The 576,716-nt window shown below is 39.3% G+C and overlaps 1 pseudogene; it reads left to right on the top strand.

The window, feature by feature from the left end:
* Window positions 1-34,971: 34,971 nt before the first annotated feature.
* LOC114508388 lies at window positions 34,972-36,849 on the top strand (annotated as a pseudogene).
* The last annotated feature ends 539,867 nt before the right edge of the window (window positions 36,850-576,716 follow it).

The following is a 576,716-nucleotide window of genomic DNA, read 5'->3' as shown; positions in this document are numbered from 1 at the left end:
TTCTGATGATGCGTTTTATTTCTCTGTGATCTTCTGGAGTTTACAGACCATCTTCTCTCTTTGTCTCTCCATTCTCAACACAGAATTTGGCATAGTACAGGTGTTTGATAATTATTTGACAAAATAATTCCATAATGAGGGAAGAAACAAGTGAATAAAATGCATAGTAACACTCACTTGTTGACGGTATCAATTAGATAAATACACACTCAAATGTATTGGTCCATTCATGCACAGATATTGACAGAGTGCTTGATGTAAATAAAATAAGTAAACCCATAGCTACCCATCAGCTACTGATGTAAGCTCTCTGCCCTGAGAGCAAACATGGGCGACGAAGGAAGCAGTGTTCGATGGTGTGTGAAGCCCCGGGCTAAAGCTCTCCACGGGGGACTTGAGGTTATTATGCGCCCTGTCAAAACCAGCTGTGGTGTCTTTGGCTGCCTAGGCCTTATGCTGATCAGTAATATGGGCCTGCAATATGAAGGGACCACCTTACCGATCTTTAAATGCCTCGTGAGTCTAATGTTTTATTATCGTGACTGACCCATTGTTCCGACACAGACACCGCAGGCCCCCCATTGCACATTGCTTCGGGCACAGGCATGAAGTTATTACACAGGATATCAAAAGGGGGGGTCCCAGTTCTAAAATTATTCTACGTGCAAAACGCAGCAGAAACACGGAGGCAACGAGAAGTCAAGCGGTAGCACTTGTGTGGGGTGGGGAAAGAAGGCTGGAGTTTTCAAAAGCGGTACGACAAAAAATACTGACACTAAAATTAGGTTTTTGAGGATGAATTTTGCAGGGACACAGCAGGAGATGTAATGGGATGAGTCATTCCAAATGTCAGAAACAGCGCATTCAAAGAATAGAGTTTTGAAACAGTGGGAACATAATGGAAATGGGAAGTAGTTTTGTTTTGTTGGAGAATGAATTTGTGTGACAGGTTGGAGATTGGAACTGGAGGTAAGAGCCAGACCTCAAGGATCTTGAGTTCTGTGCCTAAGGGTGCAGACTTTCTTATTTGTGCGGTGGTGAACCATCAGGAGGTTTTAACACGGGAGGGATATGACAGGTCATTATTTACGAAGATCCTAACTCCAGGAGATAAAAGTAGAGGCAATGAGTTCTTAAGGAGGAAGGGGAGGTGAAATTCCAGTGAAAAATGGTGAGGCAGTAAACTGGAATCGTGGCAGGGATATAGATGTTATGAGGAAGAATCAATCAATAAGGTTTGGTAATTGAGTACATTTGGAATTCAGGGGAAAATTACAGGGCACGGTAGGGGTTTCTTTAGTTTGGGCAACTGAGAGGTGATTTTATTAAACAGAATGGGCAGTGCAGAAGCATGAATGTGCTGCGGAAGAGAGGTGATGAATTGGGTTGTAATACGCTAGATTCCAAGGGCTTTGGAACACTGAGGAGGGGGAGAGTGGGTTGCAATTAGACTAATGTCTATGAACTTCATTAGTCCTGCCTTGCAAGTCTAACACAATGCTGTCACTCACCCCTCACTTCCTCCTGTCCTCCTTTACTGTGCCCTAGCTGGACACCAGCATGTGTACACTCCACAATGTCAAGTGTCTTTCCCCCTGAGCTGTGCCATTACCCTTGACCCCGGTTAAAGCAATGTCTCCCTCGACATTTGTTGGTTGGTTATTCTGTCTCAGAACATCATCTTAGAATCACCTTCTAAGACCATCAAGTTGCCCATCCATAGGTGTGCATGTATCTTTTCAAATTGGTGCTTTTGTTTCTTTGGATAAAGACCCAGACGTGGATTTGTTGAGTTGTATAGTTCTATTTTTTTATTTTTTTGAGGAAACTTCGTGCTGGTTTCCATAGGGGATGTACCAATTTACAGTCACACCTAACCATGCATGAGGGTTCATTTTTCTCCACGTCTGTGTCAACAATTGGTATTTGTTGACATTTGGGTTACAGCCATTGTGATAGGTATGCGGTGGTATCTCATTGTGGTTTTGATTTGCATTTCCCTGGTGATTCGTGATGCTGGGCATCTTTTCATATGCCTGTTGGCCCTTTGGAGAAATGTCTATTCATGTCCTGTGCCCATTTTTCAATCAGATTGTATTTTCATGTTGGCTTATATAAGTTCTTTGCATATTTTGGATATTAATCTCTTTTTCAGATATATCATTTGCAAATAACTTCTCATATTTAGTAGGTTGGCTTTTTGTTTTTTTGAAGGTTTCTTTTGCTGTACACAAGCTTTTTAGTTTGATGTAGTTCCATTTGTTTATATTTGTTTTTTTTTGCACTTGCCCAGGGAGAGATATCCAAAAACTATTACAAAGACTGATGCCAAAGAGTATCTGTTTCTGTGTCAGAGACCATCTGTGTCAAACCTCCCCTCTTCATAAGGACACAAAACTATATTCAATTAATACCCACCTTAATTACTTCTTTTTAACTTGATTATTTCTGTAAAGAGCTCATCTCTAAATGAAGTTATATTCTGAAGCTCTGGGAGTTAGGCTCCAACATATTATTTTGAGGGAACCAATTCAACCTATACCATACCAAATTTAAAATTATGTGTAGTGTTACCATTAAGTAACAAGTGAAACAACACACTAGTAAGAGAATTGGTCATGATTAACCCAAATGGTTCCTTCTCTTCTGTTTCTACTGATGTTACAGGGTGCAGCCAAGAGGGGAGCCCCAAATAGGGATCTGTAATAGGGTCCAGAAGAGCTTGGAGATAATTGGCTCCACACCACAGGACCACACCTGCCCAGAATGTAGGCAGCTGTAGCCAGTTGTGGGAGGAGCCGGAAATGGGGCTGCAGAGGAAGGTTAGCACTGGGATTTAAACAGAGGCATGGCAGCCATTGGGCGTCTCTCTTTTTGGGAGCACGCATCTGTTTAGGACCACGCGGCTTTGGTGTCCTGGTTGGGACCATGAGGCTTGGGTGAGATTCAGGACCACGAGGCTTTGGAAGTGTTCCCTTTTGCCACGTGGAGGGTGCTGGGAGGACTGTGTGCTTGTGGGGAACTTTAGTTTGTGTTATTTCAAATGAATAATAAATTCCTTTCCTTTTCACGAATCTTGGGCATTGAGAGATGTCTTTCCTCTGGCAGCAGATATAACAAACCTGGGGGGTTCCTTTTGGGTAATAGTATATTGCCTCAGCTGCTGTTGGCCCCCCCTTTTGTACTGTAACACTGATAGATGGAAAGCAAGTCACTGGAGAAGCAGATAATTTAAAATAAAACATTCATCCAAAATAAAACATTTACAATACACAAAATATCCACAAAATATAAAATAACATGAACACAAAATATACGTTTGTAAAATATTATTCTGTTTTCAAGGAAACATAATTTTTGAGTACTTGCTACCTTTTTCTTCTTGTTTTTTCTTTTTCATGGCTGTATCTAAAAGGGAAATCTGTCCAAAAGGGAAAATCCTATGTTAATTATTGCTTGGCTCAATGGCAATCAATGATCATGGGATCAGAGTTTGTTTGTTCTTAAGGAACCATCAAGGGATACATATTTATGCATATATACATATACATATGTGTATGTGCAAATATATATTTATGTATTCATATAAATACATATATGAACACATATCTAAACACATGCATATACATATACAAACACTGATATGTGTGTGATTGTGTGTGTATGTGGTAGAGTATTTCCTAAAACTTAAAACTCAGGAGAAAGTAACTGTATAAAATAAATATATCAATGAGTAAAACATAACAATATAAATCACATGCAATATATATGTATAGCACATATACCATTTATTGTAGGTAAAGAAAAGAGTAGAAAAAATTATATTATTTATTCAAATTAAAGTATTATGTGATTTGAATTAGAAAAACAAATTAGTTTATTATATTCTTTCAAAATTTTATTAATAGAAACTAGGTAATTTTATGATACTGGTGCATGTTAAAGCAGTTTGACTTTGCCCCGGAGTTTATTTCGTCTCCATTACAGCTATTTCCTCCCTCCCCCTCCCCCCCAGGTTCTAATTCTACCACAGGAGTGGATTGCACCACAGCAAACAGGAAGGGTCACGACCCTCTGTCTAACCTCTACTGTTTCAAGTAAGGTCCCAAGCCTTTTGAAAAGAAAATGTACATTGACTGGGCCTGTTCAATTAGAAGACAAGAACATAGATTAGAAGGCTTATTTTTTGTAAAACCTAAATGTGTTTTTCTTTTCCCTAAGCACCGCTCAAGTGTTAAATTTAAAGACAGTTAATTATCATCCATTCTTTAGGGCCCAGGAAAAACAATGCAGTACTCAGTAAAATGAGCATGCAATCTACATTATTCTCGTTTTTTGACAGGGGAGAGTGAGGGATTCACGCATTCATGTAACAGAGCCAATAACAGTGTTCTCTTGAGAAGACGGAACTACGAGAAGGATGGAGGTTGACCTTTGTTCAACCCAGCCACAAAAAGCAGCTGGTAGAAATAGCTGATCTTCAAGACTGATGAAAAGCCCTGATATTTCTAAGTGGCAGAAAACATAAAGGAGCAACAATCAACAACAACCAAAAACTAGCACCAGACACATTAGTTTTTAAATGACACACTGGGTTACTAATTTTTGGTGACTTTTACTTTATTTGTGCCCATCAAAATACTCTCACTAAATCCATTTCTATGGAAAGAAAGAAAATATCAACGGTGTTCAAATCCGTAACTGCAAATCTCTGAGTCCAGATAAACCTCTCGTCCTGGGAGCCCTGGGAGTACAGCTGTTGATGCTGCACACAATGAATTGTTCAAGACGTGGGAATCTGTGATTTGTAAAGTCCACCATTGTCTTTTGCGTGTCTGTGCTTTTTAAAACTAGACTTTTTTTTTTTTTCTTAGAGCAGCTTTTGTTTTTCAGCATGGAATAACATTCCATTACCTGGATGTGCCACAGTTAATGTATTTGTTCACCTACTTAAGAACATCTTGATTGCTGTCAATTTGGGGGATTATGAATAATCTGCTCTAAATATTCATGTGCACGTTTCTGTGTGAACATCAGTTTTCAACTCTTTTGGGTAAATACCAAACGGTGTGATTGCTGGATGGTATGGTAGGAGTACGCTTAATTTCATAGGAAACTGCCAGATTTCTCCCAAAGTGAATTTCTACCAGTAATGAATGAGAGTTCCTATGGCTCCACATCCTTGTCAGCGCTTGCTATTATCAGCATTCCAGATTTTGGTTCTAATAAACATTTATTAGTATTACATTGTTGTTTTAATTTGCATTTCCTAGATGACATATACTGTGAAGCATCATTTTCATATACTCATTTGCAACCATCTGTATATCCTTTTCCAACTAGTATGTCCTTCCTTTCCTTTTCTTATTTTATTGCATCAGGTAGGACTTCCGGTACAATGTTGAAAAGGAGTGGTAGGAGGGGCATCTTTGCTTTGTTCCTGGTCTCATATTTGGGTGCTTCTTTGTTAGGTACATATATGCTTAGGATCGTTATGTTTTCTTGGAGAGCTGACCGCTTTTATCATATGTAATGCCTCACTTTACCCCTAACAGCCCTCCATGCTCTGAGGCCAACTCAGTCTGAGGCTAAGATAGCTACCCCCAACCCCACCAGTTTTTGACTATTGTTTGCATGACATATCTTTCTCCATTCCTTTACTTTTTTTTACTGCATATACCCTTGTATTCAAAGTAGTTTCTTGTAGACAACACACAGCTGGGTCTTATTTTTTGATCCACTCTGACAGTCTGTTTTCCTATTGGTAGAGCTAGAGCATTGATGTTCAAAGTGATTATTGAAAAATTTGAATTCATATCTGTAATATTTTTACCTCTTTCTGTCTGTTGGCCTTATTTCTTGTTCCTATTTTTGTCTTCCACCCTTTTTCTGCTTTTTGTGGTTTATATTTGTTTTTCACTGAACAGAACAAATAAGGAATTGCTGGTTTTCTCAGAATTAACCTTTATATTTATTCACAACTAGAGGACTGCTCTGAAAATGAATGTCAATATTCTATGCTTGGTATTTGACCCATTTTTTTTTTTTTTGCCAGACATTGCCCTTCACATTCAGGGTGATAGATTTCATACCCATTTACTTCCTATTTTCTAGTTTTGGCTTTTACAAATTTTAAATCTTTGTGGTCATTATTAATATTTTCAATATTTAATGTGAAAAAATGAGACTAATATAAGTAGGGCATCATCACTCCTGAAAAAGTATTTTTTAAAGATGTATAAATAATGTTCTAAAATAAAATAAAAATCCCTCATCTTTCATTTTTTTAGGGTGTGGACATTTTTATGGTTTGATTTTTTTAATATCAGAAAAACATTTGACACATCTGGGATCTGAGATATATCCTTTCATCTAAACTTTCATTGAATTTATCTGTAGCATGTCATGGTGTCAAGGTGTCTGCCTATGAAATGTGGAGGCCACACACATGTCAGAGAGAAGCAGAGTGTGTCTGTGTGTGTGTGACTTTTCTGCTCACCAGCTGTGTGTCTTTATACAAGTTGTATACATTCTTGCTTTTCAGGTTTCTCATCAGTAAATAAAGACCCAGGATGCCATTCTATTGCATTTTTTATGGGTTTTAGCTGAAATAGTGTACTGTAAAATAACGATTAAACTTTTCTGAATATATCATTTTCTGAATATATTATTGTTCTGAAAACAATAATAATGACCCCTCACCTATAATTATCATTTTCTCCTTTTTTACTGTAGTCTTTTGTTATTCTTTCTCCTCTAAAGCAGTTTAGAACAGGAATTTTTGAATTTCTTGGCACGTTACCTGGCTTTCATTATGAGTTCAATGCATATCTGTCGAAAGAAAAAGAAATATCCCTGATTTTAAGCTTTAGTGTAAACACTTTATTTGGCCACTAAGAAAATTTGATAATTAGCAATTTATGTAGTTGACAATTTGAGAGTACACTCAAGAAGCCCTTAAAATATGAATAATCAAACTAAGTTATCTGATCTCTAGATTTATTCTAATAACTTCTTTGTCTCCATTGTCCTTGCAAGAGTTTTCTTTCCAATAAATCACTCTTACAGGTTGAAGTTACAGTATCACAGAGTGGCCTTATTGCAGCAAAACCTGCTGAGCGTTTATTATTTTAGTAGGGTTCATTTGTTGCCCATTCTTTGTACACGTGTAAGGGTGTTGCTATAATCTTTCATTACCTGGAAAAGAAAAAACACTGATCTTTCTATGCCATTTTAAGAAGTCCTGAAAATGATGCTCTGGTATTAAAAAAAACACCCTACATATACTTTGATCTTATTTTTACTTTTCATATAAAACATAATAAATATCTGTTATTATATGTGTACATGTGTGATATATTTGTTGCATGTATATATGAAATAAAAGATACCCAGGCCATCTATTCCAGTGGCCATTCATGGACATTGTTCCAACCACTTTCTCAGGCTTGTTCTCCCTTTTACCAAGTAGTTAATAAAAGTTTTTGTTTGTTTCTTAGTGTCACAGATACTAACTTTCTTTCTTTTTTAAAAATATTTTACTAATTTATTTTTAGAGAGGGAAGGGAGGGAGATAGAGAGAGAGAGAGAAACATCAATGTGCGGTTGCTGGGGGTCATGGCCTGCAACGCAGGTATGTACCCTGACTGGGAATTGAACCTGCGACACTTTGGCTCACAGCCCACGTTCAATCCACTGAGCTACGCCAGCCAGGGCTCACAGATATTAATTTTCAATGTAATAATGAATGGTTCACTTTTCCTCTGATTTAAGACATGGTGCAGTTCAAGAATGTTAACATACCTATCTATTTCTAGGAAAACAAATCATAACATAAACATAAACAACATCAACTGCACCCACGGCGCAGATATCCCAGATGTCTTTTCATTGATTGTAGGTCCGCGGGTTCACTATTTCCACACTTACACATTCCCAAGTCCATCACATGGAAGTAAAACTACCCACCTACTCTATGATTGCCACTTAATGGTAGTTTGTCAGCTGTGGTTGGGAGCTTGTTTCCTCTCGCCATTCCCTGCAGGCCCCACGGTTCTTCCAGGTTGTCGCGCTATTATACTTCCGATCTGGTTTCCGATGTGGCGTGGGAAGGAGGAAGCCAAGGCATCCTCCCTCTCTTCTTTCCTCAAGGAGAGGCTCCGACAGCGGCTACAATTTTCCGATGGTACTTTCTAGGAAGATCTACTGTGGCTTCAGTTTCCACCAGAGGATCCCTGTCTCAAGACTTTGGAAAATGCCTCTTATTTTTGAGACTCCCGCCCGCGGAGAGGAAGTCCCGGCTGGTGCTCCTGAGTCTCCGTCTCGTTATGCTCAATTGATTGGCTTCTCAATGCCTCCGTCAAATACCTCTTGCATCTAATTCCCAGGGTTGAATTCTCCTTGTTGCAAAGACAGTGAAGGATTTCTATTTTTCACTTTTGTTTTTTTTGACCAGATGTAACAGATACACTCTGTATGATGATTTCCTAAGAGTTTCATTCACTGGGTATCTTTCTTTCATTCCATTTCTAGGAATAGTGGATTATGACTCTGTTTTAGATTAAAAGTATTAAACTTCACAGCTTGCATGGTTAATTAAGTTAAATAAAGTCTTTTTTTCCAAAAAATAATATTTTTATTAAAAATACACAGTGGTATGACTTTGAATTAGTCCTAATATATATTGGGAACACATATATAAAGTGGATGAAAGGCTTAATTTATGGAATATTATCATGTGGTATAAAATTATTATCATGTGGTATATAAAATTTATTTTGGTAATAACCCAACAGGGATATTATGTGACTAAACTGCTATTATAAAGTTTATAAAATATCGTGAAGCCAAATCCGGGCTGAGTACAAAACCTGGAACAGTTCTAACCTATAAAATTTTTCCTCCCTCAAAGAAAATATCAAAATAACAGTGACAGAATATAAATATATTAAATATGTATAATATGGAAATTTGTTTTTATTTATTTATTTTCTTTGCTACATTAGAAAAACTCCTTGCAGTGTTTTAAGATTAATGTTTCCCTTCTTTCAGGGAAAAAGGATAGAGCAAAACAAATTTTGTTTTTAATGACTTGAACTCCGGATTTAATAAGTTTCAAGCATATGATATAAAATTAAGAGAAATAGAAGATGAAGCACTTAGGGCTTAAAGTGAGTTTAGATACGGAAAGTCATGAAGATGGCAGACAGAAGTGAAGGAAGTTTCTTAGGTGGGAAACAGAGACTTGGAAGCTGATGGTGTGAAACATACCCAGAGGGACAGAAGGGACTGTTTGTTCAGGTCTCAAGAGCAGTTGTACTGAAGGAGTAACTCACATCAGCAAAGAAGTTCAAAGTCAAATTGTCTTTATATGATAAGGACAGAAGCCTAAGCTCACTGTCTTGCTTTTAGACTTTGTTTACTCTCCTGTCCTCTCCCAAATACAACCTGCCAAGACCTTGGTTACCTGGGTATGAGTCAGAGCATCACTCTGCTTTACTTACTAACTGATGACATCGCTTTAATTAGGCTTGATAAAATGAAGGTAAATAACCAAAACACTCTAGGAAAATAGAGGCATCATAGTGGGGGGGGGGGTTGGTAAACCTCTTGGAGAGTTAGAGGTTTGGCAGATTCTTAATGTTTTTAGAGGTCCAGTGATCTGGAGTATTTGATGAAGTAGAAATTGCCTGGTTCACCTTCTATCACTAAGCAAGAGGCTCAGCCCTTGATAGGCTCTCCGAATTTGGGGGGCAGTATTACTTACTGGGTAACTTGAGGTCTACCAGTTTAAGTGGGGTATCGAGAAAGAGAGGGCTCTGTAGCATAATCAACTCTGTGTCTTGTGCCACATGATCCAAAAATTCTGGTGGTGCTGGGTGTAGTAGAACAGATGCCCAAATACAAGGGTTGTAGCACGGATATATGAGACCCTGGATAAAAGCTGTGCCTTCCGAAGCATGCTGCTGGACTCTAGTGGAGACTGAGCACCCTGCCACGGGACATGAAATGGATTTTGCAATCAGATTTTCTTTTGTGAGCTGGATATTACCAAATATGCTTATTTATGATGCTGAGAATTCATCACATCAATATATTGCACAATGGAAAGGCGCTGTATTAATTTTCTATTGCTATATGACATATCACTACAAACTTAGAGACTTAAGCAACATGCATTCATAATCTCAGTTTCTTTGGGTCAGGTTTCTAGACGTGGTTAGCTGGGTTCTCTCCTTAGGGACTGACAGGCTGAAATCAAGGTGTAGGCTGGCCTGGGCTCTCATCTAGAAGTCATGGCGGGGGGGCGGGGAATCCACTTTCAAGCCCACTCAGATGATTGGAAGAATTCACTTCCTTGCATTTGTAGGGCTGAAGGCCCAGCTTCTTGCTGGCTATAGTACTGAAGCCACCTTCAGTTTCTAGAGGCTGTCCACATTTCTTACCCACAATTCCTTGCTACATGGCCACTCACTTCATCAAGCCTGCTAAGAGAGTCTGCATGGCAGGTCAGCCTGCAAGATAGTTATACGGTGGGATGTAATCACATGGGTGACATCCCATCATGTTGCCAAATCCTTTGATGAGAAACAAGTCACTGGTCCCATTGATACCAAGGGGAAGGAATTATACAAGGCATGAATACCAACAGAGTTGGGTCATGGAGAGCTGAGAGTCTGCTTGCCACAAAATAAATCTCTAATGGTGGGATTTAAACACCTCTAACTGATAGATATGTTCCAAAAATACCTTGTGTCCATATGTCGGTGTGTCTAATCTTGCCTATCATATTTCTTTACTTATCATCCACCTATTTACCACCCATTCTAAGCAGATCTAGTAGTAATGTCAGAGGAGAAACAATATCATAGTTTACTGAGTAAAATAGTGAGAAAAATGGGGTAGAAGTCCTGTCATTGGCTGAGAAAAAATAGACTATTACTGTGCAGAAAGTGTAATGGACTAGAGATAACTTGGCTAATAAATTTTCTTTTTTAATGACCTTGTTACCTGAACTACACAGAAGCCAGTTTTCTATCCCCCTTGTTACTTTGCAAAACTTGTCCAGTCTCTGTTATAAGTCAGAATAAATTTTTTAAAAAATTAATTAACAATCTGAAGGTGAACTGTTTGGTTCTTTGTACTCCCTACTTCACCGGCCCTGTACGGGAAGTTCTGGGAACACACAATGGTGATCTAGTTCTGAATCTACACAAAACACTATGGAGTTGTTTGAAGCTACAGTTTGAAACAAGTAAAAAACGTCAACAAAATCTAAGATGTACGTGAGAGCATAATTTGAAACAAACGGGAAGTCTTGGGAAAAAATCTAAAAGTAATTCAATTTTTTTCAATTGACATTTTCAACAACATTTTTTCCTCATATTAAAAAGTGGTTATGGTAACATAAGAAACAGTTAAAGAGATGGGGCTAAAGGCATGTTATTTATTACCCCCCTCACTGACCCCCTCCCCAATACCAGTTGCTCAAAGGCACCCCTTTTCACACTTAGTTCTGTTTCTGGTATTTACCAACACATTTCCTAATAATATAGGTATCATGCTATTATTTCCTTATTAGCAAGTTAGACATTTATCTACTATAGACATTTTGATGTTCTGTTATAATAGATAAATATGAAACTCTCCTTATTTTAATTTCAAAGAGAAAAGAAAAACAAATCTCCTAGCCAGGAAGTAGATTTGTTACACCATAAAATTTCAATTTCAGTGTTAGACTGGATTTTATATTTTATCTAGTTCAGCACTATATAATGCTTGCATTTTTTTACCACCCTTTCTCACAGGACATCAGCTTCTGCATAAATTCAGTCAGTTTCTGTGAAATTATACTTCTCAAAATTGTCTGTTTCAGAATTCCACTGCTAAGAATGCCCCACCTTTTTTATCTCCTAAATTAAAATCAATTGTCCTGAAAATTCCTTCTCTTGATCTAAAATTCTAAATGTAATTATCAACATTTTACTTGACAGATCTATAAAATGTTTTAAGACATTATTTGTTTTATTCTTTAGTCACTTCTCTTCTAAGTTAAATGTTAAAAAGTCCTTATATGAATGTATTTCAAGTCCCTTTTCTATCATCAATGCTATCCCTAAATTTTTAAAAGTTCTTGATACCACTCTTGAAACATGGTGCTTAGAGTCAACACTAAATAAGTGACGTGCATGAGGAGATGTTTTCACCTCTTTTCCTTAATAATATTTTATGAAATTCACATGACAATATTCACTCATATTGAGCTTATATGTAACCAAAACACTTTGCAGAATGCTTTTTTTTGCTGGGTCTGGATTCCTTTATACTGAACTCTTGAACTTGATGTTTTGGACCTAAGAACAGTGCCAAACATTTTATCCCTGTTATGTTTTCTTTCTAGTTAGATATGACATGCTGTTAAGTCTGGGAATCTTGTAAATACTGTTTCTCAACTTACATTTCTGTCAACCGCTGATGTCCCAAGCCTGCCATTGCTCTCCGTGCCCGGGCCATTCATTCCTGAAGACATCCAGTCAGAAAGGGTCCAGGACGAACCTTCTGTGCATCCCCCTGCCAGGCTGACATTGATTCTTTGACAAATATTCCTGGGGATTGAAATGTATAACCACTTATAATACATTTAATACTTTGTAAAAAAGATAAAGAAGGCCCAAGAAGCCTACAAAATAATATTAATGACTCGTAAGATGACGGTATAAGAAAGAAATGCATTGTTAGCATATTTTTTAAACAATTTATTAAAAATAGTTCTGGTTTTATTACATGACTAATAATTGCCTATAAGTTTTGGGCAGAGTGGATCAAAGCAGAAAGAATACTTACGTTTATATGGATATTTTCACTTTAGCTTTAACCTTTGGAGGATAATGACCTTCTTTAGCTATGAGTGCGTGTGAGTGTGTGTGTGTGTGTGTGTGAGTGTGTGCATGTGAGACAGGGACTTACGTATTGAAGGCTAAAAGACAACCAAATGTGTCTTTATTTTCACCAACATTTCTCTTTAATGCATGATAGATAAACAACCAAGCAAATAATTGCACTTTGAAGTATGTGAGCAGATGTTCGGTGGTTGGGAATTATTGTTGAACGAGCATAAAATACGACTTTTGGGGAAACTTGTCATCTAGGTAACATCCGACTTTATTGGCAAACAGACTCTGTCCCTGTGACACCATCATTACCAAAATTTGGCAATTTCAGGGTTTCCATAAATGCATTAAGATGCTTATTTCTTTTTATTTCAGTTCCTATTTCCACCTCTTCCTGAAAATTAGAGTTGGCCAGACCTCCTAGAATTAGAACTTGGAGAGCGAAAATTCTCTTTGAAACTGGGGACACACTCTTTTTTTAAACCATTTTCCCCCAGTCATTGGTTTATTCCTAAACACGTGCTACTAAGCTAGAGTTTCCATTTCGTGAGTGAACCAGGACTAAAAAATAACTTTGGAATAAATTTGTGCTTACTTGCTTATTATAAAATGATTAGCTTGTATATTATCCCTTTCTAATTAGCAAATTTTGTTCTTTAGTTCTTCAAAAAATTACCTAAAATGTAAATACTTCAGGATACTCAAACATGTAAACTATCATTTCTTTTAATATTTCTCTTTAATCAACTGTAGGAAATAAAAAGCTGTGCTATTTTACTTAAATTTTGAGACATGTGATTACATCAGTACTGCTCTGGTTTATAACAGAAAAAAAATTCCAAATCTCTTGATCTCTAAAATTCTGATTTCTTAAAGAGGGCCCCAAAGCAAAAACAACATATTTAATTTGGCATATGGTTGATCAGAAGGGAACTTCTCTTAGGTATCTTAATATAGACCCAGGAGAGAGCAGAAGATTTGTACTGACAAAGTAAATGGAAAGGGAACTTCAGGTTTCAAAGAAATAAGTAAATAAATCCATAGGGAAAATATAGAGTGCCTATTGCTTTACAAAGGAACTATATTGAGGAGGCAAGCAAGAAATGAAATAAAATATAATATTCTTTAAAAACCTGCTCTTCTGCAAACAGGTTGTTCCCTTGGGAACATGACTAAATGCTCTTGGCAGCGAGACTTCCAAACCCTGGGAAGAAATTAAACCATTATTGGATGCACATTTTTGGAGGGGCCTGAAATGACTAAATTTAGGAGTTGCCATAGTTAAGTGCCCCCTTGCAAGCCATCTAAACATCAAAAGAGGTATTTTCACCAACGAATAGTTATAAAAGGTGGGTGAGTACTAAATGGTTTATTTCTGATGGCTGTTAGAAATCAGACAGCAAAGCAAACAAATATAAAATCCTCTTCTTCAAAACCCTTCAACTCCGCAACAGAGACGAGGACTGTCCCCACACAGGGGCTTCCTGAATGACAGCTCAGTGCTCACACAGAGAACGGGAAGGGGGACGTGAGGACTGCGTCGCCTCCTTCAGCTGGAGGAAATCTGGAACCAGGTGTCCAATGACTGAAATGGCTCTAACGTGCTGGCGGTGTGACTCAGAAGGAACCGTCCCAGCTGACAGACACCCACGGCCCGGTCAGATGTGTGCTGCTCCATGTGTGAGAAAGCTTCAGGCTGCAGGAACGTTCAAAGTACTAAGTATGGGTTCTCCTGCCCATCCGAGGCAATCGGGGCTAGTTAGTACAGCAACACCAGTTTCCACCACGTGTCTCTTAAGCGTTTCCAAACTAAGTTTCTTCTAGTCCTTGTCTTATTTTTAATTCTCAAAACAATCCTGAAAATATGATCTTTGAGGACTGAGGGAAGCGTAAGTTACTTGATAAATTCATGTGGAATACGGTAGAGAAATATTGCTAAGCTACTGTGTGAATCACTCAAGGAATTTCCTCATTTGTAAAAATAGTGTCTATGATATTGGTCTTGCTACCTCAAAATCGTTAGGATCACAGACTACACAGATGTTTCTGGGTTTACGGTGCCCCATAAAATCTTAGGATCAAGCGAGAATTAGGAAAGGGAAGACGCCCCTGAGAAGCCGTACCTTCTGGGGGAGAGAGGAGGATTAACCAGCGTGGATCCTTTGGGTATTCACTTTCAACTGGGAATTTTGGCAGAATCTTGTAAAAACACTTTCACACTCTTGAAGGTCAACTTTTACTTTATTCCAGGCATAGCTTCATCTGGACTGAGTCGTCTAGACCTCATTCTAGCGTGTCTCACAGTCTGCTGTGGACCTAGGGCCTCCAGAGCCAGCCCTGGCCATAGACGGGGTGACATTGTCTCCTTACAGAACTTAAGGGTGCAGCTCCCCCAAGGAAAGAAGCAGAAAAAGTCAGAGGAGCTTTCTGCTTCTGGCGTCGCTTCATCCCCACGGGCACGGATTATTGCTTCTGCTGGGGCACTTGTTTCCACTGGCCTCTGCAATGTATCAGGGGCTTCTCGCCTCCACAAGGGCAATGGAAGGAAAAGGTAAGAGTAACGGTCCTTAGAAATACCTGTGCTGCCCGTGCACAGGCACTTGGGAGGGGAGGGGGGGAGATGGAAGTTGAGAGAGAGATAGTGAGCTCAAAAATATTGTTTTACACAAATGTTTGTCATTAGGTACTATGTATCAATTACAAACCAACTCTTTCCCCTAGGGCCTAGTAACTTCGAGTTCAATAGAAAATACAGCAAGACGAATGATGGATTCGTTAGCGGTTGCTTATGCTGGGAGAAGGGGAGGGGGAGGTAGAGTGACTACTCAGGGCTACAGGGTTTCTTTTTAGGACAATCCAAATGTTCTAAGATTAGATTACGGTGATGGATGCATGACTCTGTCTATACACTAAAAACCATTGGACTGCACACTTTAAGTGGATGAACTTTATGGTATGAAATTATATCTCAATAAAGTTGTTTAAAAAAGAAAGGCATTGTTCTTTTAGCTCTGCAATGCCTTTCCAATTAGTTCCATTTTTTTTTCTGTTCATTAGGTCTGTGTCTCAGTTCAGCCCTCATTCAGCTCTTAGTCCAGCACTTACGTACAGGCACTAACATGTGTTTCTGGGTCGACTCTGGTTGACTTGCTCTGAGCTGTCTTATGCAGGCTGCAGTATTTGATTTTGAACTGTTTTGTGGACCCTCTCTTAGGCTTGCCTAGATCACACATCAGATTATGGCATATTCTTACCAAACATTTCACATGGTTTGTCACGGCCAGAATGAAATGCAACATTATGAAATGCAACATTTTGGTCTGATCCGTGACTCCCTCTCTCTGGCCTTATTTTTCACATTATGACCTTACCAAACCACAATTTGCTTTTGGCATACAAAACTACCCATTTTTTTTTCCTTACAGCAATGTCCATGTTTCCACTTCTTTGCTTCTTGCCCTTCTCCTAAGCTTGAACTGTCAAAATTTCACCTATTCAGCTCAAATGCTTCCTCCTGCATAAAATCTTCAACTGCACACATCAGAAACGCAGCCTTTGAGAAATTATACCCTTTCAACCCCTGGCTGGCGTAGCTCAGTGGATTGAGTGCAGATTGCGAACCAAAGCATCACAGGTTCAATTCCCAGTCAGGGTGCATGCCTGGGTTGCAGGCCATGGCCCCCAGCAACCGCACATTGATGTTTCCCTCTCTCTCTCTCTCTCTCTCTTTTTCCCTCCCTTCCCTCTCTAAATATAAATAAATAAAATCTTAAAAAAGGAAAAATTACACCCTTCCTTGTATTTTAATTAGTTGTATATGTGCTTGTCTATCTACTGTAACTATTCAATAAATTACAGTTGAATTTTCAAATAAATGTTACACTATAAACTTCTTTATTTGTGATAAAGTAGGAAAGAGACTTCTGCAGAAACAACACAGAGCAACGTGGACCATTGGCCCGCCCACACTAGGGTGCACCTTTACACTCCTGCTGCTTTGTCTGTATCCCCCACCCTCACCCCAAGCATCTCCATCCACTCCGACCCTCTTCCCCAGGATCCCATCGCCCGGTCAGCTCTCATTCTGTCAGCCCGGCAGGCTGGTGCCAGCCTCCATCTGTTGAAATGCGCTTTTTGTTAACTTCGACTGTTCTGGAACAACTTTCAACCCAAGACTAAACTGTGCAAATGGCATACAGGAAGGTGAGATGTCTGTTTGGCAGAAACCTTGCAGTATTGAAACCATACTCTAGGGCATTGATTTATGGAAATTAGATTCTAATATATTTCCTGCATGCATTTTCGCTGAGCTCATCCAGGGAGCAGGCGTCTGCTTCCGTCACACAATGAGAAATGATAATAGTGAATATTTCTGAGATGTCAGCCTGAGAAGTGATTGCCAAGAAGCAAGTGCAAAAAATTGGAAGTATGGGAGAGGGAACAGTGGTTTGGTGGGGATTTTTTTTTTTTACATTCTTACATTTACTGCAACTGATTCTGTCAAGTTAGAAAAATAATATGGATTTCAAACCTTACCAGTGCACAAGAATCGTCCTGCATCGCTTTTAAAAATACAGATTCTGGAGTCCTACACTGAGTATTTTCAGAATGTGGGGCACATGAACTGATATATTTTTTAAATTTCTCAGGTAATTTGGAACTAACCAGTCCTTAGATTGGCATTTGGGAACTACCGAGTCTTGAGTACATATTCAATGACATTTAGAGTTTTTTGATTTAAATATTGTCCAGACTTTATAACTTTTCCCTAACTTTTGGGGGAGTCAAACTGTCATGCAGAAAGGCTTTTAGATCTTATTTTGAGAATCTCGGAGCAGAAAAGATGGTTTTGTGAATGTTCTACAGTGAACTATATTTCACTTGGTATTTTTAATCTAGCCTGCAGAATATTAAAAATTTTCATGTCTGTACACACAAATATATGAATTGATCCTGGTATTTCAAATGTCACATTTAGAATAAAAATGAGAATATTTTATAGTACTTTGTAACAAATACTTTCTTTGTTTTAAGATTTTATTTATATAATTTTAGAGAGGGAAGGGAGGGAGAAAGAGAGAGACAGAGAAACATCAATATGTGGTTGCTGGGGGCCGTGGCCTGCAACCCAGGCATGTGCCCTGACTGGGAATCAAATCTGCGATGCTTTGGTTCGCAGCCCATGCTCAATCCACTGAGCTATGCTACCCAGGGCTTAACAAATACTTTCTTAAGAAAATTGAATTATTTTCATTTTTAGCACATCTGAAAGTATTGACAATTTAATGTTGCTCTGTTGCTTTTAAAATTATGAATAATAATGCTATTTCTAACTTGCCTTACCTTATAGTGTTCACCACTTTAAAGACAGAACTAATTTATGAGGGGGACCAAAAAACATGGAATTTATTTATAAAAATTGTGCACTTATTGTTGTGTGCTTAAACTTCAGTCACCTTCAAAGTACCTTCCATTTGATGCAACACACTTATCGAGATGTTCTTTTCCACTGCGCAAAAAACTCTTTGACCTTGTCGATTTTGATGCCTTTTAGTGCTTCTGCCATTTTTTGTTTCAGCTCTACTACATCCGCCAAATGTTTCTTTTTGAGGACTTTTTTCATCCAGGGAAGCAAAAGACATTGCTCTGAGTAAGATCAGGTACATAGGGAGAGTGGGGCACAGGATCATGCTATTTTTGGTCAAAAACTGCTAAACACTCAGTGCAGTGTGGGCAAGTATGCTTGTAATCACCCATCATGAAATGGGCAACCTGTTGAAAGCGTCTTCACAAAGAAACTCACTGAAGCCAAACTCAGTCTATCACACCACCAGCTGGTACACTGACACAGGTGGGTTCCTAAAACACTCCTCTAGTGGGTGTGTTATAAGGGACCTACCCTCCAGAAGATAATCCATTTGGGGGGACCCCTTGTATATTTAAAAAAAGAAAAGAATGGCATTCATTCATTAAATAAAGTGGAGAGTTAAAAGCATGATGCCCCACAACACTCTTTATGCCTTAAACAAGTCACATCTTTTGTGATGTCACTGGAAAAACAGATATTCAGAGAAGAGTATTTACAACTTTATCTAATAAACACAAATCCATGCCTTGTCGTGAAAGCTTAGCCTGAGTTTCTACAATGTTTAGAAAACATTGCTGTAATGTTAGCATATCCAACTTATAATACTTGAAAGTTGACTATGAATTGATTTTTCTAGCTGAATTTATTCAGTAAATCTGTCGTCATACTTACTATATTCCAGCAAGGGTCTAAAAATAGTGTGATCAACAAAATCAAGTTCTTGCCCTTGGGAATCTCATAAACTTGGTTTTCTTCTCCAACGTTCAGCTAAGTGCCATAGAACAGCTATTTGATGAAATCACAATTTTCATGAAGTTAGGCACTCTACAGGACAGGCTTTAAAACTGTTGACTCTACCCAATTATTTTTCTTATACTCATCAAAGTTATTAAGTGCCTGAGAAAAAACACCAAGAGGTGCACCATTAATGATATTTCACCTAAATGTGCAGTATTGGACCAGTGAACATTAACTCTCACATTTCTGGCATTATAGAGAGCTCTGGGTTAGGTGCCGCTGCCCCTTCAGGAAAACGTGATATTAATATTTCACTCTCAGCAATAAAATAGCACTTCATGTGTTGCTTGTAAAGGAAGATTTATTACCTTCATATCCTCTTAATAATTTATTTCTTCCTTTCATCAGCTGTAATTTCATACCACAGCCCTTTGGCCTTAAAGAGTAATTTAATCTATTAGCCCAGAAAACCTTTCAAGCCAACCCTTGACACAGAGGAGAAGTAGATAGTTTCACTAAGAGTGTGCTGCACTTGGAGGTCAGCTGCAGTTCACCACGTACCTGCAGGACTGGGCAGGTAGAAACCAAATACTTTGGCTTCCATTCTCCTTGTGAATAGACTTCCGTGAAACAAAAAAAAAGACAAAAGGGATTGAGCAAGGCCTACCCCAGGACTTGAGACTCAGGGAAATTATTTAACAGGAGATATGTGGTGGTCTTTACAAGTGGCAATTTCACTCATGTTGGCAATAGCCTGTTGTAAACTGAACTCATAGGAAGAGAGAGCAGAATGGTGGTTTTGAGAGACTGGAGGGCAAGGGAACCGGGGAGAGGTTGTCTTGGGGTACAGACTGGCCACTCGCAGATGAGTAAGTCCTAGAAATCTAATGTACTGCATGGTGATGATTATAGTAAATGACACAGTGTTACAAACTTCCAAGCTGCTAAGAGACCAGATCTTAATTGTTCTCACCACAAAAAAGAAATTATAATTACATATATGATAGAGGTGTTAGCTAATGCTATCCAGATTAATCAAGTTGCAATATATAAATGTTTTAAATCAATGCATTGTACATTGTAAACTTATACAATTTTAGATATCAATTATATTTAATTTTTACAAGAAAGAAAGAATTTTTGACTGGACTTAAGCATCACTGAAAGGCTAGCATATAAATTTATTCTGAAGGAAGCATAGGACTTTGAAAGATGTTTTGGAGGAAGGCATTTCAGGCAGAAGAAAAAAATAGCAAAAAAAAAGGACACAAAAACTTATGGGGTTTGGTCAAAGAAAATGAGTAACAGGCTATAGATTTAAAGTATGTTTTAGACAAATAGCAGGAAATGAAGTAGAATGGTATATTTCTTCCAGATTTTAAGAAAATTAAGCATAGCTTAAAAAATAGCTTGTTCCCTATGGGAAATCCACAGAGGAACTTTTAAGTTACACACAAAGAATAGTAAGTGCAGGGACATCATTTAGGAAATCTGGCCACAGTTCAAGTAAAGGAATATGAGAACTAAATCCAACAAAATAGTAGTGGGAATGGGAGGGGGGAAGCTTAAAAGGAAGTCACTGAAAAAGAAAAGGAAAGAAACAAAGAATTTGAAACCCAATGTTGAAAAGTAGGGGAAGAGCAAAATCAAGGAATACTCTTAGATTTCAAGTTGTGAAATACATAGAGAATGATTAAACTATAAATAAGAGCTAAAAAAATTAGGAGGAGGAAATTTATTTGAAGACAAGGGCCATGGAAATGATAAGTTTTGCTTTGGTTATGCTGGTCATTTTAGAATATTTAAGTAAAAGTAAGGAGCAAGTAGCAGGTGAATATGTGATTTGGAAGCTAGGAGGTAGGAGGTGACCACAAACTCTTGCAGAGTGGTTACCATTGAGAACTAAGAGGAGGTAATGGTTCTTAAAGCTCGTTAAGATACCTGAACAAAAATTGCTCGCAAACTTAGTAAATTTGAGTATCGTTTACTCTAGTTCTCATTTTCTCTGTAGAAACAATCAGTAGGATGATCAGAGAATTAAAAAATGTGATGCAGAAGCAAGGGTAAGGAGATATCAAAAAACAGGGGTGATTGTGACTGTCAAATATGAAAGAGAAGTCAGTGAACGTGACGACTGGGAAAAGACTTACTGGCTGGTCAGCAGGTATTTGTAATGAAAGGCACTCTGCAAGAAGAGGACACGTGATCCAATGATGGGAAAAATACTACAGCTGCTCTTTCAGAAGCCTTCATTTCAAAAGGACAAGACAAAGTGATACTTTGAGAGACTATTGGTGTGAGGATAGGCTTTTTCCAAAGGAAAAATTTATGCATGTCAGTAGGCAGAGCAAATGGAAGAAAAAAGGGAAGAACACAGAAAATGCTGATTACTTAATGGAGCGAGTTTTCAAGAAAGGAAGAAAAGGCTTATGTCAAAGTCCAGATGAATGGTTAAGCACTAAAACGGAAGAATTATGGTGGGGTTTTTTTCTTTTCTTTGAGAGAGGAGGCCAGATGTAGAAGTGAGCTCTTCACATGGGAAACAGTTGACTCAGATCTTTTGAGATAGCACTGATACACATAGTTAAGTGAGAGATGAGGATTTTAGCCTGAGAAGGGAATACATTAAATTATAAACAGAGAGTTGCAATCTCTTGTCAGGGTGTTGCAATACTGAATGAGGACACAAATACCGTTTCAGAGCAGCAAGGAGAGAGCAACAGGATCAGACATCTGTAGTGAAATTCGCACCATTTACCTACTTTCCCCAGCAATGCTACGTTGTCTAAAACTCATGAGAAAGGACTGAAAGGACTACGCGGAGTTGGGTTTATTAGAATACAGATAGCAATAGTCAAACAGGCCGAGTATGTTCTAGTATTAATGAGATGACCGCTAAGTAGAATAAGAAGAAAAATCAAGTCAGACCAATGTGAGTGCACCAGCAGTGGAAGGACAGTTCAAGGTTTAGACCACACAAGGAGAACAGACTTTAAGTTAGTTGTTAAGGGAGGAATGGAAAGGGGGGAAAGTCAGATGGTTCTGTCGGAAGGGAAATTTCAAAGTTTAGAATCAATACTATCGACCGAGGACAGATAATGAGCAAAGTGTAAGCTCTTATTGATCCAGAATGTTTGAGGTATGAGATATCTAAGTAAATGTGCTGACTTAACATTAGTATTATATATATATATATATGAAAATATCTATATAACATATTTCTACAAATAATTAAGTTTATGGGATTTTGCCAGATGACTATTATTTTATCCCCAGCAGCTATGGAAATATCTGAAATGTTAGACATCTCTAGTCCCAAGTCAATATTAGTGATAGTTTAAGTAACGCAATGTAGTATACATCTGTCTCTAAGCCTATCTTTTCTTGTTGATTTATCTGCCTATATATGTGTATATTTTTAGCCTGTATCTATATCTATAAAATGCTCTGGGTATATTCCATGGACCTAAGAGAGCAGGAGCTATTCTCAGACAATACACTCTTCCCTAGCAGGTATGTTAGACTTTGCTGTGAGGTTGAAAGAGGGAAAGATGAATCGCTTCTATATTCACTTAGTTGTATACACCATATAAATCAATGGAAACCAAAATGTACCTTTAGAAAACCAAGAGGTAGAAAAGTTTTGGAGGGCAACATTAATTGGGAGAAGAAATAGAAAAGGTTTTTTTTCCCATTAAGAGATTTGAACTAGATATATAAAGAAAGTCAGCTAAATGCAAAGACCTGGATTTCTCTCCTTCCTTGTCCCCCAATTTTTAGTGTGGTATTTTGTACCTAGTCTTTTTTGATACACACAGAGACATGTAGCAGGGGCTATTTTCACAAAGTTAATACTACACGCAATTCAAACTTCATTGAATAAAAATACCTTATCTTGAATGATTCAAAAAAGCCTTCATGATGATAGTTACTGCTGAAGATAGATTGCTTCTCAGAGGAAGTAAAGTTAATCTATCTCACTCTATGCTAATCAATATTGTGCCATTCAGTTAGGCACTTAACATTAAGCATAAAAGAGGCATAAATGTTAACTGTGTTGAACAATAAAAGAAGTGGCATTTAACTACCCATCCTGCATTTCAATGGTTTTGGATACTCATTATTTTCCACATTGGATGAGGTACCAAAAGACGTGCAATTAATTGTTCCTACTGGACCATAGCTTCGGTGAATTGTCTACCCTACCCTTAAAACTAGAGTCTTTTGTTATAAGGTGGGGTATCAGTCAGGTTTCATTTTGAGGTGTCAACTTTTTTGTAGGAGGCTAAAGTGAGGAAGAGAGCCAAAAATATAAGGGAAATGCATTTAACTTGTATGGAATGGTTCAGATAGGATCAGTCCAAGATTTCTCCAGTCACTATGAAGATTTTTAGGCATCATGAAGAACAGGAGACAGATAGACTAATAATGTAAAAATAGGTGAATTTTATTATTATATTATTTATAAATAATCAACAAATCTGTGAAAATTCCCCTAAAGTTATGTCATGAGTAAATAGTGTGTTAGCAGCTGAGTGTGTGCATATAAGATAGTTTCTAGATTCAAAGAGTGTAAAAGTAAAATATTAGCCCTGGTTAGTGTAGCTTAGTGGATTTAGCAAGGGCCTGCAAACCAAAGGGTTACCAGTTCAATTCCCAGTCAGGGCACATGCCTGGGTTGTGGGCCAGGTCCCCAGTTGGGGGCACATGAGTGGCAACCACACGTTGATGTTTCCCTCCCTCTCTTTCTCTGTCCCTTCACCTCTCTCTAAAAAGTAAATAAGTAAAATCTTTGTTAAAAAGTAAAATATTACTACATAGAGGGAAAATCATATAGTCATATAATATTTCTATACTGCTTATAATTTCAAGGCATTTTCCCACATTATTCTCTACTCAATAAGATCTTGTGAACTAAGTAGGGAAGGTATAATTATTTCTATTTTACAGATGATCCCTGCATCAGAAGGTTTTCATGGCAGTTTTTGAATCTTCACACGCGCATTGAGAAAGCACTATGTGTCAGGTGTGATTCCAGGTGCACTGAGAATGGAAAGCAAAAGAAAAACAGTTGTTTGCTTCCCAGGGGCTTCCTGAATAGCACAGAGAAAAAGAAACACAAACCATCACAGGAGTAGTAACTGTGATATCCATAGAATATAAAGTGAGTAAGGCAGGTTGAAATGGTTTCAACGCTCAATAGTGAATTAGTACCCATGTTGTCTGAATTTGATTCTAGTGCCTCTTTTATGAGAAATTGAGTAATTGAGATTCTGATAGTGTTATTGAAGCTCAGAAAATGAATAAACGTCAGGATGTATTAGAACTGTTAGAGTAAGTGGGGTTCAATTTTGACTTTACAGGGTGGATTAATGGAAGGCTAGGTGCAGGGCAGGACAAGAACCATTCCGAGAAACGTGATCATACTTGCAAAGCATATTTGGCAAGAAGCAGACTGTGTTGGGATGGAAGTGAGTTGACCAGTCTGGCAGGGACAGAGCATGTGGATGGGGAAAAAGTAGAAGATAAAGTCTCACTAGTACAGTGGCACCAAATTACGAGTTGACTTTGATGCCAGGTAGGAGAATTCGGTCTCCATGCCAAAGGCAATAGGGTCTAGGAGTTTCTTGAGCCGAAGAGTGACAATAGCAGTATTTCAGAAAGATTATTACAGTGACAAGGTGAATCAGAGAAGGAATGAATAGGGGCAGGCTAATTCCTTAAAGAGCTGTTGTAGTATTTCAAGAGCTGTTGCGGTATTTCGAGAATGAAGTGGGGCAAGTCTAGGCTTCCGTCTTAGTAGACAGAATTGGGAAGAAAAGGAAAATCGAGGAGACATTTTGGAAGAGAAATGATTGAACACAATGACACACTGCTTCTAAGGAATTTCAAAATGGAAAGAGTCAAAAATTAATTTTCTCTTTGTACTCATTATAATTTTCATCTCACTGTACTTCCCATTAATTCTTTGTGACCTGCCATTTAAGCAACAAGTAAGAATAATTTCAGAACAAATGTGACTATCATTTTCTGAAAAGAACAATGAAATGAAAGATGTTAAAAGCATATTGCATGCTCAATACATATTCATAAAAATGCATTTTAAAATCACAAAATATATAAAGTACATCCCTCTTTCAGAAATTAGCTTTTGGATCTAGGGTTGTCACACCTGAGCTGTATGAAACATGATGTCAGGGACAAAATAAAAGGAAATTTTAAGTGCTTTAAGCAGTGAAATGTCACCAGAGACTACTCCAGAAATTTAAGAAAAAAATTGAGAAAAATCAACCTAAAAGATGACATACTGAAATATAAATAAGAAGTTTCTCATCTAATTTTTATAACAGAGGCACAGGACTGAATCAGCAAAAATATCTAAATATAGGTTGGTAATACCAGAGTTCATTTAGGAAAGCCTGAAAATGAATCAATATGCGTTTAGTGACAAGAAAATAGAAATGAAATCTTATCTTTGTCCATTTTTTGGAGATGATAGTAGTTGAATTTTCATTATGAACAAAGCATCAGTGAAACAGACACACAAGTCATTTTGTGGAATTAAAATTTTGAATGACAAATTAATAATGAGTATAAATCTTCTAGTGCTTTTCAATCCAGATCATTCTTACAGAGTATAGAGACAAATTCATAGGAAAATAGCTTCAATTCACACAGTGAGGAGTGAAATTATAAAATCATTGCTTAAATGTGAAATAGAGCATTTTGCTTACTAAGGACAACACATAACTCAGTGAGATTTGATTTGTATAAGTTTATAATGGTACTTGTGGACAATTTAAAAAAACTAGAAAAGGTAAACCAATCAATAATATAAAAATTTATTAATTTAGTAAATAAGGAAATCAGCACCTCTTTCACAAAATGTAATTAGCTAAAATTTTATTTATATTATGGTCTAACTAAAGAGTTAAAATAATTTTGAAACATATAAAATTGCTTTGAAGTGATTCCCTAGTAGTTGATTTGGAAAATCTAATTATATTCTTTACATAGATCCTGAAATTAACTAAAGCAAAACACCAACAAATGACCTAGAGCCCTAAGAGCCCATTTAAACACAGTGACTTTGTTAAGTGACCCAGGTATTTGCTGGTGAATGCATTCATTGGTCACTCTCTTGAGATTTATACTTGGAATTAACCTGATTTTCTTTCCTTACAGAAGTAATTTGTTATATCTCTTTTACAACCCTTGCACAGATGTTCTGCTATACATTATTCTTTCCTGGAACGCATGGGAAACTTGGGAAAAGTGTATTTGTTGAATAAGTACATTAAGGTTTGAATTGCCCTCCTTCCTTCCCTGGAATGTTGAATAGAAATTGGTCAGAAAACCAATGAGTCTCTTCATATTTTTTCAGCCTATTCACCTATATTAAGTGGCATGCCTAAAATTAGATACATAATATAGACTTAAAACGCCTCTTTGAAGAAAACTATTACGGTGCTAGTCCCAAGGTGCCTACTTTGGAGGGGACTGAGATGTCATTGTCCTGTGTACAATGTTCCTTGTATCTTGTGTCTTTTTCAATAAATGTCTCTATTTTTCACAGTGCATGGCTGGATACTTTATGGACACAAATAGACGCATGTGCATATGGATTGTGTTTAAAGAGGAAATCAGACATTTAATTTTTCTCCTAAAAATAAATATTTGTTCCACAAAATAAAAACACACAAAAATGCAATAAAATAGTGAAACAGTTGCTCTGAATGCATTCCCTGTAGTAGGATGTATTACAGATGAGTTCAGGTGCTTCATTAATTAATCCAGTCTCCTACATTGTCTTTGAAATCACAAAGCATTATTTTTCCCTATAGTTTCATTATCTTCCATGGTCAGTATAAAGAAGGGTTATCTAACGTGGCTTTTAAGATAAACTCTTTTCTCATCCTGGTTTCCTTATCTCTATTCTTACACCCCCATTGATACATGAAACCTAATAAGGAACTAAAGAGAAATCTGCTGATGATGAAATAACATTTCAGGAGTCCTAGGTGTGAATTCCAGAGACAGATAATTTTACATATGTGCGTGCCAATGAACTGTTGAGCTTTTTTAAAAAAAATTCAATTAATTGGAGATAGAATTCTACCACATTTCAACACCCAGTTTAATATAATTCCATTCATATATTTATAGAACTAAACAATTTATGAACATTATTACATTTAATCTGTATTACAATCATGTCAGAATGGCCTTAGAGCATACATGGAAAACTAATTCTAGAGGGGTTAAATCACGTACCCAAGATGGCAAAATCACTGTGTCTTAGTTGGAATTTAAACCTGAGTTGTTGTTTTTTTTTATTAAAATCATGTAACAGTAGCAATACTATAGGAACTCACATTTTACAGGTAACAATTTTTAACTGTTCTAAAGATTTTTCTCAAGGAGAAACATTTAGCTTTCTGGACGAATAAGAGGTTCCAGTTTAATAACCTTCAAAACATATCACTACTCTCTTAAAATAAGCCTGCAATTGTCAGGCTCCTGTTGGTTAATTTCTTTTGCTGGTAAGGCTTGATCCCATTTTCATTGCTTTCCTGCTGGCAAAAGTCTGTTCCTGTCAGATCATATATATTATAGCACTTTTGTTTTTTCTATAATTTATTTATTTTTTATGATAACCGTACATTGTCATGATAAAACTGCAACTTGCAGAATAGGAAATAGATTTAAGAAAAATACAAGTCTCTTTTTCTATTAATTAGAGTGGTCAAACAGTGAAATAGGCTTTCTCTTAAATAAGCATCACTCTACTGTAGCTGGCGTTGCCTGGCCACGTGTCAGAATGGCAGCGGAGAAACACCATCCGCTGGGGGGACGGGGGTGTACATTCCTGTTTCTCAAAATTTTCAAATCAAAAGAATGATCTAAAGAGTTGATTTAAAGTTTTGTTTTCCTTTGATCTTGAGTATCTGTGTACTAATTAGATCCCTAGGTAATTTTTATAATCTGGTGTTTTTGGAACCACTGCCTTAGATGGTCACAAATAAAACTTGCAACTCAGAGAAACTGGTTGCTTTAGTGGTAGGAATGTGGGCAGTGGGGGGGATCAGTGGTGTGTAAGCTGTGGATCTAGCTTGGGGGTTGAAAACAGTTAATGAAGTGATAGAACACATGTGAAAACAAGAAAGAAAGGAAGGAGATATGGAAGGAAAGGAAGAAAGGAAAGGAGAAAAGAGAGAAAGCTGCACACCCATGAAAGAAGGGTGTTTAATACATGTGGAGTTTGTGTGCCAAATTTCAGAGACATCTGTCTAGGGCAGAGTAAGGAAGAAATTAAATGTAATTAAAATACAGATTGGGTTTCTGGGCAATTTTTTCTTGTTGTCCATTATTTTTATAATTGTAATGGGGAAAATACAGAATCTTTGATTTTGCAAATTTCCTAGAAAACTTGAGAGCTAGTGGGAGGTGAATGAGGAAAACAGATACCAAATATCCAAATTGTGGCTAGATCTGAGTCTGCCATATTTTTTATATTTTCTTTATTAAAAGGCATACTGATATACATGTGTACTTCTATTTGATCATAACATTCTTGATAAAATTCTAATTTTGACAATTTAAATGGTCAAAAGGTAGTTCTTTTGTTTGTTTTAGAGATGCTAAACAGACTTTAAGGATAGCCATGTATTCCAAGGCTGGCATGATTCTCAATACAAAGCATAGCTGGCTTCTGTGAATAGCTCTTAGATGACACCCCATACAAAATAATCGACAAGACACTTACATCTTCATCTGTAGGGAAGTATACTTACATAACATTTCTTTCTACAAGACAAAACGTTGAAGTTGTTTTATTCAACCGTATTGTTTATGAACAATACATTGCAACCCAATTGATGTAGTGTCTCTGATACCAACTTTATAGTGATTTTTCCTCCTGAGATGAGTCAATTTCAATGAGAGATCAGTTATCCATATATATATAATATTATATATAAAATCAACATAATGCAACTTGATGTGCATAAATATATGATGGTACATAATTACAAGAGTTAGTTTTCCAGGTTTGCATGAGAAAACTTTAGATGAATATAATTTTATTACATATATTTTATATACAGTTTGACAGTATGTTTGCTTAAGGTATTTTTAATATGTAGCACTCAGTCAAGTAACAAAAAGAATTCCTTAGAAAATAGCGTCTTATTAAATATTTTATAACGTAAAATATTTGAGTAGTTCCTTCCAAGCAAATTCTCTCTTACCCTGGGTTTATGACATTTTTCAAGTCTATTTTGATTCTTCTGGAAAGGAAGATAATCATGTTGGCTTAAGATAGCATCTGGAATCTTTTCAGATTCAGGTGGAAATGCCAGCAGATTCACAATGGGCATCCTGTTTAGTAAATCGCCGGCTTCAACCTCACCAGGTAGAGGTTGCTAGGGATTGTGGGTGAAATCTGAGCCGTGACCACATGCCTGAGTCACTCTGTTGTGTCTCAACCCACATATATGTCTGCAGGAAATTTTGAAGGCAACCTTTTGCATGATTTCTTTTATTCATTTTTATCCTAAAATAATTGTTGAGCAGCTATTATGTTTTTTTTCGTGTTTTCTTGTGTACGAGATAGCAGGAATGAAAGAAATGATGACATGATTACTGTCAGTCCTCCCACCCAAGCTCTGCCCCCTGCAAATACCTCTAGAAGTGCCCAGATGTACTGGCAGTGAAGCTGGGCACCTATAGACGTTATTGTCTACATCAGGCCTCACCTACATCGTGTAGGGTTGGGGGTCGGGCAGAAAATCGAAGGGAGGGGAATGTTGCCAACCTCACTTTTGTTCTGTTCATAGCGAACAGCTGCTGCAGATGTTAAACCCACCATGTTTCTGCTCCCTTGGCTCACAGAGATACATGTTCCCTTGGGTGCATTTCACTGGTCCATCAGCACATGCCCAGGCTAGCAATTCCCTTGGCCTTGGGTGCAGGGCTGGCCCGCTGGCCTGGATTTGTTCAATTTGATCTGTGTCATGAGCAATCTCTTATGGGAACTTCTTTCATTGAATAACCACATAGAGGCGAATTCGATTCTCTAGTACGTGATAAAGCAAGGCACTTGGAAATGTACGCAATAACTGAGTTTCCCTTCAGTCTGTTTTTGCCGTTGCCCTTGTACCCAAACGATTTCTGTTTTCACATTGCCCTTTAAAATGCTAATTACACCACTTCTTTGTTTTCATAGGGCACTGACAGCTCTCTGCAGTTTGTGAAGGTCTTCCGTATGTTCTCTTGTTGAGTAAGAAACTAACGCTTTGCTGCCATGAGGTTAAGGCTTAGTCTCCACCAGAGACAGGGTACAGATACAACAAGTCTAAGTGATGAATATGTTATGTTAGTAAAAATTATTAAATTGTTGAAGTAGTTACTCTTGACCAGATATAATTACAAGCAGGTTATGTACTGTTTCATTTTATCTTTAACCCTAAGGAGTAGGAATCATCGCACTTTTACAGGAAAAGTGAGGTGGGAAAAGTGAGGCAAAAAGTAAACTATGAGACTAGTAATGTAACCCAGGCACTAATGCCAGAGTCTATACTCTGCTGCCTTTTTTTCTTGTAGGGTCACACTGCCTCCCTTGGTATTGTCAGGTATCCAGTGTTTGAGTGAGGGCTATCATATGGTGCAGAAGAATGGCTCCAAGACACACCATGTGGGTGACTGCTTCATTCTAAAACTAACCCTATACATGACATTCATACCCATAACAGATTAAATGAATGAGGCTGACTTATTGAGAGGGGTCCATTGTCATCTACCTAAAACCACAAGAGAGAGAAAAAATTATGTCTTAAAGTCCTTTCAAGGTGTATTAGCCAACTAATAAAAGTATTTATTAAGATCATTTCTCTGGACAAAGATTAGAAGGTTGAAAGAGGGTATTCCATACATTTGATACCTGAAACTATAAGATTGTAATGTTTTCCTCCTACAAAATCAAGTAGATATTACCAATGTCCACTTGTTAGGAAAGAGTTTTCTTATTATTAACCCCATAGCTTCTTCTAAAACAATTAGATCCCGAATAATATTTGAAAGAGGAACTAGCTTCTCAAACACGGGCAGTTGCAAACTAGCTAATTGCATTCTAGGTCAGTGGGTCTTTTCCCTATATGTTTATTGTACCTAATAATGTTCCCCTTGGGGAAATGTGTTGCAATATTTCACTGATTTATTGTTTTTCTACATACTGTTAATGCAAGGACTCTGGTGCTCCCGAGGAAATTATGGCACATCAGGGTACATAGAGTACTCTATTAGCCCGAGAGAAGGTCAGGAGGAAAAAAGAGGGAATATAAATATAACAGCTTCAAATCAAGATTAAATCCCTATGTAGTTACTCGGTTTGCATCACAATGAATCAATGCATAGCAGTTGCAGTTAGTCACAAGAAAGCTAAACCTTGGAACGCTGAACAGATGGGAAAAATAGAAAAGAAATGAAGTTATCTTCTATGATAAGACAAACAAAACCACCTGACCATTTGCTTTTCATTGATTCCCCCCCTCATTAAGATGTGTTCATTTGCTTCCTTTTATTTTGAAGATTCTGGCTAGAATCTTTAAACTAGAATCGTTTTTGATCATTATTTTTTATACAAAGGTGAATTACATGATTGACATGGGGAAATAATTATTCACGCTTTATTTAACCATTTCCAAATACAAAGAACTCATAGACTTCCTTAGCCTGCTCCAGTATTAGACGTCCCAAGTTCTTCAGCAAATATTCATTCCGATGACCCTAGGGAGTACAGAAGAAAAACAACACGGGCTTTCCAGGAAAGAAAATGCTAAAGCAGGGTTTTGGAGACTGGCATGAGAAGTATGTTTGTGGGACAAACAAAGACCTTATCAATCAATTAATTTACTGAATTTATGTTAAAAAGGAGCTTCATTTATAAATGAATTATTATAGAAATAGCAATTTATTAATTTCTATTTCTTTAAATAGAAATTAAGCTCTGAACTCCTGAAGCATCAAGCCTGCATGTCTTTTGCATAGTAGAAACCCAATATAAAAAATGGTTACACACACACTGTTTGAAGTCACATAGGTGTAGGAATATTTTGAGACCCAAGGCAGGCAAAGAAGCTGTAATTTTATCTTAAAACTATAGAAAACATTTGAAAGTTCCCCTGAACATTCAACTGAAATCTCTCCATTTTATGGCAATTTAGGCATGATAATAATCACTCAACTATTCAACCAATATTTACTGGGCATCTCCTCTGCCCAAGGCGGGCATTCTTGACACATACTGAGCTCAGACAAGGCCTAATAAAAATGTATTTATAACATAGTGAATAGGAGAAGTAATAAAGATGTGCATAGGTAGGAGAAAAGAGTTGCACTGTATTTTATCCGTATCAGGGTGGAAAGGGGTGGAGTGGGATGAGATTTGTTTAGCCAGATGAAAGGGGGAGAGGAAACCCACATAGAAGGCACAGCACAGAGTTATGGAGGCCAAAATCGGTGTCTTTGGAACTACAAAGAGGTGGCTATTGTTTGACGTCACGTGGATAGGAAGCAGAAGGAGACCCACCCACAGAAGTAAACACAAAGCTGATCGTGGAAAGCTTTAGACACCAGCGGAGTTTAACTGCGTCTAGTGGTTTGTGTGGAGTCATTAGAAGGTGTAAGGAGGAGCAAATCATGGCAACTTGAGTTGCAGAGAAATCCCTTTCAAAGGTGAAAAAAGACCGAGTAGAGAGAAACACAACTGGAAAGGGAACATTTAGAAGGAATTACTGTGACCCGGACTGAGGCGGTGGGTGATCCTCAGGCTCCCGGTCTCGCTGCTCTTCCAGCCAGCACACACACACCCAGCTTCGGCGGCCCTTGCCCCGCGCCCTCCTCTTCCATGTTGTCTCAGCGAACTCTTATGCATTCCTTAAATCTTTGCTCAAATATTCCTTTATCAGTGTAATCTAATGGCCAGCCCACTTCCAGTTTTGACCCTCGCTACATTTCTGATTCTCGTTATCCTATGCTATTTTTGTTAGTCGGTAGCACATACCAGCTTCTGATAATTAACGCTTTGTATTTAGTGTTTATTTTCTGTCTCCTGCCATGAGAATACAAGCTCCAGAAGGACAGGGGATTTTTTTTTTATGTTTTGTTGTTCAAAGTAAGCTCAACTTTAGAAGACTGCCTTGCATATGGTAGGCACTTATTAAACATTTGCTGAAAAATGAAAGAGATGAAGATGAAAGGCCAGACTTAAAAAATATTGCGACCTGATGAATTATTGCATATGGAGGCTAAGGGGAAGAGCCAAGAATCCCTCGTTTCCTAGCGTGGGTGATGGAATAGACTCTACTTTACTAAAAGAGAAAGAAAACACTGAAGGAAGAAGGGGTTTAGAAAGCAGACGGTGTGTTCTAGCTTGAAGATATTGGATTCGAGGTTCCTGTGTCCTATACTGGTGAAATGTCTACCTGGGCAGAAGTGGGGCCTGGGCTGGTAAAGAGAAGCCAGGAGTCACCTGCATGTGTGTGACTGCCAAGACAGGCGAGTGAAGGAATTTGCCCTCAGAGAACAGTACACAGGGAAGCAAGGGACCAGTAACTGACTCTAATAAATATCATAACTAATAAAATATATGGTATCATAAATAGTAAATGGTGAAATATCTTTCTGCATTATTATTTGGAGGATAATTACAGGTGGTGGTATGATATGGAGCAATCCCAAGTGGGGAGGCAATTGTTCCAATATCACAGTCAGCACACAACTTCCCAAAGCTTGAATTAGTGGGTCACCAATTAACCTGATGGATCTAAAAGGCCACCCCCACCCCTGCCCACCTTGGGCTGAACTCAGGACAAGCTTTGTAGTTTTTCCTGTTTTTTCAGGACAAGCTTGCAAACCCTAAGATTCTTTATATTTGTCAGAAAGAACAGGATTCAAATTCCTGTATTGCATTTGTCATCAAACTATTTTGATTCTCAAGTTAATTGGTATTCAGCTGATGGACATTACTAAAAAGACTGGCACTATGGGTCCATATGGCAGCATTGTAGAATATTACATGCGAAGCCCCATTATATTTAAAATTATTTAGATTACTTTTATAAGTCTGTTTAATTTTATAAGTAAAAGGTTATCTATAATTTAAGACAATAAGAAAAGTATATTTTTAATTTTACAAAAGATTTTTTAAATAACTAATACTTTATATCTACCATTATTTTGGGACTGACATATGCTATATATACTTGTATGTAATATGAATATTTCCTGAAAGTAAAGATGCATTATAAAATAGTTTGATTTTTTTCTTCTGGTTGCTTCTCCACTTTCAAAATATTCATGATATTCCACTAGATGAGGTTTTGAGAAGAGTTCCAAAATAAAAAATACATGTGAAATAATACATTTGTGTTACTTCCATAACAAGAGCAGTGTCCACTTTGGGCTGGAAGAGCACCATTTCATAGGGTTAGATTCTGGCAGACAGATGAGAACAGGTGTATTTTAATCAAATCATTTTTTTCATTTAATCTGCCACAGCATATAGGCTCTTTCCTCAATCTTTTCATAAAAGTAAAGAAACTCTTTTAAAAGAGTAGATTTGGTACTCAATATTTTCTTATTTAAAAAAATGGAGACAACTTTTTCAGTCCTTGGCTTGTGTCAGAAGGTGTGTCTCCACTGAACATCCCCTCGGATCCCCTGGAGCTGCCCTTGTGGTGGGGAACACTGAGCGGAATGTGTGCCCCACAGGACCAGCGTGGCTGCAGCAGGAGTGAACCCCTTCTGGGGTGTTGTAGTGCACAGGGAGACTTGGAGCTTCTGGTGGAGTTCTCCAGGCTGAACAGCAAATTAAAGATAACTTGCAAGAGATCAAAGACCAGGTTCACAGAGATGTAAGCCGTCACTTGGAATGCCTTCAAAGATGTGGGATGCCTTCAAAGATGTTGTATGAACAGGTAGACCTCATCTATCAGCTTGAAGAGGAGGCATGTTAGCAGCAGGGCCAACACTGGTTATGGGGCCAGTTCAGTTGTCTTATTCACCAACCGGAGTGCAGCCAAAACAAAGACCTAGCCAATGAAGTCTCTATATGCCTAAGAGAGACTGGGCAAGTTGACCCTCAGCCCCGAAGATTTGACTGCCCTGTGTCAGCCCTGTGTCAGACCATCACCACATCTGGGTTCCTCAAGACCATCCACATTCCTGAGCACTAGATTCTCATGCTAGTTCATCAAATATTGGGCCCTTTGGGGAAAAAAAAGAGTCTGAATCCCATTGCCAGAGAGGAAGTCAGCACCCAGCACCACCGCTGTCCCTCTCAGTGAACGGCTCCTCAGAAGCAAGCCTACCAAGGGTCCTGATGACCCTTACACTCCCAGCACCAATCTTCAGGACCCATTCACCCAACAGCAGACCCTGGAGAGCAATCAGACTTCTGCCAGAGTCTGAAATTTCTTTAATAATGTTTAGAGTTACCTAAGGGCATGGAAAACTGGCTCCACAAAAGTCAGCAACAAGAAGTTCCTGAAAACCCAAGTTAAACCCAAGTGGTAACCCAAGTTACCAAAAAGGTAATAACAGCTATTCTATTGCCAGTTCTTGCCCCATGGATACTGAAAAGGTTGAAGATTGAGAGTTTCTTGAGCAAGATGAGATGGGTCTTTCTGACTGGCTGGTGATTCCCCAGGAATCCCAACAGATGGAGAAGCCTGGGGATGGCAGCTGGGAAACCAGTGGGAACTGTAAGCTCTGTTCCCAGGTGTTCCAGGAGTCCTACAGTATGAATGGCCTGTTGAGGCCATTTCCTGTACAAATTGTCAGGGCAACCAGCCCAAAGAGGTGGAGATTGAAAACCTGGGCACTCTGAAGTGCCTCAATGACCACATGGAGGCCAAGAAACCCTTGTCCACTCCCAGCATGATTACTGAGGATTGGCTTGTCCAGAACCACCAGGACCCATGTAAAGTCGAGGAGGTCTGCAAAGCCAACAAGCCCCGTACAAGCTTTGCGGAGTGTGTGTGATGAAAATCATGGGAGGGAAGCCGGGTGTAACTAGCAGCTGGAGAAAGAAGGAAAGGATAACAACAGTGTGCCTGCAGACCCTGAACCTGAATCTGAGAAGCATACGGATTCCTTGAGTATGTGGCTCTGTCCTTCCAGAAAAGTGGCAACAGAACAAGCTAAGATCGCAAAGGCAATGGTTCCTCCCGGAATTGCCAATTTCTTCAAAATGATAAGGAGCAATCCCTTGTCAGAGTGGCTCATCACACCCTCATGCAAAGAAGGACATCCCAAGGAAGGCCTAGTACCAAGGACAGGACGGGCAAACAAAAACTTAAGAGCACTGTGGCCACTTCCTTGTGTCCCTTTAGCACAGCTTACTGAGTCTTGCCAGGGAGAAGACAGGAAGCATCTCTAGGCAGCCAGGAAGAAGACAGGAAGTTATCCTCAGGAGACGACAAACAGCCACTGTGCGAGAAGGCCAGGGAAGTATTACCTAATCCACCCCAGACTGCCATGGCTGCCTAGCCGTTTGTGACCTCTTTGCCTGAATGCAGCTTTAACTCTGTAAAGAAAACTGGTTGTATCCAACGAACTCCTCTACAGGTGTGAAGGGCTGGTGGAGGGGGGTCAAGCAACTTTTCTGTGCATTACCACACTTCCACGAGCAGAGTGACTGCAACTTGCCAAATCCTTGTGTTTCTGGGTGTGACCGGCCAGCTTAGTACTTCTCCTGCCTATTTCTGAACTAGCAGAGAGAAATAAGTTCTCAAAGCATGCCTTACTGTGTACAAAGAAAAAGGCTGTTGGCTGATGCTGAGGTGATTCAGTTCTTTCTTACAAAGCATTAACTTAACTCACCTCCTTGGCCCCTTAGATTGAGTTGTTACTAGCATATTAAAACACTACAGTTTTAAAAATGAAATAGTACTATAGCCAAGGTGTTGATGTATTCTAAAGCTCATCGACTTCCTTAACCTATCCGTTACCATTCTCTAGATGCTTACCTTTCTGTGGGTTTTCTTCCACATGTGGTGGAAATCATTATTTATGTTTAATGAATATATAGTATATTTCTCACAAATAATTGACCTTGAGAATAATAGTGGTTTTTAAAAAAATGTGTATCAACATCTTGGCTATTTTTGATATTAATTATAAAACATTTTAGCCCACAAGTCAGATTCCACATTATTTTCTTTTGGAAGAAATTTTGCTGCCGGCCATTTTTGTCTTTATTTCCTTCTCCAAATAATATTGAAGCATCTAATGAGCTCTATTAGAAGAACTCTGAATTGCTTCAGGATGACAGACGGTATCCTGGGTAGGCCTAAACTCTTTGAAAATATTCTGCAGAAATGCAGACAAAAGAGCCCCGGTGCCAACTAATCAAAGAGCAAGAGACAAGACGTGTTGGCAATGTTGCCCTTGACCTATACACTTGCCTACCTGTTGGTTCCTGGGGCATCCAGTATAAATGGAAGTTGGGCTTGTCACCTGGTGCTTTTAACTAGGGAAAAACTAAATGTCCTCTTCCTGAAAGCACAGCGTCCCTTTGCCTCTCAATGCATAATGCAGCAACATTTCAGTGAACAGGCTATTTTGAGCATCTGTGCCTTGGGGTGTCTACTGAAGCTTTATGAAAACTGATGTTTTCTTAATATACTTAAAGTCACGTCTGTGCTGTAAAAAGTTTCTCTGTGGGACAGAAATGGGATTTATAATGGCTTTAAATTCTCTGACATAGCTGCTTTCCAGATTTTTAAACTATTAAGCCACTCAACGTGCCTTAGTACACGGCACTGGGCTTTGTCATCTAGAAGGCCCCTTGCGGGGATTTCCCAGTCTCGGGAAATCTCGCGGTGTCGACTGCCATACAGCTTTGCTGGAATCTCGGAACCACAGCTGGAAATGCCCTCTCCTGTGTTGAGCCCCCTCTCCAAACCAGACACCATGTTCAATTTCAGCAAAGGTAGGCGATAAACACATAAGGAGCCTTTTCATGATCTTGGGTTGCAGGACATTTTGCAGCTTTTCAGGTCTAACACACCGTATATTCCTAAATTCACACTGATCACCCTGTCACTGAGTATTGAAAAGTGTTTCGCATTGATGCATGTTCTGTGTCCCTCCATGAAAACTATAAGAGCTGTAGAAAAATACACAAAAAATAAAAATGGAGACATACAGAGAAGATTTAAACGTGGACCTGTTTGTCTATTAAAGGGTATAACTTAGTCAAAGTTCCTTTTATGTCTAATAAGCTACTAACGTCTTTGAGAAGCTGTTGTTAAGAGTAGACAACACTGGATGGTTACTAATAAAAGCTCATGTTGTAAAATGCCATCCTGAGAAATTTTAGTGTCTCCAAACCGGGAGACTGGGTTTTAGACTTTGTGGGTACCAGGCTGCAGAAGAACTAAAGTATTGGGGACCCATGGATATGAATGGCCCATGTAGCTGTAAAAGGTTGAAAAACCACTTGGCCAAAAGTGAAAATTCTCTTCTATCTAATCACAGTTTCTCTATAGCCCATTGATGACCACGCCTGGAAAGGAGGTACTGGGAAAGATGAAAGAAAACCAGTGAAAGGGGAAGGGAGGGAGATGGTAGGATGGACATGGTCACACAGCCCAGCTAACTCACCATGAGTTAGTTAAAGTCCTATCTAAAAGCCAGCATTAGGCATGAGCTCAGTGTTACAGTGTTATGGGGCATTGACGGAACCACCTATGGGACCATAGGATGGTGAAGACGATGTTGGCATTTTCTTCGGCAAGAAGCTCCTGTGAGGGCAGCTAGGAGGCTGGGAAACTTCTCCCTCCCCCCTTTCTCAGAGCATCACCTCATCCAGACGTCAGCAAATCCACCCTCAGAGTTCAGAATAAAGGAGGGGAAACCTTTTGTCGCACATATCAAGGCGCACGGAAGTCTTTCCATGTAGCCCATTATTACTGGTTGTAAATACTCCTGGTCACAAATGGAATGTTACACTGCTGAATGTTGTACATATTAAGATTACGCCAGATACTGCTTTAGTTGTGGTTAAATAAGCAACATGCTACACTAGTGGTATAAGGAATGAATAGGCTAAAAGGGAATAAATAGCAGATTCCCATCAAGTCTCTGACGAGTATTTTCTGAGGCCGTATCATTGGAAAGTGGATGGTCTGTAGAAGTAGTAGTGTAAGATCAACCCATGATGAGAAAGTGGTTTAGTGGAGCCCTGCATTCTGTTTGGATGAGGAAAGGAGACAGAAGGTGAACTGGTGACTGTTCTAATGCCGAGTCAGTGGGAGGAAAAAGGGAAACTCATGTTACAGAAAAGGCTGGAAATGAATCTCTATAAAAGTGTCCCCAAATTCCCATCCAGACCGTTGTGTTTCTTAAACTGAGGACAAGCTGGAATACAAGAGAGAGAGTAGATTTCTGTGCAGACAAATCACAGCAATTGAAGTCTGGCTTAACGGGGTCACAGAATTCTTGTGCGTGAGAACTTTGAACTCACGAATGTTTACAGACGGTAACGGCCACTCACCAGAGCACAAGCTTGTCAAGTCTGCCTTCTGTCAGCAGGTGCTTCCAGAGTCACACTGTCATTGCAGCCACGGCCACTTTGCCATCTCAGACAGTGGCTTTCCAACCTGAAATAAGAGATACATCTTACATCCTGCCATATAAAACACATGTATATAATTTAAGCGAGAGAATTATAAGAAAATATCACATGGGGGATACTTTGATATTCCCTTTTCTTGGCTATTCTATTCTATTTAACTTTATTACTGATCACAGGTCACTGCTCATGCCCAGCACTGCAGGTCACGTGTGATTGGCAGTGTGAACACGCTGTTCTAAGGTGCTCTTCCATTCTAATTGAAACAGGTCTGTTTGTAAACTTATTACAAGTAATAGGATGCAAATATTTCTAGAGATATAAAATAAAATCAGAAAAAAGTAAAGCAGGGGTAGCTCCCTGATGAATCTTATTTAAGGATCAAGTGTACCTTTCATCACTCGTACCGTGGGGGTCACTGGTATGCGTCGCATCAGACTCATGAGCAGGTGGACTTAGGGGCCCTCTGATGAGGCTGTACACCTAGACCATTAACAGGAAGTTTTTGTCCTATGGGGAACTTCTATGATGCTGTATTCTTTTTGCCTGTGTTTACCCCTTACTTGTGTATTAACATAAAATTAAAACGTTAAATACAATTATCTTTATCCTACATTAGGATTTAAGTTACATTCACAAATAAACAAATTCACTTCAAAGTGCATAAATATAACCAGAGGTTTATTGACCAGTAAAAATTCTGGACATTACTACAGCTTTTATCCTTAATCTCTGAAGCCACTTTTTTATGGAATGCCTATATTGAAGACATAGAAAAACATTTCTGGAGAATTATTTGTTTCAGTTTTCTTAGATATATATTTTGTGTGTGAGAAACATGTAAGGAATATATCAAAGCAGGCATTTTAATAATCCAGAAAATATAGTCAGTCAATAATGTCAACTGAAGAAAAAATTGTGATTTGAGTCAAGTCTTCTTTATAAGTTTGTTGTTCCTTTCCACTGGGCATGAACAGCTGTAATGATTTGGTCAAGTCATTTGAATTACATTGAAATAACAGTTGGGTCAAAATAAAGCTTAATTCAGATGCCACGGAGTGGGGAAATCCCCTAAGTGTATCCAGATTTACAATTTTCTCTCACATCCAAAACAACCATTATGGCTTAGAAGACAGAAATTATAGGCTAATGAAGATACCAACCTGTGGCAATTTACTAAAGAATGCGAGAATGTTTATAATTTCTTTTTAAAACTGATTAAGACAACAGGGCAGGGACTGGCTGGAGGAAGGAGGTCGGGCAGGGGGGAGCAGTTGGGGAAAAGTGGGACAACTCTAACTGAACAACAATAAAAAAAAAAGGAGTCAAGATATACTATTCTAAAGTGTTTTATTCACGTGATGAAAGTGAGCTAGAGTTCGGAGAAAGGGAAGCAATGAACTATTAAAAGAAAATAACCAATTTTGGATAAATTAAGGCAGAGGGTTCTGTGGGAAAAACAGGGACAGGTAGTAATAAGATTAGGATGGAAGAGGAGAAAGGAAAATCAGAGACTGCCTGCCTTTAGTATATGACTAGAATGTAAGCCTGGAGATAAAACAATTCCATACGTCTGTTCTATTTCAATGTTACCATTGAAGAAAGATCATTCTAGGGGATTTTCATGTTATCACTCAGACCAACTCACATCTCTCTCCCAATGTGTTATTGTAGTTGAGGAAAGTCTCATTTTGGAGAGATTGATAATTTGAGCATGTTTCCAAAGTCACTGGTTGTCTCTTTTCTCTGTGCTTAAGATGATGTCTCACTCAAATAGGAAGAGACTGAGGAAGAACCGGTTGCTCTAAACATGACTGCCCAGCTTGGATAGTGTTCCTCAAGGTTTCGACCTAAGGCCAACATCAAGTGTTTCACCTACACCGAATCAAATTAAATATGCAATTCTGGATATATATGCACACACATTTTCAATAACAAATTAAAGTCTATGAAATAGAAAATGGGCAAAGGTAAAAAGAAATAAACCAACACAAAGCAAAAACATGGTACCCTGACGTTTTTGGTGAACTTCCCCCAAATTCAAAATTTTGAAAGAGTATATAAAGTTCTGTCTTTAAAAGAAAGAGTATAAAAGTTATCTTAACAGGTTCATTAAAAAGAAGTGGATTGACTGGATGACCTATACACCGAGTGCAACACAAATGGATGACTATGGGCATCTGAGGCTGCCTGTAACAATAGCACTGAAGTAGCTTCCCTGTTTACCAACATCCCCCCCACCCTGCCCCGGGGAGCAGTGCACTTGTTACAGCTGATGAACCTGCACGAACACAGTATTATCACCCCAAATCTATAGTTTGCATTAGATTTCCCTTCTGGTGTTGTACATTCCTTGGGTTTGCACAAATGTGTAATGGCATGAATTCATCATGATAAAGTCATACAGAGTATTTTTACTGTTCTAAACGTCCACTGTGCTCCCCCTAGTCTGTACTCCACAACACGCCCCCTAGCAACCAGTGGGTCAGGCTCTCATTAAATAGTGCCTGTGAGTGGCGAACTTGCTAGGAATCACAGAATGATCCAGTGTGTTTCAAATGGTTACTCTTCCCCTTTCCCTGCTTCAAGAATAAGGAACCTGTTTGCCGATCTTTATTGTCAAAAGCTGGTACAGCTCCTAGAGAGAAAATTCACAAAAATGTGCAGGCTCGCATGATTGCCCTCCCCCTACCCTCTGGGGTTTTTAACTTTTGGACTTGTCCGCAGTGAGCCTCCAGCAATACTTAGTTACAGGTTAGGGTGCCCTCCCCTAGTATGGGGTCTTGCAGAAATTCCTGTTGTGGGTTCTTCTGCTCAGTGAGTAGGGATTCTCTATGTCTGCCTGCTTGTCTTCCTAATGGGGGGCACTGGTTTGTCATGCAGCCTCCATTCTTTGCCAGAGCTAAGAGTCCTCGATTTTCAACGTTCAGTTTTGTACTTATTAGGATGAGGGACAATGTCTGAGGTCCTCACATGCTGGACCAGAAACTGGAAGTCATACATGGTGTGTTAAGCTGCTAAATTTGTGGTAATATTATTATGCAGCAATAGATAATCCACAAAATATTATCAAGTTAAAGCAAGAAGCATATGACTGTCTCAATAGTTACAGGAAAGGAATGACAAAATTTAACTTCATTCTGTGTTAAAAGCTCTCTGCACTGGTAATGAGACATTTTTTTTAAGGTGATAAAGGGAACCTACAGAAATCCTGCAGTTTAGAAACAAAGCAAATATTGAATATATTTGCTCTTATCATTTCTTTCAAAGTTCTACTGAGAGTTCTAGCCACTTTATTAAAGCAAAAGAAAAAAGTGAAATGCTTATAGATCAGAAAGGAGAAGATAAAAGGCACTTGTAATAGTAGACTTGTGATCAACTGTATAAAAACCTTAAGGAATTAAAAAAAAAAAGCTACCCAAAACTAACAAGTGAGTTTAGCAAGTTAAATGATACGAGGTCACTTTATAAAAACCAATTATATGTTATAAACTAGCAAAAAAGTTAAAATTGAAATTTTAAAAAGACCTTTTATAATAGCATCAAAACCACGAAATAATTAGGGATAAATTTAAAAACACCCTAAATAATCTTGATCCTTTTATAAGAAAAGAAGCTCCATTTTACAAAAGGAAACAATGTCATTTTTAAACCTTTGCACATTTCTAAGTAAATGTGTAAAATTATTTACCAAGTTTCTCATTTTCATCCTAGGCAGAAGAAAGCACAGATACATCTTATTTATGTCCAGAGCAGAGAAACCAGCGGTGAGAGCTCTCCCTCCAGCCAAAGGCACCACGTCGCCAGTGTGTGGGCTCCCGAGAGGACAGGAAAACAGACCAAGCCAAGACAAGGACACAGTGCAGCTCACTTCCTGGACACCCAGGGAAGACTTTTAGAAAGAATAGTAACTCTTTAAACACCTCAACACAGGTAAGCCCCCTTCCCTTCCAACCCCCATAAAAAGCAAACAGAATACACCAAAGCCAACTGAGAAAGTCCATGTAGCCAACAGCACATGGTGATTTGTATTCAAAATCACCATGTAGAGTTCAAAGTAGAGAAAAAGTTCATTTGACACAATAAAAACTACGTGATAGGATTATATTCACAGGATAAATTAGAACTGTTTTCTTCCCCTTCTTGGTTCTTCTCAAGATTCAAAAGGAATGTAAAGAACGTAAATATGGAAGTAAACAAACATTTTCTGTTTTACACGACAGCATCCTGCGACTGATAATCCGATTTAGAGGCAAAAGGAAGAAAGAAAAGAACCGTGCCTTTTACTTACTCTTTGTAAAAGCAGATTGGCATCAAGGAAGATAAAGTGTGGACTTAACAAACTGAAGCTCGCTGCTGTAATTACCTCCTGTGTCTATTTTTGATCCTGCCTACTTTGTGATACTTGATATCATAATGAATTGTTGATTGTGTTTACGAACATAGGCAAGGTGATCATTTTCTCCTTCTTTCCAGCTGGAAATGCTGTTTTGTGTACCAAAAATGGCTCGACCAGCTGAATATAATTCCATATCATTTCTATTTATGACAGATAGATTTTGTCTACACTCAGTTCTATAGAGGTTTGTTGCAACTTGCAAAAACCACATCCTAGAGAGGAGTAAAACCGGTATCGTGTGTACACTTCCTCTCAAGCGTGTATTCTGCTGATATATTTGTTACCAGATATACCAAACAACTTGGTGATTTGTGATTGGCGACTGCATTTTGAAAGCAAGATGATGGTATCCCCCCAAATTACTAATAAATGTTTATCATAAAAACCTTTTCATATAAAAAACTATATCAAACACTGTAATATGTTCTCAATACACATGTATAGAAAAGCTAAAGATAAATTTGTATTCAAGAAGTATTTTTTGTCATATTCTCTCTTGAGGTAGCCCAAAATTGTAGAGTAGGCAAATTCCCATAACTAACTATTTTTAGCAACAATTAGTAAGCAATTATTACCCTAGAAGGACCTTAAAATCAACATTTATGAAGCAACACTAGGTTATACAAATTGGAGAAATGCTAATAGTCATATAATATTTATCCATGATGAAGATTAATGGAATTAGCATTGCTTAATTATCTGCTAGGCGGATGATCGTTATAAATATCATGATAATACTCCCTCAGATGTTGAGGGAAGTCTGTTATCTGCTTTTTTACACGTGCAGCAAACAGCCCCAGGCCAATTAAGGGATTTGGCCAAGGCCACAAAAGTAGCAAACGGTCAAAACTTAATGACAAAATAATCACCATTTATTATCTCCCATTTTATATATCAGGAGTTCCAAGCAGCTCAGCTGGGTGGTTCTGCCTCAGGGTCTCCCTTGTGCTTGCAGTTGAGATGCTGGCACGGGCTGCAGGTACCTGATAGTGGCACTGAGGCTGGGCAACCGCTTCCAACAAGACCCTCACACACGGCTGCAAAACGGAGGCCTCGGTTCCTGTGTGTTACCTGCTTGGCCGTGTGGATCTCTCCGCAAAGCCTGCTTGAGTGAGTGTCCGCACCACATGGAATTTGGATCTAGGGAAAAGCTAGGGAGAAGAAAACGAAGAGGTAACCTTCTGCGATGGCATCCCTCTGGTTGTACACTGTCACTCCCCTTAATCTATTCGATAGAAGTGAGTCTCTAAGTTCCGCCGACATCCAAGAAAGGAATTAGCTGGAACTCTTGAAGGAAGTAGTGTCAGAGAGTTTTGAACATATTTTAAAGTCATTACAACAACTTTTTATATATACAGGTGCTCTGCTTTAGCCCAACACCCAGATGGAGCTATAGAACTTTTCTTATACACTATAAGTTAGTTTTACCTGTCCTTGTACTTTATGGAAATAGTGTTCTATACACAGTATAGTCTTTATGCCTGGCTTTTTATTTTTTACTTAGTATCATGTATGTCAGATTCATTCATATTGTTGCATACTGCAGTCATTATTCTTTTTATTACTGCATAATATTCCCATGTATGAAACAATGACCATTCACCCATTCTACTCTTGATTACAAAATGCCTCTCTGTGTCTATGAAAATGCTTGGCCTCAGAGCCTACTCTGACCAATGTTAATAAAGCTGAACTTCATAAACTCATGCATTTCATTAGTTTCAAGGCCTTTATCTCCACTAATACTGCTATTTTCTTTCTCATTCATTCTCTTTCTTCTCCATTCTTAGAACTTCCATTATACATCTGTCAGACATTTATTTCTCCTATAATTCCGTCAACCAGCAAAGATTCCTATACCTGCACATTACATTTGATAACTCAAAAGAGGACTCAAATAATTCATTGCATTTTTTTGTTTGATGTAGATTTTCAGAAGAGCACATCCTATTAATTAGCTCATTAATGAAAGTTCTTTTTTGCTGTTGTTAATTCAATTGGAAGAGTGAGTTTTCCTATCAAGTTTTCATTTGGTCTCGTAATAAAATCACTTTTGCTGCCTGTTTCATCTTAAGAATCAGGTTGCTAATAAAATTAGAGTGATAGAAGATTAATTAGTCACTTGTCTGAATCCTGAGGGGATATTTATGGACTACATTGATTTTTTTAATAAGTTTGTGATAAAGCTAATTAGATGCTGTTAAAGAAAAAATAGGTTACTCTGACTTTTGTTAAAGATAATAAGGAAGATTTCATTCAAAGGGATCACCACAGTGGGGTTTTGCACTAGGAGAGAGAGACTGGACGCAACTCCAGAAACAACAAGGACAGGTGAGGATTTATAGCCCAGAAGAGGAGGGGAGAGAGTGATGGATAGATGGAAAACCACCAGGAGGGTGGACCAAGAGAGTGGGATAATCCTTGCTAAATTTAGGTAACAGGAGACTTACTGGAGGCAGTCCAGGGTGATCAGACATCACCTGGGGATGGTGTGGAACGAGGAATTTAGTCAGGTGTTCAGGGTGATCAGATATTAAGGGTGGGGATTATCTCTAAATAGACTTAACTGGGTTCTTACTAAAACTGGACTGTACGAGGCCAGGGACTGAAGCCTGAAAGCCTGAGCTGGGCCAAGTGGAGGACAGAGATCAGAGGATTCTGACTCAAGTTTGCACAAAGGAGAGAGTTTCTTTCTGTCAGTGCAATAGTTTTATCTTCATCAATATCGATGGCTAAACCAGCATCTACCTGAGGTTCCAAAGAATAAAACAAGTAGTATAAATCCAGATGCATGTGAAACAACAGTTAAAATTAAGTAAAATAATGACAAAGTAAACAGCCACATTAAATGGGAGGAGGAATATTTTTAACTAGATTCTGCTTTATATTTGTGCCATCTAAAATTCTAACATGATGGCCCTAAAGATAATGTCATAAACCCCCCCTTTGCAAGAACAATGATGTGACAGGTCAAGAATCTAAGTTACTCAGTTCTGCAGGCTGTTACTCTCTACGAAACAGCTGCATAATCTTCTATTTTTAGTCTAACATATTTATGTAACATGCATAACCTTCAAAATATGGAATCATCAATGAGCCACTTTTCTACCTTAACAGACATATATAACCATGGATATAAAGGTTAGTGTCACAAATTTTTGAAAAATTTCTTTCAATAATAATTTTATTTTTTAAAAATATTTTAATTTAGTTTTAGAGAGAGGGGAAGGGTGGGAGAAAGAGAGGGAGAGAAACACTGATGATGTATGAGAGAAACATCGATCATTGCCTCTTGCATGCTCCTTAACCTAGAATCAGGCCCCCTACCCAGGCATGCACCCTGATTGGGAATCAAATCTGCAACCTTTTGGTTTGCAGAGTGATGCCCACACCCCTGAGCCACACCAGTTAGGGCTCAGCCATAATTTTAAATAACACAAGCATCAGAATGAGAAAGATTTACATCAAGTGCTTAAACTACAATTTATAAGCGTACACTCTTGATGTCAGTTGTATCTCTTATTTTGGTCATTTAAGAAGTATAATTTGAACCTATCTTGTGAGTTTACTGTGAGGACTAAGCAGCGTTCTATACATACAAAATTATGCATAGGCCTTGAGACAAGGTCTGACACATTGTAAGTGTTTAACAAATACTTTTTATTACTGTAATTTCAGCAACAATAAGAAAGTCACAGTCTTCATAATGGACTTGGAAAGCCAGCTTCTACCTCGTACAAAGATTAGTCTGCATTGTTTCAATAGAGGAAGCAACATGTGGAAATATCAATCCCTATCCTTGGCATTCTATTTATGTCGATTTTTCAACAGAGGAAATGAGTAAATACAATGAGAGGACCTTGCCAGAGGAAGGGACCTTTTAGAGTGTGTCCTCTTATTATAAATGAGAAGGCAGACGCTTTTCGGAACTACCATAAAACAATTAAACAGCCATCCACTGTTACTGCCAGTTATGCCACTTCTCCTCTGTTATTCCCACAGTCCGCCTCCCCTTTGGGAAAAGACTTACGCATAATAAATGTGTTCCTATACCTACCAGGCCACACAGGTATTCACATTTTATAGGGAGTAATATCTTTTTCAAGTTTTTTCCCCCAAAGTCCTTAATATCCTTCTAGTTAATAACAGAAATATTAAAATGTTAAATTCAATAAAATAAAAAGAAGGTCTAAAAGTTTGAGCTCTATACAGATAGAACTATAAATACACATTATTACACTATTTAAAAATGGTTTGGGTCATTAAATGCTACCATAACATGCTTAGACCTGCATATATTCACATGTACTATGAATAAAGTCATATGTATGTAAATATACAGTATATGAAATATGTTATTTTTATAAAACCAAATCTATGTAATGGTATGTTTTCCTAAAAGACAAGACAAAAAGCTTTGAAACATCAACTTATAGATGAAAACATATTATTACATGTTATGTTGCCTAATTGAATTTCACAAATTGCATTCTAAATTAAATGTTTCCGGTAACCAAATTTTATAGGCAGTGATTTGCCTCAGATGATTTTTTTGTTGTTCAAACATTGAATATCTGCTAAAACACAGTATATTTATAGTCTTGTTTTTAAGCTTTTTATATCCCAGGATATTTTGTTACATTTCTTTAAATAAAGTGATTTATTTGCTCAAATTATATGAAAACACAATTATTGTAAAATTTAATAGAAAAATGTTTTCAAAAATAAATTCTACCCTACCATACATAGTTATGAGTGAAGAGTAGCTTCACATTAGATCCGCGCTGTTCAGAGGTCTTCCTCCTGTTGATGTTATGAAACATTGACCATTGGCAGCCCGTGCCAGTATCATTTTATATGTGGCCCATAAATTTGAACTTTCAACAAGTCCCTGAAGGGGTTTTTCAGCTAGTCCTCGAGTAACACTTTCGTAAAGATTAACTTACAGGACTGACATTTTATTCTGATTCTCTACAAGCAAACACAGAAAAATACGCTTCTTGAAAGTGAGCTGCCAGGTCAATGAAGGTCCGGTGTTTAGAGGCTCTGTCAGAGGGGCGCAGACGTCTCGCTATGGGAAATGTTTGTCTCACGCATTTCAGGGAAAAGACCTACAGGGTACACGAAGGACGGTCTCCACGCTCCAGGGAAAGGGCTTGGTTGGCTTGGTGTCACACTGTACGTGACAGACTCTGGTCCAATTTTATGTCACTGAGAGAATAATTGAAAAGAAAATATATTTTGTTTTGTATCTCTTATAAGAGTGATGTCTTTTCACATGGATTACTGGGAACCCATATTTTAATAAAGTTATAATAGAATTAGAGGAAGGAAACTCCTAGAAAAATAACAGAAAAGACTTTGACAAGTCTTATTCCAAGTGAAATGACTTTTGAATTTTAAGATAAGAATTAAATCTCAAAGTTTAAGACATAGAAAGAGATGTCATAGGTTTTTATTTAAAAAAAAGAAAATTTACTTTTAGAATGAACTCAGGTTCATTCACTTAATCCCACCCATTTTGTAAAATTGAGATATTACCCGAAAATTGGGTTGGTTCTTTTTCCAAGAGTCAGTACAATGAAAACTTTAAATAGATTTAAAAATTTTTAAATTAATTTATAGATGTCAGGTTCAAAATGGCATGTTAAGGGAAAGTTAGACATTCACTCATTTATTCAATAAATACTTTGTTAATAATAGATCTCAGTGTAGAGGATTTATTTAAAAATGTAATTTTAACATGCTTCCATGGAACTTCAGATTCTTGAGAAACTGTAGACAAAGTATAGACTTTGAAATATTGATGTTAGTGATATGGTGAGTACAGGACTCTATGGGAGTAAATATCATACAGAAAAACATAATTTAAATAGAACTATCAGGATTTTTTTTGTATGGAGTAAAGATCAGAGACCTTAAGCACACGTGGGAACTACGTGGACAAAGGAGAGCATTGGAAGAAATGGGTTTCTAACAGGAAGGCACAGGTTATGCTCAGACTATGGAAAGAAGTTTGCCTGGTCAGGCACCCGGTGTGTAAGGCATAAGAGACTGTGGCAGGGTGCAGCCAAGAGGGGAGCCCCAAATAGGGATCTGTAACAGGGTCCAGAAGAGCTTGGAGATAATTGGCTCCACACCACAGGGCCGCACCTGCCCAGAATGCGGGCAGCTGTGGCCAATTGTGAGAGGAGCCAGAAACGGGGCTGCAGAGGAAGATTAGCACTGGGACTTAAACGGAGGCACAGCAGCTATTGGGGGTCTCTTTTTGGGGGACCACACATCTGTTTAGGACAACATGGCTTTGGTGTCTTGGTTGGAACCATGAGGCTTGGGTGAGAGTCAGGACCACGAGGCTTTGGAAGTGCTCCCTTTTGCCACGTGGAGGGTGCTGAGAGGACTGTGTGCATTTGTGGGGAACTTTAGTTTGTGTTATTTCAAATGAATAATAAATTCCTTTCTTTTTCACAAATCTCAGACATTGAGAGATGTCTTTTCTCTGGCGGCGGACATAATGAACCTGGGGGGTTCCTTTCGGGTAATAGTATATTGCCTTGGTTGCCCCTGGCCCCCCCTTTTGTACTATAACAAGACGTCTATACAGAACGGTAAGAAGGGGCTGAGCTGTGTGAGGCTGGGAGTCTTGTAAGGCATACCAAGGGCTGGAAAATCTAAAGTAATGGGCAACCACCAAGATGTTCAAGCTAACGTGATCATATTTTGTTTTTAGGAATATCAGTCCAGCTGCAGAGTTGAGACTGGAATACAGAAAGAGGATGCCGGAGTCAGGGGCACCCATTAGTACGCGGTGGCAGCCTGTGCTGAGGGGCTGTGCGTGGGGGGCAAGAGAGCCCATGAACTCAAGAGTGATTTAGGAGATAGAATTTGTAGGTATTGGTGGGTCATCAGATGGTGTGAGTAAAGAGGGAAATGTAATCAATGGCCATTAAATTTTTATATGAATTAATAATGAACATTAGCCTTCCTTAAGGCAGAAAATACAAAAGAAGTAATCTAATGGAGGTTGATGTAGGTTCAGTTTTGGGCATGTTTACGTTTTCTACAGGATATATAAATGAGTTTGACCTATGAAAGCAGAGAAAAATATGACATAGGAAACGAATAGTGAAATGACAGACATAAATCCTGCTCTTACAGTAATTACATTAATATAAAGGGATTAAAAACTGCAATCCAAAGAGGAATTGCCAGAATGGATTTAAAAAATAAAAAAGCTTGATCCAGCTGTGCTGTCTATAAGACACCTACTTATATTTTAGATTAAAGACCCAAATAGAAGCCTCATCCATGAGGAAGACTTAAAGGTGAGTACTTATACACATATAGTCCAGTGGCAGAATGCATAAATCAAAAAATGGCAAAAGTAGACAGAGAAGCAGTTGGAGATGTCAATGTCTATTTCAGTAATGGATGAGGCAATTAGAAAAGGATAAAAAAGGAAATAGAAGACTGAATAGCACTGTAAAGTAATTAGACCTAACAGATACCCATAGAACATCCCACTCAATGATAGGACACAAGTTCTTTGCAAACAAGTACAAATGGAACATTCTCCAGGACAGACCATCTGTTAGGCCATAAATAACTTCAGTAATTTTAAAAAGATTGAAGTTATATAATATATGTTCCCCCCACAGGAATGTAATACAATTTAATTAGAAATCAATAACAAAAAAAATTAGAAATTCACAAGTAAGTGAAAATTAAACACCTTCCTAAATAACCAATGGGTCAAGGAAGAAATGACAACTAAAATAAAATAAGTAAAAATATATATTAGATGAATGAAAACAAATACACAGATTACCAGAGTTTATGGGATATAGCTAAAGCAATGCTCATAGAAAGTTTTCTAACTATAAATGACTATATTAAAGCTAAGAAAAGAGATCTGAGCAAGCTATAAATATAGATTTTCCTATCATATATATTTATGATCATATATATATAAAGAGTTTTTACCCTTGTGATTTGGGGTTACATAAAGTCTATGAACCTTATAATTTTGATTTCAAAATTGAGTACAAATGTGCTTTTCTGTTGAAGGAAATATCCTTAATTTTTATCAGATTCCTAAAGGGATCCCAAAACATCAAATTGATTAAGAACTTCTGGTACAGGTAGTAGTTGGTGCTTTAGGAATAAACACAAATTATTCCTTATCTTCACATGTGACCAAAATAGGTGATTAGAGAATAATGCTAAGAGAGCCTTATGGGACACACTAAGGGTGTAGGAGGCTTTAGAGTTCCCAAGAAGAAAGTTGTCACAAACTGGGTGACAGCCACCCAAGAGGGCACAGTGTCCTCCAAGCCGAGAGCATCAAGACTGAGGAAGTGGTCAGCAAGCACCAAATGCAGCCACAAAGTAGGCATTTAATTTAAGCCCTGAATCAAGTTTACAACAGCACATGAAGGTTGGGAAACATCCACGGTTTACCCAACCCAGGGGTCGCGGGACGCCGTGCCATGGCGCGTGTGGAAGCCGCCCTGGACTGCGTGTCCGTGGAGCACCGCGGAGAGTGACAAAGCTGAGTTTTGAGGGCTCATCATTTTGGCTGGGTGCAGGTATAAAAAAGAATAAAGTTGTCCCACCACAACAACAAACAAACAATCCAAAAGCAGAAACAAAGGAACACAGGCAACCTTGGGAGGTGCCGGCTGCCTGTTCCCTGGGTGGCGGCGATGATGCCACTGGTGTAGGTCCGCACCCATCAAACCGCACAGAGAAAACGGGCTGGTTGGGGCATGCCTATTACCCCAGGGAGGCTGTGAGCATTTTCTTTGAAAATAAAATGATAGAAGCTAAATAAAAAAAGAAGTTGGGGTGACTAGGAAACAATTACAGTTGTAGATGAAGTTTCATAAGGGTTTATCGCTTACTTGTTTGTAAAAAACTGTCTTCAGTGCGGGGAACGGTGTCTTTAATAACATAGCCCTCTGTCCGTAACAGAAACAATACTAGAAATGCCAGGACTCTGACACATTACGTAAATTCTCAGGTTTCTGGTCTATAGAAAAAGGATTACAGCTTTCAAAACTGCCAGCCTTTCACAAAAAGAAGTGTTTTATATTACTTGTAACATGAGATATTTGATACATTTGTTACCTGGCAGGGAACTCCACCAGTTAAAAGTTATGTAGGTTTGTGCTTCTGTTTATTTTTGTTTTGAGTTTTTTATTTTACTTCATTTTCTGGGTATGGACCAAATTTCTGCTTTACCTTAAAAAGCAGACAAACCATATGATCTCACCTTTAACAGGAATCTAAACAACAAAACACAAGCAAAATACAACCAAAGACACTGAAATAGGGGACAGACTGACAGTGACCAGAGGGGAGAGAAGAGGGAATTTCAGGGGAGAATGGGAAGGGTTTACAGGAACAAATTTAAAGGACACGTGGACAAAAACTAGGGGGAGGGTGGTAATGGGAGGGAAGTGGGGAGGGTTGGGTGGGTGGGCTGGAATGGGAGTAAAAGGGAGAAAACTGCACTTGACCAATGATTAAAATAAAATTTTAAAAAAAGCAGACACACAACAGCCTGAAGACCCAGTGATGGGGGGCGTGGGGGGCGGACACGGTGGTGTCCACTCACAGCCTGGGGGCTCCCCCAGAGTAAGTGCACTGGATAACTCAAAACACTTTAGTTTCTGGGCTGTTCAGAAGCTCCTCATTTCCTCCTAAGGAATTCAAGGGGACTTTGAAATTGCATTTGTATTTCCCTTGGGCTTCTCATTTCCCTGCCCCATATCCCTTTAAAATGTAAATTCTCCTGAAAGTGCTCTAATTTAGCAATTTAATGACGATTCCTCCATGCAATCCCTTTCTTGAACGACTCCACACTGGGATGGCAGGAAAATGCCTCCCATGGAAAAGGGAGATGGAGCAGGGCTGGGTCCAGGAGAGCAGCAACCACAGGAATCCTCTGCTATGAATTCTCAGAGCTCCCAGGACTCATCATGGCAATCATTACAAGCATTCTGGTATGAAAGAGTAAAGAAAACAGGCATTTGCATCCATTTTGATCAGGTGCATTTACATACAATTTTGAGAGAGAGTGTTAGTAGTGAGCAGGAGTAGGGTGCTTAGGTCAGACTGCCTAAGGTTTTTTTAAAAATATTTTTCAGTGTCCATGTCTGCACATGGACATTGAAATCTCCATGTTACAAGGAGATTTCATGCTTTTAAAAAAATAAATTTACTAGGGTGACATTGATTATATAGGTCTCAAATGTACAATTCTATGACACATCATCTGTATATTGCACTGTGTGCCTACCATCTAAATCCAAATATTATGTCATCATATATTTGATCTCCTTTACCCTTCCTACCCCCCACCCACTTCCCTCTGGTAATCAACATCCTGCAATCTATGTCTATGAGTTTTTGTTGTTTGTTTTTCATGTTTGCTTTCAGTTTTATATCCCACATGTGAATGAAACCATATGGTCCGTGACTTTTTCCTTCTGACTTATTTCACTGACATATTTTCAAGTCCATCCCTGTTGTTGCAAATGGCAGTTTTCATCTTTTCTTATGACTGAGTAGTATTCCACTGTCTATCTGTACTGCATCTTTCTTGCCCAATCAGTGGAGAGGTTGCAGAGAAAGAAGGAACCTTCACTCCCTGCTGGTGGGAATGTAAACTGGTACAGCCACTGTGGAAAACGGAGTGGAAGTTCCTCAATAAGTTAAGAATGGAGTTAGTGTATGACTCAGCAACTCTTTTTCGGGTATTTACCTGAAAACTTGAACACATTTATTTGCATATGTGCACCCCTGTGTTCCCTGTGAGGTGGGCGGGTTTCACTTAGTCACTCTAACTAGGTATTTTCCCCATAAACACTGGAGGGTGCCAAGAACGTTTTGTTCTTGGAGCACATGTCTGTGCATTTAAAGAACAAATAGGAGTTTGTTTTTTTTTAAAGCATCTTTGTACTTTAATTCCAGAAATTGCATTAAATATTTCTTGTTTTCATAGTTCATCCTTTACAGAGAGAATAAGAAATTTCTGAAGTCCGCCTTTGGATTGTTTAGGGATTCACTGTAAGCTGCCTTTTCACTTGAGAGGTTTCTTCTGTTTTGCTCCAATTCTGTGAGGAGCCAATGGGCGTTGACTGTGGAGACATTGGCATCCTGAAGATCGATGCTGTGCTCTTGCCTTCGGCAGCAGACAGAGCTTGATTGAGGTTTAAAGCTGAGTCTTGAGCTTCTGTGCAGAAGTGTTAGGGTTGCTCTTTAATGCTGGTGGAAAGCTTTCACTTTCACTGTGATGTGTCACTTTTCTGTTACCTGTCTCACAAGTAATTAACAATACATTTTTGGAGTCTTTGTACTTTTTCACAGTCTTTGCTTCTTTAAAACTGAGTGTGTAATTTCTTCCTTCTTGATTTAAGAAGTTTCTGTGTTTGGGGTGCTAGTTTGGGCTTGGGTTCGGGTGCAAATCAAAAGTTATCCAAAATCAGCAACTGGAAATAGCACGCCCATGTTTCTCCGAAAGAGCCCTTATCATCCTGTGGGGAACCGCTGGCCCATAGCTGCAGCAGGCCCGGCTCCCGCAGCTCTCTTGTGTCCTGGGGGCAGGCATAGGGGATGCCCGCCTCTTTGTGTCCCTCCCACACTACCGAGACCTCAGGAGAAAAGGAAACTCTTCCCGAAGTTGACTTCCCAGTGTTGCTGATTTCGTGTTTCTTATTTGCTGAGTAGTATTGCTCTAATTTCTTAAGTACCCTATAGATACCTCAAATGCTTTATCTGTAAAATTGGGGTAACAATAAGGGCCACCTCATACGGGTGCTGTGAAAATTAATTGATGTAATAGTAGTGCCTAGACAAACAATAGAAACAAATTATAGCAAATGTTGTTAAAAATCACATTCAGTCTTCAGAACAACCATCCGACTTTTGTATTCTGTACTCTGATCTGCATGTTGGTGGAAGAGGAGACCACAAAAGCACACAAGTCACTAGCCTGAAGCCTTGCAACTGACACGTGACAGGACCAAGAGCTACCAAGTCATCAATTCTCAAGGACCTCCTGCTGGGTCGCCCTGCCCCTCACATGTGATTAATGTGCCTGGGCCTCTCCTGCCTCCTTCTGTAGTCCTGGTGTATGTCATGGTGTTTTATTGTGAGTAATGTGTTTATAGTAAGTCAGAAAATTATAACATTGAAGACAAAGTATCCAGAAGTGAGGTGTTGGGGTGTGCTGGAGCTACGGCAAGATATATATCAATTTAGCTCAATATTTCCAGTACACTCTGCCATCTAACCAGACTGAAATCGCCCAGAAATCCAAGAGACTTAACAATTCATTCCAAATTTCCAACAGAGGATTTTACTGGACTCATTTAAACATAGATATGTCAACTTATGTTGTCACATGAATAAATAAATAAAACAGAAGACATGGCACAGATTTTTTAAACAAAATTCTTCTTGAGGAAAACTAAATAAAATTCTCATCAAATTTTTTTTGTAAACTTAGAAATTGAATTTGCATAGTGAGCTCGGACTGCTAATACCTTTCATGCTGTGGCCTTCCCACGTGCCAGGGTGTTACAGATAGAAAGTGACTATGGAGATTTAGAAGGTTCAATGCAAGTGCAAAGCTGTTTATTCCAGCCTAGAAGATGCACTTATTCGTCTGTGCAAATTGTCCAAAAAATCCTGTCTGTGACACCATGTAGTTAGAATAGTTTAAAAAAGATTAAGTCAAGGAAAGGAAGATCCACTTTTTTGTGCTACCAAAGCTTACGGTGTTTTTAGCTGAACACAACCAAGAGAATAAACTGCAAAGTAATTAAAAGGAGGCTTGAACCCAGATTTGTTCAGCTTGCTTCTGAGAATCATTATTAACTGGCTTTTACCTTCAGATTCATTTATTTGGCAAATGCCGTGAAAGCTAATGCACATAAGCCTTTCTAGACTAAGTCTTTACGGGATTGGGAATCATGAATCACCCAAAGAAATACTTTGTGTAATTTTGAAATGTATTACAAGGAGTCAGACTATGAAAAAACTTAACTTCGTAAACAAGAGCCAAACATTTGTTTGTCTTAGAAAACAATAATTTCAAGAAGTGATTAATTATTTTAATACATAAATCCGTATCCATAATTACTCCTCTAAACATATCCAATAAAATGAGTGGGTAGTGACGATTTTTCAGGAGGCTCTCATCAGCTTTGTTATAATGTCTGATAGTTTGAGAAGTCAAAAGATATTGTTTCAAGCCCTTTTACTCAAATTCAACTTAGCATTATATGCCTACTTCTTGGGCCCCAGGTTTCCTGAGGCTCTGTTCAAAGGCAGATGGGGAGCTGCTGAACCACATGAATGGGTGGCTATAATTTTTCATGTTTCTGTTACAGACGCAATGAAATAGTCTCAAAGGTTCTTTACTGCTTAGATTGAAATATACAGAGAAACACCGGATTAGACATGGGAGTTTTTCTCCTACCTCTCTTACATCATTTTGATATGTTTCCCCCAGAAAATCAGTAGAAAGGAACTTCCTTTTCTTCGTGGTGATTATGCCGCAAAGTGAATTTTTAGCGTCTTCTTGTGTAACCCTGGACAAGCTTGACCATGTGTGGTGGGAGCTCAGAAGGGCATAGAGTTTATTTAGGAAGTAAAGGTTAACAGGTGAAGAGTCATTTTAAACAAACTCCATCTTTGCTTTCATACTTGGAAAGATGAAAGGAATCCAATCCACAGTCTATAAAACCCTTTGTAAAAATCTAGCTTCTTTTCTTTTAATATTGTTCTCTCGTCCTCATTTATACCCCAGACTCCAGGTCTAGAGTTGTTCGGGGCAAATTAGCTGCCTTTCTCAGGTGCCAATGAGGAGCTGGATGTTTTCACATTATCATTGATCCTCACGCCAGTTGTCACAGCATCCCCAGTTTTCATAGGTGGGTTAACTAACTCGCCCAGATTCACACAGCTAAGGTGCTTAAAGTGTTTGCTTCAAAACGTATGTTCTAAAACCCAAACACTACGCTGCCTCTCAATATTCTCAAAGCCCAATTTTGTAATTTGGGAAAGAGCCTATTTCAAAATATGTCTAATCCTCAGCTCAAATTCATTAACAAATGTTTTTAATTACTTCTCCACAGAGAATGAGTGTGTGTGCATATGTATTTTTTCTCTTTATTATCACAGGCTTTTATGAGTGCTTTTAAAAAATGGGCTGTTAACACTGTTTTCCCTCTTTTTTTTTAATAAATAGGCCACTTATAATCAATCCACTGGAAATGGTCATTGCTAGCTTTGCCCCCTGACTCCTGGACTCACAGAACTTTCTTTTTGAGCCTCTGCTTTGTCTGTCTTTGTCCGTCTGCACCAAATCTGTCTTGTGCAGGGGTCAGGATAGAGAAGAAGGATGTTTAAGGGGAAGATAATGAATAAGAAAATGAGAGTTTGCATTCAATGCATTTATTCTTCAAATTTTCCAATACTATTCTTTATATTGTAAAGAGTTTCAGAATTATTTATTATAAAATGTTACCATAAGACTTCATAATAGGAGAGGGTGGTAATGGGAGGGAAGTGGGGAGGGTGGGAGGGGGGACTGGATTGGGAGTAAAAAGGAGAAAACTGTATTTGAACAATGATTAAAATAAAAAAAAGACTTCATAATAAAAAGAAAAAAAATTAAACAAAACAAATGTAATACAAAATTTAAAACATTTAAAATGTAGTTTTTCAAGAGTCTTAACTTTTAGAAAATATAAATAATTCATAACAGCTCTTCCCCTTTCTTTAACCTATGCAACACATTAATTTAATTTTGGATCAGGAACAAATAAACAAATGAATTGCATGACACCCAGATGGTGTCAGAGAATTAATGGCTGAATGTATCATCCTAATAGAAAATTGGACTGTAAAATATAAGTATGTACACAAATATTTAATCTGTCATTTTTGGACAATACTTTCAGGTTCCATTGCTAGTATAATGTTAAATATAGTCCTTATTTTTGAAAGAAGTATTTTAATATATTATAATAATGATTAAATTGAAAGTTATTGGCTATGAATAAAAGACTAGATCAATGTAAGAGAATAGAGAGTCCAGAAATAAACCCACAACTTTATAGTCAATTAATATTCAACAGAAGAAGCAAGCATATACAATAGGCTAAAGATAATTTATTCAATAAATGGTGTTGGGAAATTTGGACAGATAAGTACAGAAAAATGAAACTAGACCACCTTCTTATACCACAGAAGAGAATAAATTCAAAATGGATTAAATACTTAAACATTATACCCCAAACCATAAAAACTGTAGAGGGAAATATAGGTAGCAAAATCTTAGACATTGCTCATCGCAATATTTTATCAGCTATATCTCCCCAGACAAGGGAAACAAAAAAAAATAAATAAACAAACGGGACTATATCAAACTAAAGTGTCTGTGCACAGCAAAGGAAATCATCAACAAAATAAAAGGACAACCCAGAGAATAGAAGAACATATTCACCAATACATCTGACGTAGTATCCAAAATTTATTCAAAAAACCTTACAAAACTCAATAGTACAAAAATAAACAACCCAATTAAAAAATGAGCAAAGGACTTGAATAGACACTTCTCTAAAGAGGCCATACAGGTGGCCAATAGACATATGAAAAGATTCTCAATGTCACTGATCATCAGAGAAATGCAAATTAAAACCACAATGAGATACTACCTCACACTTGTCAGAATGGCCATTATAAGCAAATCAACAAACAACAAGTGCTGGTGAGGATGTGGAGAAGGGTGAACCCTTTTGCACTGTTGGCAGGAATGCAGACTGGTGCAGCCACTGTGGAAAGCAGTATGGGGATACCTCAAAAAATTAAAAATGGACCTACCTTTTGACCCAGTGATCCCACTTCTGGGAATATATCTGAGGGAATCTAAAACACTAATTTGAAAGAACATAAGCACCCCTCTGTTCATTGCAGCATTATTTACAATCAGCAAGATATGGAAGCATCCTAAGTGTCTATCAGTAGATGAGGAGATAAAACAGCTATGGGACATTTACACCTAGAATACTGCTCAGAAGTAAAAAAGAACATCTTACCTTTTTGTAACAAGGTACAGCCAGGGCCCCCCCCCCCACCCCGCACCTGCCCCTGCAAGAGGGATTTGTAATAGGGTCCAAAACTCAGGGTGTCCAGGAAATATTAAAAATATATAGATGCCCTCACCCCCACAAATCTGAACTGGGGGATGGGACAAATGGAGCAGGACCTTTGAGAGTTATTTTGTATATTGACAGTTTTGCAAATAACTGCAAGAACGGTCACTTAACATATCTATAACTTTTGACTGGTTTCATAGATATGCCAAGTAGCTGTGGCCTTGCTCTGAGCCAGGGGGATGGGAGTGACTTCCACCCAGGACTTAACTGGGAGGCAACTTCCCCTGGTTACAGAGCCTGTGTGAGAGTTTGGAGATGGTTGGCTCCATGCCACAAGGCCACGCCTGCCTGGACTTACTATGGCAGCCCAGAAAAGCTGGAAAATACGGGGATGCTGGCAGGTGTAGCCAATTGTAGGAGGAGTTGGGAATGGGGCTACAGAGGAAGATTGGCATTGGGATTTAAATTCAGGCACACTAGCTTTGTGAATCAGTACCACTCAATCTTGAGGTTGAGGGAAACACATGTTTTGGGGCAGAACCACAAGGTTTTGGGGCTCCCTTGGCCATGCAACATAGGAAGCTGGAAAGCAAGATGTAGCAGTGATGCAGAGCTCTCAGCAGTTTGGAAGAATGCAGGAGAGATGTTGTAGGAAGGAAAGGGGTGAAAGGACTCTTGCTCAAGGGCCATGAGAAGGTGCCACGTGGGTTTGGATTAAGATCCCATTGACACAGCTGATGGTGCTGGGGACCTCGAGAGGGCTGCCAGCAGAGCATGGATTATTGGGAAGAACTGGGGGCTACCTGAGCCGCAGACTTCTATTTCTTTTCCTGAGACATGGTACTCCTAACTGAGCAAAGGGGGGAAGGAAGTACTGTGGGTGTTTTAAGGGACTTGGGATTTTAAGGAAGACATAAACTTTTGAATAAACAGTTGCTTTCCTTTCCACCAAACTCTGCAATTGAGAGCTATAATTCTCTGGCAGGGGGCAAGGTGAGCCTAGTACAGGGGGACCCTGGGAGAAGGGGGTCCATTCAGTAACAGTATCTTGTCCCCGCCATGGGTCCATTCTGTAACTGTTTTGCAACAGTATAGATGGACCTGGAGAACATTATACTAAGTGAAATAGCCAGTTAGAGAAAAATAATTACCTTATGATTTCTCTCATGTGGAATCTAATGAACAAACTAAATTAACAAGCAAAATAGAGACAGACTCATGGCTGGAGAGCAGGATGACAGGTAAGGGGGTTGGGGGAGGTTAGGGGGTGAAGGGATTGAGATAAAAGAAACATGACTCATGGACAAGAGTGGAGTGATTGCACCCCAATATGGGGAGGGGGAAGAGCAGGACTAAATGATAATGGGAAATATACAATAAAAAAAGAAAAAATATGTGTGTAAATACTTCCGTTTAGAGGCAATTTTCAATTAGGATGCTACATCTGAAATCAATTCTCCAACACCAACTGGGCGTCCTACAGCTCAGCTCTCAGTTCATTCTGACAGTAACTACCTAGCACCGACCCACTGGTTAAGAGCAAAGTCTCACAACACTGGTCCCACTTTAGATTCTAGCAGCGAGTCTTGGATGTCCCCAGGTCACCTGCACTTCTGCCCAGCCAGCTACAAATTCGGGGCTTCCTGCTGGCCTCTCAGGTTCAATAATGTGTTAAATGACTCAGTACTCAGGAAAGCAATATTCAAGGCAGGGCAAAAGTAGGTGTATTGTTGTAATATAAATGAATAATATAATAATAAATAATAATACTAGAATGAAACTCTGTGTTTCACATACGCACAACTGCAACCTACTTTTGCCCACCCCCATACTTATGATTACTATTTTGTTATAAAGGATACAAATAAACAGCCAGATAAAGAGTTGCATATGGTAAATGCTGTGCACAGAAGCTATTGCCCCTGAAGGGTCATGGTGTACCATTCACTGTCCAGGTTCATTGGTAGGTCTGCCAACCAGGAAATTCCTGTGAGCTGTGAGTTGAGAATTTTTAATGGCGGTCTCATTACTCAGGCATGATTGGTACATGCTCAGGTACTTGAACTTCATCTCCATCCCACATTCCCTCCCCTGAGGCCAGGCCGGCCAAAGCTACAACACTGCATTCACATGGTTGGATTCTGATGATAAACCTCCACCCAGAAGCTGGGTAGGCAAAGCCCGACTATGAATTATCTCAGTAGCCTAAGACACTCCTATCACTAAGGAAATTCCAAGACTTATTGAAGCTCTATGCCAGGAACTAGGCACAATGATTAGATATATTTGTATAATATCACAGATGCCTATTATGTGTTAATTTTATCTAGTGTCCGAATTGGTAGAGAGCTTCCAATAATTTATTCTTCCATATACACTTTAATACACTTCCATTGTTTGTTATTGATTTTGAGATTACTTTCCAAGGCAATAATTTCCATATATAAGTTTCATATAAAAAGTTTTATATATATATGGCCCTGGCTGGGGTGGCTCAGTGGATTGAGTGCTGGCCTGCAAATCAAAGGGTGGCTGGTTTGATTCCCAGTCAGGGGACATGCCTGGGTCATGGGCCAGGTCCCCAGTTGAGGGGCACACAAGAGGCAACCATACATTGATGTTTCTCTCCCTTTCTTAAAAAAACAGGAAAAAGAAGTTTTAGACACATATAAAAAAGCTATATATATAGTGACTGAAGTTAAATAGTTAATTATACAATGAGGTCTGTCCAGAGAAAGTCCAGATATTATTAATATAATGAGAATGGTTTGCACAACATGGATGTAACCTGGCAGCCAAGGAGAGTGGACTGGAATATTCATGTGTGAACAATGATGACTTCCCTGTACTAGTCAATGGGGGGCGGTAGACACTGTTGAGTGAGCATGTGTACTGTGTGGCCACTGCATTCAAAATGACTGAGTAGAGTAACACATCAGCATCTCGTTAAGCTTGAACATTCCTCCATGGAAACTTCAGATGATTCAGAAAGCCTCAGCTATGGATAGCTGGTGATCAGCAGCTTCATCACAACAATGCACCTGCTCATGCATCACGTCTCATGCAGAGTTTTTTGGTGAAACATGAAATCAACCAGGTGACTCAGTCCTTTACAGCTCAAATCTGGTGCCTGTGACTTCTGGCTTTTCTCACAACTAAAATCACCTTTGAAATGGAAGAGATTTCAGACTGTCAATGAGATTCAGGAAAATATAAAAGGACAGCTGATGGTGATTGGGAGAACTGTGTGAGGCCCCAAGGTGCCCACTTCTAGGGGGACTGAGGCATCATTGTTCTATGTACAATGTTTCTTGTATCTTGTATCTTTTTTCAATAAATGTCTCTATTTTTCAAACTGCATGGCTGGATACCTTCTGGACAGACTGTGTGTGTATGTGTGAGTAAATATATAGTTAAGTAGTTAAATAAAAAGAAATACAAGAGGAAAAATTCATAAGTTGTAAATATACACTAATACTTTTCTACTGGTAGCTTAAAACTGTTTAGTCATAGTCCAGATGGTTGGAGGCTGAGACAACCCGAAGATCAGAATGAAAACTGTAGCCTGGATCATCCTTCTACTCCAACTCTAGAGACAGAGGAACTTGGAGAACAAGCAGATGTGCGACAGAAAACACCCTTGGGTGTGCCGTTTGGGCCCCTGAACTCACACGCACACTGTGAAACTCCACGTCCCAATAGCCACGGAGAGCTTCTCAAAGCCGAGGGAGGACGCCGGCAGGCTCACAGAAACCAAGGCTGGCACGGAAGTGTGGGCCACTTAGCAGCCAGAGGCGAACACTGACTGTGCGCAGGACTTAAGGAACAGAGCTGCTTTGTCAGCTGTCCGCTAGCCTCAGAAGAATCAGTTTTCTCAGAGGCTTAGAACTATAACCCATAGAAGTTCGGGATCAACTAGTGTTCCTGTGCCCTTCACCAAGGCGACTGGTTTATGTCTGGTCTTCCCGAAGCCTTCCTCTCCTCATGTCAGCTTGTCCCCATCGTTGCAGCCAGGCCTGAGTCACATCTTTCCTGAGTTCAGCCTCCTGATATGTGGTCCTAATTTGTCGATGAGCCAGACCATGGGTGCACAATCCTGGCTACACATTAGAATCAAAGGGTGGAGCTTTAAAAATGGCCATGCGGGAATTCACCCTCACTAATGTCATCAGAGCCCTTGGGAGTGAGGGCTTGGGCTTTGTGTGTGTGGTATTTTTAAAGCTCCCTGGTATTTTAATGTCTATCAATGCATTGAGCTGAGAAGAGTCAACCTCTGCATGTAGTAGTTATAAAAAAAAACATAAATAAAATGCAACATTATGGTTTGCATCTTATTGCAAGGTACTAGACTAAATTTAATCTAGCTGCTCAGCCCAGGGAATCTAAGAATGAATGACCAGAATTCATTTTTTTAAAGTAGTGCATAATCTTCCACAGCAAGGTAACTTTTTTTCTTAAAGGAAAGCTATTCAACATCACTCAAATCAGTCTTGCAAGATCTTTTATGGAGGATATCAACAGAGCACATTTTCCAGTGGCCCTACATTGCATAAATGAGCACAAGAGCCATTAAGAAGGAAATAATTAGAGCAATAAAATTATAGTTGTTGACGTCAGAGAGCCTTTACATTATAATGACTGGACTTTTAACAATTAAGACTAAGAGACAGAGCATGTTACCCAATTAGTGTATTTCCTCTGGTATGACACAGTCTCCTAGGCCAATTAGGAATGAGTCAAAGAAAAATGCAGTCCGGTAGATGTGGTTCGGGCTGATTCACTCATCTTTCACCCTTTCCAACATTTATATTAGTGCCTGTCATTCTAGAACAATACCAGCGACCATTCTAGGCAATGAGGATGTAATGATTAAGAGACAAAGTCCCCAACCTTTTGGCATTCAAAGAAGTCGGATGAAAAACAAGGAATGCAAAATACAGTGTTGGTTATTAATAAATTCTGTCAAGAACAATAAAGCAGAATAAAGGGACAAAGAATGACAGAGGAGGGACAGCAATTTAGAGAAAGTCGCTAATGAGGATTTGTTGAAATGGGTGGTGTTTGCCAGAGCCTTGAATAAAATGAGAGCGCGAGCCACACAAATATCTAACAGAGACGCCTCTGCAGAGAAAGAATCGGAAGTATAAAGGCCCTAAGGAGACAAGGCCCTAAGGCAGAGCGTACACCCATGACTACAACACAGGGAGTGGGGCAGAGAGCACCAGGGAGTGGACGATGCATATTGAGAAACAGCTAAGGGTCAGTTCATGTCAGGCCCGTAGACCAAAATAAACCTGGAAAAACGGAAATGAAGATGAACCAAACTCTTGTTTATAATTAGGCAGATTGTTTTTCTTACCTTAGCAAGCACAGTAGGTTTCTGCAGTGCCAGCTGTGGGCTAGGATGTGCCCAGTCCCCTGTCCTGAGGCGGGGGAGGTGTCACATTTGCTTTTGTACCCTTCTCACACCTACGTAAGCCCGAGCTTGTCATTAAGATGATTTTATTACTAAACTGCCCTTATTTTATTGCAGAGTTTGGGTTCACATCTGTGCAGCCCATCTTTTCTTTGGGCTTCTGGTGTTGCAAAAAAATACCGCATTCCGGGGTTTAAGGGCAGACACCTGATTCCTTACCAACAATCTTGGTACCTACAGTTGGGAGGACAAATAAGCAGCATCAGCCCATTTAAAAAGCTTTGCCTTAGCCTTTTCATCTGTAAGACAGAACCTTCCATACTCTAATTCTATGCTATTCTCCAGACTACTCATTAGTGACATTCTTTGTGATCAGCAGACTCTTCGGTGGCTAGACCAAAGCACATAAGCCTTAAAGCATTGCGACTAGCATTCCCAGTGACCAGACCTGCAGGGACAGCATCTACTTTTCTGTCCCACAGGATACATGGGGCATCAGGGTCCTCAACTCACTGCCTCCTCTATGAAAATGCCCCTCCTAAATGGGATGCATGTGATCACCTTTCTTCCTGGATCTTTTCTCTCCTTCCTGGTGCATTTCCTGGCCCACCTCCTCTTTTTTTTTTTTCTCCCACAGAGTCCAAAATCTGATCTCCACCTTCCCTAACCTGCCAGCACACTTATTTCCTCTAATACATTCGGTGACATTTGATTATATCCTGTCTTCTATCTTTCTCCAGCATTTCATGGATCATGTCATTTCAAAATTACTCGAGTCCCCAAGGAAGGAAGCGTGTCAGCCTGATTTTGCATTGTCATGCTCCTGTGCTCCCTTGTCAGGTTCATGGCAAGCATGTGACGGGTACTGAGTCAAAGTAAGTTTTAATTTCTTTATTGAAGAGAGAGAAAGAGTGGGAGAGGGGCTTTGGTGATCAGCAGCAGTTACCGTAAGTCTACTGGGGAGCTGACCGTCCTACTCCATAACTGAGTCATGGGCTGAAATTCCTATAAAATTTACACCTGGATGTCTATACTCCCGGCTCACCTGCCTGCACCTCTGCTTCCGGGAAGCCAAGGCTGTCACCATACATCCCTGAGGCTGTTGTGCCTTCCCCATTCCTTTTCCTTTTTGTCATGGCAAACATCCCTCTTTCTCACAGAAGCAGTGCTCTGGATGCTCTTCTGTGTCCAATCCTTCATCAGAGACCTATGACAGGGCGCACGGAGCTGGGCAGCATCAATTTCGGCGAGAGTGATTCCATTGTCAGGGAGTTAGCAGGCTTCCAGAACCATTTTGTTGGTGACTGTACTCTGCTGTGGATGTGAAGGGTGACTCGGAAATGACATGATGGGACTGCTCAAAGTGACAGATGTGACATCTGCATCAGAGCCCACTACCCAGCAGTCGGTGTCATGGCAGGCGAGGACACTGCTGTGGTCACACTGGTACTCTATTACGTCCATCTCCTAAACAACACACTGCCTTTGTCTGGTATGTGCCTTCGTGCTTCCGTCAGTGAATTAGCAGACACCGTGTCCCTGTGATAACACACGCTGACGGCAGCTTTTGCCACCCTTCTGCCAGTGAACGTATGTGGGAGGAATGGAGGATGTGCGTGTTGTAAATCACTACATGACCTCAGGCTTCTGCAGGTATATGATTGCTTCTAGCACGCCATTCTCTACAAAGTGGCTCAAAATCGCTTGCCGAGCACACTAAATACAGAGCTCCTGTCCAGCAAGCCTTCCTGGATGACTGCTGAAATGCCAGTCTATTTCGCAGCCTAAAACATTATATCACTTGGGTAAAAAGAATTATTCAAACTCACGTTTTGTTTTGTTTTGTTTTTTCTTTTTGTCGGGGACCTTCAGTTGCTTGTAAGAAGAAAATAAAGCTAGATATACCATATATGTGGCTTCAGTTTACTGGCCAGAACATTATCAATTATATTTTGACCAACAATATCACCAAGTCTTTTCAGAATTTCCCTGGGGAGAAAACAAAATAAAATGAAACAACCTACATGTAGGGCTGCTGCTTGTTTATGGAAAGATGAAAAATTTGGCTCTCTCAAACTAGATCATATTCAAGTGCATCAAAAGGAGTAAAAGGAGTATTTCTTGTAGGAATTTTGGGTACAATTAGTTCTAAATTGGATCACAATTTGCAATATGGCTACTCAAATTGAATTTTTTAAAAAAATCTTGTGTGGTGCTATTTGAAGTAAAACTCCAAACAATCATACTTATTAAAAGGGTATACATTTAAATATAGTTTTTCCCCTGAAGAAAATGTCAGCCAGCCAAATTCCTGGAGATTCATCACATGTGGTGCTTTTTTGCGTGACTCTGTTAGTCAGCACATAAAAGTATGGTAATTTGTGATTTTCGTGAAAGAAACTTGAAATTTACTTATTTGACACTAACAGCCACACCCAGGAAATTTCAAACCCAGGGAATGAATGATTGTTACTCCAGGAACCCTGCACTGTTGGCAGTCCTCCTCTGTCCCGGTCACTGCTGCTGTTTCCACCCCCGTTCAGTCCTGGGAGAGGCTTTGCACAAAGCCTCCTGTTACCTCCCCATTCTCTCTGCCTCGGCCAGCCTCTCTGTCTCTCTCTCTCTTTCTTTCCTCTCTCCCCTTTTCCCTCCTTTTGTCCATAGGTATATTTATTTGCACAAATGCGTTTACACAGTTGGGCTCATTTTGCATACACCATTGGGCATCTTATTTCACTCACTCCTACCAATGTATTGAGGTTATCGTTATGTGCACACCGTGCTCCTTAGTTCAGTTTATCTACAGGATGCCGGACAGTGTTCCATTGCATGGCTGTGCATTACTTTCTAAAAGAAGTGGAATAAATGTGTTTACATTTTAAGAGTAATGATGCACACGGTAGAAGGGGTGCCAGGCTTACAGAAGAGAGTGAAATGGACAGCAATACTGTTTTACTGCCAAATGTGCTCTTGAGAGACCATGGTGTTAACAGTCTTTCGATTTTATGCTCTTTACTACCATAATGCAAACAATTATATCTTTTCATCTGTTTCCTAGTTTCTCAAATTCATATAGCATCTCTTCACCTTCAACCTCGCCCCTGCCATGGTGATGAGAAATTTAACACATTTACAAACTTCCCAGTCCTCTTCTGCCTTTGGATGTTGCCATTATCATCATCATCATCATCACCATCATCATCACTATTATTAGTAGTCACAATGTTTTTAAACTTAATACTTGTTTTTACTATTTTAGTAACCTACTTAAATCTTTGTTGCTTGTCCTGTCAAATTTATCTAGTTGATTTTTATGTCAAGATAATACTAGCTGTTAATAGAGACAAACCCCAAACCTCAGTGGCTTAGTACAATCAATCAAAGTTCCTTGTTCACTGACCGAATTATCCCGTCTTTGTATTAGACAGCCCTCCCAGAGAGCTTTTCTCCTGAACATTTCTGCTTTCCTGTTTTATATCAGAGTACTGAAAGTTCATAATAAATTCTCCAGGAGTCATTTTGAGAGTCTTTTCTTTTCCTAGTAAAAACTTATAACTTTCTTCCACTTGGGAAGAATTTTGTCTGTAATTTTTAATTATTTGTGCCTTCCATTGTTTCTATTTTCTCTTTGGCAATTTCTTGTCCTTCCACAACTCTTCCTATTTCTAGATTTTCCAATTTTTTTTTTGTGGTCTTAGTTTTCTGGGCATGATTTTTTAAGTTTGTTTGTTAAAATTTAGTCTTTAAAATCAGAATTTCTTTTATAACCTCAGGAATCATATATCAAAATTTTAAGAAATAGTTTTTTAACTTTGTAATATTTCCATTGGTAGGTAAAATACCTTTTTCAGTCTCTGAATGATGTACTTTGAAAGACTGGATCTGGATCTAATTTACCTGCTTCTTTTGGACTGTACTGTTCTAGTGGTTTCCCATAACTGTGCTGCACTGAGTTCCTTTTTCTCCAGTATCTGTCGGTTTCCATAGTTGTGGATGTACATTAATGAATGAAGATGGTTGGTTAGTGTGATGTGGCTCATTATGATTTTCCACTCTTTTGAGAAGGCTTAGTTTTCCAATGTGCCTCTCCTCTGAATGGGAAAATAGCCAGGAGTCCCAGGTAAACTGATGATGTAGACAGAAATATCTGCTGTAGGGCATGCGGATGGAGAGTGGTGTAGGTTGGGTTTCTCAGCAAGATGGCTCAACATAAACAAGCACGAGAATGTTCCCTGGAGATTTCTCTCAGGACAAACTCCTGTTGGGAAAGGAAAGCAAACAGGTTGGGGTAAAGGGAGAGGTTAGGCATGATACGTTGACAAAGGTCCTGCTGATCCCACCAGGAGCTCCAAACTGCATGGTCGCCCAAGGTGGTTAAACAGATCAAGTCTTTATATCTTCATACACCAGGTAGCAGTGGCGATGTAGACCTGCTGGAAGAGGCAGATGTGACTTTGACGAACAGCCTTCTTTAGCTTAATAAGATTCCCCAAGAGTGCAGCCACCTGAAGCCTAGTCTTAGGGAACACTCCCAGCCCAGGGGAAATGAGTCCTTCGGTCCAGAAGGGACTGTGTCACAACATGATACCCATTACAGGAGCGTGCAGACAACATGGGGACCTCCATATTGCATGGTAAGGGGGACCATGTCCTGGGGCAGAACTCCTGTGTTTCCCTCTCTTCCCACCAGACAGACCAGTGTCCTGCCAGGCTCTGCTTCTTTCTTGGGCCCGCTGTCCTCACTCCAGGCCTCCCAGACAGGCGGCCCACTTCCTTTACAGAGAAGGCCACAGTCTTCTCTGTGCGAGATGCAATGCGATGGCTACCGCCCAGTCCCTTTTCAGAAAGAAGGAAGACAACAGTCTCAGGAAACTCTTCATTAAACCATCCTGTGATTCACCTCCTTGTCCCTGTGACGTTCCTTCCATCCATTTCCTGCCGAGCCAGGGGAAGAGCCACATGCTCCTCTGATCCTGTGCTATGGCGTCGCCTCTGTTTAAACATTAATGCTGTCTCATCTGCTATTTTCCCGGAACCTTCAAAAGATCTCGTCTAATCCTAGGGCACTTTCTTGTGTTTCTGTCAAGTCTTTTTTCTTCTTAAACCTGTATTTTCTTTCATTGCCTTCACGGGTGGGAAGCTTGTGCACTAAGTTCCTATCTCGATTGCAAGTGACAAGCCAGCTCGGTGGGATGGTCACAGGCATCCCGCCCCCCCACCCCCAGCTCTGCCACTACGACCTACATGACGTAAGGCCAGTTATCCACCCTCTCTGGGGCTCAGTTTCTTTTTAAACTGGGAATAATCATATGGACAACATACTCTACATGTAAAGATACAAAACTGTTTATCACAAGGCTCGGCATATAACTTGCATGTGAGAAATGAATGCTCTTTCTCTTTATATCTCTCATAATGGCTATCAAAGTGCCTGCATTCTTATGAAAAAGTAGAACTTCTTTCTTTAATAAAATTCAAAATCCATCAGAAAGCCAGAGTAAAAGGAACCTTAAAGGTTTGGCGAGGCCCGGTATATTTGTAAAGTGGCTTAACAAAGTGGCAGCTTAGGCAGCGGGGCATACGGTGTTATCACTGCTGAGTGGTACCTTGAGGTTTCGCAAAATGTCAGATGTAATGGTGACAGCCCTTTATGGTACACCTTTCCTGCTTAACACCTTCGCTTTTAATAAAGGTTTTATCTCTTATTCTTTGTAGAGTGGATTGATTAACATAGAGATAAACTAGTTATTACCTAGAAGCAGGAGGTCAATCACAGGATATTATAAGATATATTAAATTCAATTAGAATTTCTCCATCGTGAGAACTGCGTGGCATGAAAGAAATATCCCAGCACACAGGCTCTATGGGCGGGTATTTGACTTCGGTTTAAGCCTATTGCTTTAACTTTTAGCTCCAGGATTCCCAGCTCTAAAAGCCCAGCACACTAGTGTCTCCTGCATAGTTTCCATCGGCTGTCTTAATGAGGTTGCACAAATTGGGTGGCTTATCCAGCTGAAATGTATGCCCTCACAGACCGGAGTCTATCTAGATGGCCAAAGTCAAGGTGTTGGTGCTGCTGGTTTCTCCTGGAGGCTCTGAGAGGCCTCCGTCCCAGGCCTCTCTCCCAGCTCCTGGCACAGGCTAGCAATGATTGACAGCCTTGGCAGGTAGGTGTATCCCTCCTGCCCCCACCTGCTGTCTTCCCTCTGAGACTCCTCCCCGGTATCTTCCCAAGATGTTCTCTTCTCTGTGTGTCTGTGTCTCAGTTTCCCTCATCGGACACCAGCCACTGGAGGAGGGCCCACCCTCATCATAACAGTTTCAAAGACCCTACTTCCAAATAAGATCGCATCCACAGGCACTGGGGATTAGGACTTGAGTGTATCTTTTGGCGGGGGGAACAAAATTGAACCCGTCCCATCTCCTAAACTTAGACATTTTTATACTGGCTGTGTTAGGTAAGACCTCTGTGTCATGCTTCGGAAACCCAAGTGAGCAAAGACGAAATATTCAGGGGAGGAATCTAGAATATCCCCCATCTCAGCTGAACATCGTGAACAGAAGGCAGCCGAGGACAGTAGTGTGAGAGGAACGGGGGACCCCTTCCCTTCTCATCTCCGCTCCTCGAGCTACTCTGTCCCGTTCTTCTCCCTAGTGCTAAACTATCATCCTCTGCAGTGCTGAGTGACAGCAAGTGGCTACCAACAGCGTCCCATGGCTGAAGAGACACCTCCGACAGATAGGTACCCGTGTGAACCCCTCTGCCGACAGGGTGGGGAGACGAAAGTAGAATGAATAACCCCATCCTTGCATAAACAACACAAGGGGATATTTCCAGTTTATTTAAACCTGCCTGCTTTAGGGTATCTTCATGGGAAATTGCTCCACCACAAAATTGATATCATATAAAATTTTAATCCAATACTTTTTTAAAAACATTTCTTTATAAATATCTTTAACCCTTAGCTTCTAAGGAAAAACAACATTATTTTTTCATAAGTCAAGGCTTTTGAGCAGTGGGGTTTAAGTGACTGTTTTTGTAACTTGAACTCACGAAAAGTACATGTTTCATTTCTAAATACATGTATGTGTGTGTTTAGTCATCACGGGAGAAACTTAGGGAATGACCTTTTGCTCTTTCATAAATGCAAAGACTCTTTGGCAAACAAACTCTTCCCTCACCATTTCACTATTTTTCAACGGGAAAATTAAAAAATACCTTCTATTATACAGACAAGCACTTCTTCCCAAAACTTCGATGTTTTTCTTTTTCTGTTTGTTTGTTTGCCACGGACAGTCTAGACGGAATATGACTTGAAAATCAATTCCACAAAAGCCGAGGCATAGGAAATCCTTTCCTTAGGAACTTTACCCTTTCTTTTCCTTTTCTTCTTTCTTCCCCTCAGATAAACTATTCTCTCAATATATTTTTAACCTACCTATCCTGACTCCACCTCCGTTTCTCCAGTCTTCCCTCTTGTTCATTCCCTAAACAGTCCTCGATGAGGAAAGATCTTTCTAAAGCTCTTCCACGGAGTGTTAATTAAAATCTAGCGAGTCCCTGTTCTTTCTTTTCGGTGGGTATTGGTGCGATCGCTGATGGGGAGCACAGCGCCCGTTCAGTGTTCGCTGTAGTGTGGCTGATAAAGGAGAAGTGGAGGAACGGCATCTCTGTGATGAATACTTTTCATTGTTTTTTTATTGATGTTCCCGCAAGCCGCGCTCTCCAGGTGGAACATATGATTGCAAAAGCAGGAGACTTGCATTCCCCTCCTGGCTGACATTGATTTTCTGTTCTGCTTTGAGGCCTTTGTATTTATGAATGTAAAAAAATGTTTTCAGAAAATCTGCCTTAGTGTAGACGGGTGGTTTGGGTCTGCCTCTCAGTTGGAGTGATGGTTTGCTTTTCTCGTAGGAAAGTGTGTGGATGTAGATTTTACATGTAGTTTCGTGTAGTAAGCTTCCTAAAAATCATCGGGCTGTGGGTATTAAATGGGATTGCAGCTATGGCAAGTAATGGATCTTATTCCCTTGAGATCATAGTTTCTGGAGTTTTGATGGATGTTTTAAGCAGGTGTGGTCAGCAGTTATGTGAATGATCACATGATATACAGTACTTTTTCTTTTTTCCCGTCATCTACTGGGCACGAGATGTCATCTCTTGTCTTTATAGCCCTGTTGTTCCCTGACTCAGTCATGACTCATGCCACTCAAGCTACAGCGTGTCCTTGTGTTTATAGAGACAGAGGACACTGTCATTCTTCCCTGTTCTCCACTGTTGAAGCCATCCCAAAGAAGGATGGCTAGGGGGTGGGTCCCAGGGAGATTTCAAGGAAGAGCTGCTTTAGGTTTTTGCTAATAGCTCTTCTTTACCCCCATTAGACTTTTAGCATCAGATACTACGCTATACTCAGAATATCCACACGTTTTACTTGCTATGATTGTGTGTGCCTCCAAGGTGTTTATGTCCTTAGGCTTTGTTATCTCTTGGCCAGATTTTTCTAACCTGAGTCGAAACAGGCATCTCTGTAGTGACTGTGCTCTGTACCACACTGATTCAGTGTTGAGGGAAAAAAATACATATAGAACCATACGTAGGTATATGTTTGTGTTTATACCCCAATACATGTGGCTTTTTAGCCAATGATAACATTTTTCTTGAAAACGATCTCAAATTTACAGGGAAGTTAAGAAATAAGGTAAAAGATACTCACATTTATCGATTTTTAGCATTTTATCCACTCATGCTTTCTATTTGATTTCTCTTTCTCTGTAAATGTATCCACGTGTATTCCATAAACATGAAGACATTCTCTAAAAGAACCACAGTACAGTTATCAACGTTAGGAAAATTAACATCCATAATATCTTATAATTTAATCAACCATTTGTATTCTAATTTTTCAAACAACCATTAATGTACTTTAATAACTTTTTTGCCTTCTAGTACAGGACCTAGTCTAAGATCAGGTAGCATACTTAGTCATGTCTATTCTTCTTACATATAAAATAATATAGAATACTTCATAGGGTCTTTGTCTTTTATAATATTGCCTTTATTTGAAACCATATATATATATACACACACATTTATATATATATATATATATATATATATATATATATATATATATATATCTTTTGGGTTTTCCAGTGTTTTCTGATAATTAGATTCAGGTTATGAACACGTGGCCCCCTCACATCTGTGGGTGCACACTGTTGCCTGTTCCTCATTGGTGACATTAACTTTGATCACTTTGTCAAGGTGCCATCGAATTTCTCCACTGTGAAGTTATAATATTTTGCATGCAACTAACAAATGACTCACGCAGAGACACTTTAAGACCATGCACTCATCCCACTTTTCATCAAAATATTGTCCTGGACTTGGCATCCATTGATGATTCTTGCCTGAACTCATCGTTACTATAACGGTTGTAAAATGATTTTCCAATTCCAGCACTCCTTACACACTTCCTGGCTGGCATTCAATGTTCTCCTGTAAGCAGAATAAGTGCTGGGTCTTAAGTCAATTTCTATTATTGGATTTGATTCATACAATAAATGATGAGAACCTTCCCTTTATCCTATCAGTTTAAACCTTCTTTGTTCTCATATTGCTGGTTTGAAAATCTCAGGCTGTTCTTCCCAGTAGCTGAGCCATAATTGCATTGAAGATCCAATTTTAAAAGCTTTAGTAAAGTTCATATTCTCAAAATGGGATTAATTTTTTAAACGCATTTGAAAACATTTAGTTATGGCTATGAGTGGTGAGAAGAGAACATTGAAACTGAAACTCATTTGTCACTAGACCTAAAGAAAAAAGACAAAGCAAATTTTATCTCTGCTTTATGTCCATGAGAGAAATAAGCATGATTCATATTTAGACCATTTACATAAAATATACATCTTAAATTTGTAAAAAAAATAGCCGATACTTCTTTTTTTTCATTGGTAATTCCCTAATTTACTTGGGTCTACATCAGCCAATTTAAACTCTGATTTTAGATGTGAGCAGGAGAAAAACGAAAAACAAAAACACTAACTTAAAAGAAGCATTTCAAGCACGTGGAAATGTACTAACCCTTTTACTTTGGTTGATAACATATAGATCTGCTCTTTCTTTTTTCCTTGTTCTTCTTTCTGTTTCTTTGGCCTTTACAAGAAAATAAAAAAGGAGGGCCTTGGTTCTACTTAATTCTATTGAATGCTCTGTCCTCTGACAGCTAAATGTCACCCAAGGATCCAGTTCCCAGCTGTTCCCCCCTGGATTCTGAAATGCCTTACAGTCTTCTGCCTGTGCATGTGAACAGAATGAAAAAGACTGATGAAGAGCAGCATAAAGAAAGAAAAATATTTTCTCCAAAAAAATATTTGAATGTATTAATTTGAATGTATTGATTTTGAATGTATTAAGTGCTTGATAGCATAATCATTTTAAGGCCAAAGAAAAAGAACAAAACAACAAGCTATTTAAAGTATTTTTGTGACCATATAGCTATTAATATATGAGTGAATCTTTGAGAGTTCCCACATGAAAGCAGAGAATTTCATCCTCTATATATGCCTGTGTTTGAATGAGAGCTAATCAATTTTCCCTTAAACCAGCACCTGGAGTTGAGGTTATCAACTTAACCAAGCGCCATGGGAACAGGAGAGCTTCAGCCAGCGAGGAGCGACTAGTGCCAGCTATCGATAACAAGTCACTGCACTTGCTTTCTTGGCTCCAAAGAGTATTAATTAGTCATTAGAGCTGCAACAGCCAGAGAGACGTTGGAAGAAGCCAGGGCACTAAGGTTGTTCTGGACACAAAGAGGGAAAAGGATTGCACACTTTTCAAATGACCTCCATTTTCACATTGGCAAATCTAACTCTGACCTCAGAACTCATCAGCAAACTGTGGTCCACAATTTGCCTTTTACATCTGTTGGGAAGACATGAAAGCATGAAGTGCATCCTTTTTAAAGTGATGCATTGCACTGTTCACTCAAAACTCAGTCTCCGCTTCTAGGCAGCTTGCTTCCTCCTTCCAGATGTATCCAAAAGCAAAAGAAGTCCATGCCCAGTTCCTTGAACTTGAGTCTTGACTAAAACTTGGCCTTGTTACATTAATTAAACAAGGAGGCTATTAGACTGATTTGGTTCTCATGATGTGGCCTAAGTAAGCAAACCAAAATCGGGGCTTGTATATAAATATCTCAAGATTATGAAATCCAAACACTAAAAACAACCCATCACAAACAGCGAACCAGGCTTTACGTTACAGCCAATCAAAAATTTCCTTACATTGCTTCTAGCTTTTCTCTATAAAAGTCTCCCCCTAAGTTTCCATTAGTGTAGTCTTCCTAACTATTTCTGGTTTGCTACTTCCAAATTTGAATTGATTTTACTGAAACAAACTGTTAAAATGTTTACTCCGCCTCAGTTTATCTTTTAACAGCCTTAACATTTCTGAAACATTGATATAGAAGATAAAGGAAATGCAGAGTCTGTCTTATCAGAAGCAAAGGCATCAGTACAGTTTGAAGATTACCTTTAAGGGAAGTACCACCTCCACACACTGGGCTCAGGGATGAAATTGCTCTGCACAATAAGGGGAAGCAGTGTCTGGGTATCACGGTGACCCACTTTTCATTTTACTCCCTCCAGAGAGTTTTTATTCTCTAGTAAGTATTGGGATTGTTCCCTGTCAGCAAACTGTTTTGGAGAAGATGTGCTTTCTTGCCTTTTCTTTTCTTTTTTTCTTTTCTGTTGCTCTTAAGCCACTGGGGGCTGAGGGCCTACAGAAGGAGCTTTTGTATTTATGGGTGAATGAGGGACTGTTCTATTTCCTCATGGAATGGAAGCACCTCAGGGTGCTAGGTCAGGCTCGGTAATGAAGGGAATGTTGGGGACGGGCAGCATCGTAGTCCAAGAGGTAGTCCCCTGGACCTCCCATCTAGCGATCTCACAGGGTCGCTGCCTGCAGTAACCCCCCTGAGGCTGTGTCTGTCCAGCACCTTCATGAAAGTGGATCTCAGAAAGAGAAAGCCGGAGCAGGAAGGTGACACAATTGACTCCGGCCAAGGACGTATGACACACAAACCTGGACCTTCTCAGGCATTCCAGTGCAGGTGTTACTGTAGGTAGTTAGCTAATTATTAATAAGAAAAGGAAGCAAAGGGGATTAGGCATCAAGCTTAATAAACTGGGGAACATGAGTTAGCTTGCTTTGCCAGGAGCTGTAGCTTCACACCCCAGGGGATTACAGAATTGCTCTGCCAAGGTGTTAACGCTCCTCCCTCCTCCCTCTGGTGCTGGACTGTTGGGGGGCACGGAGGCAGCTGTTCGACCGTGGAGGCTTGTCAGCCTAGTCTGGGAACAATGGGCTGGCTAGTGGGTAGGCCCATCTGGGAGCCCACAAAGCTTGGAAACTTTATTGATTCCATTGAAAAAGCACCCAGTTCATCCCAAACTCAAGCTAATATAATCCCAGAGGAAGTGCTCTCGGCTCCCTCTCTCACCCACCTGGTGACACACTCACCCTGTGTGTCGGGCATTTGTTTCACCCAGGAGCAAGTGACTAGGTGGGTCTGGCAGCTACCAGGACCTGGGACAGACTGCATGGGATCCAAAAGGACTAAGGTTTTATACAAAGCAGGAACTCTGGAGACTGGCTTTTGTTTTGGCCTTGCTGAGGACATGGTTGGACTTTTTCCATGGCAGCACAGAGGAAGACGGGACACTGGAAACCCAGGGGCAGATTTCCCCCTGAATAAACTATTTTGCAACACCACAGTCCTTGTGTTTATAATCCTTGTGTGTGGGTCCTTGCAATGTTTTCATCATGATCCCCTGATAAAGCCTGTAAACAAAGGAGGGAGAGAAATGATGGCTAGAACTCCCAGCCCAAGGAGACAGCACTCCAGTCCTCACCACCCTCCACACCTTCTCCCTCCTCCAGCTGGCCTGCCAAAGCTCGTTGGTTGAAATCAGGCTCTTCCACAGAATCACAAGGACAATAGGCTCATGCTCCCCAGTTTATTAAGCTCAGCGTCTAATTCCCTTTTCTTATACTAACTGGCTAACTACCTGTGGTAACAAGGACAGCTGAGGCCTTGCTGGTAGGTGTCATAGGACTGACATTAATATAAATGGGATTTTTATTTCCCTACAGGGATGAAGGCAGAATTCCCACATCCGTGTTTATTTGGGTGAATGCTTAGAAGGTTTATTTTAAATGTGAATGCCATTTTAGGGTTAGGCGCAGAAGTAAATAGTTTATTTTGAAAATTTGCCCTGGCTGGTGTGGCTCAGTGGATTGAGTGCTGACCTGCAAACCAAAGGGTCACTGGTTTGATTCCCAGTCAGAGCACAGGCCTGGGTTCAGCGCCAGTCCCCCAGAGCGGGGCATGAGAGAGAGGCAACCATAGATTGATGTTTCTGTCCCTCTCTTTCTCCTCCCTTCCCCTCTCTAAAAATAAATGAATAAAATCCTTTTAAAGATTATTATAAATAAACAAAATTGATATCACATCAACATTGGGCATATATATGTATATTTATAAATATATATAAATATTTTAAAGTATTTAACAGGTTCGCTGAGGAATCCCAATGAAAAAGATTGAAAAACAAATCATATTGGAAGTTAAGGGACTTAGGAAAAGGAGGGCAAAATATACGAGAATGAAAACCAGGGTATTCCCGTGGGCACGTGATGTCACCACTGATTTATGAGAAACAGGATGCCTCAGTTTGTTTGCACAGGGCAGAGGACGGGGACAGAAGCTGGGACAGAGGCCATACAAAGTACGAATATGATTTATCTGGTCTCTGACGAGTCTGGAATTTACATTTGCTATTATTTTGGTTTTTAGGACATTTCACAAATTTTACCTAAAAGCAAACTCCAGTAAAAACACAATTTTTAATTTACTGTAGATGTTGTACCATCTCAAAGTTAAAACTTAGCCCCCAGTCAAAGGCCTCCAGAGAGATGGTCCAGCGGCAGGGCGGGGCGAGAAGTGATGCTGACGCTGATGGCCGCTGAGGGGATGTTGATGGGCTATGGGAAAGAGACCGCCTTGTAGCTCAAATCCTCGCCTGCCGTAATTCAAAGAGACAGAAGTCATTAGTTGGCAGCGTTACTCTCGCTGTACCAATAAAACTTGTATGTGCTTTTCTTTACAGGCTCCATTGCTCCGTAACTCAGTGTCAGCCAGTGAGTGAGACCTGTCTTAGTAACAGTGACAACTGCAAATTTCGGCAGCCTACATGTTGCACATGCTGCTCTGATCTTCGGAAAGTTATCCAGTTGAATTGCTTTCCAAGCCAGACCTTTATTTTCAGTTCTGGCAGAAAAGGGCAAAATAACTGATCATCTGTTTGTGTTCCGGACAGCTTATAACATTTGTTTTCTAATAAAAGTATTCATAAATTTAACTCAAAAAGAAAACTGAAGTTATGTCCTCTTTTTAAAAAAGATTTTATTTATCTTTAGAGAGAGGAGAAAGGAGGGCAAAAGAGAGGGAGAGAAACATCAGTGTGTGGTTGCCTCTCATACGCCCCCTACTGGGCACCTGGCCAGCAGCCCAGACGTGCGCCCTGGCTGGGAATTGAATGGGCGACCCTTTGGTTCGCAGGCCAGCATTCAATTCACTAAGCCACACCAGCCAGAGCAAAGTTATAGCCTCTTGATTAGCTGAATCAATTGTGTGAGATTTGATCATGAATCAGTCAAGCAAATCTTCCTCTTATTTGCTTGGATGCAATCTAGCAGTCGGCTGCTCAGCCCCTGCCCTTGGAGAAGAGGTAAATTTAGCTTGAAGCACCCAATTGTGCAGCCTCAGTGAATCCTAGCTCTCCTCCTGATTTATGGGAATTATCATGAGCTTACGTGCTCATGGTGCATTTCGCTGAACTCCTGTGTCTGTGGGTAGCTGCTTCTGTTACATCCTATCAAACACTAATGAGATTTTTTATGTTAATTGATTAAAATATCCACTTTCAACAAGTATCCAGTGAAATTAATGTGCTTTTTCAAAAGTACTACTTGGTAGTTATAGAAGGCATCACATTGTATATTATTCTGTCATCCAACGTTCTGATTTCTCTTCTTTTTACTTCCACACTGTATCTGGTGTTTTTGCCTCTCTTCTTTTTGTTTCTTAGTCCCATAGAAAAAAATAAACTCCTTTCTTAACAAAAAAATGGGGAATATAGCAATAACCTTATTTTAGGATGAAGATATAATTGCAATAGAACATTGCATAAGTTTAAGGTATGAAACATGTCAATTTGGTGCATTTATATATTGCAATATGATTACCGCCATAGGTTCAGCTAACAATTCTATCATATCATATAATTATTTCTTTTCTGTGATAAGAACAATTAAGATATAGTCTCTTAGCAAATTTGAACTTTTTAATATGGTATTGTTGACTGTAATCATTGTGCTGTGCATTAGATTTCCAGAACCTATTTATCTACTAGTTCAAAGCTTGTATACTTAAACAACATTTCCCCATACTCTTCCTTCCCCATGGCAACCACGATTCTACTCTCTGTTATTTGAGTTCAGCTTTTTTAGGTTCCATATATAAGTGAGAACATATAGTACTTGTCTTTGTCCAACTAATCTCTGTTAGCACAATGCACTCAACTTTCATCCATGTTGTTGCAAATGGCAGAATTTCCTTCTTTCCCATGGCTGAATAATATTCCAGTGTGATATCTATGGATGTATAAATGCATATCTATTTATACATGTCGCATTTCTCAGTTAACTCATCCATTAACAGTCTTGGATTATAATGTTGGGCAGAGTGAGGATTTCAGTGGCATTACAAGAATTAGTCCAATCTTATGAAAAGACCTTACAAGAGTCATTTTGTTGGTTGGAATCACACATTTTGAAAAATGAAACTAATAAGGAAAGCAGTTGCAAACTGGAAAAGGTTAGTTTTTAACAAGCTCAAGCTTTTGCAATGAATTGTTTCCCATGTGAGCTTGGAGTCAGTCAGATCCAGATTCAAATCCTAGCTCTGCCACTCACAGGCTCCGTGACCTTGACCAACTGACCAGGCTTTCTGCGGCTTGATTTAATCAGGTCTCACGTGGTTGACACAGTGCCAGACAGATAAAAATATTTACTTTCAATGACTTTCTCCCTTGTCTTAGAACGTCCCATGATCTATGTTTAAAAATAGAGTAGTACTAAAACCCAATTTTGGTGGCCAGGATCCCATGAGAGAAAACCTATTCTCCCTAAGTGTAGACACCTTTTCTATTAATTCTTTTTGTTTTTTTTTAAGTAAATAAGAATTTTATCTTAAGATAATATTAAATATGAAGATCATATCTTCTCTTCTCTAATATTTTACTTATCTCCTAATTTGTTAGTATTTCATAACCTTACTCATAATGCAAGTCTTTTAAAGTTCATTATAATGATGAAAAGAGCTTAGTACCTTAAACAGGAAAAGGATGATTTGAATTTAAAAAAAAGTGGAATCAGAGATAATGGCAGTACTTCAGGACAGAGGAGATACGATGTGATATGACAAAAAGTAGGAAGCTATCTAAGGATATCAAAAGACATGCTTTCAAAAACATCAGCAAGCGCCCCCACTCCCAAATGGCTCTGTAATCCACCCGGGGCTGTTCACGGTCTCATTCAGCGGTGCCCAAACACAGTCCCCCGCCCAGTGCACTCGGCAGAACAAACACACCAGCCTCAGCGATGTCCTGGGTCTAACCACGGAAATTCCAACTGACTAGTCTGTGATGAGCTCAGAAATGTGTATTTCAAAAAGCCTCCCATGTAACCTTCATTCAGCCTAGTCTGGAAACCACTGGTTTAAGTGGCAATGGCCAAGCAACAAACCGTATTTTTAAAATAGGTGTTAAAATGTATTTTGATTTATGTGAATAAAGCACTTGAAATAATTCTCAACATAAAAGAAACAGTTCCAGTAATATGGATTGAAGGAAAATGATCACATGGTTATGTTTTTACATTTCTCTCCGGCTTGAAACAATCTATGTGCAAAGGATCTTAGGGTGATCATTATTTGTACCACCCATTTAGGTTCATAAATAACTCGATGTTTTTTCCTTTGTTCATCACAATAGCTCTTAGAAATGAGTGAGAATAGAAATGTGTCACACCTCTGCATCACTGTGCAGCTGGCAATGCCAGGTTCATTCCTCGAACCATTTAAAACTCGTATCAGCCAGAGTTTATTCTCACACAGTTCAAAGTTCATTGCTTCTAGTTCTCTACAGACGTGATGTTGAGTTACGCTTTCAGGCTTTTTCATATGTGGGCACGTCTTCCGAGAATGGCATGCCTGGCTTTGTTCTTCTGAGTGAAGGACTCACCACTGTGAGGTTTCCAGGTGTGATCAGCAGGACCACAGGGAGCACACACTTAATTCCGCCAGTTCCCCGGGAAGGCCTTTGACAGTACGCAGGTGCTCAGAAACCGTACTGACCACGCCCCTCCTCCCTGTTCAAGGAGCTCGTTTTGTTACCCACAAGAACGTACAACAAAGGGAGGAATCCACCTTAAACTTTGCATTGAAGTAGTTCTCCAGCATTTTGTTTTTACCTTTATCACACATAAAACACAGCATTAGCCCATGGGAGATGCATTTTCACTATTTAATTCATGATTTTTAAAAGCAAAGCATTTGCAGATGTTGGCACTTTAAATATTATCAGTGGCAAATTATTAGTCACTTCCCAGGGCTGCGCACAATTAATCAGGACGTCCTGGCGTGCGTGTCAACCTCCCTGCCTCGGCAATCCTTTGATCCAGATGGAGCAACAACCCGGCAACCCGGTCACGCCACAGGCTTCAGCTCGGGGTGTTAGTTCAGTGATTCAAGAGCAACTCTCTTGAGCATACTGTCACAGTTAGACCCATGACAAGGGATGAATGTGACAGAGTGTCGCTTTTTGTCCTTCACTGAGGTGGGGACGTGTAATGCCACTAAGAAACAAAGCAAACAAGTCCCCCTCCTGTGTGCCCCTTTGATGCTCACACCACTAACTCTGTCACAGCTCTTCGGACCCCAGACATGCGGGCTGTCCACTGTCGGGCCATTCTGTGACGCCAGCCGCATGTCCTACAGTTCAATCACTGCTGACAACATCAACTTGTAGTTCGAGTCGGATCCCGCAGGTGAAGGGTTTAGCCCCCGAGACTGCGCCCACTTCAGATACCAGTCGCAAGTCCCAGGCTGTCACCTGCATTCCTGACCAACTGACTGTGCTTCGGGCTTCCATGACCTGCCCCTTGAGTTAGATAATTTGCTAGAATGAATCACATTCTAGATATTCATTTTTATTTTAAGATTTTAAAAAAGATTTTATTTATTTATTTTTAGAGACGGAAGGGAGGGAGAAAGAGACAGAGAGAGAAACATCAATGTGCAGTTGCTGGGGGCCATGGCCTGCAACCCAGGCAGGTGCCCTGGCTGGGAATCGAACCTGCGATGCTTTGGTTCGCAGCCCGAGCTCAATCCACTGAGCTACGCCAGCCAGGGCTTAGACATTCTTTATTATGATGTTATAAAGGATTATGTGAAAGAACACAGATGATCAGACAGGGAAGAGGAACAGAGGACAAGGTCTGGACGAATCTCGATGGTAAGAGCTTCTGTCACCAGGACATGGGGAGCATCCCCCTCCAGGACTGGATGTGTTCATCAGAATGTGCAGGGTGACATTTCAAGTAAAGAGCTTTGTGTTCAATAATGGCTTCTTAAAATGAGGAGGTGCCCACACTTTTATTTAAAAAAAAATCATTCCTTAATATTTATGTCCACAAAGAAGGTAAAGACATTAATGAAGATCAACAGTTTCTTAGTTTTTCCATTAAGATCCTTGTGTCTTCATTTTCCCATCAAGACTCCCCATTTTGTTATGCCTCACCCAAGCCTCATGTACTGGATAGAAAACAAAAATATGTAAAGAAATTCCCATAACACATTTGTAAATTTAGAAACTGTGCATTATTTAGTTTTTATGCCTATCCACTTTCACCCAGTGTCTCTTGGAGGTATGTTATGAGACTAGAAATGGAAGGCAGTGGCCCTGGCTGGGCAGCTCAGTTGGTTAGAGCATCGTCCCGATACACCAAGGCTGTGGGTTCTACCTCTGGTCAGGGCACATGCGAGAATCAACCAATGAATGTATAAATAAGTAGAACAATAGATCAATGTCTCTCTCTCTCTCTCCAAAATAAATCAATTTAAAAAAAAGAAATTTAAGGCAGTGATCCAAAGCTTGTACATCTGAGATGCTTTACCGTGGCTTCATTTTTTTTAATTCCTCCAAGCTATTAAAAAATAGCAGATATCTTTAAATTGCATCATATATTTTAAAATTAATTTTGTTTGGGGAATTTAGTGATATATGAAAATTAATGAAGCTAAAGCAATAAGGTTTAAACTTTTCCCCCTCTTTATAACTTTAAAATACTAATTTTAATTTATCTCATCATCTCCAACTTATGGTGTAATTACAGAGCAAATCTTCTATTATTTTTTAATAAGTAAGGAAATGAAAAGAACTTACAGTCAATGATAACTTTTGATGGCTATTCTTTTCTAAAACTATTTTTACTTTTTCAAAAATATTCATAAAAATAGAAACTTTTGGGCACATGAGATAACATTATACATAGTATTGTTTCTGTGTGCGTACATTATTTCTCTTTGTAAATAGTGTTACTCTCTAGCTATATATAATATAATATAAATAATTTAAAAGAGAATGCAGGGAGATGTATATAGATATATACTGTAGTTTTAGAGAGAGAAAGAGGGAAACATCAATCTGTTGTTTCACTAATTTACGCTTTTATTGGTTGATTCTTTCATGTGCCCTGACCTGGATCAGACCAACACACCTGGCATATCCGGATGATGCTCTAACCAGCTAAGCAGGCCTACTTTCTCTTTTAATGCTCTCTCTTCAGTCAGGAAACTGACCAGGTAGCCAGTGTTACCAACTTAGTCTGATCATTTGATGAATTCTCCATTCCAATGCAATCTAATGCAAAACAACAAATACACACATTTCATAAGTTTTATACTGAATTTTCTTCTTGCTCTTCTCCCTTGACCACGCATTATGGAAAGTTTTCTCTGTCAGTTAGAGTAGCTCTAACTCACTCTTTTTGCGGTTGTATATTTCATGATGTGTATATATCATAACAACTACCCTGCTAAAGGGCATTTACATTGTTTATAGTTTTAACACTATGAATAATGCCTTTTTAAGCATTTTGTACACACATCCTTAAAACATGGGAATTTATTTTTGTTATAGACCTCCTGAAGTGAAGATGTTAAATCAAAGTATATATATTTTTAAAATTTTAATAGACATTGCCTAATATCATTCCAAACTAGCTGGTATGACACACATTCCTCAGAAAAGAGGATCCATTCCCACTTCTCATTAGAAGTAGGTGATATTTTTCTATTTAATGTTGCCTGATTTGGTGGATAAGGATGACAACAATAATTCCATTTGAGTATCCTTTCAGAATTTTAATACAAGTTCAAATTTTTTATTTTTAAAATTGTTATTTATATTATTTGCTTAATGTCCTATACAATAAGGACTTTTTATTATACTTGGTAATATTATTCTCCATTTTAATATAAAATTGATACATTTAATGAAATTATATACTGAGTGATTAAATTAATTTTGTTTATCTAAAAATCCTGCATTTTTTAATACTAGATTTCAGCAGGAGGAAATGGTAGAGTTATTGATAGCACACTAGTCGCCGGGTGCCATGAATAAAGCCATGGGAATCATGGCTTAAAAATTATGAAAATAAACTGAGATGCAAAACAACAAATGCACACATTTCATAAGTTTTATACTGACTTCCCCTCTTCTATACTGACAAGACCCTAGAATTTGAATAAGAAATTTTCTAGATGGTTTGTCCTATATTCCTGCATATAATGGGAGTTAACAATTTTTTCTTATATTGCAAATCTGGAAACATCTTTCATAATATTATTTAACAGGGAGACTTAGATCTTATGTGCTGTTCTCTCCAATTCTTTGTTATTTTTCCTCTCTCTTTCCTTCCAAAGTCTGGGGCTAAAGCTTGTTGCTTGACTGAATTCTTGGAGATAAACTCTCTTAAAACGCATCCTAGCACATGTGAAGGAAAGTCAGATAAATTTTGCAGCTGACCTTCAGGCCAAATGGCAGCGAAGAGGGCATACTATGGTTGGGAGAACTTGGCCCTGTAAACATTCTTCATTCTGCGCTTGTAGAGCCACTGACTTATGTAAAGATAGTTTTGGAGACTATTTTATAGTGGAGATGTGAAAGAGCCATATGAGTCAGAAATAATTTCTGAATTCCAGACCACAAACTCGGCCTCAACAATTCTTAAATCTAGTGTCTTAAAGAAGAGTAAAGTTCAGTGTTATGAGGCTGATAAAAAGACTTCTGACATGGGTAATATATACATATATATATATATATAGAGAGAGAGAGAGAGAGAGAGAGAGAGAGAGAGAGAGAGAGAGAAATGTACTTTTAAAACTATAACAGTTACTCAGCCCAAGTTTTTAATTTATAAACCCTGATTAGTGAGTAATTAGGGTAGTATACATTTATAGAAAAAGATGCTTTTGTATCCACTTGAGGATAAGGAAAAGGAAATCACTCCCCCTACGAAGACTGTATGATTTTTTTCCTAGTACCTGTCTACTAGTTCAGGTAACTGTTTCCACTTTTGACAAATGTTCTATTTTTCTGCAGGAACTTAGTCTTATTTAATGTTACTAAAGCATGCGGAACCTATTAGCTTTTCAATCAATATTTATTGAATGAAATAAATGAACACACTGTCTTGTTTCATTAACTGAGGTAAGAAGTGCAAGTCACATTAACTTCTTCGCTGCTGGTCATCACAGACCAAACTACACAGAATGGCAGGCTGGAAGGGCAGGGCTGTATTAAGCATTAGATCACAATAAACACCTTTTGAGAAATCGCTCCTGCAATGTAGCCCAGGTTTGCTATTTTGGGCTTTCGGAGTTCATAGTCCCCGCCTTCACTTTATATCGCTGCAAATGCATGATCCTTTCCGTCTCTGCATTACTTCCCTAAGTATACGATTGTAGCAATTTTTAGAGTATCCCCTTCATTTATTTCTTTCACTCCTAATGTATGCCATCTTTTGCAGTTGAATGTCCCAGGTTTCACATGCTTATAAAGTTGCAGAAATTTTCTAATTTTTAAAATATTCCACTAACATTTTTATTGAATAGGATATGTTAGATACTGAGGACAGAAATAATTACTAAGATAAAGGGGTTTTATTTACATTGTTAATCTGACCTTAAATTGTCCCTTTGTATATTGTGCATTTTGTAACTTTTTATATTGAAACACTTTCAAAAGGTTTAAGGAACAAATAAAAAAGTCATAGGTCACAGAGGATCTTACTGAGCTCCTTGTAGAAATAATAACAGTTTGCAATCTCTGTTTTTAAAAAAGCCACTGAAGAACAGATTAATACTAAATATATAAAATAAATGTTTTTTGTGGTATTACTATTTTTTAAATTAACCATACTTAATAATGCAGTATTCAAAATATGTCATAAAATGTAGTTTTTAGAGTATGGCTAGGCTTTAAAAAAAAGGTTTAGATATCTTAGCCATTTTTGCAAAGTTTAAATATACTTGTAAAAAAACCCCTCAAACATAGATATTGATTATAATTCCTACATCTTAATCTTTCTTATCTGCCAGGGCTTTGAAGACCACAAAACAGTCTATTTCAAACAATTCACGGCCAGACATTATGGCACTGAATCTGACAACTTTAAGCTCTGTATATTTCCCAAAGGCATCAAAATAACTAAAGAAACATCCAAGGAACCAAAACAGGAGGTCATTTGAATTTGTTCCCTTAACATTTCACTCCTTAAGTAACATATTTACCGAGCACAATTCATAAAGTAAACTGTTATTGAGACAACCAATATTAATTCAGATGGGTTTTTATATACATAATATATATAATAAATGTACATATATTTATTACATGTATTATATGTTATATATTATAGTATATATAGCAATTATCTCTATCCATTATATTATTTATTAGTTTGGTTTCTTGCTGACAATCCCCCTTGTCTGAGGTCAGCGATTAATTTATTTTCAAATCTAGTGATGATTCTAAGAGACGTATTCACCTCTGTGAAGGCATCGCACACTGCGGAGAAGTGCAAAGCGTAAAAACAGAAAGAAAAGTTTGTAAACTACGTGGTCAGTGACATGTCCCCAAAATATTTTAACTGACAATAGACTAACATAAGAACAGTGAAGAATATTTTCTCCTGAATATACTCAAAGTTGTTTAGACAAATATTCTAGAAATGAGTTCAGAGAGTCTTCCTGATGAACAGATAAAGGCATTGATATGCAAAAGGTTCAGTGATCTGCCCAATGCGCTTCACTGGCTAGAATCAAAGCAGGGCAAGAGGCCACTTCCTCTGTCTGCACGTCCCCAGATTTAGGCTGATGTACAGCCGAGGTCAGCAAATTAAACAACTCATCATGGGAGATAACGAAGCCAGTACTTGACGGCTAAAAGAATAGACGCGAGAATGATCGTTTTTACACTCCATTTCTTCATGTTGCTTATTATATCATGTAGTTCACAAAAATGTATAGTTTTCTAAGGTTACTTTTATTTTTATTTGTAATTACATTGAATATAGTAATTACTCTGATGAGTAACTACTGGTTCATCTGAATTAAACATAATCCAAATTATTCACTGACTAAATTCCTTGAAAATACATCCCATTTTTATAGTTAATTGTATTGAAAATAAGAAGAAAACACTTCAATACTTTAATACTTATTTTTTAGGGATAATGATGTTATAATTCCCCAAAGTTTTATAACTACAAAATTATAACAATTTTTACACGTAAATACTAAAGTAAGTATTTGTTGGTTCTATAACGGAATGATTTGCATGTAATAACAAATGACTTTAATTAGCCTGCATAAAATGAGATTTTCGCGGTAACACATAAGCAGACTTGCAGAGATAACGAAGGCCATGGGTGCTGATGCTGCTGGATATCAGGAAGCGATGGAACCAGGGGCCCCCTGTTCGGCTTCATCCTTGTCTCCTTCTTTTGATTAATTTTCTGAACATAGTCAAAATATCAGTGCCCATAACCAGTAAGGATTAGAGTTTACGGTTTTAAGAGATACTACGAGACTGGTATAACACACTAGGCATCGAGTTCAAGCATCTCAGAGGGGCACTGGGAGACTACCTTTGGGTAAGGTGAGTCCCCTTAAAACAAACCATCATGTTCGGGGACCTGAACCTGGAAAGGGGTTGTAACTTGAGGTGTGTCTTTTGTCTACCTCAGATCCAACAGATGAAAACATTTTCTACCAGTATGACTTATATTAGTAGAATGACTTCAGTGAAATTAAATGCAGTTGACATTTAAAAATATTTTTTACATACAAATCTCCAATAACTAACAAATCAATTAATGTCAACATCATAAGTAATAATCAGAATAAAAATTTTAACTTCAGAATTGGTGGTGGTTTGACTTGAGAAAAATGTACATGAACTTGATTAAAATGGATTTTTTTGAGTAGAACTTCAAGTTCTGTTTATTGGAATTATCTTCTGTTCTTTTTATCTTTCATATTTCAGTTCTACTTTCTCAGGTCTACTTGTTTCTTTTGGTACAAGTGGAATTCTAGTGCTTAGCTTTGAAAATTGCCCTTGATGGAAAGTCTCGCGGAGAGATAAGAAGGGAAAAACTTCCCTGTTCTTGTACAGATGGTGAAAAATAAAAGGCGCGCTTGTCTGAGAAATAATACTTGTTCCAATAAAGCGGTGAACTGAGAGCATTCACCAAATCATCAGTCTTACTACTATCTGATGCGGAGACTTCTGTGAAACGGTGATTCATTCGTTGTCACTGTTCGTGTTGTTAAAAAATTGTTTGGGGAGTTGTTCTTCATACAAAGGAATCTTTGAAGACCCTTATTTCAGATAATGTGATGTTTTTTTTATTAATGGTAAACTGAGGAATAATCCGTAAGTTGACATTTCATTCGTGGGAGCTCCTTGTGAATATTTCTTCTTTGCTGTATGCATTAAGATCAATGAACCACCAGACACCGCGTTGCACACTTTTATTTTTGTCCCGTTCTATGGAGCCATAATCAATATGGACCTCTTCATGAATTGTCCTCCCTTGATATCTCACAAACCTAGCAGCTTCGGTACAACTGTTGTGTGTGTGTGTGTGTGTGTGTGTGTGAATGCTTAAAACTGTGGCCATCCAGGAGCTGTTATTTTTTCTATGAGTTTTCAATAGCTGGTTTTACAGAATAAAACTTTGTTTCAGTTTTTTTTTTATTAAGATTTTATTTATTTATTTTTAGAGAGTGAAGGGAGGGAAAGAGAGAGAGAGAGAGAGAGAGAGAGAAACATCAATGTGCGGTTGCTGGGGGTCATGGCCTGCAACCCATGTATGTACCCTGGCTGGGAATCGAACCTGGGACACTTTGGTTCGCAGCCTGAGCTCAATCCACTGAGCTATGCCAGCCAGGGAGTTTTAAAAAATACATATATAAGCACTAGATTTTACTGAAATGGGTCAATACTAGCAAACGATTATTTATATGTGAAATGAAATGTAAGAATTGGTTTAGAAAGTAAACATAAAATATTAAAATCAGAGGCAGTTTTGAAAAGTATTATTTTACTGTTCAAATAACCAATAACCAGTATGACATTATTTATCATTAAGCATTTTTTTAGTTTTTCCTTATAAAGTAATATTTTTATAATAATAGGAAATCCTTTAGACTTAAAAAATCTATTATCTTTGGAAACACTGAATTGTCAATGTAAGCATGAGAAAAAGTACCTTGGAGTTACACACATTGTTTACATATTTTCCATCTTAATCCTGAGGGAGGACAGTGTCACAGTTGGCCTCTCAGTAATATTAACACAAATAAGTATTAGCTTTTAGAACAAATTATTTGTTCATAATTGGAGCTCAGAGGAAGTCTAATATTTATTTTTAAATAGTTTTATTAGTTTGCAGAATCATATTGAAAATTGGTTTATTGAATCATCAGGAGTGTAGCAGTTTGCAAGGCCCCAAAGGCACACACACACACACACACACACACATATGGTATCATATATATGGTATTATATATATAGTATTATATATAGTATTAATTTAAAATGAACACTTATTTGAAAAAATTAACTTGGCTTCCCTAAAGTTATTAAACTGAACATATATAGGAAAAACTAAAAGTTCAATAGTAGAATAAATGTACAAAAAGTAACACCTCACAGGGTTGTGGAATAGATAAATTATCTTCAAACATATCAGAAGTTATATAGTGCTTAGAAATATGTCTATATTCTATGTCTATGGCATCTATAACTAGCCAATTTCAAACCTTATTTTTTAGCTAATTACTTAATCTCTCTGTGCCACTTATTCTTTACTTCTAAAATGGTAATAATACTACTCATATTTTGGGGTGAGAAGTCAGTTAACGCATCTAAAACATTTAGAGTAGTGCTTGGCATATAGTAAGCACTCAGTGAAGATTTGCGGTTGTTAACTATTATTTATCAGATGATCAAGAGTGAGGATAGTTCTGCCCTGGCTGGCGTAGCTCAGTGGATTGAGGCTGGGCTATGAACCAAAGAGCTGCAAGTTCGATTCCCAGCCAGGGCACATGCCTGGGTTGCAGGCCAGGGCCCCCAGCAACCGCACATTGATGTTTCTCTCTCTCTTTCTCCCTCCTTTCCCTCTCTAAAAATAAATAAATAAAATATTTTTAAAAAGAGTGAGGATAGTTCTTAAATCAGCATTATAATTCATCATGTGTCGACAGTTTAAACTTCTTCAAATTGTGCTTTGCATGTGGGAAAGAAAAAGCATTTTCGTCATTCCTTTAGGTGACTCTCAATAGCGAGGGAATCAGCGTGGGCTAGCACTCAGGGAAATGCAGCACAATGGGGTGATTTAGCATGCCTTGTTGCATTTCCTCAAGTGCAGCCAATGAAGGAGAGTATGATAATGTGAAAGACATTTCATGCCTTGTAAACATCTGAAAGTGGATTTTACAGGGAAGCCTGTATGTGAAATCAAAGATAGTCATTTGAATCAGTAACCGCTGAATGAGTCATTCTATGTTGAAAAATGATTTTTGGAAAAGGCTGTGCTATGACTTATGTAAAGTACTAATGTGAGATTAAAGTATTCTGTTTTATGACATGTTTTAAAAAATGTGATAATATCCTATCGATGCTTTGGATGAATCTTCTCATTCACCAATCTCTTCAATATGCTTTTAAATTTTATTTTCTTTCTGTTCAACTCCATGAGTTTTCTATAGAATTATCATCTAAATCTTCCATTGATTTTTTTCTGTTAACACACTTAAATTTGCAGGGTGGGACAAACACAGGTTTACAGTTGTTGGTATGGAAAATAGTACAGTAATTAATAAATAACAAAAGAAGAAACTATTTTGTGTACTCACAACTGTAAAACTACATTTGCCCCAACCTGTGTATGAAATATATATAACTAATTATATAATTTTTTATAAAGTGTAAATCCTGTTTAAATTTCATAATACAATGTTTTTTTCTTTCAATCTTTTTAATTTTAAAAAAGATTTTTCACTTATTTTTAATTTTTCACTTATTTTTAATTTTTCCCCTTCTCCTTGAAATAATCACAATTTTCACTGAGCTCTGTCAGTTTGTTTTGGTTTCTGTCTTTTTCACATACGAACCATTTCTCAAAATCTGGCACTTCTTGGTTCTTACTTTATATTGAGGAATGAGGTAAGAAAAAAGAAGTGTGAATTTCTGGATATAACTACAGGAGAAGCTTAGGGAGTGGTGTCCTTATCTATAGAGGGTTTGAGCCAAGTTTAAGGGGATCACACCTAACAGTATCTCTTTGCATGCTCCCTTGGACAGATTAAATTACCAATGAGAAATCCTTTATCTGCAGGATGGCCAATAAATCTGGATTCTGATACTCACTGACCACAGGGGGACTTTAACTAAACTCTCCCTTACTCTCAAACCTCTAATTCAAACCTTTCAGAGAACAATTACCCAGTCTTCTGTAGCTGTCTGAGTATAAGGATGGCTTAGCAACCTAGAGGTCTAACTTCTGGAAACTCTCAATGTATTCAGTTTATAAATCGATCAGCCACCCTTTGCCAAAGGTGTCAGTTCCCTGTTTTCCAGGACATACCTGGCGACTGTGACGGACATGGGCCGGACTCCTGGTTTTCCATCCCCTTCACCCCTTTGCTCACATGCAGGATGCTACCTACCAACATTTTCTGGTGCACCAAATAAATTGCTCTTCAGAGGTATTATTTGTTTCTTCTGCATCTTATTTTTCTCATTCTCTCTGTTGGTAATGTTATTTTTTTTACATCTTACTTATAATTTTAGCAATATTTCTTTGAAAGTTCAAAGGAAATGTATGAGATCAATCTACTTACTTTATCACAGGGTCCTCATCTGAGTAGGCATTTTTTCAAAGAATATTTACGACTAGGCTTTGAACTATATTCTGTGGATACTGCAATGAATATGGTATATGTACAGTCAGCAGAGTCTAGGGAAAACACACATGTGTAAGTAAATAATTAGTTAATTGGCTCAAGTGATATATAAATATCCCATTTCTGTAATCCAGCCAGATGATACAAGTATAGTGGACAACGTCCTATTGTCACTAAGTAAAATGTGACCATGGTCAAGTATCTGAATTCCTTTCTGCCCTAGTTCCCTCATCTGTAAGTTACAGTCAATAATACCTCCTACATCACGTGGATATTATAATGATTACAAAAGTTAATACATTCAAGGCATTTATTTATTTATTTAAAGCAATTTTTAAAATATATTTTAAAAGATTTTATTTATTTACTTTTAGAGAGAGGGAAGGGAGAGAGAAAGAGAGGGAGAGAAACATCAATGTGTGGTTGCCTCTCACGTGCCCCCTACACAAGGACCTGGCCCGCAACCCAGGCCTATGCTCTGACTGGCAAACAAACCAGAGACATTTTGATTCTTTTAAGGTATTCAGAACGCAATGCTTAATATATTGTAAGCACACATAATTGTACACCAAAACAAAAAATAAATAAATAAAGCAAATGAAGAAACGAAACCATACAGTTTCTTCAGTGCTGTTGTAGGGTGATTCTTTAAGTCATAGGCGTGAAAACCTGAGACAGCAGGCTGTCCACGGGTCCCACAGCACCAGAGCACTCAGGCCATTTCCTCGCAGAACAGGAAATGCGTTCACTATGTATCCCAACAATGCAGTTGACTTTGCGTTTTAAAAGACTAGAATTCAACCTTTCCTTGTTCTTTCAATTTGTTGAGTTTTTACCTCCATGTTTACTTAATAATGTTCATCACATTGCTTGTTTATTGAAAGATAGGTGCTATTTTCATGTTCATGGTGAGAAACTGAAGCCCGGAGAAGTCAGCTGCTGAGTCAGCAGCACAAAGAGCAGAACGGGTGGGCACAACTGATATTGAGGGAATTGATCAAGAATGTTCTCACAATGAGAACCTGCATTCACTTTCATGAAGACATTTTGCTTAGTCTGAGAACACAGTATTTATCATTTAGGCCCTCAATGATAAAGAGAATGACAACTAAAATCACCAACATTTTGGGAAAACTAATACTGTAAAAAAAAAGCACCAAATTGAAAAAATAACCCAAAGCAAAATAAATTGTTAAGTAAAAAGAAATGAAACTTTTAATATAAGTGTAATTAGAATCTATATGGAGATTCTAGGAAATCTACTTTTAAAAATTAGATGTAAGTTGCTATAAAAGGAAGAATAAAGATTTCTTGGCTAATAAAATCATTACTTATAAAATTAAAACCAAAATTAACAGGGCAGAATAGTGGATTATACACAGTTGAAAATCAAATTAATAAACTATGAAATTGAGTTGGAGCACTCTCCTAGAATGCAGTACAATGAAAATGATATGAAAAATATGAGGAAAAGATTAAAAGATATTGAGAGATTATATTTAACTTGATGAAGTTTATCTACCAGAAACCCAGAGACTATCACACATAATGATGCAATATTAAAAATTTCTTATTAAAGTCTGGAATACACAAAGATGCTATTAGCACTATATAACTGAAGTAAACAATTAAGACAATTCTCTAAAGCAAAGAAAAAGAAAGCCCTGGTAGCTCAGTTGATTAGATCATCATCCTTGATATGCCAAGTCTGCAGGTTCAATCCCCGGTCAAGGCACATACAAGAATCAGTCAATAAATGCATAAATAAGAATAATAAGTCTCTCTCTCAAACCAATTAATAAATGAAAAGAAAAGTAAGAAAGGAGGCAAAGCCATTTTTCTTTGTGTTAAAATTGTCTACCTAAATTTTATTTAATAATTAGTTTTTAAAAGATTTTATTTCTTTCTTTTTAGAGAGACAGAAGGGAGGGAGAAAGAGAGGATGAGAAACATCAATGTGTGGTTGTCTCTCATATGCCCCCTACCAGGGACCTGGCCTGCAACCCAGGCAGGTGCCCTGACTGGGAATTGAACCTGCAACTCTTTGATTCACAAGCAGGCACTCAGTCCACCAAGCCACACCAGCCAGGGATGTCTACATAACATTTTTAAGATAACTAATTGGTAGAGCAAAACTAATTGGGTAATGTGACAAAACATAGCTCCATTCACTACAACAATCAAGATTAAAAAAAAAAAGGAAGGGGGTACCAACCCTAACATAAAATATGTGAGACAATTTTTAAAAAAGTACAATACCATAAAAAAAACTATAAAAAAAAACTACAGAAAGACATGCCCAAATGCTTGGAGAAATGGAGAAATAGACCATTTTCTGGCTGAGAGGAAACTGTCATATCTCTACAAATTAAAATACAAATTTTAGTGTAAAATGAATTGCAGTCCCAACAGGATTTTTTATGGAACTTGACAAGCTGCTTCTAACATTTATTCAGAAAAGAAAACATTCAACAAGAAGCAATAATTTTTAAAGCAGTTCATGGAATGAGCAACGACCCTACACGTTATCAGATCACACCCCCGTAATTGATGGAGCAAGCCCAGATGCAGGAATATGCAAACAGGGGAAGGCAACAGAATTAACAACTAGAGAAACAGATGACACATGCGTGAGCATTTTGCATCTAAAATTTATGAGAATTTTGTGAAGTTTCTGAACTTCCTATGCATTCTTCATTCAAATAGATGGAACTGCTTATTTTGGGGAAAGCATCAAACTAAAATTTAAAATAAAAATTTTTATCCTCTTCCCGCTGACAGGATGCTAGTGACTCTGGACCAGTCATGCAGCTTCTTAGTCTACTAATGTCATTGACAAAGAAGAGTAATTGAAAAGTGTGTTTCTCCCAATCTGTGATGTTTTAGGGAAGACCACATAAAATGGTCTGTGTAAAAGTCTTCCACAATTTATAAAATAATATACATATTTAATGTTTTTTGGACTAGGCTTTTTTTCTCTCTTTATTTTAAAGAAAACTAGGGATTACAATACAAAATAGTAATTGTTGTTAGATCATTGGCATTTACAAATTAAAAGCAATTAGATTTTAAAAAATTCCAAATTCATAAATAGCACTCTGAGATAAACTTTTTTCCAATCAAATGCAAATATTTATGTATACAAGTTGGAGAAAACAAAGGGAAGGAGGTCAAGAGTTAAGTTTTGGCATGTTAAGACTTCTTTTGGATATCCAGTCAAAATGTTGCATATATAACCATATATACAATTATGGAGTTCACAGAAAAAAATCATCTGAAGATATAAAATTTGGCATTTGTCAATACAGAAGTCACATTAGAAGACATGAGATCTGGAAAGCGAGAGCCAGTGATGGAGGGAAGATGCTGATGGACAGAAGTGTAACAGGATTTAGGGGGAAAAGATGAACCAGCAAAGGAGACTGAACATAAGTAGCCAAAGAGGTAGGAAAAAAACCCAAGAGGTTTGGATTGCATAAAGACAAATTTCAAAAAAAAAAAATGGTTCAATAGGAGACAGCAATCAACAGTATCAAGTGCTGCTGTTAGGAAGGGTAAGAAGAAGACTGAAAATCGATCACTGACTTTAGCAATATGAAGGTCGTGATGGATTTTGATGACAGTTTCAGTGGAGTGGAGAACACACCCCGCTGATTGCAGAGCCTTCAAAGAGAACAAGAGCGGAGGAGCGTGAGGTGGACAGGGGTGCTTTACAGGGGAGTGGGAGGATGGAAGGTAGCCAGATGAAGACATGGGATAAAGGGAGAGTGTTTTTGTAATGTGAGAATTTTTCTTGTGTTGTATGCTGATTGGAATGATTCAGGAGAGAGGGGAAGATAAAATTTCAGGAGAAGGAAAAATTGCTGGAATAAGTCATTTGGGTAGGTGAGAATGTATGAATCTAATAGATAACTGGAACAGTTGACTTGGATAGGGTCACACTAAACATTCTGAGTTTCAAACTCTAATATGTAGAGCTATCTTATTTGGCATAGGGATGTCAAAATTTCCAAGTAAGTTTTTATTATTGCCTCCCCATCTTCACAATTCCAAATGCCTGTGAGAACATAAAGTGAAGGTTGAGATCTCCTTTTCGGAACAGGAAGTGTGTGTGTGTGTGTGTGTGTGTGTGTGTGTGTGTGTGTGTTACAGTGGGGTAGTAGTGCAAGGAAAGAGGAAATTAGCAAGGAAACAGATGGACTTATTTCTGCTTTTCTTATATAGATGTTTCCAGGAATCTTGAAGGATAAATGTCTCCTAAAGACATTTCTAAAACATAATTTAATTTTTAAGAACATCAATTACTAGATTAAGTTACTAGGGTTAATTTAAGCTATATATCTGTCTAAAAACTATAATGATAGATGAATATAAATTTTATCCTCTTTAAATAGTAAGGAATAAAATAGTAAGTATACTATTTATATAATAGATGCCTAAAAACTATCAAGTGAAATGGATATGAAGCTTAACCTTTTAAAGTATCAAGGGATACAAGAATGCATTCCATTTCTTTCATAATTATTTATGGCCCCTGGGTACTATGCTGTATATCATAATTCCCCTATTATTTAATGTAATCTTTAAAACAACCTTAATAGTTGGCTACAATTATTTACTTTAAAGATGGACACATGGAAACAGAGAGGACAGAATGCTTGATCAAGGTTATGTAGCTAAGAATTTTACCTTTGAACACAAAATCAGGCGGTTTTATTTCTAAGTTCATTTTATTAACCAATTTCTCTACTGTTTCCCTTTATACCTTCATACATCTGAAAACAGTTGTGTAAATCTATGGTCCATTGTCTGTTATCTAATAACAGTTGTTACTTGATGAACACTGCGTTTACATAACATTAATGGTTTTCATTCCTAAGATGTTAAAATTATTGAAATATCTTTCATTGCCCTGGCTGGCATAGCTCAGTGGATTGAGCATGGGCTGCAAACCAAAGGGTTGCCAGTTCAATTCCCAGTCAGGGCACATGCCTGGGTTGCAGGCCAGGTCCCCAGTAGGGGCCGCGTGAGAGGCAACCACACATTGGTGTTTCTTTCCCTCTTTCTCCCTCCCTTCCCCTCTCTAAAAATAAATAAAATCTTAAAAAAAAGAAATATCTTTCATTGATTCATCTGCAATAACACTACCACCTATGATATAATTGAACTCATAAGACAGTCATAACTTCCCCCAAATTACTGAAAAATAAAAATACCATTTTTTACACTGAAAAGTGAATGATGCCAAATTCAAATATCCAGTAATGTGACATAATCACTTTATTTTTCAAAAGAGGCTTGAGGGACAGACTAGACTGAAATCTTCCTTTCTTTTTTCCCAGCACCTGTCTTATATAAAGCGTACAAGTAAAGCAAAAATCTTTATGTAACTTAAACTTTTACTAATATTAGAAAGGCACATTTTTTAGTATTGTGCAATAATATCACAGCATCATCAAAGGCACCCCCTTAATAAAATGTTTGGGAATGCTGAATCGGACTTGTGAGTCTCAAGGGTGGGCCACTGGCCCCCCGAGGAGCTGTCTCTAGTACGAGGTTTAGAATGGACAACCTGTCTCCATCAAAGAAGCCCCCTCAGCTGCTAGTCAGTGTTCTCGCTAATGGGTTCAGACATTGATCAGGAAAACGATGCACTCAAGTGGTAATGTAGTACCTGGAATAAGGATCGTATCTCACGCTGACATTAAAAAGCTAAGTTAAAAATTGCCAAGAAAAGTGACTTTCATGACTAATACCTTACTTTCAGTTTTCTTTCCTTCATATATTACTTGATGGTAACATAAAATGGGAAGACACTTGCAGTAAACAATGCGTAACGTTCTCCAAAAAATCCAAGTGTTCTTTCCTACACTGGTACTATTTCATGATAAAGTGTGAGAAACGAAACAAAATTCTCAGACAGAATTGCTCACGAGAAATATCAGTTTCTAACAAGATGAAATACGCTGCATTAAAAGACGATAATAGTTGCTAGAACTGTAGGAAATCAACCGTACATGCAATTTAAATGTAAATAGGGCACATACTTTGGTCCTTTCCAGGAATACAGACCTTATGAAAAACAGTCACTTAGTTTAAAGAAAACATACTAGACACAGCAAGGCTGAAATCACCCAAACATTGGACTATATGCTTTATAAAATTAATTTTGAATTCACTTTAATAGATGCAAATGGGTAGTAATATCAGTATCAAAGCTAAAGATAATTTTCCCTAAAGGTGACCAAAGTCTATTGCTTCACATTAATGGCTTACTTTTGTGGGTGTGGCAATGATTTTTTGTGAAATTATGACAGACAGAACTTATGATAAGCTTTCCAAGAATAAGAAATTTAGAATGATCTTAATGATATTGTAGAACATGGAACTCATTAAATTTTTGGAGAATGCAGTTGCTAACATAATCTGTTTTTAAGGGTTTTTCCTCTTTTGCACCTAACAATTGAGTTATTATATACACACACATTATATATATATAAATGTTGTAAAATCATCCTCATTTGATAAAAATCTTTTCTATTCTATCAGGGCTTACTTCTTTCTATATAGCTTCACCTTTTAATATTTCTGTTTACTTTTTCTAATTTTTTTTTTTTGCCAGAGGATCTTATTTTTAATGAGAGCTTAGAAATGTGCAAGAAAAATTACCTGGACAATTAAAATGATGGTATATCAAATAATTTAAATAAAAATATCAATATCATAATTTTGTTTTTAATACTCAAGGTAATTCCAAAAAGAGTTCTCTTTCATATCACAGAACTGTTGATATGTTAATGATGTCTATTTTAAGGAAAATAGTGTCTTGAAACCTCATGCTGTGTTTACAAAAATTTAATTGGTATTCCCCAGACTTTGTTTGCAGGCAATGACAGAGCATAGAGAACATGGTACTGGCAAAGTGAAATCATTCTTTCCCTTTCTGCTAAAAGTAATCTGTTTTATAATTTTAAGGACCAGTGTCTTTGGTCCCAATCACCTATCCTGAAATTTAAAGCACTGGTCACAGTTACAAAGCAGACCAAATTGAGAGTGGATGATTTGAAGCAGCACTGAAAAAAAATATAATGACACCATTATGTTTTATATTTTATTATTTAGACTCATTTTAAAATCATAAAAAATAAATAGAATATATGCTGTTCTACTTGTGTCAATAATTGAAGTAAAAATCAATAGGTAGTGTTTATTATGGCATTTATAATATTCATAATAGTTTTTATATTTGTAATTATATTTTAAAGATAATTTATAATATATATTTATAATACTATTTACAACAGACCTTATTAAAAAATGAGAATAATTTGTACCCTTAAAAATACGACTTCTGGCAAAAATACGTGAAATCCAGTAACAACACAATAAACTGGCACATTGACATTCATTGCTGTTATTTTAATTTGTAATTTCAGGCTAGAGAACAAAAAAGTTTGGATTAATGAATAGGAATAGTTTTGTTTTTAAACTTAGTGTTTTAGTATTGCCAATACATGTACATTCTAGAAAAGAGAGTAGGAAAATTTAAAGGTCAGTTGTTTAAATGTGTTTTTAGTGACGTAAAATTTCCACATCTCGTATGCACATATCTTGCGCGTGCATTTCAGCGAGTTTTGGCACGTATATGAACTCCTGTAGCCACCGTCCCAGTGGGGACAGACAGCATCTCCATCACCCCAGAAGGCTTCTTCGTGTCCCTTCTCCTCCATTCCCACGGCCCCAGGGCCACCACTGTTTCGATTTCTATGTTTGGATTGCTTACTTTTACCTTCATTCAATTAGCATAATGAATTTAACCCAATGTTTTTGAAAGACATTCTTGTGTCATTTCTCAGTATTTCTGAATAGTACTTTATTGTATGAAACACGTTATTGTTTAGTTACTCTCCTGATTTTAGGCATTTGTTCAATTCCATTTAAAAATTATAAAAGCTGCTCTACACAGTCTTGAACAAGTCTTTTAGGAACATGTTTTTATTTCTTTGGGGTCAGTATGTCAGTATAGAATTGCAGGATCCAAAAGTAGATATATATCTAACTTTATAAAAAGCTCAAGTTTTTTTGTAGTCATTGGATCATGTAAAACTTCCACTAGAATAAATTCTATAGTATTTTCTTAGTATGGCCCTCAAAACTTATACTTAAACACATATAAATATATTGTGTGTGTGCTTTTATACTTTATTTCATAGAGATTATCTAATGAAAAGTCATTACTTATTATTAACTGGGATATAAGAATTAGGGTAAAATCACTTTCAAATAATATGAATTAACTCAATATGACTTCAAGAATATCGAGAATTCATCAACTCAGGAAACTGACATATTCAAATGTAGTATGAATTTGTCTTCCTGTATGGATTAATCTGGTCTCCAATGGCTTTTCCTGTTTTCTTGTTCCAAATCTCCTTTTGTATTTGACATCTTCTTAAGTGTGACCTACCTAGTAATGACAAAAGACTATTATTTTCAAGCCTTATTCCCATATATTAGGGCATTCGGAAGAAGAGAAAGCTTCCCATGCCTTAATCATCAAAGAATAATTCTAAGCATTATTCTGATAATACCAACTGAGTTCATGTACATATTCTGGAACTAACTGTTGGGCACATGGGTGACCAACACCCTTGTTGGTTATTATACCAAAGAATAACGCCATTAATGGACTGAGGTGGCTGTTACTCAAAGGGCAGGGGGGGAAGAGATGTAGAAAAGACATAAACCAACATGCACTACAAAATTTACATATACTCTTTCATTCTATTCATTACTTAACAAATGAATATTTACTAAGTGTCTAAGTGACTGGCCCACAAGAGTAAGGCAGAAACTGAGAGAAATACAAAGAAACTTGACAAAGTCCCTATCTTTAAGAAAGCTCACGTGCAAGGTGGTGTGCAATCACCACTAAAACACACAAAATGAGAGGACAGCAAGTCCTAGACGGTTAGACATTGCAGAGCGAAGGGAGTTCAAAGGGGAGACAGGCCGGAGCGGGTGCAGCATGCTCCTCAAGAGACACAAAGACACTCTGTGCTGTAACACAGAAAGTCGAACAATGTGGCTGAAAGGCCAATGCGTCTGTCTGTCTTATACAAGGGGTACCCCCCCAATGGAATTTATTTAGAAATAATTGTGTGTTTACCTTCACATGTTTAAACTTCAGTCACCTTCAAAGTACCCTCCACCTGATGCAATACACCTATCAAGACTTTTTTCCACTGCTCAAAAAAGTTTTTGAGCTGGTCAATTTTTTTTAAAGATTTTATTTATTTATTTATTTTTAGAGAGGGAAGGGAGGGAGAAAGAGAGAGAGAGAGAGAGAAACATCAATGTGCGGTTGCTGGGGACCATGGCCTGCAACCCAGGTATGTGCCCTGACTGGGAATCGAACCTGCGACACTTTGGTTCGCAGCCCGAGCTCAATCCACTGAGCTATTCCAGCGAGGGCGAGCTGGTCAATTTTGATGCCTTTTAAAAGGGCTTCTGCCATTTTTTTGTTTCACCTCTTCCACGTCAGCAAAAACATTTCCCTGTGGGAACTTTTTTTTCATCCAGGGAAGTTAAAAAAGTCACTCGGGATGAGAGTGGGTGAATAGAGAGCGTGGGGCACGGGAGTCATCCTGTTTTGGGTTGAAAATCGCTGAACACTCAACACAGTGTGGGCAGGTGCGCTCATAAACCACCCATCATGAAATGGGCAAATGTGTTGAAAGAGTCTTCAAAACAATTTGCTGAAGCCAACCGCAGCCTCTCACAACAACACCAGCTGGTACAGTGATACAGACAGAGTCCTAGAACACCCACCTAGCAGGGGAAGCCTGTGTTACAAGGGGCCCACCGTCCAGGAGAAAGCCAGTTTTGTGGGTGTCCCCTGTAGCTTTAGCAAGTTTTTAAACCATAGAAGAATCTTTATTGAGGACATTTTTATACAGCTGGTATTCTTGTGTGCATATGCATGCCTAAAGAGGTGTCTAAACTAATATTCACAGAGTGTATGGCAATGCTAACTATGGGTATTTGTAAGTGGGGAGACTTACAATAACGTGTTGCTTTTTTGTTGTTTATATATTGCCGGAATATTTTGTAATGAGCATGAATATTTTTTAAAAGCAATAAAGTAATTACTTTAAAAAGATGCTTGTGGTTTGTATCAAAAGAGAAAAGATGGAAGCAGTTTTAGGCTGGGGAATCACATTCTTGGCAAATACATGGAGGTGGGGTTTAGGAAAGAAATGGACAAGAGAAGACAGGAGTGACTAGAAGAACAGGTAGAAATAGGTAAACAATAAGAAAAAGTCTGTGTAGATTAAACAGGTCCAGATAATTGAGTACCTCAAAAGACCAAAAAAAAAAGACTTCAGTTTTCATAGTAGATGTAAACAGTGATGGTGAAAAAAAAGAAAAGAAAAAGAGTATCATCACCATCAAAGTGCCAATAGAATGCTCTGTCGCTCTAAATTAATGGAAGGAGAAGAATTTGTTTAAGAATATTCTTATCTTATAAAATTACCTTTAAACACTAGTTTATATATGAATATATATTTATTCTAAAACACTGAAAATGCATTATCTTAAATTTTCTGCAATGTGCAGCATTTATTGATAATGATACATTTTTAAGCTACACGCCGACCATGATGATTAAGGATAGAAGCCAAGTCGTAAATTATGTTTTTTCCATGAAAACTGAAACATACGCACTCTCTTTTTCTCTAAGATGCTTATAGCAACAGCTGTTATAATAGTACAGAGTAGAGCCTTGCACGACCCTTCTTTTTTGGCTTGACACATTATAATAGTCATATTTCAATTTAGGAGGCTACTTAAACAATAACACTCTCCAACGGTAATTCGGAGCCAATTCCAGAACCTCTGTCACATGTGCTGAAATGGGGATATTAAAAATGGCTTGCACTGATTTCAGCAAAATCTTTTCCAAACATGAAACACATTTAGAGTATTTGGATTCTGGAACCAATAGTTTTAAAAGAAACTTATACATTACATAGCTTTACACTCTCACTAAAATTAGAAAATTGGGGTGCTGAGGAGTTCCTTCCTTGGAAGGGCACCTCTAACAATGTTTACTCAAATCTTCACTTTGACTTTGAACTCCAGATTCAGCACATTTTCCACTTTACCATTCCGTGCATTAGTTTGTAAACACTGATCCCAGTGAAGTTGAAGGAAAAAAGAATCCACACCCTCCACTTCAACCTTTGTTGGTAAAAATTTCTTTATGACTTATTCATATGTTCTGTCTGTGATTCCACTGAGTTGCAGAGAGTATAAATTTTTGCCTAGAAGTTAAAACCAACTGTTAGCAAGAATGCTGGGATCCGGCATGAAAGCCTGCTTGTGAGGAGAATACACACCGTAAGGAGAACCAGCTTGTCTTCCTCAAACTCCAGGTCTCAGGCTTTCAGCATTTATAAAACTTGCTGGAGAAAATGTTCTATCAAAATCCAATTAGCCTTGGCACAAGTAACTAACTCCCCAAGGAGTGCCACCACCATTCATTAATAATACATGAAGCAGTGAAGAGACAAAATGTCTTTCCACCAACCTTTAATTTTCATCTCTATTTTAAAAATATATACTCAGTAGGTAAACTGCTATCCAAGAGACATGGTCTATAAGAGCTTTATCTAATTCTATTATATTATTTCCATTACTTGAGAAGAATATCATACACACGTGATAGGAACTTCCCTTGAGATACAAAAGAGAATCTGAAGCAAAACATTTTCAGAAAATACTAAGAATGTGCAGATTGGTGGAGAAATAGACGGCTGTGTGCGCAGGCAGAGATGCTGCTTAGCCATAACAGCATGCATTTCCATTACATTCTTCCGTGCATCGTAGTTGCCTTCTAAGTCCACGTTATCATAACAAATCAGCTAAGAATGCACTATGGTCCTTTACAGAGGTGAAAGACTCGAAGCTTGAAAACAGAGACTAATCGAGAAGCTACAGCGAGAAATGGATGGCGCAGCAGAATTCAGCTGTCTCAACTTCAGCCAGTAATGTTTACCCAGCTAATTATATCTTAGGTCAGATCAGTTTTGCTGGCGAGATTTAGAGCAAAAGGCTAGACTGGTTTCTTTGTGTGAATTTTTATGTAACTTGCTACTGCACCTGTGTAATCACACATCTAGGAGAAATTAAAGTATAAAAGACAGATTTTAATTACCTGAGAGAATTAAATATGTATAAAATTAATCCATGAGACTATTTACCAAGTAATGGTTTATATTTTCCCTCCCCGAGTTCATCTAAACTCATTTTGCATTTGGTTCTCAATTTTTCACACAGACTATTAAAAAATAAGATTGTATTCAGCTAAGAAAATGTTTTCCTTTCATTAATAATTTCAAAGGTCCTTACATAAAATTTTCTGCCTGACCCAAGAAAAATATAGATAAAAAGTCTTGCCCAATCAAGAGCAGAAAATAAAGAAATTAATCTAAAAATCATATCTATTTATGCAATTTAACTTGAAATATTTTTTAAGTTGCAATTCATTTAATTTTAATGGTTTAGGCCCACATTATTTATGGTGCTGTGTAAACACCAAAGAATTTCTGTAGTCAGTATATATTGAAAGTGGATTTAAGTCTAGATTTATATTTCATATTATTTCTAATTTACCAAAGTTCAGCTACGTGGAAGGCCATGGTTAAATACACAGTTAATTAAAACACTGCCAACACATTAAGGGATTTAACACATAAAACATGTCCACAAGCCATTTAACACAATCTCACCATGAATCTTTAAACATTATAAACAATTTAAACATAACTATAAATATCTAAATTTAAATTTTTCCTTTTTTTGTAACATTAATTATGTTAGTTGAAACTTCTCTATAGTTTATAGGTAAAAATATATAACTTTTTGGGAAAACATCAGAAATATAGTTTCTATAGGGATTTTGTTGCTATAAATATAAGGAAATTCTGGGTTTCAAGAGATACTTGCCAGATACAAGCATAAACTCTGGCTTAATTCCATTTTTATGTTACATACTTGTATAAAAAAGATCATTAAAAAGTATTTTAAGTAAGCACAATAATTTTGCTTTTCAGTTTTAGTAATATTCATCTTAACCTCAATATCTGAAGCATTTTCATGAGTAGAACTGATAAATATATAATTAACTAGTGACTGTTTCAAATTGGCTCAGATAAAAATATAGCTTACATATTCATTTTAGAAATCTGAAAACCAAATCGGAAAAATCTAGAGTTCAGTGCCTCATCAAATATTGTGGTTGAAAGCAAATTTATTTTCTGGGAAACTATTCATACTCTATAAACATAGGGAAGACAAGATTATACACAGCGAATCCAGATCTGTTAACTGCAATTCTCCCTCAATTACAAGGTAGACAAACATGTATAAGAAAAAAAAATATGTTTGGCTCCAAAAGGTTGAGAAACTAAAATACCTTCACTGAAACATTTTGATTAAAGCAGAACTAAAGGCTTTTGTGATATTTCCATTAGTGAGAAAGAATAAAAATATTTATTTTAAAACATATGCTTTCTTTGAGCCCCTGTAGGTCTCCTTCCGGACAAGTGACACAGAGAAGAATCTCAGTAGGACAATATCTTCAAGTCAGTAAGTCCAAGTTCCTCGGTCAGACAGGAAGTTCCACAATCTGCCAGACAACGAGCTTTTCTTCCGTTGTATTGGACAATGCTCTAATTTTCTCCCCAGGCCTCTCGTTCTTCACGCTCACCATATCATTTCCCTCTGAGATTTGGAGATTTTAGTTACGATTTCCAGATAAACTTTATCTAATTCACCAGCGTGTCACATGAAATGGAGAACAATGTCCCAAATGTGTTCACACCAGTGAATAGGACTGCATCACCTTCCTACTAAATAAGAGCACCATTTTTTAGCTTAGAATCATAATTGGATATTTTCAACAGGTATACTGTTAGCATTATAATAAGCTTAGCTTTTGTTAACTTCCTCTACCTTATACTTGTATAAATGGAAATGCAGGCTCATTTATTTATACCGATTCAAGGTCATCTTGTTCGTATATCAAATAAAAGTCTTATAACCATGCCATAATTTTTTTATCCAGATTGTACCAGACAAGATCACAAACACACACCTGGAGATTTTGCTGCAGAATAACATGTATCCCACAGTCAACACTCCTAGTATTAATTAACCTGTATGATTGTCTGAGTCCATCTTTGATCACGAGGTTATTTATTAATATAGCCAACAGATATTTACTGTGGACCTGCTCTCTGCTAACTACGGTCCTGGTTGTTTTTTGTAGCAATGTAAAAACCAGACTAAGTCCTTGTGCAGTTATTAAGGCCAGCAAATAAAGACCTCAACAACTGCTACATACATTGTATCTATAGCGTCTGTCTCATCCACCCATTTGCTAATCCCACTAACGGAGAAAAAAGTTAGTTTAATAGGATGCATTCTTACTCAATTCTCTCTTGACTTTCCTAAAATTCTATATTCAGTTACATTTTCTGGGCGCTCAGAAACACCAAAAATCAATATAACATTTACCAGTAGATACTTTCTTGGTTTGAATATGTGAGTACCTCTTGTCATCTAACATGGAGAGAGGTCCAATCTACAGCCCATGAACTGCATGCAGCCCAGGATGGCTGTGAATGTGACCCAACACAAAATCATAAATTTACCTAAAATGCTATGAGATTTTTTTGTGATTACACGTAACAATGTATTTAACGGGTGCCCCAAGACAACTCTTTTTCTTCCAGTGTGGCCCAGAGATGCCAAAAGGTTGGACACCCCTGCATAGCAATGGCCATTATGCTTTCCTTGTGGTACTGTGCTTTGTGCAAATGGATTCTGTTAGGACACCACAAATTCAGCTGCAACTTCCACTGAAAACTCAACACTGAGATTTCCTTATGCTGCCCTAGTCAGTTCACTCATTTTCACCGTCACTGGAGCAAATGTTCTCTTTTCACCTCAGCCTTCACACACGCACTGCCTCCTTTCTCTTGGCTCCTACTTCCTGGGAAAAATAGAATCCATAAACTCCTTGCCACCAAACTTCATAATTTCCTCAACTTTATTCTACTTTACTCTTGGTCTCTTCTATATTTTCGCTTCCCCTTAGACATCAGTTCTTCTTTTAAACAAGCTCAAGTCTTTCCACGTTAGTTTTATTTTTGGAAACTGCTGTCCTCCATCTCTTCTCATCCTCACCCCAAAGTTATTTTACTCCCGTTTCTGCGACCCTGTGCGGTCTGACTTCCGCCCCGTGATTCCTTGCAGCTGTCGTCCTGAGGTTGTTAATGACCTTGCTGCCATTATATCCAGTAAACAAGGTTCGTTTTCTTTTCCACAGATAACTGATGTCTTTATCCAACAATATGACCTTTTTGAAATATCTTCTTACTTTATGATACAAACCACTCTGCATTTTGGGTTTTTCTTCTAAGAACTGGACCCTTTCTTTGCTGTCTGCTTTGCAGCTGTCTCATCCTGAAACCAAATGGTAATTAACAGTGGCCTTGGGTTGCGTCTCACTTCACATTTTTTGTGCATTATCTTTAACATTGACATATTCCTGAGGAATATGTAAATTGCCAGTCTATACATCTCTCCTGAACTTTCGATTAATATAGCTGTTTGCCTGGTGGATACTTCCATTCAGACAGCACATTCTCAACTCCGCCCCTCGCCCCTCCACACACACAATTGTTCCCCCTCTTGTGTTTGATTTCAGTGTGAGCTATCACTGTGCAATGGGACATCCCAGAGCCATTTTTTGATTCCTGTGTCACTCCCCACAGCCAAAGAAGCATTTAGATTGTGTCAGTTCTGCCTCATAGATGCTTTCAAATTTTGATTTTTGGCAGTTCTAGACCACTAAGTCATACCTGCATTTTTGCAATGACCTCCTAATTAGCTTCCTGCTCTCCAATCTTTGTCTTCCTCTTTTCTCCACGTGATGTCAGGGCGCTCAGTAAAATGTGGGTTTGTTATCATCACTTTCCTGCTTAAGCTTCGCATGAATTTCCATTACCAGCAGAACAAATTCAAATCCCCTGACAGGACCTATCAAGAAAAATTGGAGGGGGGATTATTAGAATGGGTTTACCCAGAAAGATGGCAAACTTAGGGAACTCCAAATCTTAAAGAAAAATTTCTCTTATTTTTTCTTGTTCTAATATCCTTACAGCATCTGACCCTGGTATCAAAACTTTCTCAGCAAATTATCTTTTATCAGTTAAGTATAGTGTGGAGGGAATCTAAATCAATCTTATTTCTTTCCTAAAGATGATTGATTTTCAAGCCATCTCTACTGTCACTTGAGGGTAAGAATTTTCTTTTGCAATGAGTCTTTCCAGGGTTCATGAAGTTACATTCCATTCCATCTTTAGAAGTAGAAAGCAGAAAAACTTTGGACCTCTACGTGACTAACTTGAACTAGTATAGGCCCATAATTCCAATATTTAAAAGCTCTGTAAGTCATAAATATCGTAATAAATTTGTGGCAAATTATGGCAGCAAAACCTATTTAATCTAACATTAAGTTATTCTTGGTCTTTATCCCACCTACTGTAAATATTCATACATTTCACTGCATAAATATTAAGGTATTTGAATGGAGGGTGTCACCCCAAACCCTGGAGTATTATTTAATATATGATATATACAGGGTATTAACCTTTCTAAAATATAAAAAACTCCTAAATCTAAAAAAGCCCTGGTCTCGGGTTTCAGATAAAGAATTCTGCGCTTGTACTAACTTAGTTAAGCAAAACAGAGTGTGCCAAACTTCAGATGTGCAAAATTTACTTCTGTGAGAAAAAGTAAATCTGCTTTTGCTTTAATATGAGATTCACTGAAAGAGGTGTTTAAGAGCATTTTTACTTCTCCAGAATATGTTATGTTCCTGCTGACATTGTCACAGGAACTGGTGTTTTATAGCTGGGCTGACTTTAGCGCCTTACAGGTCTACCTCCCTTCCAATTTCACTTCGCCGGCCATTGTGACTCAGACAATTAACGTTCAAGTCAACAAACGCCTTAGAGGACCTAATATAGTTTAAGACCAGGATTGCATAATCCAAATGATTTCTGAACAGCAATCTCTCCTAGCTGCTGGATTAAAAAGATCAACTCTTTCATAGCTGAGAAATGTCAGGCTCGGCGAAGTTAATTTATACATGTGAGGGCTGACTCGCTCTTCGTCGTGCACAGCTGGAATAACAAAGCCTTCTGAAGAGTTCACCACCTCGCCATGTGTGGTCTCACAGGCATCAACAGATTTGCCTTCACAGTTTCTGCATTTCACTCACTACAGCTACGACTGTGTATCTTGGCCCGGCTTGGCCTAACACACACTCCATTCTGCCTTGTTGCTTACACAGCAGTTAGAAATTCTCAAGGTGATACCTTCTGTTTCCCTGACATCACTGCAGCCCTCCGTCGCATTTTACGCTGATTTTTATTCAAGGGCTTCTGAAACAGTCTCCAAGGTGTCCTGGAGAGATTAGGTGTGTGCTGCAGTTTAAATAAAATAATCCCCAGTAACCAAACATCTTCAAGTGGGTTATGAATATTGATAACAATTATTGTAGACACTCCCGAGTTTTTATTTTTTTTTAATCTTCCAATAAAGGTATTTTTAAGCTTTCATGCTTTAGGATATTTCTTTTAAATTAAAAAAACCTATGAATGTCTGAATATAAGGCATGTGTAACAAAGCTGTGCCCGATGTGTACGCTCTAAAAAGAGAAGTTTTTATGTAAATTGCATGCGTTCTGTGACTTTCTCCTGAGTGTAAACCAATATTCCCTTTAAGGAAAATAAGGGAATTGAATCATGTGACTGCGTCATTCCTGTCGTTGCAAAAATGAAGTGCATTCAACCTGATAAAGTCCACACACACATAAAAGTTGGACCCTGACCTAGAGTCTGAGTTTGTTTTCTATGACATCAACCTAGCGACATAGTTTCTTCTCCCCTGAAGGCTTATTAATGATTTCGGACATACAGCCATGAAGGCGTGTTGTTATTGTCCAAACAGTGTCCCTGATGTTTCAAGTTTTGATTGCGTTTGGTTTGTTTTACAAGAAAACAAAAAAAAAAACCTAAAGAAAAATATGCGGCTTAATTAATTGCTAGGTTTATGTTTCATGAAATCATTTTTACAGCATTACCAAATGTAACATAAATATCAGAAACTAAAAACTTCAAAATATTTAGAATTCTTAATTGGTAAAATGATCTTTGTTGTTACTAATATGAAATGTCTTGGTTCCGAGCTACTCTTTCGCTCGCACACCCCAAACTTTGCCCTTAACATTTTTAAGAGACCTCAGTTCAAATAAACTTTTAAATAAAATCTAGATAGTTTCGCCTTCTACAAATAAAGGAAACATGCACAGACATTCATGTCGACTACTCAAAGAGACATTGAGTTTCGGGTTGAGGCTCATTGCCACATACGGAGTCAGTTCTTAGCCCACAATTGGATATTTAATTTTAAAACAAATGAGTACTTGTGACAAGAAATATCACATCATTGTTTGAGCTTGAAAAAGACAAAAGTATAAAGTAATCACATAAGTTAATCTGCAAATACTGCTAATTGCACCAATCATATCAATTAAGATCATTTAAACATTCATGATAACTCTATGAACCAAATCTACTGGTATGATAAAAATGATATAGGGCATATTTTTATACTGGTAAAATTGGATTTCACTTTTTAATGATACAGATTTGAAGAAACATTAATTATAGAAATCTTAATCAATGGGACTACATGGCACAATCAATTTAACAGAAAATCTTTGGAGTGTTTTTTCATAGTCAGTCGATATCATCACACTCAAGTATTTCAGGAGCTGTGGTATGGAGATGTTAGAATGGTTTGTGCAAAGGTTCACAAGATATTTAAATCATGTAATTATGACTTAAGTAAATTCATATTCATTAAGTAGGAAAAGTTCCTGTTAATTCTTCTCCCACTGATTAGTGTAGCCATGCAGAGATTAAGCAGCAAATAGCTTCTCTTCAAAGTAACCTACCCTCGTGTAACAGAGCTGTATTGAACAAATGAAGGAAATATGGTGTGGCCATTTAAACAAATTTAAGCCTATGTTTTGATTGTGTGGTTAGCACCAGGAAGATAATAGTTGAAGTGTAAAACTTGAATCTGAGTAACTTCTTTATTGTTATGCGTCAGAGCTCAGAGAAGGAGCAGGTGCTAGCTCCCTGTGTTGCCTTCATTACAAATGAAGTTGCACATGAGAAATACTAGCAGAGAAGATGGTTGCAGAAAAATCAGCAGCTGTGAGGTTCAGCATGCAAATGTAAAACCTAGGTGTTTTGTCTAGAAGGATTTGGGCTGTAAGAATGGTGGTTCTGGTACAGCTTAGGCAGTACCACAAGAGAAATGGTATTCACAAAGAGGCTTTATAAAAAGAGAAAACATAGAAATGGAGCAAAAATAATGAAGGCATAAGCACTGAAGGCCACTTTCAATGAGAGCTAGTTTTGGAGAGCTGAATTATTTATGGGGCCTGTGCAGAGAAATCGAGGATAAGACGGTGGGGATTCTTGGTCAGATTTGCGTTGCTTAATTTGTCTGGTTCACAACTGCCCTGTCTGTAAGACGTAAATAGCTGTGAAAACGTTTAACTCGGATGATACTTCCTGAGCAGATATCACTAGGATGTAACATAACAAGGTTTTAGACTCTAAAATAAAATGTCAGTTTGATAAGAAAAAGGGGGAATATTTCTGGTAAACTAAGTGATTATTTCTGATAAAATGGCAATTAAGATTAGGAAGAACGGGAACTTAGGGAGGCAACATTTTTAATTAGTTAAAGTAAAAGGGAGTTTATTTCGATCAACCTACCAGAAGAGCCAGCATCCGAGATAAAGGTGAGGACGCTGAAATCAATGCTGCTGAGAAGCCCATCAGGCGTGACAATGGAAATCTGAGCTGCAAGTTCAAAATTGCAAACAACGATAAAACAAAGTCAATGTATCTTTTGGGTCCATTAAGATTAATCCAGTTAAAGGTTTGAATTACGTGATTATGGAAAAGAGCTCTATGCATGACAATGTGCCTCAGCACACACAATACAAAACAGAAGCAAATGGAATGTTCAGCTGCCGCCGCTCCGCCGTTCCCGGCCCGCCTGTGCTCACCGGGCTCCATGACTACACTGCATGCGGTGGTCCCAGGGCCAGGGTCCTCAGCCCCAAGACACCCACAGTCTACAGGGAGACAGATGTTTTCTTTGGTAATTAAAAAAATATGTATGTAAATGTTGATAGTTATTTAAAGAAGCACAGAAAAACACTTAACAGAAAAACATGGCGTAGTATAAGCTTCATTAAAATATCATTTACATTGAAATATAGACTAAGGGGGGTTGAGGGTGAGATTCACTCTGTGGTCAAGGACTAGCAGCCCATGAGAAAGAGGTGAGAGGAGATGATTTTTGAAGAGTCTACAAGAAGAACAGTTCGTGAGATACAGAATTAAGATGGGTTGTTAATAGATGTTAATAATATGATATAAGAATAGCCCTGCTGGTGTGGCTCAACAGGTTGAGTGCTGGCTTGTGAGCCAAAGGGTCGCAGGTTTGGTTCTCTGTCAGAGTGCATGCCTGGGTTGTGGGCCAGGTCCCCAGTAGGGGGTGCATGAGAGGCAGCCACACATTGATTGTTTATCTCCTTCTCTTTCTCTCTCCCTTCCCCTCTCTAAAAATAAATAAATGAAATCTTCAAAACAAAAGATTATTTATATAAGAATAACATTAAAAGTTATGTAAAAAAATGTGATGTATCTTACTTCTGGACAAGATGGAGGCATAGGTAGATACGCTGTGCCTCCTCACACAACCACAAGAAAACAACAAGTTTAAAAAAAAACAAAAAAAAACCCAGAACTGCCAGAAAATCAAACTGTATGGAAGTCCAACAACCAAGGAGTTAAACATTCATCCAGACCGGTAAGAGGGATGGAGACAGGCAGCCAGGTGGAGAGGACTCTCAGCAAGGCAGTGGATGGAAGACCAGGTGGTCCCACATTTGTGTGTGGATGAACTGGGAGGAACAACTGGGGGATGAGACAGACCACGCAGCCCAGAGTTCCAGTAGGGAAATAAAGCCTCAACACCTGTGACTGAAAAAACCTGTGGGGGTTGCAATGGCATGTAAAACTCCCAGCCTCACAGGAGAGGAGACCACAGAGTCCTAAAACATACACAAAACCACCCGTCTAGGAATCAGCACCGGAAGGGCCCAATTTGCTTGTGGGTAGTGGCAGAGGTGACTGAAAATTGGCAGAGAGTGGAACAAGCACCATTGTTCCCTCTCAGACCCCTCCTCCACATACAGGGTTGCTTTCACCCTGGTGAACACCTAAGACTCTGCCCCTTACCACATAACAGGCAAGCTGAGACCAAAAAAAGAATGGCCCAAATGAAAGAACAGATCAAAGCTCCAGAAAAAATACAACTAAGCAATGAAGAGATAGCCAACTTATCAGATGCGGAGTTCAAAACACTGGTAATCAGGATGTTTGCAGAAATGATTGAGTATGGCCGGAAAATAGAGGAAAAAGTGAAGGCTATGAAAAGCGAAATAAAGGAAAATGAGCAGAGAATGAGTAGTGATGGGAAAGAAACTGAGACTCAGACCAACAATTTGGACCAGGAGGAAGAAATAAACAATGAACCAGAACAGAATGAAGAAAGAATTCTTCAAAAAATATGAGGACAGGCTTAGGAACCTCCAGGACAACTTTAAACTTTCCAATACCTGAATCATAGGAGTCCCAGAAGGAGAAGAGGAGGAACAAGACATTGAAAATTTATTTGAGCAAATAATGAAGGAGAACTTCCTCAATCTGGTGAAGGAAATAGATTTCCAGGAAGTCCAGGAAGCTCAGAGAGTCCCAAGGAAGCACACACCAAAGCACATCATAATTACATTACCCAAGATTAAAGGTAAGGAGAGAATCTTAAAAGCAGCAAGAGAATAGGAAACAGTTACCTACAAAGGAGTTCCCATGTGACTATTAGCTCATTTCTCAAAAGAAAACTTGCAGGCAAGAATGGGCTGGAAAGAAGTATTCCAAGTCATGAAAGGCAAGGATCTACATCCAAGATTACGCTATCCAGCAAAGCTAAGAAAAAGAAGAAGATCAAAAATATGAACAGTGAAATGACAACACACTCACAACTATCAACAAGTGAACCTAAAAGAAACAAAAACAAAAGCAAACTAAGCAAATAACTAGAACAGGAACAGAATCACAGAAATGGAGATCACATGGAGGGTTATCAGTGGGGAGTGGGAGAGATGGAATGGAGGAAAAGGTACAGGAAATAAGAAGCATAAATGATAGGTACAAAATAGACAGGGGGAGGTTAAGAATAGTATAAGAAATGTAGAAACCAAATAGCTTATCCATATGACCCATGAGCATGAACTAAGGGTGGGGGGGGGATGCTGGTGGGAGGGTGTGTGCAGGGTGGAGGGGAATAAAGGGGGTCAGAGGAAATGAGCCTACTGTAATAGCATAATCAATAGAATATATTTTGAAAATATAATATGCCCTTAAGTGAAATATTTATACATTTTAGGTTTACAGACTATATGTTAGGCATGTGTGCACACAAAGAATGGAAGACCCTATGATGAAATGGAGAGTTGTGCAAGGCTTGAAATTATGAATCACATTCTCCCTTTTTGAAATATGTTTCTTAGTGACCTTGCTTTAGTGACAAGTCCATATACTAAGAATAGAACATGATAGAAAAGATTGACATGACGCATGCACAAGAATGACACACAGGTTCCTGAAGTGTTTTTGTGTTTTTGATGACTTTAGAAAATGATTTCACAAGCGTCATCATAAAAATGGATTCATGCCAGTCTCCAAGGATGATGAAACTGACAGTTGAAAGCTGGGGGAAGAGCAGGTTACTAACATAGCTCCAGGGTATCTCCTCAGAAGATGCTCGCTGATGACAAAGTGGGAACATGGTAACTGCCGTGAAGAGCCCTGGGAGACAGCTACCACCTTAACCACGTGACCGCAGCTTCCATCATGAGCGACGGGACAAACAAATCATGTGTGCCTTTGCATACGACTCGCTAAGAAGAACGCAATATCACTCAGGGCTACTGCTGACAAGAAACACATAATCTATTTCTAATCGTGAGGAAACATCAGACAAGCCCAAATTGAGGGGCATTTTACAAAATACCTGTTTGTATTCTTCAAAACATTATTGTCATACACACAAAGAAAGGCTGAGGAATCATTCCAGATTAAGGAAGGCCATAGAGACCTAACAACACAAAACACTGGATTTATTTTTGCTATAAAAGAACATTCTTGGGAAAATGGAAGAGACCAAGATATGGCCTGATTAATCATGCCATGGCATCCGCATTCAGTACTGATGATTCTGGTACTTGTACTGTGCCTAGATGACAGGTCATCTCCCCTCCACCTTTTTAAAGGCAGTGCTCAGTGAATCATCTAGGGCACAAAAATATTTCCTTTAGCAATTTTTAGTAGATATTCATCACTTGCAACTACTTACATCTTCGAACATCCTTGCTATGCCTGACCAATTTACACGTCGGAAGTTCAGTCTTCCAGCGGTAAAGCCACACCCGTCACATCCACACGTTCCCTGGCAGCAATGATCTGGTCATAGAAACCAGCTTCTGTCACTTCGCCACATCTGCACAGGATCTAGATTTGAAAGAGAGCAATGCAAGGAGGCTGACAAGGGGGTGGACATTTATCTTCTTGGAGGTATGGTCGCACTGACCACCAGTTTCTTGGAATGGAAAGATCCCCGTATCTCTGGTGCTTGGTACCAAGGGTCATATGTTGCATGTGGAAGCCATCCATGAGGGATGTTTTAGGGTGAGTACCACTCTGGCCCACACAGGGATTCAAAGACAGAGGCTGTGTACATTTACAATACACCATTCCTTCACACTAGACACAGAAGACTAGGTTTCCCAGTCTCTGTTGTGGTTCAGTGGTGGCCCAGGGATCCAGTTCCGACCCATGGGAAGTGTGCAGAATTGACGGAGTCCTCCTCGCACTGGCACTTCAGAGCACCCAGAAGTACCCTATAGCTGTCTTCATCTTCACTGCGGTGGCCTCAGAGAGCACAAGTCCTAGGGGTCATAGCTGAAAGATACAAGAGAGTCACTTAGACTCACGTGAGCAAAACTTATTTTTATTGCTTTTAGACATAAGATGGATTGGTTGCGGCAACTGGCATTGCTTCCTCCAACAAAAATTCTTAAATGCCCTTTAATGCATACTCTTCCGCTTAAAGTAGCTGTAATGAATAACAGCTGTTCATAATTAACAGCTTCCCTTATTTTTAAAAATTAACTGTTTTTCATTCTAATTGATAATTTCAAGGATTCAATAACTACTTCGGGGAAATCATTATACAGTTATTATCAATAGCTAACAATTATTCAATGTTGTCTATGTTCCACGCACTACAGTAAATGTATCACATATATTATGTTGTTTTAAATTCAGAAGAACTCTGTAAAATAATGTTATAATTACAAAGCTCAAAAAGTGTAAGTAACTTGCTTACGACACCCCAGTTGTGAATTCAGGCCTACTCGCTCCGCCCCAATTCATGCCTTTTGTTATTATACAATTAACACCTTAGTTTTCTTCCTGTACACGGATTATGTGTGATGACCTCATTTGCCTCTCATGCCCCCTATCATCACTCTTTTAATAAGAGTTTGATGTATCCCTCAAGGACTTTTGAGATGATTCTATCCTTTTGTTAAGGAGAGGCTGAAGTTAGCAGCTCAGTGGTTCAGGATCAAGGTGATTTTCCTACTCACCTGCTCTAACTTTGGAAATGTAATTTCTTTGCAATTGTGTTCCGATTGTATCCCATTTTCTTCTTTTGAAAGTGTTCTTGATAACTCATTTTCTCAGAAATAAGATTGGTGCATTTACTGCAATTCCTCACTTATTTCAGGTCTCTTTGCAGAATTCGCCAACCCCATATTCTCATCCCATCCATCATATCGAGTTCTTTCGTTCCACCTCCTCTACCTGCTCCTCCAGAGACTGGTCCCTTCTGCTCCTGAACCCCTGGTCTCCCACGATTGTAATGAAAGTGTGGGTAAAGTTTGCTGACACACCTCAGAATCTGAATCACCGATCTGGCTACTTTGGCAATTGCTAGGCTTGTGGGTACCCGCTTACTATACCTTCATTTGAGCAGATAATGGATCGTGGAATTAGACATTTTGTGCTAATGCTTCTGAGCCCACCACTGTCTTTCCCACTTATAAAATAATCTCTTCATTTGGCACACTTTATAGGTTTATCTTTATGTGCCACATTTTTAACTAAACCACGGTTTTCACTTAAACCTCCTTAAGTTCTCCTTAAGAACTCCTGGGAAGTTTACCTTAAGATGCCATTTTGTGCCTTCTCATCAAATACATCTTGCTAAAAAATATTCATCAAAAAAGATAGCATTTAGGGTTTTGGATATTACTATTTGTCATTACTCTAAGTTGAAATAATAGTTGGGCCTGCCCATCAACCTTTTGCTACCAAAAATAAAAATGGCATCTGGGGGCATCAAGTCCCGTGGGTGCTATGAAATAAAAGTAGTGATAAGGAGGTTTTAAACCTAGTTAATTATTCATTTGAGTCACTAAGGAAATAATATTTGGCAATTAGAAATCTCAGTTTACACCACTACATGACCAAGTCTCCATGGATTAAAATAATAAAGAACCACTTTCAAATGAGAATATTATTCGAGAAGGGGCACTAAAAGTCCTCTCTAGGTTTGGGTCAATGAATAAAAAATAACAAGCATACTCTAAGATCTCTTAAAGACTACCTACAATATGCAGTGGTAGAAGAGTCAAAATTAGAGATTGATATTATATGCATAGGATAGTTTCCAAATTGCCATAACAAGCTGATGATGGAGTATGCTATATAACTTGGCTTTATAGAGTGACTCTTCTTTATGCAATAAATAACAGAATTATGTCCACTGAAATTACATTTTAGCAAATGCTGAGACATCTTTATTAACCACATATGTTTAAGTACCATTGCTCATCAATCTGAGAAATAATTTTCTTAGCTATCTTGAACACTCTAAAACTTGACCTTCTCTAGAAAAATTGAATAAAATTTTATTATGTACTATTTGATTAAAGAAGCCAATTAAAGACTGTTGAAAAGTATTGAATTCATAAATTATGCTTCAGACATTCATGCTTTTGCCAATGTGCAAGACTTCATTGAACACCAGACTGTTCAACAACATCCCTGAAAATGTCACCCCTTATAAGGCAATTATAAATACATAGACACACACCTATGAGTGTGTGTGTGTGTGTGTACGAGGAAGCAGGAAATTGCCTGGGAAATTCCATGAGGGAAATTTCTGGGTGAAAGAATGTTCTCTCTCTTGATAGAGATATGGTATCCACTTGCCAAAGTCATTGAATTATGCACTTAAAATTGTGAATTTTGCTTCTCCTTGTGGATACATTATACTTACACAGAAAAGATAATATTAATATTAATTCTAGCTAGTAGGTTTTCTTTTGGTTTATTAGTAATTTAATAAACCAAATTTATTAATAATTTGGTTTCTTAATAGTTCTGAAACTACTTTCTATAGAGAGGGGCTTATATAATTCAATAAATTCACTGAGAATAATGAGAATCAGATTTTTCACTTTTAAGAAAGGAACATGAATATGAAGAGGTAACAATTTATATAGCAAATATATATAAACACAGAATATATAATATATATTTGTAAATTTTGTGAAGATATATTTATATACTCACATATATAGACATATATTTCAATATGTGTATATAGATGGTATATGCATAAGTATAGGTAATAAATGTGTAAGTTGTATATACAAACATACTTCCTAGTTTTCTTCCACCAGAGGATCTTTAGTTATAAAATAAGATTCCTCATCAAGAGAAATCTGGGCTCCCTGAACCAACCGAGGGCTCATTCCTGAATTCAGGCAGAAGTACAGAGCGACCCAGGGACAGCTCAGTCTTCTGTAACGGGAGAAAGTGCTCAGAGAATGGCAGGGGCCTGTCAAAACTACACAGACTGAAGACTTGCACAGGATGAACCTCTAACAATTCGAACATGAAATTAAATAATAATAGTGAAGGAATATAACCGATTAAATAAAATATGAATCCCAAGTCCATGCTCATATAAATGAATGAAAGAATGGCATAGAAGGGAAAAGTCCTAGCATAGAATACTTACTAATAAATGTACAAGAAATAATTCATCTAGGAAGCTATCAGTGTGAAATAGTAGGAGATATTACAATGAGGAAATGGACATTTATATGGTATTGTTCAATATATTTCTTATTAACTAGAAAGTGAAAAGTAGATGCCTTAGTGGAGAAACTACAATAACACGTTACTCTAGTGACCCAAGTTAATGCTACTAAGATTGGGACAACTGACTCGTGGTGCCTTCTTTATGATGCACCGAGAAGGATGCCACATCGCTTGTTCGGCATCCCTGACTCTCCCAACCAAACCCCACTTCTCAAGAAAACCCAGAAACTGAAGATAATGACGAGGGAACATTCATTAAATCAATTTTGAAGGACATTCTAAAAAATAACTAAAATTACTGGCCTTTATTTTTTTTAAATGCCAAGGGTAAGACAGACCAAAGTAAAGAACCAGAAAAAAAATGACTGTAAAAGACATTATTGGGACAATTGATAAAATCTGAAAATGGACTACAGGTGGTTCAGAAAAAATATGAGAGAGAAAAAGGGGACGAGAGGGAAAGATAATACAAATGCAGCAAGTTTTAAACAATGAGCAAGTCAGAATCAGCGGTGTATGGGAGTTCCTTGATGAATCAAGCAACTTTCCTGTAGTAAGTTTAAAATTATTTGAAAAAACAATGCACAGAAAGGTATAATTTTAAATACCTTAAAATCTATCGAATGTTTAGGAGTGATAAAATTAAATAAATACTTTAAAAGTCCAAAATCTCTGTACATTGCTGAGCAAAACTTTAAAAAAAAATTCCTCTGTAAATTTGAAGACACAATAATACAAAAATGTCAATTTTCTCCTAATTGTTCCATCTATTTAAGTAATTTTAAATCAAAATTAAAATTTTTTGGAAATGAACAGGATGATGCAAAAATTATAAGGAGGGTCAATAAGAGTGTTAAAAAAGTGTTAAAAACAATCTGACAGTAATCAGAGGGGAGATGGAGGGGGTAATGGGGGGAGAGGGAAGAGGGTTTTCAGGAACAACTATAAAGGACACATGGACAAAACCAAGGGTGGGTGGAATCAGGGGAAGGAGGTGGGGATGGCTGGGGTGGGGGTGAGTAGGAGGTAGTAAACACAGACAACTGTAATCGAACAACAATAAAATATTTTTTTAAAAAATGTTAAAAGGATCAAAATGTGGAGAAATTACTACACCGAGGCAAAAGCCACAGTATTGAACACAGTGTTGTATTAAAGAAAAGACAAGTAGAAAAGTAGACAAAATAATTAAAGAAACAGAGCCACATATGTGTGGTTATCTGATTGATGACAAAGGTACCATTATAATATAGAGATGATATATGATTTTTAAAACAGTGGCAATGAATCACTGGGTATTTCAATAGGGGGGAAATGAAACATCACCCTTTCTTTACACCTTACACAACAATCAACTCTAGATGGACAATAGATATAAATGTCAAAAATAATAAAATTTCTGGAAGATAAAATAGGAGAATATTTTCATGACTTTGGAGTAAGAAAAGAAAATTCTATAAACATCTCAATAGGTAGACACAAAAAAACAAGATTGAAAAATGAGACTTTGTTAAAATTAAGAACATCTTTTTATTACAAGATACTGTTAAGAGAATAAAAAGCAAGCCACAGAATGGGAAAAGATATTTGTAGTTCAGATTTCTGAGAAAGAGTTCATATTCATGATAGATAAAGAACTCATAAATTGATTTAAAGAGGAGACGATAGAATAGAAACATGAAAAAAAGACTTGAACTCAAGCTTCACACACACACACACACACACACAGTCTCTAAAAGTCAATAAAAATATGAAGGCTGTACAACAATATCAGTAGTCAGGGGTGTTAAATTAAATACAAAGTTAAGATATGACAAGCCATGATCAGAATGGGGGGGGAAATCAGCCTGGTAATAATATTAAGAAATATTGGCCAGTATGTGAACCAATAGGGACTGTAATTGGTTAGTGGTAAAACCACTTTGACATTTTGGAAAACTGTCAGAATGTACCCACACTGAACATACACATAGCCACTAATCCAAAATATGTCCCTCCTATATTTATATTCTACAGAAATGCATCCAAATGTGCACCAATGGATATATACAAGAATGTTGTTGCAGTTTTATTTATAATTGTTTCAAACAGAAATAAATACATACTATTAAACACAGAACAAACAAAATAGTGATCTATTACTATAATAAAATACCACTCAGCAATTAAAAGATGACTTAAACTGGTTTCTTACCATGTTTTATGAAATTTCACTAATGTTCCTAATATTCTTGGGCTTCTAGGTTTTCCAGTCTGCTTTATTTTACCAAATTTCTGCCCATCAAGATTACTTGCCACTGTTTTGCTGGTTAGAAACAATTCTGAATTTGAAGTATAAGTATATGATGAAAATCAGTGTTGGGATTAATGTAAAATTGGTGTAATTTATTGTGTAAAATTAGTAATATATTGGATATGCTGATAATGCTATCAACAATTCTTTTATGATGGAACTCATATAACTCAATAATGTTTTAATTAAAAATTTACTATACTGTTTGTTCATCAATGGCAGTAGTTAACCTGTTAGCATTACCTTTTAAAAGACTCATTCAATGCCTACATTTTCCCACTTCAGTTTATACTCAATGGAACTACCAGGATGATTATGTTAAAATTTCACGTGCATTACATCACTTCTGTGTTCAAAACTCTTCTTCATGTTCTCATAACACTCAGAAAGGGAGTCTGAGCAGCCATGGCTTTGTCCTGTCCTTTATGGCTCTGCCATTCCGGCTTGCTTTCTCTCTGCCTCTTCCTACTCTCTCCCTAATTAACTTTGCACCAGCCAAACAAGACTTCCTTTTTCCACCTTAAACGGAGACAGCGAGTTAAGCAACTGCCATGACCTCCACTTGGTATGTGCTTCCCTGTCATCTTTCAGGACTTTGTATTGTACAAATAATACCTTGCCAGGGAAAGACTCTGCCTGAATAAGCTATTTAAATTTTCGAACTGCTCCCGGCATGCACTCACCAATTCTCTGCTGTCTGTTTCCCTGTAGCCTGCATTATTCTCGACGGAGTACACATAGTTCTGTTTATGAGTTTGCTATTTGTTTGTTTGTTATCTGTATCTCTCATCTGGAGTGAGGGTTTCTGGTGGAGAAGCAATTTTTCTGTATAGTTCCATGTTGTATTCTCAGTGCTCCTAATAGTGTCTGGGACAAAGTAGGTTATAAGAAAATGTTTGCTAAATGAGTGGGAGTGAAACTTTCACTACAAAGAATGCAGAGCTTGGACACATAAGGGAAAATTGAAGTCGCAATGGCTTCTGGGACCTGAAAGGATGGAAACAAGAGAGAAGAAACTAGTTTCTGAGACTAGCAATGTGTGTTACATAAAAGGAAAGGTGATGTGATTCCAAATGTAGGAAGGTCTGTCGATTTGAAGCAGAAAAATGGAGTATTTCTCTGTTGCCATTACTCAAGGAAGTATATGGCAAGATCATTCAGCTGAATAGTTGTTTATAACATCTTGGAAATTGTACCTTGCTATTTTAGAACCAAGAGATATGTAATAAGCAAAGGAAGAAATTAAAATCAGGGAAAAAGCTATTTCAAGTAATGAGGCAAAATCATGAAATGACTGCAAGAAGGAGAGAAAAGTGTTTCAGATTGCAGTGAAGCAAATTTATAACTACACTGCACAGAATTTGCCTTGGACTACCATAATAGGAGTTGCAGAAGAGAAGGAAGAAAATAAAATTTTTTCTATAATTGTGTTATCTGGAAAGAACTAGTTAATTTTCTGACTAATTTTACTGGATGGTATTGTTATATATTTCTTCAAAAGTCTTGGGCCAACTTCTACACATTCAAATACTACAAGCAGAGTAATTAGGGAAAAAAAGGCAGAGAAATGACCGTTACCAGGAATTCTGCATTGAGTTGGTATCTTCAGATACTGATATTAGCTCTCATTTTCCTGGAACCTACAGTACAAGGAAAAATAAGTTGAGTTAGAAAAAGGAGAAGGAGGTGGAAACATATTAATTTATTTCAAGAAACAAATATTTTTATAGCTATTGAATTCAAAGTGGAATTATAATAAAGAAGGAACATACATTTGAGGTATCAGGAATGAATAAATAATCTTGACAAGTTGTGGATATAAAAATAAATGGTTCAAAAGAATATTTCTTTTTTAAGGTTTTATTTATTTAGTTTTAGAGAGAGGGGAAGGGAAGGAGAAAGAAAGGGAAAGAATCATCAATGTGTGGTTGCCCCTCATGTGCCCCCTAATGGAGACCTGGTCTGCAACCCAGGCATGTGTCCTGTCTGGGAATCGAACTGGTGAGTGACCCTTTGGTTCGCAGGCCTGTGCTCAATCCACCAAGCTACACCAGCCAGGGCTCAAAAGAACATTTCTTATGTTATTAATGAAAGAATATTTCTTTCATTAATATTTGTGTGTTGGTTATTATTCCAAGTCTTAATTCAGAGAAGGTATGATTTTTTGAGCAGCTGAGAGAATATGGTCCAAGCATTTTTGTTCATGATATCTTAATACAAGAATGGCCTCTGGGAAACTGAAGAAAAGGTTAATTAAAATGTTTTTTTGACAGATTCTCAAATATCACATGTTTCAAATGGCCTTTGGCAGAATCTCTCATTATCTTGTAAGAATTTTAGATGCAATCTTGTGGACTTGCCTGGATTGTCCAATTTTCCCTAGATGTAACCAAAAACAGAGCAAAATTTACCCTTAGAAGTAAATATAAACACATGGTCACACAACTGAGGCAAGAATTTGCTTGAAATTATGGGGAACATTGCCATTTAATATAAAATTGATGGATTTAATTTAAATTGCTTTAAAATTTAACCAGAGCCACATGGCCTCCATAATTTTTATTTAAAATGAACTTTCCATCAGGTCAGCTGTGAATTAAATGGAAATAGGGACCATTTACTGAAAATCTCCTACATATCAAAATCTTCCTCAATGTCTTCTGATTTTATCATTGTAGTCACTTAAGGCAAACATGCCTTTACTATATACACTTTACAGTTGAGAAAACTGAGGAAAAGAAAAGGAAATAGTTTAAGTCAAATCACACAGTTAATGAAGAGGCCAGATACGGAACACAGGCCTAATTTTAATATTACAATGTGGCCTCAATTTGTTGAATAGAAAAACATTTGAATACAGTCGTTTAATATTGCACATATCATTATGGGAGCACATTTGCAGAATATAAGGATTTTATTTTAGTGGCAATAAATTGTTTTTGACAGTAATTACTCAAGTATTTTGTTCCCATTTAAAAACAATAAAACAATGTCAATGATATGGAAAAAGATGTTTTTTGCAAAAAAAAAAAACGGTATATCTAGGAGACATGCATTTAATTAGTAGCTGTTTGAAGATTTTCAAATGTAGTTTCTGAGAGACGGGGCTAGAATATAGTCCTTTTAGGTATATATAAAATATCATCTAATAAAATTTTGGTCAAGTTCGATTTTAATAGACCAGGGGGGAAGAAGTATTAATGTCACAGGACCTGTATCTGGAGTTTCAATACCTTTCCTTAGATAACTGAGTCCAGGGAATGAATGCTGTGAAAGTTCTTCTTCTGATCTGATGAGAGAGTGGTCCTAATTTGAAAATTAGTTCATTAAAAAATACTTAACTTCTGGAAAAAAAACTCTTCCTGAGGACCATTGAGTCAATTAGGGTGAGGAATCATGACTGAGTCAAAGGTAGTCCGATCTCCAATGAGCTACAGACATTCAGTTGCAGGGGATTAAACACGTTTGAAAGAATCAATTGTTAGATCTTACTGAAAGGATCCACTCCCTAGAAGTCTGGTGACATCATTTTAGATTTGCATTTAGAGTCTAGTTTTCAATGTCATACCAATTTCAATTAAATTCCTTTTTTAAAAGCAATATTCTAGCAAAAATAATAATCCTGAATAGCTAAACACAAATTCCCCCACTGAGATTTATTATAATCAGAATCATGGCCTTATTTTTTTTAACTCAGAATGCATTATTCGATTTTATTAAGTCTTCAGTTGCCTGCAAGAGAGTTTTATTTGAGGTGTTGTCTGAATAACTTTGCCAGGAATTTAGTGTCAAGGCCGTATTCATTATAACAAGTCCAAATGTCAAGTATTCTGGGAATAGTTAAGGCTGAGTTCAGGTTGTCTAAAATCTGTCCAGAGAAAGTGAAAGTAAAAATCTTTTCTCCAGAGGGAAAAATGAACAGTATTTTGCATTCTTTTGTTCTCAGGAGGTTAATATTGAAATTGGTCAATTATTTTCTCCATATAAAAATAGTTCCCCTCTCATTTAATGACTGTGGTTAGAAATCTTATGTATAAAACAGAAATAATAACGTTGAGGATCACAGTGATTTTTTTTATTTGCATGAGATTTCTTAAATAAATAAGAGGACACAAGCACCAGGAAACGTGAACGAATGTGAGCGTGTCATATGTGCTTCGGCTATTTTGTCATCGGCGGCTCCGATGTGGTTCAGGCTCTCTTTTCGTTCCTGCCAGATCGCATTTCTCCCCTTTCGTACATTTTTAAAACCCTCTTTCAAATTATTTTAATAGTATACTTTCTTATGTAGCTTTTAATTTTTTAAATTGTGGTCTTGAATTCCTCTGGATTTCTGTTTTGTGGAGTTACATGAGCCTAGGTGGTCGAAATATTGTACGCAACTGAGGTTTCTGCTTTTCCTGGAAGCACGGAGAACTCTAAAAGAACAAGGTTTTCATTCATGGGGATCACTTCTTAATTTCTTTGATTCCCCCTCCCCAATCATATCTTGGAGAGTGGACAAAGTTCTAGTTACTTTCAAATCTTCTGGGCAAAAGTTTTCTTCAGCCTTCACGGCTTCTGAAGTTGCTGAAGGACTTCTGATATGGTAGCATGAGGAGCCTCACAGATTTGCTCTGCGGGAAAACAACCACTAATTTTGAACATTTTTAGAAAAAAAATAACAACTTAGCACCTTTGGAAATTGTACTAAAGATATATAAAAGTGTAGAAACCTTTACTCAAGAAAATACTACTAAATCTCAGTAAGAACAGCTAGTTTGCTCTACTTGAGTGATAGGATAGGTTCCCTCCTGCTAACCCTTGACCCCCACCCACAAATCAGGATGAAGAAAGACCCACTCTGGGAAGACACCGCCAGGAAGGTGGGTTCTCCCTCCCCTGACCTCTCAGTCCGAGGCGTTGGCGTCTCCCCAGGAGGAGAGGCCTACCAGCATTCCCACCTCCAGCCCACCCAGCTCTGAGTGACAGCAGCTAAATTCAGTTGAGTGCAGCCAAAAAGTTGGGGAGTCCCTCCCCCCTCTTAGCCTCCATTCCTAGGATGTGGAGTCCACACCAGGATTAGGGGGCCAAGAATTTTAGAGCCCTGATTACTCCAGCCCCTGATCCTTTGTAGGGTAGAATTTTAAGTTGAGGAGAGGCAAGACTAAGAACACAGAGAATACCGTGCCCACTCTAAAGGCAAGAGTGTTACTGCAAAGAAAACCTGGTCGCTGTCCTCACCCCAGCTCCAGAGCACTGATGCAGAGATTTTGCCCAAGAAAGTGGCAGACTCCAAGGAAAGACAGTTCTGGAGTGCTTCTTTAAGAAACCAACACTATTTGGAACAGAGTGTGGATACATTCAAGTCTAAGGGTGCTCTAGAAAGCAATGGAGATCTTAGCTCAAAGCAGAAAGCTCTACCTCAGGCCATCGAGTTGCTAAAAAGGGTGCTCTTGGGGTCGGAACTAAGCTCACAAGTTGACCTTAAAAAGAATCTGGCAGAGAGGCTCTCGTTTGTTTGAATCATTGTGAAACCGTCGTGCTCAAGGCATTGTTGCAAACAACGGAGCGATCAGCCATAAATTAGTGCTACCTACCCACAGGTGTGATACACAGGCAGGGGGAACAGGGAGACAGTTACAAAGAGCCCTGTTAAAATCACCGAGATCCCCACGCCACAGTACCCGAGACCAAGGCTGTGCTCTCTGGAGATTAACATCAGAGGGGCCACCCTGCTGGAGACATAGACCTCACTGAAGCAGTCTAGCCAAGCTGCTGAACAAATAAACAAGCCAACAGCAGCAGCAAAAAGGCCTCAGTGGTAGGGGAGAGCATGCAGAGATTACATTCAGGGGAGTGTGCCTTTGGGGTCTCTCTCTCTGGAGAGCCTGCGGAGGGCACAGCGCCCACTGCCAGCCCCTGGCTTCCTTCCTGGGTGCATTGGTGTCTTCCTGCAGAGGCCTTGCTTCCCCTGGTTGCTCCCTCCTGTCGGAGGCTGGAGCAGTGGGGGTGCTGCCCAGACAGGAGTGGAACTGCTGTCGCCATGGGCCACTTTTCTGGGGTGAGAGGACCTTGCTGGTCCAGTTGTGACTTCTTTAGAAAGGCTCTGCGGTTGAGTCTATTCCTAATTAGTCCTCCCCTCTCTGCCCGCTTTCCATCGGTTCCGACCTGCTTCATGGTCCTTCCGCTCTCTGCCTGCTCCTGCTCCCTCTTCCTTTCCTTTCCCCCCTTTCCCCCAGTAAACCCCAGGTCTCATCCTGCTGGGTATATGCTTCCGAGAGGAGTGAAATGATACTACACCCCGTTTTTGTGTCCCTATAACATGGTTTAAAAGTCAGGGGGGACCCACAGACCTTATCAAAATAACTGGTAGATAAAGGATTATTAATAAAATAATATCCTATTCTGACATTTAAGTCTCCTAAGATGGTTAATAAACACTTTGAAAATATATTCCTTGGTGAATTGTAAAGTATCCAGGATACCTGAGAAATCAATATGTCATTTTAATGAAAATATGGTTATTTGTAAAAAAAAAAACTGATTAGGTATATATGTATATAATGTAAATTTTTACCCTTTAAGGTAAATTACTTTTCAGTGAGGCTTGGTGAAAAAAAAATTAGCCTTAAAAGTAAAGTAGCTTTTATGGCTGCTCAGGAAAGAAAGACTCACAGATTTCCTCACGTAGAAAATATGTTTTCTGAAAACACAGATTGCTGTTTTCTACCTCGAAGATGAATGCAGATCAAATGAAATCAAGTGAGCCCGATCAGGTGAAGGAATCAGGAGGCTACTGTCTTGTAACAATGTCTTTCTGTGCTTTTAATAGTGTAAATAGTACACTGAAGACTTATCGAGGGTGGCAGCTGAGAATCTGTCATCATTGATTTTGGTATGTCAATATATTAGTAATCAATACGTGTTCCAATGTGAACATGTGTGTGTCCTCACATGCTGTGACTATTCTGGCCCATATGTGCAAGGCAGACCTGTAATACACAATGACAAAATAGATCCATGTAAGAACACTTTTTTAAAAAAGAAATGATATCACGACAATGTGCTCTATGAATGCAGACAATTAACTTCGCCATTTGGTGAACTATTTGTTTATTTAATCATATAGGTATGTAACGTAGGAGGTAAATTATCTGTTATATAATGTCACTTCACATTACTACTCTTTGCTCCTATGTCACTCCTTGGAGGTAAATTATTTCTTTGAAAGATATTACGTACTCCTCCACACATCCAAGTGACTACTACTTAGACACTAGGCAGAGAATGAGCTTGATGTTCTTTCAAAAGGCAACTTTACATTGAGTCAATTTAATCAAATTGATTGAAGAGGGTTACAAATCAGAATGTAAAACAGAACCTTGACTAATATGCTGCATAATTGAAAATGCCCTGTCAGCTCCTCCAAATATCATAGCAACTGAATTGCGAAAGGAAAATAGTTTTTAAAAAACATCAAGCTGCACATTTGTCATCTAAATTAAATATACTCCAAAAGATTTCATGCAACTTTCTGAGTTTATTCCGTAAGTACAAACTCATTTTGGACGACAGACATTGAGTTGTTTTGATATATCACTATAATTATAAAAGCACAAAAGTTAACTTTAAAGTACATGGCAATAAATTTTGAAAAACACAAATAAAAATATTGTATTATGGAAAGAGAACTAATGAGAATCCAGGGTTGATATCCTAATCTCACAGGAACATTCATTTTATTGAATAATATCATTAAGACTCATATAAGAATGGTACTACTGTAGAGAAAAAACATTTTTGCCTACTTAAATATTAATTATTATAGTAGATATTGTTTAATTGCCTAGTTTTCCTTGAAATGTAAGTATTTGTGAAAAATAAAGTACTCTAAAAAATCTTTAGTTTAAGAGATATTAAAGAATGACTTATTTACACAAGTAATTTTCTGTTTGTAAATATGGTCCAAATAATTTTGTTACTGAAAAATAAGGTTAAAATCTCTATGGACAGATAATTTTATATGTACATAGATAATTAATATAAATTCAGAAATTATCATATGCAAGCCCATTTATAATGATGAGAGAAATTCTGAAAAACATTATCTTATGTCAAAATGTTATTAATAATGTTAACCTAAAAATTCTTGCTGTTTTTTCCTCAGGCTCAACATTCTTCTTAAACTCCATTAACTGCTAAATTACTGCAATTGCAAGGGACAAAATGAATTTCATATAAAGCTATTTATCTCTCTCCAGACTAATGGTGAAGTCCAAGTAAATGAGCTAATAAGATTACACATATTTTCTTTCTAAAAACGCAGATGTTTTTGAGCCTCTATATTTTCATTTTCTTTTCAGCTATAGTTGACATACGCTATTGTATTAATTTCAAAGGCACAACAGAGCAATCAGACATTTATGTGCTATGGAGTGATTGCCCCAGTAAGTCTAGCTCCCATGTGACACCATCTATGATGTCGTGCTAAGGAACTTTTAACCATGTGGCTTCAAACTTTATAATTTATTGTTCATTCATCTGCCAAAAGTATCATTGTAAAAGTAAATATCTGAAATCAATTACTAATGAATGATTTGAATTTTGAAAAACAAAAAAACATATATATGGTTTTGTATATATAACTCTCACATCCTATTGTAAACCAAATGATAAACTGATGTCTTAATGAAAGTCAAGCTGAAAGTTTAAAATTTTCGAGATAGTCAAATACAGAAGAACATTCTATGATATATAAGTCTTCTGAAAGAAACGTAGATATTTTAAAATAAATTGACCTATGATTTAAGTATAAAATTAATGCTGTCCTGGCTGGCATAGCTTAGTGGATTGAGCGTGGGCTACAAACCAAAGCTTAGCAGGTTCGATTCCCAGTCAGGGCACATGCCTGGGTTGCAGGCCACGGCCCCCAGCAACCACACATTGATGTTTCTCTCTCTCTCTCTTTCTCCCTCCCTTCCCTCTCTAAAAATAAATAAATAAAATCTTTTAAAAAAGATAATCTAATTAAAAAAACAAAGTTAATGCTTATGTATAATTTGACTTTTGAGAAGATAAATTCTTTGCATAGAAATGTTTTCAAATTTTCCAAATCTTACTGTATGACTCAGCAACCCTAGCAACCTCCCCTGGTGTTGCTGGGACCTATGGTAACTCTATTCTTAAAATTTTGAAGAGCGTCCATGGTGTTTTCCATAGTGTCTGTACCACGAACACAACTCTTCATTGAGATCTTGCAGAGTATCATGGCCATTCTAGTATTTAAACCAAGTTTTTTAAGAAGGCACAGTCAGTTCAGTTTCTCTTTACCTCATTTGATTCTACTCAGCATCACAATCAAAATGGTTTCTTCTTTCCATAACCAACCAATAACAAATCACAATTATCCTTACCTCTGAGAAGGTAGGGCAGCTTTTTAATTTTTTAATCTCTTGGCCTTATATGTTAGACACACTCCCACCATTCCAAAAGTCCTCATTATAAATTCTCCAAGCCAGCTGAAAGGCCCTCATGCAAAGGGCTCTTCCTGCCCTGTTTTCCCACGGCTGAACTTTAAAGTGACACCTCTGTGTGCCTATTTTCATCTTTTCAAATTTTCCGTGTTAATGATTCTACTTTGAAATTGTATATATATATTTGCTTATATGTTTATTTTTAATAAATTTGACAAAGTGCAAAATTTATAAGAATTTTATAAACCACTACACATGCTATGAAAGCTCAGTTCTTGACTTTTGAAAAAACTCACACCATAAATCTCCATTGAAGAATTTGTAAATGAATGGCTCAAAAAACTATGGTACATTTACACAATGGAATTCTATGCAGCAAAAAGAAAGAAGGAGCTCCTACCCTTTGCAACAGCTTGGATGGAGCTGGAGAGTATTATGCTAAGCAAAATAAGCCAGGCGGTGAAAGACAAATACCATATGATCTCACCTTTAACAGGAACCTGAACAACAAAACAAACAAGCAAAATATAACCAAAGACACTGAAATTGAGAACAGGCTGACAGTGACCAGAGGGGAAAGGGGAGGGAATTTAAGGGGGAAAGAGAAAGGGTTTACAGGAACAAGTATAAAGGACGCATGGACAAAACAAGAGGGGGTGGAAATGGGAGGGAGGTGGGGAGGGCTGGGGGCTGGGTTGGGATGGGAGTAAAAGACAGAAAACTGTACTTGAACAATTAAAATTAAAAAATAAATTAAAATTTGCTTCTTCCTCTTTTAAGTTCTCTAAAAACATTCTGTGTTTCCTTTGCTATACTTTTTAAATAAATTGTTATCACTCTCTCCTACTAATGTCAGGATGTTATAAGGTTTCATTTTTGCTGGGGATGGATTCCAGTTTTGCTTGAGGCTTATTCGGCCACTTTCATCAGCAGCAGTTGCATTATCTGTGATTAGATTTCACTTGCACCGAGGCAGCTCTCTCACCGCTCACAGTTCAAGGTGTGCAAACAAACTTAAAACCAGCAGAAGAGACAGTTTGGGGCTTAGTGAACAAAATAAATCCAGCAACTAACTAATAACCAGCAGCAAATAACATACGATTTGCTATTTCAGTGCATTAAATAGAAAATATGAGAAAATATGTCACCATATATTGTGGATAAAACTAGCAGGTTAGAAACTTAAGAGAAGGTAAAGTAAGCACAGACTTCTTATATAGAGTAATTAGCATTATGCCAAGAGAACATGACCTGAGGAAATAATTCTGAAGTAGGGTCTCTCCCACTCCATTCTAAGTTGAATTTTTAAAATTTCTTTAGCAGCAATGCCATACATGATGGCTGGATGGATAGACATGTCAACTGAGAGAATCCGATTTCATCTGTAGTGTGACTTGCAGGATTATATTGTGCTAGAGCATCACCTATCTGGACACTTCTATGGAAAAGATGCTCCTTTCAGATAAGTTCATTAAAAAAGAAAGTAACACATGAATGATTGATATCCTAGGATGGAGTTAAATGGCAAAAAAAAAAAACAAAGAAACAAACTGAAACAGAACAACAACAAAAAACACACCCAAATTAAACGAAGAGGAATGGTAGTGTATCTAAGAACACAAGGTGATAGCAACCTGAAATAAGTGTTGCTTTTCCTCTCTCATCTGCCATTCTATTCAAAATAAGCAGGCGCCTCTCAACAGCATTCATTAGGCTCACATTTTCAAATCGCACTAAGCACGATCCCATTGTCAAAGCGATGTTGCTGTTCTCGTGGGTTTATCCCATTACATTATGACCTAATTGAAAAACAGGGAGCAAATCTTCCTAATTTCTCACACACTGCAAATGCTCAAAGCATTCTGAATAACCGGCTCTTTCTTCTGTTTCAATGTAGCAGTTTTATGGATAGTGACACTTCCTAAGATTCCTAGTTTTATATTTTATATTTAATGGTGTTCTTAGTTTAATTTAGGACCAAAATTATTAACATGTGAGTGTCTCATGCCTCTCTTCTTATCTCCTCTACTCCCATACCCCCAAACCACACACAAAGACACACAAGAACACATATGGAGACACACACATGCACACACAGAAGTTGTGTATATCAATCTGGTTCCTTAGCCAGAGCACCTAAGTCAATCCACACACTAAAGGCACGGGAAAGCAAAGAGTAGGAGGCTCAGGATAGGAAAGAATAAACAGAAGGAAAAATACTCTGAGAAATGTTCTGGATTTTGACTTAGAGTCTTATTGACCCTTTCCTAGAAGCAGAATTTAAGTATTGGAATATCTCTTCAAACATATTTTTGGTGACTGGGCTGCACTGCTTTATCAACTCTTCGAAAACTTTGGTCCATGTGAGATGCTGTTTTTTTTTAAAGATTGCATTAAGGGGTGGGGGGCGGGTGTCTAGGATTTGAGACTTAAGCTGCAGCATTGGGCTGCATCTCAGATTAAAAGGTTTGCTTTAGACTGAATCAAGAATATGTTTCAACCATGACACCCTCAGCCTTGGAAATACACTAGAAGTAATAAAATTTGAACAGATAGGGGCTATCATAGGTCTGAAAATATAACCACAAAAATCAATGCTAAAATCAGAATTTTCATTTCTTTTGGGAATGTGTGGTTTAGGTGTGAGCATGCACACAGAGATGCTTAAAGGAAACTGCATGATTTGTGAAATGAAAATTGCTTTACCCTTAATAATAATTAATAATAATCAATAATATTCTAAAGAGCAACAATGGCACCTATCATTTATTGAGTGCTTTCTCTGTACCAAGCACTGCTTCAAGTATCATATGTACACCATTTTACTTAATGCCTGCAATAGTTCTTTGACTTAAGCAACAGTCTTACCTCCGTTTCACAGACAAAAGAAACTAAGGCATAGAGCAATTAAGTAGTAGGCCCATCATTAAGCATTAATGAAGTATATAAAGGACACAAATCTGGGTGCCTCATTCCAAAATCTCTACTCTTCCCCATCATATTACATAGTGATATTTCCTAAGAAGATAGCATCTGACCCAGGTAACTAAGTCAAGGTCTGACTTGTTGGGATTCGTTGAGTGCTTTCCACTGTACCTTCAGTAAGAACAACAGACCCTCGATGGGGTGCGAATGCTCCAGGTGGGCTTGCAAATAAGCAGCTTGGAGCCACTTGTAGAGGCTTCTTCTACCTGGGAAACAAAGATAGGTAAGCATCCTGTGTTATGGATAGGAGTATTGTCTTTAAGTTGTGTTTGTCACATGTCGGTGACTAAGATATACTGAGGTACAAGTCCTCGGGGTACAAACAGTATATTATCTAGGTACAGACATCGCCCGTGACTTCATGTTTGTAGAGGATGCTACGCTGCTCCTGAGTGGGTACACTGCAATACATGTGGTGCCCAAGACTTATGTCAAATGCTGTAATAACATGTCAGCAAAAAAGGGTAATCGACCCACTTTTGTGTTCCAAGTGACACAGCTACAATAGAGGGCCATTTGCCAAAGGACATTAAACTAGGCCTTGGAGAAGGAGCAACTGCTCCACCAGATTCATTCAATAGAGAATTATGGTCAGAATTACTTAAACCAGGATTTCTCAAATTCTAGGGGTGACATTAGGACACAGTAAAACTTGGTGTTCCCCTGCGGTGACCACCCTCACGAGACTGAAGTCTCGGCATCCCTTTTTAGCAATTCATTAATGCTTCACAAATATAAATTCTAAAAGAACAAATTGAATTATGTCGTCATTTATTTTCTGTAAAAATGGCAACATCTTATTTGTCTAATAACAGTAATCCACATAAGGGAATGTAGACTTGAAGTATCAGTGAGTAAGCCTTTTATTTTTTTTCCTTTAAACTCACCATTATATGGTTTAGTTAAAACATCGTTTTAGAATTAGAGTGAGATGCCCATGCCTCTGAGAAGACTCGTCAGCTACCTTGCCAGCCATCGAGTCTTACCATGTGCGGAAACATGCACCCCTCAGTCACGTCTTTGTTTGATTCATGTTATTTTAGATGACAGATAGCCTTGTGAATAAAGGAAGAAGAGATGAAAGGAAATATATAGTAGCACAAGTCAGCCTTATGTATGGAAAGGAAATAGCTAATTTTAAGAGGATAGTTATTTAGAAAGTCAGGAGCAATTTTAAAGAGGTTTTACCTCTGACAACTCAGTAACGCCCAGCGCTGAGCCCTCTCTGCAGCCGGCACATGCCAGTCAGGGAGTGTGCTGGCAAAACCAGGCGACTGACGAAAGGGGAATAGCTCTTCCGTCTTGGGAGAATGGGTTAAGACATACACGTTTTCGAAAACGAAAACAAATGATGATATCTTGGCCTCAGTAGACATGAGTGGGGAAAACAGAGCTAAGGAAGACATGAGTCGGTGAATGAGAATTAGAAATACAAGCGCTGCGATCCCTGTGGCTGCATCACACTGGCACTCGGTTCATTTATTGAAACGGGCGCCCACTGGAAAGTGCAGAACTCAGAACAGGATCTGGGCACTCTCCTGCACTCCTGGCCCCCAGGAGCCACATCTTTACTTATTTAGAGATCAACCCAGCACTTTTTACTGCAGACCACAAACTACTTCACAAGCTTTCACGATGATTTTCACGGAATTGCCAGATTTGCCCCACAGCTGGAACCAAGTCACATCCTATAATGTGTGATAAACAGAGGCATCTTTTTAAACAGCGCGTGCTTCCTTAATGGGAGGGCACGGCGTGCTGCACAGAGGGCCTGGCCCCTCTGCAAACTGGGTGGGCCCTTTCACTTGGAGTGTGACCCTGGTGCTAAAATGTTTAGTCCTTGAGGAGGGAGTATTTTCACTGTAGCTATTAAAATTTAAGAGTAAAGAAATTAAATCTATTTTTAAAAGCAAATTTTACATATGAGGTCTACTGCGTGCATATTTCTATTTCAACAGTTCTTTTTCAGGATAAAGGTGAGATTCTATTAAATCCATGATGCTTTCATCTCTATAGCAGTGAAAAACAATTTCCTGTAGTTCTTTATATAACTTATACAAGTACATCCATTCACATACACATGCACCTTCATCCAAGGGAAGTTTTAAAGGAAAGGCTTATGTCTGATGTATAGCTCCCTGAAAAATAAAGTGATTAAGAATAAATGTGTTTGTTCTGCCGAACGCCCACATAGAGCCAGGCCAGAGAGATCACAGTACTGTGGTTAGCTCAACGGGCCAAAACAATGTCTACTACGGCATGTTCCTTTGCACTAGAAAAGTGACAGCTGTGTTTCAAGCTTTTTATTTAGAAAGATCTGCCTCTCAAGAGAAAGCATCAATTCTACAAGTGAAGTGGCTGCTACAGCTGATAAGCAAGAGCTGTGAGTCAGCTCCTGACCCCAAGGCCAGGGCCAGCTGGGAAGTAATTTGTGGCAATACAGAATCATGACCCCTGGGCCTCCCTTCCCGCTCCCTCCTCAGGCTCGTCCCAACAATGGAGGAAAATCAAAATAACTGACTATCTACGATATGCTCCATACCATGCTAGGCATTGCACTTACAGTATTTCTAAAACTGTTTCACCATGTCAGAGCTAACACAACAGTGATGTTTGAAAAGAAAAAGGAAAAAAAAGCTAAATATGCTTCCTGTGTGACACAAAGCTTTTCTTTTAAATATTATATTTCTTATTCATTATTTTGAAGGACAACATGCAGTCTCTCAGTCCTGAAGTAGTAGGTTGTCCTCTGTTGTGTTTGCTCTGATTACCCGAAAGAAAAACATATGTATGTTAAACATTTTTCTTTACTTAAATACACTCTATAAGGGAAACTAAGGCATGTTTGACTAATATTAAACATCCCTGACCTCTTCATCTTTTATATTTCCTCCACTAGGCCAGGAAAGGGAGCTGCTGGAACCACAGGGTCTGCTCACCGTCTTCAAACCCAGTGCCCTGACTCACCGCGGAGTCCTGTTCTGGGGCCTGTGTGTCCTCTCCCTACGGGGCCCGTCTCTCTCACCCTTTGATTTCCCTTCCTTTGGGGAAGAAGCCCAAGGCAGGGTCAGCCTCCCACTCATCCTTGCAGCTCCCACAACATGCATTCTGGGCAGTGTCTAAACGAATAAAAGTTTTCTTGGTTGTTTAGTCTGGTTATATGGATTGCAAATTCTCCCGTTTCCTGTGGGGCACACAGAGAGCTAAAGAAATTATAATACATCCTCAAAATAAATTTCTGACTCTTTGTTAAAAAAAAAAGAAAACCTACATTTTTAAGATGCTCATTCTGAAGGGGGCAGGAGGAGAATGACTCTGCTATACAACAGCCTCACTTTTTCTCTCTTAAAGGGAGTTGGTGATAAGCACAAAGTACTTGACTTTAAAGTGCTGTCTTGATGGAAAACTCACTGGGTTTCTTGACTCACAGGCTAGGTCAAAATGAGTTATAGTGGGTCCAGTATTGATTCCTTTTGGTATTTTGTTGAAACTAATCGCTTTCAAATTAAATGTCACATGACTCTTATCTAAAATTATGCCCTAGTCTGAGTTATACTTGGGACTCTTCCTGATATAACTGTTTATACATCTCTATTTTTGTGTTAGACTATCTGGAAAGTAAAATATCATGTAAATTAGATTTCATGATTTTAAAATTTCAGATGCCTTCTTGCTATGGACTGAATTGTGTTACCTCAAAATGTGTTTCTTTAAATCCAGATTCCCAACATAATGGTATTGGAGATGTAGCCTTTGGGAGGTAATTCAGGTTAGAAGAGGCCATGAGGGTGGGACTTCATGATGGAATTCGTGCCCTTTTATAAAGAGACACCAGAAAGCTTGCTTATACTCCTTCTCCCATGTAAGGACACAGTGAAAAGGTGGCCGGCCATCTGCGAGCCCCGAAGAGAGCCCTGTCCAGGAACTGAATCTGCAAGCACCTTGAACTTGGACTTCCCAGCCTCCAGAACTGTGGGAAATAAATGTCTGTTGTTGGAACCTCTGAGTCTATGGTATTTTGCTGTAGAGAGCCTGCCAAGATGACTGAGACACTTCCCATTGGTGAGTTTAGGATACGAGGAAGCAATGGAATCGCAAATGGTTCCCGAACCAACCTGGAAGCTGAGATATCTGGGTAGGCTGAATGTGAGCTTCACGGCACGCAGCCTTCTCAGCATCTGCATCCTCCAGGTTTGCGCAGCCCGCCCTCCTCCACACATAGCACCTTCCATTCAGGTTCATGGAGTTCATTCTGCTTATGGATCCTCAGAGGCCTTTGAGCACCATCCATAAGTAAGAATAGGTAATGCTTCCTTCAACCGACACCCTCCATCATTATCAGAGTTCAGGAAGATTCAAAATCTAAGTTTAAAAAGCCCAACTCAGGGCCCAGCTAATGCCCCAGACTCGAGGACACATCGTGGTGCTAAAGATTTACTGACAACTTCCAAGGGCAACGCTCTCCAGAAAGTTTGATCCAAATCTCAGGCTGTGCATCAACTTAGCAGCCCCAGACCCTTGTCTTTCAGTTCGCATTTTAGAGTCACTGCTCTCCTGGGTGGAGATCGAGCAAACAGTCAAGCAGCCACAGCGAAGATTCAAACTCACGCAAGTGGCTAGAAATATCTTTCCTTTGAATCCCAGGAATGAGGGTTGAGAAATCATCATTCCTTTATATATTTGTATTTAAAAAAATGAAGAAAAAAATGTACAACTTAAAGTTGCAGAGATAAAACAACAACAAATACAGACTCCATTTGGTCAGAAACCACGCAGTCCTGCCAACAACATTAACACCATTTAGATCCAATACCTCGGATAAATTAGCAGCTTTCATACGTCTCGTCTAAATGGGCTCAGTTACAGGTACGGTGGGATGGGGGTCAAATAAGTGGCAGAGGTTCAGATCTGGTTCTGATTACCAGGACTTGTAGAATATGTTTTTGTGTTTAACTCATATTGTAACTTTGCCAGTGACTGTTTGCCTAACCTCTGCCTCATGAACATCGAGTTTCAATTCCCTAACATACTTCTATGCTTTTAATTTGCATCTTCCTGCCCCTCGCCAGAGTCCCGCTGCTCCTCCGCACACTCCCCAAGGCTCAGAACGGCAGGACTGGCTTCCATATGGACGCGCCAGCCCCTCCCTGCATTCGAGTGAGAACCCTTTGAATCCTCCCAATTAGAGCAAAATCTCAAGTATTTCATGTCTAAAGTATACTAAAAGTCACAGTGACTCGTAATTAGTAACAGACTTCAAGATAACCTTATGACCGGCATTATCCACACTCTTGATTTTTCCCATCTGAAATGACTTTTCAATAACACTTAGTTAAATACTACTTATAGGAAATTTTATCTTTGAAGACCAGAATTATTGCCTTCACAAAAAGATTCTTTTCTACAGAGGTTTCACCATTTTTACCAGAAGTACATTTTAAAGTTAGTATTTTGTACCTATGAAATGAGAATAAATAATCTCCTGTGGAGTGAATGATGCTTTGAGAATACAACTCTGATTGTTTATTATGGCTTTCTATATTCAGGCCTGTTCTACAGCAGGATATTTAAAAATATAAGCATTGAAAAATAGATAAAGTGTAAGTGAAGAAAATTGCTAGTTGTTGACTCAGAAATATAAAGACATAAAACTCAACCAAATGACAGCTTCATAAAAATTGCATTTGGGGGAAAATTTTCAAGTATTATGGCAATGTTTTTGAAAAGATAATATTAACACCAGGGCTTTAAAAAAAAGCAATAATACAATCACCTCTGTGAGAAAGGCAGAGCTAATTATTATGTGTCCCGGAGAATGAATGCCATCGTAACTAGGCGGCTTACAGGAATAGCTTTGTTTTCACTCAGGCTGTCCCTTTGCAAAAGGTAGCGACATACTATCTCTGGAAAAGAGCTCATTCTTTTCTATACTTGAATATATGACACCTATATTCCTTAAGAGACTTCCCCAGCAATGCTGTAAGAAGCAAAAGTGGGAAATCTGGTTCTCTCGTCCTCTCCCTTGGTTTCTGCTAGTGTCCACCATGGTCAGCCTCAGAGAGACCAACTCTTCCTAATTCGAGGAAGCAAAGCAGACCCTCGGTTAATGCACATGGAGAGCTAAGGCCAATGGGTTAATCCACACAGATAAAATGCTCTCACTAAGTATCTACTTCCATCTCAGCTTTAGCCTGGAAATTAGCAAACAAAATAATTTAAAATGCAGGAGCTGGGACATCTATGGTCAGGCCAGTACTCGGATGATTATCGCCAATGCTTATGCACGTTCAACTCAGTGCCTGAAGAGCCTCACGCTTTCTGCCACTCACGGTCACATTTTGTTTGTTGCTGGTCAAGACAGGGGATGTTGTTGGGGAGACAGGCCTGGGGCGGGGGGGTGGCAGGTAAACATGCCCCGAATCCACAGGGAAAAACCTGTTGTCTGGAGACAGGTGGCAGCAAACTGGGGCAGGATCTCGAGTCGGGGGTTTCTTATACTATCTCCATCAAAAATGTTAGGATGGAAAGAATTTCAGCACGTTTCTGGTAAAAATAAGAAATTCAACCCACTTCTACTGCCACTCACCCATCTATCTGGATTGTTTTCCTCGCTTTCTCTTCCTGGTTCATTTCTGTCGCCATCTCAGGCTCAAGGATCCCCACCTTTCTCACTCTTTGCTGATGTTTTAGGTTGCTCTGCGGAAAGCCGTCCTCTTAAACTTGAAACCCAGAATTTTCAGATGCCTTGATATTTTGAGTGTGTGATAGGGGAGGGAACTAGGGAGAAAATAAGAGAGAAAGTTAATGCTTCTTTAGTAATGTAAACATAAATAGTGTTTGAGCATCTATTTTGTTTAGGGTCCATATGACATAAACATTGCTAAAAATCAAAGGGTTCATAAGTATAACCCTTAGCTTTTTATCATTTTCTCCTAAGAAACAATTTAACTAGCTTCTCATACAGAATAAATAGAAGCCCTGGCTGGTGTGGCTCAGTGGATCGAGTGCTGACCTGTGAACCAAAGGGTCGTCAGTTCGATTCCCCGTCAGGGCACATGCCTGGGTTGTGTGCCAGGTTCCCACTGGGGACCATGTGAGAGGCAACCACACATTCATGCTTCCTCTCTTTCTCCTCCCTTTTCCTCTCTCTAAAAATAAATAAATAAAATCTTTAAAAAATAGAATAAATAGAAATAGTTTTCCTGATAGTACAGGGGTGCTGAAAAGAAGCAACAAAATATATCCTGAGACTTAGAGAAACGAGGGAAGGACTCACAGTTCAGAGCCACATGAAACAGCCAAGAATATTAAAGAACAAACAGAAAAAGCTACTGGAGTGAGGACGCACGAAGTCTTCGAGACGGAAGGTTATGTGTGGTGTGAGGGAAACAACACACAATCAGCATGAAGTCATTCACGTTATGAACTCTTCAGACATCACTTCTTTGACTGTACTTTCCAGATCGTTTTGGTCACTTCTTCTTTTTAAGATTCGTTTAGTTAACAAATGACCTCACACTTTTAAAATGACATAATTACATTCGGACTTTAAGTAGAATTATAGTTACACATTATTAAAGAACACAATGAAATGGTTTTGAAACTTATGGCAGTAACTTAAAAATAAAAGATGTGTCACCGACATAAGTAACATAGATACACTATAAACCTTGCTGTGTCGGCTGGAGTTCGTACAAAACATAAGCGGTGCTGATGGAAAGGGAAAGGGTGAGTAAATCAGCAGGTTGGGTGTGTGGGTGGCATTTGAGCCACATGAATGCTCGGCCTTGGGTCATGAAGAGCATGGAGTGAGGGAGGGGGGAGGGGAGAGTGGGGAGGACCACTGGGTCCTGCTTAGTGTTGTCCTTTTATGATTTCATAGGATGCTAAAGTGATGGCTGGGAACTTCCAGGCAACATATATTGTTTATTACAACATCGTAAGGAATGCATGGAGCTAGCCTTTGTGTCTGATGCTGTGACCTTTGCCATCAGTTCAACGACTGTGCTCTTTTGTGCTTTAAGTGATTCCTTTCCAATACGCTTTAAAACGGGAAGCGAAGCCATGCGAGGGGGCTCTGGACACAGACATACGTCTTTTAAATGGTTACTTGGAAAGTATAATTTAACATTTTGATGCATCGACTGCTACTTAACCTGCTGTGACTTAATGAGCATTTCTCCCAGAACGACCATTGGCGCGATCAGGACTCTTTTCCAGGAGTCTCGTAACAGCAGATCTGTCTTTCCTTTCTTTTCACCCAGGCTCTCTAGAGGACTATGGGGCAGCACAACTGTGAGAGCTGAGGATAAAGAAGCCGAATTACGCTTGGGTTTCTCAGCACAAGTATTTGGAAATCATTATTGATCCTAAGGATAGATTGTTAAAATCTGGGGGTATGTTCTTTCCATGGCACATTTAACATTAACATCTCACAAATATCGTGCTAATGGGATCTATTACAAACCCATGAAGATATCACTATTTCTGTATGCAACTCGACTTAGTGAGCCCCCGTAAGTGCAGAAACCATGTCTTAGCCATACATTTCCAAAACATCACCTAGTATGTCACATAAAGTAGGTGTTTGATACAAGTTTCCTGCATAAATAAAATATCACCAGAAAAAAAAGTTATATAATTAAACAGTAGCATAGCTGTATAACTATAAATTAATGAGTTTTATAAGCCATAAAAGACTAATTTTATTACTCTACATAATACTCATACATTTATGTAGGCATATAAATACATGAATAAATAAATAAATAAAACTAGAAGAATGTTTATGGTTAAGGCTCTAACTTGTTAAGACCCATGGTATAAATTCAGCAGAATACCTGAAAACTTGACAGACATGGCTGCTGACTGTGAACTTCCTTGAGTCTGCAATTGGTAGAGTAAAATGGGTGGAGAGGAGAGGATAGAGGCACATCCATTCAGTGTTAAAAAGATACCTGGGGATATTTTAGCACAAGCATGCAAGGGACTCTGCACAAAACTGTGAATCCAGAGCAATTCTCGTCTGGAACTACTCTGTCCCCCTTCCTCACTCGGGTACATATGTGGATATCTGTGACACTTTCGGTTGTCACAACTTGGGAGGGACGTCACTGAAACCCAGTGGGCAGAGGATACAGACAATGTTGAACCTCTTGCAATGCACAGGACAGCTCCTCGTAACAAAGAATTATCTGGTCCAAAACTTCAATAGGACTAAGGGTAACAGACCCTGAACTAGAAGTTATCAGTCCACAGAAAATTAAAAAAAAAACAGTTCTGTTTTGTCTTTCATTCAAATAGGGAGAGACTGTCCTAGAGGAATAAAACATAGTAGTATAAATACATCTTTAAACGCTGCATGAATAGATTCTTCCGAATAAGTTATAAATGACCTTCAGATATGACTGGCTATTGAATTATAGAACAAAAGCTATATCCTTGTGGTTTTGTACTTATTAAAAGTGAATAATCACTGTCTTATGAGCAGTTATACTTCACATATGTTCTTTTGCCAAATAACTGTGCATTTAAGTTGGATGTTCGCTATGAGAATGCAGTGTCTCTTCATTAACTGATTGTGTACATTACCTAAAACAACAAGGAAACAACCACGTAGATTATATATTTTCTAAGTAAAAGTAAAATTTCACACTGGTTTCCAATAGAAAAAAAAACATTAATTTTTGTGACAATTTTAGGTATAGTCAGAGGTAGAATATTTTATTAAGAAGAAACCATGTACTTACATTGTGCTTACGATAAACTAGAACTTGACTGTTTCACAGAGTCGGAGACGATGTTTTGCAGTCCATACAGTAGACACGGGACCTGAGGCATCAGGTATTTATGCCCAAACTAAGCTTTAGGTTCAAGGATGCCGTCAAAGGCATTCAAAAGTCTAACAAAATAAAACAAGGGCTAGATTAAACCTGAGGTTTTGAAAGTAAACTGAGGGCAGGGAGACAGCAAAGCAGGATCCAGAAGTTGCATGTTAGGCCTCAAAAGCAGCCTCCTAGACAGGGAGGGTCTGACCCTCTCCAGGGCTGACGTGGGACCACAGGGGGGAAACACGCAGGTCACTCCAGTTCCCAAGCGATGGAGGTGAGCTGCCAGACCCGGCTGTGGACCCACGCTGTGCCTTTGTCCTCCTTCGCTCCTCTGAAACAGAGAACAGGATTTTCCTGTGTCCCAGCCTACTCTTGAAAAGTGCGGAGTAGGCCCGCTCACTGGGTCTGTCCTCTAGCAATCTCTGCGGTCATAAGGAAGAATATTTGGAAAGGAAATATTAATTAATCTACGAAACAGTAGATATTGGAGGAAAGCAACCTCTCTCATCCCTGGCAAATGGAAGATCTTAGTAATTAATTCCATCTGTATACAAGGAGTTAAAGAATATTCTATATGTTTATATATACTTACATATATAAAACTAAAACACACCAAATTCTAGTATTTGTTGATGATTTCTTCATCTTTTGCTAGAGGAAATGTTTTTTAATTCATTTTTGGGAAAAATATACGAGTAGTTCTTTTTTGAGAATTGACAATGTAAAATTCTCATACAGCAAAGGATCTCTCCAAAATATATTTTATTTCACTTTTAGTATCTGACTTCTGATTCAATATGCATGCTGAGTTTTAGCATATTTTTGGTGCATTTGCCTTTGCTTAATGCAACTAATTGAAATTATATATAGACAATTATTCACGCATTACATTTACCTGTAGAGACAACTGAACACTGTTTTAAAATAAGAATCACATGAGCTGCAAACTGAAACAACCCAGAGCACTAGAATATCCAACAGGCGCTTCATTAAATCTTTTCACAATTACTTAGAATTTATTGGATGAAACATTTGCTACAAATCATTGCTAATACAGCATCTTAAATAACTTTGAAAATGAGCTGGTACATTTTAATTAAGTAGTCTTAATGAACAATTTAAGAAGCAAATACTCCAGCATTTTATACTGATTTTTCTCCCCCTTCACATTTTATGTTGTTGATTATTTTTTTAAAATACTAATTTTTAAAAATTAGGGGATTTCTGGTAATAGGATAACTCTTCAGGGGAATTTTAACATTCTGCAGGCCACTTCTGGGGGATAGTAGCCTTTCCAACATTCGATTTTCACAAATGGATTTCTATAGTAAACTTCTCTCTCCCATTCCAAATCACTTCAGAACTTTGCTCAGTCACCTAGTGATGCTGAGATATAGTACAGATTTTATTTCATTCACAAGGCCCATTCACCTAAAGTGGGAAAAGGACTAAAACAAATTTATTTTAATCATTTTGGAATCTTTTACTGAATTTTGCTACATATAAAACCACTACCTTCTATGTGTCCCCAGGACTGGGTCACCAGTCATTATATAGAACAATGAAATTCTGTTTATTTGGTTCCCAGATAATGGAGTCTTGCCCGAGGAGCACCAAGGCACATGGTATTTTGGGCTCTTGCTGGTGTGTGTTTGTTTGCTTTCACACTGTCTGAAATGCAATGTCCCTCTCAGTTATACTAAATGGAAGACCAAATTCTCTAGGGGAAGAGTGTTAACAGCATTTTCCCCACGTTTAGTGACAGTATATGCAGCTAGTTAGGCAGAGTTCTTGGGTAGAGGTAAGCCAGTTGGCATAAGGACTCCAGGAAACTTCCAGCGGAGCCTCAGCCCTGTGCCTGGGCAGAAATATGAGACCTTCCCTGGGAGCTGACCATGTGGTCCTGTCCTCTCACTGTAGAAGGAAGAGATGAAATAGCCCCTCAAATTAACCTGCAATGATTTGAAAGAGGTAAGACAGGTGGGCCAACTCCAAGATGAGTGACCATGATGGTGGAAGGAGGTTGACAAAAGGGTGGTGTGGGGAGGGTCAGAGAAGGGGTGAGTCAGGGTCTGGCAGGTGTCCGTGCCACACTCGTGTAGTTCAACCTTCCGGACAGCATTGTTCCCAGCAAAATATCAGTGGATCAAAAGACCGAGAACCTTGACTCTTTTCCCTGGGTGGTGTTTTCTTGTTTTCATGAACTTTATTTCCCTACCTTACTTTCGGTCATTTCCTTAATGTTGCAATTGCCCATGGAGCTTTCAGCAGAAAGCTCACTCAGGATGTGATGCCCCTTTGGGAATGCCAAGTGGCATCTCTAAACTTCCAATTTTGTCCCCAGGGTCCCACAAGTTCTCGTGCAAAGAGTTGCCTGCATGCCCACTCCTTACACTGCCTCAAAATGCACCTCCTATTGCATGAAAAGAGCTCCATTGACTTCCGGCCTCCACCCCTCATACGACAGATGCCCAGAATAGGGGCTGGTCATCTTCTGTCTCCCTTACAGGGCAGACACATTTGGTCCCCCTCAAACACATTTTTCTTTCCTTCTTTTTAAAGCTGTTAAGAGTGATAACTCCCCAGTTTTTATTTTAAAAGGTATTTTACTTCATACTTGCTTATCTAAAACTGCATTCAAATGGCTTTCTTTGTAAACAATCCATTTTATAGTTAAATTTCACTAACTGAAAAAAACACTTTAGAATGTAAATGATAAGGTTGTTTGGTAGAATTATTTTCATTGTATTCTTTTAATATCTCGCCCACTACATGTGGAAAATAGTTTGTCTATTTACACATTTTGAGTTTAGTAAAAGCATTTTGGTGGGTTTCCTATCTAAGGAGTATTTTGGAAAAGAAATTTGAATCTTATTCTAATGTATATAGTAACAATTATGTTTGAATAGATCTGATGTGTAGAGTTATGGGTCTGGGGTAGTCTTCAAGTCCATGAAAAAGAAGTAAACTTCACAATTAAATCTTTGCTTGGTTACCATATAGGAAGCTTGAAAGTGTGGCCTGGATTCTGGAAAATAAAAATAGGTAGCTTTTCCAAATTAACTAAGACCAAAGGCTAACTTATTATCATATTTTCCAGACAAATTTTATTTATATGTTAAAATACATTTCAGTCTTACTTATATATCCAAGAAGTTCTGGTTTGTTTTTAACCACTGGTGGTCAGAGATAAATCAAAGTTCAGACTACAGAAGAGATTTTATTGCACATCACAGAGGGAGGATTATTTGATTTTTTTTTTTTTAGAAAATACAACAGCAAAGAAGGGTAAACACATTGAAAAGCTTGAGGCAACATTTAACTTCAGAACTGGTGTATGAAGAGAAAATATATGTTGTATTCATGATACACAGTGTCTAGTACACAGTCTACACTCTCTAAATGTTCTTTAAAGACTGTATGGCCTGGCTGGGTAGCTCAGTTGGTCAGAGCATCATCCTGATACACCAAGGTTGTGACTGCAAGCCCAGGTCAGGGCACAAACATACAAGAATCAGCCAATGAGTACATAAGTAAGTGAAGGAATAAATGACTCTCTCTCTCACACACACACACAAAAATGGATGAGCTATCAGTATATATTTCATCCTACATAGATATTATTGTAAAGTTGAATTATTGAAGAACTACAGTGGGTAGAACTCAAAGGTCAAAAACAGTACCTAGCTCAAATAAGTATTCATTCATTAAATTCATTAAGGGCCTGCTAGAACATGCCTTGGCTTTATCGCTTACATAAAAAGCACTCACCGCTTTTAGACATTAAGGTTTCTTAGATCACCTACAGAACACTCTTCCCCTGAAATACTCTTTCATGATTGTCGTCTCTGGTTAGAAGGCACACAAAAATCACATACCTTTTCATGTCTCTTGAATACATTAGCAGGGCCATTGTGCTTTCATAGTGACCTGCTCCTGTAGAAAATGAGAATTATTACAGGAAAGTCACTTTCTATTTTTGTGTCTTCACTTTTTCATTTGGAAAATGAGGAAAGATTTCAGACAGGAATATTTGCCTTGCACTTCGGAAGGGTTTTGAGGATGGTGGATGATGAAATAATGATTTCTAAAACACTAGCGAATTTCCAGATAAAAGTTGCCATGAGATGCAAAGATAATAAGAATTTTGGGAGAACACTCTATTTAATAGCCATTCAAAAGGGAGTTTTAATTCTAAGAAATGCTTAAAGAAGTATGTCGATTTAGGTCTTACAGTCCAAGTGATTATTTTAGGACTTTAAAAACTGCCAGGTCAGGTGGAAAACAAATGAGCAAGTCATAAACATGTCCCCTTTGCTAAAACTCAAACTCTGCTTCCTAAATTTAAAATGTAGTAAGGTCAGTTACTCTGGAAAGAAGCAAACAAAAACTGTCAAAGAAAGCAAAAATAAGCATATTTCATAAAAACACAAAGCACAGTTACAGAATCATAAAAACAAGATCCTGAGACACATTCCACTTCCCAAATATTTCATAATAACTTTTAGGCACCAAATTACATAGGAGATACTGATTCTACAGTAACTACTGGAAAAGGGAATGTAATAATTATAAGGATGGGTACAAACACTGCTTTACGTTTTTATCATCTTAGTACAATGTTGCTTTGACCTAAATTTCTCTTCTGCATAAAATTGAATTCCTTTTTCAAAACTAACAGATTTTCAAAGAATTACTTAGGAAGTCTGTTATCTAGCTGGAACGATGATATATTTACAAAATTGTAAACATTTACTCAAAAAGCATAGCCTCCCCTTCTTTTTTTACCAAATTCTCCTCAATTATGACCTATTATTTGAGTGAATAATCTTTATTCTTATTTCCTTTCCAATGCATTTTGGTTACCTAAACCCATACTCAAGAAAAAGGCAAACTTCAAAACCATTTTCAAGTATAACTTCTTTTCTAGTGGTTTAAGGCCCACGCTAAGTTGCAGGAATACAGTGAGTACCCAAGTAGCTCTTACCCAGGTTCCCCAGTTATAACACCCTTCGTACCAAACTCCATTGTCAAACCAGGACATTAACTAGGGTCTAATGGCATTAACTCAGGGACAGGCAAAGGCAAAGTTTTAAGTCATAAGTGATGGAAGGATGGTGGATGGATGGATGGATGGATATGGTTGCATTCTCTGAAGATGGAAATTGAGTATAAATGACTTCATTTCACTTGAAAATGAGGCAAACATGGTTCCTACTTTATCATATAAGAAGTCCCTTAACCTCCTGCTGTTCTTTTCTATCACCTCTGGACACATTATTTTTAGCGGATAGTTTAGCTGTGTGTGGCGACAGCCCAGACACCCCCCTTCCCTTCGGGTCCTTGCAGAACGTCCGCGCTCATCCGCCACTCCGGCGAACCACAGCGCTCCCTGCTTCACTAACCCGCTCAGGGTGCTCGGCCTCAACACCAACTCCTGCCTCCTCTCTCGCTACACAAATGAATCATTGGGTTTATATGTGGATTATACATTTTTTTTTGTTACTGGAAATCTTTTCACATTTGTCTGACTTGTTGCAATAGATTATAAATTGCAAAATATAGGGATCATTTCATCCATCGCTTTCAAATTCCCCTAAGTGCACAATCAATTATGCACGTGGTCATATGGGTAAGGTTAAAAATGCTTGTTGAATAAAGGCCTACTTTTGGCACTGAATGCAAAGAGGGCAATCATAAAAGGACATATTTGCTTAAACACACTTCATGAAACATATCTGTAAATGAAAGTTTCAGGAACAATCCACGGTTATTTAGAAAATGTCTTCGGCATGTACAGGATGGGAGAAAAGTAGGTTTACAGTTGTTTGCGTGGGAAATGATCCAATAACTAATAAATGATAATACAAGAATAAACTCTGTGTTTTATATACTCACAACTGTAAATCTACTTCACCCCACCCTGTATTTGAGTGTAAAAGAAAAGAGGTAGAAAGTAAAAAATAAAACTGTAATTAAAATGACCTGGAAAAACTAAATCTAAGGCGCAAGACCAGATGCAAAGAAAATTAAAATTAAAAATACAAGATCATAAAAATAACACACTTATTGACAAAACACAAAAATAAAAACAAAACACACAAAAAACAAAACTCACAGAATCCTTTTCCTGGGATGGCTGAACTTCAGAGTATGGAGTGTAACTACCAGAATCTCACTAGGAGAGGTCACATGCCTGTGCTCTGGCTAACGGTCCAGGTGAGCCCAGTCCTCCAACTGCCCTGCCCGGACTTCTGACGGTGAGCAAGGCCGTACTGGACCCTCCAGAAAGCCACATGCACTGGCCAAAACCCTCAGGCCACGTCTGTCAACCATGTGACAAAGAAGAATTGCTTTGCCAAGTCCTGTCCAAATTCCTGCCATCATAATTATGAGAATTAAATGTTTGCTATCCTCAGCCACTGAAAGATGCAGGAGCAGCAGCCATCTATTTTAGCGTGAGATAGCAACGGAGTCCTTACACTAACAAAGCATAGTAAAACCAGTTTTAGGGCAACTGCTGCATTACGGTAAAGTTTGGGATAGGAGTAAACGAGTGTGTGCGTGTACACATACATGAACACTTAGCTCTCAGGCTTTCTGTGCACGTACAAGAAAAGGAGACATTATAATAAATTAGCTGCCTTACCGCCCCCACTGCCCCCGCCAACGCACACACAAAGAAGAACGTCGGCCAGGCCATACCACCCTGACCTTAGCCAGTCTCACCTGATTCTGAGAGTTCAGCAGGGTCAGGCCTGGTTAGTAGTTGAAAAAATGATTAATTAAGTTATTAATTAAAATGGCACATGAAATCAGAAATCCTTAGTTGAAGAATTTGGCCTTCATTATATTGATATAAAACAGAGACAATGATATCCTCCTGAGAGATAAAATCTATGGATTGAGCCCAGAATAAAGATGACAAAAACCAAGCTAGGCTTTGTGTTGACTATTAGACGATGTGCAAGGAGACATGGCCTTAGACTGAAGCCACAAGTGTGCAATGCCGTGGAACAGAATGGGATTGGGTATATGAGTGGTCTTCATGAGCACACGATACACCGTGCACACCCATATGCTCATTTTCACAGGCATATCTTACCTTTAATTTTACACCCCACCATCATACACAGAGAATTAGGAGTTCTCCGATTCTTGTAACTGACGGCCTTTAGTGTGTTCCTAGAAGCTTTGTTGCACTTAGGTTGTCAACTACGGCTTTGGTTCTCCAGAGATACTTGCTTTATCTTATAGCAAAATATTATAATTGTCCAAATTCAATGTCTCCTGTCATTACCTTTAGAACGTTATGTTTTTATTGTGAAGGAGTCAATACTATGTGTGGCCATTTTTCTTGGATGACCACGTCTCTGAATTCATTTCTCAACTGGCTTGCATTATAAAACTCTATTTTCTTTTTTCAAAACATGTAAATACATCTGTTACGATCAGCATAAATATTTAATAGTATCAACTAGTCTCTTGAATCCGAATGTTATCGTTTATACGGGACAGCAGAGACCATCTGTTCACAAGAGGCCAAGCAAAGGACCAGGAAGGTTCTTCAACTTGTCTAAAACCAAGCAATTATAATTGTGGAGGCAATGTTTCTATTTTTAACTTAACATTCAACATTTTAATTATTAATTACTTTAAACCTGTAGTAGTTTGCGAAATAACATAAAAACAAGCTGTACTCACACACATATTGTTGGGGTGTTTAACAGATGACAAGATGTCATTATATTTGTTTCAGATCTCTATCATTAAGAAGAAAAGAATGAAGAAGGAGAAAGGATACTGATTTTCCAGGTGAACATTCTATTCACAACCTCCCACTGTCTATATCTCACCTTGGAATTATTGCTGATGTTTATTTTTGTGAAAGATTAATAGTAAGTTGACTTCTCTAAGGAATTCTATTTATTAACACATTTGCTTCTCTCCCCGTACACTTGGGAAATGGGGTGCATTTTACTCTCTGCATCTTATGGATGAAGGAAGCATAGAAATGTTAAATGACTTGCCTGAGGAGACAAAGTGGCCCAGAGAGAACGGGACCAACTCCCGCCCGCCAGCCTCATGTGCCCCGTGCACCTTGCTGTGGAAGTCATAAGGTAATAGCTCAATGCCAGCATCTGAGCACAAAGTACAGACAAACACATTTTGAAGGACAGTTAGAACTCTAAATTTTCAGAAATCTAGAGCTATCAGTATCTGGCCATCACCAGAGTTACAAACTGACTTAGAAAATCTCAATACTTTCAGACCCCCATGAACTACTAATTCTTTACCTTTAAACATCACTTTAACCCTTTCCAAAATGCTTTTATGTTGTTATCTCTGTTAAATCATCCTGGCAACTCTCCAAGGCAGATATTTTGTTAGTAATCCACTTACCAATGAATGAGAAAATGGAAATGCTGAGAATTCACATGTTAATAATGGCTTAAGCCAGCTGTCTCCAATCTTTGTTATACGTTAGAATGACCTGGGGAGCTTCTAAAATTCTCGAGGTCTGGGTCACACCCTATACAAAAATATCAGAATGTCTGGGAGTGGATTACAGATGTCATTTTAAAGAGCCCGGTGATTCCGGCGTGCGGCCATGTCTGAGGGCCGCTAGTGTAAGCAGTAGCTGCCCTGCAGTTACTTGGCGCTCCCAGTTTAGTGCTTCATCCTGTACAGTGTGGAGGTGCACTCACAGGTCATCTTGCTGTCCTTCCTTGGCACATCAGCCACCAGCAGTGTTAAGAGACTATTTGTCCTTGAGTTTGATTTGGCATAGGGTGTGGTGAGAAACAGATCTTTATATAATACCCAGTCACCAAATCATGTTGGAGCCTACCTCCAGCTGAAGCTGAAGTGGTACGTTAGCCACCTAAGACACCAAGCTTTGGAAACCTTCATTCTGATTTTCAGCTCACCTTGTCTATGGCCTGCACATTTATTCTTGTTACAAGAATGAGCAGAAACTTCTCTCTTTTTAACTTAGATCTTCAATCAAATGAGGGAAACAGAAAAGCTGTGAATCAATATAAGTAAACTCGCTTTAGCTACAAGCTTCACATACTAACAGAGTTTTGGATGAGTTCAAGGAACCAAGGTGCCTTCCACTTCAATGATGTAAACTGGGGGATAATAGTGTATCTCCTAGCACCCACTCTTGATTGCTTGTTATCAGTTCTCCAACAAACCTCAGCCCATATTTCTCCCTCACATCCTTGGATTATGAAGAGCAATTGGGAGTCACATAACACAACATTCAAGAAACAGACAACATTATCACCACTCTACAAACATTCATGCAGTAGAAAATTTCCCGCTGGGTCCAAGAAACTAGGACACACCATACTTCCGTAATCTGGAACAAGGAAGAATGGTTACAAGGACCTATGCTCTGTTCCTTCACCTCCTTGGAGAACATAGGTCCAGAAATGAGACGTCAAGAACCTCCACTAGCGTTGTGGTCTGTTTACCATTACTCAGGGTCCCTAGTAGTAAACACAGGTGTTATGAAGCTAGCTCTCAAGAAGCTTTCTCGACGTGTCGTGGCCTAATAAGGAAGGCCAGACATTGTGCCAACATAAATAAAGGAGTCATTTTACACGAAACAGTTCTAGTTTAATTGGACCCAGTTTGCTTTGAGCTTTCCTCAGGCTTACCTTTTTGTCACAGTGCAAAAACCATCCTTAAAACCAACATAAACTTCACTAAACTTTTTATTTCTACAGGAGAGAAGTCAATCTTCAGATGTAACTAGTGTTGAATTAATTTACTACTTGGATTAACAGCTACTTTATTTAAAACTACTTTAAATAATTTAACAATACAGACTAAAGGGTTTTTCTTCTTTGACCCTGTAAATCTTGTGAATCTTCATCAACATAACACTTTCATGAATCAAGTACCCTTTTAGTAGAAGGAAATTTTAAATGGCATTAATACAAGGGTTTTCTTATTATCTAATGAAAATGTTGACAATGTCTTCCTTTAGAAAACTTTGGTTCTTAAAGACTAGTATACAAATGATTGAGCATGAATAATAAAATTAATTTAAAATAAAAGCAAGGTTTCCTGAATGGTACTTAATGACCAAATCCTTTTCTATGAGAGCTACTTTGTGACTTGGTGTTCAAACACCGACATTAAATAATCTGCACAAAGCTCAAAGAGCTTTGATATTTCTCTTTCATGGTTTCCATAGTACTGAGTAAATGATAAGACACACTTATCATAAAACTTTATGTTAGAAGGTTGCTATACTAATCTGTGGTATTAATAGTATCATCCTGGTAGCTAATTTATAAATTAGTCAACAGAATTAATTAAGATTGAATTAAAATGGGGTGTCCATCCCCCAACCCCAGATTTCCTCATCTCTGTGTGTGGTGGAGGTTACTGTTATTCTACTTAATAGTCTGGTCTTTGTCTTTTTCCAATTAATAGGACCCTGCTTTTTTGTTCTTGTTTTTGAAGCCAGTCAGTACAAAGCCTCTGTTTCCCACCCTCACTCGCCATGTGTTGTGACCATACCTAAGCTCAGGTCCATGATAATGTGCAAGTACTGGGTGGTAGCTGGTGGAAAACCTCTTACAAAACAGCCATAAAATGTTCACTCTTTACAGATCTGTAAAGACCTAAGCCATGTGGATTTACTTGCTGGGTTTGCTAACTTGACCCACGACCATGAGAGTTGTAAGTGAGGATAGCAGAGTGGTCATCTGAAGGGGCCTGAGTCTCTAGAACTTTCTTAAAGCCACCATGCCCTGGAAACTTATCTCTGTACTCTGTGTAGGGGAGAAAAACACACTTCTATCACAAGGAAGCCACTGATATCTTTGGTTTCCTGTAACTATGGCCAAACCTAATGGATATGTTATGCTCTGCATTTCCATACATCATAGTATTTAATCCATGTGCCACCTCATTAGGTAGGAATTATTGTGCTTATTTTACAAACTAGAAAACTGAGATTTCAATTTGGTCTGATTTCTCAGTAAGTAGAAGAGCTGAGTTGTGAACCTAGGTTTGCCTCGTCCTAGCAGTACATGTTCTGCACTAATCTCTTCTATTTCACATTCTGATAACTCCTGAGGACATGCTCAGCATGCCTAAAACATTGATTGGCTTTTGGTCCATTGCCTTACATATGACTGGCTAACACATGGTTGTTATTCCAGTCATCTACCAGCAAGAGCTGACCGGTCTAAGATACAGTGGGTGGAGTATCTGGAGGTGTGGGACAATGTAAAAACAGGCAGATACTGCTGCCCACCCTGATTAAAGGAGTCCCTGAAATTTGAATTCACACATATACAAAACTGTGGCAAAATTAAAAAGATAATTGTTGAATAAAAAGTAGTATCAAGAAATATGACATAATATAGTGAAAAATGTGCTGAGAAATATACTTTTGAAAATGCTAAGTTCTTTTTGTATCCTTAGCATATTTGTCCTTTTCAGGAAAATTTTAACTCTTGATTGATTATCATCTTTAGAGTTTTCCTTAGCTCTTTGTTGTAAACTCAAAACTTTGAAAAGGAACTTCCAGGTAAATGAGATTTTGTAGATTCTATCTCTAGAAAAAAGTTGGGGGGTTATTGAGAAGGACAAAGTTATTAACCTACACTATGTGAATGTGGGAGAGGACAATAGCTAAGTTGTCTCGATAAAACTGCAGCTTAGGGAAAATAGAAAGGGAAATCGTTCCTTCTTTGGCAGAAGAGAGAAAGGCAGAGCTTTTTTATTTTCGTTACTTTTTTTTTATTTTGGGGGAAGGATGGTAGTGACAATGGCTGAGCCGTTCTCCTCTGCAGCCCCCCACCCCCCGGGGGCTCAGGCTAGAGGTAGGACAGTGCAAACTGTAAACACAGACGCAAAGCAAACTAGAGAGAAGGTGAAGAAAGCAGCAACACATAAAAGAGTAAAAGGCAATGAAAACGGACAATCAGAGAACAAGAAAATGTTTTAAGATAAAGACATAAACAGTTTTTGTTTTAAGAAATACCAGTGTCCAAGTGTCACAGTGTCTGCCTGACACGCGCCACAGAGAAACAGAAGAGAGGAAATGGCATGTAGAAATTATCAAAGAAACTACCCAATCAAATCTCCCATGACCTGGAAGTCTCCAGAATGAAACGGTCAAAAGGGCATCCAGGATGATAAAAGTAAAGGACTGCCTCCTGAATAAATCATGAAATTTCTAGACACTTAAGATAAATTTAAGATCCAGCAACCTTGCAAAGTATGGGTGGGTGGGGAGCACACGGGAAGAATAGGATGCAGAGAGACATCAGAATTCTATCCAGTGTAATTAGAATCTAGAAAATGGTAGAGGCAAGATTTAATTTCCCATGGAAAATTTAAAAAAGGATTTTAAAGTGAAACCCCATTCCCATACCCTCTATCATTTAAGTGTGATCATCGAGTAAAAATACTGTCAAATATCCTAGGGCTAAAATACATATAACTCTATGCTATTACAGACTGTGTTTCAGAATGATTAAGGGAACTAGACTACAGGAAAGAGAAAATCCAGCAGAGAAACATGCCTGAAGACTAGAATATTAAATTAGCCTAGATCGGGGCATGGGGTGCAGGAAGAAAGTCTCCAGGAAATAAAAATTAAGTGGATAGGTTTGTGATACAGAAATAAAAAATCCAGAATAGGTTGATGTGAAAGTAGTTCTGAGGTGAACAGTGATAAGTACATGGAAAACTAAACCAGTAAAAAATTTTAAAAATAATGACTTCCAAGGAAACATAAAATGGTGGTCTACATAAATAATATTACAGATAATATTAATTGATAAAATAAAATGATTTAATAATATTGAGGTGTGGGGAGAAGTTGGGAGACAGAATTCAAAAGAGGCAAATTCTCAAAAAGAAATTAATAGATGATGTTTAAATTGACATTTAGTGCCATAAATATATAATTAGAAATATGGAGTTATCCTGCCTTTAATATTCAAAACTATTTAAATTACTTTCCTAGAATTTGCGAACTGCACTAAAGCTCAGAATGGTGAATGGTTTTCAATAAAGGAGCAGGTTCTGACTCATTTTTCCACTTATACGAGAGCCAACACATTTTCTCTTTCCTCTTGAATCACTGCTCAATGATAAAGCTGGCTTTCACAGAAAATCATATCATGAAATTTTTCATCTGGTCAACTCTTTGCTAATAAGGATAGAACACACGGTCATAAACCAGATGCTCAAGTCCACGCTTTGCCAAAATACTTTGCTCCATCATGGAGGTCCTCGTTATCAAGGACATACAAATAAACTCCTTCTATCTATTACAGTGTATCAGTTTCATCCTACGGACTCATCTCTACTCTTAATAGTCAAAAAGGCATTTTCGGGATGTCAACAGGAAGACAACAGTTACCCACTGAGAGGACTAATAAATAGATATTTTTCTCCCGAATGTTTGAATAATGAATGTAACTGTGATATGCTTTTCCTTAATTATAATGATTTATACATTATTTGCATGAGATCTACTGATTTAAGTAAAGCATTAATTTAACAATATCAAAACTTTATTTTGATAGAAATAAGCCTTCCGTCTGTATATACCTAACCAGAAGGCAAAATGTTCTAAAATTACCATTTGGTATGTTTCGCCAATACTTCCTAATTTGAAAGGTCAAAATTTAAAGATATATAATTTATAAATTATACTGCCTTGAGGAACTTTTCAGTGCTGATCTAATTTAATTTTTGGTTTCCCTTTTGATAACTGGTGCTAAGAAGTATTTATGCATTTTATAGCCCTTTCCTTATTATTTACTATTATTTTATTTTAAAATGACTCAATCAAAAAAAGTAATATTCTCCTCTGTCTCCTTTTCTTTTTTGGAGGCAACATCTACAGAAAAAGTTGTGTTTATATCTGACCTTGACGTTATTTTCACTTAAACACATTTATGACATATTTCTTTCATACTACAGAGCATAAAAATCTCCTTTGGGAATTTTTTGCTTCATGTGGTAAAAATCTCTATAAAAGTTAAGTCCACATGAGTAGGTAGCTGTACTGAAATGGGTAGGCGCATTGCTGCTTACAGAGAGGGGCAGGAGAGTTAAAAGAATTGCCAATTGATTTATATTTCATTTAAACTATTTTGAAACAATGAAATTCTATTTTGTATTGGTCAGAGTTTTCCCCTTGAAAATGATGACCTATACTGCCAGTAAACATAAAACAAGTTGTTAAATCAGACAAATTTGAGAAAAGTTAAGATAGCTTTATTTATTAATGACCCGTAGTGACTTATGTAGAGGAGGAAAAAGCTCCCCTAACCCCTTTCAGAATCCTTAGCGGAGTCTGAAAATTGAACTGATAAAGACAAATTAGCAGGAGAAAAGCATACAAATATTAGTGAATTGTTACAGGTACACAGGAGCTTTGACAAGAGAATGAAAACCAGGAAAAGTGAAGGGCTGACCAGAGCAGGAGGGTTTCATAGCATGTAGACAATGAAGCAATACATTTTATTACAAATCCTACTGAAAGCTATGTCATTTTGCATTTAAGACAAACTTATGTAGTGGTCTAAGAAAATTTGGTTAATATGCAGTGAAACAGATTTCCCTTTTGTTTTATTATTTCAGAAGCAGTGGCAATTATTGGACACACTACTCCTCTTGATCTTGTCTATATTTTCTTCCAATAATTGTATGACTTACTTTATTTATGTTAACATCTGCACTGTATTGGGATTATTGTTGGTATAAGGTATGTAAGGTATGAATATATTGAATTTTTCCCAGATGATTAGGCAGTCGTTCAATGTATTTAATTAAAAACTAACCATTATTAAAAAATTGAAGAATTAACAAGACAAAGAGGTTTAAGCCAATGGTAGTAAATGGTAAAGAAGTAATGAGGAAGATGTGGGTTAAAGTCCAGAATCCCCCGTGTCTGGCGATAAAAATACATCCCTTCCTCTTGGTGCAGAGAGGGTAACTTTCAAGTGGGAAATTTAACTCCTGCTTTCAGGGGAGAAAAGTCAAGTTGCAAGGGGGTGAAGGGTCAGACTGACCTTGCTGCTGCAGTTTTCTCACATTCCTTCAACCCCATCACTCATAACGAATGTGAAAATGCACATTTAAAGACATAAGCATCATGTATGTAGAATGTGAATCATTTTGTATGTACATATTTCATAAAAATCTGTTTTATATGTGTTATTAGGATTCTGGCTGCTGTGTTGTGCATGAATTATAAGGGGGGTTGAGCAAAAAAAAAAGAACTCACACACATCGGCAACAGTGTGGTGATTGTGAGGGGGATAGGGGTGGGCGGGGGTGGAAGAGGGTATACGGGGCTAAATGGTAATGGAAAAAAGATACAATAATAGATGAGCTATTAATAAATAAAAAAATTAAAGGGGAAAAGTGCAAACATGCAAAAACACCATAAAAAAGTAGGCAAGGATATGAGCAAAACTATTGTTCGGAGCCGTGCTGTTGGAGAGAGAGCCCCTGGGTCCCCGTGGCTGCTGAACACATGAAGTGGGGTGAGTCCGATTCAAGATGGACTCTAAGTGCAAAATACAAACCAGACTTCAAACACTTGATGTGAAAAAAAACATAGTAAGTATGCCATTAATACTTTTAAAAAGTGATTGAATGTTAAAATGATATTTTGGCTAAATATTTTGAGTTAAATATATTATAAAAATTCACTTATTTTTCCTTTTTAATGGGACTACTATAAAATTTTAAATTATATATATATATGTCTATATATGGCTTGCTCTTTATTTTAGTGGATGTCTTGCTCTATTGAGAAGTTATCAGACTCAATATGTGTAGAATGTACATCCAACAGAATGGATTAGATACAGAGTTTGAAGTATGGAGTCAAGGATGACTACGGGTAGTGCGTGTGTGTGTGTGTGTGTGTGTGTGTGTGTGTGTTTTGTCTGAACAACTTGGAAACTGGAGTTGATGTTTAAATCAAGATAGAAAGAGAAGAAGGCACAGTTGTGGAAAGAATGATCCTTAGTGTTGGATGTCTGAAGCCCAAAACATCATGAATGGAAAATCCGACAAGATAAGACTATATTTTATGCTCGCTTCTCATTCCATTAGAAGCTACCAATCACAAAAGGGCAACTTGAATGTCCTTAATCTTCACCAGTGAGTATCAGTGAGGCCGTATTAACACAGTTTTTCTTGGCACTTACTTTTATGTTGGGTAAACCAATTATTTGTGGCTACTCATTCTCAGTAAAGATAGCATGTTAATCCATCACGTAAAAATGTTATCCTACTGTCTGAGCCAAAGATGGCACCCAGTGCCCAAGGCACCATGGTCTGTGAACAGTGAGACAAATGTGCAGCCCTCTATGTGTGTCTGATTCTCCATGTGGCCCTTATGGAAACTGTTCGGTAAGATACAGTCCTGATTCTTCTCAAAGTTAGTATGTTAGGGACAGGCTGGGCGACAGATCTATCACCATCTTAATATTTACTCTATTCCTGCCCTCAAGAGTCCCTGAGGAGACTTCATCCCTGCTTTCCGATCCCACCCACCCCGGTGCATATCACCACCAGGAAGTACAGTGGCCAGCAGCACAGCAGCTAGCCAGGCTTCCAATGCTTACAGAAAGCTCAACAAAAACACTGTGGTGTGACTGGTGAAGGAATTTTTCCTACTTCCTCACCCTCAGCTGTTAGAAGCTTTGTCCTTAACAAAGGCCTCTCCTCCTCCACTGTTCTGTGTTCCAATTGCACAGAAGATGAACTGTGCACCAGACAGAACTCAGTTTGTAGAGGCTGAGCATTTGGGAGCTATTCTGGATGCCCTGGACAACAAATCCAAGCAACAGATATGCAGATTGTCTCCATAAAGATAAACAGATAACTATTTGTATTTGTAAAGATATTATCGTAATTACTTTTTTTGCTTACAAGGCCAAACATCATTTTTACTCATATGAAATACGGCTCATATTATAATACCTTTTTTAATCTTTCTTTTTGATTAATCCCAGAGAGAGGGGAAGGAAGGAAGAAAGAGAGGGAGAGAAACATCCATGAGAGAGAAACATTGACTGGTTGCGTCCTGCACGCACCCGTACTGGGGACCAAACCTGCAACCAGGCACGTGCCCTGGTGGGGAATCAACCCGATCTTTCGGTTTGCAGGCCAAGGTCCAACCAACTGAGCCACACTGGCCAGGCTTATATTACAACACTTTAGCATCCAAAATATATGAACTCTTTTTTGACTGATGTGCGTCAGCGTCAGACCTTAAATATAGTCAAGTGTATTATAACTGAAGATCTGATTTTGTCTCCTTGTCAACTGTGATTTAACAGTAAGGGGGCCTGCTAATTTCGGGTTAGCATGAAAACCAACTCACCTCGAAGCTGTGTTCCAGGGAAAGGTTTAGGAGGTAAATAGCAGGCTCAATATTAGTTCATCAGAAGCAAGATTGTTTGAAATATTCACTCTGGTTTTCATGGTGGTGTGGCTTATTTAAAATACAGTTTGAGGGAAACTGGCAAAAACATTTTTAATTTTTTCAGTTCACTCAATTCATATTAATGTCATAATGAAACTTGACTTCTGAGGCCATCATTTGTTCATTACAAATAATTTAACAGGTGTTAGTTTATAGTTGATTAATTTTCTTATTAACACTTCTCTCTGGATTATAAATTCACAATAAAATGATTTTAGATTCTGTCTTCATTCTTAGGTAGTTTAAAGTTCTTGTTTATAACAAAATCAACAATACAGTAGTTTAAAATACTTTAATTTGTTTAGTAAAGCATAATTTCTAAATCTCAAATAGAGAGAATCTGTTAATGTGGTTTCATGTTACCTGTATGCAAGAAAGTGTTAACAATTTCATGTTTTCAACTCTAGTGAATGACACTTAACGTTTTATAAAACAAATATTTTTTTAAAGATTTTATTTTATTTATTTTTAGAAGGAAGGGAGGGAGAAAGAGAGAGAGAGAGAAACATCAATGTGCAGTTGCTGGGGGCCGTGGCCTGCAACCCAGGCATGTGCCCTGACTGGGAATCGAACCTGCGACACTTTGGTTCGCTGCCCGTGCTCAATCCACTGAGCTACACCAGCCAGGGCTAAAACAAATATTTTTAATACCACTATAGTATATAGATTATACAATTGGAGCTTCAATTACATTAAAAACCAGGGCAGGCAAATATCAAGGTGACATTATTATTTTTTTGACAGCTAGGCATTGCTAAACCTAGAGTCTATATAGGGAGTTTCTGAATTACCAATGGATTAAAAATCTGCTTAGTAGAATATAACTGCTACCTCAGAACAGATGTTTTTAAATATACACTCCATCATCGAAAGCTGTGTTCCACCATTGGAAAGATATCATGGGTTATTCATCAAATATATCTAGTAGTATTAGCAATAGGGACAAGCACTGACCTCAGAAGTGAAAACCTTGAAACAAGGGATAAAGTTCTTTATTTTTTAAAACAATTATAAGCACCACTTTGTGTCATAGTATAATTTTTTTCAAAATTGTGCTATTGCACACACACTCTTTGCATGTATGTGTGTGTATGTGTGCACAGAAGAGAATAACTGTGTGTATTCATAATGTTGGTTAAGAATGACTTAAAATCAACCACCAGAAATTGAATTTACAACACATCAGGTTGAGGCATTAATAGACAAGTGACTAAATATAATTCTTGGCTTGAGAAAATAACCATGAAAGCAATGATAATTCATTACACAGAATTGTTTGTATTGCAAATGTTCACTAGTATGCCCTGGAAATTCTTTTTTTTTTTTTCCTTAGTGACAACTGCATTCCAAATCCCATGGCAGTGAAATCAGCATCTGTTTTTGACTATGTACATTCACATCAGGGGAACAGGAAAGAGAGGCAATTATCTAAAGATTCAAGTCAAGATACATTGGTGATTTATTTACTCAACTACCTATATTCAACAGTGCATTTTATAAACTGTAGCTGTATTCTTTCCAGAATAGAATTGAATAATTTTATAAATTAAAACTTTGAGGCAATCCAGCTTATGTATCTTTTCTGTACATATACTTTCAAGTGTTATTGCATTTTTGTTCTTAAAAATAAAAATGATTAAAAGTGTTTAGATGTATTATCATAACTTATTAACAATCAAAGATATGATCACAAAGTAGTATTGAGAGAAAGAGATGGGTAAAACATGCAGGAAATAAAGGAGAGATTGTCATATTTTTAATCAAAACAATTAGCCACAGAAGTCCTAAAACAATGACAAGCCAAAAAGGAATGGGAAACATCTTGTGACCCACATGTTGGTTTCCTTGTAAAATCTGAAAGCAATTCTCTTCCATTCTGTGACTCACTTAGAAAGTAAAACATGGAGGTGAAAATTGTAAGATACACATGCCTGTCCTTTTTTGCAGTAGAAAAGGAATTATAAGATGACTTAGTCCTTACATTTTTTCCATTACCTCTCACCTTGGTGTCATTTGAAAATGTCAAAATATTTTCACCATACTGATCATTAGGATTACTTGGAGAAAAATATTTTTCCCATCGAACGTCTTCATAATCGCTGACATGTCATATGGCTCCTGGACAGCCTTTCGGAAAGAGTTCTCAGTATACTTCTCCAACATTGAATGCATCTTGCAAATAATGAGGCACCTACCTGATCTTCAGGAAATTTATTTTAATAAATACCAAAATGAGCAGACTGAGCCATCTGTGTCTTTCCTGCTAGCAATAAAAAAGGCATTTGTTTGGTGATGGCATATTTCGCAGAGTTCATCAAGTTCTTTATTTTATGATGGTATTTATGTGACTTCCGCTAAATGATATAATGCAAGATGTTTATTATTCCAGCATCTGCTCCTCTATTTTCTTAGTCACTTGAACACTGACTCACATTTCTTTGAAGAAAAAAAAATCACTTGATTGTTTCATCTTATGGTTAAACAGATAGTCCTGTATTCTTTTAGCACATTGTTTGCTCTCGAGTCAACAAATGCTCTAAAGGAAAAAGGTAGATTTTATGAATTAAGGGAAAATGGAAAAAAAGTGTGGTAATAAAAATCACTTATAAACTAGTTCTTGGGTACTTTGCTTATTGTGGCTGATCTATTTATGAACACTCTACCTTGTTTGAAAGGATTTAATGTGACTGCCCTGCATTGTATTGTGCATTTCTTCTCATGCAACCGAGAATGGATTTAGGTGTGTTGAGTTTGAAGTAATGGTAAGGCGAATTTCCACTACTAATTAATCTAGTGAATTACACTTGCAAATATTAAATATTCTCATCTGTTATCACTATGGCATTCTTTAATAAGAAAATGAGAATATTTTTAGTGAATAAAACATAAAAGCTCATTTTAACACTTTAGTATGAGTAGGGACAAAGAAGAATGACAAAATTACCACCTTCTTGGCTTGTGTATCCCACTAGTATTACTGACATGTGATTTCTAAGCCAAGGATCCAAATTCTTCTCATTGTAAGTGACACGGTGGCTCAGGTTACTGAATCTTGGTTTTCTTCAGCACCTAAGATCCAGCCCAGGTTGGGTCTGAGTCAGAGCGAGCCCAGGCTCTGAGTCAGTTTTAAGACAGTTCCCTAATTCTGAGGGTAAGGACATCTTTTGCTAGTTCCCAAAGGTCCCTAATATGAGATCCCTTGCTGTTAGAGCATATAAGCGAAGCTTATTCGATTATTTATGAAGAATACATTAAAACAAGGCTGACAGGAGTTTCCAGTGGCCCTCAGAGCTAATGTAACATATGAAACCAAAGGAAGTAAAGAGAACGATGTTTGCTACTGGAGCAAGTCCATCCAAACTCATAAGCTGTGTGCTTGAGTTATTCTACCTCATTTTGTAACGGTAATGAGAAAAAAGGCTCAGGGCAAATGCACAAGCTAACACATGCGTTTCCCGCATTTAGACCAGGGCTGTTCTCCCTGAACCCCTCCGCCAGAGCCAGTTCCAAACTAAACAGGAAACATCTCCTCTTTTACTTTCAAGACCCAAATCACTATTGTTCTCCATCCATCAAACTGATGAACTTGCCAAGGAGGAAATCATCAAAATGACCATCTAAAATCTCAAACAAATAAAAATCTTCCTGAAACAGATGAAACCACACTCCTTCAGTATAAATGGAGGCTTAAGTCTAAGAAATTCTCTTTCCAGTTTCCTGAGACATTCATTACAGCTGTTGGGGTAAAGTTTGTGACTTTGTGCTCTCGATGTTTTGGGGGAAGCAGGGGAAGGAAGAAAATGCAAAGGAAGAACTATATGCATATATTTGAATATATGTATATATTCATTGCCATTGGGTATTTTTGTGTGTATGTATTTGACAATTTTGAAAGCAGAGAGAGAAAATCTTTTATACTTTTCCATGCTGACCCAAGTACTAAGGGGCCGTTATTAGTGACAGGTGAAAACCGCATGCGACCTGTACTTATGGGAGCAGCATGACCGTGTCTGCTGAATCATCTACACTAATGATCTCAAGTAACAACAAAAGCTGCCCTTTCAAGTCAGCTGCCCACTAAGGGGGGGGAAGAGCCAAGTGCATTTGGATCCTCTAGAATTTTGGGAGTGTTGACTTCAGTTTGCATTGAGATGTTCATCTAAGACGACTTAAACTCATTTATTTAAATTGTCACGCCTTAAACCTTAACAAATGAGAAACTTTTTCAAAAAGTCATATTAAAAATCCCTAGAGATTAAAAGAAGCCTAATAAACGGTAGCTCCCTTGTGTCTACCGGAGATAAGGAGAAGCAGTCCATATTTCTAATTAACATCCTCCAAGAGAAAACACCTTACTTTAGGAGGCCCACTCGTAAGAGTGGATTTGGCACTTAATGTGTGTTTACTGATATAAATGATGAAGTTCTAACAAGTGTAAGTAGGAGTGCACAGTTAGCTACCAGGATAATTATGTTCTCTAAGTATTAGTGACTATTTTTCATGATTATTAATGAAAATTACTTTTTAATTGTTTTCATAGCATAATCATTCCCTTACTTATTCTGGTAAATATCTACTTATCATATTTCTGTCTCTATATTTCTGATGGTTGTTTAGGAATGCAGTAGTAGTAATCTATCACTAGACAAATATTACATTTTTTTATTTTAATTGTTCAAGTCCAGTTTTCTACATTTTAACGTCTTACTAGAGTCTTTTCTAAATAAAAATAATCATAATTCTATTTTATAGGATAGAATTCCTTAGAAAAAGTTTAAATTAATTAGTCATTTCCCAAATATAATGGATGAGTATCCCCACTGATTTTTAGTGCTTCTTAATTTTAGTATGCATAATTTTTACATAGTAAGACTATGTCAGGGCTCTCTGTTCTGTTTTGCTAATAATTTATCTCATTTGGAGTAAGCTCACACTGTGTTTGCATGAGATCTTCATGATAACTGCTGCCATGTCTTCCTCGTTGCTTTATGTTGCTTTGTTTTTCAAATAAATTCCCAGTTATTCTTGCCTGTTTGCCTTTGTGAATCAACTTCAGAACCACTTTATAATACTTTTAAAAGCACCTGTAAGGTGTCGGGGAGAGTGCATATTTTATTTATGTTAGTTGGAGACAAATGAAAGGTTTCACAATATTCATTATTCCCATTCAGGACAATGTAATTTTTAAATCCACTTTAATATATGGCTGATACACAAAATAGCTGTATATATTTAATGTGTTCCATTAACATATTCGTCACCTCCCAAATGTTTTCTGTCGCTTTCTTTACTTATTTATTTCATGTGTTTCTTTTATGATAAGAACCCTTAACCTAAGTGCTACCCACCGAGTAAACTTTCACAGATAGAATGTGGTGTTGTTAACGATAGGAACTATGCTCTACAACAGACCTCTGGGACTTAACTCCTATTTCAAAGCTGAAACTCAGTTCCCTTTGAGTAATACCTCTGCCTTCCTCTCCCCCAGGGCTCAGTTAACCACCACTCTACTCTCTGTTTCTATGAGTTTGACTCTGAGGTTTCTCATATAAGTGATACCATGTACTATTTGTCCTTCTGTGTAAGGCTTATTGCACTTAGCATAACATGCTCCAGGTTCATCCACATTTTCACAAATCTCAGGATTTCTCTCTTTTATAAAGAATAAATAATATCCCTTTTATACCAATAGCACATTTTCTTCATTCATTTGTCCATCAATGTACTTTAGACTGTTACCATGTCTTGACTATTGTGAATAATGCCGCAATAAACATAGGAGAAGTAAAGATTAACACTGTGAGATTCTTATTTCAATTCCTTAGGATGTGTACCTAGACGTAGAATTGCTGCATCATATGGTAGCTCAGGTTTTAATGTCTTAAGGAACTGCGTGTGACTGTAACAATTCCATTCCTACCAAGAGCATACAAGTGGTTCCTTGTCTCCACATCTTTGCCAGAACTCGTCCTAGTCAGTTTGGGCTTCTGTAGCAGAAAATGCCATAGAGTGGCCTCAAACACAAACGTTTATTTCTTACAGTTCTAGAGGGTGGAAAGTTTAAGGTCAAGGTGCTGGCAGATTCTGGTAAAGGCCCCCTTGCTGTCTTTTTGCTGTGTTCTCACACGGAGGAGGGACCGAGGGAGCTCTCTGGGGTCTTTTTCATAAGGGCACTAATCCCACTTATGAGAGCTGCACCCTCAGGCCTTCATCACCTCCCAAAGACCCCGCCTCTAAATACTCCCCATCAGCAATTACGTTTCAACAGGTGAATTTAGGGAGACACAAGCATTCAGTTTTGTGATCTATTCTGGAGAAAGTTCTGCATGCACCTGAAAACAATGTATAATCTGCTGTTGTGCATGAAATGCTTTGACCTTGTCTGTTAGGTCCATGCGGTCTGTAGCATGTTCAAATCTGCTGTTCCATTATCGTTTTCTGTTGGGACACATTGTGCCATTCAACTCAGTGGCCCAAACTCTACCCTCAAATATCACAAGGGGCTCTATGAAATGAGCAATAATATACAACTGCTCTTGATATAATAAAATGGCAACTTCATTAAGTTAAATCTAATACTTAGTTCAGTTTAATTATGAAAGGATCATCCCCATGAACATAATCTATCAGAAATGATGTTTCTACATTTGTATAACACATAAATTGCATACATTATTTTAAGGCAAGAGTTATCGGTTCTTGAATCTGCAACCTGCAAAGCACAGTTACGTTTCTGAGGCCATGGTTTTTCATATCCTCTTTATCTCCAGCACTCATGACATGTTCTATGTATGTTTAATAGTGTCCTAAGAACTAACAAGGTCTATCATGCCCTGTTCTTCACCCTTTTTCACAAAATGGGGAAGACAATCAAGAGTTGTGTGTAGTCCCGTGTTAATTGGCCAGCTCAAGGAATATTCTCAAGTTGAAACAGACATAATATGCCATCTATTGCTGTTTAATCCCCACCAATAGAGAAATTTTAATAATCGCTTTCTTTGGCTTTTAATAATTTAAATTATTTTCACAAATGAAATACTGGTACTGTTTTGCTGTTGTCAATTTGTGCATTGCTAATCTGACTTTTATTATTCAGCTGATTGTAAATTATTTTAATGAGCATGAACTTGTTATAAATTCTTTAAAATTCCTGACTTACCCAGGAGACGATTACATTGTGTAACAATACACAATTACCATGAGTAATTACCATTCATACATTACAACCTAGTTACAAAGCTATTTATTATAATGTATAGTTTTGGATCTAGATAGTCAAGAGTTATTTTTTAAAGATTTTATATATTTATTTGTAGGGGGTAGAAAATCATCAGTGTGAGAGAGAAACATCGATCGGTTACCTCACCTACCTGCCCGACCCTGGCTGGGGACCGAAACTGCAACCCAGGTAGGTGCCCTGACTGAGAATCAACCTGTTTACCTTTTGTTTTGCAGGATGATTCCCAACAACTGAGCTGCACTGCTTGGGGTGAGAGTTCAAAGGGCAAGACCTCAGGACAGTTACATATGAAAGTGACACTCCAGTGTGCTGATGTGTTTCTTAACACCTCCATGGAGATATAACTGATATAAAATAAACCATGCATATAAAACGTACAGTTAGATAAGTTCAAACATATTTATACACCCATCGAATCACCACCACAATCAAGATAATGAGCGTGTAACTATTTATTTTATGTACTCGTCTCAAGGGCATGTTTTTCAAATATATGTATATTTTTCTGAAATTGTTCATGGTTCCTTTCAGTTTGAAATTGGGTAATTTTTCAAAAACGATACCAAAAACTCAGGAGGCCTTTTTAAACAGATGCTTTTTGTTCAGTGAAACAAAACGTGGGCATCCTTGCAACCTTGGTGACTACAAGATGCTCTTTAACTCGAACACACTCGTGCTTTCATTATCCTCAGGGCCGTTTGGGGGCTCGTCCAAGAGCAGGAGTGCTTTGCTTCCCAGAATTCTCACCTACTCTGTTTTGCTCCCTGAAGATCTACTCCTGTGTTTCTTACTTTACAGTCATATACACTTTGGGGACAATGTTGATAAAAAAAATGTCTAAAGCATTGGATTAGACCTTAAATATCCCTGGGAGTTCCATAACTGGAAGCCTGAGCAACATAAAAGTTCTGATAAGTGTGCGGTTCACCTTATAATATAATGCCAATTTACTAAGTGCTTGAAATTATTTTTTATATTCAAAATGAAATTTTGAGTTAGAAAAATTGAAATACAGACAAGAATATATATATATATATATATATATATATATATATATATATGTATGTATATAGGCAGTATCCCCCAATGCTTTGATTAATTTTTCACTTTTATTCTCTTCCCAGAATCGCCTTACCCCCAACTCTGCTACATTACCTGCCAACTGTCTAGGAAGGAACCATCACAAAGACAGAGGGAAGAGGAGTGGATCTGATGGCTCCAGAAATGGTACTGAGGCAGAAGTCAGTTAGTGGTTAATTCAGGATCTTTCTGCCCTATATAAAGTGCAAGAGGGAAGGTTTTTTTGTTTGTTTGTTTTAAACATTTTACTTATTTATTTATTTATTTTGGAGAGAGGAGAAGGGAGGGAGAAAGAGAGAGGAACACCAATGTATGTGGTTACCTCTCACGTGGCCCCTACTAGGGACCTGGCCCACAACGCAGCCTTGTGCCCTAACTGGGAATTGAACTGGTGGCCCTTTGGTTAACAGTCCGTGCTCAATCCCCTGACCTACTGCAGCCAGGGCCAAAGGGGAGTTTTTGAGTCCATTACTGACACCTATTTTATAAAGTCCTTGCTGCTAACTCCACCGTCTCTGTAATTGCACGGTGTGCTCCTAGTGACTGCTTTTTTTCCCCCTTTTTCGTCATTTCCCTGTCTCATTTCACCACTTCTTTGACCGTCCAGTCACTTTTAAAAAACTGGATTCTGGATATCATAAAAGCTACATCATGGAATGTCTGCATTTTGTATTCTTTAACTAGTTTTGAACCCTGTTGGGATTGGAAGCAACTGGAAAATCAGTTTGGTCATTTGAGGATAATTTTTAAATTATCACATAATCCATTGAGAGTCGCCTTTCTCCGGGTTTACACATCACTAAGGCACATGAGTGCATTGGGTGTTGACTGGGTTTTTTCCAAATGCCTTGTCGGAAATAAGGCCAAGGCACACTTTGAACCCTGGGAATTATGCTGCTTAGGATTTTCTTTGTCCCAACACTTTCCCACAAACTGCAGCGGAGTCAGCCTCCCTGTGTTTTCAGTTCAGTGGGATGGCTCTCCTCTGCTAGGGGCTGCCCTGCCTGCACCACGGTCTAAAAAGTGTCATTAGACACCGGAAGTGATAGCAGGGCTCGCCTTGTGTGATATTTTCCTCTCTGGGGTCACAGTCTTGCCAGCCTGCTGTTGGCGTCACCCTGCTCCCATAGTTGGTGTCGCTTTGCAGTTGTTTGTGGTGGAAAGGGGGTCTGGTGTGGTACCACTTTCTCCAACGTGATCAGAAGACGCTTCTGTTTTATTTTAAGCCATCGTTTCAGCGTATTCTGTTTAGAGTAAGTCTATATTTAAGAGACTGAATATATTCAAACAGAAGTATTAACTAGATAAGAATGTAGTGTTAGTCCTATAAAATGAGATAATTGTTAAGATAGCGCGAGCATCAGTGACGTTTAGCTTACTGTTCTGACAGAGAAACAAGCCATGAAAACCAGGGCCACCTGTCGAGCGAAGGGTGGGAGGTGCAGAATTGTGGAAGCCAGGCAGACACGCCTCTCTCAAAAGGGGTGTGAGTGTGGATGGATTCGGCTCCAAGATGATCGAATCACCTTGTCCTCTGTACTGAACAACATGGGGCTTACATCAGAAATAAGTGGGGTTTTATTGAAGAACTGGCATATACAATGATCATATTTCTATTTTGGAACATACACTCTGGCATCCGTGTAGAAAACGGAGTTGATCAGGCCAAGATTAAGCATAAAATTTGCAAATCCTCATAAAAATTCAAAAAGGGATGTTGAAGGACTTGATTAAGGTGGTGATAGTGAGAACGGGAAAACAGATGAACAGCTTTAAACACACTAAGAAAATATAAGTAGCATGAAGAAGCATTGCAACCAAATATCTGAGAATTGGGAAGAAGGAAATTAAGGCCCTTTTTTGATGAATGATGATCTTCTTTCCATGACTCTGGACTTGATGGGAAAAAAGGGCTGTTTATGGGGGAAGAATTTAGCTTAAGGCATTTATATAAAAAGCAATTTATATGTAGCTTGCTTAATTAAAAACAAATGATAGACTCAATGTATTGCCCTTTGCTTTGATCAGAACCTTATTAATATGTATATGACCATATATTAAAAATACTAATATAAGGAGGCTCAGAGAAAAATTAAACATAATAAATAACTGGAATAGAAAGGATAGTGTTATTCAGCTCTGATAGGGATAAAATTCTGCCAGAAGCCCTGAACTCAGTCAGTACACTGAACTAAAAGGAGAACCATCTGCAATTCTCGGTCTTAGAATGAAAGGTTTAGAAGTGGCCTTAAATTTCAGCATAATAGATGTATGTTTTGTTCAGTCTGAAAGATTCCCTGAATAACATCATTAAGAATAGGATAAGAGATTTGGTCATTAAAGTTTGAGCAATTCTTAACACTGAGATTTTGTTAGAGAAAATATCCTATTCTCTTGTAGATAAATTAGGCATACACTTTGCCAGGTAATGTGTACAGAAGAGTTCAGATGAATGAAATTGTTCATCTCTTGAGGAACTTTCCAAATTTAAAATCATGCATTTTCACAGTTTTAAGCTGATGTGTAGGTTGCACTTTATATACATATAACATTTGATACACTTATTAAAACCAATCCTTTTGGTACTTATTAAAGTACCAAAGTACTCAAAGATTGATACTTTGAGTGAATTTGATGTAGATTATCAATATCCACATTAACTATCACCAACTTGTGAAATGTTGCTCTTTAGAACATTATTCTCTAGCTTCCATAAAATTTCTTAAAACATCATTTTTCTACACAAAAATGAGAATTTTAAGCTCTAAGAAAATTCTCATTTAATATAAACCAATACATTATTTTTTAAAAAATTGTAACAGTTCACAAAATAACACATATAAAAATATCCAAATTTTGGCATCTTCAGAGATAAAACTGTATGATATTCATCTTAATTTATCACAATAGAACATAATTTAGATCCATAATTTAGATCCTTTTATTGAGGATTCTAACCAATTACAGCTCTTGATTAAGTTCTTTAGTCAGCCACCCAGCTGAGGATTTCCGTCAACCAGCAAGCACAGGTTACCTCTACACCTGAGTCAGTCCGGTTGCAATGAGGCAGAGTACAGAACCACCTGGCATAAACCAAGATTCAAGACTTTCAGGATCTAAGGACAGAGCCCCCACAACCATCTGTTTTGTTTTCCACGTCTTATTCACTAATCATCAGCGCTAGGAATCAGGGCTCAGGAGTAAGCTTATCAACGATTAATCCCCTCAAACCACCAGCCGCCATTCCCAGGACCTGGCTCCTGCCTAGGTTTGCTTTGATTCATGTTCTGATCGCTAGGTAATCTTGTCTCTCTTCTCACGTTCAAGATTAGAATTGGTGATCTATTTTCTATTCATTTAATTGCTCTGGGCAGGCGGGTGGTTCGTGCCAAACACAGTGTGGAGACAGGAAGAAGTTGCAGGAGTGTGTATATATACGGGAGATAGCCTGCATGAGATAGTCCCACTAAATACTGTAACTTAGTGTTTCAACATCGCAGAGGTAAAGAAAGGTATACGTCTGTTGGGAAAACACTAGATTATGAAACACTGCTGAAAACTGAATCACAGTTATATATGTAACATTCATGTATCTGTGTTTGGTAGTGTCAACATGGTACATTTTGAACACGCTAATTAAAACTGACTATTAAACCATGACCGCCATCTAGTGGAGAGGTCTGCTACTGCTACTACTATCGCATACTATGCGCCCCTGTGCACCCTAACTTCATCTCTCTAGCAACTTGGACTTTTCTTCTCCAGATCATGGTGCTGTCCTAATGATGTCCAACCATCAATAAAGGTATGTGCATACAGAGACAAATCTTAACATACCGAGTTCCAGGTAGAATTTTACAAAATAGTAGCTCCTCTTGTCTCCTTTTCCCAAATCATCCTACTCTCCTACTTGGAAAATGAAGCCTTCCTCCCAAAAGGGATTGCGTGGGGCTTCCTTGACTAGAACATGGATATAAGATGAAGTTGATTAAGGGCTGGTAAGTACTTTCAAAGTGTCAAACGTGAGGTATATTCTGAGCCCATGATAATGTCATCTGTGTATGCTGAACAGGACCACAAGCACCTCTAAACAGAGAAATGTTTTAGACCACAGCTCACGGGCGGATCCAAGTGACAATTTTCCTTGGCTTGACTACCTGTCTCTTCCCATGTCTGCGACAAGGATCAGAGGACTTGGAGAAGGACACTGATGGGATGCGTCTTTCGGACTTAATTTTAGCTAAGCCACACAAGCATAAATGGCAGTAGCGTTCCTGGAAAGGGGAATTAGAACCACCACAGCACAGAGCTGAGTTTTCGAGAGGAAAGTAGGTTAAGCAGAACCAGGGCATCAAAAGCACAGAGTGAACAGTTGGCAAATGTGCCACTGCCCTAAAAAGAATTTGTTTGTTTAGCTTGCAAAACTCTAGAAAAATGCAGTTTTTCTGTGCACTGACGTTATGCCTAAAATACAAAAGAGCAGTCTGTTGACTTACTGGGTGAGAGCTGAAATCACGATGGCCAGATTGGCTGTGGAAGATAAGCTTTTGGTATTTACAAGAGATACTGGGGAGATTTTAGCTCAAGTGAGACAATTTAAACATCACGATGCTGTGAAACCTTCTGACACAACCTGAAGTTTTGAAGTAAAAACACTTAGAGAACCTAAATCAAGTACAGACCTTGATGCATGTTAATGATACAATGACTTCTCAACATAAACCTACTGAATAATAAATATTCTGTTTGTGAATCCGTGGGTAATTGGCATAAACAGGGAGCTGTTTACTTCTAGTGGATAAGCAACAGACTACATTAATGCAAGAAAATATACAGAATGGAGAAAGCAAGGAGGAAGAAACAGTACAAAGAGTCAAATGCCTAAAAAATAAATAGGGCAATAATTCTTAACAGCTACACTCAGGTGAGAATCCATTATAATACCATTGGCATGAATGTGTTTTCCTTTACTTAAAGACGAAAATAATTTAAAGTAGAGAAACACTTCTCATTTTGAGGCTGTCATGTACGTCACAGTGAGCTAAGTGACCTACAGTTGTTAATAGAAACTGAACCTGAATATTTTACAATAATTATTTAAATGATATTTTCAGTTATCCGTACTTCCCAAGTATTGAAAGAACTGATTGCAGTATGCCCCCCTTATGCGGGGAGGGCACATTCAAAGACCCCCAGTGGATGCCTGAGTCCGTGGGCAGGACCAAACTCTCTCTACATATATTTTTTCCTACATGTGCTTACCCTATGATAAAGTTTGTGGCTTCTCTTCACACACGCCAATCGCCAGTCTCACTGCTCCTGTGCTCTGGGGCCATCATTAAGTGAAACAGGGGTTACTTAAATACAAGCTCTGACTGTGTGATAGTGGATCTCACCCCCCAGATGGCTACAGAGGGACTGCCAGGCAGGGAGCCGCTGCAGAGCACAGACAATGGACAAGGGTGTCTCTGGGTGGGACGGGGCAGAAGGCAGAAGAGTTCGTCGTGCTCCTCACCATGGCCCATGAACTACAACACAAGAATTATCTATGACTCGAATTTTCCATTAGATATTTGTGGACCATGGTTGACCACTGGATACTAAAACCACAGAAAGCAAAGACATGAATCAGGGTGGGGGCTATTTTTATCTGCAAGAGTTTGGCATTGAGCCACAACTGAATAGAATGTAAAGTTCAGTTTTCTATTAGTACAATGGGTTAGAATATTACATAAGCCCATATATATTTAAAACTAGTTGTGTTGTCTCTCTTCTGACCGCCCCATCAATAACAAAGAAATAAACCATTGTCATTCATTCTTCTACCTCTGATTCCACTGAGTCTTGGGCAGTTTTATGGGTATTCACATTAGCTCTTTGGGATTTCACACAAGTTACAGAATCACTTATTCATTCCCACTAAAAAGTAAATTTTCTTGGGAATATTCTAAGCACATGGCCATATTTTCAGTAACTCTGATTTGCAAATAAAACACTTTTCTCGTTCTGTGTTTATTTATATATTGCTAAATCTTCAAAATATAAACCTACAGGTGAGGATATGCCTTGAAGTTCCTATATTCCATAATTCATGGTAGATTTTGACACATGTGACTAAGTGTGGAAATAAGCATTTCAGCAAGAAAGTGTTTCAAGGCAGCCAGTCGACTCTGGGTATCGCAGCAGGAGCCTGCCAGGGGATCCAGAACAGAAAACCCGATCTGGTTGCCATTGCTGTTGTCTTGGGGAACCAGCATCTTTTGCAAATTCGAGACCCAATGAATCTCCCCCATTTCCCCCAAGAAATAAGGTTGAATTCTATGTAAATATATGTCTAATGACATTTAAGCTTACTCCATGTGCTATAAAAATACAAAGTGAAACACAAATATACTTTTGAAGTTACCCATGTCCAAAATAAACCAATATATGCATTTCTGAATTTTAACAGAAGCCTTACAGAAAAAGACAAGGTCTTACTACTTAAAGCATTAACATTTAGACTAAGGGACATGCGAAGACATGTCGGAGACCAGAGCAGCTCTCCTTAAAGGTCCTTGTGTTGCCAAACCTTGAATTACAATTGAATTTGGCTCCTGACCTCAGAAATGAAGATAAATGGTAGTCTGTCTCCACAATGTTAACTTACATTTTTAAAGAAATCCTTTCTATTCTTTTTAAATTTGTTCTACACAGGACACCGGCCTGTTAGTATTCAGGTTAAATTAGGTAGTTCATGTAATCATTCTCTCTCTTTCTCAGAGCAAAGTGCTTTAAAAGATTTTCATGAACTATAGTTTTATTAGTGTGTATTTTTGAATATTGCATGTATGAATGAAAATTTGAAATAAAAAATCAACCAAGAGTTGAATAAATGCTTCAATTTTATTACTTTGTCTTTAACTTTAAAAAAAATCCCTTCCATACAGGAAAATAATTTTATTTTCTAGGATATAAAATATTGCTCTTGCATGGATTAATAATGGTACCTCAGTTCTCAAAGCTAGTGGCCTTTTCTCCTGCTATCATTTTCATTAATTATCTGCAGCATTTGAAACAGTTGCCTGACATTCCTTCTGGAAACATTTCTTTTCATTTTTCACCTCTGCTTTAGACGACTGACTAATAGTCACACCCCAGCTGCGCGACTTTCTACAAGTTACTTCACCGCTCTCTCTTGAATCCTCCTACTTTCCGATGGACATTAAAATGATGGGGTGCTTGCGAGTCTTAAATAGGTTAGCATCTATAAAGTCGTTAGATTTACGCCAGCTCCGTGGTAAGGGATAATAAATAGTAGCTTTCATCATCACCATTATTCACTGACGCCACTCTCTTCCGGTCCCACTCCTGCCATCCTGCTGCTCCCTCTCTGTCCCATCCCCTAATTTATGAACTCACCCACGTCTCATCATGGCCCTGCTCATTTGTCACCTGAGCCTCCCAGAAATGTCATCCATAGCAAAGGATTAAGTTATTAACTCTCATTAAAAATAGGCAGGCATTATTTTGACCCCTCTTCAACAGCAAGGAAACGGTATCCTACCTGCTGTATTAGAATAATCCCACCCAGCCCTGGCTGGCATAGCTCAGTGGATTGAGCGCGGGCTGCAAACCAAAGTGTCACAGGTTCGATTCCCAGTCAGGCCACATACCTGGGTTGCAGGCCACAGCCCCCAGCAACTGCGCATTGATGTTTTTCTCTCTCTCTCTCTATCTCCCCCCTTCCCTCTCTAAAAGTAAATAAATAAAATCTTAAAAAAAAGAATAATCCCATCCAATCACTCCAATGCTTGGTAAAGCAGACCACCAACACCATTAGGCATACACCAGCTCTCCCCACCAGACTTTTTCTTCAAAAGTGCACAAGACTTCTCTTTTGTTTCTTAAATAAATTCAGTATCTGGCTTGAACAGAGATATAGATAAACAAAGCATTTCTGGAAAAAGGACGTGGACTTGGTTAGAAAGGTGTGCAAGACAGGAGGAAGCTGAATAGTGAGGGCAGGCTGTCTCCAGCAAGAAGTCATATTAAAGTCCCAGGTAAGCACAACAGAAAACCAAAAGGCCTCGGCGCCAGGGACAGATGCGAGAGAAACTGCCCAGTGATGGGCCGGGCTGAGCGTGACTGAGCATCAGGGAAAATTGACCTGCTGGGAAGGGAATTACAAAGCATGCTATCCTCTTATACATCTTGGGCTTAAGTAGCTTAAATGCTTCTGCCAGCTGAAAAGGATGATATAAGGAAGATAGTAAGGAGTGCAGTCAACTCATAAGTTTTGCTGAATCCTTGGCCGCTCCTGGGAGACCTCACCCTTGGAGGCGGTGGCTCTGGGTAGAGAGCCCAGATGCACCTCCATAAATCAGCTGTCGGATGTGGGTCGGCGGCCCTATTTCTCGCCTGGACTCGATAGCTGATTTTCCAAATGGATATTACCTTCCAAGTGTTTTGCCAGCATTGTAAATTCAAAACAGCCTTGGACCTATTCATTCACTCCAGAAGCTGAGAGTCCTCTCTCACTCTTCCTGGCTCCGCAGGGTGAATCAGGTACCAGTGCTTGCACTGTAGCTGTCCCATGTCACTTCTTCCTAATCCTCCTGCCACTGCCCTCCCTGGGAGCCTGCGCTCCCTCACCACAGCTCCTGCAGCAGCTCCTGCATGCTTTCTTTCCCTCTGACCTTTGCAGCCTTCAATCCAACCTCTTCATGGCCCCCAAATATCCAGAAACAGAACTGCAGTCAAGCGACCCCCCCCCAGCAAAGCCCTCCGTGCATGCGGCTTCAGCAGTCACCTCTGCCTGACCTGCAAGCTTTCTGCGTACTGCATCAAGCTGTTTTCTGATCTTATCCACTCATTCATCTTATTCATTCAGAAAATAGGCACTGAGGGTTTATTACATGTGCTGAGGCTATAGTATCCAAGTATGGACAAGGTTCCTGCTGTCATTCCACTTACACTATAAAAAGGGAGGTTGATTTTTAAAAAAGCAACCAAAATAAACAAATAAAACAGATGATGGGGTAGAGGATGAATGAGGAGAGATGTTTCTATCTGAGATAGATAACTAGGGAGAGCCTCTCTCTTGAGCAAATATTTGGATTTAAGACAATGACAGCAGGAGGAAGGTCTGAGTCCAGAGTCTGCCTGAACAAAGATTGGCCAAAAGCAAAATCCCCAAGGCTAAGCAACAGGAACACACGGTACGCCCTCAAGCTGAAACTCAACTTCTGGCTGAGTCATTAGCCTGACTGTGCAGCTCTCCTGGCTACTGCCGTTGCTGACGACAGTTGCTCTGCTCTAATCCTCTTTGCTGAAATAAAACCCATCCTTCAAGTTCTGACTCAAATTCAACTCTGAAGTTTCCTCCTTTTTCAAAGTAATATAATTCTTCTTGTCCCCTAGAACTTGTCTTTCTGGCTGCATCCCATCTTTCATGTGCTTATTTGTGTACTTAGTTCCTGCCCTCTAAGGAATTGCCAATTTTGGAGGACAAGATTGATAATGCATTATTTGTATGTTCTCGATAGGTCTAGCAAAATGCCAGAAACATGAGGATTGTTCAAAATGCACTTATAAAATTCGATAAAACTTACACTTTCAGTTAAGTTTCAGACTAGGGTCTACTAAAGTTTCATCTGCACTCATCATAGAGGCTCGTGCACCATTGGCCTCTAGAAAGTGCCCATCTGGTTTCACAGGTGGACAAAGGCCTTTGTGATCCACCTTCCGCCTTTCCCTCTGCGTCTTCACTCCATTCCACTAGCTTTTATCTTTCTCTCCTCCAGCCACATTGGACGTCTTTCACATTGAGGAATGGGTCGTGCTGTGTCTCAGTACTTTCTCCACATACCATTGGATCGTCTTGGACTTATTCTCCACTCCAGGCTCCTCCCTCCCCTCTCTTCAGCGTCCCCATCTGCCAAGCAAACTGGTACGTGCTACATCAGCTGATGCATCGTTCTCTCCAGGAAGATTTTTTTTATTGCCTTCTCTGCCGAACTGTGAATCAGGGGCTTATTACACATGTTTTCTAAACCCCTTGTCTCTCTTTAGCCTACCATGAAGTATAATGGTCTACTTGTTTATTTTTTCTGATGAAACTAAAATCTCCTTCACATAGGAGGTGGACTAAATTCCACTCATGTCCCCAGTGCTAGCACGTTTCTGGTAACTAGCGAGTGTTCACTAGTATCTTTGAATGAATGAATGGACTGATCCATCATAAGTTCTGCAAGAGAAGCTTTTATTCTCTGCTGCATCCCTAGTGCCTGCAGCAGAACTCGGGCACACGGGGAGTGCTAGACAGGTATCTGGAAGTAAATGAATAAGGTGTGCCAGTTATCTATATATACGCTCTCCTACTTTTTTTCAAGATCGTGCTAGGTATTAACGGGGATATTCTGAAATGAGAAGGCCGCAGTTATATCTCTCCGGGAACTTAGAATCTTGCTGGGAAACACCACTCTTTACCGTACTTTAAAAATGGCAAACCAACAGCTTAGCCTGTTTATGGATACCGCATCACCTTTATTGACTTAAAAGAAGATGGTGGAAAAAACATTGGACATGCATCGAGACAAAACGGTATTTAGTTACTGTGTGATTATCAGTAAATTCTTTTATATTCTTCATCTGCAGGGTCAGCCAACATAACTGAGGACAGTAATACATTTGGGGCTTGGGGGAGGATGATCCTAGAAACGAGCTTAGATATCTTGGTATCTCTTAACTGGTCACAAGTGGCAATAACTGAGCATTAAACCTCTCTTTTCCCCACAATTCAGTTTCATGACTATGAACCATTTTTTCACTCATGTTCCATATATGGAACATGACAAAGCCAACAAGGATGCCATCCCTGGTCTCTAGCAAGCATGATCATTTTGGGTAATAATGGACATAGTCTCCATTCCCTAAGGGTTATGTGCATTTATCCAGTAAAATGTTCCTCGTGAGTTATGTAAGGCTGCAGTGTTTACACCAGCTCCTTCCAGAAATATGAATGATTACTTACATTCAATTCTTTAACAGCGTTTATAGGGACTCCCTAAGTACAAATGACATATATGGATAAAAAAACTGCAGAATGACATATATGTATTAGAAAAATTGCTGAAAGACAGTTTGAAAGTACTGAATTAAGTCTAAAGCCTTTCAAAGAGGCATTGAAAATGGGTCTAGATGACAATATATGATATCCTTAATACATTACCTTCCATTTGGTTTAATTTACCACTGGGTATCAATTCAAAAATGAGAGCGTGAGATACTGATGTTCTGATTTACAAATGTGTGTACTTTGCTGTGACATGTTTGAGAAGTCACGTTTAGTTCTGTAAACTGCCTGTGGAACAGCCCTCTCCGTACATTGGGATAGCCCCGATAAATCTTTAGACCAGCCTTCCCTGTCTTTCCCAGAAGCACGCTATGTGTGTGTAATGTGACAACGTCAGCTATTTTGGTAAAGTGACAAATTTAGCTATTATCTGAAATTAATTAAATGCACTTAATATAATTAATGTCATCAAGTTGAGCTGCAGAGAAAACTCCCTCCTGATACAAACTTCACTTCGCACCAGCCTCAGCCTAGCATTTTAAACTCCTGCCCCTAAGAAGGAACTGAGTTAAATCTCATTTTCCTTGGTGATTGCCAAGCTGCCACTAAGTTGACAGTAAAATAGAGCGGAGCTGGAGCCCTGACTGGTCTTCCACTGACTCATAAAACACCCATCAGTTTTTGCCGTGGCCTGGAGAAACTGAGTTAGAATTTTAGAGCAATAGTTCCAAAGACTTAAACAGGGACATAAGGAGAAAATTAATTATCTTCGGGGGTGAGTGCTTCTCAAATATTCTACTATGCCCGGTGTGGTTTTGGATCAGAGGAGCTATACAAGGCTTGTAGGCACACCAGTCATGACTTCTCTTGTTCACGGTCCATGTCCCCAAGACTACATACTCAAACTCCATCGTAAATATACAAACCTTTGGGCCCAAACAGGAACTTGGATCAGAATTAGCTTAACAGATTCTTCCAATGACTAAAATAAAATCTCGTATTCACCAAATACTTTGAACTATTGTTTTCTGTGCCTAATTCACTCCCCCACTTCTGGGAATCGCCTTGCTAAAAATCGCCTTGCTCCATTTACTTGTTACAATGGGAGCTATTCTGTTTCTATAAGATGAACATATTTATCTGGAAACAGGCAAGATGCCCAGTGATGGGTCCTTGACTCAAGTTGGGCAAATTGGAGCCAGATAGCATTTTATGGAGGGCCTCTCCAGACGACTGAATAAGAACATGGAGACTGGAGTTCTTAGAACCATGCGGCAACTAGGTGGAGGACCAGAGAAGCGCATGCCAGGCCTGGCAATGCAGGAGGAGTCAGATCAGAGAAGACAGAACCTCGTTCTGACTCTACTGCCTGGGTTTGTTTTATTCCTGGGGCTCTGCTGCATCCTCCTCTTTCATCTCATCCAAAATGCATGCTATCTACTGATGTTTTTGGCTGTACTCTCAGAGTTTTTAAAAATGCCACATGCGCGGTGAGTGTCTAGGAGCACAGTAGATTGTGTGGCTTCTGTAACCGTATATGATCACAGAAGCCATTTCTGAGGAGCGCCTTTAGACATAGTATCGCACAGAAAACACTTTGGAATATGTTGGTCTATCCCAACTGCCCAAATAAGAAAGTAAAGCTGAGATATTCTATTTAACCTACCACAGATCAGAGGTAGAAAAGATACAGCACTGAAATCCAGATTTCCAGATGCCCTGTCGTTTTCCCCTCCATTACCATATGCTGTCTGTGGCCATAGCCAACAGGCATGGAAAATAAACAACCTAGGAGTGGCTTTCAAGACATAAAAACTCCATTAGATACCGCAGTCATTGTCCACAGGGCACAAGCCCCCGTGAACTCTCAGAGTGGCAGCGAAGCGAGGTGATCAGACACGAGATTCAGGAGCTGGCAGGTGCGCGTTCATATTCTTTCGCTGCTTCCTTTTAGTTCTGAGTCCCCGGACAAGAATGTGAACCTGCCTGGCCTCACTGCCCTCGTCTGTAAAATAGTGCTACCACTAGCATCTCTCTCTTAGGGTGGCTCTGGCAATTACATGATCTTAGGAACAGGTAGCATAAACCGAGGAGTTGTTCACTTGTCAGTTCCAGGGGCATCCCGTGAGACTGCTTGCCTTGCAAGGCCGAATCTAGTGGGGTTTGAATTGGAACCTGGGCAATGTGGAAAAAGAATTAGGTTGCAGATTAGACATTTTGCAGGTACAGATTTTGTCAGAGACAGCACCGTGGTAGAGTGGGCAACCAAAACCACAGCTTCTAAGCCCAGCAGCAGGCTTCTGAGGGTGGATGGTGTAGCAGGTCCTACGGAGATGCCCCTCTGGGCTGCGTTCGGAGACTTCCCCAAAGCAAAACCTACTGTCTGTGTTTTCAGTCCTCCCAATGATTCTGCAATCCGTTTATACCTGTAATGAATCCCTTTCTTCTTAACCTTGCCATAGCAGATTGGATTCTCAAAAAAATAAAATAAAATAAACCTCCAACTGAAAAAAAAGCAAAAAACATGTTCTCAGAATAATGCGTGTAATGAAGTGAACCAAACGCTCGTATTGCCTCTTGTGATTATTATTTGGTGGACTATTCTGCAGCAATATTTAAGGTGTTATTAGGACACATTAATTGCTACCTTAGTATTCCAAAGTAACTCATATGCCTTTGTAAGTGGAAAATTGTTACAAGAAAGGCTAAGTATTAGAGAGAAATAGAATTATGCATGTGCTCTTGACATCTTTTGTTAAAGGAGCTGTATTTCCTTGCACTTGAGTTGTTATATCTGAACTTTGGCTCAACATTTACATTGAGAGGGAAAGACAGAGCAGAGAAACAGAGATGGACCGAGACAGAGAGGGAACACGGAGTGAGAACTCATGGAAGGAGTGGACATGATTTAAATAAATACCTCCTTGCTCATTTCTAACTAGAACCTAAATTGTAAATCTTACCAGTTACTTAGTCATACAAGAAATAATTTCAAAGAAGAAAATTTATTTATATCATCTGGAAACAATAAGCAAAATATTTATGAAAATAAAATTACTCTCAACTAATATGCCCTTAACTTGTACTACCATATCTACAAACACCAGCTTTTGCTAAACAGTAGCTCTAGGTAAAATTCTGCTTTCCTGCAATATAATGACTTTTTAAATATAAAGTTTTCATGATCGCATTTTTTTACTCAGCGAGTAGAAAACTGTTTCATGTTTATGAGATAGTCAATAAACATCTCTTTCCTCTTTCTTCTTCTTACCCCACATAAAATCATAGATTTTTCTAATCATCCAAACATAGATCATTATGATAAGCTTCATATCACCTGTTAATATTACTACAATAATTACCACAAGCAGATTAATATGTAAAGATGAACAAAACAAAAAAGAGAGCACCTAAAAGATGGTATAGTTTGTAGGATCTGAGCTTTAATAAAGGCACGTATCTGACAGGTTTGCACAGATGGCTGCTTGTGGTCACTCTGGGTCTTCAAAAGAAAAGTAGCAAGGAATGGAATCTGCCATGAAAACCTAATCTACATTTCACGGTTTCCTATAACTCTGTTAAAACTGGTGCTTCTGACCCAGCACAGAAAAGGCAGCATGGCCCACCCAGATCCCCTGGACAGCTTCTCTGGGACCTCTTGCTTTGGGTCCCGCGTCTTCATCTCACACCATCCAGTCACTCACAGCCTCCAGTAGATTCTACCTCCCAATTCCACGAAAATCCCTCGAGTTAGAATTTGATGAGCTTTTGGCCAAGACTATTTCCTCTCTTTCAATCTATTTTTGACCCTGTCAACAAAAGGGTGATGGTTTTTAATCTTTGTGACAACCAGAAAAGCACATAGTAACTCAAATGTGTATGTTGTGCTTTGTTGAAGGGTTGCAAACAGCCAGACACTGTGTTACATAAGCCCCCCAGCACATACAGTTTATGGAATTGTCACAACAACATGAATTAGATATCTTCATTCACTACACCTGGAGTCAATGCCAGAGCCTGAACCCCAAAGAAATCCTGTCCCACTTTGAAATCAAGTAGGCTCTTGGTAAATACCTGGTGAAGACCAAATATTTTCATTATAAGCTCATCAGCACCCTAACAATTACTGATTCATGAAATGAGAAGCAAAGCATTTGCTGAGTAATAATCAATGCAAAAGCTCACTTTTCATCTAAAATATCTACAAAGTTTCACAGGAGCAATTCTGTGAATGATAATGTAGTTTTTAAAAATAGAACACAAGATAAAAAGTGAAGGTATCCTAAACACTGGTTGAAGAAAGCCATTTTAAAAGCCAGGCCTTGAGAAAATCAGTGTGAGAACACAAATGATAATGGACCAGCTTTACTTTCCCTGTGTTCTTAACAAAGTACGCCATCATACTTGTCACCCTAAATTTTAAATTTACTTTGCACATTTTGTGTAAATTCATTATACATAATGGTCCAAGTTTGTTTGAATCCAAGCAAAACAAAGACATTGACAAAAGTATGAGGTCTGTTTAGAAGAAGTCCAGCCATTGTTAATATAACGAGAATCGTTTGAACTACATCGATGTAACCTGGCAGCCCTGGAGAGTGCACTGGAATGTGCATGTGTGAACAATGATGACCTCACTGTACTAGTCAGTGGGGGATGGTAGACACCATTGTGTGAGCATGTGTACTGTGTGGCCATTGCATTCAAAATTGACTGAGCAAGTAGAGCAAAAAATCTGCATTAGATTTTGCATTAAGCTTGAACATTCCTCCACAGAAACTATTCTGATGATTCAGAAGGCCACAGCTATGGCAACTGGTGATTGGCAGCTTCATCACGACAATGTACCCACTCATGCATCACATCTCATGCACAATTTTTTTTTGAAAAACATAAATCACCGTGGTGACTCAGGCTTCTAGCCTACATTTGGTACCCTGTGACTTATGGCTTTTCCCAAAACTAAAATCACTTTTGAAAGAGAAGAGATTTCAGACCATTGATGAGATTCAGGAAAATACAACAAGGCAGCTAGTGGCAATTGGGAGAATTGTGAGGTCCCAAGGTACCTACTTTGAATGGGACTGAGGTGCTATTATCCTTTGTACAACGTTTCTTGTATCTTTTTCAATAAATGTCTCTGTTCTTCCTATTACATGGCTGGATACCTTCTGGACAGAACTCGTGTGTTCACTGAGAGAAGCTACTGTGTCAGGCACGTGGTGCAATTTCCCAGAATCCTTATTCTAGTATTTGGCAATGGTCTTACTTGGGGTATTAGTTTCATGTTGTATTCATTAATATTTAAAAGATTTAATAAAGGATTTGATAATGAAGTAGTGAAGGAAACAATCTATCAGTCAGGGCAGAACTTCTTCCATATCCACACTGTGATGCCATGGATTATAGGAGAGTGAAATTGGGAATAACTGAGCCCGTGGGATGCCCACATAAGGCACCGTGAGGTCAGAGGCAGATGTGACCAGCTGCATTTGCACATCCCAGAATGATGAACATACGGTGTTATCTTCCATGAGTGCCAGAACGTGAAGAAGGATGAAAGCATTAAGTAGGATTTTCGTTGCAAGAAGCAGACATCATGTCTTGGTAAACTGATCATAAGAAGGGAAATTGTTGATAGTACCAGCACACATGCACATTAGAGGTGACAATATAGATTTTCAAGGGCTGCATGGGGTTGTATTAACAAGAATGAAGTCCAGGTGGCCATAGCCGGCCAGATTAGCACAACTCTGCATTAAATACAGAAGAACAGGACTTTGGGTTGTCAGCAGCTATTGTGTTTTGTTTTGATCTTATTAGGTTTGATTGTTTTACTTAATTTTCCAAATACTTAAATTGCATTATAAACATACAAGAAACTTACATGAATTTTTCATATGTGATAAAAAACCCATAGGTACTTGACCACCGAACCTTCATTCGCAATTCAACTCAAGCTCTCCAAACACACTTTGGTCAATTTGTTTTATAATTAAATGTGTTTTAAAAATGTATTCTTACACATTAGAAGCACAATCAACAATTGTAACAGGCAGTTTTAAATTGTCAAGACTAACGTTGGTAACTATCATAACTTTACTTTTGTGCCATATTGGTTCCGTTTTTGTTTTTTTTTAACTCTGGTGCATAGAAAATTAGCAGAGATGAAAACGTTGTGTTTGCTCTCAGCACCAGTGGCTGCTTGACAGATGGAACGGTTTAAACACTTCCGTTCTCTGAAACACTTCCCCAACTCAGTGGCCACCTGAAACATGCTAGCATTTTAAACACACATTATCTTAAAAAGCAAAAAGCAAACACTTGCAAGGTGGAACATTCATATTGGCTCATATCCCTTCCTGATTTTCCCCCCATCCATGTGGATGTTGCCTCCATCCTCTGCATTGATCAACCTAGTAACTACACTTTGGGGTTTGCTCAGCGCCCCCCAACACTCCCAAATCAAGTTCCGTGGATTCCCCCTCCCAGGACACCTTCAATGGATACTGTTTCCTCTATTTTTCCCTTGCCCGCTGGTCCAAACCTTTATCTCCTGTCCTCCACTTCTGTAGCAGTCCACTCACCAGCCTCCCCTTGAATCCTAAGGCTTCTATTCAAGTCATCTCCAAACAGGAAACCAAATAAAACACAACAAATAAACAAACAACAGGCTTAAAAATCCCCCTGCTGTCAAACCATCAATACCACCCCAGTACTTTTTAAAACTGAGGACTTCTCATGATGGCCCATGTGCCTTCCGTGGCCCATTTCCCCGCCACGTTTCTAACATCCACCTACGGCTCCCTTCCCAGAACACACAGCAAGTGGCTTCCCTGCCCCCGGCCTCCGCCCGGGCTCACTGACGATTTAGAATGCTCTTCACGTGTTGTTTGCAAACCTTGTCTCTCTTCTTCTGCCGGGTCTCCACCTCAATTACTCTTCCTCTTGAGAGTCTTCACCAAGAATCAGAACAACTCTATACCTCCCTTCGCTCCCTCGGTATTCTCTATGAAAGCACCTGCTTTGTTTCCTACATAGAATTTCAGAATTTGTAGTTGACATAAATGTTTTTTTATTGCTTGTCTATCACCTTAGATGATAGATTTCATGAAGGGAGACACTTTGATTTATTCAGAACCATGTACTCTGTGCATAGCCACTTGCCTTTCATCTAACAGGTCTCAGTATATGTTGTTGAATAAATGAATGGTTATTGGATCTCTGTTGTCTTGTATTTATTTTTCAAAGCACAGAGGGTCTTCTTGGGTCTCTGCAACCGATTATAGTGTGTAGGGGAGGGGGCCTTCCCATCACAGCCCCAGGCAACTCTGGGACACCAGCAGGTTCTCAGAATTTAACTCAATTCTGACACTATTTACGTGGAGATACATCAGTTTCCCTCATCCTTAGGTAATCTAGGGGTATGCTGTAAGCCATCTCATTAATGTGATAAATGACACTATTACTACTCTCATCACTTAGGAAATTCCAAGGGTTTTAATTTAGGAGCTCTGTGTAGAAACGGAGGGGAAGACCGAATATATGTGTTTCTTATTATGAATCGCTGCATCCCAGAGGGCTTCTTATCTTATTGTTCTTCCTGTCACCCCCAAAGCAATGAAAAATCCTGACAAACACCTTTTCTGATCAATCAGGCACTATTGACTCAAATGAAGCCCAAGAGGATTTCTTGCTGGTTGTAATCTCCTGAGGAAATTGGGCTGTGTGTGTTTTTGTCTTTGTTTTCCATGCTATTAGATAGTGGTAATGGCAGAAAATGCTTTGGTTCTGTCTTTTTCTTTTTTCTTTTTCAAATCATTGGGATGCATTTGTCAATGTCATCCCAATGATTAATTAAATCATTGGGATGACATTGGTCAATAAAATTATATAGGTTTGGGGGATACAATTCTATGATAGAGTATCTGTACATTGTACTGTGTGTTCACCTCCTCAAGTCAAGTCTCCTTACATCACCATTTATCCTTTCTCCATATCCTCTTCTCCCTCTGCCCACCCCCCTTTCTTTCTGGCAATCACCACACTGGTCTCTGTGTCTGTGAGGGTTTTTTTAATGCCTTCACTTTTCTCACCCAGCCCCAGAACACCTTCCTCCTCCCGCAACAGCTGTCCATCTGTTCTCTGAGTCTGTTTCTATTTTGTTTGTTACTGTCTTTTGTGCATTAGATTCCACGTATGAGAGAAATCATATGGTACTTTTCTTTCTCGGACTGTCTGATTTCACTTAGCATAATGCTCTCCAACTCCATCCATGCTGTTCCAACAGGTCAGGTTTTCTTCTTTTTTATGGCCATGTGGTATTTCATGGTGTAAACATACCACAGCTTTTCTTTTAAAAAAATGAACAAAACTGTCATTTACAATGACAAGCCCTCTAGAAAATTATCATGCTACCCTTCATTCAGGTCATATAAATACTATGTTACAGCAACTTTAAAACATCTCATAGGAAAATATATAATAAAAAATCCCTTTTATGTTTTTTCCTCTTGGAGGAAGAGATGTTGACTTTTATACACTTAACAGTATGTTCCTGCTAGTTTTGAAACAGGCTAACAGCATTCGGCTAAGAAGTCTTCCCAGCTGGCACAGCCAATAAGTACTTGAGCTCTTCTAACTGTTTTCTGGGATATTTCTTTCACTAGGCCCATGGCCTCCACTTCTCGTCGTATTGCAGTTTAAACGTGGGTTCCTTTCCATAGCCTCAAGGTTAGCAAGAGAAACAGAATGCACTCCAGAATGCACCCTTTTCTCGTTACGCTTTTCCAAAGACAGCAGGTAGGGAAAAAAAATCAAAGACTATGTCTTGAAATTACTCAGCAATCATTTTAAACATGCTTATTATTTAAATCTATGTTTTGGAAGACATTTATAAAAGGAATTCAATTAATTTTGGTTATACATATTCACTTAAATTAATGAATTGTTAAAATACCGAATATCATTTCAGTTTCCATGAGAACATAAATAATAAAGCTTTGCCATGTATATAAATTTGATGCTGGGAACATCTCTTCCTGTCTATGAATAAAATATCAGTGACATAATGATATATGAATGTTGAAACATGGAGCAACTTTGGAGCAACTAGAGATTTTATTGTTCATTAACAATTTACCTTGGTGATTTCATGAAATAATAGTTAAGTACTTTTCTATAATATTTTATGGAACTCAAAGATTGGAGTGATCTGGGGATCAGTAGTAAAACCACTAGAAGAGGTGAAGGTTAACTGATAATTCCATGTCTAGTTTGCTAAGACCACAGTAACAACATATCTCAGACTGGGTCATTTAAACAGCAGACCTTGATTATCTCACAGTTTTGGAGGCTGGAAGGCCAAGGCCAAGGTATCACCAGGGTGGGTTCCTTCTGGGGGCTGTGAAAGAGCTTTGGGTGGCTTACCGGCAGCCTTTGGCAGTCCTTGGCTTGTGGGAGTAACACTCTGACCTTCACATACCTTCTTCATGTAGGGTTCTTTCTGTGTGTGTTCTTTATGTGGAAATTGGCCCCATTTTAAGATGCCAGTCACATCAGATCAGGGCACACTTTAATGATCTCATTTTAAATGAACTATTACTTACACAATGACCCTATTTCCAAATAAAATCACATTCTGAGGTATGGGGAATTCGAACTTTAACACGTGAGTTTTTGAGGGCTCAATTCAACCCCAACCTTTATTAAATAGTTGGCTTTCTTTACTTCATCTAAGCCCCACCCCAGCCCCATGAGAGGTGTCATTGTCGGAGTGGAGGAGACAGAGACATCAACAGTGTAAGTACGTTATCCAGGGGAGTCACACACGTGGCCAGTGCCAGGTCTGGGAGTCAAAACCAGATTTACCTGATTCTGAGCCCCATGTCCTTAGAAAGACTTTTTGAAACAAAATGCTACTTTTAAACGAGTTTTATTAATGATGCATATCTCAAAGTAGCAATGTTTATTCTCCAAAAGGCGTGATTTGAAATGATGGCTATGTCTGTGACATTGTTTATGGTAACAGTCTCACGGGTGCACACTGCCTGCCAACTCATCAAGATGTGTGCATTAAACATGTGCAGCTCTTTTGTATGTCGGTCATGCCACAAAAGACAAAAGAAGTGCACCAAGGAACAATAAACAAAAATGAGTAATAGGTAGAAGAGAAAAAGTGACAGGGGTAGAGAAATAGTGTGCAGATGTTTAAAAAGAAATATTGCTACCTATCCTTCAAAGTTTTTCCAATAGTTTTCCTGCTGCATAGGGATAAGTAGTAAATAGAAATAATACCGAGACTTGGTTTCCTAAATTATAACTCAAAGACACTTATGGAAAAAACAAAGACATGGGTGTACAAATGACTTACAAACCTTACTGCTAAGCCAGGAAACTCTTCCGAGACTTCATCTTTGAAATTTTGAGCCAGATAATGTATTCCCTTGGAATCAAATTTGTGAAATGGAAAAATAGCTAACTTATCTCATTATGAACTCTTTTCAAGCCATTAACTTCTATTATAAATATGTAGTAGTCACAAACTGTAAATATTCATAACTTTGCTGGATATGATACTACATATGTATGCATGTATTAATTTGATTTGGGTGGGGGCAGTGGCTAGAAACGTTTTGATGGCTATCACATTTACTTTTCCTGTACTTTCTTTTCTCATCGTTTAGTTCTCAAAAATTCACACCGGTAGCCTAATTCTGAAATGTTTCCTCAAGTGCAAGGCTGTGAATGTTAGACCAACCTACTTCCCTGGCCCTATGTTAAAATTTACTGAAAACAAACAAAATTAACTGCTTGCTCCAGGAAATACTTGCTCTGGAGACAGACACTATGGAACCCCTCCAAAGAGCTTGCTATCAACACTGACAGCTGCTCTTCAAGGCTCATTTCAGGATCCTCCTTCCACTGTGCCCACCAGTCTAAAGCTTTTCTGTCACGGTCTCTGCCCCATTCCAACGAGTGTCAAGTCCTTGAAGAGTTACCGTAAAAGTCACAGACCTTAAAACAATACAAATATGTTCTGACTTTCTCCCTTTGAGACGGTAGCAAAACTACGTCAAGGTGGTGGTGTATTGTACTACAATACGTCTAATGAGCTTAGCTTTTTTGCAACAAAATTTCCTGAGAGTCTTCTGTGGAGCTGATAGTCAGGAATTCAAAGCTGAGTGTCTGGACATAGGTAAACTACTTGCAGTCATGGCGGTTGCGGTGGAAACAGCAGCCACAGTAGAAGTGGCTGCAGAAATAGGAACCACACTGGAATAGCAAGTACTTCACCAGGTCCCATCGTAGTAGGATTACGGCACTCATACAAGTCACAAAATCTTTCAAAAAAAAAGAAAATACACTATTGAGTTGATATGTTTTCACATTCTCAAAATCAAATACATCCACTCATTCAAAAGTTGTTTTCATTTTTCTGGATTCTTAGGAGATTGTTACGATTAAAATAATGATGAAAATATGTGTGACTTCTTAAAGTATGTATACTTTATGTTTTGTTTATTTTCCTTGTTTTAAGATTGTTAGAAAAAAGACCTTGTGAAGTGAGTAAATCATATCCATTTTAAAACACAAAACCTAAGATTCAGAGAAATTAAAGTTCATTCATTATGTGAATGAAACCCTTCACATTCAAAGCTCATTTTTATTATTCTACGCCAGACTCTTCCTTCAGTACAATAGTAAAACGGCAGTTTACTGACTGGAATGACATACTACTTAATACAATGTAGCACTTTTTATAAAATAAAATGGGACCTTATTACCTTTCCATTTTTCGTTCTATCTTAAAATAAGTGTAGCATTTTCAACATATTTTTATTAACACTTATTTCATGGTGCAACCATCTGTTTATATGTTTGTTCCCTCAAACTCCTTGTGGATGGAGGGTGCGCATCAGTCATTTTTATGTCTCTTTCACTGAACAATGCCTGAAAAATAAAGGTGTAATAGGAAGACATAAATATCAGTGGGATGAATGAATGAGTGAGCAGAAGCTCTAAAGAATGAAATAAAAGAGCAAGAGCGCTTAATTACATAGGTCATTTTTTAAAAGAATTCTTAGAAATAAAATAACTCTTGAAAATTTTGTACATAAAATATAATACAATCTTTTCTAAATTAATTTTCTGTGTTGGTTTTTCTTACAATAAACCCCTGCATTTTGCTTCCTTTTGATCATACAATGGTCTTTGTTACCCACATTTTCTTAAAACAGAACGCAGGTCCAAGCTGGCGATCAGTAAACTAACAGGCTGCTCACTGGGACAGAAGGGATGTGTAGGAAGTAACTCCTGATGGTGCTGCCTGCCGAACCCTTCAGGGCAGAGTGCGGTTACTCCAGTCCATTTGCAGCCTGAGTGTGATGCAACATACGGAACAGCGCTCCAATTATTCTATCTGTGAAGTCAACACAGCAACCCTTGCACACTTCCCGCGAACCTCACAGCCCAGTTCAGGACAGAGCCCGCCTGGAACACCCTGAGCATCCAGAGTGATGAGAAATGTCATGAGCTCTTGTGGGAAGGTAGCCAGACACTGGAAGCCACACTTCTCAACTGTTTTAATAACCGAAAGGTTTTTGGTTTAATAACGAAACCTCTGTTCTACAATTTGTCTGTCCACCGATAGCAGGTCCATGGGGTTTTATTGGGTCTGACTTCAATAACCCAGCCCCGGTCGTGGTTAAATGGGTCCAACTTCTCGTGCCCCGTGCTTCCTTTCCGGCCCCTGAGAGCAGCATGCCGACCCCTTCCCCGCGGTCCTTGAGGGTCTGTGAAACGCTTTCTGGCCTTGTGCACCATGATTACACACACTGGTGTTTTTGCATCTCTTGAGTTCAATAAGAAGATCAGAACCTTTCTTAACCTTTTACTAACGCCTGTAAACTTGGCTCGCCAAGCCTTGCCTGTTGAATCCTTAGGCAAAAGGGTGGCCTTGCTGACATGCACAGTTAAAACAGCGCCAGTGCTCTCCAGAGAGGGAGCTGCTTCTGGAAGTAAACTACTTAATTTCTTCACGTCCCCAACTGCAATTGGTACACCAAAGGTGCCCGCGTGAAAGGTTTAAAGCAACCAATAAAATGCTTAAGTGGCAACTTAATATCCTACAAGAATGCATAAAGCCTCTCTGAACTTCTTAATTCACTCTCAAAATATTTTCTTCTCTCTCTCGTTTCTCACAATAATCTCATAAGAATCAGGAGGCAGATTATCATTTTATAGACAAGGACACTGAAGCCCTATTCCCAGCTGAAATCTTATATACAGTGAGTCTGTGTATTTTTAAGAACATTTTTGTGATATTGAAATCATTGCATAGTTATTGTAAGGTATTAGAAAAATAAAAAAAAGAATTAAGTAAATTCCTCCTTAATCAGCCCAATAAGAGATATACAGTAGACATTTTCACTTCTTTAAATCTTTTACATTGGATTATAAACTTGGGGTTGTCTTGTCTATTCACCCAAAATGCACCTTGAGCAATTTCTGAATTCAAACGCAACTTTGAGAACTTAACATTGAATAGATGCAAAGTACACTTACTTAATTCGAGCAGTCTCCTTTTCACTAACTTGTTGCTGCAGCATCTTTGCAAAGGAACTCTTTGTGTTTATGACTACGTCTTCTGAATACAATTGGCAAAGCAGAAATAGTGGGTTAAAAGGTCTGCGCTTGTGCTATAGAGTCTGGACATTAATTGCCAGACTACTGTTATAAAGACTGAAAAAATTACACTTCTTTACAGCTGTATAAAAATGACTGTCACTTCACATGCTGCCAACGCTGGATATTTTCATTGTTTTAAATCTTTGCCAATTTGATAGTTACAAAACAATAAATTGTTTCAATTTGTACATTCATTAATGTTTTTTGAGATGGAACATTTCTTTTTAAACACTTTTTCACAATTTAGGATTATTTTTGAGCATTGTTTGTTCCTAGCTTTGGCCATTTATCTTTGAAGTATTTTTATTTTTTATAAGCTCATCAAAGTCCTGAAATACACATTGTAATTATTTTTCTAATTAACTGTGCATTTTTAATATTATCTGAGTTGTGATTTTCTTATCAATGTTCACAAAATAAATGGTGTTTATTTGGTTGTTCCTTTCTTTTGTTTTTATGCTTAGGGGAAATCTTTTCCAATCCCAAAGTCAAAAAATGTTCATTTAGACTTTCCTTTTTTGGCATTTTTTATTGTTTTGCTTTTATATTTAACTTTTAAAACCATCTGGAATTATATTAGCTAACTGGGCAATGTAGAGCCATTTGTTCAGAACTATTTACTGGCTGATTCATTATTTGCACTCATTTAAAATGCCACATTTATACACTGAGAGCCCATGTACTCAACTGTTTATCTGTTTTTCTAGCCTACCATAATAGGGTAGGTCGGACCAGAGGTCCCTAGAAAACAAGAGTGACCCCAGGTCCAAGGGAACACCCCCAAAGCAAAAGGTAGGGGTACAGAAAGGGTGCCAAGGTGGCAGTTTAAAAATACCACCCCTTCTCCAGGACAGGAAGGACCCACGGCACAGTGCTTAAGGCACACTGCGTCAGAAAGGCAGATGAACTCTGCCCTTGCCTTGATTCGTCCTGTTTATCTTGGGTAAGAAAGCAGCACATCAAAGTAATATAGACATAGGCAAAGTGTAATTGTTTTTATAACAGATTTACTATTTAATTAAAAATATTTAAGGTTATCTTAAGTTGACATTTGGTGTAGTTACCTAGTGAGTAAATAAATAGACATCTGAATGCTAAGAGTCTTTATTTCTAAGTGTATTAGAAATATAGTTAAAATCTATGTCTTTTACCCATGTCAGAGAAAATGGCTATAAATAAGAGAAATACTTTCTGACAGTCCCTCAGTGTCTCTCAGAATGTGGTTTCAATTATTCTCAGGACAGACTGATTCCTTGGTTTTGCCACAGATTCATACTGTATTAAATCTTTTTATTTTTATTCCAAATAATAAATGGAGCTCTCAATATTTGTTGATGTGTGTTTGAACCTCTGTCTGTTTATAATTTTTATTAACAGATTGTCCCGAATGTTCAATATCTATGTTTTGATTTAGTTGAGTCTGTAATGCCGAAGTTAAACAGTAGATCTCAGATAACACTTGGAGCATTTACTTGTATGATTTTTGACCTAAAGCGCCACTAAAATGCAAGTCAATAAAAACAGCTGTAGCAGTGAATAAACACAGAGGTCCCAGATGAAACTATTTGTGGATTGTTGATGCGAGCTCACCAAGTTATGATGAAATATCGATGGCTTATTCTCACAGCAGAAATTGAAATAAGTATTGCATAGCTCTTAAAATACTTTCCATTTATGTATCTTTAAGACTTGATCAGTTATAAAGTTATAAATCCCAACTAGTTTAAATTACTTTTTCCTTAGGAAATACAACTACTCACTTTGCAAACCAAAACATTAAGTTACACTAGTAAAATTTTCACAGATCCCATGGAATTTTTGGAAAACTTTCATGTAACAAAATAACCTACAATTACATAATGCTAGTTGCTAGAACAAAAACATGGATGACATATTTATCGTATATTACAGGAAACATTCAACACCGTGTAATGAAGTCATGAATTAGGAGATGTCTGGAGTTTTAAATCTGGTTGATCTGTCTTAATCAGATTTACCCATTTTCTAATAAAAACCAAAATTTATTCAAGGATATCTAGCTAAAACAGGAGGTGAACTCTCTCTGATAATGTTCAGAATCCACCTGCCTACTACACATACAATTGTTACCTGTGGGGATAATGGATAATATGCCGTATCTGCCACAGTCTCCCCGTCTCTTTGTACAACGTGAATCTCGAAGACTTCAGATTTATTTTGGACCTTTTAGTCCTTCAACTCAACGTACTCACAAGGATTTTCTTTTGCGAAACTTTCATTCTAAGCACTTTCTGCAATTTCATGCTCCATTTGCTTTGAATTTGGGGTTCTACTGAATGTTAACACAACACATCGTAGATGTTTAAAATATATAATAATTTAAAGTAGAAAACAAAATGAACCCTATTTCCAACGCCAAGATAACCCTCTGTATCAGACAAGGTTCTTTGTTTCAAATAACATAATTCACTTTTTATTCCTCTGAGCCACATCGTAATTCAGTGAGGAATTTCAGAGAGCCCCAGAGTCCGCGGGCGGGGGGGGGGGGGAGCTGGAGAAGCAGAGGGGAGGCTCTGCTTGGAGCAGCAGTGTTCAGAACTGTGTGCTGAATGGTCCTTGATGAGACGCAAGTACCAGGGCCGCCAGCATCACAGGGCACTGACGACAGCAGTTATTTCTGCAACGACCCCCAGGATAGCATCAGTGCCATTTCCGCGGCAGACTTAATCTTGTAAACAGTGTCGCGCACTTCCCTGACCTCCCTGAGCCAGGTAGCTCCGAGGTCACTCATAATAGCAACGTGCAAACTCTATTCAGAACACGGTCCATCATCCTGTTCTTTCTAATCCAGACACTGAAAGCCGTCATTACACTTGAAAGCAGTGACTGAATCCATTATGTGAATGTATCGTAATTTAACTGGATGCTCACTGTTCACAACTTTGATTTTTTTTTCCTTGAAAGCTCTTAAACACCGCTGAGCCTAAATTTTAGATTTAGGTATGTTTTAGTGTAAATTCCTGGGTGAATGGGAATGTATACACTAAATTTTGAGGGATGTTGCTAAATGTTCTCCAAGGAGTTACATCAATTAATATACACATGCAATGTATGATCATTGATATTTCTATACATACTTGTAAACACTGGTGCTAATATGGTACACAAAAAATGTTATTTCCTTTATCTGAGAATTGCTTATTTCTCATTTTTCTATTAGATTTTTTTATAATTTTGGTATATGTTTGTTAAAATAAGGGAAATTAACTATATTTGTCTTATATCTTCAGTTGTTTCAGTTAAAGAAATTATCTATAATTTAATTCACGTAAAAAACAAGGTAGAGTTCCAGTTTTATTTTTTCTCCCAAATGGATAGTCAATCACCCCAGTCCCACTCATGGATCACCGAATCATCCGTGATCCCTATTCCTTATAAAATGACACACTTAAAATGCTTTTTTATGAAGTCTATTTTTAACTACACGTACACTTGTTTTCTAAGATCAACCTTTTATTTGTTTTATAATAAACTTTATTTTGTCATTATTATCTATTCTCTTATTACCCACCTTGGTCCTTATCCTCTATATTTACTATGATTGTCTCCAGCCATTCCCTATTTTTATTTTAAACAAGTATTTCTCTTTAATGTATTTATTGTTGTTGCAATAATGTGCTCTTCCTCAGTTCTTAGTGATATCCTCTCCCGACCCCTCCCCTGTTGTTTTGGCATGATGCCATCAATGTCCTTTTCTGCTGAATGGAGATCCTCCTGCATCTCATCTAAACTAAAAAACACTCAAAGGGAGATTTTTTTTCCCCTTTCTTCGTGGGCCTTCTTTTCCCAAATGGATTTTCCTCTTTAGTTGACTATACTTTTTCCTTTCCTTTTTTTTTCATTCATTATAATAGTTCTGGCTACCTGTCATTTCATTTATCTTTTTCATGCTTTATGTGGAAAGCTTTTTATTTTGTATGAATGTAGTATGAATAAAATTTCCTTCACTTCATTTCCATATTTTCTATTTCATCCGAGAATTGCATTTCTTTTCTTATGTTAAAATATGTGTTTTTGACACTTGAAGATACATCTTAGGTGTTTTTTTTTTTTTAATTTGAGGGAGTAGCCCTTACTCTAGGGCTGGTTTAACCCCAGGGCTGAAACATGGTGCCTCTTGCACCACCATTTAATGCCCAAGGTATTATTGAGGTGCCCCTATTCCAGCAGATAAAAACATTAAATGACTCCCAGTCTCACGTGAGTTATTGCAGTGGTTCAAGTTCAGCTTCCTGACAATTTTACTTTCTCTTGCTGTCACTTCTTTCCAAACTTTATAGTTTTACCCTGTGCCTGCACAGGTTGGCATTCTGGTAATCAACCAGTGACTTGAGAAGATGTTCATACAGAGAACTAGAGCTCTTTCTCTCTTTAACTTTCTCTTTATTTCTGGCAGCAAGCCCCATAATTATTAGCCACTAGGACCCCTAAGTACTAATCACTGCCTCCTTAATTTAGCAACACTGCTGAACGCTTTCGGGTTGACTCTTCCTGAAAAAAGGTTTTAGGCCCAAAAGCTTCATCGATGATGGGAAGCCCTTGCTTGCTTTCCTCTCGTTAGGGATGGTATCTCCACACTGCTCACTCTCTGAGGTCTAAACTGTTCTTTTATCTATTTTGTCAAACTCCCAGGGTATTTTTGTCTGCTCGTTCCTAAGGGAGAGCAACTCCTGTAGCCGGTGGCTCTGCATAGGCACCTCCTACTTCCTAGATTTTATTCCAGACTTTGCCCCTTAGCGGATGCTATGACCTGGGACATACTATCCGACGTCTTTACCTCTGTTTCTTCATTTGTCAAAGGGGACAAATAACGTGGCTTACTTGACAGAATTGGGATGATTAAATGAGTCAATGCTTGCAATTTGCTTAGAAAGTCTCTGGCATATTTCAGGCCCTGCGGAAGGAAATGTTTGAAGCTTCCACGGTGAGCAAACGCAGACACCATCCTAGGCAACATGGAGCAAAGAGGCAATTGTGATAAATGCTCCCGGGAAAAAGGCAACAGCCGAGTGTAGCCTGCTTCTGGCGGTCACTGCAGGCACGGCTTCCCCGGAGAGCTGATGTGGAGGTGAGGCCTCTGACAAACTGGCATTTGAAGTGAAATTTGATATAACAAATGACCAAATTAGCCTGATTTCTCTCATTCTTTACAACAGGATATTACAACTATTTTGCCTTTTTTCTTCTTTCATTTTGTATTAGATTTCAGTGGGTTATTCCCTGAAGTTTGAACATTAGGAGCAGTTTACAAAAGTATAAAATATAAAATGTTCGTGAATTGTGTATTTCCTCTACTCGTTTGAATTACATGATGGGCAACATCCATTACACATTCCAACGGCATTCAATGCTTTTCATTTTTCTGTAAAAATCAACCTGAAAGTTAAATTTTGTACTTTCAATCTAATGGACATTTGATTTACTAGAGACAGCTTTTAAAATCTCTAGTAAGGACAATTTAATATTTTTATTCCTAACTGCAGGGTGCTTTTACACTCCAGTGGTTTACAACATGATCATTCTGTCGATCTTTATAAAAGCTCATATGCACTTCCTTGGACTTTGCAAAATGCTTGTTCCTCACAAAGTGAAAATTGAGTTGGTAATGATGCGTAGCACATTTATTCATTGTCTCTGTTTCTGAGCAGTTTGATCACAGAGGTAAAAGACTTGTTTAAGAAATGAATTAGAAAAATATAAGAAGGCCTCTTACTGTTCATTGTGAAGCTAGTAAACAATAATAGATGAAATAAGCCTATGGACTCACTCAAAGAGTGAGTAAAGGGATGAATATAATTTTTGACTTTCTTCAAAGGAGTTTTGTGTAACTTTTACAATGACTCGAATTTTGCTATTGAGTTCGAAGTAAAATGTCTTTGATTTCTTTTAAGTGGCACCCAGATAATATTTTTTTAAATTTTATAGAAGCATGGAGACAATAAAAGCTTTACTCTGCCTTCTTGAACAAGACACATTTTCTCTGTAGCAGGCTGGGCCTTCCTGTCTCAGCCAAAATCTTCACAGCCCATCAGCCATCTAAAAACCACCCTTATTACTGAGCAGAGGGCTTCATTCACTTTACACCAAAGTAGATATAACTTTATTCTTTTTACAACTGAATTAGTGGGACTATGTCTACTTTGTATATAAGCTTATATGATTGCTATATGACAAAAGGGAGGGATATGACCTTTCCTCCTGTCTCCTAAATAACCACTAACCAGGGGTTGGCTGTTCATCTTCCCCATGTATAGTCTTATTTTTTAAATGTATATGTTTGCATCCATAAACAAAGCCTAGAAATTCTCCACCCGACTAACATTTATATAAATATAATCAGATTGCACATGGCAATATTCATTCAACTTGATTTTTTGTTATTCTGCCACTTTGTTTTAAAACATACCTGTAATCAGTCTGTAACTTTTAATTTTTATTGATACACACAATGTTACAATGAAAGTTCTTCTGGAAATATTTAGAGTTTCTCTAAGGAATATGTCTGGAAATACAATTGTTGCAGAACTACTGGGTTATAGATTATGAACTCTTACTAAAAATTGCCCACTGCTCTCCAAAGATTTTCCACCAATTTATTCTCCTATAAAAACTTTGAGGTTTTTTTATTTCTCCATATTTTTTCCATCGCTTGTTGTTACCAATATTTGCCAACTAGATGGGTATGAAGTAAACTGTCATTTCAGATTTATGTGTCTGTAGATTTTCTATCTGCTTACTGTTGCTTGCTATTTGTAAAAGTTGTAAATCTCTTCTGAGAAATAGCCTTGCTTTAACCTTAGCATAATGTCCTTTTTCCTTTTAGTAATAAAAATATTAACTTTTAACTGTTACCCAAGATTTTTAGCTTCTGAATCTTTTTGAAAGTATTCATCTTTACCCAAGATCACCATGGGATTATCCCATTTTCCCCTAAATGTTTCGTCACATTTGGATCTTCAACCCATCTGAAATTGGTTTGCCTTTCAAAGTAAAATACAAATCTGGCTTCACTTTATTTTCCTTTGCATAATTAAATACACCAAAGTAATTTCCTTCAACTTTTAACCTGATCGCTATTGTGTCGTGTTTCTGTAAATGCCCTTTCTGTTCTTTGGTCCTTTGCTTGTTCTTGCCCTAATAGCGCCCTGAAAAATTACCATTGCATTTTAATGTATTAGCATTAGGGTAGGAAAATAAATCTATTAATTCAAAATTGCCTTAATTATGTTTTATCTTCTACCCTCCAAGTGACTTTAAGGTCAAGTTGGTGTGTGTGAGTGCACTGTGTATAATTTTATATTACATTGTCGAGGCTGACATATTTACAGTCTCAGTCCTTATATACTTTAGTGTGGTTTCTCTGTGCCCTTACTCATGTCTTAATCATTGTCCTCGATAATGCTTTGGAATATTTCCATAACGATCTTGCCCATTTGTATTGGGTTTATTCCTAGATGTATGATAATATGTGCTGTTATGATGACTAGGATGTTTTTTAAAAATGTATTTTCTAATTATATTCTAGTGGTATATTGAAAAGTTATTAACTCTTATATATTAATCTTATATCCGTCAGTACATTCTTATGATTTCTAATAGTTTGTCTATTTGATTGGATTGTTCCGTATTTTATTATTTTGTATAGAATTATTTGATTATTTGTCTTTTTATATAGAAAATTCTCTTTGATTATGTGTATAGATAGTCATGTCACCTGCAAAAAGAGTATTGTCTCTCTCTCTCCAATTATTATTATTTTCCTTCTTCCTATTACATGGGTTGGTACGGCTTGTACAATGGTAAGTAGAACACAGTCCTTCTCTGAGTTAAATAAGAAAGCTTCTCTAGAAATTTCCTTTATGTCTTAGTTAGCTAAGTATATTCTCATTCTTCAAAATGATCAGATGTTGTTTTCTTCCTCATTAAATGTTCTGAAAAGTAGCATTTTTTGATCATTGTTTCTGTGTTGAATGATTCTTATGTTCCTGAGATATAACCTACTTGATCTAAGTATGTCTAATATATTATTGATTTATAATTGCTAGTAGTTTGTGATTTTATTATTTTAGCTCCAAAATAAGACCTGTGAATTTTTATTAAGTTATTTTGCCTGATTTTAATAATTGAGACTTTGTTTTTGTCTCATAATATAAGTTCTACTCTTTAATATTTTCTATTCCTTATTTTTTCTTAGGTTTAATCATTAAATCATCTTAACAGGATTTTTTTCTTTCTTAGTCAATTAGAGAAATTGATGTTCTCTAAAAAATGCTTTTGTTAACAAAAGTTTTCAAGTTTATTGGCACTTTCACATTTTCTTATAGTTTAAAATATCTATTATTTATGGTAATGTAGCCTAATTAACATTGTTTTTCCATTTTTTCTTGATCAGTTTTTCTATAAGTTTGTCTATTTTTAAAGCAGTTTTAAAGATACAAAGCTTATCTCTTTCTTATATTTAAATGTCTTAGTCCTATGATATTCTTCTTTCAATATTTTTGGACTTACTCTGTTGTGCTTTTTAAAAAAATATTTTGAGATGACTATTTAACTCCTTATTTAAAAAATTAGCCAAAGACACTAAAATAAAGAACAGGCTGAACAGAGACTAGAGGGGAGAGGGGAGGGAATTTCAGGGGAATTTCAGGGGAGAATGGGAAGGGATTACAGGAACAAATATAAAGAACACATGGGCAAAAACTGGAGGGGGTGGAAATGGGAGGGAGGTGGGGAGACAGGGGTGGGTGGGCTGAGATGGGAGTAAAGGTCAGAAAACTGTACATGAACAATGATTAAAATAAAATTGGAAGAAGAAAAAAAATTAGATTTACCTCTAAGCACAGCTTTGCACTCACACACATGGTCTTATAGGATTTATGTCACTACACTATTCGTGCAGTTTCAACTTCCACATTTTCTTTTTGCTAACCATTTGAGTATGTTTTGATTTTTAGTTTCTAAAATGTGTATGTGTCGTTATTTTTAAATTGTTGATTCTTAATATAATTCCTGGTTTTTCATGTACTTGCATTCGGATCAGAGAATGAGAGCTGTGTTGGAGCAGTTCCATCAAATGTGTTGGCACTTCCATTATAGCCAAATATCTGCTCTATTTTTTGTATATTTTCCATGTTTCCAGGGACAGAAAGAAACATCCTCTTCTTTTTGCTTAAGGGTTGCTAGCTATCAAGTAGATCATGCTTGTAAATTATAATTTCAGGTTTCTGGATCTTTACTGATATTTCTCCATGAAATATACCATGGGGAAATAAATCAAGCAGAGAAATATATATATATATATATATATATATCTCACAGGATAGTTTGACAAATTCTCCATTATGATGGCAAGTTTTGTTAGTTCCTGCTTTATGCAATTTAGGATTAAACGTAGACTCATCACTAACTAAAATTGCACAGTGGTGATATATATGATACATGCCAAGAAAATTTAATAATGGAGCAGATAAGATGCCTATTCATTTACATTTTATGTTCTCCTTTATAATTAAATAATATTCATGTTTCCATATTAGTATAATAGATTCTTGCATGGTTGATGAATTAAGCCTGAAAGCATTTCTAAAAGATGAATCATGGAAACATTTTGGATAATGGTGGCATTTTTTCCAGTCATCATTGTAAAGGAAATACTCATAGCCTCTTCATCACTACATAGCCTGTCTATGCTGATCTACCCCTTAGAGAGATCTATCATCTAACTAGCTATCTTTTAATCTATATTTACCTATCATGTATCTATTTTAGAAACTAATAAACTCTCATTTAAAAATATAAGCTATTCATTTTTAGTCTCCAGATTTGGGTTGGCAATTAACATCTCGCAGTGTCCCTCAGTGTTTGAGGAAGAACCTGACTGCCTCCTAGTTGTCCATTTAAATACACACCCACCTAGTTTTCCAGAAAAAGAGTATAATAGTAAATGTGGGGAGAGTGCAACAAAAAGGGAGAGAGGGGGGAGAGAGAGAGAGAGAGAGAGAGAGAGAGAGAGAGAGAGAGAGTCTTTAGTGAGCAAGAGCTGTTATCTGTGAATGAAGGTGGGTAGGCACGCACCCGCATTATCAAATGTTCATAGGACTGTGCAACCAAATGTATTCTGAAAGCACATTGGAAGGAGTCAGGAAAGCTCTGCAGTTGGAATGAGCCATGAGGACTCCGACATAAAAGTACTGAAGGTGACCGATTCAGATACCTGGCAGCTGGGAGAGGGGGATTTGGAGGGGATTTTGACACACGTTGGAGAAGCTGGAAAAGCTACCCCATAGAAGGTCTGATTTAGAAGACCGATAGGTAACTGGGAGGGATATCATCTAAAACCTCTGACATCTGCAGACCATGGACTAGGTACATGCAGCTGGGATGTTTTAACACAGGGGAAGAGGCAGAGTCAAAAAGATTCTGCTTCCTACTAATATGGCAATTTGAAATTGGGGAGACCCTGTAATCTCACTTCGTAGGAGCAGCATTGATGATGGATGCTATTGGCACCAGGCCGAGCCCTTGGGTCCCATCTGCGGTTGGTGGTAGCTGATCATTTACAGCTGTGCACTTCTCCAGACAACTGCCGTGTTTCCAAAGGGATCCGTCTCACCAGATAACGCCTCACCAGATAATGCACCCACCCCGCTCCCACCCTGTGAGGCTGACCTTGATCAATGACCCATTGCCACGGGCTGTGAAAGGCCAGCCCTCTTGCTTCAGTCTGTGCTTCAGTGTCCTATAGGGTTCAAGTTGGAGTTAGGTGTGAGCTATCCTGGTTCTTTCAGATCCCTTCCTTTTGGAGACTCCACCCTTATAAGAATCCTGTAATCCAGGGTTCCTTTTATAATGACATATTGACACACTAAAGAAGGGGACTCGACTAGAAGCCAGTCAGGCCCTCTTCTTGAACAGCTGATTAATCCATACCCCACCCTCCACCTTGTTATCAGCTCTTACATTCCACACCACCATACGCCCACGCTAACTGCTCCCAGGCCAGGTCCCAGACAAGCAGGCATTGCTGTCCCTACATCCCAGATCCTGAAAATTTCCAAACTAGCCAATCGTGATGTGCTTACCCCGCCTTGCCCTCTCCTTCCCCCAGAAACCACAGCAAAGGCTCCTGTCCCCAGCTCCCTCCTCTCCTGCTATCTCATGACCCACCGGTGCTTCCCCTGAGTGGCACCTGTGTGGCTATGTTCTCCCCTGGGAGCTGGGAGTAAAACAAACCCAGAAAACTCTTTCTGATTTTTCTCTCTTGATCTGCGTCCACCTTCATCCTATTCACCCACAGTCGTATGATGGAAACAAATTGGCACCTCGGGTTCTGCTTAGGAAATCTGCCTAAAACAGGTGGTGAAGTCTGGGATTATCAAGATTTCACGTACGTTTTAGAGAAAACCTACAGCTGCAGAGGTATGGATTTCAGCGATTTTCACCATGAGTTACATGTAGGAATCACACAGCATAGTAATATTAATCTGTTTTTTAAGTGTGTATGTCTATCAGCTACTCCCAGAAATTCAAATTCAGTAAAGCTGTGATGAAATCAGAGCACGTGTATTTTTTAAAATCTTCCCAATTCTGCGATACAGTGCCGTGGTTACAAACCACTGACTGGGCCCCTCTCCTCCCGCTTCACAGCTGACACATCCATTTATGTAGAATGTTCCCTGTCCTGATGTAGAAGCAGACTACGAGACTATTGATGACATCTTTCTTACCCTTACGATTCCTTTTCTCTCTTACCCCTCCCCTTCATTATTTTCCTTCTTTTATCTTGATCAAATTTCACTCGTTTCATTTGATCTTGGGAAAATCAATGGAGTATGCAAAAATATTTTTCTTCTTTTAATAAATTAAGTTGTTGCTATTTAATTTTCAAGATAGGAGCATAGAGAAAAAGCAGGGGGAGTGCAAATGCCTAGATAAGCAACTGATACATAGTAAGCAACCAACTTATTTCCTTTTTTTCCTTCTTGCCTCCCTACTCTCCTTCTTTCTTGTAAGTGATCCTTAAGATCAATTGAGGACATGGGGTTCCTGCAGCTAACTTGCCTTACATATTATGTGCATGTGTAATGAATACTCAAGTATCTATCATTTTGATGGAAGTTCCCTACTTTGGAAACACCTGTCCTTGGAACATAATGAAACAACCTGGAAATTAAATAATAAAGCCTTCGGGGAACCAAAACATGTACCGCTCAGAATTTCAAATAAATAAGGTTTATGGAACATTAAAAATGAATATTTTGTCCTTTCCTCGGAGAATACTTTATCTTTGGTTGCACTGAAGATAAATATTTACAACATAAAGAAGATGCAAATATACATTCTTGGTATGCAAAACAACGATTTTGTTTGGCTCAGAGCTTTGATGTTGCAATGCTAGTGTTTACTGACATTTAATTTTTGGTAGAATATTATCCCAACTGCCGCCTGCCTTTACACTGTGTAATACAAGCGATTGTCAAAAGTGACTTTGAGAAGCCTTAAGGGGCTTTCATTAAATTTATAGCATTTATGGAAAAGAGAATTCGGTGGATACAAAATAAGCATAACTTATTTTCATTTTTCTTAGGCAAAATGACTTTGCAACTCTTTTGAAGCTTCTTACTTTCCATTGCCAGGCATATTTACCCAGAAAGGTTTTTTGCTCCCTTTCTAATTCCCACCAAAGCTTTCCCTAAGAGAATGCCTAACAATGATCCTTTTAACCTCGTATTTATTAAAACTCAGCTTAACAACATCAAAACAAATTTCGAATTAGTTGTTTTTTGAGAACTGGGAAGTTTGCTACGTACTGGGAAGCACTGTCTACCAGATGGGCGGCCCCCACGTCTTACTCAGTCTACATGGATCCGTGTCGCCCTGTATTATTCACACTGAGGTCTGCTCTAAGTGTGACAAACGTGCATTCTGACCAGGAACTCTTGAGAGCAAAACCCACTAAACTAAATGTTCTGAATCCTTGGGTTGAAACGACTTCTAATAAAATAAATACAAATCGCATATTTATACAATAATACAAATTACATGTAAAATGAAAACTGAACCATGCATTGCAGAAACATATCAAAGGAACACGAAGAAATTCAAGATGCATATTTTTCCATTTGCCAAGATATGATGTACCTTTCAAAGTGTTCCTGGATCCAAGGAAAACAGATTATGAGTGCAGATTTATACTAATGTAAGAAGTAACTTGATTGGTACATTGAATTTTTGTTTTAATTTCTTTATTATAATTCTTAAAGCACTTTATTACTTGTAGATTCCTGTAAAGCTCTTCCCTGCAAGAGTCGATATATGTCCCATACAGAGTTTCTAACTATGGTTTTATTTATTACATTGAACTTAGTAATGATCCATATGGAATTTGTTCTTGTACATAGTGTAAAATTAAAAGTTACACTTTTTTTCTGACATAGTTTACCAATTGCTTTAGCACCATTTTTTAAACCAACCTACTGATTTAAACCATCTATCTAGCTACGGTTACCAGATTTAGCAAATAAAAATATAGGATGCCCTGGTCAACTTGAATTTCATATAAAGTAAATATTGTTTAGAACATATATGTCTCATCCAATATTTAGGTCATACTTATACCAAAACTATTATTTTTCCTTCTAAGCATTAGCAAGAGAAGCACTCAAGTCTGAGACATATTTCGATCTCACCTGGATTGTTCAGCCACCTGAGCTATAAATTCTTGTTACATTATTTTAAATCTGAGATATAAATATCGTTTTTTCAATATTCAGAACTGAAAACATTTTACTGACATAATATATTTTGTATGTACATTAAGTGCAGGACTGCCAGTGTAATGCCAAGAATCGGAGAAAGAAATAGTGGAAACTTTAAGATAACAGTAAACTGTTTGATACTTTGGTTACTCACCTCCAAATAGAGTAGGATAATGCGCCTGGAGTCTGAAGTAGAGAAGCAGCAATTTTCAGCACAACTGCACTTCATCACATTCTTAACCATTTTATTGGGACTCCTCTCCCCTGTGGAGACAGTTAATATGTCAAAGCATCGCCATAAAGTTCCTGCTGGCGTAGAGCTCATCGTGGGGGACAGAGGTGGTGCAGGGGAGCAAACATTAAGCTGGGAGCTAAAGAAGCCAATTGTACACGTGTCTACTGCTTCTCTGTCCGCCTTCCCCAAAAGCAGAATGGAGAATCCGTATTTGAATTCACCAAGACAACAGAATAAACTGAGCTGACTTGGACAATATTGGAGAGCAGTAAGTAAGGCCTGAAGAGGAAAAGGTAAGGTTCTGAAGGTGGTAAAAATAGTGTTCCTTGAGAAGGAGTTATAGCTTCAATACAAGGAGTAGAATTTTCTCAACATTGGCAAGAGGAGTTTTAGCATATAATGGTAACATATATTGCCACTTTGAATAGAATTCTAAGTAGTATTATTAGTCTTCTCACTGCCTGTCCCACAAGTAGGAAACATAGAAAGTTACTTTTTCCTCTGTTGGCTCTCTGAAGTGTATTTGGTAGTCATGCAGCAAAATAATTCAAATAACTATTTCATCACAATGTGAAAAAGCTGCACTTACAGAAATCTCTCTGAACAAAGCGAGAAATAAAATATATCTACTGCACTATTTATTTGTTTAAATTCAAAGCTTTTTTATATTTGCTTTTGATTGTTTCTAAACAGATAGTCAATAGTAGTTTATACACAATACTCAATAATAATATGGGCAAGGTCTAATAAATAATGCTAACTATTTAAAATTCAAGATTTTTTGTGCTATGCAAGAAATCAGCTAATGGAGAGTGTGCAGAGATACGGTATTCCAACAAGGAGCAAACTTTGTAGGGTGATGGGTAATGATTTTATATAAATAAAGACTTGAATTAAATAAAAGTTTTCAGACATCTTAAAATGGCATCAAAATAGTGCTCCATAGAATTTTAAGGTTGGAATGATACCTGTCTGGATATTTTGTCATAATGGTAAAAATAACTTTGACTAATCAATGACTATGAGTATTGACATTTTGGAAATAGAGAGGTTACATTAAAATACATTTGGTGCACACTTCTTAATTCCACACTGACACCTGACTGGCTGCTTTATCTGAATGTGTCCTCACTTTTCGTTATGAGCATACTTTTCAAACATTCTTCTGTATCAGCTCTGATGACCCTACCCATGCCTTTGTGGAGTTAGTTACCTGTTTGCTCAGTTATGGCTGCCATATGCACCACACCTTTTTATTGGAGGGAAGCATCATAAGGAATCAATTACGACTATTTCTTGAAATCTGGAAATCATAGTGAATCATTACCTCATTTTCAAAACAACAAACAAACAAACAAAAACAAACAAAACAACAACACCCTTAGTATATTGCTATGACTGGAGGAAAAAGAGCACTCCATCAGAAGGCAATCACTGCTTCTTCTTCCTCCTGCTTCCCGTATCCAAATTATTTCATGTTGCCTACTGTAGTTTACTATTTAAAATAGTAAAAATAGGTTTAGGGGCCATTTGATTGACATATGTAAGAGATTATTCCATTATGCAAGCTAATTCTCCTTAGTAGAATATATTTTTGAAAACCTGTTCTCCTATACTGCATTGTAAATGGCAAACTGAATTGACAATTAAATTATGTGCATGTCAAATTTTGCCCCTTGTTGCTTGACAGGAATACACCGGCTGAGAAAAGTACCAAATGTCTTACTCAAAGTCTCATTTTTCATTTTTAATTACTCGTGAAGTCCAGGATACGAAGATATGTCTTATATTAATTTAACTTCCCCTTTTTGTCAAGGTTTTTAAATAAAGTATAAAATTAAGCTGAACTGACTTATATCTGTCTTTGAAAGACATTTGACATTAATGGAAATAATTATTCTACCCTTGCCAGAATGTCTGGATAAATTGTGAATTGAGCACGATTTATCACAATGTTATTTTTTCCAGCAATGAGACAAAGAAGCACTATAATGCATTCACTTTCCATTATGCCATTTTCTTCAGACATTTGCCACATTATGAGCTCCTGCAGGGAAATCATTATCTTTCTTATAAGGAAAAAAATGAGGCAAGTCACCATTTCATTGCCTATATTTCAAAAAGCTAAATGATTTAAAATGCCTGCCCTGGGAGATCACTGTATTTGCTTGTCTGTGCTTTCACAGGCACTGTTATCCTTAGCTATAATTCATGTTTGAAATGCCAAAATTGCGGTAGAGTAATGTTTACCAGACTTAACCTTGTTCATTTTATTGGTTGAAATGAATCCACTGAATGTGTGCAAGGGAGAGGAAAGTGCCTATTCACGAAAAATAACAAAATAAGTAGGTTCATCTAGAGATTCACGTGCGCAATTAATAGGGTTTATTTGCATGACTTTACATGGCTAAAACATTGCTTATCTAGGATAGGCACTAAATAAATATACGAACAACAAAAGAAATAGATGTGCAATGATGGCAACTGAACACAAGTTCTGTTTCAACATGCAAGTGAATTCATTGTGGCTTAGCGGAGTTGGGAGCAAAACAAAAACCAGTTTCAACCTTATGTCTGGCACTGTGACTATGGGCAAGTGATGTATACGTTCCTTCAATGTATGAATCCTGTGCTCCACTACCAAGGTCTTTATTTGGGTGTTGAAGTATTTTTTCTTCCTTCCAGCAGCTCAGAGGGTTGTCCCACAGCTGCCCTAAGCTGCTGCTCCTTTCCTAGAGTTACTCTCATCTGAAGAGAGCTGCCTTTTATAGGGCTACTCCCTTCCCCAGAGCCAGAGCCAATCCACCACAGAAGAGAAAACTAGAATGTTCGACAGGCCCCTGTGGGCCCTGACACTGCCATATCTCATACCAGGGAATACTGATACAACCCTCACACGGGAAGGTACAAATCTTCACAACACTGGATGGGACCAGAGCATCAAAACCCAAGCTAAGGGGCAAGTGGCCCTGTCCCTTGGATCAGATGGCCTCTGTTGTTGGATCTATCAGTCCTGGAAAGGGTGCTGTGCGTTGTTTCTGGCAAGTCCCCATGGGAAAATCACAATGCCAACTACTGAAGTTCTGGAGCAAGGCCATGGCATCTCCAGGAAAACATGATTCACCAACTAACGAAGGGAGAAACCGAAGTTTGGTTCACAGATGCGTTGGCTCAGTCAAGCCCCAACTGTGGATAGTCTCGAAAGACAATGGGGAAGAGAAACCCCCTTCATCAGTAGGCTTGGGGGTGGTGCATCAGTTATTTGTTTTGTGGACAAAGAAAATTGTCCTTTGATTAGAATATATGTTGCCTCAAGGGCCGTGGTGAGAAGCTAGGAGCATTGATCAGGGAGGGACGGATGAAATGCTCAGGAAAAGTGGGCAGATGGGTGAGGTGTGACTGTTATTGGTATTTTGTGGAACTGCCCATCAGAGACCAACCAGCGATGAAGCAGCATGAGATAACCTAGAGAGAATTACGTGCACAGAAGCTGTGTGCCAGCCTGTCGTTAGACATCCCGGTGCTGACCTAGGGGCGCGTGCCTGCAGCGGCCCAGGGGACAAAGATAGGGCCTGTGTATGCCTCACCCTAAGAGAAGGTACTCCTGCTCACCAAGCCTGGTCTATCTACTTCCCGTGATGAATGTCCAATGTGCTGGCAAGAGATTAATTCCAGCTGAGCTTCCAAGAGAGCACCGTCCCTCAAGGGAGAGAACCAGGTTCCCAGCATTTACTATGGTTTTCTCCTTCACTCTGAGACAGCGATTTATCTCCATAGTGATTGTCATATTTAAAACATTGGTTCACCTTTCCCACCAGCAAAGCTTTAGATGTACCATTTCATAAGGCCTTATAGAGTTCTGATTCACCAATCATAAACCCATACGACATCATACCCAAAGACCCGCTCTGTAACAAAGGACATGAGGCCATGGTTGAGGGATGGATGTCTGCTTCCTAACACATACTGAGCCATCCAGCAGCTGCTGACCTCACAGAGTGATAAAACAGCCTGTTGAAGGTGCAGCCAGAACACAGGCACATCATCTTCCAGCCTACGTATACTCGGTAAATTGGCGCCCATTGCATGGTCTGGTTCCTCCGTTAATACAAAAGTCTAGGATTCCAGGAGTGGAAGAAGTGGTCTGTGGCTGTTAGAAGTCCTGGCTCCCAAAGGTGGGATCTGCCACAGAGCAGCTCATAGAAATGATATCGAACATAAAACTGCAGCTGGAAGCCAGAGTTTTGGCTCTGTTGCCAGAGGAATAAGAAGACTCCTCTCCTGCAGTGAGGGTGGGGAGGACAATGGCCCTGACCCTATTGTACACTGTGCATAGCGAGGGTGCCTTAGTGTCCGCGCGATCCACTTGGGCACCATTAAGACCCATGTGTCCAGTTTTGATGGTAAATAAACAAATGCAGAAGGTGTAGCCTGAAAAAATCCATGAGAACCAAAAATTGAGACTTCTCAGGGATGAAGATCTGGGACCAACACAGGTTGCAGCTGAGGGTGAGAGGAGTCCAGAATGAACTGCAGAGGGGAGAGAAGATGAGTCTCAGAGGCAGCCTTGTAAACAGCCACAGCAACAGAGGCTGTTTCATTCTCAGAGGTCTGCACCATTCACCACTCTCCCATCAGTTCCCACCAGGAAAGGAAACCCAGCAGAACCCCGAAGGGGTAAATTATAGACCTTACAGGGAGCAAGTGAATCCTAGCAATTCATGGGATGCTGTTTTGCTGGGATCCCTTCTGAGGCTCAAACATTGCATTCCCTAGCTGCTGAGAATGTTGCCAACTGAGAGATTGCTGCTGTCAGCTCTCTCCAAGAATAACTTTTAGCTAGAGAGAATCTCTTGACCTCCTCAAGGTCATATCACTCCTTCCAAGAGCAGCCAACATCCTGGACTGGTCACTGCAAAGAGATAAGGACCCAGACTGTTTGTCTCAGCCCACACTGTCTCGGAATGGCCATTCGGCTTTGCCAGTCCCCACTGCCAGCTGCGGCCTGGGCCACCACTCAGCTCCGCTGCCTGCCCAAGTCTGCTTCTGTCCCTTCCACACAACTGTGGACTCTAAGGCCATTCCTTAATTCCTGTAAGCCAACCCACCCCCCAATGTTGGCTTCCAGCCAGGCAGTGAGAGCCATTCACTAATATGTAGGTAATCATGTCTACATTCAGGTTGTAAAAATTAGATGAATTCACGATCCTAAAGCAGCGTCACCAGCCCTCCCTTAGTAAATGTTTTTAGTAATTGCATTGTTTGGCTGCTAAATACAACTAAACTAACCCCAGAGTCACGTGGGCATGTTCTGTGCTAAGCGTGCCTTTTCGGAAGGCAGACAGCAGAAACATCTTGGCAATATGCACGCTCAGCTGCAGGCTCCCATGAGGCCTGTTGGATGGAGCTACCTCGTAATAGACCTGAGTTTGCTCAGCCAGCTCAAACTGTTCAGTCCAATTCTTTTGTGATTTACCTTCCTTCCTTGTCTTGTTCTTTCTCACTAGGACTTTATTATTTTTATTTATATTTGTATTCTGAAGTACATGATCTATTTCTCCATATGTAGAAAGTAATATATTTTTGAAAAACTAAGTGACTTTTTTTTTCCCAAAGCCACTGGTGAGGTAAAAATATAAACACAACACATAATAGGAACTGGGTTTCTGAGGTGACTGACATTGAGGTGTTGATATTTGAAAGTATAAAAGCAATAGTAATTCACTTTGGTTCATTATCAGGTCATTTTCATAAAATAAATAAATGCTTCTGGAGACATGTAGTGGTCACCTCTTTAAGAAATTAGATACACAAAAGCAAGGGGTACTTTAGGATACATTTTAAATTCATGGGCACAGTTTTGATTGCACCCTTTCTGTAAAAGCAATTTGGTTGTTCATTTGGAAATAAATCTAAGAAATTTCCTGTGTACTTATGAAGGTCAGTGCCAGCCACGGGTCAGGATTTGGGGTTTTCCACCCAACCATTCCTGACCCCGCTTCCCATGCATGCTCACACCACGGCTGAGGCCAACAGCTGTGTGCAAAAATAGCAAAATACATTAACTTTTCCACTTGGCATATGAAATTTAAAATATATATCAAATTGAGGAAATATTGTACATCCTAATCTCTTACAGAGGACCCAGATTAAGTTCTTTAAATAAATCAAAAATTTTCGTTAGAAATTTAAAACCAACTTAAAAAGTATATTAAGTATAAAATACCATGATAGTATGGCAAAGAACATAGGATGTCACAATGAGAAGGCTTGGGTTTGAACGCCTGTCTGCTCTCCGCCATGCTAACCTTGCTTTTGGTAAGGCTGTAACTTCTCCGAGCCTCCCTTATTAAAACCTAAAATAACACTGGTATGTCCACAAACTAGTTCTCTGCTCACAAGCAAATCTTTGAAAATGCCCTCATCTGTGAAGCCAGAAAATTGAATGATCTTTTAGGCCATAGTTTCAGAAATCCAATATTTGTATTTTCTAACTTACAGGCTGGTTTAAAAATTAGGTAAGTAATGCATAAAAACTGATTTGTAACCAGTAAATACTATGTAAAGTTACTGATAAACATGTGAACAGTTTTCCCTACAAATAAGCAGAGTGAAATACAGCAGTAAAATATAGTAATCTAGTAATATACAACATAACTACCCTCTTTATTTTTTATATTTATTTAAAATTTTTTCTACTCTCTGCTTCTCCATCCTTCTCTGAATTCCATATTCTGTATGCTTTGAAGGTGTCCCTTACTTCTGGCTCTGGGTGGGTTTCATCAGTGGGAAAACCAGCAGATCGGAAGGCCCGAGGGAAGTGGAACGGGAGTTGTTTCCCTGGCTCCCCACCCAAGAGGTGTCCGCTCTGGTTGGTTCCCGTCATGGCTGCTCTTCTGTCTCTCTCTCTCTTAGGGCCACGGCTGCTGCCGGGTAGCTAGCTCCCTTATAGCGAACGAACGTGCCGTGTTTTTGTAACGGCGCAGCCCTCCTGTTCGTCTCTTTAGGTCCAGGCTGTGCGGCAGCTCTCTGAGGTTCCTTCACCTCTGGATGCTTTGGCGTCCTTCTTCCTCTGCCTACAACTTTTTAAATATCTACATATTCAGTTAGTAGTATTAAGTTAATATTTATCGTGTTCTTTTCCATTGTCCTTATTTAACTGTAGCGAGTTTCTTGCTGCTACCTGAATACAACCGTTTTTAAAAAACGATCTGGCAGTATTCAGAAAAATTAAGCTGCCTCTTCCCTAGGGCTTCATAGTTCATTACTGAGTAGCTTCTGGCCGTGCTGATGTGCCCGTGGGTTATGGGTGCGCTGGGACTGACTCTGTTTCAGCCCTTGGAGGAGGGCGGGGCCCACGATGGCCAGAGCCCGCGGTCTAGCCGCCTCCTGCTGGGAGCAGACCCAACTATTTGTCCCAGTACCATACGTGAATACGTGTGCTTTGTCACATGGGGAATATGCAGAATCCTTTCCCTAGCGAAACTCTTGCACGTGGCAATAGGGGATTGATGGAAAAACGCTCCCACAGCCTGGCTTGTCCTAGCAAGAAACTTCTCACAGCCAGAATGAACATCTATCAACAGAGTAGATGAATTATTCAGTACTCATATCATCTGATGCGGTGTAGTAGGAAGAATAAATGATAGGAATGGCATATAGACTAACTCTACAGCATGACACATGAATCAAAATGGATACACCCTCAGGTCATTTTGAGCAGAAAAGCTTTAAAATCATACATAGTGATTCTATAGTTATACAGTTCAGACGCATGTAAAATGAATCACTGTTTTGTTAAAATAGACATCAAATGGATAAATTACAAAGAAAAGCAAAGGAACGATGGATACACAATGCAGGTCCACACATCCACTACCCGCAGGCAACAGCAGAGGAACACGGTTGGGTAGAGGCCAGAGGGGCCTTCAGGGTCTCATAATGTCCTATACTCTGTGGTGGGTGGATGGGTGCCAATGTTGTTCCTTACCAAGCTCAGCATGTACATGGGGAAGTCTCTTGTTTTACTTATGGTTTATCTTATTATCAGGCATGTACATGTTTTGAATATAAAAGACTATTAAGCTTTGCATGGGTGGCACTTTTGAGGTGTTCAGTATATGTAGCTAGAAATAAAAACAGGTAGATAATTTTTATGGATCCTTTGTTTTTCAGTAGAAATAACCTTAAAGGGATGTAAAATTCTAGACAAAAGTCAAGCACTAAAATCATACACTGATTCATATTTTACCCTTTGCACCTGCTAGTGCCGTTTGAATGTAATTGGCGTAATAAACACACAGTCTGGTCAGAGAAGCAGGACCAGCAGTAAACGGAAAGGGTTCTGTGTGCTCCCTACAGCTTTGGAAGCTCAATAAAAGTCCTGCCTGCAGAATGGACAGGGGAGGACGAATGACCCCTGGCTTCACCTGATGTTTGCTCTTGAGTGCTTTGTAAAGACGATGCCCTTGAGAAAGGTCTTAGGTAGTCATAAAATTGTGACCAATCCCAAGGAATTCTGAAATTAAAGCATAGCCCATTCCAGGAGCATAATTAAATTAGTGGTAGCCTATAGATGTATAAATCAGTACTAGAAGTGGCTTCCAAAGATCAACTAGAAGAAACCCTGCTTAGAAGAATATTTTTCTACTTCAAAATATTATCATCATGGGTTGCTGATCCCTGCCATTGATGATCATTTGCTTCACTTGGAGGTGAGGAAGGGAATGCTGATAATGCCTGCCTTTGGGAGATGGGGACTCGGGGACACAGACCAGATGACAGCCCATGCACCTGCCGTAGCTTGAGAAAAGGAGCAATTTATCTTAGCTGTTATGCTTCAATTGATACGCATTTTCTGAGCTCAAATTGGATCATTTTCCCCTCTCTGCAGTCTTATGGAAGTTAAATTTTTAAGAACCCATTATTATCAATGAATATGATTGTTATTAATCCTTCTTTCTTTTGAAAAGTGATGAATCCCTTTATTCTTTCATCTCATGTTTGGACTATGCCTCTTTTTAGCTGTGGGACTTTTGACAACCTATTTAACCTCTCTGAGCTTCGGTTTTATTATCTGACCAAAATAATTGTCTAATTTACAAGAATTTTCTGGTACCAAAGAACAGGAAATCATTTGATATTTCTCCAATATAACTGGTGAACAGATTGAGAGAATTGGAAAGGGAGATTTTATAAAGATACACATCTCATGTAATTCAATAAATATGTAAAAGTATTCAGACAACCTAAGTGTAGACAGATGAATGGATAAATAAAATATCATATATATCGTGGAGACTTAAAAACTAAAAAAATCCTATAATTTGCAACAACATGGATGGACCTTGATGTATTAGGCTGAGTGAAACAAGTCAGATAAAGACAGATACCATATGGTACCACTTATATGTCAAACTTTATAAAAAAAGAAGTTAAACACCTACAACTGATACAAATTTTCAGGTCTAAGATGAGTAAGTTCTGAGGGTGATATATAACATGGTGACTATAGTTGATAATATATCATATAGATGAAATTTTCTAAGAGAGTAAAATTTAGATATGCACCCCTCCAAAGAAGTGGTGAATCATAGGCGATGGATATATGAACTCAATGGGGGGAATCCCTTAAGAACGTGTATGTATTGTCACATTCTACACTTAAATACCTGTCAACTGTATTTACCAAATTATACCTCAATTACTTAAATAAAGAAAATGAAAGTACTCGGAGTGGTAGGAAACCAGCTGTCTCCTGGGACACCTACACTAAGAGTGAATGGATCTTCATTCGAAGTACTCTACCTCGGGTGCGACTCAGCTTACTTCAGTTGGTGCGCTCCGATTCTAAGGACTGAGGCCCTCTCAGACCCCATTCAAAATTCCCAGCAGAAAGGTCTGATGGTTCAGTGTGGTCATAAAAACCAGGCGCATGGGGCCCTTTACACCTGCTAGACCTGTGGATTTTACACCTAAAGGCAGGAAGAGGTTTATCAGCACAGTAGAAGGTAACTCATGGACTTGGGAACCCTAAGTGGGATTTTGGGTTTGTACTATATAGTATCACTCAGAAAATGTTGTCTCTCTCATGTGTTAATATTCATTTTGTGAACTGCTGGGTTTATTTAATAGACATTTATTGCGTCCTGCATTGAGTAGAAGGAATTGGAGCAGGAAGGGGTCACTGAAGTTTCAATTCATACTTGAGCCGTTTACCTGATATCTTGATATTGTGCTCACCTATGGAAAGGTAATATCGTTATTGCCCACCTTCCCAACACTCAATAAGCATGAGATTCTCTTATATAATAATATGATATAAAATACATTTTTAAATATTAAGCAATATTCATGCTTAGGAGTTACTATTATTAATAACAGGTGCTAGAGAAAAATATAGAATATATTCTTTAAAATATAAAAATAAAAATCTCTGACCTTTAGGAAGTCATGAATTTGGAGTAGAAACCAGGTGTCAGACATCCTGTCTAGTGTTTTCCTAGTAAACCATGCTTCTTCAGGCTAATTAAAAACTAATAAAATCAAAAGAGTGAAATTAAAAAATAATTCAAAACAAGACTGCATGTATGACATGTAGAAAAGCAGCATGACTTTAAAAAAAGGTTCTTATGTTTCCTAATTAAATCATATGTTGATTTAAAGCACTGAGAAGTACTTTAAAACTCTAGAATTTTAAAAATTACAAAGTATAGCAGTTTAGTGATATATACCAAAGAGTTGTGACTTATTATTACGTTCAAATAAATGTTTACAAATTTTGTTAACAGTCTTCTAGATAATCATCATCCATTTTTGTATGATATGAATATATAAAAAGTATCCAATGGTTTAATAACATAGTTTTCATGACTGCAGGGTTCATAGTTTTGGGGGAGCTAGCTCATAGAAATTGATATAAATTGTTATGTTTCCTAACACTCTAATACATATATATACAATTGTGAAGTGTATATGCTTCCTGCATTAGTAGAAATTGAACATGGAAATTTTTATTCAGAAAACTGATTTTGTAATGGTTCAAAAATGAAATGCAAAGTATTTTCTTATTACTTTGAAAGTCAAATCACAGTTCAGATGTTGAGAAGAGAGTAAATCTATGGAAAAAGAGGATAGAAATATACAGGTAAAGTAGTCAAATCAGCCAAATAAATTAGCACAGTTAAAAAGCTTTTTCCCAAAGCACATCCTACGGAGGGAAGAAAAGATAAATTGCAAAGGTAGCTTGTTATTTATTGTTCTTTTGTTGTGCTTTGTTTTCCTATTCAACTGTGCCCACCCCTTGTTAGGCACTGTACTTGATGTTGGTAATGCAAAAATCAATAAAACAAGCATTGCGCCTCTTTCCATTGTGATAGCACAGAAAAAGGGAGAAAGGAGAATTGGTGCTAGTCTCTAATCCTTTGCTGAGAAGTTGAGGGAGTCTGCATTTTACCTTATTGCACAACCTAGGACCTTCAATGCAGCGTTACATAGAAGTGGTAAGAGGAGACTTCCTCTCCCTGTTCCTGCTCTTAAGGAGAAGGCATTCAGCCTAGAACCGCAAATACAGATCCATTAGCCATTCCCTTCTATCCCCACGGGCTTTATTGTGAACGGGTGTTAAATTTTATTCAAATGCTTTATCTGTGTCTAGTGTTGATGTGTGTGCTGAAATAGTAATTGACATTGGTTCTGGAATGTTAAATGAATTTCCATTCCTGGGATAAACCCCACTGGGTCATGATATATCACCCTTCTTACATACTGATGGATTCAATTTGCTAACGTTAAGGATTTTTCTGTCGCTGTTCTTGATGGATATTAATCTGTAGCTTTTTTGGTAGCATTTTCTTTCCTAGTTTTGTAAGAGAGTAATACTCATTTCTGTAGAGCCTTGCTAAGTGTTCCTATATCTTCTATTTTCTGAAAGAGATTGTACAAAATCACTACTCATAAAAAGCTTTCTGGAAAAGTCTGAACCTAGAAATTTCTGTGTGGGAATGTTTTTAACTAAGAATTTAATTGTCTCAACAGATTCAGGATAATTTGTGTTATCTTAATTTTTGGCAGTTTATATTATCTTTCAAAGAACCAAAGCTGTTTTCATCAAAGTTATTAAATTTAATAGCATAAGGATTTTTCCTAATATTTTTATTGTCTTTTAGTGTCTGTTTGATCTACAATTATGTGTTCTCTCTCATTTCTAATATAAATAATGTATGTCTTCTGTGTTTCACTCATGATCAATCTAGTGGGAAGTTTATAATTTTACTGATATTTTTAAATGATGAATTTTAATTGTGTTAATAATCTCCGTGTTCTTATTCTTTTTCTATTTTAAATTTTATTGATTTCTGCTAACATTCATTGCTACTTGTTTCAGGTTTATTTTATTCTTTTCTTTCTAATTTCTTAATGCAACAGATTAAATCACTGGTTTGAGCCTTTTCCTCTTTGCTAACATACCTATTTCATGCTACAAATTTCCCACCAAGAAGTGTTTTAGCTGAGTTTCACATATTTGATATGTTATAGTTCTGTTCAAATCCAAATATTCCCTAATTTTCTTTCTAACTTTGTTTTGACCAGCGGGTTATTTAGAAGTAAACTAATTCCAGATATTTGCTATATTTCAGATACCTTTGTTACTGATTTCTAGTTTATTTCCATTTGGTCTGAGATCACACTTTACATGATATTTTATTATTTTAATTTTATTAAAACTTAGTATATGGACCTGCATATGGTTTACTTTGGGGAATAATCCATGTATGCATAAAAATAATATGCATTCTGCTCTTGGTTGAGTTGGTTGATAAAATTATTTTCATCTTTTCATTGATTGATTTGTTTTTCTATTTGTTCTATTAATAACCAAGAGAAGAGGACTTGCTTATTTCTTTTTTCAGTTATTTTAGTTCTTTTCAAGCTGTGTTTTGAAAAGCCCTGATATTAGATACATAAATATTTAAGGTTATTGAATTTTGATGACTTTTTTCAGCTATAAAATGCCCACCTTTCTTCTTGAAAATTATTTCTTCTAAGATCAACTTTGGTTCATATAAATATAGCATTACAACTTTTGTACAATTGAAGTTTGCATTTGTTTATGTTTTCTATCCTTTAGTTTTCATACATATATATATATATCTTCATATTAAAATAAATTTCTCAGTGACAAAATATACTCAGGTCTTGTATTTTTATTCATTCTGATAATTACTGAGGTCAGTTGTCATGTTTAGACTGTTTCTACTCATGGCAACTGTTGACATTGCTGCGTTTGTAAATCTCCCCAGCTTCCATCTACTGCGGGTGTTCTTTGTTCCTGCTTTCTGCTTGGCTCTTCCTTGAGTTTGAGCATGTTTGTTTTCTGTTTTATTTCATTCCTTGCTTATTAGTCTTCTTCTCTTAAAAATAGTTTTAATTGTCACCCTGGTGTTTACAATATACATCTTTGATTTATTGCATTTCACCTTCCAATAATATTATACAAACCCCTTATAGCCATGGATTTCCATTTACACCACCCCATTCTCTGTGCTCTTTTGGCCATGCATTTTACTCAAAATACATTCCAAAACCTTGTTTTTATTTCTACTACAACTAGTCAATTATCTTTTTATATTTATCCTCAAATTTTTTTTATTTCCTCTGAACTTTATTTCTTTTTTTTAAGATTTTATTTATTTATTTTTAGAGAGGGAAGGGAGGGAGAGGGGGGGAGAGAGAGAGAGAGAGAGAGAGAGAGAGAGAGAGGAACATCAATGTGCGGTTGCTGGGGGTTATGGCCTGCAACCCAGGAATGTACCCTGGCTGGGAATCAAACCTGGGACACTTTGGCTTCCAGCCCACGCTCAATCCACTGAGCTATGCCAGCCAGGGCTTATTTCTTTGTATTAGTGTGAATTTTCATTGTACATTATATGCTTTCTGTCTGAACTTTTTTCTTTAACGGTTCTTGTAGTTCAGGTCTGCAGACAGTGAATTATCTTAGCTTTTGTTTGCTTTTATTTGTTTTGTTTGGTTTCATTTTTGAAAGATCTTTTCATTGGTCAAGAATTCTGAATTGTATTTATTTTTCTCTCAGTGCTTCACAGATATCACGGCAGTCTTCTAGCATGTATAGTTTCTGACAAAAAGTCTTTGTTTCTTCAAATATGTATTCTGTCTCATTCTTTAAGAATTTATGAAAATCTAAGCTTTTTCCCATTTAGCTGCTTTAAAGGTGGCTGCCTCTTCCTCCCATCGCCTGCCAAATGGGAAACAGTTCACAGTTTCCGACTCCTTCTGAATGAGCCTGTCAGTCTTCGGAATTCAGGTTAGCTGGTTATCTTATGAAATTTGCTATGTGAGGTACTTAACAGTTAAGTTCTGGTTTTATAGGTCATCCAGCTTTCTCTCATTTTTTACAGTGGGGAAGATATTCTCTTGCAGTTTATTGTATCCTAACTATAAACAGAACTCTGGAAGTTCATGTTCAATGGCTTTTTAAAAATATCTATATAAATATAAGGCAAGGGTATCTGCTAAGAGTAAAGAGTCTGGTTGTGGTATGGAAAATTTTAAGAGGATAAAAGGATTGGACACAGCTATTGTGGATAAAGGAAGAAAAAAATAAAATTACAGAAATATAAAAATTTATCACAGTAGTGTGAAGAACTGTTGGATGCTGGGTATTGTCATTTACCATGGGGCCAATAATTATCATTGTGAAATTTTTTTTCAGCATCTCCTTTTCATCATGAATGATTTAGAGGGCATCCCCAGCGGGATGCAGACACTTGCATGTGTACTTTTACTAAGAACTAATAGAAAGGTTGGGACCAAACCTACATGTTCATGGAGTCAGGTAAACTCACCTCTGCATTTTCAGTGAAGCCACAGTAGGGAAGGTGAGAGTGACAGGAAGAGTGGATTAATCCAAATATGAAGGCGTTTTAGTCCAATTTATAGGATAATCTGGTGAAAAAGTGATTTGAGGATACTGGTTGAAGGAATTCAACACAGTATAAGCTTGCTAAAGAAAGAATTGGTAGGGGAAATGGCTGATAATTTGGAGAAAATATCACAGTCAAATCAATGGCAAAATAAAATATGTTCCAAGAGCATTGGAGTTCAGGAGGCAAAAGAACATGGAGATTAAGATTAAATGAGTTTTCAATGTAGTTTATGAGTACCAGCTCCGGGCAAATCATGGGACAGAGAGAAAGAATATCGAACAAGAGAGGAATTCTTTAGTAAGTGAGAGCAAGTAACCAGGAAGTATACTCGCATTTTAAGGGATATGGAGAAAGAGTGGTTGGAAGTGGCTTAAGGAGCGTGAAAAACACATGTGCAAATCTTACTCACCAGTTGGGAGAGCAGTGGCAGAATCAATCACATACATTGTGCCCCCAGCGCAAAGAGGTAGGAGAAACATTCAGTGAGGAGACTGAGGATTCCAGATACATCAGGAGAAAGTTTTGGGAGAGAGGAGAGTCATTGATATTTGAGTTGGAGATGAATCAACATGAGAGTAAGAAAAGAACGATTGACCCCTGGCTGGTGAGGCTCAGTGGATTGAGTGCCAGTCTGCGAACGAAAGGGTCACCAGTTCGATTCCCAGTCAGGGCACATGCCTGGATTGTGGTTCAGGTTCCCAGTGGGGGCACAGAAGAGGCAACCACACACTGATGTTTCTCTCCCACTCTTTCTCCCTCCCTTTGCCTAAAAAAATAAATAAAATCTTTTTTAAAAAGAAAAGAACAATTGAAATGACTTAGAAAATCAAGATTAGACAAGGTAATTTGAAGGAAAAAGAGAAAGGACTTAACCCACCCAATGGTGAGATTTGTGATAAAGCTACCATGTTAAAACAGTGTGGAGAGACAAGAACACTAATGGGAGAGAATAGTGAATTCAAAAACAAATCTAGATAAAAGTAATCATTTGTAGCATGATAAAAGTGAAATTGCAGAGTGGTGAGAAAGGATAAACTTTTAATACAAGGTTCAGGTGGACAAACATTAAAAAATAAAACAGGAAATTACTCCTAATTTATAACATGCAGAAAAAAAGCCCACAGATTGTAGATTTGAGTGGTATAGGACAAAAACATTTCGTGAATTGAGAGAATGAATACTATTAAAATGCCCACACTAATCAGAATGAGCTATGGATTTTATCAATACATCAATAGCATGTTTCACAGATATAGAAAAAATAATTCTGAAACATATCTTCATGACTTTGAGGTAGGAAAATTTTTCTTATTTAAATACATAAATGTTATTCATAAATAAAGGATTATAATTTGAACTTCACTAAATTCGGCCTCTAAATACCAGAAGTACCCATTTTGTTTAAAATAACCCTGAGAAAAGCAACCAATGGTCTGATCATTTAAACATAGCATTGTTTATGAGCCTGAGAAGAAGAACTTAGAAAGAAAAGGTCAGTCACAGACTTGGAAAAAATATTTCAACACATACAACTTATAGAAGGCTTGTATTTAGCAACAACAACGGCAAAGCCTCCTACAATTCAGTAAGGGAAAGAATACTGAGCAAATATATGGATAGATTTGAACATGTTTTTCTCAAAGAGGATATTCAAAAGGGCAACATACATATAACTAAATGATTAGCAATAACAGAAGTGCACATTAAACCAAGATAGGTACTTCTATACAATCACCAGAATAACCAAAATGAAAAAGCACCCAATTTGCTTGGCTGGCGTAGCTCAGTGGATTGAGCGTGGGCTGCGAGCCAAAATGTCACAGGTTCGATTCCCAGTCAGGGCACATGCTTGGGTTGCAGGCCATGGCCCCCAGCAACCACACATTGATGTTTCTCTCTCTCTCTCTCTCTCTCTCTTTCTCCCTCCCTTCCCTCTCTAAAAATAAATAAATAAAATCTTTTTTTAAAAAAGAAAAAGCACCCAATCCAAGTGTTCATAAAAATAAGAAGCAAGGATAAGAATATAAATTGTATAAATCTACTTTTAAAAACTGGTATGTTATTGTCAATTAATTTTCAAAATATGCATACCCTAAAAACAAACTCCAAAACAAAATATGCATACCTATTGCCCTAGAATTCTACCCCCACATGTATGTTCTATGTAAATGTACATACAAGCCAGAATTATAGTATATTGATGTAACAATACTACACAACAATAAAATGAATAAACTGCAACATGCTATGATACAGAGAAAGCTCACGAACATGATATTGGATAAAAGAAGTCAACTAAAAAAAAGAAAAAAGCAGAAAATACGTATTGTGTGATTCCACAGATGTAAAATTCAAAATTGGTAAAACCATCCTATACTAGAAGATCCTTTGGGGAGGAGGGAGGTGAGGAGAAATAAAGGAGGCTTTAGGAGGACTATTTCTTGTCTTGGGTAGAGGTTACACAGGTGTATTCATTATAAAATAATCTACCCATCTATGTACTTACAATTTGCTAACTTTTCCTGATGTCACCTTTCAATAAAAGGTTAACTTAAAATATGCATTTCAGAATCACAAACTAAATTAAAATATGTGAAAGTCAGGGTTAAATTTCTGGAGAGCTACATATTACCAAATCCTTAATTACGAACTTCTTTTAGACAACGCTTAGGTGGTTTATTGCTTAGCTTTCATCGATAGTTTTAATGTTGTTCTTTTCTCTCCTGATGGAATGTAGACTCAGCTGGCTTAACTCCAATCAGCAGCTTGTTAAGGCTACAGGTTTTCTGTTCTCAGCATACCTATTGATTGATAACTCTTCAATTTTATGAAATTTCTGACACTTTTGCTTCTTCCCAGCAATAATATTTTATTAATTTCTATATATTATAAAAGAACAATGTAATTCTGTAATATTTTTATAAACCCAGCTATAGCTAATGTCACTGACCAACATGTATTAGTTGTTGGCAGGCTGCACCAATAAATGATAATACAAAATATCCAAATCTGAGCTGACATGCAATTTTGCCTATAAAGGTTATTATAATTATGTAAGTATGCAACTTACTATAGTGTGAGTTATATTAAAGCTCACTATATTAAATTTAGGCACTATTATATTTTAAATTATTTTATAATAGACCTTATTATTTCAAATATCTATATATATGATTTCCCTGACCCACTGCCTGGTCTATAAACACACTATTTGTGTATTTTGTTCAAGTTAATTTAAAAAATGCCTTACTTTTAGATATGTTAAATACCATGATGGAAAACATTTTCACAAAAAGTTTCATTGTATGCAATCAATAAATTACTGTGAATGCCTGAATTTTATCTATGTTGCATTAAGCACTTAAGGACTGCATATAAAGGTTTCCCTGCAGGTAAGAGAATACACATGGAATGAATGATTGAAATAGCTTGATACAGCCCCCAGGTCTGTGTACTTGAAGAATCCTGATTCAAATAATAAACAAACGGGGCAGTGTTCTCATTTTAGAGAACAATATTCTTCCACATTTAATTTATTACATTATAATTTTCACAGAAAGAAAGTATTGCATTGTGAAATGTAATAGAATAATGGAGAAAGACATGACCTTTGACTGAACTATATTTTACTGTAATTCTATTTTATGCTTATGATATTTTGTATTTCTAAGAGCCTAGGAGGCAAGTATATAAGAAATCATATAACCTAATTTTTCCTAAGTGCATATTTTTACTTCTCCAATATTATCTGAATTAGCTTACTGAACAAATTTTTGTTGATTGGCTACATCGCTATGCATCAGTCAACCTTAAAAATATTTTCCCCAAATTCATCATCAAGTAAATAAACTCCATTAACATGAACAGTTCAAAGGCTTTCTCACTCCCAGATCATTTGATATGGTTCATTGACATGCAGTTGTGTTTAAGTGTAGAAAGGGGGCTGTGCCCTCTTCCTGGGAAGAATGAAATCAATCCACGATAAAAAGATAATGAAGAGCAGTGCTTCATTTCATAAACTTATCAACGCAATCAAGCCCCTGGACTTTCAGATGCCGTGTTTCAGAATACACTATGCAAATTTGCATTTGAATCGCACATTTTGCTCTGTGTACTTTCCCATTGCCCTCAGTCATACTCCTTCTGCAGCTCTGGCAGCATGTAAAAAAGTCTAAGCGTCCAAACAGCAGTTAGCACCATCCAGGCTGAGAATAAGCCTTTTATTGTTTAAGACTAGAATTGCTAATGTTATGAATAAGAAGGGTTACCTCGGGCAGGCGGGCAGGCTCGGGGCACCAGATTAGCTCTCTCAGAATCCAGGAATAACAGATGAAAGGGAAACCCAGTCCTGAGGAGTTGGTGGAGGCAATCTCACAAAAATATTTGTCCCACACTGATTGTTTTCAGTGGTTTACTTATGACAATATGAGTATGTATATCCCATCTGGGGACCATTTGCAAACACTTATATCCCGAAAATATAAAGGGTGGGGCAAAGTAGGTTTACAGTCATGAAAATATGAACAGCGTTAATAAAGCTACTATAGTAATCATAACCTGCATGTCTTTCTTCCCTGTAGTTTTTGGTAATTCTTTGTGAGCTCATTGAGCTTCCTTCCAACCATTGCTTTGAACTCAATATCTGATAGCTAGCTGACTTTCCTCTATTTCATTTAGCATCTTTCTGGGGCTTCCTCCTTTCCTTTCATTTGGGGATTGTTTCTTTGTCTTTCCATTGATTATGAGGCTCTTCTTGTTAGCTTCTGCTTTTTAAATTGATCTGTTCTGACTTCCTGGGTTAATGGTGTGAACTTCCATGGTAGAACACCTGTGAGATTCAATGGGGAAGCCCCCTTGGTCCCGTGAGCTCGCTGGTCTTGGGCTGTAATTTATGTTGGCTCTCTGTATGTCTTTGGGTTTTGACTGTTGTTGGGTCTTTCTTTGGTGAGACCTTCCCTGCAGCTGGTTAATTGAGGGTCACTCCATCTACCATGTCTTGTATTCTGTTTTGCAGGTGTGGGCAGGTTGTGCTGAAGCTGGTTCTTCTGTGTGTGCAAGGTTTTAAGGCTTCTCTCTTGCTCTTGTTCAGTTGTTTGTTCTGAGTAATTTCTCTACCATTTAATTGTATTTTCAGATAAGTCCTGGGTTGAGTTCGTGTGGCTTCTACTCTCTCCTTCACCTTCTTATGTCATTATTTGTTGGTGGTTCCTTTGTTGGTGGGTTTCCTCTTCCAGCAGGTATCCTGGTGTTCACGGCTTCCACTTGTTCATCTGATTTCTCAATGTCCTCTACGATTTTTGGTCTCCAATCTTCATATATGCTGGGATACTGTTGGCTTTCCACTCTGTTCCTGAGAATTGGCTAGGTGTCTCACCCGTGTGCAGGGGGAAGTGGCCTCTACTTCCACCCATCTTGCCACCATCTTCCCTCTTTTTTTCATATGAACAACTGTAAACCTACTTTTGCCCCATCATGTAATAAATATAATATAAATATAGCACCCTGTTACCTAAGTCACAGGTAGCAAACACAAGGCCCACAGGCCAAATCCGCCCTCCACCTTGTTTTTATCCAGCCTGGCCCAACACCTTGTTTCTACCCAGGGGCAGTGCCGTGCTCTCACTGAACTGTTAAGGAGTAGTTACATTCATACAGTCCTAAAATTACATTCAGCCTTTGGAAGGCAACTGTGAGGCTGATGTGGCCCTCGGTGAAAATGAGTTTGACACCCCTGACCTAAGCAAAGGAAAATGCAGAGCATTCTCTAGTCTGCAGGCATAGTGATTTGCATACTAGGTGACTTCCGGGTAAGGGATAGGGGGGGTGGGCAGTGAGTGGTCCTGGATAGCCATTGAGTTCTTCAGGCTGACTTTTGCAACATTCTCTATTTGTCAACTCAGAAATTCTACCCAAGTTTTGGCACACTAACTTTGAAACCCTAAATTATCCCTTCTCTCTATAAATTGAATGTCTTTAGCTACCTCCCAGTATTCTTATTAAAAGGAGCATTAAGTTTTACAATTTTCAGAAATTACCCTATTGAATATTTTGGGGACCTAGAGGAAATCTGCAGCTCCGTTCTACTTACCATTGAACCCTCTGCCCAGAGGACAGAAACAGCCACAGAGCACGGGGTCGTATTTCTCCACACCTGACCCCCAAACTTGGCAAACACTGATTGAAAAATCTCCATGGAGTATCCATTTATCATTTACAGAATTAAAAAAATCTTTATATGAACTTTACCTTATAACTGTGAACATTCAAAGGGCACATAGGAAATATTAATCTAACAATTATTTTTTAAACTTTATACCTAACATCTTTCCATTTATTGTATTTCCTTATAATGGAGTTCCCAACTTCTATAAATGTAGCAGTAAATCTTGAATATGGATTTTAACAAGATTAATTTGTTCCAAATTGAAAAAAATAAAATGTTTTAAGATTTATTTTTCCTTACCCTTCCTTCCTTCCTTCCTTCCTTCCTTCCTTCCTTCCTTCCTTCCTTCCTTCCTTCCTTCCTTCTTTCCTCTCTCCCTCCCTTCCTCCCTCCCTCTCTTCCCTCTTTCCTTCCTTCCTTTCTTCCTTCTTTCCTTTGTTCCTTCCCTCCCTCCTTCCTGTCTCCTTTCCTGTCTTTCTTTCCTGTTTTAATCCCTCCCTTCCTTTCTTCTTCATATATTCCCTCCTAGCAGAGAAATAAAAGGTCAAAGTGACTTCCAAAAAAAGTCAAGTGACTTTTTAGACAAAATATATTCCTGCCAAACCAATATAACACTGAGAAGCTACAGTTGACCACCAAGTCCATAATTTAATAGGACAACACCATTCTCTCTACTTGGACATACACTAAAAAGGAATGCATATACTGCTTCCATAAATACTCGTGACATGAAAATAACAATGAATGTAAGAAGTGGCCATGAAAGTCTATTCTCTCTTGTCTAGGACTCAGGGTTAAATTATAAATTTAAGATGCTCAGTGAGGGCTATCACTCCCTCACATTCCTGCTGCCATTGTGCCCAAAGTAAAATTAATGTGAAACTATAAAACAATAAGAAAGAAGTCTCATGGACATGGACAACAGTGTGGTGATTGCTGGGGAGAGGGGTGTATAAGGCGACTAAATGGTAATGGAAACTATATTAAAGATTAAAAAATTAAAATAATTTTAATGTTAAAAATAAATGACTTTTAAATCTGGTAATTTTAATCAACCATTCCCAATTATTCTATTAACTCCAACCATTTCTCCAATCATTGCCTTGATTTTTGTGTTAGCAATTAAACACTTTTCAACTAAAAAAAGAAAGAAAGAAGCCATCCAAGTACAGGTTTTCTTCACGGTGTCTGTTTCAATGTGCTTTGTGTTGGGGGTAGAGCTGTTCCTCCACAAAGCGTCCAGTTTCTGTAATGGTTACTTCTGCACTACGGGTACCCTAAGTGTGCCAAGTCCATTTGTAGCTTATCTAGCAGGGCTACCAGTGTCTCAGCATCTTTGGTTGCTAGGGGAAGAGTTGGTTCATATTTATCATTCTCTTCTTCCTCCCCTATAAACCTCTTCTCCATTGCTCAGAGTTATCCTTTGTGGGTTTAGACATATCTGTGGACCAATCAGCACATGCTTATTAAGCACTCAGTAAGAGAAGCACATTGTAATAGGCACTATGTACAGGCCAAAAGTAGAGCGAAAAAATCCCTTTCCCTTAGATTCCTTTTAAGTTGCTGAAATGATGAAAGACCATGGAAAAATCAAACTTATTGCTAACAGTTCAGGGGCAAATAAGTTAAGTGAAAAATTAATGCTAGTGGTTCCAAGATTTTAGACTAGGATACCACTCACTCTGGATTCTGTTTCTCATGGAGAAATTCAGACTTGATCCATTTTGAAAGACAATTAAGGTATTTTATAGTCAAAGGAAAATGGGCCAAAAATTCATGGTACCTAAAAAGTACATAGGCACAGAGAATAGATAAATCATAGTTGAGGGCTGGTAAATGATTAGCTAAAGTGAGGGCTTTGAACAGTTGGATAGTGGAACATAAGTATATTAAATAGTTTAGTTCACATGATAAAGAGCCTCAAGTACACTGCCAACGAATGCATCTTGTAGAAATGAGGAATCACTGAACTCCTTTAGCAAGAGAATGACATGATTGAAGTGCGGTTTCCGGACTGGCTTTGCAGCAGTGTGCAGGGCCTACTAGAGTCAGGAGATTGGGCTAGTTTCCCAACCTCATTATTTAGCGTGCTCTGTCTTATACAGTTTTGGAAAAAGTCAAAATCTCTCTTTAGACCCCAGTCGATAGTGTGAGAGCTCCCTCTCTCATCTAGCATGGCCTATCAACATAAGCTCCTCTTGATAGCAGATGTCAGATCAGAAAGCTTCCCCCAAAGCTATTTCACATGTTCACAACTCATCTATCTCTGAATAAGCCAGACACACCCCCAGCGCTAGATGTTTGTCTAACAATGGAGTGTGGCAGTTTCAAGTTGTTTTTCTTTGAACTTAACCTTTGAGTGATATGAAGATGCCCTTGGTTTATAAGATGATTTCATACCCCAACTCATTACTTTCCAGAGTCAGTAAAGGCTCAATGTTCATTTCTTTCAATGTTCTTGAAGGGAATTCCTTTTCACTATGTATCACTTAGAAGCCAGTCACTTTATGTGTTTCTCAAATTCATTCCACTTGGCTTTCAAACTACAACCAGTCATACATATCAGTAATGAATAAAGAACAATTAAAGCCACTATACTTCTCTCAGTTAGGTCGTCCATAATTTTAAGAAGATTCTAGCCCTCTGAGAGTTCATGGACACACTGAGTGGTGTTACTGCTTTCCAAAATTTGGTCCATCACCCTGGTAGAGACTCAACTTCACTTATTTTCAAGTTTATCTTTAAGTTAAATGTTGTCATGAAACTGAGTTGAAATGAGTATAATGTGGTAAGAAGTAATATGTGATATTTGAGCTTACTGTTGAAATTCTTATGTGTTCTTGTCATGTTCTTCATTACTACGGCAGACTGGAAAAAAAAGATAATCCCTAGGTTGACTTCATAAATCATATATAGAGAATCTATATAAAATTATATATGAGCATAATCATATATATGGACTAAAACCTTTTTAGCCCATAACCCTAATGATGTAGAAGTGACAGATCATACCACTGACGTGTCCACTATTCTACATGAGTACAAGAAATTGACTTGTTCTGTTATACACATTCTGATCTGTTCTATTCCATTCTATTCCACTCCACTCCACCTATTCCATCCACCCCATTGCATTCCATTCCACTTCATTCCATTCCGTTCCACACCATTGCACTCCACTCCATTCCTGTCCATTCCACTCCACCCCCATCACTCCATTCCACTTCACACCATTCCACTCCACCCCACCCCAGCCCACTCCATCCCCTCATTCCACCTCATTTCCCTTCACCCCTTTCCTTTCCTTTCCTTTCCATTCAATTCCACGTCACTCCGTCCCATCCCTTTTAGGATCATCACATATTTCATGTACTATTTGTTATATGACAGTTCGTTTTCCATAACTATACACAGCCAGCAATTTTTCTATTGTAAGTAGGACAAAAATTGTTTTAAAGACACAAATCCATAAAAAGTTAATTCTTGATAATAAATTGTGTAGTCAGCAAAGCTTCAAAATATAAAAATTAAAGGAAGGTTTGGTTACGTGATTATTTAAACATTTGGCATAAATACAACATAATTGGGTATATTTTGATGACTCATTACTGTCAAGGATTCTTAGTGTGCTTGGTTGAAAATAGCTTTTAAAATATGTATCACAAATCGCATTTTTAAGTTTCTCATCACTGTATTTCCTGGAACCTAAGGAAATTCCATAAATAAATAATTTCTTATCAATATAGTTTGAAGAAACAAACATATTTTTAAGAAATTTAATGTTTTTCAAATATATTTTCATATACAGACTGTATATCTATCTATCTATCTACCCACTTTTTTGGAGGTCAGCTATTCTGGTTAGTTGACTGGGACTGCTTTAGCTATGTAAGGAACAAGCTGTGTATGCCACATAGTCACTTAATTAGTAAATCCCTAAATGCTTAAAAAAAGAAAAAGAAAATGTCCATGTTGAAGGAACAGTTAGAGCTAGAGTAGATTTCAAAGCTACCTCTACTTCTTTATATATTAAGGTGAAAATGTAAATAGTGTTGCCCACCAATGTTCCATCTACAACTAAAGTCTTTACATTTTGTGAAGCACCTGTTTGGTAACTACCTGATGACTTCCCATTTTAGTCTCAGAGTGCTTTACTGGTTTTGGAAACATATTCTGTCTCTCCCTTTTTCTTCTGTGTACAAGTGATGAACGTGATGTGGACCTTTTGTTCAGAGAGATGATATCAGGATGTCACCAGGTCTTCCACAACTAGATGTAATATCTTTGAAGGCACTTATATTAGAAAATAAAATTTCAGAGCAATCCTCACTTAAGCTAGCTTTTTACTCTGGCCAGTGGGCTTTTTGTTTTGTTTGGATTACTGGTTGGAGGTGGTAGCTGAGGAGATCAGTGGTCTGCAGTATTTTTGGTGCTTTCCTTTGGAGCACAAGTCCAATGTCTAACATTGCAGTTTGAAACAGTCACCAATTAACATTTTAACATTAATTGTGAAAGTAATAATAGTCTCAACATGTGCTTGATTCTAAAAATTTAATGATAAACTCCACTGAAAGTTTTTTTTTAAGTTTTGTTACTTATTTATTTATTCAGATTGGACGTTACCTCAAGGATTTTTCTATGGTTTCCTCGGGATTTGTTTCTTATTTTGTGAGAGATGGTGCTTCACAGGCAATTTTAAAGAATTTTTCTTTTTCTTGCTATTATATTTTCTTTGTACTAATATTGATTATAAAATTGATCCAATTAAATTTAACAATTGGGTCTATTTTTCTAATTGTTGCTGAAGATACATCTGTGATCTATTGCCAAGCTCAAACAGTGATGTCATTTTAAATATAATGTGGTCTCTTCCTAGTCACATCAATTGAAGCATTTTAATAGATTATTATACATGTGGTATAATCAGCATTAAATCTAAACCACTTGTGGATATGTGATTTTAAGGCTTAAAAAATGTGAGCGTAACTAAGGCAATGAATCATTGCACAATCATCACTGTGATTCCAGCATTTGGTATCTAACAATAGAAATGTAATTGTTCTTCCTCGGCCAAGAAATTCTGATAATACATATAAATTCCCTATTTCTTCCTGCTTTCCCTATCAGTGCTAAACATTGTTCGGTTAAGAAAGGAAGAAGAATATGCAAATATATTGTGGGTCTTTGTTAAGGTTATACACTTGGAGAGATTTTTGCAATTAAAGCAAAGCCTTATTTTTATAAATTATCTACTAATAATTCACAACATAGATTAGGTTCTGTAAAGAAATTAACTGGTAATTTACTTTTATATTTTTATTTATTTTAGATTTTAAAATTTAACAAATGATATATGATGTCTACTTGTCCAGCTTTTCAGTGCTCCTATGGCCAGTAAATATTTAAATTGTTTAAGTCCTTGCAATAACTCTCTGGGGTAAACAGTCTGATAAACCCCATGAGACACGAGAAACCTACGCAGTGTGAGATTAGGGAACAAGTCCAAGAACACACAGGCAGCAAAGAGCTGAGCTAGGATTCAAACACAGACAGGCATGGGCTGAAACCAGTGTGTTGTATGGACTCTTCATACATTCAAACTGCAATTGTTTCTCAACAGTACATACATACGTACAGACATATGGACATAACTAAGCACATAAATACATATCTCTGTGCCATTAGCTCTGGTTTCTCTACTTTCTCTCCAAACAGCAGCTTGCTCACTATCTTCTCTTTGAAAACCACACTGAGCAACATCAAAGAAACTTGGTCTTCCCTTTGTTCTTACAACCAGACTTGATTTTTCCTTTGTGATTATGTTATTTTTTATATTTTTGTCTCTTGTCTCTTGTGTTTACTTTTTAAACGTTTAAATCATGGCAAAATACACATAACATAAAATTTACCTTCTTAACCATGTTTATGTACACAGTTCAGTGGTGTTACCCTCCCAGGGGTGGCCAACTTGCGGCCCACGGGCCACCTGCAGCCCAGGGTGGCTAGGAATGCAGCGCAACACAAAATCGTAAACTTACTCAAAATATTATGAGTTTTTTTTGTTTTCATTAGTACTTGCATATTTAATGTGTGGCCTGAGACAATTCTTCTTCTTCCAGTGTGTCCCAGAGACACCAAAAGGTTGGACACCCCTGCAACCTGACAACCACCATTCTACTTCCTGTCTCTACGTACCTATCTTCGGTACCTTATATAAGTGAAATCATGCAGTACCTGTCTTTCTGTGACTTTCTCATTTCTCTCAGAATAATGTCTTCAAGGTTCATGCATTCTTCTATAATATCAGAATTTTCTTCTTTTCAGGGTGGAGTAATATTTCATTGTATACACGCATTCTATTTTGTTCATCGATCCATCCTTTGATGGACACTTGGAATGTTTATTGTTATTTGTTTTTTAAAGACTATGTGCATTCCTTGTGCCTCAGCTGAGGCTTGAGAAGCTCCTGAACCACAGAATTTCACCAATAATTTTAAGTCCCCCAATTTGGAGCCTCATGATACATTAGATAATCCAGGGTGAAGGGGAATTGAGATTTCTAGAGTTTACCAACATTCACTAATGGTTTTAAGTGTCAAATATAGGCTTTAATTTAAAATTGAAAAAAGGAAAAGAACATTGTATTTAAGACACTTCATCAATAATAATTTGATTTATGTATTTTTCTGTCTAGTTAAACAATAACAAAGAAATCTACATGAACCATAAATAGACTTCCTAGTGACAAAACTAAATGGGAGTGGGGGGGGGGGCTTAGGTTCCAGCCCCACAATTGCCTGAGCTGAAGGAGCTACAGTAAGTGTCTGAACCTCTGCATTTTTCTCATGTGTAAAGAAAGAGGGGGGACTAAGCAGGGGTGTCCAACCTTGGGGCATCTCTGGGCCACGCTGGAAGAAGAGTTGCATTGGGCCACATGTTAAATGCATTGCAACAGGTAATCACACACAACAACAATCTCATGATGTTTTAAGTAAATTTATGATTTTGTGTTGGGCCACATTTCTAGCCATCTGGGCCTCGCGCGGCCCGTGGACCACAGGTTGGACACCTCTGGACTAAAGGCCCCTTTTAGTTCTCCTACTTCACTGGCCATTCCCTTGTGCCAAACATACACAAGGGAGGTAGACCGTGTTGTCCACAAGCTCTGAAGCCCACCTAACATCTATCCCCTCGGAGAACAAGCTCTGATGTGGCAAAACAAACTTCTAAAACACTGAATCTCTACAGTATAAATTTGCATTTAGAAAAATAATATATATGCAGGCAGGAAACATGAAGCAATGATGAGAAGAAGGAAAATCACAGGATACACCTCAATGTGACGGGGCAGCTCCTCTAATGTGAAAGCAACGTGCGTTTCCAGGCGCAGCCCACACCTCGCCCTCTCTCCTTTCCAGCCAGCACTCTCGCCCCAGGTGCCCCCTTCTTCAAAGGCCACATGGATATGTTTTGGACACGAGCCCTGGGTCATAATTTTCACTGTAATTCTAGACTTTATTTTCAAATGGGAATGTTGAAGCGAGTGACTGGTGTGCAGTATGCTTTGGGAAAGTTCTAAAGGTTAAGTACAGTATCAAGGAAATTTAAAGGCTAGGGACCTCTGAGGTGTCCCAAAGTATCTATTCATCTTGAGCCTATCATCTGACCCCCGGGCTCCCACTAACTATCGTATATTGCATAGAAAAGTAATTTCTTTTTCTACCTTGTCCTCCTAGGACCCAGTTAAAATCCTGTAAGGTATTCCTAAGAAACATTCTTTTATGCCACCCAGCTTCAGATTTTCATTTGTGTTACTTCTTGCAGTACAGAGATAATAGCTTCAAAATTGGAAACTTGCAAAACGCTTCTTCGAAAATCACTTCTGTTGGTCTGCTTTATACCAAGTTCACAAGCGTGGGCCAGACCTGTATGCATTGTGTGCGTGTCAGCAATATTTCTAGACTTTGTTAACCCAGTTAGATCAAATCTGAAAGAATGTCAAGTTGTCTCGGAACTGAAGAAATGAGTGTAGCTGACCCCACATTTCCTGTGAACTCAAGGGTTTGGAATCTACTGGTGAATCTCTAGTAAATGATTTGTATTTTGAGACTGCATTTGTGTTTTCAAATCCACTTACAGCATTACAGGCACTGTTTACATTCAAATGTTACCAAGGGGTATTTTAGTGCTGTGGAATGAAATTGTCATTGCTCAAGTGAGTTAACCTCGCCAACCCTGAGTTTTCTCGATGCCGCACCTTCTCTTCAGAATGACTCTCATTTTTCCTCCCAGCATCTGTATGTCTCTCTCCATCTCTCAAAATCATTCTTATAAAAGGAAAGGTATTTTAAATCCATTTCTAGGAACTCACCCGCCTATAATCATGATATTTTCCTGATGACCTCCATCATATATCACCATGAAAGACTCCTCTTTGCCACTGTCTCCTCCTTGGTCAGTGGTTGCACAGGTCAGGGGGATACTGTAGCAGGGTTTCATTGAAAGTCCGTATTCCCTCAACCCACTTGCATGGTGATCCAGTGTCTGCAATAGAATGGAATCACACACAATAAACAAGCAGGACTGAGACCAAGTAGCAGAATCCCTGCACCCTGTCTGCCCAAACCAGGAGCTCCTTAAAGAGATCCCCCCCCAAAAAAACAGAGCCCCAGTTCCCCACCCAATTTATGCATGGGCTCTCTGGATGCCAACATGATCAAAAAACATCCTAATGGGGAAGTTCCCAAGTTTAATAAACACTTGTACTTTGTGCGTAACAGGAAGGCAACCTGCAAGGAAACCTGCTTTCATCGATCATTCAGGGCGCTAAAGACCAAAGAGTTTTCTGGAGCCAGCCTAGCTTGCCGTGGTGCCTTTACGAATGGAGTCCTGATAACAGGTAGTCCTGGAATCATTCAGTACTGACATCAACTAGTGAATCTCTAGTAAATGATTTGTATTTTGAGACTGTATTTGTGAACAACCGGAGAGCCCATACAAGGCACTTGTCTAAAAAAGTGCCCTTCACATAGCTGCATCGCTCTAACAACCCGTGTATTTTTTAAAAAGCCTTTATAGAAGAAAGCTAGATAATTTCTGTGATTGGCTTGGAGGCAAATGGACTGTGTTGATTTTAAGGCCAGTTTACAGGTGGGAGTATTGTCCTCCTATAATTCCTTGGTAGCGATTTGGCCAGTGGCTCCTCAGAAATCACTCGAAATGTGTTTTGAGTGACAGTTCCTGTTAGTCAGTGTAATCAACAAACATTTCCTGCGTGCTGAGTGGGTGTGCAGTGCTGAGCTGGGCTTGCCAGGAGCTGTTTCCACCTGCAGCCGTTTCTGAAACAAAGCCTCATTGACTGATGATGCCCCAGGAAGGAACACACATTTTAGCTTCGGTTCTTATGGTAGACAGATACCACATCCCTGCACGGATTTCTGAGTGTCCTCATGTTGCTATGTGACAATGACAGGGTGGATGGACCCCCCACCTTCTGAGTAAAGATTTAATGTCATCTATAAAGGGACGAAAATGAGGGACAGCTCATTAACAAATATTATTTAAAATAAGGCATTTTATATAAGACACTTTCTACAAAATTATCATTATGGTAAAGATTGAACCTTATTATATTCCACTGAAGAATGAGCTAAATTAGGAACCGGTGCAGATTTAATTGCTTAAGAAAAAAGAAAAAGAAATAAAGAGGCAGAACGCTGCTTCAGATTAAATGATGGATATAGTCTAAAGAATTCTACTACCATCACAATGGTGCCTGTAGAACTGATTCCCAATCTTATTCCCACTGGTTTCAGGTATAACATTTCTTATTTGACCTCTTTCTATGTTCTGGGGGAGAAGAACTGAGAGTGCAACAGCTTTGGTGATTTAAACACCCTTTACAGAACACTCACCTGAAAGTTTCTACAAACGGCCGGAGTCACTCTGACTTTTACAGATCTGACGCCCCCTCGTAGGGAACCGAACACTATTCACAGCGATTAATACATTAGGCATCAGTTCAGCTTTAAAGTTGTTACTATGACCTGAGGCGACTGCAGACTCCACAGCTGAAAGGCCAACAAATAAATCACTCTGTAAACATGTTCACTGAAATGGCCCGGAAGAGTTAATAGTGTTCCCCAAGAGTCTCTTTCACCTCCAGAACACACTGACGTATAACTGGAGTCTTGACTCAAGGTGAAGCGCGTCAAGGCTCACAGCATTCCCTTACATTGGAGGGCAGGTATTTCTATTTCTACACTGTAGAGGAGGAACGGAGACACAAGAGGGAATTTTATTCTTGGACGCATAGCAACGTTAATGGTACAGTCAAGGCTAGTGTGAGGCTTGTGAGTGCATTTGATTCTGCAAGGTAATATCCACTAACCCTTAGGGTAAATGTGCATTGCCATTCCTGGGCAATCTTTTTGATTGCTGGTGAACTTTGTACTCCATGGCCTTGACGCTGGAGGTTAACTGGTGTGACAACAGATGCTGTTCTTTTCTGCTCTGTGACCTTTCTTGAAAACAGGTTATTAAATGTGTTGTTTTCAGTGAATTTACGTATTGCTGAAGGCAAGTGTATTAACTGAAGTTATAGCAAAATTAGACAGAGTCAAAATCTTAAAAAGACACCAATTTCTTTATTGGGAAACTCAAAAACATTCAGGCATGAAGCTTGGCGCTCACCTTGCCCAACAAAATATGAAAACGGTGACTTTACGTGTCTTTTCCTGATGATATAAAAAGCAAAGGTCCTGGTCATTATTTCTAAGTTGTGTCTCCCTATAACAGGCCATTCAGAGCTAGAAAATTTAAGTGACTGCAAACAGTAATGCTGGAAAAGCTCCTGAATGCCGTTTTGTCTTAGACAAACAAACTACTTCATTAATGCTTCACTCCATAAGGGGATTTTCAAAATGCATTTGGCAGGATTTAAAATGTGCTGGAGCTGCACTTTAAATGTGTGGCTTTTGAAAGCCACCGCATAAATACAGATAGACTTCATAGTCATCCCTTACTGTTTGCTAACTACACAGAGAGGGAGTGTTTAAAAGCCTGCCGACTCTCATGTCGCAGTTTTGATACTGCATTTCTCTAAGGATAAACAGAAATAATTAAGGCAATTATTGTTCAGATCCTTTGGCAGCAAAGCACATGTTTATGTTAAGCAATAGATGTTCAAAAGATGTTTGAAAATGCACGACTCCACCTGAACCACCGTTCCATAAGGAAAGAGAAAAAACAAACCCGCAGCAAGATTTTTATATGCCTGCAGCAGCCGCTTTCTGCCCATGGAAATAGTTTCACTGCTGAAGAGCTGAGTCATTGGTTTTTCCAACAATCCTTTCTCACTCTCTGAAAGAAAACAATACATTTTCTTTCTTTCCAGAAGCCAGTGCACTGAGGCCATTCATTAGTGTCTATGGGTGGCATTAGAGACTCTACCAGGCCAAACATTCTCCACAGAGGGTGAGGGTAAGGTATCAAATTAAACTCAGTGAGAAGTCTCCGATAGTCCTTAGCATGCCAGCAACACCCCCCAGCCCATTCTGGATTGCTAAATGAGGAATTTGAAGGACTATTAAACACTCTATAAAATGCTCACAACAGATCAGCATAAAGCCATACAGTGCAGGTGCTCCCGTAATTGGAAAACCGCTCCGTGTTCAATGGTCCCTCAAATTCACCCCCTTCTCGGGCACTCCTTCGGGTTTTACAAAGCGGTTCAGGGAGCCTATGTGATGACTGGGCTTTTCTGAACATTTAGGCTTACCCCTCTTGTGTCAAGGCAAGGCATGAGTTTTATATCCCACCAACTTTTACATAAGGAGCTGGCATTGCTGTCGGACAGCGAGGCATCTACAGCAGCTCTGCAGGTTCGCTCGACACCAAGGATTCTGGATGCATGAAACACTCACATGTGAGGAATTACGGAATATGTTATACAGAGGATATATGTGAATCCCTGTATTCCCAGAACTAGTTTGCAACGCTGAACTATCTTTGTAAACTAATGTGTCAAGTAATCCAAGGAACATGGCTGCCTGCTTTATCTGAATATTTACAGCATTGATTAGGATGTCATGGAGTGCTGAAAGCTACCCCCGATGCCTGTTATTTTTACAGGTGATTTGCTGATAGAACTTGTAAAGAACCAGGAAAGGAAGACTGTTGCGCATTTAGTGGGCCGCTGCGTTCCATTTGCGTGTTCTAGACACACAAGATGGACAAGGCCTTTCATAAGTGTTTTAAGTCCTCTTCATACATTATAAAATATGATGCATAAGGCACAGCATGAGGGAAATATATTTGACTTTGATAGTGAGACTCCACACTGTGAGGTTTCTTGTTGTCTCTGTGGAGTGTTATGTATGATTGGGGACTCTCCTTGTATTTCATATTCTACTGGTTAATGTGGTAAAAAGTAAACTTCAGTGTATGAACTATTGTCCAAATCTGAAAGGTTTTATCTTCTTTGGTCATCCTTATCACTTACACGTTACCTCGCATGTTGGTTATCTGTCTATCTATCATCTATCTCCCTCACAGTGCTTTCCCAAATGAAAATTACTTCTGAGGAAGCTGGCACCTGCCACACAAGGTTATGAACACATGAGGAGGTTTTTACAATGCATGTGGCTTTGAATACATGCATGTGTCTAATCACACATGGGTATGGATGTTCTGAAAGTATACTTTGGAATATGTTCTGCTACGTTGAAAAACAACACATTCTGATGGCACACATACCATGAGTCTAATTTTATATTAGTGTGTGCCATCGGTCTACTGCCATTTTCTTATAACTAGCACATGTAACTTCTCGTTTTTAATTGATAAATGACAGTTCTGCCTATAGTTTCAGGCTGACAGAATGTGGTAAGCGAAAATATCAGGTTATAGATAAACATTTCACTATGTATAAGATAATGTATGACTAATAATAATAATACAGCAGTGAGTTTAAAGTACTTTAACCTTTAAAAAACAATAAACTTTAAAAATATTGTTCAAATAAAAATCTTAGAGTAACCGTTCTTGTAAACCATCATTACAATAAGATTTTAAAACAGGGGAATTAAAGAATTAAAAGTACTTTCATGTTACACTTTAAACAACGGGCATGTCTCATATGACACCGTAAACAAATTCTTATATAGTTCCTTCTTTCTCTTATTTTCTGGTGAATTATTCATAAGTAAAATACCTGAGGGAAGACTGTTAATTAAAACAATCTGATAATGAATCACTTGTTAATATAAAACCTAACTAAAGTCTTCTTGTTAATGTGGTTTTTTTGCTCATAAAGTTAATTTTAAAGTTGATTTGAATTGGGCACAAACATTCGTTTATGTATAATATTGAAGGTCTTCAGTAGTGAAAATCCTCAACAACATCACACACAGAGTAGTCGTCACCGAATGCCTGTGAGTGTCGCAGTCAATCAAAGCATCACCCGAGAGAGACGCATCGGTCATTCGGAGCTCGCACAGGGTCGGTGCTTACAGACTGATCCTTTCACAGGGAGTTCTACCCAAGCGTTAGTTGCTACAAGCTATCAGCAAGACTTAGAAAAATATGTAGAAAATATTATAAGTCTCGTATACTTAAACACAGAATTTAAAAACTTGAAAATAAGTGAATATTGAAGATACAGTAAGGCATTGAGATGGGCCCTTTAAAAGTAAAAAATGTTACAGTTTTTAAAGTTTCCCCGTGTCACATATATAGGTACACACACAGAGTAGTACACAACGGGCACTGAAAATGTGTTGGACATGGGTGTGTCTGCATGTGTGATGAGAGAGAGTTAAAACTACGTGTGTCACAATGTATGTAAATTAAACCATCAACCGCACACCTTAAACTCACAGTGATATATGTCAATTATTTCTCAATGCAGTTTTATTTCTTAAAACTGGAATAAAACAGTGCGTATGATTTTATAACTTGCCTCATTTATTTACTTAACATGTTATTACTATGATGGTATATTGTTGAGACATTATTGTAACACGTGCATTATAAACTTCAGAATGTTCAGCACAGACACAGAGAAACACAGACCCAAAGAAGTACACCCAAAAGATTAAAAAAGAGCACTAAAAATGCCTCGTTCATCCGAAATAAAGCAGAAAAGTGGAAAGAAAACAAAGAGTAGACAGAGGTAAGGAAAACAGAGAACAAGACGCCAGACTTAAACCAATATATACCAATTACTACAATCACTAAAATAGTCTCAGTATGCCACGTAAAAAGTAGAAATGGTCACGGTAAATAATAAATATATAAGTTTAATTCTTCTGGATTTGTGGATGGTATTTACTAAAAACGTATTCCTTTGCTCCTAAAAGAAAGGAGTGGGAGCTCCCCAGCTCCAAGCACCTTAAGTTCATTTTTACAGATGGGATTTCCCAGAAGGTGCAGGGAAGGTACATTCAAACCGCAGACCCTCGTGAGAGAAGGCTAAGCCATTCTCATAGGAAAAATTACTACCATCTAATTTTTTTTTTCCCTTTCACCTGGAGCCTACAAAAATAAACTGTTTTCTGGATTGATTCCGTCTCTTCCAAAAAGGACAATTCTCAGCCTAAAACTTATACCGAGGCTACGGCATTGGGAGGTGTGTTTCTGTAGCACCCTCAGATTCAGATTCTCCCCTCTGCCAGGGCTCTGTTTGAGTGTCCCGTTGGCACCCATGCTCTCTGTCCCCCCGAAGACCTCAGCATTCATGGCAGGCAGCCCCCGGCCCCACCTTTATTCACAAATCTGCGATCAGCTTACACTTTGGTGGGGAAAGCAGGGTCCAAAGGCCCTTGGGGATCTCCGTAACCTTCTTATAAACTCAGTAATGCCTTTAAAAGTTGTGGTCGTAATGTCTCCAGCATCTGCTTTATGCCAGAAAGGCATTTAGGAATACCTACTCTGTCCTTCTGATGGGAATGAAAGCCTGGACTTGGTGACATTATCATTTTCTGAAGTGATTTCCTAAATGTGCCATAAGGGCGCATATACAATGATAAAATTAGACATTGGTCTAAGTTGTAGAGCCTAATTTTGTTGCACTTGAAAGTTTGATTTAAAAGGTAAGGGTTAAACAAGGTTTTCTCATTTGCAAATTTATTCCACTGGTGTTATGCAAACTTGGGAGTGGGTTGGTTTCAGGCAACCAGAGAAAAGTAGAAAATTACTATTTCAGGATTCTGGGGCCTTAGGAATTACAGCTCAATGTGTACCTGTGCTACAGAAAAAATAAATTTATACAGCTGTGAACAAAACCACTCTAATTGCAACACTCCCTTGTTTGCGAAGTATTCTATTTCTAAGTGTTTTCTTTGCTCTGAGTCATATGGCTCATCAGAAGAAAGCAAACATTTCGGCTCTGCCCTCCTGTATTTTACACTAAGTGCTACGTTGGAAATTATAGTGCTGACAAGGGCGATGGGATTAGAATGCTGACACGTGGGTAATCCAGCTGCTTTTTTAGCCCATTCGGCTCGTGGGGGTTGGTGTAAACACAGTACTATCACCTGCCTCCTTCTGCCTGCCCATTAAAAAATGCAAATAAATCCTGGCTTAGCCTGACGTTCATGGTTATGGCGTTTGTGTTTTGTGTTCTCCGCTATCATAGCACCGTTCCAATTCCACTCAAAGTATGGGCTTCTGAAAACTTGAACTTTTTGAATGCAATTTTTTTCCCCAGCGCACAGCTAGGCCATTTATCTGGTATTCAGTCGATGAATGTGGCCAATCCACGGCATGAATTGATTCCATGATTTGTAGTGAAGGAGTAATGAGGTCACTGGAAGTCGGAGTGTCTCTTTTAAAATATTACTGGCTTCAATGAAGCCTGCAAGTTTGGGGGTGCCTCTTACATTTCCAATGCAATGTGATACGCCTGAAAAATAGAACTGTTTGATAACACAAAGAATAAACCAAATATATGGAATAGTTTGGGCCAATGAAATAAAAAGATTCTTTCCCTTAGTTAAATTTTAGGTTTTGTACTTAACCTAGGATATAGATAGCTCAAAGACGGTTTTCCTATTAGGACTTAATACATCATATTGTACGGTAGTTTGAATAGAAGGCTGGCTCCACCAAATGTTATATTTTTATGTTCACATGTGACAAAAGAGTTCTTATACAACAGGACGAACCACTGCAGAAGCCTGTTGATGGGGGAAGGGCCCTGCACTCCACAGGCTCCTCCCAGCCCCAGGAATGAAACCTTTATGGATCTCCAGTACTTCTTGTAGACTCAGCAGTGCATTCAAACGTTTGTGGTTCTGATCGATCCAGAATAGGCGTGTCTGATGGCAGAAAGGTATTTCAGAATGCGTTGTGCCCCTCTGATGGAAATGTAGTCTGGATCACACCTCATTTATGTACTTTGAAAATAATTTCTGTGAAATAATGCAAACTATAGATGGACTTCCTAAAACCCTTGCAAATAAGGGTGCCAGGAGGATCATTGGTCTTTGATCCCTGATGCTGACGCAGAGCTCTTAAATCCCAGGGCCCTTCCTGGATGAGAGCGACACCCTTCATCCTCACGAGGCAACTCTTTGTGGGGGCTTGTCTCCAGAAAGGCCAAATCATGATGAGGCAGAACATTCAGCCCCACCCCCACTCTCTGGAGGGAGGTGAGGGACTAGAAATGGAGCTAATAATTAATCACATGATGCAGCCCCCATGAAATTCCCCAAAGTACGGAGAGTGGAGAGCTTCTGGCTTGACGCCCCCGCACACCTACAGGCCGGGGGTGTGCCGTACCGCAGCCCCGGAGACAGAAGCTCCTGGGCTCTGGATGCTTCCAGAAACTTACCTAATACATCGTCACATGGGAAAGAACCCACATGTCTGGTCACAGGGTTATCTTGAGCTCGAACAATGAGTTTTTCCTGAAACAAATTTCCTACCTGTAACTTAAAGGTGCAGAGTACCTAATATACAATATGGTGATCATAGCTAATGATACTGTTACATCCTTAAAAGTTGCCAAGAGAGTAAACCTTAAATGTTCTCATGATAGAGAAAGACATGGTAATTATGTGACACAATGCCAGTGTTAGCTAGCTGTGGTGATAATCATTTTATAATGTGTAAATGTAGCAAATCATCACGCTATATACCTTAAATTGTATGTCCATTATATATCAACAAAGCTGGGGGGAAAACCTCAAACATCCCTACTTCTGAAATCTTTTCTTTGTGGATTTTTCTTTCCTTGTGCTTGTGAATTCAAAGATGCCACACCACTGACTGGTTTTATGTGAAACGTTTTTAATTTTAAAAATATATAGGAAATTTTATGAATATACTAAGCTAGGCTGCATTTAGTAACACTGATAAATGCTATAAAAACCCATAAATATAGATTTCAGAAAACCTTCTCTTTCACAGATGAACCACATGTGTAAGTCCAAGTGCAGTTCTTGTGAAATACAAGTATCTTGGGGATGTGAAGGATATGCAGAAGTTATTAGTTTTTCACAGGCAGCTATCATTTAAATAAGAATATGCAAATGAATATATTTCCTTGTCCATCTGCCATTCACTGAAAATAGTGTTTTTCACTCTCACAAATTATTTATTAATGTTAATTCTTGAGAAAGAGCTTTCATCTGTAAAAATAAAATATTTCAACAACAAAGGCTGCTTTAAAAATAATTATTTTAAATACTAAGTAAATTTAGTTATATATATATATATATATAACTAAGTAAATTTAGTTATATATATATATATATATATCTCCACTTGGATATATAGATAAAGAGGTCACTGTTACAGAAAGACATGGAAAAACTTCTAAGTGAAAATATGAAAAGATTACATGATGATGAAACCTGCTACATGTACATTCTAGCTTGGAATTTCAAATAACTTTATTTATATCTTTCCTTTTGGGTGCCCACATTATAAGTCACTGCTTTTGATGATAGAATTATGTTTGGAAAGATTACTTAGCTATGAGCTCAGATACAGTCACTCTATACATAACTTTGTGTAATCCTGCCCGCAATGTCATTTTTTAATATTTTCTTTCTCAGAGTGAGAAGACAGGCCTGAAATACCAGATCATGTACATGGAGACCCGATACGTTATCACCTCAACCATTTTCTTGTCATCGACAGCTTATCCCACTCAACTTCTTCTCCAGCCCTCCCCGAAACGTCCCCTGTCACTGTCTATCAATCAGAAGACTATACCCACTATGCCCCTCCCCACCCACTGTCCTGGGCTGCAAGCACGTCGAAGGCAGAAACGCCATTGGCCTCCATCAGCACAATGCAGTGCCCCCCATGGCTGGGGCGGTTCTGATTCCCCACGTGGTGTGTTCACGTGCACGTGCAGTCTGTTAGCGATCTTCAGTCACATATCCTCCCTGCGGGTGTTGCGCCTGCCTCCCCAGTAATTGTGAAACTACTCATTCCAAGCCCTCTTATGAAATATTAAGATTTTTTAGATGTAGGTAACAGTCTCACAGTTATTTTAGAAAAAAATACTGTAATCCAGCAATTGTGCGAACCCTGGTGTGTTATCGAACATTGTGTTTTCTCTGCTTGGAAAGAGACACCAAGGTTCTGCGGAACATGAATGCTCAGTGAATCCTGTTGACCAGGACTGAGCAGAATCTACCTACCAAACCATTTTATAAGACAATTAAAATAAATCATTTCAATTACATTGCCTGGTTGGGGTATGCTATTTATAGCCGCAGGTATAATAAGAATTCCCAGTAGGTTTTAGAGAAAAATGGGAAGACTCTCCTTGCAGCAGCTGGTGTCTCAGACATCATGGGTTATTGTCGGACCCAGCAATCAAGCTGGCAAACATTGGCAACAGCCTTCATCTTCTAGTTAGAATTCTTTGTGGGCAGGCAGGTCAATCACTCATTTAAACCCTCACAAACCCTCACATCGCTGCATCTTCCCCACTTGGCTCAATGGCAAATTTCAAAACAAAACAAGCTTTTACCTCCAGAAAAACAACAACCCTTGAAATGGTGAGCCGAAGTCTACAAAGTGCTGCCTGGTGGTGTTCTTACCTTTTTTTTTTAAAGAGGGATTTATGTTTACTGTAGGCAGGCGCCCGTGTCTTCGCATACTGATGAGCTGTCAGGTGCAGTGTCATTGAACTTGAGAAAGCAAAGCTTGCAAAATGGAGAAAAGTAGTTAAGAAAAACTGCTGCAGGTTGCAATCATCTGCTCTCAGCTGGAAGTGCCGGGAGCGTGTAGCCAAGTTGGTAGAAAACAGATCGACCGCTCCTCTTACTCTCACAGACCCTTGCTGGTGCGATGGTTCTTAACGGAACCTGAATCGCACTACCAGTCTCTACTGGAGGGAAAGACCTGAGTGAAGTTCCATCCTCAGCATCGCGTGGGTGGGTAGGGGCGGGAGTCAGGGGAACTACTCGGATGACGGCTTAAATGTTAAAGCATGTTATAAATTAGCCATTTAATTTTAAAGCGATATGCTGAAAAATATTCCAACCATGTATTTTAAATACCATTTTTTTACCAGAATGTTACCTGTATGAAGGTGGCCAGTTGTCTATTTTGCTCATTGCTTCCTCGGCACTAAGAAAAATGACTTGTTCATGACAGATACCTGAGAAATATTTGGTAGAATAACTGAATGTATGTGTCCTGAGTTTCTATGATGATTTATAAATGTTTTGCCTTTCACTCACATTAATGAATATCTTACTGTACTGTATTCTGTAGCCCATAAGCTTCAAAACAATCCATTTTACCCATGTGCCAAGTATCTTCACATACAACGCATTCTTCAATGAAAATGTTATCACAGAGGAAGTTCAGTTTCTTAATTTATGAATAAATAGAATAAGACTCAACAGTTGTTCCAAGACTTGTCATATGTCACCTACCTAGTACACGTAGGTTTAGGTTTGGAGACACCTGATGGTTCATACAATAGAGATATCACCTGCATTCTGACCCTGATTCTGAGTCTAGTGCAGTGTATTTATTTCCAACTAAAGGTTTGCATCCCCAGCTGTGTTTATCCACTTTGAGCTGCGTTTTTTTCTGTTCCGTGCCAGTTATTTGCTCATTTATAATTCATACTCGCTGGCTTTCACAAAGAAAAAGAAGTGCCTGTTCCTCCCGCTCGAGGCCTCATGGAATGGATTTGCAGGCCCGGCAGGTGCCCGAAACGGAAACCGAAACAGCAGGAGTGACATCCCAGAAGAGTTCTCCCTCTGATTCCTCCTAAGATGTGACAATAGAAGGAAAAAACCATTGAAAATAAGAAAATGTCTCCTCAAAAGACCCAATACATGCATGCGCACGCACACACACACACAGTTTTTTTAAAAAATCCACTTTAGAAAAAAAAAACAAAAACAGGGAAAAACAGAGAGGATAATATCATAAAACTGTTGTATCTATCACCAGCTCTAGCAATTATCAAACTATAGCCAATCTTATTTTATCGACACTACTTCTACTCTCTTATTCTCCCTGGATCGTCAGGAAGGGTATTCCCAATGTAATCAGTTTATCTAGAAATAGTTTGGCATGTATCTAAAAATAAAAATAATTACTTAATATAATGACATAACCAGGCATCTTTTCTGTATCACATATTTTAGTTCATCTATTTGACTCAGGTTCTAGATTAAATCCATGTGCCTTTGTCTCTAGGTTTCTGTATTCGTATTTTTTTTCTTTCACAATGTGATTTAGTTTTGAAAGACTGATTTCTCTTTGTCTCAGAATTTGCCACCAACTGGATTTCACAAAATTTCTTTCAGTGATGTCATTTATCATGTCCTTTGTTCCCTGTATTTCCTGCACAGTATTGCTTAATTTCACATGCTTAATCGGGTATGAGTTTGCTATTTTCGCAGGAAAGGTTTGTGAGTGTTGGGCATTTCCATTTGGAGGAATAGTTTATGCCAGAAAGGCAGGGTGAGAGCCTGACTATTATAAATTGGGACATTTCTGAGAGTGAAAGGGGGTGGTATTAATAATTATGCCGGAGTAAAATGTGTAAACTTTGTAAATTCTGGGCAAGCTAGAGCATATGGTTACTCTATGTATAATTCATTGTTAAATTTATTTTAAAAAGAAAAACCTAACACACTTTTTCCCCCAGCACGGAGCATGTATAGGCAAGGCATAAAAAAGTTGCAGTCATAGCTATTTTGCGGTCCCTGCCCTTACCAAGGTTTCTGGGAGACAGACTCAGATAGAAGTATACTCGGAGTTTCGGGAGCCAACATAGCATAGCGAGTTGAAAGTGCTGTAAATTGTTCTGCCCACATTCCATTTATCAGAAATCAGGGACATGTCCCTCTCTCCCAGCCAAGGGAGGTTGGGAAATCATCTGGCTATTTGCCCAGAAAGAAGTTAAAATAGGAATGATAAATAATTAGGAAAATTATACGACATGCTGTCTTTGTAGAGTAAGAAAATTAATTTTGAATATATGGAATTTATTATAAGACATCCATAGGAATGTGTACATGCAAGTTTATGATGACTTTAAGTTTTTTTTCCCCCAAACAGAATTCAGACACACTGTTTCTATCTAAAGTTTAATTACATAGCCTCATCTTTAACAGGGCTAGGTCTACTATGCAGATGCGGAACATGATCTTGATAAACAGGCAGGTCCATACATAAATTCCAATTTAAATTACAGTAATTAATTTGCTAGTTAAAAAAAAACTTAAAATGAAGCAAAAATATTTTTGTTTGCTTGTAATCCCCCAGTTTTCTATTTCAGTTGTTTGACATGGGCACTTTCTCTTTAGTTTGTTTGATGTGTTTAAATTGGGGATGGTTTTCTTTCACAAACTTAAATATGTACTTCCCAATTTTTAAATTCCTATCTTTATATTGCAAGACACGTCGCATGAATGAACTTCAGCCGGAGTTGCCTTCAGGCACAGGGTCATGGGAATCCATGCAGGGAAAGGATGAGGGATGTCACCTCCTCATTTCTGCTGAACTAGTTGGGTGGACCATGCATCGTATTTGAAACTGCATCTGTGCGGAGTAGTTACTACAGATGTATTCTATCATGATGATTTTACCTTCCTGTAAAGTTCCATCAAGAAGTGGGTATTTCAGATTTGATGTGACTCAATGTCAAAGAAGAAACAGGGGAAAGGGCGTTGAGTGCTAAGTAAGTGAAGTCTCTAAACCTAAAACCTGTGGTCCCTCTCACGATCGTGTTCCAATTTAAAAACAGAATTTATTATAGACCTGGCAATATTTCTCAGCTCAAAGTAGACTGACGTTTAACCGCATGTGGGGATTGCAATAAATCATGCTACGGCAAAAGGTCTACAAGTTGATGGCTAAGAAAAGATTGGAGTATTTTCTTTCATTTTCAAATAAAATCCCTCAGGAGTGGATGCGGTGGAATAGAAGCAGGGGACTCTGCCCATATACAAATTGTCTGCTGTTTTACATCCAGACTTTGAAACTTCTGCTCAGTATTTTCCTTCATCTCCAATTCATGAGTCTGACACTTACAAATTGAAGAATACAATCGCAGATCATTTTAAACTCTGTTACCCTGCATTGGGAACTCTCAGTGAATGGAGATTCTCGGTATACATTTGCTCACATAGGACAGAATAAAAGGGTTTTGGCCATTCGATTCAATGGAATATAAAATATTATAGGATTGATTTAATGTTGCAAACTGATTTGAAATGAATATTCATCCTTTTTCCCATGGAACACTTGACACTTTATTAGGTGATATAATTCACGAGATTTTTAAAGATTCTTTAAAAAATAATCTCCAAGTAATTTCATACCTGGAATACTTCATAAAACTTATATTTTGGCTATGTTCCACTCACAGAGGGAGATGGAAAACTAAGGCCATAATGAGGTAATTAATCAAATTAATTATCATAATGCTTTCAACTCCCCAAATCCCTCTCTGCTCATACACACAGACAATGCCTGAAAGGGCTGCAGAGTAATTGTATCACTGTATTCATAAAGGAGAAAATGTTCTATAGATTGTTCCAAGTTTCAAAAAATAACTTGAATATCCTTAGATAAGGGGAGGTATGAGTTATATTAAGAAATGCCAGAAAAATATTGATACATTGAAATTATTAAACCCGATTTTGCTCTAAGGCCCTAAATTAACCCAGCGCCAAATGTGAAGCTGTTTCTGAGATAGAGCACATGTCTAAGATACAGGGCATTTAACATGTTCTCAAATGATGTGTTGGCCTTCCTCCCACCTTTAGTGAAAGTTCTCACGGAAGGTATAGATGGTGAATTAATTTCCCACATTTTTTAAGTAGATAATCTCTCATTATAAAGGGAGAGCAGAAGAAATCAGTTTATTTCTAGGATTTCTGTGTATCGGACAAGTACTACATGGGTGTTTAAGGAGTTTATTTGAGCTCCTTTCTTCATCCATAATCAACTCAATGGTTTATCTCAATGGTTTGAATCCAAAATAGAGCAAGAAAAATATTGTTGGCCAGATACACGTTTATTAAGTGGACAAGAGAGCTCACACAGCAGGCTTCTTAAAGGGCTCTGGCTAAACCGCGTGGTTAGTGAAGTGTCTGAGAGGGCAGAGCAGGACTGAACAGGTGATTCGAATGATTTCTCATAATTGCGTTTTGCCAAGTGCTCTTGACTTTTTTCCCATAGTGAGGTGGAAGAGAACCCTCATGCATGTACAACATGCAGGCAGAGTTGAGACAGGGGAGAGAAAGGGCTCATCCATGTCCCAAGGGCAGAATTCTAAGTGAGAACCTGAGGCAGGTCTCTTTGCTGCAATGGAGGTTCAGTGTATACGAAAAATGAAAATTACATTTTCAACGTTCTGTCATACCACTGCGAGTGATGGAAGTGATCTTTAAGAAGGAAGGGCATTACAGATGTTTGAGTAACAGGGGACAGGGTGAGGGTGGTGTGTGCAGATCATCTGGTTGCTGTATGCAGACTGCGTCAGAATAGAGGAGACCGGCGCCTGAGAGATTAGTACTTTATTTTCAGCAAAGTCTAGTGAGGAAGCAAATGGTGTCTGTCATAGGAATAAAAAGGATGGCCCGATTTGAGCAATACAGTTAAGGAGGATGACCATGCTAAACGACTGAATGAAGTTTAAATTTGGAGTGGAGAATTTGAAAATGTCCACAAAGCTTGTATTATTAGGAAAACTACCATTCATTGTAGAGAGAATAGCAAATATTAACAAATGAAATAACAGCAATTCAATTGGAGGGTTCTGAAGAAAAATCTGCTTGGTTCACATCTTTTCTTATGAGTTCACTGTTGGGGACCATTGAGTGCCTCTAGCTGTGAGAGTTTTGTGGGGCCTCTTGTTCATTCACAAGGACAGTCCATCCAGTAAAGTGTTCAGCACGTGACGTCGTAACAAATCTCAGCACACAACTGTTTGATGTTACTGTTGTGGTGGTTGTTCCTGTCGTGTTTTGGGAGCCCAGGGGACAATCCCTTAAGAGGGAGTGTTAAGTATGATTGAAGATACACCCATCCTATTAAATGTCAAATCGGCTGCTAGAGACGACGGTTGCAGTTCAGAGACGAGTTCAGTCGGAGATACAGAGCTGAGAAGGATTAAAACGGGAGTCGAAGTCAGCATGGTGAGATCAGATGCCTTTTTCTGGGGTGAGGTAAAATGAAAACAAAGAAGTTCAAATTTCTAGTTTCTCTTCACCAACGAACTGTTTAAACCACAACCACACACGGGAAGTTTAGACTCCCAGGGGAGGAATTCAGAAACCACATGCTGATGTTGCAGAATTCCTTCCCTGGAGGGGCCAGGACACTCCTTCCTTAGGTATTCCTAGAGAGTTGTCTGCAGGCCACTAGATTCCCCATGTGTTTGGTTTAGAAAGTTTTCATGATTCAGCATGTGTCAGGAATCTATTAAAAGACCAAGCCTTGCACGAATCTTGATTACTGTACTTGACCCAGAATTCCCCCAATAATGGGAAGACATCCTCCCCTCTTCCCCATGTGATCTATTAGTGTTCTGAGGGATTCCTCTTCCAAGACACAGATGTGTTATATTGTTGGTGAGAATCCTCTCAGAACCAGAGTCCTTTTGTGTGGACAGAGACAATCAGCTACTTTTATACTTTCCCAGTAGCAGACAAACGCCTCAGATATTCTCAAATGTCACTGAATCAGGGATCACACGGAGTTACCATTGATCCCAGGGTAAATCTGTTGATCCTTGTTTTCTGCTCTTTGTCTTTCTGGCCACCTGTGACTTATGACCTTGAACCCATCTGTTCAGGTCTTGATGGCAGAGGTCGATCTCACCCATTAACCCTGCTGAATTTGGACAAACTGCTCCTTTCCGGTTTGTTTTGTGGCTGCTTTGTATACAGTGATACAAAGCAGGAAGGAACAAATACTCACATAAAGAGGCAAGCTTGTAAGGTGCATATATATTTCAGCAAGTTTAAACCTCTGATCTAAAGAGAACACGGCAAAAAAACACCATTTATCTTTTGCATATCTAGGGATAACTAGATCTGAAAGGGACTGTTGTTCTCTCTGGGAAGTGACTGCAGCTTCCCTCTTTTCTAACACTCTTCTCTGACACCTTCAAGGAGGTACAAGAAAGCTAATGTCTACCATCTATCCTTGCTTCTAAGCAGAGTGGATTTTCATTGGAACCAAGAATAAGAAGAGCTACGACACACAGGAAAACTTTCAGAACGAAAAATGATTCTACTACCCACTCAGCCATAATTAAGCTGATGGAGGGAGAAAATGCACACAAAAGACAATAGTGCCAAAGAGCCTTCACGTTGTTCAAAATAATAACCACCTTCGAGAGTCTCTCGGTTACATACTCTAGAATTACACAAATTCTGCATTTATAATACGGTTTTAGAGAGGCATAAAATCATACATTTCCTTTGGAAACACTAAGTAATCTGGTATTGTTCTGACAGTTACTGTAATAGCAAATTATGGTATAAGACAGAGACTAACAAACATAGTCATGTGGTTTAACTTCCTAGTGAATTTTCAGCACATCTGTGTATGTTATTTCAGATGTCTGTATGTGCCTGGGTGTGTGTCCGTGTGTTTTAGGAGTCTAGCTCATAATAAACAATAAGCAGTAGCTATTATTATGAAAGCTGCTAAAAATGTTAGAATCATGTCATTATAGTGTGAAGACCACTTTGAAAAGACCTGAAGCCTTTTCCTTATTCAATTTATTCTCCATGTCAAGACACCAATTTTAAAAGTTATGAGGAATGAAAGCAACACATTCTTAATACAAGAAGTTGAATTTAAATGTAAGACATACTTGATATCAGACTGATAGGTTGGTTATATGTGTTGCTATTAATAACTACATCTTTAGATTCATAGATTGATTTATTATGGATTAGATATGATTATTCTATGGATTTATTATCCTATGATTATTTACTATGGATTTAGATATGATTATTCTGAATATTCCCATAGACAAACTCCAAGTGGTCCGTGCAACTAGAGTTTTGGGAGATGAGAACTCTGACAGGATTGGGTGGATTGTGTAATCTAACTCAAGTGCCTGGAGTAAAGCAATTGAAATCAGGGAAGAAATAAGCCTTGAAAGGGCATGTTTTAAATGGTGTACTAAGGAGTTTTCTGACACCGTTTACATGGTAGAACACAATTGGATTGCTTTTCAGCAGAAGTGTTATCATTAAATTTTTTAAAATCGAGTTGGTGTGTGAGGGGGATGGATGAAAGTTTAGAAAGATTAAAAGTATGCCAAACTAAATTAGAAATGTTTTCTTAGCTTTATTTAGTTGATTTAATGTAATGAAACCTAACAGTGTTTATATAAAACTGAAGCTTATTAAACAAAAAATCCATGAACAAGCTTGGTGATTTAATTTAAAAAAGTTTTCCCAGATAGAAAAGACTTGACTAAAAGTAATAGAAAAACCAATTCAAATTAACTTAAATAGTGTAGTTATAATGGGCTGGCTCATACAACAACATGGCCAGAGGCATTGTCAGAACGCTCTTCACTTTCTCTAATTCTCTTGGCTCTGCCATCTTCTGTCTATTTTCCTCATTTTCATTCCTTTATAGCAAGCTGGCTGAAGTGACTCCAAGAATCACATCCAGGCATTCAACATAAAGAGCCACCTTGTAAAATAGCTCCTTCTGATGACTGAGGAAACTTTTCGAGAAGCCCCCACTTCTGTCTTCCTAAAATTTGTTCTCAAGTTTCACTGGTCAGAGGTGAGTTAGTGCGTTGCATGTCCACCATTATTGGAGTCGCTGGCAAAAGGACCGGAATCACAATAACTGGCTTTGACTTAAAAGAACGTGCCCATGGACTGAGAACTGGGTGTTGCTTTGGGAGGCTGGGCAGCTGGAAAAGCGGACTTCGGTAAGCCTGGAGGGAAGGAAGAGATGTTGAGAAATAAACCAACAATGTGTTGTATCTACTGTCACAAAAATTCAGTTAATATGTATCTGTATTAGAAGAAGGGGCACCATCTGGAAAGTGGATCTTCCTCTTCTACCGGCTTCTTCTGGTCCCCAGAACTCTGTTCCAGAAGGCCTAAGACCGCATTCCTTGCCAGGCCTTACCTTCTAGATACATCTTATTTAGAGTACTTAGGGACAACCTTTTGCTCCTCTTGTCCTTTAAAAATGTCAACTCTCCCTGGCATATTTTTTTTCATCTAAAGCAGCACTGGTGATAGTTAATGGAAAATTTCATGAAATATAGCCATTTAAAGATCATTTGAGTTTCAGTTTCTACCCCAACAGCTTATGAGTGGTATAATGAGTAATATAATGGCAGTTTACTATTGTGCAAATGGTAGCTATTTAATTGAGTTCTATCTGAAATCAAAGTTGACATATAAACAGTCTAGTGGTTTTTCACGTTGCTAAATGAGGATTTGTTTTTCCTCCACTTTTTCTCAATAATTATCTTTACCCTCAGCTCACTACTCTCTGTGACATAAATTCTAAACATGCCCTATCAAGTGGAAAACAGTGAATAAGCTTGAAATTAAACAGATTTATTAAAATTATCAGTGAATGAACAGAGGGCTTAAGAACATTGTTAATCACATTAATGTTATTTTCAGCAATGACAAAGTTGTATTCCCCTAGAGTACGCACTAAAAACATCCCAACACATATAAGTGATTCATTTGACATTTCAGTCTTTATCACGAAATAATTAAACAACAAAATAAAGATGGTTTGGTCCATTAAAAGAACACGGCAATATCTACACATGACTTGCATAAAGTAATTCAATTTAGCGAAACAATATTAAACCGAACATAATCAACAACAGCAATAACGAAACACGATGAGGAATTACAGGAGAACTCTGTTGAGACCAAAGGGAAGAGAAGACAAGAGTGGATGGAGGAAAGGAGAGAGGGAGGAAGGCAGAAGGAGATGAAAGAGGGAAGGCATTTAATCTGATTACGCGTCTTAATTTAATTATAAAGGTGCCCTAGCACATAAAATTTGATATTATGAGGCTTCGCTAGTTTATTTGTGTATTTTGTTGGCAGAACATGAGAATATGTTGTATGAGTGAATCGATCAATAATATGATTTCTCAAAAATTATCCATTATAATCATACTTCTTGCCATTCTCACTATTCTGGACCTGAAGCTGCAGATTAGAAATGCTCGAATAACCACAGTGGAAATGAGAGTGAACGAGGGGGAAGCAAATGCCACCAGTGTGCCAGTTTTCTGATTACTGTCAAACGTAATCATGGGGCAAGTAACCGATTACAGGGCACAAAAGCCCCGAGGAAGCAAAGAGAGACATAAAATGTGATACATTATTTAGTTAGCATTTTGTTAGTTCTTTCTTCCTCATTAAAATAGTGCTCTAGTAGCTTTCATCATTACCCCCTACTCCCAGCTCTCTTATCCTTCAGTCTCTTGTAAGATTTGCAGTCTCTAAGAGATCCGACACTGACAGGACAAGAAGGGGCAGCCCTTCAGGAAGGTCTGAGAAGGCTTGAAAAGGACACAGACTTCACACGGCTTCCGCAGTCTAATGATCTGTCCAGATCATTAAAAGGGCATATTTTCAGCCAAGATTTTTTTTAACCCTTCTCGATGTAATCTATATTACAAACGCTGAACCCTCCTCTATGGTTAACATACAGTTCCCTGTATTTTATGTATGATTGGGAAACTGTATGTTAACAATTTTTTAAAAATTGTTTCACTAGAAGCCAAGTGAGTAAAACATCTGAAAGCACCTTAGAGGAGGCCTTGTCTGAAAAATGGCCAGACCTAAAAATATTTCATGTTCTACAATGTCAGAGAGACGCTGTCAATGCTAATGAATGAACCATGAGTGCAAGATAAGAATTGTCAATTTACTTTATTGCATTCATTATCACTCAAAAGTCAGTTATTGCCCAATTTGTGAGCTCCTAAAAAGCCCCTTTGCCAAGAAAGAAGACTGTTTTGGGCCCCGAGTATCGGTCTATTGTAGCAAATGTGCTTTATTCCTTTCCCTGAGAAAGAATAAAATGAGAAACCAGTTAAATGCTGGCCGCCCCTCTGATAATCTGCACCTTGAAGTCACAGGCCATCATGGAGATAAAACACCTAAAACACTCTGCTAATGGATTACAGAGAGACCACCGCCTGGAGGAGACAGATTATCACCTGCACGCACACCCGACAAGGCGTAGGAGCACAAACGCAATAAATACCACATAAATCCAAGCCATTTCGAATTAATATCAGGGCATTCAGTAAGTACTCCGCGATCTCAAGGTAAAACAAGGCTTAGAATTTATTTCCTCATGGATACAAACCATCTTTTCCAATAGAAATTACATTTTCTCATGCAGGCAAGATTTGCTTGGGTAACCACAGAGGCCTTGCACTCCCTCTAGAGCACAAAATAAATGTACATCTGAGTGCCTGGCCTGGGTGAGGATATCTGGGCGCACTCGTTAGGCAGTCTTGTTTTCATACCATTTACCATACTCAGGGCAGTTTGGGGCTCCCGCTATAGGACAGGAAGCCAGGTGAATAGAGATCAGTGTGCCAGCTGAGCAATAATTCAAATCCTGGTGAACCCAAAACCTCAACAGCTGCACAGGTGGCAAAATAACTGCATCTTTCCTGTTCCATCCTTCAACTTCCGGTGGGAGAAAGCAACCTGAATTCCCAGAACATTCATATTGAACAGGTGAATTGAAGTGAGTTTTCAAACAATACCGGGCAAGACTTTTCTGTGTAATATTTTTATGTGCTTTATACCAGCGTAACAGTTCCTATTATCTATGGAAATCCTTGTCCTAAGGCTTGAAAAATATTTTGCATATTCACATGAACTACACTCAGAAGGGCTCTCACTTCTTTATAGGGCCAGGCTTCCTGCTCGTGGAACTTGGAGTTTTCATGCAGTTTAGAGAAGTCAGTCAAGCACGTAGTTCGAGTGTTCTCCAAAGCAGTGACAGAGCAAGCAAAAGTGAACTCTTCGGCTCAGGAGTTTCTACTTCAGTAGGATGTCAGGGGAGAATTACTTGACTAAGTAATCTGCATGGCTAACCCATCAAGAGCCAGGAGCAAATGGGCAGAATACACTTTCTCACTACTTTCCATTGTGTCTTGTTTCAACCATGAACTATTCATAAATGTGCTTTGGAAGCTATGACACATTTTGGTGCGGAATACTGAAAACAAGCATTACAGCCTGAAGCCTACGGTAGGAAGAGCAGCTAACGCTCTTGGAGAGGGTGCTGCCAGAGAGTACAAGAGTGTGTAATAATAGGTTTGTAAAGTTTGTGAACAGGACAACAGGACTTTGTGCCTTTTCTAAGCAAAAGGAACGCTAGGCTGGAACCCAAGCACCATCCACAACGAACAGTTACTGATTCCACTTATAAGAAAATTTGGAAACATGTATTATTTATGTATAGATTATACAACCATTGATTTTCAACTATCTCAGATAGGATCACTTTTGATTCATAGCTGCATTTATTTACATGTTGCTAGGGGACAATGTATATATGTCTATCATGGGCAGGACAAAATGGTACATTTCCTTATTTGTAAATTGCATGAGCTAATTTCTACCCTGTAATTATCCTGGTGGGATATTTTATAAAATAGTAGTTAAGAACGATGATATAATCAGAACTCAAGTGGCAAATCCCAGGAATGAGGGAAATCCTGACCAGAGGAAACCAGAACTGAATTCTAAACGTATCTAATTGGTGAGGCGAAGACCTGGCATTGCTTAAGCGGAGCAAGGCAAGACTGTATTGACGTTAGTAATAGAAATTACAGAGCAGAGAGTCTAACTCAGGCCACAGGGGCAGAAGGATAGGAAGGGTGTGAAGCAACGCCAACGCGCAGTACGGGAGCCAGGAGACATTGCTCGTTCTATACCCGGCAGAGACCGGGAAAGCCAGGGCCACAGCCTCGGGGCGGCATGAAGATCTGGGCTCCAAACTGTGGAGTCCATAAATAGGAATCCAGTTATTACAGGAAGAAAAAAATAAAGAAGTTGGGTACTTAGGGCTATAAAATTATTGGCAAACAGGAATAGAGGAGAATGGGTGATTCAAAGAAATGTGAACTAGGATGAGAACTTGGTTTCTCTCACACTGAGGTCAGTTTGGGACTAGGTGGGAACACTTCAGTGTGAATTAAGTAATCACATTGAGTTGACCTATGTCCCTCTTACTCATAAGCAAGATCGAAAATCTCCAGATACCAGTTGGTAGGCTCCACCGCTCCCACAGGCGTGAAAGGCCGGAGCAGGACTACACGCGTGCTGGGTCTCCGAGCTGAATTCTCTCCCTTGTCCTGTGTATACGGCCACCCAGAGATGTGGCCTAGCTTCCCGTTTCTCTCAGAATCAATGTGCCAGTATGACTAGAGGTGTGTTTATTAGATGTAAGGGAAAGTCATTTATAAAAAGTCTGATCTGATTCCAAGTTGAACTGCTTTCTTTGGACATGACCTCCCTGTCCACCCTCTGGCCTCCCGGCTGGAATGAGCATGTGCGGCAATCAAGTGTCAGTCTGTCAAAGGTGTGCCGAGCAGAACAACAATGACGTACAAGGAATCTGGGCCCCCGATGACCTGAAGGAGCTGCATGATCACCCTGGCCCACCAGACGGTTACATGACTGGGAAACGATATATCGTTTCATTCACTTTGCTTGGAGGTTGCTTCCATACAACAGCAGAGTCTCTCTCCTAACTAATTAGGAAGATAATAATCTCCATAATAAAAAATGATAAGTTCATGAACAATTACTGTCAAAATGTAATTTCAGCTAAATATTAATCATTTGAATTGAACTGATAGAACAGTGACTTTATCTGCATGCCATCTCCCAAAGCTTAGTCCTAGATGTTGCAAATTATTTTTTAGTTCTATTGCTGCTTTGTGCTGAACTCAAACAAGAAGAATTACCTTTTTTATTCTATAATAGTCTTCACTATTCTCATTGACTTTGTCTAAGTTTCAGCTCATTAGGATCAGCTCCTTGCATCGGAACCTTAGTGTGTGTGATAGCTCAGTAAATTACACTGTGGGAAAAAAATTTAAATTAAGGCTCACATCTTCTATTGCTTCAGTTTTCTGGTTGCGCTAACCAGGCTCAGACATTTTCCCTGGGCTAACATTGCAGAGTTGTATTTTAAACATCGTAGAGATGTCCTTCATCCACCTACTTGTCGAAAATGACACAGCTCACCTGTGTCGCCTCTTCTTTTCACGTTTGGTAAGACAATCTAAATGTTTATGCTTCATAGAGGAAATTTGTTTTCCTGAGTAATTAAACCCAACTTAGAACAGATTAATGAGACTGTTTTAAATTGATGTTTAAAAGTCAATGTTTTAAATTGACTTTTAAAACATTGGAATCAATTTGAAATTTATTTAATTCAAAATACATTGTTTGATGCCTATATGTAGTTCTAATGTTTTATCAGAAAGGGGATTGCATCAGTAAATAAAACAGACCAATATCCTTGATTCCTGAACTTATCTTTTTAATCAATTTTATCTTTATCAACTTAAGTATACTCTTGGTTCTTAAGGTGATAAACTCTTTGGAAAAATAATACAGAGTGTCAGGACAGGGCAGTGTGGAGAGTGCACAGGTTAACATTTTAAATAGGGAAACTGATCAGGTTAGAAAACATTGTGAAGGTGACATTTAAGCAAAGGTTCTAAGGATGTAAGCAACTTAGCGAGATGGATACCTGGGCGGAGAGGAGGAGGAAATAGGAACAAAGAAGCCCTAAGTCGGAAGAGCGTGCCTGTCGAGTTCCGGGACAGCAAACCACCCAGCAGGCTTGAGTCCAGAAAGCAGGAGCTGCGGGAAGCAGACGGGACTGTGCACGCAGCAGCAGAACGGGTCATGGAGGAACTGGAAGGAATGGTTTTCCCATTGCATGAAAGGGGAAGTTACTGCAGGTTTAGAGCAGAAAAGTAATACAGCCAGATTCATATTTTAAAATGACTTAATTTTTAAAGCACTGAGTTTTTCCGTTGATCAGATCAAAGAAAATTAGAACCAATGCTTCAGACAGAGTGAATGACCACTAGAACAGCCATATTTAAATAAGCCAAATAAAAAAAAATGGCAGTTTAAAAATGAGAGATAAGAGGAAACGATCATATAAGGTAAAAACAAACAAAACAACACAAATATGCAAATATCAATTATAAACGAAATAGCTTTAAATTACTCAAGAACTACTGAAATAGAACAGTAAATATCTAGTCTTCTAGTGTAGGGTCATATAACTTTCTATATTTATATATTCTCACAATGTAACTATCTTTTAGTAGATTACATTAATTAAGAATTACAATAAATGATTTTGAGATACAGTCACATTTTAATAGGTTATAGATACCTGATTCCTTTTTTGAGAAAGATAAGAAATAAATCTGTAAGGCATTTCAGTGTTAAAATTATTTAAAGGGAAAAGCTTTCAACACATAAATGGATAAATTTTAGTTTTCTTAAAATTTTACTTTTGTTGAAAAAAATCTCTGACAGCAAAGGATGAATGAGGTGTCAATGTGTCACTATGTGCTGGTGAGGTTTGTCCCACATAAAGCTTAAATGGATCAATGATATGAGTTGCTTTATTTTCATTTCCAGGAAAAATGACTACGGTTCTCCCGTATTCACAGTGTAGGCAGAGAAAGGAGAAAAACAGAATGGGGATCCTTAGAGTAGTTAGATCGAATTCCATTTCGTTTCAAGCACCCTTCGTCATCTGAAGTGCAAATCTGGTTGATGTAAAAAATGTATCAGCGATTCCGCATTTCTTCAAAGCCCAAATAACCATTCCATAACACTCACGTGTCCTTAAAATCTCTGTTCAGCAATAAGTTACATCTCTCATAAGCCATGGCAATGTCTTCCTTCACCTTGACTCAAACCAGTAAATGCGAACAAGGCACTTAGGAGAAGCCATTCCATTTTGTGTAGCTCTTTGTAGTCTTTCCTTTAAACGCAGCTATTTCTTTGGAGGCTTAGCTGAGGAGCAGATTTGAAATGGCTGTGTTCGGCCGTTTTAGTTATTGGGCACCTATTTCTTCATAATTCAAAAAATAGCTGAAAGGGGTATTTTTTCTGGCTTTCCAAAAGAAATAACCTTATCACTTAGATGAAGTGAGGAACAGTTGAATTCTAAAGCCAAAAGGGTTATGAATGTCCGAAGGGCTGAAAACATGGGATTATAAAAGGTAACTGAATCCGCACATTTTTATTGTGCTTGCCACTATAATCACTACTTTTAACACCCATTTTACTTCCTGGTCTTACTGCCATATCTAACCTATGTTGTTTACACATATATTAAGAAGTCAACCCATACTTTTTGCTAGCAAAATTTATGAAAAATAAAGGAAAGTAAAAACACGATCTAAGGGAGGGGTGGAGTATAAAAATCATTTTTTCCTATGGAGTAGATTGTCTATTCGTGAATTAATTTACTCCTACTTCATACACACAAATGCTAATGGTGCAGTAAAATTGCTTTTGGAGACCATTTTCATTTAATCTGATTGGTACCCTTTGTGGTAGGGTGACAGCGAAGATAAACTGCTAAATTTTAGCTCTCTCATTTGCAATTCAAGATTTACTATCTGATTCAGATCCATCATAATGTTATATTGACAGAAAGAAAAGGCCTATCTTAATATGTCTCACTATATCTCTCACTGGACAGATCCGGTCCCCTGAAATTGTCAACGTGTGGTCTCTTAATAAACAGATTTTTTCTCAGATAACAGTGTCTGCAGTACTTCAGTTATGGCTTTGCAGCAATGACACCTTTGCTGGAGTTATTTCAGCTTTTCCCTTAACAAACATGTCATCAGTGTCACATTTGTCAAGGAAGACTGGAGCCCCAGCGGGCCGGATGCTGTGCATTTCATTGTAGAGAAGTTCGTCATGTTCTCTCAATCCCTGCTCTTTTTCCCACCGTGACGTAACTTCAAGGGATACTGTGAAATGAACCATGACATGGTAAAGCTGGCCTGGCCTTAAGAATGGGCAAGTAGAAATGGAAATTAAGTAGAGGAAAAAAAAAAAGCAGACCATTGTGGGTTTAGAGGTCACAGCATTAACTTGGCACGCTATTTCAAACTCAAAATTTAATTTAGATTTCTTGAAACTTCTACCGCAAGGGTGCCTATAAACATCAAATACCACTGAGAGTGGTAGGAACATAAAGTTAGAATAAACTTCTCTCAAAGGATTCCGAGAAGAGTCTGATGGAAAAGAATGGAACAGTTTACAGTCATGGGACTGCTGTCTGTGTGCACCTGAGCTTCCGTGCAGAAGGCAAGAAGGCAAACCTCGCTCACTTCAAAACACTTTGCCCGAGTCCAAATATTGGATCGCCAAAGGCAAGTCTGGTTCCAAGTCCAGCTACTACTAAGGGACAATAAACATGATCCTGACGACTCATGAAGGGTACAGACTGTCCACTAAGACACCCTCAAGTCACCATTTTCTGAATCGAAACATTGACCAAAATTATTTATTTATATATTCATCCATATATGCAAATGTTAACAGATGAAATATGCCTGAAAGTGTGGGCCGCACCCTGAAAGATATAAAAATATAGAGAATGTGGTGATTTTGCTCAAGCAACTCACAATCCAGTGGAGAGATAAAGTCAAAAAATAAGAAAGGCCATAGTAAGAAGTAAACCATGGCCCTGACCAGATAGCTCAGTTGGTTAGAGCATCATCCTGATAAGCCAAGGTTGCAAGTTCAGTCCCAGGTCAGGGCACATACAAGAATCAACCGATGAATTCATAAAAAAGTGAAAGAACAAATCAATGGTTCTCTGTTTTTCTTTCTCTCTCTCTCCCCATTCTCCTCTCCCTCTACAATCAATAATAAAATAAAAAGAAGTAAAAGGTGATGGAAAAAGGTAAAATGCTATGAGAATGCACTATATGGAAAAGGAATCTTTGACTAGGAGACTAAAACAGTGCTTCTTGCTGGAGGTGCCATATAAAGTGAGCTGGGAAGCCAGGTGCTTTTCCATAGGCAACTCTGGAGACGGCCATGGCCACCGCATACTGAATGAATGAATAAATGCATAATGCACGTGAAAAAGCACGCCAGACTAGTGTTGGTGATGTGAAGCCTCCCTCCAGCTCTGCTGTATTCTCTTGGGCAAATTCTCCAACTCTCGAGCCTCATTTTCTCCATCTGCAAAGTCTGAGGATTAGATTCAGTTGCCTTTAAGTTTCTACCACTCCACTTCCATGAAGGCATGGAGTCTATGTTTGGTCTCCACGTCTCCTGTGAAAGCACAGGAATTCGGCAGTTGGTAGTCTGCCTTATGCTACTACCTTTTCCTTGTTTTGTGTAGCAGCCAGGCAGTTTGGGTAGGATTTATCTTATCCCCAGATCTAAGGTATAATACCTCCTGGTTTCCCACTACTTTTGACCATGAAGATTGTTTCATCATTTTCTCTCATTTATCTTCTCACCCAGTCCTAAACAAAGGAAAGGCAGTACTGTGGCCAAACAAACTGGTTCAAAGCTGAGCACCTTCACGTGGACCTGGGAGAGCAAACCTAGGACATATCCATTGAGGATGGGGGTCATTTTCTCACACTAGTTGCGCAAAAACCAAAAAAGGCTGGCAGCCACTGTAAGACCACAAGGGTAGCATCTTGAGGATTAAGATAACAGGCAAAACATGGAGACAAAGAAATCAAGAAATCTGAGGACAGAGCTTTGCTCGAACTTTGACTAAAGTCCATCTGTCCTTGGACTTTTTCATTTGTGAGCCAATAAACCCCCTTCACTGTTGAAGATGTAAAAGGTGGTTTTTCTTCACATCCACATCTCTAAACCACTACACCACTTTTAAAACTGGTTTTTGGTAAAAAAAAAAGTATTTTTTTTCTATACCAATGTTATGAAACAAATCAAGTACTAAACTCTAAGTTCAAAATACACATTCTCAACTTAAAGAGTTTACAAAACTTACCTGCTGAGATTCCCAACAAAAAGCTACGACCTTCTCCCTCTGAACTAGAAAGTCCTTCTAACTTGATGCCAAGAGCTTTAATAAGAGAAAAGATTTTAAATGGATTTTAAAAAAAAGAAACATTTTTTCTCTGGAGGGTTTCAATCACTCTAGTATAATTTTAGTCCAGGATATCTTTGGTGCCATCCTTGCTTCCACATCTTTCAAACTTGAACTCCGAATCTCCTGTTAGGGAGTGGAAGTGTTTTAAAGAACTATAATAATAATAAAAAAGAAATAACGCTTATTGCCATCTACTTCACACCCGTCTACATGTGAGGTGTATTAGTTCCAAAGAGGGTAATGGCCTTGCTCGGGAAGGCCAGTATCAGAAGGGGGAGGAGATCTCAGACACGTCACATCCCTCCAAGCCAGACAGCCTCTGCCTAATCCTTACAGCTACAGAACGCCCTCGTCTGGCTGCAGTTATCTGTTACCACAGCCACCCAGCCATCCACAAAGCTACACCAATTAATTCTTTGCTTTTCTTTACTTGCCCAGTGTCACTTTTCCAACTCCCCCAGATTATGAAGTCTTAAGAATCAAAGAATCCAATTATTCACACGAGGCTATCATTCTGTTAGTGGCTGATGTAGGAGTCAAGACAGATCTCCAGATTCTACCAAGGGTCTAGCCCTCACTGCATCCCCTGATCAGTCTCTCCCTGAACAAATCAGCTTTTACTATTGGGAAAATAAAAATACAAAATTATGGGCCTGGAAAGAGCCTGATGAATCTCCTAGACTTACTACTCTCGAAGAAAAAGGTGGTCTCCATTCTTCATAATGAATGTCCTCTCATATTTAGAACTGGGCACAGTGTCATGAAATTTGAACAGTAAGGAAATTTTAATTCTTGGAAATGAGTCTGTTTTTCACTTTTATACATGTCCGTATCAAAAACAGAGAGAATGTTGAAAGAACAGCACTCCATTCCAAAACTACGTTACTAAAACATTTACTGACTACATAAAATGTCTTTTCTGAATTATTTCACAAAGAGAGATTATTGTCTATAACTGAACATTGAAATATGATTGCCTATGAAATATGACTTCTCTTGCCTAGTATTAGTTTTTCCTGACTTTGAACTTTCTGTAAAGAATGCCGGGAGGAAGTTCTATTTTTATATTTTAGTCTGTCATACTTAAGCTTTGTTTTGCTGGAGAGTATTAACAACATATTATATTCCAGCACAAGACAGATTTAAATTGTTGAGTTTGAACTCTGAGATGACCGAACAGTCCTCTCCTTGTGACCAGAAATAAAGAGTAGGGATTGTAAGCTCTGAAACAGAAGGGTTCCACTGTATAGAAGTCATAAGATATTCTGAAATATCTGCAGAGTTTTGAGAAATTAGTTACACATTTTGTTCACCTAGTATATGCCCCTGTGGGCACTTGTCATGAAATAAAAGTCCTTTTGTGGGTTTAACTCTTCAGACTGTGATTATAATGGATAATGGCTCATTTTTTTTTAGAATTTATGGAGGAACACAACCATATATTAAATAAAATTTGAAAGAAGCAGGCCTGGTTGCTTTGGTTCACTGTAAATCAGGAAGTAGAATGATATGTTAGAGAGGAAAGGGACTGTAGCCCAGGCGGACCAGACGTGAAATCCTGGTTGTAGTATTCATTCGCTGACATTTTGGGAAATTCACAGGACAATTCTGGCCTTTCATTTCCCCATGTCTGGAAGAAGAAGAATGGTATTTACTCCTTAGAATCTTCTTTTGAGAATTAGAAGTAGTATGTGTAAGTTAAAGGGAGTCAACAAAATTGTGAGCATTTGATCCTTGTAAATGAGAAATACTAGTTTTTCCATTCACAAATACAGTTTAATGAACCATAGGAAATCCCAAAACTCAAATCTTTAAAAGTCGTATCTGTTTTTATCGGGAATTAATAGCAGATTCACTTTTATTTTTGCCATAATGCTCATTATTACAAACATACCTAGCTCTCTCACCTGCTGCAGTAATTAAATAGGACTATCACATCAAATTATTTCACAGCGAAAATAAATCAGCACTTATAATTTATTTAGTGTCATACATTAGTACAGCCTATTACTTAGAACCTCCAACATTTATTTTCTCTCAGTATAGAAGCTTCTAAAAACAAACACAATTAAAAACAGATTTAATGTCAAACGGGGATGACAGTGTATTCACGGTGATTGGTGAAAACCGTTTTATGCAATTAAACTACAAAGATAAACAATTTAGCTTATAAACTGACAATGCCAGTGACTCTTGTTCCTTAGTCAGTGGTACTTTAAATAACATTAAAAATGTTTTTAAGGTTGTGTAATAATTTGTCACCTGTCACTTGAAGAACTTTTCTGTTCAGACGAGTATGGTGTTGATATACTGTGGGGGACGATTTTATAGAAGTGTTGTTTTCTGCTTTAGAAAATGCCATCATGTGCTTACAAGTAGTTGCGAGAGAAGAGAATAAGTTGGTACTGGAATCCCTACCTTTTCACTTGTTCACCAGCTTTTCGGTGTCCTTTTACTATGTTTCTGCTTTCATCTTTCTTCCCTATTGCTTAACCATATTGTGGGCTATAAAACAGAACATTTTGTATACTAGCAAATGTAAAATTAAGAAGTATCATGGGAGAATTTTGCATTAGCAACTGCTTGGCTAAGGTCATGGCACAGTGAGCTATAAAACAATGCATCGTAAGAAAAGTCCCTGCATCGTGAGGAAGTTTGTAATAAGTCAGGAGAAACCGAGTGTGCCTGGAAAGGCTGGGCCTTATGTATTCTGTATTCTCAGGTGCAGGGTTTGTTACCTGTGTAACTGTGCTTCCAGGTAGGATACACATTTGTGCAAATGGTATAAATTATTACAAGGCACACCTTACAGAACCTCTTCATGATACTTCCACGCTGGTGGTTTTCCATACTTAGAGAGCTCCCGATGGATGTACACAGATGTGATCCTCTAGAAGTGGGGCTCAAGCCGGAGACCACGCCAACCCTCTGAGTCCATTCCTCAGCACCGTGCTAATGACGCATGAGTGCTTTGTGGGTTACCTGGACAAAATACAAGCAGGAGTCCCTTACGATGCAAGGAATCTAATGGTGAGGAGGGAAAGGAGACAGCTACTGCTACTATTACTCAGAAGAACATTAAAATGCATATGAATGAATATAACCTTTCTTCAACAAACATGACTTTGAACAATTTACTTATATAAACCTTTGTTCCACCATCGGTTCCATCAGGGATAATAGTTCCTCACAGAATGAATGGCTGTAAAGATTAAATGAGGTAATGTGTGGGCAATGTTTAGCATCGTGCCTGGAACAAAGTACAAACTCAGAATAGGAGCTATGTATGTGTTGCTATTGTTATTCTTATTAATAGTAATTACTGATATTATTGGAGTTATAATGAATATTTAAAAAGCCTCTCCAGCTCCTAGACTAGTTAGTACATTCAAATACACAGGCATGTTAAAAAAGTAATAGTTCCAGGCATTATATGTAATAATTACAAATGAAGGCCAGGTAATCCATGCTAAAGATGTTATTTTTATATACCCATTTCTCTGTCTCAAAAAAAATAGAGTTAAGCCCTGGCTGGTGTAGCTCAGTGGATTGAGCATGGGCTGCGAACCAAAGTGTCACAGGTTTGATTCCCAGTCAGGGCACATGCCTGGGTTGCAAGCCATAACCCCCAGCAACCGCACATTGATGTTTCTCTCTCTCTACCTCCCTCCCTTCCCTCTCTAAAAATAAATAAATAAAATCTTAAAAAAATAGAGTTAGTAGGAAATTCTGTTCAGAAGAAGATCAAAGAGAAAGAAAAAAACAAGGTATGTTCTGTTTCAGTTTCCGTAATGAGTATTAGACCCATTTCTCTACACAAGGGTTAAAAAAAGATTCAAACAACTAGGTCCCAGGTAGAGAGGTCTCAATATAAATAACAATGTTCAAAAGCCATAATCAATCAAATCTAAAAGTTAATGTCTAATTAAAGATACACAGGGGCCAAAGGACCTGAACAATATACCAGAAATATCGTTACACTGACCAAATGCGGTTTTCTTTATAGCATTTAAAATGCAGATAGTTATTGAATTTGTCTGCTTGGCTGTCCCTTGTCTCTTTGTTGACACACAGAAAACTAAAACCTGCCATCATTGTAATATTGTCCCTAACTTCTTGGCGATGATAACAATGGCTGCCAACCAGGCAGCTTTGGCCAGGAATGACAGCTCCTGTGACCGAAATTCTTTGTTCTGGGCTGATGGACATTAATTGACTCTCTGAGTGTCAGCTGGATGAGAGGCTAGTTTGAATTGCTGAGCAGGAGAAGATCTATGCAGTCAGTGAATAGGTAGGACACTTGGGGACGGGATGAAGGCAGGGAACTTTATTGGAAGGTCATTGCTGGGTTTGAGGCAGAAAGGGGAAGGCTTTGTGGCGGTTACACAGGAGCACATTCGGACCCGGACAAGTAGATGGAGGAAATGACTAGGGACCCAGGGGCCCCACCTGTCCTCACAGGTGCCAGGAAAACATTTTGGTTGACAATTATTCTCAAATGTTAGAAAATAATGAGGACATTTCCCTTCATTATTGCATATATCTTAGAGGATTAAAAATTAAACATTACAACTAGAATGCTGAAAATATAGTGGCATAAGACTTTAACTTTTATCCCTAATTTTCTCATTGTCATGATTTAGATACTTTGAGATGTTCCTTTTAAAATAGAGAAATGAAAGATAACCTTTATTTTTCATATTGCTTGTAAAAACTGCAATTGAGGTTTTTAAGAAATCGTGCACACTATTGAAAAAATTTACTAGTACACTGATAAAATTTTTGATAAACTACCTTCATGCCTTCCTCATTTCAACTGATTACTTCATTTATTTTTTGTTTTGATGCAGGGGTGAGAGGAGATTTGGCAGAATGATTTTATTGATAGAACTATGAGGAAGTGTAAAAAATGAGAATGTGCAAAATAAGCAAAGGCATCAATTTTGAGGAAAAATGCTTCACTCAGTATCTTAAATATCATTTCCTCAGTAGGGTAAAGATATCCAGTAATTATGTATTGCACAAGAGAGCTATAAAATCAGTAGAGCTGAATCTTTTTCAGCCATATCTCTTTTAAAATGATACCTTAGCTCATTATTATATGAAAATAATGTGCCAAAGTATTACTATTAAAGAATTTGAGCTCCTCACATAATAAGTATGGTCTTGGTTTGCAAGTATTCAGGAAGAAAGCCAATGATTATATCAACTTTAAAGATGTACCAACAGTGTAAACGTGGCTCAGAGATTTGTGGGTAGTTTCCTTGGGACATCAGAGGAATTTAATGACATCCAACAGAACTTGGGGAAAAGATTGGGGGTAACTTAAGCAAGAATATGTGAGTGTTGATACCTGTGCTACTAGTGAGTTTTTTTCCAGTCTCTATCAAGAGGGCACAACAAGGAAAACTGGGATCACAATGCAATAATGTCAAGGTGATGTGACACTGGGGTCATGGCCCATGTGGAGTCTTCAAAGTATAATAAAAGAACTAAAGTCTTGTATTGTCTCCAGCAACTCTCCAGAGTGGGGGGTCCTATGTTCCAAGATGAGCTATTGGATTCCATTAGTTACCATGGAGAAGGGGCATCAGAACCCTGGATAATACAATACCATCCAAAATTATCATCTACACTTATTGAATCACTTATTATTTTGCGTTTTCATTCAGGTTCTCATGCAGAGATCAGAATTTTCTGCTCAAAAGGGATGAATAATGTTAGCTATTTCACAGTATTAATTTTATTTTAAGAAATTGGCATTCTGAGTAGTCAATCTTTTGTCAGATAGATAGAATAATGTGAATCAGTTCTGTAAGCCTGTGGAGCAAAACCCTAGTTTTTCAGCCAGAGACACTGGTCCGTGATCACCCTACACAGGTACCTGAGCAGACACTACTGCACGTAGAGACAGAAGCTTTATCTTTGACAAGCTCTTAGCTATGACACCTCGTAAATAATTAAAGTGATTCATACTTGACAGTACATGCACAAGCAACCTTAACTAAGCATTAAGACAACAGAAAACTGCAATTAAAAAAGAAAGCACGTTCATCTGATTATTGCTCCTGTTACAAAGTTCCTCCAAAATAGTAGCATAAAACAGTAAGGGTTTATTTTTTCCCAAAGTTCCCTGCCTTCGCAATCTTGGCAGCTCTTCCTCTAGTCTAACTGAGGTTCAGTCATGTAGCTGTGGTCACCTGATGGCTTAAAGGGGCAGGAGGTCCACTGTGGCTTCATTCTCTTGGCTGGCAATCTGTGGTGTCTGTCATTTGGGGCACCTCAGTCTCCTCCACATTCTACTAATCAAAGGCAATCAAAAGGCCAGCCTAGTAGGGAGGAGCTGAAGAAAGAGCCCCCACCTCCTGATGGTAGGAGCAGTGACATCATGTTGCAAAGGAACATGGACACTATGATACTTTCTTCATTGGAGGCCTGACTCATCCCAAACCTTTCCACGCCTTCTGCACCAGTAGCTCCTGTCTTTTCCTGACTGTGCGGTATCCCTGTTCAGCACGTCACTAAGGATGCCCATAAGATCAGAGGCAGGAGAAACAGGAGGCAGAAGGCAGCAGTCATGACGGCAGAGTTATTTTTGTTGTTGTTATTTTAAATCCCAGTCTCCCTCTTTTTTTCAAAAAGAAAAAACAAAACTTCACAGATCTGTGTTGACCTTCACATAGGTAAACAAAATCAGTCAAATGTATCACAGGCATTAGAGAAAAATAAATTGTGAAAAATATTTCATAAAGCAAGGCATGTGGAAAAATAAATGCTTGTTGTAAGCTAAAATAGGAAATCTGCACTGAAATACACTTACATCAACATGGATTTCACAAATCAATGTTTTGTGCAAGCCTTGGAGTACCAAAATTTGTTCCAGCTACCTTGCTCTTGCTTTTATTTCTACTTAGAATCAAGAATACTGCCCTGGTCTTAAAGCAAAACTAGTTTGCTGCAAGGCAAATTTTTGAAAAGTTTATTTTCCATGCTATGGTGAAATAAAACATTTTCAAATTGTTTTAAAAACAGAAATAAATAGCAGATACATATTTTTGTTTAAACTGGAAGGAAAAACAATATGAAGAAGAGTGCTAACAAAATTTCCAAAGCAAAAGAAATATGAGGTGTAAGAGAACCTCTCAACAGTAGCTGAAGGAAAAGGCATGACAGATGAGGCTCCCAGGGCCCCTAACAACTTCTGCTGCTCTGCCCTCAAACTTCAAACAAAGGAGACGCTGGGCCACTGGGAAATCACTGCTCAAGTACCTACAATGGCTTTCTTTCCACCAATAAATCAACATTTCCTTGCGGAAATGAGTTTCAATATGCACCTCCCGCTGGAAGTATCCTAGCTGATCTGTCGCAACTGGCCGGAAGGGATGCTCAGTCAGTTCAGGAAACCGCCTGCACAGCTGACATCGATCTCACTCCCCTCTCCCTACCGACCAGTGCTCCTGCCAGCCCTCCCGAGTGTACTGGACCTCATTTTCTGGTTATTCAGATCCTATGCCTTCAGGATCTGCTCACCACTAACATCCTCCATTACACTCTATCCAGCAATTCCAGGCTACCATGAACATCTGTTTCCCTGTTTCCTCAGGGAGTTTTTGATACTGGTAGCATGTAATAATAATTAGAGAAACAGCATCAGCTGCTACACTGGGTGCTTCTTATGTGCCAGTGTGGTGGGTGAGGTCATATTTTGGTGTCCTAGCTCCTGCTTTTCCTCTCACATAGCATCCCTATTTCCAATGGAGCAATGGTCTTGGCCTATTGGGTATGGTGTTGAGTTGAGAAAAATTCCAAGAGACTGTCTTTCAGGACAAAGCCAAGGGGTAAGAACTTTCTTTCCTAATTCTGGAACCCACAAGAAATAAGTAGACACATTTTATGGGGAGCAAGTGATACAAGGACTAGTGGAAGGGCCACAAGTCACTCACATTGGTGGAGACAGTCACCGGAGTAGTGTTCTCAGCATCCTGTCTTTCCGCCACTTGACTTTCTGGAACTTCTTTGTTCTTGTCATTCCTATATCTGTTCTGGGCAGTCTCCTGTCTTCCATGAATTCTGTGAGCTCTCTGAAAGTTGTCAGTGAATTGCTTTTCTTTAATTAGCCTGAATCTCTTTGTTATTACACCCCAGTATTAGCTGGGAAGTATGGTAATCCCAGTCACACCGACAGGCCAAAGGAAAGCCATTTTTCTTTTCCTATGGCTATATGGAATGGTTCTGCTTTTCAGATGGTAGAAAGCAATCTTAGTTGACTCAGGACTGTCTTATTCATTTAACATTCCTTTAGTCCATTTCAATTCTCACCCTGCCCACATTCTCATGGTTGCTGCTAGTTCATGGAGCTGCGAGACCCAGGCTGGCCAGTAGGAGGCTCTCTTTCTTCCTAGTTATCCCATCCCGTGGTGGCATCCACTCTGATGCCTGATTTCCAGGCACAGTCATGGCCTCTGTTAATGGCCCAGTTATGAGCCCACAAAGGCATGTGTTGAAGTCCTGACCCCTGGTACCTCGGAATGTGACTGCATTTGAAGAAAAAGCTCTTAAAGAGGTGACTGAGTTAAAAAAAGAAGTCTGTTTAGGCAGGTCCCAGTCCAACCTGGCTGAGGGCTTTATAAACAGAGGAAACTTAGATACAAAAAGAGACATCAGGAGTGTGGGGGCACAGGGCAAGAACCGTGGGGACATGCTAATAAGCCAGCCGTCTGCTAGCCAAGGAGAGAGGCGTCAGGAGAAATCAAACCTGCCGACACTTTGATCTCAGAATTCCAGCCTCCAGAACAGTGAGGATATTTCTGTGGTTTAAGCCACCCGGTCTATGGTACCTTACTATGGTGGCCCTAGCAAATTAATACTGGCGTTGCCCTGTGCTAACCATCTCTTTTCCTCATCCTGTTCATAACCACCACTCATCTGAATCTGAACTCATTCATATATGTCCTTGGGCTTCTTGGGAAGTTCTCATTTCCTGTCAAACCTCTGCTCTTCAACATTGTCTTACACTTTTACGTGCCAAAGTATACTGTCATATGGCTTGTTTCATGCGAGGCTATATAGTATGTATTGTGTTCTTAAGACAAAGCACATGAGTTTGCTGAATAATTAAGTTCACACTCATACTGATGACTGACACCTTTGTAAGTGTGGGCCCCAATTCACAGTTTGTGGGGACTCCCCACTTTACTTCAAGGCTCCTATCCCCAGCTCAAGTATCCTATTACTGACTGGTGAGAGAGAAATATTGGATGTGGGTTCACCATAGAGTAACAATTGCTTTATTGGGAAATGTTTAGGTCAAACATTTTGTCAGTTTGACTTATAGAAAACAAAGTTTATATAAAATAACTATATATATACATACACACATATAATGATTTCTTTATAGAGAGTTGTTAATTTTGGAAATCTTTTAAATCTTTTATTAATGTGTTAAGACTAAATCAAGACTGGTGTAGCATCCCGTTCAGTGACCACTTAATAAATATTAATATTAATAAATATTTCTTTAATAATAGTTACAGAGTATAATTACCATTAATTTATGGTTTGCTGTGATCAGCAAAATTTCTTATGTTTTGTTTCATCTTTGCTTTTAGGAAGAAATGAAGAGTTTTCATCAAGTGGGAAAAAGCGAAAGCAGATTCTCCAGCCGAGAAATGAGAAAAATACTGCTGGACGGCCAGCATCTGGTATCATTTAAGTCTGGACCGGACAGTGAAAATAAATGCCACTGGGAACAACCCTGTATTTGCAGAGAAAGAAAGGAAATGACACGCTTGGTCTTTTCAGTGATTAAACACCTTCTATTTTCACACGGCCTCACTGCATTTGGGACTTTATCTTTGCTCAGTCTTGTGTTTCATTTCCAGTAAACAAACGCGAAAGGCAAATATGCCAGAATTCTATTTTCCCCGAGAATGCCAAGTAAAGGTATCTTAACCTTTTCAACTCTCTAGCAAGCTACGCTCCAAGGCTGCCACAGGTGAAAGCACACTAAACTTGAATGGAGGGGTTGTTTTCCTTCTCAGAAGTAAGAAACAAAGGGCACCATGTCCTCTCCAGGTGGATGTTTCTGGTGACCAGGAAATCAGGGCAAAGGAAATCAACTTGTGTTGGGAGCACAGGCATCGTAGGTAATAACTAACACATAAATCAGTGGTGAATTCGATGCTGCTCGTGGGTCTTTCCAGGCTGCAATATATCTGCAACCCAGCTACATGGCTGCTACATAGAGAAATATAAATCTCCTAAGTGCTGGCTAAATGCAGTCACCTCACCTGAGCGGCACAAGCCTCAGGCACATTCCCCTGGCCTCACAGCACTGAATCCTTCACTAGCCCCACGGGGTGTGAGCGGGGTTCATTCCTGGGCATTTTCTCCCTAGCCAGCCGACTTAACGGCCTCTTCTACAATTGTGATGCTTGTCTTGGGTCTATATGATTCCACTAAAAAGTTATGAGTTATAAACTTTATAACCTAGTTAGGCATTGCTACTAAAATTTAAATGATTCAGCCCTGAGGTTGAAAGCTGACTAGCTCTAGAGGTAGGTTTCTCTCTTGGCGAACATTAGACCATGAGACAAATGCCAAATATAAATGACAAAAAATGAAATTATTACATGTATCTAAGAAATATTTTCCTGTAATTACTGTACCCAGTAATTTTTCTATTCCCAAGTAATCTCAGATATCATGTGGTTAGAGCAGCGATTTTCAGCTGGTGTGCCACAAGAGTTTTTAAACCATGCAATACCTGACTATTTAAAATCTCAGGGCCACTGACCTCTTTTCCCTTAGATTGTCAGATAAAAAAAAGTGACAACAGCCAACAAAGCAATAGCCATCCAGTGTGAAAGAATCAAAATGATACATATTTTTGTCAGATTGGCAAAACGTGTAACATTTTTTGGCGTGCCACAGAATTTTAGAAATTAGTTTATGTGTGCCAGAAGATAAAAAAATGTTGAAAATCACTGGGTTAGTATATAGCTGGTGATACTGGGCAAGAAAGTGAAAACTTAAGCTATTGCAACTATTAGAAAAGAAACAAGTAAGAGTTTGGCTACTGTTTTTTAGGAGTATCTATCTACCTATACATGCACATACATATATGTATACATTTATGGACACTTCAGTATGTGTGTGTGTGTGTGTATACATATATGCAAATTGCAATTGTTTATCTAGGTAATCATGCTCCAGATGCTCACTCCTCAGTTGTCTGTTCCCTTTTGGAGAGAATTATAGCTAGTAATTGGCTGTGGGTTTCTCAACAAAAACTCCCCCTTTTTCTCCCTGCAGACCAAGAGAGGCCGTGCTGGAGGCCACGGTTGGAACCCATTGGTTGGATTAACCTGCTCATCTATACCCCAGAACCAGAGGGCAGGCCGCCCAGCCCCTGCAGCCCGCCTGCCCCGGGGCACAGTCTCTGAAGAGCCAGAGGCGCTGCCTCCTGCAGCAGACGTTCACTGCCTCAAAAAGCGGGAAGGGATGGACAGAGAAGGCGCGGTTTTCCCACATTTTTCCATCAGAGCCGTCACGTCCGTCACCTCCTCTGGGATGATGTTAGTCAAGGAGTACGTAGCAGCAGTGTGACCAAAACCTATCCATTTTAAGAGCTGTGGTTAGTTTACTGATGCTGAAATTATTGTGCAAAGAAAGCAGACGTTGAACCACTGTGTTTAGATCGGTCACACAGCCTCTACCAGGGCGACCAGAGAGACTTCCGAGTAAGGGATCCTCGGAGCAGGAATATAGCTGCCCATTCTGATGAGAAGTGCTCATTAGCAGAACAGGTGCAACAAAAGTGTACCTGGCTGTAGCGATGCTTTTTTTTTTTAATCACTTAATTCTTTGTATCACCAGGTTGTAAGAAGAACAGGGTCAGGGGCTGGCTGAACGGAACTGATGGTATATAGCATTGCTTCCGAAAACACTTCTGGACTAATGCATAATCGTGGGGCTACCCACAATGGTAAATAAAGGCATGAACTTGGGACTTAGACTGCCTGTGCTCAAAGGCAGGTCCACGGTGTGCTAGATGATGACTTGGGTGAGTGGCCCTCTGGGCTTCTGTCCCCTCGTCAGTGAGATGTGACGGTGACACTACCTACCTCAGAGGGTTGTAGTGTAGACCGCCAGAGGTAAAACACACGACATTACAATGACTGGCAGTGGTAAGAAGTAAATGTTTTACAAAATTATTAAAGTACTTACACATGTAATTAATATTGATTCTTCTGTAAGGTCCCTATTATGGAAAAGCATTTACAAGGACCTGTGTAAATGGTGAGACATTTGCTGCAACCACGGTGTTACACAGCCCCTCCTCTCTAAAGAACTGCTTGTGTTTGCACATGTGTATGCTCATAATACTTGGTCCTATAGATTCCACTGTGCTAAGTATTTCAATCGGTGGTTTCAGTTCCTTTCAGCAACTCTGAGTTATATAAGCATACAGACTGGGTAAAAAATCTAAAAATGGAGAAAGTAATACTATATGCATCCAAATATGCACACACCGTGTTGGTTATGATATTTAAATAATGTCAAATTAAAACACAACTGGTATCTGGATTTGTTGATTAGGGACAAAATAATTTGTCACCCACTTGTATGTAAAGAAGAACAGATTTTGCATAGACTGGAGATTGGTTCAATTGTACTAATTTGCACCAAATTCAGAGGGGAACAAAAAGTCCGTTAACTGGTAAAATGAGCCTTAAAAGTAGATCAGAAGACAGTATTTCTGAAAAGGAAGATTTCCAGGGAATGCCCTGGAGAGCTAGGGCCACAGCCAATAAGCACTGAGCATGCTCTCTGTTAAGGGACTACCACAGACTATTACTGTCACCTGAATATACTTTGAGTGCTGTCTGAATTTTTCAAAGTCACTCAATCCTATAATCCAGTTATTTATTCTCATGTCTCGTATTTCCCTTAAGTCTTCCTGATTGTCACGTACTTTTATAACTAGGTACAGTGTCTTGAGAGACCCTTGTTCTGGAATTAGAATACCATGCTATCAATTACATTTTTCATGCTGTAAATTAAATTATTTCCTCTCCCATAGCTTTCCATTCACTACATTTCTGATGACTGCTGTGTCTTAGGTGCCAACACAGCAGGTCTCAAATTCTTCCATTGCCCAAAAAGTCCATTACCACGAGCACGGAGTGCTCAGAAAAGATAGTTTCTAAAACTTTGATTTAATAAGAGCAATTTCAGAATGTCAATATACTACCAACAACTGAAATTGAAATATCACCATTCTAAAAATGTGTGGCCCATTTTCCCGCAAGAGATCGTTTCTCCCAGTCCCTGCTTGGGATTAAAAGCCTTTGATTATCACCATTTGGAGATTTACTTCTTCTGAGATCCACTACTTTTCCTAGGTGTCAATGCTCAACCTCCATGTTCTCTTAAACTTTTTTATGCCAAGTAATTGGTTTTCTACTACTTACTCCAAATAGGGCTGAAGCACATCATCTAAACAGGAGAAAGCTCATTAGGGTGCCCCATTATGTATACATACCTATCTACCCCTGGATCGCACACCTCGGCAGTAAATGCACTGGAAGAAAATGGAAACTGAAAAATGGCATTTTCTTCTTAATGCTTATCAAATTTAAGGCTCTCTTACCAGTTTCTGACTATAGACAGGCAGAAATGGGAATGTGTTTTACCCCTGTTCGGAGTAAACTCCTGGAAGTCTTAAGTTGCTGGTGTTGTGGTTTGTACACATGAATTATTCCTGTATTATACTGTATGATCCCTAAGGTCAACATTCATTTTGATTAATAGCTGAATGAACCGTAGTATCCAAAACATTACTGAAAAGTAACAGTAAAAGCACACTTTGGGTCTTCAGTAAATACCTATTGAATGAATAACAGTAGAGATTATAAAGTGCATTAAAAATTAAAAATGAACATGAATATAGTTATGCATCTATCCCTAGATAAATTAAAATAACAGAGAAGAGTTGAACAACAATATAGAGAGGACACCGAGAGTTGTTGGCTCCATTCCTACTACATATACACCCAAAAGCAAACACATAGCTGGGTTTTGAAGTCTGTTCTTTGTGAAGCATGTATATTCTCATGAGTGTCCAGGAGGGATTTCAAAGACAGAGGCCAGCATGGATGCTTGCTCTCCTGAGCCACAGTGCAAGAAGATGACAGTGGAAACCATCACAACTGTCCACATTAGTGGACCATTTGCATCTCACAGAAGCCCACTGCATTGTGCCGCTTGCCCCTCTCCTCCCAGGGTCGGCCCAGCAGGCTAGCCATGACGACACTGAGGTGGAGACAGGATGACCCTTCTGGCTGGACTCTTTGCTATCCTGCCACGGAACCATGCCGGGAAATTGCATGCTAGCACATGGAGAGCAGCACTTGGTAATCATTCTAATTAGCTCCCAAAAGCAATCATTGAAAGAACTCATTCCACTCCCTAGGATGATAAACGCAGAATCAAATAAGCATCGTTTTCTCTATTTTAAATTTCTCTCGTGTAACAAGTTGCCATGGAAAGCTACTCTTCTGTACTATTACTGATAAGAAAAACAAGACCACACATAGTGGAAGACTCGTTAGTATGGGTCTTGAGCAAAATAGGTTTCGGGGCTCTATAACCAGGCAATATTTATGTCAATGAGGTCATAGTCTTTCCAGACTGAATCTGAGAGAATTCATGAAGAAGTCTAGACAAGCAGTATGGCCAGGCACTGGTAATGGAGATCTGGATGCTGCATTAGTCTGCCGAGGCTGCCAAAACAAGGACCACACACAGCAGTTCTGGAGGCCAGAAGTTCAAGATCAAGGTATTAGCAGGGTTGGTTTATTCTGAGGTCTCGCTCTCTTTCTTTGCATGGTCTTTCATCCATGCGAGCGTATGCCGACTGCCTAAATTCCTCCTTGTATAAGGACTCTAGTCAGATTGGATAAGAGCCATGCGGAAGACCTCCTTCTAGCTCTATTACCTCTTTAGCCCCCTTATCTCTCAATAGAGAAACATTTGGAGGTGTTAAGGGTTAGGGATTCAGTATGTGGATTTGGTGTGGGCAAGGCAGCCCACAAGAGATGCAGTACAGCCAGTTCATGGGGAAGGTGAGACTGTATCCCAAATCTTACCCGTGTGACAAACTGATAAACTCCACCTGCCAAAGAATATTTCCTCAAATAAAGAGGAGTTTGTCAGTAGATTAGAATTTACTATTAAACTCTACTACTAGTCAAGTGTGGAACTCTGTGGTCATGGCACCCACAGTCCGTATTTCCTCATTTTCCTGCAGGAATTTCATGAGAAATTGTATACTCTAGAAAGGACATCATGGTTCTCAGGGATTATTGCATTGTGTTGAAGACACGAAAAAAAATAATCTGCTTAACAGGCCATTATAGGCAGAAATTCAATATTAAGCCTTCACAAATTTCTCATTCCAGCATCAGGCAACAGCATTTTATTCCCTGGGAAAGAATTTTGAAGTAACAGCAAAATTTGAATTATGCAACAAGCATGTAAGGAGGTCACCTTTGCATGCAGAATTATAGGAGGGGCTATAGAAACTGAAGTTGAAATTTTCAAATTGACTATGGCCCCAATAAACACTTTCTGCCTCTAAAAGCTGGAACAAAACAAGGTAACATCACACAATCAACTCCAAACCCTTACAAATGTAAAAAGAAATTAGTCTTAGATAGAAAAATGAGGAATTTTTACAAATGCAAGTTTTGTGGCAGATATTTTATTCTATGTATTGATGAAAAATGTTATTTTTGTAAACTAAAAGCCTATATAACTTAATTAAAATTTAATGTTCTAATTTGAGCCATTTACTGACTCATATGAAACATTTGTCTAACTCTAAAGAAATAGAAAAACTTAAGCTTCAACCATTATCACAAAACTATTATCTGCATGAATGAGTATTTTTTTCTCAGGATTTTAGAATCATTGAATGCCTAGTGTTGAAAGACTGTAGGTGGATGTAATTCCAGATCTGACCATCAATCATTTTAAATACTGTTTTCAAATTACCAAAGTCATCCCCGTAACACAGTGGTTAGTTCCTTTATAAAAGAATAGAGAAAAATCACAAGAAAGAAATGTTGTTATATATAATAATTAATAAGTTATAAAATGATATACTCCTACAATGCACTCATATTTAATGTTGTAGCTATTTTAATTAATATATTTGTACTAAATATCCACCGCCTGCCTAACAAAACAAGATACTATGTAAGATGAGTTGTATATAAGATGAAATCTATAGTCCTCAAGGAGACTATGTTGTTTAAAAGTTAATTACACATTTGTGTTATGAAATGTTAGTAAAATTCCACATAGATGAGGTAGCAATATAAAAATTATTTAAAAAGTTCAAGAGAAGTAGAGAACTCATTCTTGTTTGTTTATGTAGAAGTCACATTGAGAAAGAACTACTAGCTAGAACTCAAGATTATACTTAAAGAATTAAAATTATTTTCATGTGAATAAAAATGAAAGAAAGGTTAAAGAGTGAATTCCAGTGGAGGAAATGATATGATTATAGACTTTAAAAAGTTAAACTATGAAATGGTGAGTAAATCTGCTTTGCTAGGCTAGATTCCAGGGTTTATCTTAGGAAATATAAGAGAATAAATTTGCTTCTGGAAGTAGTATTGGGGTTACTAACCCTTTGTAAGCTATTGAGTAGGCAGGCAGGTTGGAAATAGTTGAGTTTGATACAATATACACATTTAGGAGTTATTTTTCAAGGAAGCAAGGGGAATGTTTACAACACCTAAAGAAGGAATTCAGATAGCGTAACCTTACAGAATGGTTTGTTCACAACTCTGTAGGTTTCTTATGTTTCATCTTATTATGCACTATCTCCCTCAAAAGTGTCACAGTTTGCATCATAATTTGTATGGTCACCCTAAACACAGCAAATCAGGAATCTCAGGGCACTCTTAGAGGTAATGATTGTAAATGGAAAACAAGTCCAGAGGAGGTAACGGAAAAGGAAGAGCAGAAAGCTTGGAAGTCTCGATTTGCTGCATTTAGCTAACAGTTATAACTGGGCCACAGGGGTATTCGGTACCATGACATTTGGCATATGCAGGTCACTCAGCCCACATGGTAGGAGGGAGTAAGTGCAACACCATCTTTACATGAATTAAATTTCACTTCGTAATAACGTTTATTTCTTTTAACAGCTTAACTTAGTCTTGCCCTTATTTAAGCTAACTTCAAAATAGTTTACACTCATTAAAGCAATACCAGCTCAAATCAAACAAAATTGATCCTGATTGGGATAAACAGCACAGTCCATGAGACGGCAAATGCTCTATCGAGCGGGTTCTTCTCACGTCTGTAAGCCAGAATTCACTTGTGGGATAAAGAAATCTGTGCATATGTTTGTTTTCATGTGATTCTGCTTATTTTATTCCATTTCTCCATTTAATTTTAAACTTTCTGTAGGCAGTGATAATTCCTTTTCTATTTCTAGTGAAATGCCTGCATACATCAGATAAAAAGCTAGGATTGATTGACTGATTAACCAATGCTCCATTAGAGGAAGAAAATTGCCGTGAGTGTATGTGGAGCAACCATGTAAATGTCTCACTAGCTGTATTGTGCATGCGAGTGTTTTAATAGCTTCCCATCTGTACTGCCAACCCAGCACTGGGGCATAGCTAGCAAATATCCTCCATCAACATCAGTGCTGTTAGCTCATCTGCCTCAGGCTTAACGTTTTTATTGTATCATATTTTCCCTATAAAGTCTAACCTCAGTGGGGAACACTTAGAGAGGAAAGCAAACACTTTTTATAGAAGAGCTATCTTTCTATATTGCATGGGAATATTTGGTGAGTTTTCAGCTATTCTAATGCCTGTTTGTTTTTTCTAAAACTCCCTCTTCACTGGAGAGGTGTGATAAAGATTTACTTGGTAGAATATATAGAATGTCGACACGTTAATGATTAATATTGTCTCAAACTGCCTACTTGGACCATTTCTTTCTGTTCCACTGAGTGCTATGTGTAAAAGGGTTGTCCTTTTAACAAATGGAGAGTGTAAAGTTTTCCTTGTTAAGAACTATTTTTATGTCTTGCCATAATACATGGACAATGAAGACATTAAAATTGTTACAAGTTTTCTCACCTTGGCTCAGTCATCAAGTCCAATGGAAACTGCAGCCCAGAGATCAGGAGGTCTGAGATTTGGAAGGGCAGTGATGGAAGAATTAGGAAAGGTCATCGAGAGCAAAGATGTGTCATTACAGATGAAGGATAAGACCGTCCACACCCTCATATGCCCGATTACTATGTACAATGTGAAAGGTGGACAGTGATAGGAGAAAACCTGATTCACTTGAAAAATGGGGTGGGAGGAGTGTTGAGTGGATATCCTGGACCAAAAGAAAGAAGTTTAGTGGGTCCTAGACAAAATTAGGCCTCAAAGAAAACTGACATCTTATTTCAGGCACATCACGGGAAGGCGGGGTTCTTGGGAAAAGGCAGCGATGCTGGGAAAACTAGCAGGAAGGCCAACCATGAGAGGGGCAGACTCCATCAAAGCAGCCACAGGCACAAGTCTATGGGAGTCTGCGGGAGTCTGCAGGAGCTGAGCAGAGCTGCTGAGGACTTGAGGACTCGAAGACAGAACCAAACATATTTCTTCTCATTTTAACATCGGGTTCATTCCAGGGTCATTCTAGTGAATGGGTGATCTCTAATGGCTGAACAAACCCATACCCACATGGAAACCTGCATCGTAGGTCCCTCACGTCACCGTGAGCTCAGCATCCTCTCAGGACCCACTGGACTTGCAGTGAGGGTAACCTCAGCAATGACAGGAAACGAGTCTGCCTGCCTTTCACATTCTGCCAGCTAGTGTTACTGAAATACTTCTGGAGATGTGCTTTGATGATCAAGCAGCATAATCAGGTGATGCGCCTCAAGAAAAATCATGGCCAAAATAGGCAAAGCAAAATATTTCCCATCGGTTTGATTTACTAAGACGACTCATTGTTTTCCAAATTCTCATGATGCCCCTGGATGTCATGATGTGAGTTTTTCACATGTAAACTTTCAAAAATGTTCAGTTTTGGTATATTGTAATTGTCATACCTTCATGGAAGCCAGCTATTAGCAAAAACAAAAATAAAACAAACCTAATAAACAAAAATCTATTCAGTATGCTGCATTTCACAAACCACTACAGCTTCCATTAATGTGGTTATTTTTAAATATTTTCAGTTTTCATTTTCATTATTTTTAATTTAGTTTAAAAACATAAGTGCACCTCAAATAGAGAGTTGGTGCTCAAGCGCCTCTGCTGAAAAGTATTTGGTTTCGAGAGAATGAATCTCCATAAGTCTGCTCACTATTTTCCTCTCATCTAAAGAGTTCCTCTCTCATATAAGCTCAATTTGGTGTTAGTGTGGAATCAGTCCATTTCTCGGACTTTTAATCAAAATATAATAGCTCTGAATCTGTGCCACCCAGTTCTGAAAAGCCGTGTTATTGTCCTAGATGTGTTTTCTGACACATTTGGCATTTCAATTGTTGGAGCTTCCCACACTACAAGTCCCACGATTTACTTAATGAGTATTTGTGTCAAAGAACCATGAAATGAAGTGCTGTTAATGTCTGCGTGATATATACTTTACATAGTATTGTCATTTTTTCCAACATGCAGATAATTACTTGATTGTTGCAGTGAGCCACTACTTCACTAGAAACAACTGCAAAGGTGAAGAAAGAGACTTCAAAAGAAACAGCTTTTTCAAGAACCAAAGGACAATATGTAATTTTCAGATTTTTAAAACTCCTATTATGGTGCTTTTTATGTCCTTTCTCTAGCATGGTATATCTCATTAACTAAATGTGAGTTAAAGAAAACAACTTTCCTTTTTCATTCACATTGACAAATGCAACGAATTGGGAAAGGCAGTGAACTGGAAATATATGGAAATTGACTAGGCAATGATGTCTATTAAAAAATAGAAGCTTTGCACATAAATGTATATTTTATTTCCTAAGAGACGTTTACTGTCCATTTCATCTATTCAGGATTTTTCCTTCCTTACCTTTCCTGTTTCTGATGTCAGGAGAAAATACACGACAATGGAGTGTGCTTTATATGTTTGTACAAGTCTCCAAAAGATACGAGGAGAAAATTTTCAGTAGAGGTTGTAATTACCAACAAGCTACCAAGCTCTGGAAAGGTCAAGTGTCTGTCACAGAGTTAGTGTGTGAGTAAGTGGCCGCGCCAGGATGTACTTAGATACATGTCACCACCATGTAGTTCTTCATCCTCAGGTGGCAATTTTTTCATCCTCATGGGTCACCTTGATTTGGATGATGTACCAACTCTTAAAACTCCTTACTATTGCCTTTTTCCTCAACTTAAGATGTTCTCTCTTCTTTGCTTTCCTGGCAGCAAAAAGGAAGGCAAACAAAACACAGAACGACTCACTTCTCCCCTGAGTCAGTAGATAAGGAGCCCCCAAAGGAGCTGGACACAACAGTGGGCTCGCACACCATTTGCTGGGACTCAGACACAGGGACCCTACCTGGCACCCAGATGGCACGAGTCCTTTATGCCAGATACATAACAAAGAAAGGGGCAGTGATGTTGAGGGGACAAATGACCTAGCTCATGAGTATAATTTGGAGATAAAATTATAAAATTCTCAAGCAAGTGTAATTCGCTGCCTTAAAAAGTCTATCAGCAGGGCAATATAGTAAAACATGCTTAAAATTGTACCAAAACAGTACAGTACAATTTTAGACCTACTTCTAAAACAGTGAATCACAAGTAACTCCTTGAAATTTTGTGCACTATAGTTGGCTCTCTTGTAAAATAAAACAATAAATCTGCTTTTGAAGTGATGTAAAGTAATGCTAATGACAAAGATACAAATGTGAAAGGGCTTTTTAAAAGTATGTTTTTATTTGGGGTGCATATGTTAATGTGTGTGTGTGCCTTTGCATGTATTTGTCCGTTTGTGTATATGCATGTGTATATATAGTATATAGTATACATATACTATACATAGTAGCATGTAGTAGCACATATATATAGCAGCATATTATGCATATATATAGTTTTAAAGAAAATTCCTGATGCTTCCTTATTTTCTTGAGACATTTAAAAAAGTAAACAGGTATCCATTTAATTCTTTTCTAAATTATTATTATCTATGGGAAGTAAGCAGATCCAACAGCGAGGGCATTGTTGAGGTGGTTCTCTTATTTCCATATTACCTGTTCAGCAGTGATCTATTATTACCATAAAACTCTGCAGTGCTTTATTTTTTTTAAAAAATTTGAGTCTAGTTTCTTAGAAAATGATTTACTGCTGTTTAATATACTAACACTTCTATGAAAAACTACATGCAAACTACATGTAGCAAAACTACATGCAAAATTGTTTTTTTGTGGGATAACGGGTTAATAATGGACTGTTTCTGAATCAGTCTTTTTGAGCTAAAGCCAGATTTGATGTGCACACCTGGGTCCTGAAGATGGATCACCCAAGGCTGTGAGGGCTTCAAGTTAAAACTATACTATCACATCACTGTGGAAACATCGGCACGAGATCCTTATTCTTTTCCTTCTTTGCACTTTCTGCTTAAACTATGTTTTTGTAGCATTATTTGATGAAAATTAGTTTCCTCCATTAAATTTTAAAGCTTAATGGAGACAGAAATGGCTCTTATTTATATATCCAATGCCTGGGAGAGATCAAAGGCCTAATAAATATGCTATAAATATTTTGTAAATCATGGAATGAATATCATGGATGTAGGTATTTGAAGTAGTATTACTGTCTTATAGAACATGCATTGTTATCTACAGCCATGAAGACTCCTTACATTGTCTCAGGGAAAAAAAATTAAATCTCGACTCATAGGAATTTTATTCTGCCCCATTGAACCATTTCAATTTGCTGCATTTGTTTAAGATCTCCCAATAGAAGCACATCTCTCCTATGCTGGCACTGACGAATGTCCTTAACGGAACAATGAAATACAATTTGTGCCAGAATATCTGCCACATCAATGGTATTATAATTTCTATTTTACTAAAAGATAATCTTGTATAAATGATAAGAAACATCAATCAGTCCTAAACGAGTAGCATTATTGTTACGGAGTCACACAAAAGTTTTTCATTGTTTTCATTTATACAGGTGCAGGGAACTCTTTAGCTTCTACCATAAGCAATAATGTTGAAAATTTCCCCAATTACATGTAATTGATCCCCACAGCACCACGTGGTACACATTAACAAAGCTTGTTCCTTCATTTTCAAGAGTGTGCTCTGGAGGAATGATTCATCTCTTTTCTCCAGTCGCCTTTTTCAAAGTTCAGCTTTGAATCGCTTCTCACCAAGATTTACACTGAGACCCCACAATAGCAGTCCTCAGGATCATCAGAGTATGTTTTTAAAACGTATTTTCAATCATTGGAAGGAACATTTTGAGATGTGGTAATGATTATATGACTGTACTTAATGTCAAACATTCATCACATTGTACATTTACAATTGTTGATATGTATGGGATATCAGCAATAAAGAACATTTTAAAACCATAAAAAAAAGAACTTTAGGCCCAAATGATACTGACATTTTTGCAAACAGGGGCCATGCTCAGCTGCTGACAGCTGGCAGTTGTCAGTGGGCAGACCCCTGGAGGAGGCAGGAGGAAGGGTGTCTGCAGCGTCCTCTGCAGGGTGGATGGGGGCGAAAGCAGGTCTCTGGCCAGGTGTGCTGTGCATCCTGTGGTACGCCCACCTGCGTGCAGGTGCACCAGGCATGCTCTGGACAGAGCTGTAGGCTGACTAGCAGTCGGCAGTAGACTAGTGTCTTCCAACAAAACCAAACATGGTAAAGCAGGAAGTAGCACATGAAAATCTACCTCTGACTCTTCTTTTGATAACTTGGACCTGTCTTTGGAAACGGCAGACCTCAGCAGGAGTGTCTCACGTCTGCGGCTCTTGGGTCTGTGCTCTTCAGCTAGTGCCGCCTCGCACTGCCCTCCTCACCCAGGCGAGTCCCCGGGGTGCTCCCTGTAGGCAGTGAATTTACAAGCCCTGTCCACATGACTGAACTTGGCACCCTCCAAACCCTTTCTCCCCTCTGCACCCATCTGCATACGACGGCCTGGTCTGCTCTTTTCATGTGCACTCTGGAATCCCATCTGTTCTAAGGCCCGGCTCCAATGTCTCTCTCTCTGTGTATCATCTCACTGCAGTTGTGGACTTACAGCATTGTTCCATTATTTTACCTTGTTCCCAGATGCAGCGTATCTCCTGCGTTAATTTTTTTTTTTGCATTCTAACACCACTTTTGATATTTTTATGAGATCCACCCTCCTTCTTTGGAAATACATGCAACCAATTTTCACCTAAATAGAATGATTGAAGACGAGTGAGGAACCATTTCATGTACATTCTATGGAACATGCTTTCACTGCCCACTTATGTATGCATGTTACATGTCTAACCTCGACGTGGCCCATTTCAGAAAGGCATCACAGCATTTAAGTCTGTTGTTTATTTTAGAGCTTTCTTTGGCCACACAGTTTTTAGCAAGTATGCTTATCACTGTCCATTTGAGATAAAATTTTTTTAAAAGCAACAAAAATGTTTGCTTTCTGAATGGCTTTGTTATCTGAGCAATGGATGATTGGACTCATTTTGTTCAATGAGGAAAGAAAGAGGCTGTGATGAACTTCCCCCCATGTGTACTTATTGTGGCAGAAAGCGTGATTGCTGGTTAACCCTCTGAGAATGTGGCACCGCCGTAAAGGATGAGCATTTAAAGTGTTAGAAGTTTAATTCCAGATATACAAGCAATAATTCTCAAACTGTCCAGCTCCTGCTAATACAAAATGACACACATTTGAGGGGGAAAGAACATTCATTTCCTTCCTGGAGCATCTCCAGGTTGTCGGAGCAACTGAAATTTTCTGTTACATAGAAATGGCCATTAGTGCTTGTCCGTGGTCATCGTTGCTGCGCCATCCCTCAGGTTTATAAAGGAAATATCCTTCACAGCACCGTTTTAATACAATGTATATACACCGTCTGCATTAAACGAAAAGATTAAAAATACCTGCCCATGAAAGAACTTGGGGCCAGTGGAGAAGGGATGCAACAACTTAACTACAGGGGATCACAAATTCTAAACAAGTTGCAGGCATGAAGGCATGCAGGAACAATGCATGTCAAGCTACATACCATATCAGTGCAAATTTTCCCAGGAGCAACTGCACGTTTATTAACCATCTTGAATCATCTGCTGTTATATCTACAAATATCAATGACACCCTTACAGTTCTGATAAAATAACTTATCAACTGCACCCAGCACCATTTAACATAGCATTCCCTTCAACACAAATCATATTATTTATTTGCAGGTATTCAGGTCTTCAGCTGATACTTTCATTTCAGTATCACCTTTTGTTACAAGTTTTAACCCTTACCGCTGTACTTAGGGATTTGCTGGCCAAGCAGGGCGATTCACCCGGCAGCAGGCGCCCGCCGTGTGGGAGGGAGTCTGCACCTGCTGCTTGTGTGGCAGGAAGGTACCGACGGCAGGGACAGACAGGGCCACATCTGTCTCACCCACATTTTTTTACTATATTCTTGGCATTCTTCTAAGCATTAGGTTTGGTTCTGATAAAGATGCCTATGTGATGACAGCAGTGTAAATCAGTATTTGACTATTAGGAACTGATTATTGACGACATCCAGAGGGTGTCAGAATCCCGTACTTTGGCAGTGGTCCACATCCAGAATTTCTGCCTCTAGATCCCTGCTGCTTCTATGAGATGCAGAGATCCAGGGAAGAGCAAGGGGAGGCCCTGGATCAATTTCCGGACTTGACAATCTACGTAAAAGGGATTCATGGAGTGCACCTAAGTCTTTTGTCTGCCTGTATAGCTTGTCCGGTGTCCATGAACACCCAGTTGAGAGGTGGGCACCACTGAAATTCAGTACCTACCCTGCTTTCCAAGCCACCCAGGGTTAAATCTCTGCAGGGCATAAGGCAACTTTAATACATTGCACATTCTATGGTCTCGATATCAAGTCACTCAGCACGTGCACATGACACAGCCCTCCCAGAAGGTGCTTTGCTTTCTGATTTGCACAGAGACCCTCTATGGGTTAGCCATCTTGACATTGTTAATCTGGGGTCAGCACACTGAAGATGCCTAAACATTGGAGATGGAGAGTCAGCATGGAATCACGGAGGCAGGGCAAGGGCAACATGAGAGTCCACTGGAAGGGTGGCACAGAGTTCCAGAGCAGCATGTCACTGGGACCACCAGGGCCAGGTGCGGTCTACAGCACGTGATTGAAAGCACCATAAAGACACCCAATGGCTAGCGTGGGGGCACTGCAGTGTCTTATGCCAACATCATAAGGGATGTCCTCAGTATGAAACCACTGAAGTGTCCCTGCTGCCACGCGGCATTGGCCTGGCATCTGGGACAAGACACAGCCCCTGTGTGGAGAGAGTAACGATGCAGCAGGCTGCGTAAAGACCTCCTTCGTAGGATGGCCCCAGACTTATTTCAGCAACTGTAGGGCAACTCAGATCTGGTCCAGCTCCACTACGGCAATCAATTCTACACCTCAGAGCTCCAGAGACTGTGCAGTGGAGGGGGAGGGGAACCTCAGACGCGAGCTCAGCTCTGGCCGTTTGGTGCACAGCTCACACGGGCGTTCGCACCTCTGTGCACCAGCTCACCGTTCCATGGTCCAGCCCTGCACACCACACACAGAACCGCCCGTTTCATTCACTTTAGGATAGACATCCATAACTTACCTTCTCATATGAAATAGCTGAAAAAAAGAATCGGAGACTTTATGGTAAATATGTCTCCCTTTCCCGTCTGTATAGCCTGCGAGGCTGTGTTGTGGGTTCCCTCAACTGCCACTTCGCTCTGTGGAGCATCACGGCCAGGGGCCAACCCCACTGTGCCCATCCCCGAACCACAAGGACACTAGGGCACAGAGCACACCCAGCGGCCCCTGCTTTGTGGAAGTTCACTGTGCGCCTCTTTGTTTTTATTAAAGACCTACATTAGTACCATGTTTGCTAGCTGAAAGAAATGTAAAAGAGGCTTTTTTACAAAAAAAAAAAAAAAAAAAAAGGAAAGTAGCATGCAGCATTTATTTTGCAGCGGGCATTACAGAGGCAGCACGCACCCCAAGCAGTGCAAGTGGCCCCCCACCGAGCTTCTCCCCAGGGAGCCACACTCGGCCTCTCAGCTCCGCCACCAGGGCTTCTTCCACTGGTGTCTGGGAGCACCCATGCTTTCTCTCCATTCATTCTGTGCTCCCAGTAGCAAAATGTGTCTTAGGTCTCGTTAGAAAATAAGGCATTATTTTACGTGTTGTGTGCTATTTGGTAGCTTATTTTTTGGCCTTGGAATGCTCAAAAATGTTTCCATATAAATGGATGGTAATGGGATTGTCCCTCTATGCCATTTTGGCTGATGAAAGGCTTCACAGGAATGTTCTGCTTTTGAATAGTGGGGGAAACCTGTGTATCAAAGCACGCGTGTTACAGACCCCCGAAAGTGGCGTGCGGAGCAGACTGAGCTGGAATCAGGGTGTTTCACGGGCTGGACTTCCCCTGATTGTTATTCTAAGGTGGAAATTTGAAAGCAGGCTCACGGCTTCCCTCTGTGTGCCCAGCACAGCCATAAGAGGTTCCTTGGAGACAGAAACGATTGGTGAGTGGCGTCCCTGGAGAAGAACTGCAGTTTGCTCTTCAGCCAAGAAACAGCAATGTCACAATGTCCCCACGAGGCTTTAGACCTTGACGTGAGCCTGTGACGGCTCCCCGGGGCCCCCTTTCCTGCATGATGCGCTCAGCGTGCAGCTGTCCCCAGGGACCCCAAGGTCTGAGAGCACGCGGGGTCTCGTGTGTACTAGAAAGGCCCTGGAGCTCCGTACTTGGGCGTGAACCATTCAGCTTAGAGTCTCTTCCTAGAACTGATGTGTCACTTGGGCACCTCACGAGGCTAGTGCCCCCACACTGAGGTGACACTTGGGTTTAAAGTCAGGTGAGCTGGAGCTCTCTCAGCAGCTACCCCAGGGGTTCTGTTGGCCAAGGCGGCCTGAGCTCCAGTTCGGCCCTTGATCATCCAAAAGTGTCAATTGTGCTGCACATCTATTAATAACTCCAAACTCAGAACACAGCAAGAACTAGCATTGCCTTCAATAATCACTTAACATTAAAGGGATGACGTGGCAGCTAGTTCTCCTAAGATCAGAAAGTCTCGTTCCTAGTATCACATATGTATCAACTGTCACAAGCATGTCTCATCCTGTACGTCTGCTCTCCGAGCAACTACAGTGACAGATTTCATGTCAGTGACACTTCAAGAAATTTTAAAAATACCATTTTTTCTAAAACCCAGTGCAGCAGGAATGAGCCCATAAATAAACCAATTTCAAACATTCTAAACACTTCTCCTTAGAAATAAATACATTTTATAATTTTATCTCAAATCATATATATATGTACACACACACATGCATACATAGTATATATGTGCATAAGCAATTAGAAATGTAACTTGTTTCTATTCATTCTACATTGTTATAGTCTATTCCTTACAATATGGTAGCTGCACCCTGCTACATGGATTTCATGATCCCCTCATAGGCCGAGGCCAACAGTTTGATTAAAACTATTATAAACAGTAGCGTGGTTTGCAGAATGTTGCTGGATGCAGAAAAGTCCATCTGGTGAACAGCATTTCTCATTATCACAGGCAGTGATGAGGGCCTTTGCAAAAGCCATTGCTCCGGAAACCTCCTGTTAACAATGCACAGCTCTAAGCTGAGATGCCTTCTATGCTGGGATCCTCTATTTTCAATGCTGTCTACATCCCCTTTGTAGATATTGCTAATCACTTGTTGCAGATCAGTCATGATATTCTTCCTGTTTGAGCCTAGATAAAACTTCAGGTCCTTTCCGACACTACACATGGGGCAGTGGCTACCGGCTTACTGTGATTGACGGGAAAAATAACACCCATCTGCCACCTGACTTCTAGCTGTTTTTTGTGTCCGTTTGCAGTCATCTTCCGACTTGACACTTCGAGATGGATGAGGAGCTTTAAAGATGGGATAAGAAGAGCTGGGTGATGAGGAAAAGGCCAAGCGGCGCCACCTAGCTGATGGGGACATGGGACAGAGTGGTTAGAATGCGCTACAAAGAAACTGCATAATTTTGCCAGAAACTGCTCCACCCCATATTCTGAGATTTCTGTTCTTCATACTCTAATTACATATCATCATTTTTGATGTGAAAATCTGGCTGGACAAATGAGGTGACAGAGGTGGTCACGCATGCTCCGTGAGGGTGCCAGAGCTTCTGCTGCCCTTTCATGTAAGCCTGCTTCCTTCCAGATGTTCCTTGAAGTTTCACTCTTTTCTCATCAGTAACATTTTCCAAAGCTATCCCTGGATTTGGGACAACTCTCCTTATCCTGGAGATGTCCTTGTTCATGCTTCATCTTGGGTAACATTCAAGGTGCGACTTCTATTCATAGATATTGAGGCACACTTAGTTCACTATTCCAAGGCCTGAGGACCTATAATTACCCTTTCCTATTAACCAATTATATCTGCATAAAATTTTAAAGAGGGCTAATACCAGAAATATATGATATAAGGAAATAGCTCTAAATGTTTTTATGTTTTTATGGTTTTGAGTTTATTTTGACTCCTGCCTTGGAGGCCAATACCATATTATTTTCTTGTTGATTTTTTTTTTAGGTAAAATGTCTATATGATAAAATGCAAAGAACTTAAGCATATGAGTCAACATATGTTGACAATTGATACAACCAAATAATCAAATCCCTAAACAAGACACAGACATTTCTCTGCCACCAGGAATTCCTCTTGTGTCCCTTTCTTGCCTTTCCACAAAAGATCACTGTTTTAATTTCTGTCCTTACAGACTGAGTATGCCTTTAAAAATTTTTATATAAGGAGCATAAAATGCAGTGTAGTCATTTTAGTCTAGCTTCATTCACTGACCACTTTTGAAATTGACTCTTGTTATACATACCAGTGGCTGTTTCTTCTTTCACTGCTAAATAGTATTCATTTATCCATTCTCCTACTGATGGAAATGTGGCTTGTTGTAGTTTTTGGCTGTTATAAATAAACATTCTATGAAATTTTTTGTGCAATTATTAGTGGATACATGTTTCCATTTCTCTTGTATATGCACATAGTTGTGGAATCATTGCACCATACAATACATACATGTTTACTTGTATAAGACATTGTCGAAGAGTTTTTCAAAATATACCATTTGACACTGCCACCAGCAACACAGGAGAGTTTTAGTGCTGACATCTGTGACTTGTCCACATGGCTTCTCCCTATTCTGGCTGCCAATCATCTCTCAGTATCACTCCCTCACATCATGGCTTTGCATGGTGAGTGCTACATGCAAGTCAGTCCGGTTTTCCATGTTGAAAGCCAATCATCATAGTTTAACACACTCATAGCCCTGGCTGGCATAGCTCAGTGGATTGAGCATGGGCTGCAAACCGAAGCATCGCAGGTTTGATTCCCAGTCAGGGCACATGCCTGGGTTGCAGGCCACGGCCCCCAGCAACTGCACATTGATGTTTCTCTCTCTCTCTCTCTCTCTCTCTCTCTCTCTCTCTCTCTCTCTCTCTCTCTTTCTCCCTCCCTTCCCTCTCTAAAAATAAAGAAATAAAATAAATAAAATATTTTTAAAAACACACACTCACAAATACTAATGAAAGAGACAGAGGTGGCTGCAATGAGTTCACACCACAAATTAGAATATTTTCACATCTCCAGAATACAGAGCTAAGACCGAAACAATATATGCTATTTCTCTCTTTTCTCTCTGGTACTACATGGGTAGAAAATTCTTTAGGCTAATTCACATTCACACTCAAATTTTATAGAGAGACAGAAGAATCTAATACTCTCTTAATAAGCCTTTACCTGCATGACAATGCCTAATGACCCAGCAAACCCATGCATCCAGGACTCACATTTAAGATCTTGGATATATTGTATTCTCTGCTATTGGATTTACTCTTCTTTTCTTCATGAAGCCCAAAGTAAATAACTGCACTGAAGAAAAAAAAAAACTATGAGCTCTGTGTGCCTTTTCTGCAATTAGATTGAAGTTCATTTAACCTACAAATACTGCTGCTAATTAATTATATGCAATCACACCTTTATCACTCTCACATTATACAGTCAATTTAATGAATGAAAGGCATTGAGAAGCCAGTTACTCTGGCTGCTTCCCATCATTTTTCTTATCCAGCCTTGAGATTTATCAGTACTCCTGTCCCACTGTTCAGATTTCCAACATGTAGGTTTGGGGATTCAGGCAGAAGCAAAAGTTTTCATTGGAAAATTTCTAGCAAGCGCTCCCGTCTCTCAAAACTTCCTCTGCTGCCCTAGTGATCAAGGGTGTTCTTGGCTTCATTCTTTCCCATACCCTCCCCCATACCTTGGTAATATCATTTTGAGTGTCTCATCTCTCTTTCTCTGATTCTACATTCTTTCATACATACAAAGCACTCCTGCTAATACCATCTCTCATTATACCGAGTGCCTCTGTGCTCCCCACTCACGACATATGGATATATTTTCTTTTGAGAAAAATATGCATCTTTACCACATTCACTCCCTTGTCTCATCGCACAGCTGCTGCTGTAGTTCGATCCATTTCTCACTTTAGCATACAAACGTCTAAGACTCTCAGTGCTTACCATTTTTATTCACTTTTCATGAAAAGATTCCTTACACACGTGTTTCTAATACTTCTTCAAATTATCCAATCTTTCCCCACAGCATGAATTTGAAATTCCTTAAGCATAAAAAAGTTAATCATCATTTTGCTCCAAACTCCCAGATTTACCTTTCCCAGTCTTTCACATGGGTCGACCCTCAGCTACAACAAATTATTTACCAGTCGCCAGACAAGACCAGCCCTTCCAGACAGTCCTACACTTCCGTGAGCTGTTCCTTCCGTTCACAATGCCTTTCTTCTCCTATCTGAACTGTAAGCCTGACATGTCCTTAGGTCAGGCCCTTTTCCCATGCTCCCTGCCTTGGACACCCTTGTCTGTCAGAACTACCTGTGCAGTTACTGCTCCTCTGCATTCTCAGATTGTCTCATGCCAGTTTCCTATTAACACAAAACTTTATACCATTTAATATAGTTTAACTCCCAGCCCGGTGCACTATTGTTAATGTTTAATAGTGTATGGTGGTTAGGTTCCGATGTGAAATGCACACAATGAGAGCATGAAGTAAAAATAATTTAAAAAAAAAAACAATGAGAATCCATGAGGAAAAATTTCCATTGGAGATTGAAACACTAAGCCTCAATTAGATAATATAGCAGATTTCTTCCAGGGCTTAGAAAAAAAATAATTACTGTTTCTTCAGTTAAATACCATAGGATATAGTTGGCTTACACTTAGAATTTAGTAACAGGTTACATAAAATTAATGTGTGTGTGTATTAATTCAATATATACTCCATTTTGAGTCTTTCAAGTATGGAGGAGAAGGTGTTATACCCCATTTTTAGACAAAAGAAAACAGGTTTTAGGAGCTGACTTGCCCTAACTACTCAGTGATGGACTCAGGTACTAAATCTTAAAACTAGATTTTTAATCCAAGTGTTTCTGTCTCAAATCATCTGTGCAAGGCTATGCTCAGTTCACAATGAAAAAAATTCACAAAAATAAGGCAAAGTAAAAATGACCGAAAGATTAAGATAAATCTCAAAGATCTTCACTTCTACCAGTCTTTACTTAAAGTTCACAGGGGCTTCGAAAACTTGTGCATTTGCTATGTGTGAATTATAAGAATAAACCATTCAATGCCTTTATGGTGAAATATCTACATACTCCTTGGAAGAGTTAGAAATCTGGAAAAAACTTCTAACGTATTACATCAAGAGTGTTCTCACTCGGTTGCATTAATAAAAGATGCTCACCAACTAGCAGCAAAAAGAGAGAGGCATTTCCTATTACCACATTTTTAACTTAACATTCTAGGTACCAAGTTTCTCCTCCATATTTCTACTTCGCATTGTATACCCGGCAATAAGCCACAGATTTTCCTTGAGAAAGTAAGATCTCATTTCCTTCAGGAGCTCTGGTAGAATAAAAGATTACTTGACCCCAAACACAGCTATGAACTGTGTATCCCAAAGTTTGAATGTTCCAAATGAAAAGAATCACGTCAATGCCATCTTTGGAAAAAGCTAAACACTTCCAAATTGTATCCAGGAGACACAAGCCGCCTGACTTTAAAGTTGCTCAGTAGGAAAAGAACAGCATTTAATAATTACACAGAAGACACAGGATGAAGGCGAGTCTGATCGGCACCCAGGTGAGACAGAAGTGCTGGGAAATTGTCAACTCCAGGCCGGAGCAGGGAGACGGATGCTGGAGAGCACAGCGGTGCCACTGAGATTGAAGAAGGGAAGGTAATTTACACTCTCCGTGCTGCGACAAAGCTGAGACAGCGCTGAGACGGCACGGCACGGAGGCCCGGGAACACACGCCGAGAGGCTCCATCACCAGTCAAAGAAGAAATCAGGATGAAAAGGGAAAGAAGCTGAGGTGCAGGGAACCCACTTTCAAGGACAAAAGCTAACGATTGAGAAAACTTAGAGTACACAATCTTTTTTTTTATTTCATTGTTGCTGTTTTACAAAATGCCCCAGTGAAGAAAATCTCTCTCACACACAAGTACAATGGAATATTAAAATGTCTTGTACTAGAAATGTGTTAAAAAATTTTTGTGAATAAGTGGATCAGAGCTAAAAGTTAACATTTCTATGAGATTATAATTGAACGTGTTTTGTTTAAGGGAGCAATTATTTAGAAGACACTGGTCCTAAGCACAAGTTCCCTCCTCCTGTTGCTCTTCAGGAGCATAGCCCCGATCAGCACACTGTTGCAGGATGATATTTCTCAAACCCAGGTATGCACTGAAGAAATGCAAATAGAGTACGTACCAGCATAATCAAAGCCAGCTGCCTCACTGGCTGCAGTTGATCTGTGACTCAGCCTCTGTGAATGAGCCACATGAGGGGTCCAGAGATAAGTACCGAGGACACTATACTATGAATGTGTCTTCTATCCCGGAGGGAATGCCAGCATCGCTCTGTGGTAGCAGGGGCCGGGTCATCTCCTGACTTCAGAGTCACTTCAGGCCCACTGCCATGCATTCTACATTTTACGTCCAACTTCAGCCCAGGGCCAGCTCACCTCAGGGTCACAGTCCTGCGTCTTCCCTTGTCGCCATCAGATCGTTTGTTGTTGAACTTCGGCAGCCTGGTCTCTGTCCTAAATTGCTTAGGTCTTTGACTGAGAAAATGCAATTGAAGTTGAATTTAGTTTGGGTTTGTTTCTTTACGTTTGGAAACCTAGTTCACATTGTAAGTGGACCACCCAGTTTTGCGGGAGATTGAGCAGCCTCTAGAAGCCCATTCTCACAGCAAGCCAAGACTTCTGTCGTGTTCCCCAAAGAAGGGACAATGGGTAATTGGATGACCTAGTTCACAGTTCTGTAGCCTTAAACCTAGGCAATCTGTGTGACAAACACAAAGTGGCCTGAAGATCGGATAGTGACCACAGCACAGCTGGCAAAAGTAAAAACATTTCAGTTATAGACGGAATATACAGACCTGTTTCCTCTTGTCTGAGCAAATCCTCTCCATGAAATGCACACACACACACACACACACACACACATTCATAATCACACAGGGTAAACACGTTCCCTGCAACGGGGCTATGGCTTATCGGTGAGACTACACAACTATTTATCTTTTTACTCATTTCATGTTTTTTTTTAAATGAAGTGCTTAGAATTCGCAGACATTATCAAATAAAAACTACTTGTAAACACAAAGCCTTTAAATCTCCATGAATAAACAGCGAGGGGAGATCTGGGGCCCCAGGGGGCGCAGCTGTCAAGTCAGTGAATGATTATAAGCCGCACAGAAGCTTTGTGTTAACGCGAGAAAATAGATGCCCTGGTAGGTATCGTAAACAGCTAAGATTAAAGATGCAAGAACATAGGGAGAGCTACTAATTTCTCAGAACGGTTCTTCAATATTACAAAATATAAGCTATATTGTGGTGTTATTATGTAAAATACCCTAGCAAATGTTGAAGTAATCAGATATAACCACCACATAGTATATGACATAAAAATGAAGAGAACCAGAGGATATCAAAGATTATAGTAAAATAAAAATGGGACTTGTAATAGCTGATGATTGATGTTGAGATGGGATTGCGGTGGGCTGAGCCTAAAACTTTAGCGAAAGTAACAGACTTCGGGTTGCAGTGCACCCAGACCAGAGCAAGACACGTGGCAACCCTCTGTCTGCTCAGCCAGAGAAACTCCACATGACAAGGTGTCTCACTCAACTACAGAGATGAAGTGCATGATACGGCAACATGGGAAACAGAAAAATGTGAAGTCCACAGCCATTCTCGAGAATCCTGAAGTGTCACGGTTATGTTAGTGCATAAGCTATTGATTTCACCTCTAACCACAATGTTGGAAAGAACATTCTAGATTTGTAAGTATGATTTCATGGAGCTCACAGGTATAGCTAGAGCACTGGAGAAGTCCCAGCACAGACACAAATGAAGCGGAATGAAGGGTTCGGATGCCTCTCCCTTCTCAGTCCATCTTCTCCTCCAGCTCAGGGAGCAACGATACCCATACAGCTGGTCATTGTGCAGGTGTGGGTTTGCGTGTGCATGTATGCATGTATGTTCAGGGATGCAGTACACTATGGATGGACAGATGTCTCTGAGTAGCCTCAAGAATAGCCACCTGGTTCATGAATGCATCATACTGATCAATCCATTCAAAATATCAGTACCACTACAAATATATGCAGTGTGTAGCCGGTGAGGCACTACACCTCTCAGCCAAATAACTTTAGGAAAACCCTACATTCCAATTCTGGAGATAAAAGAGTTGGAACAGGCAGAGCTCCTCTTTCTCTTGTTTATTGCCTGAGACAAGGTACAGACCCAGGACTTGCCTCTGCTTTATATTTTCTCCTGGCCAAATTTAGATGTTTTTCTTCGCCAACTCTGTTATCCATACCATCTACATAATCTGGGTATGTTTGAGTTTATTTCTGGCATTCCCATGTGTAGTGGACCCCCGAGACTCCAGGTCCACTCCATGTGGTCAACATGAACACAGGCTTACTGATACTTCTCTGTTTGGCTGCATCGCCTGGTTTCTGAAAGGAACAACTTTGCATGTGGACCTTTCATGAATATGCAGCCCTTGCTTTCGTCCTAAAACTTGGCTTTCGCAACCTGAATTTCATCACAGCTGTGAGTAAGAATAATTTAAATTGTCTATGTTTATCCCCAGTTTCCCATACAACATGGAGGTTTGTTCCTTTTCAGACCACAGAGAAGTGGAATTAGACAAACACTTTTCTTTTTTCCATTGGATTAGATGGTCTGAGAGAAATAAAGTTTGTCTCATACAAAGCTAGCAAGGGAAATCGCATATGAGAAGGTATAACAAGTATTATAGAGCTATACTAAGCATACTCAGGAAGATCTTCCAAGAAATGAAGATGCTTAGGATGAATTCAGAAGGTGGTTACACTCTAAAGAGGCTGAGACTGAGGAAGGGGTGATAGAGAGGTGTTTTAGACAAAAGAAAGACAAATATGTCTTCATAGAAGGCTAAGTATCTATCTTGCTTTTGCTGGAGGGGGAAAATGAACTACAGAAAATAAGGCAGGAGAAAAGGAATTAATGTAGAACTTCTTGATTAGTTGGTTTTGACCAGTGTATATAAGTTACATTTAAGTGTAAAATATAAATATAGACTATAATACAAGTATCAGAAAGAGACTCTAAAGACAGACATTTTAATGGGGCACTACACGTGGCCAATATGTGAAGCAGAAAATGAGCAGTCGGAATTACCAGGGCAGTGCTGTGTATAAAAGTAAACCAAGGGTTTCAAAAATTAGGACGTTTTAATTTCAGCAAGTCATAAAAAATTACTTTTAAGTGACTTCAGTTTAATTTGTTCCCTTTCTTAAACATATGTAAAATAAGTCATCTTATAAAATATTATTCCTCTACAATGTTCCTAGGTAAAACTCTCAAAGGCTTAATGTCAAAAGCAGGTTTTTCAATTAAATAATTCTTTTCCTGTTGATTATTAAAGGGAATGGTACTCTATTATAAAGTCATAATTACAAAAGGAATAGTGTGGGGGCTTAAAAATGAAACAGCCCAAAAAGAAAATAAATAAATCTATCTACGCACATAAGAACACAAAATGCATGTAATGATGTTATTACAAGTCAATGAGGAAATAATACACTGTTCTGGCAAATGTGGTTGGAAAACTTGCCTCACTATTCTCAAGGAAAAGAAGCCAGATCCCTAACTAAACAAAATACCAAGGTGAACTCCAGATGGGGAAGAGAAAACTATGAAACTAATAGTCCGTGAAATAGGAAAAGACTCTGGCACACAGCGATTGGCATATCAACAACAGCCGATTCTACAGGACGCTATCCTTGAGACACAGGCCGATTCTTGAGTCAACTTCAAAAGCCCAAGAGTGGAAAAAGTAAATTGATAAATTTAATTACATAAAATCATGGTTTTTAAGGAAAGGATGTTATGGATACATTAACTAATAAAGAAAAGATTAGAAGAAATTATATGCAGGATCTAAAATCAACAAGAGTGCCTAAGTATAAAGGAAACTCCTGAAATTTATGAGCAGCATAATCAAAAAAAGGATCCCAAAAGAAAAGAGGTGGAGGAAGAGCAGAATAGACATTTTAGAAGGAAAATATTTTCAAAGGCCAGTCATATTAAGAGCTTTTCAAACACATGAATAATTAGATATATACACATTAAAATAACAAAACCATATCATGTTAGTCATACATAGGCAAAAATTAGAGCCATATAATGTACATTATTCATTGGGTTGTGGGATTATAGGCAGCTTTAATACTGCTAATGAAAAAGATGAAAAGACTCAGGAAAGAGAAAAAAAATACAGAGACAGAAAAACAGGACAGAAAATATAATAAATTAAAAAGTCAGAACAAAGTTCCCAAATCCAAATTTTAAAAACGTTCCAGAAAAAAAAAAAGAGAGATCACAGAACTGGGGAGAAGATTGGAGAAGAAATTATTCAAGAAATAACTCAGGAAAATATCCAACACCTGACGTGCATGAGCTTCCAAACGGAAAGAGTCTAGCTGACCAGGGTGTCCAAACTTTCCACATCTCTGGGCCACGCTGGAACAGGAATTGTCTTGGGGCACACATTAAATACATGAATGCTAATGAAAACTGATGAGCAAAAAAAAAAGTTAAGAAAATTGAGAATTTTGTGTTGGGCCACATTCATAGCCATCCTGGGCTGCACGTGGCCTGCAGGCTGCACATCGGACACCCGTAGCCATAATGAGCCATAATAGATTTTCATGCCAAAGCATATCATCAGGAAAATTCAGAACACATAGTATCAATGCTGCCGTGCTCTCTTGGCCAGATAATCACAAGCCTCACTCTATTCAGGGGGAAAGAAAATGGACCTCATCTCTTCATGGCAGGAAGGGGCTGTCAATCACATTGTAAGAAAAGCACATGGGATGAGTTCTCTATGTGGATGTGTGTGTTTATGTGAGTGTGTGTCCATGCACATGTAGGGAAACATACACATAGGCACAAACATTTAGGAGATGCAATCTGCCACACTGAGTCTCGTTGTAATTCCAGTTAAAATATGGAAACTTCTGGAACTCTCTTCAAGGGGTTGATCAAGAGCTAATTTACTCCATTAAATGAGTTGGGTGAGTACTACCAGTTAGGTCACTTGTCAGTACTGTGGGGAAACTAAAACCAATTAAGAATGGAAGAGTAAACAGTATGTGGGTGTTAGGGGAAGGAGAATAGAGAGAATGGATATTTTCCCAGTGGAAACAGAGTTAATTGCATTCTACAAAGAGCAAAATAGTAAAAAGGCAGATGGTAATCCAACCATGTCAATAACTACATTAAAGATAATCAAAAGGCAGAGAGTGTCAAGATTTATTTTATCCAACTACATAATGACTATAATTAAGCCTTTCTATGTATTCCATATAAGTATTTAAAGTGAAAAGATATAGTCCAAAATTAAGTCACTAGGTCTTGGTTGACCACTAGTGACAAGTCAAACACTTAGAGCCATTAACATTTCAATTTGGTTAAGAATCAAGAGCCAAGCTGCCGTGGCTGGCGTAGCTCAATGGATTGAGCTCGGGCTGTGAACTAGGCATTGCAAGTTCGATTCCCAGTCAGGGCACATGCCTAGGTTGCAGGCCATGGCCCCCAGCAACCACACATGGATGTTTCTCTCTCGCTCGCTCTTTCTCTCTCCCCTCCCTCTCTAAAAATAAATAAATAAATAAATCTTAAAAAAAAAAAAGAATCAAGAGTCAAGCCCATCGATCATCAAGCCCTAGCCAACGTTATATCTTTTCACACTAACTTTTCCTTCATTAAATTTTCACACTAATTTTCATACCTTCATATCTTTCACACTAACTTTTCCTTCATTAAATTTTACATTACTTTCTTTGTAAAAATAATTTAAGAATCCTTTCTATTTCCAGAATGGCCGAGCATTAAGTCCATTAAATTGTCTCCCTGAAATCAGCAAAACCCTAAACAAAATGCCAAGCAACAGTTCCATATGCATTGACGCTATGCTTCTAACTGAAGCATTTACCACCGATTATCCCCTGTGAACCGCCAGGGCTTAAATTCCCACAACTCTATTTTCTCCCCAGATAGTGGTAGCCAAGTTACACTTGACTGCACAGAAAGCTATGAGAACCTTGAATATAGTCCAAATAACATATCAGCACTTGGCTCTGGCCTCTCCTTTTCCCTTTTCATTCCTCATCCCTAATCCCTCCCTCTTTATGACTGAGATGCCTCCCAACCAGAACTACTGCAGGGGATTAGAGCAACAACTAGTTTTCCAGGAACTGTAGTGTCTGTAAAACTTTAATGAACTCATGAAACTTTTATTGCTTTCTCTCCTTTTTGACTGGTATGAGATATAACCACCACCACAAAAAAAAAAAAAAGGGTAACAAAAAAAAGACAAAACTAAACAGACATTTTCATGAAGACAAACCATGCCACAGTTCTTTAATTTGTACTAGCGAGACTGGAAGATGTTACTACCCCTGTGTATGATGTCTGATTAAAACAAAATCAAAACAACAACAACAACAAAAACAAATCTGTAAGAAAGGAAATGGTTTGCACAATATTCTGTGTACTGTCAGCCCTTAACAAATAAGAAACACTGGTTTTACTCATTCTCTTCGTTACATGTTATAAGAAGCAAGAAAAGAAATTTTTAACATTTTTTAGGAGTCTTTTTTGGAATCTCCATTACAACTGATTGAGGCTGACAGAATAAACGTGACTGAGCTGCTCAGAAGTTTAAATTCGGCAGTCAGTCCCCTTCCACCTCTTACTGCCCCTAAAAGTCCACTGTCTATCATTCCAAAGAGCATGTGTTAAAGTACTCCCTCATCATTTCTTTTACTAAGTCAATTGACCATTTTAACACAAAATCTTTATAAGGCTATCTTTACTTCAATCCATCTTTTTCTAATGTCTTTGTATTTGCTCCTAGTCAATTTTTCTTGCATGATAAACCCCCACTACACACACACACACACACACACACACACACACACACAAAGTACAATTCAAAATAACTCTCTTCATACAGGAGATGGTAATTTTATTGCTCCTAGTTCTAAAGTTTAAAAGGTGATCACATTCTGTCTGATGATTGTCAAAATATTCTTTTTTAACTTCTGGCTAACTTTTGCTTTAGAGTCTGATTGGATTGCTAGGGAAAGAAAGAGCAAATTTGCAGCACACACTTAACACTTCCACGCATGAAAGCGCTTGAGCTACAAGGGGCTTGTTTGCGTGAAGGATGAATGTGTTTCATCACCGCGAACAGATTTTCCATTTGGTTCATAAATGCAAGGAAGGCATCACTGTAACAGAAATATTAAAGTAAGATAATGATTCTAATGAGTCCCTGGGGATGAGTTAAGTGACAGGGCACCAATTACTGCCTTTTGTAGGACATTAAAAAGTAGACTCCCTGAACACCATTTTTTCAGGGCACAGAAAAAAAATCCACCAAGTGTTCTCAAACTGGCAACATCCTGAAATGTAGTTACAACAATAGTGCAATTTTACTCTATTGGCCTCTCTGTATTTACACTCACAGGAACACATTTGATATTCCTGAAATATGTCATGCTAAAATGAGATTCCTATACTGAAATAGTAAAACAAATAATCACCAGAGAGAGAAAAAGATACCAGCTTTATCTACTCTATTTCATTTTTTAAATTACATTTGATTGATTATGCTATTGCAGTTGTCCCAACTTTTACCCCTGTGCCCCCCTCCACCCAGCACCCCCCACTCCCTCAGGCAATCCCCCACCATCGTTCATGTGCATGGATCATGGGTATACATTCTTCGGCTGCTATATTTCCTATACTGCACTTCGCATCCACAAGGTGATTCTGCAACTACCCATTTGTACTTCTTAATACTGAGAGCATTTAGATGGCTGCCAAATAGGGGGAGGGGGAGGAGTAGCTATTCTATTTTAATTAGCCAGCTTGGAGGCCCAAATTGGAGACTAAAACAATTCCTATTAGGTAAACATATGTATTTGCTCTTCATGCTGCTGTGAAAAACTGCTTTTAACATTCAAATGTTGATAGATACAATATTGGACAAGAGAAATAAGCCTATTTATTGCCTTCTGACAATTCATATTTGTAATCCCTTGTATCAATAGATATTAATTGCAGGGCCACAAAACCCTGAAAATGCCAATATTATATTTATGTGTAACAGCAATCATAATATTTGCTTCTGTCATGGGTTTTAATATTTCATGTATAATAGCCTTAAGAACTTCACTATGTTTCATAAACTGCAAGTGAGCCATAATTGAAAATTTATCAACAAATTTCAATTAATTTTTAATATGATGTTACAGTGATCCATCACAAATGCCATTATGTTTTCTACTCTAAACTATTGCAACACCCGAAATATTCACTTTTTGGAAAATATAAGCAGTAATATGTAGCATAACTAAAAAGATTTGCTATTAAAGCTCATTTCCCCATTGGAGCTACTTTGGTTTTGAATAGAAATGATTTGAGCAAAATTGCAAGGACAAAACTAATTTATAGAAACTTTTCATTAATGTCATAGTCCTGCAGCTAAAATCTAGGGCATAAAAATATGTAAATGATTCAGTTTCCATTCCCCTGAGCAGGAGGCAGGAATTTTTTCTGAAATCACCAGTGGCATATGTCAAATAATTTTAACAGTGAGAAAACAAGAACCTTGATTCTTAACATTTTTCTTTAAACTAATAGCACAATATACAGTTGCTGCTATTATTTTACATCAGGATATACATGTCCTGACTTGACCAGTTCTCCTTCGCTTCCCTGTCCTTTTGTTTTCAGGTGCCATCAGCGTCCTCACCTTCCCTTCTGGCAAGAGATGTTCCTCTGTGACAGTTTCCGGACCCCCAGGTCTGGCACACGCACCTGCAGACACAGCTGGAACAGCTCTCACAGCTCGCATGCGCGGACCTTAACCACACAAAGTTGTTCACGCAGCGTTTCTTCTGTGTGGGTCACCCCACAAATTGTCTTCCATCACAAACCATACACAGTTAATATTTTCTCAAATTGTTGACATAATTTCTCATGCACAATCTAACAACATTGAAGTTTCTAATAATTCAGCATTATTATAATAACCTAAGTGAACTCTCAAAAAAGGATTCTGACTTTTTTTTGAAAGCTTGGAAGAAAGGAGGAGAAAGATGTGAAGGAGGAAGGAGAAATAGTACTGGAGATAAAACCAGGGCCCACATAGATACAGTTATATTGAGGAAGTGCATGGTATTTAAATAGTACTAGTTTTGCCTTTCACCACCTGGCTTATTTTGCTTAGCATAATGCTTTCCAGTTCCATCCATGCCGTACCATATGATCTCACCTTCAACAGGAAACTAAACAACAAAACAAACAAGCAAGAAAAATATAACCAAAGACACTGAAATTGAGAACAGGCTGACAGTGACCAGAGGCGAGGGGAGGGAATTTCAGGGGACAAGGGGAAGGGTTCACAGGAACAAGTATAAAGGACACATGGACAAAAACTAGGGGGGGTTTGGAAATGGGAGGGAGGTGGGGAGGGTTTGGGTGGTGGGCTGGGATGGGGGTAAAAGAAAACTGTACTTGAACAATGATTAAAATTTAAAAAATATTTTTTAAAAAGTAGAGAAAGGAAGAAAGAAAACAGTATTAGTTTTATCTTAATGTAGAAAAATAAATTAATAGTACTAAACTCAGTTACTGAGACAAATGTAACTTAAATGGAATTTCCCACTAGTTATGTTCAAAGCCAATTAATAATCCTATTGAATAAGTTGGCCTTGGCCTCAAACTACAAAAATGCCACTGAGAGTCCAGTAGTATTGAGACGAACTGTGTCAGCTCACTACAGGGTTTTTATACCTAGACCTTCTATGCTTGCAACAGTGATGGTAAACAGTCTCCACCAGAGCACTTCTGAATAAAAATGCTTTATTTAAAGTTTTAAAATATTGAACTATAGGAAATTATATGATCAAATAATGAACTGGCAACTTTTATAATGTCTCCCAACACTTCATCAATAGTAAATAGTAAATAGTTCAGTCGTAAAACTGCACCATAGCACATTAGTTAATGCATGTCAGTTTTTTGACATAAACATATTCTACCTAGAAACGCATTTTATTTTCTATAATATGTACTTTTCTTACTTCCTTGTTTGCCTTGTATGCATTCGATCTTATTATTTATGCCTTTAGAACCTATTAACATAAACAAATTGTACTGACTTAGAAAACTAGGAATTTAGAAATACATATGTAATGAGAGAAACACTAGCCCTACAAACAAGGAAGAAACCCCAGCCAGAAACACGCAGAAACAAAGCCGGCAAAGCAGCCAGCCTCACTCAGGAGAAACAAGCCGCGCCCAGATCCCTGGGGCCAGGCAGGGCAGCACCAGGGCGGTGGGGCCGGGGCCTGGCACCTGTGTCCTTCCCTCTGCTTCTGCTCAGTGCCTCTTCCGGTCAATGCTGGCTCCCTTCTGCTTCATCACTTTCTTTTTCTGTACAGCTTTGAGTTGCTTTGGTGCCAACTCTATCTAGGGTCACACCCTCCATTAGCTGATGACTTTCTCCGAGTCTTTTCACTCAAATTCAACAGAGAAAAAATTTGAACAGCCAAGCCCTTGGGTTAGTTTACTTTAAGGCAAGACTCACTGCTGATTCCAGCAGCTGGGGCCAGGGATGTGAGATTAAATGGGACATTTTTCTGTGCCTAGGCCCACTCCTGTAGAAGACACTGTATGTAGACTGGGAACAATGATTTTTCAAATTGAGGCATAGGCTTAGCAAATATCCCATAGTGTAGACCATTTTCAACAATGGAAAAATACAAATTTAAACACCCACAATCCATAAAAACTGCCAAAGATCATTATTATAATAAAAAAGCAATAATTAACAAAAAATGGAGGCTAGAATTTCTACTATATAAATAGCTTAGCAGTTTTATGGGAATTGTAGTAAGCGCAATGTAGATTACTACTGGGTTGCTCGAAAAAGTGCTTCTAATGAGAATTCACTGGAAGTTACCAAATTTTCTATCACTCTATCTACTAACCAAAAACTTTATCATATACTTAATATACACGCATACATATTACACATGTTCGCATGAACATATATATGCTATATGTATTTGTTAATGTATTTTATATCCATATAACATTATCTACAAATTGAATATGAGTTACTGATTCTTCTTGAGATGTCCTCTGAGCTCATAGACACCTCACTGAGAAAAGAATTGATAGTAGGGAGGACATACCTTGGTGGCCTCCAAGTACGCGGGAGAATTTCAGCTGCCATAGTCCCAAATGGTTTCTAAACGCTTCACACATGGGAACTTCTGTGGCTTCCTATGCCTGGGCCCACAGAGTTGTTTGGCACAGAATAGTAAATATGAGGTCAAATCTGTATTCTGTGAAACATGCATGCAGAAAAACATGTATCTATATTGTCCCATGGAGGAAAAACACTTCTATTGTTCAATTTTTAAAATATATGTCTCTATATATGTATCACATCACATTATAAATCTTATGTCTTTGAAAAAGGAGACTATTTTTAGGGTCGGGAATCTAAGACATACAGAATAATGTTTTAGTGACATAATTAGGAGAGAAGCGGTTGTCCTATAGTAAGGTACATAGTTAATATATTCTCTAACCATGACTAAAAAAATAAAACACTTAAATTCTCACAAAGTCTACAGAGGCTGAACTATATAATGCAATTAAAAATACATTTCTCTCCTTTATGTATTTTAACTTTTGTATACCTTTTAAATTGTACTATAATCATGTATTTATGACTTTGGAAAATAAATATTTTGTATAAACTGATAACTAAATCACATCCAAGAGCGGAAAGTAAAAAGATTATGGAAAATTGTATCCTGGATATGAGGAAGCCATCAGAGAGAAATGTATTATGGGAATATTTAAATAATCCAGGAATAATTTGAGCTCCTCAGTTAAGAAATACTGGATGGCTGATCTGGAGGAAATCCTTCTGCAACTCAAAAAACTACTTTTCAAAATTACCCATAAATAGCACATAACATCAGAATTTTGTGTAGGAAATATTAACATCAGCCTTCCCCCACCTGCATTCTGTGAAAACCATTACTACCTAATCAACAGCAGGGTGGACTAAAAGGAAATGGAACACCCCGTCCTTAGTGAACACCAAGCCCACGTATGAGCAAAAAGTAACACTAGCTTGGGACTATAAAAATAATCCTTAAATATGAGGAGAAAATAGGACCGTATAGGTACAGGAGCACATTTTCATTGTAAGAGATTTACTGAACAAACGAAAAAATGCATTAATAAACAACTGCTCTGTAGTTGCAAAATTAAAAAGAAAACAAAAAAAAAATGGGCCCTTCAAAAACATCTGGAGGATGGAATGAACACACAGATTTCCCAGCAGCTGGCGAATCACAGGGCCCCAGAGTGAAGACTGCCAAATGCTGAAAGTTAGTATCCCCAGCATTTGTGCCTTGCCCCTGCCAGTAAAGCAAACAGCAGAGAGTGTGTTTATGTGCTTTGCATGCTAACACAGAGCTAGCAAAGATATAAGCGCACCCCACCAAAAAACACCCAAATCTAAAAGCTAAATTTTGGTTGGCCAAAGAAGCCCATTTAGTTTTTTCCTTAAAATAAAAGCATATTTTTCATTTACACCAGTAATTACTCTTTATTGATTTGGATATTTTGTGTATGTTGGCTATCTCCCATGTGGTATAACATTGATCTCACTTGTCTCCATTTGATCTCTATCAACTTCAACTGGCCTACCTGGCGGTGAAGCATCATCTAGCAAGAAACCTCCAGCTCGAAACTTTGCAAACCGCTTTTGACATGTTTAATCAGTCACAGAACCTTCTCCGTACACTGCAGAAATCTTTTTTCACTTTTCAGTTGCCTTTTTACCTTTCTTGAAATAATAAAGCATAATATGCCAAAAATGTTGTGTATTTTCTTCCATTTTAATATTAAAATGGCTACACAAAAATTTACCAATTTTGATACATTTTTTAAATACACGCTGATATGACAGCTGTCACAATACAATCTAACAAAACTGTTTCAAATGAAGTTAAAGACAACTGAGTGCTATTAGAGCCTTCTTATGGAAAAAAACAAATGAACATTTTGGCCAACCCAAAATAAAATAATACCAAATCAAGTGAGGAAAATATAGTTCTAGAAATAGAAGAAAACCTCACAAAATTTGAAATACTATACCTAGAATAAAATCAAATATATATTTATGAAATAAATAAGTGCATAATGGCATAATATGGGAATGACCCAAAAGTAATAAATTGTTAGGATTATCCAAATAAAAACCCAATGAAAGAATTGGAAGACAATGTCCAGGAATTCTAGTTCCACCTCATAAATAAAAAAAGATGTAAATGGAAAACATTAACAAAATTAACACCCAATCTTGAGTTTAAAGAAGTTCGGGTAGGTGAAACACATTGTTAAATCATCCGCCCAGGGGTGCTAATGGCAACCATGGAAAGTCACACACGGACTACAGAGAGAAGAGGTCCCCAACCAAACCTTCTAAAACTCAAAAACGCGGCGATCTAAAAGATGATGAACTGCAAAGCGGACAGAAAGAGTAGCCGGAAAGGTCAGGGTTAGAGTGAGAGACTGAGAAACGTCCCGAGTCAAGGAAAGAGATCGGTCAGCGGTTCTCCAACAGAACATGTTGAAAAGACGTCAAATTACATGAGAACTTTACACACATAATGTCAAGGCAGCTGTTGAATTTAGTAAGAGCCATTTTGGTGACGTGTTGAGGTAGAAGTTAGGTTTCAGGGGGTAGAAAGGAGTGAGTAAGAAGCAGCACCAGGAGAAGAGAGACAGAATACATCTTTGACCTGGTAAAAAAAAAAAATATCTACCTTCTTTTTCAAATGTGAAACACTTCAGTAAACTGAATATAAATCAAGAACATATATAAGTGATTTATTGGGGAATATAAATTCTTTGTATACCAAGATAAAACTGTTTTCTTTATTCCAAAAAATGCTAAAAAGTGAGCTCTGTCTTACCAAGCTCTTCCCTTGCTCTCAGCTTTTATAACTATGCAGGTGGTATGAATTCTTTAAGCCTCAGCCTTATTTATTTTAAGACTGCAGTCTCATCGAATTAAAAATTCGTCTTTCCTCTTTTCATCGACCCAAAATATGGAATGTGTGTTTTGTTTTATGCAACTGTATCTGGGGAGATTAGTGTTTTCCAGCACAGTCAGAGGGGAGGGAGGCTAGGTCTCCTAGGAGGGGCGCACAACTTTCTCGGGTGGTTGTCATTTCTGTTCTGCTAACATTGATCGGTTCTTCTGTTTGCCATGTTTGTTGAGTATATCAGAGGATATTATGGGAATCTAGCTTTTGACATGGGATAGCTACTCTGAGATTCACCATTTTCTCTCCCTCTTTCTGCACGGGTGATCCACCATCAAGCTTTTTGCCATGTGACCAGCAGAGTGCCTCCAGCTCCAGCAACCTGTTGTGTTTTCCACTGAATCCACAGTGGGAACACACATGGCCAACCAGCACGTCTTTTCTGAGTTCTGTCTTCTCTCTCTTCGACTCCATTTCCCCCATTTGAGTAACACTGTGAGCCCGACCAATTTAATGGCAGAACAAAATTCGTTTGTTGATCACCCTCATCCAATTAAGAGGTAGGATCTAAAAAGTTCAGATACCCCCACCTTTTTCCATTGACTCTTTTTGTATTCAACCCCAAAGTGAGCTAAAGAGAGAAGAGCCTTTTTTTTTTTTTTTTGTGGCCGCCACTCCTTTACAACTGAAACCCTCCCTTACTGATTAGGGGGTCAGGATTGTGTTGGTGGATTATTCTCACTTTGCCGACTGGCACATCTCAACAAGACTGATCTCACCTATAAGTGGAAACAAGACATAACAAACAAGCGAGCAAAACAGAACCAGAGACATGGAAATAAAGAACAAACTGACACTGACCAGAAGGGATGGGGAGGTGGCAACAGGGGAAAGCAGGGGAAGGGCCACCAATGAAAATGTATAAAGGACACATGGACCAAGACAATGGGGGGGTGCGGGAGGGGGGAGGACTGACTGTGGGAGGTGGGGACTAGGTAGGGCAGGGGAGAGTAATGGGGGAAAAATGGGGACAACTGTAATTGACCAATAAAAAAAATAAAAATGGAAAAAAAAGACCTAAGGGGAGTATACTGGCTTCACCAAATGATCATTCTCTGAATCAGGCAGATGCTCAACTCTAAGGTACAGGCATTAACTGCTAGCGTTACTACTTGGCATCCAAATTCATTCTATCGCCCTTGTATTCTCCATATTCACTTAACACTGTCATTTGAAATCTGTCCAATTGAATAAGACAGGAAACAGGAAAAGTTATTGTGTATATATATAGAGAGAGAAAAGTTATTGTGTGTATTTATATATTTTTAAAGATTTTTTAAATTTATTTTTAGAGAGATGAGAAGGGAGGGAGAAAGAGAGGGAGAAAAACAACAATGTGTGGTTATCTCTGGAGCGCCAACCACTGGGGACCTGGCTCACAACATAGGCGTGTGCCCTAGACTGGGAATCGAACTGGCAACCCTTTGATTCACAGATTGGCACTCAACAACTAAAGCACACCAGCCAGGGCAAGTTATTGTATACATTTGTTTAAAGAACAAAGGTGATTATTTTGTAGCTAACAGTCCAATTTACAAAATACACTAAGAAAATAAAAATGCAAAATAGTAATATTGATAACAGAGTTTAGTAAAGTGGTTGTTAAATGAACATAAAAATAGAACATCCACTATTTGACAGGGTGTAGTGAACTGAGCATCATCAAATTTAGTTGATTGCAATATAAATTCACTTCAATAATTCTAAAAACGTTTACCAATTATCTCAAGTCTTTAAATGGTCATATCCCTTGATCCAGTGATTCTATTTCAAAGAATCTATCCTGCTCTGGTTGTTGTGGCTCAGCTGGTTGGGCATCCGCCTGCAAACTGAAACATCTCTAGTTCAATTCCCGGTCAAAGCTCACGTCTGGGTTTTAGGTTAAGTCTCCAGCGGGGGTGCATATGGAAGGCAGCTGATCCATATTCCTCTCTCACATTGATGTTCTCTCCCTTTCTTTCTCCCTCCTTTCCCCCTCTCTCTAAAAATCAAAAGTAAATTTATAAAAAAAGAATTTGAACTTAAAAAATCCATTGTAAAAATAATTTTAAAAATGCATAGGAATTTATATTCTAAAATGATTATTAAAAATATATTTAACATTAAAAAATGATAATATTCTGGAAATAGTTTAAAATTTTCTTGCAATGCATTGTTACACAGCCATAGAATTGACTTATACCTCCCTCTCACAACACAGAAAAATACTCGACACAGTGTTAAATGAAAAGAGCAGGAACTGATTAGTATGTAAGCCAGACTGCATGCAACATTTCACATGAGGTCCTTTCTGTTTCAAAATCAGCTGAGCCAAGGAAAACACACATCAAATACTCAGCACATCCTAAATTTCTATCCCTAATATTACACAGGACATGCCTATAGATCATAAAACTAGTTTGTTCCATATTAGTGCAACGTCTACCTTGAGAGTATAAAGCAGTAATATACGTCAGCAAGAGCCATCATCATTCTTTGCATCCGCCATCCTGAGGGCAGGGTGTGTTTCACCCTACCCAAGCCAGGTGAGGTGGGCTTTAATGGCATCACTCGGAGACTGGCATGGCTTAGTAACAAATAAAAAGAAAAAGAGTTGTCCTTTCACCAATGGTGGAGCAGGGAACCTGCCCAAAGGGGCCATAAGAAAGAGGAAAGAGAGCTCAGTGGAAGGGATGGAAGCTGAACGCCCAGTGACTGTGAGAGATTGGTGGGTAAGCCCGCTACTAGATGTTGCCAATGGCAAAGATAGTACAGCTAGCCATGGAACACGTATTTGAGAGGAACGTTATCCCGAGAGAGAAAGAACAAGTAATAATCCTATATGAGAATACACCAGAACCAGCCAGGTTACTACTTTATAGTCCCTGTGCTAATTACCCATGATCCCTTCAGCCAGGGCCCCATCAGACAGGGATGGAAATTCTGAATTTGGACTGATGGGGTTACATTGCTAGACTTGCATTTACTTAGAGGTTACCACAAAGAGTAGGAGAACTACCCGCGATTTCCGCCGGGGGTAGGGAAATAAGTATTCAGGAGAATGAATTTCATGTGAAGTGTTGAAATATAAATTAGTTGCTTTATCATTGTGCCCTACCAAATCCTAGTTGTTTAATATATCATTTATATGTGTACAAAGGAAAAAAATAGAATGAACTATAGAGAAATATTAATAGAAGTAATTAGATAATTGATGGGTAACTTTCCTCCCTTACACATTTTGTACATTCTGCTTTTATGTGGAACACTATTAGTTATAAAATGATAAACTATATTATTGAACAATCAATTAGGCCAAAGGGGCAGCAAAGTAATCCTAAAAATTCCCCAATCACCCTTCAGCACCATGTTGGAACTCAAATCGTCTCATCAAAGACCCGTCCTGGGACTTAGTTCCTGTGAACCTCGTTTAGCCTCTGAATTTTTCAACATCCCAATGCTCTCGTGTACACTGCAACAGTTTTTCTCACTGACCTTAGCTGAGAGAATATTGAAAGATATTTTCCAAATTAATGGCATAAATTATGCAAACACAGAGTTCAAGGACAGTATGGTGCATATATTAGGTGTTGAATAAGTGGCAAAATATTGTTTTTGAGGACTATTGCTTGTTCATAGAATAAAGATGAACTGTTGCTCCTAAAATGAAGAAGGCATGCTAAATAACTGTCACCTCACTAATTAGAGCGGGGAGAGGGATGTGCGCTGAATATTCATTCCACAAACACGGAGCCCTGTCACATCCGCCTCGGTTCTGGAATGCACCCATCAGAAAAGGCCCATTTGACTGATATTGTTCATTGCAAGAGAGGAGGGTTTCCTTCTTCATTGTTTATACTTGTCAACACTCATTCCTGCTTCCAGCTGAATGTGTCAACTACATTCTCATATTCATTATACTCAGACGAGGCTCCCTTAATTGCTGTGAACACTGGCCCTGGGTGTTCTTATAGCACTCTAAATGTGGCAGGATATTTCATGGGAATGGTGTGGCTATTTGCTATTTAAATTCAGTGTTCACGTACCAGGCTTTCCCCCCCGCAACTCTGAATGTGCTCTTCTTGTAGGCCGTGGAAGTACTGAGAAGGTTCAGTGGTTAACTATTACTACAAGCAGTTCGAAAATAAATTGTTATTTTTAAAGACAAACAAATATAGATGGATAATAAATGTGTTACTCATGGGTGGATATGGCAGTAGACAAAGCAATGCTGACACCCTTCTTGGCTGAAAGAAGACAGGCGGCGAAATCGAGGGTCGTGGAAGCCCGTAAAGGCGTATGTTCTAATCATGAAGCTCATTATGGTCTTCAATGGCAGGCACTTTACGAGAAAAAAAAATCAATATAAGCATTACATTTGCAAACTAAAGTCGGGGTTATTGTTTCATTTGTTAAGGTTTTGGACCACAGGGTAGAAACATTTCAATGAATCTTTTTGAGATTGTCCGTTTATTCAAAACATTAAACTTAATCGGCTTTTCGGGACATTACTTTTTCCTTTCCATCTTGGTAGTCTCAACCCTAACCACCGCCTTCCTGCTGATTTCTTTTGTTAGATGCCTTCAAGTCTGGCGAGTGAAGTTAATGGGTATTTCCACTATTACAACTCAACTTCCTGATATGCAACAGCTCCCGACATTCCCCCAACCCCCCAAATACATTTTATTTATTCTGAATATATAGTCTTACCACATGTGTTTTTTTCTCTTTCGAAAAATAATCTCAGGTATTTGTTGTAATCTGGTTCCAAATAGGATTGTACTGTTTTAGATGTTTGGTTTTCAATTATTATCATTTAAAAAGCAAGTGAAAAGAAAATGGTCATTTGTAGGTATTGACTGTTTGATTGCCTCTCTTCTTGGTTTTCCACTGGTAGTGTGCAGGGCAGAGGTTGAGGCTGAGCTTTTCCTCGAGCAGAAAGGGAAATAAATGCATTAGAGCTTCTTCGGACTGTTCTGGGCGTTTGAAGTTCCCTGGAGGACTTCGTGTTTGTTGTTTATTTCACTTACCTTTCCCGGGCGGGACTAGGCTCCGTGTGCTTTCTCGTTAATCCTCCCAGTGGTCCTGTAGTGCCCCTTGGTTAAGGAGCTTTGGGATTGTTTTCTCCTCAAAGATCCACAGCTAGAAAATGGCAGAATGGGACTGGAACCAGTGCCCCACTGTAAGGTGGTGATGATAATAACAGTATTCATCTCCTAGGTTGTGAGGGGTAAAGGAGCCAATACAGGCAGAACCCATAGAAAGATGCTGGATGCGGACTCAGCCTCATAAATGCCGACTGTAACTCATGGGTGGTCCTGCTCAGTTCTAAGAAAGAGAAACTTGAATAATATTTTCAACTGTTCTAAAAACAATAGGTCTCTGAGCACTCACAATGGGCCGCCTACATTAGAATGTTCTGGGTACTTACTAAAAGGGAAAATTCCTGGATACTCCCCTAGACTTTGTAATGAGAAACTCTGTAAATGGAGTTTAGAAATCTCAATTTTCAGCAAGCCTTGCTTTGAAAATTTTGAGCACACTAAAGTTTGAGAAGCCTCCTATACACTAGTCAGATTTATTTGCATAGTTGATGGTGTGATTTTTAAAGGTAAGCTGTAAATAATTAAAATTTTTAATGGTAATAGAAATGATGAGGGAAACAAAAATTTCCCTTTGTTGACTGGTATGTCATTTGGATTTTTATAATACTGTAAGTTAAACACCTAGGGTATTTGAAATATAATCAAGATTCTTACTCCCTAACTTATAATTTTTATCACATCCATATTTAAATATGTGTTCTGACAGTGGGGCATGGAGGAAATATCACTGTAGTCTCAGCTTTCCTACATCCACAAGTCAACGAGAATCTCCAGGTTCCTGATCGCTAGCTCTCCTGAACCATCACTGAGGATGACAGAGGTATGGGCCAGGAACTGCTTTCTGTATTGCCCTTAGACCCATTTAAACGCAGTCACGTGGCAGTGTTTTCCATTACCAGGTCAAGGGGAACTGGAGAAACCTGATTACTAAAAACATGACTTAACAGGAAATGACCAGTACACGGTGGAGCAAGCAGCAAGCTAGAATGAAGAGGAGCCTTCAAGTGTCTGGTCAAGCACACTTTTTAGCAGCCAGCAGTGTCATGGCAAATCTCAGGTGCAAGGGAGGGCCCGTAATATGTCACACCCCTCCTCTCCTCCCTCAACCACTGGCTTGCTTCCCTTCTCTCCATTGTTTCATCTCCATTTTCCTACCTCACCTGTAGCATCATTTAATTTAAAAAGACCATGCCAAAATGTTTAGTTGCTTTATTTAAATAAGAAAAATATGCATTAGTAAGCCCAGATAAGGTCAAGTTAAAGGAGTTCATCATCACCAAGCCCTTATTATATGAAACGTTAAAGGGACTTATCTAAGAAAAAGATAAAAAGTATGAATAAAATAACAACAAACTCATAACTATTAACAAATGAACATAAAAGAAAAAAACAACGAAAACAAAAACTAAGCAAACAACCAGAACAGGAACAGAATCAGAGAAATGGACATCACACGGAGGGAGTTCAGTGGGGAGGGGGAAGGGAGGAATGGGGGGGAAAGGTACAGGGAAGAAGCAGCATAATTAGTAGGCATAAAATAGATGGGGGAAGATAAAAAATGGTACAGCAAACAGAGGACTCGAAGAACTTATGTGTACAACCCACGAACATGAACTAAGGGGGGTGCTGGAGGGTTGGGGGGGCAAGGTGAGGGGGAATAGAGGGGGAAAAATTGGGAAAACTGTAATACCATAATCAATTAAAAAATAATTAAAAAGAAAGTTTGTGTCTGTTATCATATTATCTTACACACCTGTAAGTCAATTACTTTTTAGCTAAAATAGCCTTACTTACCCAGTTTGGACATTTCAAAAGCATTATTGCAAACATAATGCAAGGCACATTACTCAGAGGGCTAGTCTAACTGTCACATAATGACATAATAAGATCCTGCAACATCTTCTAAAGGCAGTCAAATTGAAGCTGGGTGTCTGGTGTAAATAATAAAAAAGTCAAAGAAACAGCCAATGAAAACCAATTTTCAATGCGGGCTTGTGCTCTGGGTTGTAACATGTATTTTTGAAATAATGGCCTCTGCTTCACGTCCATAAAGCTCATGAAAGAAAGAGCATGATGCAATACTCACATTCAATCGTGTCAACATTGAAAAGACATTTTGTTGTCATAAAAACGTGTTTTAGATGTTTGAAAAATTCGATGTTGGGAGTATCCCATGGTTTGCCTCACAGGTCTGCTGGCATGTTTCATACCACACTGTGCTCATTGTTGCCATCAACTGGGGCTGTCTGCAGACACAGGCTTGGCTTGGAGTCTGGAACCATGACAAATACCAACCGACTTTCATCTGTTGGACATGATCCAGAAACTCAAGGTGTTACGACTTTATTTAGCAGTCCAACCTCAAGGCAGTCCATGTGTTCCACAGATTTTTAGAAATCACACATCCAAGCATTCAAATGTTCTGAATGCCAAAGGGAAATGCAATTGTTACTATTTCGGGCATGAGAAAACTAAGTCCCAAAACACATGATGCTTTTTTGAGGCAGGAAGAGAGACGCATCCTATATCCCAAATCTACCAGGGTAACAACCATTTCTTTGATGGAATGAAAGTGGTAAAAATAAAATACACAGCATTTCTTTCCAAGGCTTGGAAGTGGAGCTGGAAATATTATTAGCTCTTATTGGAGCACAATAAATGCATCGTAATTAGAAAAGGAAGTCAGTGGCATTTCTTACCCTGAAGGTGGCCTGGAGCTGCTACCCCTCTGTGTAGACCCCTCTGTCTTGCACGGGCTGCCCCTGACCTCACTCATGGCCCCAGCACTGGTGTGAGTACAGGGATGCACGTTGGAGCCCTGCTCACCCTGGGAGTCCCTCACTACCCTCCCAAACACTACATCTCAGTACAGGAGGTATTCCGTGGCAGCTGATGTTCAACGTGTCTTAGAGAAACATCCTTTCACTAAAGGACTTACTCTAACAGTACGCATTTTCATGCACCTTAGTTTTGGAAATGAGTCCTAAAGTTAGCCACCAATGTCAAGGTTCTCAATATTAAGCATAATGTCAGGGTGAATCACTTCTGCATTTACATTTCTCTTGACAGACAATTTTTAAGATGTCTAAACTTCCAAAATGCAAATAAGATGTGTGACAACTATGGCAAAAAAAATATAACAACATAAGCTAACATTTTCTGTACTTACTATGTTCAAAACACTTTAAGTACATAAACTAATTTATAAATTATATTTATAAACTAATCTTACCAATAGCCCTATGAGGGAGTAGTTGGGTTATTCCTATTTTACAAATGAGGTACTAGGACATGGAGAGATTAAATAATAGAAAATTATCTCTTTATGATCCATGACCACTTACTTTTCAATTAATTTCCTCTTGTACCCATATAGAACATGTCCCCTCCAAGACTGATATTTGGGTCCTCAAAATATGGCCATATCTGGGATTCATGCGTGCCTGTTGCTTGGTATTTTTTTTGTATCAACCCTGACTATATGCTTGTGTATATCGAGGTTTTTTCCTCCTATCTCTCTAAGGCATTTGGAAGTTAACTCCATTATTACAGAAATCACTATCACGTGCATTGATTTTGTGTCTACCTCACTGTTACAGATTGAATGTTTGTGTCCCCAAGAACGCACATGTTGAAACATAATCCTCCCAATATTATGACTCCAGATACATTTACTGTGGTCATAAGGGTGGCACCCTTATGAATGGGATTAGTGCCCTTTTAAAAGAGACCTCAGAGAGCTTTGCCCCTTCCACCACGTGAGGACACAGCTGGAAGATGCCCCTTTATGAAGCAGGAAGTGGGTGCTTACCAGGCAATGAATCTGCGTACTCCTTGATCTTGGACTTCCCAGCCTCCAGAACTGTGAGAAATAAGTGTTTATGTAAGCCACCCAGTCTATAGCATTTTTATTAGAGTAACCTGAGCAGACTAAGCCAGTTCCCTGACTAGACTGTGACTTTCAACAAGCAAGAATTAATTTATGCATCTTTCTATTTCCAATATATGGCAAGGTAATTTAAATATAGTAGTACTTAATAAGTATAATTGAATACATACCAGAAACTGATTCTAGTTCCTCATCCAGATACAGGGAAAAAGAGTAAGATGACATCACAAAATAGTCATGACGGTAAAATAAACTAGGAAACATAAAACATGCTTAGGCAACTACAAATTGATTCACCCTGCACACTAAACTTTCAGCAAAAATAATTTGAGGATTTCACTTACCTAAAAACTGAATAAGATCACCACATTAGGCTTATTCCAATAGCTACATTTATTTTTCAAAGGCTGTGCCACAATTATCCCATTACAATTATTTTAATGACCATACAAAATGCATACACACAACCATTCTCCTTAACTATGTGAAGCCATTGCTTAAAACAGCAAAAAAGAGGTTCCAACCTAAGCAGATTAAGTTTATTCCAAATGAATACAACCCATTATACCAAACAATTTATGAGTCAATGCTCTGCTCCTCATGTTTCACTCACTTAAACGATCACAGGTGATTTTTTTTCCCTCCTGTAAATGCTTTATTTCCCAAGGAATGTAACTGCTGACATGCCCCTTCTTCCTTATAAGCAACCCCCCTCAGTAATCCACGTTTACGGTAATGGACTACTTGGCTCCTCATCTCCAGACTCGCCTAAATCACCTGCAGTGCCTTCTTCACTCCAAATTGTGAGGCAAATGTTGGCCCAGATTGTAACATACACAACATCCTGGAGATCAACCCTGTTTTATCCCTGTACCCATTCTGCTCTGTATTTGGTACTTTCGTTTCTCAGTTACGAAAATCCCTGATGTTAATTGTGTGGTCCCATATTCTCTATTTATGGCAATGGTCTCTTCAAAGATAAAGATCCCAATACAGGAGATCTCTACAGAGCCTAATAACATCTTTTAAAAGGTCTTCCTACACATTTCCACTGATTTCCTGCAATTGAAATCTGGTTCACTATTTTATCCAGCTGATTCTCTTCGAAGGATTCTAGAAATTAGCTCCAATTTGAACATTCACGAAACACCCTTCAATTCACCTGCCTTCCATAGAAAGGTTGCCGTTTCAGCCATACCGGTGGTACGTGTTCACTCGTTGCCAACACTGGAACATTTGTCCCTTGGTCTTTATATTCAGACATTCAAGGTTCTTGTAACCATCGGATAACTTGTAAATTAAGGCAGGCTTGAGAGGTAGCTGGTCCTCATGGTATATACTGACTTCTATTACAAGGGAGCTCCCTTCTTTCCTTCTAATATCTCTGGATTCTAGGTGTCTGCTCAGAACACAGATTCTCCAAGCTCTCCAAGACCCCACCATTAGGCCTAAACGAATAGTAACTTTCCCCTGTGATTGTGGGGATATACACATGTCTACAACATGCTCTTCCTCCTTGAGTGCTGAGGTGTCATTAAGGCATGAACAGAAACTCAATTCAAAGTCGTATCTGCTGAGTGCTCTATGGGCCCCTTTAGATTCCTCCAACATACACTTCCTTGCCGCCTACAAAGTTTTTCTCCCACACAGTCACAGGAATCCTTTCCCTGCGTCCCACAGACCTTTGCTCCACCGGCACATTCTCAGTGAGTCCCTGGTTGACCAAGTCCTGTTCACCTATTCTCCCATGCCACCACTCTGCCTTACTCCCTTTCTGTTTTGTTTATCTATATTACAGTTATCACCTTCCAGCATCCTTTATTCCTGTATTGTATTAATTTATTTGTTCATTGTCTCTCCTCCCTACTAGAATGGATGTTTCTAAAAAGCTGGAATTGTTCTTATTTTTTTTTCTATATCTTCAGGGTCTGAAACAAGCCCAGCATTTAGGGGCACTCAGCATAAACTTGTTGAATGAAAGAAAGAAAATCCAGAAATCAGGAATCATATGAAGTCAAGAACAAGAAATCTTTGAGAAGAGATTGCATTTAAGTGGATCATTTTTAAACATGCACAATTATGATAAAAAGAGAAAGGTTCTGAGGAAGGCTAAGATTCATTAAAATTATCACAAGTTCATACTCTTGCTAACACAACAGACCCCCACCCCGTGCAAGTCTAAAAAATAGTAACAGCCCAAGTATATGGGTTGCATAGGCAGAATGCCATCGAAAACCCCAAGCTTCTTGTGGAAGACCTGAAGTACTTCAGAAAGGCATGCAGAATTGTGTCCAAAGGACATGAGGAATCTCTGAAGGTATTAAGAAGAAAAATTATATTTGATCCTATAAAAATACCTAAGCATATCATAAGGAATTTTTTTTAAATCACAGAAAAATTAGAGCTCAAAAAGAGGCTAATTTGTTAATTGAAATAGTGATAGAGAAAACATTTAAAATAAGAAATATTCTTAAGTGATAAGAAGTAATCTCAGTGCCAACCAAACTTAATTTCTCCTTCTCTTTTACTGTGCACAGAATTTTCCCCAGAAATAGTAGCATGTATAGACTGGAGCAGTGATTTTCCCCAAAGTACATCTTAATGAACAAACGTAAAACCATATTCAACTTTTGCTTCTAAACCATGGTAAACATTGATGCTTCTGTCTGTTCCAGCTGATAGGTGGTGGAGGGGAAAATGCATGAGCTACAAATTATGGCTCACCACCAATAGGACGCTTTCAGAAGAAATCAATATAATTCAGTTTCAATGAAAAGCGTACCTCTGCACAATGGTAAAAATATATCTAATAAATCAAAAGCATGTCTGGCCACATAGTCTATCCATAGATAAACTACAATCATTTCTAGAACCCAAAGGAGAAAACTTCAAAGATTTGATGGACTTGATGAAAATCTGCACGTGATGGCTCATATGATCCACACATTAGGCTGCTCTCCAGGGCTGAGCCTTCGTTTGTGACTCTGTAATGAGTTTTAAAGAATACATTTTATATGTTGAGACTGACTTTCTGAGAATCCGGGAATTCTCCTCAGTAATGAGAAGCTGTATTACTTCACCGTCTCATAAAATATACTCTGTTTCAAAAACAGCTTTAAATTGTTGAAGAAACAAACTCTATAGCTGATGATAAATATTACACGCTGAACTTTTTCACAAAAATGGTCTAGTATATATTTTTTGAAAATTTCACAATCAGCATCTTAGAAAAAATATTATATCCATAAACAAATGAGGGGGGATTTAGTCATGCCAAACTCAAAGAAACTTCCAGATCCAATATATTTCTGAAGCAATTCCATTAATCTTTTATAAGTATTCCCAAAGACCAGTTCTGCACAGAATGACAAAAGTCATTGATGTGAAGCAAGGACTGTAGGAGAAAATTCAAACTACCTTCAGTATTATCTGCTTTTGCACACTCAAAGAATGCATAGATAGTAACAGTAAATGTGAGCCAAAATACATGATTTCTGTTACTAGTGATTAACAGAAGCAGGTTAGAAATTGAGGTGTAAGAAATAAGGCGTGCTTACTTACTCAGATGACATCTTTGTAGTTCCAAAGTTGTGCCTGGCTACCATAAGCCAGGCACAAGTAAGACCTGATGTCAACATCTTAGAATAACCAATTATAGATATTCACAACAGTATTAGGATTGCTGACAGGAGCATTTGGTTCACATTTGCTTGTATCTTATTTACTTTCAAAATGAGTATTAGAGCAGCTCTGGCTAAAGTGCTTTCTGGCCAAGCTAATAACCCATTACAGCCCTTTGTCAGAGCACACTCTCCTAAGATAAACTTCCTGGGACACACAAAATGCCTAGGAAGAATACAAAATCTTCGGTCATCCAGGAAGATGCATGGATGGTAGGAACTAATAGATGGTAGGAACTAATAGATGGTACTATTAAAATGTTGATTATTAATGTTCCCACATGACACTTTTCTCTCAGTAAGATCTATTCAATTCTCCAGACATTCCCAAAAGCACAATATAAGGTATTAACTAATGATGGGTGATAAAACTAGCACTCGGGCCACTAGATAATTAATGTCCAGTTTTCTCTTATCAGTAAAGTAACACACGCCACCCACATACATCCTCCCCACTACTGTGTGAAACATGCAAACTCTTCATCTGGTATACACATGCATCTCTAGTAAGATAATGGATCCGTTGCTAGAAGTGCAAACATGTCAGACTATCAAATTTGGATCCGAATTTATTAGAGAGGGGGCATAAGATGACAAGAACAACATGCTGAAAAAAATCACAGAAAACATCACTGTACCAAAAATACAGAGATATTTGTCTTTACAGAGTACCAAAAATCAAACATTCAGTCTCACTGTTTCTCTGCGTCAAGTATTTGCAAGGCATGTGATGACCAATGTACAACTTCCATCTCAAATTAAAGTCACAAGACTGCAATGTATACCTGTGGTTTGAGAAGTCCTGACCCTCCTCCCACTCCTACATAAAAACAAGGACCGTTGAAGGTAGAATCCTAGTTAAATCCTAACCTGCATGGCCTGTATGATGACATTAGATCAATTTTCTTTCATAAATCACAAGATTTTGTGCTCTTAAAAAATTTCATCTTTTCATGATAAACTCTCTTTGTGTCACTGATAAATAGGATGAGACTTTTATTAGGAGGAAGAGTACCAGATTTTCCTGTACATGCCAGTACAGCTGAATTATAAAATTTGTGTAATACTGAAGACAGGCACCACGGTTGTACAATAGCAATGGCGGAACCTCTTCTTCCACAAATATAAACATTGATAAAACAATTCTGCCCTTCAATTTTCATCAGATGTTTCTATCTTTGCAGCCCTTTATGAAAGGCCTCGACTTTGCCGTTGAGAATTCCCTTGCATTCAGTGCTTTATAGATCCCATCAAATGTATAGATTGCCTCATAGAAGTTTTCCGCTTAACTTCCCCACACAGTATTTTTCTATCGTTACATTTTCCAAATGAGAGTCTGTTGAGCAGTAATTTCACGAATGTATGCTAAAAGATTTTTAAGAATAAAAGAAAATAAAATGAGTAAGACTACATTGGCAATATAATCTCCTGAAATTTATTTTTTAAATAAGGAAAGAAAAATCCATCAATGATGAGTGTGTTGTGAATAAATAGAATTTAATAGATGGCAGATTCAGAATTTATAATAAGGAAAAAAATGGCTCTCCCCATGAATACACTGTGGGCCACACCGAGGACCATGGAAAGCCCCGTGGAGGAGCACTTGCTGTAAAACTGCCAGCCTGTCAGTCACCGAAACAAAGGTCCCATTGGTCAACCTTCCATTGTACTGACATATGTCACCAATTTAATGTTCCCATGCATGTCTACCTTTTTATTTTTGTGTTTTGTATATATTAAAATGTGTTTGTAATTCACAGCAAAAACTTCTTCAAAACTTTTTACCCCATTACTCTATGGTTAAAAGAAAGTTAGTTTTGTAAAAATGAAAAAAAAATGTAACATACTTCTCAAATTGTTAGTAAAAGATAAAAGAGAAAGGTGATACTTAAAAGTAAAGACCATGGATTGTGGCCTCTGTTTCTAAAAGCTGGAGTAAAACTAACCAGGGAAATGAAAATTGTTGGGCTTCACAGTAGTCTAATGCCATAGTAGTCATATTTCAGGGGTACAAAATATGCAGCTTCTATACTCTTTTCCAGACTATATACCTATGTGAGGTCAGATCTTCATATTACATCAAAATGAAAAATATTGCACAGGTAAAAACTTGGTTTTATGTCTGCTTTGTGAATTAAAAAAATGACCTGACTTCTAATAGTTGACACATACATGATATAAATATCCTCAAGCACAGTTCTCATTTTAACATATTTTCTAGTAGTCATACTTCATAAAGTAATATAAAATGAAAGATGTTTTACTTTCTCTTTATACAATTTAGCAATGAATATAAAATGAAATATTGTGGGTTTTGTGGCAAAGATTTAGGAAGGCAAATATGTTTGGAGATTGGAAGGAAGGAATTCTTCGGCCTCATTCCCCTGTAGATTCTGAACTGAATAACAATAGAAGAGCAGAATGAATTATGAACAGATACAACCAGTACAGACATACAGGGCATTTCTGCACAGGAGCCAGGGGGAATTAATTTAATGGTACCCATGCTGGACAAGCATGCGACTTGGTCCCCAGCAAAAATGGGCCCCCTCCAATTTCTGTCCTGCGTTGGATTCTCTGACTAAATTCACACCAGCCAGCCTGAGAAAGAAGGAACCCCAGAGGTGTGGCCAAAAGGAGGGAACCTTTCCTTCTTACCTGTTCTTTAATAGGAAAGAAATGCCTAGTATTAGGGTCTGAGCTAGGAACTCAGGGGGGGAAAGGATTTTGAAAGCATCTTGTACCAACTTTATTATAAGTGATATGATAAAAATGTTTTAACTCTTCTGGAATCATTACACCAGAGAAAATGTATGGCGTAAAGTTGTAATGTTGTTGACACAGGCTGACTCTAAATCCTAGCTCTGCTACTTATAATTACAATTTCCTAATCCATATAAAATAGAAATAACAATTACTGTTGTTTTGAAATCTAAAAAGCTCTCAATAACAAGACAAAATTTTAAACACCCTTAGGAAGGAAAACCATAGCTAATTGTACTATGACACGAAGCTGTCTTAATGCTATGAATTTCTATTTTGTGTGCTACTGAAAAACTCGTTTAGAATTAATTACACATAGATGTTTCCGAATGGTCTACATGAAAAGGAAATACAAGCAACATAAAGTTGGTTTAGATATTACTAGGACTTCATATTCAGATTCGAACTCTTTTGACTCAGTTCTTGAATTGGATTCACCTAAGCTTGAGTTCTTCCTTCCAGCAGCTCCCAGTGTGCTGTCGAAGGGTTAGACAGCACATGGTAAAGCAAATGGGAGAGCATTTCTTAATGGAAGCCCATAAACCCAACTAAACGCTGTTGGCGCCAGGCTTGGTGGTTCCAGAACCTGCCTACCGTTGACTCCGGCTTGAGGATCTTTGCTGAACAGGCAGCTCCCCCTATTATTAACCAACAACGGCATGGCTCTCAGGAGTTAAACGTGCTTTACTGGCCCGGGATTGCCCTCCAGCTCCTGACATCTATGCTGCATGGTTTAAGCCTGATTTTGATAGTCTCACCTGTTTGGGTGATAAATACCATCATAACTGCTTCCTCCGTGGATAGCAATTGTACAAAACCAATCTTTAGACCTGTGTTGATTTTGGAAGCGTTAACGTATGAAAGAAAAAGTGTACATCACGGAATCGGTGGAAAAATAGCAGAGTTGTCATATGGGGTTAAATGAGTCAAGCCAGGTACAGCCCTGAGCCTGGTGGCCCATCCATTCTAAGTACACACCAAATGTGGTCAGCAGTATTACTTGTACTTAATCTAACACATGTTCATGAGCTCCAGCTGGTTAATTAGTGTAGGGAAATGTTACTCCATTAGTCCTCTGTGTTTTTTGGCTCCCTAGCAATGAAGAAAGCTCTTTGGAAAGCTAAATGTCAAATAAACCTCTCTGACCAATGGCTTCCCTTATGTTGAAAATTAAACTGGAGTTTTCGTGAAAATCAGTATTTGGAACATCCACACCAGTGAGGGTCACTACTGGCACTCGCAAAAGTGGGAATTTTAGAAAAGACAGAATTAGTGTGCCTGAACAGAACAAAACAGTGTTTTTAATTGAATTCCTGGGTGTGACATTGGTTCATAAGACCATATGGGTTTCCAACGCACAACTCAAGAAAACATCCCCTGCACACTGCATCACGTGCCCATCGCCCAAAGCCAAGTCTCTTTCCATCCCCGTTTATCCTCCTTGGCCTACCAGCTAGCCCACCCTTCCTTCGCTCTATCACCACACTGTTGTCTGTGTCTACATATTATATATATATATATATATATATATATATATATATATATATTTTTTTTTTTTTTTTTTTTTTTTTTTTTGCTTAAGCCCTTCACCTTCTTTCATCCAGTCCTCCACCGCCCCCCCCCCCACCCCTCTGACAGCTGTCAGTCTGTTCCATGCCTCCATGCCTCTGGTCCTATTTTGTTCACTTAATTCCACCTATAAGTGAAATCACATGGCACTTGCCTGCCTCTGACTGGCTTATTTCACTTAGCATAATAATCTCCAGGTCCAAAACAGTTCTCACTCCACACTCCCGGAGCAGAGGCATGAGAAACACATTGCTCAGTGGGCCCGTTATTTTGCTTTCGGTACCCTAAGACGAGACGATGATTAATTCTCCATCGGGAGTCTCCCGTGGCCCAAGATCAGAAGGAGAGGCGGACTACCTTTCACTCAGGGCTGGCAGCTGAAGTTCGCTGTCACTCATAACAGCACTTTGAACTACATAAGCTCATACTTTTCCAAAACTGAGGTTGAAAACAGAGTCCCGAGGTTGGTTTTCATTTCGTAAATGCACTTCCCTTTACCATCCGGCGCATTCAAGCCACTTCACTGCAACAGTGAAGAATCGCTGCCACCTATAGGCGCAGATCAGATTAGGGAACAATGCAATCCTTCAGAAAAATGAGAATGTTCCAGAATTTACATTACAAATATTTTGTTAAAACAGCACCTTAGCACAGAGAACTAGCAGTTTATAACAGAGCAATCTTTCAGGGGCAAACCCTTTGTCTGTTTCTCTACTGCCTGATCAAATCATTTCTCCAAAGAGATGTTCCAGTTACCTGTGAGATGAAGAAGGAGTGTCTATTTATACGTAATATACTGAAGTTTCAAAATATCAATTTTCCACACAGTTGGAAATGGAGAAATCACGCACGTGGCTTTCTACTCTGTTTTCTAAGAGCAGCTCGTTAAAATGTAAAAGCAACTGTGATCACATAATGAATGGGAATCTTCTTTCTCCACTATCAGCAGCAAAGAAAAAGTGAAACACTGTTATTGCTGAGGAAAATAGCTAACACAAAGAATCCAATACCGTTTCTCTACTCAAGTATTTCCTTATTTATCAAAAAGAAAATGTTCCCATATATTTCCCACAAATGCATGTTTTCAGCAAATCAGCCAGATGTTCAAACAATGAAATACCATCTTGTGCAAAAAGGCTGAGCTTATGGCGTTTCTGGCGTATCCATGCCAAAAAGTAGCTCTGGCCAGATTCCTCCTTCTTATGCTCCTAAGTCCTATTTCCAGATAAGAGAGATCCAGTTACATTTAGAATTGAGCAGAAATGCCAGGGATTTATCTACACCAATTTATCCGTTGTTCTTGCCAACATTTTTTGGTCTTAACCTGGGCATTTAATCCCACTTTCCTGCTTTAGGGCCCTTTTGATCTCCGAAGAAGTTTGGCCAAGAACCAAAGAAGAGCTTTGGTAAAAACAGAGTGGATGGGACTGCGAAGACATTCATTACCTTTCAGACAGGAGGAAATATTTCCCTGAGAATTGTTTTGATAAAAGTGTGGCCTGTCGGTTTTTTCATCTCCACGAAGCTTTCCACGACGGTCTGTTTTAAACTGATCAGAATTAGGCTGCATGGTATACTTCCTGCCCATGACACTGACCTTGCCCTTTCCTTTCTCAGCATCACCCATGGAGCCTAAAGATACTCATGTTCTCAAATTCAAGTGGAGTGCACCCAGAGCTCATAAATCATAAACTATGTGTCAGCAAACATACAGTTAGCCTCAATAAACACTATAAATGAATTACATTTCCAGCAGAACATTCTACTTATTAGCATGTTTATACCAAAGTGGTGGTATAAAAATATGATCAAAAGATCGATTGACCAATTATGTTTTTCAAAGACTAAACCAAAGCCAGTCATGGCAGCGGACTCCATGCACACATCAAGGATGGCCCCCGGATGCTGTTCACCTTCAGTGAGCTCCCGGAAGGACAAGTGAGGCAGGGGTCAGAGGTCAGAGTGTGAGCATGGGACTGTACTCAGAAGGACGAGTGCCTTAAGTTCTTTAAGACACTCACTGTCTTCAGCAGATGCTTTGTCTTGGAATCCCCAAGTTCTGAAGCATTCTACCATATGATTTTTAAACAGTGGTATAGAAACTTCCCAAAGTGGAATTATTCTTTTTCCTTATTCCTAAAATTTCTCCTTGATTAAAGGGTGCTTCCCAGTTACTCAAGATTACTTGAGAAAGGCAGAGAATTTACGACAGTTTACAGATAAGGTCCTGTATACACTGTCAGAATAGACACATTATTTTTGAGTATTTATTAAATGCAGAGATTTTATAGAAATTGCCACTCCTATGTAATGAATTAGGACAGAGATGATCACGCAGACTCAGTGGCTGGATCGAGATCAGATGACTGATGTGTGAAATGCAGGGGTTTGAACCCAGGTGCTCGTCCGTGCTCTTTGCATCACACTTTACTCAAAAGTGGAGGGCAGATCCGGAAGCTGTATCCACACGGTTTAATCAACTTCTAGGCCCTCTTTGACCATTATGTAGAGCTTTTTTGGACACTGTTGATCAGATTTGCACTTGGAGTCAGAAAATTAATCAGAGAACATTTTATCTATTCTTAGGGAGAAGAGCAATGGAAATCTATTGACCTATTGCCTAAAATTATAGAAAGCCGTCTTCAAGTTTTGAAGATGAGTCAAAGGTAATACAGGTTAGAGTTATGTTTACTATACTAATAGTTCAAGTCAGCGTGCAGTCTACGCTGTGCCAACTAAAAATACAGAAGACAGACTTACATCCTGAAATATTTAAAATTAAAGATTTGTACCTATCCCTCATACCAACATAGCTCAAGAAATCAAATTACCATATAATTAATCAATGAAACAAAATGGTTTGAAACAGCAATATTACAAAGCTTCGTTGAAGCAGTGTTAAATTCACATTTGCTGAAGTAATGAAGCATACGCACCTGGTTTTCAGTAACACATAACAAACAATCAAATTTGAGCATCCTGCCTTGGCTATGTGAGTGACCTTGAACTGATGCAGGTGAAACGGAGTTCAGAATGCAAGATTATATAAAGGGAAATGTAATTGCCACTTCTGAGCAATCTCGAGCCAACATGGGCTATAATTTTTAACTAGGAGAGAGAAAGTGGATCAAGTAGGACATTTTTTTCCTATTCAATGCATTTTTATAGGTTTTAAAAGAGTAATATGTTTTAATTTATTTTCACATATTAGAAAATGCATAAGGAAGCCCAAAAATTCAAAAATGATAACATTAGTCATTAAACATATAATTTCATTATAATACAAATGTGATGCTGTTCAATAGGTTATTAAATATTAGCATGCAAAGCAACTCGTTGTGGGTAATTCAATTCAGCTCCTCTGGCAAGAGAACTACGTCGAGCAGATGTTCCCTAAGACACAGAAACACAGACAGGAAGTGATGCCTATTTCAGAAATATCTGCCCTGAGCTGTAAACTGTAACAATGTGAATATCAAACTTCCAGAGCAGTCGGGGCCCGTGAATGCTTCCCCCGTCAGCACAGAGCCAGACCCAGAGTAGGAGATCAATCCACATTTTTGGACACTGTTAATCAGATTTGCTCTTGCAGTCAGAAAATTAATAAGAGAACATTTTATCTATTCTTAGGGAGAAGAGCAATGGAAATCTATTGACCTATTGCCTAAAATTACAGAAAGCTATCTTCAAGTTTTGAAAATAAGTCAAAGGCACTACAGGTAAGAGTTATGTTCAATTCATGAATGTGTAGCAATATATAAACAGCAAAATGTTTGCTATACCCTTCAGAAGCAGGGTGGAATGTTCCAAAGAAGAAAGAGTGTTTCTAGAGCATCGAAATGAAAACTGTGAAGGAGCAGCAGCTGTTTGAATCATACTTTCCCATCAGGTTGATTAACCATATTTTCAAGTAACATGTAACACAAGCCCTGTCATGTTTCCGAATTAATAGTCCCGGGTTCTTAATTCTTACAGCGGTTGACAAATTATTGTTCCTTATGGCACCAGTCACACTTGGTCCTAAGTAGCATCTCTACACGTAACTCTCCTTCCATCAAATTGAGCCTGTTTATTTGTCTAACATGAAATGCCACAAGGTCTGCAGTGTGCAATACATCAAATGTTCTTCATTAATGAGCAAAATGTTTCATGGGTGGAAAATGTTTCTCCATTGTTGCAAAGGTATTGTTTTATTCCCAAGGGAAATGATGGCTGCATAATATTTTTGGAAGTAGCACCAAGTTGTTTTCAAGTCATTGAGGCTTGAGGCACTAAAACGTCACAGATTTATATGTATATATTATTTTTATTATATTATTATATTACATTAATTATCACAATTATATTATTCATATTATATTATTAATATTATATTATAATGATATTAATATACTGTTAATAAATTAATTGTTATAATATGATAATTATATTATAATGCACAGGTGTTAATTATTATAATATAATAATTAATGTAATACAATAATTATATTATATAATATGAAATATGATACATATTATATGTAATATAATATGTGATGTGTATAATATGTAATATAATACATATTATATATGATACATATTATATGTAATGTTACATATTATATGCAATATAATGTGTATTATATATGTAATATGTAATAGAACACATATCATATTACACATAATATATATATTATCTTCCTGGCACCATCACACACCTGTTTTTCTTTGCTTTCTTAACTACAGGATATTGAGAGAATGCCACACTATCTTTCAATTAATGAACATTCTTTGAGGGAACATGGTTTCTTAATACTCTATGGTTTGGGGATCAGCTCAGTATTCTAAGCAGTGTACATTGAAGTCCCTGTTCTATCAAACAGTACTAAGAGGGAAACAAAATCTCAGAGCACAAGAACAGGGTTACCAATAGTTAAGTTCACCAATAATTAATTATATAATCAGGTTCACCAATAATAAATTATATAATCTTGGATTGGTTATCCCACCTTTTGTATTATCAGCCTGATCATCTATAAAATGACCATCATTGTACCCAATTTCATTATAAAGATTAAGGAAAAGTATTCATCGAAAACACAAAGCTTTAGTGCCCACCCAGGAAATGGTAAATGTTTGATAGACATTATTTATCATTTCCTTTTCCCACCTCTACTCATGTGCATTCCAGGGTTAATTGATAGAGAAGAAACCATCTTCAAACCCCTTTTCTGCTTCCTAGCACAGTGAATCCTTCAAGACCAAGGAATGACCAAACATCCCACCTGGATGGAAATGCTGCACAGGTGTATGCCATCTCCAACTCAAATTCCTGACCTTAGATCGCAATGGTAGCAGGAAATCCCGACACCTCTCTGAGACTGCTGACATCACGAAGGGCGATAAAGCACTCCCCCCGCCCCCAGCCTGTGTGACACAGCAAAAAGCTCAAGGCCACTGCAAAAACCTTGAGTCTCAGCACTGACTTCCCCCTCCTGGCCTTCGTTTGCTCGGGATCTAAAACCACATTACGCTTGATCCAACTGGACAAACTCCCAACATGCACAGCACGCAATTCTATTTGTTAAGGGCTTTTCTGACACAAGAACAAGACCAGGGAGAAAACTCTTTGAGATTTTTTTTTTAACTGAATGTAAAGGCATTCCAAGGACACCCTTAAAGAATGGAAACGGGAATGGAGGACAGCTCCAGCCTTTAAGCCATCACCTGGGCCATATCCCCTACCAGTGCCTCAGCCGCACCTGATTGGAGCAGGGTGCATTCATTTCCACGCACAACCCAATTAGGCCTTCTCCCACAGACCACTGATGTTGTAGTCATGGTTTCAGCTCGATGTTAATTATGCCTTGGACCACTGAACTCAGACACATTGGCATGCTGCTCATTGTATAATCCAGTGCACACAGCATAAACTTCTGATTTCAGGGCCTTAATGACTGCCAGAAATCTTAACTGATACCCTGTGATAGGGAGAACTTCAGATACTATTGTTAATCTTCTTATCGCCCCAGCCCCACGTGGACATCTGAATTTATCATGAAAATTGAAGCTACAGTTTCTAGTGCAATGCCAATGCATTGGAAACATTTCTAGATGGCTAATTAACATTAGTGACATGCTATAGAATGGAAACATGAAAAAGAAAAAACATTACATCTGTTTTCTCGGCTGTCTGCATGTACATATATACAAACTGTGGAGCAGGAAGGTTCAGCGACCCATCCCGAGTGACGACTCCCATGGACTGGGAAACAACAGACATCACAGCCAATCACCAGTGCAGGAGCCCGCAGACCTGGCCCACTGAGTGACCGAGAAGGGCTCCCCACACCAGGCACCAGTTAGAACAACGCTTTACTCGCAGAAAGGACAGGGCACACAGGAGGTCAGTGTTGGTAGTGTGGCCAGGTCTCCCATGGAAGTGGTCCCTCCTGCAGCCAACCCAGGGGATGGGGCTGCACCTACCCCTCTCCAAAGTGGATGAGACTCATCCTGCTGGAACAGGTACCACCAAAGCACACACTTAATAAGCATCTAAGTTCACTGTGGACCTAAAGCAAGGGAAAGGTCTCTCCTGATAAGGAAGAAGAATCCAAGACCAAGCTGTAGCTCAGCTCCCCACCTCCACTTAAGGGAATGCCCCAGGCCCATGGTGCTATATGTCCATACAATGGAATACTATTTGTCCAAGCAAATAGTATTTACTTGGTGGCGTGCATTCATGCCACAACACAGATGAACTTTGAAAACAATATTCTAGGTGAAAAAGCCAAAGACTACATATTATATGATTCCATTTCTATTCAATACGTAGAATAAGCAAATACATAGAGATAGAAAGTCAGTGTTACTAGGAATGGCGGGGGAGGAAACTCTGGTGAATGATATCCAATGTACACAGGGCTTCTTTCGGGGCTGAAGAAAGTGTCCTGGATTTAGTGGTACGGTTGCACAACCTTGTTAATACAAAAAAAAAACAAAATTTAATTTTGCCCTGACTGGTATAGCTCAGTGGATTGAGCACAGGCCTGTGAACCAAAGGGTCGCCAGTTTGATTCTTAGTCAGGGGACAAGCCTGGGTGGTGGGCCAGGTCCCTGGTAGGGGGCGCACAAGAGGCAACCATACACTGATGTTTCTTTTCCTCTTTCTCCTTCCCTTCCCATCTCTCTAGAAATAAATAAAACCTTTTAAAAAACTGAATTTTTATACTTTTAAAAAGTATAAATTTTATCATATATGATTTACATCTATAAAAGAATGGTTACTTTTTTTTTTATTGGTGGGAATGAAGTAATACTAACATTTACTGAGCACATACTATGTGCCGGTCACTATACTAATACCTTCTTTGCATTGATTTCCTCATTTAAATTGAAAATGACCTCATGTGATTGGTACTCTTCTAATCTGCATTTTATAGTTTGAGGGCGTGCGTCCTAGAGAGATAAAGAAACTTCCCCAAGGTCAATCTGCTGAGCCGGGGTTCCAACTCAGGCCGTCTGAGTCTGGAGTCTACACTACGCAATGTCTCCAGTGGTAGACCCTCAGGAAGGTCTAAAACACGGTAGCTGAATTCTTTTGTGTAGATGTGGTTCTACTCATGGTTGTGAATGAGAAGAACACAGCTGCCAGGTGTTCAGCTGCAGCTTCTTTTCTGCTTGACTCAAAATAACTCTGAACAAAGAGGCTGTCAGACAAGCCAACATTTGAAAGTGCAAACTTTCCCATAAACACCTGCAGCCGGACGTGGCAGCAGGGAAATAGGCCTGCAAGAATTAGGAGACATTAGGACGATTCCAAGGTAAATACGTCTTAAAATACAGAGAAGTTTAAATCAAAATAGGTCAGCCTGCTGATAGTAGTTTGGTTTTCCTAATTATGAAATATTTTGAGGATTCTTTACTTTATCAACAAGGAGAAAAAATAAAGTGGCGTGCAAAAGTTTTTCAGAAAACTTTTTAGCCCATCATAATAAATTTGTAATCTAGAAGTTAACTGGAGACTAAACAACATTTATCATACATGGAACATATGCAGGAATAATTAGAAATAATTACGGAAGAGGGAACATTCTGCATTCCTGATTAGGTATATTAATATTAAAGTTCCAGATAGAAAATGGAATAGACAACATGTCATTGTAATTCTAAATCAGGTTCAAACAGTTTAATATTTTCAGCGTGCATTTTTGTTGAATCTGATAAGCTTATTTTGGTGCCATACAAACTCCCAGAATTGTTTATTTTTACAGTGGCTTATAAAGACGTATTTGTATGCGCAATCCCTCATTAAATAGCTGTCAGAAATGGAGGTGGAAAGTCTGCAGGCTAGTGGAGAGGAATGGATCCGTCAAGTCTTGTGCTACTAATTTGGCAGCGAGCCCTGAGTTGTTACTCGGCCAGTGAGTAATCAATCGTGTGCCAGGCAATCAACAATTTTCTCGGCATCTATTATTGCGTCATTAAAAAAATTCCAATTACTACATTTGGCCATAGCTTGGTTGTTTTTTTTTTTTTTTGGTCTGCTTTTAGCCCCTGCTACAAATATAACTTGAATTTCTAGTGCCCCCTTGGGAGAGTGTGTGAGAAGTATGAATATCCTGGTGTAGTGGTAGCTGACTTCGTCCACTATTTCCTGCATCGGTAAAATTTAGATTAGTGACTTGGTCATTTTATAATGTTTCCCTTAGCATACATATCAAAGAGAGGTAGTATGGTAATTATATCTTCAGATGAATTCTGAAGGTGTTTATGGGAACCATTTCCAGTGTTCTTATTTCTGTCGTCATGCTAAAATCTCTCTCCATCTGCTCCCAAAGTTGTTTTTTTATTTTCCATCATCTATATATTCTAAGCTATTGCTATACCATTTTGGCACAATCAGGGTAAACAGTATCCTAAGCAATATTTCTGTTCCTGGCAAATATCCTGGAAACTGATATTATTTGTTCTTTTCTTCTAATTGAGCTAACCTTACCCCAATACCCTCATTATCAGCACTTGTTTAGGAGCACACACTGCAGGCAAAGCACCGCACAGCGCTAATTCTCGGTGGGGTGTCTGGTACGAGCGTGTGTTTTCCAGAGACACGGGACTGTGTTCCCTGGCCGAGTGTCCCCTAGTTTAAAGGTGGGTGCTCCTCCTTCCCAAATGAAGAGCCCTGGGCTGTTACACATATTCCCTGAAGGAGCATGTGGCTCTCCTCTTTGCTTCTGAGTTGTTCTTCCTGCAATATCGATATCCCCAGAATGGAAAGGGGTTCCATGCATCAGGCTGGCATGGCCATATTAGCTGGTGGTTGTGGTTCCCGTTCTGGCTTTGTTACACCCTCCTGTCGCCTACCCGCAGCATCACCTCTGACAGTGACACCGCAGTGCCAGCAGTGTCTGTCTCCTCCTGCACCCCCTCCACACACATGGGGGCAAGGGGCAGAATGAACCCCACTCAGCTAATATAAATAAACTGCTCAAAACCCAACCAACATTACCAATAAAAGGGGGTACATCCCAATTTATTTTCCTCTCAGATCTTTTTTTGCTCCCTAAAACATTCTCCAGAAATTAAGGGCCAGCATTTACCCACTGCCCGGCAGACTTGGTAGAGTTTAATTCTAAACACTGGTTACCATCTCCAATATATTCCGTCCCGTGTCTCACAGGAAGTTCATCAGAATTTCATGAAAATGTAATCTCTATCACCTGTCTTAACAAAGAATAGTGTTTGTTGCACGTTCTGAAATTTGACCTTGACACAATAGTTAAATGCATAGTCCCTTCCTTCAAAGATTTTAGAGGTTAAAAGAAAGAAATCATACAGGGGGTAAACGGGCAATTTTTCTAAAGAGCCAATTTTTTTACAAATATAATTAAGTCCTCAATTCAATATTTGGCACCATGGACTCAGTCATCAGTTTAAATATTTCTTACTATGCATATCCTATCACCAGGCAGGAAATCTGCCAGCCATCAGAATGTTTTCAGAGTACGAGAGCTTCAAGTCATGTGTCTTTTGTGAGAACATGGAAATTTGTTGAAGTGGACATAGGTATGTGAATGACATCACTTCAAAAATTAGTGTCATTCATGTTTTGTTACATTAGTACTTTATTTATTGAACCTATTATTTTCATTATTTTATGCCCACCATAGCAAGTCTGTAACTTTGAGTTATTTTTTTTCCACCTAATATTTATCCTTCCTAGACACAGTGATATCCTGGTTTGCCTAGTAGACTGTTTGTTTTTCTGAGTTAATTATGAAAACCCATATGTATTAGCGGCCACTCTCCAATTGCCCCTGCCCCAGAAAGCTCTAATCTTTCCATTTCTTTCTGTCTCCCCATTTGCCTCTTCCTGACACTTCATATAAGCGCCATCATACAATATGTAGCCTATGTCTTGGGTTTAATTGAGAACACTGTTTTCAAGGATGCTTCATGCTGTACTATGAATTGGCACCTCATTTCTCTCTCCCTCCTCTTTCCCCCCTCTCTCTCTCCTCTCTCCCTCCTCTCTCTCTAAACTCAGTAAATAAAAAAATAGCAAGAATATTTAAAGGAGCGGACCTCAGAACATTGGGTAATATTATGTTAGCAGAGTCTGGCAGGAATATTCAGATACAAATATTTTGAAATGTATCATTATCAAAATTAAACATAGCAATAGTAGGTATATAGAAAAAATTAAATCATCACAGTGATTATAACATGTCCGGCTCTTTCTTCCTAACTTACCACTCCTTACATTAGATATTTCATCAATAAAATTCACAACAATGCATAGGATTAATAAAATTGGCTTCCACCTACCTTGTTTTGTTTTTTACTTTATATTACAAATATTAAATAAGTAACAGTGGTATTCATTTTCCATTCCATTATATTAAAACTATTTGCATGGAGAGAAGACATAGGGGCAAATACATCCCGCATGATTTTGCATATAAAATATTAAAACAGTAAAATTTATGCTGTGTTTAAATAGTGTCACTGAAATAAAACTGCATGCTGCATGTGGGATTATGTGTTCAATTCAGGTCCTTGTCAGGAACTAACTAACTCTTCCTTTCAAAAAGCCATAAAAAAGTGTGTCTCTTTGTCCATGTAATCCAGAAAGATCCTAAGGATAAAGCACGCCAGAAGAGAGTTATATATTTCTTGGCATTATAAATGCTTTAAAAAGAGCCTTTTTCAGAGCATACCGGAAACCAGCAACCTTCCCCTAATGTGGAATGTAACTACTTTGTAGAAATGCCAGGGGACCAGAAACGGAGGGGTGGGCTTTCTTTACACACTGAGTCTGTCACTGCATCAGTTTACAGTGCAAGGTCTCCCAGAAAGACCTCCACGAATGGTTTTATGTTAGCCAAGACAGGGAGGAATACTTAAATGCACGCACACACCATAAAAGTCAACCCTTTGAAGGGTATAATTCAGTGCTTTTTCATGTATTTCTGCAATGATCACTACTATCTAATCCCAGAACATTCTCATCACCCCAAAAGGAAAACCCATACCTATTAGCGGTCACTCCCCAATTGCCCCTGCCCCAGAAAGCTCTAATCTTTCCATTTCTTTCTGTCTCCCCATTTGCCTCTTCTTGACACTTCATATAAGCGCCATCATACAATATGTAGCCTATGTCTTGGGTTTAATTGAGAATACTGTTTTCAAGGACACTTCATGCTGTACTAGGAATCGGTACCTCCTTTCTCTCTATGAATGAACGTTACATAGCATGGTTACACCACATTTTGCTGATTCGTTCACCTTTGGAATATTTGAGTTGCTTCCATCTTTGGTGCTTATGACTAAGGCTGCTATGAACATGTGAGTATACACTTTTGTACATGTTTTGTGTAAACATGCTTTCAAGTCTCTTGGATATATATCTATGTGTGAAATTTCTGGGTCATATATTAACTCTACATGTATTCAATCACATGAAGCATTTTTCAAAGGAGCAGCACAATTTCAAAGGTGCAGCACAATTTCACATTCCCACTAGCATGCATGAGGATTCCAGTGTCTCTATATATCTTCTCCAAATGGGATATTCTCCATCTTTTTAATGACAGCCCCCCTAGTGGGAGTGAAGTCAGCAGCATCTCGGTGTGCTTTGGGTTTGCTTTCCCCCAAGACAGAGTGATGTTGAGCAACTTTTCACATGTTTTTTAGCCATTTGTATATCTTCTTCAGAGAAATGTCTTCTTAAACCCTTTGCCTTATTTTTTTACATGTATTTCCTTCACTTATATTACAAAATAAAATGCACCTACTCACACAAGTGAAATACATAAGTACAATTTTAAAAAACAAAATCACATTTCTAGAGGTAAAGGAGGTAAGAAGGCGATATTCTGTAAATAAGCTACGGTGAAATCCTTGTGCCCCTGATTTAACCCAAGTGCCCAGCTTTGGAAGGTAAACAAGCAAAACCTCTTAATTATCTACTCACCAGGTAAAGCTGGAGTGAATTCCAACAAACCACCTTCTCCTGCTTCCCCTTTTCCGTCCGCGCCACTGTGTGCCAAGCACCATTCCACTAACCAAGGAGCAGACCCAGCCAAACCTTCCATTTTTTTCTTGATGCCTACAAGAAAATTAGAGTGTTTTATTATTTTTGACAATAGTTACTCCTATGCCCATTTATAATGGATTGTTTCTGATTTGTGGCTGCTGTTCGCATACTCTAGACACAGTGTGATTTGCAAGTATTTTCTCCCATTTTGTCCGTTGTCTTTTCGCTTCCCTGAGAGTATCATCTGAAGCACAGAAGTTTTAATTTTGATACAATCCAATTTATCAGCTGTTTCTTCAGTGGCTTGTGCTATGCTATTATCTAAGAAGTCAATGCTAAAACAAAGATAATGAAAATGTACACCTTTGTTTTGTTCCAAGAATTGTACAGCTTTGGCACATATATTGAAGTCTTGGATCCATTTTAAGTTAATTTTTATATGATGTGTGGTGGGGTTCCAACTGCATTTTCTTTGTGTGGAAATCTAGTTGTCCCAGCAGCTTTTACAAGAAAGACGATTCTCTCCCCCACTGAAATGCTCTGGCATCTGTGGAAAAAACCAGTTGGCCATGAAAGGGTGGGTTTCTATCTGGACTCTCAATTCTGTCCCATCGCTCTCTGTATGAATTTGTATGGTCTTATCACATGGTCTTGATTGCTTTTCCAAGTCTTGACAGTTTGATTTTTGAATTGAGAAATGTGAATCTTCCAACTTTAATTCTATTCAAGACTGTATTGGCTATTCTGGGTCACTTGAATTTCCACATTAAATTTTGGAATCAGCTTGTCAATGTCTGGAATAAAAAAGCTAGGATTTGGGGATGGAATATTTGAATCTGTGGATAAATTTGAATAGTATTGCCATATTAATAATGTTAAGTTTTCCAATACTTAAAAACAGATACATTTCTTTTTAGATTATCTTTAATTTTTCAACAATGTTTTGTAGTGTTCAGTATACAGTCTTGAACTTCTTTAATTGGGTTTTTAAAAACATTTTACTTATTTTTAGAAAGAAGGGAAGGAAGAGAGAAAAAGGGGGAGAAACATCAATGTGTGGTTGCCTCTCATGCAACCCCTACTGGGGACCTGGCCCACAACCCAGGCCTGTGCCCTGACTGGGAATTGAACAGGCAACCCTTTTGTTCATAGGCCAGCACTCAATCCACTGAGCCACACCAGCCAGAGCTATATTTTATTCATTTTATATTTTAATGGTATTGTAATTAGAGTTGTTTTCCTAATTTTATTGTTGGGTTATTCATTAACATATAAAAAGAAATACAATTGATTTTTTATGTCAATTTCTGTTCCATAATCTTGTATTTGTTTATAATCTCTAATAATGTTTCAGGTTGTTCTTAGAATTTTCCATATAGATTATCATGTCACCTTCAAACAGACACAAATTTACATTTTCCATTCCAATTTGGGTGCTTTTTCTCCTTTTTTCTTGCCTAATATTCCCCATAAAATCTACAATGCAGCACAGAATAGAAATTAGCTGTGTTTTCAGATTTCTTTTATAAAACAAATATTTATGCATAACTAAAATTCATATATTGATATCCTAACCCCCAATGTGATGGTATTAAGTGGTGTCAGAATAGAAAAAAAATGCAGTTTAACTAAAAATATTTGGAGACTCTAACACTCTGCATGAACTAATAACTGGAACAACTCAAGAATCAGCATGGAAATAAAAGATTTGTATAACACTGTAAACCAGGGGTGTCCAACCTGCTGTCCACAGGGCGCATGTGGCTCAGGATGTCTCTGAGTGTGACCCAATACAACATCATAAATTTACTTAAAATGTTATAAAAATTGGGGGGGATTACTTGTTGCAATGTATTTAACACGTGGCCCAAGACAACTCTTCTTCCAGTGTGGCCCAGAGATGCCAAAAGGTTGGGTACCCCTGCAAAACAACAGGTAGAATATTGGAATCCTAATGATAGGAAAGCTGTTGTTTCAAGGAATAAATTTTAGCCCTGGCTGGTGTGGCTCAGTGGATTGAGTGCTGGCCTGCAAACCAAAGGGTCATTGGTTCGATTCCCCATGAAAGGCACATGCCTGGCTTGGGGCCAGGTCCCCAGTTGAGGGTGCAGGAGATGCAACCACACATCGATGTTTCTCTCCCTCTGTTTCTCTCTCCCTCCCCCTATCTCTAAAAATAAATACATAAATCCTTTTTTTTAAAAAAAAAAGAAGGAATAGATTTTATTCCTTCCTAAATCTAGAGAACTGTGTTCAGTTCTGGGTGCCACATTTGAAATAGTACATTGGACCAGGTCCCAAAGAGAACTAGAAATGGAAAGTTTTATTAAGTGAGGCAAAGTTGAAATGATGGCAAATTTTAAGTGTGTAGGTAACAAAGACTTAACCAGGCATGTGGTGGTTTTGTTCATGTGGAAAAGGGGTTACACTTATACTGCGTTAGCACGTGAAATGGAATTGGGACCAATAAGGTGTTTCATCATTAGTGATACCAACTCAATTCACAGAATAATATTCAAAGATGAGATATTCAAGGTGGGAATAGGATGAATAGGAGACAGCGATAATCAACCTATTATAGTAGCAAACATAGGGCAGAAAGGTACAAGTAGAGATTTTACAAACTTATGGCATTTTAATCTAGAAGTTGTTTTTAATCTCTTATTTTGATTCTATTATTCTAGAATTATCTCTTATCTAAGGATTTGACTTTCCAGGTACCCTGGCTTTCTAGTCTATGGCTATTAAAATTAGAAATAATGCACCTCAAAGGATATAAATTATTATAAGGATCCAGGCAAGTGCACTATAGTTATTCAGTTAAAATTTTCTATCAGAGGGAAAAATGACATTTTTATTCTCTGACGTGTATTTCAAGGTCCACAACTTTTAGAGGTGGTCCCATCGTTTAGCAGGAAAGGACTTAGAGAATAACACAGGTCTCTCTCCTGTCAACACATTAGTAAAAATTTTCCTTGATTTTTCATCCTCATTACAACAAAGCACGTGTTGACACTGATGTGAGGTGTGGAAGGCAGTTCGTGGTAACAATGGACAACCAACAGTTGTGTGATAGCACCTCCCTGAAGTCCACAATTTTAGACTCGACAGAAGACAAGAGAAAATAGAAAGAAGACAAAGTGTAGCTGGTGGCTGGTGATTCTGATATATTTTATAGACTACAATCAAATCCAGGGTTATGTGCGTATCCCTTTCTGAGCAAATACTCTCTACAACCACCGTGTTGGCAGGTCTTCCCGTCTCGGGGATCACGAGTAAAACGAATGTTTACTGTTAGACTCTGTCTGGCCAGGAAAATTATCATGGCAGAAAATGCCCATGTTCAGTAAACACTGTATTCATAAAAAAATAATAAAACATGTTGCTCTACTTCCCGAAATGATTTCTAACAAATAAAACATTAGATGCAGACAACAGTGTGGTCACGGATGTGAGGCCATGAGAAAAACCACAGCAACACAGAACAGCAGCGGGCCGACGGCAGAGCTTGTACGTGTGCAGGAAGGTTCTCTGGAGGGTTAAGGGGATGGTGATTCTACTTTGTGGTGGTTATGATACAAACTTGGGGCACAATGTTTCTCAACTGAAATTCCTGGGTATACTATATTTGTGAAATTTTATTTCAGAGTCTATCTATCCATTTACCTATTTATTTCCAGTGATGAGAAGGTAAAAAGAAGAATGTTTAGCTAATGAGAAATTCTTATATCCATCCCTTTAAGAAATATGAAAAGATATGGATAGAAAAACAAAGCCAACAAATGTTGATCATTCAGAGTATACTCCTTTTTGTTCAGTTGGATTTTTTCAACTTGTCTGGGTTTTCTCACCAGCTCCTATGTAAACAGTGAAATTTTGTAGCAACAGCAGTGTGTAGTAAAGATTACAAATCGAGCCATACCCGGAATATCATAAGAATGAAATCTCACCCTTTACTCAGCATATGTGATCATTTGTAGTCCTGCGTGATGGAATAGTTACGGTGGTGAGATTGTTTACTCAGGATAAATAAGCCTACAAAGATTGTAGGGAGCTGCAAACAACACATAAAATAAATTTTCTTGCTAGATTACTACACCGTTGATAGCTTACATATACACTTAATCAGCCAGAATGTTTTTTACATTATTAAGAACTCCTTGCAATAAACTGAGAATTACATTTTGAAAGCTGATTTAAACTTACTTAATGATTTTAATAATATTATAAATCCTTCCTTATGAATTTATTCTGCTTTAGAATTTTTTTAGATTTTATCTGACTTGAAAAGGGTTTGGCACTCCACAGGGGTATCTGCTTTCACATTCATTGTTTTTATTTTAGTAGAATGGTAAACATGCAACTTTCTTAAGAATTGAACTGTTCTCATCCTGATCGGTGTGGCTCCGTTGGTTGGGCATCATCCTGCAAAGCAAAAGGTCACCAGTTCAATTCCTGGGCAGGGCACAGGCCTGGGGTGCATGTTCTGTCCTGGTCAGGGAAGCAACCGATCAATGTTTCCCTCCCTCCTTATTCCTCCCTTCCCCTCTCTCTGAAGATGGACAAATAAGGTTTAAAAATCGAAGTGTTCTGTTTGAAACCAGCTGAGGGAATTCTTATTGAAAAAGATGTCAACATGTGTATATGTTTAACTTTATTTTATTGTTGACACTATTAGAGATGTCACCATCCCCGCTCCGCTTTGCCCACCTCACCCAGGCCCAGTCCCCATGTGTATAATTTTTTCTTTTTTAGTTCAGACAAAATAAGAAGAAAAACATGAGTGTGACACTGAACAATGGCAGTGGCCAAGAGTGGACTGAACTAATGAAGTGGCTTTAATGAATTGGCCTTAATGGATAAGACACCAAAAGTTTCCCCTTTCTAGTAATTTATTAATGTCAAATATTAAAAAATAATAGGCATTGAATATCATTGCTATTAAAAGAAACCTGTACGAGGTAAGAGACATACATGTAAATTTTGTCATGTTACTCATGTCTACAAGAAGGATTTCTCATCTAACTAGGTTGAGACAAGATGTATTTGCATTGATTTGTCTCTGCTGCATTTTGATGCAAAAACACGTTTAATGGTATTTTGGTTGATATTTTGAAAGGAAATTCTTAGCCATGTTCCAATAAAACAGAGAAGAAAATTTTACCCTTTGCAACAGCATGAATGGAGCTAGAGAACATCATGCTAAGCGAAATAAGCCATTCGGAGAAAGACAAACACAATAGAGACAGACTCATAGGTGGAGAGCGGATGACAGCTATGGGCGGGGGGGGGGGGGGGTGTGGTTAGCAGGTGGAGGGATGGAGCAAAAAGGAAAAGGGACTCCCATGCATGGACGCCAGACAGGGTGGTGACTGAGGGGGAAGTCAAGGGGAATAAATGGTAACGGAAAAACTACAATAAAAATGTTAAACATTAAAATAAATAAACCTTAAAAAACTGTCAAATATTGTACTCAAGCAAAAGTGGCCTTCCCACTTTCAGCTCTGCAGCGCAGCTCACTACTGCATGTCTTCGGAATTGATTTGACTCTCCGGAGCTTCAGAGAACTGTTCTCAATATACTGTTTACTGCTATTGCTATGCAGATTCGCAATATTGGAAAAGTAACTGCATGATTTACTGTTGTTTATGCGGAATCCTTTTAAGAGAAGTCACTGCAATTGATCTAAAAGGGAAATGTTTGCAGAGAATTTAGCCAGAAGAGGACGGACTAAGACTTCATAGATTGCTTTCATATTGCACGAGGAAATACACAGGAATTTTCCTGTGCATCAGTGCCTGGCTTTCATAATACAAGGAAAAAGTTAATGCCCAAAGGCCATTTTTACAAAAGTAATTTACTACTGCCTCACTAAGGCTTCCTTTTTTTTGTTTTCCAAAGCAAAAGGATACAAAAGGAACATGTAATAACAAGTCGGGGGCAAGTTGAGAGATGAAAACATCAACTGATTTATGTCAGAAATATTACATATGATGCTGATAACCATTATCGCATTTCTTCTTCTGAAAATACATATGAGCATGTTCCTGGGAGTCCTACTCAGACAAGGCAACGTATTGCCTCAATTTAATCAGATACAAAATCCTTCATTTAGATATAAGTAACATGAGGCACAAAAATTAATAAAAGAGAAAGTAGCTTCACTGTTATGCTACTAGTTTCTAAGCTTGTAAAATGTTCCATAGCATCTAGTGTTAAAATTTTTCAATACTCAGCAATAATTAGCTGACCACATTTTCTGAACCCAAAATTGGAATGCATGTCCTGGAGTGTCTTACCACACTGTCCCAGAACTAGGACCTACTATTTGGAATCTCTTTGTGCTGAAAAAAGGTAGAGCATTAGCAACCTGAGTGAAATAACTAAAAGTAAAGTCCATTACCCCATGATGTGAACAGTGACATGGTAGAATGATGCACTTAGTATCATTTCTGTTTGGTACTATGTTACAATTTAGAAATATAAATATTTTCTGGCTGGCATAGCTCAGTGGATTGAGCACAGGCTGTGAACCAAAGTGCTGCAGGTTCGATTCCCAGTCAGAGCACATGCCTGGGTTGTAGGCCACGGCCCCCAGCAACCACACATTGATGTTTCTCTCTCTCTCTCTCTCTCTCTCTCTCTCTCTTTCTCCCTCCCTTCCCTCTCTAAAAAATAAATAAATAAATAATTTAAAAAACATTTATTTAAAAATATAAATATTTCATGCCCTTTGTTCAAAGGGGCTCATTTTGACGAAGGGCTAATTTTGACCAAGCAGAGGCAGATATGTTTGAAACACGCATGAGATGCCGCCATCCAGAAGAAGGAAAAAGGAGGACTCCCCAGAAGCGGTCATTGTTGTGGTGCTCGGTAAATGTATTTGTCCGTGTGGCCACGAACACAGCTCGTTGGAGAAAAGTGAGCACAGTGAGCACACTTCAGGTAGAAAAGTAAAACATAAAATATGAAATTTAGAAAAAGTAATACTATCTTGCTTATACTTGAATATTTAAAATGCATCCAGGTTCCTATTTTTGCTAGTCATAACAAATTAGGGACGTTAGTTTTAGACATAAAGGAATTTTGGAGTGGTAAGGAAATTCATTTCTATACCTTAGAGACAAATTTCAATAAAACTGAAGTAATCTTTATTAATCTAAATATTTTTATTTTAAAATGGTAGTCAAAGTTCTACTTTTTGTAAGTGTAGCATAAAGCATGTAGGCAATTCGAATCTGTGGAATCTAAATATTAATTTAGACAAAAATAGTAAAATAAATCATTTCAGGGAATTGGGAAATTACCAAATGACACCAACAACTTTAGCAGTGTTTTGTCGTAAAAAACTGATGCTGCGTTACAGAAAGGGCAGTTGTAGGGGATTTACCTAGAGATACTCCCATTCTCTGTAACGAAGGTGATGCAAACGCACAGATTTACCAGCTGGAGGGGGTGAGCTGGGTTTGCGGTCACCAACAAAGCAGCTAAGCACTTAACAGATGATGCAGTTGAGAAAGGACCACTCGAGTAGAAACAGAGACAGGGAGACTGCACACACGTCACTGAAGTGCATCCGAACGGCGCGTGTGTGCAGGAGATGCTGGAGAGCACAGTGGGAGTCCAAACCCAGGAAGGGCCTGCGAGCACGCTGCATCGCGAATGCATTCTTCATTCTGCGCCATGCTCAGGGGGCGAAGAGGGGACACTTTTCTGGCTTGGGGCATTTCAGCATAATTTCTGCATAAGTAATTGCATCATCACTAAACAGTCCAGCAGAGTGGAAGACCTCAGGAAGATAGAATTTTTTTTTAAGTGCAAAGAAAAAGCCCAATAAGAGAAATTACTGGTGCACACTAATTTGCAGTTTGAGTCTAGGCAGGTTAATTGATTATTAAAGCAAGGCAAAGCAAAACAAAACCAACAACCTTTAGAAGAACAATTCAGAATCCAGAGTTGCTACAAAGTATTTGCTACAATATTCCATTTTTAATATTAGGCATAAAAAGACCAGGAGATTGTCAGGCATAATAAGGGGAAAATAAAAGTAAATTAAAACTGGTACTGAGTGGGCACAGATACTGGATTTAGCAAAAAAGGCTACAGAGCTTTTACTCTAATGTGTTTCAGACAATCAAAGGAAGATAGGCTCAGATAATAAGACTGGGGACTTGGAGAGAGGACATGGCTGGGGACCGGTCACGGCGGAGTGGGACGCAGTGAAGTTCTGCTGTGACAGAAAGGGCAAGGCTGTGTTCTGTCAGGGTGACGGCAGCCACACGGACGCTGTAAGTCAGCCAGAAGATGGAAGGAGACAGAGTGGAAGAAACACAAACAAGCAAAAAACAAAGACATGAGCCCAGTGGTACAGAAGTGTGAAACAAAAAGAGGGTGCATGTCAAATCTTGACGAACTTAAAGGCAGAGGAGAACTGGGGGCAGCTCCTGTCCTCGTCCTTGTGTTGCTGATGTGATTCAAGCAGGAAGATTGGCCAAGAATGCCTAATAGTAGTACAGCATGTGGCAGTCTGGGAAATGAGACATTTTCTTATGACAAAACCTTTTCTTTCCCCCCTAACAGCACTACCCACATTCGTATTTTTTGCCAGAAAAAAGGTGACGTGTTCCCCCCTCTGGATGCATTTACACAAACTTGGACCCAAAGTTTCACTTTTTCAAACAGATTGGTAGAATCTAGTTCTGAGAAATTTACGACACTGCCTTACGTACGATGCAGGGCTCCGACATAACTCCTGGCAGTTATGTGAAATGAACGGCAGGCTGCCATCCTCGAAAGCTTTGCTCTTTGGTTGAACCTGTAATGATTTCGCTGGCCTTTTATTACTTAAGAGAGCAAGGGACGAGGGACTGCTGAGTTATTATAATAAGAATGTTTGTGCTGGGATTCAGGCAGCCACCCACCCGACCAAGAGGTTATATTCTCTGGTTCAGCATTTGCCTTTTTTTTATTGTGATTTTCTTTTGTACTAGCAGTAATAAATAATACATCTCTCAACACAGCGCCATCCCCCCAGCCCCCCTCCGCCACAGCCATGGAATTCAAAAGCCATTCAATATCCAGTTCTCCCTTTGGAACTCCAAGCACAGAGCTGCTGGTCGAGACAAATCCATCCCCAATATTCAGAGATAACAGAAAGTTAGAAGTTCAAGTGCCTGTACTGTGTTCTAAAGCAAAGGCTGTACTGCAGTGCAAACTGGCATAATTCAAACAGGGTGTCTTTCTCAAGCAGCAAAACTTCTCAAGCCGTTAAATCACTAATAACCTCTACTTATAAAACGTCTTCTTACAAAGGAGCTTAAAATGTCTTACTAACATGGTTTCATTAAATCTACCTTCATCTCCATGAAATATGTGGTGCAAGTTGTTTTCACTATTTTCCCTTCCTAGGCCTCTGGTTCAGGTGACAACTGACATGCTGAGGCCATAGACCCAGGTCATTCTGGGGACTGGAGATGACAAGAGTCCCTGTTACTTGTTTCCCCAGCCTTGCTGTATGGTGAGTGATGCTGTTTTCTCAATTCAGGTGGTCAGCTCCCTCGTCAGAAGGGTGTGAGTACAGTGGGTATAACTGAGCTAACATGCACACTACATTCGTGGTAATATCAGTATGCCTCCATTTATCTATGTTCTTAGCCGTTCATTAAAAACTTTCAAATAATCGTCTGTCCTACTCCGACAGGCAGTGGGGAAAATTTGTTGTGAAAAATAAAAGAAGAGAGTCATCACTAATCAGCTGTGTGCATTTCTGCTTCGGAAGAATCTGAATTTAGGAGATGAGAGAGGTGCTGAAAAGCACTAAAATTATTTGAATAATGTGTTTTTCCTTAAATGACAGTCTTCTGTGGGTATGGTGATATTTCAAAAAAAAGCCTTCACATTCTTTTAAGTAGTAAAATGGCAGGCAACTATATTAAGTTTTAATTATAACCAAAATAACTTCATTAAAAATTTCATTATAATGTAAATTGTATTCATTTGGCGATTTGATGCCTTTACATGTTGTTGTATGAAATCTTCTTTTTACTGGTTGTTCAGCTGCAAAATTCTCTTACTGTCTCTGTGCCTCTGCCAGACTCTTCTTTCAGCCCTAAATACACCAGTTTTGAATCTTTTGATTTTTTTGTTTTGTCTTTATTGTATTTCCAATATGTAAATGTCCCATAGTTGTTTTATCCACTTATCTACTGATGACACTTGGGCTGCTTCCATATCTTGGTGATTGTAAATAATGCTGCAATGAACAGAGGGGTGCTTATGTTCTTTCAAATTGTAGTGTTTTGGGTTCCTTTAGATATATTTCCAGAAGTGGAATTGCTGGGTCAAAAGGCAGATCCATTTTAATTTTTTGGAGATATTTCCATACTGCTTTCCACAGTGGCTGTACCAGTCTGCATTCCCACCAACAGTGCAAAAGTGTTCCCCTTTCTCCACATCCTCACCAGCACTTGTTGTTTGTTGATTTATTGATGACAGCCATTCTGACAGGTATGAGATGATATCTCATTATAGTTTTAATTTACATTTCTCTGATGATTAGTGATGTTGAGCATATTTTCATATGTCTATTGGCCACCTGTACGTGCTCTTTGGAAAAATGTCTATTCAGGTCCTTTGCCCATTTTGTAATCGGGTTGTTTGCTTTTTTGGTGTTGAGTATTGTAAGTTCTTTTTAAATTTTGGATATTCACCTCTTGTCATATATCAGTGAATATGTTCTCCCATTCTGTGGGCTGTCTTTTTATTTTGTTGATGTTTTCCTTTGCTATGCAAAAGTTTTTAGTTTGATATAGTCCCATTTATTTTTCTTTTGTTTCCCTTGTCTGAGGAGATATATCCAATAAAATATTGCTACAAGCAATGTCTGAGATTTTGCTGCCTATGTTTTCTTCTAGAATTTTTATGGTTTGGACTCTAACATTTAAGTCTTTGATCATTTTGAGTTTATTCTTTTCTGTGGTGTAAGAAGAGTCATTTTTCTGCACGTACCTATCCAATATTCCCAACACCATTTACTGAATAAATTATCTTTAGCCCATTGGATATGCTTGTTTCCTCTGTCAAATATTAATTGACTATAAAGGGGTGGGTGTATTTTGGGCTCTCTATTCTGTTCCATTCATCTATGTGGCTCTTGTTATGCCAGTACCAGGCTGTTTTGATTACTATGGTTTTATAGTATGGTTTGATATTATGCAGCATGGTTCCTCCAACTTTGTTCTTCTTTCTCAGGTATCTCTCCAAAACTTCAGCTGCTACCTGCAGGAGCCAGCCAGCCCTAGTGCACCTCCTCTGCACTGCCTGCCAGTCTTGTTGTGGCAAAGTGCTTTCTTCTCTCCATCCTTGGTTTTCAGTCTTCTCTCCAGCTAGTTTCAGTTGGTTATTCTGGATGATTTCTCTACAATTTAGTTGTAATTCCAGACTGGTCCTGGGAAGAGGTTCGTGTAGCTTCTATTTACTCCTCCACTATCTTGGATCTTGTTAAAGTCTCTTCTAAGCCACACAAAAATGTAGGTCCTTTCTTGCACTGAGCCCCCACTGTGCTATCATCTGTAGTTCTCCCCTCAGCTGTTCAATAAATGCTGATGTTCCAGTCCTCTCTTAGACTGAGACCTGCTTGAAGGGAAGGGAATGCAACTTCTCAATCACAGTCCTAGTGCCTGGCATATGATATGTGATATGCACTCTAAACAAAAGAATGGATGACTTAATCAATCCTTGATGGCTGTACTGTATCTTAACGCCTTACTCCATTTATTAAATGAGTCTATAACTACATAAGTGATAAATGAATGAATCCTTCAATTGATCAATAAATGTATTTTTAAATTATTTTATTGTTGTTCAGTTACAGTTGTCTGCACTTTCCCCCATACCTGATCAATAAATGTATTTTGACAAACATGAGCCTCCTTCAGGCACCTCTCAGTAAAAGAGTACTTCAGCAGAAGGGCTAACTTCTGTGAGTCATCAAGGTGTGTACAAACTCAAACCTGGGCCATACATGGAGCCTCTTGGTTTCTACAGTTTATTCACAATAAAGAAAGGTATAGCTTCTGACAACAGCATTTTGTCAGTATTGTTGTTCCTAAATATGTTCATTTACATTTTCTCATTGTTCAAAAATATATTGGTTGCTATCTTGAATGTCTGCCATGTATCAAGCGACCAGCACAGGGTTTTTCCACCAAGCGCTCCAGTCCCAAACACGGCTGGATCCATGATCATTTACAATCATTTAAGTCATTCTATGTTTTAACACAGTGGGACAATTTGGGTCCTCAGAGTTCTGTTAATGATTGTTAGATTCTCACTCATATTCTCCTCTCCATGAATCTCCCCCACCATTTCGGGGGTCTCTCTCTCTCTCTCTCTTATATATCAGAATGTGTATATATCACTATTTACATGGTGAGAAAATCTTCAATAAACACTTAGCATACATCTAAAAACAGTGGTATGGAAGAAAAGATGATCATCAAAAGTCTCATGACTCCACATAGATAAAAATCTTTCCTGTTCCCTTCACGCAGGACCCCTCAAAACTCCATTAAAGTAGAGACGGAGTTTAAAGAAAATGCATATATCACTGTGATAACAATATTATATCTCACTCCATAAACTGATAATATAGATATTATATTGTAAAAATTTAGAAATGTATCTTTCTCTTCTTAAAAGGCATCTTTGTTGATATATCATTTGGCATTAACTTATGCATTCAGTAATGTTAAGATGTGCTGTGACAAGGTACTAAAGTAAGAAATTTTCCCAGATAATTAATGTACTCAGCCACCATTATGCCTTGCCAAACAAATGCAGGAATCAGTATGCAGAGAGTTAAGGAAGCATCTTTGATGGTATTTGCATAAAGTCCTGTAATTCAGTATCTCATTTAGCTCAGTGGCATAAAGGTGGTGTTGAGCCTTTAAGAATGCTATTATCATAATCATATTAATTCTGGTGAAGGGCATCTTGCAGCAGTGACTACACAGCAAAGGCCAACTGGCAGCTGTGAAATGGTGTTGAAATATAAGAGATTAAGTGCACCTTATCCATCAGTCTGCAATTGTACCATTAAAATGCATGAGCTTCCCATGGTGGTGCTTTCCAATAATAACGAATTACCCAGGGAGTTTATTTATGTAGAATTGTTTAGGATTTCGCCAGGTTTTTTTTTAAATAGACAATTTTACTAGGTACCTAAATACACACACAGAGTGAGTATTCCATTGAGGCTTTGATTTGTGGTGTATGTGGATTCAAGATGAATATTTTCCCTTGTCCATGTGTTTGTGACTGTCCTCAAAAAGAGATTAACCAGGTATTATCCATAGAAATGACAATGGTAATGGTAATAACAAATATACTTACTTTTAATTTAATATTTATATGTGACTGGTTCTATTGCCATTACACTGTTACTCTGATACTAAAGCCAGGTAAGAATACTATGACAAAAGAAAATGCAGGCCCACATCACTGATGAACATAGATATAAAAATATTCAATAATATTAGCAAACCAAATTTAATAATACATTAATATATGATATACCACATTAATAAAATGAAGGATAAAAATCACCTGATCATCTCAATAGAGGCAGAAGCAATATGTGACAAAATACATCCATTTATGAAAAAACTCTCAACAAAAGGGATACAGGGAGAATGTACCCAATGTAATAAAGGCCCTATATGAGAAGTCCACAGCTAATATTATAGTCAGTGGTTAAAAAAAAAAACAACAGAAAAAATGAAACCTTCTCCTGTATAATCTGGAAAAATTTAAGGATGCCCACTTCTTCTCGAAATGGTACCAGAAGTCCTAGCCAGAGCAATTTAGCAAAATAAAAAAGAAAAAGAAATAAAATGCACCCCAGTCAAAAGAGAAGGAGTAAAATCAGCTCTGTTTGCATATTACATGCTTTAAAAAACATTATTTATAAAAAATTCTAAAGATTCCACACAAATAACTTAGAGTTATTAAACTTGGAAAAGTTTTTTAAAATCCAGCAAAGTTCAAGGTAAAAATTAACACGCAAAAATAAATTGCATTTATATACACTAACAATGAGCTATCTGAAAAGGAAATTATGAAACAATCCCATTTTGCACAATATTAGAATAGTAAAATATCCAGTAATATATTTTACAAGCTACAGTAATCAAAATACAGGAGTTGGCAAAGTAGGCTTACAGTTGATAATATGAAAAATAATACAATAGTTAATAAATGACAATACAAAAATAAATAAATAAATAAAAATAAACTCTGTGTTTCACTTACTCATGACTGTAAACCTACTTTTGCCCATCCCCACATGGTATTGGCATAAAAACAAACATAGACCAGTAGAACAGAACACAGAGCCCTGAATTTACACCACACTTATACAGTCAATCCATCTTCCACAAGGTGGCAAAAACACTGGGGAAATAATAGTGTCTTCAATAAATGATGTCATGAAAGCTGGATATCTACAAGTGAAAGAGTGAATTGGATTTAAATGAATTAAAGACAAATTATGCCTGAAACCATAAAACTCCAAGAAGAAAACAAAGAAAAAACTTTTTGACATTCAATAGGTATGAATCCATCAAATTAAAAAGCACAGCAAAAGAACCAATGAACAGATTGAATGGGGACTTATGTAATGGGAGAAACTATATGCAAATTATATATATAAAATATGTATATATATAATACATATTTTATATATATATGAAGGGTTAATTTCCAAAATACATAAGGAACTCTTACAATGCAATAGCAAAAACAAGCAAACAAATAAACATATAAAAATGAATGGAGGGATTGAATAGGCATTTCTCCTAAGAATGCATACAAATGGCCAACGGATATACAAACAGGTGCTCAACATCACTAATCTGCAGGGACATCAAAACCAAAACCACAATCAGACACCACCAAATACCAGAGAGGACACCAATCTTTCTAAAAGGTAGCAAGTGTTGGCAGTGACGTGGAGAAAAGGGAAACCCCATGTGCTGCTGATAGGAATACTAAGTGGTACAGTTACTATGGAAAACAATATAGAGGTTTCTCAAAAAAAAATTAAAAATAAAACTACCTAGTGTCACAGGTTCGATTCCCAGCCAGGGTACATTCCTGGGTTGCAGGCCATGACCCCCAGCAACCACACATTGATGTGTGTGTGTGTGTGTCTCTCTCTCCCTCCCTTCTCTCTCTAGAGATAAATAAATTTAAAAAAATCTTAAAAAAATAAAATAAAACTACTATATATATATATATATATATATATATATATATATTCTAGCAAATCCACTTCCAGGTATATTTCCAAAGGAAATGAATTCAGATGTGAAATGGCACCTACACTCCCATATCCATTACAGTAGTAATCACAACAGGCATGATATGAAAACAACCCAAATGTCCACTGATAGATGAGTGATACATGTGTGTGTGTGCGTGTGAATGGAACATGTACTGCAACAGAATACTATTCAGCCTTAAAAAAGGGTAATTCTGCCTTTTAGGACAACATGGTTGACCTTGGAAGACATTATGCCAAGTTAAATAAGACAAGCGTAGAAGTACAAATATTGCATGATACCACTTATATGAGGAATGTAAAATAGTCAAACTCATAGAAGCAGAGAACAGAAGAGTAGGTGACAGGGACTAGGAGAAGGGGAACATGAAGAGGTTTGAGTTACAAGGTGCAAAGTTGCAGTTGTACAAGATCTTCTGTAGAGCGCAGTGCCTCTAGAAAACACTGTTACATTGTAAACTTAAAATTTTGCTAAGACAATAGACCTCATGTTGTGTTCTTATCACATAACAAACAAACAAATAAATAGGTGGGTGGAAATTTAAGGTGGGTATGTAATGGGTATGTTTATGGCATAGATTTTGTTGAATGTTTCATGAGTTTATACTTGAAACCCACCAATATGCTGAAGTGCATATTTGGGGAGAATTTTCCATAAGCCTCTGAGAACAGTAAACTTAAATATCTGCTTCGATCATTTTGCTTTGAAGCATAAGACCAATCTTGTATCTAAGAACACAACTTTATGGGAAACATAAAATAATGGAATAATATACACTTTAAGATACTTATACTGGTTTTTAACCACAGAAGGGTGATGAATTATAAAAGATCACAAACCTAGAATAAGTCTTCCAAATAAAGATATAAGGGGAAAATATGTTCCATGGTTATATTCTGATAAATTTATTATTTATAAATCTGTGGAAGAGGAAAAATCTACTGTGTGGTTAATTTCAGAATTTTATCACATTTTCTGTTCTCTATTTATGTAATTACTTTATTCACTTCAAAAGGAGAAAACAAGAAGAGTATTCCCCTTAAATAAATAACAGGAGGAAAATGAGGCATGGGGAATGTTTGATTCTCATTCACTGGTGAGATATTAGTGTCATTTTATATTAGAGATCTTGAATTTATCTTCTTATCTGCACAGAGCAAAGTAATCTGGAATTTAGTCAAGTTATTATTTGTCTCCTTTCAATGCAAGGCATATTAAATAGTATGTAAATCAACATGTCAAGCAAAGCCTATTTATTGTCACAGAAAAGCCATTTGGTAGACAGCTTGTCAGAGACTGAAAAATTAACATCTGTTTTAGATACTTTTTCTTCCCAGCGGGTTGATACATTTAGGACAAATATATAACATAGCCTGGTATCATTAAAGGCATAACTATGCCTCCTGCATCTGAAGCTTAATAAAAAGTAGTAAAACAAGCTTTAAATTTTGTTGTCACTTTAAGAAAGTGTATGTTTTAACTTTAATTGAATTTTAATCATTTCAAAGGTATAGGCATGCCTTTATGTTAATTACTCCACAAAAGAGAAATTTAGCATTAATCAAATTTAACGAAATCACGGAAGGGAAGAAATGTGGTTGGAACGGCTATTCTCGTTCACCATTATTTTCCGTTTATTTGGCTGCCCAAGCCTCCTGTTCTGCCATAGGAAAGTAGCAAAATGAGAGAACTGATCTCAGATGAGCTTCTGCAAAACATCTCAGGGGCGGGAGCTTTTGGGAATATCTTCCAAGGAAGGATCAGGGGGGAAAAAAAACTACCAAGTTTGATATATCCGGTGCCCTTACTCAACGATTAAGTATACAGCACAAACACCAATAATAAATACAGAGCTGAATGAGGGATAATATAAGAACATCTAAAAGGTTTGTCATCACAACAGTTTGAATAATAATAATAATGCCTTAAAGTAAACCACATGTTAAAACCCCAAACAAACAACACTCAGCACTGAGCTGCACAGTGTGAGTGCTGCTGCGATAAATGCATCTAAGTGGTAAGGAATCAATGGTGACACTTAAGACACTTGTTCTGAGATTCGTTTACTATGACAATTACTATTATAATAGTAGTGGTAGCAGCAATAGTTACGGATTTGGAAAAACCCAGCAACAACAATTTATGGAGTCTAGATTTACCCTGACATACAGAAAAAGTTTACCAAGGTTAGCAAGAGTTGAAATTCATTGCCTATCAGACAGCAATCAGTTTTATCAACTCAGAAGTATCGCATACTGATCAACGAGGTCATTGACCAGCTTGAACACAGCAGTGATCCCCCTTCTTCTAACAAATTAAACACAATTTTTTTAACCTGTGCCATGGGCTGACCTAAACCACTTTGACTTTGTCATTTATTAATTTGGGGAGAGTGAGATGATCAGTCCTAATAGATATAGTTGAGAACCACAGGTACCCTCCCCCAACACTGCACCCAGATGGTATGAAATCAAGTCTCAGACATGATTCTGACCCCCCACATATGTACCAGCAACCTGGCACACACAATATCATGTAATCTTTTGTTATTTGACCAATAATATCTCAGGTATTTCTTCTGTTTTGGTTCTCAAACTATGACCTTCCATTTGAAATTCAAGAGGGGTAAGTGGAACAGTAACACGGTGGTGGAGTCTGGCCACCTTTCCTGTTGCATCAGGTGATGGAACAGGTAGGCAGACCAGAGCCCTAAGCCAAGACTGTGCTCAAAGGATCATGGGCCGCTGAAGATCAAGGCTTTCTCGCCTTGTCTGTGCGGGGGCAGAGGTGACATACGTTTAATCGAGCGCAACCGTGTATCTCTAACGAGACATATTTTACAATGAAGAAAACGTTTTTCACTTTCTTTATGCCACTCAACAAAGAAATGAGTAGCGCTGATCATGATAACATAATGGGACTGCTTGTCTCTTTGAAGGGTGGGATCCCCATCAGATCTTTCAAATGTCAAATAACCGCTCCTGGACTGTGCATTCCTAATGACGTGGGCGTAGTTTAACTGTTCCCTAATGCGTCCAAAGGTAGATTAAAACGAACACCTTTCCATAACACTGTCTATGCTAAACTTTTTTCCTTTAATCACAGAAAACATGACACATGTAAGGCCCTCTGTGATATGGTTTTCGTTACAATCTTCCCTAATTTCGCCCTTATATTCTCCCATCAAATAACTCACTAGACTTAGAAATATGCTGTGCCGTTATCTACATTGCTTTCTCTGGAAAAAAAATTCTCTCTCCCTATTGTTATTTAAAACATTTCATCTATCCTTGAAAGCCCATTGTTAAAACAAATTTAACACATATTGGATAACATTTCCAAACACCCCTCTGTATATTTAATAACAAACTTACTATGTGTTTAATAACAAGCTGCATCAAGCCCTTTATTTACTATGCTTTTACTGCACGCAGACTGCGTACGGAGTATTGGACCCAAATGGTGTGTTTTGTCCCAGGGGGCTGGCCGGCATGGGGGCAAGCCAGAGGAAAACAACGGGATGAGTGGTCCAGCAGAGACATGTCTGACCAATCTGCTGCCCGTACAGCCCGAGAAAGGGACCTTGTAAGCCAGGAGAGCAGAACTTGGTTTTACATAAGCATATTATATGACCATTTTTGTGCCAGGCTGTTACTATATATATATATGTGTGTGTGCCATGGTAAGAAATTGGAATCATACTTTATAAACTGTGGTAGCCACTGAGATAGGAGACATAAGGAAGGGTTTCAAAATACCAGTTTAGAAAGATCACCCTTCACAGGAGTCGTGAGGAGGGCCTGGGGTCAGCCAGAGGCAACACGGATGGAGGAGGTGAACAGGGGACCCGAGAGGACGTTGAATCCAAGTGCGCAAGTGACATACTGCAAACGCCTAAGAGTGAAGACAGAGTCAACTGCGGCCTAGAGCATCACGGCTGTGCCGCAGGACGGGAGGAGAAGCATCGGAGAAGCGTCTCAGTGAGGGAGAGGAAGCCAGGGATTTCCAGCGTAAAAATGGAGTGGAGAGAGAACACGGGATGTCTAGAAGGTAGTTGTATGTGTCATTCTAGAGTGCGAGAAAAACGCTGGACAGAAATATGCATCTGGGCTCGTCATTACAAACTAGACAATGAAAGAAGGGACGTGAACAGGAGTGTCTGAGTGAAGCATTAAATAGAAGGGAAGGAAGGTTCATCCTCGGAGACAGCAGCCTTTGAGATGCGGGTGGACAGAAATAAATCGCCTGAGGAGCAATAGGAGGGGGAGCCAGAGAAGAAGGGAACCAAAGGAAACTGAGGGCCTGTGAAGGAACAGAGCAAAGAATTCCAAGATAAAGAGGGTCCGCTTGGTCAATTACTCCAAGGCAAGAAAAAGAAAAAGATAAGAAAAAAAGATTCCATTAGATATGATTCCTAGAAAGACCGCAGTGAAAATAAGTCCAGTGAAGGACTATCAGAATATAGAAAAAAAACATCATTCAATGATGCCCGTATTCTCCCTTTAAACAGTAGTGCTTAGACATTTTGTTTTTTTTTCTGTCCCTCCACTGTGATGGCATAATGACTAATCATGTCTCCACTCTGGCACGCAGGGCTATGCTTCATGAAACATTCCTGAATTATTTTGATCTTGTGTTGGGAACACATGATACTCTAAAAACTATTTTCCTCTATAGAAAATCCATTAATTTTACTTTACACTGGGCAAAAAAAAAAATCAATAGAAGCCTCATATCCATTCCAATGCTGCTCATGTACTCGGAGTTTACACAGGGAGAAGCCAGGGTTATCGAGGCCTCATACTCTGCCAGGGAGTGTGAATCCCAGGTGCTTCTTGTAGAAGAAAATAAGATGTTTCAATTCTTGTCTTGCAGGTTTCATGACCTCAGGGATACAGAGCAAGTCTGAGGAGTCAGAGGCCCGGCGGGAAGGGACAGAGATGGCTGGGCGAGCAATTTGGGACCAGAGACGGTAACCCTGGGAGACAACACAGTCACCACTGTTTATCTGTTAGAGACAACAGCTATCTTCAACTCACCGAGGACAGTGGCTCCTCAGAGCAGACAGACAGACAAACAAACAAACAGTGCCTCTCATGGCCCAAATTACAAAGTGTTAACAGTCCTCCGGCACCCGGAAAGCTTAGAATTCAAGGCCAGGCGGCAGTCAGCTGTGTCCAGTTTGCTGTGATTCTTTCGAGAGCTATCTTGAGCCTTTCCACCACTTTCCACACTGTGCCTCCTTGGTTTTATGCTTCTGGGTGAAAATGAGGATAGAGCATACCAAGTGACCCCGGACCCGGACTAGGTCACACAAATTAATTCTCAACTCAGCCAGAAGCCACAACTGCTAGCTTCACATGACAAAATGCAACCATTACCCTGACTCCAATGCTGAGTGCACAGACTTGGAAGAAGCCCTGGGGTGCCATGACATTTGCAATGTCTGTGAACCACGGCCCCATTGGCACGGGTTCCTGCCGCCTGTTTTGCCGGCGACATCCTAGTAACCAGGCGCAGCCTGCGGGATTCCACGTTCTCACTCCCGCTCATTTTTTTCCCCTTACTTCGCAATACTCTGATTTAGCCGTTGTTATATATTCTTTGCTCTTCTTGGAATCAGGAGATCTGTTTTAAAAGTATTAAATGATCAAGACTGGCAGAAATTTAGAACTTTTTACATTTAAAACCAAATTAAATTGCAGCTATCTTTACTTAGCCTTAGAAATTCCATCTCACTCACAAAACTTAAAACAATGTAAAAGGCCTATTCCAAGTACACTAATAGTATACTAAAAAAATTTCTATTTTTTTTAATCTTCAAAACCAGATACATTGGTCATTATTTACATTCCTTACTGCATGCTAAACAAGGCCTGTGTATTAAGAAAATAATTAAAAATGGTTCAGGTGACCTATTTTTTCCACCTATATAATATATATAAGAACAATCTATACTTAACATTTTTTCTTTTTTACTCACTAATTTCTTTGAAAGAAAATCAATTTCACAAATGTATTATTCACTTTTACAGAGACCTTAGGAAAGTATTATACTGACTTTTCAGATTGATTCAGTTGAGATAAAATTTAAATGTAGACATACATCTCAATAGCGGTTGAACAGTTTTCTCTCTGAAACCCAATTTTTTCCACTGTGAAATAGTTATACAATATGTCATGTGTCACTTCATAGAACCTCTAGATATTGTCCCAATTTACCTGTTGTATTAAAAAATTTGTATGTTATTCATATACAAGTATCTTTAAGTTGAAGAAAGTAGACTTAATAGGATTGCAAATATTTGGATTGTATAAATGCGGTTATTGAACTGAAGAAAACACCACATAACCTTCTTAAACAAAGTTCACCTAGTAATGATACATGTGCCATCAGATTAAAGTGGTTCACTACATACCAAAAAGGGATGAGATTAACATTAAGAATTCTGTTTCATTTATCATTTTATGGAATTGATTTTCTGTCTTTAGAAATAAAGAAACTGTGTGACTGAGCCACCAGAAGGCAGCATGACTTGGTTCCAAACATTTCTTTAAAGGAAAAGAAAAAGAAGGCACAGAATAATTTTCCCAAGTTGAAAGAACAATGTAAAGATTAAAATACCATTTTGTGTAAATTATATTTGTTTTCCCTTTTTATTAGTAAACACCCATTATGATTGCAGAGATTTTCTGAAAATCTCTACACTTTATTCACTCATAAATTATGTTTCTAAATATTCAACGATATTAGACCACCAAACAGTTATATATGAAGATACAATTTCCAAGGTTAATAACTGGAAAACGACAGACCCCAAACTAAACTGAAGTCACTCATGTTGAGGACAAAATAGAGTTAGACAATGCAGGCTCATTAAAGAAAAACAAAGCCTAGTCTTACCTAATATAAGTTGCAAGAATTCACAGCTCTCCCAAAACTCAGAAGAGGACGCCAATTAATTACCAAACCCCAAGTCTGTTCACGCCATGTGTGAACTTCCTTGTTCCCCTGATCCAGCTACCCAGGTTTAAATAAGGAAGAAGATCACTAGGCAACCAATTAGCTGAAAAAGCCAAATCACTTTCACATTTACCCCCATCAAATTTGGTCTATGAGCGAATCAGAACTAATTGCTCCCATAGACTTGAGTTTCCTGGCTTTGCAGGTCAAAACCCCTGCAATAAACTCATCCTTCTGCTTGGTTTTGCTCAGTGTGCAGTTTGATTTTTGATAAAAATACATGCAAAACAACCAAGCGTCAAAGGTTTAGCACTGAAATTGAGAAAACACTTAATGAGCAAACTTAAAAACACGTCCTCTCCAATTTAGAGGTGCCCTTTCCTTACAGACGGTGAATCCTTTCATTTCCACAAATGAAGCTCCAATATTTTTGAATTACATGGAAAGCCCCCAAAAGCAAGAAGACACACCAAGCATACATTGTTTTAGGAGATATGTTACTATGCTGCTAGAGGAAAAATACTTGATTTTTTCCGGGGAGTAGGGTGCTCTCTACCTTAGAAATAGGGCACTGAAACACTTGTAGGTGTTCGAGGTAGTGCAGGTTCATGGGCATGCATCCCTTGCAGCTACAATGGGGACTTGGCCTCATAAAAGCCTTGCACTTGTAATCTGCTACTGCTGTCTTAAGATTCTTAACAATTTTGGAACAGGAAGACTTTTTGTATGCACTTAAGCGCACACATTGTATAGTCTGTACCAGTTAGAGGACTGTTCAGTTCCCCAGCACTCTCTCTGACAAGCACATTCAGCAGATACCTGCATACTAATCTTCCTTCAGACCATCCAGAAAGAATGTGAGTAGCGGCACCTGTGTTGCTGTGTTCCTGAATTGTGGCGTGTCCTTGCAAATTGGTGACAGGCTTTACTTTGATTTTCTGCAGTGTCATCTGGGACATTTCAGGTTTTGGGTCAACAATATGCATCGTCTCCTCTACATTTAGATCTGCCTTCCTCCACATTAGTTTACTTTCAGCCAAAATATGCCCAAATATCCTCTGGATTTAGAAAAAATGTCTTTGTTAAACTTTTGTCTTCTATTCCAGAGTCTATCATTTTACAACCAATAATCTTTAATATGATTGATGCAGACACCGGCCCATAATGTCCACGTCATTATGGATGAAATGAGACATTCATACGAACTACCTAGTCTGGTGGAGGAAAAGGGACAGCATGGCTTTTCTCTCAAGGGGAGCCAAAGCCTTGCCCCTTTGTTGGGTTTCTCAGCTCAGTACAGGATGGTCCTCATTTACTATGCACAGGTTCACTTTAGGTGGTTACCTTTTACAGAAAACAAGGGAGCCAATGCTGCTAATCACATCCCAGAAGAGGGATATTTGCAAATGAAAAGGGAAAAGTGGTTGAACAGGTTACACTCATCCTTGGAAAGTTTAGCATGGATTTTAGGAAGTTACTTTGCAGTAAATGTCCTCAATTCAGGGTGAGGGAGTTTTTTAGCAAGATCAAGACTCAAAGCAGCCTAGGCACATTGCAGGCCTCATTCCCCACGGGAGAACCTATCCGTGGGCGTGGGTCCTGTGAATCTCCAAGTGGGAGCTGGGCCCACGCCACCCAGAACAGTCTCCTACATATGATATTCTATTCTTCCTCATGAAGTTATATGAACTCATAGTAGGGCATGAAGAGACACTTCTCCAAAGAGGCCATACAGATGGGCAACAGACAAATGAAAAAATGCTCAGAATCACTAATCATCAGAGAAATGCAAATTAAAACCACAATGAGATAATATCTCACACTTGTCAGAAAGGCTATCACCAAAAAGACAGCAAACAACAAGTGTCCACAAGGGCGTGGAGAGAAGGGAACCCCAGTGCACTGCCGGTGGGAATGCAGACTGGTGCAGCCACGGTGCAACACAGCAAACAGGTTCCTCAGAAAACTGAAAATAGATCTACCATACAACTCAACAATCCCACTTCTGGGTATTTACCCAAAGAAAACAAAACATTAATTTTAAAAGATATAGGCACCCCCGTGTTTACTGAAGCATATTTATAATAGCCAAAATGTGGAAGCAACCCAAGTGTCCATTGATAGATGAATGGATACAGATGCCATGGAATCTGAAGTCATATCAATAAATCTTTCTCACTGTTCCATTAAAAAAACAATGTTCTACCTTGCACTTTGAATGGCTCTTACCTGTGCATGATCTTGGGAAATACTGGTTCATTGAGTTATCCATGTCTTCCAAAAAACACTTAATTATGAAATCTAAAACATCACATTTGTTAATATCAGTATGACAAAGAACCACATTGTCTATATACATATGGAAAATATAAAGTACATAGGATTTTTAACTGAGGTTTTTCTGTGTGATGAGACTACAAACTCTTCATTTCATTTTCTTTTACATTATTTTGCATCTTCTGACTTTTCTACAATTCATTCATGAAGATTTCAATTAAGCACACGTTGGTCTGTACGCTCAATAGGGCAGGCAGGCACTGCACCACGTAGATGTTACAGATACAACAGTTAAACTCCCTAATATGGTCCTTGCTCTTCACGCACTGACTCAATAGAAAGAGACAGGGACAACTACAGAAGCACAATGCAGTGTGAAAAAGTGTTATAACCATATATAATTGCTAAGAAACAGTATCATACAGAAGAGCTCTTAGGAGCTGGCTAGCAGGAGAATAGTTCGTGTAGGAAAACGGTTTCTGAATAAATGAGTGGGCATTCAGGAAATGCGAAAAGCAGATGAACATTTCCGAAATCTGTTGTATTCACAAAAGTGGAACTTTGGAAATAGGGAAGTAGAACATAACCTAAAGAGTGGCACCGAATTTTGAGAGAATGTCACATTGCACGGATTTGTGAGCTGTACTGAAGGCAAGAATGGGTGAGAGAGAGAGAAAAGAAAAACAGAAAACGTGGTAGCATAAGCACCCAGATGCCCCAGCTTCTCCGTACTCAGGCCTCATTTTCTAACGTCTATCTCACGGAAACACACTGTTCTTGTTCTAATCTCCTGGGTTTATTTTTATTGCTTCGTTAGTTCATCAGCAAACCAGCCTTAGCGATTCCTCATTTGGATCACAGGCTGCCTCTCCAGTCTTTACCTTGTTACATTTAAATGCTAATGCCATCATTATAGCACCGACTTTCCCTGGGACAATTGCACCTGAACCCCGGGGGGAAATATTTGGCTCTAAATGAAATAGCTGATCTTCTGTTTAGTCATATTTGAGGTGTAAAATGAAAAATATTTTGAATCAATTGTATGCTCTTAAATTACTTAATGGCAGAGCACATGGGGGAAATAACAGGCGGATATTTTCAAAGTATTTTTAAGCAAATATGATCAAGGAGACAAGGTGTTTGAAAGCTGATTTCTGATACGGCTAGCTACTCAGCAAGGATATTGGTTTGAGAGCTTAAAAGAAGTTTCTAATAAGCTTCCAAGCCTAAAAGTCCAAACTCCAAAAGGAATTCTTTTCCTTCATGATTGTGATTTTAGAACCCAGTTCTTGAGAGTGTCCCTTGTCTGCCCACCTACAATGATAAGGCTTTGAATCAGATCCTTGACGATATCAATAAACACTCCTTCCCTCAGCCACATACTTCTTGCTGCCCTGGAGAGTGGGACGTGAGCACCGGTTGGTTACATCCAGCCCGAGCTATTCTCTGAGAAAGCCAAACTTAGACCACGGTGTGTGCGTACTTGCAACACTGTCCCCCACCCCGGGGAGAGGAACCATGACCATGGGCATCCCACTGAGGTTCAAGTTAAGGCACAAGTAATGGAGAGATAGCAAAGCAGAGCAGAGGGGTTCCCATCCTCCATTTATTACGTTGTGGTGATATTACATTTTCAAATGAAGAGAGATTTTCTTCTAAAACTGTATTTCACCCATTTCTGCTTGATGGCACTTGCTAAGATACTGAAGCTTTTTCATTGGGTATAAATCTGCAATACGTGCATTTCGTGAGAGCGAGGAGGAAGGAAGGAAGGCAGCGTACCTGTCTCACCTGCATGTGTTCAAACACTATTGATTACATTTTTTCTTTAAACAGCATGTTTAAGAATTTGAAATGGAATAACACTAGGAAAAAAATTGCATATTTGTGGTTAAACAAACCAGTGTGAGCTCTTTAAATAATCCATGAGGGCTTCCTAACCGAGACTCAAATGTCTGGGCTGTGCTCGATCATGAAACAAGGCTTCAGCTGTGGTTTGTGGGCTCTCGTAAACTAACCCTCCTGAAGCAGTCCACGTTGAAAGCTTATGTTTGGTCCGTGGGGACAGAATGCATTGAACAGGCTTTGCTGCTGGATGAAAACCCTCTTCTTACTTTTTCAATAGTCTCTCCCGTACATTCATCATTTCATGTATGTGAACATAAAGAACATTCAATACACCTAACGCTCCGGAAGCTCTTTTGCAGTCATAAACCCAGTGGAATGGGCCAAGATCTTCAGGGGACACTCCCCGTGGCCCTGGGGGCTCTGCTCAATGAGCCCTCCCACTCCACACTCCCCACTCCCCACCTCGGCCTCCTCTTTGCCCCCTCCTCTGCACCTGCCCTTCCCACTCATGGGGGCCCTCAGGCAGCTCTCACCTGCCTGTCCTCAACACCTGTGCGCCTCTTGTTCCCCACACCTGGGGCAGCCCGTCCAGCTTCTGCTCATCCATCAGATCTCAGCCTACTCGGTGGGATGGCAGAGAGGCTGTCCTCAGTCATCCAGCAGAAATTAGAGCTCCCTGATTATTTGTTTCAAAGAACTCACCGCAAGCGGGAACTGTTCTACTTATTTCCTTTGACCTGCTTCCCTGTTTATCATATATTGACTTTTCTAAAATAGAAACTTGATCAATATCAATGTGGTTATTGTAAATATTTTGTTTACCATTTTATTTCCATCATACAGGGCCACCTTTGGAAGCACTATTAATGCTTCCCAAATGCTTGGATGAATGTTCCATGTAAATGAAGCCGAACGAGTCTCCTCTGACAGGCAGAACAAGCGTATGCAAATAACTTTATGACATCATTCTAGCATCGTTCTGTTAAGAGACAGCTAACGAGCTGTAAAGACAGAGAAGAGGTAACTACTGAGTCTATATTATTTGTTTGGTGACTATCATACTTAATGGAAGAATATTAAAACTTGCTCTGATGTCTTTGTTATTGCAAAATACAGGAGGGAAAGGTACCCATGTTTCTCCAGCATGGACTGGAGGAGGTTTGAAGTTTCTCAAAATTTGACTAGCTGAATTTGTGTGTTTGTGTGAATATATATATTCATATACATATATGTGTATATATATCTCCCCACATGATTCTGATACACTGGTCTTTTCAAACATGGACTGAAGAAAATTGGAATGACTGAAGCTTTCATTTTTATCCACCTGGATGTATTTGTTTTTAATATATAGTTACAATATAATCAGGAATAAATATTTCTGAAACTTGCATTCCATCAGACATCTTTGTTACCTATTTTATATCAATTTTAGCTGCTCCGTACGTTTCAGAAGTAGCAAGACTTTCTCACATTGTGATAAATTAGGTCCCATGAAGACTGTTTACTTACGAAATGCATCTAACTGTAACTACGAGAGGTGGCACCGTGGAGAGGAGGCCTGCCAATGGGCAGGGGAGGAAAAGCTTCCCATGGGAGAATGCAAGTGGGATGGTGTTTGCTGGTGGAATGCACAAGACACAGCGAATGAGAAAGTGTTTTCATTACAAACGTAAAAGAAAGCAAATAGACTCTTCTCGTCTCAAGAATGACAATGGTGTTCCATTTCACAGTAAAATTAGAAAGATCTAATAGATCTTTCTATTAGAAAGATAGATAGATAATTGACATTTGTGTGACACTTGGTGAGAGGAATTTAAATTTCACTATCTGACTTTAGAGGTTAAAAATTGGATAAGCTGGTGTGAGCTAAAATTTTAGTGACAGAACTAATATTTTAATGATAACCAAAGTGGAAATATCAGATTTGTATCATGTTGTATCATGAGAAGGTATCAGATAACAACATCAGAAAATTAAAAACCTATTTAATCACTTTAAGTTCTGTGACAGACTCCTCAGGTGGAATTTAATAACCTGAGAGAGGCACTTTAGCGAAGAATTTTTTGCCAAGTATTAAATTAACATTGGACCACAGGAGTTAACCAGATCAATATTGTCCAGCGAGAAGATAAATACTCTTTTTTTTTATGTATTCCAGTAATTTTTGGAAGGGAAATAATTCCAAACTAGAAATTCTCTATAAACTAATAGCTAATGGACTTCAGATAAAATTGAAATAACATGGATATAACATTGCTTAAAAAGTGACATTTCAAACTTACTCAAGAATTTTTATAAGATTGATTCATGGATGTATGGCTTTTATAAAAAAATCATTCATTAAATATTGTTTATAATTTTGCTAATTGATATTCATAGACCATTCAAAGGTGGAAGTAGAAAAATAGATTCATAACATGTTGTTGAAATCTTGAATGTTCATGTTTTAAAAGACACATTTCAGTGAAGAAAAAATAAAAAGTTGTTTGGGATTTAGAATACTTAGGGTCTGAATCCCCAAATCAGTCATATCAAAGTGACCAGATACATGTAACTTAAGGAAATCAATGATTAAAAATCAGTATTTAAGTAAGTAGAGATCTGAGTGAACTTCTTAGATATATAAACAAAGGAAAGAAGAAATGTAAGGAAAGGCAGCAAGGAAGGAAATGAGATGGGGAGGGGCAGGGGGAAGAAGAAGGAAAGAAAGAACTTAATGAACACCTTCTGGAGCAAATCACTGGGGAAATGAGGACACGGTTTTCCGATGGGTGTAGGCATGGATCCGCCTCCATTAGTGGGAGTAATACACGCTTGCTGAAACCTGAAATTGTCTGATATCACACTTCAAATGAACCTTCCTTGTTTTCATTTAAGTAATGAGTTTAAGTTGCATTAAAAATGAGAGTGGTGTTTTGTTATGAAACCATTCCTGCAAATGTACCCACGATTCCTATTAGAAATCGTGTTGTCTTTTTATTTGATCTGGCAGTTCTGGAGTCATTGCTAACTCCTGACGTGCCATAAATAAATGGGTGGATCGGCAATAAATTTGCAAACTAGGTATCGTCAGTCTGGTCACAGGGGTGGGAATCAGAGGTGAAGGACCACCTCATCCATACATGGTCTCAAGTTTAGAGACGTGACACCACATGAAAATTAGTTCACTGAACTTGACATTATAAAAATAAATATGAACAGGCAGATGATTTTCAGTATAAATGATAAATATCAAAATGTGGAAAAACCCATAGAAGATTGGAGTGCAGTAGGGAGCTCCGGGGAGAAGACTGAGTCTGAGACACACTCCGATTGGAGACTATCTCTTGGATGTGCTGGGGAGCAGAGATGAAGAGCACAGAAAAGAAAGGGCAGGGCCAACAGCCGAATCCCGAGGAGTGCACACATGCACACATGTAGGTGACAAAAGAAGAGATGCGACTGGACAGTGACACAAGAAATGAATCAAGTCTCACAGAAGCTGAAGCATACTGTAAATATCATGAATTGCCCTTGGCTAGTAGACAATACAAGACATGCTAGTAGGAAACCCCAGGTCCATGCTTAAGCCTTTCTGCTAACTTATTTTCTTTAGCTAGGCAAGCAGAGCAGCAATCAAATTGAAATGGGCAACTATTGATTTGTTGTTTTCTTTTATGAGGACCGTTCATGGTACCTGGTATTGGGATCATCTTTCTGAGTCCTTTGAGAAAAGCTGAGTGCTACACATTTTAAAATGCTGTATTAACTGAGCAATTATGACCTGTTTTCTATTTTGTTCCTAAATAGAGATACAGAGAGATCAACTATCCAAGAAGAACAGACACTAGCTGATCAGTGCAGACCCAGGAAAGGGCAATGTCCGTTGAGAACCAATATGAGAAAAACCCAACTGGCCAGCAGAACTGGGCACGGCTTGGAGGCTCCACCAGAGAGCTCTCCTCACTGAGTGCTCCATAGCCTCCTTCCCTCTCTCACCATCTGTCTTGGCACAGAGAGCTGGGAGAACAGCTCTCCATCCAACTCCTTTTCTCCAGGGACAGAATCTTAAAAGTTAAATTGGCTCCTTTTACTGTCTGCTCCTTGAATGGAGGCCAATCTAGCCGTTCACTGCAGGTGATTATCAGTCAACATTTGCAACAATGTTCTAAACCAGTTTTCCAACAGAAAGGTATCACATTATTAAAGGCAATGTATAAAATGTTTTTGAAAGATTCAGGGATACTAACAAACTTACATAGGGTTTCAGAGGATGGAAAATTTTACATGCACCACTTTTTTACTAATTGTCAAAAGGTAGCTTGAAATATTTAAATGGATTCCTTTGTTTTTCTTCTCAAGAAAAGCATTGACAAGAAGTTCATCCTGTTTTTTCTGTTGTTTTCTGTTGTCTCTTTTTAAACAAAATTTTCTGGGTACCTAGTCTGGGGTCAAACCCTGTTTTAGACATTGGAGATAGGGAAATGCATATGGCAGACAGAATAGTCCCTACTCCATCATGGGCTCATGATGGAGTTTAAGGAAGATGGAAATTAGTAAAATACCCACAGATTACTACAGATAGTGTTAAATGCTATGAAGAAAATTAAACATGATGAGGAGATACAGAGTGATTAAAGGGATGGTTTGGAGGGCTTTTTTTGTGATTAATAACCTATTTAAGGAACGAACATTTGAACTGAAAGGTAAATAATGGAAACGAACCAGCTTTCTAAACATCTGGGAGGACAACTTCAATCGTAGATGTTGCGACTGAAAGCCTCAAGGTGACAGACAACAACAAAAACAAAAATAGCCTGGCTGGATGAGTGGACAGTAGAAGAATGATAAAGATGATGTTGGTGAGGAAGGCAAGGGTTGAATTATCTAGATCCTTGTGGACCATGAGAAGAAAATGGACTTTACTCTACTGGCAAAGGGAATCCTTGAAGTGCCCTCAGCAAAAGGAATCACACAAGTTTATTGACGTGTTGCACCTAACCATCCCGGTTGATTCATTACAGGAGAGAAGAGCTCTTACTATCAATTATTCCCCACACAACTGCAAGGAATAATGGTGCTGCTTTCCTGAACAAAAATGCAAGGAGTGAAAAATGTCTCCAGATTCAATAGGTCAAGTACTCCACCTAAGAAATATGTTCTTACTGAAAAGCAATCACTGATTTCCACTGGACTGCTGATGAGGTCTTTGCTAAGTGAGACACATTTTCTCCATTCTTACACCTAAACACATCTCCACTCCCTATTATTTTAGCTAGAAGAAATAACAATGTCCAAAGAGGGGCAGTTTTAGCAGGAGGAATAGCACACACATTCTCAAGTAGAAGGCCTTTTGGAATGATTCAGAAATTACAGCCACAGTCCTGTGGCAAGGAGAAATGGATGGGGCAGCCCCATAAAGAACAGTACACGGTGCAAGTAAAGAAAAGTACAAAGAGTTGAATACCAAATACACTTAAACCAGGACAGGTACCTGCACTCAACGTCTCATCACTGGGCCTGTTGAGTCTCTGTTTGGGAGAAGGTGTCAGAAGAAGATATTTGCTGCTGCAGTTGCAATAAATCCATCAAAGTTGGATGCTTTGAATTCTCTGTATTTTCGTTTTCAAAATATAATCCTTGACCTGGAGTGGTTGTACTCACCCAGGGCATTTATGTGAAAATAAATTAAATATTACATAAAAAAGACAATAGGCATCGTCAATATCAACATTAATATACTCTTTCCTACTGACTTTTAGAAAACACATATCATATGCAAAAATGCATTTTCTTGTTTGCATTTATTACACTGAAATTTATTGAGCAAACCCTTGGATGTAAGTATTGAATTGGCCATTTGCATTTCAGCCCAGTGGTACAAGGGCGTTTCCCCAAAGTCCCGGTGTGGTGAGAAAATTATGACAACATGAGTGAGTAGCTCTGGAACGCCATCCTGATGTCAAGGTTGCTATTTAGATTAAAATGTCAGTTTCAGTGGTTAAGGAAAAATTGAAAAGCATTTACCCATTTAAACTTATCATTCTGTTCCACTGACCTATGTGTCTGTTTTTACACCAGTACCATGCTGTTTTGATTACTATGGCCTTATAACATAGTTGTATATTAGGTAGCATGATTCCTTCAACTTTGTTCTTCTTTCTCAGGATTACTGTTGCTATACAGGACCTTCTGTGTTTCCATACAAATTTTTGAAATATTTGTTCTAATTCTGTGAGATACATCATTAGAACCTTGATAGGAACTGCATTGAATCTATCGGTTGACTTGGACAGTATAAAAACCCACAGCTTTATAGTCAGTTAATATATGACAGAGTAAGGAATCGCATACAATGGGCTAAAGATAGTTTATTCAATAAATGCCGTTGGGGAAAATGGACAGATACATGCAGAAAACTGAAACTCGATTACCTTCTTACACCACACACAAAAATAAATTCAAAATGGATTAAAGACTTAAATGTTAGACCCAAGACCATAAAAATCCTAGCAGAAAACCTAGACAGTAAAATTTCAGACATTGCTTGTAGCAATATTTTATCAGATATATCTCCCAAGGCAAAGGAAACAGAAGAAAAAATAAACAAATGGGACTATATCGAACTAAAAAGTTTTTGCACAGCAAAGGAAATTATCAACAAAATAAAAAGACAACCCACAGAATGGGAGAAAATGGTTGCCAATACATCAGATAAAGAGTTAATATCTAGAATGTATAAAGAACTTACAAAATTCAACACCAAAAAGACAAACAACCCAATTTAAAAAATGGTTAAAGGACCTGAACAGACACTTCTCCCAAGAGGACATATAGATGGTAACAGAAATATGAAAAGATGCTCAAAGTCACTAATCATCAGAGAAATTGTATCTCACAACTGCCATAATGGCTATCATCAATAAATCAACAAATAACAAGTGCTGGCAAGGATGTGGAGAAAGGGGAGCCCTTTTGCAATGCTGCTGGGAATGCAGACTGGTGCAGCCACTGTGGAAAGCAGTATGGAGATCCCTCAAACAATTAAAAATGGACCAGCCTTTTGATCCAGCAATTCCACTCCTGAGAATACACTGGAAGGAACCCAAAACACTATTTCAAAATAACATAAGCACCCCTATGTTCATTGAAGCATTATTTACAATCACCAAGATAGGGAAGCAGCGTTAAGTACCCATCAGTAGATGAGCAGATAAAACAACTGTGGTACATTTACAGAATGGAATTCTACTTGGCCATAAAATAGAAAAAAAATTTACCCTCTGCAACAGTATGGATGGACCTGGAGAACATTATGCTAAGTGAAACAAGCCAGTCAGAGAAAGGCAAGTACATTGGATTTCACTGACATGGAATCTGATGAACAAACTGAACAAGCAAAATATAAACGAACTCATAGATAGAGAGTAGGATGATTGTTAAGGGGGGCATTATTAAGGAAAATGAGGGTGCCATGAACATGAGCACTGAGATACAGCGACAGTCACTCTGATCACCAAAACAGCTACCAAGTGATTAGTGAACCGGTAGCATACGCGGCGTTGGTACACTGGACAAAGAGATTATTCGTGTCCCGGGCTGGACAGGGCAGGACGGGCCCAGTTGCATCACACTACTCTGAACCGTGTACAATTCAAACTTACGACCTGCTTATTGCTGGAATTTTTCATTTGATATTTTCACACCATGGTTGAAGGTGAAGCCATGCAGGAAGTTAAACCTTCCCTTTTGGAGGAGGAGATAATGTAGTTTTAAAATGAAACACAAGGTTTCTTTTTCTTTATTTACTTCAAACAGATGGCATAAAAGTTCATAATCATCTACTCCTAGAGCACTAGGTGTTGGAGAACATTTCCACCTGCCCCCTCTTTCCACCTTCACATCCCTAAGAAGCATTTAGCCTTTATTATCGTTTATCCATATCAGGTGTTAGGAGCAAGCCCCAAGCATGTCATTCCATTAATGCTGATTGAAACTGAAGTCCTGAGCCAGATGCTGTGAAAGAAGTAAAGAGAACAATGAGACATCGATCTTATCTTTGACCTGAGTGCATAGCCAAGAAATATGTTCAGTAAATTGCTAAAGCAGATAGAAAGTGATAACCGCTCCAAAGTTTAAAGATAAAAGTAGAAGGCAGGGTCGTGATAAGGAGGTTTAATAAAGTAGGCAACATTTAAATATAGTCAAACAATCATAAATTAAAGTATGCATGGAAAAAATCTAATTTGGATACAGCAAAAATGTCCAAGGGGAAAAAAATGGGGATCTAAACTTTAAAATAAAAGTAGATCTTTAAATTATCAGTTCCATTCTTGCTCAGTTATAAGTGTCCCAAAGTACCCTTCAAAGCTCTCAGAAAATGGCCCAACCACCTCTTCCTTTTTTCTTTTAAACAATTAAACACATTCTTATATTTCAGATGCTGTTATATTAGACTTTAAATTTACATTGTCTTGTTCTCTGTGTTCTATAATTTTACTACTAATATAATTTGTTTCTGGAAATTAGAATTAATATCTTATCTAAGACACCATGTTGTTTATGTCCTCCACTCTACCGTATCTGGCCATCAGAGTTATATTGAGATTATTTCTCTATACACATGTTCCCTCCACTCGTTGCTGAGCTTTTGGTGTCTACAATCATGTTTTTCATCTTTGAAATTTACATCACAATTACATAGTATACCTGGAACAACTGTGTACTGAACAGAACTGACAAAATGCACTGATGAGCATGCAATGGACAAACCAGTGAATTCAAATTTTTATAGTAAAGCTCATGTGTAAGTTGGAGGTTTCCTGATTACAGGAAGAACAAAAACCAGCTTTGAGTCTGAGTTCTATGTAGCACGAGAACTGCAGAATCCCTCTCATATACACTTACATATTTTTTATACAGAGAAAATAAACACTTTCAAAAAAATCCTCACAACAAACCCAGACACAAACTTGTCCATGCCCTTCTTATAAAAGTTGGCTTCAGATCAATAAACATTTTATTGAGCATTTAACTAGCACATGCGCCATGCACTAACACAGGCCCTGGGGATGCATCAGAGAGTAATATTCAGACCCTAACCTCACAATAGGTGGGGAGACCACATTGTGACTGTGCCCATGTGTTAGCCGTTACTTCCACCAGGGCGTCTGGCCCTTGAAGCTGAAGAACAGGAGCTGGCTGACACTGTTGCCTGGGAGGAATTTAATACCCACAGTGTTTTCTGCCCCACTCTACTCCCACATATATCTTCCCTTACCCAGAAATGATGTGTGAAGATTTAACAAATGCTCCAGCAAGGTTATACAAATAAATTATGAGGATATGTGAAGATTACTATTCGACGAGAGATTTGTCACTTTTACTTACTCCTGTACAATTCGTATCTACTACTGCAAAGAACTTGACCATGATTTTCTTGTCCTGGACTTTTGTAGTTAGCTAAAATAAATAATTTTGTGTTTTCATTGCTTCTAACACTTCTATGTTTTAAAATTTCCAGCAAACACTTTATTCGTATTTTCCTTACCAACAGTAACACTTGACAATGTGAAATCAGCGTATGGAGCAGTACTTAAGAGAAGTATGTGAAACTCAACCCCTGTTCTTGGTGAGAGACATCTGCAGCCCTTTGTCACAACAGTTACCAGGGATTCTTGGAGAGCACATGATGTATTTTAGATTCCACCCACTTTCCTGACTCAGCCTGACCCTCGATGAATGCTGTATAATACAGTGTATTGAATAAGGTTCTCAGCTTCCACCAATGTTTAGGTCAAGCCAGACATGACCCAAATCCATTAGATGATCAGAGTTTACCTGGTCACTGTTATAGACTTGCGGGCTGTTTTAAATAGGGCAGAAATACAAAGGTTTAAAGACCAGCGGCGTTTGACATCATAGATCTGAATAAGCACATTGGCATAATTGAATCCATCCTTTGACTCAGGAATCCAGTATTCCTGCACTTTCGGTTTCCAGTCTTTTTTCTGAAAAGAGCACGAAAGTGATGCCCCCTACTTCCTTCCTGTCATTTCTACAGTCTTCATGCCTTTCCTCAGCAGGAGTAACATGTATTCCCCTTCAAACTCCCCTTCTTTCTTCCCTCAGAGGATGCTCCACAGCAGGTCTTCGTTATTTCACGTTTCTCCAAGGTCCTCACCGACTTGCTGCTTTCCCGTGGTGTTCTCTATCCCTCCGGCCCCAGAAAATGGTGACCTCTCTCTTCTTCATTCACTTATCCGAACATCGTGAGCACCTACTTCAAGTCAGGAAGTGTGCTAGGTGCTAGTTTAGATGGGTGATTAAGATTCACACAGTCCTGTCCCATGGACATTTCTGTTAAGTCATATGCTGCTGATTGACAGTGCCAAGGATCACTGGGAAAGGGTTCAGCAAAAGGGTGTTGCCGTGGTGGACTAGGGAAATGCAGTAAGTACTCTGCCAGGAGGGAAGCTGTGAGCCCAAAAGACTTCAAGGAGTGGTCCTCCTAGTCAAGCATGTGTAATAAGTGGGGCTTATTAAAAATACAGATTCCTGGGTTCTGTCCTTGGTGGTTTCAATTTAGAAAATTTGATGTGGGGCTTATTAATCTGCTTTTTTAACCAGTTGCCCAAGTGATTTTGATGCACACATTTATGGCCCAAACTGAGATCACTTTTGCCCTACCAGTGAGTCAAATATGAAAGAAGAAAAGGCGTCGACCACGCTTACAATGGCAGTGGAAGGGTGGGCTAAGCAGCAGAATAAAGATGAGAAAGTGAACAAGGTGGAATTTTTATACAAAAGAGGTCATTTGGTAGAACAAAGCATGCTCCTTCTTTCTTCAATTTGAATTTTCCTTTTTCCCCAGTAAAGCTATGTTGCAGGAGGCTTAGGGAGCCATCCAGTGACTTATTAAAATATTTTTGAGGACCTACTCTGCGCCAGCTTTGTGCTGCCAGCAGAGGCACACAGCAACCCTACCAGCGAGAAACCAGTCTAGTGAGGAATGCTGATGTACAAGCAAATGGCAGCGCTCCTTGAGAACTGCTGTAACAGAGGAGGGCTGGGTCTACAGTGAAGGCAACCGGGGCACCAGGCCTCTTACTTCCGTGGGTCCCTCCCAAGGACCTGTAGCCTTTATCTTAAAGAGAGGCCGAGACACTTTCGAAGCTTCTGACACCACACAACCTGGAGTGGGCCCTGAAGAAGGACATGTTTAAAAGTGATGTGAAGGTGGGAGAGGACCTACCTTTCTAGGAATTCGGGGGAAAACCAAAATACCAATGGTTGAGCTGACCTTGAAATAAAGCAGGGTTTTTTTAGAGAAAAAAAAAGTGTCTGAAATAATAGAGAACATGCTAGCAGGGGTGAACAAAATGTGAAGTATTCAGGAGCAGGGAGTGAGTCCCTGTGCCTAGAACACCTGTGGAACACACATTAAATAAGTAAATAAAATGACAAGAGGAGACACTGCCCATGTCATTGAGGAACAATGATAAAAGGCCTTTTACACCAGCGGGGGCTGGGACTTGGCTCTAAGGATCAGAGGTATTTGACACAACGCCTGAGAGTTCTTTAAAAACCCCAAAGGCGTAAGCCATTTCAGCAGGCATTCTGTTTCAATGGGTGTAGGGTGGAGCTTGAGAAGCATCGCGCTTGGTCTTCAATTCCACGATGCAGAAGAGCCAGAGGGTACGAGAGAGAACAATAGGAGGAACAATGGGAACTTAACAATAGTCTGTCTGAGGCAACGCCTCTAACACACGAACTGAAGGAAGAGCAGGGAGGAGCCAGGCGCACAGCAGGCAGAAGAGTAGTTCCCGCAAAACCAGAGGACTTGTGGTGTGAGCAGGGACGGGTCCAGAGAGCGAAAGCGGATAACATGGTGGAGGGTAACCAGTCGTGGGGCGCAGTGTCCAGGCCACCGGCAGAAGTGAGCAGTGGCCCAGTCACTCCATCCTGTGCGTCATGAGACAGAAAATGAACATTTTACTCTAAAGATAAAAAAAAGCATTGAATGACACTGACTGGGAGAAATGACATGGTTCTGTTTTCACTTGCAAAGTGTTACTTTGGCTGCTGTGTGAAAGATGGGTTAGAAGTGAAGAGGGAAAGAATTTGGTCCAACCTCTTTAGAGGCCATTATAGAAGCAGCTCAAACCAGCACAGTAGGTTTGGCAAGCAAAGGAGAAGCTACGTTTATTCATTGAATAAGCACTTGTTGAAATCTAAGCTGAGCCAGCCATTTTGCAAGGCACTGTACATGAACATATGTCAATAATTATAATATAACTATGACTTATTAAGCTACTATGTATGTGGAAAGCATACATGTTGTTTATCATCATTACTGACATCTTAAACCCTCTTTCCCATGTGAGGGCAATATAACTTAGAGGACTCCAATCTTGACTGAGTTTCAAGAAGCTACTTTTTGCTGGAGTTTGAAACCAGGTTGGTCATATGTGGAATGAGAGCATAGAGAACTTGGGATGCCAGTCCAGCTATTTTTGAATTTGGTGTTAGAGAAGTGTAGGGCTCAGAGCGTGGAGAAGGTTTGATGAAAGCACCCATGGGCAGAGGATCTGTTGGGTGACCCGCCAGGGCAGAGCTGGGATGGATGGTGACTGATGATTGTGGAGATGCCTACGAGAGAGAGAGAGAGAGAGGGGTAACGTGATACCCGACCCCGCTCCAGGGAGGATAAAATGAGACTCTGATGTTTACTTGCACACCTGGTTTGTGCTGTAATCAGTTTCTATTTATCTTCTCCTCTATGACCTCTTTGGCAAGTTCTGCCCATTATGAATAAAGCAATCAGAACATAAATTTAGCCACTTGGGCTCATCACAGCTTATGAACATGTCAGTGGGTGGAGTGGGCGCTTTTCACAGCCATTGCAGGATAAAAACTGACCAAACTCTTTTTTAAGGACATAGCAGAAAAGGCCACACTGTAACCTGCCAACTCAGCGGCAGGGAAACCTCCTAAGTGGGATTTTATGTGAAGACAGAATGTCTCCTGAGGGCTTCAACAGCATGACGGTGGGGAGAAATTCTAATTTCTAAATACTGCTTAATAATCCCACAAGCCCCTCTGATGCTCAATATGGTCCTTGTACTTTCGTCTCTGAAAATGCTGTGCTTGTTTTGTTGCTAATGTTTTCAATGCTGGCAGTCGTTTTTTGTTGCCTTTAATTGTGTGTAAGTAGAACCATTTGCATGCTTGAAAGGTCAAAACCATTATTTAAAACCTATTCAGAGAAGTCTTGATTTCATTCCAAACTCGTTGATTCTGTTCCTACCCATCATTTTCATTCATTTTTTGTTTATCATACCCAAGTATATGTCTAGTTTTTTTTTTTACACAATGCATACAATGTCTTTCCCCCCTCTTTTTGATCACTTATAAATATGTCCAGGCAATCAAACGGCTACAATAGAAATCTCATTCCCTGAGTGTGTGTGTGTGTGTGTGTGTGCGCTTACCTTTGGGGATATGCCCTACATTGCTGGACATTAATTTTATTTCCCAATCTTTTATAGTCACAAATAATGTCACACACAAAATAACTTGCACAGGTGGGATTTTTGTTTTTCGTATTTTAGAAATAGCTCTTTAGTGTGCACAGTTTGCAGAACAACTTTTAAAGCATCTGCAACAAGCATTAGAGCGATGGCTCATTTGCCAGCCGGGGAGAGAGCCGCATCTTCCTTTGTGCTCTGAGAAGGGAAAGCTCGTGAGGCAAACCTTCCGTGTCCCGCGAGATGGAAGATACTAGGTTGTGTCCACTCTGAAACTGCACTTAATACGGTAGCATATCCTGCGTAAGAGCCGTATTATTCCATCATAAGCAGATAAAGGCTTCTTTCATTTTCTACAAATAAGATAAGTTTGATTCTCTTCTAAATTGATTGCCAATCTCCTAAGATTTGACACTGGGTACACCATCCACCGCATTAACCAAGAAATACAAAAAAAACATAATGATTTGTTTCTTTTCATGAAACAATGGGATTTTATTCTTGATCTTCTGATAAATTAGGTATTTTATTTTGTCATTGTAATTCAATTTGTGTAGCTTTTCTGTCCATTCCTTGAAGGCACTTTTATCATCCATGAAAATCCAAAACAAACAGGAAAAATATTTCAATATTCACTTTCCCCCAGAGGGGTGCTTGTGCCGCTCCGCTGCAGACAACTGTTCAGAGCTGGCGTTTTCAGTGCACTGAACTGCCAGGAAGCAAGTTTCTGCTTTGTCTTACCACCGCATTTTGTTGCTCACAAAATAAATTAAAATCAACTCAAATCCCTTATTACTATCGCTGATATTGATTATCCAATTATGGAGACAGCAAAGTAAAGGTAGTTTTTTCATATTATGTGATGCTGGAAAATAAATTTTGTTAATTATATTGTTGCGAACAAGGGACCGTTGTGTCTAGGTTGTGTTTAGAACAATAATAGTTGGGTGTTGCATTATTTTTATTTCTGATATGCAGCTTCATTCTCACTATTTTTATACCGTTTTCTTGAAGAGATCCAAGACCCTATAAAAGAGTACCTTTATGACCATCATTAACTTTTTAATGGTGAAGCCATACTAAGAGTAATAAGTGCTTCACACTAAGAGTTGTAACTACATTTATTTGTCATCAATTCTCTAACGTATAAATAAGGTACATTCTAATGATGCTTTAGTTTATAGATGAACCCAACGTATTCAGATTATAATGTAACTAAACTTTTGTGTTTCAGTCTGGAATAAAACATATGAGGGGACAATTTTTAACTAGACATGCTATTACTTTCCAGGTGAATTATTTGTAATAAGTAATAGGCACACATTATTTGTAACAGGTAAAAATGGAGAAGAGGGAGAAGAAAAGTTGTGTGGGTAAGGCAAAAATGGTATTTCCAAAGATTCTATGTTACGTGTGTATTTTCCAAAGATCTGGGCAGAATACTGATAGCAATAAACCGTCCAGATTTAGGTTGGCACGGTCACCTTTTCGATATCCCTCCGCCAGGTGTTCTGATGCTCCACTAAGCCCATCTCTCAGACGCAAGAACGCGCCTTCCTCCTCCTTCCACCACATCAAACAATATACGAGAGACGACTGAGCCCTTTGCGTGAGGTTTACATCCGAACTGTATGGTTCCCTAAGCCTCATCCACACTCATGATTCCAATCTTCCACAGAACTACAAATAAGTATTTTCTATAAAAATTTAGATCCAGAACCATTCCTTCACCCCTTTTCAAGAAACCTTTTCAAGACTTTTCCCACTTTGGTTTTACCATATCTTTCCGCTCCCGGCCATAGCACACATTTTGTGTCATGGAACAGTGAAGTCACTGCACACGAATCTCCGTGCGTGGCCTGTACAGGGCACGGTTGTGCCTTTTTGTTTTGATTTTAATTCCTTCTGCTTACAATCCCCCTTCCACTTCTCTGCCTCTCCCCGGCCTTGGGCGTGGCCACGAGCTTAGTCTCAGTCAGCATCACTAGTAATGAGGGGCGTCCTGTCTGGCCTTGGGCGTTTAAGAAGTGGCTGTGCCCTGCCCCCACTCTCTAATCTGCTGGGTAGATGCAGAGCCTGTGGAGGCCCTAGGACGTTCCAACGCTTCAAGAAGGAAGGAACCCAGGTTCCAGAATTGCTGTGAGTAGGGTAACTGCCCGCGGGTGTGAGCACCCACAGTGGACTACGACCTGGGCAATGGAAAGTGTCAATTAGTAAACCATTGGCATTTTAGAGTTGATTTGCTGTAACAACGTCAGACCCTAAATACAGATCTTAACAAAAGAGGATCATTCTACAAGATAAAGTGGACAACTTGTGCATAATATTATATTTTGTTTCTGTTAAGAGAAAATATTGGCTAAACACCAATTTTCACTAGGATACGATGCTATATTCTCCATGAACATGACCATGATCGCAGCATGCTATTTGATCTTAAGAAACTTAAAATTTAATGTTATCCCAGTTCTCACTAAGCTGTAAAGAGACCCTTGTTGTTAACATATTGCCTTCAACAACATGCTGTGTGTGCGAAAGAGCAAGCACGGGGGAGGTGTCTAACTCTGTATTTTACGCAGATTAAAAAACCCCTGTCAAACGTTCCTCAAAAAATACTTCTACAAATGTTTAGGACGCTGCTATCTGCAATATACTGCACAAGTCACCATAGAAACTTCAGGAAGAACATAGTCCCTGCATTAAATGAGTTTAAAAAATATCATGATAAGCTCTATTGTTCTTCCCTTTTGAAGGAATGCTTTGGTTATATAAAAAGGAAGCTTGTCTTTGTCAATACCAAATAGTCATAAACTAATAGGCAAATCAATTAGATAACAAAGTAAAAGGAAGATAATTGAAACTCTATACCAAGATCTTAAGTTCTTTTAATGAGAAAAAAGATTTTTAGCAACTGAAATAATCCTCCTGGTAAGAGGCAAAAATAGGACCTAGAAATTAAAAGTTCAATTTAAAAAAATAAACATACACAGAGCCACTGTTCTGATGTCATAGGGTATCAAAATGAAATTCACAAGACTCTACGTGGAATTTCACTTATATTTATGCTATTTTGGGCCAATAGTTTTGCTCAAGTATTTATATGTCACGTAAGGACAAGGACCTCTGGTTTTCATATAGGAGCCCTGTATCTTTGCACAGAAATTGGGCTGCAGTTAATTAAAATACTCAAGTCTGTCGTAGAGCAAGTACATGTGCAAACCCTTAAAGAACCCCATACTGCACTGCAGAAGACAATTACAACTCCGATTTTCCCACTACATTTTCCACCATAATTCACTTAGTGCAGTTTAACTCGAACACTCAAGGAAAGCATACTGAGAAAAAACAGTTTTATGATGCACTAAAATAAAACAGATATTTCATCTAGAATGACTCTTCCTCAGTACATGTTCACCTTTCCACTTGCTCTACAGTCAAGATTTATTATTCATCTAAAGGATATTGAAAAAATAACTAGGCTTAATTTTGAGTGGTTACATGAAAATCTAAAATCGTTTGAAACAGCGATGTCTCCTCGTCTGAGACCGTATTCCAGCTTTGGTTGTACATAAATCTTGTTACATTCAGACTCATCATCTGGAACCCACAACACTGGCCTTCTCTGTGCTACAAGCAGATAGATAATGGCCTTCTCCAGCATGAGAAGTCACATTACTAAGTGACACCACATGTTCTATCTATACAAATTTTATCGAAGCAACACAAGTCCATTTTTCTTCGTTAATGGGTTACTAATAATCATATGTATGTGTTCTTCTTCTGCTTTTGTTTTGTTTGCTCAAAGTTCTTGTAACTAATAGCCTTAAATCCCTCCTGCATTTATACGGAGATTGCTATTTACTGAACCCTGCAAACATAAAACTATTTAAACATACATAAGATAAATATGCATATATACATATATACAAAAAGACTAACTCTGGAAATAATTATGTTTTCACTCTTTTATCAATAGTTTTGTAACTATATAAAAATAAAGATATTATTTTGAGTATTTATAGCAAAGATAGCTGGTCAAGAAACTATGATTAGAAGAGAATTAAGAATTAAAGATTTTATTACTCTTATAGATATTAATATTTTTCAAAATTATGTTGTAATCAATATTTCTAAACTATAACATTCACTATTAAATATTAAAATAATCATTTAAATAATTTTATAAAACTTTCTTGTGTGTGAATACAAGAAAGTTTTATAAACTTTCTTGTATTCACACATACATACTACATATTAATCTCTCTTTTGACATTGCAAAATCCAAGACCATAACCAAAGCAGTACCTTCACCTAGTGATAAGGTATTCCAGAAAACAACACCAGAAAGAAACAGGTACTCTAATTTACTCTATCAATTCATCAATTGTTTGTTGAGCTGGTTCATGCAGCGATACACGGAATCATTCGGTATTTGTGGCATTCAGATTTGCATTGTTGAATGCTAGTGTGTTCAGGCAGCATATTGTTCTTCCTTCCAAGGCTACAATGGTGGAATTCAAAGAAAATGATACCGTTTATATTGTTTTGTTCTCAGAATATCTTCTTAATTATAAAGTCTCTATGTTGTGGGTTGGTCTTACACTTTTATGATAACTGAACCACCCAGGTATTACAGAACCATCACACAATAAAAACAGAGACAACATTCTGGTTTAAAAGAAATTGGTCTCCAAACTGTTTCTCTCTAATCTACTACTCTACGCCTTATATTGTTTACTACGCACCTTCCCCATCTTGGTTTGATGACAGCGTCTATCAGACTGATAGCTATTCACCAAAACTGATTCTCATGTTTGTGAACACACAATAGACCACATTTCCCAGTCTCTCTTCTGGCAGTTAGGTGAGGCCAAAACACTGAGTTAGCTGGCAGAGTGGGAGTGGGAGTGACATGGGCCACCTGAGGCTGGGGTCTGCAGGAGAGCAGCGGGCGTGGGTCCTCCCCACCCATTTCTTCATTTCTGCTGGCGGGGACAGGGGTGAGCAGGACCGCAGAGATGGCGGGCCCAGGGAGCCGAACCACCAGATAGAGCCGGTTTCCTGCTTCCCTGAACCACCAGCCAGAGGAAATAAGAAATGGAACTTTCATTTTGTTTGAATCACTAAATTACTATTAGTTCTCATGCTCTGGAAGCTTAGCTACCCTAACTAATACAGGGCACACAAGTCCGGAGCTACCAAAATCCAAATATTTGACATTTGCTTAGCAGTTAAGAAACAGATGGTAAGTGAATAACTGTGAAAATCGGATAACCCTTTTTACGCCATGGAAAAGCTTTTGCTAAAACAGCTACATTGGCTCACTTTAAAAAGATCCTATTTGCTTCCAAGAGAGCTTGTATTTTTAGAAATTTTAGTTAGGGTAAGAATATTAGGAGTAGGTACAAATATCAGCTACTGCTTTTAAGATATAAGGAGATATCATTGAATTCCTGCCAAATGTAACTGTTTTTGCAAGCAGAAATGGTGAGAAAGAGAGTTCGGAAATTGACTCCTTATCTGAGAAGATGAACGTCTACACACTGACGTCTGTATCCCTAAAAAGGAGGAGATAAGCCTGAAGAAGGTTAAAAAATGAAGGCCATTGAGTCTTAGGCGAGCAGAAGGACTGTCCTATGCAGTGATTACGTAGGCCGCCTCCCCATCCACGTGTGTGGTTTCTGACGTCCTGGGCACAGCTTCTATTTACTCAAAGGGATTTGTTAGCATCGGGGAAGCAAAGGGATATAAAGAGATGGAGAGATACCTATCCTCTCAGTCTTAAATCAGGTTCTCCGGAACAGAGTGTGTGGTTTGAGGGGGAAAGAGAGAGCAAGAGAGAAAGAAAATAAGTCAGCCACATGGGCGTTATCAAGCAGGTTGGGGCCGCGGACATCAGGCTCAGTCTGCTGGGGAGCTCTGGGAGGTGGTGTGAACACACCTCGGAATGGTCCAACCTGAGGGGCAGGAAGCTGGGTTATAAAAGCTTCATCCCATCTGCTCCTGGGGTCATTAACTCACTGGCATTTTTTCCTCTGTTGCAGGCACAAGGCCAAGAGAAAGTCCTCCAGCAAAGGACTGCAGATGCTTGCTCAGGGTGGGAGACTCTGTGCTGAGCCAGAACCGCAGACACACACAGCATCTGCTGTGCTTTGTGTGGTCACGCACAAGTGTGACAGGCTAAAAGCAAATACATCCTGAGCCTCGTGAGTTTAAGGGGAAAACCTATTGTGAAAGAAACCACAGGTATAGCCTAAGAAAGCCCAAGACTTAATGAGCTTTGCGTCATACTCAAGTCCCCAAACTTGGACCAACAGAAATAAATACATAGACCTAAGGGGAGTATACCTGGTCAGTGTGCATGTTAGACATTCTGGAGAAAACTAATGGGAAAGAAAGAAGCTCCTGGGAGCAAACCAGGAGCACGTAGAACAACAGACAAGAATTTTCCTCCCATAAAGTAGAACCAGAGCTGACCAAGGAACGTGTCCCAAAGCCAGGGAAGACCTTCTCAGTTTCTCTCCTGCAGAAGTCCGTGGGGCCTCACTCAGCCACGCATCTGCCATTCTGCCTTTTTCTCCAAATAGGTGTTTTCCTGCACTTTCTGCTCCCTTGTTGTTAGGTGAAGGTCATGATCAATACTTGGCCTTTTATTTTATAGGTCACCCAATCTAAATGTGGAGTGCTGTGGAAGCATCACCCAGACATCCTAAGGGAAATATTTGAGTATCTGTCTCCTCTTAGGGGATTGTACAATTGTGTTTTAACCCATACCTGGAATGACTGCTTTTTAAAATAGAATCATGATGAGACTTTTTTTTAATTGTTTATAAAATTAAGTATTGATAAAGAGTGAGCGAATGCTGAGTAGTAAAGGGATGGATTGACTAGTTGACTGCTGGTGATTTTTGGCACCCAGTTCCAGCCCATTCTGTGTTAGGATTTTTATTGCAGGGGCCAGAAGTGAGTAGTAAATTTCCAGGCCCCTTTGCCATCAGGGTTCCAGATACAATTTCAGGTCTACCCTTCCAATGCATTGAGCCCCGCTTTGCACTGTGGAGAAGAGAGAAGCCAGTTTTCCTTTAGTGGCAACGACGCCTGTGGCCGGGCTACAGGAGATTGGAGTTCTGGGCCACACTCCGTATCCTCCAGCCAGGCAGCAGCCGCAGCAGCAGTCTGAGCCAGCTGGCAAGCTGGTCGTGGTTTCTTCCAGATTTTTGCCATTCAGGTGGCGACAACTTCCTGACATTCTTGACCATAGCGTCAGAGGCACAACTGAAAGCTAAAAGGCCCCCAATCCCTCCTTAAAATCCCTCAGACTTTTCAGTGAATGTATCCTGCGTAAGAAGGATGAGCACAAATTTCTGTTGGCAAAAGAGCCGACTTACGGCAGCCACTACCTGTGGACCGCCGGGATCGCGGTCCCCAGGCCAGCAGCATTCCAAACGTGCACATGCGTGGTGGCTCCTCACAGCAACAGACGATTCTAGGGCACCAGCAGGGGGTCTGAGAGTTCAACTCCATTCTGACACTACCTATCCTGAGATAGCATCCGATTCCACAGGTCAAGGACTCGGTGCCGCCAAACCGGCCTTTACTTCACATGCCAGTGAAGGCCCAGGTTGTTTACCTGTACTTCTGAGCAACAGGCCGTATAAATCAGAGGTTCCAATGACCCCTTCCTGAGGTTCATTAATTTGCTAGAATGGCTCACAGACCTCAAAAAAAAAAAAACAAAACTGGCTTATCACAAGATTACTGGTTGAGTATGTTAAAAAATATAAATAAAGAGCCAGATGAAATGATATATAGGGTGAGGTCTTAAACAAAGGAGCTTCTGCCATTGTGGAGCTTAGGGTGGTGAAAGTATTCTCCAACTGGATGCTCTCAAAAAACAAAGAAGAAGAAGAAGAAAGTTTTTATGGTGGCTGCATTACATAGCCATGACTGAATAAGTCATTGACGATTGATTCAACCTCAACATCCCCTCCCCTCCCAGGAAATCGGGGCTGGGGCTAAAAATTCCAATCCTCTAACCACATGGTTGGGTGGCTCCCGCTGGCAGCCAGCCCCCATCCTCTGGTGGGATTCAAAAGGCACCTCATTAACGTAACAGGAAGCATCGTGGCTGCTCTCCTCACTTAGGAAATACCAAGGGGTTTGGGAGCTGTGAGCCAGGAACCCTGGACAGAGACCAACTATATCTGAGAACTATAATTCTTATAAATCACAATATTGTACTGCCAAACCTATTTTCTCTGGGATAAATGCCCAGGAGTGCAATTGATTTTTACTGGGTCATGCGGTAATAAAATACCATATTTTAAAATAGAGACATCCAAACTGATTTCCAGAGTGGGCATGGTATTTATATCCTCTCTAGGAATGTGGGAGAGATCCAGTGTGTCTGAATCCTCCTCGGCACTTGGAATCATCACTGTGTTTAATTCTATCTATTCTAACAGATGTGTACAAGTGCAATTTAAATTTGTGTGTTCCTACCAGCAATGACACTGAATATTTTCACATGCACGTTTGCCATCCATACGTTGTATTCTCTTCGACGACAGGTTCCTTTAGGTCTGATCAGATTGTTTGTTTAACTCAGCGCTGTTTCATGAGCCTTCTACCTAACCCTAGACATGAGTCCGTTGTCGGAGATGCGTTTCACAGGTATTTTCTCTCAGTCTATTGCTTGTCTTTTCATCCTATTAACAGGGTATTTCACAAAAGTTTTTAACTTGGATGAACATCAGTCACTCACTTTCTTCTTGTCATGTCTACAAATTCTTCACCAAGCTCCAGGTTCCAAGGTTTTCTATTAATATGGTGGGTTCTACTCATTTGAGTATTGATGCAGCCATGCATCCCTGACAAAAAAAAACCTCTCTTGGTCATGATGTACATTTTTTAATATATTGTTAAATTATATTTGTTCATATATTATCAATAACTTTTTGTATCTACTGATGAAGGATATTGGTCTTCAGTCTCTTGGTTTATTCTTATTTTTTGGTGCCTTGGTAATACTCTTCTGATCCAATAAGTTCGGAAGTGTTTCTTATTTTTCTACTTTCTGAGACAGGTGTGTAGAACTGGGGTTAATTCTTCTCTAAATATTTGATAGACTTCTCCAGGAAACCATTAGAACATAAGATTTCTTTGGGAGGAAATTTTTAATTCTGGTTTTAACTTCTTTAAAAATTAGAAATCCATCTTAATTTTCTATTTCATATTAAGTGAAATTTAGTCATTTGTACATTTTTGAGGAATTGGGCCATTTAATCTAGGTGGTCAAATTTATTTGTGTAGATTTGTTAATAGCATTTTTATTGTCCTTTAAAAATATACAAAAGAGCTAGGAATATCTCTAATTTCATGTTGATATAAGTTATTTGTTTCTTTTTTTGTGTAAATTCTGCTAGAAGTTTGACATTTTTTGATCTCTTTATAATATAGTTGTTTCCAATTTCTTAGCTTTAAGTTCTTATCTATATTATTTTCTTCTTCCTGCCTTTTAGGGTATATTTGCTCTTCTTTTTTAGTTTGCTGAATTGGGGGCTTACATAAGTGACTTGGGATCTTTCCCTCTCCTACCATATGCATTTTATGTTATAAATTTCCCTCTCAGCTCTGCATTCACTGTACTCACAAATTTTAACATGTTGTACTTTCATTTTCAGTTAGTACTGAAAATATATTTTTTTCTTTTGTAGTGACATTCTTTTGATTTATGAATTACTTAGAAGTGTGTTGCTTAGGCTGTGAGTGTTGGCAATTTTCCTATCTTTCTCTATTCATTTCTAGTTTTATTCACTTATGGTCAGAGAACACACTACATATGCCATACTTTTCGGACCATAAGGCATAAGTTTCCCACCAAACTTGGCAGGAAATTGGGGGTGCGTCTTATAGTCTGAATGTAGCTTTACATTTACATTGGTGAAGTATTTATGTTATTAAATATTTTACCACATTTTTTGTTTCAAAATTTTTTTCCCTATTTTCCTCGTCTAAAACCTATGTGCATCTTATGGTCCAAAAATATGATCGTTTCAATTTTTAATTGTATTTATTTTCTTTTTAATCTATTTCTATTGAGGTAACATTAGTTTATAACATTATAAAGGCTCGGGTGTGCAACGTTATTAATTTGCATCCGTATGTGCTGTGTCATGCTCAGCACCCAAAGTCTACTTTCCATTCGTCATCATGTACCTGAGCCCAGTGTGTTGGGGTTTGCTTCATGGCCAGGGGCATGGTCTATTTAGGGGTATATTTGCTGGCCACTTGAAAGGATGTCACTGTGAGACAGTGCGTTCTAAATTTTGATTACATCTTTTGGTTGATGTAGTTTTTTATATCCTTGCTGGTTTTCTGCCCAGGTATTCTATCAGTTGCTGTGAAAGAAAAGTTGAATTCTTCTTTCCAAATTCTCCTTATCATCCTTTTTAAAATATACTCTCACATAGTCACTTGGATTCATAATGAGGAAAAATACTATAACTTAAAACAAATTGTTACTCTTTTAGAACTTCCCTTTATTTACTAAACATAGCAATAAAATATTGTAACCAATCTAGTTTCCGTAAATGATTTACCTTTTCATCCTTTACACCTTCTACCCGTAGGTTGCACTTTTTATTTACCCCTGATACGGGTGGTTACAGCAAGGCTATTTTTGGGTTTTTTTGCAAATAAACTTTCAAAACTCATTGTAAAGTTGTTAAATCTGGGAGGCAAGGGTTTTCAAGCCTTTCTGAGGATCAACTCCTTGGGCCATGAGGGACTCAAGAAATAAAGTTCACTTATAAGTAATAGATTAGAAAGAATGCATGACATAGTGCAAGTTGCTTTTCTTCCCCAAAGGAAATGAAGAGTCTCTGTAACAAGGAGGGAGAAAAATTCATGAATCTACAGGGTTAGATGGAGGTCTCACATCCCCGGGGTGGGCTGTCTTGTGGGAGCTACTGAACTCAGAGCTGGTAGAGCACGTCAGACTGGCTACCAAAAGGAGCCGAGGACCAGATAGAAAAACGTGTATCACATCCTACGCTCACGTGAAGGGCTGACAGCTGACGCAGGCAAGCCTTTGCTTCCCCGAACACCGGCACTTCCAGTGATGTTCTCTAACCTTAAATGCCATCCCCAGAAGTGAAAATGGTGCTGTTTGTTACAATTATATGAGATTATGTTTTAGCCACCAGGATGAAATAGTTCATATAATAAATCCAATTTAGTTACAGAAAAACGAACCTACATTTTTTTTTTACACCAGAGCTTGTGAACTGTGAAATGGGCACCCACTGGCAACAGCAGGCGTAAGGCAAGCCGACTGAAACCATCGTGAATCCTCCCAGAATCCCTGTGCCCCTTCCACTCCTGATTCTGAAGGTGGTGAGACTCGGGGTTGTCCGATCAGTGAACAGGTGAGCATTAAATGGGATAAGAGTCAGGAATGAAAAAAAAAACCTTTGGAAATCAATTCACCACAATGGATTCAATAAAAAATAATTTTGAAATGTTAATGGTTTGGGGTGTATCATATATCCAAAAGGCCACCTCCAAATTCATTTTTGTTCCCTTAAACTATGCTTCATCAGGGCATCCGGACAAAACTTCACACACTCCAGCCCAGTTCTTAGGAATCTAAGAACAGCCCCAGGCATCTACTCCCCTACATGGTAAGAGTGCCCCCAGTTCTAACCCAAGTTCGTCCATGACAACTTTTAACAGGGAGAAAAGAAACGTTTCATAAAAAGAATATCAGCAAAAAAACATGTATAAACATCTTTATTTAAATCCCATTTCTATCACTCAACCAGGTAAAATCTTAGAGATGGTCATCCCATCTTGAGAGTGTCCGAGTGGAAGGTGCAACACCTGGGACACACTCAGTACATGTTCATCTCTTCTCAACCCAATCAAACACCATTTCTCTGTTAATCATTGTGTAGGGAAACCGTATGAAGCTTCATTTCCTTAAAAATATGGATACTTGTCCTTTCTATGTAAAAATGCTATAGTGCTGAGTAAATTAAGAGCATATGATGCCTCTTCAGATATTTAAAATTATAGTGTACAAGTAAAATATGAGCATCATCATCACATTATCAAAATGACTATAATCTTAACTGCCTAGAAGCCTAACTATCTCATTGAATAAGAAGTCCTTGATAGGAAAAATTAATTTCAAAAATAGTAAATTTTATGCTAAAATTGGCATAAAATTAATACATGTTGTATAATAAATTGATATTTAGAAATGATAAAGCAGACAAATCAGTTGTAACACTCAGCTAAGCATTATTTGAAAATGTCCAAGAGTCCAACACTTCCTATTCTAAATATACTGTCTTTTTATTTATTTATTTATTTTTGCAATGTTCATTCAGATTTGCATCAACTTTGTCAAGTCTGGGGTTAGAACAGATCTATAAATATTTTCACTATTTAAATTTTCAGTTCACTGGTGAAAAATTACATGATTTGCTTGCACCATTAGGGTGGGTGGATAGATGGTAAATTAAGCAGGTGCATCTTTAGGTGCAGCCAGATTCATCATGCCAGTATGAATTATATGCATTTGCCAGATTCCTCATATTTGGGATCATGAGGAATTAAAACTCATCCATTTTCAAGCTACAGAAAAATTATTTGATAAATATAGATATTACACACATTCAAAAGAACTATTTTTCAATTATTTGTAGTGTACCTGTACAATTTATGAGTAGAATCACGTAAAAGTATTAATGTAAATATTTTCCCTACAGTAATGAATTGTGTGTTTCTTTTGTTTGACTATCTTATCATGCACCCTAAGCTTATTACTATTGGAGGTAAGTTGGGTTTAACTCAATAGCACCATCACAAATTTTAATAGACATTACTTATGCCATTCAGCAAACATGGCTGTTACATTTGTAAGCTTCTGTGTAAGTTCCTGAAGTTCATGACCTTTATTTCTGAAACAAATAACCCCTAGACATAGATGTACTCTCCTGTATCTTTAAAAGAAAAGAGAACAATTAGAATACAGTTTCAAAAGCACGACGTTGACTTTATTCTTTGCCCAGCATCTGTTTCTGTTTTAAGGGACAATTTAGAAGTTCTCTCTTCATTACCATCTTTTGATGCTGGACCTGATCACCGTATCCGAGAAGATTTCACACTAAACCAAAATGACGCATGGGATGTTTGGAACCTCGCAACGGTTTCCACCCAGAAGTGATAGAGCTGCTGTGTGTACAACCTCAAGACATTACTCCGTGGAGAGAGTCCGGATCTCAAAGAGTAACACTTGCATGTGAGGTTTGTGTGTGTGAAAGGGGGTAGAACACCATCATTTCTCTCGACAAAAGGGAATACGAAAAAGAAAACACGAGCTAAATAATGGGTGTTTGAGTAATTACACACATAACCCTCAACTTCCCATGCAAAGCCATACTCCTTGCCAGAAGTAAGGTGAAGACTCGAAACCAGTTGGACCCAGGAGGTGCGGATGGTTTGACCTCCCTGCAGGGAGCTGGCCGAATACCCTGCCCCCCACCCTTAAACCACCCACTTGCATCTTCACCAAATGAAAGGAGGGTTGTCAAAGGCGGGGCAGCTGAGCTGGCCTCATTTTCCATCTCTGTGTAGAAATGGTCCCTCTGCTGTCAGTTAGCCAAAGCGTATCTGGGTTTTGTTTTATGCATTCATTCCCAGACTAATTATTGAAGACTTACTCTGTGCTGGGCCACGTGCTAGGTGCTGCAGATACAGCAGGGGGAAAAAAAGACACAAATGACTGGCCATCCTGGAGCTTTATGCTACCGATTCCATTACTAAAAGAGCTGGCAGACTTTTCTGCACCCACTGTCTCACTCCTCAGCCCGTGCTTTTCCCCTGAGTTCTCGATAGCTGAAAACCGTCACCAGAAAATAAGTTCTGGAAGCACAGGAAACGGTGTATGAGAAGCCTTTAAAAAGGTGGTCTCAGATTCATCTCTTCTCTGTGAAAGACACAGTGGATCTCCTGGTAATGAGAACCAATCAGCTAATGTTCTCTTTCCCTGATAAAATGTGGTCCTCATCAAATATACACACAACCCCACCCTCCCTCTCTATGGGGCTAAAGAACATTCAAAAGCACGCCCTGAAAGAGAAAGAGCGATAAGAGAGGCCCGGGTCTCACCACAGAACCAGTCAATCACTATGCGAGGTGATGAATATGCAAATAAGTCTGGCTGTGATTCTCATTTCCTAAGGTATATCAAAGCATCACATTGCACACAGGAAAGACATGCAACCTTTATGTCGCAAGCACACCTCAAAATAAAATAAAATAAAATAAAGCTGGAAAAAAAATAAGAATGAAATAAAGGGTGAAAATATTTCTTTCAAAAAGAGACCCAGCCCATTCTGGGTGTCTCCGGGACAGAGGCGGTCCTGCAGGTGTAGAGCCAGCACTAGAGAAAACGGCTCACAAGGCAGGAAAGCAGGGACAGCCGTCAGGCCAGAAGCGCTGCAGCAGGGCCCTCGCATAAACACGTCAACTTTTATTTCACCTTTTCAAATACGAAGTACCTAAGGCAGGCAGCAGGGCAAAACGAGGAGCTATTTCCTGGCCTTTTAGGAAATGGCTGTGCTGAAGTCGTCCTTGCCCTTTGCTGAAAGGAGCCTTCTGCAGGCTGTGCCTCCGGGAAAAAGTCACGCACTTGCCCGCGTGCGGACAGCACGTTTTCCTTCTCCAGCGCTCGCTCTCTTGCATGAGGTAAGGGAATTAGTTACCCGCCCTGTTCACTCTATTCATGTCGCCTGCTCTGTGTAAGCCCCTGGGTCACTAAGAGGCATTCAGGTAAATGTCACCAAAAGTCCCTGAATGCTGCTGGCTAGATAGCAACTATTTTAAATCAAAATTGAGCCTAGCTTTAAAAATAAATAAACATTGAACCTTTAAAGCTTAGTTTACTTTTAACATGAAAACTCAGCAAATTTTTCTTAAGTAACTAGTGAAGTTGTACATGCTTTGAGAAGTATTTTAAGAATGCTAGACAGCTAAGATAATCTGGTATAAAAATGCACTTACTATGGGCCCATCATGACATGGCTCAAAGACAATATAGAGATGACCGTTAGGTAATCATTGCTTCGGTGAGCTTGAAGTCTAGTCAATGCAAAATAACAAGTGCATGCAGTTGAATATTCAATCACAGTGTTGCAATAAGCTCCACAATGAGATATATGAAGGAACCACATAGGAACGGTGTTTAACCGAGTCTCCTATGATCTGAAAATTCTCTCGAAGAAAAAGAAATAGCTAAGCAAAAGGATAAATAAAATAAGATTGTAGCCAGGTAAAAAAAAAAAAAAAAGAAAAAAATGGTTCAGAGAGAAAGAAGGAAGGTGAAAGGAGACCAGAACGTGGAACGCCGGAAGAACCGAAGGAAACACAGTGTGCTACGGAATCCCGTAAAAGGGAAGGAGGTGGAACCTGGTAAGAAACAAGCCCGGGGAGCAAGCAGAAGCCAAATCGTGAAAAGTAAGGAATTTGATCACTCTCGTGAGAGTGAAAAGTCTTTGAAAAATCAGAGACAAAGCAGTAGTAACCAATTCCCGCCTTTAAAAGAAGTCTGGCTGCAAGGTAAACAGGAATTGGAGGATAAGATTAAAATGAGAAAATTCAGGATGAGGTAGCATATAACAGAAAAGACAGTGATCGTGCAAACGAAGGAATTTGCAATGTGAATGAAGTGAAATTGGTGGAACTGACTCTCCCAGAAACCCCTAAATCTCCAGAAAAAAATTAAAAAATTCTTATTAGACCTGATAACGTACCCAGGTTGGCCTTGTGGTAGAAAAGGAGGGTGTGTGTGGTTTCAGAATCAAAGACAAGAGGCAAAGCTGATAAAGTAAGCTCTGAAACCAGAGGTTTGAACTGTGAATTATTTATATCCAAATATTTAATGAACAAAGAATCCTTAATTGAAATCTGGATTTTATATGGGGATCTTTATATGAGGTCTTTGAGCCAAGCTATAATTCCTAGTTATACCTCAAGTTGAATTTTCACCATCACACCCAGTGCAAAGTGTATTTCCTCCATGCCTCCAAGTAGCAGCTGCATATAGGGTGTACAGAAGTGGTCATTAGCTGGCCTGTAAAATCATACTCCTTAAAATAGTCAAGGGTGAGTATCGACTGATAGAGCCAAGAAAGAAAGGCAGAGTTAAAAATTGATGTTTTATATGATGATTAAATCATACAAACCATTATACGATTTTTTTGAACAATTAAGTTTGGGGAATTTCTTTGTGAAACAAGCAGCAGGGGGATATATGGGATGTTAATTTTTAATACATCCTCAACTGACCCACAAAGGCTTTAACAACTGAGCCATTTATAGAAAAAGAAAGACCTGATTGCGCTGATTAGGCCCTTGCATCCTGATTCTCTGTAGAAAACAGATACATTCTTTAGAGACCAGATTTGTCTGCTATTGGAAGAACAGTTACTGAGTTCACATTGGAACTACTGCATGAAACCACTCAAGAGCTGAGTACAGATGCATCTGATGCAAGATCACTGGTTATAACTGGTCATATTCAAGTAGTTTTATGACAAAACACAATTTAAAACATTGAAAAGTGTAATGGGTTTTGGCAAACGTGTGATGACACGTGTCTGCGAATGCAGGTGCAGGGGTTCACTGCCCTAAAATCCTCCATGCTCTTCCGAGTCACCCCTCCGTGCTTCCTGACCTCTGGTGACCACCGAACTTTCTACTGTCTCCATAGCTTTGCCTTTTCCAGAAAAAGGTCATATAATTGGAATTATACAGTATCTAACTCTGTCAGATTGTCTTCTTTCATTTAGTGTTATGCATTTAAGTTTTCTCTATGTTTTCTTGATGGCCTGATAGTCTCTATCTTAATATTTCATTGTCATTGAACATTTGTCAAAACCCATACAAATGTACACCACCAAGAATGGACCTTAATGACTTTGGGTGATGATGACGTATTAACGCAGGTTCATCGATGGTAACAAATGCACCTTTGCGGTGGGGATGTCAGTGGTCAGGGAGGCTGGGCATCTGTGGAGACACAGGATGCATGGGAACTCTCTGAACTTAACACTCAATTTAGCCGGAACCTAAAAACTACTCTAAAAATCTGATCTAAACTCTAAAAAACTAATCTAAAAATCTGATCTAAACTCTAAAAAACTAATCTAAAAATTTGTAAGGTACTTAAAAAATTTAAATTGCAATGGCCTGTATATTTTCCAAATCACTAAATAGGAAAGAGACAAAAACATAATCAATAAAACAAAGTATGGACAACAATAAAAATATAAATGAAACACAGGAAATGAAGTTGAAAAGGAAAGATACAAAAATGAAGCCAAGCACGTTAATTTTTACTCAGCATCATGAAAAGAAGTTTGAATAAAAGAATTTGCCCATTATATATTATCGATAAGAAATTCAATTATATCAACTCTCTAATTTGCTGTAAGTTAGTCTGCAAATATGCTTAAATTCAAATAAAATGGAAAAAATTAAATTGGATTAAATTTTAAAATTTCCAACACGGATCTTCTGTAGCGTGAGAAAATTATTCTAAATCCATGTGGTGAATGAATCTATAATAAGGAACAATAGCACAAAGTAAAACTATAAGACATTTAAAATCCTTATGGCTATATCCAATTTAACAAATTTGAAATGACACCAGCATAAACATGTCCAGGGAAGAGAATAGAAAGTACAGAGACAGGCCCTGGTGTAAGAATTTACTGTAGCACAAGGTACCATTTCAAATAACGGAAACCTGAACAGTTGTTCTATCTATGGTGTTAGGGTATTTGTTAATGATTAGACAATTTTTAAAAAATGGTAGAGTTAAATCACAATTCATACCTTATATTGAAATGAACTCCAGTATATCAATAAAATATTAAAAATGAAACAAGAGAAGAAACTTAGATGTGGGTGTTCTTTTTCTTACCTAGAAAGAGGACACCTCTTAAAATTATCACATCGAAGAAAAACCATACAAAGAACTATGATGAACTATATGAAATGTAAAATCATCACACCTTATACCATCCTATAAAAAGTAAAAGACAGCCTGTGGAAAAATGTATCACAAATATGTTACATAAAGTTATTGCCTAGATGGGTATGTATAAAATATATAAAATACAATTGCATCATCTTCATTTGGTCTTCCAGCACGCCATTCCTTTCTCGGCACACTGCTAGGACCTAGCCCTGCCTGTCTAGCAGCACGGACTGACGCAGGGGTGGGAACCTCAGCCAGGGTAGGCCCAGCCCCCGAACACTGGCCAGCCGTCACAGGGCGTGGGCCAAGCCAACACTAACACACCCTGTCTGGAATGTCTAAAGTACCAACAGAGAGAGTTGTCACGGGAAGTGCCATTTTCTGTGTTCAGATACATAGAAAGAGCTGATCTGGAAGAATGATGCTGATATGTCAGGACAAGCAGACACACGCAGGCATGCACGTGCGGGCCTGAAGTTTAGAAAGTAACCTAGTTTTTAAGGAAAGGGGATGATAAAATAACCTACTGCCATTTGAATGAGCCAAGAAACTGTGCATAAACATATGTGTGAAACCAAACGTCACCAGCAGCGAGGGCTATGTCATGTCAACTGTGTAACATTTCTTTAAATCAAATCTTTCTCATTTTTCTGCAAAGTATTCACCAGGGTAAATGAAAGAGATTCTAAATCAGATCAAAAAGGCTTTTGGGGAAAACTTCCCCTTTATGAAATTTCACTTAAGAAACTCCACTTTTATTGTAAAGTATCTAATATCGTTTTGGTCTCTTGCTTGTTATATAGACCTGTTGATGCTATCTTTAAAGGGAAATTTGAGTTATTTTCACATATTTTCTCTAAAATACTTAAGGGAGGTATTAATCCTCGTAATCTCTGACTATATGACATATAAACTATATGACTACATAGTTCCACATGACAATAGAACATATAAATAAAATACTTTGTACTTACAAGGTTTCTCTTCTGAAGCATATGCATTGCTATTGTTTATAATGATCGAAAAACTTTATTCCATAAAATTGACATTGTTTTATAAAGAACTAAAATTGAATTATCATTTGTAACCCTTTCAACCTACATATATCTCCATGACTTACCAAAGCACTCTAACTTTAAATTGGGTTTATCAAATGCATATTTGTATACTAATTCATGTGAATAATTTGTATTTTAAATCATTGAAAATTTTGTGCTTTTAATGACTTTTAACAGTCATTAATATTCTTTATCACATCCCTCCCATGATGAGCTAATTACTGTTATTATTTTCTGTTAAAAATATAAAATGCATTCCCCACTTTTGGTGACTTTGAAATATAACTCTTAGGATACAGTCTCCGTGTGAAAAGCATAAAATAAATTGTCTGCCAAAAACTATGCATTTTTCCTGTAATGAAAATCTTCTCTACCATTACATCCATCTTCTCCTACCTGATAGGCTTATAAAAATCAAGCTTTATAACACTGTCAGGTGTCCCCTACCTTGAACTTGTGCCAGCTGCAGGTGCCCCTGAACACAGGCAAGAGGCCACAGAGCGCACACTCGCACAGGAGTCGCGCCTTCATAGAAGAACCCGGGCCTGCGGTGTGAACCTGTCAGCTTCTCCTGAGGGATGCTTTTCAGCTGAGCTCCGTTACACAGTGTGGGTGTGGTTGTGTGAAATGCCCACCAGAGATGCCCTAATTCAATGTGGCCATTATTTATGGAGGATTTAGTTTTGAAAATAGTGATAGTGGGCTCATAAGATAAACAGTCCAGTCTAAGTATGTGAAAAATATACTGTTAGATAGCACAGCAGGAAAGGCTGTGTAGTAATTTGTAAAAGTATATTTAAATATCTATACCTTTGTCTCCTTACTTGCATGAATGAATGAATGATAAATAAACAGCTCTATAAGATTAATAATTAACTTCAGCTCACACGTGCTATAGCTCCTTTCCAAGCTGTTTTCACTTTCAGATTTGATTATTGTATTTATGACTTGATATCAGCTTTGAACCCCATGATGCCATAGATTTTTTTCCCAGCACCTGCGAGAACAATTGATTTTGCTGCTGGCCGTATGAAGCTGCCTGTGAAATGTATATATTTTATTCTCATTTGTACGTAAACCAGATAGAAACAAACCACTTGAACTATTTATAAGTTTGTACCCGTTCTGATAGGCACTGATTTATTATTCCACGTTGCCCGATGCTGGTCATCTTGTGCCACTGGCTGCCTTATTCATCTCTGTTTGTAGCCTAGTTAATGTGGCTGGAAGGAAGATGGGGCAGCCAACAGAAGTCTAGAATATAAATGTTATAATGGCATAATAAGTTTTAAAGTAGCTCACAGACTATATCATGATGCTTGTAACCAAAATTCATAATTACATTTCATTCTTCTCCTAACCAGTATATTGTATATGTTGGGGAAATATTTAAACGTGTGAAAAGGGATGGCACTTTCATTAACCAAGAACATTCAATTACTGTCTCAAGGGAGTTCTGGGAGAAGGTAGAGCTGTGAATGTTAGCAGCCAGCAGTAGAAACAGAATGCACGACAGGATTCCAGATGAGAATCGAAGAAAAGGGGCCCCTCCTCCTTCCATTCCCTCTGCTTCTGCAGAAGGGCAGGGCACAGGACGAAACCTGGTCGGTCTCGGACTAGTATTTGTGTCAGTGTAAGGAAGGGCGCCATGTCCTGACAACACCGTGTGTGTTTTCTGACACATGATCTCAGACATCCTCTTCTAGAAGGCTGGGGCTGCCATTGGTCTTGCATAATTAGGCATCGATTTTTATTTATAAGAGAAATTTATATAACAGAAAATTGGAAAGTTGTCCTTTTGTATGTAAGCTACTAAAAAGTGGGTTCATTTAGTGAGTTACACAGTGGCAAGAGAAATATGAAAGAAGCAAGAGAGGAAGAGGAGAGGAGGAAGAAAAAAGAATAGGAAAACACTTTAAAATTATACATGAGAAAATATTTACCTTTAAAAACCTATTTGCAGTCCCAGTGTTTTGCACTTTGACCCGAAATACGACAATCATAACTTCTGCATAATCAATATATTAAGGTGCTACTCTTGTGTTATAGGTCAAGTTTTCAAAAGAAGAACTAATGCAGCGGATTGGGAGGAGCCCTTGTAAGCACAACAAGCTCAGAGTGGCTGAGAGCTGCTGAGCAGAGTGTGAAGGTCACGTGGCAGCCCATGCAGCGTGGGGGTTGACGATTTCACTCAGTGTGTCTCAGTGGGAGCACTGTGGGAATTATGGTGGAGGAGGATCCCGCAGGTCTCAGGATATTCCGTGTCCCTAACCTCCACTCACCGGGCATCAGAAGCATCCTGCTGTCATTGCAGCACCCCCGGCGACCCTCCCCCTACCCCACCCCCTATCCCACATTTCTAACAAACCAGGGAGGGGCGGTAAGTTTGAAGAACTCTGCTGGGAGCCACGATTTGCCCAAGTACCTTTTGGGTGTTTTCCTTGGTTTAAATTCTTCCTAAAATTTAGCAGATCACAGACTAATAAGCCTAGTTTATTGTGCTCTCGTAAACATATCTTATGTTTCTGTATTTTGATAGGAAGGCAAAGAATTTCACGTCAGTTATCTCCAGCAAGCTTCCATATTAGTTAAGAAACCTAAAAACCTAAACAAACTTCCAATGTTTACTGAACACAACTGACAACAACTCTCTGAGGGGAGACTGGAATTTCAATACTGTTGACTAGTTCATTGTAACAAAATGTAGCATCTTCAGCTGATACACCTTTCAGTGAAGAAGATGCCTTAGACTCTTCGTAAATGGTGTTTGACCTCTTCTACACCACATGCTTTTCAGAATTGAAAGCTATATTAATTACCTTACCTTCACTTTCCATGGAAGCATCAGGCCTCACCTAAAATGAGCCCTAAGACATGTTTCAGAAAAGCTAGATCCTGAGGTTTAATGCATGAATCCAGGGTCTGAAGAAACGACCAGTTAAAATGAATGCTTTCACTATCATCACATTGTACTTGTCTTTTCATTCAGCCAAGACTCCCTCAACTGCAGACGTTCAATTTCACTGGTTCAAGAGGACAGAAAAATCAGTTTTTAGTTGTTTGTTGTTTCCTCACACCCCTGAGCTTGTTGTTACCTTACAAATTGAGCATAAATACAATTATGGGTTTGCAATACCGTGAATATTCATTTTCTATGCTGCCACCACTCATTGGGTTGGGAAAGCCCCATTATTCAAATTGCAAGATCACAGTCAGACTCCGATGGTTACAACAAGAGACTTTGTTCTTAATAATGGAGTGTTTAATAATGTCAAAGAGTTACTGACACTGAATACAAGTTTAAATTTAACTGCACATATTATGCCCGGGGTTTGCTATCTCTGAATCAATCAATTCCCATTTCAACTCCTGTCTGTTAAGTAGAAAGGTCATAACATCATCATAAGCCTTTTTGTGCATTTACAATAATATAACAAGGCTATATTTGGCTGAGGTTCTGGACCTCATAATCTTCTAGCAACCCTAAAAGTGCCACAGATTTAATATAAATATAGACAGGGGACGCCTGTGGATAATTTCCTTGATATAGGGCCCCTTATGATCTCACAATGGACCAGGCTGAGGGAACTGAAACAGTGAGGGAAACTTTTGTTTACCTGCAAATCTAAGGACCCTTTTCTTGCCCCTGCAGATCAGCACTGTCCGATAAACATACAAAGTTAGTCATTTGCATTATTTAAAATTCTTAGTAGATATGGTAAAAAAAATTTTAATGTGAAATTAAATGTAATAATACATTTTATTGAACCTAACAATATTTCAAATTTTTTCCAACTAGTCTCTTTACAGGGATATTTTAACATTATTCACACTATCTTTGAAACATTTTTTTAAATTCTTAATAATGTTTATTATATTTTTCCATTACCATTTAGTCTCCTTACACCACTCTCCCTTCAGCAATCACCACACTGCTGTCCGTGTCCATGAGTCCTTTTTCCTTTTTGCTCAGTCCCTCCACCCCCAACCCTCCCCTACTTAGCAATCATCCTATTCTCTATCTATGAGTTTGTCCTATTTTGCTTGATAGTTTGGTTTGTTCATTAGATTCCACATATGAGTGAAATCCTATGGTATTTTTCTTTCTCTGACTGGCTTATTTCACTTAGCATAATGTACTTCAGGTCCATCCATACTGTTGCAAAGGGTAAAAATTTTGGATTCAATGCAATACCTATCAAGATTTCAATGACAAATGCCACAGAACTAGAACCAATATTTCAAAAATTTATATGGAATCACAAAAGGCCCCACATAGCAACAGTGATGCCTAGAAAGAACAAAGTTGGATGAGACATTCTACCTAATATGAAACTATACTATAAGGCCATAGTAATCAAAACAGCATGCTACTGGCATGAAAACACACACATAGATGAATGGAACAGAACAGAGAGCCCAGAAATAAACCCACACCTCCAATATTCGACAGAGGAAGCAAGCACATACAATTGGTTAAAGAATATTGGACAGATACATGCAGAATAGTAAAACTAGATCACCTTCTTACATCACACACAAGAATAAATTCAAAATGGATTAAAGACTTAAATGTGAGACCCAAAACCATAAAAATCCTAGAAGAAAACATAGGCAGCAAAGTTTCAGACATTGCTCATAGCAATATTTTATCAGATATATCTCTCCAGAAAGGGGAAACAAAAGAAAAAATAAACAAATGGGACTATATCAAACTATAAAGCTTTTGCACAGCAAATGAAAACATCAACAAATTAAAAGGACAACTCATTGGGAGAACATGTTCACCAAAACATCTGATATGGAGTTAATAATAAAAATTTATAAAGAACTTACAAAACTCAACACCAAAAAACAAAACAACTCAATTCAAAAACGGGCAAAGGGCCTGAATAGACACTTTTCCAAGGAGGACATACAGATGGCCAATAGACCTATGAAAAATCCTCAATATCACTAATCATCAGAGAAATGCACATTAAAATCACAAAAATGAGATATCATCTCACACCTGTCAGAATGGCTCTCATCAATAAATCAACATACAACAAGTGCTGGCACAGATGTGGAGAAAGGGGAACCCTTTTGTACCATTGGTGGGAATGCAGACTGGTGCAGCCACTGTGAAAAGCTGTATGGAGATACCTTAAAAAATTTAAAAACAGATCTGCCTTTTGACCCACTAATCCTACTTTTGGGAATATAACCAAAGGAACACAAAACACTCATTTAAAAGAACATAAGTGACCCTATAGTCATTGCAGTGTTATTTACAGTCACCAAGATATGGAAGCATCTCCCAAGTTCAAAAATAAACAATGACATAATACCTAAATATTTCAGGCAAAGTCATAGAGTCCAAATATCCAAATGCATCATGAAACACACACACACAGACAAAAAGTCTACAAACTTACGTACAGCACTGGGAATATAGTCAATCCTTTGTGCAGTGACAAATGGTTTCTAGGCTTACCCTGGTGATCACTTTGTAAAGTGTGTACAGTAAATGTCAAATCGTTATGCTCCATCTCCGAAGCTACTATGATATTGTGTGTTAGCTACCTTTTAATAAAATGCAAACAAACACATTTTAAATAAAAATCAGGAGAAAAATTTGAACCAGTGGAAACTGATGGCCGCCTTCGCACTCTCCAACCCTGACAGTGCGGCCTGCCTTGCCTCAGCGCCACGTGATGTATGTCGTGTCCTAGCGATGCAACGGTGAGCAGCTCAGCAAACAGGGAGGACTTTACTAATTCATCTCTGGAGTCCTCACCAATAACAATAAATCTACAGTCTCTGAAGGAAATATGACTTGGAATAATGCCACAATTAAAAAAAAAAAGAATTTTACCAAGGAATGTAAAAAGCCCATTAAAAGTTTCTACCTACTATTTAAAATGTTTTCCTACTTATTTATGAAACTTTTTTAACAGAAAATCTTTTTTAAAGATTTTATTTATTTATTTTTAGAGAGGGAAGGGAGGGAAAAAGAGAGAGAGAGAGAGAGAGAGAGAGAGAAACATCAATGCGCGGTTGCTGGGGGCCGTGGCCTGCAACCCTGCATGTGCCCTGACTGGGAATCGAACCTGCGATGCTTTGGTTCGCAGCCCGTGCTCAATCCACTGAGCTACGCCAGCCAGGGCTATTTATGAAACTTTTAAAATGGAAAATTCCAATATTATAAACAGAGTACTTAGACATCTGACTTAGAGAGTTCAGACACAAATGACAATACAATTCCCAAATGACCAACTTGGAGTGATAATACTGATGAATCCTTGAGGCTAACTAAGCATATCCAGATTCCTGAGTGACCTGTCATTGGAAAAGCACAAGAAAAAAATGCATTTTCCCCTAAAAGGAAATGTTTGACAAAAAGAAGCACCTTCATGTGTCATAAAATCATTTAAACAGTCCCTTTTAGAAATTCTTGCAACATCATGACAATAATGAAGGTTTTCAATCTCTCTAAAACTCTTCTTAAAACCAAAAATTTCACACACACAAAAAAAGGCTTCAAAGCACATAAAAACAAAGCAAACACAAAACAGCACAAATGGGCTCCCGACATAAATGAAGGAGATTCCCCCAAGTCCCAGAGCTCCGGCGGGTGTGGTGGGCCTGGCATCGGCATCATGACTTGGGTCAGATCAGACTGTGAGTGGTGGGAGAAGAGGCAAGTGAAAGACACTGCTGTCTTAGTCTCCAAATCCCAGGGTGGGGAAGGCCAATTAATATTGATCTGAAAAAAAAGAGAGGACACCTTCCCGAGTCTGAAAATGATCTTCAAAATGAGAGGTATGTTAGCAATTTGCCAGTGGGCGCGAAAACTAGGTAGAACCAGCTGCAACTAGTAGAAGGGTCAAAGGCAGAACACCAAGAACACAAAACACTGGGTAGGTCATGGAGAAGCAGGAACTCGCATTCATTGGCCTTGGGAATGCAGAATGGGACACTGACTTTAGAAAACAGTGTGACAGTTTCATGGAAAACTGAATGTATCCTTACCCTATGATCCAGCAATGATGCTCCTTGGTATTTAACCAAATGAACCGAAAGCTGAAGTACACACAAAAATCTGCACACGCATCTTTATAGCTGCTTCATTCATAATTGCTAAAACTGGGAAGCAAACGCGATGCCCTTCAGTGGGTAATTGGCTAAATGAACCATAGTCTATCCAGACATCTGAATATTTTTCAGCACTAGGAAGAAATGAGCTACCAAGTCATGCAAAGACATGGAGGCACCTGAAACATATATTACTAAGTAGAGGAAACCAATCTGAAAAGGCTACATGAGCGTGTTAAGTGTGGAAAAGGAGTGCCCTTGTTTCCACTAACCAAGGAAGAAAATTGTCACAAAGGTGGGCAAACATCACTCCCGTGTTCAGTTTTAGCATGATAAGATTTTCAAGATGTATCTGAATGTCTGAAGTTGGCCACCAGCAAAATATTCTCTCTGTTTTGTAAACTATGTTGGAAAAGCATTGAGCTTCTCCTCCACGTAGCTAGGCAACCTCTAGAAGCATCTCCAACAACACCACCTCGGTATCTCTCCTGACCGTCCCTCCACCCAAGCCTGCCCATCACAGCTCTACAGGGATTTTTGCCTGCCACCCTATGCTCCCTTTAGATCAGATTCTTTTGAAAACGATCATATATTTCTGCTGACATATCGTCATGACCTTCATCTCAACACATATTAGTGTTACCTAATATATCATAGTTGTTTCCTTTTAAGATGCAATGCTTCCTCATGTGTTCTGAAACTAAATTCTCTGCAGTTTCCTCCTGAAAACTGCAAGTCACTGCCCTACCAATTGTTCTCCGTCCAGTAGAGCAGGTTGCTATGGAGTCAGTTCTTCACAATAGAGTGCATCTCTATCTCTAGCCACAAAACTATCATTGTATAAGAAATCAAAATTCATGCCCAAATAGACAAATGGTGGTATTCAACATCTATGTAATAGTTGCTAAATTAGAATCTCTAGCAAAACCTTAAATTTGAAGAGAGATCAAAAGTTCCACTTATTTCCCCAAATTCTTTAGTTCTCATTTCCAACTTTAAACATGTGGAGAAGAACAGTCAAAGGAGATAAGCAAATATCACACGAACACATTAAAAATAGCAAGAAGTATAATTTTTATAATTTCCCAAAAACTGTTATACTCTCATGAAATACAAGTGCAGTGCTAATGGAAGTATTTAAAGTCTTAAAAACCTGTCTGAGATTTGCATGCCACTTAGGCTAAATCATGATGAAACTATTACACATAGGAAGAAACTAATTCTGGGAGGTAGGAGGTAATGCCAGTTTCATCAACTGTGCTTCAGGGAAGAATGAAGCAAAGATCATCATTCCTAAAAATAGTCCATTGAAGACACGCTTACATCTCTCCATTGTTAAAGAGTAAACGATGGAATGGCAGCCCCTTAAACTTCTATCTGCCCGTGTTCGCCACAGCTCCCCAAGGTCTTTTCATTTTCAAATCTAGTGTCTCACACACATGGTTGATTCACTCTGTTCAGAACTCAGAGGCTATAACAATGCTAAATATTTTTTCTGCTGTATTGATTCGAAGACACTAGTGTAATTTTTTGATAATACATTTTACAGGCTCATAATTTCTGGAAACAATCAAACATTTGTCTACACTAAAATGTGTGCCTTTCCTAAACCCATATTTGTATCTTGACAGTTATATATGGTGGGAATGATGGAAAAAGTATCACGGGTGACCTTTAAAGGCTACTCAAGATAGCACACACTATATAATTTCTGAGCAAGTTGGACACCAGCACGCTTCAAGGGTTTCTCAATGTTTTCCCCAGGAAGGATATATAGACTGTCTTTGCCTGCTGCACACTGTGAGCCTTGAAAATACGCAGGGACTGGAATCCTTTTGCTACCAAATATATTGGAAAACCACAGACGTGATTGAACTCAGTGGTTTTATGTGTTTTGTCAGCCAGTGACATCATGACAGATGAGAATGTTCTGCCAAGAAGAGTCAAAATTTCTTGACATTAAGGATTTCACAGACAAATTGCATGTACTAAATGTCATTTAATCTATACAATGATTTCAACATAATCCAGACCCAGGCAAAAAAAAAAAGAAAAAAAAAAACCTCCTCACCCACCAAACTTATTGTAGTAAGACATTTGATTCAGAGCTAAATACTAAGTCAGGATTTGCAAACTATTAAAAGTTAAATAAAATACTTTGATATGAAAAAAAGGATATATTCTTTTGTTTGTTTCACTAATATCTCATTCAATGAAGCATCAAACTCCCTACTGGGAAAATAGAGAAATCTAGTAAACAGTACCTTGCTTTTAATGCTCCTCTTTTATCTGTGAATCACAAAAGTAACACAGCAATAAGGAAATGAGTTAAATGATGTACACAGAACACAGATCATTCCATCAAAATTGCTTATTTTAGAGATAAAAACTCTAAAGGGAGATTAAAGCAAGCCCACAGAGTTCCACTGAGACAAACAGGCATTATACTTCTCAAGGAAGGGCTTTTTATTAAGCATAGTCACTGAGATAAAATATAAACAAACAAATAAAAACCCAGTATGCTCTTCACAGTTTTTCTGTGATCCCTGCGTTCATCTTCAAAGGGTCATATCCAAAAACAAGTTCCTTAAAAGCCATACTCCGTGGACAATTGCCTAGGAGAACAATGACCCAGTCCTCATTAAGGGGGTTTAATGAAGCCAAATGAAGCCAAATGAAGCCGTGATTGGGTTCTTTATTTATGAGACATCAAAGAGCAGCAGCATGACATGTGCCACTTTCTAAATGGGTTCTGCCTCCAGCAGTTGTCTCGGCCAGATGGAAAAGGGACAAGCTCCACTTAATATGTCACAGCATCAGCATGGTCATAAAAAGAGTCCCCGGAAATTCTCCATTGAACAGAAGCATCTGTTTACTATAAACATACCTCTGATTTCCCACACTGGAATTTTCATCTGCAACTTACACCTGACAGGTAGCACACCTTTGGGTTCACAGCTGCCAGGTTGCAAGTCAAACGTGACTGTTTGAAGAGTTCAAATCTTGGTGGAAGAATCTGGGCAGTTTTAAAACTTCCATGTGTCCAAAGCTTGCCTGTACATGATCCAACCCATCTTCTCTCAGAAGGGAATGTCATTGTAATTATAACTTCAGTGGGCATTTCATTTGGCTCTTGCTTTATTCTAGAACTATGCTGGTTAGCAACAGACTCATTAACCTCTTTAATTATTAGTAACAGACTCATTATTCTTTCTACTTTATCTCAGTGGCAGAAATCGAGGCTGAAAAACGAAAGATCTGGCTCTAGTCTGTGGCTATTACTTCTTCCCAGGAAAGAGCGTTTCATCAGGAACCTGGAGCCGCTTGCTGTTCTTTATGAGAGATCGCCAGTGTCTCTAGATGTCTATGATGGTTTAGCGGTGATCATATGTCTCAAAGGAGGAAAAAGATCACTTTAAAAAATTGGGAGTAACACATAAATCTAAAATCAAAGATAACAGACATCACTAGAGAATCAATTCATATTACTCTGCTATAAATCTATTCCAGTAGACACAATCTCTCTCTGAACCAAAACATTCAGCACAGGAATGAAGTAAATGCAGAAAAAAATCTTATTTAGATGATGAATTCTACAAGAAATTTATGGTATAGCTCAGTTTTTCTATTACAGGTTTTATTAGGAGCCTGGGATTAAAATTGGATACCTTCAGGATCTAATATACAGATAATTTTTCTTGTGCTTTTTCATTTTGGCTACAAACTTACCCACTAAGTTAAGAATACTAAATCCAAAACATGAAAAAATTCTTCATGTAAGAATATTTTTAAAAGGGAATTAGAGGATGTTTCACCAGCAGAGTTGGAGCCTTACATAAGTTAATTGGGCATTTCTCTAATTGCCTATTTTTTAGTGGGGAAAACACAAATTTAGAAGGCAACCAATGTCGTGTCCCTGCATCGTGTTGATCTGTCTGCTGATGCTAGGTTCATTAGCCACAAATATGTAGATATGTTCTTTGTTCTTGTTTTAAATTTCCATCTATGTTATATTGCTTTTTTCTTTTATAGAACCAACTTTTCTGATCTAACCTAACTAAAAAAAAAAGATGCAGAGAAATCACTGGAGTTGTTGTAAGGACAACTGATCACTTAAAATGGGAGTGGCAATGCTATTCTGGGTGTTTAGAGAGTCACTACATTGCTGAATTATGCATGATCAGGCAATCCACATCATGAAGTCGTACCTTCCATGCCTTTCACAGACATCGCTTGCTCTATGAGTAAGCTATAGACAATATACTTTAGAGGACAGAAATGAATCAAGCTTAATGTAAGTTATTACAATGACCACACACAGAGCACTAAAAAACACTTTCTTGCTCATACGCTCTCCCAAACTCCCATCAGAATGATTCCAAGGTCCAGGATAAAAGACAAATTAGCTGGTAACCTAATGTAAGCATGCAAGCTACACCGCAGATTGCATTACGATCTCCAGGATCCAGCATCTTCCTGTGTTTGAGCCTATTTTCATCTCCTCAGCTAAGCAACTCCTACAGGGGACCACAGCCATCATTTTGCACAAACAGGCTTGTGGGGAGCCACTTCACATCCTTCACAGCGAGCCCTGCAGCGTCGCTTCCCGGCTTCTAGGAAACAGAAGGAACTCATCCAGCATGCATTCAGAATGAGTGGTGAAACATAAAATGTTCCTCACTGTACGCATTTGCCCAAACCACACTAAGTATTTCTGAATATTATGTCACATTTTCAAGCTAACAAAGTAAAAGTAGGTTTCTTTTGTGGGGAATGGACATCTGTCGTTTATTGAAAATCATAAGAACAGTACTCCTTTTTACAAAAAGAACGTGTTTGGATGGCTGTTTGTTTTGCCTTAACATTAGGTGTGCTGTGCAGAAAGCTTTGTCTCATGGATGTAACACGAGTTCATCATCTGTCAAAACATGTCTAAGAAAGCTGCCTCCAAAGGGTCGGCCTGCTCGTGCAATTAAACAAGACTTTGTTCGTGATACATCTATTTGGTTAACTCCTGATTAGGGGAGTGGAACAATTTATGTTTCTCAAAAATATAAATATGAGCATCACTTTTACTCTTTGATATTTGCCTGGTGGCTCACAAGTCATTAGCACCTGCTCCTAGTGCTTGTCACTATTAATGTTCTAATCTTACATGGAGGAAGTGGAAAATAAAAGGTTTACACTGAGTCCATGCTACTGACTAAATCTCCCATAGCACAGGATCAGTCTTGGATTGAAGTAATTCATTACGTTTAATTCAAGTTTTTCCAAAATAGATAATAAATAGCCAATCAGAACATTTTCAGATTGCTTTCGTTTGTTTTTGGTTTGCACTATGATATTATTATTACAAGTTTATGGTAGAGTAAATTTTGCCTTCAAATTTCAAAAAAATTATGGATAAAATTTGGGTCATTTACAGAAAATATTTATTATATGCTGTACACCTGTATATAATTAGAAATAAACATCATTTTTCATTTCATTATTCATGCCAGCTTTTTGTTTTAAAGAAATTAAATGAATTCAATGTAGTTCTTTTGGTCTCCACTGATCTACAATAGTGTCCATCTGAGAATGTTTAATATTATATAAGTAAACAAAGTTTTCTATTATATTACTGTTTATATCAATTGATGGAGATAGAGCCAAACTATGACCTAAAGAGATCTTACTCTTCTGTAAAAATGGGTACCTTAGAACAGAGCTTAAGACTATTCTTTAAAAAATTATCCAGTGCTCCAAAAGGTAACATTCACAATGTCTAGCATCCAAAAATTAGGATACATTAAAAGAAACAAAAACACACCACCCATAAGAAGGAGAAAATAAATCATTTATACTGTATTCTGCCTCAAATAATGGAATTTGGAGAAATTGACATTAAAACTGTGATCCACATAGCCAATGTCATACTTAATGGGGAAAGAGCAGATGCTTTAACCTGAAGATCAGAAACAAGACAAGGATGTCCACCCTGACCACTCATATGCCAGTCTATACACTGTCTTAGAGCTTCTCACCAGGGCATTTAGACAAGAAAAATAAGTAATTAAAAGAGACCTTGATCAGAGAGGGAAAAGGAAACTCTATATTTTCAGGTGACATGATCTTGTATATAGGAAATGCTAAGGAATCCACTAAAAACTATTAAAACTAATACATGACTTCAGCAAGTTTGCAATGAACATGAGATTTCTTATGTACTATTGGTAGGAATATAAATGGTACAGCCACTATGAAAAGTAGAATGGTGGGTCCTCAAAAAATTAAGAACAGTACTACCATAGGATCTGGTAGTCCCACTTCTGGGTATATGTCTAATGGAAATGAAAACAGGATCTCAGAGATACAGCTGCACACCCAGGTCCATTGCAGCATGATGCACAACATCCAAGACACGGAAGCATCTAAGTGCTCACTGACAGAGGAATGGATAAGGAAAATGGGACACACTTCTCATGTTTGGGCTCTGTGAAAGCACCACCCACAGAAACAGAGAGTGCAAAGTGACTGTCATGGGTTAGGGGATGACGGTAGTGAGGAGATACTGGTCCAAGGGTACAAATTTCCAGGTTAAGACGAATAAGTTCAGGAGATCCAGTGCCCAGCATGGTGACTAGGGCTAACAGTGCAGTGTTGTTTACTTGGAAGGTGCTAAGAGAGTAGATCTCGTGCACCACAGTAACAACAAAAAATGGGGGTGAGGAGAAGGGTATATGCCTGCCTAAAACCACCACTCTGTATGCCTTCATGCACGCAATGCTACATCAGTTAGCCGAGTGAAGCAAAAAAAGAAATAGCTGAATAGCCCTACAGCTGTTGCTTTTTTTTAATTTCACATTTTTGATGTTTCAATTACACTTTACATTCAATATTATTTTGCATTCGCTTTATCATTTTTTACCTATAGTCATTCATATATATATATATATATATATATATATACACATACACACACACACATACACACACACACACATATATGTCAAAATGTACCACCTTGTATACTTTAAGTATGGAAGGTTTCCTGCATGGCAATTACATCTCATTAAAAACTACTTAAAAAATGCTGGTGGCAGGGAGAATATGGCAGCACTAGAATGTGATAGAAGTGACACTGTTGACTTCTTGGTCTAGGTCATAAAACGAATTCATCTTCCAATTTGTTTCCTAAAGACTCACTTTAGAATCAGCCATGAGGCCTGATTACCCCAAGAACACCACCTTGCTCTTCGAAAGCCCAGGCCCACGTCGGAGGAGACACACATGGGTGTTCCTGGCCACAGCCCTGGCTGGGGTCCAAGCGATAGAGGCATCGATCACAATTCATGTGGATGAAAGTGTTTCCGGGTGATTCTCAGCTGCAGTCAGCAAATTAATCTCAGGAACCAAGCCTTCTCAAAGGCTCAGTCACCATAGTACAGGGACAAGTCATTAATTACTGCTTTGTCTTCATTCTTTTTATAAAATATTTTATTTTTTATCATTTCTAATGCTCTGTAGTGATATTTAATTTTGTTAGGTGTATACATGTTTAATTTAAAAAACTATCAAGTTCCATTTGGCTTCAGAATTATATTAAGTCAAGCGGATGATACACTTTGACTTGACATGTTCCATCTTGTTCCTTTGTCTCCATCTGTTTAAAAGAGAAAATATGTGAAGAAAAAAGCTACAGTAACACAGTTCTACTGTATTTATTTATTTTTGAGAGTGAGACAGGGAGGGAGAATGAGAGGGAGAGAAACTTCAATGTGTGGTTGCCTCTTGCACGCCCCCAACTGGAACCTGGCCCTCAGCCCAGGCATGTGCCCTGACTGGGAATCGAACCAGTAACCCTTTGGTTCACAGGCCAGCACTCAATCCACTGAGCTATACCAGCCAAAGCTTCATTCTTAATTAAGATTCTATGAGCACAGTATAATTGTTTCATTAAGCTGCTAAATTTTGTATCAATTTTTTTCATATAACAATAGTAGCTACAACACTTAGTCTGTTTGCTGCAGATAACAATCATAAAACCTATATAACACATTGTTAAAAACAACTATTTGAGGGCACGGGTTGGCAACCAAAAATGAGGCAAAAACTAGAAATAAGGCCACCCTTACTAGACAGTTACACCGGGTGAGATCAGCACGTCCACATCATTTTGACCCTCTCCAAACCAGACAGCTTAGAGGGGCAGAAAGCTTCGATTTTGATTTCAAACTTCAGAGGACAGAATCCCAGGTTGACAAAATGATTGGAACATTACAGAGGAATGGGAGGAACAACAGAAGGCTTGGACTTCGTACTGTGTGTTTAAAATTTGTCCCAATTCCCCTGACTGATCCACGTCCAGGTCTTCATGCCTGCGATGAGCCCTGATCTACAGTGAACTGTCACTGTGTATCGCTCATTCCAACACTGTTGGGATTGCTCTGCCTGGTTTCAGAAGCTGTAATCTGCCCTCCCGCAATGGCTAAGGCGGAGTGAGAGACCTGGGGACCACCAGCCATTAAGGAGACAAAGCTTATCTCCCTAGCAGGGGTGTTGCCTCTGCCCCCTTTACTTCACCCTGCCTGGCCCCAAGCCTGACTGTTTAACCAATGACAGGTAAGATTCCTCAAGGGAGGGATGACCTGAGACAGGCACCATCATGAAGGAGCCCCCAGGGAAGGACATGGGGGGCTATAGAAAAAGGGAAAAGGGGGGTGATGGACCCTCAGCTCCCGGCTTTGACATGGCCTGAGTCCCCACTATGTCTGCAAGAAGTCTCCTAATCTCTTGGCCGCCTTACTTCCCCTGCCTGACTTATGCCTGAAACAATGACAAGGGCTATGTGATCATGTGCTGGAAAGGGTGGGTTCCCCTAGGTGGTCAGGCCTAAGAAAGAATACATAAAATCCTATGACCTGTTTTGCTAAGAATGCTCTCAATTTTCTGATAAAGGTCCAAGCATGAAATGAGTTTATTTCCCCAAATTTTATAGCCTTTTAGCTAACAGACCCTGACTCAGAATAAGCCCTGATAGTTCTTTGTATGTTATCCATTGCTTGATCCTTACTGCCTGACAATGATTGATGAGCTTTACCTGTATTCCTGTGCAAATTGAACTCAATAAAAGCCCATTGAGGAACAGGCTCATGGCCCTTCTCCTCTGAGAGATCAGTCACCTTTCCTCCCCAAGCAGATCATGTCTTGGTAGACTTATTCTCATCTGTGGAGGATGGGGGGGGGCCCTGCGGGTAGAGCCCCCCCCCCCATACACACACACAATACCACTGCTTTATTCACTGCTTTACTAAAGGATGCTCTTAGGGACACAGAGAAGGAGCTGATGAGTGGGTCACACGTAATTAGTTCAGTCCAATATTGCTATATTTCTGCACTGTCAAAAACCTCCTATTACACCATGGAACGTACAGCATCTGGCCTTCATTTGCTGTAGGCATTCACTGGGTCTAAGATGCAGCCACAGTTTGCAAAAGCCACAGCCCTCCCTGCTGTCTGAGTGGCTGAATGGAGCATGGAATCTCTGGTGAGGGTGGCCTTGAGGTAAGTCCAGCCCAGGCAAAAGCTGTGCTTCTCTTTTTCTTATCTAAGGGGGATATTCATCCGAAAATACATTCCCACATATATTTCCCAGACTTCTGACAGTAAAGATTAGCAAAATCTCTGCCTTTCTGCTGTTCTACCAGCTGTTTCCCAGGTTTGCCTGTGTGATTGACTCCTTGAGGCATGCTAGGACTTGGAGGCAGTGAAGCATGGTGGAATAGCACATTAAGAGAAATAGCTTCTACTTGCAGAGTGGCTTCCTCCCGCCAGGTTGTCATGAGCTATTCAACAGTTTTGTCAGAGAGAGGAGGAGAGAAGCCTCTTGTGGATAAAGAAGGCACGGTCAGGCTCAGGAATTCTGGTGATTCTGATTCATTCGGATCTTCCCGAATGTTCACACACTAGTCGTCAGCTCTCCACTCTTCCCCAACCAACAGTCCAGCTCTGATTTCTTTATTTCCATCCTTTTCTGCAAATGATGTTATAGAGTGGTAACAAAGATTCTCTTATCATTCATTCAGTATGCTCTGCTTCTCTCACTGTTCCCCAAACTCACTACAGAAGCTCTCTCTAGGCAGGCAGGCCCCTTGCTCTTTCAGTGCAGCATGGGGTTTTAAATCTGCAGAGTGTCCCAGCTGTCCCCCCACAGGCTAGGCAAAGCAGAGGGGGACCCTATCCATACACCCACACTAGTCTAGGTGACCTCTGACTTGTTTACCTGATTTCCCAGGTTTCCCTCCAGGTCTTTATTTTTTCACTCAAAATTTAATGATTTTCTGATATGCTCTTACTTATACATGTAAAACATAGTATTCTCATGTATTTCCCTTGTTTTTTTTTTGCAACGCTATTTTGGTTTTTTTTTTTATATTGATTCCATCCCCACTGCTTTCTATATTCCAGACAAGTTTTACAACATTTCTACCGAGGGCACGCTTTCTTGCACTAGATCTATATGTTATGTGTTATCATTCATACATTAAATAAAACTGAGGTTTAGAAAATTGAAGCAGTTTGCCAAAGGCTGATAAGAAATGAGGTCAAGATTGTAGCTCAATAATGTTCAATCCCAGAGCCCAAGAGCTTAACCACTGTGGAAGACATTTGCACACATTATATAATATCATGTTGCTTTTAACAAATTGTTATTTTCCTAACCATCTCTACTCAGCATTCTGAAGATCTCTGTTCATTTGAAACCGTGCATTTTTATAATTTGAGATCAACTGAACCAGCATTCTACCGAGTTCGTTGTAATGAGCACTGTATTCATATCTATCTACAGACCCATTCATTTCTCACTGAATGATGGTTCCCAGATGTCAGTTTCACTTTTTCTCCTCATATAATCAAACCAAGTTTTCATTTGAAATCCATTCTTCTCTAGGATTATTTTAGTTTCCCCTCATCCCAGAGTATTAGAAGAACCACCTTCCTCTCTTACAGGAGGAATGAAAGCATTTTGTTCAGATTTCATAGATGATATCACTAGAAAAGGAAGAAATCTTCCAATTTTCACCAGCGCAAAGCTCTGTTTACTCCCGGGGAATAATTACTCCAACCTACTGAACAACGTGAGGCAGTGAAGCAGGGAGGAAGATGGCACTCTGGGTCTGCTAAACAGAGGTAAACTAGAAAAATGAGTTGCCTTGGAATGAAACGAATATCTGAACCTTAAGCAGACACTTAAAGTAGAACATCTTGCCAAGCGGGTGTCAGGGTAAAGTTCTTTAGTCAATGTGTTTATTACTAGATACACTAAACACTTAGCTTGCATTGTCATCCACCCCAGAGCCATGGAGATAAGAAAGGACTTGAAGCAGGAGTGGCCTTCTGAAAGACGTCTCGAAAGTCAGGAAAAAAGCCACCTGCCTATTCAGCCACATGTAATACGCAAGAGGTACATCCCTTAAAAAGTTGCTTTCAAACATCTATCGGTTAAGCTTATTATTCCATTTGCATGCACTAAACATCAAAGATGCATACCTACAGGAAAGCAAATGTCCATAGGTCAAAATTAAGGGAGCGTGTTAATCATTAAAATAACTTTTGGTAAGGAGAAGCAATATTTTTGCAAGCAACTCTTAGTAACATAAGTAAAATACAATAACACAGTAGAATTTTAGCCTTTAAATGTCTAATTAGCACAACTTTATTGCTAGAGAAACTGAAACAACTTAAGAATGAAAACATCACAATTGATAAACTACTGTATTTTACTTCACCAAAGAAGTAGAAACCAAAAACTGCAAATTATAAAAAATAAAATGAAAAGTAAAACAATTAATAATGCCAGACATAGTTAAAAGGAAATTTTTTTAAGAATTTGAAACCAGGGATGGATATACATGTTTATCATCTACCAATACGGGAATGTTTCTAAGTCCTATAAAACGTCATCAAAACTGGCAAGACTAAAGTTAATGGGTTATAAAGTCAAAGGAGAGGATACTTCAAAAAATGCAAGAGGAGATTTCATTCAAAATGATAAATTACAACCCCTAAGTGTCAATGTCTTAGCAATGTCAAACATAGCCTTCAGACATTGCTTGTATTCATGAGAAGAAGCTGACTTCTGCATTGCAAAGAAAAAAAATAACTCTTCTGGATACCTGTATACTAATAATTTTCACCTAGGGCTTTTCTTGAATTTTTGGCTGCCAAAATTTCTCATAGCTTCATGCATGCTAATTTACAGCACTATACCAACTATTTTACACACTATGAATACATTTAAAAATACATGAATGAGATTTCAAAGGTATACCTTTAATGGATCTATCCCAGGTACAAAACCATATCTCTGGCTCCTGATTACCCATGTATGATTTAAGATCCATCAAATCTTAAATTCTTTGTTCTAACTTTTTTAAATAATTATGATTTCAAGTCCTGGTTGGCGTAGCTCAGTGGATTGGGCATGGGCTGTGAACCAAAGTGTCGCAGGTTCGATTCCCAGTCAGGGTACATGCCTGGGTTGCAGGCCATGATCCCCAGCAACCACACAATGATATTTCTCTCTCTCTTTCTCCCTCCATTTCTTCTCTAAAAAATAAATAAATAAAATCTTTAACAAAAAATAATAATTATGATTTCTCCTCACTTTCCTCATCAGTCCCATAAAGCTATTAATAGTAACTACCTCATAGGACTATGGGAAGGATTAAATAAAATGTCTAAAATAGCCCTTAACAGGTAGGAGGGAGGATGCCAATGACACCGAGACAGTGATGATTACTACATTCTGCCTCCTGCTTGAAGCCACAGCTGCACGATGAGATATGTGTGCTTAGTACAAGGTGACCAAATTTAGCAATGAAAAATGCAGGACACCCGATTAAATTTATATTTTACATAAATGATCAATGAATGTTTAGTACAAGTATACAATATTTGGGACAGACTTTAAGTGAATGTCAGATAAATCAGTAATAAGTTTTTTAGTGTAACCCGAAATGTTGCATGAGACATATTTATTATAAAAACATGTGCATTGATTAACTGAAATCCAAATTACAGGGTGTCCTGTATTTTATCTGGCAACCCTAGTCTAACACAGGTCAGTAAATTTTAAAATCATTTGTAATTTTGTTTTTAAAAATGGATTTGTGGCATTATTGAATTAGTAATTCAAGACCTATCAATGAATCTAATTGTATAACTGTGTAATCAATCATGTTTATAGTCTAGAATATTGATAAGGCTATATTATTGAGTAGAAATTACACAGACCCTGGAGTGAAACCTGGATCTATCCCTTAAGAGTTCTGTGATCTTGGCCGATTTAATAACCCATGTGAGCACAGATATATTTATGTTTAAAATGGAGCTAAATGAAATGCATAATCTCCCTTACGTAGGATCATTACAAGGAAGGCAGTGCATAAAAGCCTAGAGCATGACTGTCCTATGACTGTCAACATTGTGCATTTTCTCCCTCCCTCCTCAAATCAGTTTCTAGAATTTTCCATTGTAGTTTGCAAAAGTGAATCTTGCAAAGGTGAAAGTAACGGACTGAGTAAATGAATTAGACGCTAAAAAAAGGGAACAAAGGAGAGGTGTCAAAAATAACTCAAAAGTGTTGGTAAGGAAGAAGGAAATGCATGGGGTCAGACTGAACTCGAGTGAATATGAAAGAAAGCACGCTTCAGAGGGCAGAAGGTGAGTTGCAGACAGAGTGAGTTTGAAATAATGATGACTGTTTGTGAGGACCTCCCACTGGTCTCCTAAAACACGATCTTTATTATCTTAATTCCCTCATTCCATTATCATTACTCATCGATGAATGAAATAATTTGTGGAGAGCACTTGAAATATTACCTGGAACATGGTGTCAATGAATGTTGGCAATTATTCACTTTATATTAGTTGTTATTGGTTCTATTATCTTTTTAACTGACCCACTGAAATTGTGAAATCATCTTCGACTCATTTTTAATATCTACTGAATTTTTTATACCTATGGAGTTTGTTCTAGTCTAGATAGGAAAACCCCAAATTCCCTCCTTTACTTTTCTCATGCCTACGAAAAACATCCCCATTTTCTTGATCTCTTATTCGGACCCACGATATGTGTATGTTTAAAGAAATATAAGCTTATTACTTAAATGTCCCACATATGTATTTCATAAGTAACTATTATGAAATGCTTACTCATACTCAGTACAGTTTACAAAGAATCATACTGCCTGTAATCAAAACCTCTTATTGCATAATCAGATAGAAGATATTTAACTTCTACTTCCAAACACGTTGACAGGCATGGCAATGAATAACATTCCCTGACTTCCTATGATCCTTATTCAATTGCTGGTTCTAACCTGCACCCCAGACCCTGTCATACTTCTTTGTACTTTTTGTTTTGATGAAGTAAGTCACCAAAGACAAGCATTTACCATAATGCGACCCACTCAAATCTTCATAAAACCCGACTGAAATTCTCTTCTAAAATCTCCTCCTTTGAAAGGAATGGAATTGTTATCATTATAAAGGATAAAATCAGTACTGGCCTCCATTTAGGAAAAAAAAGAGTCTAAATGCTATGTAACGGCCAGTTCAAATGGAACATCATGAAGTCAGCAATCTACAGCTCTCCAAGCCTCCAGCTCATTCATTCAGGATGAGCCAAAGGCTGAATCTGGTGTTGAAAATGATGGACATGTGAAATGATTTCATTTGGTTAAAAATATATCATTCCCCCCCCATGTCCCAGGTGCTATGCTGGGCTTGGTGAAACAAAATCCTAACGAAGGTCAGCTTCTTCATCTTGTAATTGGGCTCATGCTATTTTTCCCAGTGCATGCTGCTGTTCAGAGAAGTTCTTCAAAATGTGGAGTGTGTCTGTGTGTAAGAGAGAGGAAGTGAAAGATCAATCCATGATAGCATTTTCCCTGCAGACCCAGATTAAACAAGTCTGTGTCAACCTTTGCCCAGGCGCTAAAGAAATCGATGGTTCCATATAACCGGTTCTACTATTTCTTTAGTTCTTTCTTTTCCAGTCTCTTCAACTCAAGTGTCTATTTCAGAAACTTTGTCATTGTTCAATTTAGATGCTCCAAATGGAGTTAAACACTAGTGGGGATTGAAAATGGTTACATGGGTAGTGAAAGAAGGCTTTCAGTTTCGGTTTCTGCCTTTATTATTGCCATATCCCAGGGTCCCTTCAAGCTGAGATTACCTAGAAGTGGAGAGTGACACAGAAAACCGGAGAAAGAGGAAATGAGAGAATCCTACACTCAGAAAGTGGGTAAAAAGCTAGAAGAGGCAGCAAATGAGTAGATATTTTCACAGCAGCGTGTGTTCATCTTTCATCAGTTATAAAAAAAGTGTTTGATGTGTGCATAGATGGCCTTATCTCTTATATAAACATATCTGCAGGGATTCTCTCATTTTCTTTAATATTAGACAATGAAAGCACTGTGTTAGCAATTTGAGGCAGTCTCTGAGAAAAGGCACAGCCGACAGGGCTCTCTACTGGTAACTCAGTATTGCTAACATTATTCCCATAGACTATTTTGCTTTATTATCAGCAAGATGACCTCAAATAGTACACATTACAATGAAACAAGATAGCAACTAAAGACAAGAATAAAGGAGAGTTTCTGCTTCTTTTCTTCATGTTTGTAATTTCCTCGGAATCCCCTCCCCACCTAAATCCAAAATGAAAACAAAAAGAACTTGAACATAAAAATATGTATACTCTCTTAGACTCTGAGCTGGAATGCCTGGAGAGTACAGAGCCCCCTTTCTGCGGCCATGCTTCTTGAATATTAATATGTGGTCCCTGCGACTCTGAGTTTAAAGCTCTCTCTTGCCCGTAGATCTAATCAGGTGAGGTCTCATGAATACCGTGTAATAAGCCCTCTGCTTCTGCTGAGGTCTCCAGTCTGAAGGACTCAGCCACAAACATCCATTAAGAAAGTTTCCAAAGGCCCACGTTCATTTGCAATTCTATTAAATTCTCTAAAGATTTGTCAAGGGCTTGCTGTCAGGACCCTATGTTTGAGGAGCTCAGAATCCAGAGAGATAGACATCAAAGGAAGGCATGCAGAGCAGTGTGAAAGCTACAGTAACTAGAAGTCTGTATGAGGTGAGAAGGTCCAGGAGAACGTATGTGGGCAGGAAAACCATTCCCAGAGCAACTGCCACCAAATCTTAGTTTTGAAGGATGAATAAGCATTTGCCAAAGAGTCAGGGAGAAAAAGCTCTTTCAAATAAAGAAAAATAATACTGTCTTTTTCATTTCAAACCAAGGCAGTATAAGTCAATGTAAGCAAACTGGGGCTCTCAGTGTCGAAAATGGAGAAACTGGGGACTGAGGAGGAGAATATGAGATGGAAAAGTAAATGCAATCAAAATTGGATTCTTGAGTCTGGGGCTAGAAAAATGTGGGTGGTGGTTAAACCTGATCTGCCACCTGTTTTTGAAAATAAAGTTTTACTGGAACAGAGATACTTAATCGCTGATGCACTGTCTTCAGCTGCCTTCAAGTAGCTGTGACAGGCAGAGACCCTACGTAGAGCCCACAAAACCTAAAATATTTACTATCCGATGCTCTACAGAGGAAGCTTGCCCATACCTGATTTAGCTCATGGGAGTTCGATGAAATATTTTACACAGGTGCTAATGAGAACAGATTTATGTTTTACTCTTTTCGTCATCAGATGGGGAGGTAAACCAGAGGCTGGGGAGAGAGAGCCAGGAAGAACTTTGATCACTGAAGAAGAAGAAAGGAGAATCTCAACTAAGGCAGTGACCATGACAATGAAGACAGAGAACAGAAATTTAAACCAATTCATATGTAAAAGATGGAATAACTAGGAACTGATCAAGTTTTAAGGTGTGGAGAATAAAGTAGAGTCAAAGATTTTTCTCCCACCTGGAAAGGAGGGAGGGGATCAGAGCGAAGGGCAAATTCGGCTAAGGGAGTCTCCAGACCATTGGAAGGGATCTTGAGACAGTCCTTCTGCTCCCTTGAGTCAGAGCAAAACTATTTTTATCTTTTTAAAAGCAACACACATTCTTGTTCTTCTTCTAAAAAGTAACATAGTACAACTTTGTTGAATATATATATATATTTTTTTAAGATTTCATTCACTTATTTTAGAGAGGGAAGGCAGGGAGAAAGAGAGAGAGAGAGAAACATCAATGTGCAGTTGCTGGGGATCATGGCCTGCAACCCAGGCACGTACCCTGACTGGGAATCGAACCTGTGACACTTTGGTTCGCAGCCCCGGCTCAATCCATTGAGCTACGCCAGCCAGGGCTGACTATATTTTTTTAAAAAGAGAAAACACAATTAAAACTCTAAAAATAATCTTTAGTTGACATCATTATAACTTTCTCAATAGTTGTGTCCCCTGTTCCTATGAACGCCCATGCTGCAGTTTCCAGGTTTTTACCAAATTGAAACCACACTCTTGTGCTGTTTCAGAACCACAAAGGATAGTCAGTTTTCAAACAGCTCTCTAAATTATGTTGCTAGATAAATTTTTTATCACGTGTTTAGTTCTTTCCTTAGGATAAATTCTCATATGTGGAATTGCTAGGTCAAAGAGAATGCATTTATAAAAGTGACTTTAATACTTATTTTACAAATGTCCCATAATCATTTGTTTGCAAAGTATAGAAATCCAGGCAAAATCATGCCAAAGGAAAGGTAATTTATTAACAAAAATACTACTAGACTCTAATTGCAGAAATGTAGTTGTGCCTCCCAAGGAATGCACTGGGAATTTGAAAGGCGGGCATAAAATACATCTTGTTTTTGCTCTAATTCTTATTCTCTTTCTGGTGTGATCTTTTATACTCTGAGCTACTACATCATGATTTTTTATCACTAGCAATTCCTTGGCTAACCCATCTGATTATATGTGACTCATTAGAGTAGCCCAATATAATAGCTTCAGTCCTTATATCTAAATGATCTCAGAGTTCTACCTGATTCTAGTTCAAAATTTCTAAAATAATCCATCAAAACACAAAAGATCCATTTGACTCCACTGAAATCATTTGTCCAGCCATCTTCAAATTGGCTCTGGCAATGGGTTCGTAATCATTTGTGAGAACCTCCCATTCATCCTTCAAAGCCTTTGAATTAGATCTATTCAGCAGGGATATAATTACAGGCATCTCTATCACCAAAAGCATTCAATGTTTTTACATTATTGTATTAATCAGAGATAACCATGGTTCCCACTTTTGTTTAATATCTCCTAGATGTATATTTTTTTATTCAGAGAGAGAGGAAGTGAGGGGGAAAGAAAGAGGGAGAGGAGAGATAGAGATAGAGATAGATAGAGAGAGAGAGAGAGAGAGAGAGAGAGAGAAGCATCAATGTGAGAGAGAAACATTGATCAGTTGCCTCCTGCATGTGCCCCCACCAGGGATCAAACCCACAACATAGGTACGTGCCCTGACCAGGAATTGAACCCATGACCTTTCAGTTTACGGGACAGTGCTTCAACCAACTGAGTCACACTGGCCAGGCCTCCTACATCTACCTTTTTACACTTAAAAAAAATTATGAATGTTTTTCCAGGTCAAGAATTAAAACTCGACATAATTATTTTTAATGAATGCTTAACAATCTATTTATTATACTGAATACATAGAAGTTAGCAAGCCATTCCACTTTTGATTATTTCAAGTGTTTAGATATTAAAAACTGTGTGATGATAAATATTTTAGAGCATCTCTTTCCAATTGTTTATTTGAAAAAATTCTAAGAGAATTGGTAATGCAAAAGACTTGCATCCTTCAAGGGCTTTGATACATGTTGACAAAGTGTCATGTACAAATTCTTCCTAATTTAGAGGCCCGTTGGCCCAACCTTGACCGTGCTGGTGTGAGCACCTTCACCCCCGCCAAACAGAGAGATGAACATTTTATTGATTTTATTTCTTTCAAAATGATTGTTCGAATGGTTACCAGCCATTGGTACTGTTCTTTTTACCCATAGTCTGTCTTTGCACAAATGAGTGGTTATCCGTTTCTCATTTATTTGTACACTGTTTTCCTTTATCAGATAAGAATAGTAAAAAATGTCCACTGACATACTGATTTAAGGATGTTTTCTCAGTATTTGCCCTTTAACATTGTTCAGGGGGGAAATTTTTCCCCTGCTTGTTTGTTTTTAGTTCACTATGAAAGGGGAATTCTTTTTTATGTCTATGTAGTGGAATCTGTGAGCTTAATCATGTATAGTTTCAGCCTGTGTCTGGATGTGGTGACACATTTAGAAATGCCTGTCTCAATGATAACTTTTAAATGCTTATATCATGTTAGGTTTATCTCCAGTACTTCATGACCTAATTTTCTTTACTGTAATCTGTAGTTCACTTGTAATTTGTTTGGGTATTATGTATAAGAAAGGGATACAAAGTTTTTTTCTCAGATAAGTGTTCTAACAACATAAATTTCATAAACTATCTGCCCTCTGATTAAATTTAAAAATCTATGTTCATAGTTTCAGCTTCAGTATGTAAAGAGCTAGTATGTTGGCACTTTCATCATACAACCAGAAAAACCCGGAAAATTGCAAATTAGTGACTTCCCTGCATGCATCAAAGGGTCTGAATTTGTAGGACAAACTACCACCCAAGAAGCTGGAAAAACAGGTGCCTTAGAAAGACAGCAATCGAGATCTGTGGGCCTAGAGCAGAGCCAGAAACTGGTAGCAACACTGACACAGCAATTTTGATACATTACCAGAGGCTGAGAGTGGGTTATCATGAGAGAAAGAATCTCCTCAGGCCGTAGTCTTAGGGCCCCACACAAAGATTCACACTCTTTCTCTTCAGGAAGCCCAACAGATTCTCACAGTATGAATTGGAGAAAGACCTCCCCATAGTTTTGATAGATAAAAAGAAAGAGCAGCATCGTGAGAGATGCCACAACCTTGTCCATAGCCATGCTGACTGTCCAGACAAAAGGCCTTTGCCAGAGCTCGATTCCGAAACCTCATCTCAAGTGGGGGAAAAAAGTATTCCCCCTGCTAGCCTCCCCCAGCCATTCCATGTTATCCAAGGAAAAACAAATAAGCAAAATTTAAAAAATGAAAAACAGAACCGTAACCATAGTCCAGAGAGGTGAAAGATCTGCAAAAATGCTTGAGAAAGCTGCGGTCAGGGAACAGGGTAGAGAGCAGCGGCAATAAAAGACACACTACAGAGGAAGGTGGCAAGTCAGAGACACAATGGAACTTAAGTCCGAAGATGGTAGAACATTCCACTCATCTACACCTTTCCACCTTTCATCACATCAAGAGGACTTCAGGATGATGACCGTGGATTCCAGATGAAAGAGCTGTAAGACCCAGAATTCCTTAGGGAAGTACCTAGGACATACACCCAAAGTCAACAGGGAGACAAAACCAAGGACGCTGGAAAAATGTGAGGCCTCTTGCGCCTATGGTTACAACAAACATAAAGCACAGCCCAACTCTTAGCTGGGATAACATAAACCCTAACACTGAAAGCATACTTACCTCCATTTCTATTGCCCAATACAACGTGTCTGGACAACAACAACAACAAAGATTGGAGGGCATGCCAAGAAAAATACTGAAGAGATTAAGCAATAATCAGAGCTGGACTCTGATGTGATGAAAATTTTGGAAGGGTTAGAGAAATTAATTTAATTGAGATTAGTATGGTTAGGGTTCTAAAGTAAAAAATAGACAATATGAAAAATAGATGGATAATGTTAGCAGAGAGATAGAAACTATAAAAAATCAGATAAAATTCTAGAAATCAAAAGACACAATAGTAGAAATGAAGAATGCCTTTGATAGGCTTATTAGTAGATTCAAAAAAGCCAAGGGAAGAATTTATGAACTTCAAGATATGGAAATAGGAACTTCTCAAGCTGAAATGCAAAGTAGAAGATGATGAAATCATAATAGAATATCCAAAACTTGTAGGGCAATATCAAAAGTGCAACATATATGTAATTGTAATATGAGAAGAAGAAATAGAGAATGAAACAGAAAAACTGTTAAGCCACATTACTCCAAAACTGAAGACAGACACCACACCACAGATACAGGCATCTCAGAGAACACCAAGCAGAATAAATCCCAAAATATCTATACCAAGAAATATCATAGTTAAACTGCAGAAAACTAAAGACAAAGAGAAAATATTGAAAGAAAATAGAAGATATGAGGGTTTAAAAAAAAACACCTTACCTGTAGAGGAACAAGGAAAAATAATTACAATGGATTTCCTACCAGAAAACATGCAAGCAAGAATAGAGTGGAATTAAATATTTTAAATGTTGAAAGAAAAACACCACTTGCCTAGAATTCTAAACCTAGTGTAGTTATTCTTCAGAAGTGAAGGAGAAACAAAGACTTTCTCAGGCAAGCAAAAACTAAAGGTATTCCTTGCCAGCAAGAAATGTTAAAAGAGGTTTTTCAGGAAGAAGGAAAATGGTATAGGTCAGAAGTCTGCATCTTCGTAAAGAAAGAAGAGCATCAAAGAAAGAATAATTGAAGGCAAAACATAATCTTTCAGTTTTCATATTCTTAATCTAAAATTTGTTTGCTTAAAACAATAACGGTACCAGTGTAGGGGATTATAATGCGTAGGTACGTGAAATGAACGACACCAATGCCATAAGAGATGGCGGTGGGAAAAACGAGACTAATGTACAAGGTGCAGCCATCACATGTGAGTGGTACAGGGTTTTCTGAAGGCAAACTTAGATTAATTTAAAACGTATTTTATAAACGCTAGGGAAATCACTAAATTTCCTTAGAAAAATGTAATCGATGTGTTAGGAAGGAAAAATATAATCAAATTAAATATGCAATTAAAACTATAGAAAGGAGAAAAAGGAGAAATTAATATTTACATTTTTCCTATCCATTGGATCTATCTCTAAACTTTCATTTTTTTTCTGTAGGAATCAGTTACATTTTAACAATACAGCTATTTAAATTACATTTGCATTCGTCTTATTGAATAATTTAGGGGAAAAAGATATCTTGGTCATGTTGAACTTTCTTTTGTTCCATTTAGTGAAGTCATATTACTCTCAACAAGGTTTTATGGGTTTATTCATATAGCCTATACATTTTTAATTCTGTTAATGTCTATGATTTCCACTTCCATTGCTGCTGCACAATAATTTTACAACCATTTAGTTTTTTAATGCATATCACTATGTTTTTAAAATTTTATTTGAGTGTATTTTTCATGTACTCAATAAGCTATTAATCCTCCTGTTAGATAAAATACTAATATTCTTTCTTCTCATTTTTAGAAAAGCAGTCATATTTTCTGCAAATAATGTCAATTTGTTCTTCCTAATCTTTAAATTTTTGTATTGTATTGCTTAGGACCTCCAGAATACTGTTATATGCAATGCTACTTACAGGCATTCTTATCTTCACTGAACTTAAGTAGAGCACTTCAATGATTTGTTGTTGGTTTCTTTCACATAGTCCATCAAAACAAACTTCATTACAGGCACTGCTCTAGGTTTTGCTCATACAATCAGCCAAACAAGATCCCTGCTCTTGTGGAATTATGAAGTTGTAATTATAAAATGAATCAGAAATTAGATAAATAGTGTAATCATTGAACTAAAGATGTATCATTTTTAAGATTTACTATTATTTATTACAGCATGTGAAATAAAAATAGCATGCTAAATAGACTATTTCTTAAAAGTAATTATAAGACATTCTGATTTCAAAATGTAAAATTATTTTAAGAATTTTGGTTTACAATCAATAAAAGTCATTGATGAAAATAGCTAAATAAATTAAATAAGCATGGAAAATACCAGCAAGTGGAAAAAGCTATTCAGATCATTAAAACCTCAAGTTCGCTCAGGGGGCTTTATAGACTGATTGTCAGAAATGGCTTCTCTGTCTAGGCGATGCATAAGCAGAGATCTGGAAGAGACCGGAGACATTAACACTCCGGGCAATACAAGCATCTAGTGAAAAGACAAGGGAGAAACCAGCTTATCGTTGTGAGGAACAGAGGAGGTCATTGTCAGGGACAGTAAGGGATCAGGAGAGCGCTGCTAGGTGAGATCAAGGGTACAGAGTGTCCGGGTCATGCATGATTGCTTTTTCAGACAATCTGAATCTATTCCAAGAACTGGGAGGAGTGGATGAAAAAAACGGATAATATTGGTTATTTTATCTTTTATAAAAATAATCTAAGCAAAAAATGGGTGTAGTTGAATAAGAGTAGAAAATGGGAGGTCAGTTAGTAAGCCTGCATGGCTTTGGACTTAGACAGTGGTGGCTCAGGTAGAGAGAAATACACAGATATTAGTTATGTGTTAACATTAGAGTTGACAGGACGTAGACTGGCAGGTGGATAGAGAAAAGTGAAATATAAAAGATAAAATAAAAGATTTTGATCTGAACAACTAGCTGCATCATAACAGTATTTTCTGGGATGGGAAAGCCTTAAGGAGGAAAATACCAGAAGGAAAAATAAAAAACACTTGCCCACAGTAAACACGAGATGCCTCCAGACTTCCAAATGTAGATCCAAGTTAGGAGATTAGAGTTACACGTGTGGGACTTCGAAGGAACAACAGGGCTGGAAGTAGAATTAAGGGCATCACCAATATATAGATGTTATATGAAGCCATCAACTAAATGTGAGTCCCTAAGAAGAGTTAGTAAGTGAACTCAGCTTGGAAACTCCAGTGTGGAAGATCTCCAACATTTAGGATTCAAGAACCCAGCGAAGGATGCTGAGAAGACATAGCCAGACAATGCAGAGTAAAACCAGGAGTCACGGAAAGCAATGTAAGAAATGTCAACATGGACACAGTCGCCATCAATGGTGTGGACTACATCTGAAAATTTTCAACAAGCCAATCACGTCCTCCTGTGGAAACCAGAGGTACCTCATCCTCTTGACACTACAAAGCCTGCCTCCCACTGTCCCTGCCTGTCACTGTGTTCCCTAGCACAGCCATTGTGTGGCAATAGAAATGGGCAGCATCCTCCTCCCAAGGCTGGGAAGAGACAGGATTAATAAACTGCCAGTCGCACCCACACAGCTCTGAAAGTGGTGTTCAGCCATCCCCATAACCCTAGGACAGGAACCCCTTCCTGTCAATGGGATAAGTAGGAGGAGATAAAAATAAAACATGACCACTAGATTTGGCAACAGAGGTGCTATTACAGTCATGAATGAAATACGTTGATAAGGAAAAGTGAGGAGAAGAAGCGGAGAGGGTAACTACAAAGGTATCTATAGAGAAAAGTTCCACCATGCTGTGGAGCAGAGCTATTGGGTTGTAGCTAGAAAGGAAAGTGAGGTCAAAGATGTCTTTCTAAGGTGGAAGGTGTTTTGCATATGAAATGAATGAATGAAAATCAAGGCCAGATTGATGGTGTAAGAGTGAGGGCTAGTCAGTCAGGAGCACAGGAAGGTGCCTTGGAAGGCAGGGAGGTCAGGAGCACAGGGTTCGTGTTCAGTGGGAGAACAGAGCTTCCGCCTGTTGTAACAGCAAGAAGGACGAGAGTAAATGCAGGTACAACAGATGTGTTTCCTGGCAGATTTGCAGGGGAACGAGGAGAGGTTTGGTGGGCACGGTTGTGCGATTTTCTTCAGCTTTGTCCCACTGCTCCAGGCGGACATAGGGGAGACAGACTCAGGTTTAGCCAAGATCAGCATATGTTCAGAAAGGAAGTCAAGAATGTTTGTGAGAAACTGATAGATACTCTTTACCATATGAAGAAATAAATGTATTCCTAATTAAATAAAAGGTAGTGAAGAGTTTTTTCTTCACTGGGAAGACTTGTGGAATTTTATTAACTACTATATATGAAGTAACCAAGAGGTTATTTTTTTCTCTTTAGATTGATCTTTAAAGCATTATGGTTTCCTTCACTTATTTTAAAAAATTGAGACACTAAGTTTAAAGAATTGACTGAATGCAATGTGCTGAGTTTTACTAAATAACTGAACTTCGAGGCTGTACCTAAAATATAAAATGCATGCTTGGTGTCCTTCACACTGTTTGAGTTTTATATTATTAAATAAGAGGCACAAGGTCACATCTATGCAGTAGTTATTTGGAAATATTTAGTACCAATGAGTCAGGGAAACAAACCCTAGAAAACTGAACGCAGGAGTAACGGTGCTACCTCTGGCCCTTGGTCCGGGGCCTTTCATACTTTCCAAAGGGCAGAACTAGCATTTCAGGGCAGCAAGAGCCAGTGCTGTGATAAGCAAACCAGAAAAGCTCCATTTTATTATTGTGGTCTAGTTAATCTAAAGCATGAACAGGATGTTTCAATGAATCCCTATCAAACTAGCCTTCAGAGTATGAGATGAAATATGTAATGCACTTAGGGTAGTACCTGGCATACAGTAAATGGTCAATAAATAGTAGTAGTAGTAGTAGTAATATTTTCATCGGTGCATGTCAAATATAAGAACACGGAGAATAATGCTACGTAAAGTCTATTCATCATTGGGAAAGTATTTTTATTGTCTCTCTGAAAAGAAACCAATACTGTTCCTCTCTTAGGTTTGTTTCCGGCTGGCTTTTGGTGCCTGCCATTGGAGCCTGCCACAAACTCATGATGACACGCCTGGGTGTCAGAAGTGTGACAAGCGTCTGGAAATTGAGTGGACCCCGTTTCCTATTCTTCCTATTATGTCTTAGGTACATCGCTGCCTTTTTAGGCGAGTACTAGAAACTGTGAAAGTCTAAGCATGACACAAAAGTGTAACTTGAATAACTCTCCTAAGGCAATTTGGCAAAACTTTACACTTTAGCAAGAACCATGAAGTAACAACTTTCCTTCTTGGAACCAAGTATATTCAAAGATATTTATCTGTAAAGCCATTTATTGTGACAACAGCACACAAAAAAACTACAAGTATCAAAATGTCTGCTGATGAAGCAATAATTACATAAATTATGGCAATAATATAGATGCAGCAATTAAAAATAATGTTGCATAATATGCTCATTAGAGTGAGGCAGAGATTCTTGATCTATTAAAAAGTTTAGTTGCTCTTACCAAAAATTAATGAGACCCATGTTTTGCAAAATATAAAAAGAAGAGACAATTGATATAAAACATAGAAGGATATATACTAAAATGCTAATACTAGTTAGGTTTAAATGGTATTAGAGGTATTTTCATTTTTTCATCTGTATGTTCAAACTTTTTATAAATGTATTCTTGTTTTAACTAGAAAAAAATAAGTTTTTTCCAGCTAAAATGTAACAAAGTTTTATATGTGTATATATGAAGACTTATCTTCAAAAACACAGTTCATAATATTAAAACTAGTTTATTAATGTCATGCATACTAATAAGTGCTTAAAACCAAGACAAAGAAAACTAGAATATACTAAAATTAATGAAAAATACACAATTTATAGTTGCACAGAACCAGTTGAATATTTAAGACATTCTCATGGGGTTAGGAATGAAAAAGTCATTTATATTAGTTACACGGACAACAGTCAGGTACCATTATCATCATCATCATCATCATCATCATCATCAATTAACAGTCACTGAGTCACTCCCCTAGGGACCTAAACCTTTTTTCAGCAACAGGACACATCTGGAAGTAAAAATCACTTCTCTGGGCTTCAAGAGCACTACTTAGGAGCCTGCAGTGTCAGAACCCTGAACAGTACCTAGCCTCTGAAAGAGGTAACACAGTTTCCCGAACAGTCTGGCATACTAAGTGATGTCCACAGGAATGGCGGGATTAGAGAACCTCACCCCTGAACAGGTGCCCTGGGGACAGCAGTGTCCAAATGCCCCGTCACTGTTAGGAGACCACAGCAGAGGTGCCCTGCCCGACACTCTTCCCTCCCGAGACCCCACCGCCCTCCAGGCCCAACAGCTGGTGGACTGCAAAGCAAAGCAAAGACCTGTCCATGGAGACCCAAGGTAAATAATGCACCAGACAACAAATTTAAGAGAAACTTTACATTTAAGAAAGGCTTCAAAAGTACTCATTAAAAAAATAGTTCCCCTGTGAAAATGTGTACAGGTAAAGAAATAAGCTTTGTGGCCTTTGAAGGTACTTCTTCCAAATAGTAATTTTTTTTCACAAAGTGTTTAAATTAGCTGGAGACTTAATTTAATTACCCCAGTTGGATAAACAACATAATCTGTTCCTAGAGAATAATATTGGGGCTTTATTTTTCCAAAGGAAAAATATCACTTCTGGATAGTCTGTGGTAACTAGGCAACGGAACATGTCAGTCACAAATACAAAGTCCAGAGTCGAACTGCTTCAGGTCAAATCCCGATTCAGCCAATTACTTACCATCTCTACACTTTAGGTTCTTCATCTGTAAAATGGGCATAGGTACAGGTGAGGATTAAGTGAGTTAGTGCACGTAAAAGCACTTAGAAAAGTGCCTGCTAGGTAACAGCTACCCTAGAAAGACTCACTGTTTGCCGGCCATGATAAGTAGGCAAGGCAACATAGAGAGTCCTGTTTGTTTGTGCCTATCATCCTGAGCGATCCTCTCTGGGGAGCGCTGCATGCCGCATGTCAACTAATGTGGGACCTGCGGGGAAGCACCAAGTGCTCTCTCCTGGTCTTGTCCCATGAGCACTTTCCCCTCAATCCCAACAAGGCCAAAATCATGCTTTTCAAACGTACACATCGCCAGGTGTAGACAGATGGGAGTGTGTTGAATGATACAGTCAAGATTCGAAATAATCTCCATTCAAAATAATCTCCATACATGCTGAACTGTAAGTACTATGACAATATGTCACATGAATAAATAGGATGTCACACATTGGGGATCACAAAAATCAAGTGCATGAATATAATACAATGGAGATCGAGGCTGGAATGTTTTGATCCAAGTCGATATTCCAATTACATTTACCTAAAAGTAAGTCTATTTTTATCAACGTGGAAATTATCCTTCCAACAAAAGCAGAAAAATCAAATTGACTAAGGTATACGGCATGGAGGAGTTTAAATTCACTTCCAAACTCTAGATAAAAAAGAGGACATCCTATGCTACCTCTCCAAGCATCTTTACCCATGGGGAAAGAATGAACATCTTACACAGGGAGCCTGGTGTGCACGGCAATCCCAGCGTGGGGTCCTAAGGTTCTCCAATAATTAGGAACGAAGTAAAGAAAGAGTCACGTACAGAGGACCACAAATGAGACCATCAAATTGGCAGGAAGTAAATAAATAAATAATAAATAAAAGACCGTGGCGGGTCCTGAAAGGTGAGAGAACGAAATGTTTCAAGGAGAAAGTGGTTAACTGTATTGAAAGCTACCAAGACATCCCCTAAAACAAAGACAGAAAAGGGCCTTTAGATTTAACACTGTGACAGACATTAGTGGTAGCAGGTTGGTAGAGTGCTTGGGGGTGTCATGTCAATGCTGGAGGAAGAGAAAATAGGAAGCAAGAAATGGAGGTACAGACCTAAATGATTAGCCAACTTCAGAAGCATGACTACAAGAGAGAAGAATCATTTTTAGAGGAGCTTGTAGGGTAGAGGAAGCCTACTTCCAAAAAAAAGAGAGTCTGGAATACTTTTTAAACTTATTAGTATTTATTAGAGTGGCATTGGTTAATAAGATTGTATAGGTGTCAAGTGTACACACAATTCCGTGATGCATGACCTGGATATTGCGTTGTGTGCCCGCCACCCAAAGTCAAATCATCTTCCGTCACCATGAATTTGACCTCATTGACCCTTCACTCCTGCCCTTCCCCCCTCCCTCTAGCGACCATCATACTGTTTGCCTGTGTCTATGAGTTTCTATTGGTTTGCTTTTCTGGGCTATTCATTTGTTACAAATGCCAATAAAGAGATCTTTTAGACGGAGAAGAGTTTGAGAATGACCAGGTCCCCACTGGCCCCAAATAGAAGAGGCGGGATTTGGATCCTATTGGGTAGGATTGGTAAACGAAGGCCCACATGGCTCCCCTGAGCTCAGATCTGTCAGGGCAAAGAGGGATTTGGCTTCTTTATGACGTGTACACTCAGGTCCTACACTTTAGATATTATTAGAGCTTCTTAAGACAAAAGTGCAGTAGTATGGCCCAGGGAGAGAAGGGGCAGATTCCATCTGCCATGTGAAATAAAATGTAGTGCTTCCCTGATCCCCATGAGAATAATCTCAGTGCTTTACTGTTTTTCCAACCTTTTAATAATAAGAGCTATCATTTATTTTAAACCTTATCATGTCCTATGTACTCTAATAGGTACTTTACGTATATTAATTTGAATCCTCACAGCAATTTTATGTTATCAAAAGAGAGTATAGGATTCGAGCCAACAACGATTTTCCTTCTATATTCCTAGTCTCTTAGTATAAAATACCAAAAAAAGTAAGAACCCAGCATTTTAAATTACCTAAATTAAGTCATAAAATGTACAGACAATCATTTCAGGCAAATATTAGTAATTGGTTCATTTATCATGAAGTTTATTGAATGCCTGTTATTCCAAAATGAGTTCAAGGTACTAAGAATTAATTCGACCGTTAAAAAAAATAAAGTCCCTGCTCCATGACTTTAAGAATATTGCATCCATTCAGGTTAATGTTACAAAAAACTTCATTATTGATTGAGTAGAACTGTATTAGATGCTCATATCAGAGAAGACTTTACCATAATAACAGAATTTAAAGAATTCACCAATGCTATGCATATAACATTGCCCAAATGAAAATCAGATATAATGTACCCATACCTTACAATTTAAGGTCACAGACTCTAAAACACGGAAAAAATGCTAGTAAGCATTTGTTGTTACCAAAGAAAGCATCATTTGCTATTTTGCTATTTTCTCAAACATTTTGTTTCATGTGAGTAAATTTACAAAAGATAAAGTAATTGAAATGAAACCATGGAGGTAAAGCAAAAACAAGCTAAGACTTCCTAAAAACAAGGAAGACTATTTATATTATCAAAAAGTAGATTTCAAATGAATTCACTAGAAAAGAAATTAATTTTGTGCTACTGCTACAGACAAAGTAGAACTCAATAGAAACGAAAGCAATTTTAGGGACTTAGGATAGTTACACTCCAACTGAAGAAAGGAATACATTTGCAGGGAAGGAAGGTTGTCCAGAGAACTTACTCCAGAGAGCACAAATGGGAGAATATTTGTGTTTAATTTAAAAGTTTTGCAAAAGTTAACACTTCCAGCAGCAGAGAAATACCTCCAGCTTCCTGGCAAGAGGGAGGAACCCTTTATCCTGAATCCTCTGCAGGATCTGAGATCCGGGGATTTCGAACCCATCTGGAGCTCGAGTTGGGTCTTTGAAATGAGACAAAGCAGGAAAGGGCTCTGAGGAGACGGCCATGCATCCCCCCTAAACACACCCACAACCCGAGTTCCCCCAAGTTTCATGCTCTGATTCATTAGCGATGCCGCATTCCATCATCACTGACTGCTTGCTCTTTGGGGGCTAATCTGGTTTCAAGACTCTTGACATCTCACCCGGGACACTCTGAGCTTTTTTACAGCAATGAAAATAACATCCTCTCTGCCTGACAAGAAAGGTTTATTCGGCACCGTCCAAGAGATGAACAGTTATGGCTCTCCTCTGTCCTAACTCACAGGATAGATGGTGGGAGGGACATCAAGACTAATGCCATCAAAGGGCCCTGAAAACTGGTTCACAGGATGTACAGGTGAACACCAACTTCAAACTCAACACTCCCCTGTGTCTTAGGCTTCTTTCAGCAGAAAAGGGGTTCCTGAACCTTCCCAATGCAGGACACTTCCCTTTCAAAAGCTGTAACCTAAGGGACTGTCCCCACCCTGGGCTTTGAGCAAGTGGTCTCTTCAGTGCCTGCGTAGAGGTGGCTGTGACAATAAGGGTACCACAGTGAGTGGTGACAAACCAGTGTTCGGGACCAACGTGAGATCCGCAGAAAGCAGGGTGGATACCAACAGGCGCAGCCACCCGGTGGGATCAGAGGGAGAAGGATTCATGACCTCTGAGACGTGGGCTTTTCCACGGTTCCTGAAATGCCAAACCGTGGAGCCAGTGTTCAATCAAGAGAAAGGAATCTATCAGTGGACAGATTTGGTTTGCTACAGCGATAGCCAGCTCCACTTTTGAATACTCTCGGAAAACAATTTTTACTGTGCATCGCTGGAGAAAACCAACAAATAATAAACCTGTCGCAGCATTCACCAAGTGCTCGTAAATACAAGAGTCTGCCTGCCATGCAGCTGCAAAGGGAAGCCGTTCCCGTGCTTGAAAAATTGTCAAGGCTCCATCGTGGCATCGGACATCAATTCTCAGCTAGGGCTGCGGTCTGGGGTGACTCTTAACCTTCAGCACCCTCGAGGCGGGAGCCCCCTATTCCCTGCGCAAGTCAGCAGTTTGGGGTGGCCATACAGCCATCAGGAGAATAAGTAGTTCTTTGAGCTATTTATTTCCCCAACGGTGCCACAGTTACACACCAGCAAGTTCATCTTTTCATTTAATTCAAAAAACTGTACTGAACTGTGCTTATTGTATGTTTTTGGTGACAAGATTTCAAAGGCAACAGAAATCCATGTAATGACAACCACAGGGCTCCAGGCTCTGCCCAGCCCTCCGAGCTGGTGCCCTCCAGCTGGCATGCCTGTGCTTCCTTCCCCCTTTGTCCTCCTGGAGCAGTTCTCATTATCCGTCGTCCCCAGGAAACTCGGTCCCTGTCTGCCCAATTCACGTCTGCGCCTCTGCTTCTCTCTACAGTGATCAAATAAGCCCTTGACAAAAAAAAAATAAAACTTTTTTTAAATTAAAAATTCTCCCACAGCCCTGGTGCTAAAGAAACGAGAACTCTGTTAGAGAGCAGTGTGCTACAGGGACACCTTCCGAGGTGACCTCGTCGCTTCGGTGGGATTCAGCGGGAACAAAGCTGGCAAGCAGGTTTTCCAAAGCAAGACCGGGAAGCTGTCTGCTGGGACCTTTGGAGGGCTCTCTCTGAACAGGACCAGTTGCTTCAACTAAGCAAAGTATTGCCACTGATCACAGGGACATTTCTGTGCATGCAGAAGGCTCCCATTTCCCGAGAGGAGCCCAGTCACACATTTTGGAAGTGACAGCTATGAGCGTGCATTCCTCAGGAAGGTGCTTTTCAGTAGGAGAAGGTGGCTTGTTACACGGGTTTTCTTTTTCCGTGTTCAATGTTCCCGTATCCGGACGGCGCGGGGTGCAGACAGACACGCAGCTCCCTGCTGGTTTCGTTCTTCTGGATTGCTCATGTAGGTCATCTCCAGGGTTCCCAGGGGGCATCTCCATACTGAGCCTCCATTTGCAGTTATTTTTAGAAGATTCCCCCTCTCCCGAGTCCCTCTGAACACAGTAGATGACTCGAGGACAAAGGAAATGATTCATTAGTGTGATTAAGTAGCCATGTCCAAAATGGCTATCCAGGGACAGAACTGATAAATCACTCCTAAGAAAGACATCCGACTGAACCGTTCGTGGCTTCCCATCTAGTGACATGACAGCAGACCTAGAGGGACTTCCATGTAGACGGAGCGCTGACACAACAAGAAACCCGAAAGGTAGCTTGTCCGGATACACGATCAGGCCGTTTTCGACTTGCCCTTCAGATGGTAGGACGTGTGAGCCCATCTGCACACACCCTGGTGGTTCTGTTGCTCTGGAAGAGCCTGATTATCACAGATACACTTACGTTACAAAACACACGTCTTTGAATTCTACAGAGATTTCCAAAAGCTGGAGTAAACTTGACCCTGGTAGTCAGCTTTGGAAAGGTTTCTGGATCTTCACTTTTATTTCATTTTTCCTCCAATTCCTAGGAGGTAACACTTTATAACCAAAACATTACTTTTCTTAAGGAAGTGTGGATATTCTTCCATGTAGTCAATAGAGAACTTAACAGGGTCATCTCCTACCTCCTAGAAGTTTAGCAGAAGAAACCTGAACGAGAAGGCAGCCGACTGGCAGCCTCAGGGTGTGGAAGAGGATGCGGCTCGGAGATGAGTATGTCTCCCAAGGCAGCGCGGCTCATCAGAGCTGATGCTCAGACTCCAGGGCGGTCTCTTCATTCAAATCTCAGTGTGCTCCTGTGCTGTGCAGTCTGGTGTTAGAGACACCTAAATAAAATCCACAGACCCACCTGCACTCTACCCCACTTGAGGCTCTGTGACCATACATGAGAGGAAAAATTAAATTATATAGGAAATTCTCCCTTGAAACCTTTCCGTTCCTCTCACCCAGCAAAGCCAAGCCCAGCAGTAACGGGTCATTGTCTCTGAGGCTGGGTAGAAATCCGCTGATAATATTTCCTTACCACTAGTGCATTGAGAACATTTTCAAATTTGAGCTCACGAATGTGGAGAAATTGAATTCTTGTGGATAATGATTCATTTACTTTAACTCCTCCTTTGCCCTTTCCATTTGGTGGGATTGATTTCCTTTCTCCATCTAATTCTGCTTGTCATGATCTGTGACTTGAGAATTGACCCACTTTTCTCTTGGTACTTTTCCTTATGAGCTCATGTCTATTCTTGAAAACGATTAGAATGCACATTAATGAAAAAAGTTATTAAAGCTGGCATTTATGAAAATGCTTGCCTTAGATTACTTTTTCTTACTAATATAAAGTTCTGCACTTCAGCTACACCTGCAAAAAATCAAGTTACCACCAGTACTTAAGCAGTCAACAAAAACTCAGGTATCTCACAGAGGCCTTCACAGTACATGTGCCCTGGCAGCAAACTTGATCTTCAGTTCCCTTTCCTCCTGCAGAAGGAAGAAACAGGAAATAATGGGCCCTCTGCCTCCAAGTTTCTAAGAGGATGTTCAAGTTTAGTTTAGTTTAGTTTCCAACTACAATTGATATTTAATATCATGTTATATTCATTTCACGTGTATAATAGAGTGGTTGAATATTTATATAAGGTACACTGTGACCCTCCCAATAATTCTAGTACCACCTGGCACCACACATAGTCATTACAATATTACTGGCTGTATTCCCTGTGCTGTACTTTATATCCCCTTGACTATTTTGTAACTGCCAATTTGTAGTTCTCAATCCTTTCGCCTTTTCATGCGGGCCCCCAAACCTCCTTCCATCTGGCCACCATCAGCTTCTTCTCTGTATCTATGAGTCTGCTTCTGCTTTGCTTCTTCATTTGTTTTGTTCTTTAGGTTCCACATATAAGTGAAACCATCTGGTATTTGTCTTTCTCTGCCAGACTTATTTTACTTAGCATAAAGCCCCCTAGGTCCATCCATGGTATCAGAAATAGTAAGGTGTTGTTCTTTTTTTATGGCTGAAGAATATTCCGTTGTGTTCAAGTACTTTTTTATTCACTCATCTATTGATGGCTACTTGGGTTGCTGCCACATCTTGGCTGTTGTAAATGATGCTGCAGTGAACATAGGGATGCACATATCTTTTCAAATTAGTGTTTTGGATTTCTTCAGATAAACACCCAGACTCCTGGGTCATAAGAAAGTTCTATTTTGAACTTTTTTGAGGACCCTCTATACCACTTTCCAGAGGGGCTGCACCAGTCTGCATTCCCGCCCCAGTACAAGAGGGTTCCCTTCTCTTCACATCCTCCCCAATGTTGGTGGTTTCTTGATTTGCTGATGATAGCCATTCTGACAGAGGTGAGGTGGTATCTCCTGGTGGTTTAATTTATATTTCTCTGATAATTAGTGACATTGAGACTCTTTTCATATAACTATTGACCATTTGAAAAGGAGGGAAAAAAACTTACAGCTTGTTTGGGAGTTGCAAGGAAACGGACCTTCTATAAATGCTGGCAAGCTGCAGGAGCTCTGCGTCCTCCCCTCACGTGGAGACTGAGCCTTCTGGGAGCTGAATTGCATTGAAGTAACCAGTAGAGTTTGTTGCTAATAAATCCCCTTACGTCCAAGTGTTATCAATGCACATGCTCTGAATTGAGGATGTGCAAGACATATTCACCTTTGCCTGACTTAAACTGGCAAAAATCAAGTTAGGTATTTTCTGTTATTCCCCTCTACCTATTGCTACTATCTGTGATATTTTACCAGCCTGACATACCTTTGCATCATCTCTTCTTCACCTCACTTGAGCTTCCACCTTCAGGCTCAGCCCATGCCTCACCTCTTCCAGGAAGCCTTCCCTGACCTCCCAGGCTATAGAAAAGTTTCCTCCTCTGAAACCCCGTAGAGGACCTGCATATTTTTATCACTGTGCTTATCATATCACATTAAGTCTGTTTGAGTGGCTTCACTCTACGCTAAACCACAAAATCTGAGGTATGCAAAAGGGCTCTTGAAAAGACGTGGAGAGTGTAACTGAATAGGGAACACAGATGGGACAGTTTGGAGGAAGTTGTGTGTTCAGCTTTCGATTCACTGAGTTTGCCAGAGTGGTAGAATATTCAGGTGGAGAGTTCAGGGAGAAATGTTTGGGAAACAGGGAAGAGGCCAGGACAAGTGAGGTTATATGTGAACTTCAGCGATTTTTTTTGGAAGCAGCCCCTTAAATATGGATGAGAATATTAAAGATAAAACTATTAGATAACGAGTAAAGAAGGCAGCAGGAAGACCCCTCGGGAGTGCCTGCCCACATTTAACCATTTCATGGGACAGCTGGGGGCTTTGGAAGAGACATGAAACAGATAGCGTCACCAGAGCCAAGTCACGGACTTTCAAAAAGGAGTCACCCGTGTCACCGTGTTCTGTAGCTGTGCATGGTTAAAGCAAGGTTCTTGGCCCAGGACAAGTTTGTGCCCCCAACAATAGTTCACCATATCTGAAGACATTTTTTGTTTGTCATGACTCGGAGGTGGAGATAGGGTGCAGCGGGAGAGATGCTACTAGAATCTAGTGGGAAGATGCCGGAGATGTTGGCCACATTCCTTTTTAGGTGTTTGGTACAGCAGCACTTCGCTTCTTGGTACCAAATTCTGTATTTTTCAGTGTTCTCCTCAGGGACAGAACCAACAGGGTACGTATACACACATCGAGTAAGAGAGGTTTAATTTAAGAAATCTGTTCCCATAACTGTGGAGTCTCGGTAAGTCTGAAATTTGATGGAGTGGGCTGGCAGTCTGGAGACTCAGGAAAGGGTTGCAGTTCAAGCCCAAAGGCAATTTGATGGGAAAAAAATCTTTTTGCTCTAGAGAGATCATTCTTTATTCTAGTCAGGCGATTAAACTGACTGGTTGAGGACTTAATGTTAATCTCATCAGTAAAACACAATCATGGAAACATCCAGAACAATACATGACCAGCTGAGATGACGCACAAAGGTAACCATCATGCCGCCTCATCCTACAATGCACAAGACAGGCCCCCAAACAAAAGAATTATCTGGCCGAGAATATCGATAGTACCAAAGCTGAGATACCCTGTTCTCAATTTTCAGAAAGATGAAGTGGGCACTGAAGTAGGCATTCCATAAATAATGAAACCTATAGCATAAAAAAAGTAAAAAATTGAATTTAGACATTAATTCTCTTTTGAAGGCAAAATTTTTCGATACTCTTTTCAGGCCATTCCAACAACAGAGGTTTCGACAGAAGCACTTGGAGAATACAGGGAACTCAGTGTCGCTGGTGGACAGTGCGCCCTCTGAGAGGGAAAAGGAAGAGAGAAAGGTCACCGGTTTTACTTAGTTCCACAATATTCCACGGGAGAACATTTTGTAGCCATGCGTTTAGCATATAGGAAAATAACAGACCTTTTTCCTATCAGCCTACAATCACTTAAAATGTGAGTTTTTTTTGGTTGTTTTTTTTTCAACCTGGGAGCCTATTGTTGCCTTAAAGCTAAATTGAAGGCTTCATCTTTGAAAATAAAGGATGCTTTGACTAAATATATCTATAGAAAAACCAGACATTCCATAGACTTAGAAATTGGTATTCTCACAAATAGTAAATTAAGGAGATATCCTTAAAAGGACTTGGTTTAAGTTTCATCAACTAGGAAAATGAGTATGAGTGTGACTCATGGTATCATTTATTTGGCTTTCTCCAGTAACAGCATCACTTTATAATTACTTTAAAAGAAGTATATTATTCTAAATATTTATAGTCTTCAATGTCTTACCTTCCCATGTAAAAAAAAAATTCTCACAGCAATTTCTGGCCAGTTTTTAGTAGCTACAAATTGATTACTTTAGGTAACCATAGTCTTTCCGCTAGTAAAAACATACGTAGCATTTTCTATACAGTCTTTCATAACTCATCCTGATCGCAGCAGTAGGCAGCGCTGAGTGCGTGATGAGCCCACGAAGGTTTCACAACGTAATCAATAAAGTACCACTGATGTCTCTCAAACAGCTGCAAGGCTATCTGTGGCGCTTTATAGTTATAAATAGGCTGTCAAAAAATAGATTCCTTCTCTTCCCTGAGTACCGCACATTTGTTCCTAAGTATTTAACTGACCCCTTTATTTCTGCGGTTCTGTACGTTTCACTCACAGAGAAACTCAATGATGGATTTTCTTTATGGACAGCTTGCTAGCCATACCCTAAGCCACCCCGCACTTCCTTACCAAACAGTATGATAATCCTCAAATTCTGCCCTGTGTCATTCACATACTGGAAGACAAATCCTCCTTTCACAGGGGTTTCACCAGCATGCTTCGTGGAACCTCAGTGGTCGTCTTGGAGCTAAGCAGTAGTAAAGGATCGTGATGAATGCTTCCACATTTTTAAATTAAAATAAAACTTCTACAAAGCATATTATTTCCTCGCCAACTTTGAGTCACATGCTTTCAGTTACAATATGGAAAACCTAAGAAAAGCTCATGGATCTGGATCAGTGGTTAAATCCTGACTGGTTATCAATAAAGCAAACTTAGCATTAGAGAAGCAAAGTAGTATAAATTTATATGCGACTGAAGGTCAGTGATACTTTGCGGAAGCGTCACCGATAACACCGGTTAAGTCTACTCACCTTAACCACAGACTGCAGGAAAAGCACCCTCTCTCCGCAGCGTCGCTGAAATCCAGACATGTGAATGTGTTTCAGACCTGGTGTTTGCCATACCAGTGCTTCCAGTTTGGAAGGCTTCTTTTCTAGAAATATATCTTTTCATTTGTAGGATATTTGATGGCATGGTGGTCACACTATTCACAGAAATAGTAAGTCTGACTCATGACAAAGCAGAGGCACGTAATCCCCACATGACGTCCCAGGCGATGTTCACTTTCATCACTTGTTGACAGTAGTTTTTGCTGGGTTTCCCGACTCTGGCATCACTATTGTTTCCCTTTCCCTACTCTGTTCTGTGGAATCAAGTCACAAAGTTTAGCCCATGTGACTAAGGGATGGAGTGGGGAGGATTAAGCTTTACCTGCTGCAGAGCAAAATAACTACATATATTATTTGGAATTCTTCTGTGACTTCTAGCCCATTTATTTATCTTTAATCATTTATTTATGTCAGTGTGGACATGTGTTTATTCCTTTTATGCTTTGGGTTATAATCCGATAGTGTATCATCTATCTGTTTCGTCACTCAGACTGTCCCAACCATGGCCCTTGGGTGCTCTTTCAGTGGGCTCTTGTGTCTCTTGGACATGCACCAATTCTTTTGTTTTGTTTTGAGAACTTCTTTACTATCTGGTACTATGAGATGGCCAAGGCTTATCTTGTACTTGTGGTTTACCTTTTAAAGGCAAATTAAATATAAAATATACTCAAACTTTTGTTATGCTTCTGTGGAATGAGAAAGGTCGCTCTCTTATTGATGCCTCTTGGATTTTCAGTAAGTTAAACTGCACAGTTTCATAAAGAAATGATTAAACAAACGGCGAGGTTCAAGAGTTACGCGACATAAATAACTGCTTTTCTTACAACCCAAATGTTCCCGCCTCAAGCAGAAGGCAGGAAGGTAACACTGGATTCTCATAGCAGAGTTGGCAACCTTTAACGCCAGCAGGGCCTCGGTCAAGATCGTCAGTTCCGTGTGGGTGTGAATGTAACTGCTTGTAGACTCGAAGCTCCCTTCTCACCTGCTTTTAACCTTTGTCAGTGTTTGCAAATGGACAGATGCTGCTCTGCCATCAAATAACCCGCTGAATAATACATTGTTTTCATATAACAGTTTTGGCTCTTGAGACCCTAGAAAACTGTAGAGGCCACTCGCCCCAACATGAGTTGAGGCAGGGCGGCCTGCAGAGGTCTGCGAGGGCACTTGTGCAATAACAAGCACCACGCAGGATGCCAGCTTGTCCATTGGCTTATACTTTCCCTAGAAGAGGGGAGTGACGAGAAACTTCTCCGGTTATTGTTGGAGGTTTAGAGGCCTGTTATATTTACGAAGCATTGCTTGGGCAACAACAGACCAAAAAGAGGCCAGAATTAAGGTGTTCCACAGCAATGAGGCTAACTTCGATAACATAAGACATTTCACTATTTTCAAAACATACACACACATTTGTGTGTGTGTCTGTATCTTATATATATGCTTATCTCATCACCAAATATTTCTGCCAGATCATCACTACGCGGGGGAAGAGAGAGCTTCCGGTGAGGCTGGCCAGCTTCCTTGGTGCAACCGCAGCTATTTACCTACAGAGCACCAGGACCCGGCATGCCTCCTGAGTCCTCGTGCATCCACGATACATATACAGGAAGCAACGAAGTATACTGTGTACCTAAAATGTTCTTTAATGTTCTTACGGACATGCATGATTCCAGCTAAATGTGTATAAACAGGTAGAAGGAGTCAACCATCCTGCAACCTCAAGCTGCATATCCATGACCCAATGTACTCATAAACTGCCTAGCCAGTTACCCCAAATGTACTCTGCCATATAACCCATTTTCCTAATCTTTAAAATGTCATCTCAAGGGAATTATGTATTAAAGTCAACGTGAAAAGTATGTGCATCATTTCCTGTGAAAGGACTCATTTTAATAAAATACACTGTAGCAGGGTAGGCATTGTGAGAGTATAAATGGAGAGATGGCAGGGGACGTGCTCTTTTGTTTTTTCTCAGGGAAAATTTTAAAAATAGTGTATTCGCCTTGTGATTTCCACAAAGCACTTAGCAATCTGTCATATTTTCAACACCGTGTCTTGACAGGACAAAGAGAGGAGTAATCTGTGGGTGGCACTCCGAAGCACCAATCAGCCGGGTGTCGTGAGAGAGAACAACATGTCAGGTGGGAGAGTGCCCACGGCTTCGCTGAGACGCCAAACGAACGCCTTCGTGATTACGTATGCCATACAGTGACTCTACCTTTCGTACCCCAAAGAAGTCATTATTAATTCTAGAGGGGGAGGCCTCACGACTAATGCAGCCGCTTTTAAAAGAGTGAAAGAAGGAGCAAATTAAGCAGTCAACTTCAGGATTATTTTTTTCTCTGCTTGTCACATTAGTCTTCTTTCCTTCTCCCCCTTATCACTGAACACGAATTGTTGGTGACTCTCTGAGGAATTAATCTAATGCATTTTGATGTTTGGCTTTTAATTGCAGTTAAGAAATTGCTGTCCCACAAACTGCTAATTAATGCTAAAACCGGCAGTTACTCTGTGCCTTTCAGCATTACAGTGTGGGTGCATGCTTGATTCTCTTTGAACTTTCAGATTATAAAACCAACAGCAGAGAGACCTGATTTCACTTCTTTCCTCCTGTCATAGATATAGCACGTGTTGGCACAGTACATTTTCCTGCTTTGTTTGTTTGTTTTGCTTTTAACCTATCTGGGTCATATTTAAAACATGATCCAAGTAGACAACACATAGTTGTATCTTATATTTTTATTCACTATGGCAATCTCTCTTTATTAGCCAAAAAGATTTTTAGATTTAAAGTGATTATTGATAAAATTGGATCAACACCTATCATGTTTGTAACTGTTCTATTCCTGGTATATAATTCTTTGTTTTGTTTCCTTTCTTTTCCCAGCCTTCTCTTGTCTTAACTGAGCTTTTTATATGAGTCCATTTTATCTCTTTTCCTAGTATATTAATTATATTTTTTAAAGATTTTATTTATTTATTTTTAGAGAGGGAAGGGAGGGAGAGAGAGAGAGAGAGAGAAACATCAATGTGCGGTTGCTGGGGGCTGTGGCCTGCAACCCAGGCTTGTGCCCTGACTGGGAATCGAACCTGCGATGCTTTGGTTCACAGCCTGCACTCAATCCACTGAGCTACACCAGCCAGGGCCAATTATATTTTTTAAAATTTTAGTAGATTCTGCTGTGTAAAGTATATGCTTTACACCAGAAAAAATATAAAATAACATTAAATACAAACTTTAATTTTTAAATTAAAGTTTTTAAAATTAGTTTTAAAATTTAATTTAATTTTAAATTAAAAAAATAATTTTAAATTAATTTTTAAATTAAAAAATAGAAGTGAGAATACGTTAGTCACATGGGGAGATGGAGTTGAAAAAAACTGTATTTATTTGAACACTGAAGTTCAAAATGAAAAACCATGTCTCTCAGAAAGTTTTAGTAGACTCCTTAGAGTATGTAACACACATTTTTTAATTCAGGTAATTTCACCTTTATTTTTTTCATAATTTAAATCACATTTTATTGTTTATGCTATTACAGTTGTCTCAATTTTCCCCTTTGGCTCCGCTGCACCCAGCACCCCCGCTGGGCAACCCCAGCGGTCCCTCAGGCAACCCCACGCTGTTGCCCATGCCCACGGGCCATGCATTTCTGTTCTCTGGCCAATCCTTTCACCATCTTTCAACCAGTCCCCACCTCTCCACTCCCCCCTTACAGCTGTCTGTCTGTTCCATGTTTTTATGCCTCTGATTTTTGTTTGGCTCATTAGTTTATTTTGTTTGTTAGATTCCACATATAAGTAAGATCAGATGGTATTTGTCTTTCACTGACTAAATTATTTCACTTAGCACAATAATCTCCAGGTCCATCCATGCTGTCGCAAAAGGTAAGAGCGCCTTCTTTTTTACTGCTGTGTACTATTCCATTATGTAAATGTATCTTTAAATGGCAATTTGCCACCTCCAGTACGGAATAATAGAGTACTCCAAATTGCTCCCTTCTGTCCCCTAGGACACTGCTATTTGCGATGGACTGAACTGTGTTCCCCCCACATTTATATATTGAAACCCCCACCCCCAACTACTATAAAAAGGACACTTGTTTGCAGTGCAAGCCCTGGAAGAAGGGGACAATGCATCTCCTTGGCCAACCTCAGCTGAGAGCGTGCATATCCAGCAATTCAAATTTTCGCCACCCTGCACGTGTCTGTGAATGACTGCAAAAGTACAATGATTACTGATTTCAGTGTCACAAATAGAGTTAAATGATTATGCAAGGTTGCAAATACGGAACCTGTGGATAAAGATGATGGACTAGTGTGTGTGTGTGTGTGTGCATTAGGTGTGGTAAACACTGAATTAGGTAGTGCGGATTTATAGAGGAGGAGACTCACAATCCAGAAAGGAAGATCAAAATGTAAACTAAAGCTTACAATATGGTATAAAACATGCGAGAAAGAAAGCACATCGTACTTTGAGGACTCATAATAAGAGTGCCTGGTCCAGAAAAGGTTTCCTGGATAAAGTGACCTGTAAGCTGAGCCCAGAAGCACAATTGTAGCAGAAAACATTACTGTCTTGTCCCAAAGCACCTAATACAGTGCCTGGGGACGTTATAAGCAAACAATAGTGATAAAGTTTTGAGTAGCAAGGTCCACTTAAGTTAGAAACATAAAATAGGAGGTAAGACCTATTTACCCAACTGGTACCTGGATATACAACTAGTTCTACAATCTCGAAGACCCATTTCCAGCACTGCGATAACTGAAGCAAAGAACAGCATGTTCCTGTTGGATGAATATCACACATGATGACATCACTCATGACCACGTGGGGACAGGCAGAGCACTGAAAAGAAAGACAATAGCCAAAATCCGGGAGGCTCATTTGGCATGCGGAAGAGTAGATTGAGAAGTAGGATAATCATCCAGGTGGTGGGGGGGAGCATGTGAAAATCAAGGTAGAAGTTTCATGACGGGGGAGTGGTAAGTATTGGAAAGAGTCCAAGCAGTAAGACAAATAGAAAGCACCCACCAGATTTAACCATGAGAAGGTCACCATTGACCTTGGCAGGAGTGATTTGGGCAGAGAACTAGACGCAAGAGTGGGACTGCCCTGCACAGAAGAGCGAGACTCACGCTGGTGTGTGTTTTGGTTTCTAACTCCAGCCACACTGACCTTCTTCAGCTTCTCAAACTGTTGTGCTCCCTCTGGATGATGGGCTTAACCTACAGTCCCTTCTCTTTACCAGGTTAATCCTTCTTAGATTTGATTATCTCAAATGCTACACTTCTTCAAACTCTTCCCCGAACGTGGCGCGCCACCTGTCCTGTGTTGGATCTCCCTGTGACGCATCCTCAGGGCACCCTGTCTCAGAGTCTCCATCCACACTTAGATTCTCAAATCAAAATCGAAATGCCTATCCAATTGTTCCAATGATGCTGCCGCCTCCTCCCACCACTGGTGGGAGACCGGGACCGTGTCTTGCTTTCCTGGCAGAGGTGTCCCCAGCACTTAGTGACATTCCTGGTCCATAACTTCTCCTCAACTAACAACTGCTGCCCCATCAAAAACTAAACATTATTAAATTTGTTCAGCCATTTTGTTTCCCTGCCACATCTGGGACATGCATGTGCTCAATCAACATGTTGAATCAAATAAGCTAATTAAATTGCAATTAAAAAATAGAAAATATCTAGAAGGTTCACATAGCATTTAGCCTCTTCCCCCATCACTGTATCTTTGCCCATACACTGCAGTGACACCTCTGTCTGGAATGATGCCTGGCTCTGATAGGCACAAAATTTGAGGGTGGGGGGAGACTGTAAATAATTGAGTAAATATAAAATCATAATGTCATCATCCAACTTATACCTTAAGTTTATAAACTTACAAGGCAAATTTCAAAAAATGAGAAAAAAGCAACAGCTTCTGTGATGATTCTACACAGTAAGGAGATCATTTCAAAGGAGATCCTGTCTCCCTTTGAAAACTACACTGTGAGGAAGCAAATGAACAGGCACTTTCAGGAATCAATGTGGCATAATGAGAACCTTTCTAATAAGCTCAAATTGGAAGAGTAATGAATAATACATTCAAGACTTACACATCAATGAGAACACACAGGAAAGAAGACCGTGAGTGTCACCTAAGATGTGATAAGGCCAGAGCAGGGGATAAACATAAAAACACAAAGGTGCCCTGGCTGGCATAGCTCAGTGGATTGAGCGCAGGCTGCGAACCAAAGTGTCGCAGGTTCGATTCCCAGTCAGGGCACATGCCTGGGTTGCAGGCCATGGCCCCCAGCAACTGCACATTGATGTTTCTCTCTCTCTTTCTCCCTCCTTTCCCTCTCTAAAAATAAATAAATAAAATCTTTTAAAAAATAAATAAAAATAAAAACACAAAGGTAAAAAAAGAAGATATTAGGTTATATATGCAGCTATAGGAAACATATGAAACAAATAGAGTTTAAGATCACACATTCACATACAGTGTTTAAGATCATCAACGTCATTAGCCAGCAAGGAAATGCAGATGAAAACCACAGTAGGATATTACCGCATGTCCACTAGAATGGCTGAAAGTGTAAGACTGACTTCACAGCAAGTGCCGATGAAGCTATGGAGCAACCAGAACAGGCAAAACTGCACTATAGGTGACAGAAATTAAATGAGGGGTAGCCTGGGTGAGTTATGGTCCAATCTATCTATACCTTAAGTTTATAAATTTACTTATCACTGAGAAGGGACATAAGAAAATGTTCTGGAGTGAGAAAAATGTTCCATATCTAATGTTTCATGGTGGTTATATGGGTACATTAATGAGTCAGACTTATTATGCCATATGTTTAAAATGAGTGCATTGTGTTAATTTTATTGTATGCAAGTTGTATCCAAGTGCATTTTACTAAAATTTTTAAACTGTATATTAATTCAAAAAGGAGAGGAAACAAATTCTCAACTTCTGTTTTGTTTCTAATCTTACAATTCAGGGATATTAGTAAACTTAACATTGATAGAAAAGAATCAAGTTAAATTTAGTGAGCAGATTACACAATAGCAACCAGTTCTGGGGTCAAGGTTCTCCCTTGCTGAAACCAGAACCCATTCTAATAGTTTAAATTGTGCTAAGGGCTTAATTGTGTGACCCCGATATTCTGATGTTGAAGCCCTCACCTTGCATGTGACTGTGTTTGGAGATGAGGCCTTTACAGACGTGACTAAGGCCATGACAGCAGGGCCATGACCTGATGGGATCAGTGCCCTGAGAAGAAGAGACCCCAGAGTGTGCTCCCTCTCTCTGCTTGGGTAAGCAGCAAGGAGAAGGTCCCTGCAAGCTGGAAAGAGAGACGTCACCAAGAACCGACCCTACTGGACCTTGATCTGGGACTTCCCAGCCTCCAGAACTGTGAGGAAATAAATTTCTGTTGGTTCCATCCCCCAGTCTAGGGGGTTTTGTAATGGCAGCTTAAGCAGACTAATACAAGCTGAAGTTGCTGTATTATACAGTGCTCCGTAGCTTACAGAATCCCAGGGAGAGCAAGGAAACTGGTGTGGATTGCCAGTCAGGGATCTGCCACGCCAGCCTCCACCAGAGCATCCCCCAAGACCCGATGGTCTACAGTATGCGGCTGCCAGAGCCAACCTTCCCCACTGGGGTCGCGGACTTTGCCACTTCTCTTCATTCTTCCCAGTCTCCAGGGGGGGTCTGCCTGGCAGCGCCTCCGTGGGGCAGCCCACAGAACCCACCCCGCCAGCGTGCCCGGATCCCTGGGTCAGGCCTGAGAGCAGCTTTCGGGGCACTTTCAAGGAGTTCTTCAAGCAAAAAAATGACAAAAAACCTGAATATATTCTATAGCAGAAAAGGGGGCCAAAGAATCAGAAATCAACTTTGAATGGAAAAATGTAATAACCACAGAAGGCAACAGAATTTGAATATGTAGGAAAAAAAAAAGAATGGCACAACTGACTAATCTCAGAATGGTATTCGAGAGTCTCCCATAGCGTAATTTGCACAGGATTAAGCAATGTGAGACAGATTCCAAAGAGGAAGTAATGAGCTGATTGACAGCATCCTAAAAGGAAGTTCCCTGGTACTGGCCATGAGAAGTTTATTTTGATATGAACACACGCACACACACAGGCACACACCAGTGTTGCAAAGGACACCGTAGAGAAGCACGGGTTAAAAGATGGCTTCTGACACTGCGTCGAACATTTTTTCCTGCTGCTTTAACTAGCGTGCTTCACTCCTGCTCCACTCCCCCCACACCACTCGCCTAGAGACTTGTTAAGAGTGCCGGGCTAGGATAAAAAGATGCTTCTGCAATTTATCTGTTTGATCTTAAGCAATTCATTGCACCTCTTTGGGCCCCTGGTTTATCATCTGACGTATCATTTCCAAGGCCCATTTCAGCTCTTAATCCCCACGATTCTTAGGAAGCCTCTCTCGGGTTTGGCGGCTCTTTTGTTCTTTCTGAGAAATCGGTTTTTAATCTGCTCTTAGCTGGGAGCTTTATGAGGCTCCCCTATCAATACGTTACTAAGCATTTGGAAATTATTGCTTACAAAGGACAAGTAAAGAATAAAGTACCTTCTCTGAAACATCTTTGTTTGAGACCCAAGTTCCTAGTGCTATGCCCCTCGGAATAACCAGGGAGTGATTTAAAAACAAAGACAGACAAACAAAACCAGAAGTGGGTGGAAGATTATATATACATGCTTGTCAAAGCTCCTAACCATGAGCCTCTTCCTGCGGCATTTTAATGACGGGAATGATCTTTCAATTATGTTGTGTGTTCAAATCCTCTGATGGAAACACCAGAAAAGACAAGCTGAAACCAGTCTAATGAGAGTGAGAAAGTTCTGGTGACCTCTCAGCCTGTGTCCCCGGTGGGCCCAAGGAAGTGGCACCATCCAATTTGCCCTGTAGGCTCACCACAATCCACATCACAATAAGAGCCACCGTGACATTAAACCGAAGCACGTGGTCCTCTGACACCCTGGCCCTTCTTCAATTAGATCAGCTGGCTATTTGTATTATCGCATCTTATGGCTTCCCAAAACACCAACTCACCTGTGGCACGTGGAATTTTGAAAGAGACAAAGCAGATCATATGAAAAGGGGCATTAACCACGAATAATTTACATCTTGATATTATGTATATCAAATAACTAGAAACTTTCATTAGGGGTGAAAGGAAGTGAGAACAGAGTCATTCTTGTTTTGCTTCCAGTTGCATTTATTTCACAGATTCCAGATCTTGAGGTGCTGGGGAGCGCCATCCCCCTTACACATCTCTGTGTGAGCTTAGTCGTGCTAGTTCAAAGCTGATAAACACCTGTGGGCCATGCCCCTTGTCCAAGCGATGCATTCATTCTCATGCTCATTCTGAGAACATTCCTAGGCTGCATTGCATAACCCAACGGAGTCCAAACACTGTGAGAAAATGAATAGGGACACATGGAAATGTCCCATCCTCAAACTCATTTCCAAAATTGAAAACCACCCACCCACAATCTCTATTTTACATATCTGTACATTTTCTGGTAAAGCACGTCATAAAATAAACTTACATAAGTAATTATCCCTGTCCAAAGGCTGACAATACTCTTTCTTAAGGCCATGTGACTTCTAAGATTTGCAGAGGAAAGAAATGATGGATATTAATAGAGAACTTCTAGATTTGGGGCACCTTATGAAGAACCCTAACTCATTTTTCTGTACATGCAATAGGCCCGTTCCCAGCAACAGGTGAAGAAGTGACAGCAGAGAACTGACCTTGAACACTAAATACATTCTCTGATCAGGCATGAAACATGGGCCTTCAAGTCCATTTTCCCCTAACGCTGCATGTTTGGATGTAAGATCTCTTCTTACTGACACTAAAACTGTTAATCCCTTTGCTCAGGCTCAAATGTGTCGAGTGGACAGTTTGCTCTGCCAGAGACATCCTGATTTGGTCAAACTAGGAAAGTTAAACGCAGGCCCCATCGTAAAACCACAGCTCGTTGAGTACGCTGGATGCACCAGCACAACTGTGCTTGCTCACAGCTGCACTCCCTCCTGGCACCTCGACCTTGCTCACATGTTGATTCAAAGCATAACCGAATCCGAGCTCCCCCAGCAACCTCTGCTCCGGCTGCAACAGCCAACTGCTTTGGGGCAAGTGGTGTTTGTCAATCACCAGTCTGAACTGCTGACCATAAAACATGAGAAAATGAACAAAATTAGCTCCAGAGAGAAGTTCCAGTTGTCTGAGCTTGCCTTTTCCTGTGATTTTTTTTGGCCCTCGGGGAAAAATAGGAAACTTCATCCTTCATCGTGTTTTAGTATTTTGGAAGAGTCTATAGTCTCTAAATTGGTTTGGTTTTTATTTAGGATTAAAATTATAATTACTTTGTCATTACTAGTGTGATTCTGCCCGTTAATTAGTGATGGTTAAGAATGTCCTATTGAAGAAAATAATCGAGGATTAGATAGAGAAGGACAAAGCCAAGAATGCCTGGGAGGTGTACCATCCAGAGCACTTCCTCCCTGGGTGTTCCTGGTCTGCTTTTGTCCCGGGTAGCTGGCGTCTGCCCGCTGTACTCTGAAGGCTTATGAGTGAGAGTGGGCTGGAGTTTAAGATTTCTGCAGAAAGTTCAGAGCTCTGCATTTCCTTCCTATTAAATAGAACAAAGAACAGACGGCTTGGAAATGATTGCATCACAAAGTACAGTAGAAATAGGAAGGACCTTTCTTGCTCAATTACCATTCATCATCTGATGCTTGCTAAGCTGAAAGTAGCAAAATGGGGTGTGTCTACCTGTAGTCATAATTCAATCTCCAGACAAGTTGGACACTGAGGATCGTTTTAACCACTTCTTCCTGTGCTCACCTTTTGCTTCCAACCAAAAGGTCCCCTTGAACTCAGTCTGCCAGGCCATTAAAAAATTGTGTCCATAGTTATTTTAATTTGTTGGTTATAAGGTGTCATCCCCAACCTCTACTCCCAATGAGGCTCTGTCATTTGTTAAGCAATTGACAATTGGGATGGGGAAAAAAATGGTCCCTACAGTTTGAAACTATGAATACATTGCTTATAATAATTTCTTAAAATTTAGTATAAATATGCATATATGGGTACTAATTTAAAGATATGGATTACCATAGAATTGGAATATGAAGTTTAAAAATATACCTCTTCAAGTATCTCTCAAAATTTATTCTTCCACAAATAATTCTCTTCAATTAACTGGTTAGGGGCTTATTTAAGCCATTTCTTTAAATCTCAAGCTAGAGGCAGCAATCCATGTTTAATTTGTTTTCCAAAACCCTAGTGGATTTGAACTGGAAATTTAAAGGTAAATAAAGCTGTCAAACCTATCTTCTAAGGATTTGCAATTAACATAAATTCAGCAAATACCATAGAACTTGTAGGTTCAGCTGTTAGTGAGAATAATGTATATTCATATCTGCTTGCTGGTTCTCATCTTGTTTCTAATCCTTAAGTAATTTGCTCTCTCTACTTTTTATCTTCTTTTCAGCCTCTTGAAGTAATACAAAAAAATCTATTCTGAAATCTTATCTGTTCTGAAATTAAATCTACCCAGCATTTAAACACTGCCTCTTTTCCTACACTTGGCCTTATAATTCTCTCACGGCATCTAGGTAATTACTTGTTTGACCTTGAAGTTTTGGCAACTTTTATTTCTTAAGCAGCTATGAATGCAAGATCTAGAAGGATGGCCGTTACTCCCACGTTGCAGAAACAGAAGTGGTAAATATAATACACTGAAAGTTACAGGTTTTCCACTAGCAGGGCGCAAACGACAGCGGACAAAGCACGGGAAGGGAGGAGAGCCTTGAAGTGGTCATGGATGCAAAGAAAATATGTGAATGTACGTTCTGATCTATGGAAGCTGGAGGAACGAGCAAGGACATAACCTGATTTTATAGCTGGAGCATTTAAGGTATAGAAGATAAAGCAGAACTGTGATTTGTAGCCAACACAAAACACACCTTCCCGGCTCTGTCTGGCGTCTTAACTGCCTTCCTTGGAAAACACTTTCTGAACTTCGGATTTGCTGTATTTCGTGCTAGTAAAAGTTGGGTAGATTGTCTACTAACTCCCTTGGGAAAAGATTCAGCATAATTATTTTTTTAAAATTTAGGGCAATAGCTGTTGGAGAAGTAACACAGTGCTTGTAGTTCTCTGATCTGCTCATCAGGATGAATGTTTAAAATATTCACCTTAAGTAGTATGTAAGCCAAGAGAATTCCAATCACTGGAGGCAATTTGGGTAGTGTGCAACTCATGTAGCAGCTGAGCCTTTTATTTTTTTTTTTTTCAACTGAAATCACACACAGGAGTCTAGTGTACTGAACTGATTAAAATAAGGTCAGGGCCCAGAGTGCCACATTCTCCTCTAGGACTTGTAATGAACACCCTACACAGACACACACACACACACACTTGTCCCTGAGGAGATCCAAGAGACCCATTGTGAAAGTAACCTTACTAAATAGTCTCTCAAAACCTCTTCCAGCATTTTCTACCTCAACTCTTAACTCACACAGTAAAGATGGCTTTGACCTGGGATCACGAAGGTCTCCCAAGGAAATAATCAAGTGTCTAAAAACATGAATTGTTTTTTTTTGTTTTTTTTTAAGTTTATTTGTTTTTAGAGAGGGGAAGGGAAGGAGAAAGAGAGGGAGAGAAACATCTATGTTTGGTTGCTTCTTGCGTGCCCTCTGCTGGGAACCTGGCCCACAACCCAGGCATGTGCCCTGACTGGGAATAGAACCTGTGACCCTTTGGTTCCCAGTCCTGCACTCAATCCACTAAGCTACACCAGCCAGGGGCAAAACATGAATTGTTTTCATAAATGTTGAGATATGCAAGAGGCAGAAGGTGTAGTGAGGAAGAGGAACGGGGAGAGAAAAACAGTAAACAGTGGAGAGAGAGTAAATGGAAAATAATGTGTAAGTAGGTGCCAGAGCCAATGAAGCCTACGACATTTAGCGTTCAAAATTTCTGGATCAGAATCCATGTGTGGTAGCCATTCTGTGAAGCAGAAACTCAGTCTGTAGATAATGGAGAGCCACTGACCTTTTTTGGGTTGGAGAATGTGTGTAAATCCTCAGAGACGCAACAGATAAATGGACAAAACTGGTGTGGAGACCAGGACTGAGAGAAGAAGGCGTCAGTCCCATCAACTAAGAGGCCGCGTTTAGAGCACGTGCACTAGAGCAATGGCTCGGAGGGACGGTGCAACCCCTCGAGCATGCGCGGTACCACGTGGCAAACAGCGTACGCTTACCTGAAGGGTACCGCCCTCTCAGAGCGTGAGCAGTAGAGTGACATTAATCAATGGCACAAAGCAACACGTGTTCATCAGAGGCCGATGCCACATTGCATCAGACAAGAGTATGAAAGCAAAGGCCTTTGAATAGGCAGCTGAGACAACCGAGAGAAGCTGAGACCACCGAGAATGCTTGCCTCCCAGACCCAGACCTGATCTGACTCTTGGGACTCAGGTTTGTTAGCCCCTGGTTCCCTTCTGTGACGTTATCACTGATTGTTTCTAAACGATTATTATCATTATTGCAGACTTGGACTGAACCTGCATTAATAAGACCAAATGAACTGCATAGTGACCTGCGTTGGCTCACTGTTATTCCTTGGTGCTGGCGTTGCCTGCAGAGCCCATGGCCGTATAGGCGGCCTGGCGCCTCCAGCCCGTGACAAAGGCTGGAGGCTGACTTCAAGGAAAGACTACAGCGGGGAATCTCTTAAGATCAGAGTATCGCTTGTGACAGCTGGTCACAGCACAATCGGGGAGGCCACCTCACTGTTTCAGCAAAAGGGACAACAGCCCTTCCTTTTCTGCAAGCCTCAGGCCGACCCGATCCCTCATCTTCTGAGCCTGTACCTGTGCAACTTGCCTGGTCATGATCTCACCTGTTTGCTCTACCATTATTCCCAACTCCGAATTACACAGCCGGACAAACGTCGGCTGGCGGGCGGTCCCACCCTCTCATTTCTCAGAGGGGGAGTCTGAGGATGAGGAAGTTGAAGGCATTTTCCACAAGGCCACACAAACAGCTCGCAACTTCACGTGTCTAACTTACTGCCTTACTTGGGTAAGCTCCTTGGAGACGTGCACGGTGCCTTGGGGGACTCATACGGGGTTAATTTTTTTAAAGCGTCGCTTGATGCAGCACTTTGAATGTGACCAACCTTTGTGGGAACATGCAGTGCCCATTTGTTAATGACTCTGGTTTAAAAGAAGAAGTCAAGAAACAGGTTCAGCTTAACAGAATTCCCGTTCGTTCTCTAACCCAATCCCTTACGGGAACTCTACATGCTCGTGTTTTCCCTGTGGAAAGGCTTCTAAACACGTTCTAAATAGGCCAAACAGACTGTCATAGTTAAACACCATGACTATGTAATAACAAAAAGGCAACCTGACTTTCCAATCACCAAAGGTGTATGGCATCTAAAGGATATTTCCCGCCAGTAGAAAAATGGTTGAATAGAAAAATGAATCCACGAATGATAGCTATGGAACCAGGACATTAAATCTGAGACTGTTTCGTTCTCCCTGCGAGACGTGCATCAGAGGCGAACAACCACTCCTACCCTGGATGCCGGAATTCAGCCCCCTCTCCTTCTGGGAACTCCGTGTTACTGGTACTTAACTTCAGGAGGTCAATTCTTGGAATGAAAATAAAAGAAATAAAACGCGGAGCCAACTTTTCAGGAGCTTTGGGAGATTTGTATTTCTAAACCTGGCCAGGACTGCAGCCTCTTCTAATTTCTAGATCGTTCCTTCTGCTGAAGACCCACACTGCTTCAAGAATAATCTCTGTAAACCATGCCTGACACCCAGATGTGGACTTTCAGATAAAGCTTACATAGAAAGTTTCATCCATTAAGTATACAATATGCTTTGAATATATGTTCTAGTTGTATTCTGTTTCCACAGTGACCTTTAAGCAAGTTTTAGTATATGCTTGAGCATTTAAAAATGTTAATTATTTGATGCCCGAATGCACTGAATTGACTGCCAACAGGGGTTGGCAAAGAGAGACAAAACGTTTGGATGCTTTTCCCCCACCTAGGGGAGGAAAGCCCTGGGGGTTTCTTCAGCGTTTCTAAACTCCACATGTTGGTTTGCAGATGTTTTAGAAAATCATTTTTTTCTTTCTGTTTACCCACAGTTGGCTTATGGATGGGCAACATTGTGTATATTCTACCACTTTCTTCAACTCGAATAACAGAGACAATGATTTCTCACTTCTCGATATTTCCCAAGAAGGGTGACATTTCCACCCCACTCCCAGGTGAGAAAAGTGTGGGAGGAACATCGCTTGTCTCTCTCCATGCCTTACCACCTTCCCCACGGAAGCAGGAATGAGTAATAATTTGGGCCCCAGAAAAGAAACTCTCTGAGTTTGCTTTTTTCCCCCCTCAACTCATTCAAAGGAGGGCAAGATTTCTGTGTCCCACTGCTGGGTGGTAAGAGCATGCGCGGCCCTCGGCCAGGTTGTCTTCTTACGTGAAGTCCCCAATCCAGAATAATGATGAGCACACAGAGATATTTTAATCTCTATACAACCTCTTCTTCCTCCTTCTCCTTCTCTTTCCAATTTAAAATGGTTTAGAATTGGAAGATAACTTTACAAGGAAAACTAAAGTACCCAATTAAAGACCCACCTTAGCTGTAAGACAGATTTCCATCTAAAAATGTTCAAATGTGGGGGGGGGGGGGACAAGGCAGTCTAGAAAATACACCAGCTTGGAAAATATCTACCAACCTCACATGTTCCTTCCACAACAATGAAGTGTCTAATTAATAATAAACATTTATTATCTGAGGAAAGACTGTCCTGGAGTTTTGTTACAATGTATTACTGTAACAATAGAACCTTCTACTACTGAAGTCACATGGTTTCTGGAACTTTGAGCATGATTGCTCCATCCCTTCTGAGCTCACACAATACTGCTCATCAGGCTATGTGGAGTTTTCTGTCTGCCTCCCAGCCTTCGCTGACGCCATCCTGTCTGCTGGCAACAAAGTAGTTTATTGCAGAGATGAGGCTTGCACCAGCAAGGCAGGAACGAGGCGGAGACTGGCCCCGGACCATCGACAAGTGGTAGCATTGGGGCAGGGCCAGCTCCCAAAATCATAAAAAGCTAGGGAATGTGGCCATGGGGAAAAGCCTCAGTCATTTGCAGCCCTGAATTTTCTGATTTTCAGCCCCATACAAAGGTTGAGTGCACAGCGTTTGTGCGCCTGGGGGATGGGAGGAACAGGCTACACAGAAGTCAAGCTGGCAGAATGCGTCTCACAGGAAGAGTTGTAACAGTGCAGGTGGTTCTAAGGTTGTGTAGGGACACATTTTTTAAAGAAACTGTTTCATTAAAGCCTGCATTTGTATCCTTCAGAAAATGATTCAAGACAGCAAACAATTATAATTAGCTTCAAGAACAAACAAATAAACCCAGATTAATATATAAATATTTCTAATTAATGACTTAGTAATAAAGAGCCTGCAGTTGAATAAATAATCCTTTAAGCCGAGCCCTGAAGCATCAACAGTGGCAAATTAATGAATTTTTTATAGACCCTAGTTAATAATAGACTTTGGATCTGATAGGTGTGCACTCCAGAAACAAGCAGAAATCCTAGCATTCTAAAGCTCTCTATACCATTTACTGATACTGTGTCAGCTATGAGGCCGTTTTTTTCCTCCAAAGCTAGGGTAGCACGCCTTTTGATTGGTGACTTGAAGCTTTTCAAACTTATTTGTATTCATCAGTGGCTCACAATTGTTTGCCGCTAACAGTCCCCCCTCAACTGCACATTAACAAGGAAGCTAGAGATGCACAGCTTGTTCCATGAGGGCTCGGGCTCCCCAAACAGATAAGTCGGACTGGAATCTCTGCTCTGGCCTGCGCAGCTCTAGGTCCTTAGACAAATAACTGGCTCTCCCCGCCTCTGTTTTCTCATCTGTAAAACGGTCAGATTAACAGTGCCTGCTTCACGGGTTACTGGGAGGTTCAGCTCACAAAGGTAACGGCCTGAGAATAGTGCCAGTCATGTATTAAGTCCTCAGTACATAAAGCATTGAGAATACTGTTAGTACGTATTAGAATTAAATTTACTATACCTCCTGCGGAGTTAGAGAAGGAACAAAAAGGAAAAACATTTTGTCTTTACGAGATTTTGGTTAAAATGGAACAGAGCCCATCATTGACTGTGGTACGTAGTAAAGGATATTAAGTAAACTAACGTACTAACACTTAAGGGTTTAAGGTCAAGTGGGATCTTAATCATGTTGGAACACTTTTGCTTTTGGTCATTATTGCCTTTAATAATGTGATCAAGGAGGCATCATTTATAAACCACAGCACGAAGCTTATATCACAATTCCCTGTTTCTCAAGGTACGTTTGTTCTCTGGCCTTTCCCAGAGCCCAGATTTCTTTGCTTAACGTAATATAATTTCTCCTCTAAGCATTTCCATATTCCCCTTGACCGTGGCCTTCGTTCCTTGCCAGGTTTGCCATTACAGTTCTCGCTGAGCTTGGTGAGCACCGTCCCTGACGAGGAAGAGGGCGTCTGGGCCATTAACCCAGCCAAGGGCACGGGGCCACATTGAAGAGATACTTTTTTTTTATCACACACCTTCTGATCCCAAGCAATACTTCTCAGCTGACAGTTCACTGAGAATTTAATACATATTAAATGAAGTTGACAGAAAAATGTTCGCCCTAGCTGCCCCAAAAAAGACTCACTACCCCCAGAGATTCTGGCTGATCCCAGGAAAGCCTGGAACCTGACAACAGCGGGTTTCAAAACCGTATTTTCCGTGCAGACAACGGCTCACACGTGTTTCTTTTCCGTGAGCAGATAATACGAGCAATAAAACATAAACAGGATAATGCTACCGTGAACTAGCCTGTAACCTCCTGAGTCCTGATCTTGATGCTGCACAACCTTTTCGCCCTGAACAGAAAGACTCGTCTCTCGGCTGGTGTAAACAATCCCAGGAAAAAAACCAGCTGAGCTGCTGGAGCTGGGTGGCCCAGATCTTGGAGGTCTCCCTGACTGCACCGTTTTGCCTCATTAACAAGCAATAGGAGGCTGCTAGAATCATTTATCTAATTACTCATCCCTTCAAACATTGGATGCTGACTACGTGCTAGGAACTTCTAGGGGCTGGAGATCCAACAGTAAATAAGAAGGAGGCTTGGCTTTCTTCTAATGCAGTGTGCCTAGAAGAACTGGTTTTCTGGACCTAATATTTAAGCTTTTTAAGAATTCTAACAAGGTTAGATCTTATAGTTAGAAATAAAAATAGAAAAAAGATACCTTGAAAATGAGAAGCAGGCAGGATGTCTTCTCTCGTGGTCAAAAAAAAAATAAGAAAAGGGAAAGTGCAAAAAAAGTTTTAATAGAAATAGTAGTTTTTTCAGAAAAGCAGAACTCCATTGTATAGTTTCCAAGGATAAATAGCCTCAATCCAAAAACCACCCATATAGAAAACAGCTCAGGATCCGACTGAACGCCGAGAAAGTCAGTATTTGAAACATGTTCAGCATTAAGAATACTGATTTTTTAAACTTTATTTTTATCGTTGACACAAGAATACTACTGATGTTAATGAGTTGAGCTCTATTCTCTTCACTAAAGTGTCTAAAACAATAAGCAATGGCTTATCAACACATAGGAGTCAGCGTGAGGTGGAGAGTTATTTATGCATTAAATGTGTTGTTTGCTGAAATCCAGGGAGTGTTTTAATTGTTATTCCTGCAGAGAAGAATGACAAAGAGAAAGTCCTCAAGGCACTTGGGTGCTGCAAGGGCTGCAATACATGATTGTAATACGAGTTTCAAGGTCAAAGAAACCTGATGCCCCAGAGTAACCGTGCTGTACCCCTGGACAGCGGCATCAGGCCTGCCGCACGCAGACGGAGCCTTCAACAACCGGTAAGGCAAATGTAACAACTGCCAACTCAGAAAGTAGATGTGGACAATAAGACCCCCATTTTAAAACAAACAACAGCTAGCATGCTTCGCTGGTGATGGTGCAGATGGTAGTAATTAACAGATGTCTCCATCATTGTCAAAATGAGGGCATGAAGCCAGATGGCACTAACTGAAGAGAACACACTTGGTAAAACACAGCAACTTTTAAATGTTACACTATTTACTCTTTCTCAGAAGCAAGATTGGAATTAAGAGACTTTGGAAAGCTAAATACAGCTGGAGGCAGTCTCGTACAGAAAACCCCATGCATAGTTGCCTCTGCTTAGAGAGCAGTGACACCTTCAGCTCACATTGTACGAGACTGAAATTTTGCTCATACCACCTTGCTGGGCCCCAGCTGAGGCAACAACGCCACACACTAGCAAGCCACCCGAGCTGCAACGCTGGCCATCAGATGTGGTTCCTCGCGTCCTCTTGCTCACAGACGTGCACCCAACATGACCTGGCACCCAGTCCCGGTGGTCCCATGCATAGTAGGCACCTTAAAGAATCTGTTTTCCTTGCCACTGCTCTAGCCCACCTCACCCAGCAGAAGAAAGAGAAATCATCCCTGGAGAAAGATAGTATCCTATGGATGCACTACAATTATTTTAGGCTCTGCAAGTGGTATTCAATATAAAAAAAAAAAAAAAAAAAAAAAAAACCAAGAAAAACAAAAACCAGGATTTTCTAACTAAAAATCCCACAAAACAAAAACGGACAATAGAAACAGACCTACAGCTTCCTAAGATATTGAGCTTAGAAGATGAGAAATCTAAAATGGCTGTGATCGTGTTCAGTATTTTCTAAAAAAAATGATGAATATAAATGAAATGGTGAAGAACTTCTTCTGGTTGTGTGGTTCACTAATAAATAACATGACATGATTCTAGAATTAAAAAGCATTATAATATTAAAATCTTAACATTTAATACTGAAGACTGAACTGTCAAACTGGAAGATTGGTCATTAAAAACTAAACTAAAACACAAATGAAAAAGAATAAAAACTATAAAACCAAAAGTAGGAGGCAGATAAAAACCTTCTGAAATTTCCAGAGGAAGATAAAGAGAATGAGAAAAATATTAAAGTAGACATTGGCCAAGAATTTTTCACACTGAAAAAATAACTCATAAGTTCAAAAGCAAGCAGGATAAATTGAAGAGAAACATCTAGACAGATCACACTAAAATAGCTAAAAAGAGAGAAGGGAAAGAGAATTGTAAACAGCAAAAGAGAAAAGATATATTACTCTCAACAGAGAGAAACTTGACTGTAGCTGTCTTCAAAAGAGAAGTTAATAGAATTCAGAAGAGAATAGAATCTTTGCAATATGTCTTTTAAAAAAACCTGTCTAATTACTACTCAGCATCCAGTGTATACATCCCTTAAATATGAAAGTGAAATAAAGACGTTTTCAGACTATATACTAGGTCTGTCTGGAAAAAGTCCATCCTTGTTAATACACAGTTTGCACAACTGCAGTGTAACCTGGCAGCCAAGAAGAATGGACTAGATGACTATGCATGCATGACCAATGATGACCTCACTGTACTAGTCAGTGGGGGCAGTAGATGCCATTGAGTGAGCATGTGTGCTGCGTGGCTGTTGCATTCAAAAGGATTGAGAGAGTAGAACAATGCGTCTGCATCCAATTTTGCATTAAGCTTAAGCATTCCACCACAGAAGCTATTTGGATATTCAGAAGGGCGCACCTGCAGGCAACTGGTGACTGGCAGCTTCGTCACAACAAAGCGCCCGCTCCTGTATAATGTCTCGTGCAGAGTCTTTCTGGCCAACCCTGCAGGCACAGGTGCTGACTGATCCCCGGTGCTCACCACCTACAAAGGGAACCAAACCGGAGGGAATGACGGACAAGAAAGAATGAATGGGGTAGAGGACAGGTTCGTAGGAAAGGCACTACAGAGAAAATGCACATGTAACGGGGGTAAGGAAGAGGAGACTATTCCCTTCTCATAAACCATAAGAAATAAGACTAAGAGAAACAAACTCTGCATTTGAAAGGTCTTTGACAGATCATTGCATCCCTACTCTGATTAATTTAAAAAATGGTTTGTTTTACTGTTTAGTTTTGTTTCCAAAATATCAGTCTAGGCTGTTACTGAACATGGATCATGAGCCTTTTCGTTTTGTCTAATAAATGTGACCTGTGACAACTCTTCTGCACTTAACTTCTTGGAGGGCCGCCTTCTGCTCTTGGAGATCTCAGAACTTGGAGACCTGGGCCAATTTTGAAAAACTGTTATTATATACATATACATTATATATATATTTACATAAAAATATAATTTTATAAAAGATTCATAAAACATAATTAAATTATATCATGATTGAATTATATAATTACATAATTTAATTGTGTGATTAATATAATTGTGTTGCAATATAATATATAATTATGTATATTATATATATATATGAAATTTATATATATTATATATATATATATATAATCTCACCAAATCCACAGCAAAATATTTATTCTAGTTTACATATGACTAAACAGAGACAAAATAACTGATGGGCACTCAGAGTCGCAGGACATGAAATACACAGAAGAGATCGCACAGCCACCTCCTCCCAGACAGGCCACGCTGTCTCGGGATAGCGTCTCAATCTTTTCACAGGACCCCGCGAGAGGTCCCGAACGAGAACCTGGGTGCCAGCTAGGGTTCTCCCTCCCTGGAAGTCCCTGAATTCAGACGTTAGGCTCCTCACCACGTTGAGATTGCAAAAACTGTGTTCCATCTTCAGCTTGTCCTTTTCCTGACCTCCGCAGGTCAAGAATTCAGGAAGACGCCACAGCAGAAGGAACAGGTGTCAAACTTGACTTCGCTGGGCTCTTTCCCCCAGGGTTCCTGGTGCCTCTATTTCTGGCTGTCCTAGCAGTCTCAGACTTTAATTTCCATGTCCTGTCAATTCATTGCTCAGCAGCCACCCTCTTCCTGACATTTCACCCTCCGCACCTCCCCACCCCCACCTCTCACCACACCCCGCCCCGCCCCACTTTGGCCGGTAAATGACCCGCAGGCAGGAGGGAGCGCACAGAATGTGGCTTCAGGCTGGAAGAGCTCTCCTGTCTGGGTCCTTGCTCCTCCAAGTCTGGCTTTCTCAGAGGCAGGCTGGTGCCTTCAAAGAGATGGATTTTCATAATTTATTCAGCTTTTATAGTTGTTCTCGGAAGGACCATTGGTGTGTTATTTGCTACTCTATCATAGCTAAAAGTGGAAGCCTCTATCATATTTAAATTGCGCTTTATTCATGAAAATAGCTTTTCCTCGGTGGGTGACATGAGCAAATGAACAAGTTTGAATTTTTCCCCACCATCCACTAAACTTGAGAAGAGGAAGTAAAAAGATGCTTTATCACCACATAAGTGGAAAACCCTCTCAGTCTATCTTCTTCGAGGAGAGCTGCATATGATTTTGCCCTTCGGAAGCGTGGATCTCAGTGGGATTGCAGGCAGGGGCAGACCCACTGCCTTTCCCTCCTTCCCAGCGCAGCCCCAGCCCGCACCACCACCCCCTGTGACGGACCCTGAATGTCAGTACAGCACACCGGGGTTTGCCTTTTCATTCTTTTCGGTGGTACAATCTTTTCTGATTGAACTACATATGGAGTGCCAAGACAATATCGATATGTTTTATTATCAGAGTGCCTTTCCGGTATTCCTTGTCTCTAAGCCAGACTGAGTATATGGGGTAGCTGATGGTCCTCACACCAGGAGAAACACACAGGACTCACCCGTGATTCATTCGGAAGTGGGCAATCTACCTAGGTCATTCTCAGACCGAGCAGGGGGCTTGAAGGACAAATAAATCTCACCCATAACTAGAGTGAAATGAGACCGAGGCACACGCATTTCTGACCTTGAGCACAGAAACAAAAAGAACACACCTGTACTTAGATCCTCTTGAGAATGTCCGATCATTGTTTGTAGGCAATTAACTCCTTCTTACCTATGTTTCTAGATGTATATTGTTTCGTCTGATTGGACTGTTCCTAAATAGCTTCATAAAAATCAAACACATTTAACATTCCCCATTCTATTTAAATGAACCATGTGCTGAATCATTTTCTAAATGGAAGAAGCTCTCGAATTACTATTCAGAGAGATGGCCACTAGTATAGTAGGTATTAGTCTCGCCAGTGAGCTCAGTGCTTCCTTTGCTCTTCCTTTCCTTATTTACTAGGGTTTAATCAAAAGGCTTGATTAATTCCTTATTAATATATTAAGCCAAGGCTGATTGATAACTCCCCTTGGAAACTGGTGGTGCGAGTCTTACTCACTAAATTACACCCTGCCAGAGGAATCCCCTCCCTGTACAGCCCTTCCACGTGGTCAGCCCTGGTTCAGGAATGCACGGCACTAGGCAGGAGCAGCGGGGGCCAGAAAGGCTGAGCAGCCAGCTCCAGGCTTTGCTCTGTCATTACAAGCTGTGTGATTTCAAGGATGCTCCTTACTCTCCTGCATCTCAGATTCCTCACTACCCAAATGAGGTCTAATATCATATACGTGATAGAGATTTTAAGAACTATTTTAAAATTCTATATGGATCTATTTACGCTATAAATAACACAAAATGTAAAGAATGGTATTTATGGCCCTGGCTGACATAGCTCAGTGGATTGAGCATGGGCTGCGAACCAGGCATCGCAGGTTCAATTCCCAGTCAGGGTACATGCCTAGGTTGCAGGCCATGGCCCCCAGCAACCTCACATTGATGTTCCTCTCTCTCTCTCTCTCTCTCTCTCTCTCTGTCTCCCTTCCCTCTCTAAAAATAAAATAAAATAAAATAAAATAAAATCTTTTAAAAAGGTATTTATGTTGTTATTATGTTCTCAAGCTTTATATAAAAGCATCACTAGTTACCTGAAAGACTTATATAGTGTAACTATGTCTGCTATCACTGGTTTGTTTCTCTTTCTCTCCCTCTCCCTCTCTCTCTCTTTCTTCTAAGTTTTATTTCTTGCAGTTATTTCACTCATTTATCCATCATCTGACTGTTACCTGTAAAGTCACACTTGACTCCCGGAGTCCCCGTACCTGCTCTTCCAGGAATCCGATTCTGCACAGGGTCCTTCTGCGGCAGTGACAGACGACAGACTCCAGGACACCCACCCTTGGTTAAAGCATCTGTGCAGCGTGCGTTCACTCACATGACACGTCACACCCCTCCAGTGCATGAGAAAATGTGAAAGTAGAAGAGTGTCTAAGAAGAAAGTATTGCTGCAAGTCGGAAATGTCAAAACAGGCCTGTTTCAAAGCCTGGTCCCGCTGACCTTGCTTGCCTGAGGCTGCCCATGTCGCTAACATCAGACGGTAGACCGTTAACCTGTAATCACACAGTAAGCAACACATCATATCAGAGAGGTCGCTTAGTGTCTTTGCGCCTTGGTTGGGCTCTCAGGAAATGTTTCTGAAATGTTCTCCAGGTGCGTAGCATCCCAGGTACCTCACATGATCTGGTACCCCTCTATTTAGGATTTGTTGTGAAAGTCAAACAAACATGTTGTTACATATTCTTAATTGTCAAGTATTCCAAATATAAGTATTAAGTGCTAAGAATGGGGATGGAAAGAGTTTGCCAGCTACTAAAATATTGATGAAATAACCAATTTCTTAGGAATTAGTATAGTGCCTACAACAGAATAGATACTAAATAAGTGTTTGTGAACACCTTTATCAATTGTGAATTGATAAAAGTATTGATTAATAAGAAAATAACACCTTGTCAAAGTCTTTCAGTAGAAATTAAGACTAGCACCCCATTAATTTTTTTTTAAATTACATAACAGGTTACTTCAAAGGGTGGCAAATGCTCTTCAACAATGAGTACACAGACAGTATTGCCCACATTTATCATCCCAGGAAAACCTTGGAAACCTGTGAAATATTCTCAGCAGTCAACGGTAAAAATATTCACACACTCACTTTACATAAGGTTCAATATCTAGCTGTTAAGATGTTGTAAAATCAGAAATTGAATTCTCAGCCTTTTTTTCTCTCCCCACCCTCTATTATCTTTCCTACCTGCTAGGTAAATATGTCAATTATTTTTAGTAAAGATGAAGCTTTTGATTCCACAGTAAAAAAAATGGTTTAAGATAAAAATATCACTAATAGAAGTACAAGTATTATGGAATTAATCCCATAAGTCACAAATTACTAAAACAAGTATATTTACAAAACCGTAATATGGGAAATGTTCTGCCACAGATAAAGAAATTAGTAAATATGTTTCTAGTAACGGATACGGTCAGATTTGTAAGTCATATACAAAAATAATTTGTTTTGTCCTGCTCAAGCTGCAGACAGCAAAATATACTACAAAATACCAGTAGAGAAAAGCAATAATTGAGCACATAACTTTACTAAACAAATGTAGCTTTCAGGCATGTACTCAATAAATGTTAGGAAGGGGTCCACAAAGGTGAGAGACGAGAATATCCCCTTTTGGAGGAGACAAATGGAGCAGGATCCATTTCCAAAGTGAAATGTGAACAATTACTACCCCATCTAGCTCCTTCTAGGAAGTCTCAACAACCAAAGCCCAAAAATGTTTAGGTAGCCCGTATGGAAGGCCGTACAACTAACTAAAGATTGGGAGAACCAGGGTTCTCCTCTTGCTATTTTCCCCATTTCAGGTAATATTACTTTTCTGATGATTAAAAGAAAAAATACACCTATGCTGGAAAAATACAGAAAAGTGCTCAACAGACGAGAGAAAAACCACCAGTGATGCCATTATGAAGATACAATCACTGTAAATATTTTGGTACCTTTCTCTCTCTCCTTACGTATCAGGTTGGAGCATCAGCCAGCACACGAAGAGGTTTGGGGTTTGACCCTGTCAGGGTGCATATGGGAGACACACACTCTCTCCCTTTCTCTCTTCAAAATCCATAAAAATTTATCCTTGGGTGAGGATTAACAAATAATAATAAAATAAAATGCCATGTCTTTTCACTGGCATTTTCCATTGCCATTATGTATTTTGGAAATAGAATTTCTAATGGCTGCCTTACTCCTATATTTTTGGTTATACCATCATTTATTTAACCATTTTCCTTTTGTTGAGTCTTTACATTGTTTCCAATTTTGTTAACATTAGTCCTCTTGTGCCATTTTTCTAAATTATTTCCTGCTCAGGAAGCCAGCAACTAAGCTGTTTAGTCCGCACAAATATTTTTGAAAAAAATTCTCTTGCAAAAAAACTTAAGGAAGAGGTAGGAAAAAAATGTTTATTATATTTTCACAACTCATTGGTTGTGAGTTATATACAAAAAAGTGCTCACATATTTCTAAGCTCAGATATAATCAGACAAGTTTTTAGTTTTCAAAATGTGTTGTTATCATTTTTTCCATAATGGCTTTTATTGTATCTCTCTGGATGTTCTGGAATTCCTTTTATGAACTTGGAAGTGAGTAGTTAAACAACATAATCACACACTGAGATGAGAGGTAGTAAAAGCCACTCCCCAAAAATACACACAAAAACTATTACATATGGCATTTATTACACCCAAGAAGTAATCAAGCTGACCCCTGGGACTTTAAAAGGAATATATAATACTATATTGTCCAAACATTTATGATTATCAAAAATATTCTTGTGCTTTTTATTTTTTAAATAATGTATTTATTTATTTTTAGAGAGAGGGGAGGGAGGAAGAGAGGGAGAGAAACATCAGTGTGTGGTTGCCTCTCACGTGCCCCCACTGAAGACCTGGCCCACAACCCAGTCACGTGCTTTGACTGGGAATTGAACTGGCAACCCTTTGGTTCAGAGGCCAGCACTCAATCCACTGAGCCACACCAGCCAGGGCTGATTTTTAAATGTAAGCCAAAAAGAGTAGATTAGATACATATAATTTCAGCAGCCTTGAGTGCCTTAAACCAAATTAGGCTCCTTCTTGAGAAGCAAGACAAAAATCAATTTATGGTAATCAAGAATGCTTCATTTTTTATTGCAAGGAAGGCAATCAATAGGATCCAAATCGGTGAATCTATTTGAGAAAATATGTATGTAAAACTATGCTTGGCAGATGGTAATACTATGCTAGAAAAAAAGAAGAAAAATCAAGTGTACTGAGTGGTAGCCATGTGAAAAGTTTAGACAGAAACTGCCATGTTAGGTCCTTATCATTGAAACATCTTTCAAGTTTCCATCTTTGACCTTGGCATATGCTAGACATGGAGAAAAGAGGCTAGAACTAACTGAAGAAGATGCAGTTGGGAGAAAGTTCGCACAGACTTCAAAATAAACGCTTCAGACGTTGATGCATCTACAAAGCTTCAACATCCACGTCATTGTAGAGAAAGCAGGAAGTTCAAAGAAGAAGAAAGATCCTGAGACCTTCAATGTGAATTATATATTCCATCTCCTTTTGAACTCTTAAAAAAATAAATTCCTTTAAAAACGAATTATCTTTTAAATCTTGGATATCTGACACCTAAAGAAACACCAAGGGGCAATACAAGCCAAACAATGAATGCGACACCTTTCTTAGCTGTATTTTGCTTTGCGTGCTCAGAATGCCAAGGAAGCCTAAAGAGCTGCCCTGTCCCAGAGACCCACATTGGCAAAGGGAAGCTTTCTAAGGTCACATCTAAAGAATTTAATGTTTAAAGAACAAGTGTTCTCTGTGTCCCTTTGTTTGGTTATGATTTCCTTGACTTCTGGGCCTTTTTAAAAAATATCAAAATGTGATTATTCTTCTATTCTTTTCAGCTCATCTGAGGCATCCTTTTCTTTCTTCTGTCCTTCCCTCGTCCACTTCTTTTTTTCTCTTCTATTCTGCCTTCCATGTCCCACTCTTCTTCTCTCCCCATTCCCCTCCTCTCTCTCCTTCTTCTCCTCCTCCTCTTCCTCCCCCTCCTTCCTCCCCTTCTCCTTCTCCCCCCCACCCCTCCTCCCCTCCTTTTCTTCTTCCTCCTCCTTTTTCTCTCTCTCTCTCATTCTCTCACTCTCTCACTCTCTCTCTCTGAAAACAAAATAGTACCAGAAATATCCATATTGGTATAGAACAATCATGTTAATGGTAAGATTTTGACTGAGAGTTGTCAATTCTGGCAAGATCCTTTAGGGTGAGCTTGAATTGCATGTGGGACAAAAGCACTCCGACTCAGGAAAGCAGAAAGAAAGGTTTTCATTCTGGGCAAGCCGAAGGGGAGAGCAGCGTCCGCAACGGCCAGGTCACGCCATTCAAGTTCTCCTGGGAAGGAAGAGAAGTCACGCGCTGGAGGATTTACAAAGACTAGTATTGGAAGTTTGCCTATTTTTTCCTTTGCTAGTGACATTTTTTTTTCAACCTAAAATCACCGTGAACATTAGGAAATATTATATGCAAATAGTATTCAAGCAGAAATGTTATTTATTATCCAATTTCTGAATTTATTATTCAGAGAAAGGAAAAATGAAAAGTGATTGCAAATGAAGCTGCCAATTATACTTAGAAAATATTTTAAAAATATGCCTGTGGTGACAGAGGCATGTGGCTTTTTTTCTATTTAATTTATCCAGATTCTAAATGCAACAGAAATCGTTACAGAAAGCATCAAAAAATAGCATATAGGGAAGACACGGAAAATTATGGGTTTTAAAATCAATCTTTCCTTTCTTTTTAATTTCTATTGAATTGCTTGAGGTGACACTGGTTAATAAACTTATATAGGTTTCTATAGGTCTCAGGTGTACAATTTATTATAACACGTCATCTGTACATTGTACTGTGTTCACCACCCAAAGCCAAGTCTCCTTCCATCACCATTTCTCTTTTCCATACCCTCTTCTACCTCCCCCACCTCTCTCTGCCTCTCATAATCAACATATTCTCTGTCCCTATGGGTTTTTTTTTTGCTTATTCTATTCAGCTATTCACCCAGTCCCACTATTTCTTTCAGAGGTTAGTGATTCCCTTAATGTACATGCTGGAAAGAAAAAGACATTTACAGTGAGCGAACAGTGTTACCTGTATTTTGTATGAAATGACAATATTGCATGTCTCTAAATTAGAATGAAAAAGAAAACTAGGCCCAGCTGGGCAGCTCAGTTGGTTAGTGCATTGTCCCTATACACCAATGTTGAGGGTTCAATCCCCAGTCAGGGCATATACAAGAATCAGCCAATGAATGCATAGATACATGAAATAACAAATTGATGTCTCTCTCTCTCCCTCTCTCTCTCTCTGTCCCTCTCTCTCTCTCTCTCACTCTCTCTCTCTCTCCACCCCCAAAGTTAATAAATAAATAAATAAGAAAAAAAAGCAAACTGTGATGCTCACAGTGATAATCAAATCACATAATCAAGCTTTACCTAGACTTTTGTTCCTAGCATTCACTCTATAAGCTCTTCCTCTTGACACAGCTGTCAGTTATTTTCAAGTGTCTTTCCAGGATGGAACCGCTGTTGGCTTTTTAATCCCAGGTCAATAGCGGAAATGTTAGCACAAGGGAAGGTAATACCTATTTTCTCACCATAGACTAACAAGATTTCTGGACTGCATTGGCGAACAATTCAATCAAAATTTAGAAAGGACGTTTTAAGAACAGGAAATCCCTTGTCAGGGAGAAGAAAAAAAATGAGAGGCAGACAATTCTCATGTCCAATGGCTTCTACATTAAAAACAAATGTTTCAGACTATTGAAATCATTTCATTACCTAGCTCATTCCTCTTATCGGAAGGTAATTTTAAACAGATTCCAGCCTACTTTGCAAACACCAATTTCCAGCCACTCTCCTTCATGTCCCAAGAGGCCATTTCATAGGCCAGCTAACATCAATTCAAACAAGATTCATTTTTTCCATTGCTTTACACCCTAGAAAACTGATACAGACTTCCCCAGATAAAGTTTAATACAGAACATAGGTTTATGAAGTGTGTAACCTCATTTCAAATGTACACATAATATGTTGATAGAGACTTTGGGAACATTTTCAAACAGCACAAACGTGCTGGGTTCAAGGCTTAAATGGCTCTTTTGGCTGAAATAAAGCTCATAAACAATTTCAGAAGGCCAGAAAACTTTAAAATTTAGTGTTTGTCTTTGGGATTGCCCAGAATGTTCTAATTTAGAAACTACATTGTATATCAACATTCATATGTGTAGCATAAGCAATTCATTACCTGAAACGAACTCGACAATCGAGGACCTGACTATGCATTTCAAAGGCTGGCTGCGTACAGACAAGGGGCATGAGTGAACACCAGGATGATAATGAATAGCATATAACGGTCTGTGAACAATGAAATGCCCCCCAGGCTTAAGAATGTGATTAGTCTTAGAAGAAATGCTTTCAGGTCCGTGGCTGTGCGAATTGTACATCCTGTCTGAGAAAGGTCACAAAGGGATGTAATGTAACACAGAGAATTGTCTCTCATATTATCACATCTTTCCTGCAAGCTTGGAGACAAACCCTCAATCCCGTCCAACCTTCTTCATGGGTGTGACCTCTGTTATCGTGCCCTGCCGACATGAGTGTACACTTCAGCCTGACTCATTAGCTCCACAATGGAACCAGAGTGTCCAAAACTAGTATATCTTCTGACTTTGCCCCAGACACCATTTTTGTATTTGATGATTCTCACTTTAAAATAAGCATCCAACTTCATTCCCCTTCAATCCAAGCTATTTGACTGCTTGATTTGTAGAACAATGTGCAACTGACGATTAACCAGGCCACAAGGAATGTTCCGCTTCTACTTCCTGCTTCAAGGAAAAGTCACTCTCAGCCCCCAGCCCCCCTACCGTAAAAGAAAGCCTGGCTTGCCCACCATGCGAGCGAGGCATCTTGGAAGAGAAGCTCCAGCTCCCAGGCAGCTGTCCCAAGCGATGACACCCAGAACTGTCTTCACCAAGCCCTGCTCGTATTGCAAACTCATAAACAATACAGATGGTCATTACAGTTTTGAACCACAGAATTTTGGGTGGTTTGCAATAGACAGCTGGGACAGACTACGTTTTATTCCTACCTAATTAAACCTTTGATACAGAATCTTGAAATAATGCAAATTATCAAAAAAAAAATAACTTACTCCAGTTTCTGCTGCCCTCTAGGCCTCAAAGCTTTTCAATGTAGGATCTACTTCGTGAAAGAGACAAAATTTAAGGACACCAAGTCTGAGGCAAGGCCTAGATAATACACAAAGTGGTTCGTCAACCTTGTGTCACTTAAATACAAAGGATAGTGATTCTGAAAGTAAGAGTGTGAAGAATTGCAACAGCACACGTTTTTTTGGTAAGACTTCGAACTAAAGTTATGCCCTTAGTCAGCTCAAACAATCTTTTTTTCTTCAGAGAGAAATATTTTCCTTCTTGCCTTGAAACGTCCCTGCATAAACATGAGAAACATAAGGACAATGCAAATATTCTCCAAACCAGGAGTACTGTATTTTCCAATTTGGAAGTGAAGTTTTGTTATGACAGTTACTTGACAACAAGAATCATTTTTCCAAAGTATATTTGATCATCAGTTTTTAAATAGCAATGATCACAAAAGACTGACTTCCAAAGAGGAAGTTCTTTTAGAAAATGTCAACCTAAGACAGTCTCTAATTGCAAAATACGGTGCTCAGAATGGTCTATTATTCCCTTCAAGACACCGGGGAGAGGAAGAAGCTATGCCAGCAGCAAACGTGATAGAAATAATCAAAGTTAATGATTTAGTCATAGACATAAGAAGTAAATCTTTAAATATTAAACAGTTATCTTCAAGTAACTTAGACACACTTATTACATGTTTCAAATACAAGTAATAAATAATATAGATTAAGGCCACATATTGAAAGAGATTATATTTATGAACTTACATGAGCCAATTACATTTTATTCCTAAGAACATGTACAAAACCCCCCAAGTCTGAGGATTTATGCACTTCTGAACTCAGGAATCTAATGGTCAGCAGGTGCTGATAAGAGAAACATGACCTTAAACACAGACTCTGTTGGAATTAATAAGTAATATAATGAAAGTTATCATCCCATACACATTATGTTTTAAGTCCTTACAAAGAGATTGCATTTTTAAAAAAAGATACCCAAACTGTATCTTATTTTCCTCAACTTCCCATGAACTGTATGTCTTCAATTTTTTTATATATCACAAATTGCTTTATCTGTTTTTAAAAGACCTCCAAGTTTAAAACAACAGTATTTGAAAATATTTGAGTCAGCATCTTTCAGGACGGGGCAGCTGGAAAAATACAAGGTGATTGATGAAGTGGTGACACTCATTTAAGCCACTGGTAAATATCACGTTATCCCTCGAGATGAGTGGCATCACCCCTTTCTCATGTGTATGCAGAGTCACATGTGCACGGGCGAGCAACTCACAACACATGTAAAAAAAATGCAAAACTAATGTCCTGTGGGTGTCATTAAGTCAAGGAAGTCTATTATACCACAAAGCAGAAAATAGTTCTGTTACAAGTAAGCTTGCAAACCAGCAAGATATGAGTCTGCTTACTACCTTTTAAAGTACAAATTAATCGCAGAAGCCACTTATCAATGACAAATTTTGAATGTGTATCAAAAATGTATGTATATAGATAATGTCTATCAGATACACAAGCATACATAAGTGTGTTTATGTTAAAAATAGCTTAATGAAAATAAAATTGGCAGTGCTGATTATAATTTTTAATTATTTAGTTTCTTGTTTATTTTTGAAAAACTTAGTTATCTAGTTAGTCTTTATTTCTCTTGCTGTCATTACTGGAGTCAGATTTCAGGGATTTGTAACCTCCCTTCTTAAAAGCTGTGTTAATTTAGTTTTGCTCCCTTGTAGATTAAGGGACCATATATCATACATTTTTTTGAGTATTTAACATTCCTGACACATTATTCTTTGCACAGAGCCCACAGAAGCTGTCGCTGTAACAGAATGTGCACGAACAGAAACTCCAGAGATACCACAGGACCCAAGAAAACAACAGAGGCCTGAGAATCAGAGAGAATAGAGTGAATTCCAGTTTTTCCATGTAGTACCTTTGAGACACTGGGAAGATTTAATCCCCCTAATTTCTTCCTCGTCACCAAAATGGGCTTCAAATACCTAATTTGGAGGTTTTAAAAACAATAGGTGGACATAAAGTTTGCTAAAAACTGGACTCAGAGCCTGGCACATACAGTTGCTGAATACATTAAATGCTGCCGTTTTAATAATTAAGGCATCAGTACTACTTCAATGGCAATATTAACAACAAGCCAGTGTAATATCAGTTAAGAACAGAGATTCCGCCTGGGTTGGAAGGAATCCTGGGTCATCTATTTACTGACTGCAACCTTGGGAAAGGTTCTCTGTGCCCCGAACCCTTACCTGTAACATGAGAACGGCAAGAATAATGGATGCCTTACAGGTTCCCCTTGAGGATAAATGCATCAGTGTAAGTATTTTGGGTAGTGTCTACTACATAGCAATCCTGAATAACTGTCTTCTATTATTATTAAGTAGCTAAGACTATTTTAATTATGTTAATTATGTTAGATTGTCAATAGACTGAGTTTGAATCCCAACTCTTTCTTCCACTAACTGAGTTGGTGACCTTAAGCAAAAAAAATATCATACACACACACGTATATATATATGTATATATGTATATGTACATACATATATGTATATATGTATGTGTATACACACACTAAGACAACTCCTGGCAATATGATGCATTAAATAAGTGTTAGATATTATTGTGAAAATAAAGACATAATTTTATCTGTAAAAATATGAAAATCATGCCCTGGCTGGCGTAGCTCAGTGGATCGAGCTCGGGCTGTGAACCAAAGTATCGCAGGTTCAATTCCCAGACAGGGCACATGCCAGGGTTGCAGGCCATGGCCCCCAGCAACCGCACATTCATGTTTCTCTCTCTCTCTTTCTCCCTCCCTTCCCTCTCTAAAAATAAATAAATAAATCTTTTTTTAAAAACCTGGCCTCTGGAACACTTTTAAATATATATATATATATATATATATATATTAAAATCATAATATATTAAATTGACTCTCTCCCACAAACTTAAAGAAAATAAATTGCTTTACTAACGATAATTAGAACAACGAAGTAGATACTTTGGCTTATCATTTGTTTGAAGCAGAGCCTTAGCTTCCCTACTTTTCTCCACGGGAAAATGTATTAAAAATTTAAATACAAATTTACGTTCAAATAATTTCTTCTGTTCAGGAGCAAATTCTTCCCAGACGCTTGACGGGAATTAAAGGTGCAGGAAAAAATGATTTCTTTAGGCTTAGTCCAACTGGAAGTTCTGCCTGATTACCGCGCGGACAGCTGAGTCCACATCGTGGGGCTGGAACGCCAGTGGAAGCGCGGGGATTAGAGGACCAGGCTGACTGCCCGGGCGGCCCACGAACCCCTCTCCTCCGGGAAACCCTCCTTCCCGCTCTGTGAGAAACACCATATGCCCGAAGAGCATTCGCATCAGAAATGCTGGATCAGGTTTCATTAATCCTAGGAGATTCCAGGGGCTTTTCTGAACGTCAGTGGCAACCATGGCCCCAGTCCTTGGGACCCAGCTCTGAACTGGACAGCAAGGCACAAGCAGGTAAGAACCAGAACTCTGGAATTCGAGTCCAACTGCTCATCCCGTCACACGGGAAGCAGGAGAGCAACCGCCCTCCTGGCCTCCCTTGCGGAATTCAATCCGAGAGTCTGAAGCCCTCAAATCTGAAAATGGATGGGTTCCTTCCATGGCTTGCTGTGAGTAAAAGCTTTCATCTTTCTTTAGCTTTTTAAATTTCTTACCTGAATTCTTATTTTGGGAACTCTGAGCAGTTTCAAAAAGTTATTTCTGGTAACGAGAACCTAAGAATAGAGACGCTCAATGTTCCTGGAGCATTGTTACTACCTGGGGTGCAAATTATACCTGTAGATGCTTTAAAACATATATTCTTTTATATAGACATGACTCAAAGCCCATCAGGTAATTGCTTTACTTGAGTAACTTTAAAATGCACAATATTTGCTTCACAGGCCAATTAAGCTTTTTATGCTTCATTCTGACAACATAAATTATTATAATAAATTCTTAAGGCCTAATATATAATCATCATCAAAAAGAATGCAATCCAACAACTAAATAGTTCAATAGATTTCATTCCTTTCAAAACTAATTTAACCACCTCATTTTGTAACCACTTAATAAACATCATGATTTGATTTTGACCTGAAAAGTTCTCCAGCATCTTAAACTACTTCAGTAGGTGTCTGGAAACTTCCATCGTGAAGTAAAATTTTCTAACACTTTTTTAATGGTGAATAATGATGGAAGATACAAAATAAATGTATCTCAGCCTAAAAAGCTATGAAACCGTAACAATGTCCTGTATCCTACCCTAAAAAATAATCTGATGTTTTGTTTTCATGTCCTGTAGCACCAACAAGAACTCTGAGCTATAGGTTAAGATTGTAAAAGCGTAACTCCCCCAAATCCAGACAGGATGTTAGTGATAGATTATTTAAATAGGCAAATGGAGAGGAGAGATAGAAGATAGATAGACAGATACACATACACACATACATATATAGATACATAGATGCATAGATACACAGATGATAGATAGATGATTGATTGATAGTTAGATAGATAGATTGATTGATTGATTTACTGACAACAAGCTGAGCCAGGGAACATCTCCAGCCTTGATCCTGAGAAATGGTTTGCAGGATCGATCTTCCCCAGTTTACCCACGTGGAGGACAGGCACGTGGAAGGCGTCCTCCATGAGCCTCTAGGTTCTAGGAGGGTTACAAACACTGAGATGATATAAATCGGCTCTGGTTCTCTGAGTCGTGTTAGTGTGTATGTCTGTGTGGTAATTATGGGGAGCAGTGTGAGTGGTAAGAACAGAAGTAGGCCCTTTTCCAAAGTCTGAATCTGGGTCCCTGGAACAGAGGGGCACAGGCCCGTGGGTGATCAGAACAGAGATGCTGGCATTGGGAAAACAGACAAGGAATACAATTCTGCGTGTGAGCAAACAGGAAATGTTAGATCTGGGCATTTCACTCCGAATACAAGATATTTGCCTGGGGGGCCCTGTAGGGCCGAGGAGAACTACAGCGGCTTCATACGGCAAAGCCATATGGGTTCTCAACAAGCTGTAACAGGATCACCTGACTCAGTCTAATGATCTGAAGGTTTGCAAAGGTGGAGGAGGAGCACTTACTAGACAAAGGCTAGAACATAAAAAAAAAAATGGTTTAGGAGTAGACAAGTCTTTGGAAATAGATATGCAAGTAAAATTTTTTTTCAAAACCCAGCGGAGCTTTAGGCAGTGACCTGGGTTTTTTGCAAGCCTAAATTTGTCCTTAATCTTATCTTTATTAACACATCATTTCCCCATACCGAAATTTCTACAAGAGGTACCCTCAAATCTATAAAATTCTTTATCTACAATGAGAACTTTCTTGAGATAAGTTACCTCCAGCTCAGAAATTTAAGTACATCGGAGCTGTCTTTTTTTACACCATCAGTATTTCCTAGGAGAAAAGAAAACAATTTCCGGGAAGGCTACTGAGTCCTTACAACTCAAGATAAACACTCAGAGGGAAGACAGAATCTGGCCTGACCTGCCAGTGGTAGAAACAAACTAACAAAGCCTTTGGAGTTGTACTTCCTGCTTGTTTGTTTTCTGGTAGTCCCTGAAATAGATTCAACACCTAGGAAAAAATCGTTAAGAATTTTGGAGAAAGCATAATCGGTTCTCATTTCCCCTGCACATGTGCAGCAGTGTATTTAAAATTGTCTCTGCATTAGTGCAGGGTGGACCTGGAGTCTACAGGCTGTAAAATATATTCCAAATGGAATCCTGTCTATGTATACCGTGATACCCATACTTGCCGTTTTCACAAACTATTTATTTGGTGCTGCATCTTCATACACATAGTCCTAAATGTACCTTGAGATTTTGCTCAAAATCTGTTGTATAAATTGTTCATCTTTTAAAACAAGGAAAATCTGATGGATCTGGTGGAGTGGACAATCTTGAAGAGAAAGAAAAGGATTTGGCTCTTTTTGGTCCACAGTTTCAGAGTCCTCCACACAGCACATGGTTCTCATTGCTCTGGACTCCTCAGTCAACGGCACCCACACTCAAGAATATAACAACTCCTTCCACATGTCAGGGGAAACTCGGCAAGCCTGTGTGCAAAAAGGCTGTGTCAAACTACTGCTGGCACCTCATTAGCACGCCAGGCAGAGAGTACAGAGTTGCCTTCTCACTCAACCGAAATGAAGTACCCGTGGCAAAGCGGACGCTCGCTAAAACTACGATTCATCATGTGCTTTTTTCTACTCTTGAATTGAATTCTCATGGGAATCTGTCCTTTGTTTCATATAGAAGATATGAACTTTTCAAGTGGAAAGAACCTTGTTTGTATAGTCTGAAACTTCAGTTTTCTGTGTAACATCGACAAGCTTCTTCACCTCACACGTGAAAAGGGTAGGTAGAATCTGATGGGGACGTCTGCTGTGTGGCCTGCTCAGCACCCCTTCCTTTTGGGTTGGTTGGGGCTGACCTGCGGTCCTGACTGGTGGAAGCTCATCAGGCTCCTGGCCGCAGAGACTAATGAGTCGCACCTTGGACCTTTGCTGCAGCTCTCAGAGAAGAAGGGCTTTCTTTCCATCTCCAAGCTAGGTTTGCAACGTGGGGAAAGGGTTGTTAGCCCAAAGTGCTGGTAACCATGCCTGCTGCCATGCAGAGCACATCACTGAGAATAAATACAGAGGAGAAAACAAGAGTAGGAGTGGGGAGAGAGGGAGAGAGGGAAAGAGGGAGAAGGAGAGAAAGAGGGACACTATGGCCTGGCGGTAATATTTAGCCTTTGAGTCTACTCTGCCTGAAATTAGAAATTCTCAGGTTCTTCTAAAATTACATAAATTTCTCATGACTTGAGCTGGATTTTCTTTCATTTGCAGTATAATCATCTTCGGGCCAAAACCGGCATCTACCACAACACATCATTGTGAATGTCAATGATCTTTCTAAACTCTGAAGTGCTATATAAAAGTGAAGGCTCACTTCTCTAAAACAGAACCTTCCTCCTGCGTGAGACTGTAAATCCTGCCCCAGATACACGCGCCCAGGAGTATCACGCAGTGGCAAACTCTAGCCTTGCATACAAGTGAGCAGCTTTTTTTCTGTTTTTCTTGAAATACTGTGCAATACAAAATCCCAGTCCATGGTAATGGGCAAGTCTCTGTAGTTGCAGAATTGCAATTACTGTTTCCTGGAGTGTTTCATCCAAGTTTTTTTTTACATAACTCTTGTCAATCACAGCTCTGATGTCTCCTCCTTAAAAAAACTCCTTCAAAGGGCTCTCTGTGGATGAGCCTCTCCCCCATTACTGGGCTACAATTTTCCTTGGCATTTATCTCAACCTGAAATTCCCATGCTGTCTGTTCAGTTGCTCACTGTCTTCACCATGCAAAAGCTTCAGGAAAGCACTTAACAAATATTTGAGAAATAAATAAGTATACTGTCAGGCATACTTTTATCTCCACATACAGGGATCCCAGACCTAAATCAATTAAATCTTCAGACCAGAAGAGTCCACACCACCGACGTGACAATTCTACTTTTAATTTTTTGAGGAACCAACATAACTGAAAACACATGGTGCATGCCCAACAGCAACACCTAAGGGTTCTAATTTTTCCACATCCTCATCAACAATTAATATTTATTTTGGGTTTTTTTGATAGTAGCTATTGTAATATATGTGAGGTGACTCACATTATTCCAATCACTAGTGGTCTGGCACTAACTTCCTTCCAGACAGAGAAACAGGCCTTTTCATCTTTATGTTGCTAGTGTCTAATCATGTGCCTAGAACATAACATATCTTCAAAAAATTCTCAAAGAACAAATGCTGCTCCTGGTAACAATTGCTACACAACCTCCAAAGAGCCTTGGGCTTTTCCAGGAACAGAGGGCGGATGGGTGGCTCACTGCCTCCTTCCCTCCAGCAGGTCAAGGAGCAGAGAGGTCAGGGCTGAAAGCTGAAGACGGCAGTGGTTAAAGGAGAAGCGGGCAAGCCACTCCCATGGCCTGTTGGAGAGAAGTAGGACAAACACAGGGAGTGAGCCAGAACTGAGCAAAAGCCCTGAGAGTTTCTATGGGAGGAGAATCCTACCTGCCCATAATGCTCAGTCCCGAATTTCCAGAAGTCTCTATCGCCGCTCACCTGGACACACGGCAGGCGCTCCCGCCTCTGGCCTCTGGCTGTGGGCACCACTACTGTGCAGGAAGGGGACACTTCCAAGTTCCTGGTACCCCACGTCAGAACACAACCAGAGAAGCTGTCCACCATTCCTTTTACTTAGATTTTAGGATCCACACAATCTTGGAACATGGCCCACGGGAAAACTAGAGAACGCTATGGACTTTGTTATAATTTTACATCCAGCAAAACCAAGACTCATTATGAATATAAACAACGGCACAAGATCAAAGACTATCTCCCAGTGGTCCTGATTTCTGCTCAATTATCAAGCTCGGCCTTGCAAACTTTTCCAGCGATGTAAAGACGCGTTTTGCATATTTCATTGTCAAGCTGTTAATATGTTCCTTTTCTGCAGCTCGGTTTTTCTCAGGGAGCCTAATTCCTTGCTTTATGTTCCTTCTCTTATTTATTACTATGGCATGAGTTGTCCCGGGACTTCCTATTGCCCTTCCTATTGCCCTTCCTATTGCCTGTTCCACACTTTCAAGGCCCACGTCTTCCATTCAGTATGTTCTTTAAATAATTACAGGTCTTTTTTTATAATAAACTCTTCCCAACTTATTACGAGTCTACATTTTTATCTGCTTCTGGCTCTGCCTTTAAAGTTATTTCAGCAATACTAATTATAAAGAAAAAGATATGGTTGAATGGCTTTTCTTCCCCACTCGGAGCAGTTCAGAAAATGAATTGCAGCTTTCTACTCTCTTATTTGCACAGGTAATGATGTATTCATTGTGGCGGTCTTCACAGATAATAAAAATTACATGCTTTTTGTAGATGTGCTAATTATCTCTTCTTGATCAAGAAAAAAAATACTGCATCCGCTTCCAACTACCGTTTATGATTTACACCCACATTTAACGGTGGCAAGAAGCGTGGGCTGTTTCGTGCTAGTTCATTTTTTTGGCAAGAAAAATAAAAGTATTCTGGAAAATTATTATTAAGAAAGGCTTAAAGCAACTAACATTTATGACTGATTGTGGAAGGTCGCCGCCAGTGAGGTTGGAATGTAAATGCCGAGGACCGGTGAGGAAATGAAAGGAAGAAAAGGACGGATGCTTTGCAGCATCCAATTTAAGCCATGAGGACCAATCCAATCTACTTGGGACATGCAGAGATAATTCTGTTATTTAATGATTATGTGCACCAGACAGGGGCAACCTATATATTTTTAAGACATAAAAACCAAGTCATTCCCTGGCCACAGAAAGAGGCTCACATTTTCGTGACGCTCTATTCATGTATTTATTTACACTTGTCCATCACTCAGACCAGAAGTGTTTACAGTCACAGACTAGGTTTAGCAGATTCTGCTCTTTCTGATTACAGTTCTTTACAATTTTAAGACAACCTATTTAGTTTTAAAATGTTTTCATAAGACCACAGTCTTGAAGGGAAAAGAAACCTTGACTTTAACCTTAATTTACACATTCCAACCTCAAAGTAATTACTTAATAAGAGTTAGTTCTATAATAATATCTTCTACACCGTGGACCATTGCAACTTAAAAACCAAAATTATTTTCGCTATCAAAAGAGAGAAGATGAGCGAGGGAAGAACTTCCTTAGTAGGTTTTGTTTTGCTTTGTTTTGCTTTAGGGGGAACCAGATTCTCTTTAATTTGAACCAATGGACATTTTCAAAATAAACAGAAAACTGGCTTGCCTTTGCTCTAACTCATAAAAGTCATAAGCCAAGTAGCCCACACTTCTCTCGCCCCCTTTCTCTCCTCACCTTAGCTGTGCAGACAGACACACAGGCTTCCGTGAAATGCTGGCGGGACGCGTGTGACGAGCCCACTGCAGAGAAATCAAAGGACCGCTGAGCCCATCGCTCCAGCGCGGTCTGCATATCGGTGCCCCTGGGTTAAAAAAATAATAATAAAACAAAAGTAAGATATGATGTTTGAGTTAAAAATCAAGTCTTTGATCCCCAATGGAAAGTCCTTTTTACCAAAACACTCTAGTTCCTTGACCTTTGATAGGACTTTCAACTTCTCTGAGTTTCTGTGCCAACATCAAAATGAATATAATAATACTGACCAAACCTCTTTGTTGGGTTGGTTTACATAACATTCACATTTACATGAAAGTACAATATAAAATATAAGTATACAATATTCTGCCCTTGAAAATAATAAATATCATAATATCAAAATATTACAAATATGCTACTCATACTATGCTACTCATAATATGAACCAGACTTCCCTCTGAACTTATAACAGTAATAACTTGGGGCAACATCTATGGGGAAAGAAAAGTCACAGACTGATTCACGTGCCTGCCCAGAAATGTGAACTTAGATTGTGTTCTCGCCAGAGAATCCCTGGTAAGAGTTTGTGCTGGCCCCTTGACCCTAGAACCTGAACGATTCTGCTGATACAGGACTGAGGGCCCCCCCCCTACGGTGGCTACGCACGGTCCCTCACATCACTCACGAACTAACCCTGATGGTACCCGCATGGTACCAATGTCGTGCACCCCTTTCTTCTCTCACCAGAACTTTGGTTGATGCTCAAGTGCAAGATGCCACAAGATTTTCTCAACATCCTTATATGTGGAACCCAAATATATGAGGGACATGACGTCCCACGGGGTGAAACTTGACCCATGGAAGATGATTACTAGCAGGTGAATTCAGGTACCTTCCATTCTCTGGACAGGTGCTTTTCCTGATGATATGCTGTGGGATGTGGCTGTGACCAGCTCACTGACAACCCCAGTGTATTTTTAGTCCCTCTGTCCTGCCTCCCTAACTTTTCCTTTAAGCTTTACATTTCTCTGATTGCACTCATAATGAAGTGTAGCCCCTAGTATTTGCCTTACACACTATTTCACAGGAAACTCGGACACAGGCATTATCCAACTAGGAATAATGAAAAAGGTTAATACCTCATGAAGGGCCTGGTTGAAGACAGAAAGTATGATTTATATTTAGCCAGTAAGTAAAGCAATATGATGATTTCCCCAGCATCCCAGGAACAAAAGTAGAGAAAACAAGGAGTGAGTCTCCTTTATTCATTAAAAATTGGAGTTGCTCCTAAGTGTCAGTCACTAAATTTCAAGTTAAGATAATTCAAGATGTTGGTGTAACAGCATTTGAGAAGAATCAAGAGGGAAGTGAATAATATTAATACATTAGAAGACAAGGAAGGGTGAGGTCACTGAAGGTCCATGAGATCAAAGGACAGCTCGGTAATGAGGGGAACATGGGCAATAGAAGTGAGTGGAAAAAATGTGGGAAAACATTTCCGATATTACCATATTTTGCTGTGTATAATGCATACCCCCACAGTTTTGGCCCAAACTTTCAGGGGAAAAAATCTTTTGTTTTAATTTTTTAATTCAATTTTATTATATTTAGATACTTGGTTTTTGTATTATACAGGAATTTTAGCATTTATTTTTTAACATACTGTGGTACAAGAAATTTTATGTAACCCATAATGACAAAACACAAGAACAGATAGATGCAAGGTATTTCGGGTACTACCCATGTAGAATGTGCATCCTTATTTTTCCCTCAAAAATTTGGGCAAAATGTGCGCACTATACACAGCCAAATGTGGTAAGTTATTCCAGGTGACAACAGCGTCCACAGTATGAGCATGCGCGGTGAGAGCAGAGCGGGGTGGGAAACTGGGCCGGCAGAGGAACGGAAAGACTGTAAGACAGATGTTGTGTGTGATTCCTCCGTGTGAAGTGAAAATTGATAGGCAAAAGAGAAGACGTTACATTTCACCTTAGTCGTCACTCTCTCCTGAACCTTGCTGAGATGGGAACAACCTACAACTGAGAAGAAAAAGTGCTAACCTCACCAACTCTTCAATTAAAACAACCTGCCTAACAGTCCAGTAATGGATTAAATGTGATTTCACAGGCCTTTTCTCGATGTAAATATCTTTACCATCGCCCTGCTGTGGAGCCGATTCCCATGGTGAGAAGTGATACAAATAAGAAAAACTGCAGGTGGGGGCGAAAACAGGAAGGAAGAAATGTTGAGGAAACAGAACAGAAAGCGTACACCTGTATAATGAGTGCGATGAGTGTGATGGGAAGTGGAGTCAGAGCGGGGAGGACCCCATGAAAAGCAGTTTTCAGGACACGGTCCTCTACAGGTGACAAGGAAGGCAGCTGAGGGCCACCCCTGGGAAAATAGTAAGCATGCCTTCCCATTCTGACTAAATTGCACTAGGAATGGGGTATCATGCAGGGCGCAAGGTTATTGCTTTATTTAATTATGCCGTTTCCTTCTGGAAGCATTGCCAAATCCTTCAGACTGAGAGATACTTGACCTTATTAGAAGGCTCCAGATTACTCATAAGAAGCCACACTAGGACTTCTTCTCTTGTGACCACACAGCACTGCCCTGCCCCTGGGCAGCCGCCCAGCCCGAGTTCAGAAGCCTGGGAACTGCCTTCACCAGCATCCCCAGCTGGCAGGGTGGCCCACGAGAGGCCCCCATGGAGGCTCTGGAATGGAGAAGAAGGGCAGACGCCATATTGGGGTGCCTCTGGGCATGGCAGGCAAACGTGGGCACATGTGAGGTTTTCGTGGTGGATGCAAGTGTTCTCCTGAAAATGACCTTCCTGACTGTTAGAGGACAATATCCTCATTGGAATCTCTTTGCTGGGCCTGTGACCCTTCAATTCCCCAAAAGCTTACAACTCAGCAGATAGTTCACACGGTTGGCCTGCCCTTCACTTTCCCAGTACCTCCCAAAGTTCTCGAACATTTGATTCCCTGGATTAAATGCCATCCTGTGTTAAAAACCTGGACTGATTTCCGTTTTCCAGACAGTTCTGACTGATATACTTTTTTCTTCTTTACACTACATATCTTAATATGAAAACCGGTCATTTTTAATGCAATAGTATTTTTAAAACTATTTTATATAAGCTAGAGTTATTTTTTACTACTTCCAGGGAAAGTGCCAGAGATCAAACATTAAATATCTCTGAAATGTTACACAAATCATATTATTAGACTGTATTGATAGGCTATTCTTGCTATCACAAAATGAAATGAATTAATAATACACTTATCTTCTTGGGCTTAGTCCAACTTTGTAAGTTTTGGACCTGATTTCTTCACTGTGTAACTTAACAGAAGACATGAAATTCAAGAACTGGTTCTTTAGTAATAGGGGAGAAGAAAGAAGTTAATGACTGCATTGGCGAAGAAGGATGCTTTCTGCCTCTTTCTAGGGCGTACTGTTGGATTCAGGAGAAAATTGCTCAGTCACCGGATAAAGGCCATAGTGAAAAATCTTGGCTAATGTTACAATGTTATAATCTTTGTAATTTTAGGCACAATTTTACTCATTGCCATTACCTAAGCTGAAAAGTCCCAAATTATTCTTTAAGCATGTCTTTCTATTTCTCTCATTTCTATTAGGAAAATAGATCTTAATTTATCTTAATTTATTTTAATTTATCTTAATCACCATTTCCAATATTAAAGAAAAAAGAGCAGTGATTTTTTTTTATTTCATAAGCATCATTAAAGCTTCAGACCGGATGAATCGTTCTAGGCATTCAAACAGCAGTTCATTCCATACAGAGAAAGATGTGCGCCGTTCACACGTAACAGAAATAGAGTGCAAGTCTTCAGCCTGTGGACTAGCTGTTGCCAAAGTAGACCCCAGGGGTCGAGGAGGCGTGGCTAAGAAAAATTCTGAGCTGCCTCCTTATTTCACGCTCCTGCTTGCATGACCGTCAGATCTAGTTATAATAATCATTCAGCTTTTCTGTGAAATGGTAAGAAAAACTTAAAGAACAAAATGGCACAATGGGAACAGGGGAGAGACTGAAATAACCCTTATTTCATTTCTGAAGCTGAATCCGTGAAATTCTAGAGACGGAACAAATGAAAAAGAAGCACGCTGACCTGCCGTGGATGTAACAGCCCTGACGCTGCCGCAGCTGCTTCTGTGAAAATGGTCAGGGCTCCCCGCCGAGAAAATGAACCAGTGGTTCTTGGGACTAGTTTTGTGTGCAATACTGCAATCTGAAAGAATCTAAAAATTATCACGGGCTAAATTCAGAAAAAAAGGGGAGAAGGACTAATCACACAAGCACATAATGGAAAAATGTCACCGTCACTGGGCGTGGACACCTTTTTCCGCTTCAAGGGACAGTCACTATGAAAGTACTGTCACAGCAACGCTACTAGAATCAATGAGCCAACCTTCAGAATGTACACTGTGCAACCAGATCAAGTGTCCAGAGTGAGATTTTTTTTCTGATAAATGTGATCGATTCAGGGGTTCACTGAAGAGTCTGGTGATCAAAAATTGAAGGCAAGCTTGAGGCAGGATCCTGTCTACGTTATTCCATTATCAACCAAATGACATATTCCTCACAAAGGTAGTTTTAAAAGAGAATAACATTAACCATCAGATGCTCACTATCTTGGCTAAAATAATCTGTACAAGAATACAAATATCCTGTAGAGACAGAAGCAAAGGGCAAAAAGCAAATGACAACTTTCCATTTATGAGATCCCTTTTTATAAAAAAAAAGTCATATGTGAACAATAGTTCATCTTTCCACATTATGTAATTTCTATTCCAAAGTTAGCGAGTCCCAGCTCTGTGACACCAACCCCCATCCCACGGGAAGCTGCTGGGCGGAGCTGAGCTGAGCCGCACCTCTCACAAGCACAGAGGCATGGTCTACAGCACAGGAAGTTCTTGAAACTTACCGTACAACGTCGGGCAAAAGGAGGCCTACAGTCATGAGTTCACAACGCACAGTTTACTCTTGTATTATTATTTATTAATTATTATACGTTTTCCATAGGAACAACTGTAAGCCTGCTTTTGCCCTGCCCTGTATAAACTACCTTTTCTAAAAGGTTGAGCAGGATAAAGGAAAGACAAGATAGAGAGAGTTCCTTAGGTCCTTAGTGAGTTCAACAACATGCAAGACACTTGCTCTCCTAAATGAGTAAAGACATTAACTCAGTGGCTATTATCATGAAGACAGAAGAAACTTCAGGAAACCTAACATCAAAGGATATGGAGATTTTTCTTCCCTTAACTCTGTTTCAACATGAAGTCCCCCCCAACCCCACAATAAACCATCAAAATATACATGCCCATAGTTTCATATTGTGTATTTATATTTCATCTAGCTATCTATGTTTTGCTCATGGGTTTTACCTTTGATTAAAAGTCCTATAAAGCTAGGACAATATCTATTTGATTAAAGTTGAACCATAGCCCACTCAGTGCCTCTTGAAGATGAGCATCCAGAAAACACACTTGACTGTGACTAAGAATATCATCTTGCAAGGTTTATAGGTCAGACTCGACATACCTGTCCTCCCTGTCCTCAGCCCCCAGTCTAATGACCTAGCTCAGGCCTTCCTTCTCCTTAGCACCTATTTCAACAAATGTTAAATAAATGGATAACTGGATGAATGAACAACATGTCCCTGTTTTCATATCCCATTCTACCCAAGCGCTTTTTCTTAAAGACTATTTATTTCTACGTTTAATCTGATATCCTGAAATAATTTTTGCTCCGAGACCAAGAATGTAAAACAGAAGTCTCCTATCTCTCAAAAGATATTCTGGTCTCCTCTGAGATATCTTGTACTTACCATACCTAAGCGTAGACCACCTCAAGCCATCGCAGCACACTTGACTACATATTTTAATCTGATTTTAGCTGGTAGGAAATCACAAGCCCATACTACAACTTATTTTTCATACCTTCTAGATCTGAAATATGAAAATTTTATGATCCCATTGCCTGAAATAGTACTGATGAAATTTATCAAACTAGTTCAACTCGCCTTTCCTTGAGAAGGATTGACAACAAATGAAGGTGGGTACACCCCTTTTCAGTTCTGTGTTTAGCTGTCAGATCTGCTTAGCTTTCTGTGTCTATTACTCATACTTGGTACTACACCATCTTGATTAGGTTCTTACATTTCAGTAGGCTATATTAACTTAGAATATAAAATAGTTGCCACTATCTGAAAGATACAGATAAGAGTAAATATATAATTAGCCTCTTTAAGCCAGGAGGACATCAACAGGCCATATTTCTAGGGTGACAGAGCAATTAAAGAATTTCAAAGATAAATGGGAAAACCAAAGTTAGCCAATAAATGATATTCATTCATTAGCAAGTGGTATTAACAAATCATTCAAAATATTTCTCTTGCTAAATAAGTCATGGGCTATGTTCTTCTCTCATCTCAGGCTAAGACAAGGTGATGAAAACCAGATAAAGAGTTGCACCAAATCACGGTGATTCAGCACACATCTTTAGAAGGTTGCGAATGAGAAAGACAAAGAGAATTAACACCTGATTTACATATTCTGCTAACAAAGTGACAAGGTCTTATGGAACAAACACACAGCTGCAAATTATGTAATTATGTATCTGTATGCAAATTTGCAGGCATCTCATAAATGCCGTAACATTATTTGCAATGCTGATTAAGTGGCTTTTATCGCCGCTGCATAATTTCTACATGTGATTTGGTTCCAGATGTCACTGTAGCTTGTGAAACCTTTATTGCCAGGTTTGCTGAGGTAGCACACATTAACACCACTCATAAAAACTCTATTTATAATTAAATTACTTGCAGTGACTTAGTGATTTTTCATCTTCCTCCTGCCCAACTCTATTACTCATACAATATGTAGACTGGGTTGCAATTTGCAGCTTGGGCCAAAGGAAATTTCTCTGTATCTACATTCCATACAACTGGCTAATATATTTAATCTCATTCACATAAACCAAGTTCAAGTGTCTAATGAGGATGGGAAAGTTCAGATAGTAGACTAAGCCTCTATGGATTGTTGGCAGATGCCATAAGGTTTTATTTTAGCTGTTACAGCTGTAAGAAATCTGTGCTATCTGAGGTCTGTCTGGAAAATGTCTGGCCATCGTTAATATAACAAGAATGGTTTGTGTGGCATTGATGTAACTTGGTAGTCAAGGAGAGTGGACTGGAATGCACATGTATGAACAATGACGACTTCACTGTACTAGTCAGTGTGCCTGGTAGATGCCATTGAGTGGGCATGTGTACAGTGTGGCCATCACATTCAAAATGACCAAACGAGTAGAGCAAGAAATCTTCATTGAATTTCACATTAAGCTTGAACATTCCTCCGTAGAAACTATTCAGATAATTCAGAAGGCTTTGGGGGATGATGCGATGAGAGCATCACAAATGAAAGCGTGGCACAAATGCTTCAAAGATGGTCTACAATCTGCTGAAAGTGGTGCCTGTTCTGGAAGACCTGCAACAAGCAGAACACCTGAGAATGTTGAATGTATAGGCTGCAGTCAGCAAAGATCGGCGACTGACAGTGTGAGAACTGGAAGCTGATCTGGGGATTCCAAAAGCTACCATGTCTGAGATTGTGGCACAGGATCTTGGCATGAAACATGTCAAGGCAAAATGCATTACGTGGCTTCTGCTACTGGAGTAGAAGGAACATCGTGCTGCAGTTGTGAATGACTTGATTCAAACTGCTACCGATGAACCAGATTTCCCCCAGGTCGTAACTCTGAAGGGAACCAAGACATCACTGCCCTATGTACAATGTTTCTTGTATCTTTTATTTTCTTCAATAAATGTCTCTATTGTTCATGTTGCATGGCTGGATACTTTCTGGATATACCTTCTGTGTTCTAATATCAGTATTTTAATAACCTAAAGAATTATTATTCCTTTGTAATAATACAAAACATTTTTAAAATCATACAGTAGGAAATTGGTACGATAAGTACAAAGAAAAGGACAATAAGAAAAATTGTATTCTGAGCACAAACTATGTGCCCAGCATTATGGGAGTTTCACAGAAGCATAATACATGAACTTTCAAATGCTTCCTAAATAGTTGGGAAGGGAAGACATAAAAAAATTTACAATATAGGCCCTGGCTGGTGTAGCTCAGTGGATTGAGCTCAGGCTGCGAACCAAAGTGTCGCAGGTTCGATTCCCAGTCAGGGCACATGCCTGGGTTGCAGGCAATGGCCCCCAGCAACTGCACATTGGTGTTTCCCTCTCTCTCTCTTTCTCCCTCCCTTCCCTCTCTAAAAAATGGATAAATAAAATCTTTAAAAATAAAAAAAGATTTACAATATAATACAAGAATATGAAACTTGATGGTTCACCTGGAACTGAAACATATAAATGAAACCAGAGATAATCCTCTTGACTGTTTTGATTTAGCAAAATTTTTTGGGCCTTTTTCCCTACCAAAACTTCCACCAGATAATGTCAGAGAGATACACTGGTATTTGCAACCGCTCCTTTCTCCTTCTTCTAAGAAGAATCAAAGAAATTGTACAAGCAGCCTCTGATGTTTACAAAGCTTTCTTTCAGATGACGGCATTATGAACATCGGACATTCTGGACTGTTGTAAGCAGAACTACCGCTACATGGCAAGGTGCTGAGTGGGAACTTTCCTGGCTCCTGGACATGTGGGTGAGGCCCCAAAATAAAACTAAGACACTAACGAACACCCGACTCTACAGAGGAGTGCCCGATAGGAGTGCCTCACTGGGCAGCAGCAGAACCGGCGGTGCTACGCTGGACTCTCCCCAGACTACAACAGGAAATGAGCAGGGGTGACTTCATGTACTGTTCCCTTGGAGAGCAGCGTTCTCGTTCTCAGTTTGGAGGAAGGGCGGGAGATCAAGGGAGTGTGCACACATGGGAATGTGAGACGTCGGTCTTGATACTGCACAGCTGGAGAAGTGCAGGGAGATCGAAGCTCTAGTTGCAAGAGGAATGAGTTTAACTCGTGTGTGAGTATGGGCTTCATGCTCTTTCTAAATGAACCTCGATTAAATCTTTATTTCAATGCACAAAAGCGAACAGACACTTGAATATGTTGTGGGGGGGTACAGGGGGGCAGATTTAATATGGGTTAATATGGGTTTAATATGGGTTGTTGGAAAATATTAATGGAAAAACAATCATTTTATTTTATACTCCAATGATATGAGAATAAAGAGCACTGGACCTTCTAATTTTATACCTTCTGTTTTTTTTTTCTAAACCTACCTCATCTCTGCCTTTCAAATGATCTGTATTCAAGCATAACCCTGGAGCAGCAGTGCCCCAGGATTAGAAACCAAGAGAAAGCTTTGAAAACCAAAAGGCCAGTATACTTTTCTAACTAAAATTATCATGATATACTTCACATACCATAAAAATGACTCATTTAAATCTCACCGGTTTCTTGTGGAATTGATGCTGATGGCCTGCGTCCATACCGAGATGTCTACACAGGGCATGTCCAGATTTTTCTCCGGCCAGTGTTCCACTTCAACGTCGCCATACGCCACTGAAGAGAGAACAGCCCAGTTTTCCTTTGGCGCCAGAAGTGAGTGGTTCGTGTCGCTACGTCCTTGTCCCTGGATTTGGAAGCTCCCTAGTGGGCAGCACTAGAGAAATACAGAATTCGGTGGTCTTGATACTCTCGCGGAGTTGTACAACCATTAGCACCGCAATCGGTTTAGAACATTTTTGTCACCCACCAAAAGAAAGCCACACCCATCCATAGTCACTATTTTCCCCAATTCCCCACCCTCCACGTAGGGCTCCAGGCAACCTCTAATGTACTTTCTGTTTCTGTGACTTTGCCCATTCTGCACATTTTATATGAGGGAAGTCATACTTTGTGCCTGCTTTCTCTCCCTTAGTATAATCCTCTCAGTGTTCATACTTACTGTAGCATATATCAATATTTTAGGCTTTTATAGTGACAAATAATATTCTACTACATATATAGATCACATTTTATTTATTCATCCACCAGTTAATAGATATTAGAGTTATTGCCACTTTCTGACTCTTCTAAATAATGATACTATGACTATTCATGTACAAATCTTTATATGAATATAAGTTTTCATTGCTCTTGGGTGTATACCTAGGAAAAGAATTGCCGGATTACATGGTAAGGGTGCTTAGCATTTTGAGAAACTGTTCAACTGCTTCAGAGTGGCTGTACTGTTATGCGTTTCCATTAGCAATGTATGAGGATTTCAATTTCTCCAAATCTTCACCAATATTTATTGTATATTTTTGGCCATAGCCATCCTACTAGGCATGAGGCGATATCTGATTGTAATTTTAATTTGCATTTCACTAATGACTGAACATCTTTTCATGCACTAATTTGTGATTTGTGCTCCTTCTTATGAAAAACATTTACTAAATATTTGCTCATTTTTAATTGAATTAGTTGTCCAATTACTAAATTATCAAGTGCCAAATAAATATCCAATTTATATGAACTTTCATTTCTTTCTTTTCTCGTGGAGTCATATCTAAGAAACTACTGCCTAACTCAAAGTAAACTCAAATAAAATTTCCTCCTCTGTTTTCTCCTACAAGCTTCATAGATTTAGCTCTTAAATTGAAGTCTCTGATTTTTTTTCTTTTTTGTATAGTGTACATTAGGGTCCAATTTCATTTGTTTGCATGTGGATATCTAGTTGTTCCTGCATCATTTGTTAAAATGTTTACTCTTTTCCAACCATCTTAAAACCCTTGTCAAAAATCAATTCACCACCAATGTAAAGAAGTATCTCTGTATTCTCTACTGTATCCTATTCTATTCAACTATTCCTTTATGGCAGCACTATATTATCTTAAATAATGTAGACTGAGTTGAGTTTCAAAATCAGAAAATGTGAGTAATCAAAATTTCTGTCATTTTTTAAAGATTGCTTTGGTTGAGTCTCTTACATATTCACATGAATTTAAAGATCAGTTTCTTGATTTCTACAAAATAGCCAGATGAGATTTTGACAAAGTTTGCCTTGAGCCTGTAGATCAATTTGGGGATTATGTTCATGTAAGTAATATCATTCTCTAACCCATGAATTTGGAACATCTTTCCATTTATTTAGAAAGTCTTTAATTTTTTAACAAGAACTTTTCAGTTTTCAGTGTGCAAGCATTGAACCTCTTTATTAAATTTATTACTAAGTATTTTATCCATGTAATACTAATATAAATGGATTTATGTTCATTATTTCATTTTCAAACTGTTTGTTGCTAGTGTATAGAAATGCAATTTACTTATTTTATCAATGATGTTAGCATGCATTATCACCGTACTCATATATTAGGTCTAATAGCTTTTTAGTGGATAACTTAGGGTTTTCTATATACAAGATCAAGTCATCTATAACTAAGGATAGTTTTAATTTTTCCCTTCTAATGTGATGACTCGATTACTTATTTTCTAAATGTTCTGAACTTAATGTTTCTAGAACTACCATAATGTCGGACAGAAATGGCAAGAGCAGATACCCTTGTCTTGCCCTGATTTGGGGGGAAGCATCCAATCTTTCACTACACACTTGGTGTTAGTCATGTGTCTTTCATAAATGCCCTTTATCAGGTTGCTACGGCTCACTTTTATTCCTAGTTGTTAAGTATTTTTTATTATGAAAGGGTTTTGGCTTTTATCAAAAGTTTCTTTTCCATCTATTGAGGTAATCATGCAGGTTTTGTCATGTATTCTATTAATATGGTATATTATAATTGATTTTTGAAAATTAAACCAGCCTAGAATTCCTGGGATAAATTGCCTTTGATCACAGTGCAAAATCCATTTCATATGGTGCTGGCTTTGGTTTCCTGGTAGTTTGTTGAAGTCTTTGCACCTTCATTCAAAAGGTCTACCCACCATGAACTGTCTTAATTTTGGTACGTTTTAAAGCAAGTTGAAGACTTCAGTAGATTTCACAATGTGTCATTTCAGAAGTCAGAAAAAAAACTGAATTGGAGATAGGTAGATGATTAAATAAATGTAGTGCAATATTTACAACTATAGAGTCTAGCTGGTAGACATATGGAAACTTTACAGATATAGTCACTGTATAATTTTCAAGTTATTTTTATATTTTAAAATGTTCATAATAACATGCTGATAGAAAAAGAAAAAATCTATAGCTCTCTTTTCTCATGATGTTTTGTCAGTTTTAGTCTCTGGGTAATCCTCATCTTATAGAATGAGTCAGGAAGTTCCCTCCTCTTCTTTTTCGTGAAAGAGTTTGTAAAGTTTGGGGTACTAATTCTTTTTTTCTTCTTTTTTTAAATTTAACCTTAATTGTATTTTTTTTTCCATTACCACTTAGTTCCCTTATACGCCTCTCCCCTCAGCAATCACCACACCGTCGTCCGTGCCCACGAGTCCTTTTTCCTTTCATTCCTTTCAAATGTCTTCTAAACTTCATTGAAGCCATCTAGGCCTGAGTTTTTCTTCATGACAAGTTTCTAAATTATTGACTAAACCACTTTACTTGTTACAAATCTATTTATATTTTTCATTGCTTCTTGAGTTAGTTTCAGCAGTTTATGTGTTTCTAGGAATTTTTTTCATTTTTTTGAAGTTACATAATATGTTGGCATAAAGTTGTTCAGAGTATTCCCTTATAAACATTTGTGTATCTCTAAGGTTGCTAGTCATGTTCCCTCTTACACTTCTGATTTTATGAAGTTGATTCTTGTTTTTCTTGGTCAATACTTCTTCGTGTGGATTCAAGCAACCATCTAGTATCCTTTCATTTGTCTGAAATGATGCCTGTATTATAGCTTGTCAGACAAGTCTGATTTCAATAGATTCTCTCAGTTTTTGTTTGTCTGAAAATGTCTTAAATTCTCCTTCACTTTTTTTCTGTTTCTATAACTAGAAAGAGAGAGGAAAAGAAAGGGGGAGGGAGGAAGAAGGAAAGAGGAGAGAGAGAGAGATCGATTTGCTATTCCACTTATTTATGCACTCACTGGTTGATTCTTCTGTGTGCCCTGACCAGGACCAAACCCAGAAACTTGGTGAATCAGAATGAGGCTCTAACCAACTAAGCAACCTGGCCAGGGCAATTCACCCTCACTTTTTAAAGGATCATTTTGCCGAATACAGTAGTCTTAGTTGGCAGTTGTTTTTGCCCTTAGCATTTTGAGTATGCCATCCTATTGTTTTCTATTCTCCATGGTTTCTGGTGAGAAATCAGGTGTTAGTCTCATTAAAGCTGCCTTGCACTTGATGAATCACCCTTGATATTTTTAAATGTTTTCTTTATCTTTAGCTGTCTATAGTTTAACTATGATGTGTTTATGTAAGGACTTCCTGAGTTTGTCCTACTCAGGGCTAATTAAGTTATTTGAATATACAGATTAATTTTTCATTACATTTAATAAGTTTCTGTAATTCTTTAAATATTCTTTCTGTTCCTTTTGCTTCCTTCTCTTCTTCTAAAATATTCATTATGCCTATTTTGGTATGCTTGATAAAGTTCCACAGGTCTCTGAAGTTCTGTTCATTTTTCTCTATTCTTTTTTCTATCTCTTCCTCAGGCCAGATATTTTCAATTAAGTTATTTTCCAGCTTTTCTTTCTTCTGCTATTTTATACCAGCTGTTGAGCAACTCTAATAAATTTTTCATCTCAATTATTGAGTTTTTCAACTCAGAATCTCTATCCTTTAAACAATTTCTTTATTTATATTCTTTCCCAGTTGACACATATTGATCATACTTACTTGTAATCCTCTGGACAAGGTTTTCTTTAATTCTTTAAACATATTTATAATAGCTATATAAAAGCTGTTTCCTCTAAGTCCAACATTATGACTTTTCAGGGACAGTTGCTATTGATTGCTTTTTTTTCCCTATTTATGACCTTTCTTTTTTTAATGGCTGATAGTTACATTGTTTTTGTGCTGAAAACTGGGTGTTTTGGCAAGTATAATGTGGAAAATATATAAAGCAGAGACCCTTGCCCAGGTTTACTGTTGTTGTTATTTTACTGTTCCTATTGCTGCTGCTGCTGTGTGTTTAGTGACTTTCCAGGACTAATTCTGCACAGCCTGTATTCCCCGTAATGTGAGGCACCTGAGGTCCCTGCTGAATGACTTAATTATTTCCCAGAGATTTCCTTGAATGAGTCAGTCTCCCGAGTGTTCAGAAGTCCTATGTGTGTGTGTTGGAACATGCATTCAACATTCAGACAGTTTACAACTTTATCTTAGTCTAGACAGTCTACTTATACAGAGCCTCAAGGTCAGCCAGGGGCAAAAGATTTAGCCTCTCTCAGGTCTCCTTGTCATGCACACATCCAATACCTGCTGGTGGCCTTTCACGCCCCTGGGAATACAACAGAACCTTACAAATGTCCCTGTGGGCATCTCAGTCCCCAGATATGTTTTAAAGATTTTAACCAGGCTCTTGTTTGTGCCAAGTAGTATCACAGACTTTGCAGCTACAAGCTAAGCAATTTTGCTGATTGTGTTTTCACAAGTTCCTGGAGGATGTCTATTCCCATAGAGGGAACTCGAAGTCAGGTCAAATAATGAGAGAAGCCTGCAAATGAAGCTTTGCAGAGAGATGCGAGGCAGGTCAAATAGTGACAGTCCTTTGGGAATGGAGCTTTTTGAGAAACTCCAAACCCAGAGTGACCCTTCGACTTACTGCCAGGCTGCTGGTTTCCAAGGTGACTGCAAAGCTGGGAAGAAGAGGACAGGATCAGGTTGCAAAGCCACAAAACTTGCAATTCTCACCAAAACTCCAGTGTGTGTTGAGTAAACACAGTCCACATTGCAAGCCTTTGGCTGATTTCTGCATTTCTGAAAAAGTTGGTGTTGACGATTTTTGCCACCATTTTCATTGCTTTTATACGGGGGCAGATTCATGGGGATCCTCAGTTTATAAGTTTGAAATTTCTGCAACCGTTAATATATATTTAATTTTGGGTATAAACACTTAAATAGTTTTTCTTTAGATTTCTCAGTTCACCAACTGTGACACCGTGATTTTGCATGTAAGCTGCTTACAAATAGAATCTTCTGAGAGACAGAAAGTAAAGTTTGTAATTTATAAAGCTAATTAAAATGAGGTTTATATTGGAAGGATATTATATTTTCATTGATTAAAATGACACATAATTATATATAATTTTATTCATTGCAAGGAATTTGAATTTACTGATTATTAACAAATATTGGATGAATAATAAACAAAGACTATTTTATAAGATAAATGAAAGACAGTGGGTTCACTTACCACTGTATAACTGATTATCCACATATTAAGTAAGATTTTCTGTCTACATTAGACTTATTATCCTTCAGTAATTTTGCTGTATTTGCCCCTCACTTTTGCTGCATATATATATATATATATAGAGAGAGAGAGAGAGAGAGAGAGAGAGAGCAAGTTCCTGAAATGTCAGCTGGGATTTTTAGGCATTTATATAAACCACATGGAAGAGGGCACGCCCTTCTCTCCCCTTCATTATATAACCTTTGCTTCCACTTTCCAAAAGGTTCACTTAGCTCTAAGGTGGTGAAGAAAAAAGATGCGATGCTTAAAGAAGAAAGAAAATAAGTGACAAATATATTGGTGAATTATAAAAATTGATCTAGTCACCAATTTAAAATAAATGGAGGAACATCAGGGAAATTGCCCTTTGATATGGGTAGTTGCATCAGCCTTATCGCCCCTGGTTTTGGGATCATGCACAAGTAGCAAATAATTCCTGAATACAAGAAATTAATCCTAGGTAAGGACAAAGTAACACTGACCTGGGTGTACTGCTCTGTCAAAGGCATTGTGGTATGATCGTGAAAGACTCTCATTGTGGGGCTCCATGAGTTTGAGCTCAAAAGATTTTTTCATGAGCATGTTAAATGAACCTTTGATTATTCCATATAGAGCTCATTAATAATTTTATTTAAATTTTTCTTAATTCCATAGATATTTTAACCACTTTATGAAGTAAAATTCAATTGGATTTTCACCTTAAAGTATTCATAACTCTTTTAACACTTCAATGCCAATATGTCTCAAATACAGCCCCATGTAATCAATAAGGACGGAGGAAGGAATCATTTCTTTAGATCCTGAGTTAAATGTTCAAGGCTCAAGTTTATCCAGAGCCACCAGAGCCATAATAAGGTCACTGAAGCTATATTCCATTAGGACCAGGGAATTACCAGGGTATGCAAGCCTCGTGTTCCAATCTCATGTCTACGCAGGCTCTGTATTATTGCTTCTGTAACCATTGTCTACCTCTTCCCAGTCCTTGCATGAGGAGGACACTTTTGGGTGATGTACTAGATATTCACTTGCTTATTGCTCTAACACTTCCTTTCAGAGTACCGAGTGGACTCCATTGTTCATGGTTCTGGTCTAGGAACAGTATCACTTACCGCTCCAACCTTTTCCTTACACTGTTTCCAAAGTAACTTCCTCACAGTGGTGTTGGATCTGCTGCATGCCTGCCCAGAAAGCTTCAATAACTCCCCACTTCTTGCTGGACCAATCTAGACGCTCCATGATTTTCAACGATTTCATATTCATGATTGGACCTGAGTAATCCAAACTAATTGCTTCCACTTCATAACTCACATCACCCAAAGCACACAAACTGCTCTCCTAGTAGCCACCCCCACTCACCTTAATGTCATTCTTATTTATGGTCCAAAATAGTTTTCCCTTCATTACCCTGTAAGTACTATTTTTGACATCATTGCTGGTATGATATATGTTTAGAATTTTATCTACCAATGGAGGATAAATACTGGGACCAAAAACCTCACTGTCCAAACCAGGCCACTTTTGAAAGTGAAGAAAGTGCAATTCATGATACATCTGGATAAGAGGCATAAACCAGGATACTCCAGGCATGCTGGGACTGTCACAAGAAAACACACCTCATGGTCACCTTATAAGACAATTTATGTATAAATGTTTAAGAATAATATTGAACTTCTACAAATTAGAAAATTAATGACCATGTTATAACGTTACTTTCAACTCATATCTAATTGCCAAGTAAAGGAAAAAGCAGCTACAATCTTAACAACTTATAGAAATGTAAACCTGACTTTCAAAACGGTATTTCTCAGCTATAGATGATTCCCGTGTTTGGCTCATCCTAGGAAGCTACAGTCTTTTAAATAGATAAAAGAAGTCTAACAATCAGCAATTTCTACATTAATTTGGACATTTTGAAATATAATTGTAAAGTAATTAAAAGAATCTTTATAGAAGTGGAAAACTTGCACTACTTTTAGTCTCGTCTCACAAAATCTAGCTGCCCAGAGACATCCTTCAAAGTTCATGTCGTGATCAGAGGTGAATCGGCCCAATGTTAAAATAAATTTACAGATTCTTAAAGGTTAATTCAATTAAGTAAAACTAATCTAATTCATTTTGTCTGCTTAAGTTTATAAAACACCAATAGAAAATTCTCCCTAATTAGTACGGAGACATCAGGCTTTGTTACCCTAGACGATTCGTTAAAAAAGCAATTAGGTGGAGTGACATGAAAGACGCCTACACAGCTCTTTTCTTCCCAGCCATTCATACCAGAGAACCAAGAAAACAGAAGGAAAGACCCTGGCTGGTGAGGCGCAGTGGATTGAGCAGTGGCCTGTGAACCAAAGAGTCACCACCAGTTTGATTCCCAGTCAGGGCACATGCCTGGGTTTTGGACCAGGTGCCCAGTAGGGGGCACTCGAAGAGCAACCAACACTGATGTTTCACTCCCTCTCTTTCTCCGTCCCTTCCCCTCTGTCTAAAAATAAATAAATGAAATTCAAAAAAATAGAAGAAGGAGGAAGCGGGGGGGGGGGGGGGGGGGGGGGGGGGGGGGCGGGGGGGGTAGGGAAGGGGGGAGGAGGAGGAGGAGGAGACTTCTCCAGGGGCACCCACCAGAGTGTTTCTGTGAAAAGGGCACACTAAGGGGACACAGTGCTCCCCAGCTGGTGACAGACTGCACCAAGGAGAAAGACTTCGCCTCTTTCAAGGACAACATCCAGAAGAAACCCAGCTCTCAGGGAGAAGGTTTGGCCTCAGTTGTGGCGCCAATAAACCTGCTAGTAAAAACAATACCACCAATAATAATAACTATTTAACATTTATTAAGTAACTACTACACATCAGTCAATGCTCACCCTTCAGGGCTTCTGTTCATGATACCTAATTATCATCTGAATTCTTGCTTTATTACTTCATACGTGGAGACCCTGTGATCAACTGTTTTAACAGGTGAATGGAAACGAGTTACTGAGAAGCCCGTGGCACGCCTGTTTACACCGCTATTTCAACAGTGTACGCGATTCCATGCCCTTAGGTTTACTAGTCCCTGTCCGGTAGAGACGTATTTTATAGAAACTACGACCGTGATGTAAAAGCAGTCTGAGACGCATTACAAAGAGCCTGAGAGCTCCCTTCGTTGTCACGCCGGCCCCGGGCCGTGTCTGCGTTTCCCTGTTGAGCTCCGCTCTTACCGGCTTTCATGTTCCAGCAGCGCACCCGTTTTCCCTGTCGTGGGAGAAATGACCAGGTGGGAAACACTGGTAACTCTTCATGAAAAGGAATTCTTGTTAAGGTTCAACTTTTAAAAGTCAGCGCTTTATGTCCCCTGGCCGATCGCACAAGTTCTCAACCTCCCCAGGGAAGAGGCGTGTTTACTGGAGCCTCTTCGCGCGGACCCATCCTTCCCGAGCGCACGCAGCACGGGAGAGGCTCCGGCGTGCTCTCCGCCGGCACACGGGCTTCTTCACAAGGGAGCCAGTCACAAACCCACAGGGCGGGGGCCCCTCTGGCCCCAAGGCACCCACACTCTTGCTTTGTCCCAGGGTGGGCCTACGGCGAGGACGCTGCACTCTATTTTCTTCACCCTGTGCCTGTCTTCTGAACTCAGTGTGTGGCCTTGGACTGCATCAGTCTCAGCTGGGTCCTCTCTCTTCATCAGGAGTGGAAGAGGTTAGGAAGCAGAAAAGGGAACCGAGATGGCAGTCACGATGGGAGTCTGCCCCCAAGTCCTTTCTAAATGCACGCTAACCCACAAAAGAGGCAAAGCCAAGGCAGTCACAATCAGAGTTGACTTTGCATTGCTACCTTGGGAACAATCAGATTGTTAGAAACTGGTTTGCATACCCGTTCTTGAACTCTGGAAGCAATGAGTACTGCCAAGTTCTTTCGCCGCCTGTGTGGCGCACTATTAGCTGAAGGTCCTATGCTCAGCCGTGCAACACTGTAGAAGTGTCGGCCTGAGGAGCAGGCCTGGACCGCTCGCCAAGGAGAGGAGGCTCCCCCTATCAGGGCAGGGTGGGAGGAGGGGCCTGGTGTTCTGCACACTTGCCTCCCTAATGCGCCCCAGGGAGCTGTAGACAGGATTTCTGGAATCCTGACCACTCACTGGAAGACAGGGCACTTGGTAGCTCCACCGGGGCATTGCTAGGGCAGCCTTCCAGAGGGATGCGGACAGCGACCCAGGCAGTAGCCTCGGCTCAGTGAGACGCCAGCGACCAGGACCAGAAAATTCACACTTCCACATACTTCCATGTCTAACAGCACCAGCGCTTTCTGGCTTCCTCCTGGCACAAAGAGGATAATCTGCAAGTGCCTCATCCCAATAGGCCACACATGCAAGAGAACCCATACTGGTAAAATTTGTTCTCATAAATACAAAGGCATTCAGATCAGGATCCAGCAGCAACCTCCTGCTAGGATTTAGGAACCTGATATATATGTGTGTTACTGCTCTCCTGATTCCCAGTCCTCGCTCCCTCTGGCTGCTGGAGGCTGCCCCTCCTGAGGGCTCCGTCCCTGAAAGGCTTAGAAATGAAAGGCACAGATTGCTTTTGAGAACAAGTACATTTCTCTGATTAGCATCTTCCGCCTTAATCCACCTCCCCAAGCTCTGAAACTTTCCATCATCCATTCATTACTGAGCATCTATCTATTCAGTGCCAGGCATGTGCAAGGAGCGGCTGATAGAAGGAACAAGGGCAGACAGCTCTCTGGGACTGTGCAGTCTAGAGGCAGAAGTACACAATAAACAAAACAGTTACGTGTGACAGTGAGAGCTGTGAATGAAGGACTAGAGCTCTGACACAGAGACAAATACTGGGGCAGGGGATACTCACGCTTTAGGTAGAGTGGTCAGGGGGTGGGACCTCCCTGTGAGTCCCGACTTAAGCTGAGGCCAGAAAGATGAGATGCAACCAGCCATGGCAAGAGGTGGAGGGAGGATGGAGCAATTTCAACCGGGAAAAAGGTTTGGTTCAGAGAGAAAAACAACGTGCATGCACGGTAGAACTAACGGAGAGCTGGCATTAGATGAAGGTGAGGGAGGGGGCAGGGGGGCCACATCAGTGAAGCCATGAGAATCTGGAAGAGAAATTTGTTTTCTACAAATTTGTATAAAATTATAGAAATGTGTTGTATAAAAGAAAAACACTGAGGGGTTTTAATGAGAGGAGGAAGGGACAGTATTAGGATAAATATTTGCTAAATGGATGAAGGAATGAATGGGTGGATTCACCTCCTCCCAAACCCACAGCTTCGGATGTGGTCTGTGCCTCCGGCACCCCATCTTTTTCCCACTCCCTCTTCTCAGTATTGCTGTCTTCATCCCTCCTTAGGTAGCATGAAGCCAACCCTTGTCTCTCCCGTGAAACTCACTTCCGTGCACATGCAGACCTCGCTGGGAGAGGAGAGCCACATGCCAACACGGTTACCCTTTGAAAGGTAGGGAGACACAGAGAGCTGCTTCACTTCTGCATTTGATACAAAAGCTATCAAGTTTGCAGTTTGCCTCCTCTCTGCTGCTGGTCTCCTCCCTAGCCGAGTAGTTCTCTACCGGAAGGAAAATCCTCAGGGAACAGATGTGCATCTTCTTTCCTTCAGTTCTGTGTGCAAATATGTCACCTAGCTCTGAAAACCCAGTCGAAGTGTCAAATCTGCCTTTCCATGCCCCTTCTCCCCATGCTTGCAGCCTCTGGCGATTTCCTCACAGCTTTCCCAGCCAGTGAAAGAGCAACAAACCTACTCCAAGTAGCTGTCTGTATTGGTAAACAAAATTGAGGCATGCTAGTGGTGGTCTTTATGAGTACTGGATTTCCATAAAAAGAATTGGGGAGGACCAAAAGAAAGGGACTTAAGCCCTTGTATCTTGAAAAAAAAAAAAATACCTTCCCTCTCCAGCAGGGGAAGGGTAGGAATTTATCCAGAGCATGTGTGGTTTTCATAAGATTTTTTTTGACTCAAGTTTGTTTCACAAGATTGACATGGAACTCTCAATGGATCCTAACTTTTGTGCATTTTTAAAGTATCAAAGCTCTGACTGGTCTCTCCGTTGCCCAAGACAGAGCCCCGTGGCTTGTCTCAAAAGGTCCTTCCTGCAGTCCCTATTTTGCATAAATTAAATAGTTAATGGGCTGCTCAAGGATTGTACGAGGTTCTGTATTTGTTTTTCTTCTCTTCATCCTTTTTTTTTTAAATCTCTTCTAGGTAATTCATCAGGCATACCTCTTAAACCAGCTGTGAGAGATTAAGAAGTGTTATTTGCATTCATGGGAAGAATTCTCAGGCCGGGGAACAATCTGCCTGTTGAATACATTCATGCAAATAGAACAAATGTTTTAAAGCTGAGCAAAACGAAAGCAACGGGCACATGGGAGGAGGAAAAAAACAAAACAAAACAAAAGTACCTCTCAGCATGAACCAGGCAAAACTTTGATCATAACTTAAACGAGCCTAGATCGCACACGTGTGACAAGGCTCTGGATCCAGGATTTCTGAAGCTCCGATTAGCGTTCAGGTTGGTACCAGCAACAGTTCCCTATCTCTTTGAATTCCACCTTCTAGCCAGGGACAATCCTGCTTTCTTTCTTCTTTTTTTTTTTGCATTTTACTTTTTTTATTTTAATCATTGTCCAAGTACAGTTTTCTCCCTTTTACTCCCATTTCTGCTTTCAAACATACACCTCCATCTCAAAGCAGACTGCAGGGTGTTAGGGGAGTGCCAAGGGGCAGGAAAAAAACTGAACCCGGAGTTAGAAGCCTGGGGTTCTGCTTTCAGCTGGACCAACGATAAACATGGTTGCTATTAGTAAGATTAAAACCCAAAGCACAATTGCAACAAGACTAATACAGGCCCGCATTCATTAGGAGTTTCATATATGTCAAACATTACACTAGGTATTTCAAAATACAAGTTTTCCAATTATCCTATGTATCTTTTTAACAAATGAGCCATCTGAGAATTTGAGAGGGTAAGTCATGTGTCCAGAGTGTTTTGTATGGGATTTTGATCAACCAATTAAAATGTCTGGACATTAGTTGTTGGTGGCGGTGGTGCTGAGTTTTAATCTAAAATTGCAGGGTTGGAAAAAGTGAACTTGAAGGTTCTTTCTACCTCCACTATTATTTCACCAGACAAGTCCTCTCAACCCTAAAAGACATGTTGTCTCTCGGCAATTTGAGTCCCAGCAACCCAGTTCTGCCGGCCCACTGCCCTGAACCTCTGTCGCCTGGACGAGAGGAAGGGGAAGGAAAGCAGAACAGTCACGTTGCAATAGAAATTCCTTCAAACTGCATCTTCTTGTCATACAGCAAACGGCACAGAGTGAGCATTCAGCGCTGGCCCTTCCCAGCTGGTTCCGTGTAACTTCAGCCAGCCGGTTCTTAACTTTCCACCGAGTTTCTAATTTCTTCATTTTCCAAAGGTGTAGGTTCAGATGATCTCTAGAGTTAGTATACACCCTAATATTTAATACCGAGGAATACCAAAATGCCAAGTTGTAAAGTGCCGAAATAATTAACAACAGGCTCAGAGCAGGAAAAATTTTCATTCACTTTGACTTTTTCCAGGTTCCTTCCTCTTTGCTTTCCAAGGAAATCTATAAACCACATATGGACATCTTTGTTCTCAAAGCCTCACATTAAAAAATTTTTTTAGAAAGTCATATATGCAGTTTGGAAAATTTTACTAATCAAGTAGAATGATTGAATGATCTTTGAAAGCTAGTATGATTGTGAGTTTACAAATGCAAGGACTTCCCATTTTTTGTTATCATTAAGTTTGTCATGGTGATCTGTGACCAGTGACGTTTGATGTCACTGCTGTCATTGTTGGGACACTATTAACCATGCCCGTAAAGACACAAACTTAATTGATCAATGTTATGTGTGTTCCGACTGCTCCACTGACCAGCCGTTCCCCATCTCTCTCCCCCTCCTCCAGCCTCCCTGTTCCCTGGGACACAACAATATATTGAAATTAGGTCAATTAATAATGTCACGATGGCCTCTAAGTGTTCGAGTGAAAGAAAGAGTGTCATGTTTCTCATTTTAAATCAAAAGTTAGAAATAGTTAAGCCTAGTGAAGTATTTTCTCTGACAACATGGTAAGAAACTAGAAATCAGTACCAGGAGGAAGTATGGAAAATTTATAATATGTGGAAACTAACATACTCATGAACAAGTAATGAATCCAAGAAGAAATCAAAAGAGAAACAAAAATAATATTTAGATAAGTGAAAATGAAAACACGACATACAAAAACTTATGAAACATGGCAAAAACAGTTCTATGAGGAAAGTTTATAGCTATGCATATCTATGTGTGTATATAATGAAAGATCTCAAAAAACAATCTAATATTACACTTCAAGGTACTAAGAAAGGAAGAAGAAGCTAAGTCTAAAAGTAGTAATTAAAAGAAATAACAATGATTAGAACCAAATAAATGAAATAAAGTACAGAAAAACAAAAACAGATTAACAAAACTATTAGTTGTTTCTTTGAAAAGATAAACAAACTTGAAAGCAAGAATTGCTTTGCACTTTTCTGGCCATCTAAAGAAACTATGATTTTGTTGCTTTGACTCTGAAATTTTTGTATATTGCCAGATTCCCCCAGCAGTTTTTCATACATTCAAATCAAAAGAAATATACTTTTTTTTTTGGAAATTTCCCCTGACTTTGGAAGTCAACAAGCTAAATGAAGTAAACTTAATGTCTCTGTTCTGTCTTTTTTCCTCCATTTATCTCTAATGCTACCTCTAATTGTTCCTCTAGATCAAAGACACAGGTAAGTAACTCCAGGTACATAAAAGTGAATGACTGGTCTATTGCTGACCTCCTAATGGCAGTCTTTATTTAGGTAGCCTCAACAACATCAAGTGAAAAATCACTTCTGGTTGAAATTCAATCACCTCAGACTTTCAGGGTTTAATATGCTTTGTTTTGTATAATAAAGAAAAAATACTGCATCAATAGTCATCTTTCTGAGCAGCTTTTTTAGATAAATACACACCTAACATTTCCATTCAAGTTGTACTCATAAAAAATTAAGTTGTTTGGACCTACATAATTAATAAACAGAATTGCTAGGTCTTTCTTTTGGCTTAGCAGCTCTCTGGGGAAAAAAAAGCTAACATTTTAAAAGCTTCAGAAACCAAGAAAGTTTGGGGATCTATGTTTTAGAGGAAATAATAGGGGAAATAACATTTGTGACCTTAGGTAGGCCAAAAATTTCTAAACAGGAACAAAAAAAAACACTGCACATGAAAAATTAATAAAATGAACTGCATTAAAATTAGGAACTTCTATTCACATAAGACACTGAAAGAAGGAAGAGGCTAGTCACGGGTTTGAAAAAGATGTTCCCAATACGTATCCCTGGGAAAGAACTCATATCTAGAACACATAAAGAACACTTACAAATATGAAAAACAAACAAATCAATTTTTAAAGGTACAGCACACTTCAGTATGTAATGTCTACTTGAACAGATCAGATATTGAAATAATAAATAAGTATGCAAAAGAAGGCATCTTCATTACTCATGAGGGAAATGCAAATTAAAGCTGCAGTGAGATATCGCTACACACCGAGCAGAATATCTAAAATGAAAAGGACTCTTAATGCAAAGTATGGCTACAAATGTGGAACAACCGAGACTCTAATTAGTTCCTGATGGGTAGATGCTTGGTTTGACCCTTTTGGAAAACTGTTGGCAATGTATACTCAGCTAACATACACTGCCCGGTGACCCACGGGAATTCCGTTCCTGGATACATACCCATAAAAAATGCATGCTATGTGCACCAGAAAACATCTACAAAAATGCTTATAGCAGCTTGATGCGTGATAGCCAAAACCAAGTCAACATAAATGTCTGCTGACAGGACAATGACTAAATCAGTCATTGTATTCTCAAAAGATAGCGTATAAAAGAATTAACTACTGTTTCACGCAACACAGATGATTCACAGGACTGACACAGCACAAAAGAAGCCAGGCATTACAGAACATATACTGGATGTTATACCGTATGATTCTGTTTACAGGATGTTCAAGATCTGGGGAAACTAACTGATGATTAATGAATTCAGAACAGTAATTACCTTGGAGGGAGAGCTATTGACTGGCAAGCAACCTAACAGTTCTGTATCTTAATCTAGACGGTGGTCACTTACTTTGGGTATATGGAAAAATCTATGAGCTGCCATTTTATGCACCTGTCTGCATGTATATCATACCTCAGTATGAAAATGATCAGAATTGAGCTTTAAATAACAAAATAAGACAATTTTAAATAAATTAAAATATTACATAACCTTGCTGAACTATTAAATGCAAGGACATTCAACCTAGCACAGTTGGGAGAAGTTATTTACAGGTAAAAATCTCCATCTTTTTATCCCCCACAATTTGATATCCCTCAATATATAAGTCAGTAAGTACAGGATAGCACTGTAGCTAAAGTAGGTGTTATTCGGTCCTAGCTGCCCACTTATTATCTGTGCAACCCTGATGAATTACCTAATCCCTCTTTAAAACCAAGATGAATGAATATGTCACCTACCATATGGGATGGCTAGGAAAATAATTAAAGGGGACACTGTATGGCTGGCAGAGGGTAAGTCCTAAATAAAAGTTCTATTTTATCATTACCAATATTTTCATTTGCCTTCCACAATTCTCTAATGAGCTTGAATATATTTTTCTAAACATGTAATGCACCTGCAAGACTATCATTTGAAGTACGGACACGATTCTAGTTCCTCTGATTGAGATAATTTGAAGACAATGAAACCCACTGGAAGTCGGGAAGGAAAAAAGGAGGTCGCGTTGAATGGATAAGGATGAGTGTGAGTAAAGGTATGTGGGATACAGCTTTGATAAAGGGAGGGGATGCTTAAGGACAATAATCCCCTCCCCTGAAACAGCACACCGGTGTCTGTGTGGGGGAGGGCCTGAAGCCGCGGTGGTGGACAAAGGCAATGCAGCCTCATCTATCAGAGAAGTGGGTTAAGAAACAGCTACTGCACCCACGCAAGGTTATGCATCTCGAGAGTCTGAGCTGTTCTGTTTCTGATACCAAGACAGTACCAGACAAGTGGAGAAGAGTCATCATCTCATAGTTATGAAATCACTATGGCAATGAACACATGACTATCTGATGAGAGACGGAAAATGGGCTCTGAACTTAATGTCTGTATGCAAGCAAAATTAATTTGTCAAGTTTTTGAAGCTGCAGAGAGAGTCTAAACATTTTCTGGTGATTGTCGGATAATAAATGGACACCAACCATACTGTACTCGTTAAATTAAGACACGTCAAATGTTTTTGCAATCACGGTGCTCTTTTGTTGATTTTTATATACAGAAAAAATATTTGCTTCACTTAAGGCTTTAGTCTTTCAAGGCTATTTTGTGCTCACGATATAAGTTCCTCTGCTGGGAATTCTCTTATTACATAATTATTTCAGAGCAACCCTCAAGAAAGGGGGCATAATACTTTGGCAAAACATTATCTTGAGTCAGTATCTGCAACCCTGAGATTTCTAAGCCCACTTGGGGGTCTACAGCATCTTTAATTCCTCATCATTTGTGTTGAAAGAATGGACCTGATTCTCATTCTCTTTGACTACCAATCAGTACAACTTAATGTTTTCCCCCAGGTTGAACTATTTTATAATGCCCAAAATCCTTAGCAAGTGTGTCTGTCGACCTTAGGAGACATGAACATTTTAAAGAGATGCTCTGTCCATTTTTCAAAGTAGAATTTAATGAGTAGTAATGATGAATATGATCAACTTTTAGCTAAGGGCAGGTGAGGACAGGCTGGTTAAGTTGCCTTTTCAGATTTCCCTTTCCCAGCCCTTCACCCTGGCTGCTTCATATTTGACTATATTTTAGCTGTTAGCATCATGCCAGTTAGAACTGACCTCAAAGGCAAATGTAGACAACTTAGAGGGTAAGAGATCTGGAAGACATATGATACCTCCCTCATGGGCCCTGGACTAATAAAAAAAAAAAAGAAAGAAAGAAACGTAAGAGACCAGCTCCTTGGAAAAGACCCTGAGGAGTGTTTGACATTGCCCAGGGTGGCATGGCCGAGATGAACACGCTTGCTGTTCTGGAACCAGCAACCTGGGCTTGCAGCCCAGCTGTGATAATAGGACTCCACGGACCTGTGCCTACATCTTGGCTGCATTGCAAGTCTTGAATCTCATTATTATGTTAAGCAGAGGTGTTGGGACTATGAAAGAAAGGCAAGTCTGGAAAAAGAGACATGACAATATGTTCAAGCCAAACTATAAGCTCAAATCCACAAATACATGTCATCCCACCTGCAATGTGTTACTGCTAGACCTGTCATCCAGTGATCCAGGGAGGAGAAGGGGGAGCAGAAGCTTTCACGAGAAACAATGCTGTGTGGTGTGAAGCTGTGTCTGTTGCTGGAAGACCACATTCTCGTGCAGCATTATTTCCATCCCTTCAGGTGGTGCTTCATGAACTTCAACTTCTACCCAAAAAACACTGGTTCAATGAGCAAATAGCATATGGATTTCTGCTCTTTTCCTATTCAAGGAATCAAGAAAGAAGATAAAGCTGTATTCCTTAGATCTTGAGCTATTTCACACACTGAGAACCATGTCCCACTAAAAATAAGCAAGTATTCTCCTAGGAAGGAGGACCTCGGTCTTATAAATATGCCTGGTAAACTCTCTTGCTATATCAGCGTCCCCAGAAGGCGTCCAGCACTCACCAGGAACAGCAGGTGCCTCTGGGGAGTGACAAGAGGAAACCGAAGAACTGGGAAACAGCAGGCAGAGGAGACTTACTTGGTACGCCATCTTGCACCACATGGACATCTTTCCACATGTATGTATGACCTTCTATTAGGCCAGAAACTAAACATCATCATACCTTACATTGATAGCATGCTTTACAGTTCTAAAAATCTACTTATGTCAATTCTCCCAACTGAGACTCTGGGTTGCATGAGGTTGTACTATGAGCTCCATCTTACCAATGGGGGCATTTACATCAAAGAACTTTGGCGATTTTCTGCAAGGCAACACTGGAGGCCAGACTAAAACACAAGCTTCCAAACCCTAGTTCCATCCTGCTTCCCCTACACCATTTTACTTTCAAGGGAGGGGGGAAATGAGGGGGGAAAAAAACAAATTCTCTCCTTCAGAGGAGGGTAGTCAGAATGAATAGTTTTGGAGAATATGATCGATGAACTAACAAATGCAGTACTACTGAGGATACTTCAGAATCTAATTCAAATTATTTCAATTATAAGACAATACGAAACTTCTTTCCTCATATGTAGTTCATCAAGCATAAATAACAACATACATTTTAATTATCTGGGAACAATTAGGAATAAATTTCTCTGCTGTAATTTATAAGCCAAATCAAATTTCTGAAGTGAAGCTGAATCTGTAAACTTTGTAGCAAAATGTCCTTATTATTAGTTAATTTTTTAACAGTTTGAAAATGTGACCTCCAAGTGTCATTTGTTAACAGGTTCTGATATTCTTCTCAATTATTGTCATGCAAAGATAGCAACACTAAATACGGCAGATACTGCAAATATAAAAGATAATAACTAATGGCATCTAAGCTCATTTTCCATAGCAAAGAGGGACAACCATGTTCCTCAGCATGAGTGAGGACCCCATGAGCATCCCAAAGACATGGACCACACAAGGTCATTAGCCCTTCTCAGGCCGAGTGGTAATCTGATTTCCTTCCATTTCTTACCCCGGCCCTGCAGTGTAATCCACATGGCTTATTAACACTGACCGTATGATCCCTGAGAGTAGGGCCCAGGTTCTAGTTTCAGTCCTTGTGTTGGTGTCCTTGTGATAGACTTGAGATAGAGTCGGGTGCTAAACAGACTTACAACCCCACACCTGGCTCAAAGCAGGCCTCAGGGAGAGACTGTGTGGGAATCAGGACAAATCCACCGACGCAACTGGAAAACCACTCAGGACACAAAGCCAGAACAGGGAAGGTCTCAGGTCTACCGCAGATACCTGAACTTGATTTTATGCAATTACCTTCTACCCCTTAGCAAGCTTCTCCTCTACAGTGAGCTCAGTGCTTCCATCCTGTTGGTGGAACTTAACGCCAGGAGACTCACAGCACTTGGGAACTCTGAGGGTAGGGCTTTCTATTTTGTCCAGAGTAATATTCCCAGTGAGCCACATAGGACCTTATACATAGAAAAAATACAATATGTTTGTTTTGAACAAATGATCCCGGTTGAAATTAGTATTTTAAGTGAGAATAAATCTAGAGAGAAAAGTATATACTTGACACATTTTAAATGGTTGAGATTACAAAATGGGAATATAAAATTTTATAATTGAATGGGTCTCAGAAATGCTTCTTGCATGATATCTAACTTTGTCATTTTTACAGAGAAGCCAAATCAAAACTGGCCTCCCTCAAAATGTCTTCCCAGATATGAAAACAAATTATTCGATTTTATAGTCCTGCTTTCTCCTGCAAACTCCCTGGCTAGCTACTAAATATCGCCCAGTATTGAAGACTGTAGATAAAACTGCTCTGAAATTCACTGAATATTATTTTCAAAAAAATTGTGACTTAAAAAAATATCTAGGCTTCCTTTAATTCTTTATATCAGTAATAATTAATATCCCTGAGAAGTTTAAAAAGAAAACCCTGATAACCCACCAACGGGTTTTTAAACAACCACAGATCACATCTTATCATCTTATTATCTTATCATAATAAGATAATGAAATATTAAATATTTGGGCACATGTGTATCTTTTTAGCAAATACTGGAGGAGCAGATGTGAACTCAAATGCTCTCACCGACATCCTGGCACCTAGGAGGGAAGACTCTCCCATACATCACCTGGCGAACCCACGGGACTCACCGCACAGAACCAACCAGTCCCTGGACTCCCTTTGAATCCTCCCAGAAAACGCTGCAAACGCAAGCGCGTACAATTGCTACTCATTTTGCACTAGTCATCGGGGGAATGACCTTACAAGGCACTAATGGGCCCTGCTTCCTGAGAATCTCGAGCAGGGCATGTAACATAAGATAAATCAGGGCCGGGGATTTCTCCAAAGTTTCCTGAGGAGGCACCCGTGACCTTTTCCAGTGTAAAATGATGGATTGAATGGAGAAGGCAATGGTAGGCTTTTAAAAACAAGGCTGGTGAAAACACCAGTGATGGGTCTCCCAAAGTTAGCGGGAACACCTCACAAGGTCCTCGGTCAGGAAGCGAAAGGGAAGGGTTACCTCTGTCTGAAACACAAGAACTTGTTAAGCAAGAAATGGACTTAAAACCAGGCTCACTGCGAGAAAATGTCACGAGGGTCAGTTCTTCATTACCGACTTAAAAGTCCTCTGTGTTTCTGGAAAGGTGGGTGGCCAGGTGTCTGTGGCATCTCGGGCTGGGGCCTCGGGATTGGCTGCTGAGAGGAGACCAGGTGAGGGGCCCAAAGTTCACGCTGAAGGCGCTGTGCAAAGCCCTTCATACCACACTCCATGGTGTGAATTTGTGGAGTCACGTGCAAATGATGACTTTTAGAATCTATATTTTACCACATATAATGTGCATGTTTCTGCCCAGATTTTTGAGGGGAAAATAGGGTGTGCATTATACATGGATAGTACTAATTCCAAAGCTGTATAAATATTTTTAATTCTTTTATGTATGCTTATGTATTAAAGTGTAACTCTAGAAAGCAGTAATGATACCTGTCTGTTCAAAAATAAATGCTAAAATTCCTTTATAATACAAAAAAACAAGTATCTAAATATAAATAAATAAATAATTGAATTAAAAAATTAAAATGAAAGCGTTTTTTCCTGAAAGTTTGGGCCAAAAACATGTGTATGCATTATACACAGAAGCACCTTCTACACAGCAAAATACGGTAGCTCGTTTTATGCACACATTACAAATTTCATTACATTCTGGCCCTTAAAGAGTTTTGTACTTTGAAATAAATAATACAAGTTTCTTAGTCATTACCTGACTCCAAATTCACAATCTTATTGTCCAGAGGGCAGTCTGAAAATATGAACTGACTTTATTTCTCTACAGAAAATAAACATTCGCCAAGGAACATCTGCTCTAATTTTTTATTCTTACACAGTTAATATAATTGCTGGTTGCTTATTTTTTTAACTTGCCCACAGGATCCAGTCACGGCTCTCTGCTGCATGCTAATGACCTTGGCTGTGAGCGAGAGTGGACGTTCCACGCGGACCCCAGACGGACACTGGGGGCGGGGGAAGGGGGCTGTGCGGTGCCCCCGCACTGACTCCCTGATGCGAGAGCCCAGGCATTTCTACTGAAAAGGCCAGTGTGGCTGCTCAGGTGGAATGAGAAGGCCACTCTGAGAAAAGGGTGCTTTCCTCCTGAGGAACCTAGGTCCCCCCAACAGAAAGCGGCCCGGGGGTCCGCAGCTCTGACGCTCAGAACAGGGTCCCCGCTCTACACTGAATGGACACGAACCTTCAGATCCCTTGGGGTTTGGTCTCCTGCCCGGACACTCACCCTGAACAATCTGCTCACCCTGATTCTCCACCAGGCCACGATGACCCCAAGTCCATTTGCTCAGATTCCATTTGCACCTCTGCCTTTTCTCGCTCTGCTCTGTATCCCAGCGGGGGGCACATGCCAGCTGTGTTTTCCAGGCTCAGCTGCCTCAGAAACGTCTGGCTTCTGACTGGGTTCAGCCAAGAGATCGAAGAGCAGAAGGAAGGGGGAGCAAGGGTGTTCTCCTCCTGTCTACACCTCCTGCAGCATCATTAGCAGCGGCTGAGCATCCTCCATGGTATCAGAACGGGATGAAAAAAACTGGAATTCTGGGTCTCCTCCTTGGTTGCCAAGGAACCTTCTCCTTTGACATGTGAATGCTCAGTATATTTGCATTTTTCCAGTCAGCTTTCAAAGATTCAACAACAAGGATTCAACATCAGAAAAAACACAGCGGAGAAATATGACATTCCCTGTCCCTGAGAGCCCACTGATGAGGGGAGTGGCCATCGTGACACCAGGTCCAGCAGCAGTCCGCCCCTCGGGGCACACTCACGCTCTCAGAGCTCTCCACGCTGCCTGGGGACCTTGGCCGTGACCACCCAGGGCATCTCCAGAGGGAACAAATCTCTGAGAACCAGGCACAGGCATGTGCTCTTAACAAGCGCCCAACAATTCTTCTGAACAGGAGAATTTGAGAATGACTTCACACCTCACTGGAGTCGGGAGCAGCAACAAACAAACAAAGGTGGATTTTCTTTTTCTTTCTACTTTCTGCGTGCTCCTAGATAACAACATACTGTCTCGGAAAAAAGAAAATTGAAAGGAACGTGCGTCTCGGTACAAGGATGGAATAGGTACAGATCCTCTCTTCATTCACTGTCACGGGGAAAGGACCGGGAGCAAAAGGACTCTGATGTGACTGAAGCCGGCCAAAAAGAAGGACATGACTGTTGGGATAATTACAGATGTTCCAAAATTGCATCCATATGCAGAGTTATTACTTAGAAATCACTGAAGAAAAAAAATTGTTTTCTAGGACTTCTTAAGAGAAATGTCAGAGGAAGCTTTTAGTTATTTTTGTTTTCAGCTTCCACAATTGTAAATTGATTGAAATAGTGTTCTACTTGTGGGATATTTTTATTTTAATGGCATTCTCCTTTCAACTGTTATAATAAATGTAGCTACTTACAATCAGCATGCCTCAGACTGGATGGAACCGTGGCCTATATTATGCTTCAAACAAAATTGGCCTCTGCGAGCAATGTAACTATTTTTGAACACAGTCCACTTAAATCCAAGGTGACGCTGACCAGCAGAGCACGGCATGGAAAACTCCTTTAAAAAGTATCCCCTGCTAGAGTGGTCCAGGTTTCAAAGTGGAAACCTAACTTTCCTCTCAACTAGAGTCTTCATAATGTTGGAGTTATCAAAAAAGCTTCTGATCTGATGCAGGACATCTGATAACTTGAATTGGGTTTTCATACTGATTCTGCCATGGAAGGGCTGTGTGAGCCACCTGGTATTCCTCGGCCTTGACTTTCTCATCTTTAAGAGGAGGTCTGACAATTTAAGGATCCTTCCAGCTTGAAAGCAGAGCAGGTCATGCAACAGAGAGGTGGCGCATCAGCCAGACTCCTGCTCGAACTCAGATGCTCTCTTGCACTTCATGGGTAGTAAATGCCAATGCACACAACACTCAGTGTCACTGGCTACAGAATAACTCTAGGTTAGTTTTCATACTGAATAAACTAAACTTCCAGCCCAGTGCCGTGACTACCTGATTAATAAAAAAATTCTAGGGCTCTTAAGAATTCTCACTTGTTTGAGGGGTGGCTCTGATGCAGCTAGATCTAAACCGTTCTGCTTTGGTTGTTCACGGAAGAGAAAGGCACTTAGAGCCCTCGTTGGTCCTGGGCCCCCCAGCTGTCCAGGGAGGGCTCGGAGCTGTTGGGTTCTCACCTGGAGCTCAGAACAGAAGTTCTGCAGGGACAGCCTCCAGGAGCCAAACCGGGGCCTTGGTGCCATCCCTTGAGGTCAACGCTACAGTTGCTCTACAGTCCTGTACTCAACTCAACAATTTTCACACCAACAGAATATAGAGTCTTGCCGCCTTTAAATCCATTAGCATTCCATGCCAATTCAGAAATACCTGTTTGGTGATATGTGTTAACAACATTTAAGCCAATATCTCTTTTCCCAGACTTCTTTTCCAGAATGTGGAGTGGAGGGACGGGGAAGAGTTGGGGGAGAAAGTATGGAATTCAGTTTTGAGACAACACAATGGCATTGAAAGGTGTTCAGGAATCTTTATTGTTTTAAATATCATTTTATTTGTACTTGGGCTCAATCACTTTTGAAACGTTAGTAAAAAAAAAAAAACTGATGCTTAAGCTTATTACTTAGATACTTATGAAAACAGCTGCTTCTCAACAACCAGAAGGACAAGAACCAGGATGAGATCATATCCTTGGTTCACTCAAACTTTGACTTCATTTTCCATTGAATATTTTATTAAGGGAATCCAAAAGTTGAGAAGATTCTGTTCTGCATGTAAACGAAAAGGTACCCAGCAGATGAGAAATTGAAAACCACAAAGCCTGGAAAGAAAAATGAATGCTTTGAAGCATAAATTTTTCCATTAAATTATGCCAATAAATTTAGGACCTTGAAAGTCACTATAGCCAAATATTAAAACAGGGGGGAGGTGGGGAGGGGGGAATGCCTTTTGTCAACTTGCAAACTGGGACTGGAAACTGAATAGAGTAGCAAGATTTTTTAACCCTGCTAGGATAAATGGCTCAATTTATTACCCTTCTGTTAATGTACTACTAATTAGTATGAATGAAATATCAATTTATTAATGTAGGCAATAACTTCTCTAATTTTTTCAATTTAAAAAAAAGCCTGGGCATATTTTGAATTCTATCTTTTCTAAGCTTTCCGAATAAGTACTTGTTTTTCCACTGGTTGAATAAGAGCACCAAAGATGAATTAAGGCTGTTACGTTAAATCAGAATGAGAGCTCCCAAGATTTAAAAACCACAGAGAGTTGCTGAGCTCGAGCCTCTCTATCTCAAACTAGTTTAAATTAGTGACAGTGGGGAAGCATGTATCATGTAAGTTTGGATTGAAGTGCAAGATGGCATGGTATTGCAGCGATATTAGTACACACCTAGTCCTCTCCTAGTTCAGGTGCCATACACAGTGAAAAGATGTGAATTTATTGCAGTAATCACTGTTCCCCTCATTTCTTTCCTCTCTGCCGAATGGTCTTTGTTTTCTCTTTGTCTTCCCCTCATTGAATAAAAATGAAATATTCACAGGATTCAATGGACACGGGATGGATTGACAATAATTAATAGTGAGGGTGTGGATTTGATCATAATTTACAGGATTTGGAAGTTTTAAAACAACTTTTGTCAGGAATTGACAAAGTAATCATATAGTGATCTAATTTCACTCTAAATTATAGGAGTTGAAAAGATTCAGATTTCTTCATATATCTTGATTCTATATTTATAACTTACTATTGCCCAATTTCATTTCAAGAAAGGATAAAATAGGAGAAAGTAAATAGAAAGCCAGGTGGAATAAAGAAAGAACCTTAACATTAAGTTTGAGACATAATCCCAGTACTACCTTCAGAAGACTCTTACATCCAGGTTAGGCTGTACACAGATTAATCTATGCAGGCCCTTCTTCTGAGATTTTACCTGTAATAGAAACATTGATTCCACTGCGACCTCTGTCTCTTTTGGCTTTTAGAACCTTGGAGATCAATAATTAGGAAGACTCGCAAAACCCCACCAAAAGAACAGGCTTGCTCAAGAACCTGGTACCCGGGGAACTCCCACTGATGTGGCAAAGGAAGAACCTCCTCTGTAGACAGGAGATGAGTTCGTTCCAAATTGTTCATTTCCACCCAGATGCCTAAGGCAGTCTTAACAACAACAACAACAAAGCCAACAAAATATTTTTGTTCCAATACTTACTAAACTCTTTCACTCGAATCATAACACTCTTCCCACCTCCTGTCATCACCTCCCTGCTCCTCTGCAACGGATGCCAATGCACAGCCCTCCCCTCCCGCCCCGCTCACACATCTCTCTACACACACTTGCTTCTCATTCACCACCTGCCCAATGTCCTATCCCTCTTCCCTGTGCTCTCTACCTAAAACCTGCACCTGTGTGCTCCAATCTTCGGCCTCCCCAGGGCCCTTCACCCTCAAGAAATACTCCCACTGAGGTTGTTACCCAGGCAGCTGAATGTTCCATAAACAAACACAGACATTCACTTTCTAGTAAGGATACAGTGCACTAGGAGTGCACATTCATTGGAGAATAGTTTGGGAAGAAAAGGCCATGGAAATTGGTCAGCAGAAATATTCTAATTTTGGAAAACATGTCAGAAAAGGCATGGAATGGAATTTCCAAACCTCCTGGTTAAGGTTTAGGATTTTTAGCGATGCGTGAACTAAATATTCCTTTCATAACATCGGTGTCTACAGTATCTGAAATACCAGTGATCTCACCTTGCAATCCTTCGTGATCATCACATCCAAAAGCACTTCAAACGCCGCTCGGCTCTGAACGGCATTATCTGCCCAGAAAACCCTGGCCAAGAGTCAGCTTCTGAGGCTGTGAGACACACAGAATTGCCTTTGGTCTGGCCTTGCAGGTTGGGTTTCATCCGTTGCTTTATCACACCTTATCCCATTCGAAATGGAAAAACGTAGCCATGCCAGTAGCTGCCAAAGGACACCAACTAATTTACAAGCATAGTGGCCCAGTCCACTTTGTCAAATAACAATGAGAGTAAAATAAATAAAGTAATATAGTTTCCTATCACTGGGAGCATTATTAATAGCAGTAAAACCTTTTCAGGAAGGAACAAAAAAGAACCCTAAAATGCCTACGGCAGTCTTAACAACAACAACAACAAAGCCAAAAAATATTTTTGTTCCAATACTTACTAAACTCTTTTACCCTAACGGTAACTGGGAGCATGAGGACCAGCCAGCAATGCGATCTGGGCGAAGAGCATACAGTCCAGGCCCTTTGTAAACACTGCACTAAAGGGAAGACAATGTGAGCATTTTTTCTTTGCTCCAAATCTTCTACATCAGTTTTTTTTTATTTTATTGTTTATGCTAGTAGCCACAATCACCCCCCCCCACACACACATCTTTTATAATGAACCTTCTAAAATAGTGTTTTTTATTCCAATTTGGTTAACTGAATGAGCAAACGGTTTGTCAGAAGGGGAATTTTTGTTTTCTGCTAGTTATGATATTCCTTCAAATGACACAGTCTTGATTAAAGAGGCCAGCCAACACCATTCGTGCTGAAGGCAGACAATTTAGCTTCAGAACCTAATGGGAATGAGTTCATTCTGCAGTTTTTCCCGTTCTCATTACCGTCTTTGTCATAATAGATTCACATCGCAGCATTTTCAGCTCCTATTATCGTTGTAGCCACAAACATGAAGTATTGGAATTGTAACGCCGAACTAGTCTGACCACAGAACCCCGCGCTGTTGCTCCTGTCCACGCCGGACGGGGAAAGCACTCAGGCCTGCTCTCAAAGCCCCACTGGTCACCGAGCCGCCAGCAGAGGAGGGCTGGACCCCTAGCCGATCAGATCGGCAGATGGGATTTTCTAAAATCGAAGAGCGCATCATTTTGCCTCTTAGAGCACCAAGAGCTATTTGAATTCCGATCGTGTATTCCGTAACAAATGAGAACAATGGATGTCGGATCCCAGCACACACTCATAACTGGAAAACATCGTAACTTCTGGAATAACAGCAGCCCGTGGCCCCTGGCGGGGGGGCTGGCGCCGTCTTCCCCCTCAGAGCGACAAGCAGCTAACACCACACTGAGGGATCGTAAGGCAACATAAAAAGACCACGCTTTTTTAAAAAAAACCAGACATATTGTATAATGTACAACTACTTTCTTTCCAGAAAGAAGGCTTCTTTTTATCTTCAAGTTCAAAAATGTGGAACTCCATGCTGGCTTCACTAATTATTAGCTTAGTTCCTCATCCATAAAGGAGAGATAATAGTAGCTGTTTTGCATACTTAACAGGATGTTGGCAAGAATTAAATTGTTTTATTTAATTCTTGCCCAAATAAAAGTGTCTGCAAACACTTTGAGAAGTACAAAGTAGTTTTACTGACATGATATGATCAGCATTAAATCACCTTTAAATGAGGCAAATATTGACGGCTACGTAAAGCCCTATTTTTGGATACTTTATAAAATTCATAACTGGGGCCTCCCGTTTCCAGGCAGAGCCGTGGCATCACCCCGAAGTACACCGAAAGCACACACTGAGCAGAGGGGCGAGCACGCCACGGGCTTTGCGCATGCCTGCGGGTGATCCCAGCTCATTCTTAATCCCTCAGCGCGCCGGCCAGGCAGGCGCCCTTCTTCTACTCTCTGCAAGTTTTCCTTCAAGTCACCTCTTCTTCTCTGACGTGGCTGACAAATGTGCACGCTAAGGAAGATAATGCAAATCCCGCGGCATTGTCATTTACCACCCTCGCCCGCGCTGGCACTGAGAACATGAAAAAGGGGCCTCTGACATATTGAAACTTAGCGGCAACATTCCAGCTGGGGCGAGAACAGTATTTTTAATCCTCTCTGGAAAGATCAAATTAAATCAGTGGCGAGCCCTGCCTGCTACAGCTCTGAGTCACAGACGGTTTGGATGAGAAGCTGGAGAAGCCTGCAGCTCCGGACTCTGCAACCCACGTCTTTCTGGAGATACTTGGGGTGGGGAGGGGAGGCGATAAGCTGTGCAGCATCAAGATTAGCCTCGAGCCAGTGAAATGGTGTCAGCGGGGAGGGGAGCGGAACAGGCGCGCAGTTTGCCTGGCATTTAGACTCAGCTAAAAGTCATCACATTTCCCAGGTGAACTTCGAACAGGACTCGGAGAGGTTTGACTTCCCCGCTCCTGTTGGAAAGGGCACTCATCTCCAATCTCAGTCCACATAGCTCTGTATTTAGCAGTAAGATATTCAAAGCAGGTTCTATTAATCAATAATATTATGATATCATGGCTGTCTCCATTCAAAGTTCCTCTAAATGGCGGTTAAAACTCGAAGGCTGTGGTTTTCAAACCCTAGTGCCTGAGAAACATCTGGAAAGCATAAAATGCAGATTCCAGGCCCCCACCTGCAGCGTCTCAAGAATCAGATCTGGAATGAAACCTCAGAAATCGCACCTTCTCACCAGCACCCCATGTGAAACTTACCCTGCATTCGTTCCATCTGAATGTGATTTTTATAATCCATTTAAAATCTTTGAAGAAAAGAAAAAAAATGAAAGAAGAAGGTCAGCCCAAAATACATCTTGACAACTTTGTAGATACTCTTACTCTGGTTGTAAGAGATTTTATTTTACAGCACAATAATCTATAATACGAGCGCTCTGTTTGAACCACACAAATCCAACAAAGAATAGGTGTGTTCCCAGAAAATTATTCAGCTCCCCCCAAAGTAAGTATCTTTCATAGAGGCTATTTCAAGGGGCTTAGTTTTTATATGTTCAAGCTAGTAGTTTTAGCCTCAGTACTTAGTTTAAGCTTAAGGCTTTACATTTTGCATTCACTTTGACAGTACACAAAATGGAAATATAGAGGTAATGCAACCAAGATGCTCATATAGCCATGGCACATTTAATCAGCAGTAAAATATTACTTCAACATTTCTCTAAATATAAAGCTCAAGACTTGCCACGGCCATACCCACATTTATTTTTTTATTTTAGAAGTCTAAGACTTCAACTACTAACTTTTCATGATAGAATTGCGTACAGACAATTTAACCAGACCAATCAGTATTTTTTTTTTGGAAGAAATACTGGATTCTCCAATCCTGGACAACTTACAAACCTGTGCGGTATTGTTTGTTTTGTTTTCATTCTTTGCACTTGAAATCAGCTTTTATTTCCTCTTGTCCTTAGCAGGGCTGGTTTTGTGGGCTGCAACAGGTGGAGTCATACAGAGCCCAGCATTTCGTTTAATGCTCCACTGCCACTGTCTTGAAACCCTTAATAATTTTTGAAGAAAATGACTTACGTTTTCAGGTTTCACTGGGCCCTGCAAATGATGTGCCTAGCTCTGCTCCTTAATAAGTATTAGGTGTGACTTTCTTACAACACGCATCCCAAGCCTGGCACCCTGCTCTGACGTGCCTGCCCATCATCCTTTAACACAGTGGTTCACTGCACAGTGGTCCTCCCTCAGGGACGGCTTCACCTTCACGGTTTCAGTGATCCCCGGTCAACCGAGTCAAAAAACGTTACATGGAAAATTCTAGAAATAAACAATGCATACGTTTTAAGATGTGTGCAGTTTTTAATATCACGATGAAAACCTCACACCATCCCGCTCCATCCCGCCCAGGACGTGACTCATCCTTTCGTCCAGAGTATCCTCACGATATACACTCTCTGCCTGTGAGTCACCCAGCGGCCATCTGGGTTATCTGACCCATGGCCAGGTATGTTGAGAGAGGAAGAGAGGGAGGAAAACACCACATTCATATAACTTTTCCTATGGAATATTGTTATAATTGTTCTATCTTGTTATTTGTTGTTAATCTTGCAATATGCCTAATTTATAAATTAAAGTTTATCACAGGTAGGTATGTATACAGAAAAACATAGTATGTGTAGGGTCTGGGTGTGTTCATGGTTTTGGGCATCTGCTGGAAGTCTTGGAAGGTAACCCCCATGGATAAGCAGGGAACTACTGTAATAAAATATATTTATTTCCAAGCATTGGAATGCAGAAAAGAATAAAGATTTAGCCCCTGTCCACACAAAATTCCAAATCCATTGGAAAAACGAATTATCTCTATGTTAAATGCATAAACTATCCCCCAAAAGTAGTCTTCCTGAATATAGCATCATAATCTCATATCAATGTGTTTATATAATAGCAAAAGCATTGTACCTATTATTCTAGAAACAAAAGGATTGGGACTACGTCTCAAAATCAGGTAATATCAGGTACTTCACATCATGAGAAACAACAGCATTGTCCACTATTCAGGTGACCGTGGTAAAGTCAGGTAGACACAGCTGGCGTGGCTCACCTTGGCCAAAATACACCCTGAAAGTATTCCTCAATAACGTCTGAAGAGGACTCTTAGCACTGTAAATCACCTTCTCTTCTTCCACCTGATTACGAATACAGGTCTCTCCATTGACTGCATCCAAGAACTAACAAGACCATTGTCTGACTTTAGTTACACAAACACTTGTGCTAACAATCTCTGCACAAGCTTTGGGAGAAAGGGCACAGATGAAACCACTCTGGAATCTGTGACAGTCACGGAGTGCAAGCCAACAACAGTTATGCCTGAAGCTTCATCTCAAACGTAAAAAAATAAAAAGTACTCAACTACATGGTAGCTCTGTATGTACTTCCAGAAGCAAAGGCCCCTAAGTGAACCTCCTAGGAGTTTTCTGCCCTAGGAGGTACAGGCTGAAGGACCGTATACACATATGGACAGCGGCTGGGCCCACCCATGTGATACAGCCACACTTCCTAGCCTCCAGCCATGCCACTGAATTCTGTGTTTCTCAGCAGAAAGCATTTCCCCAAGAGACGGCGACATATTAACTTCCCAAATACTATAATGCTGTTGTGTTTCCACCGTAGTCAACCTCTGCCTCCAAAACTCTTTCAGAGTAAGTTATTCCCTAGAGCAAAGATTTCCAGATATTTGAGATTTTCCCATTTTATGTGCTAAGACTTCAAAGATGAAAATCTTTTGTAAATTGTACTCTACCACGCTATATTTATATTTCATACTGTCTTTGATAGAAAGTATTTTAGTCTCGTTGATGACTCCTAACAGATTTCTACTCTTAGTCAAGTTAAAGTAGATTTACTTTTGCACCTGAAACAATCAAAACACAGAAGAAACACATCACACAATCATTTTCAGGGCACTGAATCGGCTAACAAAGTGTAAAAATCTTTGAGGGATGAGAAACAAGCAAGACAAGCCCTACAGCTGCTCATCTCCCTGACAGAAGAGAGTTTCCAGGGGGCGATGCAGGGAGGTGAGCGCGCACGGGGCTCAGCAGACTGCCTGAGCCCAGGGCGTGGAGCTGAAAGTGTAGGAAGAACCAGGTGTCTAAAGGGCTGGTGGAGAGAGACTCAAAGGGAGAGAAGTCCCCTGTATCAGCCAATGGTCTCTGGAAGAACAGAACCAGTAGGAGATACATACATACGACATACATAGATTTACTATAAAAAATTGGTTCACCTGATAATAGAGGCTGGAAAGTTCCAAGGTCTGCACTGAGCAAGGACAGCCCATACTATAGGACAGCCTTGCACTGAGCAAGGTCTGCACTCGAGACCCAGGACAGCCAATACTATAGTTCCGAGGTAAGTCAAAGGACTGAGAATCAGAGAAACCAGTAATTCCAGTTCCAATGCTGGGAGGTTCAGGAGCCAGGAAAAGCTGATGGTGGTAAGGATTCTCTCTTGCTCAGGGGAGGGTCAGCCTTTTTGTTCTATGTAGGCCTTTAACTGATTGGGTAAGGCCCACCACAATATGGGCAATCTGCTTTACTCAGTCTACTGAGTCAAATGCTAATCTCATCCAGGCACGTCCCACAGATGCTCCCAGAATAACGTTTATCCAAATGTCTGGGCACCCCTTGTCCAGCCAAAGTGATTTATAAAATTAATAATCACATCTCCCTAGAGTACTTAGCAGAATACTGATTCACACATTCATGTAAGAAAATAACCAAAAGAATTAGAGGAACAATACCCCACAATCACACAGGGATAAGGGCATTGTCTTTTCCTACCGGCCAGGATACAAAACTCTTAATTCATAAATTATTAGATAAAGGACTCAGAAGGCTCGTGGCGCCTCATTATTAAGAGTCAGTTAGCCCTGGCTGGTGTAGCTCAGTGGATTGAGCGCGGGCTGCGAACCAAAGCATCGCAAGTTTGATTCCCAGTCAGGGCACATGCCTGGGTTGCAGGCCACAGCCCCCAGCAACCACACATTGATGTTTCTCTCTCTCTCTCTTTCTCCCTCCCTTCCCTCTCTAAAAATAAAAAAAAAATCTTTTTTTAAAAAAAGAAAAGAGAATTTCATTTAAAAAAAAGAGTCAATTAGCCTTAGGCTAAATACTGCTCTGCTGTCACCCAATGAATCTTGAAAGCAAGACCTGAAAGTAGTAACTATTTCCAAATAACGTAACTACATCGCAAAACCAAGCTCAAGAGTATAAAAATACAAAAATATTCGGTACCCTCAAAAGTAAAATTATAATGTCTGCCATTCAATCAAAATTCACCAGCATGAAAAGAAGCAGAAAAATACGTCTCGTAATGCACAGAGAAGTCAATCAGCTGAAACCAGCCCAGAAGTTACACAGATGGTAGAATCACCAGAAAAGAACATTCACACAGTTAGTATCACTGATTTCCACATGTTCAAAAGTTGAGATAGTTAAAAATCTGAAAATGAACTTCTAGAACTGAAAACTGCAATTTTCTAACATAAAAAATTAGATATTGCAAAAAATATTACTAACTTTGAAAATAGGGCAATAAAACCCATCTACAAGGCACAGAGAAACAAAGATAAAAGGGACAGCCAGCCTCTCCCTGGAAACTGCAAGTTAGAAGACAGCGGAGTAAAATCGTTACAGTGCTGAAAGAAAAAAAATTGACCTAAGATTCTCTATCCAGTGAAAATATCACTCAGAAATGCAGGTAAAATTCAGTTTTGCACACAGACCAAAGCAGAAGTAATTTATTAGCAGCATGGCACACGACAAGGAAAATCATCAGTGACTGATCAACGCACACTGTCATGACGGAGCGGTCCTCAAGGCCATCGAAGTAATAATCGTACTTTACCCTTCAACCAAACAGCCTCGGTAGGCTGGTTTTGTTTTTGCTTTGTTATGCCTTAGTTCAGGTGCCTAATTTTACTATTTTATCATTTCCAGGCTTTCACCTATCAGTTCCCGCATTTATTTATCACGAGCCTTTTCTGTAACAGTTTCTTTTTTCTGTCCTCATTTGCTATTTCTCGTCAGTGGACCTAGAAACTGGATCAGAAAACGTATTAGACTCGTGAGTAAATGAGGCTCATAACTAGCCTCCTAAGCTTTCAGCCGTCCATGTTGTGTGATGTACTTAATCATTCAGAAGCTTTTTTCCCTCCACCTACATTTTGGGGGGGAAAAATAAGGTATCAATTATTGTAAGGGAAACTACTACATATTGAACACCCCTATGTGCTAGTCATTATTCTAAACCCTTCACATATATTATTTCTAATCTTTTCCACAGACCGCAGAACCGCCAGTATCAGCTTCCAAAGTAGGTAAGTGGTGGAATGATCAAATGCTTCAGAATATCAAGCTTTGGATCCAGATACTCCCAGTTAAAATGCAGTTCTCTGCTTCCTAGTGAGCAGGTCACTCGCCTCCTGTTCTTCATCTCAGCGATTCCAAAAGCCTGCCTCTGTGTTACCTGCCCTTGGGAGCTGAGTATACAATACAGCACTCAAATTATATGAGAATATACATATGAGAAGTACATACATTTAGAATATATGTAAATATGTGTTTAGAATAATATAAATCTATGTGTTGAGGATATATAAAAGTGTACATATATATATTTAGAATTAACTTATCTAATATTCATAAAATAAACAGCACAGCACAAAAATGTACCACGGCACATCTCATTCATGCTCCTTATTCTTACTCCACCAGATCGAGAAGTCAAGGAAACACAAAATCTCCAACGCGTCAGTGGCAGACCCTCCCATCTCAGGGATGACTAGATGGATTACCCACCTCTAGTTACCTCCCAGGGACAGCAAGTGCCACACAGCTTCCTTAAGACAAAACAATCAGACAGGAAAATTGGGCCCCATAGCATGATAGATGGCTTAGAGTCAGCCTGTCACTCCGAAGTATGCTGTCATAACACCCTGCAGACACAGGGACTTAGCGATGAACCAGAACTCAAGTCACGTGAGCAGCAGTGACACCGTTGAAATAACCGATTTGGGTCGGAGCCTCAAGACTGTGAAGGGTGAGCTGTGCATTTCTGAAGGAACATTAATTCTCTTGATGTTAATTCGGCATTTTACTGGCAGCAATCTGTAGGAATGCTATTTCATTTATGCTTTTCAGATCGGTATTGAATTTATTGATGGTTTCTTTTCCAAATGATCAATGAACTCCAAAGCCAGAGTCAGAAGAAACCTTTAGTACATGGATAGACCCAACCCCCTCTTTGATTTCTGTTGGACCTCAAATTAATATTGCTCTCATCACCATCACTGCTGTCCATGAGTAATTCATACTTTGCAGGATTTTTATGACATCTCATTCCGTGCAGCATCTCTTAACATTAAAAAATAAAGAGCAGTGAATTATCTATGAATACAGGCCGAAGAATTAATCATTTTAAAGCAGAGTGGGAAGATATGTAACGGAAAGAAGGCCTGGGGCCAAGTCAGCACCTGAGGCCATTTTCTAACACTTTGTGCACGGGCCACTCCATCAATTCTTGCACCGGTTTCTCATCATTCTTCCTGCACCTTTCGTTTCCTCTTTTTCTGCCTTTGCATCTCTCTGTTCCTCTGTCCTCCCTTCTTCCTCTTCTTCCCTTTTCTTCCCCTTTTTCTCTTTAGTCCCATTTCTTTGGCTCTTTTCACTTCTGCTCTTCTCCTTCATTCTTTTCATCGCCTGTATGTGATACAAAATTCAAGTCTAGCTGTTCTTATTCATTGAATTCTATTTTAGAGTTCCACTCTTAAAATCGGAACAAGGGAAAATGTTTACGTCTCATGAATTGAGCCGCTTTCCACAATGGCTCTTTGCCTTAAATCAATGAGCCTTGTATTGGGACCCACAAATCAGAAGCTGCATGTCATTCAAGGCCCCCGAGAACCAGGACTTAGCGGGTCTTCGCTGTCGTCATCAGCTGCTTTCTGTTCCTGGTTTGCTGACCCATTCCTTCTTCCATCTCTCCGGTATCATCTACTATTTCCAAAAAATCAATTCTTATCTTTGGCCATATTTCCCACCATTTTCTTAATTAAGAAATAGGACATTTTTAAATAGTTCTTTTAGAAATGTAAGTTCACTTTTGAATGATCTCTTTTGGTAATAGCCTGAGAGAATGCTTTGCTTTTGTGCTGAGAAGCTGACAATTAATATAAAGGGGAAAAAAACGATATGATGCTAAGTAGTTAAACATGACTTGATTCCATCAAGTATTCTTTAATTACATCAAAAATCCAATAAAGTTTTAGAAAAATGGAGTTGTGTATTATGTAACCATAAAGGGATGTTTTTGTAGAAATAAGGAAATATCTATGGTCTTTACATAGAAATTGCCAGAGGACAGAGGAGCAAAGCTCAATGGGGGTCATGATAGGTAATGAGACTTGAACAAAAGAGTGGCTTAAGAGAAGGAGGGAATGAAATACTTAGAAACTCAACCAAAGTGGTAAAAACTGGAAAACAGTGGGGGAATGGGTGAAACACAACAGTCAACTACTGTTAGATCCTTAAGTCAGTCAACGAATACATATAGAAGGTCTAATCTACACCAAATCCTCTGCCAATTGTTAAAGCGTGCAGGAGCATCCAAGTAGTAGTGGGGAGAAGAGAAATTAAAAGTTGAAATGCAATGTAGAGATAAGACCAGGGTGCAGTGGAAACATTTAGCATTAGGCACCCATGGGCTCCCGAAGGAGGTGGCATCCATCCAAGTTTCAAAGGGGACTAGGAGGTGGAGAAGGAGGGTGAAAACGTGTTTGCGGCATTAAGGGAATCCGGTTCAAATACAGGCAGGCAGGAGAGCACAGACATCTGAAAACACTTAACATGCAGCATCTGCCATCAGGGAATTGGATCCCACAGTTTTCTAAATGCATGAAAATAGGTGAGTTATTTCACTTACCTCCACCTCCATCCTTTCCATCTGTATATGGGCTAACAGCGAAGATAAAATTAGTTACCTAGCTCATGCCTGGCACAGGGTGTGCTGTGTCATAAGTGCCCAGTATAATTGCATCTCATCTAATCTTGTACACCAAATACAGTCAGATACATCATTGCTTTAGGCAACACAGGAAAATTAAGAAAAAAACACCGCAATTAATATTAAGCTACAATCAATTGTAAGATGCATCCTAATTTCAAAAAAAAACTACAATATGAGAAAAACTACAAAAATTGTATAGCTTAGAATGCATGAAACACAGTTAGTTTGGCCCCCCAACTCCATCAAGTATACTGAAACTGAAAAAATCCCAGATAAGACCATTATCAATTACCAAAATGAATGTGAAAACTTAAAGCATGCCAGGAGGATAGCTCTAGTATTATAGTTATCACTTCATGTGTCAATGCATTTGCTTATTTCTTCTTCTCAAGAGTCAATATCATATTAATCAATCACCAAGTAATTAATGCATCATATTGCTATAATACACCCAACGATGTGGTGCCAGCTGCATTCCTTCCCTCTGCAATCCCAGCTGATGCTGTGCAGCCTTTCAGGCAGGCAGCGGGCTGTTGGCCAATATTATAAGTCCCAGGGATCAAAGAAAAGGAACTCTGGCCCAAGAAGCAAGGATAAAAATTGTCCGTTCACAATCCACCCTTATTCGCCCAGTTCAAATCTCAACCCACACTTCTCTCCAGTGAGCATTTCCATCAAGCAAATTATATGCTACTTCTCATCTAGTCTCAGACAAGATAAGATGAGTCCTTTTCTCAGAAGGCTTTATTCACCTGGCCAATCTCCTCTGGTCTCTGAGTGTCCTTTCTTGTTCAGACTGTAAGGTACAATCTAGTGAACTCTGAACCCACACTGTTCGAAAGAAAAATACTCTTCACACCCACAAGTGCTTACAATTCTGTTTAACTCCCTTCACATAAATAAGAGAATGTGCTTTGATTAATAACAATGAAAAATATTAGGCCATTTGCCATTATGTCCTAGAGAAGATTTCTCGGCACGGCATTCATACGGCACTAACATGCAGACAAAATTAAAGCACCTCCGAGAAGGAAAATTGCATGAAATTGCTGGAATCAAAGGTGACACAAAGAAAGCAGAACTATGGGAGGATCATGAAGCAGAATCACCAATAAAAGCCATCCTGGAGTTCAGCAAACAGAAGCACTAGAGCACAGAAAAAAAGAAATGAATTTAGGGGATCCAAGATTGAATCCCATATGGCCAGCCTTGAACTGTGTGATCTCGCTAGTTCATTTTACATCTCAAGATCTTTATTTCCCAGGGAACTTGGGATATTGACTTAGATCAGGGGTTCTTAAAATTCATTTGGGGAACCATGAACATAAATGGGGAACGGCATCTTTATTTTCTCTGAAATCACTAAAATGTATAGCACTTCCTCCAATGATGAGCATACATTGTAAACAACAGTAGTATTAGCAACACTTAGGATTTTGTGCCGATATATAGATATTTTCACATTACAGTACTGTTATCACAGATATCTCAAAACATCTGTGATCACCAGCTCTTCAAATCTATAGCAACCATCAGACTCTCAAGGATTTCGTTATTCAATGCCTTAGGAAAGGCGTGCACACATCGCTGTATCACAACGTTCTTAAAAGCATTAGGGCAATTGTATAGAACACAATTCGTTTCTTTTATAATGATACATATGTTAGTGTGTGCTTTTTAAAATGTTCTGAGGCAGGGATTTACCGACAGGCCCATACGGTGCCCTGGGCTTGGCGGTATCTAAGGGCTGTTCCCAATGTTGCAGAATTCTAAGTCTGCCGGCTCAGCACCAGGGCTGCCTCACTGGCTGGGACACGTATGAAGGACAAACAATAGCGGGAAACTGAGGCAACTGCCATACGGGGAGCTGAGGTGGCAACTACAAACAACAGCCTTGGCATTTACTGAGTGCAGCTCAGGTCTCGTGGAGTCACTGGGAACTGCTAAGAGGGAACAGAATAAGAGGGAGTGACCCAGAACATATCAACAGGCAACATTTAGCAAGTAACTGTAGCAGGCAGACTGCCCCGGACTACTGAACAGCCCACCCCCTCCGCCAAAAAAAGGTTCAAGTGTGTTGTGGAACTCCCTATACTTGTTGACAATCATTTCCTCATGTGGGCTGTTAGTTGTTAGCAAGCAACAAGTGAAGAGACACAGGGCAGGTTATGGCTGCACGGGGTACTCTTGGATGGAAGCATATGCATGGGCTTTGATGAGAATTGGAAGAAACTGCATGCTCTCATATGTCAAGTTCATGGTCGTGGTTGGGTGCATAAGATAAAGTTACAACTACGTGCTTCCGTGCTTCCTTACTGATACAGCCTACTGAAGTGAGGCATATGAAAAATAAAAGGCTCTCCAGCAAGGAGAAGCAGGAGTAAGCTGAGGCAGCTCCCAGCAGGGAAATTGCAGAGTAGAAAGGGATGAGTAGGTGGTGCCTCTTAAACTTTAATGTGCCAAAGAAGCATCAGGGTGTTTGTTAAAAGCGCAGGTTCTAGGGACTCCTGCTAGAGATTTTGAATCACAAAATCTGGAGTGCAATCCTCCACATTTGTAGGTAGCAGCCACCTGAGGTTTATTACAATGCAGGTGATCTGCAGACCACACCTGGAGAAAAATTAGCTGAGGCTCCGAGCTGAGAAATTTTGAGTAAAGGAAGAGCCAAACCAAAACACTATCTCTGAGAGCCCATATCCACTCTAATTCCAGCAGAAGGAAAAGAACCCTGCACATGGGGAAAAGACCAAAACTAAGTTATGAATGGGGTGGTAAAGAGGCTCACAGAACCTAGTGGCAGATGCAGGCTTAAGGGGAATAGTGAGAGAAGAAGTGATTAAATAGCGGGACAAGCATTAAAAAAAAAACTGCCCCCCTGTCAGCTAGTTATATAAAGGTGCAGCCTATTTAAAACGGTGCCTGCTTGGGGAGTAGTCAGTGGAAGCCTTCTAACAGGGAAAGTTCAGATACACAGACAGAGGCAGCCTGAGGGAAAATAGCTGGATTCAAAGCCAAAGTGAAAATCACGCACCCCTTGTTGATATACTATCTGTGCAACAGCACCTGCAAACAGGTTTAGAGATGCTCAGATTCTAGGACGACTCCGCATTTCCCTGTGTCTCTGTGAGCTCACAGGAGATAGAGAGGTTTCGGCTATTGCATAGCTCCTGTTGACAGGGTCCACTACTGGTCCACTGGCCGGGGTACCAGAACAAGCAGCCCAGTAACAGAAGGAGAGCTGGGTTCATCTCAAAGGGACTGCTGTCTCAGCCTGGCCAGGAATTCTCCCAAGTAGCACACTGAGTCCATGACTAATCTTCTCTTCGTGCACCACCAGTGAGAAAGCAGACCTCCCCAGCCAGCAGCCGAGCCCTCACCCGCCACTCCCGTTCAGAGCAGAGAGAACTGCAGAGGAGAAGCCCTGGAAACACATCCGCTGACAAATCAGCCCTTCGTGTGGCTCTTCCAGAACAGGGCCTGCACTTGGAACTTAGAGGAAAGAGCAAATAATGGCCCTTCACGTGAAGCAGATCTTAGGGATCACACCGTTGAATTTGAAAGCAATCATTAGAAAACGACATGGAGCAGGGGAAGTGACAGGATTTAATATTCATTGACGATGTAAGCACCAAGCTCCGAGACAAGTGTTTCATACACAACATTGAATCTGGTAGCACTAACCAACAATCAGGCTAATAGGACGGTCTAACACATAGAACCACATCATCAGAGCTGGAAGGGTCCTCGGAGATCACCCCACCCAAGGCCCTAATTGTGCGCACAAGAAAACTGAGGCCAAGAGTGAAGTCCCACAAGAGGGACTAGATATTCTTTTCTGCCTCCGGCATCTAACCTCTTTCCAACGTCCCGTGCAGCCTCCCACACAGGAAATCAGGCATGTGTCCTGACAGACTCTTCAGGAATTAAGCTTTTTGTTTAAAGTCAGAAAAATGTAGTAGACATGCACTCAGTCTACAAACGAATGTGCAAGTTCTTTGTCATTTTTAAACTTTTTTTTGAGCTTCTAATTCCACTGGATTAGGGAAAAATTAGCATCAGTCAATTTACTTCCCTCACTTTTCTGGAAATGACTTCTAAGTTCCAGGGAGCCACGGTGTGGGGGAACCATGTGGTCCTAGATATCATCTGTCCAGCCCAGCGTCAGATGTGTCCTGTGGCATCACGTTGGAGAACTCCACCCCCACCCCCATGTGCTTGTCACCAGGGGTCACACATTTCTGCCCATGTTTCTCCTGCTGGTTCCTGGGCCTCTTGACTACTTCTGTGCCATAGATGGAGACACAGGATCTGCTCTTACATTTCTGTGCCACCGGTATCACAGGAAACTTTCCGAATCTGTGGATGGCTCTCTCTGCCCAGACTCACTCTGCAGCCGTACCCTTTCCACCACCTCTCCATGGCTCTCCCCGCAGGCAGGTCCTCTCTGCTCTTCAATCCCACAGAGCCTTCTTAGGTTTTGCAGAGAGCCCAGAGCTATGTGGGGAGACAAAATATAAGCCTTCTCTCTCGTTCCAGTGGTAGCCCACTCTACCCAATCCAATGAGACTTGTCTAGTCTTGGCGATGAGGCGGAAGGAATCCCCTCTTTCTCTTTGCTTCCTGGAGTCCTTCCTGGTTCCCTAGCCCCGCAGATATTTAGAAATAAAACCAAAAAAGACCAACTTCCTTATATGTTCCACCCTGTCTTATCCACAGACTCAGATCCAGCAGGGGTGCGGAGAAGAAGGGATGGAAATAAATGACTAAGTACGTTCACTCCTGCTGTAGTTTATCACTGCAGATGAAGGCAATGGAAAATGAGGAGGGAGTAAAAGAGACTCCTAAGAAGGGTATTTGAGATTTATCAAGCTATGAAAATAGCTTGATAAGTGCTATAAAAAATAGCACTTCCCTTTTTTGTAACGATATTGTCTCTAATGATTCAGAGCAAGATTTTAAATGAACATAGAGTTTTTCTTTAAAATCATACCAGTGCTTTATTTCTTCAGCTTGCTTCCTGCACGTTTATGACCCTTTTCTCACATCTGGTGTGCTTTACCTGCAGGCTCAGCCACTCTTGCTGACTCGACCTCCAGGAAGCCACAGGTAAGTGTGAGGCAAATTGGAATGGATCTGTCCAGTCGACAACCCCCTGAGCACAGGAGGTCCTCTTTTAACAAGCGGAGGATCACTTGAATTAACTGCTTACTCCACTCAGTGTCTAAGAGAGTTACATTCTCAACAATGAGAACACATCATGAATAAACTTCTGAATCCTGGAGTTTGTCCCAAAATTAGTAAAAGTGAATTTAAATTCTCCATTTGTTGTCATAAAAAATATCAAATAGCTAATCTTGGGGGGGTTTAATATATATTTGCCAATAAGATCATTTATGAAGGAGGATATTAGGGTTTTCTGATGTTATCTAATATTGTGCCAATTATTTTAAAATATGCTATTCATTTTTTGTCGGGAGGTCAAAGTGGGCTTTACAGAAGCATATTGAAAGCATGTCTAAAAGAGTCACCTTGTGCCTACTATGTATAACAGCCTCTCAGAATGTCAATTGGAAGACCGGACCTCCGTGTTATTTTGAAAGTAACAACAAATTTTCAACCAACTCTCCATGCATCTGGATGAATCCTTTGGACACATATTTAAAAGGCGAACTGTGCATGGTCCATGACTTTTCATTTCCAGGCAAGGGTTTTGTGGTGCTAATCATGAACTCTAGAACCTAATTACGCAGTGCTCAGCCCCAACCCTTCCCCAAGTTGGAGAGGCGGGGTTTGAGGCAAAGTTTACTCCCTGCAGTTCCTAACTTCTTCTGACTATTGGATTTTATTTATTGCAGCAGGGTTATCATGTGCTGGATAATTTCACATTCATGGCTTTTCTAGAGCTCAATTCATCAAGGAGACCGGTGCCACATCCTCCCGTGGTTTATCGCGAGTGCCATCAAGGTAAAAGAGACAGGCTCTCTTTCTCCCGCAATGACTTCGCCTCCAAATCGTAATTCATAATGATGCGTCTTCGCCGGGTTCAATTTTTAATGCGGTTTCCCTTTTTGGAACGTTTACATAACAGGAAAGAAAGAGGGCATTCTGTATGAGTTGTGTCCATATCACTCACGTGTTCTCTGTTGGGCAGATGAAACCCGATAGCTGAGAAACAGTCAGTGGTTTTCAACTCCTGGCCTTGGACATTTCTTTTTCTGAAGCCTCACATTTTTTCATTCTCGAAGACAAGAAGAATGAGGAGAAGTGTGATGAGAGCTGAAGTCGTGACTTTCACTTTCCTTCTAAGTTTGAAAAGTGAGGTGGCTAACGAGATCGCACATCGATTATGCGGTACACGATCAGTTGGAATCGGGACCACATGGATTAGGGAAGAGCCAGTATCCATCAGCAGATGAAGCTATTTTCTTTCTGTGCCATTCTTCACGATGTGAATACAGTTACTATCTGCTTTACTTTAGATTACAGCAACAGACCCTCTCACTTTCCCTTGAGAATAATGCTTGTTCTTCATACTCTGCCCTCCCTCAAACCCCCTCACTTACTTGTAGAGGGCTTACCTATGCAAGGTGAGCACATGATGCAATGAACTCCTTAATGAAACAGTACAGATCCCCAGTTTCATTTCTGTGAAAGTTAATGTAGATTCTCCATTAAAGGCATTTTTCAGTAATGGTGGGTATTGGAAAGTAGTGAGCTTCCACAGAAGTTTAAAATTTCTCCTTCAAATGACTTCTTAGCGAATATCAGAAGGCAACATGCTAAGGTGCGAAAGTCAATGGAACAATATCCACTGTGTGACTTTCAGCGAAGCACTTCATCTCTCCGAGCCTCTGGTGTCTCCTCTGTAAATTGAGGACAATTCTTGTTCTCAATTTTTATGATTCCTTAATTGGTAATTTTCTGATCTTTATTCAATGCTTTTGCAAAAAGCCAACAAAATTGCATTATCTGTTTGGATCTGATGGCACCTACTTTGATTAATACAAAATGTGTCTGTCAGAATTCCATTCGAAAATCTCTGTCAAATTCATCGGTTCTCTCCTATTTGTACTTTATGAGTAGAGAGTTATACTATTTGAATAATAGGATGACATTTTCCCCAAAACTTTAAAGGTTTAAATAAAATGATAGTTTTGCATCTTCAAGACTTGTAATGGATCAGTCCCTAGAATATTTACATAAATTCAGTGGCTTATTAGTTTGGTGAAGCTTTTAGCATTGCATTAAAAAGTTAATAGCTATTAGCAAGCATTCTGGAGATCAGTTATTATCTACTTCCTCTAAGTTATATTCTTGTTTCCCTCTAACGGTGCCCTAAATTGCTCATGGAAAGTAATTTGAATCCCAGGGTAAAAATAAACTCAGCATTACTGTTCTACACAAGAAAAAATTATAATAATAAAGACTAGATGACTTTACGATCATCCAATAGGTCATGGGTTTTTAAAACTAAGCCCAACAGATTAAGCTATAAAGTCCTATTTTAATAGAAAAAGAAAAACCAGATGTAGAACAATCTAACATTTCCAAGCAACTTGAACGTAATAGATCACAAAAATGCAGAAGTTAGTTGTTGTAAAATGGCCCCAAAACATGCTTTGGGCAGGAAAAGGCTTGATGTACATAGTACACACTCAATAAATGTTAACTCTCATAAGCACAGTTACTGTTACAGAGCCTGGGGCTGTGTTTTCCTGCTGGAGAAATGTTTAACATTGACAGATAGTCAATAGTCATATAGTTCTTGTTCCTTGTCCACTCTGCCTTAAGAAGAACTCACTTCTAGAAGAGGGAGGGGATGGGGAAAAAAAGGAAGAACTTACTTCTGAGCAAGATATTCCCTTTTCCCACAAACATAAATGAGGTGTAGTATTCTGGATCTTGTGGTTGTATTTGTTCTTTTGCATTATTTTAATTACTGTTTGTTATCATGTTTTGATATACGCACTACCTACCTAATCCCAAAACCAATGTTTTTCAATTTAAAACCAAAAGCAATTACAAGTGTTATGCTGAGTTCCAAAGTATCCTAATGTGTAATTACATTTCTGTTGCCCTGGCTGGGCTTCCATCCAAAACAGGGGGCAAGAGGGTGGAAGATGCTGTACGAACACCCATTCACTACAATCAATCTCCGCACAGCATCATGCGTGTGCGTGCGCATACATAGACGTGTATGTGTATGTATAGCTGTGTCCATGTACAGGTCTATACACACAGGACATACATTCAAATTTTAAAATTATATGTCTAAGAGATGGGGCTAGCAATTATTTTTATCATTAAAATGCGTTTTCTAAATTTGCTACAAGGACTGTGCATCACTTCTACAAGCAGTGTAAACAGTGAGCTTTAAGATGACGTGTGTCTGGTGATGGCTGCACAGCAGTGTGAATGGGCAGACTTAGTACCACTGAACTGCACACCTGGAAACGGTGAGGAGAGCAAGTTTACTTTGTGCGTGTTTTACTTCAGTTCAAAAAGTGACAGTAATAAGGTATGTCTAATCCATGAAGAAAGCACAGTGCAATCACCATTCTAGCACAAGGGTAATTCCAGAAAGACCATTTGCCTCTTCCTCACTTACTACCTCTGGACCCCAAACTGGGGCCCAGAGAAGGCAGCGGTGCTGAAGGCCCGCTCGCCCTGTGGTGCCCACAGGGCCGTGATCGGGGAAAGTGAGTCTGCCCAGCTTGAGTCTGGCTGCGAGGCCGCTTGGGGGGACTGTGAACTGGTGAGGGGGGCAGTCCCTACAAAAAAAAAATTGTTCCTTTGACAAATTTGGTGGGGGTGTGTGAAGGTGAGTCACCTAAAGCCATATTACTAAAAATTATTCACTGTTCATATTTGAGTATTCTTTCTACAAATTTGAGGTCATACTGTGCGTACAGTTTTATAGTCTCCTCCTCTCACTGTGACACTTTCAATGTCATTAAATATTCTTCTAAATAGCGATTGTATGGCTGCCTGCGTAAGTATCAAATGACTTAACAAATACCTTAGGCTTAATTCTTCAGATTATTTCCATTATTTTTCTATTACAAATAGTATTTCCATGAGCATCCTTATGCAAATACCTTTTTCTTCTGTGGACAATGGCATTCTCCCACTTTTTAAAATTAATAAACACTATCTTTTTTAGCACCTTTCTGTCCGCAGCAAAACTGAGTGGCAAGCACAGAGTCCCTGTCACTCCCAGACCCCACACGTGCACAGCCACCCCTGCTGTTACCCGCCCACCCACCCACAGTGGCACACTCACGCTGGTCCATGAACCTGCACTCACATACCATTATCACTCAGGGTTCATAGTTTACATCAGGGAGCACTTTGAGTATTTTTTATATCGAATGTATCTTCCTTAAGATAAATCCCTTGAAGTGAAATTGCTCGAACATAAGATAGGCACATGAGACAAAAACGTACTAGCTTATTTTTAGTTTTACTTTCTCACTATACTTAAGCCTGAGACCTTCTCCCAAAATGGCGTAGTAATTGGCAGTCTGTCAGACACTGGTTCAAATCCCAGCCCTGCATTCCCCAGCAGGATGGCCTTTTGTGCAACTTGTCCCCGAAGCTTCAGTCCTTCACACCAAAAACAGAGATAATAACAACCACTTTGCATGACCGTTGAGAGAACTACATGAAATTATGTGAATAAGCTGTTTAGCATAGTTCCTAGTGTCAATCACTATTTTGCAAGGATTTGTTGAGGCCAAATGTATAAATCTGAGTCCAAGTTCTAAAAGTCAGGGTCGTTTCCTGACACGTTAGGGAGATATCCGCATACAGAGCATCTGCCTCCTCAGCACAGCCACTTTGATCTCGGAGATCATCAATCAGGATTCAGGCTCTCGAGTTCGGTGCCGGTGCGACCAACCTACCTGACTAATCCACCGTGTAATCAATGGGATGATTCAACCCCAGTTCATCCTTACCTCTTCATCCCGGCCAGGATTTGCTGTGTGTAAACACACCTCCTCCCTCCACTGACTTGGAGCTTAGCCATGTGACTTGCTCTGGCCAATGGCACATGAGCAGATTTAAAGTGTTCCAGAGGCTCCAAGTGTGTGAGAATGGTGAGACTCACCTTCCTGTGCTCCTCTCCTTTGCGCTGCACTTCCATCTAAGCCCCGGAAATAAAGGCATATGGAATAAAGTTGAAGTCCTCTGCAGCCACGTCACACACCAACCTGGGAGAAATTAAAGTTTGTCATTAGAAGCCAATAGATTTGGGGGGCCTAGCTGGCTGATACCCATGGTTGTTTATTTATACCCACATGGGCATGTTTGACTGCAGAATAGAGACATCAAGGGAAAGAAAGTTGCCTCTTGAGGTATCTGGGTTCTCAGACGTTTACTAAAAGCAGGGCACCATAATGACCCCACCGCCCCTTCCCCATAATGAAGGCAAGGTACCACCGAGTGTTCGCAAGATAGTATGAGGGACTAGAGCCAAGGCCCCAAATGGACAGGCTGGTCATGGAAATCTGCCTTGTCTCACTTTGGTTATTTCTCCCCAGGGGTGATTTACAAGGTGATAAAAGACTTCAAGCTGCAAAAGGTACTTAGGCTGTTAAAAACCAGCTTTTTTTATGACCCTTTGTTCTTTATAGCACGTGTTTTTTCATTAATCAAATGCTTATTCTATTAGAAGTCCCCAACCTTTAAGATGGTGGGACATATCATTTTTATTGCCCCCAAGTGGCATTGAATTCCACATGCTCCCCTGCAGGCCACTGGTGAATTCTTAGTGTTCAAGCTCTTTGTATCCTCTGCCATCTTTGTTGTGTGTCAATAATTGGAATAGATGCTGAGAAAAGTGAGCTAAAGACCTTTTCCTTGCATAGCCACGTATTCTAAGCCTGGAGCCAGTCATCAAGGTCAGGACCGAGCACATGGGCTTGCACTGTATGCCTCATCTCTTCTGGTCTGCGCTTCAGCTGGTCTGTCTCGTCCTCAGCCGGTAAAATTAGATGCTCTCATCCACCTGGCCCAGAGCGGAGCCTTCAAGGTGTTCTCCCCTCGGTCAAAAATGAGTTTTGTCCTGGAATCTCTTGCTATGCATTTTCATGACCAAAGTCACTCGTTTGTCATTCTCTACTTTTCATTTTTAGACTACTCTGAGTCATATATAATTATTCATAGCTATTTACTCACAATTTGTGATCATTATATAACAACCACCTGAAATCATGTTTTAGAAATACATGAACTATGTATTAGATAGGAATATAGAAAGATAAACTGATAGAACATAGATCAACCAATATGAATAATATTTTCACTAAATTATAATTTATAAGTACATCAGAGCCTTTAGATGTTTTCAACAAATGCAAACCTGTCTTATTATTACCTTGACTATAAAAGTCAAAATTAGAAGATTTTCTAAAGAAATGGCAGACTCTCAACTATTAGAACAGTATTTGTTAATAAACAGACCTTACTGAGAGGAAGGGAGGGAGGGAGGAAGGAAGGAAGGGAGGGAGGGAGGGAGGGAGGAAGGAGGAGGGAAGAAGGGAGGGAGGAAGGGCTGCTAATCTGTGTGGGAAGACAGAAACTGGGAAGAGAGGAACAACACTGAGAACCACAGCACCCCTCCCGGGGGAAGGGCACCCACTTCTGATCAGAGCCTTGACAGGCCTGCACTCTCTCTGAAGGTGCTTAGCCAGGTCAGTGTCTTAGTATCTTTTGTTTCTTCCTCTGTACCTTTAAACGGGCTCAGATCTCCCGTGTTAGAAAGAAGTGCTCATTTGGCAATATTCTTCCTTATATTTCCCCTTTCCCTTTACAAGAAAACTTTTGCTGTTTGCAAATCTGCCTTTGCCCCACATGCTCTAAAAGTAGCTTCTCAAAGCTGGCAAGGAGTCATGAATCCCAAATCTAGGTGCTTCCTTCTATCCCCCTCCTTCGACCTCCCTTTAAGATTGATGTGAATGGTACATTCATTCTTAAACTTTGCTCTACTAATTACTCCACATCCCTCCTATAAGGTCATCCCTGTGCCGTCTGCCTCACTAGCTCTGCCTCCTCCCTTCACCGTCTAGCTGTGGCATGAAGCCACACTCTTGGCCATCTCTCTGTCCTCTTCCCCTTTGAGCACTCACTGAACTCATGTTAAACATGAGCATAATCTCAAAGCATCTGTCCCGAAGTCAGACCTCATGCCTACGCTTCATCGCCCGCAATGGGTTTCCTCTGGGGTGAATATGCGCCCCTGCTTCACCTCTAAGCCCAGTTCCCCAAACATTTACTGAGTGTCTCTTAGGATCATATCAAGGCCTCTTCCTCTCCATTCTGTCAACTCTTAATCCAATCCTGTCGCCTGTAGCTGCTTCCTCAAGCTCAGCCTTCCCCTACTCTCCTCTACCGTGAAGACAGGTTGTCTCCAAAGGGACTGTGGACTTAGAATCAACTGTGGCACCTACGACACGTTTCATTGTAAAGCATGCTCCAGGTCCCCATACATACATATTCTTGTTTATCAGCTTAGGTGGGGCCCCCAAATGTACATTAAGTGCACACACAGGTTGCGTCTATTTCCTTAGGGCGGCTATAATAAAGAATCACAAACTGGGGAGCTTCACCCCAAGATTTGACGGTCTCCCAGTTCTGGAGACCAGAGGTCTGAAATGAGGGGTTGGCAGAGCCATGATCCTTCAGATCTCCAGATCCTTCGGAAAGACGCTGGAGAAAGGTCTGTCCAGCCCTCCCTCCCAGCCCCTGATAGCCACAGGCATTCCTTGGCTCTTAGATGATTGTCTTCTCCCGGTATCTTCCCATCATCTTCCCTCAGGGCGTGTGTGCCTCTGTATCCAAATTCCCCTTCCTGTGAGGACACCAGTCCTATTAAGGGCCCCCTCCTAATGACCTTATCTTAACTTGATTACCTCTGTAAAGACCCTATTTACAAGTAAGGTCGCATTCTGAGCCACTGGACACTAAGGCTTCAGTGCATTTTTTTAGGGGGTAAGCAGTTCAATGCATAGCACGAGTCCTTATCACAGTAGAAACTTGTGAGCCACTGACAGACATCAAGGGCCAGCAAACTACATCACAGGTGGCACACACAAGGTCCTCTGGCCAAATCCAGCCCTCTACCTTGTTTTATCTGGCCCAGCACCTTGTTTCTACCCAGTGGCAGCACTGAGCCCCTTGCCCCTAGTTAAGGGGTAGTTGCATGTATACAGTCCTAAAATTACATCCGGCCCTTTCAAGGCAACCATGAGGCTGATGTGCCTTGCCCTCATGGTGAAAATGAGTTTGACACCCCTAAATTACATCCTACAGGACAAATCTCCTGCCTATTTTCAGAAATGAAGTTTTGTGGGGACACAGCCACACCTATTTGGTTATGTTTGACTTTGATGCTACAGCAACAGAGTTAAATATTTGTGACTGAGTCTTTATGGTCCGCAAAGCTTAAAATAATTACAGAAAACGTTTGCAGGTCCCTGCTTCATACCACTGTTACCTACTGGGGGTGAGTATTGCTGATTGATAGAAGAGGAGACAATGTTATATGGCACCCCGATATGGAACCAAATAATATCTAATCATACAGTGAGAAATGTAGTCCCTTTTTAATTTTCTTTCCATTGCTACGGTTCCATGAAGGAGATTTGCTTTGCTAAGACTCTTTATTGCTTTTTTAATACTTGTTTACCTGTGTTTATAACAGAGAGCAAGCAGAGCTCAGACTTAGAAACTTAGGCAGAAAATAGTATCGACCTAGAATTTGACATTTTTTCCTTGTATTCATTTTTTTTACATTTATTTCAACTATTGACAAGTGGTATTTGTTTCTCATGTACAGCAAGTATGTAATTTCCTTTTAAAACTGATCATTTAGGAGTAGCCAAAGAACTTAACACACATGACCCACGGACACGAACAATGGTAGGGGACTGCCTGAGGGAGTGGGGGTGCTGGGTGGAGGGGAGCAAAGGGGGGAAACCAGGACAACTGTAATAGCACAATTGATACAATATAATTTTAAAACATAAAGAATTGAAATAGACCATTTAAATAGAAAAGTCATTTAAAGAAAAACGTGAAGTAATATGGAGTAAAACTGGTATTCAAACACAGGAGGAAAAAACTGCAAAGGCATCCACCAAGGACTGAAGTTTCAGAAACACAGCCCCGTCTAAGGCCGCGCTCCCCAGCTCCAACCCTCCAGTGGCCTCCCTCTTCACCCTGTGGTGCAAGGCCGTTCACTCTCTGTTCTTGCCTGACGCCCGCGATGGCAGGCAACCACCGCCTGCGCTAGACACAGACCACCCATGAGCCACGCCCTCTGGCCTCTCCTCCACCCACCGATCGCATCTTTGCCTTTGCCTCTGTCGGTCAACTCAAACACTGTTCCAACCGTTAACACTATTTTTTGTCATCCCTTGTTTTCTGCTGTTTCTCTCAGGACCAAGTTCAAGCCCTACTCACTAGGAGATAGTTGTCACCAATGGTGAGACTGCCTCCCAGACCTCCAGATGCACTTCACTCTTTGATACAAACCATCTTTTCATTCATTCCCTGGGTACAGAGCCCCTCCTGAGCCCCGAGCCTTGTCCCGGTCACCAGGAAGACGGCAGTAAACACGACAGGCTCGAGCCTTGCCCTCCCTGGGCTTACAGTCCTTGGAGGAGGGGCAAACAAATCCCCTCACCACAGAAATAATTTTAGGACTGTGTAAATGAAACTACTCCTTAACTGTCGAGGAGCTGAAATTACATCCGGCCCTTTGAAGGCAACCGCAAGGCTGATGTGGCCCCCAGTGGAAATGAGTTTGACACCCCCGGCCTAGAACATGGTCTGCCCAAAATACACCTTTGTGGAATTTGCGTGTGAAGCTACAGATGGGTTAGTAGGAGCTGCATCTATTCTAGCAAAGAATGATGCTGAACACCCAGGGTGCTGTCCACTGGTCAGGAGAACTGGGTTCCGGGCCCAAGTCTGTCACAAAGTAACTGTGTTACTGCGGGCAAACCTGCGCGCTTCCAGGGTCTGAGGTTCAAGTTCCGGTGTTCTGTGTGGTCCACTCTGTGCCTCTCCCACCGAGCACCAGGGCTTCCACGGATGCTGCGGCAGGTGGGTGCTGAGAGCAAATGGCCTATCAATTCCCTTTGACAACGCGCCCCTTCCCCGCTGTAGAACAAAAGTAATGGTTACCAAACATCACACACCTGCCAACACGTTATTAGATATACAGAAGATGGATTTTCTCCTTTCTGACTAGTGTTTCTGCTCATTATTTTGGCCAATGAGCAATTTCTAAGGGTGAGTGACTGTGATTAATTGCCAAATGGTTTTAATCTATTATCTAATGCCACTCTGCCACTCCTAATGGAAAGGGGAGAAATGAATAAATCTGTCACTAATCTAAACCCAGCATAAATAATCATTAATTTTTTTTATAAAAAGCTAAGTTCGCTGACTCTATGGAGAGTATGAGCAGGAAAAGAGAACACGACCCTAACAGCAAACAGACGGCATTCTCCTTTCCGTGATTATGTACACTTTTGAAGTTTTCAAGAAACTACAAAACTCTCATGCTTTCAACTATTTTCCCAGCTAACAGAGGCAGACACCAAATGTATTTTTTTTACTTTAGAACTGATTGCTCTACCATTCCAGTTCATGTGTCTGAGCTGGAAATTCACCTCGGTGAAGAAAGAGAAATAAACTTCAGCCACCTCTTGGCTTGGCACCCTCAAAAATATTTGACTAAATTTAAATCATCATTTGGCTAGGTCCCTTCTCCCACTTTTTTCTTCAGAGAAAAACAGGGAAAGGGAACTCAGAGAGATGGCTCCAATTAAACCAACTTTGCCTTTTCTTTTTCTGTTGGGAACATTTACTACACTGGTAAATATTAAGTACACATGGATTTTTTTTCCTTTTGTTTCTTCTCCTTTATCTTCTTGGCTGCATCTTTTCTCCTGAAACTGAGGGAACATCTGCAGACAGAGATGGGGCCTGTTTACTATTCTTGTCCAGAGCACTCTAAATTGGGCATATGATCTGTAGCATTCTTTCTGAAACTGGAAAGGAAAGAATAATACTATAATTCGAAATATGTAAAAAATTCAAAGTGGTTATTAAGATAAAAATCTCAATTAGGTTCATTTATGCATTCATTCAAAAAATATTTATAGAGTGTCCCCTATGCCCCAACACTTGTCTAGGGATCCCACATATGGTGTTGAGAACAGACAAGATCCTTGTTTTCATCAAGCACCATGTACGCTGCTAGGAGAAGAGAGACGATAAACAGTAAGCAAACACATAATCACGATGATTTCAGGTGGTGGAGGGAGAAAATACAAAAGGTCATGTGATCAGGTGGCTGCCAACTTAGCAAAGGCGGCTGGGAAACCCTCTCTTACCAGAGACACTGGAGTGGAGAGTGGAATGAAAGAGTCAACCACACATACAGCTGGGTAGCCTGGGGGCGAAGACCCAGAACCCCAGGCCCCAGAGAAAATCCAAGACCCCAGAGTGGGAAGAACTCGGGGTATTTATAGGAAGTGCATTAGAAGACGATGCTGCCTGCTTCCACACGTCACTGGTTTAGGTACATCGTACCTCCGCATCCCTTAGGATTTCCTAACATCCCCATTGCACAGGCGTTGAAACTGAGAGCCAGGGAGATGTCGCTTTCCCAAGTCGCTGGGGAAATCAATGATGGATTGAGAGTGGGACAACTTACTCCAAACGTATGCCACGTTGTCTGTCAAAATGACACTTCAGGTGTGCACCGTATAGAGCTACCGGACCCAGACGCAGCCCGTGGAACAAGTCTGACTGTGTTTTATGTAGCCGGTATTTTGGTCCAGAACCCTGTGACTACTGAATCACATGGCCTGTCTGCTTCCTTCCATTGCATGAGCTCAAACAATGGTCCGACTCTGCCCTCTCTGTGCACAGGCCTCCCCAGGCGTGGTGGTAAAAAGCAGACCCCCCTGGCTGAGGAGGGTTTCAAATGCCAAGGCCTTTTTCACAGGCACACTCCAGCCTTCCTTGATTATGCTTGTGGTTATTAACATAGTCAAAGTGGTTTAAACCATTAGGCCAAGAAAAAGTAGCATGCAAAATATTTTTAATTGAAATTGTGCACTGAAACCCCTGGAACTCTGACACAGGGAGATAAGCCACATCTCCGATGCAAGCCCGTCATAAGAAGGGCGCATGTCCAGTCTGCCATGGTGGCAGCTCATCGGCCCTGGCCGGTTCGCTGGCACCTCCCTCCTGCAGATTCCAGACTCACCCCGCAAACACTTTTTCTGCCTACAACTTCCTCCAGGGGTGCTGATGATCAATTCATGTGACAAACAGTGTACGTCTTATGCACGCACGTTGCCGCAATAACAAACGTAAGTGCACTGTCAAATGGGGCATGCTCCAGCCCTCAGAAAGCTATGGTGGGAGATGGTGCTATAAAAAGGGTCTTTGTTTAATTATGGTAAATGCTTGGCAGGAAAACACATCAGGACCCATGAAGGCACAGAAGGGGTGGGGGACCACTGCTGCGTGCCATCTCTCCTTTACGTCATCACATGTGGCAGTCTGACACCCGCCCTCTCGCCCTCCCTGTAATCCATTCTTGTTGAGCCAAACTGCCCCAAAATAGTAGCCACTGTGGTCCTCAGGGATGCTGCCGTATTCCATACAGTGTTTGTTTCGATGGCTTTTCATCTTTCATTCTTTGCACAGATTTCCCATGCATATCATGTTTGTTTCTAACAAAACAGATAATTAAGATGAATTAAAAAAAACTGTCCTTAAAAAATGTCCACTTTTAGATTTTAGATTTTCATCTCTGAATAATCTTTTGCAGGTGATTTCCTCTTAAAAGCCTTCCTAGTTATTGTTTTACCTGACTTTATGGTTTATGAGTCCACCAATTACAGAAAAAGGTAAGCATTTAGTGTTTCTAAAGTGAAAATATATATATTAACAACCACAATGGACCCAAATAAGCGACTGTTTTATTCAGGATGCATATAGTCAGAAAACATCATCTCTGTGGTTTTTACCCTGTATTTTAATGTCTCTGAGCCCTAGGGGAAAACAGTGTTGTATTTGGAGTCTACCGGGAATTGTATACCCCCAGAAAGGCATCTTACAGTGGTATGACTAAACATTCGTATCTACAGGGACGCTTGGAGCGATGGGACAGAACTAGCATCCCAAGAGCTTCCTCTACGCTCGGCACTGACACTATGCTTTAGGGGGTATGACTTGACTGATAGAGTTTTCATAAAATATACATAGATTCTTCTGGAGGGAACTAAAAATGCCACTTGGAAGACTCAGTTAAGCAACACATGAGACAAACACATGCCAAGACTTCTGTTTAGTTCAGCATTCAGTGCCTGGGTTCTGCAGCATACAGGGGTCTCTGTGCCCCTGGCCCGAGAGTCTCTGCAAGGTGGGAAGCTGACCTCTGCCTCCGTGCGCTCCCCACCCCGCATGGCGTCTGGCCCACAGAAGGTCTCACTACATGAAACACTAACAATTAATATTTTGCATTATGACCCCAAAGCTCTCTGTTTACTTAAAATAGTTTTAAATGGTGAAGTTCCAAACAATTCAAAGGAATAAAAAGTTACCTTTTTATTTAAAAAAGAAAGGTCCTATCAAGAAAAAGCGTACTTGCACTGGTGTGTAAGTTGCTCCTGCAGAGGTCCTCACTATGTGTGCATGTGTGTGCAGGGTGTGCGTGTGCATGTGCGTGTGTTGGGGTGGAGGTCCACAGTGGCACAGAAATGCCCCAGGGGGGCTTCTCGAAGTGCACACTCTCAGACCCAGGCTCAGTCTTACTGACCCAGATCTCAAGGGAGTCGGGATGGGTGCTCGGGAGGGCTGACACAGGGATGCTTTTTAAAAGCTTCCTCCTGACTTGACCCTCTCCCCTGCCTCCTGCCCCCACGCACCAGCCCTCCCGAGCCTCTCTGTGATCCACTGTTCTAAGGTATGTAACCCCTAGCACATTTGGATTATCAGTAGAGGGGTGGACAAAATAGCTATGGTACATTTAGACCATGGAATGCTACTTGACCATAAAAAAGAAGAAAATTTCACCACTTGCGACAGCGTGGATGGACCTGGAGAACATCATGCTGGGTGAAATAAGCCCATCAGAGCAAGACAAATACCACATGATTCACTCGTATGTGGGAATGTAAGGAACAAACTAATAAACTAACAGCAAAATAGAGACAGGCCCGTAGGTAGAGAGCTGACTGACTGCTCAGGGTTGGGGGCTGCCAATCAGGGGTGGGTGGAGGGATCCAGCAAAAAAGAAAAAGAACTCATGCACACGGACAACAGTGAGGAGACTGTGAGGGGGAGGGGTGGTGAGGATGGAAGACGGTATGGAGGGATAAATGGTAATGGAAAAAGTACAACAAAATTTAAAAACTAAAAATAATTTTAAAAGAAATTGCAAAAAAAAAAACAAATAAAATGTGAAGGAAGCTAGGAAGCAGTCCTGAGTTAACAGGAATGCTGGGAAGGGAGAAGGCTTTGTTCAGTCTTTGCAATTCGGACACCCTGCTCATTAGGCAAAGCACCGCCAAGGGAACTATGGGAAGCCGGACCAGGCCCTCCCCTCTGATTTGCGGTTGGTGCTTTAAGAGAGGGCTTCCTGCACGGATGTAGGGAACAGTCCCCTGATTCATTAGCAATAATGGAATGAGTGACGCTTAATTAAAGACGGAGATAAGTTTAAACAAAAGGGGATTAAACTTAGATTCACTTATTATCCTCGCCATTGTTAGTCCTATCGAACTCTGTTATCGGTGGGACGGGCCAAAAGAATCGGTGATTGTGCAGAATGGGAATCAATTAACAAATTTACCATCTGTCTGCTCTGTGCAAGCATTGCTCTGTGTAAGACGTAAAGAAAGACAGGAACACACACAGAGAGAAAGATGGAGAGAGAAAGATGAGAGACACAGAGACAGAGGTTGAGAGAACATGAGACCAAGATTCTACTTTTTTCTTCCTTTATTATGGACCTTTGTTTTTTTCTCTAAATGGAACTGGAACTCCTCCCCCAAACATAGAGTCTATATGGAACATTTCTGCTGCCCTAAAATCGGTAAGGTCCCTAGGGAGAGTTGGCAAAGTATTAGCTTTTGCCCAATTAAAATGTTCTGCATGCAGCTCAGCAGAAGGGTTCCCTATCCGCTTAGGCCAAGACCCCCTTTTTCAAAATCTCATACCCCATGTGTTACCCTGCAATGAAATCCTTAAATAATATAATCCACCTTAACACATAGCTTATTAAAAATGTTTAAATGTATCACCCTTTAAATTAATTAAAAATTAAGTGTTGGTAGTATGGCAGTGAACATAGGTGTTTTCCAAATTTAAAAAAATAGTAACAGTGTAATGCCATATTAGTAACACAGAAAGGACATGAAAGCAAATAAAGAGTAAAGAGCATTTTAGGGATAATTAGTATATACTTAATTTTCCTGATTCTGCTCCTTTTTCATATAAAATGGGTAATTTTTAGGTTAGCTCATCTCAAAATGGTGACCAAATTATCTCTGTTAAAATTAAAACTTGCACGTAATTGTAACTGTGGGGAGCAGTTACAGAGGAGGATCAGGTGACCAGTTTCTCTACCAGTGATTCTTCTCCTTTGCTGGGACACGGTCTCCCTTGATCAACCGCTAGACCTTTCCCCCCCAAGTGCACCTGCACACAGACATCCCCGATGGCCCATGGCCCTGGAAGTCATCTGCGACCCAGAGGAGGATCCCTCTGGTCACCCGATGGCAGAAAGGTCGGCAGCACTTCCAAATGCACACAGACTCACTCTCTTCCTGGAGAGGCCGGTTGTCTCATCATTAAACTCCATACTTATTCAGGCATTTAAGCTTATCTATAAAGGCTTAAATTATGTTTTCACAATGTCTCTATACTGGTAAAACGTTCAGAAATGAACCATTCAATGTCCATATTTCAAAAAATTATTATAAAAATGTGATATTTTAATGAGCCAAGATATAGTCATTCCTCCTCATCATGGTTCTCTTTCTGCAACATTTGAGTAGAAACAGATTCCTTTTTGTATATTTTTTCTCAAGTGTGAGAACTTTAAATATGTTAGTCAATCCCAGATGCTACCAGGTCATGCCACTAAACCGCTCTGCAGGTGGAAGAAGGCTCTGACCATTCACGGCTGCCTTCACTCTCCCATTACCACCCACCCAACTGGTCATACCCCCTTAATTTTATCTCAGTTCACTTCATTGTTTTATTACAGTATGTTTTTAACTAGCACTCACACGGGGCTGTCATGTGCCAGGCACGGCTTCAAGCACTTTACCAATACTCACCTAATTCTTCCTAACGATTTATCAGATGACTGTGATACTGACCTTCATTCACAGTGAAGCAGTGGAGAGACACGGAGAGGTCAAATAAGTTGCCCAAGGTCACAGAGGTAGTTACTGCTAAAGCTGTGATTGGACATCAATTAGTCTGGCTCCAGCGTCAGTCATTAAAATCAATTATGTTACACTTTTTTGTTTTGTTGTGTGTGTGTGTGTTTTCATGTACTACCTGTATGGCCCCAAAACATTGACCAGGAAATAGATTCTGGTCATTAGTTGTTAAACGCAGGAAATGCCATACTGCTCTATAGTTCATGTTGGACCCAAACACGAAACCACCTTTCTGCCTAACAGGACTTAAAATGCCAAATTCAGTCACCACAGAGCAGAAAATGCTCACAGTGACTAAGAAAATGCTAATACCGAGGAGGAGACAGACCCAAAGGCCTTAATTAAGTTAGAGGTATGGAAAATTGTAGAATCAAAAACCTGTACAACATTTGCAAGCAGATCTGAAAAAAAAGTTCCTCTGGAATTAGCTGACTGAAAAAGACTTAAGACTTTAAAACACTGCTTAAAAACATACATAAGCAGTAGACCTTCTATTGAGGCCTGACTGGTTTTCTCCAGTGTTGTAAACAAACAAACAAAAAATATCAACAACGTATTCCTACCGTTCTTTCCTAGAAAGGACTTAGAAAGCACGTCAGGAGAGTAGGATCCTCATGCAGCACTACGGACATGGATGCAGCAGGTTCTGAGCGCTAAGACACCTGTGCATGCTTGGAACTTCAATAATGGATGTAAGCGAACCTGAGATAGTAGAGATTCATAGGCGACAGGAAAAAGAGGTTATAGGAGAATTATTTTCCCAGTAATAACCCACAAATTCTCCCTTTTCTTCCTTCAATCCCCGTTCAACAATGCCTTGTCATTATCATAAAGTCACCTCAAGATCAAAAATAAATGGAAATTGAATGTCTGGATTTATTTGTTTTTCAATGGCAGCTTCCTGATTACCAATCTCCTACACAACCTTCCCCTCCATCCCCCATAAAAAAAAATCATAAAATCCACAAAGAGAGTAAATACAACCATACATAACAGGTGCCTTTGACCTAAGACACCAATCACTATGACCCAATGCCAGACGAGGCCCCAGTGCCCACCCAGTGCTGCCACCTTCATAACAAAAGAACAGAACAAAGTGCTGGGCTTAGACAAAGCACAGACAACGTCACCCTCAGAAGGAGGAAGTCCAATATAAAGTGCCAAAAATACAGCTATGTCACAGCATTAGGGACAGCAGAGGAGCTTGCAAATTTGCAGGACCAAAAGTGGCAGTCTAGTGTGGCATCGAGCAGGAAGGTCAGATGCATGGAGAAGCAGTGGCACCCTTCAGAAATGAGGCAGTGGAAGGAAGGAAGAGTGGCAAGGAAACTGAGTATCCTGCAGCCGCAAAAGAGAAAGGAGAAACACCAAACCCTCCCCATCCCTTCACAATTGCTCATTAAGCAAACTGCACAGGGGAGGGCAGAGTGACATAAAGGAGCACATCACAGTAAAACTCCTATATGCAAAGAAAAGAAAAAAAACAGCCACATCCATATAACACTATTGTAAAAAATACAAAAGGCAAATTAAACCATTTCTGCTGTCTTCCCATCAAAAACACACATATACAAAACTAAATAAAACTAATACAAAACTCTAAAGTGAATTAAATATCCTCAAACTAGCATTTGGGGATTTAAAAAAGCAATTGCAATACAAAACCAAGGACAGAAAAGAAGCAAAAAATGAATAGATTTTGTATATTTGTGTTTAATTTTGTTGGTTAAACTCAGGACAAAAATAGAAGGAGGCATCAGGATGGAAAATTGATCAAGCAAATACCAAAATATACTATAAATCTCCTAAATTTAGTGTGAAACTGGTGTATGAGAAAACCACTGGGATGAATAGAGTCAAGACATAGACCCAACTACTAAGAAAACCTAATATTCTATAACAGTGGTACTCAAGTCATTTGAGCAAAATGGTCTTTTTACTAAATGGCACTGGGGCATTTGGACAGTCATTTAGAAAAGGATGCAGGTAGATCAGCTCCTCACACCATACATAATAATAAATGTGTCAGAGATCAAAATGTAACAAATAAAATTATACAAGTACCAAAAATTTCAACCTCTTTTTATTATGGTAAAATACATATAAAATTAACCACTAAGTAAGTGTACAATTCCATAGCATTGAGTACATTCATGATATTGGGCAACCATCAGTACAATCTGGTTCTGGAATGTAACTTGGGGGTAAATTACTTTTTTTCATCTGTGTAATGAGACTACTCACATCTTCCTTGCAGGATACTGTGAGAATTACATAAAATAACTCACATAAAGCCCATGGACACACATATGAAAGACTTCCAGCAAGCCTTGATTCCCTTCGCCACTGTGTACCCACCCCAGGTCAGGCAATTTCCCTGGTTTCCTGGGTAAAAAAGGGAAATACATACACAGTGTGACTTGACAGAGTGAAGCCAGGTGCTAGTAAGTTGGCGTTACCTAGAAGATTCTACAGTTTAACACTCACTTTGCAATTGCTGTAAATGGGTATACAGGAAGTGCATAGACTAGAGTCAAAGGGCCATCTCTACACCAAATTCAGCAAATAAATGAGATTAATTATTCACAGAAAATTTAGGTCATAAATAATGCCTTTAAGGAGCAGTGAATGGAGAAACAATTATGGATAAAGGTCGTACTGCACAGAAACAGATTAAAGTTGGGGTGGTCATATCACATCAACAATTTTTTTTTAAATAACATAGACATACAACCTCTGAGACTACAAAAAAAGATCCCTGGACAGAAGAGAGATAGCCTTAGAACAGTATTTACGGAGCCAGGCAGGCCAATGGCAGTGCTGCCCACCCGGGGCTGCGGACGGAAAAGGCAGAGGGAATGAGGTCTGCCAGCACCGGGGAGAAGACAGACTCCCCGGGAAACACAGCGATTCACCACTGCACTGCTCACAAATAGTGCGTTCTGGACTAAATATGTTCTGGACTTCATATTATTTCCATTCCCCCACCGGCCACCCCCAATTAGAAAGATAGTTTTGAGCTGCTCTGTAGATGACGGTGAGCCAAGATAAACATATGTATTGTGCAGACACATTTGCACTAATAGAAACACATTTGCACAATATGTATTTGTATTACTTTGTTTTTTGGACCGGTGTTAGGTCCACAGTAAAACTGAGAAGATGGCACAGAGATATCCTATGCATCCCTGCGCAGCCTCCCCCATTTTCAACACCCCCACCAGAATGGGGCATCTGCTACAATTATTGAACCACCACTGGCACATCAGACTCACCTGAAGTCCATAGTTAACATTACAGTTTACTGTTGGTTGGCACAGTGCATTCTATGGATTTGGCCAAATGTATAATGATACACACTCACCATTATTTCATCAGGACCATTTTTTAAAATATTTTACTTATTTATTTATTTTAGAGAGGGAAGGGAGGGAGAAAGAGAGAGAGACAGAGAGAAACATCAATGTGCGGTTGCTGGGGGCCGTGGCCTGCAACACAGGCATGTGCCCTGACTGGGAATCGAACCTGCGACACTTTGGTTTGCAGCCGCGCTCAATCCACTGAGCTATGCCAGCCAGGGCTAGGACTATTTTGATTTACCTAAAAACCCCCTGTGCTCCATCTATTGACCCCTCTCTCCCACATCCTCTAGGACTACTGGTCTTTTCACTGCCTCCATAGTTTTGTTTCTTCTAGAACGCCATGCAGTGGGAATCGAACAATATGTAGCCTTCCAGACTGGCTTCTTTCACTTAGAAATAGGCATTCAAGGTTCCACTGTATCTTTTCATTCCTTGATAGCTTATTTCCTTTTAGTGCTGAACAGTATCCCATTGTGTGGAAGTGTCCCAGTTTATTCACTCACCCACTGAAGGAGATCTTGGTCGCTTCCACGGTTTGAGAATTATGAGGAAGACTGCTATAAACAACTTACAGGTTTTTGTGTGAACATAAGTTTCCAACTCCCTTGGGTAAATACCAAAGGAGCACAATGCCTGGATCTCATGGTAAGAGTATATTTAGTTCTGTGAGCAGCCACCAAACTGTCTTCCAAAGTGACTGTACGATTTTGCATTCTTACCAGCAGTGAATGAGAGTTTCCCTTCCTCATCTCCTCGCCAGCACTTGATGGTGTCAGTGTTCAGATTGTGGCCATTCTAACAGGTGTTTAATGGTATCCCATTGTTGTTTTAGTTTGCATTCCTGATGACATAAGATGTGGAGCATCTTTTCACATGCTGCCATCTGGATAGCTTCTCTGGTGACCTGTCTGTTAAAGCCTTTGGCACATTTTGTAAATTCTGTTATGGGGTTTTTTTTCTTATTTTTGAGTTTTAAGAGTTCTTTGTACATTTTAGATAAATGTCCGTTTTATTAAGTGTGTCTTTTGCAAATATTTTTCCCAGCCTGTGGTTTGTCTTCTCATTCTCTTGAGATTATCTTTTATAGGGCAGAAGCATTTAATTTTAATGACATCTAGCTTATCGATTATGTTTTCCACAAATCATGTCTTTGCTATTGTATCTAAACTTCATCATTGCCCTCAGTGTCATCTAGGTTTTCTCAGTTATGTCCAAGGAGTTTTCTATTTTTGCATTTTACGTTTAGGTCTATGTTCCATTTTGAGCTAATTTCTGTGAAGGGCCTAGATTCACTTTTTTCGTGTGGATGTCCACTTGTTCCAGCACCTCGCTGAAAAGCCTGTCTTTGCTCCTTTGTTAAAGATCAATTGACTATATTTATATGAGTCTATTTCTGGGTCCTCCATTCTGTTTCATTGATCTGTTTGTCTATTCTTTCACCAGTAACATACTGTCTTGATCACTGTAGCTTCACAGTAAATCTTTAGGTTACAACCTAAAGACTCTACAGAGTATCCAGATATAGACATATCATCCAGGTTTGTTCTTTTCCTTCAATATTGTGCTGCCTATTCTGATGCATATGTATGTTTTCCTAAGGTACTCTAGGCATACCTTGGAGAAATTGTGGGTTCAGTTCCAGACCACCACAATAAAGCAAATATTGCAATCAAGTGAGTCATAAATTTTTTGGTTCCCAGTGTATATAAAAGTTATGTTTACTCTTTACTGTAGTCTATTAAATGTGTAATAGCACTATGTCTAAAAAGCAACGTACATGCCTTTATTAAAAAAATATTTTTGCTAAAAATTGCCAACCATCATCTGAGCCTATTGAAAAATTGATGCCTATATACTTGCTCTATACAGGGTTGCCACACACTTTCAATTTGTGTTTTTTAAAAAAGGTAATATCTGCAAATCTCAATGAAGCAAAGCACAATAAAACAAGGTGTGCCTGTATTTCTTTCTCTTAGCTCTCCAGTGTTCATGTTGCAGGACTTAGACATATAGGGCGGCATTATAAACATAAAGAAAGTGTGCAGGGACTTATCTTGCATGTCCCAGCATTTCTTTTGTAAATGTAAACTTGTTGTAGAGTGTAACAGTCATCTAGAGAAGTGTACAAATTACAAGTCATACAGCTTAATGAACTTGGATAAGGCAAACATATCCATCTACCCAGCACCTGGATCAAAAGCAGAGAACCCGAGAAGGTACTCTGGGGCCCCCATGGTCACTATTCCCACTAGGGGTAACTACGATCCTGACTCTCAAAAATCATAGGTTAGTTTTGCTATTTTTATAACCTAAAAGTGCAATCATACGGCATGATCTCTTACACTTGCTTTTTGTATTAAATGTTATGTTTGCAAAATCTGTCCATGTTGTACCTTATAGTAGTACTTCCTCGATTCCCATTGGTGTATAGTATTCCAATTTTTTTTCATACATTCTACTATTGATGGACATGGAGTAATTTCTAGTTGGGAGCTATTACACATAGGGATGTTATAAACATGTTAATGGTGTCTTTTAGTGAACACATGTGCACATTTCTATTGGGAACATGCCTAGGATTGGAATTGCTGGGCCACAAATAAGCTCAGCCTCAGTAAATACTATGGAACAGGGCACCAGCACCCGCTCCCAACCCCAGGAGCAGCGCATGCGCGTGTGAACCGTTCTACATTCTCACGGACACTTAGTGCTGAATCTGCCCAGTTTAGCCATTCTAGTGGATGTCATAAATACTGTGTTTGAAAAGAATATTATCAAGAAAACGCACTATAAAAGCTAAAACTAATGATATTAATTACTGTTTATGGTTAGCCTATATACCAACATTTTAAACATGGATTCCAGTTGCTTTCGATGCAGATTATCTGGGCACAACAGGTGGAAGAACACCGTGCCCTAATTCCTTCTAAAGCAGCCATTGCTTGAACTTGATACCCAATGTCCGGGTAGAACCTATGTACTTTGATGTTAAATTCAAATAGCACTAGTAGTCCATTTTTGTGTTTCAACAGCACAATTTCATCTACTTACATTACCGAAAAATTCTTAAATGACCTAGAGGGAAGTGTCTAATGACCTACCACTTAATACTGTCCTAGACTTCAAATTGTTTATCTTTTGTATCAATGTGTTGTGTGGGTGCACATGCCAGAGGGCAGGCTTATCCAAATTGTAGGTTGAACAAGTGTCTAATACTGCCTACCAGAACACTCCAAATCTTACTGACTTATATTTCTCTCAATCAAACTGGGGACCTGGCTCACAACCAGGGCATGTGCTCTGATGGGGAATTAAACCAGCAACCTTTTGATTGACAGCCCAGCGCTCAACCCACTGGGCCACAGCAGCCAGGGCTTTCATAGGCCTTGTGTGTAGGCTCAGACTGGGTTGGAATAGAGCTAGAGGCTTGACTGGGGCTGTGCTCCACTGGCGCAGCACTGCCTATCTCTCCATGTGGCTTTTTCTTCCTCCAACAGGATAGACTGGCTTCCTCACAGGGAGGCAGCCATGTTCCCAGAAGGGGAAGGCAATCTGCAAGGGCTCTTGAAGCTTGAGCACTTCTACCACATTCCAGTAGTCAAGGGGTGGGGAAATAGATGACACATCTTGGTAGGAAAGCAGACAAATTGTGTGGCCGGGTTTGCCAGTCTGCTGCACTGGGTGAGAGTCTGAATATGCTAGCCCAAAGTGAAAGCTAAATAAATATTAACATTTCTGTTAGCATTGTAATTACTACTAAAAACCCATTAAATTTACATTAAAGAAGTCAGTGGTTTCTTAATTATATTTCCCAGCATCAGTAAGGCCTTTAATGAACATCTGCCCAGGGCCTGGCACATATATGTTCATTAAAAGTCAGCTAGTAATATTAGCACAAAATACCAATGGAAATTCTCAGTTGTCACTCCTCTGAATGGGCGTGGTGCCCTTTCCCTGCCCGCCTGTTGTCGGGGTCCCGGTACCTCGGAAACAGATCCCTGCTGAGCAGCTGATCTCGCATGTCAGGAAATCCCCAGTTTCCATTTTCCGTTTCTCTCTGTGCCCTGCCCTCCCGCCCCGCTATCTTTACTCCACTCTCACGGCTTCAAATTAGCGTTCTGTTCGGCGCCTGGCCTCTTGAGATAATGGTGCTTGATTGTCATCTTTCTCTTTGATCCTGAGCCCTTGTCCACCTTTAACCACACATTGTTAGCTGTCCCTCATTTCCACTCTCAAGATGTAACCCCTGACTGTACTCCTGCACTTGACCTCCGTCCCCAGATCCTCCACCTGGCTCGGAGCTCAGCGTCGGCCACTTGCCAAAGGTGACCGCTCTGACTCCGCTTCTCCGTGAGGCCAGACCGCCAGCCAGTCTCGCAGGGCCGACTGCACGGCTGCGGAACACACAACAAACAACAACGACCCACCAATGAGCACGCTCTGGCCGCGCCCAAGCCAGGCACACTGATTGGGAGGTATTCACATGAGTAGAAGCTGTAGAATCTAAACCACAATAGCATTTATACCAAAGAGTGAGTTTCAGATGTTTTTGTTTATTCACTCAAAAGTACTTGATTTAGACACTCTCTAATGAGACGAGAGGAAATGATCACAGTGGGCCTTGCAGTGTGTGAGGCGTGGTTAATTTGACCCGAACGGGAACTGCTGTTTTGTGATGGACGAGAGCACAGGGGAAGAGCTGAAGGAAACGGTCCTGCCTCTCTGTGATGGACAGACCGATGAAGAGGAACCAGAAATCCAGTTATCACCCCATTTCCAGCATCCTTGGATAGGGAATCAGGAAAGAGAAATATATCTGAAAATAAGAAGAAAGAAACAGTAGAACTGGATGACAAAGTTCAGTGACAACGTGGAGAAATGAGATTAAAATGGCCAAAGTTTGCATTGTGTGTCACTACCAGTAATCTTGAGAAAGCTGGGAAGAAGGACAATGTGAGAACAAAGCCCTCCTTCTGAGGAGTGGAGAAGGCCTTTAGAAAGGAGGAATTTGAGTTAAAAAATAAATAAAAGTAAAAAGTGAGAGGCCAGACTTGAAAAATTCCAGGAGTCTGTTCTGTTGCTGATGAAACAAGATTGTACAAACATGTTTCATATTTTAAATAAATGTATAAAAATTATCACTCGGAATAACACAGACTTTAGGGTTATTGAAACTCTTTATCCTCTCTACAATTAGTTTCTAGAAAGTTCCAATTAGATGTGTATTTGGAGAAAATTATAAATAAAAATGTAAACATAAACTATTTATATTAACAGAAAAGGAAACCACTGAAACAGAACTAGTCAAAAATGGCATCGTTCCTTCTACTACACATTCACAATGTCTGAAATGATATTAAAAGGAAGTTAAATGTGAAATTGGCCATAACCAACCTACCACTCATTCTGGCCCCTCTATGGCAATCATAAATTACTAGACCAGGAAAACGAGTTTTGCATTCACTACCCAGCAGAGCAAAGCCACTAGCACACTTGCCCTTCACCTGTACAGTCCTGGATATTGGATTGGCATTGTCCATAGTCTGTTCATGCTGCTATAACAGAATACCAGAGAATGAGTAGCTTACAAACAACAGAGATTTCTTTCTGATACTTCAGGAGGCTGGGAAGTTCAAGACCAAGGTGCTGGCAGAGTTGGTGTCTGGCGAAGGTCCAGTTCCCAGTTCACAGACAGCCATCTTCTCGCTGTGTCTTCATGTGACAGAAGGGACAAGGGAGGCCTGTGGGCTTTCTTTTATAAGGGCACTAATCCCATTCATCTCCCCAAATCCCCCACATCCCAAGAGCTAACCACCACCAAACACCCTCACAATGGGCGTTAGGTTTGGACATGAATGGGGGCAGGCACGAACATTGAGTCTATAGGAGGAGAAGCCAGGTACAGAAGGAACTTTGCCCCATGAGACTGAGAAAAAATGGTGCTCACAACAATGTCACCTTTGCACAGAACATGTGGGCATATCTCAATTTGGGTTTTTTTTACATTAAACAGAACAAAAGCCTTCTTTTTCTACTTCTTTACAATTATGAGCTCTAAGTAGAGTCTCAGAGACTTTCAAATAGAGCAAAAACCATGGAAATGTATTTAGCCTATCTTTTAGCACTTAAGCTAGAGGTTGCAGTAGAACAGTTCTCAGAGGTTTAAGCTCCGCAATGGGATGCTAAAAACCGTAGTAGTTGCCAGGGTGCACAGGTGAGAGTGCTATGCACTAGTCCCGGTGGGGAGCTCAGGTGCTCCAGGAAGGACACAAGGAACCCGAGTACTCTGCTCTCTGGCTGGGCAGAAGGCTTCCTGGGCCCTCCAGTGGAGCTTTGGGGGTGGAGCCTCACTCCACTCTTGCCGGCCACTCAGCCTTCTGATTTGTATCACCTCCCTCAAAAGAACCACAAAATTCGCCCTGGCTGGGTATTCTGGTGGGTTGCAGTGTTCATCCCACACACCAAAAGGCTGCAGGTTCAAGCCCTGTTTGGGGCGGGTATAGGAGGCAACCAGTCCATGCCCCTCTTTCACATTGACGTTTCTCTCTCCCTCTCCCTTTCTCTCCCTCAAATCAATAAACATACCCTCGGGTGAGAATTTTTTAAAAAAGGACCATGAAATTTAACATCTCTCATTGACGCTTCCATGTGACATGAGCCAGAATTATGAAAATATATTTTACATGTTGAAAATAGAGTATAGTCTAAATATGGAAATAGGCCATATTCAGGATAAGCAATCTAGTCTTGAACTTCTCAAATCCTCCTGTGGAAAAGAACCAAATTTTGGACGCCGCTGGCTGGTGTTTGTTTTGTTTTCCTGACCACTGGTGGACCGGCACTTTACAAAGGACAATAAAAATGAATCACTGAAACAGACCACATCTTTATATTCCACTGCAACACCAGATTCCTTTATAAGTTTCTCTTCTTTTTAAGTTTTTCATTGCAGTTTTTTCCCATTACCATTTAGTCCCCTCGTGCTCCCCCACCTCCTTTACAAGTTCCTAAATGTTTAATTTCTGGACATACTACCTGGTAACAGTCCCCAGACCACTTTTTGCATAGCACGGGTCCAGCCCAAAGATGTATGGCTGAGAGGGGCAGGGCAGATAACGGCGACAGGGCGCAGCCAGGACACGCCCAGGACTCTGGCCAGGGCATACACATGCACACAGGACTGCCAAAAGGTGGCCCCAGAGGCACAAATGTAAAGATAGTCAAGTGTTCATGGCGTGACCTGTCACAGCAACTTTGTGTGGAGAAGTCTCTGTCCAAGCTGGGACTATGAAGTCCATGTTCCCACAAAGAGTGTGTGTGTGTGTGTGTGTGTGTGTGTGTGTGTTTTCTTTCCCCACCATACCATTTCCACACGATTCCACCAAGCTGTAAAAATAACAAATTCAGCAAAGCATTCACCCTGGTTCTATTTTAATCAACACTTAAAGCCCCTAGCCAAGATCTATCAAATATTTTCCTTTGAAACTTTCTCTAATTTTAGTGTTTAATTCTCACCCAGAAAATAACCCAAGGGTTGACTGTATTTGTAAATTAAATCAGCCAATTGTTTTTACATACCTGGAAAAAAAAATGGATCAATGCATAGTTTCTAGGAGAGCAAACCCAGTTATGGAAAATCAATAGTTTCAAATGTTTCAACTACCATTCAAAACACTGCCTTGGAGAGTAAACAGAATGTAGGAACACCACCTGTCACATATCAACCAGAAGAGAAGCATAAACCCGCATGCAGAAAAGTGTGAAATCTTTGGCAATGCATCAACCATTGCTTGACAGACGTTTATCAAACTCATAGCAAACACCAGGCCTTTTCTTTGCCCTCAAATGCTGCGCCAGCAAGACCTGCAAAACGGCGGCAGAGCTTTCACACTGAGCCACCTGTCCCTCCCTTTAGGCCAGAGGCTCTCACCTGGAGGCAGTTTTGACTACAAGGGACAGCTGGTAATGTCTGAAGATATTTTAGTTGTCACAACATACTACCAGCTTCTCATGGGTACAGGCCAGGGATGCTGCTAAATATCTTACAACGCAGAGAGCAGTTTCCAAAATGTTAACGGTGCTCAGGGTGTGCTAGGCCATGAGCTTGAGGAAAACCAGGTGTCTTCACCGTGTCAAGGTGCAGCAGCAACGCATGGCTGCCAGCTCGTACCAGCTCGTAAGACCCACTGTGCCTGCACCTTCCCGTCTCCATTTCCAAGGACGTGGTGGTGCCAACTTGAAATGGGTCATGATTGGAGTATGGACATGACAAAAATGGGCAAATATTAAAAAGTAGGACCTTTACCTCCAGAGAGCTAATTGTTAAACATTTAACAGTACATCCCTGGGTGCAGCCCTTCCCTATACGAGTAATCTAGCCAAGTGGACTCAGTTTCTGGTCTACTCGTGATCCCTTACTTCTCGGGTAAAAGAAACCGTCACGAACGAAGTGTGACTGATGATGCAGGATGACCAACAGTGTGTTACCCAGTCAGAGTTACTCCAGGTCTCCACTCGATGTGAAAGGTAACTGACTGCCTAGCGCCCCCACATCACATACACACACACACACAGAGCACGCACAAACCCGGCACGTGAGTGCATGCACGCACATCGGTTTCCCCAAGGTGCGGTGCAGTCATCGGCAGACCTGACCCAGCAGGGAAGGCTTCTACCTTGCCCCGGAAAGCGTGCTGCCCCTGACCAGGCTGTGGGGGCGGGGGGATGGGAGGGGGGGAGCTCCTTCTACCCAAGGACGTGTAGCTGGGCAGTCTCTACAAAGTGGTGTTCACTCTTGAAAGGAATATGCCCTCCTCCCCTGTTCTTTGAAGGCTGTAGAGTGGGGATAGGATGCTTACAGCAACCACAGCCATCTTGCAGGGGTGAGGGGACGAGCTTCAGGACTCTGTGGCTGTCAGGGTCAAACAGCGGAAAAAGCCTGGTGCCGGAGGAGCCACTGATTTAGCCACCCCAGGACCTGCTTACTTCTGTTTTCTTGGTTTGCAGCTTATACATTTTCATTGTTTAACACTGCTCTCAGCAGGATTGCTACTGTGTGAAGTCGAATGCTGCCTGACCGCCACAACTTCCCAAACACACTCACAACATTCTCTTGCTATTAAAAAAGGCATGCACTCAATTGCATGTTAGTACCACGTGGCTGCATTTTTTAAGCTTTTTACCATTATGCAAAAGTGTAGATTTCTTCTGAATAGAAGTGAGGGATAAAAGTAAAACCTAAAACACAAAAAGTTAGCAAACTTCCATTATGCAAACCCACAGCACGAATTGGGGCCAGAGGCAAACTTTTTGTATGGGGCGCCTGAGGAGAGGATGAGTCTGCTTGAGAAAGCCAGCCACGCCTCCCTATCACACCCGATGCTCTTCTACTGAGCGACTCTAAAGAGGTGGTGGAATGCGGTATACCTGTGTGCTTCCTTTTGTAGTCCTTTGCTTTACTGTACTTTGCAGATGTAGCATTTGTCACAAATTGAAGTTAGTGGCAACCCTGAGTCGAAATAGTCCGCTGGTGCCATTTTTCCAACAGCATTTGCTCACTCCTTGTCTCTGCATCACATTTTGGTAATTCTCACAATATTTTAAACGTTCTCATTATTATTATATTTGTCCTGGTGACCTTTGGTCAGTGATCTTCGATGTCACTATGGTAACCTGGGGAGGCGCATATAATATGGCGAACTGACTCCATCAAGGTGCTCTGACCGCCCCACAGACCAGCCACCCCTCCATCTCTCTCTCTTCCTCTCCTCGGCCCTCCGTATTCTCGGAGACACAACGCTATTGAAATTAGGCCAATTAATCACTCTACGATGGCCTCTGAATGCTCAAGTGAAAGGAGAGTCACACATCTCTCACCTTACATAAAAACTTAGAAATGATTAAGTCCAGTAAGGATGACAGGTCAAGAGCCCAAACAGGCTAAAAGCCTGGCCTCTGGCACCAGTTAGTCACGTTGTGCCTTCCAAGGAAAAGTTCTTGATGGAAATTAAAAGTGATACTCCGGTGAACACATATATCATAAGAAAATAAAACAGGCTTATTGCTGATATGGAGAAAGTGTTCGTGATCCGGAGAGCAGATCAAAGCAGCCACAACATTCCCTTAATCCAGAGTCAGACCCTGACTCTCTTCAACTCCGTGAGTGGAGGCTGAGAGGGGAGGAGGCTGTGGAAGGCAAGTCTGAAGCCGGCAGAGTTTGGTTCATGGGGTTTAAGGACAGGAGTCGTCTCCGTAACATCACAGTGCCAGGTGGAGCAGCAAGTGCTGGGGGAGCAGCTGCAGCAAGTTCTTCAGAAGATCCAGTTAAGATCATTAATGAAGGGGGTCCCACAAACAACAGATTCTCAGTGTACATAAAACAGCCTGATATGGGAAGAAGATGCCGTCTAGGACTGTCACAGCAAGAAAAGCATCAACACCATGGCATCCCCCACAAATGTCCATGTCCGATCCTCAGAGCCAGTGAATGTGACCTTATTTGAGGAGTGGGGGAAAGTCTTTGCAGATGGAAGTAAGGATCTTGAGATGAGATCATTCTGGGTTAGGTGGGCGGCTCTAAATCCAATCACAGTATCCTTAAAACACACACACAGAGAAGGGGAGGAAGCGAGGTGACCACAGAGATGGGGCTGAGAGGGATGCAGCCACAAACCACAGAAACCAAGGAAGCCTGGAACCTCCAGAAGCTGGAAGAGGTGAGGACAAATTCTCTTCTGGAGCCTGAGAGGAGGGGCGGTCCCGCCAACACTTTGCCTTCTGGCCTCCAGAACCGAGAGAGGATAATTTGCCCTTGTTTTAAGCCACCAACTTGGTGGTAACATGTGTCATAGAAGAAATTAATATAGCAGAATGAGCCCTGTACGTAACCTGAGTACAAAGGCCACAGTGCCAACATGATGTGCGGAGACCCAATAGTATTTTTCTTTCTCTTCCATGAAGAAGGATAACAAAGACAATGTAGCTTAGCCACGGTTCAAGACAACCAGTGGTACTAGACCCCCATGAGTAATCTCCACTCTAGGAGAAATGTTGAGACCAATGAGAGGCTCCTGTTCTGGATTCAGGAATAAAAGAATAGCTCTTTCCCTTTTCCTCCTTCCTCCTCTTCTTCTTCGTCTCCTCCTCCTCCTCCTCCTTCTCCTCCTTCTTCTTCCATCCATCCTATAAGAACCTATTGAAATAGTCTTTCATCGACTGAACCACAGCAGGAAGAGTTGAAAGGAGCTATCTGTGAGATTCTGAAGTTCTCTCGGTCATTTTTCAGAAATATAAATTCATATCCACTCTAGAAATTTATCATAAGATCAGAGTGAAGAAATACACAAAATATGTGCAGTGTTCATCATAGTATTATTAATAGTAGCAAAGACATGTAAAATAAACTAAATTACTATCAACAAGGATTGATTAAATACCTTTTAGAACTGCACAAAAAGATTCTATGCAGCCACTAAAGAAGGATGTTTCTAGTTATACTATTGTTGACAAGTAATATGTTGTTGAATAAATAATCACTACAAAATATTATGAATAGATTTCCCCCATCTACTATGAAACATACAGGCAGAAATTTCTGTATTATTATATGGCAAAATATCAACAGTGATTCTCTGGGTTTAAAATTATAAGTGATTTTTATTTATTTCTTTTTTTAAAGATTTTATTTATTTATTTTCAGGGAGGAAAGGAAGGGAGAAAGAGAGAGAGAGAGAGAGAGACATCAATGTGCGGTTGCTGGGAGTCATGGCCTGCGACCCAGGCATGTACCCTGACTGGGAATCGAACCTGCGACACTTTGGTTCACAGCCCATGCTCGATCCATTATTTATTTCTTTATGCTTATAACATTTCAGTAATAAATACATATAATACTTATATAATTTTAATGGTATTCAAAGACAAACCTTTTAGGAAATTATAGACACATGACACATCCTGAATTTTACAAAAAGTTCTTCTATTCATGGATATCAAAAATTAGTTGATTTTTTTTGTAACTTGTTTTCTGGGCAACTCAAAATGTCTTTCTGGTTTGATTACCCTCTTGTTAAAATAGTAGGGACCCTATACAATTGAAGTTAATTAAGTGCCCTATTTGAGAAGTCTGATAACAATTCCCTAAGTACACTGGAATTAAGCAATCAGAAAACGGTTAACAGAAAAAGCATCCTCAGCATATTTTTTTCAGGAAAATCTATAGTTTCTCCTTAAAAAGTGTTATGCTGGGTGACTCAAATTAAGTATCTGATCTGTAATAAGACCCTCTTCTGATAGCCCCATTAAATAAAACCTGTCACTCACCTTTTCAATTGTTAGGCACATCACAGGACTCTGTAGTTATTGCCATTGTTCTATTGGCCTAAAGGTTAATATAATTAAAGCTCAATCTCCAAGTTTATGAAAATGTAGCAAACATAAATAGACACTATCTTACAATTCACAATACCTTAATTGGTGCAACTATAAACAAAATACTATTAAATGATTTCACTTGGCTTTTTGCATTATTACAAATAAAAAAAAAACTCCTTAGAAAGGAATTCTAAAAGTTTACAAATAACTGGAAATTTGGGAAACTTTTCTGCCTAACTTCATACAAAATGAATTAATGAGGAAAGATTCATAATAAATTAATACATTGAATGAGGTCTGAATTCAATGAGATTACATTAAAATCTCATTTCATTCTATTAAAAATTCAATAAAAGAGTGCCAATTAAATGAGGCAATCGGTAAGAACAAGGGGATTTACCGACGTTCTGTCTATTCTCCTTCATTATCAGGGTTCATTTTTAACAGCTTGTTGATGGGGATTCTCTCCTGACAGTACCTGAGCTACGAGAATCATAAGTTAGCTTTGAAGTCAACTCGGGGAAAAAAATAATAATTCTCAAATTGCCATTTAGCATATCTCCCTCTCCAGGTAATGGAATTCTTGTTGAAAATACATCATTGGAAAGGTATTAGAAATAACGGGAGAGAGAATGAAGTTACTAGGGGGAAGCACTAAAAATATACGCTAAAGAACGGCATGAAGCATAAGAAAATAATTTAGAAAGTTGCAACTTGCTCTAATTTCTATGTATTTCAACTTGACGATCAGATCCCAGAAGACTAATTCATTCTCATTTTTATTTTCACGCCACAGGTTTCAGTTTAAGAGGTGTGGTTTGCTCGCTGGGCCTGCCGATTTTAAATGTCATGTCCTGGGGCCTCACCTATTAAAACACCCCAATCGTGGCGCGAGCCACATTCCTGAACAA

This window comes from Phyllostomus discolor, chromosome 11 (assembly GCF_004126475.2).
Source record: "Phyllostomus discolor isolate MPI-MPIP mPhyDis1 chromosome 11, mPhyDis1.pri.v3, whole genome shotgun sequence".
Taxonomy (NCBI): domain Eukaryota; kingdom Metazoa; phylum Chordata; class Mammalia; order Chiroptera; family Phyllostomidae; genus Phyllostomus; species Phyllostomus discolor.
Note: the sequence above shows the minus strand (reverse complement) of the source record. Positions and strands in the feature narration are given on the sequence as shown.